At 39.6% G+C, this 576,716-nt stretch overlaps 2 protein-coding genes and 1 long non-coding RNA gene across 5 annotated transcripts; 1 reads left to right on the top strand and 2 right to left on the bottom strand.

Moving 5' to 3' along the window:
* Positions 1 to 172,196: 172,196 nt before the first annotated feature.
* LOC101329910 (small ribosomal subunit protein eS7-like) lies at positions 172,197 to 172,775 on the top strand. Its single transcript, XM_033859264.1, has one exon. The coding sequence runs from the start codon at positions 172,197 to 172,199 to the stop codon at positions 172,773 to 172,775; it is 579 nt and encodes a 192-aa protein (XP_033715155.1).
* Positions 172,776 to 211,581: 38,806 nt separating this feature from the next.
* On the bottom strand, positions 211,582 to 272,151 carry LOC141278966 (uncharacterized). Its single transcript, XR_012332488.1, has 5 exons — positions 268,985 to 272,151; positions 217,906 to 217,947; positions 217,089 to 217,219; positions 214,759 to 215,449; positions 211,582 to 212,336 (listed from the first exon to the last, which is right to left on the bottom strand). It is a non-coding gene; the product is annotated as an uncharacterized lncRNA (long non-coding RNA).
* A 32,462-nt stretch (positions 272,152 to 304,613) lies between these two features.
* On the bottom strand, positions 304,614 to 570,449 carry MLLT3 (MLLT3 super elongation complex subunit). 3 transcript variants are annotated; one of them, XM_073806090.1, is made up of 12 exons: positions 570,194 to 570,449; positions 568,639 to 568,819; positions 428,782 to 428,864; positions 418,792 to 418,935; positions 380,894 to 381,595; positions 327,438 to 327,513; positions 325,533 to 325,662; positions 322,834 to 322,933; positions 321,552 to 321,626; positions 317,229 to 317,300; positions 315,999 to 316,070; positions 304,614 to 309,193 (listed from the first exon to the last, which is right to left on the bottom strand). In XM_073806090.1, exons 1-12 carry the CDS (start codon positions 570,203 to 570,205, stop codon positions 309,062 to 309,064), a joined length of 1,779 nt encoding a protein of 592 aa, XP_073662191.1. In that variant the 5' UTR covers positions 570,206 to 570,449; the 3' UTR covers positions 304,614 to 309,061. The 3 variants fall into 3 exon arrangements, with proteins under 3 accessions (XP_073662191.1, XP_073662192.1, XP_033713942.1); XM_073806091.1 differs by lacking the exon at positions 570,194 to 570,449 and adding an exon at positions 569,748 to 569,891; XM_033858051.2 differs by lacking the exon at positions 321,552 to 321,626 and having other exon boundaries at positions 570,194 to 570,447.
* Between the last annotated feature and the right edge of the window lie 6,267 nt (positions 570,450 to 576,716).

Genomic DNA, 576,716 nt, shown 5'->3' with positions numbered 1-576,716 from the left:
AAACAAACAGACCTGGTTTGTTGCTATTATCTAGCCTTGGATATTCCCTTGAACAGCCATTTATTTGCTAATAAGAACGAACATATTACAGATCTGAAAGGGGTAAAAACATGTACTGAAATACCTACTATGTACCAGACATTAGTCTAGGTATGTTCACCTGAATTAACTTGTTTAAGAAGATGATAAGGGACAGGTATGACCTTGGAGCAGAAGGCTATCTGAAGGCAACACCAGGAATAATACAGAACAGAATATTAAATTTAAATGGGGATAATTGCTTCAGTTACTAACATAAGAGAAAATGAAATGACACTGGGGATCTACTGCCATTCAGATACTGAGCAGTCTGAAAAAGCAGCCTACTCAATTATAAAAGCTACAACAGACTGACTCTTAAATCATACCCACTATATGTTTTCACGATAGATTTCAGCGAGAACATGGAAATAAAATTCTTGGTCCAAAGGTTTGAAATGATCCATCTGACCTGACATCAAAGTAGTGCAACAGAATATAGTTAATAAGATCAATACACAAAGGATGAGTTTCTCAAGCTTGCTTTTAAAGAATATTTAATGTTCAGCAGTCTGCACTTCCATGGAAACACAAAGGGAACTCCATAGTGAGGTAAGCAGGAGGTAATAGAGAAAAGGGACAGAATTACTAGCCTTGGTTACTGTTAATAATTACCTGGGTAGCAATGATTGCTTTTGGAAATTACACAATCTTTGTAGCTCTCACTCATTTGTGACCTCAGATTTCACTTGGATTGGAAACCAATGGGTTTCATTTCACTGGCATTCAGAAACTCCCCCACCTACCACCACCAATCCAAGATATGTTCAAGTACCTTTTCTCTGATCTTGCTTAGAAAGCACTCATCTGTGGGAGAAGAGGCACAATCTGTTTGGCCTTAAGGTACCTACTTTTAGAATTTACCCAGCTCTTGGCTCCTGGTGATTTTGTTCAGGATTAGAGAAGAGTTAGCCAAATGCCCAGAGAAGCAGCTGTTCCTCAAAAACAAACTGGGAAGGAAAACAATAGGCCATCCTGCCCCTCAGTCGGGGAAGGCAAATGGCTGGCCAACATGTCCAAAAAGGAACGTCTTTAAAGAGTGCCCACCGTTCAAATTGAGAATATATTTTCCAATGAGCTAAGGCCCATGGAGGACACCCTAGAGCTAGGAGCTTCTGTTCCGTAAAAGAATATTGTACTTAGGCAGAAGAAAGAGCCAAAGAAGACTGAGCTGGTTACTCTAGCCTTTAATTTGCCGCATCTCCACGGAAATGCTTTCCCATTTCCCCAGTTGTCTCCGTAAATCAATTTAGAGCTGCTTTGCTTAGACTCCAGGCAGACAGAGTGGAATCACAGCCCTTCCAAGAGGTGTGAGTTTCTCCCATTTATCATCCTGGGTGCTTACTTCAAAGCCTGGTTGGAGAACTACTTAAAGGAAAACAAATCCAAACAAAATGGGACTGTGCTGTCTGGATTTGGTTAAAAATCTTGAGAATGTGTGGCAGAAAATTCCAAGCACAGACCTGGAAAGCAACTGGCAAGAGACCTCACAAAGGGCTTAAAAAAAATAAACAATTGACGAACTCCCACCCACAAACACATCCCCACACGCAAGCCTTGGGACTGGAATAGAAATGTGAACTTTGCTGGAACTCACATTTGGCACAGGAATTGGCTTTTCCGGCCTTGGCCTTCAGCAAGTAGGTTACTACTGAATTACTAACACCACTGCCGAGCTTGACAGCCTTTTCACATTTATTGGTTCCCATTCAACCCTGTAAATATTTAAGCGGGCGGTGGCATTGGAATGTGATTATGTGATTGTATGTCATTAAAATTAGTGGATTCTCTGGTAAGAAAAACCTTGGAGTTTACAAACATAAAAAGACTATAAAAATATATGCATGTATGTGATATGTGTGTCTGTTTGTATTGATATATCTAGCTAATTTCAGTCACTATAAAAAGAGAAGAGAGAAGGTTTTAAGGCCAAAAAAGAGGTCTAGTCCCGACGCATGAAGCATCTGAAGAGTTTTGGACTAGTATTTTCAAATGTTTTTCAATCTGTGGACATCTGTTGACTTACTGAAAAACACCTGAGGGGCAAAGTAAAGCCTTGTAGTTCAGCCATCTGGTCATCTTCTTGTTCAAGCATCTGTCCTTCTATATCCTCTTCCCTAGGCCACAAGACGAGTAGCTTTCAATTCTTTTTAATCTCAGTCTATTGTAAGAAATGCTTTTTACAATGCCGTTCAGGATATTCATAACGCAGTCATAGATACTGTGGAAATAAATGTTCATAAAATAATACCCTAAGTTCATTTTGGTATTTTCTATTCTATTCTGTTTTATTTTCTTTTGTGCTTGTCATGACCCACTAACTTAATTTTATGTCTCACTAATGAATTGTGTCCTGCTGTTTGAAAACCCTGCGCGAGAATGTATTAACCTTAAGTGCAGAAATTATAATCGCTCTGTATCCCAACTCCTAACACTTGGTCACTTGGTAAGCATTTGTTAAATAAATGAGTGGTGAATAAATAAATGAATAAGTTGAACCTAATATTCTAATTCAGTATATAAAGCAGGAATGTTGGCCAACCTGGAAATCTATTTAATTTACAAATTAATCACAAAAGATACAAGCATAAAATAAAAGATAAGCATCACCCTCAGGTGGTGGGTGATTTTGGATATTTGGGTGAACATTATTACCTGTTGGCCAGCTCCACCATTGTCATCATTGTCATCTTCATTGTACTAGTAGTAGTGGTATTAGTAATAATATTAAATATGACAGTAGCAATAATACTAGCCCACACTTGTTGACCAGCAGCCATGTACTAGTTTCTGTGCCACCAGATAGAGCTATAAAGATGGATGCCACTAGTTTCCACTCTTAAAAAGCTTCTTCTATGGCATTCTTCTCATGCGTCTCCCAGTCCAGAAACCAGAGGTCCTGAAATCCTAATCACAGGTGACTTTACAGCTGTTGGCTAGTATAGAAAAAGGGCAGTGATGTCTACCAGAGAGGAAAAGGTGGGAGGGTCAACACCCCCGTGCTAACAGCTTTTACAGACAGCTGCTCAGTGAGCAGAGAAGCGAGGAGATAGGAAAGAAGACAGCGGTGCATTACTGCTATTAATGAACTGCTCAGGACGACTTTTTTGTCCTTAAAGAGAAAGAGTAAACTATCCTGTGGAAACCTTGCCACGATAGCAGGGAATTATAATGTATTGGTTAAGAGCTTGTTCTCTGGTCGGAAGAATTTGTTTTCAAATCCTAACCCGCTTACCAACTGTGTGGTGTTGGTTAAGTTGTATGTTTTTCTTTGCCTCAGGAATAAAATGGGGACCATGTATGATCTATTTCATCAGGCTGTTTTAAAGCAGAGGTCACATATACAACTGCCTCCAGGGGCCTGTAGTGAAGGGGGTCAAAATTAGGGAGTGCTGTGAAATATAGAAAACTGAAGAGCACAGGCCCCGTATAAAGACATCCAAATTTACATTCAGAAAACAGAGTTTCAATCTATAGGCCAGGTTGGCTTGCATGCCACCAGTTTGCAATTAAGTAAGACAGTAATCATAAAACACTTCTCACAGAGACTAGCACATAGTAAGCACTCCATAAGTTGAAACTATTATTAGCTATTATTTCATCACATTTAAAAAAATCTCTGGAGCTATTTGCAGATTCTCTTTAAGAAAGAAAATAAATGGCCTCAGAATTACTCCTTTGCATGCCTCAGTAAATGGCATCATTAAAAATAAACGGGCCAAAAAAGAAAGAAAGAAAGAAAAATAAATAAATCAACGGGCCTTAGGCCAATCCAGGGATAAAATAAGTAGAGGAGCCTGTAGTCGATTGTATGCAGATGAGAGAATGTACATAAGCTCACGGTTAGTAAGCTAGAACCACCCCCGAGGGGAAGGGGACTCATAAGGGAGACCCCCGGGCCCACGTTTTGAGGACCCCTATACTATTGTAACAGTGAGCATCAAGACAGTCCCTTAAGGAAGCAGAGAAGAATGAATTCCAGCCAGCTGGTATTAAACTCCAGCCCTCCCTTCCAAGGCAAAGTGATACCAGAAGGTTTTAGAGTCAGGCAGACGTGGGTACAAACCTCATTCCCCCCACTTGCAACGTACAAAGTGGGTTTAACCAGTCAGCCCTACAGGAGCATTCTCTGTTGTGTCAAGGATGATAATGGGTTAGCATTAATGATCCAGTAGCATAAAAGGGGCTCAATACTTTTAACCTTCCTTCCTCCCCATTTCCTGTGAATTGTTTTGAATTGTTGAGGCTTATTTTTTCCTTAAACATCATCTTAATTTCCATCTGTGTGAAAATGGGAGCAGGACGGTGCCCAAAGTCTCATTTGGCCTGCAGGCTCCTTACCCCTCTACTCCCTTCCCTGATTAACTCCCATGGGTCCCAAATGGCTTCCCACCCTTCCCTCCCTCTGCCGTCATTCACAGAAACGTGCCATTCTGCTTGGGCTTCCCCCCTGCCTCACAGAGTCCATCAGGCTTACTAGAAAGCTCCCCAAAGGGCAATAAAAAGTTTATGTCAATCTCACGCCCACCTGCAGCATCTCTAGAGTACACATCCTCCTGTCCGTCCTCCTCCTTTGATTCCGGGCTTTGTAAATCTTTTACCAGATGTTGTCAAAAGCCTGGCAGATCCCCAAATCCTTCCCTGATAACACTCGGTCTCTTTAAACAACCTGGCAGCACTTCTAAGTGAGAAAAAGCCCTAAAATAAAATACACCCTGTTTAGTCTCTAAGGTCATTTCCTGGCTTTGTCCTGCAGTTTCTGTTTCCTCTAACTAATCACCAAGCGACAGTCCTGGATTTATTGTGGAGGCTACTTGAAAGTTTGGGTGAGCCTCTCAGGCAGACTACGTACCTCCTCCATCACTCTTCCACCCACTCCCCAGCAATTTATCACTTGCTGTGATTTAGTGTGGAGGCTTGAGGTGCAGCTGTAGCAGGAGCCAGATCTTTGTCACTGAAGCTTTTCAGGAGGCAGAGGGGCCAAGCCAGCACGGCGGAGCATTGTGGGCACAGTGGAGCCCATGCATCACCGCCTGTTCAGGGCAGCCGCCTTCCACATCCCTGGCAGAAACTGGCAGTGGGAGCTGTGCGTCTACCTTGGCATGCTCGTCATCCATTTCCAACTTTTATAATGATACCTTACCTTTTTAAAGTATTTATATGGGCAAGGTGAATAGCTTTATTTCATTGACTATTCACAACAGGCATGTGAGATAAGAACTCTTATCGTACAATTTTTAGAGACGCCACAGCTCAGCATGGCAACCTGAGCATGTCTGACTGCAGAGTCCACGCTCTTAAACCCAGTCTTTGTTGAGCTGTCCTATACTTGACCCTCAGTGCTGATCCTCCAATGTTGAAGCATTCCTGATTGTGAGGAAGAATAATGATAGTAAAATTTACTGAGCACTTATGAAATGCCAGGCAGTTTAGAGAAACTATATGGATTATTGCATTTAATGCTCACAGTAACCCTAGGAGTGGTTACTCTTTTGAGCTCCATCTTACAAATTCCCGTTCCACTGCAGAACCAGAATGTGAAGCCAGGCAATACGACCTTTAATTCTGATACAAGCTAAAATTACTGGGACGTGTGTGTATATGTGTGTGTGTGTGTCTGTGTGTGTGTATGGTGGGAGGGTGGAATGAAACAAGCAGTGTAACAAATATTATAGTGTGACGAGCCCCATGTTAGAATTACACAAAGGGTGCTCTGGATGCAAAGAAAATGGGCCTATTCTTTTAGTCCATTCATGCTACCTTAACAAAATACCACAGATTGGGTGGCTTACAAACAACAGAAATTTATTTCTCACAGTTCTGGAGGCTGGGAAGTCCAAGATCAAGATGCACAGATTCAGTGTCTTGTGAGAGCCCACTTCCTGATTCATAGATGGTTATTTTCTGCTGTGTCCTCACATGGCAGAAGGGGTGAGGGAGCTCTCTTTTATAAGACACTAATCCAAGTCATGAGGGCTCCATCCTTATTATCTAATCACCTCCCAAAGGCTCCACCTCCAAATACCATCACATTGGGGGTTAGATTTCAACATACAAATTTTGGAAAGACACAAACATTCAACTTATAGCACCCACATTAAACTTAAGGTTTTTGGATTGGCATCACAGAGTAGGTGATGTTGGAGGTGAACTTTGAAGGAGGAGGTGTCACCACATTAGAATGTTTAATAGGGTCTCTCTGGAGCGCACCTTGCAGACATAGGGAACAGCATGTGCAGAGGCATGAAGCACCAGGGGCAGGGTTGGGACAGATGGGGTGTGGCTGGAGGGAAGGGGCGTGGCATGAAGTGGCTTTAAGAGTAAAACAGAGGCCAGACATGAAAGGCCTATTAAGTTATTCTATCACATTTGGAATTCATTCTGAAAGTTATGGGGAGGTTTGAAGGGTTTTGAGAAAAAGAGTAGGGGGGGGTCACATATGTGTTTTTTGATAAATCATAATCTAAGGGAGGACCAAAGAGGAAGTCATATGTAAGGTCTGAGGAGGGGGCAGCAAGGAAGAGGCTGCCACAGTAACTGAGCTTAGCAGTTACTTAGGGAGGAGAACCTGAGCTCCTCTCATACAATCATGTAGAAATGTCATGTGCTGATGCAATTGCTTCCCTGAGAAGACTCCTAATGCCATACAATGAGAAGGGAAGGGACCAAGTAGCTGTACCGATAGGGTGAGCCAGTCATCTGGTCACTCATCATGTTTCCTCTGCTCCTGTGGGCTCTGGGGACTCTGCATAGCATCCTGCACAAACCTCACCCTTTCCAGCTCCCTGTCTTTGCTTATTCGGAATTTGTCGTCTGCCCCTGACAGTATGACTTCTACAGCTCTCAGTATGTGCCAGGCACTGTTGTAAGAGCTTTGTAAATATTAACTTATTTAATTCTCAGAAGGTGTGTAGGAGGTAGATATTACCATAATCACACTTTTACAGACAAGGAAACCATTAGTAACTATTTAGTGAAATGAACCCTTTTAAAGGAATCACCAGGAGAGAAGAGAAAGGACAGCAGCCGTTGTGTTGTCTCTTAGAATGCGATGCAGTGTAGCTAAGTGGTGAATTTCCCCAGTCATGGCTCCCATCCACTCTCACCTCACACCTTCACCAGCACTTCCCGCCAGGGGAATCCCTCTCTGTGAGGAAAATATTTGTTAGACCGCTCTGTTATTTCTTGGCCCCCAACAGAAATGTCATGTATGGTGTGACAATGCCACCTGCCTTTGATAAAACGTAAAAGAACCAAAGACATAAATTTTATTCTGCATGTATATATACACACACTTTATAAGCAGAAAAACATTTATTGAAATGCTAAGAATTTGTTAAATTAAAAAAATTAAAGAGTAAGCCACTAACAAATGGATTATAAATAAGTTTTAAAGTAATGGAGAATAACTGTGAGGAAAGTATGTACTTTTTGTTTTTTTTAATCAAAAGATTGTTGGGAACAATAACAATATCTATGACAGAGTTGTTTGAGGATTCAGTGAGATGGGATTCAATGCAGAGAGCTCCCGTGAGACTGGGCGTGGAGCGCAGACTCAGGAAACGTCAGGTCCAGGGAACAGGTTCCCAGGGACAGAACTCCAGTCTGCAGGCCAGCCCCAAAGCTGACCAGGACTTTAGCCCTTGTGGGCAGACAACCCAGGACTCAGCCACAAGTTGCCTCTGCTGCTCTAGGGACAGTAGTATGCTGGTAAATGTTTAATAATTAGCACTGGGGAAAAAAAAGAAAAGGAAAAGCTCTTCATTTGAGTGTGCTCCAATTTCTGTAGTGTAAATACTCCCATGATGATTGATTTCAGGCTGCTAATGTGATGTCAAAGGATGTAGAGTTGGGAAGATTTGCATAGCTGGCTCTTGTGAGCCACCATCTGTATTTCCAGCACACAACTTTCTTGGGGGACTCTATGTGTCCAGGCTGGTGGGCTCCTGCCTTGCTCCTAAGGCCTGACTTATACCTTGGACACCCAGCTATTAACCAACCACCTTGTCTGGAGCTTTGGTGGGAGTTACCCTGGATCATTTTAATTGATTAATGCTTTGGGTGGGAGTTGAGGTTGGAGCTGCTCTTGTCTCTTTCAAATGGGAGATAACCCGATTTAAATTCCCTAATTCTCTCTGTTACAATGACTTTAAATCTCTTCACTGTTTAATTAACAGAGAAGGTTTGCTCTCATGTATATTTGGCCCAGAGCAATTAAGCCACCAGCAAAGTTTGCAGGGAAAGGAAGGATGATCATTTAATTAGAGGTTAAATAATGAATTATTAATTATTGAATTGAGTTAGCATTCGTTTGTAAAGTGCAATAATTACATCTTTTGTGTTTTAATATGGAACTGTGTTTTATAATTATCTGCTAAGTCAGTTATGTAACCATTAGCATTTTGCCCAAGGGTCAGGTTACCATTGTTTTTTGTCCTCTACAGACTGCAGATGACAGAGAAATACAGTAACTGTGTTCTTTCACATAAATGGTATCCTGTTTACAGTAAAATGTTAGACAACTTGGGTCACTGAGTCAACTAACTCACTGCAGTTAATGTAGACAAAGGGACAGACAATTCTGCGTTATTTGCAGTAGAAGGAATTGTGTCAAAAGGGAGAGTTTCCTGCTGTGAATGAGGTGGTGGTAGGAGCCGGTTCTAGTAGGGACCAGGAAGGACCAAAGCCAAGGAGGAGTGGTGGGGTGAGGTGAGGATGGGCATGTGGGTGAGGAAACACACACAGCGTGAAGACCACTTCTATTTCAAGCTGACTTAACCATTCCTCATTCCCAGCAGCTGATCAAAACTAGAAAGTAACAAGGCACAATTCCAATTTCTTTCTTTTTCATCTGGTGTTCTTTGCCTTTTTGTCAAACACCCCTTTGAGAATCTAAAAGATATTCTCTGAATAATGTACCCACAGCACTTGCACAAAAGGTTGAATGCAATTTCAGAGTTCATAGGCCCCTGAAGTCCCCTCATGAACTCATCTAATGACACTAAAATTTGAGCATGAAGGAGGATTATTTGGGAAGTCATGTTAAATGCAAATTCCCAAGCCCCACACCCACAGATTTGGATTTCCTGGGTTTGGAAATCTGCATCTTAAACAAACACTTAAGGGAATTTTGATGTGTCTGAGAAATGAGACTACACGGTTCCGCAGGTTAAAAATCCCTCTTAGTGTTTTCAAAAAGACCTTTAGCAACATGAACATAGTGAAAAGAATCAGAGCATCCGACTCAGACTTGGACCCAAGATCAAATTTCTCCCCTTCATTGCCGGGCATGTCATTTAATGGTTTTTAGGCTCAGTTCCTTCATCTGTGAAGTGGCTATGATACCTAACTTGCATGACAGCTAAGAGAGAAATAAATGAGAAAACCAATTGGAAAATGCTGGCTGTCAGAAATGTTCGTGATCTCCCTTTTAATCTTTAGTAGATAAGGTAGAATCTTGATAGAAACAGTTTGTAACAATGGAAAGAATTCTCATTTCAGTGCCTACGTAGAACTGAACAGTTGCTGAAGAAGTGCATGATTTTTAGTATGTATTGGCAGCATTCTGTCAAAGTATGTCATTCTAGCTTTGATATGATAAATTATAAATATCAAGACCAGGGAGGAAGGACATTAGAATGGAAATTTTAGGGACCACCTTAGCACTATAAATATTTTTCTAAACTAGACTGGAGTACTGAGGATGAAATTGGCCAAAGAGAGAAAGTTACAGACATGGGAGTAGTTTTATCAAAGATCTGAAAAAGAATTGAACATACCTCCAAAAACCCTTTCCACTCCATACTAGAAGTCTTCCATGCTTGGTTATTGACTTACCCCTTCCTAGAAAATGGTTTCAATCTGCCTAAAATTTTTTATTTACCATAGGAATATTCGTCAGGTTTTGTAACAAAAGTTGATGTAAAAGCATAAAATTTGCTCTACACAAATTCCATTTGTGAACTACAGCTCAAATGAAACAAAAGATGCCTGTATTGATTTTTTGGCAGCTTTCTTTAAGGCACTGCATTACATTTGCCTTCACCCCGTTCTTCAAGATATTTTACAAATCGACTAAGCTGAAGGGGGAGATGTGCTTATTCCTAAGCACTCTGGCTCCTTTAAGATTCAAGAACCAGTAGATACTGTAAAATAGAACTAGTATTGATCCTGCATTTGTCTGAGAATGCTCAGTAGGAAAAAAAAATCTCAATTTTAAGGGCGCTTATATTACAAAATTATATTGGTGAATCTGGGTAATTGAAATTCATACTGTATTTCCTCTATGGGAATATCATAAATCGTGACATTTCCCAGGTTTTCTCAAATAATCCATTTTTCTAGAATGTAGTTAAAATATGCTATGTAACTAAATAGAAAAGATAGTAGAAAAAATAATATGCTAGTTTTAGAAGTTGAGGGGAAAAATAGAAACAATGAATTTAGTGGAATACTCTTGACCAAGTCTTGAGTCCTGCTTCTGACTTTTCCTGACTTTGGGAAAACCATTTAAGCTCTCAGAATGTCTACAGTGCTTAGATATCATGCCCTTAACTTGTCTGGAATGATGTAAATTCTAAATAACTTTGTTAAATTAAATTGGGGTGATTAAATAAGACAATACTTGTAAAGCACTTAGAGTGCCCATCATAAAGTAAGTGCTCAGTAAATACTAACGAGGATTATGAATATTATTCATTTTGAGTTGTTGAAATGTAATGATGATATATAGGTTTGCTAAGAATATGCTAGTTCCTGGAAAAGCAGAGACTTGCAATGAAAAATGAAGCTGCAGAAGAAAACCTCTATCAAGATTTTGAAAGGGGCATCTGTCCACTTTTGAAAGGTTTAAAGGTTGGTGATGCTAGGTTTTCATCTCACCCAAATTTCTTAACAACACATCTGCTTTTCCTGTTCCTAGAAAGGGAATTATCAGTAGCAGAACAATTCATCCTTATCTGAAATGGCTAGGATTATATTTTAGCTCATATAGGAGTAAAGAGGGAGAAGAAAAAGGACAAGGAGAAGTAAAATGATTCACGAAGGTAACTGGAGAAGAATTAGAAAACAAAAAGAGAAAGGATGGGGGGAGAGTATGAGGTTGCTAAAAACTGAGTGATTCTTTCTGAAGAGAAGTTGTGGAAAGCAAGAGAAGTAGATTCAAACAGCTCTGCACACCATCTTCCAAGTGGACATTTTGGTTAAGCTCTGGGGCAAGAATGAATAGAACACCAGTCCCATACAGACTATTTATAAGTGAGGTGCTTAGGATTTGAGCAATGTCTAACACAGTGGTTCTCACCTGAGGGTGATTTTACCCCACAGGTAGTATTTGGCAATGTCTGGAGACGTTTTTGATTGTCATGACTCTGGGAAGAAGGAAATGAAGGGCAAGGGATGAGGTGTGCTTCCAGCCTCTAGTGGGTAGAAGCCAAGGATCCTGCTAGACATCCCACAATGAACAGCCCAGCCTTCACACAAAATTATCCAGCCCAGGGCTTCCCTGGTGGCGCAGTGGTTGAGAGTCCGCCTGCCGATGCAGGGGACACGGGTTCGTGCCCCGGTCCGGGAAGATCCCACATGCTGCAGGGTGGCTGGGCCCATGAGCCATGGCCACTGGGCCTGTGCGTCCGGAGCCTGTGCTCCGCAACGGGAGAGGTCACAACAGTGAGAGGCCCGCGTACCGCAAAAAAAAAAAAAAATTATCCAGCCCAAAATGTCAGTAGTGCCAAGGTTAGAAATCCGGACCGAAGGCGATCTCACAAAATTATTGTTAGGATTACGATGGCAATATTATCACTTTAAAAGGCTAGGTCTGCTAGTATCAGAATTGGCAGAGTTCAGAGAAAATGTGATAAGTTTTCATTGTCTGATAAAGTAAAGGTTGGATCCTCCAGAGCTTCAGCCCTTTGGGCTCATCTTAATTCCAAAGCGTGATAAACTCTTTTAAAATCGAGTCTCCTCAAAATATTCCTGTATAATTAGGGGCACTGGCTCTGGATCTAGGCTTCCTGGACTTGAATTCCAGCTCTGCCATACTAGCTGTTCAAGCCTGGACAAGTTTCTTAACCTCTAAGCTTCAACTTCTTTATCTTTAAATGGAGATCATGAGAAGACCACCCTCAGGAAGTTGGGGGAGATAAATATTAGTCATTACCCTCCTCATTGTTGTAATTGTTTACTCTTAGGCTGCCTGAGTCTCTGTGCCCAATACCCCAGTAAGGACTTGCTGTTCCTTGGTTACTTCTAAGGGTAGAACTATGCAGTGTCACAGGTGAAAAGTTCAGGACAGGAAGCCTGACTCTCAAGGCAGTGCTCTTTGCACTTGACCACATGAATAAAAATTCAGTCCATATTTCAGAAACACTGAGTGTGAGGCAGTTTGACACGTGGAGCTTTTCCTTCTCCTGCCCTCTTCCCTTCCATGATCTTTCTTCAGCAGAAATCAGTAAAAGTACAAGAAAAAAAAGGCTTTTCCCCCAAATATAAAATCAGGAGTTAAACTAAAACCACCAGCCTCCTCATTTGCATTTAAAAAATACTAGTTTCACAAAAAAGAAGCAAAAATGAATTGTTAGATTACAGGCTTGATATCATAGCGGCACGGATAATGGGAAGAGCAAAGCTACATGGAAGCAGAGAATAATTTCTGCTGCTAAAGAGGCAGGGAAGATAAGCCAAGAAAGGTGCTAGAATGAAAGAATCAAACTGAATTTTTAAAACAAGTTATATAAATTTTTAAAAAAGCAGACTCAGAATGTGTTTTTTAAGTAAGAAAAATGGATGGGTCTTAGATGGAAATGGAAATTCAACATAATATAAAATGTCACAGGAATAATAGACTAAGAGGGAACAGATGTTAAAACTTAAATTAAAAAGGTGTGGGTGAGGGAGAAAAAGAAAGCAAGAGGAAAATATAGACAGAGGGGGGAAAAGGATGTGGCATAGTACGGTGGAAAGATGCTGAAACAGAGTCTGGACCCCTGAGTCCTAGCTCTGGTATGTCTCGCTCTGTGACCCTGACAAAAATCCCTAAACTTCCTTGGGCCTCGATCCACATGAAGGGTGGGCTAGATGGGGTCTGCTGCGTCTAGAGCATGCTGGGCTTGCCCTGGTTAATTGCAGGAGTCTGGGGCCGACCAGGAGGAGCTGGAATCTGGAATTGGGCATGCCTGCGGAAGTGGGGCAGCTAGGGGAGGGGTTGGGTCAAGGGGTGGAAAGGAAGTCAAGTCTAGGGCAGAACCCAGGGTCTGGAGGCTACAAAAACAATGATGGGCACTAGGGGGCAGAAGAAGCTATAGCAAAGGTGTCCCTACGGTGACCCAACTATAGCAGGTGAAACAGGCAAGTAGGACATTGGCATTGTGGAAATTGGCAGTAAGGCCCCAGTTCCTGGGCTTTGGTTTGGGGACACGTTTCTACTCCCTAGTGGCTCACTGGCGGGACAGCTTGGAGCTCAGTGCCAGAGACACAGAGGAACTGGGCACGGGAGATGAAAATGGCAATGCAGCTGTTAAGAATTAGAGAATACGGTGGCCACCAACTCACAGAAAGGAGGATAAAAGTCTCTCCTGTATTGGGAGGGGCAGGGCTGGAATATAGGGAAGAAATAGCAAGGAGCAAGGGTGCCAGTTAAGGGGACATTGAGAAAGTTCTCTCAAGCTCTAATATTCATCCATTCCACTCAGCCTGGGGTCAAAATTACATGTGGGGCTCTGAAGATGTGCTGACTTGCAGTCGTGTCTCACGGCTTCACTTCCCAGCTTTGGGACGTTGGGTGAGTGATTCAACATTTCTAATGTTCGATTGTAAAACAAGGTTGAGAATATCTACCTCATAAGGTTGTTGTGAAGTCAAGAATGATGGAACATTTTTTTTGTTGTTAGAGAAATCTTGATGTTAAATACAACAAAAGAAGGTATATGTGAGTAGTTTGAGAGATACTTTTGCTCTGAGGAATGTGAAAAGCAGCAGAGAAACTCGTGCTAATACATACAGTATAGAATGATTCCAGGTTTAGGGTGGGAAAGAGAGTTGGTTAAGACAGAATAATGAATCAAATGCTGGCCCTGCTGTTGCCAGGACTTCTCAACTTATAGCAAGACACAAGAGGGCCTTGCCAGCTCCATCCCAATGTGCATCACCCAGTTCTTTTGAGCTTCCACCAAATGACCAAGACAAACATTGCCTCAAGTACAGGAATCTGAGTTCCATTTGGGTCTGCTTGCCCAAGTTCCACTTTCAGACTTGTCCTTTTCGCCTGCAGGAAAATGTATGAAGTAAGTTCTGAGGTTCTAGGTAGGTCCAGAGCTCTCTGGAATTGCCCAGAATTCCCCATGGCTTCCACTTGACCATGAAGAGGCGAGTAAAGTCAAACATCAGGGCTGTTGATAGCTGGTGTCCCACCTGGGAAGCTAACCCAGGGAAGGAGCATTACTCAGAGCCTACTTGAGGTGCTCTCCACGTGTCCTTTGTGGCTGAATCCTCACGACAAACCTGAGAGTTAAGCCTTTTGTCCACTGGTGTCAGATGAAGTTTAAAGGTTTACTTATTTTCTGTGCGTCACACAGCCTATAGAATTGGGAGACTTGAGCATAGGCTTGTTTAACTCCCAAGGTGGTGCTGTCATTATTCTACAAGAGGCATCTCTGCAATAATAGGCTCTGAATTTTTAGACCATTTAGTTTTTTAACAGGAGCAAAGTCTAAAAGTAAGGCAAGTTAACCTGTATATATGCACGTGAACACGAGGGGTGTATGTGTGTGGGGGAGAGAGAGAGAGAGGCATTGCTTCTTGCATGCATAGAGCAGCAGCCCCTCCCCATTCTTTTTCATTCCAGTGTAATCTATGCACATGCAAAATAATTACTTCTTCCTGTAGGAAGTGTCAGTCCTCCAAGCAAAGAAGAAAAGGCTACAGCATATGTTACCGACACATGTTTTCGCTAGTCTTGTCTCTGTTCTGCCTGCTGTGGCAATCAGCTTTTGCAAATACTGTCACTTACCAAATACAAAAAGCATGTGAATGCCCAGCCAATGGCCTGGGATAAACACAACCAGGCTTTCTGACTTGGAACATCCACCCAGAACAGAGGCTTTGTTTCAAAAGAACAAAACCAGACTTGTATCATCAAAATCATTGGGGAGAGAGAGGGGGCAGTGAGGGTAGAGGAAAGACATGGACCCAACCCAACACACTGCTTTGGGTAACCTCATACATATGAAAGAAAATTGATAGTATTTGATAGTGGAGGTGCTCAACCCAGCCAAGCCAAAGATTGGGTGGGGCTCAAAAGCACTGCTGGAAAAGTTGGTATCAGGCCAAATGTCTAAGTAGCCAGTTGGGGGTCTGAGAAGCACATGCACAGAAGGGCTTTGAGCTCTGCCTCTTGGCAGGATGCCCACCCATCAGGTTCTTCCAGAGGGTGTGTTGGCAATGGGCACTTCTAATCCCAGAAGCCCTTGACAGGTAGGCTGGCTGCCGAGACCCGCCCCCTCCCCTTCCCCCTCAGGTGCCAGACTCTGCACTTTGGCCACGGCAGCTCCAAGAACTGCGATGAGACAAAGGAGGGGAGTCTGGCACTTAGAGCGGGGAGCCGGTCATCTCCTGGAGGGGCATTTGTTGGGTGCTTCCTGGCCTGGGGAGTGTGGCACTGAGGGGTACACTGTCCCTGGTGGGCACTCTTCTAGGCAGTGTGTGCTCAGGGCTGTGAAGGCATCTCCCCTCTCCACCCAGATTCCCTTTGCTGGGCCACAGGAGAGGAAGCCACAGGGTCCAGGAGGAAGATTCTGAGCTTAGATTCTTACTGGGTTCTTGGGAAAGTTGCATATTTTCTCTCACCTAGTAAGTTGGAGATGAAAATTATGCAATGACCCAGAAGATCATAAAAGAAAGCTGATGTGGAGCTACAAAGCTTTAAAGTGCTGGGCTTCCCTGGTGGCGCAGTGGTTGAGAGTCCGCCTGCCGATGCAGGGGACGCGGGTTCGTGCCCCGGTCCGGGAAGATCCCACATGCCGCGGAGCGGCTGGGCCTATGAGCCATGGCCGCTGGGCCTGCGCGTCCAGAGCCTGTGCTCCGCAACGGGAGAGGCCGCAACAGTGAGAGGCCCGCGTACCGCAAAATAAAAAATAAAATAAAGTACCAAAGAAATATAAATGATTATTTTCTACTACCCAATTAGAGCTCTTCTGATTACCCTATTTTATTTACTTGTCTGTTTGTCTCTAGGCCCTGATGGCACCATGCATACAACTATTACCAACTCATTAGGCTTCTGTAATCTCTGGTGAACCAAAAATTACCCACACCAATTCATGAATGGTCATTGTCACACTAGCACACGGCTGGCATAGACTTCATCTTGTTGTGCTGTGATTTATCTGATGCGTGGCTGTTGACCTCTGACAGGGGCTTCTTGAGATCAGGAACCATCTTCTCTATCTCTGCCTGATCGGCTAATAGCACAATGTCTGGTACAGAGTAAGTGCTCAGTGTATTTTTGTTGAATTAGATAAAAACTTACTGATTTAGTTGCTCTAAATGTTTCTGTGTGTGGGTCACTCACTCATGCATTTGGCAAAAATTTATTGAGAATCTACTATGTGCTAGATTCTGTGCCAGGCACTGGCTATACAATGATCAAAGGGAGCTCACAGCCCAGTGGAGAAGACAGACATACACCAAACGAGTACATTTATAAACCTATGATTGTAAAAGAAGAACAGATTTCTCTAGAACATGTAGCAAAGCGAGGTGACACAAGCTGAGATTCGAAGGAAGGAAGAATGGTGATAAATAGGGTTAAGTAAGACATAAAAAGGGAACACTTACATGCTATTACTATGTACCATACACTGTTTTGCTAACTTTACATACATGCTTATTTTATTCCCCCAACAACCCTGGGATGGAGCTACCATCATTATGCCTAATTATACAGGTGAGGACATCAAGGTGTAAGAGGTTAAAAACTTGCCTGAGGTCACAGACAGTGAGTTAATGGGGTTTGAAACTGGTAGCCTGGCCCTGGAGTCATGCTCCCCACATACAGAACAGCTTGTGCAAAGGGCCTGTGGTTTAGCAAGCAACAAACAACAGATCTTCTTAACCCCAGGCTAGACAGGCTCCCAGCTGCTATCGTATAAAGTCTTTCCCAATACTGACAACTCTCCTTCCCTGAGAAGAATTCTAGCAAGGGCAATGTCCTCCCTCTTCTTTTATCTGTAAGGCACCTTTCACGGTATTAATTCACAGCCATTTTTTAGAGCCAAGGCCTGAGGGTGAGTGGACCCAAACGAAGGAGGAAAGACAAGTGCCCACTGTGTGGAGTGGCCAGGAAGTGTCTCATCAAGGAGGCTTGTTGGCATCTGCTAATTGCTTCTGGAGAAAGAGAAGAAAGGAAAGGGCTGACCCAGCAGGTTTCTCTGTTGCATCTGGAGACTGTAAGTCACAGAGCAAGGAAGTACTTAAGCAGACAAAACCATATCTTCTGCCAGAATGGCAGCACCAAGAGCTTTTTCATGGGCACTTAAAATTGGTTGTCAACAGAAATGCAAATTGAGCCCATCTTTGTCTTGAAGCCATATGTCCTCTGGGATAGAAACAACATTTCCCCTGCTGAGAATGCTGTTTAGGGTTTACTTGGTTTACAGCTTAAGCGAGAACTGTATGGTAATCAAGGCGGGGTGGTAAAAGGAAAAAGAGAACCCCCAAGAGTTACAGCCAAGCCTCGACAGTCTTTTGAAAGAAAAAAAGAATTCACGAGCTACTCATCTCCACCCATCCTCAGAGAATCTCATTTGCTATTTGATCTCACTTACTGCCTTTCAATTTTTTCAAGCAGTTTTCTGTCTCCTTAAAAGTGTTTCTTCACAGTAAATTTCCAGGCTATATTCTGTCTATCTACTTCCTCATAAAACCCAGGACTGTTTTTGTTTTTTAATTTCTCATTCCAATCTCCACATGGAACTACCAGGAAGATCACTTAGGGAGCCTTTGTTTCTTACGGGATTGCTGTTCCTCTTCTTTATTATGTAATTTAGTTCATAGCGCTAGAACTTGGGAGGGCGTCATGTTCTGCAAGAGTCTATCAAGGAAGACTGAAGTCCAGAACAACATGTGCCCAGTTTAGGATTGTGGGATTATCCTATTGCGTAGGATTCAATGAGATAATCCTCATGAAGTACTTAGCATAGCACCTAGCAAGAGTGAAAAGTCAGGTTAGATGTTAGCCATTATCATTATTAAGATAAGGGGACCAAAAGCAGTAATTGGAACCAAGGTTAAAGTAGATAGGTTAGTTAGTTAGTTGATAGATAATAGTTAGTACGAGTATATAAATAAGTAGATAGGCTGGTAGTTAGGAGTAAGGTTAAAGTGGATAATATGGGAAGAGAACATAGGCAGGGGAAGGATCAGGTGGCTTATATGCTTATCCCGCTGGATTCCTTAGAGCAGGGAAAACCCAGGATCTGGATATAAATCCCCAGATTATTAACAATAACTACCATTTATTGAACACTTACTACATGCCAGGAACAATGCAAAATGCTTTAAATAAGTTGTTTAAATATAATCCCCATGGAACTGTAAGTTTAGTTGTTATAGCCTTGGAATGCCTATCACAGTGCTTGGCACATAGTAGATGCTCAGTAAATATTCGTTGACTTTGAAACATTTTGCAACATTCTTAGTTTATCCCTTTTGAATGCACATAATTTGCTTGGTAATTCAAATGTGGAAGCAATATTATAGACATTTGGCTTTTAGGCATCTGAAGCATAGGAGAACATGCAGATGTTATCAGATTTGATGTTATCAAATCTGTTACTAAGATCTTTCTTCATTGGTGAGAAGGCTTTTCTACATTGGCCTAGATTGAAAGAAAGCAGCACAAGCCAATGATGTGTCAAAGGGGATGTTATTAAGAGAGATTACTTCAAGTTTTACAGACTAAAACATATTCATTCTTCTTGGCAAATGAATAACAAAGTAATTAAGGGAGTCAACATTCAAAACAAGGAAATGAAAATCTGAAACAGGCACTGAGACAAAACAAGAGTACCGCTTCAGCTGGAAATACCAATTAATAGAACTAGCCCTAAAAGGAAAAAATTGAACTTTCTAACATAATTCCTCTTAGTACTTTTTCTTTAAACAAAGATCTCAATATTTCTGATATGAAAGAATTTTAGAAGTAGCAAAACCAAGGTTTAAAAATTCTCCCAGAATAATTTAGGCCCAGGATGTTTTCCCCCAGTCCTATTTTCAACTATTTGAGGGTATTTTATCAACAATCCTGGGTGTTGGGTGACTGTTGGGATCTTCTCTCCCATTTAGAGGACAGGTATCATTGAAGAGTAACCACATGTGGCAAGGATTTCCCTGTGATTTATCTAGCAATAGAAAAGTTATTGAGATAGGCAGCAAACTCTATTTTCTTTCAGAAAAATGAGGATATATTCTATGCAGGAAAGAGACTATTTTCTATTTTGTAATTTTATAATGGCTGTTGTTCCAGAGCCATCACCTCAATCAGGCAACAACTATATGTTTGAATACCTATGAAAGTGTCCATATAATTCATAGTGTCACACCTCACTGAGTAGTTATATTAAGTCATTCAATGACTCCAGTGAATTTTTTTCCCTTGAAGATCTGGCTAGCTCATAGATTAGCAGTTACAGTTTCTTTTGGCAGTGCATAGGAAGCCACAGTCACTGAAGTGGGTGACTCTACTTTAATTCACCCCTAAATATAATCTCTCTCTCTCTCTCTCTTTCTCTCTCTCTCTGTCTCTCCCTCCCTCCCTCCCTCTTTCCCTTCCTCTCTCCCCCCTCATACACGCACACACACACACACACACAGTCACTCACATGGTTTCAATCATGGTCCAACCAGGGCAACTGAAGCCACACTAAGTATTTATACAAGAAGGCATTTAATCCAGGTGACTGGTTACAAAGATGACGGAGTACTTGAGAAGTTGCATGGCAGGCATGGAAGCAACCCAGAGATTAGCAACATCAGGAAGAACTGCCGTCCTAAACTAGGGGGATTCTAAAAACTCAACCAGAACCCAGAACCAGCAATTACTGAGTGGAAGCTAGAAATGCACTGCATCAGTTCAGAGGAAATTGGAGCAATAGAATAAAAACAGCCACTTGGAAAGATGGTCCCAGATACACAGAGAGAAGGAGAAAACGCCCTGGCTTCTTCCTTCCTTCTGCCTGCAATCTCACTGGTGTGTCCTATTGGCCAAACCTAGCAAGAAACCAGCTGACAGGGGCCACTGGGAAATACAGCTTTCAGGTATCAGTCACCCTGCCAAACTGAGCGGAGCAGGGAAGGGAGAGGGGACATACGTGGTATCAACAGGCCACGAACTGACATAAGCATATACCCACATATGCACACACACAACTTGGTTCCAAAATCAGCACTGTCCCTCTCTGAATCTGATGCTAACTGAATCAATATAAAAGAAATAAGTCCAGCCATTTACAAAATAATTTGACTTTCCAAGTCTACTTGACTCTAGGTTCCAGGGTGTTGCCTTTTAATCTGGTCAAGGCACAGCCTAGAACAAGAAAGGGATAATAGAAACCTAATCTTACCATGTATTAGGATCAGTATTTAATGCTTTTCAACATTATATCACTTTATCTTCAACCCCATAAGTTGATCACAATTTAAGTTTATAATGGTATATCAGCCTCATTGCACAAGTGAAGAAACTCAAGGAAATGAATACATTGTCCAGGATAAGTTTTGGGGCCCATATAAGTGGGTCTGACTTAAAATTTTTACTGACAGTGTACAGCCTGGGTTACAACTGATAAAAGGTGTAACCTATTCATTTGCTTTGTATTCTGCTATTTATTGTAGTGATATAGTTATTGAAAAGAGGAGAATAACAACTTGAACTAAAGAATAATGAAAGGTTATATGACTTTCAAATTAACAGAGGAAAATGGAAAAAAAATAATCAAAATAAGGGAAGAAAAGGAAAAATTGAATTTGCCAAAGAAGAAATATTAGAAAGCACATAGTGAGATAGTAGATTTAAGCCCGAATATATCCCTAATTCTATTAAATATAAATGGAATAAATGTACCAGCTAAAAGGTAAAGATTATCAAACAGGCTAAAAACATAAAACTCAACAATATGCTATTTACAAATGACACATAGAAAACAGAACAGAAATAATTTAAACGTAAAAGGATAGAAAAAAGTTAAACATAAAAAGATGGAAAAAAGTTATTTGGTTAGCAAATACTAACTAAAATAACAACAATAATAATACCAAGCAAAAAGTATTATTAAAAATAAGGAGGAATATTCAATAATGATAGTTTTAATCGGTATTAAAGATCAGTCTAGGGACTTCTCTGGTGGTCCAGTGGCAAAGAATCTGCCTTACAATGCAGGGGATGAGGGTTCGATCCCTGGTCAGGGAAGTAAGATCCCACATGCTGTGGGGCAACTAAGCCCACGGGCCACAACTACTGAGCTCACGCACCTCAACTAGAGAGCCTGCATGCTGCAAACTCCAGAGCCCACACGTCCTGGAGCCTGTGCACCACAACTAGAGAAGGGAAAACCCGTATGCCGCGATGAAAGATCCCTCATGCCTCAACGAAGATCCCTTGTGCCTCAACTAAGACCCAGTGCAGCCAAAAATAAATAAATACATAAATAAATAATAAATCTTTAAGCAAATTGACAGAAGTACAAGAAGAAACAGACAGTTACCACAATACTAGGACGTTTACACATCTGAGTAAGTGGTAGAACAGACAACAAATCAGTATGGGTGGAGAAAATGTGACATTAACAAACTGAACAACATGATTAAAAAGCTTGACATAATGCACACATACAGAACAGAATCATCCTAGTGAAGCACACGTTGAACTTCTAAAAGTTACTATATACTGAGCCATAAATTAAGACAAAGCCACTCTCTGACACTGTGGATTTCTTTCTTTTTCTGTTTTTAATTCCCCACCCCCCCTTTGCTTGCCTTAGTCTTTGTATTTCATTTTGGAGAATTTCTGAAATTTATGGTGATCTTTAGCTATCTGCTAATACTTAGGAGTGAAACACTAGACAGCTGGTTTTAAGCTCTGAGTATGGGAGGCAGGCTTTCATCATTCACTAGGGAACCCCTAGTGTCACTGTATGTGGTCATTTCAATGATTCACTGAGAAGACTCCTTTAATCCCCTGTTTTCTCATATGTAAACTCAGGGTAACAGTTGCCCCTAGTTCACAGGGCTATATTGTAAGGATTAATGAGATAAAGCACTTGATATGCTTAAAATAGTTCCTGGCACATTGAAGTATTCACTATATATTAGTAGTAGTATTTGAAGTTCTCACTACTCTCATGGCTTCAGTATCATTGATTCAACATGTTGGTGGTACCCAAATGTATATAAGCAATAACTTCTGTAACATCTCCATGTGGATCTATCTCAGCCATCTCAAATATAACATGTCTACTCTCTCCTCACTCAGTAAATAATCACTCAGTAAGTCATCACTGTCTTAGTAAGCTCAAGGTGCCATAACAACATACCATGGACTGGGTTGGTGTAAACAACCAAGTTTATCTCCCACAGTTCTGAAGGCTGAAAGTTTAAGATCAGGGTGCCAGCATGGTTGGATTCTGGTGAGGATCATTTTCCTGGCTTGCAGATGGTCGCCTTCTCACTGTGTCCTCATGCAGTGTAGAGAGAATCAGTTCTATTCTCCTCCTCTACTTATTAGGACACTAATCTCATCATGGCCTCCCAAAGTCCTCACCTCTAAATACCACCACATTGGGGTTAGGGCTTCCACGTAAGAATTATGGGGGAAATAAACTTTAAGTCTATAACAACCACATTTGCAATTGCTCAAAGGAGAATCCCAACTCATCCTTAAATCTTCCCTTTTATTAGTTTATGGCCTTTCCCCCCCCCCCCCAGTCAAAATGGAAGCTATTAGATGCAAAGACATTCTCTGTCTTCTTTTTGGGGGGTAATGGAAAGTGTGTCTCTGCATTAGCTGTGTCTGAACCAGTGTATAAAATAGAATAAGGCACGGAAATAAGGAGCAATTGCACTTTACAACACTGCACTTGTGAAACTTCATTCTTTAAAGACTGGATTTGTTTCGAACTCCTTATCTTCCTCTTCTCCATTTTTTGTTTGTTTGTTTCAATCCACTTCCAATTACTTTCAGATAGAGCCACATTCTCTCCTCCATTTAGATTTTGTTTAATCTTCTTTTGTTCTTTCTCCCTTGTAACATTTGCTGGGGAGAACTCTACTTAGTTCCCAATTATCATGTTCTGACTGCCATTTCCAGGGCTCCTGGGCATCATAAAAAAATCCTTGGATTCTTCATGGAAGACTGTTGAATTTGGAAATGTAGACTCCCTTTCAGATATTTCTGGCTTGCCCTTTCAGACTGTGCTGGTAGGCCTTTGGGGCTTCATATTGTTTATTCTTGGAGACTTCCTGGAGCGTCAAAAATGGCTTAAAATGATTACTATGCTGTGCATTGGCATATATGACATTCAATCACCCTACACTGAGCTGAATTTCAATGAGACTTGTGTAAATGAATCAGAAACATATGGATTTCATCCTCCCTAACTACCTCTACTTTTTTAAAAAACAGGAACACAGCATTTGCGTTTTGCTGGATATAAAATGTTTGAAAGAGTTATGGCAAATCAGAGTGAGAGAGGCTTTTCCATTCCTGACAAGGCCATCTTGTCTCTCATATCATCCTAGTTAGTAATTAGGGGTTGTTAATTTCTGCTAAACTTCACTGTCCTCCTCTTGCCTTTAGATTTTCCTTCCTTACTGTAGGTTCCTATTAACCAACCCCTTACCTTTCGTCTTTCTGTCCTAGAAATAGCTACCTGTTGGCCACTGCCTTGCCCTCCCCGTACTCACATCCTAGAGAGATGACAGAAGGATATATAACCAAGGAATTCCAACACGTTGTGAAAGCACCGCAATAGAAGAGCATAAAAAGAATTTTGAGGAGAGAGCAACTTTGGGGGCATCTTGTATTTTCCTACCTTTCGTTTGCTTTACTTTTTACTCTCTTCACAAAGATGCTATTTTACTTTATTTCCTTGTTCTGGTTTCCATTTCTGATCTTTTTTCCTCCCACCTGAGTTTTCTATAGCCACATTGACTCTTTCCAATTCCCTGTTGCAGTTGCAAAAATTCTTTATCTCCATCTGGTGCTGCATATGCATAAGGAGTTTGGTACTTTCCTCTCCTAGACTCTTATTGTCCTGAATGGAATCCTCACAGTTGGAGCCTTTTGCTGCTCTTACGCTGCCTCAGTTTGGTGTAGGTCCAGAGAGCAGAGCCAGCTCCTGTGGGGCATAAGATGAGTGACTGCATTGAGATCTCCAGTTGCACAATACAGAATATGTGCCATGAATATCCAAGACTGATGAAATTCTATCACAGTGAGGAAAGAGAATGAAGTGTTGAGTTACAGGAGTAAATAGATACCCATAATAGATATAGTACATAGGACAGTCAGCTCCTCTGATTAATATTGCCCCTCTCCCCACCAATAATTGCATTAACTTAGTCACAATGCCCCCAATCATAAAAAAAAAATAGAAGTATTCCTCTATGTAGTTTTTTGTTAACTACAACAGTAATTGTGTCATTTCTGTTCTCCTTTACCACATTTGAAGCATTCTGCTAAAAGACAAGTTAATTCTATCAGTTATGAATATGTCAAGCCAGAAGATTCAGATTCTCAATAATGTCCCTCTAAATCACTCATGCTATTTTTAATGCTGTCATTTATAAAAGACTGAATTTGAGAATGTGATAGTCTCCACCATTTATAAAGTATTAAATAATGTTATAAATATTATTGGTCTAATCCCTGCCCTTTTGGTGTAGCTGACAAAGTACTTTGTTTTACGGGCATGGACTTTGCACATGTGACCTATATCAATAAGGTAGCTTGTGTCTTTAGCTCCTGTCTTCTGTAGTAGGGGTAGATTTGTCTATCCAGTCTTTCCTAACCAGATACCAGTGACTTGTGAGATGACTGATCATAGCTGGGGGTGTGGTTAAAAAGTGGAGAGAAATCTCACTTGCTCACATGGAGATACATGGAAGTAAAATGTTTGCATTTGTCCCATAAACCCCATAATCTAGACATCTGAAACCCATCATATCCTTGGATGGAGTACCTATTCCCACAAAATATATTCATTCTTGATGATGACAATTCACATATATGTAATTCCATTATTACGATTCAAGATGAAGTGGTTTTTTTTTTTTTTTTTCATTTGAGAGGAATTATAATCTGTTTCATTTGTTTGGTATATGACAGTATTCAGAGCATGTTTCTCATAACTCTCAAAACTATCTGAGGTGGATATTATTATCCTCATTTTACAGATGAGAAAACTGGGACTTAAAGAGATTATTTGACTTCCCCAAGTTGTATAGGTTGAAAGTATCAGAACCAGGCTACGAAACCACATCATCTGACTGTACTCTAGTAGGTTATCAAAATTATTCCCATGTTATTTTCCATTGCACTTTGTGGTTACCCTTCAAAAGTTCTCATTTTGGTAAACAAAGACTTTAAAATAAAGTCTAACAAGGGGGCTCAACATTTAACATTAAATTTACTGGTCAGAAACTTCCTGGCTCACAACTAGAGTCTTCTAAATGATGGAAGGAGAGCAGTTAACATGTTGTGATGTTCTCTCTTTCAGCCATAACTTTTCTTCTAGGTTTATAGTTATGGTTTGGCTTTAGAGTACAAAGCAGTAAAACTTAATTGAACAGAAGTCAGATCAAGGTCTTTTCAAGCTGGACATAACGTGACACAAATACAGATGAATCAATATTTTTTAAAAATTTCAGTAACAGGGCTTCCCTGGTGGCGCAGTGGTTGAGAGTCCACCTGCCGATGCAGGGGACATGGGTTCGTGCCCCGGTCCGGGAAGATCCCACATGCCGCGGAGCGGCTGGGCCCATGAGCCATGGCCGCTGAGCCTGCGCGTCCGGAGTCTGTGCTCTGCAACGGGAGAGGCCACAACAGTTAGAGGCCCGCGTACCGCAAAAAAAAAAAAAAAAGAAAAAATTCAGTAACAAAAACCCCAGTGGAAAATATAACTCCTGACTTATAAAATCTCCCCACCATGAAGCATATATTGTGTGACATAACACAGGAATAGGCCCATACTGGAAATTAAAACTGTACCATAAAACTCATATATACAGGCCCAAAGTACACTTCTGATACAAACCCGTGTCCTTCAAAAACAAAAAACAAAACCCAGAAATATTTGTAAGTGAAAATGCAGAAGAAAAATGACTCCCCCCTCTTACCAAATCACATTAAATACATTCAATTCAGTAAATACATTACATATATTTTTCCAGCCTAATTTCCATTGTCCTAGGAGTAGAAGTCCCTTTTTATTATGATAGAATAATATCCATCATTCTGATATTTTTAGAACTTTTCAAAATGATAGTTTGATGTTATATTTTGCCTCATGTTATTGTAGTTGCATGCTCTTTTCCCAATTTCTGAGTCAGTGCTGTCCTACCTTGGTGGTAGTGAGAGTGCTGACTGTAGATTAAGTGTTTAAGCTAAGACTGTATAGTTACTATGGTAGGCTGAATAATGGTCTCCCAAATATGTTCAGTTCCTTATCCCTGGAACTGGTAAATATGTTCCCTTAAAAGGAAAAAGGAAGGTTGCAGATGTAATTAAGTTAATGCTGAGATGGCGAGATATCCTGGATTATTTGAGTGGTCCCAATGTATCTACAAGGGTCCTTATAAGTGAAGGCAGGAAAACATCTAGAGAAAAGATCAACAAGGATATAGAGAACTTGAACAATACTATAAACCAACTAGACCTAACAGACATATATAAAACACTTCATCCAATGACAGCAAAGTACACATTCTTCTCATGTGCTCATAGAATGTTTATTCTCCAGGATATACCATAAAGCCACAAAACAAGGCTCCATAAATTTAAAAAGTTGAAATCATACCAAGTATCTTTTGAAACCACAGTGCAATGAAACTAGAAATCAATAATGTGCGAGAAACTAGAAAATTTACAAATATGTGAAAATTAAAAAATACTCTATTAAACAACCAATTGATCAAAAACTCAGAATGGAAATTAGGAAATACTTTGAGATGAATGAAAATGAAAACACAACATGCCACAACTTATGGAATGCAGCAAAAGCAGTGCTCAGAGGGAAATTTATAGTTGTAAATGCCTATAGTAAAAAAGAAATATCTCTCTCACGTCAATGACCTAACTTTATACCTCAAAGAAAGAGAAAAAGAAGAGCAAACTAAGCCTAAAACTAGCAGAAGGAAGAAAATAATAAAGATTAGAGCAGAGATAGATGGAATAGAGAATAGAAACAAATAGAATCAATAAAATAAAAATTTGGTTCTTTGAATAGATCAACAAATTTGACAAATTTTTAGCTACACTGAAAAAAAAAAGAGAGAAGATACAAATAACGAAAATCAGAAATGAAAGTGGGGACATTATTATCAACCTCACAGAAATAAAAAGGATTAAAAGAATACTATCAACAATTAAAAGCCAACAAACTGGGGCTTTCCTGGTGGCTCAGTGGAAGAATCCACCTGCCAATGCAGTGGACACAGGGTTAAGCCCTGGTCCGGGAAGATCCCACATGCCGCAGAGCAGCTAAGCCTATGTGCCACAACTACTGAGTCTGTGCTCTAGAGCCTGCGAGCCACGACTACTGAGCCCGTGTGCCACAACTACTGAAGCCCGCACACCTAGAGCCTGTGCTCCACGACAAGAGAAGCCACTGCAATGAGAAGCCCATGCACCGCAATGAAGAGTAGCCCCTGCTCACCACAACTAGAGGAAGCCCACACGCAGCAATGAAGACCCAATGCAGCCAGAGGGAAAAAAAAAAAAAGCCAACAAACTGGATATCATAGATGAAATGGACTAATTTCTAAAATCATACAAATTACCAAAATTGACTTGTGAAGAACTAGAAAATCTGGACAGGTTTATAATAAGTAGAGAGATTAAATCAGTAATCAAAAACATCCAACAAAGAAGAGTCCATGACAAGGTGGCTTTAATGGTGAATTCTACCAAACATTTAAAAATTTTACATCAATCCTTCTCAAAATCTACCCCCAAAATAGAAGAAGAGCGAACACTTCTTAACTCATTCTATGAAGCCAGCATTACCCTGTTACTAAAGCCAGACAAAGATATCATAAGAAAAGAAAACTATAAACCAATATTTCTCATAACCATAAATTCAGAAATTCCTTAAAATATTAGGAAACCAAATTCAGCAACATATAAAAAGTCAAAAACCAAGTGAGATCCCAAAAATACAAGGTTGGCTTAATATATGAAAATCAATGAATATAATACATTATCGTAGCATAATAAAGGACAAAACCCATGTGGCCATCTAATAGATACAGAAAAATCATTTGACAAAATCCAACACCCATTAATGATTAAAATCTCTCAGCAAACCAGGAATAGAAGGGAACTTCCTCAGTGTGATAAGTACCTATGAAAAATCTTCAGCTAATATCAAACTTAGTGGATAAAGACTAAAACTTGTGTACTGAAGAAATTAAAGGCAACCAGATTGGAAAGGAAGAAGTAAACTCTTCATTTGCAGGTGACATCATCCTATATGTAGAAATTCTTAAGGAATACACAGACACATGCAGGCACACCAGTCAAAACTACTAAAACAACTTTAAGCAAGGTTGCAGGATGCAAGAACAGTATAAACCACTCAGTTGTATTTCTACAATTAGCAACAAGGATCCAAAAGTAAATTTAAGAAAATAATTCCATTCAGAAAGAATGAAACAGAATAAGATACTTAGTTCAACAAAAGAAGTTCAGGATTTGTACAATGAAAAGTTCAAAGCACTGATGAAAGGAATTAAAGAATATATCAATAAATGGAAAGACATTCCATTTTTATTGATTAGAAGATTCAAGAATCTTTTGTAGAAGTGACAAGATATGACTAAAATTTATATAAAAATGAAAGGATCTAGAATAGTCAAAACAATTTTTAAAGAGAACAAAGTTTACTTACTATAAGGTTACAGTATCAAGACAGTGCAGTATTTGCATAAAAGTAGCCCTATGGATCAATGGAACAGAATTGAGTCCAGAAATAAACCCTGACATTTATGGTCAATTGATTTTTAACAAAGGCGCCAAGACAACTCAGTGAGGAAAAGATAGTTGTTTTTCAATAAATGTTTGTACCAGCACTATACACACACACAAACTCAAAATAGATCATAGATATCAATGTAAGAGCTAAAACTATAAAACATCTTGAAGAAAACACAGGAGAAAATCTTCATGACTTTTGGTTAGGCAAAGATATCTTAGATATGATACCAAAAGGCCAAGCTGTAAGAGAAAAAACTGATAAATTGGACTTTATCAAATTAGAGCTTTTATGCTTCAGAAGACACCATTATGAAAATGAAAGGACAAGCCACTGAGTAGGTGAAAATATTTGCAAAGCGTATGTCTGATAAACACCTTGTATCCAGAATATATAAAGAACTCAACACTCAATAAGAAGACAATCCAACTACAAAATGAGCAAAATGGCATATACCTGGCTAACAAGTATATTAAACAGTGTTCAACATTATTAGTTATTAAAGAAATTAAAACCACAATGAGTTACCATTGTATACCCACTAGAAGGGCTCTACTTCAAAAGACAGACATCAAGTGTTGGTAAAGATGTGAAGAAACTGGAAACTGAGTCCTCATAAAGTGCTGGTGGAAATGCACATCCATTGTGCAAAAACAGTTTGGCAGTTTTTTTACAGGTTATATAAACTTAACAAAGGACTCAGCAATTCCATTCTTAAGAATCTACCCGAGGAATGAAAACATGCACAAAGACTTGAACATAAACCTTCATAGAAGCAGTGCCATAGCCCAAAACAGGAAAAAATCTAAGTGTCTATCAACCTGAGAGTAGATAAATAAAATGTGGTATATCCACACAATGGACTATTATTCAACAGTCAAAAAGGAATTAAACAATGATACATGCTAAAAGAGAGATGAGCCTCACAAATGCTATAGTAAATGAAAGAGGCCAGATCCACGATATACACTGTGTGATTCCATTTATATGAAGTGGATGAAAAGGCACATTTATAGAGACAGTAGGTGGTTGCTGAGGCTGGAGGTGTATGAGTGAGGATTGACTGCAAATAGGCTTGTGGAAAATTTTGAAGGTGATGGAAGGGTTCTAAGATCAGCTTGAGCTGATGGTTGCACAACTTTGTAAATTTACTAAACACCATTGAATTGTGTACTTAGAGTCTATAAACTATATTCCAATAAAGTGTTCTTAGTTGTTAGAGGAAAAAAAGTTAGCCAAGAGAGAAAAAAAAAAAGATTAATCTGTTCTTTAATCACATAGCCTTCTGTGGTTTCTTATATTCTAGCACTTAATTATACTATTTTCAAATCAGCTGCCTTATTCTCTGACTTACATTCCCCATTGGAAAGGTAAACAGAGCATGATTGATGAATCTGGTAACTATTCTTTCCTGCTCAGGACATTATTCTGTTAGATCTTTAGATGGATCGTACCTGTCTTGACCAACTGACATTTCAAGCACCTGGCCCTGAAACCAGAAGCAGAAATCAGAAAAAGCTAGGAGACTACAGAGAACAAAGGCACATGATATGCAATTTCCAAGAAGACGTGCTTTGTGGAACTGTTCAGTGCACCCCAAGAGCTCAGCGTGAGAATCCTGCCTTGATGACTATCAGTGTACCTGCCAGTCAGCCCGAGGCAGGGAAGGGATCCCAGCCTAGAGGAGAAAAGGAGGAGAGGGGACAAGAGGAAGTGAGGAGAGAGAACAAAGTGTTGGCAAATCACCCTGTTACCGGCAATTTCTGTTACTGCAAAAACGGTATCTAACTCATAAGCTGCTAGAGACATGTAAGGGCCACTTGTGTTATCAGACAAACTGAAAATATTTAGTTCAGGTCCCTAAAACGTGAATCCTAGAACCTTACGATCACATTTCATAACTGTGGGGAAAATTAGAAAAGGAAACATTGGGCAGAGATTCAAAGAGGAAATGCCTTCTGCCAAACCAGGTCACCTGAGCTTTCTGTCTAAGCGTGGACCAGGGGAGAGTGGGTGAGACAAAGGGTCTGATTTGTGAATCAAAGTTTACTTTAACAGCGAGGCAGGCTGGGACAGGTTCTCATCTCATTCATATTTTCCCCCGTAAAAGGCAGAGAATACTTTAAGACTGCTAGTCCCATGTATGTGCATGTGGATGTTTACTTGGGCGGGGCAGAGGAAGAAGAGACGAATGGGGGGGTGATGCTCAGAGGAAGTTCATGTTTCTTGAGGGTCAGCCTGATGAGTACTGGTAGGCACTTTTCCTTCATTTAGTCCTTCCAGCAACTTTGTGAGATGGGTATTATTATACTTACCTGACATATAAGAAACTGAAGCTCAAAAATCTTTCCTACCTATAAAATAGGTTACATTACCCATGATACACATTATATACAAGTAAGAACTTAAGGCTCCAAATCTTGAGGGGCCAGTGTTACGTACTTAGTAAGTGGCAGAGCTGGTATTTAAATTTAGGTCCATGTGAGCCCTGAGCCCCTGTTCTTTCTTTTATACCACACTGCCCATTCAGGTTTGGATAGTTTAAAAAAATGTTCAGCCTTTCAGCTTCGGCTCTCTGATTTCTTGTTTCTGGATGATAATAAGCCAGCCAGAAGTCCTCCTAGGAATTCTTTTCTCCCCTAGGGCTAGAAGAATAGAAAAACACCACCATGCCCTTGAAGCTTTGCTAACAATCACAACTATAAAGGCTGGAGTCAGTGCCGAGAGGATATTGTTAACAAATGGCTTAAGAAAAACCTTCAGAGCGTTTGTAGCCCCTCCACCATTTGTAAAATCTTAGGGAGGAAACCTGATCCAGAAAATGGTTGGAAAGAAGCAAACCCCAGTATCAGAAAAATAAAAGGAGGAGGATCACTGCCTTCAGACAGCTTGTTTTATCGTGAACAATAAAAGTGTTCCAGTTGATTCAACAAAAAATAACCAAAAACAAGGCTATTTTTAAAAAGGCATTTATAGGACTGTGGGTTTCATTTCCTTTGCTTTTAGATCTTTAGCCTCTCATTCTGAGCAACAGATGCTGTCGTATAAGGAAGACCACCTGCTTTCCAGGGCATCTCTGCAACAAATAGCTTTGAGGGAGAGAGAAGAAAGATCACAGGATGAAAAGGAAAGAATTAGAAAGGGGGAAATGGGAAATTAAGAAGTTGGCTTAATGCACATCTTCTGAATTATTCAACTGCTAAAAAGCCGACAGATTTCTTTTGACACTTGACTGTCTCACTGTGTCTATATCCATATTTCACTTTTTAAGGACCTACTTAAAGAGAATTCTGTCCATCTGCACAGCCCAGTTTTGTGACATATTTATCTTGCTTTGCAAAATGGAAGTATAAAAAAATTTATAGAACATGGATATTAATTAAATGGTATTTTAGTTGAGGAAAGTTGCTCAGCTTTAAAAGGACTCCCAAGGGTGAATCTTTTTGTAAAAGAAAGACTTGGAAATTAAAATAGCAGCGCACACTCACTCACTCCTTCCCCTGCCCCACCCCCGGCAAAAAAATGACTTGGTATTTTTAAGTTCCAAAGTTTCTAAAAATGTGTTAAAAACGCTTACTTGAGGCAACAGGTATGACTTGACTCACTTGAAATTACAACCTCATAGGCTAATCATTTGGAGAGAACTGCATCCCAAATGCCAAGGAAAATACGATATTAAGGAAATTATTCATATAATTCCAATCAAGTTAACATTCTCACCTGAAGCATACCAGTAATAAAAGTAATAACAGGAAAATGTCTACAGTTTGGAGTCTCAGGAAATAATTTGTTCTAGAAAGCTGTATTTTCCATACAGTGAAGGTTTTCCTTTTATTAAACACCCAAATATTATTTTAAGTTTTAACTGGTTTTAAGATCTTTGTCAAATATATCATACATTGCTTTGCCTTCTTAAACAGTGTTTAGTTATAATTTATTCTATTAATACTTTCAGAAAGGATCTCAGAGAACTATTAAACTATAGTCTAAACATAATTAGAACTCTTTTTGATGTCCCAGGATCTTCATGCACCAGCAACAGCATGAGGCTATAATAAGGCAATGCCCTTGGGAAGATAAGCATACTTGGTCCTTTACTCTGTGGTGGCCATATCCCCCTGTATTGTTTTAATTGTTATGTCTGTTTTTTGAAGTTGCTCTGTCTCTTCCCTTGCTGTCAAGCAATCACTTTTTTGTCCATGTTACAGGGCTCCCTCTGACAGTATCCTCCCTCTGTCAGAAAGTGTTATTACTAATACTCCAGAAGCTCTGAAACCAAATGATCCATTAGAACAAAAAGGTGCTAAGTAAGGGCTCAAAAGAGGATCTGCTCTTCTAATGTGTAGCCCAACAACCAGAAAAAAGCAGGTTGGAATAAGTTTTCTCTAACAGTAGTGCTGACAGATGATATTCATGGTGCAATATTTGGGACATACTTATACTCAAAAATCATTTGCTGTTTATCTGAATTCAAATCTAACTGGACATTACCTGTATTCTTATTTGTTAAATCTGTCAACTCTAAACAGGTGCTGCTTACCTGCTTCAGTCTACTCTAGCCATCCAGGCTTTGATTACAATGGTTAAGTAGAATTGACCCCAACTAGATGGCTTAAGTAGAATTGACCCCAATCCTTTAATTCTAGATATTATGACAACAAAAATGTTCATTGAGAAATAACTAAAATTACATTATCTAAAATGAACCATATTTTTTAAATATAACATGTACAAAAATATATCAGTAATCTATAAAGATCACTCACCAGAGTTCAGGTATTTATCCTCAGCTTTTTGGGCAATGTAGCACTTATCCTGCATGGCTAAAGGAAGAGCCTCTGAACTAGGCAGGGTTTTTCTTTTTCTTTTTAGATTTTGCTGATATTCTTGTGCCTGTATTGTCTGTGCTTGGGCATTCTTAGAACTTGAAAGTATTTGAAGACTATTCTTAGTTTCTGCTAATGTAATTGTTTAAAGAGACTACAATAAACACATCTTCAAATGTTGACTTTTCTGGGGTGTTTAACCTCCTGGAACCTACTCTGCAAAATGACCATTAGAACTCACATTTTTACCTGGGACAGCTTGCTTCACCCAAGACACTGCCAAGATACAGAAGTTAATAGTCTAAGCCCTTTGGCAAGGAGATTCTTCTACTGGCACAAACTTGGCTGTCACAGTACTTCCAAATGTAATAACATCAATATTCCTCCTCTGCTCCCTTCAGAGGAGAAGAGAGTCCAATCAGAGTCACTAAAAATCTGAAAAACATGGATGATGCAACATTGATGGCACATATGCCCAATAAGCAAAACTTTCTTTTTGATTATTGAATATATTCCAGGCAAATTAGTTGACTTAATAACTGAGATGTGGATAAGTAAGATGTTTCAGCATTAGAGTAGACAAGATAAATCAGAATAATTCTCTACTTCAACACACAAAAAATAGATGAGGCTATCACTTCTGTGGTATTACTGCCAAAATGTATTCAATACACGCCAAACCTAATCGTAATGAAATAGACAAACCCCAAATAAGGGACATTGTGCAGAATAGTTGGCTTATACTCTTCCAAAGTGTCAAGATCAAGAAAGACAATCTTAGGAACTCTTCCAGGCTGAAGACTTAAGAGACATTATAATAAATGCACTGTGTAATCGTGGATTGTACCCTCGACCTGATTTTCAAAAAAAATTAGATATAAAGGATTTTATTGGGACGATTGATGAAATTCGAATATAGACAGTAGATTAATATCATATCAAGTTAAATTTTCTGATTTTGGTAACTGAACTATGATTATTTAAGAGAATGGCCTTATCTAAGAAATCTACACTTCAGTGTTTAGGGGTAAAGGGCATGATGCATCCTACTCATTCTTGATATACATATGCAAAAGGAGAGAATGATAAAACAAATGCGGAAATATGTAAACAATTGGCAAATCTTGATAAAGGGTGTACAATAGTTCTTTATGCTAGTCTTGAAACTTTTCTGTATATTTAAAATTATAACAAAATAAAAAATTATCCTGAAAGTAAGGTAAATAACAGTTATCTTAATAATAACTTAAGGCCTCTCTTTAAAAAAAGGAAAAAATACTGTAGGTAGTCATGCTATCAAAATGAAACGTCATTTGACATTTCACGATATTATAATAATTGTAATACTATTTGTAACTGTACTATCAAAAAGAAATGTTAAGCATTAAAAAAATAGACATAGAACTAATGTTTCTGACATGTTTATTAAGTAACTTCATCTTAATTTGATGCTCAACAGAAGAGTCATTACTCCAAACAACAAACAAACAAACAAAAAACCTTAAAATTGAAATAAGAAGTTTAGAGCAACTTAGTGGAAGAAATATGGTAGAGAAAAATGGGTGATGACCAATTCCTTCTGAAAATACTGTAGCCCAAATTGCTTAGAATTTGCTTCATTCTGATTCTAAAAACAAAATACTTAGTTCATAGATGTTATGGGAAAACAATATATTACAAAGCTACATTGGATCACTTCTTCAGACACTTTCATAATGATAAGCTCCCAATCCAATTATCAAGATCCAAAAGTTTTCTTGAAAAATTCTCATATCTAAGTATCCTTTAAAAGGAGCTGAGATTGTGGGTCTTCCACTTTCCGATTCTTCATATAAGGAATTTGAAAGTCACCACTCCATTCTAACAACAAGTAAAAAGATAAACAGACTGAAAATTCAACAACTCTTCTTGGATCCATCAGAGAGGGGAGATAAAAACAGACCCCTGTGCCCAAGATTGGAGAGACAGACAGGGGAATACAGGGAGTCACAATTTATTGGAGTAGAGACTCATGCATGGAAACCACCTGATTGGAAACTACTTAAGTGGAAACTGCTCAGGAACAACTCCCAGGGCAGAAAAAACTAAAATGTAATTGACAACTCACTGGAAGCTTAGTGTGCACAATGCTGAGAGTTAAAAACTTCAGAGTGATCTAATAATTGGGGGCGCCCCATGCTTTTGTAAGATTTACCACCAGGAACTCAAACCAGGTTCTCATAATAAATATTGAGAAAAATCTCCGGCTTCTGACAGGGAGAGGGGAAAAGTAACCATTTTGATATGTGTCAGAGCATATTTCTTAAGACCTGCCCTCAGGAGAAGCTAGTTGGCTAGATCCTAACATACTGAGGTATTATCAGAGCCTAACTGACCTGCGGAAGGGAAATGCCCAACTCCAGTCAATATTAGCCTTCTACATGGGAGAAAGAAAATATTCAACTCTGGCACATTCTAGCCATCCTGTGACACCTAAGAGGGGAGAAAAAACTGAGAAACACTTGTGAAGTTCACAGTCCAGAGGCATAGGCTCACTAAAAGACTAAGACCTAATCATAGGATTATAAAATTCTTCCCCTCTCCCACACCATACCACCACTTTACTAAAGACCTATTTACAGGAGTTCCTTTTGCCAGTATGTCATGTCCAACTATCAAGAAAAAAATTACAAGGCATACTAAAAAGCAAAAAACACAATATGAAGAGAAAGAGCAAGAATCAGGAACCAGACATGTCAGGGATATTGGACCTATCAGATCAGAAACTTAAAACAATTATGATTAATATGCTAAGGGCTGTAATGGATAAAGTAGATACCATGCAAGAACAGATGGACAATGCAAGCTGAGAGATGGAAATCCTAAGAAAAAGCAAAAATAATTCCTAGAGATTCAAAATATTGTAACCAAAATAAAGAATTCCTTTGACTGGCTTATTCTAGACTGGACATGGGTGAAGAAAGTATCCCTGAGCTGGAGGATAGATCAATAGAAACCTTTAAAACTACAAAGTGAAGAGAATAAAGACTGAAAAAAACAGGACAGAATATCCAAGGACTGTGGGTCAACTACATACAAAAGATGTACCATCTGTGTAATGGGAATACCAGAAGGAAAAGAGAGAAAGGAACAGAAGAAATATGTGAAACAATATTGACCAGGAATTTCCCCAAATTAATGTAACACAACAATCCACAGATCCAGGAAGCTCAGAGAATACCAAGCAGGATAGATGCCAAAACACGTACACCTAGGCATCTCATTTTCAACCACAGAAAGTCAAAGAAAAAAATCCTGAAATGAGCAAGAAGGGGGAAAAACCCTCACCTTAAAGAAACAAAGAATTACATCTGCCTTCAACTCAGAAACCAGGCAAGCAAGAAGAGATAGAATGAAATATTTAGTGTTGAGAGTGAAATCACAGAATTCTGTACCCTGCACAATTATCTTTCAGAAGTGAAAGAGAAATAAAGACTTGCTCAGACAAACAAAATTGAGGGAATTTGTTACCAATAGACCTACCTTACAAGAAATGTTTTAAAATATTCTTTATAGAGAAGGAAATTCATATACATCGTAAACTCAGATCTTGAAGAAGGAATAATGTAAGTAAAATAAAAATTTTTATTTTTCTTAATTGATCTAGCAAATAATAGTTTCCTGAAAATAATAATAGCAACAACGTATTTGATTACATATATATATATAGTGTGTGTGTATGAAATGAATAACAGCAATGGTGCAAGAGACAGAGGAAGGAATTAATATTATTTTATTTTTATAAGGTACTAACACTTCCTGTGAAGTGATACAGTGTTATTTGAAAGTGGACTTGAATTAGTTGTAATTGTATATTGCAAATTCTAGGGCAACCACTAAAAAAAAAGTAAAAAATATAAATATAATTGATATGCTAAAAAAAGAGGATGAATCAAATAAAATTCTTAATTAAAATCATGAAAGGCAGAAAAAGAATGGAAAACAAAAATAGGAAAAGACAACAAGAGCAACAAATAGAAAACAGTAACAGACATGGTAGACAATAATCCAACTATATAAGCAATCACTTTGAATGTCAATGGTCTAAATACACCAATTAAAAGGTATGGATTGTGAGAGTGGATCAAAAAGCAAGATTCGACTATATGTTGTCTACAAGAAAAATCACTTTAAATATAAAGACAAACAGATTAAAAGTAAATGGATGGAGAAAAATACACCATGCTGCCACTAATCAAAAGAAAACAGGAATAGCTGTATTAATTACAGGCAGAGCCGACTTCAGAGCAAGGAACATTATCAGAGATAAAGAAGGGAATTACATAATGATAACAAAGAGTCAATTCTCCAAGAAGACATAACAATCTTTAATGTGTATGTACCTAACAATGGAACATCAAACTACATGAGGCAACACCTAACAGAATTGTAAGGAGAAATAGATTGATCTACTATCATAGTTAGAGACATCAGCACCCCTCTATCAGAAATGGACAGGTCCACCAGGCAGAAACTCAGTAATGACAGGTTGAACTCAATAACCCCATCAATCAACTGGATATAATTAGCATCTATAGACTACCTCACTCAACAAAGGCAGAATACACATTCTTCTTGAGCTCACATGGAACATTCACCAAAACAGATCACATTCTGGGCCATAAAACATACTTTAACAAATTTAAAGAATAGAAATCATACAATGTCTGCTCTCAGATCACAATGAAATTAAATTCGAAATCAATAACAGAAAGATAACTGGAAAATCCCAAAATACATGGATATTAAACAACACACTTTTAAATAACACATAGGGCAAAGAAGAAATCTCAAGAGAAATTAAAACATTTCATTTTTTAATATCTTTATTGGAGTATAATTGCTTTACAATGGTGTATTAGTAAGTGAATCAGCCATACATATACATATATCCCCATATCTCCTCCCTCTTGCGTCTCCCTCCCACCCTCCCTATCCCACCCGTCTAGGTGGTCACAAAGGACCAAGCTGATCTCCCTGTGCTATATGGCTGCTTCCCACTAGCTATCGATTTTACATTTGGTAGTGTATATATGTCCATGCCACTCTCTCGCTTCATCCCAGCTTACCCTTCCCCCTCCCCGTGTCCTCTAGTCTATTCTCTATGTCTGGGTCTTTATTCCTGTCCTGCCCCTAGGTTCTTCAGAACTTTTTTTTTTTTTTCCTAGATTCCATATATATGTGTTAGCATATGGTATTTGTTTTTCTCTTTCTGACTTACCTAACTCTGTATGACAGTCTCTAGGTCCATCCACCTCACTACAAATAACTCAATTTCGTTTCTTTTTGTGCCTGAATAATATTCCATTGTATATACCTGTCACATCTTCTTTATCCATTCATCTGTTGATGGACACTTAGGTTGCTTCCATGTCCTGGCTATTGTAAATAGAGCTGCAGTGAACATTGTGGTACATGACTCTTTTTGAATAATGGTTTTCTCAGGGTATATGCCCAGTAGTGGTATTGCTGCATCATACGGTAGTTCTATTTTTAGTTTTTTAAGGAACCTCCATACTGTTCTCCATAGTGGCTGTATCAGTTTACATTCCCACCAACAGTGCAAGAAGGTTCCCTTTTCTTCACACCCTCTCCAGCATTTCTTGTTTGTAGATTTTTGGATGATGGCCATTCTAACTGGTGTCAGGTGATACCTCATTGTAGTTTTGATTTGCATTTCTCTAATGATTAGCGATGTTGAGCATCCTTTCATGTGTTTGTTGGTGACCTGTATATCTTCTTTGGAGAAATGTCTATTTTGGTCTTCAGCCCATTTTTGGATTGCGTTGTTTGTTTTTTTGATATTGAGCTGCATGAGCTGCTTGTTAATTTTGGAGATTAATCCTTTGTCAGTTGCTGAAATTTAAACATTTTGAACTAAATGAAAATATAACTTATCAAAATTTGTGGAAAGAAATTGAGGAAGGCACAAATAAATGGAAAGATATTCTGTGCTCATGGATTGGAAGACTTATTGTTGTTAAAATTTCCATATGCCCGAAGTGATCTACAGAAAAGCAATGTACAGGTTCAATGTAATCCTATGAAAATCCCTATGGTGTTTTTCACAGAAATAGAAAACACAATCCTAAAACTTACATGGAATCACAAAAGACCCCAAATAGCCAAAGCAATTTTGAGAAAGAAGAATATAGTTGGAGGCATTACACCTTCTGATTTCAAGCTATATTACAAAGCTATAGGAATTAAAGCAATATTGTTTGGCATAAAACAGACACAGATATCAGTGGAAGAGAATAGAGAGCTCAGAAAATAACCCACACATCTATATCAATTGATGACTAAGGAGCCAAGAATATACAATAGGGGAAGGATAGTCTCTTTAATAAATGGTGTTGGGAAAATTGGACAGCCACATGTAAAAGAATGAAAGTGGACCACTATTTCATATCATATACAAAAATCAACTCAAAATAAAAGACTTGAACATAAGACCTGAAACCATAAAACTCCCAGGAGAAAATATAGTGGGTAAACTTCTTCACGTCAGCCTTTGCAATGATTTTTTGGATTTGACGCCAAAAGCAAAAATAGCAGTGGCACCCCAAAACTACCCGTGCATTCCTTCCAGATCACAATCCTCTCTCTCCCTTCTGAAGTAATAATTATTCTGATTTCTATAGTAATAATTTCTTTTCTTTCCTTTATAGTTTTACCACCTACATATGCATACCTAAAGAATACAATTCAGTTATCTTATTTTTTTACATTTATGAAAATGGAATTATGCTGTATGCATTATTTTGTTCTTTTTTTTTCAGTGAACATTATAATTGTACAATTCATCCATGTTGTAAATAATAGAAGTTTTTCATTTTTGACTCTTTACTTCTCTACCCCCTTTAGTAGACTTTTAGCCCCTTTTGTTCACCATTATATTTCCACTATTTCATAGTATGTGCTTAAAATATATATGTTGTGAAAACCAAAGCCATCTATACCCACACAGCTTACTGTCCACATTAACATAACGTTATTATGCCACTGTCTTACTCAATATTACTTCATTATTCCAGGAAAATCTTGCCTAGGAAGATAAAAGTTACAAATAACCTTATTTTTCATTTCAGAAACTTCCTTTAAAAACCATTTAAATAAACATTAAATTCACCAATTTTCAGTAGGTAGCGTCAAACAACTGAAACAACTGCTTCCTCTCCAAGATTCTTTGAGCACTTGTCTCTCTACCTTTGCCTTGTTGTGTCCTCCAATGCTAAACTTTTGAATCACGATTCTTACCCAATCCTAATCAAGCTACCACATTGAAAAACTTGCCTTAAACCAGACTCTAAAACTCCATAAATATCCTAATTTTGCCCTCTGCCCTCTGAGAGGCATTAGAATTCTGTCAAGACAGTGGGTGGCACTTACACAAGTATTTGTACTATAAATGTTACTTTTAGCATGGTAAGAATAAACTCAGCTTTGTCTGTTGACAGGTTCTTTTGATGATATTTTCAGGGAGCCATCATCGTACATTTGATTGAGTTTGTAAATGAACCAACGCAACCTCAGGCAGCATATTCAGCTTAGAGAGTAAGTGTGTTTTGGCACAGTGCAGCATTCCTGTGAACTGCTAAAGCATCCACTACTTTGCAAAGAATAACAGAGAGGCAAAGCTTCTCATGGAGATCAAATTAGAAAGGCCTGATACTTAAAGTTTCTACTTTATGCAAGAGCATTAGGAAAGTCTGGATAAATCCACAGAACAAGATACTAATCATTTGTGGCAACTAAGGAGTTACAAATAAATCTTCAGAACAAGACTGCTTAGTCCACACTTTATGCTTTTTACGAAAAGATGGAGAGAGTACTCTCAGGATGCCTGGACAAATATGTTTCATGGCCAACAAGCTTACTAATGCCTCAAGCACACTGACCTTGAGAAATTGGAGTTATATTCATTAAAAGAGGTATAGGGTCCAGAGTTTCTAACCATTGCCATCACTACCATCAACAATGCCTCACCGTCATCTCAAAGTCATCTCAGAGTAAAACAACAATGCAACGGGTAAGACTTGGGCTAGGATGGAGTAGATGTGTTTTGCATGTGAGATGGACATGAACCATTGGGGACCAGAAGGTGGATTGTGGTTAGATGAATAATGCCCCCCTCAAATTTGTCTACATCCTAATTCTCAGAACCTGTGACTGTTACTTTATGGGGCAAAAGGGACGTTGAAGATATGATTGTTAGGATTGAGGTGGGAAGATTATCCTAGATTACCTAGTTGGCCTGATGTAATCAACGTAATCCTTATGAGGGACACAGGATGAATCAGAGTCAGAGAAGGTGATGTGATGATGGAAACAGAGATTGGAAGGATGCCCTTTGAAGATAGAAGAAGGGGATCATAGCAAAGGAATGCAAGAAGCTGAAGAAAGCAAGAAAATGAATTCTCCCCTCAGAAAATTCAGAAAAAAGCAGTCCTGTTGACACTTAATCTTAGCCCAGGGAAACTGATTTTGGACTTCTGACCTCCAGAACACTAAGAGATATATTTGTTGTGGTTTAAACCACTAAATCTGTGGCAGTTTGTTATAGCAGCCATAGGAAACTAATACAGACAGAGACATTATACACAGTCCCACTAACTAAATTAAGACACTATATCCATTTTTGACTGTTGCATAACAAATTATCACAAATGTGAAGGCTTAAAACAACATACCTTTATTATCTGATTTCATAGATCAGGAGTTCAGGCAGTCTTAGCTGGGTCCTCTGTTCAAAGATCTCACAAAGCTGTAATCTACATGTTGGCTGGGGCTGGGGGTCTCATCTGTGGCTTGAATCCTCTTCCAGCTCTGGTTGTTGGCAGAATTCATTTTCTTGCAGCTGTAGAACTCATGGTGTCTTGGAAAGAGTCACTGTTTCTTCCATCTGACCTCTAGACCCTCTTTTAAATGGCTCATCTGATTAAGTCGGGCCCACTCAGGATAAGCTTTCTTTTGATTAATTAAAAGTCAACTGACTTAGGATTTTAATTAATCTTTAGAATCTTTTCACCTTTGCCATGTCACATAACCTAATTATGGGATGGATATCTCATTCTGTTCCCAGATCCTGCCCACACTCAAGTGGAAGAGATCATACAGGGTGTGTACATCAGGCAGTGAGAATATTGGGGCTTTCTTAAAATTCTGCCTACCAGAGACACATAAAATGTCATTTTTTAGACATTTTAGACACATAAGATATTAGGTCCTAAACTAAAATTCTCATATTTCTGAGATTTACAGAAAATCTAATCCTAGCAATTGAGGATGTTATTTTTCTAGATATATATATATATATATATATATATATATATATATATATATTCAGTGCATGTATATATACACAGAATCCTTATAAAGGTTTATATCTATCTATATATCCTTTTGCAGGAAATTATTCTGTTTTACTGATTAGGAATCTTTGTCGAAAAAATCAAATTACCTATAATTATGAAACAAGAAAGTCACTGAAGGCCTGGGATCAAAATTCAGGTCTCAACAATTCTTGTTTGAAGTTTTACCCACTATACCATAATATAATCAGTATGTGGTAACCAGAAAACACATTATGAACTCAGTATGAGAATTCAGATTTATATGGTATTGATGTCAATAATTTCCAGCAGGAGACTATAATACAAGCCCTCACAAATGCTGGCGTTTTCCCTTCACACCCCTAGGGAAGCTTTAATCTTCCAACATTATCAATTAAGCACTAATATTGTATTCTTACTACCTTCTTGTATGTTTAAGAAGTTGACATGGCCTCACTGCTCAAGGCACACACACTATTTATGAGGTTCATGTCCTTACCATTTCATCATGGAGTCCAATAATTTATTATTCATTTCATTTAGGACAATTAATGGTTTTGTTGACAAATCATTTTGCAGCTATAATTTGGCAGTCCTGATTAAGTCATGGCCAGTAGCCTCATGAAACTAATCGGGAAGATAAAAGAAAGAAAGGGGGGCGGGAGAGAGAGACAGAGAGGGAGAGAGAGGCAGAGAGAGAGAGAGGACTCGTATCTTTATTGTTTCCCTTTTTTCATACCTTTTTTCTGGTAGACGCCAATGGGTCAGTATAGATCAAGTTTTTATTCAATATGCTAACCCTCTAGTCACAGTAGGGATTTAGTAGGATTAGAATTTTCTCTAACATCCGGTATTGCAAATAATGCTTCTGTTTTCCTCTTCTCATTTGTTTTCTCCTGGAAATCAGAATTTATACTGTACCAGACAAAACTCCAGGAAAGAAGCTAGGGGCTATGGCTTCTAGCTTCACCTCTGCCTCTAACAAGTTATGTGATCTTGGCAAGTTATTCGGGGCCTTGGTTTTGCATCTAAGAAATAACAGAAGATTTTAAAACTCCATCTAGGTTTAAAATTATATGATTCTCTGTTGAACTAAATCCAAGTGAAATTCAGTATCTATTTAGTGAAACATTATTTTGTGTCATGACTTTGGTATTACTACTTTTATTGCTTTTTTAAAAAAAAATGTATTGCTTTTTAATAGCTTGGAAACAACTCACATTAACTATGACAGCCAAGTAGAAATGAAATTGGGAGCAGAAATAATGATAAAACTGCCATCTAATGAGCACTTAGTATGTGCCTGGTGCCATGCTAAGTGCTTTAAACATTTTATTTAATCCTCAGGACAATACTCTGATAGGATTATTACCTCTACTTTATAAATGGGGAACCGGAGGCAGCTTAGGATGGTTAGGTGACCTCCCCAAGGTTGCATTGCTAAGCTAGTCAGTAGCAGAGCTCAAATTTGAATCTACACCACCAGACTCCAAAGACTGTGCTTTTGAGGTTTAAGCTCTTCCATTACCACCTGCCCCTTCACTTGCATGGTGGCCAGTCAAACCCAACGTTGTTAAACTGTGAGGTTACCCAAGCAGGCAACATAAACTGTTGTTCACACTCGCCTTCCCACACCCTTTGGAGCACACTGGTGGGAGACTGAATGGCTAGCAAGTGTGGGCTCACTCCTTCCTGCTTTCAAAAACTCTACCTCACAGGGTCTCTGCTTCCCTTGTCAGCATCCCCATGGCTTTAAGAATCAGGGGAGTTCAAAGGTAGATCTTCCTCTGGAAAAATCTGGAAGACCACTTGCACTACTGCATTCCAGAATACTTGCCTTTACTAATATGCAACTGCTAGCAGAAATTGACCTATTTTTTCCCACTTTAAAAGAAATTATTGTAAAATTAATATGACATAAAAATTTAACACTGATCAAAAGGGTAAAAGTAAAAAGTTAGAGTCCTCTAGAATGTGATAGTTGGATGAACATGAGAAATCCTTTTTATTTCCTAGATGATAAAAAATGAGTCAGTGAGTTTGTACAAGTCACTCAGCTACTCAGTGTGGTAGGAGTAGAATGACACTCAGTGCCCTGACTCTCTTGCTTTGGTGCCTTTTCTGCTACTGGGGAGTTCTGATTAAAGAAATATCACAAGATGCATGAGAGGAGAATGCCATGGAAGGACCAAGGCAGAGATTGAAGGAGGCAGACATTGTAACTGCAAGCCAAGGAATGCCAAAGAGTGCCAGTAAACCACCAGAAGTAGGAAGGAATCTCCTCTACAGGTTTCAAAGGGAGCATGGTCTTCTGACATCTTGATTTTGGACATCTTCAGAACTATAAGAAAATAAGTTTCTGTTGTTTCAAGCCACCCAGTTTGTGGTACTCTGTTCTGGCAACCCTAGTAAACTAATACAGAGAACTAAAGGGAATAGTAGGTGCCCAGAGTGGGGAATGGGGAGCTATCAAGTGGCAGTGAGAGATGAGTACAACGAAAATTGAGTTCCAAAGACAATTGTGTTCTACTTCACAAGTGACTCAGGAATGTATGGTGTCCTCCTCTTTTAAGTCTTAAGGGAAGACCAGCCTTCAGCTGAGTGTCTCTTGCCTCCTAGTTGCCTCCAACTTTCTGGGGGAACTGTTATATAGGGAGAAGCTTAAAGGCATCTCTAGGGTCTCATTCTTAGCCTTTCCAGATGTACTGCTGCTCTGACACCAAGGAGTTAGCCATCTTTTGCAGCTTAAGAACTTTGGGGAGGAAGAGACCTCTATTACCTGGGAAAGCTCCCAAGAGCCTCCAATCGCTGCAAACTTGATTTCTATGATTCCCAAGTCAGCCCTAGTGAATCCTTTCTGAAGTTTTTTTTGTTTGTTTCTTCCCATCTAGCTCACTTTCTGCCCATTCTCTCTGAAACATCCCTTCCCTAGTGCCAGGGAAACAAAATAACATAGATGCAAGAACTGGAGTCTGGGCTCCCTCAAAGAGAATATGTTGGGAGTGCGTAAATGCTGGTGAAGGGGGTGCAGGGGGGCACAGCTCTGGGAGAAGGTGTGGGGTATGTTCTTTGGCACTAGATGGCACAGGGTCTGGGGAAAAAAAGGCTTTCTCAGCCTATAAGCACCCCTGCTCCTTGTGAGAACGCTGGTGGAGGGAATTCCCATTGGCCTCGATCCTGGACTGGCTTGGCCAAGCCTGTGTGCTCCACACTTGCTGTAAGAAGTAGGAGAGAGCCTGTGCAGAGTCTCCCGATGGGAGTTATAATCCTTCTCTCCTCCCTAGAGAATATTTCTGGGGTTATTAAAGGACTCCCCATTACTTCCAGCCCCTCCCCTCTAGAGTGGGTGCAGGAGAAATCAACCAGAACGGCAGCATCCGAGCAGCTCCCAGCTGTGACTGTTCCACCCTCTGCAGAGAGCCTGGTGCTATGGTTGTTGTGGGTTCTGGGGCTTCCAGCCCATCTCCCACAGGTGAAGTGACCTGAAACCAGAAGAACAAGATGGCGATGTTCATCTTCTCTCCCTTCTTCCCTTCCAATCCAAAAATAGGCTTCAGTAACTCTAGCTGCGTGAAAGCCACTAAAATCCCGCCCAGGCAGGCCAGACGGTGAGTTGGCTGCTTCCAGAACCATTCCATTCGCCTCCAGCCCCCTTTCTACTGCTCCTTCTGTGCTAAGCTGCCTTCCCCTGCCCCTCTGCTTTCTAGTTAGGCTCTGACCTTTCAGAGCCACCTACCCAGGCTGCTCTGACCTTAGGACTTTTTTTTTTTTCCTCCAAAAGAATCCCTCCCTGTCCCTAAATCCTCATCAATAATCATTCCCCACCGCAGCCCTCAGTCTGTACTTAGGAAGAAAACAACTGTGAGATAAATTGAAATAAAGAATGGTAGATACTTTCTAGTGAGCTTAACATGGCTATACTTCCTGGAGTATTTATGTCTTAAAATACTAGTAACTTGATGTAGTAAATGAAATGGTGCCCCCCTCCCAAAATATACCCATGCCCTGACCACTGGAGCCTGTGAATATGACCCTATTTAGAAAAAATGATCTTTACAGATGAGTTAATTAAGTTAAGGATCTCAAAATGAGATCATCCTGGATTTATCCAGGTGGTCCCTAAATCCAATGACAAGTGTCCTTATAAGAGTCAGAAGAGAAGACACAAACACAGAGGAGGACAAGCCCATGTGAAGACAGAGGCAGAGACTGGAGTTTTATAGTCACAAGCCAAGGGCCACCTGGAGCCACCAGAAGCAACTACCTTCCTAAACATAAGCATGCTTAGCAGGTGTTTGCATAAGCCTTCCTGTAATTTTCTGTGCAAATATCAACTTACATGTGCTTATTCTTTTGTTTAACACAACTGGGATTATACTATTCTGCTTTGCCTCTTGTCTTTTCCACTTAGTATATCATGGACACATTACACATGGGCCAGAAAAAGATTTGCTCATCTTTTGATGGCTACAGTATTCTTATTGTATGGCTCTACCACAATTTATCTAACCATTCTCTATGGAAAGACATTTAGCTTATTTCCGGTGTTTTGCTCTTTTAAACAATGGTACAATGACAGCAGTGTACATATGTCTTTGTGTATTTGGCAAAAATTTTTAGAAATGGAATGTGTAGGTCAAAGCGCATGTTACCCAATTACCTTCCAGAAGGACTGTACCCAGTTTTACTCTCACAGGGTTTGAGAGGACCCATTTCCCCAGGTCATTGACCACACCAGGTGTGATCAACAAGTTAAATTGCTACTGACCTGTGTTTTTCATATTCCTCAGATGTTACTGGGTGGGGATGGGGAGAAAAATCTTCCATGCCTAGAATTATGACCTAAAACTCAAATAAAAATTCTAATTAATGTTATTTCTCACACCTAAGGGAAAATATCGTCCCCAGATTATATTGTAGCTTTGTTCCCTCAACCCTGACATGTAGTGTTGGGTTAATCCCAGCCATTCCTCATCACCTTTCAGGGGATTCTCACCGTGACCTGAAAAATATTTTGACTTTTCAAATCCTGGTGTGATGACTTGAATGAATTTTATGCTGCTCCATTAATCTTCTGCCAGACACACTTGTCTGTAGCACATTGTACCTGAGGTCTCTGTTCCACTTGACTCGGATTTTATTTGGTGATTGTTTGATGTTGATTGACAACATTCCAGGAAATAAAGATGCAAACTTGATATCCTCAACCAGAGTGCCTGCTGGAGAAACACAGGCTGCTGTATTTCTTTGGGATAACTTGCCTCCTATTAACCCTGATTTTGTTTGTGCACATAAGGCTCCTCAGCTGCATGGCAGATCCAGGTCCTGAAACCTCATTTTTTGGCTAATTCCTCATTTCCAGTCAAGTCACATGGAAAGAGTATGTTGGAGGGACCCACACAACCTCCTTCTTATCCCAGTTTATTCACTACTATTTGCAGAGCTCTGTGACTGACACCCAAAGCAGCAGATCTGCAGTTCTGCAAATCCACCTTTCTTCTCGCATCCTTGCCAGGAGTGCTGCAGCCTGTGATCCCACCAGCTCCCATGCTCTGCAGTGGTTTTCTCTCTGCATGGCTGCTCCAGGGTACCATCACCAGCTGGCTGCCTGTCAGCATTGTGAGATGTAAATGTCCCTGTGCTTCTAGCCCTCCTTTACTATTTCTTGACACGGTTGCTATAATCTGGAGATGGAGATAGAAGATGCTCTGAATTTCCCACCTCTGTTCCCCATGGTGGGGGTGGGAGTGCGCTACTGGCTATTTCTTAGAATGGATTTTAACTGCTCTGTAAAAACCAATTAAGAATTTCTTGTTATGTATATTTTACCAGTAAAAAAAAAAAAAAAAAAGCCAAACAAACAGAAAGACAAATTAAGAGCTGAGAGTGTCCCATTATTTTCCTTCCAAAAAAGCCACCGAAATTAGGTATTTCATCCTAAAGGTGTCTCTCCCCTCTGCATTATTATGTGTCTTAATAGAAAAACATGAGGGCCATCGGGCCTCTCCTTGGCATGACTTTCTTGATTTCCAGGGTGCTGGTTAGCTAGGTTAATGATGTACTAGAGCAGCGGACCCCAACCTTTTTGGCACCAGGGACTGGTTTCGTGGAAGACAATTTTTCCACGGACTGGGGGCGGGGGATGGTTTTTGGACGATTCAAGTGCCTTACATTTATTGTGTGCTTTATTTCTATTATTATTACATTGTAATATATAATGAAATAATTATACAACTTACCATAATGCAGAATCAGTGGGAGCTCTGAGCTTCTTTTCCTGCAACTACATGGTCCCATCTGGGGGTGATGGGAGACAGTGACACCTGAAGTGTGTTGCTTAAATCCAGTCTACTCTGTAATCTCGTTTTGTTTGTTTGTGTGTTTGTTTTCATAATCTCGTTTTGGAGTGTTTGTTGTCACTGCAAAAAACCCTGCTTCACAAAGATAGGATGTTGGAAATGGAAGCAGGCTTTTCAGTGCTTCTGTGGCAATCTCAGGATATTCCGCCTTGACTTTAATCCAGAACCTATGGAGATTTGAAGTTGTCTCACACATACTTTCATGGCCACCGTCATTTGCAATCTCAAGCAGTTGATCCTCTTCTAGCATGGACAAAGTTGATTCACCTGGCTTGTTCACAAATGGGTTGCAGATCCATTCCTTCCCAGCTCAGGGGTTTTTTGTGGTTGGGAAGTAATGCTCAAACTCTTTTGAAAGCTGAGATAGGTAATCATGCACCAGCTGGGAGAAGAAAGGCCCTGGCTCAGTCTCCTTCTAAATCTCTAATGTTTGAAACATGTCAAAAATCCTAATGTTCACTCGTTGCCCCCATAATTCCAGTTTGGCTTTGAATGCAGCCACTTTATCTACCAACCTGAACACAGTTGTCGTTCTCCCCTGAAACGACAGATTGAGTTCACTGAGCAAGTTGAATATGTCACACAAGTAAGCAAGTTTTGTGACCCATTCTGTGTCACTGAAATGTGCTGCCAGTGGTGACTGTTTTTCTAAAAGAAATCTCTGGAGTGGCTCTCATAACTCAAAAACTCTGGCCAGTGATCTACCTTTAGAAAGCCATCTCACTTCTGTGTATAAGAGATGACGTGTGTGCTCTGCGTCCATCTCCTCACAGAGCTGCGTGAACAGACGTGAGTTAAGGGCATGTACTTTAACATGGTTGATAATTTTAATCACATCCTGCAAAACACTGCTAAGTTCAGGTGACATTTTTCGGCTAGCCAGCATTTCTCTGTGGATGACACAGTGTGTAGACTGACATTCAGAAGCGACCTCTTTGACCCGAGGAGTGAAACCAGAAAGCCATCCAGTCATGGCAGCCGCTCCATCCTGCATATACCGACACAAAATGACCAATTCAGTTTTCCTGATATGTAATCATTCAAAGACTTGAATAGGTCTGCAGCTGTGGTGTTGGTTGGCAACAAAAGTGCACATAACATATCGTAATGCACATCCTCTTGAAAAATATATCACACAAAAGCAAGCATTGTTGCCTTGTTGTCAACATTGGTGGACTCGTCAACCTGGATTGCGTGCCACGGTGACTCATTAATCCTCTCTGACAATTGCGCCTCAATATCCTCTGCTATTTCATCAATTCGTCTAGTTATGATGCTAGCCAAAAGAGGAACACGTGCCACCTTTTGAACTGCAGCCTCTCCTAAAAGCTCATGACAGATGTCCTTAGCAGCAGGCAGGATCAACTCTTCACCAAGAGTAAAGGGCTTCTTACTTAGCTTTAGCAATGCAGTTAGCCACTAAGAATGATGCTCAGTGCAGACACATTTGATGAAGCGGTGGCCTTCAATAATTGCTTCTGTTCTTCGTGTTCACGTTTTTTTCTTTTGAAAAACCCCAAAGGCTTGTCTTTTAATGCAGGGTGCTTACTCTCCATGTGGCGAAGCAGGTTTGAAGTTTTCAGGGCTTGGTTGGATAGCCAGTTGCCACATATTATACAAAGCAGGCTTTGAGAATGTGAATCAACTGTTGCAATGAACCTGTAATTTAAGTAGGACTCTTGGTATTTTCTTTTAAATGCAGCTTTCTTTTTGTTGGCGGTCTTAGAGTCTTCTGCCATCTCATCATTGGGTCTTTCCCCCTTTTCAAAGAAGCTCTCCAGCAACATTTGTTTTTTACTCATTTTGGCAAGGGTTAGCTTGTGAGCTTACGAAAACCAAGACAAGTGCGCAGTGTGGGAATGAGGTGCGGACAGAAGTGGTAAATAAAATAATGGGCGGGCCACATGCAGACTAAAATAAGTGTCAGATTCTGACTTAAAGCCTGCCACAAGATGCAGCTGTACAACTGAAGTACATGAACTCACTTCCCACTATAAAGCCTGCCACCAGATGCAGCTTAATTTTCACTTGCCACTCACTGATAGGGTTTTGATATGAGTCTGCAAGCAATTGATTTATTATGGTCTCTGGGCAGTCAAACCTCTCTGCTAATGATAATGTGTATTTGCAGCCGCTCCCCAGTGCTACCATCACCCCTCAGCTCCACCTTTGATCATCAGGCATTAGATTCTCATACGGAGCGTGCAACCTAGATCCCTCGCACGTGCAGTTCACAGTAGGGGTCGCGCTCCTATGAGAATCTAATGCTGTGCTGATCTGACAGGAGGCGGAGCTTAGGCTGTAATGCGAGTGATGGGGAGTGGCTGTAAATACAGATGAAGCTTCGCCCGCTCACCTGCCACTCACCTCCTGCTGTAAGGCCCAGTTCCTATCAGGCCCACGGACCAGTACCCGTCCGTGGCCTGGGGTTTGGGGAACCCCTGTACTACAGTGCTGGTACTGGAGATATTAAGCATATCCTCTTGTAGATTTCACTTGGGCAGCACATGATTAGATCATGCACTTGAACTTCTGAAACTTTTGTCTCCCAATTACAGTAGAGCCATGGATATTTTCACCTCTGGATTCCCTCTAACCTCCCCTTCCATAGTACTACATACTATCAGATCACACAAAGTCAGGTGGGAGGTATGATGAACAAAATGCATTGCCCAGACCTTTCATTCTTCTCAGCCTAGCTGCTTCCTCTTTGGGGTTTCAGGGAAGGCTGCCTTCCATCTCTGATTTCCCCTTCTCAGCAGCTCTGCAGCACCTCACAACTGAGAATAAGTGGCAGACAACATCTTTTTCATACCACAGTGCAGGTCTGGGCAGGGTGTGGGCAGGAATCTGAAAAAAGATGAAATAAGTAAGAAGTGAGTCAGAGTTCCAAAAACTGGATGGGGGTCGAAGATGGAAGGAAAAAGAATCATGGAGGATTTTGACCCCAGCAATGTGACCTGATTGCTGTACCTTCTTTCATACTGTATTAGCGATACTTTCGCAGCTGAATCGCCATTTCCTTGAGCCTACTGGTGTCTGGAAATCATTTTAAATAGCACTTAGTAGCATTTAGATTATTTTATGATAACGCAGTACCCATCGAAAGGATTATTAAGCTCATATTTGCAGTGGCCTGGGGAAAAAAATAATAAAATTGATCTCTTCGAGAGATGGCTCCCACAGTTGCCCCGTCAGCAATTACTCATTTAGAAGCCTCTCTGCCTACATTAGAACCTGAGATAAATTGGCATATGCTAATGCAGGGCTCTGCTGTGGGTTTCTTCTCCTTTAGGAGTTCAGGCTCTCATTACCTACCAACTGACGCACAGAATCCTCTACCCTATTTCCTTCAGTTTGGTGTCACTGTTATATTGTTTGCTCTGAGCCAAAGTAATATCTTTTCCTTTCCATATGCCTATTGCTCCTTTGATAATGGGTTTCCAGAGCAATACTGCAAATAATAAGCCAATGGTCAGAGCTCTCTTGCTTGATTCCAAAAATAATACCTCATTAGGAAGTAGATCTCGGCTTTTTACTATGGAATGGGGAGATTTTATTAAAAAAAAAAAAAGCACCACTCTTCATGGCCCACAGAAGCCCATAAGTCACTGGAGGGAGATAATGTTGCAAAGTGAATCCTCAGCCTCTCAGCAGGCACCTGAAAGTTGAAACAGGTTAGTGGTGTGCTAGAGTTGATTTGGCGTGTCTTGGGAGAGCCCATGTTGAACGTCTCTTCCCAACTCCAGGTTCGGTGACCTGAGGGTAGCCTGTAATTGGCCAGGAAAATGGGGAAATGCTACAAATCAGAATTTCCTTCCTCCATCCCTTCCTTTCTGTCTTTTCTGCTTTTTGCAGAGCGGATTATTAAATATTTGCCACACCCAGCCACCTCAATGGACTCTCCAGAGTGAAACAGTTCTCCAGATACAGCTGGGTAAAAACCAAGACTCGTTCATTGCTGGAGGCTCACTGTGAAAGTGGGCTGGCCTGTTCTGTTCCCTGGGTAGCAGCACCAACTGTTTCCAGCTCATTATTTCTGTGCAACTTATTCAATCCAATACCTACACCTCTAGCTTCTTACATATTCCTCTGGATCATAACCAAGAGATTGCTGCAATGAAAGTACCATGAGCCTAATTATACTTGGTTTTAAAAGGGAAAAAATTCTTCTTTTCACACACACACACACACAAAAAAATTCTTCTTTTCAATAATTTAATTATGAAAGACATTGAGAGGTCGGGTGCACAGTCTAGGGTTTTGACAGCTAGAGGAGGCCAGGAAAGGATCGCTTCTGTTATTACATCTATTGTTTTCCTAAAACACGGAAAGCAGGACAAGTCCCAACATCTGTTTTAAATTCCTTTAGCGTAAGGCTTTAATTACTATTGAATCAAAATTTTATGATTTAAACTCTTACCATTATTCTAATGTGCAGGAGAAAGATTCTGATGGGGGATGAAAAGCATGGAGCAAAAGGTGTTCGTGACAATGGAACTCCAAAATCAAAATTTTCTCACTTTATTTTCTCATCATAATTTCTAGAACTAGCCTAGACTATAATAGTATTATCTAACTACTATTTTAATTGCACAAGCACATTGTTCAAAAATACTTAAGTAGGAGAGTACAAAAGTTGAAGAGTACAAAATGAATAGCAAAATTCTCTCCCCATCCATTGCAGCTCCCGATCCCACTATTCAGTTAGTTAATGGCAAGATTTTATTGTGTACCTTTCCAATTAAAAATAGAATATTTGAATGCTAAATATACTATTGCATTTGATGATTAAATATTCATTATAAGCCCACAATAGTTTCAAAATTTTTTTACCAAGTGTGCTTTTACTCAGGTATACAGACATCAAACAATGCTCATTAATATTAAAAACCTGGCTACTTTGCTGCACTAATTACAAAAACCCATGGTTTTGCTGCTTTCCCTTTGGAATTTTTTTTCAACATAACCTGAATACAGTAATGGAAATGCATGGGAAGTGAAGAGTCCAGAACTGACTTAGCTTCTCTTGGCAGGATTTTTTTGCCCTGAAAAATACGGGATCCCAGAAGAGTGTACCCTGCCCACCTCCCATGTCCTCCTACATCATAGCTCACTGGACTCATAAAACCAAACACCACCACTGCTTCTCCTTCTCAGAGCAAAGGACTCTTTGGTACAGTCAAATCTCCCAGAATTCTCACAAAATGTTCATAATTGCAGCCTTCCGACGTCTCCTCTCCAGCAATATTAATGGCTTGTATTTCCTGGTTAGTGTCCTGAAATACCCATCCCTTCACTTATTGGACTACATGGCCTGTATTGCCAGGGCATCTGCTTCAGGGTCTCCTGCTTCTGTCTCCCGGGGCCCTGAAGCTTGAGATTCATCACACAATTCACGTTGACACCCCACCCTCTCTCCCCCGGCTGGCCTCAAATCCCAGCTACTGCTTTGTGTTTGCCTGTTTCTGACTTTTGGCTGAAGAGGAAAGGGTGGAATTCTGTTTTTCTTTTTTTTTTTTAAATTAATTTTTATTGGAGTATAGTTGCTTTACAATGTTGTGTTAGTTTCTACTGTATGGCAAAATTAATTAGCTATACATATACATATGTCTCCTCTTTTTTGGATTTCCTTCCCATTTAGGTCACCACAGTGCATTGAGTAGAGTTCCCTGTGCTATACAGCATGTTCTCATTAGTTATCTATTTTATACATAGTATCAATAGTGTATATGTGTCAAGCCCAATTTCCCAATTCCTCCCACCACCCCATCCTTTCCTCTTTGGTATCCATACACTTTTTCTCTACATCTGTGTCTCTATTTCTGCCCTGCAAACTGGTTCATCTGTACCATTTTTCTAAATTCCACATATATGCATTAATATACGGTATTTGTTTTTCTCTTTCTGACTTACTTCACTCTGTATGACAGTCTCTAGATCCGTCCACGTCTCTACAAATGACCCAATTTCGTTTCTTTTTATGGCTGAGTAATATTCCATTGTATACATGTGCCACATCTTTATCCATTCCTCTGTTGATGGACATTTAGGTTGTTTCCATGACCTGGCTATTGTAAATAGAGCTGCAATGAACATTGTGGTACATGTCTATTTTTGAATTGTGGTTTTCTCAGGGTATATGCCCAGTAGTGGGATTGCAGCATCATATGGTAGTTCTATTTTTAGTTTTTTAAGGAACCTCCATACTGTTCTCCACAGTGGCTGGATCCATGTACATTCACACCAACAGTACAAGAGGGTTCCCTTTTCTCCACACCCTCTCCCTCATTTATTGTGTGTAGATTTTTTGATGATGGCCATTCTGACTGGTGTGAGGTGATAACCTCATTTTAGTTTTGATTTGCATTTCTCTAATGATTAGTGATGTTGAGCATCTCTTCTGATCTTATTATAGTGGTTCTTGCTGCCTTCATTTGTTTAGGCACAGCCTCTGGGCAGTTGCCCTGTCAGGAGAAGTGGGTGTGCCCAAGTTCCTTGCTAAAGACTCCTCTGTGGCTGGGGGACCTCCCCATACAGGTATTGTTTCCGCTGTCACAGTCTCGTCTGTCTCAGCAGCAAGAATCTATTTCTGGGCCTCTAGCCTTTGCTCCTCTACTGCCCGTTCCTTTTCTGGGTACCTCTCAGCTTCCTTGTGCCACACAGGTCCTAAAGGCTGAATAGCCTTAACCTATTTGAGAAAAGTATTACATTAATCTTTTTGCACATGCCCAGAAGCACATGATTCCAGAGCGTTGTGGAGCAGCTGGGAAGACACACACAGGGGTTGTGGTTATTATGCATGAGTCTGGTCTTAAGCCCCACTTGCAGGAGGTTATTTGAGTATTTGACTTATAGGTACCCTCCCCGCCCCCATACTTCCAGTATAAGCTCTTCCCTAGAATGATGCTGCAAGGGAATGGCTACCTTTGTGAATAAAATACAGCTCAGAGCCTCCAAGGGTGGCCATGAAGATTAAATTCACCACTGGGGAAATGGTAGCTGGACCGTATCTGTCTGGTTCTTGCCTGAATTTTGTGCCGATATTCACTGCCTCTCCTCCTCCCCATCGTGCTAGTCTAAGGATTGGAAGTTAGAGAAAAAGACCCTGGTTCATTCTGGCTTCACACACAGACATTTGTTCATTCAATAAATATTTATTGAGCACTTACTCTACACCAGATATTGTTCTAATTGCTAGAGATATCAGGGAAGATTCTCGATCCTCCTCAGCTTCCCTATAGTACAACTGAAACAAGAATGGAATGTTTATATAAGAATAGATGTTACTAACAGGGACATAAATACAGAGAACCCAAGAAATTGAAGTTATCTGGTTTACAAGATACAGTTGATTTCTGTGTAGATCATATATCAGACCACATGTGAAATCTCAGCCTCAATTTTAGACCCACCACTCAGGAAACCATTTACATAAATCTACCACCTTCAAAGCATAGACCCCACTGCTCAAGTCTCAAAGAAAGATAGTATTTCCTCTCCCTACAGCTTAAAGCCTGTCTTGTTCTGCAGGAGGCAAAGAATGTAAAATCATCGTGTATTATTGGATGCGCTGTAGCCTGCCTTTCTTTCTTTCCTACTTTGATCTAAGAAAGATTAAAAAAAAAAATTGTTGATCTACCATTTCTAGTATGTTTCTTTCAACTTCTACTTGTATTTGTATGCCTGTTTTTATTTTGTTTGCTTTAATACATAATATATTTGGTTCATAAAGGTTTAGGGCAGCAATTCCTCCTCTGTAGAATGAAACCATGGCCAAGAAAAATAGCTGTCTTGGTTCTGTTTAATGATTTCTGATGTGAATTATACTTTGATAATATTTTGATTCTTGCTTCCTTTATATTTTCAGTTTTTTAAATACACTTATGCATGTCATTTTTGAGTCATATTTTTTTAGATGTCTCTTTAAAATAGCAGATAAATGAATTTTGTTTTCTATGAAATATTTTTCTTTTAAGAGGGAGGGTAATACATACACCAAAAACATGTAAGACATCTTGGGTTACAAACTTTGTCTCTCGAAATTTCTCTTGCTCCATTTAAATGCCTTTATAGAAAACCTATTTTTGTCTGTCATGATGCTTACAGAGCAGTGGTTCTAAAAGAGTGGGCAGTACACCCATGGGGGTCCCTGAGACCCTTCAGGAAGTCCATGAGGTCAAAACAATTTTCATAATATTACTAAGATATTTTTTTCTTTTATGGTGTTGACATTTGCACTAAAAGTGCAAAAGCAATGATGCCTTAGCAAGAATCCAGGCAGTGGCACCAAATTGCAATATTAGTCATTGTATATTCTATTTGATAGTAAGGGGAGGAACACGCAAGGCACTTCTACAGCACACCTGAGTATGATGACTGTCTTGAGGAAAACCACTGGGGCAATTGTTCGAGCAACAAACTGAACTAGCCACCTTTTTGCGTGAAAGAACAACTAACAGACAAACTATGGTAAATCAAACTTGAGTATTTGTCAGCCGTAGTCTTTCAAATGGACTAAACAAAACTGTCATTTTGAGGAAAAGAACTGACTGTATTTGTTGTTCAATGATAACATTCAAGCTTCCAAGTGAAAATTAGAAGTTTGGAAAACTTTTCTTTCTTTCTTTCTTTTTTTTTTTTCTTTTTTGCGGTACGCGGGCCTCTCACTGTTGTGGCCTCTCCCGTTGCGGAGCACAGGCTCCGGACGCGCAGGCTCAGCGGCCATGGCTCATGGGCCCAGCCACTCCGCGGCACGTGGGATCTTCCCGGACCGGGGCACGAACCCACGTCCCCTGCATCGGCAGGTGGACTCTCAACCACTACGCCACCAGGGAAGCCCTGGAAAACTTTTCAATGACCACTCTGACCTTGTTAGCAATACTTAGCAAAGTCCAATACTTACTTTTCTGATGATTATCAGTGGGAATATTAACGAATGTGAACTTTAAAAATTGTATTATGAAATGTGTCCACATTTGGAAGATCTGCATAACTCAGGGAAACAATATGTTTTCAAATGATTAATGAACGATGTTATATAGGTGAAGATCCATTCAAAGTGCAAGATAGACTAATGGATTTGGCTATAACTGAGTATGAAAAGTTATTTAAAATGATTTCAATTTCCATATTACAATTAACCTTTAAAAACTACCACATTTCAAGTTTTGGTGCAGTATTTTTTAAATACCTACAATTGTCTGAAATGGCTCTTTACTCTCTTTTGTAACTACATGTCTAAGTGATGCTAGATATTTTTCACACACTCCAACCAAAGTAACATATTAAAACTAATTGAATGCAGAAGTAAATGTGACTTCTCCTGTCTTCTACTAAGTCAGACATTGAAGAGATTTGCAACAATGTATATAAAACAATGTCACTTTTCCCATAATTTTTTTGTTTTGGAAAACAGGGCTTTTTACGCAAAAATATGCTACTTATGTTAACATGTAATGGGGTTTAAAAAAATAAATACATAAAGATTTTCTTTAAACTCTATTTTAATTTCTAGTACGGTAGATAGGTATAACCTGTATAAACAAAGCCCTTCAGGATCCTGAGTAAATTTTAAGAGTATAAAGTCATCGTGAGACCAAGAAGTTTGAAAACATTGTTATGGAGTATGAAACCTTATATTAAAAGTATTGCCGGGGTGTGACCAAAAGTGAGTCTTTTTAGGGACTTTGGCTGGGTGAGCCACCTTAATCTATAAATCACTCTTTCTCTGAGGCATATCTTTTATTTATTTATTTATCTTTGGCTGCATTGGGTCTTCGTTGCTGTGCATGGGCTTTCTATAGTTGCAGCGAGCGGGGACTACTCTTCATTGTGGTGCGCAGGCTTCTCATTGTGGTGGCTTCTCTTGTTGCGGAGCACGGGCTCTAGGTGCACAGGCTTCAGTAGTTGTGGTGCACGGGCTTAGTTGCTCTGCAGCATGTGGGATCTTCCCAGACCAGGGCTCGAACCCGCAGGGGTTCTTAACCACGCAGGCATATCTTCTTGTGTATGTCATTGATTATTTCTTGTTATTTGTTTACTCTCCTTTAGAGACACCAGTTATCCACATGTTGACTCCTCATTCTCCATCCTCCTCATCCTCTCTCTCAACAGTTTTTTCTTTTTAGTTTATTCTGTGGATTTCAAGTCTGTTATGATAATCATTCTGTATTTTATACATCTCTCATTGAAACTTATATTGCCTTTTTATCCTGGCATTTTATATCTTCCTGGCTTTCTATTTCTGTTTCTCTATTGCAAATAGTTTCCTGAGAGTTTTTTCTGAATTTTACAAGAGAATATTATTTTGGAAATTTACCTTTCCTCTAAGTCTTTTTAAAAAATTATTATATAGTGTTATTTCTTGGGTTCAGGCTGGATTTTCTTTTCTTCTTTTTCCTTTTTAATGTTTCTCTTTGCTAATTTTTTAATTAAGAAATTCTTTTCAAATTTGATTTTGTTTTCAAAAAACACAGTTTTTGGCTGAGGTGACATTGGCCCTGCTCACTGCCTTTTCTGTGGCAATCCCTCCTCTTGCCAAATCTACATCTGAAAAGTACAGTGACACGCACTGAGTCTTAATTCAATTTCCAACTTCCTGTGGGCTTTCACCTAGTTCAAAGCTACTTTACCAATGTCCTATATTCTCTTTTCTCACAACCTGATTCTTGGTCACTGTCAACAAGTGAAATGCATGAGAAACTATAATTTGTGGCTTATACTTATAATAAATATATTCCACTTCCACCCTACCTACAACCTTTTACTTAAGAACTACAACTACTATGAGAATTAACTGTGCCGTCACCATTACCCCTCATCTGCCTCTTGTATAGATCCTTAATGTTAACCTGTATCTCTGATGGATACAATCTAATGGTTGAGAGCAAGGATAATGAGCAGAGTATTCAGGTTGCCCCATAATTCGTCACACCTTGAGATGAATTATGAGTAATTTGTTTTCAATATAATTCAACCCACCTATATTTATAGTCAGCAAAGATTCACTTCCAGATATTGGCAATGGGTTATCTAACGAATTTAGTTTTCAGTGTTGATATGAGTTTTCCTCTTTTTTCTGTATCTTTATAAATACTCTAGTAGATATTGGGAGACAACATAGTGGAGACTAATAGACAGAAGCTACTTTGAGATTGTTGGCAATATTAAACCAATCTCTAAGCTACTATAACTCTGTGAACCCTATGAAATAGCCCTACGATTTCTTCTACTGAGAATACAGATCAAACTTCTTGTAGGATGAACAGAGTATCCAATTCCCCCTTAAGGTGGCTGGGGCAGTCCTGATGTGGATGACACCCAAGTAGACTAATGTCAAGATTGGGTCCAGGGTTTAGGATCTTGAACAGTCTACAGCAGATGGCACCAGGGTGTAAATATAAAAGCTGGGGAAAAGATTTAAGGGTCAAAGCAGAGGAGACTACTTAGTTATTAGTTCTTAGAAAGGAGCAAAAGGCCAGATATAGCTAATGAAACTCAAGGTCATTCATTCAACAATATTGTTTCATAAATAGCCATTGTCTATAAACTATATTATTAATGCTTAAGCCAAGGAAATGGAGAAATCAAACAGGAAGAAGGAATAAAATGAGTGGGGCAGGTCCAGAACTCATGTTGGAAATAAGGCTATGATGCCCAAAGTGTTTTCTTCTCAGGTGCTGGGTGTCCTGATTTTAAAGATTGAAGATCAAGATAAATACTGAGAGTCATTTCCATGGCATCATACACACCCTACGTATCTTTATTTTATCTCCTATCAGTGCTAACTGGATTCAGAACCAACCCAGTTTGTTCAAAGAAGAACTGACGCTATGTTCCAAATATAAGAAACTCAGCATTAGGTTCTACCAAAAGGCTTCTGGTCAGCCCCGCAAAGATACTGCTTGGCTATTTTCTCTTTATCCCTAAAGTGGGAAGAAACATTCTGACCCATCCTATCCCTTGAATAAACATGCCAGGTTATAATCTGTCTGCAAGTGATTTCTGAAAAATCCATGTCCCACTTGTGACTGTCTCCTAGTAAAAGGCAGAACGATGGGGAAGATACAGTTAAATCCAAGTCAAGCTCCCTTGGAAAATCTCTATAATTTACACAAGCAGTAGCTCTGGCATGGTATTTTCAGAGGTGCTCCTAGCTTATTCTCTTAGCTCCTCTGCCATTAATTTTGGATGCAGCTCTCCTTTTCAAACATTGATTTAGGATACATACAACTTAATGAAAAGAAAACCAAAGAGAAATAAATGCTTTAAAGCACATCATTATGCAGATGGTAATGCATTTGCTTCTGCTGTCAACAGAACAAAAAGATAAAGGTATATGTAGCAGCTGACAAATTTAGGTTAGACACCAGAGAAATGAGACATTACCAATCAAAAGATGAAAATAACATGGCATACATTTCCCAAGGGAGATTGTATACCTTTCTTAGTAGGTTTTTGAAAGAAATGGTTGACAATGATATTTCTTGTAATATGTGAATAGAGTTCTATCTGGACATAGGGGAAAGTACTTGATAATCATCCTCTTCCCATCCCTTGCCAACAATGATTATAAATCATATCACTGTAATAATTCATTCACATGGAAAAGGACACTTGCCTTTATTTTCTTCTCCCTTAAGCAATGAAATCATTACCCTTTCTAAGTTGAATCTGCTCACAGTTTCCTTTTTTTGTACTGATTTTGCTGTTCATTTACCAGGCTGATGAAAGGGTATATATATCCCATAAAGCCTTATAATTGTAATGAAATCCCAGAACTCTTCCCCTCAAACAAACAAGCAAAAAAATCAAGGAAAAACTAGGTTGCAGCAGGATGAAATAAAGACAGATTGTTCTGTGTTTGCGTTAAAAGTCAAGCCCCAAAAGCTTTCCAAGCTACTTTCCAGGCTCCTTCTAGGGCCAGACCAAACACCAAATCTACATAAAACAATCAAGATTGGACCTGTAGTTTTTTCTGCCTCCAGAGTAGTCTGACAAAACCCAGCTGTACTTTCTAGATACCTCAGTTCTATGATTTGTGCTATTTGTTTCATAGAAAATAGCTTTGATACATAATGCCTTGATAATGATGGAATGTTAATAGGATTTTTTTCCTCCAGTCCTCTCCTACCCAAATAGGCCCCAATTCTACCTTTCCTGACAATTTCATGTCTCCTCCAATAATTACCCACTCCTGAGCATGTTATGAAGACTTTCTGTTTTGTGCTGACAAGTTGCATTTTTATCTCTTATCATGAAGTTCATTTCTTTTTCTTCCTCTCCTGCTCATCTTTCAGTTCTCAGCTTAAATGTCCCTTTCTTAGGAAGATTTCCCTGATGTTCCAGATTAGATTAAGTACCCTTACTGCACACTCCATGCCCAGCTGCATTTCTCTTGCACAGCTCTCATCATAAGTGCAGATATTCATACAAGATCTGCACCTCATTAGATTCAAAGTTCATGAAGGTGGGAATCTTGTCCCCACCCCATTGGGAATCTTATTCCCAATGTCTAACACAGTGCCCGACACTTAGTAAGTATTCAACAAAGGTTTTAAATACTTCATTCAGTAGTAAGTTTTGAATATACCTATGCCACCATTAACACTCAAGAAGGTCAATAATATTTCCTTTTACTACCACATACTGGAGTTTTTAGTCTTAGTATTTCATTTCACAATTAATATTCATTTAAAATTCCTTCCACCCTTATTATTTCCTCTTGTTAGGGATGGTTTCTGGTTTTGTTTTTCTTTTTCATTCTCCCCCACCACTACCCCATCCTCCTGTCTCTTTTAGCTTAGAAAGAAGTAAAATTCTTACGGATACCTTCTTCCTAGAGACATTGTGGTCTTTCTAGAATCTAATTTACCCAACAGGAATAAATCCATAAAGGTAATTCATGTAGGTGGATAAGGCTAGTCTTCCTTAGAACCATGGTCTCATTTCTGGAATTTTGGGGAAATCCTGCTCACACCCAGCTTCTTTGGGGTGCTCATAATTCCATTAGCACGTGGGTTGTTGAATTTCACAATTGGAAATATGGCTTTAAATGTAAGTCATTATAAGAGAAATTATACTTGAATTCAAGTCTCATTGAAGGCCTCAAATGACTTCTCATCATCTTTTCTGAGAATGTTGGAAGGATGGTGGTGGGACCCTGGGACAGGTGGAGCCAAGGGGAGGAGCTGGAGGAGAAGTCTTCCTGCATCACCACTTTACTGAGGGCTGGCCTGACTCCTCACCTGTGACCCTCAAAGGCCTTGTTCAACACATATTTATAGTTTAGTAACATAAGAGAAGCTGCCGTGTACAAGGTGCTGGTGCTTTCTATATAGCCTGTATTCATGGAGACTGCTTACCTTGGAGCAGATCTTTGTTCTCAGAGGACTTTTGAACAGCCCCGTTAGTTAGGAAAATAGACAAGAAGATATTACTCTTGAGGAATGGTGTGGCATCATTTTTGGCTTCATAAAGGCTGGCCCACCCAATATCCATCAGGAGATTGAACTCAGACGTCTCTGGTTGGGCAAATTTATAAGCAGGCCAAGGAATTTCCTACAAGGAAAGGAATGGAGATTTGACCTCTTCCCTTTTGAAGATTAATGATGCTATAACCTCTAATAACTTGAAATGGTATCAGCTCAGTCTGGAAAATAATTTTTTTTAAGGAAAAAGTAAAATGAAAGACACTGAGAACTGCCAAAATGAACTGACCGTGAGGGGAGATGGCGTACAAGTATGGAAAGGAGATAATGGTGGAAACCATGGCCTCACTGTTGAAAGCCTGGTTGAAGATCGGAGAACTCTGGAGTCTAGGCCTCTGGTGATGTGGGATTAATACATCTGAGATTAACTCTCAGGAAAAAGACCTCCTTTTTCTCCCTCAGTAATCCTTAAAGCCTCCTTTATACAAATGAACAGGGACAATATCATACGGTGCCAGCTCTTCCATTTTACAATATGACACCAAGTGATCGCCACAGAAGCTACAGGACAAAATCTGGGTTCTCACCACTGGTCTAGATTCCCTAGTTCTTTCTTTCTCCAAAGGAGTTGAAATTTAGCCTATACCTTCTGGAATGAGTAAGCCCATAGTGTACTTAGATAACTGGGGCAAGAAAGATTCTGAGGAACATATTAGATTTTCTGCTTATCTGGGCAGAGAGAGGATTGAAAAATTAATATGAATAAAAATAATTTAAGAAATACACATAACCTCTAGTCTTCCCCAGACTGGTAAAGCAAGTTGAACAAAGAGCATTAACATAGTAGGCCTGAGACTGTTACCCTTAGAAAGGGCTGTTTGCAAGATTGGCCCTTGGCTGGCATCTGGTGATCTGGATTTCAGGAATGTTCCCATGACCCTAACTGATAAGAGGGTCTCACTGTGCCTAAACTGTTTGTACAAACAATGTGGTTTATACTGAACATCTGCTTTCCTTCTGGGAGTCTTGCATTTCAGTACATGCAAAGCAGAGGGTGTCTGTGTGATCAGTCCCAGTGAAAACCTTGGGTCCTGAGTCTCTAATGAGCTTCGCTGGCAGATGTCACATGTATTGTCACCACTCGTTTCTGGAGGAATTAGGTGTGTGACTCCACTGTGGGAGTGGAAGCTTGTGCCTGGTTTCCTCCAACTTTGCCCCATGCACCTTTGCCCTTTGTTGGTTGGGCTTTGTATCCCTCGGCTATAATAAATCATAGCCATGAGTATGACTATATGCTGAGTCCTCCTAGGGAATTATCAAACATAGGGTGTTATCTTGGGAGACCCCAACACACAAGTAAAACACACAAGGAATATCAACCCCATGGGATGCCACTTTTTCAATGCAACCAGCAAATTTTAGCCAAATATTTCCATTAACATTTTAAAACATTTTCTGATATTTATATATTTATTATGGTATCCTTTTTTATACAGAATTTTGATTCATTTTTCTTGTACATTAACAGGGTTACATTAATTTTTTTTAAAAAGTTTTCTACTTGGGCTTCCCTGGTGGCGCAGTTGTTGGGAGTCTGCCTGCCGGTGCAGGGGACGCGGGTTTGTGCCCCGGTCCAGGAGGATCCCACATGCCGCGGAGTGGCTGGGCCCGTGAGCCATGGCCGCTGAGCCTGCGCATCCGGAGCCTGTGCTCCGCAACGGGAAAGCCACAACAGCGAGAGTCTCGCGTACCGCAAAAAAAAAAAAAAAAAAAGCTTTCTACTTTAATGTCAAGCCATCTGAACTGGATGGGATTTTAGAAGAAATATAGTCCTATCTACTCATTTCAAGAAGAAACTGAAGCCACAGCAGAAGAAATATAAGGTGGGCTTCAACTAGCTTTAGAAGTGATGACTCAGGACATGTGGCTTTTGTAAACCGTTTAAACCCTACATACAAAGTCACATATATAGTACTTAAATTTGTGACATTAAAGGAAGAAAAATAACTGACATACATGTATCAATGTATTTATAGCAGGAAATTTCACTCTTGCTTTAAAATCGACCCAATTATGTTAGGAGTTTAAGGAAATCTGCTGATACATGGTACCATCAGCCTAATGAAAACTATTGAAAAGTTTTATAAATACTTAATCAAATCAACTCCAAAATAAAATCTCATCCAAAGTAGTCCAACTTCTTCCACTACATACATTGCTGTTTTTCCTCTTACGTTAACATAAACAGTTGTGCAAAGGCTGGTTTTGTGTGCTTTTATCCTCTTACAGTCCTACCAATCTTTTCCTCTTCTTGGTCTCCAAACTGCAAGAGAACTACAAGAGAACTGCCTGCAACCCAAACAGTAACATGTGGGGATATTCTTCTTACATGTTCCCTTTGGTGGATTATCATGACTCATTGGTGCATGAATTAAATTTTAAATTATTTTTAGGGAAGAGGGAAAACATTGGCCCTGTGAAAATTCATTTTGTATCCAGTTGCTCAAACGACTATAAAGTTTCACACTGGTCTTTCCTTGGTTTGGGGCAGGATTTAAGAAAAACATAATTCTGTGTTTCACCAATTCTAAGATACACATTTTTTCAAATTTTAATCTCTCAAATCAGGATTCAGTTTACAATCAATGGCATATCGGAGGTTTAACTGGCAGCATTTTGTCTTTACTGGTACATAAAAAAAGAATGTCTCTTATAAACAATGCTATTGGTTTTAAGATGAAATACAGTAGGCATGTTTAAAGTACCTATGAATTCAAGTAAAATATGCTGTTGGATATCTTCCTGCTGTCCTTCCAGTTCTACTTTCCTCTTTTCCATCTTGGGGCCCTAGGAAGCTGAATTGTGCACATGGCATCAACCAGGCTCCCTTACCCTACGGCTTTTGGTTGGATTTGGTTAGTGAGAGGCACTGGCAGGCAAGCTGGAGGGCAGGAGGAGAGTGAAGTGGGATATATATTCCCATTCGTCCCCCTGCAAGGTCACTATGGGTAGGCTGGGTCCCTCCATTGAAGGCCAAGGCTGCCGTCAGTCCATCCATCCCTCTCCAAGTTGTTCTTTGTCCTTGATCCTTGAGCTCTAGGGTTAGTGTCACTATCCAGGTGTTACTAGCCCTGGGCACTGCACCATTTCTTGTTGCTTTTCTAGATGATGCCCACACGTTTATAAATAAGTCCTTTATTAATCTCTCCTCAAACTTCCAATCTCAGTATGCCATCTGTTTCTGCCAGGACCCTAACTGATACACACATTCTTTAGCCCTTGCTTCTCATGGACTAGAAGGATCTTCATCAGCTGAGACCTTTTTTAGAACTGTAGACACTTGGACCCCTCCCAGACCTACTGAAACAGAATCTTCATTTTAACAGGATCCTCAGATGACTTGTATGTACATTAAAGTTTGAAAATCACTCATTTAACATATCAGTAGATACAATCAAATCTAACATCAGAATGTTAATGGCTTATTAAGAGACGATTATCTGGTCCTTACTGTCTGTTATGGGATGCTTCCCCAACTCTTCCTCCATTATTTGAACCAAAAAGAAAATACAAAGTCTAAAATGAAAATGTCCTTATTTGGCAAACCTGCAGGAGCTTATATAAAAAGTTCTTGATTCTCATCTCAAAATAATTTCATTTTAAATTCAGTAGAGCTTTTGGAAGGAAAAGGAGAGGGGAACAGTACTTACAGATATGGTAATGAACAACAACTAGGTCCACCTATGCCAAACACCATTAAAATAAGAAAAGAGTAGAGTTAACTGGACGAAAACGTTTGCCATATTGTATATAAGTATTGGGAATTGGAGCCTCATTTGTCAGCACTAAGCCATTCATATTGATTTTTCTACTGCAAACTGGAAGTTTGGGATGCAGAATGAAGAAATGATTGTCAACAAGATCTCTGGATGAAAAAAAGAACATTTAGTCAAATTAAGAAAGCAATCCTTGGGCTTCCCTGGTGGCGCAGTGGTTGAGAGTCCGCCTGCCGATGCAGGGGACACTGGTTCGTGCCCCGGTCTGGGAAGATCCCACGTACCGCGGAGCGGTTGGGCCCATGAGCCATGGCCGCTGAGCCTGCGCGTCCGGAGCCTGTGCTCCGCAACAGGAGAGACCACAACAGTGAAAGGCCCGCGTACCGCAAAAAAAAAAAAAAAAAAAAAAAAGAAAGCATGTATGCAGATAGCTTTTAAGGCATCCTTCTAGGTTAAAGAAATTTATGGGAATGCAGTTGAAGTTATTCGTCCTCCTTACCATATAAGATTACCTCACTTTGTACCAGGTGTTTTTGAAAATAGTCTGAAACTTCCTTATATCAAGAAGAAATGTTTGATTTATAACTTGGGTTTAAACCTATAATGAGGCGTTCCAGTCTGAGTGATCTCATGTGCCCGAAGCAATAATAACCCCAGGGTGTCAGTAAACGGGAAGCCTTGCCTGGATGGACGTTCCACAGAGTCTGTGTCAGCCCTTTTCCTCCCTGCTCGGAACTGCTGGGAAGTGTGGTCTCTGGGGCTCCAGGAAGGGGCTTGGCTGATTTTTCACGTGTCAATCTGGAACAACCCTTCCCCTGACCCCTCCCCCTGCACCCCCCTCCCTTGCAACAATGCCCACCTCCACCCCCTGTATCTTCTGTCGAGGTGGTAGGATGTAAGAAAACAAGGTTAGGCCTTCAATCCCTAGATGTCAGGCCAACAGTCATGTGGTGAGAGGCACCTGGTTAGAGCTGAAAAAGTACAGGTGAAGCAGGTCGCTCTAGGTTCAGATCATGGCTCTATTACATTTTCTGTTTGACCCAAGCCATGTTCAGTAACAGCCCTGTCATCTGCTTGATTCCCAGAGTTTTTCTAACACAGAGCCTTCTCTTGCAATTGAGTATCTTCCCATCTCACTACTGATGCCTTGATCTTCCAGGAATCACCTGGAAGGGCTCTTTCCCCAGGCTTGGTCAAGAAAGCTACCTTAGTCCTTTCTACCCCATAGTTCTAGGTAGCAAAGCAGCATAGCATGGTGACAAAGAACACACTCTGGGCCCAGCCTGCCTGGAGTCAAATCCTGGCTTTGCCATTTAGTAACTGGGGAAAATGACTTACATGCTCTGTGCCTCAGTTTCCCCCATGAAGACATAATTATTACTATTTTAAGGACGTGTTGTGAGGATTCAATGATTAATATATAAAAAACACTTAGAATAGTGCTTGTTATATAAAAGAAGGCTTTTATAATGTTTATGATTATTAAGTTCATTAAAAATAGATTCCCCAGTAAACGTCTTGACTTATGGTAAAATTTAGCTTTGCTGGTTATTTCTTTACTGAAATCCTCACTTTTGAAAAACTTTATTAATATTTTTACTAGATAAAATTGTAAAAATTTTATATTGTAAAATTGTAAAAATTTTACAATAAAAATTTTTGTACAAATTTGGAAAATAAAGCACTGTTAACATTTTAGTATATTTGATTTCAAATCTTCTCTGAACATGATTTTGATTCAAATTGAAATCATAAAAATAAATTTATATGTACCCTTTAAAAAGAAACATAATATCACAAATATATCCCCATGTCAGCAAATATTCTTTGAAAATGTGGTTTTTAATGGCTATACAGCATCACATTATACTGATACCACAATATACATTATGTGGATATCACAATTATACCATCCCCTGTTTTCTGTTTTTATCCTGCTTTTTGTCTATTTCTAAATAGTAATTCTTTGATGAATGTTCTTCTACATAAATTTTTATGCACTGAGTTCTGCTTTCAGCCAAGGTGGAGTAACAGAGCTCAGATTTATACTCCCGCATCAAAAGACCAAAACAATATGAAAAACTATGAAACAATGTTTCAGACATTGAACAACAAGCAACTTAGGACAGTGATTCCTGGGAGAGGAGAAACACATGAGACAAGTCCTTCAGTTGCCCCAGTTTATTAATCGAACGTCAGCGATTATCCTGGGTAGTAGAGATGGGGTTGGGAGTTCAAGAAATCTAGGTGGCGGAACGTCAGAGAGGAGAGAGCTGCATCTACTACCTGGCCATTAGACTGGCTATTAGAAAAAGTGTTGCAGCGATCCACCCAGCACATGTGTGTGAGAATACGCTGAGGCCAAGGAAAGGACCACCTCAGAGGAGCAGTTGGACTAACCCATGCAGTTCACACAGGGCCAGGAAAATCTACGTTCCCACCAACCCTCTGGAAAAACCTCATAATACCTAGGCTATCAGGAAGAGTACTTAGAAGGGAATCACCTCAGTTGTGTGGCACAATTAGCTATAGACTAAAGCCTGCTCTGCTTCCACCTAATAAAGTCTAAAAGCAAAGACCAGAAAGGACAAACTTTCCAAGGAACTTAACTGCATCACCTGCTAGTTTTTTCTCATAAGTGAAATCAGGAAAAAAGTCCCAGAGGAATGTAGCACGTTATCACAAAAGTGCCACTGTGACACATAGGGAGAAATGTTTGGAGGAAGACAAGCCTGCACTGCCGTGGAGGAGGGAGAATATCCCGGTCCAGCAGTGTTCGTTCGTTCGTTCATTCATTCATTCATTCAAGTATATGATGAGCACCTATCATGTGCCATGAGCCTTCATACATTTTAGCACCAAACAGTAGAGTCACTCCATTTACAGAGCTGGTGCTCAGCCACTGTTTGGGGAACCAGGACATGGCCAATTGCTTTGTACCCTCTGGCCAGCCTCTCTGGTATATGCCTGTATGATGAAGGGAGAGAAAAACATCCAATGGACACATCAAACCTGGTTTCCTAAGATCAGATCAAACTGTGCTTCCTCTGAAAGTTTGATTTGATTTGTGCTAAAACAACGAAAGGATCTGCTGGTTGAGACCACCCTGTTATGAAATTTGCTGACACTCTGTATCCGAGGCAGGAGAGTTCTGCTTTTCTCCTGTTCTTGGATCACACACTCAATGAATGGACTCTCTGTGGTGTGTTGAGTTTCTCTCATCTTCTTCATTCCAAAATTGTCTATTTAGATGGTTTCAATTTGAGACAATTTTCAAGCAATGATTGCATCAAACTGGAGTCTAATTGGGGGAAAGTAATTTCTGGCAAAATCCCAAGCCAGGAGATTTTCTATCTGAGAAAATTATATACTGAAGCTGCCAACTCAGAATGGAAAGTTTAGCAGCATTAAACACAACTCTACCGTTGTCCATTTCTATACCTGTATTTGGTGAAGGCAGAAGTTACGAGGATTTTTTTTTTAATTTATTTATCTATTTATTTTTGGCTGCATTGGGTCTTTGTTGCTGCATGTGGGCTTTCTCTAGTTGCGGCGAGGGGGGGCTGCTCTTCGTTGCGGTGCGCCAGCTTCTCACTGCAGTGGCTTCTCTTGTTGCAGAGCACGGGCTCTAGGCGCGCGGGCTTCAGTAGTTGTGGAACGCGGGCTCAGTAGTTGTGGCTCGTGGGTTCTAGAGCGCAGGCTCAGTAGTTGCGGTGCATGGGCTTAGTGGCTCCGTGGCATGTGGGATCTTCCTAGACCAGGGCTCAAACCCCTGTCCCCTGCATTGGCAGGTAGATTCTTAACCACTGCACCACCAGGGAAGCCCTGAAGTTACTAGGATTTATTCTGCAGTTTTCTCAAGACCAAAGAGTGAGATACTTGTACCTACCATTTGAAGGAAACTTAGTGATAATGTCTAGTCCGTTCTCCCACCTCAGGAACTCAGCACAGGCCAGGCTTTTGTTCAAACTGCTCCCACACTGGAATGCCATTCTCACACCTCTAAATTGATCCAAAACTTGTTGAAGCTTACCTTATCCAAAAGCTTTTTTCTGTCTGCTCCAGCCCTCATGTATCCACCTCTCTAAATGCCTGCAGACCTTAGGACCATTAAGCATTTAGTGAGATGTGGTTACCAAAAGAGCATTCATTGTTTTCGGACTGTCGTGATGGAGAGTGCCACATCGTCCATCACAACATGGAACCAGCTCAGGGGCTACCTCCTCTCTGAGTGGCCGTTCCCCAGGGGGCTCTCACAGCACCCTGGGCTTTCTTCCTTCTCATACCCACTACACTGTGTTATGGTTTTTTCAATGCTTGTCTCTCTCAACCACTGAACAACAATTCCTTGAGGCCTGAGATCATGACTAGGATGTATTAACATTCCCAGAGCATAGTACAAAATAAAAGCTCAATGGATACTTACGGAAAGAGTATAAGTGAGAGAATGAATAAATGGATGCATAAATGAATGAATTCTAGAAGCTCAATTACTCCTGGTTGATCAATTCATTGATTCTAGTGCAAGAGAGCAGAAGAAGGATTGTTTTCCTCTGTGCTTAATGAAAGTTGAGGATAATAGGTAACTCAGATCATCCTTAGCAAGCATGAGTTGTAATAAAGGAAAGAAATGAGAAACAAAAGCAACCACAGTCATGTTAAGCCCTGTTAACATCCAAAACATATAAGATCAGTTATGCAAAACCAGTCTCCATCTTTTGTACAATTAAATACCATCTTTTTTTCTACTCTCATCCCCCAGGAAACTCACCTCCACCACTTTAGAGGGAAATCCAGCCTGCCACTCTCATTTCATCTGGTAGGATTAGGCTAGAAATGTATTTTGGCAGAGGCTGATAGCTCCACCTACACCCATTATCATGCCCAGCCAAAGGTAACACCTCGTTTCCTACCACCTAGGTGTGGTCAAATAACTCGGTTCCGGCCAATGAGGTATGAGTGGAAGTGAGGCATACAGCTTCTGGAAAATTTCCACAAAAGCAGGAAGCATGTTCTCCCCTCCTTTCTATCCATTTCTCAGAGCCTGTAACATAGAGGAGGGCAGAGCAGCAGTATGGAAGGAGACTGCATCCCTGATATTAGGCTACATACCAGCCCCTTCCATGAAAGGAGATAATTTTGTTATTTTATGATTTCAGGGTTTTTGTAACCATGGTCTAGCCTATATCTTAACTACTACTTGTTCTTTAGGCAACAAAAAAGCCAGTTCCTACCTCTCTATGGGATAACAGCTCTAAGAGGGTAATGGAGAAAAGGTGTTGGATTAGTCCTCCTTTCAGAAATGAGGACACTGAAGTTCAGAGAAGTCAACTAATTTCACAAGGTTACATGGCAAGTACATAGTGGTACCCAGGTCTGTTTGACTCCAAAGCCTGTACTCTTTCCACTTTAGGATAACAGGAATAGTGATAGTAACAGTAATAGTAATATCTAACATCTATTAAATGTTTATTATTATTATTATTTATGTCAAAATCTGTGTTGAGCATTATGGGTGAATTATCTCGTTTAATTCTCAAAACACCCTTTGAAATAGGAGCTACACTATACCACTGATTTTACAGTTGAGGAAAGGGGACCTAGAGTATAATTAAATAACTTTCCTCAAGTCACGAAGCTAGTAAGAAGCAGTTTAAAGTGTCGCAGTTTAAACTGTCATCTGACTGACTTGAGCTACAGGTCCCACCCTCTACCTGACTATGAGCACATGTTTAGATTAAATTATTAGTTAGAAAAGGAATGTACAATACCCAGTCTTTGCCTTAGGCTATAGAGTAAATCATCCTTCTGAATTCAAGGGTCTAATCACCATTTGGTGACTCACATGGGGCCAGTTTGACACCAGTGTAGAGCTGGTGAGAATTAAAAGGCAAAAACATTTTTTTCCTGAGTTATTTAATGCACAAGAACTGCAGTAAGACTCATTTGCCTACCTGCCACTGCCAGTGTATACCTTCCTCTTACTTGCTGATAATGTATAGACCCAGATCAACGAGTCATTGTATAGAAGTTGCAAACAATTCATTATACACGTTTGAACTAAGTTTAATTCTGCTAACATCCTATGAAGAAGCTAGGGATATTATGAAGGATGGCTGACAAAATATAGACATGAATAAGCCTCCATAGGCCCTTGACTGAGGCTTGAATGGTGATCAGTACTTTTTAGGTGGCCATTGTGGACTTACCCCTTATATCGACAATAAAACTATTCATGCTGTTCTCAAACATAGAGTTTTGTTTTTGCTTTTATTTTAAATCATATATTCTATGAACAGAAGCTTAGGTGTTCCTATCAACAATTCCACCTGGTATTTGCTTCGAAAATCAGTTGAAAATGAGAAAGAGGGAAAGGAATACATGAAAATAAAAAGCATTTTCAAAACTGATCTGCATAACTCTAATAACAAAACCTGAAAAAGGCATTATAAGACAAGAAAATGGTAGGCCAATATCTCTCATGAACATAGATGTTGTGATAAACAGATCTCGGGGAGCTCTGCCTCCTAGCGTTCATGCCCTTCTATAATCCCCTCCAGTTTGAGTGCAGGTGGGAACTGTGACTTTCTTCTAACCAACAGACTATGGCAGAAGCAATGGGATGTCACTGCCATGATTGCACGGCATTTATATAATATGTCTTGCTAGTTGGGTGGCCCACATGGCAGCGAAGTGAGGGTTCTCTCAAAAAATTGAAAGCAGCCTTCAGATAATAGCCAGTGAGCAGCTGGGGCCCTCAACTGTACAACTGCAAGGAAATGAATTCTGCCAACAACCTGAAAGAGCTTGGCAGCAGATCCTTCCCTAGTTGAGCCTTCAGATGAGAATAGAGCATGGCCAACACCTTGATTGCAGCCTCTGAGACCTTAGGTTGAGGACCCAGTTAAACTGAACCCAGCTGACCCACAGAAACTGTGAGATAATATGTGTTGTTTTAAACTTTTGGTAACTTGTTATGCAGCAATAAATAATACACATGCAAAAATTGTCAAGGAAATATTAGCAAATTAAACTCATCAGTGCGTTTCAAAATTGCAAAGTTGGTTCAACAGTCGAAAATCAATAAAAAAAAATTGGCAAAGGAGGTAGAGTCATATAGTCATCTCAATAGGTACACAAAGAGCACTTGACAAAATTAAACTCCTCCACAACAAACGTTCTTAAGTGAACTAGGGAAAAAAAGAAAACTTCTTCAATTTGATAAAGGGCAAGCCTACAGCTAACATCATATTAAATGGTGTAAAACTGAATGCTTTCCCCAAAGATTTAGAACAAGACAAGGATGTCTACTCTGACCTTTTCTGTTCAGCACTGTACTGGAGTTTCTGTCCAATGCAATAAAGAAAAACAAAAGTATAAAAGTCCTAAAGATTAGAAAGAAGTGAAATTGTCTTTATGCAGAGACAACATGATTGCTTACATAGAAAATTATAAGGAATTAGTTTCCTATTGCTGCTGTAACAATTACCACAAACTTTGTGGCCTTAAACAACACAAATTTATTATCCTTACAGTTCTATAGGTTAGATGTCTGATATGAGTCTCACAGGGCTAAAATCATGAGTGTTGGCAAGGCTGTGTTTCTTTGTGGAGGCTCTAGGGGAGAATCTGCTTCCTTGACCCTCTACCTTCTAGAGACCACCCACATTCCTTGGCTTGTCACCCCCTTCCTCCATCTTCAAAGACAGTAACATTGCATCCTCTGACCATTCTTCACATACAAATATTTTTTCTCAGTGGGTGTTTTACCTTTCAGTTTTCTTAGTGGTGTCTTTTGAAGACTAGAAATTTTAAATTTTGGTTAGGTCAATTTAACATGTTTTTCTTTTATGGTTAGCTCTTTCTTATGCCCTATTAAGAATCTTTGGCTAACCCTAAGTTGCATAGCTTCTAGAAGGTTTATAGTTTTAGCTTTTATGTTTAGGTCTGAGATCATTTTGGGATTCATTTCAAATTAAAAATTTTATATAGTGTATGAAAGGGGTCCAGTTGGTTACCCAGTTGATCCAGATCATTTGTGGAAAAGATTATCCTTTTTCCATGGAATTACCTTGGTATCTGTCTTGTGTATTAATTGATTGTATATGTGTTGGTCAGTTTGCAGACTCTATTCTTTTTTTTTTTTTAACTTGCTTTTTAATTAATTAATTTTTTTTTGGCCGTGTTGGGTCTTCGTTTCTGTGCGAGGGCTTTCTCTAGTTCCGGCAAGCGGGGGCCACTCTTCATTGCGGTGCGCAGGTCTCTCACTATCGCAGCCTCTCTTGTTGCAGAGCACAGGCTCCAGACGCGCAGGCTCAGCAGTTGTGGCTCACGGGCCCAATTGCTCCGTGGCATGTGGGATCCTCCTAGACCAGGGCTCGAACCTGCATCCCCTGCATTAGCAGGCAGACTCTCAACCACTGCGCCACCAGGGAAGCCCTGCAGACTCTATTCTATTCCTCATCTATTTGTCTATCCTTTAACCAATATCACAGTGTCTCAATTACTGAAGTTTTATAGTAAGTCTTAAAATTAGGTAGTGTGGCTCCTCCAACTATGTTGTTCTTTCTAAAAGTTGTTTTGGATGTTCCAGATGCTTTGCATTTCCTTATACATTTTAGCATCACCTTGATAATTTCTACACACACAAAAAAAAGCCTGTTGGGATTTCAATTGTAATTGCATTGAGTTTATAGGTCAATTTGGAGTAATTGACATGTTAGTAATAGGTAGTCTTCTAATCCGTAAACACTGTATAGCTCTAATTTATTTAGGTCTTTTTTTTTCGGAAATAATACATAGTTTTCAGTGTAGACATTTTGTTTGATTTATTTGATGCTATTATAAATGGAAGATTTTAAGTGTAATTTCACAACTGTTTGTCCAGGGGCAAGCAAAAAAAAAAAAAATTTAAGGCCAAAAAGTTTAGATGCAGATTGTGTTTACAATATCCTTTAACAAATGAATTAAAGTCATATTTGATCTCACATCTGTCAATAAAAGTTGGTCGAGTACCTACTATTTGCAAAACTCTAGTTACCCCAAGAATACAAAGTTGATCACATACAAATCCTCTAGGGGATTTTCTGGAGACATTATATCAGTGCTTATCAGAACCGTCCACTTCTTCCAGTGAGTTTTTAACTCAGTGGTTCCCAGTCATGGTTACACATTAGAAGGACCTGGGGTGTTTTAAGGAAACAAAGATACCCAGAACCCACCCAAAGCTACTCGTAAGCAGAAATTCAAAACTTCTCTCTAGAGAAGTCATTCCAAAGTATTATTGTCCTTGATACGTTCATTTTGGCCACAGTGCTGTTATTCTTCCTTCTTAAAAAAACCCACCCAGGCCCCTTTTTACTGTATTACTTTCCTTCTTACACACCTAAAGCTTTATACATAGCATGCATTATACATAACCTCAAAGAATTGGTGGGCGATCGCTTGCTAACAAAAACAAAACGAGAAGGGAAATGTGCTAAAGCAGCTTTCCAAGCCTTCCCCTGGGAATGTGTTCATTGGACTGAGGACATTTCAGTGAGGTGAGCTAGGGGACACCAAACGTTCCAAACAAGCCTGGCTACATAATTTGCCCAGCCAAGTGCAAAATGAAAATGTAGGTGTCGTGTTCTAAAATTATTAAGAATTTCGAGACAGTGATAGGAAAGCGTTTATCCAAGCATGGAGCCCTTCTAAGCGCTGGGCCCTGTGCAGTCGCACAGCTTACTTGTCCATGAAGCCAGCCCTGGTTCCAAGGACCAGAGCACTCGGTTTACACTCAGCAGTTCTGCACACTTGCTGGTAATCAGGAAGGCAAAGTAAAGCAGTTGATTGCATTTCCATCCCAATAGCTGTGTTAAAAAAAAAAAAAAAGGAAAAAAACCTCTTTAGTTCTTAATTTTTGATTTATTCCGTCATTTGGTTTCTGGAAAACTCATTTGAGACAGAACTATCCTATCTTCCTGTTCTTGTTTTGGATAGCATACGTATTTTTAATATTGTAAGTTTTCTTTTCTTTATTGACCAATTTCCATAAAACTTAAAAATCTGAGTTGAGGACTCAGATCTGAGTTCAACTCCATTTTTATCTGAGAGCCGGTCACTAAATGCCATTCCTGCAGCTTTCAGCTCTTGTCTTAAAGAGAAGCACTATCTACTGGGCACCCTCTGATTTATATTGATTTTTTTCCCTCACAGTAAAACTATGAAGGAGGAAATATTTTCTCTACTTTTGAAAGGACAAACCTAAGTCTCAGAGAGGTTAAATAACTTGTCCGAGAGGGTACAGAGAAGTAATTAAGATCATGGACTCAAATCTCATGTTTGCAGTTATATGCATGAGACTTGGGAAAAATTACTAAACTCTTATGAATTAGATTTTCTGTAATTATATGATGGAAAGAGTAATATAAACCTCATAGGATTGTCATGTGGACTGAGATAATATAAGCAAAGTGCTTAGTTCAAGGTAAACACTCAATAAACGGTGGTGCTTATTATTAAAGTCACATCTAGTAAGTAGCAGTGCTCGAATTTTTCCTCCTTCTCTAAAGAGAGCATTGGTGAATTTCCACGCTCTTGTTTTAGATAATCCCTGGATTAAAGAAAAAGCAATAAGCATCAATTACCTTAAAGTTGAGCTTGAGGCTAGGACAAGAAACTATTCCATGTAAATATTGGAGAAGATACTCACAAAATACAGTGCTGACTAGCATTTTGAAAATACCACACCTAAGTGTTCAAGGCCTTGACATTCTTCCCTATTCCTGATTATTAGGCTTAAAACACCAGAAGCATCTTTAACTCATAGAAGAGTATGAAGAGTTGTCCTATAGATGCACTTAAATGAGTTGACAGCCTTTCCAATACTTTCTATCCATCCCAGACACAATGGTGGATACTTGGCCTATGTCACTGCCTAGTATAATATGGTTTTAGATTAGAAAGGGCAACGGAGAGGAGAATTGGACCAGAGTATTTTCCAGGTTCTCAAAAAGATCTGTGGTTTTTTACTGAAAACCTGTAGAGAGAAAGGGCAAATATGTCATTCTAAAAATTTAAGCTTACTGGGTTTTTTAAAATTATATAAAAAAACTTCTTATTGTAAAAAATTTGGATAATACAGAAAAGTAGAGAAATTTCAAAGAAAAAAAAATCAACCAAGTTTCTACCCTCAAAGCCAATCATATTCTGATGCTTTTTCTTCAGGGTCTTTGTTACCAAGTCTCTGCCTGTTTCCTTCTGTCCCTTCCTTCCTCCTTCCTTTGTTACACACCTGGTGCCTTCATGCCATCTTTCACTGTTGCCCCATCTGCACACTCCTAGAGTGCTATGGCCAAGCACTGAAACCTGACCTCCCAGAGGAGCCCCATCCACCAGGCTTCTCATAATCCTCTCACTCTGTAAAAGGTTTGCAAGCCCTGGGCTCCCTTTCCTAGTTCTTCAGCTCTCTGCCCAAGCTAACCTGGTAACGCACCTGCTTTTGGTTGGTAACTGTACTCCACAGGGGCCTCACTATTTTCAGAAGAGAAATCAGGGGATAAGAATTTCAGGTAGCCCAATGAGAGATCCATTTAGTGGAGATAAGACCATCAAATGCATTAAACAAATGTATGCTCAGTACAACTGGAGGCAACATCATGGTATAGTAAAAAGAACGTGGACAAACAGATCTACGTTTAAATCCAGCTGCTCACTAACAGGCAACTAACTTAACCCCTCTGAGCCTCAGTGAAGTGGTATGGCCAACATCATAAGCTTGCCATGGAACTTTTAAAAACGACAGGTGTAAAATGCCTGGTCTACAAGAGTTCCTTTAAAAGATTAAATTAGTAAAAAGTGCTGTGAATTTTCTTTAAATGGATCAGACATGATTCATGTCCTCATGGAGCTTACTATCTAAGAGAATAAATAAGACATACTTAAAAATAACAGTAATACTGAATTTTTAAACTCTTATTAAGACCCAGGTCCAGAAACCCATTTTATAGATGAGGAAACTGAGGCTCAGAGGAAGAGAAATGACTTGACCAAGGTTACACAAGTAGGAAATTACATAGCCAGAATTTGAACCCTAGTCTGCACCAATGCATACTGACTAATACAACACAGGCACTTGCTTTAAAGCTATTTATAAGACTAACCCTGGATGCCAGAAAACATCATCTTACTCAAGCAAAACTGTAGGTCCCATTTTGAAATTTTGTCTAAAAGTTAGACCATGACCCATCATAGAAAGGGGTTGGGAATTGGGGCAGTAGATCTAGGGCCTCAAATTTAGATTTTTGACCCCCTTTTCAGATGAGATTATACATACAGTCACAGAGATACACTGTGACAACTTCAATCACATGATTTAAAACTAGTCCCGCTACTGGTTTGCAAGGTGGCTTACACAGTCTGTGCTGGCATTTTTCATAAATATTGTATCATCATATCAATATCATAATTATATTGCATTGCATTATACAAATTAACATTGGTTCAATTTAAATATTTAAAAATACATTTTTGTAACTGTATTCTGTCACTTTGTTATTTTTATTCTGAGAGCCTCAAAAATGGAAAAGGCTGTGCCTCTCTCAGTCAATACTCTGAGTTTCATCAAGGCCCAAACAGGAAAGGAATCACAGCATCACATAGGCAGAACTTTAGTCCTTCCATACAGCCCACACACTTCCTCAATAACACTGCACCCTAAGAAAGAGGGCCAAAGACTTCTAGGACCAGGGAATTTACACTAGAACAGTGTTTCTACCATTACCATGTGGCCAGGCAGCAGGCTGAGTCATCAGGGCCTCTAGGTCTCTATATAGACCCTCTGGGTCTCACCCAGGTTGGGTTGTCACACACACCAGGTAGCAGCATTATTATTCTCAACAGAAAACTTTTCTGGTAACAGCATGAAAACTCTGACCAGACTCACTTTGATCATGAGGATTTCCATGTTTCATTGGCTTAAAACTTTCTTTTTTAAAAAAGGTTATGGGACTTCCAGTTTCTGGTTTGGCAAGAAAGGAGCTTGAAAATTGCAACTCTATCCTAATAACAAGAAAAAAATGAACAAATTGAAAAATCAGCAATTCTAACACAAGTTGGGTCACAGGGCAAACCGGTGCCCCCCAGATGGGAGAGACAGACAGGCAGATACAGAGAATCACAACTCATCAGAGCAGGAACCTCTTTGGGAACAAGTGCCAGGGTAGAAAAACGTGAACTGTAATTGATGAATTGCTGAAGGCTAAGTGTGGACAAGTCTGAGAGTCAAAAACTATAGGGGTACCCAGCCATCTGCTGTGGGGCTACCTGAGTTTTGCCTCCAGAAGCTCAACCCTCTTGCTTCCTGCAGGAGGAAAGGAAAGTAACCACTTTGAAATATGCAGAGCACTGTGTTTTTCTTTTTTTTTTTCAGGTTTTGTTTGTTTGTTTGTTTTTTAATCAGAGTATAGTTGCTTTACAATGTTGTGTTAGTTTCTGCTGTAAAACGAAGTGAATCAGCTATATGTATACATATATCCCCTCCGTCTTGGACCTCCCTCCCACTCCCCGCCACCATCCTATCCATCTAGGTCATCACAGGGCACTGAGCTGAGCTCCCTGTGCTATATAGCAGGTTCCCACTAGCTATCTGTTTTACACATGGTAGTGTATACCTGTCAATCCTAATCTCCCAATTCGTCCCACCCTCCCCTTCCACTGCTGTGTCCACATGTCCGTTCTCTACAACGTATTCCTGCCCTACAAATAGGTTCATCTGTACCATTTTTCTAGATTCCACATATATGCGTTAATATACAATATTTGTTTTTCTCTTTCTGACTTACTTCACTCTGTATGACAGACTCTAGGTCCATCCACATCTCTACAAATGATCCAATTTCATTCCTTTTTATGGCTGAGTAATACTCCATTGTATATATGTACTACATCTTTTTTTTTTTATTTAAGAAGATGTTGGGGCTAGGAGTTTATTAATTAATTAATTTATTTTTTGGCTGTGTTGGGTCTTCGTTTCTGTGCAAGGGCTTTCTCTAGTTGTGGCAAGCAGGAGCCACTCTTCATCACGGTGCGCAGGCCTCTCACTATCACAGCCTCTCTTGTTGTGGAGCACAGGCTCCAGACACGCAGGCTCAGTAGTTGTGGCTCACGGGCCTAGTTGTTCCAAGGCATGTGGGATCCTCCCAGACCAGGGCTTGAACCCATGTCCCCTGCATTAGCAGGCAGATTCTCAGCCACTGCACCACCAGGGAAGCCCTGTACTACATCTTTATCCATTCATCTGTCGATGGACATTTAGGTTGTTTCCATGTCCTGGCTATTGTAAATAGTGCTGCAATGAACATGGGGGTACATGTGTCTTTTTGACTTATGGTTTTCTCAGGGTATATGCACAGTAGTGGGATTGCTGGGTCATATGGTAGTTCTATTTTTAGTTTTTTAAGGAACCTCACTACTGTTCTCCATAGTGGCTGTATCAATTTACATTCCCACCAACAGTGCAAGAAGGCTCCCTTTTCTCCACACCCTCTCCAGCATTTATTTTTTGTAGATTTTTTGATGATGGCCATTCTGACCGGTGTGAGGTTCTCTTAAAAAGGTTGCTCTCAGGAGAAACTTTACCCAGAGCTTTACCTATAGGGGTTTTATCAGAGCCTAACTGACCTGGGGGAAGGGAAAGACCCAAGGCCAGTTGGCTCTAGACTTTTTTTTTTTTTTTCATCCTCATTCTTATGTATTCTTTTTTTTTTTTAAACACCTTTATTGGAGTATAATTGCTTTACAATGGTGTGTTAGTTTCTGCTTTATAACAAAGTGAATCAGTTATACATATGCATATGTCCCCATATCTCCTCCCTCTTGCATCTCCCTCCTTCCCACCCTCCCTATCCCACCCCTCTAGGTGGTCACAAAGCACCAAGCTGATCTCCCTGTGCTATGCAGCTGCTTCCCACTAGCTATCTATTTTACGTTTGGTAGTGTATATATGTCCATGCCACTCTTCATATGGAAGAAGGGGAATATCCAACTCTAGCCCATTCTAGCCATCCTGTCCCACATTAGAGAGGACTGAGAAGCACTTGTGAATTTCACAGTCCAGAGGCACAGACTCACTAAAAGACTAAGACCTAATCATAGAACTATAGAAAGCTGGCCCTCCCCACACACCTCATCACCACATTACTAAGGGCCTATTTATAGCAGTTCCTTTTACCCAGTACATCATGTCCAGCTATGAAGAAAAAATTACAAGGCATACTAAAAGGGAGAAAACAAAATTTGAAAGGATAGAGCAAGCATCAGAACTAGACTCAGATATGGCAGGGATATTGGGATTATCTGACCAGGAATTTGAAACGATGATGATTACTGTGTTAAGGGCTCTAATGGATAAAGTAGACAGCACTACTAGGAAGGCAGATACCAGACTCCTCCCTAAAGTGATTCAACCTTTTTATACTTCTCTGGATACTGTATGAGGCTCCTGTTGTTCTACATTCTTACCAACTCTTAGCATTACCCGAGTTTTTAATTTTGACAGGCTTGTAGGTATGAAAACATATCTTTCTGTGGTTTCAAATTACAATATGTTGATTAGGTTTAGCATCTCTTATGAAAACGTGTATTTCTGCTTCTGTGAAGCCTCATCATAACTTTAACCTTTTTTAAATTAGGTTGTTCATCTTATAAACTTGTAAAAGTTCTTGTCTAGATATGAAATTCTGTCAGTTAATTGTCTTTAATCTCCCCACTTCCACTAATTTATCCCTGGCAGCCAATTAACAAGGTTAACTTTCTATAGAAACTTTCATGATACGTGTCTACCTAATTGTCTCAGAATTCTTTTCAGAATTCAGCAAGGAAAATTTTAAAAATACACTTGAACACAATTGATACAACTGAATATTCTTTTTCTTTCATCCTAATCCCAAAGTTAGGGAAAGTGCCGGAAATGGGTGAGTCTTTAAAGGGTCAAAAGTTTTCAACAGAATCTTAGTTGAGGAATTTTGCTTATTCACTGCTCATCCTTATCTTTTTGGTTTGAGAGCACAATTAAACATACGTATATTTTATGTCCATGAGTATCCTTAATTCCCCTATTTATACCAGCTCTGAATTGTAGCAGAAACAGAAGGTGTCGGGGAAAGGCAGGGAGAATGTGGAGCCAGAGGCAGGGAATTTTATTGATGTTGCCTCTGTCTATAGGGTGTATCATATTTTTAGGAAAAGGAGGAAAAAAATGCATTCTGAACTGGTTTCAGTTACTTACGTTACAGAGGGGATATCCATGCCTAGAACAGCTTTCATGGATTTATTTGCCAACTGACATAAATTAAAACCAGACCAAACTTCATTCCAAATCTTTTTTTTTTCTTCCATTGATTTTCCTTGCCTTCTCCCCATTCTCTCTACCCCACCCCAGACCCTTCTCCTCGTAATGTCTTTAAAAATAATATTGCTTTGCATACGTTTTCTGCTTTGTCAAGAAAACATTTTCCAATTGCTCTGGTTTCCATTGTGCCTAAGGGAAGATTTTCTTCTCTCCTTCATTCCTTCATTGTAATCCTCTCAATTATCTAAGAGCCTCTGCCTAGAATCTCTAATAAACGTTTGGAAAGAGGGAGAGGGCTCAGGCTTGTTGATTGAGTGGTTTTGATTTTTTTTTCTTTTTTTTGAGACCAGGAAACTTCAGTTTAAGTCTAACATCTTCTTTTAAGAAAACATCCTTTTTATATTAAGGCAATCATTTACATTTTTGGGTCATTTTAACAACAACTGAGAGCTCCTTAAAATCATAAAAACTTCTAAGCACAAAAGCTTATCCAGCTCTGGGGAGACAGCCTACAATGATGGAAAAAATAAAGAACATTATCCTTATTAAGACCTGGGTTCAGAACCCAGTTTGCTCTCTTCCCAGGGGCAGGGCCTCCCTCTGAGCCTCAGTTTCCTTCTGTATAAAATATTTAATGCATAGCTATGTTGTGGAGATTTTCAGTAAGAAAAATTTTAAAAAAATGTTTTCTCATTGTTCTAGTTAGAGTTGTAACTTAGAGTGAAGGAAATTAGAAGGATGATGGGGGCTAAGAGGTGGATGGAAGATTAGGAAATATGCATCACCAGGAGCACTAACCAGGCTGCTCTGGAGGATGAAGCAGCAGCAACTACAGTAACCCCAGGCAGCAGGCATGTGAATGAATCAACTAAAACCATTAGAGTCCCATGGCAGTTCCTTAACTGAAGGAGAAATGGTTCCCCTATCAACACCCAAATCTTTTCCCCAACCGTATAGCTAATTTCCCAAAGAAAATGGGGACTCTTTTTGGAAGAGGATGAGGATGCTTGATGGCCAAAAATCAACCAGTGCCAACTACATACGTTCTTAGAGCTAATTTCATTCTCTGAATCTTGACTTTATACTTAAATTCCCCAAAATATCAATACAATTCCTAGGAAGAGATTCAAGAGACATACCTACTTCGTGTGAAATACAACACAGTCAGCCACCCATAATGACCCAGGTCTTCTGTCCGCTCAAATCTCAACACACTTTAAGGTTCAATAAAAATCACCTCCTCCATGAAACTTGCCTCTACCATCCCAAACTGAAGGGCTTTCCTCTCTCAGAGCACCTCCAGCCCACACTCACACCAATACTGAACACACACGTTGCCATCCTAGCTATTTGCGCGTGTGTGTGTGAGAAACAAAAACCTTACAAAACAATACTTAGCCTTAATATGTGTGATGCATATTGATATTGTAAAGTTCTATTCTATTTTTTTAGTGCTGATTGATACTAAAATGATTTCACAATCCACTGATGAGTTTCACAAAACAGTTTGAAAAACATCAGCCTATTAGTGGAATGTGGACTATAGACTTGGAGGAACCAGATTCAAGACCTGACTCTGTCACTCAGATGTGTGGACTTAAACAAGTCACTTTACCTCTCTGAAACTCAGATTGTGTCAAATAGGAATCATAACAAACCCTTTCTTCTACTTAAAGTGACTGTGAAGCGATACACAAAAAGTATATAACATAGTGCCAGGAACATAGTAATGCTAGCTATTACTAATATTAAAACTTAATAACTAACAGAACTGGAATCAAAGATTAGAATATTGTGAAATGGGAAGAAAAATGTAAACTCAAATATAGTAAGTTTACATCATTTGTCTAATGGACATGATCTTTTTCAAGCCTCAGGTGACTTCACTACTATTGGAAAACCTGGGACAAGGAAATCACATCTATAGATTACACAAAGCCTTCTTTTTGCCAGATTATCTGAATGGTTCCCTTTCTTGATTCTGCTATTAAAAAGGATGAAAAGTGACCTGGGGATTGGATTTTTCAATTAGGTTATAGATGTCTTCATGGATCAATCATCTTCCTTCCCATTCTCCCCATGCATATGGCCCCGTCCTGTTTCACTTCTTATTCTCTATTTCCACTGTTGGTATCGTAATCCACATGGTTGCTCAAACTAGAAACTTGGCCTCACTCCTCAACAACAGCAGCCTCCATCTCTAACAGCCAATTCTACCTTCAAAATATTTGGGGGACGCATCATTTTCTCTGTATTCACACAGACATTGCCCTAATTCAGACTTTCCTCAAATTTCCCTTGGACTGTAATAGTCTTTTAAATGGTCTTCCTGCCTATCTCCCCATCCCCAAATCCACTTTCTACAGTGCTCCCTGAGTATTCTTTCTAAAACACAGATCAATTTTCATGTAACCATTTGTGTCTCCCACTTCTGCCACCAACCTGGACTTATATATGATCCATGGTTCCCCAAAACCTGCAGGATAATCTCCAAATTTGTTAGTGTTACATTTGAGGCTCGCTACAGATTAACCTTTGGCTGCTTTCATTCTCACCTCCTGCTACCCCACCCTCAGACTCTTCCCACCAATTGTCATTCAATGAAAGAATCATACTCATTACTCTGCCCTTGTATTGCTAATGTGCTGTTCCCTCAGCCTAGAATTCTCCTTTTCCGTATGGAAAATTCCTATTCATCATTCAGGTCTTAGCTTGTCCGTTTATTCAACAAACATTTGTATAGCACATAAATGCTCAAAAATTTTTCTCAGCAATAGGGTTCAAAGATGAAGAGAGAGAGTTCTTACCCTCAAGGAGCTTTGTCTAATGGAGGAGCTGTGAAGCCCTGGGCAGGATTAATCATTGTCTTCTCCATGCTATCCAAATACTTTGTACCTAACTTTTATTGAGGCCTTTATCCCATTATACCATAGCTCTGTGCTTATGTATCTATGTCTCTCATCAAATAGTAAATGCCTCAAAAGCGTGAATATCTCTCAGATTCTTGCAATCCCACAATCCACCCCAGGGCCTGAAAACCCATAAATAATGTCTGCTCTAGGAATGAGAGTATAAACCATGTAAAATGGAACAGTGTGATCACAGATTGATTTCAGCAGGACCCATATTATCAGGTCCAGGTCAGCCGTTTAAGTCTTCATGGTGAAAGAAAGAGTAAGAAAGGCAGGTGATTCACGAGACTTAGAAATGAGTACATATTATATTCCACACAATTTTTCTTCTCCCCTCTATCCATTTTTCAGTTCTTAGAATTGTGGAGGGACTGGTGGGGGGAAAAATGTCATCTTCAAATGTGGCCACATAAGAGACTTAGGCTCTGGGAGTAACATTAACCTAATATTTATTATTGGATCATATGTCTTAAAAGACTGCTCAGATTCATGTAAATAGGGACTGTCTAAAATTCCTATTACTGTCACTACTAATAATAGTGTTAATATCATCTCAGCAAGAGGATAATAATCCCAAACTAAAGTAATTATAATTTACTAGACTATTAAGCTACATTCCTATAATGTATTAAAACCAAATTAATCAGAACAACATTCAAAAGAGAGCCTGGAATTTTCAAAGGCTCCTTTCTCCAGGATCTCAGAATGTATTAGTAGTGTCTCTATTTTTTAAAAAGTAAGATTCCTATAGAATTGAGAGTCCAGAAATAAATATATACATTTATAGTCAATTGATTTTCAACAAGGGTGCTAAGACTTCTCAATGGGAAAAGAATAACCTCTTCAACAAATCATATTGAAACAACTGGATATCCACATGCCAAAAAATGAAGCCTTGCGCTTACCTCACACCATATACAGAAATTATGATGTATCAAAGACATAAAACTCTGAAAAAAACATAGGGATAAATGTATATGACCTTGGATTTGCAAAGATTCTTATGATATCAAGAGCATGAGCAACAAAATTAAAAATAGATAAAATGGATTTCATCAAAATTAAAACTTTTTGTGCATAAAAGGATACTATTAAGAAAGTGAAGACATTCCACAAAATGAAGAAAATACTTGCAAATCATTGATCTGATAAGGATCTAATATCTAGAATATAAAGAACTCTTACAATTCAACAGTAAAAAAGACAAAAAAAACAATTTTTAAATGGGAAAAGGACTTTTAATTGGTGTAATTTAGTCTGAATCCAAAGGCCTGAGAACCAAGGGAGGTGATGATGTAGATGCCAATCAAGGTCTGAAGGCCTGAGAACATGGAGCACAGAAAGCAAGAGCAGATCAATGTGCCAGCTCAGCATTTAGGCAGGAAGAGCAAAATTCTTCCTTCCTCCACCTTTTTGTTCTTTTCAGGTCCTCAACAGATTGGATGATGACCACCTACATTGGGGAGTGCAACCACTTTACTGAGTCCACTGATTCGAATGCTAATTTAATCCAGAAATACCCTCCCAGATGCACTCAGAAATAATATTTAGACAAATGTCTGGTTACTCCATGATCCGGTCAAGTTGACACATAAAGTTAACCATCACAATAAGTTAAACATAGAATTACCGTATGACTCAACAATTCCACTCCTGGTATTTATCCTGAAGAATTGAAAACAGGTGCTCAAACAAAAACTTGTACAAGAATATTCATACAGCGCTATTCACAGAGCCGAAAGGTAGAAACAATTCAAATGTCGACCAGCTGATAAGTGGATAAACAAAATGTGGTATATCCATACAATTGTATATTATTCAGTCATAAAAATGAATGGAGTATTGACACATACTACAACATGAATGAACTTTGAAAGCATTATGCTAAGTGAAAGAAGTCAGGCACAAAATACCACATGTTGTATGATTCAATTTACATGAAATATTCAGAATAGGCAAACCCAGAGACAGAAAGTAGATTAGTGATTCCTAGGGTTTTGAGGTAGAGAGGAGAATGGAGTGACTTCTTCATGGGTATGGGGTTTCCTTGGAGGTGCTGAAAGTGTTCTGGATAGAGGCGATGATTGCACAGCATTGTGAATGTACTAAACATTACTAATGGCAAATTTTATGTGTATTTTACCACAATACAAAAAGTTAAGATTTCCTAAAAATGTTTTTTCTGGCCTGCCACTCCCAGTCTCTTCAACCTGAAGCTGCTGTGAAGAGATTCTCTTTGACTCTAAAACAGTCCTCAGCCACACACCTTTGTTACCTTAACCCAATCCTCCCATGAATAATTCTAAAAATAGCTAATAATTGTGTGCCAGGAATATTTTACTTATTTCTTAATTACTTACAAAACTCCTGCTATGTGATACCCTCTACATAAGACATTGAGATAGCACAGTGAACAAGACAAATGAGAAATCTACTCTCAGAGAATTTAAATCATAGGAAAGAGGCAGACAGGAAATAGATAAATGACAATAGATAATTTCACAAGTGCCCAGTGTTATGAGGATAATAAAACAGTGACGTGATGGAGAATGATAGGGAGAGGGGGAATCTAGTTGAGCTGAGATTCTAAATTCAGGAAGGAGCTGGTTAGGAGAAGAGCCTTCCTAGCAAAGGGAACTCATGTGCAAGAGTCCAAGGCAGGAAAGGCTTTGGCTTGTTCAGAAAAGGCTAGAGTGCCTGAAGCATAGTAGGTGGGAAATGTAGGAATCAGATCCTGTAAGGGCTATAAGTTTATTGGGAAGCTGTTGGAAGGTTTTAGGCAAGAGAAACCATGATCTGATTGGTGCTTTAAAAAGCACCAATTGCTGCTGTGTGGAGGTTTTGTAGGATTCAGAGTGGAAGTGGGGAGACCAGGTAGGAGAAAGAGTTGTGTTAGATTCCACATGAGAGACAGTGGTGGCCAGAGCTGTGTGGGAGTTTTAGAGGTGGGAAAATCACCCAAGACTCCTTGCCCTGTCCCCGGCTTCCCATTTTTTGGCCACTCCTGCCTTTTGGACATAATGTATGATATCCTGTTCTCCAAACCCAGCCTCAGGACCCTGTCCCATCCTGATTTTTCTGCCAGTACTTTAGCAGGAACTACCCTGTCCTGGTCTGCTTGTGAGCGCAGAGAGGCAGAGGTCTGAGCACATCCATAACAGCAACAAAAACAAGAAATACAAGAAAGGACAGTCACCAAGACTTCTTCTATTTTCCAGAATGTGGGCTCTGTTACAAATACAGTGGTCCAGACACTTCCTGTTTATGAAAGGAGGTCCTGCAGTTCAGAGCAGGGCTTGCTTTCAAAGGAGGCTTGGGTTCTGTTGTGATTCCATGCAGGCGATCCCCACAGGCCACAACTTCATCCTAACTTGGAAAGCAGTTTATTTATCCCATTATCAATGGTGAGCCCCAGACTGGGTGCCCAGCTTCTGGGTCCCCTCTATTTTTCCTTTCGAACTGCTCATTCTCAAATCGAACCAGAGGCAGATAAAGTGGACAAGTAACCCAAATTAGACAAAGGATTTGAATGGAGGGAAAATGACACCCATCAAGATATGCCTTGGAAAACAAAACCCCTTCACACTTCAACTTCATTAGGGAAGGCCGAGGTCTTAAAGGAAGATGCCTCACATGGATTCCATGTTTAAAGAAAAATATTACTTTGGTGTAACAAGAAGTCAAAGGCCTAGAAAGTAAGATTCAGGAGCTTTTGTGTGATGAGAGAGAGCTGAGAGCTACAGGAGGCTTCCAATTATTCTTATTTCAGTGGGTATAAGAAATTGGAAAGGAAGAGAGGATGAAAGCTCCCCTGGTCTCTTGCAGAAGTTTGAAGATATGGCAGTGATAGCCTGAACAAAGGTCACCCTAAATTTTTTTAATTTATAAGCAGATAACCAGAGAGCATGTGCAGGCTATTGAGTAAAAGAAGCAGTAATCTAAGTGGATTGAACATGCAAGTTTAGTATTGTAATAGAATAGAAGTTACCGGCAGTTTCATCTGACATACATAGCTAATGGAGTGCATAATCATGACTGCACTTTGGGGTAATTAGGCATAAATGGTAAACTGTTTACATAATTAAGTGTAATTGGTTTTACTTTTACATAACTGAACACATTTTAGCTTTTCTTTTCTCACTTTAGGTTTTCCAGTATCCATACTGCTATTAGTATGGCTGATTTTCCCTGATATTAACACAATTATCACCATCCTAAGGAAGACTCAAACCAATTAATGTATGAATGTTCAGTCTCTCTCTTCTGCCTACTCCTAAGACTTTAGATATCCCTTGTCACCCAAAGAGTTCCTTTTTGGTTAGAACAGTTATTGGGGCTTTCTGTGCAGAAGGAGAAAGAGGAAAAGAAAAACCAATACTGAAAAATTAGTGAAAAGTTTGCAGAGGAAATTGCAGAAGTGCTATTTAAGGGGGTTGGGTGATAGACAAAAGAGCGATTCTTTGAGTGATCCACTATTGCATCAAGAAACACAAGTAAAACCTTCAAGTTATCTTGAAATTTCTTTTGACTGCTGGATATTTTTTTTTTACCGTGATACAGCTTTGAAACTGGACCACATGGATCACGACATTATACTGATATGTATACATATATATCTGTTAAAGGTCTCAGATCTTACTCCATAATCATTTGAATTCCATTTTCTGTCATTCCCATACTATATGCCAGGGCTGTGGACCACTGTCCTCTATCCAGTTCTACTCTGCCAGTCTCTCTCAAATGAGGATTTTCTTTTCCGTATGTGGAAAGCTTTGTGCACAGAAAAGACTATTTACAGCTATTTGGTCGATTATAACTGCTAAAATCATAAATCCTAAAATCTAGGTTTTCTCATTTCTTTAGGTTCAATTTATAAATGGTGTAATTTTATTTAGAAAACTAGCAATTCTATCTCAAAAGAAAAATATAACTTGTCTTTTTACTTTGTATTATGTTTAATTATAAATTTAACAGATTAGATGTCACTAAATGGTCCAACCCATTTATGAATTAATTAAAACATCTTAAACATTTTATGATGGAGCTTTGATCTGTCAGCTTGGCTAGGCTACAGTCTTCCAGTTAATTAACCAAACATTAATCTAGGTGCTGCTGTGAAGGGATTTTGCAGATGTAATTAGCACCCTTATTCAGTTCACTTTAAGCAAGGGAGATTATTCTGGGTGAACATGACTTAGTTTAAAGGCCTTAAAGGCAGGGCTGACGCTTTCACAGGAGGAAAACAAAAAAAGGAACTCCTCCTGCGGACAAAGCTTTGGCCCATGTTTATGGAGTTCCAGCCTACACATGATCTTCTCCCCTAATGACCTTCCTTACAGACCCCAGACTTGCTTAGCCATCATCCACAATCACACAGGCCAATTTCTCTGTGATAAACCACACACACACATCATACCTCCTCCTGGATCTGCTTCTCAGAGACTGATAACACATTTCAAATTTGTAAAGCCGATTCTCTCAAAAACTTCAAATACCTGACAGGGCAGACTTACAATCCCTGTAAGCAAAACTTCTATTAATCTAATAGAAGAAATTAAAAAAAAAAACAAAACAGGTTTTCTTAAGCTTGAAAAACTGTTTACAAAACTAATCATCTTCTTTTTTCAAATTAAAAAAAATCACAAATCTAATAATTGAGCATTGCAAATTAAAATCACAAAGAAAAGATGCCAGTTTCTCTAAGTGTTGAATTTTCTTAATATTTCAAATGCCTAAAATAACTGATACAATAGATTATGAAGCTTTCACAACATTGTTAATCAACTATACTCCAAAATAAAATGAAAAGTTAAAAAAATAGATTGATAATTTAAAATTTTTTCCTAAAAACTCAAAATATAATAACTATAGGTTTAATTTACTTCATTATATCTGTATTTATTTGTATAAGCTGCCAAAGTTATAACATCACTTACCCAACTTTTTAAAGGTCATAAAAGTAAATTTGAATTTGAATCAGGGTAAGAGAATTTATAACTCAGGCAAATGGTACAAACAACTGAACAGTAACCTCAGCCAGCCTAAAATACGTTCAAGAGATCTCATTTCACAGATGTGTCAGAGAGTTTTAAAGACAAATACTTATGAGAAGTATCTGAACATGAATTTCAGTTTGACGTAATAAAGTAAATTCTATTTGAATCTTCCCTGTTTTGTCAGAGGAAAAACTGCCAAAAAGCTAGAGGTGTCTGAAGTGGAGAGAAGAGGATGTCAATGAAAGGAAACAGGGACAGAAAAGAGAGGCCAGAGTTTAGGGAACTGAACCAAAGAAGGACAAATATTTGTCATAACCTTCATGAAAACTACGACATAGAGAGCTGATGCTGTGCAAATGGAGGACAAGGGGGACATTTAAGAAAGCTTCCTGTAGAAAAACTGGCAAAGCTTGGTGAGGACACAGGAAAATTCTGGTATAATTTGAGAAGCAATGCTTCAGGTCAATGAACTGATTGTAAATACTACCTATATCTCAACTTTACGAAAACTGTGTAGGATATAGTTAAAGTTTTGTTTTGTTTGTTTTTTAAGCAACATGTCTCCAGAAAAAATTTCCAAGGGAGAAGGGAAGGGAGGGGAGGAAGGGAAGGAGGGAAGAAATGGGAGGGAGGAAAGGAGAGGAAGGGAAAAGGGAAGAAATGAAAAGAAAAACCACCAGAAGAAGAAAAAAACTTCCAAGGCTGAGGAAGAGAAGTCTGGGGTCTCAGAGGCCAGGAGAACTTCCAGGGGAGGTGAGGCCCCTGGGACCACAAGAAAGGAAACAAAAAAAAGCCTTGGGTTAAAGAATCTAAACTGAATTTTGCATAAAGTTTTGAAAATGTGGATTTAGAGACTGGTAGGGATGAGAGTAGCCGAAGATGTAAGAACATTGGAGAAGAGAAAAAAGAATTTTCTAAAGTGTTATTAGATTCCCTTTAATTTCCTTTGAAAATTCAAATAAAGCCCGGAACTGCATTTTAGAAACTTGCGCTGGCTGGACTCTGCATCTAACTACACCAACAGTCTGAGTCTGGGCCACTAGGCAGCCTGGTATTTATTCAGATCACATATTTTAGAAAGTGATTCACTAAATTCTTAGATGCAGAAATGGAGAAGAATACTTTCTGTTGCTTGAAAAAAGTACAGATTTATCAGTTGCTTTTCCAGCAAAGCCAATCTGCTTTACAAGGGGTCATCTCTTTCCTTTTATTCGGGGACGAGAAACCTATCTGCCTTTTGTAGATATACTTCTCAGGCACCGCATTATGTAGGTTTCAAAGAAAATTTATAATACTGGTGGTAGTGTCCATTTATTTAATAATTCATTCAGCAGACATCTGTGAAGAAGCTATCACATGCTCAGCACTGTGCTAGGTTCTGAGATTAGGGAGATAAGACACAGACGCTTTCTTTGAGAAATTTGCAGCCTGGTGGGCAAGACTGTGATCTGATTCTTCCAGTCTTTTTGGAAATTAATTTAGCAACAACTATTAAAAAGCATACAAATTTCTCCCAACCCAATAAATCCATTCTCAGAAATTTGACAAAATGAAATCATTAAAAATCTTTTTTAAATTTAATTTTTAATTAATTTCAATTTAATTGAAAATTTTAATGTTTAATAGCTTTAGTCAGCCAGATGTCATTTCAAATCCTGTTTCTGCCACTTAGTAGACTATGACTTAGCTTCCCTGGAGTTGTGCTATCAGTAATATAAAAATAAGGATTCTAGCGTATGAAGTCATTGTAAGTCATTGTAATTAACTGAGACATGTAGAGTTTATCACTGTGCCTGGAACATGAAGATGCTTAATAAACAATCATGAAGATGGTCTCCCCTGAACCACAGAAGGGTTACAACTACATAGAAGTTTATAAACATGAGAACGAGGCTGAAAAAACATGTGCCCTTTGGATTTTTTTAAATTTTAATTTCCTACACTGTTGTTCTGTAGATGAAACTTTGAGCTCCAGATTCTGAATTATATTAATATGTTTCATTGTGTTGGGGAGTGTGATTGTTTTTCTTTTTCCAAAGGCAAGACACATTTTGAAACATAATAAGGGAAGAGCAACACTTCTCGGTTTCAGTGCATCCTTGCGGTTGGATGTTCAGCCTCACTACATTAGCCATGCAATCATTAGCCACTCAATAAACATTTATTGAAGATCTGTGATGGGCCAGACACTGGGCCAGTGACTGCACATTCGGAATGAAATGATGTGATTCTTGCCCTCGAGGGGTCTATTTCTGGTATTTACAGACAAATAAATCTATTATTACAGAACAAGAAAATCCTACCACAGAATTATGTCTACTATGGGAGCCTGGAGGAGAGGCACCTAAACCAGACTGGCTGGTTAGAGAGGGCTTCCTGAGGTCGTGCTTAAACCTAGTTCTGAAGGATGAAGAGGAGTAGCTAGATAAAAAAGCAGAGCAGTCATGCCAAGAAGAAAGAAAAGTATATGCAAAGGCAAAGAAACAGCATGAAGGATCATGGACAGCCAAAAACAATCATTCTGCACTTCATATTTATATTATGTTCTCTGGAATTGTTCTTCAGATGAATTTAAACCAATTTTCTCAATTATCAATTTTTCTCACCAGAGGAGAAAGGAAGATTTAACTCTGACATTACCCCCAAATATTCACCACTTTGCTCCTTGATGGTGGCCTCTCTCCAAGAAATACAGAACAATAACAGTGACCCGGAAGAGCAGGGAGGAGAGCATCAACTAGTACCTTGGTTTTCTTGGCCATGTTAGTCTGGCAGAAGATGGACTCCACTGGAGGAACCAAGAGCCCTGAACCTTTACCCAAAACGCATCTGCACAGTTTTCATTTAGTGCCTTTCACCTCCAATCATGAACTTTTCAATTGCATAAAGGTGAGAAGTGGGGAGGGGCACATTGAGAACGCCTGGCTGAAAGGGCGTATTTTATGATAATATACTGAATGGAGTCACATCTCACACAGGGTCTAGTTTTAACGTTTAGACATAAGACACACAATGAGTGTGGTCAAAAGTCCTTTCTTAAACATCTCGTAAGCCACCCACAAAAAATAACGTGCATGTTTCATGTTGACAGCACTGTTCTTCAGTATTGTGTGTGTATAAATGTATAATGCATACAGTAATAAAAGTCTATAATAAATGACCTATATGCAAAATAAAATTTAAGGCATTTTCATGTAAATTATTTAGAAGAGCACTTGGAGATTTGAATTTAAAAACTTATGATGGGTCTCTGTAAATCCCTATTCAATGCTTAATGTCAATCCAGGAACCTAGGATTTTTACAGGCCTAAGGAATTTATTCCAGCAGAGAGAGCACTGGACTCGGAATCAGAAGACCTGGGATCAAGTCCTGCCTCAGTCACTTATTGACCAAAAGGGCCTAAGGGTTTATAAATACTTTGGTGTCAAAGCCTTTGCAGTGTTTGTTCAAGAAAGAAAAAGTTCATGTCTCTATTTGACATTTGATGTGTTGACACCATGCACCAGACGTGGGTATACAAAAGCCCTGGGCTGCTCAGCCAGGAACCCATGACTTCTATCCCTTTCTGTGCTTAGTAATAAAAACTAATCAAGGATTTTTTTAATTCCCTTGGGTACCTTCACTCATTCTCTCATTTACTGCTCAATAAATTTTTAGACTATTTTTAGAGCTGACTATTTTTAAACTATAACGCAATTTTTAAACAGAGTTAAAGAGGTTTCCCCACAGCTTCATATATGGAATGAAAGACAGCCACAGGACTCATAACGTATATGATAAGCTGACCACAAGTTATTTTTCAGAAAGCGAGTCTCATTCAGCTTTGACAATGACTGAGTTCCAAAATTAGGGAACAGAGCAAACAACCAAGTTTTGGCCTATCTGCCAAACTGGTACTAAGAGGGAGGAAAAAAAGAGGGAGATGGAGACAGATGGAGGAAATGAGAATCAACATTGCCCCACTGGCTGCACCCTGAGAGTTCTAGGAAGTTATGTGTATGATCATCACTGTCTCAGGTCCACTCATACGTGGACCCCTCAGAACTTAGGAAAACCAGCTAACTTTAATCTTAACCTCTACACACTGTAACAGAGACGGTCTTTTTCTTTATATGAATGGCTATATTTCATTTTTCAAAGATGGTTGGTAAACTGGGTTCCATTTGGGATTTCTAAGATATCCTGGGACTGTTTTCCAAATAATTCAGGCTCAAGAAAACTGCCAAGTGTGCTTTGTCGTTTGATTTTGTTTTTCAAATATGGGTAACTTAATCCATATGTTGCTCATTCATAAAAATCTCTACAATGCAGTTTAAGATTTTTTGAGCCACTTGTTTTCCCAGGAGATCCTGGGGCTTACTTAACACTTTTCTAGAAACTATTTTTAAATCAGATTTCAAAACAGGAGGCTCTCTTTTCCTTATGAAATCTGGATCCTGAAATTTTAGGTTGGGTTTGAAAAGTGATTCCAAATGTTGTGCCTTTTATTTTGTTTGTAGACCACTTGTTCTGAGACCCATTTTAGTGGGTAAGTCATCTCAGCTTTGTATGGAGCTTAAAATCTGTTTTAGGGGAAGAAGGACAAATAAAGAATGCAAGCAATGTTAGTCAGGTCTCGTTTCACAACTTTTTTTAGGAGCAAGAATCCCAGGAGCTAATGGAAAGATCCTACATTTCCTTCTGTATGTACAGGCTGTATTTTCCCAGGGAACTAAAGTTTCATTTAGAAAATTACTTTTTCAGGGTTCTCATTATGCTACTGCCCTGGAAGGTTAACTCACATCATGCAGACATGAAGTGACATGTCTGTTTCAGCAAGAATAATCCTCCCCCAATGGATGTGGCTCAAGTTCTAACCTCAGAGAAGTTGTTTTGCTCCCAGGCGAAGGCCTCCTTCACGATGCCAATTCAGAAGCTCTGCCTTATTTCCTCCTTTTTCCAACTTTTATCTTCTAAAAGATAAAATCTGTTTCAAGAACAGCACAGAAATCTGTTCTCACCCCCATTTCTCCCTGCCTCGTGGTCACCCTCCACTTTCTTTGGTCTGAAACCAACTGTGTAAATGAATTCACTTCTATATTGCTAATTGCTGTGGAAACTGAGAACTCAGAGGCTGCAAATGTGGCTTTGTTTTTCTTGACATTTTAAAGTAGAGCTAGTCTTTTAACTGCCTTGGGGGGAAAAATACTCTACTACCCAAATGGAAGAGGCCTGAGAGAATTCCCTCTCACATCATGATTAAATGTAGGGCTTCCGAGGCTGACTGCCTGTGTTAAAATCCCAGCTCCATCACTTAACTAGTTGTGAGACCTCAAGCAGGTCACTTTAATCCCTCTGTGCCTCAGTTTCCTCATATGTCAAATGGGGATGGATACAGTACCGACCCAAAAAGATTATTATGAGCAAAGAATGAAATTAAACAGGCATAAAGTCAGGCATTCAGAAAGCACTAGCGTTACCAGGATCTCTCTCCCTTATGACTAGCTTGCCCCTCAGCTAGCAATACCCTTCAGAGAATTCTCAAAGATTTGTTTCAAGAGACGTACACTCCATGTGTGCTTCTACCTGCCATTTATTCCACAAATATCTGTGGAGCTCTAGGTATGTGGCAGACTCTGTGATAAGTGTTGATGTATTATTTTGTTCCTGAAAATACAGACTCAAGACTCACTTTCATCAAATGGTAACAAAGAAAACCAAATGCTCTCCTCTGTCCTTCCCCAGCTTCTGTCTGAATCAGAGTGCTGAGGCTGGGAGGACCCAGTTTCTCCCAAAGGCTTCTCCTACACCAGAGACTCATTAAATGAAAAAGCATGGATGCTTCTGAGAGAAAAGGGCTGGAACATATCAGCACTTTGCATTAACAGCGTCCACCTGGTAGACCCAGACTCCTGACCCAGCTAAGAAGCCCCTTTTGCATGGAAAGAGGCCACACCGCTGAATGGGACTAAGTGATGCGTTCCCTCCCAGGTGCCCAGGGACCCATGCACACTACTCATTAGCTGTAAATGGTAGCTACGTGTGGAAATCCCAGCACATTGAGGAGAGAATACAACCCTAAGGAACCATAAATCACCTGCATTGATTCTAAAACTGACTGAGATGTGGCTGGAGAGTTGGTTGTTCAGAATTTAATTTGAATCACCAGCCATTAGACGGGCCTTTATTTGGTGTTGGACTGCTGCATTTCTAGCTACTGAAGCTGACTCAGGTGTTCCCGAGGTTTTGTCTTCCTCCCACCCCTGCCCCTCACCCCCATCCCCCAGACTTGTAGGCAAAGAGAGTGGAATACATTTCTTTCAAACCTTGCTTCTGCCCGTGTTGAAAAGCACTCATGTCAAGGGGGAAACATGCCAATCAAGTGACACGGTAGATTTTGGTGCCTGCAGCAACTGCTGAATTCACAGCTGGGCACAGCTGGATGTGGGTTAGGTTTGGCCTCTTCCAGTGGTGACCTTTCTATGCCCTTATAAAGGCCAAGGCCCAGTGAAAAATACAGCCCAGTGTATTTATAGCTGTTGGATGCATTTCCAACAGCAGGCGAAAAACAAGAGAAAATATGAGCCCCTTATTTCCAGCCCTCGGTTAACTAGCCACCTGAAACCCTGACCTCAGAACGTCTCACCTTCCTGCTCTGTGCCTCCTGCAACCATATTAGCTGCTCACTGTACCAGGCTTAGTCTGAGCCGTCCCATGATCATACTCCATGGCCAAGTGCGTGGTGTTCCTCCTCTTCATCCACACCTTCCCTCTCTCCCATGTCCCCGTCTGGCTCAGGTGATTCCTCTCCTGCTCCTTCACTCACTCCCTGCCTCAGTTGTCCATTAGCCTGCTTCTGGCTGCACTTGTCCTCCTGATCTAGCTTGGGCTCTGAGGTCAGACACATTCAGATGACCTTTACTCATTCATCCCTTTCAAATGCTTTCATACCCAAATGGTAACACCCATGCCCCACCACTGTAACCATCTGTAGAATATGTTCCATTTCTGAGTTTGTTCCACAGGACTTGGAGAGAAGTCTTGAATTAACTATTGCAATTATAGCATGCCCATATAGGTCATCCTTCCAGGCTCTCCTCCAATGCCATTTCCTTCTAGATGTCCTTCTTGATAGTCTCAGCCAGATTTGACTTCTCCTACCTGTGAATTCCCACAGCTCTTTCTCATCAGCCTTTTACATCCCTACACCTTTCAGTGTGTCCATTGTCTAAATAGTCTTATCTTTCCTTCAAGATTATGACTCTCTGAATGCAGGAATTATGTTTTATTCATCTCAAGCCTACTCTTTTGCTTTTGCCATTGTACATGTGTTTCATTTAATTAATTTGGGCTGAGCAACCAAATTATCACTTGACAATACTGGTAATTTTCAGCCTTCACGCATTAGACATTCATAAACCAATGATACATGGTTTTTTATACATGATATTTGCAACAAATATTTCTGCATATTTCTTTGCCATTATGGCTAAGTCGTGAAGCTTGAATAAGTAAGAGAGAAGCTAAAATTGAGGAAAACCCCACCCAACAAGAAAGAGGAATAGCAGTCCTTGAGCAAGGAAAGGGGACTTCAAAGAGAAGAAGAGGAAGGAGATCAGAAATGCGAAGATACCGACTCGCCGAGGATTCAACTCGTTTGGGTGGGGTTCAGTGAAAAATTTGAAACCTTGGATAAATTAGAGAGGAAGGTAGAGGAGCAGAAATTCTAGTTTACTATGGTTATGCCAGATACTGCAGTCTTCATAAGAAGACATGAATCCAACATAGAGTCACCTAGTAGTGGTGTAGAAGTGGTGGCCTCAGAAAATTGGGTAGAGAGAGAGCCTGAATGAGTATATCCATTAGTATATACAGTTGACACTTGAACAACGTGGGTTAGAGGTGCCAACCCTTGACTGTTTGAAAATCCACTGATAACTTCACAATCAGCCCCGTGGATGGTGTAGTTCTATAGTACATATTTATTGAAAAGGAAATCCTAATATGAGTGGACTGACGCAGTTCAAACCCATATTGTTCAAGAGTCAACTGTATATATACAGTTGTGGGGAAAAAAATAAATCAATTTCCTCAATCCTACTTGAGGGACCCAGCAAGCTCTAGCATGACAATATAAAGCTGTGGGCTGAAGTGATCACCCATGGTGGCCCTATGCTGGGCTGGGAATGATCTTTGGACCTAGCTTTCCTATCTGCATGGTCAGCTGGTGGCTGCCTTCTGTCCCATCTCTGGCCCCTGTCAAAGCCTTTATTATCTCCTGGATTGTCCACATTCAGGAAGTCAGTGTCTGAACAAGATTATTATTAGTGATTTTTATGCTTTTCGAATGCCTGATCTGCTATCTAGTAGCTATGTGACCTTGAGCAAGCTTCCATGTCTACAAATTGAGAATCATTATTTCTATGACACTTAATTATTGTTATAATGAAGAATTAATACACCACATGATGAATCTGGCTTGGTACACCCAGTAGACCGCATTATGAAATCAGAGTTATACTCCTGCCTTTCCTCTATCTGCTACATGTCTTTGCTGCTTCCCATACCTGTGCTCTCTACTTTATTCCCTTCCACCCTTTCTAGGGACTTGACACCACAGTTATCCTTCTGCCCTCCAGGACCATTCATGGTCCTCTCTTTGTTGTGGTTTACCCCTTAATCATCTAACCTGCCCTTGTCTTCCCTATCCTGAACAAAACCTTCTCAAGCTACAGCTGTCTTGGCTTGGTCTCATACTTTCACTTCCAGAATGATTGTTAAGAGTGTTCTTGACACTCTTGCTGACTTTATGTCACAGCCTACAATCTCCTTAATTAACTGTAATCTAGGCTATATCCTGACCATTCTACTTGAAAATGCCCTTTCTCTTGATTCTCATCGATGACCTAGTATCAATATATCCCCAGTGACCCACCCTTCCAAAAACATTACTTACATCCTTGAATCATGACACTTCCCTTTCTAGAAATGTCAGTGCTTTCGGGTAAAATTCGAAGTCTTCACTTTAGCATTTGCTTTCCATGACCCCAATTTATCTTTCTACACCTGATATTGCCATAAAGACAAAATTAAAATAAAGAGTTCCATGATCAAATAGAGTACAGAAAACTTTGCTTACTATTCCCTGCTCAGAGATTCTTAGTATATATTGTGATATTAAAGGCTCTATGAGGAGCTCTGCAGGAAAGAAAACTTAATAAGTAATTTCCTATTGCTCAGTAATACCCACAACATATTTTTATGACTATGACTTTTTTACTGTACAAATCTTGTTTCAAGTTGCTTTTAAGCTACTAAAATAAAGGTTTTGTGCTCTATATTTGTTTGCATCCCTCCCCGAGCCTGTTCTAGGACTTAGACACAGTGTGTGACCAATATCAACTGGATTTCCAAGTTGCTTTCTGTCACTAGTATAAGCATGACTTTTTCTTGCTTTAAAAAATTTACTTTACACCACATTTGTCTGAAATGAATAGGAAGGCAATGAACTATAAAGTCTCTATGACACAAATATTTTCTTTGACTCTCCCAAATGCCTCATTTCTCCATATCCTATATGACTTGAAGGAAGGAAGAACAGACTTTTAAAATCACCTATGGAACAGACACGATTTATACACATATTTACCGATGATAAACTGAGGATCAGAGTCACCCGCCAATTAAGTGACATTGTCTGTATTCAAATTCAGGAAGGCTGATTCTAAAAATCTCTGCTCTTTGCACAAAACTGAAGCCTTTACAAATAGTGAGGCACACAGAAGTAACACGCAAATGCTGTTTGATGAAAAGGGAGGTCACCCAAGAAAAGAACACCATTCATCCAGTGGCCTGGATGATCATATTTGCCAAGAGTCATGTGAGGAACAGGAACTGTAGGTACCAGCTGCCAAGTCCCAGTCTTAAGCCATGAAGAACCAGAATGAAGGAAGACTGAACAAAGAAAAAAAAAATCAATAACGTGATCAAATTGCCTCAGCTCCTGCAAAGGTGTTTGCTCTAGGGAAAAAAATAAACTGTAAACTGTTTTTCTCTCCTTGACTTCATGCTGATTACCTGGTATCACGAAAATTTGACTCAACTATGGCAACAGGTTGTCTGTTGCAGAAGATGGTGAAAGAAGAAACTATAAGATTCCATTAGAGCCATTGACTGTGTTTTATTCTTTTCCACCATGTGTTTCCCACTTTCTAACAATTAAATGCATGAGTATTCATTGAATGCTACTTGAATGAATGAAAATAGGTTTATATAAGAGAACTACTTAAATTCCCTACCAACCCCTTAATTAGTTACACCAGCCTCAATATCTATGAGGAACAAGGCATTTACAAGTAAAATTCTTTCAAAATTTGTATTCTGAAAAGAAGAACTATATCACGTTGCTTGTGGGTGGCTGAGTACATCAGTCATCAACATGTCAATATTTCTACACATATGACTAATATTTCTATGGTGCATTATCACAACACCTAGTGTTCACTCAACACTTCCGTGCATTCCTGATCTCAGAAACAAATCAAACTTTACCTTGTGGGTCTACATTGAGTGCAAGCCCTACTGATGGAAAAACCTGTCTGCCTACAGGACACTGATAATGTCCCTTATATGTGACCTGGTAAGTCAGAACAGTACAGTGAAAAAAAAGTGGCTTGGTGGCAGCATTTCACTAGACGTTAGAATGACGTGGTCAGAAATAAAATAAGAAAGCTTTTGTTCTTGGTGCTTTTCACAGAGGATTCTTGGACCTTCTATGAAAACCCAGTTCTACGAGGCTTTTTCTGCGAAATTACTGGCAGATAGGAACTTTTCAGCTAACACATGTCAAAGCCTCTGCCAGGAATGTAAACTGTACAATAATTTTTTTATGTCTTTAGACACCTAGAACAGAAACCTTAAACACCCAAGTGTCAAAATAAGACAGATAACCCAATAAATTTGCTAGAGCAGGGACAGGGAAAACAAACACAGCCTTCTGTTATACGGATGTCTGTTAACTCACTCCAACCACTAGCCTGAAACCTTAGCCTGCCACACGTCTTTCCTGTCGGGCTGTTTATTTAGACTCCTGTAAAGCCTCTCGGCACCCATTTTTAATTTTCAGCTTGCTTCTTGTCAGTTTTCTGAAAAGCATAGCAAGATCCACTGTTTAACAAAAACACACAAATCAGGGAAGGAGGAGATGGATGGTGGGACATGGTGGGTGCAAGCACCTCCTGGCAAGTGTGAGAGGACTGCATTCCTGGTCCCATTTGTTTGTAACGGGGTGCAGGGGTTGCCAACTGGGGTCATTCCATCATGCATGCTTGGGCTTAACTCTGTGACCATCCTCAGGAAGGGTTTTGCTTCATTCCGTGTTATATTCTGCATTCACTCATGAAATATTCTGTCCATGCTCTTTGGTAATGTGGGTAAGAAAAAGAATCTTCAGTGGCAATTCATTGCATTCTGGTAGCTTCCTATTCTTGATTAGAGGGCTCCAGCAGGCTGCAAGCAATCATCTTGTCCCTCTAAAGAGGAAAGATAACAGACTTTTGAATTCAAAGATCACCATCAGGGCGTGTTATTTTTCTTCAATATGACTGATAATCCGTGAAGCAGCACTACTTAGCAAGGAACTGTCACCCTCAAAAGTGCTGGACTTGATCTATGGGTAAAGTGAACATATTTTGTGAACCAAAACTTGGAATTCAGAGTCTCACACGAAATAATTGTGGCAGGTTCCAACTCAAGAGGCAGTTGGGGAGATGAAGTGTGGGTGCCTCAGGTACTGGAATTTACTGGCAATTTGATGACTTCGGGGAGCAAGGTTAAAGACTATTTAAAACCGGGCTGCTTGCTCTGCAAAAGTGTGCCTTATGGTCTCTGCAGTTATGGGAAATATAAAATTTCTTCATCTCTGCACTGTCTCTTGGCTCCCACCCTTGTGTAGTTGGAAGCAATCTCTCAGTTTCCTAGGAGTCCAAAGACTCAATTTATACTTCTTTTATAGTGTTCATCAGTTTCTACAGTGAATAGTAATTTATCCCAGAACATAGTGACTTCTTTAAAATTGTAAGGTTGTCAGGGGCTGGGGGGCAAGAGAAGGAAAGAAAGAGGTTCTTAAAAAAAAAAAGTAAGTTGCACCCATAATCCCATTGCATATGTGTGTGTGCACATGTATGTGTGCACGCCTGCATGTATGTGCATATAAAGGAAGAGGCGACAGTCTCAGATCATCTCTAACATCCCACCCCTCCCTCAGGACTAACCACTATTGGCATTTAAAGGCATTATTTTCCTAGATTTTTTTCTGGTGCTTGTAGCTGATCTATAGGTGGACATTTACACATATATTACACAAACAGCCACATATATACTTTTTTTCACAAAGATGGAATCTACTATACCTATTGATATACAACTTGTTTTTATAATACCATTTTATTATATGTATATCTGGTAAAGTCAGTACATATTGTTCTATGCATTGTTTCTAATGATTGCATAGTATACCTTTAACTAATCCCCCAACTGATGAACATGAAGCTCATTGCCAACTTTTGGTATGACAAACAAGGCTGCAATTAACATCCTTGTATACTGCTTGCTAGTATTCTGTTGAGGATTTTTGCGTCTATGTTAATCAGTGTATTGGTGTGTAATTTTCTTTTTTTGTGATATCTTTGCCTGGCTTTGGTATCAGGGTTCTGGTGGCCTCATAGAACGAGTTTGGGAGTGTTCCTCCCTTGGCAATTTTTCGGAAGAGTTTGAGGATAGGTGTTAACTCTTCTCTAAATGTTTGATAGAACTCACCTGTGAAGCCATCTGGTCCTGGACTTTTGTTTGTTGGACATTTTTAATTACAGTTTCAATTTCATTACCTGTGATTGGTCTGTTCATATTTTCTAATCCTTCCTTGTTCAGTCCTGGAAAGTTGTACCTTTCCAAGAATTTGTCCATTTCTTCCAGGTTCTCCATTTTATTGGCATATAGTTGCTTGTAGTAGTCTCCTATGATCCTTTGTATTTCTGTGGTGTCAGTTGTAATCTCTCATTTTTCATTTCTAATTTTATTGATTTGAGTCCTCTACCTGTTTTTCTTTATGAGTCTGTCAAAAGGTTTATTAATTTTGTTTATCTTCTCAAAGAACCAACCTTTAGTTTTATTGATCTTTGCTATTGTTTTCTTCGTTTCTATTTCATTTATTTCTGCTTCAGACTAGACTACAAAGCTATAGTAATCAAGACAGTATGGTACTGGCATAAAAACAGAAATATAGATCAATGGTACAGGACAGAAAGCCCAGAGATAAACCCATGCCTATATGTGTCATAGGTCACCTAACCTATGACAAAGGAGGCAAGAATATACAATGGAGACAAGACAGTCTCTTCAGTAAATGGTGCTGGGAAAACTGGACAACTACATGTAAAAGAACGAAATTTTAGAACACTACCTAACACCATACACAAAAATAAACTCAAAATGCATTAAAGACCTAAATATAAGACCGGACACTATAAAACTCTTAGACGAAAACATAGGAAAAACACTCTTTGACATAAATCACAGCAAGATCTTTTATGACCCACCTCCTAGCATAATGAAAATAAAAACAAAAATAAACAAATGGGACCTAATTAAGCTTAAAACCTTTTGCACAGCAAAGGAAACCATAAACAAGATGAAAAGACACCCACAGAATGGGAGAAAATATTTGCAAATGAAGCAACAGACAAAGGATTAATCTTCAAAATATACAAACAGCTCATGCAGCTCAATATCAAAAAACAAACAACCCAATCAAAAAATGGGCAGAAGACCTAAGAAAACATTCCAGTAAAGAAGACATACAGATGGCCAAGAAGCACATGAAGAGATGCTCAACAGCGCTAATTATTAGAGAAATGTAAATCGAAACTACAGTGACGTATCACCTCACACCAGTCAGAGTGGCCATCATCAGAAAATCTACAAACAATAAATGCTGGAGAGGGTATGGAGAAAAGGGAACCCTCTTGCACTGTTGGTGGGAATGTAAATTGATAAAGGCACTATGGAGAACAGTATGGAGGGTCCTTAAAAAACTAAAAATAGAACCTCCATATGACCCAGCAATCTCACTACTGGTCATATACCCTGAAAAAACCATAATTCAAAAAGACACATGTACACCAATGTTCATTGCAGCACTATTTACAATAGCCAGGACATGGAAGCAACCTAAATGCCCATCAACAGATGAATGGATAAAGAAGATGTGGTACATATATTCAATGGCATATTACTCAGGCATAAAAAGGAATGAAATTGGGTCATTTGTAGAGATGTGGATGGACCTAGAGTCTGTCATACAGAGTGAAGTGAGTCAGAAAGAGAAAAACAAATATCGTATATTAATGCATATATGTGGAATCTAGAAAAATGGTACAGATGAACCTATTTGCAGGGCAGGAATAGAGACGCAGACCTAGAGAACAGACGTGTGGACACAGTGAGGAAAGGGGGTTGGGGGCGGGATGAATTGGGAGATTAGGTTTGACGTGAATACACTACCATATGTAAAATAGATAGCTAGTGGGAACCTGCTGTATAGCATAGGGAGCTCAGCTGGGTGCTCTGTGATGGCCAAGTTGGGTGGGATGGGGGGGAGGGAGGCCCAAGAGGGAGGGGATATGTGTATGCATATGGCTGATTCACTTCGCTGTGCAGCAGAAACTAGCACAACACTGTAAAGCAATTATAGTCCAATAAAAAAAAATCCTTGTATATATATTTTCACTGATTTTAGTTATTTTTTCCTGAAAGATAGATTCCTAGAAATAGTGATGCTGACAACTGGGACTTGCCTTTAGTTATTCATGTCTCAACAGAAAGAATTTGAGATTGAGGGGGAGGGATCATCAGCAACAGAAGCACAGAGGGTCTGGAAGACAAATGTTAGCAGGGCCCATCCAAATGCTATTGAGAGAAAAGGAGTCTCTGACTTCAGGTATCTGGTCTCATTGGGAAGGGATCTCTCTGAGGGGAGTAGTGCCTCTAGTTCTCTTAGGTGATAATTTTAATTCTAGTGATAATTAGATAAATTTAATAGCATCTTATTCCTATAACTTATTCAGATTCTATGCTCACTAAGCAACATTCTGAATACAATATGATTTCTCCAAAGATACTACCTGAGAGAAAGTTGAGTATAGAAAAAAGGTAAAAAATAAACTCTCCGCCAAGCCTGTGTTTTGGGTTTGGGTAAATCCACCCCGGAGACACAGATCCTCCCAGCATGCCCATACAATTCTTGAAGGTACAGAATTACCATCCTGTGGGGTCATTTGAAAGACAGCCTGTCATTAATATGGCAACAACTTGCCCCCATCATGTATCTTCAATTACATACTTGGATAGATGCCAAGCGTCTAGAAGGCAAGAGACACCTTGGTTTGAGTTTGTCAGCCCTATAGGTAGGGAACAATGGCAGAGGGAGCACTGGTTGCCAAGTCAATTTCTCAACATCCTCCACATTGAGATCCTCCTTGTTCAGGAGCTCATCCATGACAACAGTACTGCCTGCAGCTGACTCCACTGTCTTCAGTCTCTTTCTCCTCAAAAGCATGCTAAAATAGCATCCTCTTATTTATAAACTAAAGTATAATCCCCTAAAAGCTAGCATTTAAGGTCTGAGTCCATAAACTTAGTGGTCCAATTTCTCACTATACCTTTTTATTCCCATTTCCAGGTCTCTGCTTGTATTATTCTCTCCACTTGAAAGACCCTTCTATTCTCATTCCCCTGTCCTTGAGAAATATAAAATATATTTGTAAGATAGAAGGTAGAAATGTCTCTCTGAAGGGCAGGAAGTTCTGTAGTAAAGCAAAGGCTGACAAGACTGGAGACTTGGGCAGGGATGGGGAAGAGTTTGCGACTAACCAGTCACAGAGATCTATCTCCCCTCCCTCATGTTCCTGGCTTTTCTTTCGAGCTATGGTGCTTAACCATAAGGTTAAGGTCTTTCAAAAGAATAAGGTCTTTATGGGCTTCCCTGGTGGTGCAGTGGTTGGGAGTCCGCCTGCCGATGCAGGGGACGCGGGTTCATGCTCCGGTTCAGGAGGATCCCGCATGCCGCGGAACGGCTGGGCCCGTGAGCTATGGCCGCTGAGCCTGCGCATCCGGAGCCCGTGCTCCGCGTACCGCAAAAAAAAAAAAAAAAAAGTAAGGTCTTTAAAAAATATTTTCATAAATAGTCACTGTTGTATACCTATATTACTTTTTATAAAGATAAAATTGGCATTTTATCTCAACTTTTCTTGTGACCAAGATAGAAGAGCTATGAAACTCAAAACTTACATCTGCATTTGTTGCATTAACATGATACTGTCCCTTAGAACTGAATAATAAGTGAATTATTCATTGAGGAGGAAAAATAACTCTCTAAAATCGACCAATATGACATTTATTTTCGTTTTGAATTTGGTTAACTGACAAGGCCACCAAGCAATCATTTATGAAATTGTTGTAGAAAAAAACTTGGTCAAATTGGTCAAATTCTCCATGTTAATACTCATTATAAATTTAACTTTTTTTTTCCTTGAGAAAAACATAGAGATTTTTAACAGTTGTTAAATATTCTTCTAGTATAAGGCAATTCAAGATCCTGAGTACCTTTCTCAGAAGGATTCTTATTTTACTTTTTTATATTATGTGGAACATGTAATGCTTTCCAAGTTCCAAGGATAAATCTTTGTCTAAAAGTTGCCCTGACTTGCTGTTTACCTTGCTGTAAAGAACAGAGAGAGACACAACCATGAACCCATCTCAAATGAAGTACAGACTTATGCTTGGATATCTTTGCTGCCAATCAGTTCTGCCCCCAAGAAAGTTAGAAAAAGATCCAGGACACCTCTCTCCTTTGAATCAGATGTCCAGTTCTCTGAGAACACCCACCTCCAAAACTGGGATATGCAGATCTGCTAGACATAAGAAAAAGGTAAAAATTTCACAGAGCATTGAAAACTATGTGACAAGGTATTTTGTGTAATAAAGTTCTGAGACAAAAATAAATGGGCAACATAGTAACAACTTGACTGGTTTCTACATCTCAATGTCTAGAGATTTCTGCCTTATATCTTATTTTGGAAGAAATAAAAATTGGGCCAAAGCAAGAGAAAGGAGCTAGTTCTGAGTTTGGCAAGTGTCCAATATCGATATGCAGTAAATGATCAAAGAGAACCCAACTCAAAGATTCAAGCCCTTAATCAGAGCTAAGGATTTCTTTCTTATAGAAAAACCCACCTACCAGTTTCATAGGACAGCCTGTGTTCAGTTACCTATTTTACCAGTCTTGAGCAGATAGCATCACAAAAGAGCAAAGTTAACCGGGAACGAAGAGAACCAGATCTTATCTCTACCCAGTGGTGACTTCCTTAGGCACATCACTTAGTGTTTTTGAGTTTCATTTTTCTTACTATAAAATGTAGGTAATAACATTTGCCTTCCCTATCTCGAAGGAGGATTGAGAGGATTAAATGAGGTAATATATGTGAAAATGCTTTACAACTACAATACATTATTGTTGTGATCACAATATCATTTTCTATTTCAGCCCCAAATCATCTCCTATGTTCTATGTAGACATATATATAGTATATATAGTCACTGTACAGTACTATATGGGCAGAATAATTGTTATGTCCTACATCTTCCTGGATGACCCAGATCTCAACATTTCTACCCTGCTTTCCTCATGAGTATACCCCTCAAATCATTGTCCTTACTTAGATTGGAAATCACAGGCACTTAATTTTTAATGAGATGTGTAAATATACACCACATAATTAGAAGTCTGCACACAAACAATATTTTAATAATAATCTCTTTCTAAAAGACAGAATGCTCAATAGTTGGAAAGGTTTTATAAGAAAACTGGCCAAGTGCAAAAAGAAAGAGAAGGCAATATAGAACTATCTCAGGAGAGGAAAGGGACAAAGAGCTATCAGAGGTGACTGTTTCCAAATCAGGTACAAGTTACCCTTTGAAGTTAGATAAAACTATCTGCCTGGACCTTTGGCGATGGCACAAAGCCACGAGAGACATTTCTCCAATGAGAGCCAAATGTGAATTATGACTAGTTTAGAAGAAAATGCCTTTCAGAGGAAGTCTTTGGCAGCTGTGGAAGCTGGATTTAGAAAGGAGTTAATTTAAGTGCACAAATAAATGGAATCTATATACATGGGTATTAGGAGTGTCATTTTTGACATTTTAAAAGAATAGATCTTGACCTCAGTTGGAATATGTATGTGATGTGTCTCCCATCTCATTCCTAACATCACTAACTGGTGCATTATTACTTGGACACTAAATGAAGAGAAATGGCATTCCGTCACTGGATCAGCATGTTATTTTAGAAATCCCAGTTTTAACACAAGGAATATGTTGACAATGGATGGAGCATGCACTCTCCGCAAACCTCACACAGAGCAGCTGGTAAATCACCCAGAAAGCCAATTCTATATAAATGCTTATGAAACCTCTGAGGGAAAATCCAAAAAATTTTTTTAAAATCACAGTTGAAAGTGAAATACAGTCTTCCAGCAGCAACAAGCTGGGAAAGTGAATGGCAAAACTTGGGTTTTTTCCTCCACTGAAGGAGCCAATCTTCTCATCCTTTATTTTTTATTTATTTATTTTAATAGGAGGCAATGAGGGCTTATGTTTGTATCCAGGTTGATTCTAAAACATTGAGTGGATTAATGTAACAAAGCCTCTAGGATGTGAAAGGTCCTGATGAGAAACTCATCTGGTCTAGCTTATAACCACAATATCTAATTCAGATGACCTCCTGGTAATTCCAATAGCTTTCCTCTCTAATTCCAGTCCAGCTTGGCTGTTGGGTCTCAGTTTTCATCATGCTTCTACTCATGGCTCAGCCACAACCACAGTAACTATGCACATCAACCATGAGGAGATTTAATATTTTTGTTTGTTTATTTTTAATCTAATGAGCTGAATTTGCAACATTTAGCAACTAATCACTTCCAAAGAGGTGATTTTTCAGGCAGCCATCTTGAAATGACCATGGTTTTCCTTAGTGCCATGTCAAAGATCAGAGATTGGCAAACTTTTTCTATAAAAGGCCAGATAGTAAAATTTTCTGTTGCAACTCCTCAATTTTGCCACTGTAACACAAAAGCAGTCATAGACAGTACATAAACAAGTAAGGCTGTGTTTCAGTAAAACTTTATTTAGACATACATTTGAATTTCATATAATTTTCATGTGTTATGCAGTATTATTTTTCTTTGGATTTTTTCCAACCATGTAAAAATGTAACAACCATTTTTAACTAGCAGACCATACAAAAACAGACAGCAGGACACATTTGGCCCATGGGCCAAAGTTTGCTGACCCCTGTCTGAGAACCTCAGAAGGGAAGAGAGTGCCAAAGGACACTTCCGGGAGTCATTACAGGATACAACCCCTTCCTCAAAGGTTAAGGTCAACTAAGTATGATAGTCATTAGTGTTGTCCACTGACTGTTTCCTGGTTTGTACCTGGGCACAGGATAGCAATTGTCCTTTCCCACACCCTTGCAGTCAGTGTGGTCACACGTCTTACTCCAGCCAAGGAGATATGAGAGGAAGTGACATGTGTCTCTTACAGGTGAAAAATGAAAGAGCAAATACATGATTTACCATATTCCCTTCTCAAGGTTAGAGCAAGTACGAATGGGCAAAGTACCAACTATTGACCTTCCGTACAAGAAATAAAGTTCTGTTGTATTAAGCCACTGAGATTTTGAGGTGATTTGTTATCACAGTTTAGCCCAGCCTGTACTAAATGCAATCAGCCTATTATATAGTGCGGTCAGAGGACACCTATGGTTTCTTAAAATGAAACATTTAAGCCCATTTCAGCAGGAGACAGTCACTTTGCCAACTGAAAAATTAGTTACTCAAATATATCATCAATTTATTATCCTTGACTCTTTCGACTGTAGAGAAAACCATAAAAAGTAGTAGATCATTTTTAAATGATACTACTCAGTGCAGATGAAAGTGTTATAAGATAGGTAATTTCATATTCTGCTGGTAGGAAAATAAACTCCTGGAACCTTTCTAGAAAGCTGTTTTCCTATATATCAAGATCTTTGACAATTTTTCAAAGTTTTTGATTATGAATTCTACTACTAGGACTCTATCCTAAAAAAATAATCAAGAATCCAGGCAAATATTTATAAATAATGATAATAACAACATTCTTGTTAAAATAACAACAACAGAAACCTTGGAAATAATTATGTCCAATTTTACAGGAAAGGCCAAAAATTATGGTATATTCATATAATTAAAAAATTACACAACTATTTAAAATTTCGTTTGTAAAGAATTTTAATGACGGAAACAGATTATATTTGGTACAATTAGAATAATTCAGTGGCTTCTATGTAGATTACATATGATATATGTAGAGAGAGAAAGAAACAGAAAGTGAAAAAGAGGACTGGCATGAAAAACACCAAAACGTGGTAGGATTACAAATGGTTATTATTTTATTCCATTGACATTTTTATATTTTCCAATTTTTCTACAAGGAATGTGTATTACTCTTATAATCAAAAAAGCAATAAAATGTATTTTTAAAGTAGTCCCAAGCCAGCCAGCTTTAGGCTCCCCCTCAGAGCACGCCAAGTCCTTTCCCTCTTTCCATAAGCTCTCTTTATTGATGAAACTCCCCTTCCTAAAATTTTCACTTAGGACCCCAAATTAAGTTGTCAGCATCAAACCAGCCAAAAAAAGTCATGACTTGTAGAGGTCCACGTTGGAAAGAATGAGCTATGATGCTGATCTTTCTTCCTGATGCTGGCATATTAATTCAAAACTTATTACTATTTAAATTAATTTATTTTCTTAATTCTTAGAAATGACTTGATTCAGGAGGATTTCATAGGCCTTCTAAACCTCCCTTTTCAACCTTACCATCCCCACTCTAATGCTAGCTGCTGTAACAGCAACAAAGCTCAGTGGCTTGACATAGTATTTCTTGCTCACTTTACAGTCTGATCAAGTATTTGGTGGGCAGCCTCTGTCTGATAATGCCAGCATCCAGGTTCTGCCATTTCATGGGACCACCATCTGCCAGGGCTTCCTCAGGGGTTCTTGCTGGATCCTCTGCATTCAGCTGGTCGAACAAGCAAAAAGAGAAAGTTAGGAGGAAATGGCACACAGTCACTCTACCTTCATTCCATTTGTCAGAAGACAGTCATGTAACCCCGTGTAACCACAGGGGAGGCTGTGAATGTAGTCTTTCTGTATGTTCAGGAAGAGGGGATGGGGTTGGGAAACATCGAGGCTGTCTCTGCTGTATTCACTACAGGCAGCTGCGAGGAGCTGTCTGCTCTCAGTTCTCGACACTATATACTCTGGTTTACCTCTGTCTCTTCACTAAATGAACTCCTCCATTCAGCCAAGCTTTTCCTGCCAGATTCCAGATTGGTTTTGAATCTGACCTCCAAGTAGCTTTTCTAAATTGCCCCAATGAGAGTGAACTTGTTCCTTTCCCTAGGGTCCTGTTGCATGAATCTCTGCTATCACCCTTCTCAGAGTCTGCCTTGTATATTTTTCCTTCATCAGAGAGAAGGTGTCATCCTTCACAATGTGCCATGGGGCCTGCATGGTGCTTTCACACAGTAGGCACTCAGCAAATGTTAACTCCCTTCCTTTGCCTTTCAATCAACATTTGTGAAAGCTAACCGAACAAAAATGCATTGGCCTAGTGTCTCACATAAATGCTGCGGGTTTAAGCTCTCCTTCTTAGCAGATATTATATGAAGAACATTTATGCGGAGGTCCAGAAGAACCATCCAAAAAGTGTATGGGGCTTTAAAATCTCTGTGGGATTGATTTAAGAACCAAAGGATCTAGCATAAAATTTCTTATTCCTCTGATGATCCTGTTGTACTTTGCAGATTTTAAAACTCTCTGTAGATTTTTCCTTTTCCTGGAAAATCCAAGTTCTTCAGTAAATCAGTTTTTCAGCCCAGTGGGTATAAAAACGGCCTGTGTAGTGAATGGGCTTCAGCTTTGCTGAGTTTGCAGGCAAATGGAAAGAAAAGCAAAGAAATAAAATGAAAGTGAGAGGTGTGAACTTTCCCCATCCATCTTAATGGAGTGCTAACCTCCCTGCCTCAAGGTGACCATTTGAATTCTAGAACTATTAAACAATGTGCTGAAATCCAAACAGTCTGAGAGTGAAATCTCCTTGAGAAAGGACAGCTGTGTCCAGTTTTGACTATGGTTCAGGCTTAAGAAAACAAACACACACCAAACGAAACTGATCTTGGCTGTCCTCTGTCAGCTTTAGGCTCTAGAATCTCCCCTCTTTGCCCTGCCCTGAAAGGTTCACCCTCTTTAAAAGGTGGATGGGGCACAGAGCATGGCCTTGCTTCTCCAGATGGCACCTGAGGTAGGGAAGCTTAAATCAGAGACTATCTTTCACCAAGGAGTGCCTCAAAAACTCTTAGAATTTAGAACCTCAACAATTGTTGGTGTTCACCATTTGGAGTGATTGGTATGGCGCCAGGTACTTGGCCCCGCTCAAAATAAGGGCTCAATATACACACACACATGATATGGAGGAAAGGGGCCCAAAGAGAACTAGGACCGGCCAAAAGAGCTTAACAAGAACCCAGAAAGAGCAAGCAAGGGTACTTGTTTCCAAAGCATTCTGCTTAGTAGTCTCCTCCTTTATAAAATAAAAGAATTGGAACCGAATGACCAACAACTAACTGCCTGCTATTTCTGATGTTTGGTAGTGGGGTAAAAAAGAACACCTGCTTGGAAGTCAAGTCAGACTTGGGCTTCATTTCCAGCTGTACAACTTAGCAGCTGTTTTACCTCGGGCAAATGCCTTAATTTCCCTGATCTAGGCACCTTATCTTTAAAATATGGATTATAACACTGCTTCATTATTTTGAGAACTAAAGGACATCATGGATATAGTAAGCAATCAAAATTGTAATTATTCTTCCGTGATGAATAGGGGCTTAGGAGGAGCTTCCAGGGAGTCTTTCCTAATAACATACATTCCTTCAGTTTCTCCTACCTTCTCTATTTTGCCTGGTCAATGGCTGCAAGCAAACAACAAGCAAAATCCCACTGAAATCTACACAAAGAAAAAAATTATTGGAAAGCAAAACACCAAAAGGTTAACAGTGCTGTGGAGTGTAGGGACTCCATTTGGACGATTTGGATGGTTTTTGTTTGTTTCTCTTTGTCTGCAGTTTCTATATTTTCTATATAAGCACATATCACTTTTAAACAATTTACTAACTATTTTTGGCTAGAAAGAAAAGAATGAATGATCAACAAATACAGAGTCATCAGTAGACTAGTTATTAAGCAGCCCTTTGCAGGTTGTTAGACATAAATCATGCAGACATACACTCCAGGTTTCATGGGAGAGTTCTAAGTGAGGATATTCCATTCCATGTGTTTGATTTGCTCTGGTGTATATGGTTACTCTATATACCAAAGGCTACATCACATTAGGGAAAACATACGCAATCCCACCTATCTGGGAAGTTAGAGCCTAAAAAAGTCCTGTGTGTATATTAAAATAATAATAAAATCAAACGATGTGATGCCTAAGCAGAAAGCAAACACATTGGAAGGTGGTAAGTGAGGAAGTTATACTAAATACAGAGAGCACAGTGTGTTTTTAGGCAGAGAACTCTGGTTCCAGTGGAGTACTTCATGTTGGTGGAAGAGATGGCAAAGGAGGAGAGAATCTGGGGAAGGTTAAAAAGCAAATTAAAAATTATTAAAAGCTTTACACTAGGGATGAAAGAAATGCGGTAGAGAGGGGTATTGGGAATGAGATTCTGTAATTACAATGATTGTAGAGAAATTCACAGGCCTTGGGTGCAAAAGAAGAGTTGTGCCTCTACAGTTCTGTTACATAACAAAATTACCTGTGATGCAGCTATAATCATGTTAGCTTTTTCACCAGGTCAGTGTTGTTTAATGTGAAAAATTGGATACCCTACTTAATCAAAATGTGTTTGGCTCTACGTGTCACTAAAAGTGACTTGAATAATAGAATTCCAGAGGTAAGGTGGTCTCAAGGTTGATTCAGTGACTCAATAGCATCAAGGATCCAGACTCTTCCAAGTAGGTTTCTTTCTGCCATCCTCTGTGCGTCATGGCTCCCTGCATAGCTGCAAGATGGCTATAACCATTCCAAGCATCATATCCCTATACAACCTTCTAGATAGTAGGAAAGAGTTGTGGTGGAGATGGGCAAGGAAAGCCAGAGTGGAAAAGGATTTCTCCCCATATGTCTCTCTCTCTTTATCAGAGAGAGAGGTATTTCACGGAAGCTCCCCCAATAAACTCCCCTTTATGTTCAATGGTCACCACTGGGTAAAATGGCCACCTCCAACAAGGAAGGTAGGAAAGCAAGAGTCTGCATTTTCAGTGTCTAATGTGGGCTGTGGTCTCTACCTGCATGGAAAAAACAGGGTAGCAATTAGCTGTTGTGTAGAGAATCAACAGTAGGCTTTACAACTACTATTTTTAAATATATTAAAATACCTTCCTTCTGTTAATTTACTCCCAAGTTCTCTATTCCTACAGAAAATTTGCTATTTCACCAAATGATTCAATTGGGCTACTTTAGCAGATATTGCTTAAAATAAAAGTACTTGGACTCCTCATACCACGCTCCCCCCACCACATACACACACAGAGCAAGCACTCCTAATACTCACCTCTGATTTTATTTTTTCTCTTTGCTCTTCCCAAAATATTTTTTCCTTGGCTAAAATTGCAGAACAGGATAATCTTACAATTACAAAAGATAGTATTTATTTTTTGGATTTTTGTGGACTTTCCTTTTTGGTTTCACATGTAACTAAAGGAATTGTGATAACAACAACAACAACAAAAACCCAGAAGGGCTTCCCTGGTGGTGCAGTGGTTAAGAATCCACCTGCCAATGCAGGGGACACGGATTTGAGCCCTGGTCTGGGAAGATCCCACATGCCGCAGAGCAACTAAGCCCGTGCGCCACAACTACTGAGCCTGCGCTCTAGAGCCGGCAAGCCACAACTACTGAGCCCACGTGCCTAGAGGCCATGCTCCACAACAAAGAGAAGTCACTGCAGTGAGAAACCCACACACCACAACGAACAGTAGCCCCAGCTCGCCGCAACTAGAGAAAGCCTGCACACAGCAACGAAGACCCAACACAGCCAAAAATTAATTAATTAATTAATTTAAAAAACGAGAAGCCAAGAATATGTGGTTTCTGTGAATGTTTACCTTTTTTTTGTAAAGTTTGAAAGAAACATTTCATAAACACTTTTGAAATCATACAGTAAATGATGAACATTGTTTTTGCCTAAGCACTGAGAGAAAATTAAGCAAAAATAGAAGTTAGACAAAAACATAGTGCATAATGAAAGTAGCTTCTGTTAACTCATTCAGATGCCATCAATGAAACTTCAAAAACCAAAGGTGAATATACATTCACAATAGTTTAATTTTTAAACAAATAAAACTTATTTCTGAATAGTATTTGAAATTAAAAGCTGCCTGTCCTGAATGAGTTAAGAATAATTAAACAGTGAAACTAAAAATAGGTGACAATTTTTTTATCTCTTTTGTTTTGCTTTCCAATAAAAACTAAATGCAACACAAAATAGGAAGAGCAATTTAAAATTGTCATGCATTATAATAATTGCTTTGTAATTAGAACACTTCATCTTTTGTAAGAGCTTTTTACCTGTATAGTGCATTCATCTGCACAAATATTCCTAAATTCCCTCAGGTAATTAGCTTCATGAAATATTGCTGGATAGCACATCCCCCCTCTTCATTACTCCTGAGATTTCATAAAATACAAGCACTGTTACCACAATGTTATGTTGTGAAATGTAATTAACAGAAAATATTGTATGATATTCACATCAAACATTACTTGGGCAAAATGCATAGAGACCCGAAGTATTCCTAGATCACCAAATTAGGCAAACCAAATTTACCTCACAAACCTTGACACCATAATCCTTCTTCAGAGAAGACATTCAAGGCCTTGGTAAGCATTTGATTCTGTGTTTAACCACACAGATTCCCAAGACTCCATATCACACAGTGAATCTATGAAATGACCCAGGAGAATTCTCTTCAGCTCCTTTTCAGTGAAGCCCTCATCTCTCTAATCCACTAGAGCCAATTCCACTTCCCTGCTGGCTTCTGTTTATGATGTCTTTATTACTTGTCTTCTTGGAAGCCATAGACCATATGAGATCTTTCATTCATCAGTTCTCCACCCAAGGCACATATGTTGCTGAATTCTCTCCAGTAATTCAGAAGAAGGGAAACTTCCTTTTGCAAGACAGTGACGTCATACGGCTTTCTTCTCCTTTCCTGTTCATATTAAATCCTGTATATGCCCTTCCACCTACTGAATGCTCCACCAATGCTTAGAGTCTACCTGTGTATTAAAGTCTTGCACCCTTGTACTGTTCTCTTACTACTAAGTGTAAGAAAGCTATTTCTTTTTAAATGTAACTATTGCCGCAGCATTGCAACATATCAATTAACCTTTTCCCAAGTCAATAACACAAAGATCCAAGACCAAGGGAAAGAAATGTTTCTGTTCACCAGAATCAAAATTGCAATTGCTAAAACTGGACAGGTACATGTAAAAGTATGAAATTAGAACACTCCCTAACACCATACACAAAAATAAACTCAAAATGGATTAAAGACCTAAATGTAAGGCCAGACACTATCAAACTCTTAGAGGAAAACATAGGCAGAACACTCTATGACATAAATCACAGCAAGATCCTTTTTGACCCACCTCCTAGAGAAATGGAAATAAAAACAAAAATAAACACATGGCACCTAATGAAACTTCAAAGCTTTTGCACAGCAAAGGAAACCATAAACAAGACCAAAAGACAACCCTCAGAATGGAAGAAAATATTTGCAAATGAAGCAACTGACAAAGGATTAATCTCCAAAATTTACAGGCAGCTCATGCAGCTCAATAACCAAAAAACAAACAACCCAATCCAAAAATGGGCAGAAGACCTAAACAGACATTTCTCCAAAGAAGATATACAGACTGCCAACAAACACATGAAAGAATGCTCAACATCATTAATCATTAGAGAAATGCAGATCAAAACTACAATGAGATATCATCTCACACCAGTCAGAATGGCCATCATCAAAAAATCTAGAAACAATAAATGCTGGAGAGGGTGTGGAGAAAAGGGAACAGTCTTGCACTGTTGGTGGGAATGTAAATTGATACAGTCACTATGGAGAACAGTATGGAAGTTCCTTAAAAAACTACAAATAGAACTACCATACGACCCAGCAATCCCACTACTGGGCATATACCCTGAGAAAACCATAATTCAAAAAGAGTCATATACCACAATGTTCATTGCAGCTCTATTTACAGTAGCCAGGGCATGGAAGCAACCTAAGTGTCCATCAACAGATGAATGGATAAAGAAGATGTGGCACATATATACAATGGAATATTACTCAGCCATAAAAAGAAACGAAATTGAGTTATTTGTAGTGAGGTGGATGGACCTAGAGTCTGTCATACAGAGTGAAGTAAGTCAGAAAGAAAAAATAAATACCATATGCTAACACAAATGTATGGAATCTAAGAAAAAAAAAAAGGTCATGAAGAACCTAGGGGTAAGACGGGAATAAAGACACAGACTTACTAGAGCATGGACTTGAGGATTTGGGGAGGGGAAAGGGTAAGCTGGGATGAAGTGAGAGAGTGGCATGGACATATATACACTACCAAACGTAAAATAGCTAGCTAGTGGGAAGTAGCCACATAGCACAGGGAGATCAGCTAGGTGGTTTGTGACCACCTAGAGGGGTGGGATAGGGAGGGTGGGAGGGAGGGAGACGCAAGAGGGAAGAGATATGGGAACATATGTATATGTATAACTGATTCACTTTGTTATAAAGCAGAAACTAACACACCATTGTAAAGCAATTATATTCCAATAAAGGTGTAAAAAAATAAATAAATAAATAAACATAGGAAACTGTGGAAAGGTTGAGCTAAGAAATTTCATTTAAGAACTTAATGTTAGTATTTAAAATATAGTTTTCCAGATAAAATAGTGATCAATTAAATTTGAATTTCTGATGATGGATTTTTTTAGTAAAACAATGTTCAAACTTATACAAAAGAGATATATACTTTGTTTATCTGAAATTCAGATGTAACTGGGCATGCTGTCTTTTTATGTGCTAAATCTGGCAACCCTAATTTATAAGATACTATAATATCATTTAAGTATATTTTATATTATTACCAACAATTTAAAAAGTAAATGTTGTTGCAGGAATTTTTTTGGAGGGAAGAAGGATGCTGTATCATTGAACACTAGCTTTGAAATGAAATTTGGAACAATGATCTCAAGGAGTGACATCAAAATTACAAACTGCTCCAGACTTAGGAAACTTCCTTACCCAGGAAGGCCAAGGAATGTTTGTTTTGCAAAGTGGAATAAATCCTTAATTGAAAAAACAAAAAATTTGGAAAAGTACTGACAAAGCATATAATACACATCATTGTAGAGTTAGAACTAAAGCAATGGTGGGGACATGGGATGAAAAGTGTGTAAATATCTTATGTTATGATAAAGTATAAAGAATATTAACCCCCCACCCAAAAAAAGAGAAAGTGAAAAAGGAAAGAGAAAGGGTAAAGTCAAATAAAATCATTTACCACCGTATAGATAAGAGGTGGATGTCAATAGATAACATCTATTTAATATAGGCAAACCAGATAATAAAAGAGTAAGCGATATATATATAAAAATAATCACATATGAGATTCCAGACTGGAGGAGAAAAAAACACTATGAAGGATAGTATTAGGACAGTTAACAAAATTGGCATGTGTTCTATAGATTAAAGCACTGTATCAGTGTTAGCCCTCCTGATTTTGAGAACTCTCTTTTGGTTATATAAGAGAATATCCTTGTTCTTAGGAAATACACACTAAAATATTAAGGTATAAAGTGGCATTATGCATACAACCTACTCTCAAATTGTACAGAAAAGATGTATTCATATATATGTATATGTGTGTGTGTATATATATATACACACACACACACACACACGTGAGAGCAAAATGCAAATATGGCAAAATGCTAAAAAATGGTCAGTCTGATAAAGAGTATATGGGAGTTCTCCATATTATTCTTTCTGCTTTTCTAGAAGCTTAAAATTATTTCAAAATAAAAGGTTTAACAGGGAATATATGGGATATGACAACAAAAGCACAGACAACAAAAGAAAAACTAGATAAATTGGAGTTCATCAAAATTAAGAACTTTTGTGCATCAAAGGACACACTCAAGAAAGTTAAAAGACAACCTACAGAATGGGAGAAAATACTTGCAAATCCTATATGTAATAAAGGATTAATATCCAGATCATTTAAAGACATCCTATAACTCAACAACAACAAGAAAACAATCTAATTCAAAAATGGGCAAAGGACTTAAACAGACATTTTCCAAAGATATACAAATGCCCAATAAGCATATGAAGAGATGTTCAACTTTATTAGTCACTAGGGAAATTAAAACCCACATGGCTATAATTTTTTTTAATGAAAAATAACATGTTGGCAAATGAAACCCTCATGAATTACTGGTGGGAATGTAAAATGATGCAGCTGCTGTGGAAGACAGTTTGATGGTCCCACAAAAAGCTATTGAACTACTGTATGACAATTCCACTCCCAGGTATATATCCAAAAGAACTGAAAGCAGGGACTTCGATATTTGTACACCAGTGTTCATAGAAGCATTATTCAGAATAGCCAAAAGTGGAAACAACACAAGTGTCCATTAATAGATGAATGAATAAAAAAATATGGTACAGGCATACCACAGAGATGTTAAGGGTTTTGTTCCAGACCACCACAGTAAAGCAAGTATTGCAATAAAGCAACTTACATGAATTGTTTAATTTCCTACTGCATATACAAGTTATGTTTATACTCTACTGTAGTCTACTAAGTGTGCAATAGCATTATGTGTAAAAAAAATAGCTTAATTTAAAAAGTCTTCATTGATAAAAAAATTCTAACCACCATCTGAGCCTTTATCAAGTCGTAATCTTTTGGCAATAGTAACTTCAAAGATCACTGATCACAGATTGCCATAACATATATAATAATAATGAAAAAGTTTAAAAATATTGTGAGAATTACCAAAATGTGGCACAGAGACATGAAGTAAACAAATGCTGTTGGAAAAATGGTGCCAATGGATTTGCTCAACACAAGATTGCCACAAACCTTCATTTTGAAAAAATGCAATATCTGCAAAGTGCAGTTATGTGAAGTGCAATAAAATGAGGAATGCTTATATATTCATATGATGGAATATTATTCAGCTGTAAAATGGAATGAAGTACTGGTACATGCTACAACATGGATGACCCTTGAAAACATTAAGCTAAGTGAAATAAGCCAGACACAGGACAACTATTGTATGATTGCACTGATATGAGATACCTAGAGTAGACAATTTCATAGAGACAGAAAGTAGAATAAAGATTACAGAGTCTCTAGGGGGCAGGGGATTAGGGAGTTAGTGTTTAATGGCTACAGTGCTTATGTTGAGATGATGAAAAGCTTTGGGTATAGATAGTAGTGATGGCTACACAACATTATAAATGTATTTAATGCCATGGAATTGTACACTTACAAATGGTTAAAATGCCAAAATTATGTATATTTTACCACAATATTAAAAATCATAAACAGGAATATATGTAGGAAAATGATCATGTAACTTCAAATACAATGCCAGATACACTAGAAACCCTCAAAGTGCTCTCTGTATTTTGAATACTGTACAAAGAAACTGGCACACATTTTCTTTAAAAGAAACAAACAAAACTCCCAAAATTTTAACATCTATTTTGGGAGAAAGAAGACTCTGAGTTGTGAAATGATTATAGCACCTATCATAGGCTATTACTATATTACTTTTTTATGGTAATTTAATGAAGCTTTAAGTTCCTTTAGGTTGAAAATCATTACTTACCTTTGTATTCTAAGACCAGTTATTGGATAAATAACTGAATGACAGAGGGATGAATTCATTGGACTAGGGGTTTAAGGAGCTATTATGAGCAGAGAGAAACAAAAGTATGAGAGAGTTAGAAAAGAGATCATGAAGGGGAGTCGATCTGAGCTAGGAGGCCATGGAGGATTTGGAAGGGTAGAAAGATAAATTGAGGACCCACTGAGCACAAGAAGCAGAGAGGCCTTGACCAGTTTCATGCTTCCATGAAGCAACGTGGCACCAGGACATTTTTGTTCTTACCTTAGAGACACTTCAGTAAAATCTTTTGCTTCTAGAGTAAAGCCTCAGTGAAGCTCAGATTTGTCACATGATCAAATAAGAAGCTTAAAAATGGAATAATGAGCCTTTTCTTCCATTCTTCCCCAAATTAGCCATATTTCTGAGTAAAATGATACCTTCTGATTTAGTTAATTTTAAGTTAAGGTAAGTGATTTATGATTTATAAAGTTGTAGCTGCGATTTTAGTTAGATGAATCAGATGGTAAATCAAAACGCAGAAAGAATGAACAGCCTGAGGATCAATCAGAGACCATTCTAACTCAAATTTCAACTATAAAAAGAGAGGTCAGCAAAGGTTTGGGAGAGTAGTAAGAAACCTCTTTCAGGAACGTAGTCATTAAAATAACTTCCTGTAATCTCCCCCACTAGAAATAAACTCTGGAAGGGTCTGGAAACAGCAACATCTTGGGAACACAGTGTACTGTCTTGCAAATGAGAAATGCCAGCCATAGACGCTGTTGGACATGCATAAATTTTATTTCCAGGAATTCAGCCAGGGATATAAATGAGGGAGTTAGTTGACATTGATGACTATGGCTCTTAGGTCTACTTTGAATATAAATATCCACCTACACGTCCATTCTTCTCTCACTAGTTTGAGAAAATAGCTATCTTGATCTATAATATATTGAAACTGAAAGACGCTAAATGAAAAAAAGCAGGTTGCAAAATCTGTAAATACACACTTTTCTAATATAAGCCTTAAAATTCTGGAGAAATATATGCTAAACTTTTTTTTTTTTTTGCGGTACGCGGGCCTCTCACTGTTGTGGCCTCTCCCGTTGCGGAGCACAGGCTCTGATGCGCAGGCTCAGCGGCCATGGCTCACGGTCCCAGCCGCTCCGCGGCATGTGGGATCTTCCCGGACCGGGGCACGAATCCGTGTCCGCTGCATCGGCAGGCGGACTCTCAAGCACTGCGCCACCAGGGAAGCCCTATGCTAAACTTTTAATAGTTACCTAAAGTGGGAGGTGGGTGGGGAGGATGGAGAAGCAGGGAGAATTAGAACTTCCTTACTATTTATTGTTCCTCATGTGTTTTAATAGTAGCAATTATTTATTAACACCTGGTATGCACTAGGCACTCTTCTAAGTGTACATTAGATGCATTAACTCATATAATATTCACCTAAGCCTCATGAAGTAGGAACTATCATTATCACCATTTCGTAAACAGGGAAACTGAGGACCAAAGGTTAGCAACTTGCCCAAGGTCACACCACTAGTAAGTCAAGGAGCCAAGATTCAAACCCAGGTAGAATGGCTTCCCTGAACTGTACCTTCAAACACCCAACAATCTGATACTCAGAGAAGAAGCAAAATCACAACTCATGAAAGGAGCAAGACAATTACTTGAAAGAACTATTACTGTCTGAACCATACATTTTTTAGTCCTCCTGCCCAGAACCGTTATCATAGGAGCTGCTGCTGAATTTCTTGACCTCATCACAATTGGCTTAGCCTAGGGGCAGAGTGGGTAGGGCTGAGTGGGTATGGGGAGAGTGGTGGCACCTGACCCAAGCTGTCCAATCAGAATTGTCCTCCTGGATTTCTTCAACTAGACCTGGAGGGGCATAGAGACCTCCTTCAGATGGTGGGAGCCACAGGCTGTGAGGCTCCGAAGGTCAGAGCAGCCACGTTTCCCGCCCCGTGGAGGACACGTAGTGAGAAACAAGGCAGCGGGTAAAGAGAGAAGCATCGGAGAGGGAGACCTTGGATAGAGATCGCCTGCGTCCTGAGCTACAGTAATCCCCAAGGCCCAGGGGCAGGCCTGCTCTCCCACAGCTTGCCTGTTCCACACCTCTGTCACTCCTGAGACCCTCCATCATTCTTACAATCCCTTTTTTGCTTATGCAATTTTGACCTGGGTTTTTTTGTTTTGTTTAATTTATTTATTTATTTTTGGCTGTGTTGGGTCTTCGTTGCTGTGCGAGGGCTTTCTCCAGTTGCGACAAGCGGGGGCCACCCTTCATCGCGGTGCGCGGGCCTCTCACTGTCGCGGCCTCTCCAGTTGCGGAGCACAGGCTCCAGACACGCAGGCTCAGTAGTTGTGACTCACGGGCTTAGTTGCTCCGCGGCATGTGGGATAGTCCCAGACCAGGGCACGAACCCGTGTCCCCTGCACTGGCAGGCAGATTCTTAACCACTGTACCACCAGGGAAGCCCTGACCTGGGTTTTAAATGTTTTTACCTTTACTAGTTTGATCTGGTTATTGCATGTGGCAACAATATTAATGTTATTAATATTAATCAAGGCAAACAGAGAACCATTTTGATATTTTTGCTTTGAGGGCCCAGAATTTCAACTTTTGATGCTGAAAGAATTTCATGCAGTAACCTCAGAGAACAAAGAAAAATGTATATTCACTTTAAAGAAATCTACTACTAAAAAAAAGTCATTGATTCACAAAAATTTATATTTTGAACCATTAGCATGGTTATTTTGACTATATGTCTCCACAGCAAATATTAGATTAAGATGGTATTTAGTTTTACTCATTTCTGTGAAGTGCTTCACTCTTTTCGTTTATTCTTGTTCTTCATAATATGGACCATTTGTTAAACATATATATGTGAATTTAAGTTTTATATTTTCATAAGACTTTTTATATAAACTTTAACAATAAAAAAATACCTTATCAAACTATATATCCTGGCTTCTGAAACAGTCACCAAAAGCTATGCCAGTACTGCATTTACTTCACCAATTTCTCTGCTCACCATCTTTTTTTTCTTGAAAATTTGTTTAATTTTTTTTTTAATTAATTTTTGGTTGCGTTGGGTCTTACTTGCTGCACTTGGGCTTTCTCTAGTTGTGCCGAGCAGGGGCTACTCTTCGCTGAGGTGCACGGGCTTCTCATTGCAGTGGCTTCTCTTGTCGTGGAGCACGGGCTCTAGGTGCACAGGCTTCAGTAGTTGTGGCACATGGGCTCAGTAGTTGTGGCTCACAGGCTCTAGAGCGCAGGCTCAGTAGTTGTGGTGCACGGGCTGAGTTGCTCTGCTGCATGTGGGATCTTCCTGGGCCAGGGGTCGAACCTGTGTCCCCTGCAATGGCAGGTGGATTCTTAACCACCGCACCACCAGGGAAGTCCCTGCTCACCATCTTTAGAAGGAAATATTTATTTCCTTTCTATAAATTATTTCCCCCCAAGGAGCTACTTTGTCTTCTCTGCAGCAATAGAACAATACCTACTCTAAAGACTCAGATCAGAGCAGCTAAAGAGGTACAAATGACCCTTTTTCCTGAGGAGCAGGAGTTCAGGAAGAGGTGTCAACACTGGTTATGTGATCTGATCAAGTCTTGAGAGGAAGTGTGTGGTGTGTTTGGAACGTACAGAGTAAGGCGTAAAGCTGGGGAATCAAATTCTAACCTGCAGTAGCTCCAAGTCCTAAGTTGATCCTTTAAGGTTCAGGTGAATAATAAATTAATTAAAACATATTCTAAAATATAAATAAAATATGCAAGACAAGAAAACTAGTATTTATCGAGTGCATATTATGCCGTATGCAATATACTATATATTATTTCAATAAATATTCACAATAACTATGAAAGCAAGAAATAAGCATCCCTTTTTGAAGTTGAGGGAAGCTGAGTTGCAAGGAAATTACATAAGTCGCCCAAGGAAACAGTAAGTGGAGAGCCAGGATGTGAGCCCCTATCTGTCTGCCTCCAGGGTCCCTGCTTTTCCCACTCCATCACATTACTTTTATGCAAGCCATTATTCTACTTCATCCATTCTAAGTAATTACCATTTATAGCATCCAGTATTCAAGAATTCAAGAATTTGGATCGATAAGTTTCTATTTATTCCTTTAATGTAAGCTTAAATATTTTCAGTCTTACAGATACAGGAAAAAAGGTGATGATCTGAACTGTTCATGATGAGTCCCTATCCACAAACAAAATCACACTGCTTTTCCTAAGCCAATTCTGGCAAGGCGAAATGTTTCTTAAAAGGCATAAGTCATTGCAAGGATCCTGTAGCCCATCAGCTGTGACTGTTCTCGGAGGTGCAGACTGCTGCCTGCCCCCCCAGCGAAGCCTGCAAAGGGCTTTATTGTTGCCGGCTGAGAGCCACGGCAGCTGAAGGGTACATTGTCACTACAGTTTTCTCCTCCACATGTCAACATATTCTGAAAGCTAGTGACAACTGATTTTAGCTCTCTACTGCCTTCTGTTCTTCTGACGTTGACAGATTTTAATGAGACAAGTGCTGGCTGTGGGTTTCCTTTCTCTATCTTCCCCTACCTCACCCCTCAGGAACTCACTTTCTGCGGCTGTCTTTGGCAAAATGGCAAACTCACCGTGACAAACTACTGATAAGGAGGAATAGACTTATGTCCAGAGGGAAAACTTAGCAGAGCTTTTCCACCCTGTCTGACATTGACCCCTGCCTTTACCTTTTCAGTACCGGCAACCAGGCCTGCTTCTGACACTCCACATCCAATGACTCATGAGGGAGAAACAGCTGACGCTTTCAGGACTCTTTTATGTAGTAGAAATGCTAGGAGATGTGTTGGGTATTGGGTGTGGCTCAGGTTCTTCAGCAAGTTGATAGATTCATGGCTTCTTAAGGAAACCTGAGTGAGTCAACCCAAATACCTAGGAGGATGCTCAGAATAATGACCATTTATTGAGGATCAGTTATATGTCAGGTACTTTGTGTATATTTTCTTAGTTATCCTCAAGGTTGAACTATTAACACACTCCTACGACACTGAAACACCAGCTTTGAGGTTGGACAGACTTGTGTCCAAAATCATATTTCTGTCACTTGGGGAGTTTCCTTCAGTTTGAAAAGTTCTTTTCCATGTGGCTGACCTTCATCTAGGTGAAGAGAATTATCGTGACCACCTCCATTTCCTCATGTGCTACCAGGTTTTCTAATATCACAATTTAGAAGCTCAAAGTTTGAGGGCAGCTGGAAGAAAGAGGAGGCTATAGACATCCTGAGTAGGTGGGGCAAGACTTTTGGGGCACACGAGGTTTATGCCTTGCTTGCCTGGAAGCAGTCACTCACAGATTGCCCTGGGGTACAGAGAAACTAGAATGTTGTCAGGACAGTGGTTCTGAGGTAGTGCACCCCATTCCCTATAGCTTGGTCAGAGCGCACGAGAGACTGAGAAGTCCCCACGGGCCCTAGTGAGAGGACAAAGGGAATGAAGTGGCCTGGGGTACCTACAGGAGACCCAGACTACGATGTCATCACAGCTGAGAGCCAAGGTAGGATTTTCAAACATCAGCAGATGCTGGTCCAGGTCCAGAGGCCAGGTGGGACCCATTTCATCACCAGCAGAGACAGGACAAGGACACAGAGACCAGAAAGGCCTCCTCCTGTGGCCATTTTGTTATTTCTGAAAGCTTCCCTCTGTGCACAGATGTCTTCTGGAAGAAAGAAGAAAGGAGAGGGAAGGGGAAAGAAGTCCTGAAAATCTGTGCTTTATGCCAAAGTGAATGGATTAAGACTGAGATAATAACATGTAAATTGACTAGAAAAAATGAGCATCACAAATGGAATAGAATAGATTGTGTACTCTAGGACTTACGAGCAAAGTTGAATTCAAATATACAAAAAAGAAGGAAGTTACATTTTGGTACACCTGAGTTGCAGAGTACGCTAGTATTACCTGAGACAAACGCTGTTCATGTTTTGTCTATTGCTTAAAATTATTGAACAAAACTGGAAAAAGGAGAGAGCTTGGCACATGCATGACTGAAGAATTCCTTCTAAGATGACGTCAATCTATAAATCAATATCCATTGATTACATTGGTTCAACCGATCACAAGGCAATATACTTGCAGCCTTCCATTATCCTTCACAATTTGCATGAGGATATCAATAAAGATCTGGCCCTTGCCTGGCTGAAATCAAGATACACAATATTTACAGAAAGTGTAACAAAAGAAGTAAGTGTTGGCCTTGGAGTCAGAAAATCTCCTTAATTCCGTAATTTACTAGCCGAGGAAGATTCTATAAATTACTTAATTTCTCTAAGATTCCATTTTTTTAAGTTTTATTATCTGTAAAATGAGTGTCAAATTCAGTAATAGTACCTGACTCATAAAGATTTGTTATGAAGATATGAGAATCAATTGAAGTCACATATATAGTAAATATTAATCACCACATAGAGGTTGGTTATTATCTCTTGTTATATGGGTGAGTTTTATTTAAATCTCATTATTGTAAAAACAAATGGTTGATTTAGAAACGTCTTTGTAATAAATCATGTGGGCTCCCAGTGATCTCTAACTTTCCAAGTGCTTATAAGCCATCCATTTTTTTTTAACATCTTTATTCGAGTATAATTGCTCTACAATGGTGTGTTAGTTTCTGCTTTACAACAAAATGAATCAGTTATACATATACAAATGTTCCCATATCTCTTCCCTCTTGCGTCTCCCTCCCTCCCACCCTCCCCATCCCACCCCTCCAGGCGGTCACAAAGCACCGAGCTGATCTCCCTGTGCTAGGCGTAAGCCATCCATTTTTAAAATTCCAAAAATTCAAACATTTTGCCAAGGATAGTTTCAGAAATCCTTTGTCCTCTCATACTTAGGAGACTGAGTATGTCTACTTTTTGGAAACAAGGACTCTTGGCATCTCTCTGGCTCTCCTTGATTCCATGGAGATTATTGGCATAGTTCAATGATCACATTCGCGGTTCTTTTAAGTTTCCTGAGACATTAGTAATCAGAGCCTTAAAGACTTGGGCATAATTATCCCCATCCTTTTTGCTCCTCAACTAACCTGTTTTTCTTTCCCTACATGAACCTCTCAGCCATGTTGGTTTGCTCCTCTCCAGTTTGAAGATAATCTTCCTTAATAGAGAGGAGACAAATGAGAAGTTAGGAGCTCTGCTTTCTCTTCATTCTCTTGTAATATGGCATAATGTGTTGCCAACAGGAGCTCTTTCCTTTGCATTTCTCTTCCTTGCCCCAAAGTAACCTCAGCTCACCCTGGGCGCTAGTCTTCCTCACACTGACAGTCTTCTTGGGAATTATGCTCTTTGGTCATGAGCCCTTCCTGCCACCTTCAGCACGTGTTCATGTCAAATAGAAATTGTCTTCAGAGAGAGAGCCTGTGCAGGAAAGTTCTTGGCATTTGAGACAACTCCAGTTACCCAACCAGAGCCTGGAATCATGAGGGATACTGACTGTCTGGAAGGCCGGGCGTAACACCCCACTGGTGCCCATTGGCAAGGCCAGTACAGCCCAACATGCTTCCAGCATCACCTAGTCACCTTGCCCCAGGGGACGCATAAAGAAACTCAGGAGAAAAGGAACAAATTCATGTCAGTACATAAGTATCAAGGTGGGGAAACAATTTAAAGTATGTAACAAAAATCTTAACAATTGATATATTTGAGACACAATCTTCTGTCCTTCTTTCTATTTGTCTGAAAGTTCTAAGATTTCTTTAAGAGGCAAGAATTACTTTTAAGATTGTTTTATACAAACAGTTTAATAGTTCAGTGCTCCCTAGGATGGTGATAAGACAGGAGTTTGTTTTTTGTCTTTTTTAAACTGCCCTGTTTTTAAAAGTTACTTTGAAGAAACACCCTCTGGGAAGAAGACAATGTTGGATTGAATCTAAAATCGAGATCCAGTGTAGTGACTCATAACTGGTTTTGGGAAAAGAACTGTTATTTTCATTTGAGCATGTATTGAGTTATTACATGCTCAGCCCTCAGATAGCTGGGGGGCGGAGAGGCTGAGTATAATACCTGATTCCTGATTTCAAGGAGCATTTGGCACAGCTGAAAAAAGATTAACTGTAATATAAATAAGTGTCCTATTTCATATTATGAATCATAAATATAAAAAAGAAGTTCAGAGACTAGGAAGATGAGCATGAATGGAAGCAAAATGTCTCCAAGTGTCCTCTACAGACACACAAAGGATCCTCCTCTAAGACAGTCATATTGTTAGCATATTTAAGGTTCTGAGAACTCTGCAGTAAAGGGAGCTGTTTAACTTTGAATAACTATTAATCACTATCATTTCTCAAATGTATTTGACAATAGAAGCTCTTTTCTCAGGGAATAGCTTTAGCATCTTGCAGAGTTGCCTCACCTCAGAGCTAATGTTATCAGAAACAGATTTATGCAGGATATGTACTCATTCTGGGCATTGAAGAATGGATAACTTTTTTGATGAGCAGCTGATGAGGATGGAAAGAATCCTCTGGGAGTGAAAGCACAGACTCAAGACATCATAAGTAGGATCCAGATTGATCCTGAGAGCTGGAGGCGGGCCTGGAGGGAGGGGGGAGTCACGTGGTCCTGGTGTAAGGGTCAGGATGCAGACAGTGGTCTTCAAAATGTGAGCCACATAGCACAGGGAGATCAGCTCAGGGCTCTGTGACCACCTAGAGGGGTGGGATAGGCAGGGTGGGAGGGAGACACAAGAGGGAGGGGATATGGGGATATATGTATATGTATAGCTGATTCACTTTGTTATGCAGCAGAAACTAACACACCATTGTAAAGCAATTATACTCCAATAGAGATGCTAAAAAAAATACTGGAGTCAAAGCAGGAAAAAAAAAAACAACTGAGCAATGTTGTGTCCACGTAGAGGGGTGGGATAGGGAGGGTAGGAGGGAGACACAAGAGGGAGGAGATATGGGGATATTTGTCTATGTGTAGCTGATTCACTTTGTTATCCAGCAGAAACTAACACACCATTGTAAAGCAATTATACTCCAATAAAGATGTTAAAAAAAAAAACAAAGTGCACCTAGGACCACCAACACCTGAATTTTCTGGGGTGCTTGTTGTAAAGTCTTCAGCCCCAACCTCAGTTCTACGAAAGGTGGGTCCTGGACATTTGCATTTTAAAATAGTGGCCCAGGTGATTCTCAAGTACTCTAAAGTTTATAGAGACTGGAAGCCAGGCTAGGGAAGGAAAAAAAAAGATTTGACAGGAAAATAAAGTTTAATTGAAAAATAAAGCTGACACCCGCACACTCATGCTTTCATTCATCTGACTTGTATTGAGTGAGCACTTGCTGTATGCCGAGACCTATCCAGGGTGCTGGCTATACCTTGTGCTTGTGATTGGAAAACAACAGTCATGGGGATTACATCCAATGGTCAATTATTGACACACTTTATCTGCCTCTGACCAATTGACCAGTTTTGAAAATTTGGCTTCTGCCTTATTCCCAAGACGCATCTCCACCTACTTCCCTATTCAGGTAACTAAATTTCTGCCTCAGTCCATCTCTTTGTGCCTCTCTTCTGTTTACCCACTCATTCCTGGCCACCTGCATCATCTCTTCACTGCCACTGCATTCTTACCACTCTAACTGGAGCATTCTAACTGAGGTCCTGCTAGCTGACCAGCTGACCTCTGTGGTACAGACTACCTCCTCGACATCTCCCTGCCTGGAGCCATGTGTGTGTCCACTTGCAGATTCCCAGTCACTATGCCTGGACCACCTCACTACTCCTTCAAGTTGAACCCTTCCTTTGCCAACTACCTACCTGAACTACAATCAACTTTTGCTGTTGATCCAGGTGGTTTTGTAGAGTTGGCTTTGGGGTCAGGCAGTCCTCAGTTCAAATCTTAATTCCTGCATTGTCAGCCACGTAACCTTAGGAAATAGAATTATTTCTCTGAACCTTAGTTTTCTCATCTAAAATGGTAATAATGATGCCATTCCAGATCACAAAGAATTAAATGTGATGGTGTATTTTAAGCTCCTAGTGCAAAGCCTGGCACATAACGTGTGCTTAATCAATGAGAGGCATTTTTGGGACTTCCCTGGTGGCGCAGTGGTTAAGAATCCACCTGCCAGTGCAGGGGACACGGGTTCAAGCCCTGGTCCGGGAAGATCCCACATGCCGCGGAGCAACTAAGCCTGTGCACCACAAGTACTGAGCCTGCGCTCTACAGCCTGCGAGCCACAACTGCTGAGCCTGCATGCCACAACTACTGAAGCCCACGCGCCTAGAGCCTGAGCTCCGCAACAAGAGAAGCCACCGCAATGAGAAGCCCACGGACAGCAATGGAAGAGTAGACCCCACTTGCTGCAGCTAGAGAAAGCCCGTGCACAACAACAAAGAACCAACACAGCCAAAAATAAATAAATAAGTAAATAAATAAATACATTTATAAAAAAACAAAACAATGAGAGGCATTTTTATTCATCTTGGGCATCTTTGCCTTCCAGACTGTAATTTTCTTTTAGCACCTATATCCATACCTGTTTCCACAACTTCCATTTTGATATTTGAGCAGGGATGGGGACCAAGTTCTGAGTCCTGGCCCCATGTACAGTCTGCGAACGTGGCACCTGCACAACTTTTAAAAGGTGATATGCAACTATATCACTGTCAAGGCTAAGATGAAAAGACATGAGGGGAAGCAGTATGCAAGCAAAACTTCGAGACAATGTCCCTCATGTACTAGCAGAGCAGGTCTTATTCTCCCCCATCTACACCCCATCCATTCACCCAGGCTTGTTTCCAATGGTTTCAGAACCAGTTCGACCCCTGCCACCACTCTGCTGTGAAACAGAGCTTGGCTGACTGAAAATATGGTATTATCCTGAAAGGCCCATGGGTTCTAAATAAGGTCTGTTTTTTGAAGGCAAAGTTTCCTGTCATTCATTTAATTGCCCTATAATTTGCCAGTCAAAATAAGGCTGACATTTCCAAGAATGGATAGTAACAGAGATAATTCTCTGCCTACATTTTCTCCTTTCTCTTAGTCTAAGTATCTCTTCTCCATTGCTTACTCGATGAAGTCCATACTTCTTAGCCTGGGGCACAGGTCATATGTGATCAGATGCATCTTGCTCACCTCAATGGCCTCATCTCATGCCACCCCTCCATCCTTAAGCTCTTTGCTGCCATCATTGTGCAATTCTTTCAGTTCTAGAACTCTCTTGTTTCCCTCTATTTGTATATGCTGTTCCCTTTGACTCCATCCTTTCCCTCAATTCTTTGCCTGGAAAACTTCCATTCAAACTTGTCATTTCCTCTAGGAATCATCCCCTCCCCTTCCCCCAGCCTTGACTAGGTGCACCTTTGTGCTCAAAACATTTGTGGATTTGGTGGCAAAGCACTTATCAGGCTGTATCGTAATGAAACATCGGCTGATGTTCAGTCTCCCCTAGACCTTTGCTACTCAAAGAGTTAGAAATGCAGAATTTCTAGGTCCATCTCAGAACCACTGAATCAGAATTTTCACTTTAACAAGATAGCCAGGTGATTCCTAGGCTCATTGTGAGAAGGCCTCCCTAATTTAATGTAGACTTGTGAAGAGCCTCAGGAGGAGAAATTGTCTTTCATTTCTGAATCCCCAGTATCTACCATGTTATCTGCACATCATAGAGGCTGTTTGGCACCATGTCTGTACCTGAACCCCACCTGGCCTCCTGATTTGGTTTTGCATCCCTATTGAGAGAGGATTTGAGCAAAAATCTGTTTACAAGAGGGGCCTTCGTAGGACTCCTGCCACAAAGAATGATTTATGGGTCCCACGTGACTACGTAGAGCCCCAAATCAGAGAGAAGAACATTCTCCACCTCTTTCCCATGGGATCCAGCATTGTTGGAGAGAGGAGCCCCTGGGAGCCTTGGAGGTCACATTCCAGGTCCAGGCCTTAGAGTTCTCATCTTGGGTGCCACGGTGAAGTTTCCTCAGGTGAAGCTTTCTGAGGAGCGGCCGAGTTTAACAGGGGGAATCTGTTGTAAGCACCTGAAGCGGGTGAAGGCACTCCTTAGGAACTCCATATAACCCTTTAGGAATAACTGCAGGAGTTGAAGGTCCTGAATAAGCAAATGGGAGCAAGATAGTGTGGTCGGCAGGAAAATGGCCCCCCAGGTACGTCCACATCCTAATCTCCAGAATCTGTGAATATTATCTTATATGGCAAAAGGGACTGGTGAGTGTTATTTAAGTTAAAGATCTTGAGATGGGGAGATTATCCTGCATTATCCAGGTGGGCTTGACGGGATCCCAATGGTCCTTATAAGAGGGATGCAAGAAGAATCAAAGTTGGAGTGAGAGAAATGACTGCAGAAGCAGAGGTTGGAATGAGGTAAGAAAAGCCACAAGCCAAGGGATGAGGACAGCCTCTAGAAACTGGGGAACGCAAGGAAACAGGTTCTTCCGTAGAGCTTCCTGTAGAAACCAGCCCTGCCGGCACCTTGATTTTAGCCCAGTGAGACCTGTTTCAGAGTTCTGTCCTATGGAACTGTAAGGATAATGTATATTGTTTTAAGCCTCCAGATTTGTGGTAATTTGTTACAGTAGCACTGGGAAACTGGTACAAGTAGGAAGGCTGAGTTATTCATATTAATGTCAATTTCTCTGTTTACACAAGCTGTGGTGTGGTAATATCTGGGATATTCAAGTTAACTCCTACAGTCCTGGACTTGCAGAAACTGGTTATATTTCCAGCTGATTGGCTCTTGGAAAGCTCTAGAAAGAAATCTACTCCCTTGGGTGGGTGAGGGTGGAGGAGAAGCAAGGGGTTGGTTCTATCTCAATTTCAAAAGATCCAGCATTTTTCAAGCAGATTTACCACTCCATACAAGAATGCTCTCCCAAAGGCATCTTCCTAGCCTAAAACCCCAAGTAGTTCTTGAGAGCCAAAACTTCCAGAGAACAACAATGAACTTGTCATCCTGCATTGATAATTCGACCGCTGGGAACTCTGGAGGCTTGTTGGGGAAAGCCAGTCATCATAACCATGGAATGAAAATCCCTGGGACCATCAATGCAGAAAAACAGTAGTTTCTATTAATAAATCAATCCCTTCCCAGAAGAACTTTAAAATTTTTTATTACCGTTGGTTTATGGGGAAACCTTAAAGAAAAAAGAAGAGGGGGGCGGCAATTTCAAATCTGTCTAGACCATGAAATCCACCTGACATTATGATTCTTATGGACCATTTGAGCTCTCCTATTTGAAAGATCTCATTAAGAGTGGAGCTCTCAGCAGCTTTGAATTTCACAGGGCATGAGCCTCCCTTTGGAGAGCTAACAATGCTGTAGATGCCGGAGAATCCCAAACGCTGAACAGTTTCCTTGGTGCCCACAGCGAAAGCTTCTTTCTCAAGATCTCTGCAAATCGCATTACTTTAGCTACGGGTAACTGATTCTGAGCCCCCTTAGAGGCAGTGTCTCCAGCGTTTCCAACCCTGCATACAAGTGGCAGTGACTGCACGATTTTGCTTCCGAAGGGGAATGCCCATCTCACCTGCTCAGAGCGGCGTTCAAGGGCAGCAGGACGGGGAGGGGAGGTGGGCTGTCTTTCGGGGTCTCAGACAGCCACAGAGAGGGGCCCGAGGCACGAATGACAGCTTAATTCCCAGTCCCCCACCGGGAAGCTGAGGCGGGGGTTAATTAATTTCCTCTCCAGCGGTTCCCTGGGAGAGTTTGCATTAGTTCCTAGCTGTATGAACCCACAACACTCCCTGCAGGAGACCTAGTGAAAGAGGCAAAATGAGCTTGTTGCTCACTGGTATCTTTGTTTCTCCATCTCTCGAGGTGAGTCAGGTAACTCATTGGCTCTCCGTAGAAGGCACAGGAGGCAGCGCAGTCTTCACGGAAAATAGACTAGGTTTGTCTCTGGCTTCTTAAAGTAACCCTTTTAGGGCCCCTTCCTCTTATATACATCTTCCTACCCCTCTCAGATCTATGCCCTACCAAATTAATCCAGATGAGACAGGTAATATATGAAAATTTTTAATTGCCTGTTATATTTATGTAATAAACATATAAATATCTACTCTGTGCCAGAAATTGGAAAGAACAGATTAATAAGGGAAATAATATTTGATGAGCATCTACTGTGTGCCACACAGTGTGCTCATGTATACTCACAACTCCATGAAGTGGACTCCTGGCCCCATTTTTAGATGAGAAAAGTGAGGCTCAGAAAAGTTAAATAATTTACCCAGCATCATATAACTAGTAAGTCATGGACAAAGCAAGAATTCGAACCTATTCTGCCTGACTCCAAGCCTGGGCTTTTTCTGTACTAATTATGAGCTAGAAATCTGGAATGAAAAACAAAACAAAACAAATCTAGGTTCAAATCTTGGCTTTGCTATTGAATAATTATATGACTTAGGCCCAATTAAATTCTTTAAACCTTAGTGTTTTCATCTTTAAAAGGGGATGATAAAAATAAAGTCTATTTCATAAGATTAATGAGAATTAAATAAGATAATGTTTATGTGTTTTTTAGTACAGTACTTGGTAATAATAATTTCTCAAAAAGTATTAACGACACATGATTATTTTTTTCATGCTATTCTCAAGAGACTTATCTTCTCACGGTAATTCCTTCACCAATATACTTTCCCTCTTCTAAAATTAATGTTTGTGAACTGACTTTTGAAGATTGTCTCTCCAATAAGAAAAATCTCAGACTGAGTGATCGTGAGTCACTCAAGGTCATAAAATTGGCCTAATCAAGCTGTAGTCACCATGTTTTCTGGATCACTTTTTCATTTCTTTTTTTTTTATAGCGAGAAGATTTTTTATTTTTTAATTCTTTTTTTCCTTGTCTATAAATAATGTTTTATTGAAACACAGTTATACTCCTTTATTTACATTTTACTGTGGCTGCTTTTTGGCTACAATGACTGAGCTGAGTAGATACAACAGAGATCACAAGGCAAATCTAAAATATTTACTCCCTGGCCCCTTATACAAGTTTGCCAACCCCTGCTCTAGAAAAGCGGATTTTTTTGTTTTTTTTTGAAACACATATGCTGGGAGTTATACTTCTTTTTTTTTTTTAACATCTTTATTGGAGTATAATTGCTTTACATGGTGTGTTAGTTTCTGCTGTATAACAAAGTGAATCAGCTATATGTATACATACATCCCCATATCCCCTCCCTCTTGCGTCTCCCTGCCACCCTCCCTATCCCACCCCTCTAGGTGGTCACAAAGCACCGAGCTGATCTCCCTGTGCTATGCGGCTGCTTCCCACTAGCTATCTACCTTACGTTTGGTAGTGTATATATGTCCATGCCTCTCTCCCACTTTGTCACAGCTTACCCTTCCCCCTTCCCCATGTCCTCAAGTCTATTCTCTATTCCTGTCCTGCCCCTAGGTTCTTCAGAACAATTTTTTTTTTTTTTTAGATTCCATATATATGTGTTAGCATACAGTACTTGTTTTTCTCTTTCTGACTTACTTCATTCTGTATGACAGACTCTAGGCCCATCCACTTCACTACAAACAACTCAATTCATTTCTTTTTATGACTGAGTAATATTCCATTTTACATATGTGCCACATCCTTTTTATCCATTCATCTGTCAATGGACCTTAGGTTGCTTCCATGTCCTGGCTATTATAAATAGAGCTGCAATGAACATTGTGGTACATGACTGTTTTTGAATTATCGTTTTCTCAGGATATATGCCCAGTAGTGGGATTGCTGGGTCGTATGGTAGTTCTATTTGTAGTTTTTTAAGGAACCTCCATAGTGGCTGTATCAGTTTACATTCCCACCAACAGTGCAAGAGGGTTCCCTTTTCTCCACACCCTCTCCAGCATTTATTGTTTGTAGACTTTTTGATGATGGCCATTCTGACCGGTGTGAGGTGATACCTCATTGTAGTTTTGATTTGCATTTCTCTAATGATTGGTGATGTTCAGCATCCATTCATGTGTTTGTTGCAATCTCTATATCTTCTTTGGAGAAATGTCTATTTAGGTCTTCTGCCCATTTTTGGATTGCGTTGTTTGTTTTTTTGATATTGAGCTGCATGTATATTTTGGAGATTAATCCTTTGTCAGTTGCTTCATTTGCAAATATTTTCTCCCCTTCTGAGGGTTGTCTTTTCATCTTGTTTATGGTTTCCTTTGCTGTGCAAAAGCTTTTAAGTTTCATTGATCACTTTTTCTTGGGACAGACTTTTAGATCTCTCACTTCCACTCATGAAAATATCCATTATTGCTTTTAGTTTGTAAAGTATCATTGATGATCTCCTTAGCAGTTGTCAAGTTTTTTAACTGTTTTAACTGACATAAAAATATCTCAGAGGATTTTTGTAGGATCACAACTTTAAGATCCTGGCTCACTTTTTCCTAAAAGATCTTGAGTTCATAAGTGGTGACTTCCTTTGCCAGGGTGGTTGACAGGGACTAAATCCTCAGCAAGAATAAATGCACTTATGAGGAGGTGAGTGCCTGAGACCAGAAGAGAAGAAACTGCACAGCCTGCCAGGGGTGCGTTCTGGAAGTATCTGGTGAAACCAAGAGAGCACATGTAACTAGGTAATCCCATTCTTCAGTCGGTATTTCAGAGAAATTCTCACACAGATTCATCCAAGGCCACCTACAAGAATGTTCACTGTGGCCTCCTTGAGAAAATAAGAGTTATGTTGACAGCTAAAATGTTGTGGTGAATGTCCCCTAAGGATTACTATGTGGCTGGTAGAGGTAATGAATTCGACTTAATTTCAGGAATGTGGATAGATCATAAAAAAATCTGGGGTGGAAAAAGAGAGTGAGGTCTCTAGCACAAAACCATTTAGGTAAATTAAAAGCATCTATGCACAAGACAACATGACTTATTTTTGGAGGGTATGCACATACTTATGGATACTGTCCGAACAGTAGGGGCCTTGCACTGACCGATGAAGATAATGTGCTCTGCCAGAGGGACAGGATGAACTCAGCTTTCCACATCTCGAGTCCAACCAAAGCAAACAAAATACAAGAGAGCTGCAGGTCAATTGCACTAGGCACGTAGAGAAAAGCATTGATTATCCTAATTTGAAAAGGTGAAATAAAGATTCACGGAAGCCATGGCATTCTAGCTGTTCGAGAGCAGGATTTACATGGGCCAAGGGGGAAAAGGCTGTTGAAGGCAGAGGCATAAGCAAAGGCTCTGAAAGAAGAAGTCAATTCAGAAAAGCATCCAATGTGCACATCAGAGAGGAGTTGGAGTGGAGACACTGAGAAGGTCACGGAGATGGATGAAAACTGCAGGGGAAGGCCTTCAAAGCCACACTAAAGACTGCATTTTGAACACATTGGGCAAGCAGGGAATGTTTTAAATTTGGGAAAACATATGTATTTAAGAAAGATATTCTGAAAGCCAAGTTAAAGGTAGATGAGGAAAGTACAGACTACAGTGGGTAGGGCGGGAATCATTTATATCATAGTCACGTGGACATTTGTTTTAAATGCAGATTCCTAGACTCTGTTTCAGGTCACTGTACCAGGAGGTGTCTAGGTAGAGCCCTGGAAGCTATATATTTTTAAACTAGCTCCCAGGTGACTCTTAGCTTATTGGGGATTAAGAACTATGTCATTTTCAACCATGGCAGCATACGAGAATCAGTTGGGGAGATTTTTAAATTCTTCATACCCAGGCAGCTCATCAGGCCAATTAAATTGAAACCTCTCGGGTGGAGTGTGGGCATCAGTATATTTTAAAGCCCCATAAGCAATTCTAATGTGCAGCCCAGGCTGAGAACCACTGCACCCCAACAAGCCTTCTTTAGAAAACTCAGGAGCCAGCAAGACTTCCCCTTATTCCATCTTCATTTAATCTCCAGCTAATTTGATTCTCTTCTTAATTGGATCAAAGCCTCAGGCTCTAAATCACTTATATTAAAAATATAAATTACCCAACCTTTTATTTCAAGAACCCCCAGGCACACAGTATAGTGCTTTTCCATCCCTGGCTCTGGGCAACTGACATTTGATTATCATAAAAAGGCTAAACTTGGAATTAAATAAAAGTAGCAAGATCCCTGCTCTGGTTTGGTCTCATGAAAAGCAACAATGCCAGGTGGTAGAAGACGCCACATACTTTGTATATTAAGTAGACCTTGAAATCATATACATTTAAAGCTCAGACATATACAGATATGATACACATATATCAATTAAGGTGACAGGAATGGGTTTGAAATAAAGAAAGCAACAGACTAGATTTGCACCCTTGAGCAGCACTAAGACACATAAATTATGCCTTGGGATTCTATTATTTATTAGTCAGTGAACATACTTCTGGTTTAAAATTGTGCCTGGCTGGTGTTTCCTGCTGTATCCTCCCCAGTTTCCCATTAAAATATCTATGGAGACAGAAAAACAAGGAAACTTGAAAACTCAAACTACCCAAAACAAAGACTGTCAACTCAGTGCCAGAATCTAGGAAGATATCCCATTAAATAGAAGGAAATATAATGTATTTTTAAAAACCCTACTGATATCCCTAATGAAATAGAGCTATTCCTTTAATGTAAAAATAAATATCTATCAAACAAGGTTCTAAAATTAATACTGGATGCTGAAACTGATAAACAAGAGAGTTTGTTTAGAGATGAGAAATATTTAGGATGTTAATAAAGAAAAATAGAAAACACAATGGAGAAACATACAAAAATAATTGAATAATTGGAAACAGAAGGTTCTTGAATAAGAATATGCTGTATTGCTACTGAAAGTAATCTGTGAATTCAATGACTTCTCTATCAAAGTCCCAATGGGGTTTGGTTTTGTTTTTGTTTTATTTTGCTTTAGAACCTGGCAAAATGATTTTAAGATGTATTTGACAGAATCATCAAAGAGGAAGTGCCAAGAAAATACTGGCAAGAAAACTTTCCCTATCAGATTTTAAAATTTATCCTAAAACTACAGTAATCAAAAAACAGGAATAACACAGGAAGAGAACCAACAGAATGGAGAGTATGTAAATATGAAATTTAATATGTGATTAAATGAGGCATTTTAAATTATCAGAGAAAAAGATTGAGCTCGCTCTCTGGGAAAACAAACTTGAGCTCTCCCTCGATTTTTACCCTAAGTATTGATAGAATTCTAGGCAAATCAAGGAGTTTAAATGTTTAAAAATGAGGAAATATCTTTCAAGCATGTTAGGAAATCTAAAAGTCAAAAAGTAAAGACTAATAGGGACTTCTGGTGGCGCAGTGGTTAAGAATCTGCCTGCCAATGCAGGGCACAGAGGTTCAAGCCCTGGTCCGGGGAGATCCCACATGCCGTGGAGCAATTAAGCCCATGTGCCACAGCTACTGAGCCTGCGAGCCACAACTACTGAGCCCTCATGCCACAACTACTGAAGTCCGCACACCTAGAGCCCACACCCCACAGCAAGAGAGGCCACCGCAATGGGAAGCCCATGTACTGCAGCAGAGAGTGGCTCCCGCTCTCTGCGACTACAGAAGGCCTGTGCGCAGCAACGAAGACCCAATGCAGCCAAAAATAGATAAATAAATTAATTTTTAAAAAAAGTAAAGACTAATAAACTTGATTATCTGTAAGTCTTTAGTTTCTGTGTGGAATAAAGAAGGAGGAAGAAGAGAAAATCCTGTTACAAACCAATATCTATGGGCTTCAGATAAGGCAGCACTCTCTGGAGACTTAAATCTCTTTGGCTTAAACCCCGGCACCTGATTCTATGAGACCCTCCACTTCCTCCCCAAGACTTCTATACATGCCCTAGGCTCACATTCTCATGGCCACTACTCACCTTTCTTGAAGAATCCTTGATCTAAATCTACATACGTCTCCCTCTCTTTTTCATGCCAACTTGGTTACTTTTCTTTGATTTCCTCGAAATTCCAGACTACATATTTAACAAAATGTAATAAATGTCTAGAGTGAGGAAAGATATACTAACAATAGCAAATTGAATATTGGATAGTTTTGTCCTAAAATCTCCTTCGTACACTCCACTGCTTGGAATATATAATTAACAATATTTTTCTGTATGCTTCAGTCTCCCTGCTATGTCATCTAACCCCTTCTCTCCCAGTATTTCTTTTTGTCTCCTGTATCCTCACTTCTCTGCTTTTTCTAACTTCTGAAATTTCCATTTTATTGTTAAGTGTAAAATGTATTAGAAAAATGCTTAATAGTTAAATAGCAAACACCTAGGTCATGCAGCTCAATATTAAAAAAACAAACAACCCAATCCAAAAATGGGCAGAAGACCTAAACAGACATTTCTCCAAAGAAGACATACAGATGGCCAAGAAGCACATGAAAAGCTGCTCAACATCACTAATTATTAGAGAAATACAAATCAAAACTACAATGAGGTATCACCTCACACCAGTTAGAATGGGCATCATCAGAAAATCTACAAACAACAAATGCTGGAGAGGGTGTGGAGAAAAGGGAACCCTCTTGCACTGTTGGTGGGAATGTAAATTGATACAGCCACTATGGAGAACAGTATGGAGGTTCCTTAAAAAACTAAAAATAGAACTAGCGTATGACCCAGCAATCCCACTACTGGGCATATACCCAGAGAAAACCATAATTCAAAAAGACACATGCACCCCAATGTTCATTGCAGCACTATTTACAATAGCCAGGTCATGGAAGCAACCTAAATGCCCATCGACAGACAAATGGATAAAGAAGATGTGGTACATATATGCAATGGAATATTACTCAGCCATAAAAAGGAACGAAATTGGGTCATTTGTTGAGACGTGGATGGATCTAGAGACTGTCATACATAGTGAAGTAAGTCAGAAAGAGAAAAACAAATATCGTATATTAATGCATATATGTGGAACGTAGAAAAATGGTACAGATGAACTGGTTTGCAGGACAGAAGTTGAGACACAGATGTAGAGAACAAACGTATGGACACCAAGGGGGGAAAGCCGCGGAGGGGTGGTGGTGGTGGTGTGATGAATTGGGCGATTGGGATTGACATGTATACACTGATGTGTATAAAATGGATGACTAATAAGAACCTGCTGTATAAAAAAATAAATAAAATTCAAAAATTAAAAAAAAAAAGAAAGACATCATCATTGACACCCTAGGACCCTTGTCAAAAGAAAACCACACACACACGGCACAACCACCACTCCATCTCCTAGAAACAACCAGTATTCTAATTATTAATCATGTCCTTAATTTTTTAAATAGTAATCATGTGCTTGTTTTTCTTTATAGATTTACTACCTGAGCATACATCCCTAAACCATATAATTTAATCTCTTTTTGATCTTTGTGTACAAGGAATAACCCTGGCTATGTTCTTTGTGGCTCGCTTTTCTTACCCAACACATGTTGGTAAGATTTATCCATGCTGTAGCATGTAGCTTTAATGCATCTGGGTTCACAGCTGTATAGTTTTCCATACCACAATTTATTTATCTATTCTATGTTAATGCTATTTGAGTTCTTTCCAGTTTGAGGAAATTATAAACAAGGCTTCAGTGAGCATTATTGTGTGTGTGTATAGATATAGATACAGATATAGATATAGATATAAAAAAAGCATGCAATTTTCTAGGAATATATATATATTGGGTTGCAAAACCTCCCACTTTTCTCTCTTTTTTATCATCTGTTTTTAAACATTTGCCTGCACTTCACTATGTTTGGCTGTCTCTGTGTTTCATTGTTTTCATATACCTGCACAATTACATTTATAATCTAAATGATTTCTTAAGGTATTCTCTTAAGCAAAATTAATTCCTTAAAATACTGTCATGACAGGTGTTAAAATGATAAAAATTTTATCCTATTATACAAGGTTAAGAGGCAAATGACCAGTTTTTTAAAATGTAATTCATATGAGAGATGGTTAATATCCCTAGTATACAAAAAAGTCATAAGACCATAAGAAAAAGTTAAGACAACTTTTCAATGGGCAAAAAATATGAACAGGCTATTTATAAAATAAACAACACCAAAGGTCAATAAACATATGATGTCTGTTTAATACCATTAATTAAACAAATGCAAGTAAATATAATTTGATATAAACATTCATCTCTAAGATCAATGATATGAAAAAGCTTGACCAAACTGTGTGCTGGTGAGAATGTGAGAAAAGGAGACTCCTATGAACAGTTAATGGGAATATAATTTGTTTGAACTTGCTGGAAAACTATTTGACATCATGCATCAAAAGATAAAACGATGTCCATACCCTTTGAATCTAAAACCCACCTTCTTAAAGTTCACCTTAAGGAGATAATTGCCTAGATATGAAAAGACAGACACAGAAGACTCTTCATTGCAGCATTATTAATAGTAATGAAGAGAAGTGACATGCCTGGAAGCCCCCCAGGCTGGTGGATGGCTCCACAGGACTACACTTGCATTGTCTATGAGGAAGTTTCAAAATGATGTCCAGTAGCTGGGTTTTTGTTTGCCTAACACATGTAGTTAATTTTTCTAATGTGAGTTTATTGCCTTCATTTAAAAATTAATAGATTTCCGTTTAAGTATTGCTTTAGAACTTCTTTAGGAAAATCAGATTCAGCAACTCTGAGCTACCTGTATCTCCACATGATAATAATTAGCTGAAACCGAAGACAGTCTCCTCCATAGTTTGCCATTTTCTTGTACTAGTCCTGGTCCACTCATGTATTTTACCTACCTAATACCTGTGCCGTTTTAGCTTACAACACTTAGGCTAATAATTCATTACATCTTGCCAAGGGCATTGAGCTGCCAAAGGTTCGATTCTTCCCCTCTTTTAAATAAGTTCTTTTTCCTAATTATAAAAGTAAGGCATACTCGCTGTAGAAAAGTTAAAAGCACAGAAATGCCTAAAACATAAATGTCAGTAATATGATCCTTCCTAAAAATAACTCTGGTGGAATTTATGTATAGATTCTTTTAAGTCTTTCATCCATACATATATTTCTTTTATAAAGTTGAAATCATGTTTTGTATTCTGCTCTTTTCCAGCCTTGCATGTCAAAGACATTGCAACATGAACAGTATTGCATCATTTTTGATAACTGCATATTATTCCGTGGTATGGATGTACCATAGCCATTCTTCTAAAATTGGACATTTAATTAGATTCTTTGTGTTGGGGGGGGTCTTTTGTTTTTGTTTTTACTGTAATATATAATGCTGGAGTGAAGATCTTTTACTATGGTTCAGTGCTTTTTTGTATTATCTGTATGAGAGATTCCCAGAAATGGAACTTCTGGATCAAAGCGTATGAGCATTTTTTAAGGTCCTTGATATAGAGAGGAGTGCCAGATTGCTTTCCTAAGGGTTAGTGGATCAATTTATACTCTCACAGTAGGGGAAGGGCCCCTTCTTAAGTTTATATGTTTTCCCCAAGATACAGATACTTCGGGGCCATATATACTATGAACTCTTCTAAAGTCAGTTTAATTCCATTGATTGGGATCATTACCCATGTCAGTTAACACCTAAATAAACTTTGTCAATCAGGGTCTTGCCAGACTCTAGAACGAACACAGGCAGAATTGATTCAGATGATTCAATATCATTTCTAAGGTCAGGTCTGCACTTGCCCATGAACGTAAAAGGTGAAAAATGAAAAGGTACCAGAAACAGTAACCGTGACCTCCCTGTCCTTCCCTATAAATTCTCACTATATGAAGACCAGAGAGGCATCTCCCAAGGCACAAGTTTGCTGAGGACTTTCCTGCCACTTGGCTGCATCAGCAAGAGTGAAAGGGGTTCCAAAATGCTCCACTTTCAAAGACAGTTCCCTCCAGATGTGTCAGTCCCAGGTACCAAGGCTCTGCACCAGATGTGATCCCTGGGAGCTGAGGTGGGGGAAGAGCTGGGAGCACACAGCTGCAGATGATGAGGTCATCAGCACAATTCGGGGAATGGATGAGTTCACTGGGGAAAGGGAAAAAAAAATGTCACTTTTCTTTTTTCTTGTTTGAAGTCACTAAGCTTCAGGGTTCAGGAGGGAATTGTTGCTCTGACTTTATTCTCTAGGAGACGTGTGGCTGCCTGCCAGAGGCAGCTGCATGCGGGGTCATTTGCATTGCATGCAGTCTCTGGTTTTAAAGGGAAGCTCTTCCTTTCCTTAGATCATCTGCTTCTTTAGAGTCAGGGCCACTGCCTCACACAGATTGTATTCGCCCTTTAATCTTTTCCCCACCCCTCCCTCTCGCTGACTTACTCTGTGCAGTTTAACAAGCTTCCCAGACAGGTCCTGCAGACTCATCCTGATAGCTTTGCAAGCCAGCTGGAGGACAAAGGAGGAATTATTTCATACACTCATGGCTGGGTGCGGGAGAGATGCACTTTGGGGAACACGTTGGGGTCCCCTTGCATCTCCCTCTCTCTCGCACTCCACCCCGAGGTGCTAACACCTAGTAGCTGGGACCTTAGCTGGATTTGACCTCCTGAAGCACAGTTAAGATTGCTGAACTTTCAGCTGGCTCTGACAAACCTGATGGGGCCCTGAGGGAGCCTTTTCCCAGAAGGAGGAGCAAATTCTCTTTTGTGTCTGGGCACATTCTTGAAGTTTCACCAAGGTGATGCCGGGGCTAAAAGGAATGGGGAGCCAGTCCTCCAATGTGGGGAAACTTGCTTGCAGTTCAATGAGGCACCTCTTTTCTTTTGGATGGTGCAGGGAAAAGAAAGCAGAAAGGAATGAGACAGAAGGTAGCCTAGGCAAGGGACAGGGACACATGGCCTTTTCTTCTGCAGAGAAAAGCTCATTTCTAGCCAGCCAATTGCTTATTAACTGACAAGAATGTTTCAGGTGTCATTTTATTTTCTCTCTCTCCAGTTAGGGATGATTTCAGCCGTTACTTTAGAAATGATACCAAATGGAGAGTAAGTGGTCCATTACAACTTCATCTTTAAAACTCAGGCTGGATAGAGGCCATGTACCATGGACCAATAGAAAGAACAGAGAGATGTAATAGTCACATAGGGGCACCTATGTCATGGAACAGCCACCATGTTATTAAGCTCCAAAATGTTCCTCCTTTCCTCAGAGAATCTAGCAGTCAATAAAGCGGAGAGCTGCTTGGTAATATCAGATGGACTTTGCTTCTTCCCAGTGGCATTTGAGAGGTCTTGATTCTTATTATTAATGTCACTATGAAGCATCTTGAGGGTGTTTTAAATTTTCAATCATTTAGTGTGAGAGCACTTCTAATTATCTGGAATCTAAATAACCAGTATCCTCAATATTTTCTCCAACAATTCACTTTGAGAATAGATGGGCAAAAAAAGGGGCAAAAAGTAACGTCAGACATTTAAAAAAAATAGTATGTTTCAAGGGCTATCACAATCGCCCAAGCATTCTGATATCTAGTTTTCATAGGGAAGATACTGAGATGCTTCAAGTAAGAAAGAAAAGTACCTTTATTTACCTGCCATTCATACTAGACTCTGGTTAATACTTCCACACACCTAATTTTGTTTAATCTTCATAATAAGCTGACAGTATATTTTAGCCCCATTTTACAGACTAGCCTCTAATTCCACACATTTCAAACCTAGTTTCTCCTCCTCCATTAACCACGTATTTTCAGTGCCAAGCACCATGGGACATTTTCATATGGAGAGTTACCTCTGGCCCTGCGTCTTGGTGTCACATTACCAGGCAGGCTGAAGGCATGTTCCTGGAAGCCATTCCTATACCAAGATGGACAGCAATAAAGTAACCATACATGGAAGTGACTTTGATCCTCATAAATCTATCTCACTAAGCCCAAACTAAATGAATCTCCAACTCAACTGCTTAGGATCACTCCAACTCCATGAAACAGGGGAAATATAAAAGTTGAAACGAAGACAGCAGTCAACTCATTGAGCTTAAAATACCTTATTTTTGCAACAAACATGTGAACACATTGCTAGGCTCCCTCTCAGGGCCTCAGAAGGGGCACAGAAGCTTACGCTTTATTAGCTTCACGGTAAATTGGCCTCTGCCCAGGGATCCTGCCATTGTCCACAGCTTTTGGCATTGACTTCAGAGCTTACTTCATGACTGTCTGAATTGTTTCGCTGGTAGCTTTATGGGTTGATTGGACTTTGGGAAACAACCAAAGTTTTTTGGACTCTGAGTGTCATGGGGTTCAGGTAATTGGTCAGGCTGTGGAGTCCCGTTTTAAAGGCAGAAGGTTTTCATGTGTAGCTCATTAACTATACGGGAACAGTTCTCTGAAACAGGGTGTTGGCCCTGCAAACCACAAAATAGGGCCCGGGATCATTCCAAGATCATTCAACAAAGAACTCGCATCTCCCAAGACCCTAAGTCCAGCCTGTAACTCAGCCAGTTGTCTTGTTCCTTCCAGTGTACAGAGAATGGAACCCAGGGCTGGGGTGCCCTTGGCCACACACACCAGACACAGAGGATTTGCTTATCCTTACAGCTAACAGCTCTCAGGAGCTGTCTTTGGGGAAGGGTTTTGTTTTGCCCAAACTTCATCCCATGGCTTTAATCCCACTGCATTTGTCATCTTCAGCCTCACTGAATACAGAGAAAGAGAGGCTTCAACCAGCTTGCCAGAGAGGTAAATAGGTTTAAACTTCACCACAGATGGCCTCATCTCTCTGTGCCAGATTTTCAACAACAACTGGTATAGCTAGTGACATGGCAAAGAACCATGGCTAAGCCTGGCTCTTGTCCACCTCGCTGATAACAGAGACCACAAGGGAGGGTGGAGGGGACAGAAACGGCCTGACAGTTTAGGGTGGAGGAGGGAAAAGGAAAGTGAGGGATTGAGGGGTGCAAAGAGAGCGATAATGTTAGAAGCTGGGAGAAGTATCATAACAGAAAAAGAATGGAAACTTGAGAATATTTTGTCTGATTTATTTACTTATTTATTGCCTGCCACGTTCCACAAAGGACTGATTCCCCCCTTTTCTTTCGAGTTAGGGCCTGACCAAGCTGAAACTGTCCTTTTCATTCTCTTTGGGTTTACAGGGAGGGGGAAATATAGCAGTTAAAAATTGTTTGTTATTTTAAAACTTCATTTTTTCTCTCCCCCTATGTCATCAGCCTCTACTTTCCCACTATTCTCAATTTCTTTTCCTCAGAAACTGGGCAATTACAGCAAATATGCGTTTGCCAGTGTTGTAGGGCCACACTTCAGTGGTTAACTAGAATGGGGAGAAAAAGAGAGAATCACCGAAAAAAAGAAAAGAAAAGGAAAGGAAAAACATGACTTGACCTGTAATCTTTGGGAAGTTGCCAGAATCCTTTGCTAGCAAACCAATTCCATTCCATGGTGTGTATGTGCACGGGTGTGTGTGTGTGTGTGTGTGTGCATTGCAACATCTCTAAGCCTGGGTGAGCACCGAACACTCAGCTCTTCATGAATTGCTGGGATATATGAGGCAGAAGAAGTGCTACTAGCAGCAGTCATGGTCTACCCGATTATCAAAGAACTGCCCTCCTGATCAGGTTTTGTGCTAAACATGCCAGAAGAAGAAAGGGAGGACTGATGGCTGCTTGCTTGGCATTTCTTTGTAGTCCGGGTCTTTTCTTCCCCTGAGGTGGTTGTTATTGTTAACCGGGGTTGTGTGAAACCCCTTCTGTGCAGAAACTGGAGTTTCCGCTTTGAAGCCGGAGCGTCTTTGTTCTTCACCTAAGTTGGTGCCATTTTCGACAGGAGCATTTGTATTGAAGTCTGGTCAATGCCTACCACCCAGAATTCAGTGAGGCTGTTTGCCAGGTGGGAAAACATAGTGATAATGGGGCCAGAGGGGACAGTTGTGAGTTGGGGGCAGAGGGGAGCTGGGGAGGAGTTGTCTATGTATAAAAACACAGAATAAGACACTGTAAAAGTTGGCTTGGATTTGGGGGGAGTTCAGAGTTCACAGTTCTCCTCTGGGACTTGAATGTTCCAAAAAAGAGTGTTCTGGGGCAGAGAAAAAGAGGGGGGAAAGGCAAGAGGGATGTATTGCTGGATTACAGGAAAAGAAGGGGGAGGGAAGGGTAGAAATGTATGTAATATAATAGAATCCCTTGGTAACTGGCATTGAGACCAGGTACTAACATAGAAAGCAGTCGTTTTCAGGGTTTCCCCAAAACACTTCTTCCAATTTCACTTTTTGAAATTTATCCTCAAAATTCTAACTTGGAAAACAGCTCCAATGTGTTGAATACTGAATCTCTAATGCGCTAGAGTGAAGTGGATTTCCATTTACCCAGAGTTAGGTTTCAAGATTGGCAGATATTGCTTATTAGCAAAATTGGCTTGAATATCCTCAAATCTCACATTAATTACACATATCCATGAATAATAATTCTTATCCACACTAAGGCTGGAGAACCACTGACCTAAAGGGAGAAACAAAGAAACAAAAAGACTGGGTTAGCCTGTCAGTTTTCCTTTCACAGCACCATCCAGTCCAGCTGTGATGGGGGCAAGAGTGGAGATCTCTCTAGGGCTTGGCGATAGGATTTATTCCTACCCCTTTCAGTGTGGAGCCCCCATTACCTTAATGCATGTTGTGATTCTTTTGTTGTTGTGACAATTAAGCTAGATAATGTAGTTCCTTCTCATGGCAGGGAGTTGTCCCTAAAGTTGCATGTAAATTTGCTTCTAACTCAGCTATCGAAGCATTAGCTTGTTGGCTCAGCCCTACCGTTGATTAGCAGGTGAACTCAGGCAAGTCACTTATGATCTCTACAATTCCATGTATCTGTGGTCTAGATGGCTTCTGAATCCCCTCCAGTGAGAACCATCCCTCCTGCTACAATTAAAACCTCATCTTTAGGCTGACAGAATCATACTGGGCGTTAAGTGTATGCCGTATTGTAGGTCACTGACAGGGTCACTCAAGTAGGGAGAGATCATCAGCATATGGGCAGCCAACTTCACTCTGTTCTGGAGCCAGAAGCGGCCCCTGACACTCTGAATGGACACTGGCAGTCCTGGACCTTGGGGCCCAGTGAGTAGCAGGGTAAAATGGGCAAACACATTATCACTAACTAGAAAAAAATACATCTCAACCCAAACTCCGGGGCAGTGACACTTCATCATTCATGTTTTTTGGGATGACCTGTAGTATGTACACATTAGCAAACCCCTAATGTGGAGCCCTTTCAAATCAGCATTATTTGAATATTTTTTCAACACGTATTTATGGACAGAAACTCTTTTCCTAGTAACAAAAAAGTGTGCTCATAAATAGATTCACATTACTAATTTACCTTCCTTGGCTGAATTAAACTCAATATACAAAAAAAAAATCAACAAGAATATATTAGGAAGCAGATTCAGAGTTTGAAGACAAAGGACTTAAATATATTTTAAGTATAGATGTAGTGAGGTCTTAAAAGCCAAAAATTATTGCTTACATTCTTTGAACCAGAAATGAAGATGCCCCAGAGGCATCTTACAGGGTAAATCATTAAACTGCATTGGCTGGAGAAGCATATACAGTAGCTGAGACAATAAAGCCTTCTACAGTTGAATTGCAGAATACCTGCTGTATGAAAAGTCAGTAAAAAGAATTCAAGCACTGTCATGTTCCAACAATACAGTAACTTGTTGATTTAAAGATTTCGCTGGAAACGTGCAGACTGAGTTTCCCTATCTTCTGCAGAATTGTACTTTTACCTCATAAATGGAAGAATCTACAAACATAGCGATTTTGCTTGTATTTGTCTAATTATTAAAGAAGATTGTCTTTTGTTTGAATGTCTGATAACAAGCACAAGTGGTGTTGAAAGTGTTCCACACCTTTTTAAAAATCTATTGATTAATTCTGGAACAACCACGTTGACCTCATGTTGATGTTGAAAAAATAATGGTGGATAAACCTACTGGCATCTTGGCACAAATCATGGCAGTGGCACCAAACTGTACCAGTAATTGCTGTATTCTTTACCACCACACACTTAAAGTGAAAACAAATGCTTGTTTCACTTAAGACTATGCCTGATGAAGCAATAAAAAGTATTACTCCTATTAAACTTGACCCTTCAGTACACATTTTAAAATTCTGTGACAAAACGGGAAGCACACACAAAGTACTGCTGCATATTGAGATAAGATGATTTACTTCTACAAATGTATTGAAGAAAAGCGCTTATGTGCTTGAGTTGCAAGCTGAATTACTTTTTTCATGGAAAGCCATTTTTACTTGAAAGAATGATGTAAAAACTATGGCTGTTTCTCGTTGGGTATTTGGCCGATGTTTTCTAGAAAATGAATTAAGTAAACCTATTACTTTAAAGAAAACAGCTGATATTATTCGTTGCCAGTGATGAAAGCTGAACTTTCAAACAAAACTTCGAATTTTGGTAAACTTGTCACCATGAGCTTTATAGCTTCCTGGTGCTTATATATTCTTCTGATGAAGTCAACAGTGATATGTATGAATTTTGTAATTTCTTATGTTTGTGATGTTTTATTATGTTATTATATATTTTTTGTTTATATTATGATTTGATGTTTTACAAGGAAACACATCTGTGGTTCACTCAGTAAACCAACATTTTCCAAATAACTAACACCCGATGTTAACAAAATCATGCCTGGCTGAAAGATCCGTCCAAAGTACAAAGTGGGCCAATAAACTTTTATGTGACAGAATAAAAAAATGTTATGGATTAGTTTCAGAGTCCACATTTCATCTAACTTTTAGGAAACTACCACTTGTCAAGTTTTGGTGTAGTGTCGAAGAATTTTCACAATTATCTGAAAAAGCTATTGAAATACTCCCCCCTTTTCTACCTACAGAACTGTGTGAGGCTGAGTTTTCTTCATGTACTTCAACCAAACAACATTATTGCAACGGACTGAATGCAAAAAACAGGTAAGAGAATCTAAAATCTGTTAAGCCAGCACAGAGACTTGCAAAGGTATAAAACGATGGCACTCTTTTCACTACATTTTTTTCTGAAAGAAAAATAGCGATAAGATAAAGCTACTTTCATGAAAATATTTATGTTAACATATACTTTCTTTAAGAGATTCATTTAATTCATCTTTTACAAATTTGTTTTAATTTCTAATAATAATATATATAGCCTTCATAAACAAAAGTTTTGGGGGATATTCAATAATATTCAGGAGAATGAAGGAGTCCTAAAGCCAAAATATTTGAAAACTGTGGACTTATTTCATTGTATTTTACTCTGTCTCCCTCACTATACTGAACTCCTGAAGGCTGAACACTATATCCTGTTTGAGTCTGTAACTATCCTTAGTGCCTGGTACTTAGTAGATACTAAGTAAATATTCACTACAGGAATGAATGAGTAAATTATTCAACTTCAGTGTCTGAAATTTTCCTGCATTCTGTAATGCTGTCCTTGGTCTCACTGGCCAAGTAAAACTCCAGCAGTCACAATGACCAGGTTGTGGAGCAAAACATAAAGGAAAGATCACACATTCTTTCATATGCCCTCTAAGATCCTCCGTGGCTTCCCCTCTAACCTCATTTCCACCACTCCCTGCCTAATGCTTCATGTTTCAGCAATCAAGCTGCTACTAATCATACTCTTTTTTGCTGTTGTCGTTCAGCTCTCTCTCTCTCTCTCTCTCTCTCTTTTTTTAAATATATATATTGAGGTATAGCCGATTAACAGTGTTGTGATAGTTTCAGGTGCACAGAAAAGCGACTCAGCCATACATATACATGTATCCATTCTCCCCCAAACACCCCTCCCATCCAGGCTGCCACATAACATTGAGCAGAGTTCCCTGTGCTATATACAGTAGGTCCTTGTTGGTTATCCATCTTAAATATAGCAGTGTGTACATGTCAATCCCAAACTCCCTAACTATCCCTTCCCCCCTGGTAACCATAAGTTCGTTCTCTAAGTCTGTGGTCTGTTTCTGTTTTGTAAATGAGTTCATTTGTATTTCTTTTTAGATTCCACATATAAGGGATATCATACGATATTCCTCTTTCTCTGACTTAATTCACTCAGTTTGACAATCTCTAGGTCCATCCATGTTGCTGCAAATGGCATTATTTCATTCTTTTTTCTGGCCGAGTAATATTCCATTGTGTATATGTACCACATCTTCTTTATCCATTCATCTGTCAATAGACACTTAGGTTGCTTCCAAGTCTTGCCTATTGTAAACAGTGTTGCAATGAACATTGGGGTGCATGTGTCTTTTCAGACCATGTTTTTCTCCAGATATATGCCCAGGAGTGGGATTGCAGGGTCACATGGTAGCTCTATTTGTAGTTTTTTAAGGAACCTCCATACTGTTCTCCATAGTGGCTGTACCAATTTTCATTCCCACCAACAGTGTAGGAGAGTTCCCTTCTCTCCACACCCTCTCCAGCATTTATTATTTGTGGATTTTTTTGATGACAGCCATTTTGACTGGTGTGAGGTGATATCTCATTGTAGTTTTGATTTGCATTTCTCTAATAATTAGTGATGTTGAACATCTTTTCATGTGCCCCTTGGCCATCTTCTTTGGAGGAATGTCTATTTAGGTCTTCTGCCCATTTTTTGATTGGTTGTTTGTTTCTTTGATATTGAGCTGCATGAGGTGTTTGTATATTTTGGAGATTAATCCTTTGTCAGTTGCTTCATTTGCAAATATTTTCTCCCATTCTGAGGGTTGTCTTTTCATCGTCTTTGTGGTTTCCTTTGCTGTGCAAAAGCTTTTACACACATTCTTATATCCTCAATGCCATACATAGAGTCTGATACTTAATGGGTGCTTAATAAGAATTACACTGAACTGAAATACTTCCTCTCCATGATGTTAAAGCTTAGGTATAAGTCATGCAAGCCCCAGTCAACTTCACTTACTTTTATTGAGCACTTACATGTGTCAGCCACTATGGTAGGCATTGGGGATTGCAAATATTTATATCAGAGAGCTTACAGTCCAATGGAAGAGAGTCTTTAAATGGCAGAATATAATAAGCAAGCTACATACATGTGTTTCTGTAGAGCCCAGGAGAATCATATTTCTCCAACAGATATTTAGAACGCCTTCCATGTGGCAAGACACTTGTGCAAGACACTCATGGAAGCATGTGCCCTCAGTGAACTTAAAGTCTTCCCTCAGTAAAGGAGACAGGCATTAAACAAATGTCATACAAATGAGGTATGTAATTACAAACGGTGAGCAGGACCGGGAAGGAAAAATCATAAGAAGATACTATTATCAAGGGTCTAATTTAGATTGGGGAGGGAAAAGGGATCAGAATGGGTGTTTCTGAGAATGTGCCATGAATATGCAGGAGTGTAGGTGTTAACCACCGGAGAAGCGGAATACTGAGGAAAGCATCAGTATTCCGCTGATCAGTATTCCCCCCGAATGGGGGGGGCCATTCGGCAGGGGTGGAAGGCTTGCCATGAAAGTTGCCAGGCTTGCCAGGCTGGAAAGGTAGAGTGAGGGCTGGAGGAAGGGGAGAAAGACTAACACAGCACAGCACAGACGCTTGAAGAGGCCCAGAGCTAAGTCTGGATACTTCACTTTCCTCTTGTGATACGCAGAGCTGTGATTCTGGGTGGTCTGTATTCATCTCACATAAGCCCTCACAAGATAAATGGAGCCTGTTTCCTCAAGTGACTACTGCTAAGAGAAAAGTTTTCTTCAGATGTATGTTTCCATCAGCACTTTCCCCATAGGGCATCTAAAAACTTGATTTATCATAAATGTTTCACCCAGAATACATATACAGTAACACAAATGTGGCATATTTAAATGCACTCCTCAGAGAAATTTGCTGGCAGTGATCACATACCATAAATAAAGGAAAAAATAGCCCAGCTATGGTTGTTTCCAGAAGGAGTAGATAGACCCCTACTCAGGCTACTGCCCAGAAGCTGAAACATAAGAGATTCATGGCAATGTTATGGGAACACCCATCCTGGGCCTGGGACCAACTCTTACTTAAGGGTTGGCCCCTCAAATGGGAGGAATACTAGCAAAGCTGCACGGATTACTTCAGTTGGTTTGCTAGAAATGGGGAGGGAGAAAATGGGGCTGGCCATTTCAACAACCTAGGTCCTGTTGAGTAATTAAGGTATACTGACTGAGGGCAAACCCCAGCTTAACCATGAACTAGCTCTGTGACCTTGGTCGTTTAATCTATCCGTCACTCATATCCTCCTCTGTAAAATGAACTAATACGTGTTATGGGCATTAAATGAGATAATGTAAGTCAGTGCTTAGCAAAGCATTTACTACATGTCAAGTCTCAGCATGCTGGGCCTCAAGACCAGCTTAACTGCCTGTTTTACCCCCATGAGTAACCACTCATTTGGCATCTGAAGGACACAGTTATTGTAATGAATCAGTCTGTTTTTAGTCTTCGTGCAGATAACACTCATTTCATGGAATCCTAGCCAAGCAGCCATACAAGATTTTCCCCCTTCCTTACTGCTGTAACCTCTATACCCTGTAAAAATATTCTAAGAAAGCCTTCTCTATTAAAATCTGAAACATGGTTCTAAAAGAGCCCTCTCTTCACAGAATTTGCCAACTGCTTCCTTTACGGCTCTGAACAGACACTGCAGCTTTGAGAAGAGCAGCCCCTCTCCTGTCACTCACCCACACCCCCGGGGGCGGGGGGCACCCGAATCCCCACTCTGAGCAGAGCACTTTCACAAGCCCTCATTTTACACCCACCAACACCCTGAGCCTGCCACACTCCCCCAAGACTGGGCAAAGCATGAAGTAATCACAGACTTTGGTATTTTTCCAACCACAAGCCCCCTCAAGGTCCAATGCATCCGAGAGAGAAAAGTGACTCTCTCTTACCTAACCCACAGTGGAACAAGGATCAATAGAAACCACATCAAGATTGTGCTTGGTAAGTAGTTAGCAAGACTTCCAAAAGTGTACATTTGGCTTAAGCATGCCTGAAATATGAAATAACTAGAATAACACCCCTCCTTTGACCTTTGCATAGGGCCTTTCACAGGAATATCTCAGGACCTCAAATGAAAGAAAGTACTTAGAACCTTGAAACACTTTTCAAAACCTGCAGACAGCTTAATGTGAGGGGTCTTGTGAACAGTTCGTTGTCAGGAGTTTCTAGCAAGTGTTATTTCTTCCTGAATTCCAAGAACCAAGTGCTCTGAAGTTTACATTCACGCAGGATGAACAAGCCCACCACAGCATTAAAAAGGATAAAATACCTGATGTGGTTTTCTTTGAGGGACAGGTTTAACACCCGTACACACACGCCCAGACCCAGTGCCTGGCAAGATGGCAGAGAGGCAGATGGCCTCCCATAGTTAGGGCCACACTAACATCACATACACAGTTTAAAGCAAGTGCTGGCAACTGGAAAAGTAATTTATGACAGTAAACAAATGGCTCTTAAAAAAAAACTCTGTAGGGTGATAGAAAGCAGTGACAAAAGACAAACATTTGGCTAAACAGCGTTCAAAGAAGAAAAAATGGACAGGATCATCATGTAGAATGTTCTCGTGCATGTGAAGAGTGCCAAGTGATAGGGCTTATAAGTAATGAGAGGGGGAGAGAAATCTGAAATAAGATTGTCATTGCAGCCACACTGCCATCGCCAGACTTTTCTGTTCTACCTCAGTCCAAACAGTCAATGTAAATCCTTCAGTTCTAGAATGTGTCCTGGAATAGGCAGAACTTTAGGTTTTATGAGGAGAAACTTGACTTTGGCTTTAAGAAGAAGAAAAAAATCATTGTATTATGGCCACTAGACATACATCTGATTCTAGGACCTCCCTCAAAAACAGCTGCTGGTGCTCAAGGTAAGAAAACAATGTACAAAGTTTTAACAAGCATTTGCTATCCTGATTGGTATGGACACTTAACTTTTCAATCTTTAAAAAAAAGCCCTCTAGGGGCTTCCCTGGTGGTGCAGTGGTTGGGACATGGGTTCGTGCCCCGGTCTGGGAGGATCCCACATGCCGCCGAGCGGCTGGGCCCATGAGCCATGGCCGCTGAGCCTGCACGTCCAGAGCCTGTGCTCCGCAACAGGAGAGGCCACAACAGTGAGAGGCTCGCGTACTGCAAAAAAAAAAAAAAAAAAAAAAAAAACCCTCTTATTTTTATGATTGTAAAATAATGCATGCTAATTGCACAGCTAAGAAACTCGTAGTGAACATTAAAGCCAGTTACACATGGATGTCAATCTAAAGAATTGTACTAAGTATGGTTGCAAAAGCAAATGTGTCCATAGATTGTTCTTAAAATATTAGATATAAAATGTAAAAAATAATAATTATAGCAATAATTGAATAAAAATAATTTAGTGCTAACCCCCAAATTATATTTTCAAAAATTGGGAAATAAGGGGCTTCCCTGGTGGCGCAGTGGTTGAGAGTCCGCCTGCCGATGCAGGGGACACGGGTTCGTGCCCTGATCTGGGAGGATCCCACATGCCGCGGAGCGGCTGGGCCCGTGAGCCATGGCCGCTGAGCCTGCGCGTCCGGAGCCTGTGCTCCGCAATGGGAGAGGCCACAACAGTGAGAGGCCCACATACTGCAAAAAAAAAAAAAAAAAAAAAAAAAATTGGGAAATAAGAAGCTGGAAGAAAGCATGAAAAAATATAAGAATATTAAATTCTTTGTCTAAAATACAGGGTTTTAAAGATTCATGTTTATTTTTGACTTTAATAATTAAAGAGATGTTGGTCAATGGACAATTTTTTAACTTAAAAAGAAATAGAATTAAACTGGAAAATGAACCTTCCAAGCACTGTAGAAAATAAAAGGAAATTATAGTCTACATGGGGGAAAACAATAAAGAGGCCTAGAGAGAATAATTAAAATAGATATTAGAAGTAAAATCACAATAGTTACATCGATAAATGGGTTGAACTCCCTATTAAAATACAAAGAATTTCAAAGTAAATGTTTAAAACTCAATGATAGTTTATTAAAAGTGAAAATTTATTAAAGTTTACTAAAACATAAAGTCAAAAAGATAAAAAGATATTAAATGTATTCCCTTTCCCCTTTTCCCACCAAAAATAGGTGTCACAATACTAGTACAACAAAAAGGAAAATTTACCACAATAATCATGAGACACAAATATAACTTGTGATATATATCAACTTATCATGTTGATAAGTGGTTCAATTCATAATGAAGATATGAGTCAACAGATTTTATGTGCCAAAACTCATTGCATCCAAATGTACAAAAGGAAAATGTTTGCAGTAGGAGAAAGTGACAGAAATAAAATAGAACTGATCCATGAAAAGAACGCTCTCAGTTTTAGATAGCTCTATAATGCCAAATATACACGGGACATGGAGGGGCTGAAAAATAACAATTGATGTGAGTGACTTACTAAATATGTATGTACAGATATCCATCTCAAACATTGCAGCCTACAGACAACACGTTTTTTGGCTCCCATGAAATATTAACAAAAACCAGAGTGTGTTGTGTACGTGTATAAAATGTACATAAATACATATATTATAAATATTTACAATTAAATGTTTATATAAAAGATAAACGTTTATAGAGAAGATATAAATGCTTTTAAGAAAAACAGAAATTTTATCAATCTCTTATTAAATTGACCTGTTTAAAAAAAAAAAAAAAAACCTTCATTTTAAAAGTCAAAATAAATGCCAGCCATTTGGAAGTTTTAAGATGCTCCTTTAAGTAACTCTTTATTAAAAGAAAAAATAAAAACTGGAGTTACAAATGATTTATAAAGTAATTAAATAACCATCATAACCTTTAGGATGAAGCCAAGTTTATATCAGATAAAAATTCATTCTTAAATGTTTTAAGTATTAAGAAGGACGAAATGTAATAAGCTAAGCATTAAATTTAAGATAGAAAACAAAAAATTTGTAAGAAAAATTGGTAGAAGGTATTGAGGAGGCTAACATAAATAATTGACTTAAAAGTCAAAAAATCAATAAATACATTCAAGCATAAAAAAGACTTTTAAAAGTTAACATAATTTACCAACCACCTCTCCTTAAATCTAAAGAAGAGAAAAAATAGGAAGAAAAAGGTGTGGGTAACCATAGACATGAAGATTTTTTAATTATTAGATCATACTCAACATAATTTTATGCTAATATAATGATGAAGTGGACAATATTTGCAAGAAATAGATATTACCAAAATTGGCTCAGGAACTTAAAAACTTGTATAAACTAGTAATCCAACTAAAAAATTAGAAAAAGTTGTGAAACATTATTAATAATATTTTTGAGTGCCTACTATGTGCTCTGCCTTGGATCAGGTACTTTATTCATTACCCCGATATAACAACCCTATAAAGTAGGTATTATTATGTACATTGCTCTGTTTCCATATCACCCTGTATTTCTCTTATCAAAAAACTCATTACATTCTGTTGTTGTCATCTGTCTTCCCTACTAAACTCTAAACTCCACCAGGCTAAGTGTCCTCCATGAGCACCTCCTGTATTCCCAGCACCTACATTCACATAAAGCCTGTCACATAAGGGTAACTCAACAAACTATTGAGAGAATGAGAACACTGGGAACTCCCATAATACAGTATAGTTAGTATAGTATAGTATAGTATAGTATGGAAAAATTACAGTACAGTCTCACTTATGTATATGGATATGAAAGTCCTACCCAACATATATGTGTGTATGTGTTTAACTATAACGTAATAGTTGCATTCCTAAGAAACCTCATATTATTGAGAACTATGTTATTAAAAAATTCTTTCAATGAGATGAAGGAGAAGACACAATAACAAAGTTACTTTCCTGCAGGAAGTGGAATAATTTTTAATAGAAAAAAATGTGTAGCTGTAGCAAACCTACACTGAGCATATCTACCCTTTGATTATGGTATGTGCAGAAATCAAGCCTTTTCGTGTATCTTCCGGTACTGTCATCAGCCCAGGTCTTCTTATATTGCTTACCCATGTTATCACCTTTATCAAACCACTTTTCCTTTTTTCTTGTACTATTTCCATCAGTAGGCTGATGACTTCAGCTGTCACCCTTGCAGTGCTAGGCTACTGCTTTTGTCTGTGACCGTCTTCTGTCCCTGAGGTAAAGGGTCCGTGACCCATGCTGGTCCCCTGAGGCTGCCTCAGCCACAGTGAAACAACCCAAGAAATGAACACTAATCTGAAATAGGTGGGCCTTTAACCCTAGAGAGAAAGCATGCCATTTCCTCACATTTATTCCTGGCCCTAAAGTCTTACTGTTCAGCCATTACTTCAAGTCTGTGATGTTCCCAATATCCTCCCAATAAATCCTTTTGTTGTGTTGGTTGTAGTTCAAGTTAGCCCGAGTCCATTTCTTTTACTTACAAGGGAGAAAAAAACCTTAATTGATAGATCCATTTTTTAATGATAAATCCTAAAAACATTCAAACAAAACAAGAGTTTTTGGTTTTGTTTTTTTCTATTTACCATTGCAGTGTTAGTACCTGATATCAATGGTGCCTTGGGCAGTTAGTCTAATGCAAAATGTCTTTCCTAAATGATGCATCATATTGTATCCGGTTTGCCTCAGGAAAACATGTGCTGTGACAGAAACACGGGCACTAGAAGAACAGGATGACCTGTCAGAGATTAACCTTGATTTTGTTTTCATTCTGTCTCCTCTCCCAACGAAGAAATAGAACAGCCTTAGTCTTCCTTGGAAAACGAATTTCTTCTAAGGCAAGAGGTAGGGAGGGGCCTGGTGTCTGGGAATAAGCATATTTAAGAGATTTGAGTTATACAAATCTTGGCCTCTACAGGTAATAAAGCTCTACGGTGTTTATCAGAGAAGGGAGAATTACCAAGTGTTTCTGTTAAAGTGTTAAAAAAGAAACATTTGTTTTTGATATTATGGCATACACAGACCATGATGATATGTGAATTGCATATTGGGGTAAACAAAGAGGTTGGTCACCCTCTTTGAGGTCGGTTGTGGGGTTCCCAAAAGACAATCCAGGTAACAACCCTTGGTTCTGACCCTCTTTCATTGTCTCCCCTGGGGCACTGATTCCATCTATGCCTCATCTGTAGTAGGTTCAATGAACAGGTACCATTTCTTCTGCAGCAACACCATGAAACGGAAAGCTGGCTCAATTCTTGAACAAAGGCTTCTCACTGGTCACTTGTAAATATTACATATTCCATTTGTAATAATGCTTCTGAGCAAGTATATAAAGATCTTGGCCTCAACTGAGAATAATTGTTAATAGTGATCATTGGCTGTTTTCATCTGTTTTTAAGGAAGAGAGGGAGGCGAAATAATTAAATGTGTTTTGAGCCCCTGAGGCCTCAGGCACATGATGGAATTCAGACCAGGTTATCTTGAAAGACTCTTAAAAGCTGGCTAAGACTAAAAGAAGTCTGTACGTATGCTTACCGGAAGAACAAAAATTTTCATGATAGACCCAAACTGAAACAACCCAATGTTCATCACCAACAGAATGAATAAATATATTCATACAGTGGAATACTATACAACGATGAGAAGATGAAAATGTATTACCATGCAACAACATACCTGCAACTCACAAACATAATGTTGAGCAAAAGAAGCCAGATGTAAAAATTACCAACTATATATAAAGTTCAAGATCAGGCAGAACTGATCTATGCTCTTAGTGGGTGAGTAGTGATCAGAAGAAGGTTATCATAGCAGGTGGGGGGAAGGCACTTCTAGAGTTCTGGTGGTGTTCAACAGCTTAATCTGGGTACTGGTTAAACAGGTGTGTTCAGTTTATATAATTCATCAAGCTGTAAATCTATTATTTGTGCTCCTCTCTGTATGTGTGTACTATTTGATATAAAAATTTTAATTGATACTATTTAGAAAGAAGAACAAGCAGAGAGTGGGAGTTTCTTCTAGGCCTGTGGGTCCTTTTTTAATTTATGGCACACAGAGACCATGATAATATTTGATGCAGATTGGAGTAAAAAGAGAGATTGGTTAAAAACTGAAGAATTGGCCCAGGGGCTCCAGCTGCCCTGGGGGCTGAGAGGATCAATTTTTCAGAACCTTTCCTTGTCTTCATTAGCAGGGAATCTATGACTTTCCCTTCTAGCCAGAGGGATCTGAGTGCACAGCCAGGAAGGACTGGAAGAGCATGGTGTCAGACACGTAGACCCTAAGAATTGCATCCTCCCTTTGTATCCATTGACCTCTCTAGCCGTGGCTTCCAAATTCAATTAGCCAGGTTTGACCATTGCACGAGCATTAGAGACCCCATTTGTCTTAACAGTGCTACCCAGGTCTCTCACCCTGCTACTGCTTTCCAGATTTCTTTCTCCAAGAGAGTATCTGTTTCAAATTATTGTTCCCCAGATGTTTTGGGTTCTCTTTCTCCAATCTGAATCATATCTGGCTATTTCCTGCCTATATTCCTGATCTCAGTCTGCTTTTGTATTTCTTTTCTATCTTCACTGGAACTTTCAACACCTCCCATTTTGCATCCTTTATGCATTTTGTTAAATCAATTATATCCATTTTTCAACAATCTCAAAGAAAACAGTTAGCTTGCAATCAGAGGCCCCAGATTTATTTCCTACGATGATGCTATGTGGCTTTAAGCAAGCAATTTGCCTTCTCTGGGTATGATCTGTGGATCGAGGAAACCATTTTCTTGGCTCTCTATCAGAGAAGTATCTGTGGCAAGAAGATTCCCATAATGGTGAGCCTTGAGCTTTCAAAAGATATTCAGGGGAAAATCAATTTTAAACAAGGAAGCCACCGCAGGCTACCATCATTAGAACCTAAATCTCCAAATCCATCCACTCAGATACTCCTGTTCGTTGTCACATCAAAAGCTCCATGAATTCTGCCTCTCACGTTTGTCCACTCAGTCATTGGTATCTCCCATTTGACTCCTGGTGATGGAACACTTTCCATGTCACTGATCTAACATTAGACTTCGATATTCTGCTCTACACCCGCCTGGATTTCAAATTCCCCATCCAGCTGTTCTGACCCCATTAAAAAGTTGCTTTACCACCACAACACACACACACACACACACACGCATGCACACACACACACACACACACACACACACACACACACACACTCAAGCTTGTGCTGGGAGCATTGAAAACCACTCCAGAAGAATGTCCTCAAACCAGGGGTATTTAGACTTAGATTTTATGGATCAGTAGAAAAGCAATGTTAACAGGGGTAGTTGTCACAAGATTATTCCCTGGAGTTCTAACGTCCTATAAAGCTCTAGTTCTTATGTTGGATACGGTAAAATAACTGAGTCAAGTTCATACAGGACTGGCTCAAGGAACGGGGGCCATGTCTTTTAATGTTCAGTTGTATTCGTTTTCTATGCTTTATAACAAATTACCACAAATTTAGCAGTTTAAATCAACACACACGTGTATTATTTCACAGTTTCTGTAGGTGAGAAATCCAGGCACAGCTTAACTGTGTTCTCCACCTCAGGGTCTCATCAGGCTGTAATCCAGGTGTCAGCCAGAGCTAAGGTCTAATCAGAGGCTCAACTGGCGAAAGAGCTGCTTCTAAGCTCTCAGGCTGTTGGCAGAATTTATCTCTTTGCAGTTGTAGGGCCGAGGTCCCTATCTTGCTGGCTGTTGGGTAAGGGTTGTTCTCAACTCTGAGAAGCTTCTCAGAGTTCCTTGTCATGTGGCTCTTTTATGGGCCCTATTATAATATGGTAACTTACTTCTTAAAAGCCAACAATGGAGATACTTTTTCTTTTTTCCCCCAGTTGTATTTTATTTTATTAATATATTGGCATATCAACATGTTGTACACCTTAAGTTTATACAGTATTATATTGGCATATAATATTGTATAAATTTAAGGTGTACAACATGTTGATTCAATATACTTCTGTATTGCAAGATGATTACCACCATCTCATTAGCTAACACCTCTATCTCATCACATAATTATCATTCCTTTATTGTGGTGAGAACACTTAAGATATACTCTCTTAACAACTTTCAACTATATAACATAGTATTATTAGCTGTAATCATCATACTGTACAATAGGTCCCAGAACTTGTTAATCTTACAACTGGAAAGAGATATTTTCTTTGCCAAAATAAAAATGTATCATCCTAAGGACCTATTAGGCTTCCTGCATTCTGCTTTCAAAAGCTAGATTACTGACCATATGGCCCCTTTTGACTGAAAACTAGGAAACTCTGAGCCAGATCTGTAGCTCAGTCACAGCAGCAGTGTTGGTTTGACCTACACATCTCCTTTCACATTCCAGGGAACCTCTTTACAAAGAAACTGGCATTATCAAAAAATAGACCTCTGGCATCCTCCAGGCCATGGTCTGCTGTTGGCTTTTTCAACATCTGATATTTGAGTTATTGGTTAATGTTCAGTTAACAGTCCCTCCTTGATGCCCTAGAAACCTCAGCCATGCTTCTATTACTTTGACTCCCTGCCTCTATGGATATGTTATTTCTTCTGACTGGTTTACCCTGGTTTGAAAAGCAGTGCTAGGATCTTTTTTTTTTTTTTGGCTGCTTTGGGTCTTCGTTGCTGTATGCGGGCTTTCTCTAGTTGCAGGGGCTACTCTTCATTGCAGTGTGTGGGCTTCTCACTGTGGTGGCTTCACTTGTGGATTATGGGCTCTAGGTGCGCGAGCTTCAGTAGCTGTGGCACGCGTGCTCAGTAGTTGTGGCTCACGGGCTCTAGAGTGCAGGCTCAGTAGTTGTGGCACACAGGGCCAGTTGCTCCGCGGCATGTGGGATCTTCCCGGACCAGGGATCGAACCCGTGTCCCCTGCATTGGCAGACGAATTCTTAACCACTGTGCCACTGGGGAAGCCCTGGGATCTGTTTTTTATATTTACTTCATTAAGCAGTTGATACATCTTTTGTTACAGGCAACTTTACATTCCTTTTGCAAAACATAAAAATTCAAAAAATAAAACCCAATATTTTAATTCTAGAACTTCACTATGATGCAAGGTTAAAACCTAGAAAAATATTTTGTGAATTTCTAAATATATCTCTCCTATCAATCATTGCCTTCTCAATTAAAAGATATTTCAATATTAATTAGACATTGAAATAAAGCAAGGGACTCAACTTGTCAATCTAGAATTCTCACTTTTTTGAGAATTAGCCCCCAAGTCAGTCCCTTCTTTACTCCTAATGGGGAGATAGAGTCATCACCAAGCCCTTTAGCTGCTCGTAGCCCCTAAATGGCACATGGTGAGAAATGGGTCCCTCCAGAACAGGATAGCAAAAGGAAAGGGTGGGGAGATACAGAGGACCCTAGATCTTGTTAGGCAAATGTGGGATGAATGAGTGACAATAACCCTTACCATTTACAGTTTTAGTGGAGCCAAGGTGACCCAGAATCATTTGGAACTCAAAGATAATGATTTTGTGTATGAGGGGATCCCAGTGATGAAGTGTTGATGGCTTGATTCACATTAACAAGATGAGAAAGTTAGGGAATTGAGAAAGGAAAAGTGTTAGTGAAAGATATTACCTCTGTTATTGTATATGTGAGGGTGAGGGAGATAGAGGTCTCTATTTTTGAGTTATTCAGTGGGGTTGAGTAGGCCCCAGGACATTCCCATTGGTGGATAATTTTGCAGAGACATCGTTCACTTGTATGGGAAGAGAAAACTGCGTATACTTGCTGGTGAAGTGAACCGAGGGACAGCCTCCTATGAGCAGGTGGATGCCCGCAGTGTGGAGTGGGTTTCCATGTAGATATGGGAAGCACACTGGGAGCCTGAAGCAAGGAGGTCTATTACCTCTGCCAGTGTTGGAGCAGGACACTGAAGTTAAGAGAAAAAAAAGTGAGGCTTTTTGAATAAGTCACCTAGGGCTGGAAGAAACATTGTTTTGTTTTCCTAGAGCCTCTTTGGCATGCTTCCTTGAAGCTAGGCCAGTCTTGGAGATTTTAATAAATTTTCCTGCTTTGGATGGACTTGGGCATTCTAGCCAACACATTGTCTGTGCCAAGCTTCCCCTAACTGGCAAGTAGTATTTATGTTAAGCAATTCTTAATGGTGCCTTCATTGGTAGATTACTAAACATTAGGTAAATCAACAGTAGCTCTTCATCAAGAAGATCAGTGACCCTTGGCACAGGATAATTGCCAAGAACACTTGTATTTCTTGTTCCTGCATCTGTGTGGTCTTTGGATGTTGGCACGCTTGGCAGGGCACATGATGGAATATTGAGTGCACAAGATTTAAAAGGTAGTAGACTTGCTCCTGGATCCAGCTATGCCACGACTAGCTGTGTGATGTTTGGCAACTAAAAACTTCATAATTTCCTCAATCCCAACTGTAAAATGGGAATTAATATAACAGTGATTAAAAGCGATTTATACATCCAGCACTATACTAGACCCTGGTGGGGCCGGGAGGGTAGGAGAGCATGCTTAAAGAATTATGGCTTACTTCCTGGCTTCAAGTGGTCTGTACTCCTTACCTTACAGGGTTGAAAATACTAAATGGGGTGGTGTATATGCTTTGAAAAAGTGTAACGTGCTATATAAACACAATTTATTACTACATTTACTGAAGGTTCCTATAGTTTAAAATAATTTATTTTCCTGACAACATGATGCTTCCATGTATTTCTCAGTAATTCCCCATCCCAAGAAGATGCCTGGCTGTTTAGGTCAGTGACAGCATCCTATAACATCATCACTGGGAGAAATGAAGGTCATTGCTTCCTTCTTTGTCATTCCTTCTTCTTATTCCAACACTGACCACCCTCTGCCCTCCCTTACAAGGGCTTGGTGGAAAAGTAATCCCTTTGTTTCACCACCACCTTTGATGCACCCCCATGCTGACTCCAAACAGCTCATGTTCACTAAAATTGAGCTTTCCTTTTATTCTCACATATTCAATCAGAGCTCCAGATGGGTAAGCAGGAGATCCCAGATGGCCTGACCACTTCCTGGATCATAAAGCTTCTCAGTATATAAAATAGAAATCTCTTTGATGATCCATGTATTTGTCAGGATTTGTTACACAACACATGTCCCAGGCAAGTCTCCTGTGATTTCCAGCACCTCTATCATAAGCCCAGAAAGACAGTTGGTTAATTTGTTTGTTTATTTAGCTTTCGCTTGGGCAGTTGGTTACAAAGTTTCCTATTTCTTTTTCTTCTGCCTGCGGCATCATCTCCTAACTTAGCATGCAGTCATGATGCCTTTCCTTTAAAAAGTACATGAATGCTAAGATCCAGGATGGACTGCTGATTCTCTGAAATAATGTCATGTTCTTAATTATTTGAGATATATTTCTCATCATTTATTTGAATTTCTTGGCTCTCATTTACCTAAGTGGAAAACATCTATGTATTTATTGGGGACTTCCCTTGTGGCACAGTGGTTAAGAATCCGCCTGCCAATGCAGGGGACATGGGTTCAAGCCCTGGTCCGGGAAGATCCCACATGTTGTGGAGCAGCTAAGCCCGTGCGCCACAACTACTGAACCTATGTGCTGCAACTACTGAGCCTGCATACTGCAACAACTGAAGCCCTTGTTCCTAGAGCCCATGCTCTGCAACAGGAGAAGCCACTGCAATGAGAAGCCCGTGCACCACAATGAAGAGTAGCCCCCACTCGCCACAACTAGAGAAAGCCTGTGCGCAGCAACAAAGACCCAACACAGCCAAAAATAAATAATAAAAAATTTTTTTAATATATATGTATTTATTAAACAAATATGTAATGAAATCTTACTATGTGTGACACTGTTCTAGGTGCTGAGTATACAGGGTTAACAAAACAAATCAAAATCCTTATGCTTCTAAGCATCCTTATTCTTATCTCACCAGAACTTATTATATATTAGTGAGAAAGAGAAACAGTGAAAAGAATAAGAATAAGAATGAGAAGGGAGAAGGAGGAGAGGAAGAAGAAAAAGAAGAAGGGACTATGTATGTGTGTGTGTGTGTATATATATATATATTTTTTTTAATTGTGTAAATTCCATGGAGAAAAATGAAAAATGGAGAATACGAGGACAGTAGGGGAGGAGATGCAATTTAAAATTTTAAGTGCTAAGAATAGACTGTGGGGAAAAAGGGTGAAGCAGAAAGACAATGGTGGCTTAGCATAGGGTGGTGATAGTGAGAGAGGTGAGAAGTGGTCACTTACTGGGTTTATTTTTAAATTAGAGCCAATAGGATTGTTAATAGATTGAATTTAAGAGAAAGAAAAGAAAGTTAACACGAGAGAAGCTAACTTGGGGAAGAAGGTGAAGGTTTCGTTTTGGATGATGAGGGTACCGGAGGTGTTAAAGGTTTGAAGAAAGAGGAGAAGTTATGAAATAGTAATTTAGGAAGAAACAGAATGAAGGAGAAAGAAAGATCTGAAACCATAATAAATAGTAGTTTTCTAAAATTGAAAAAGACATAAGTCCTCAGACTGGAAGTGCAAAGTCTTGAACTGAGTATATAAAAATAAATCCACATGTCAACATTAAAATGAAGCTGCAGAACATGAAAATAAGACTTTTAAAGCTCTCAGATAGCAGACTTTTCCTCAGCTGCCATCAATGCCAAAAAATAACAATAATATCTTCAGGGCTGACAAGAAATAACTGTCAATCTACACTCTTATGCCCGAACAACCTTTCAGTTGTAGAGACAAAAAAGTCATTTCACCACACAAAAACTTGGAGTATTTACCAACTACTGATCCTCACAAAGGGAACTATTAAATGATTTATCTCAAGAAGAAAAAATGAACCCAGAAGGAAGAAATGAAACAGCACACACACACACACAGACACACACAAAAATAAAAATAACTATTTTGAATTTTTTTAAGTACAATAAAAGCTCTAAACACAATAAAAAGATGGAGTGGGGTGCCGCGTCATCAAGGTCCCGGCCATGTTCAGTTCCAGCGTGAAGATCGTGAAGCCCAATGGCGAGGAGCCGGACGAGTTCGAGTCTGGCGTCTCCCAGGCTCTCCCGGAGCTGGAGATGAACTCGGACCTCAAGGCCCAGCTGCGGGAGCTGAACATCACAGCCGCCAAAGAAATTGAAGATGTTGGTTGTCCAAAAGCTATCATAATCCTTGTTTCCGTTCCTCATCTGAAATCCTTCCAGAAAATCCAGGTCTGGCTAGTGTGTGAGTTGGAGAAGTTCAGCGAGAAGCACGTTGTCTTTATCGTTCAGAGAATTCTGCCTAAGCCAACTCGAAAAAGCCGTACAAAAAATAAGCAAAAATGTCCCAGGAGCCGCACTCTGACAGCCGTGCATGACGCCATCCTGGAGGACTTGGTTTTCCGAAGTGAGATCGTGGGCAAGAGAATCCGCGTGAAGCTGGATGGCAGCCGACTCATAAAGGTTCGTTTGAATAAAGCACAGCAGAACAATGTGGAACACAAGGTTGAAACGTTTTCTGGTGTCTATAACAAACTCATGGGCAAGGATGTTAATTTTGAGTTCCCAGAGTTTCAGCTGTAAACAAAGATGACTAAAATATTATTCACAGACACACACAAAAAAGATGGAGTGGGGGCATTGTTCCTTGGTAGTAAAAGCGGAAAGTAATGTTCGCCAGAAAGATAGAAATATTACATAGCTAAATGTTGTTAGAAAAATGTATGGTTAAATATTTTGGTAAACATTTAAGAGTAATAACTAAAATGGTAGGAAAACAATCTAGTTTATAAAACAGCATAAGGGAGGAAAAATTGTAGTTATCTTGTTAGTCCACTAGATGAAAGGAAGTAAAAGAAAATAAGCAAGAATAAAAAAAGGCAATCAGGAAACCTAAAATAAAAGGGTAGAAGTAAACCCAAATATGTCAGAAAACTCAGTCAATGTAAGTATTTGACCTTGCCTAATAAAAAATTAAGCTTGGTTTTGTGAGTCTTTTGCAGGCAATTTAAAAGTAGATTGTGTTTTTATAGCACATCTGGTAATCTCTGCTTCAGAGAATAAAAGAAGTAATATTTCCAACTCATTTTGTAAGGTTAGTCTAACACTAATATTAAAGCCAGACAAGGATTGTAAAAGAAAAGCATATATTTGCAGAGAGATACAAAGTCCTAAATAAAACATCAGCAAATCATTTGTCAGTGTATAAAAACCAAAGAGTTTATAAGAAAATCTATGTCATACACTTTAAATACAGATTAAAGGAGATAAGTATATACTTAATAGATGCAGAAAAGTCATTTTATAAAATGTAATATTCATCAAGATTTTAAAAAATCTCTGCAAACCAGGATTATAAGGGAACTTCCTTAACACCATATACCTATAGCAAGCACTATCTTAATAAAACATTTCACCTACATGACTGCTTCACTTCAATATTGTGATAAAAGTCCTAACTGATGAAATAAGAAAAGAAAGGAAAGCATAAAACTTGGGAAGGAAACCTGAAACCTCTTCTTATTTGTAGATGATGTGATTGCCTAAAGAAAATAAGAGTCTATACAAAGTTAGAATCAATAAGAGAGCTCAGGAAGAGTTTATACAAACATCAGTTATGTCCCTATGGACTAGCAATAACCACAAAGAAAATGTAATAGAAAAAAATATACCCCTCAAAATATCAATAAAGTGTGTTTTTTTTAAATCTAGGGATAAATCTAAGAAAAGATATGCTATAATTTTATGGGGAAGACTTAAAAATAGCATTGAAGGATCTGAATAAATGTTGTGATATACCATGTTCATTGATGGAAAGATTCAATAACATAAAGTCTTCTCAAATTAATATATCAATTTGATTCCAATAAAAATGCAACAGAAATTTCTATGAAACTTAAAAAGCTGATCCTAAAATTTATATGGAAGAAAAAAAGGACAAAAAACACCCAGAAAATTTTGAAGAACAAAATGGGTAGTTTGGCCCTATCAAATATCATGAGTTATCATAAAGCTATAAAAAGTAAGAGATCATGATCTTGGTGCAGGTGAATAGACAAATAGATATATGGGATCGGATAGCAAGACTTATAAACAGACTTATGTATATGGGGAAAATGGACACATTACAAATTAGTGGGGATAAGATGGATTATTCAATAAATGGTGTTGTAATAATTGGCTATGTAGAAAATAAAACAAAATTACATCCCTAATCTACATCCTAAAAAAAAATTCATGGATGAATAAAGATCTAAGTGTGAAAAATAAAAGTTTAAATTATTTAGAAGAAAATAAAGTAGAATATCTTTATATCTCCAAGCTAGAGAAAAATTTCATAATTGTACCCCCAAAAAAGCACAAAACCTGAAGGAAAATATAAATTTGACTTTATAAAAACTTAAAACTTCTGCACATCAAGAGATACATAAAGTAAAAAGTCAAACACGGGGAGAAGGTATTTTCAACACATTAACCAAAAACAAACAAAAACCAAAACACAAAAAACTTATATATTTTTTTTTCCCCAAAATACATAAAGAACTCCTATTACTGAACCAAACTACAATCCGCTCGCCTGCGCAGTAAGGCCAATCTACTGACACCAGGTTTTGGTGAAGGAAAGTGCAGGTTTATTGCAAGGCCAAGCAAGGAATATGGCTAATGCTCAAAAGGCCTGAACTCCTGGATGGCTTTCAGGGAAAGGTTTTTAGAGACAGGGTGAGGGAGAGGGTTGCGGGCTACGGGATCACCTTGTGCACATTATTCTGCTTGCTGGATGGTAAGGTAATCGGGAGTCAACATCATCAACCTGGTTCCACCTGGTCTGGGGTCTACGTGCTTGTGGGCAGCATGCAGTTAACTTCTTCCACCTGGTGAGGGTTTCAGTATCTGCAAAATAGCTCAAGGATATGGCTCAGAATATTATCTCTAACCCTTGAGGAGGAACTAAATGTCCTTGGCTTTAATGCTAAACTACTATTATTTTGTCTTGCTTAACCGTTTTCCTTTGTTTTGCGTATTTTCTCACTGCTCTGATTAAATCTGTTCTTTGGAACTCAGGGAGGACCTAGGAAGCTAATGTTTTTCTGCAAACAAGAGGCAGGGGGAGGACGTGGGGACGGGGGTGGGGGGTGGGGTATGTTTGTCCTGGGAAGCCCTCACAGGGCCCTGCTCAGTTATACTTCTAGAAATCACCAACAAGAACAAAAGGCAATGAATATGAATGGTCAAGTTACAAAAGGGAAAACTTATTGATTCACAAACACAAGGAGTTGCTCAATTTGAGTAATCAGAGAAATTCAGTTTACAACAATAATGATATATCCATTTCACAGCCATAAATTTTGTAAAAAATCAAAGTCTGAAAGCAATGACAAGTACCACCATACACAGATGTGATAAAACCAGAACTCTCAGACTACTGGCAGAAAAATAAATCAATTAAACTGCTTTGTAGAGCCAGGTGGTAGTATCTTCTAATGTAGATGTTCATACACCCACAATTCCCCTTCTAGGCATATCCCAGGACAGTGTTTTTAAAACTTGAGGTTGTGATCCATTAACAGGTAATGAAATCAATTTTAGTGAACAGTGAACTGAAGGAAGGGGGAGGGGGAAGAGATGAGAGGGAAGGTTAGATTTAGATCTTTACTAACTTTAGATCTTTACTCATCCATGAATCTGTGTGCGTGGGTGTGTGTGTGTGTAGATGAGGGATATAATTTTGCTTTATTTTCTACATAAATAGCCAATTATTCCAGCACCATTTATTGAATAATCTATCCTATCCCCGCTAACTCGCTAAATTAATGAAATCAATTTAGTGGGCAATGAACAGAAGGAAGGGGAGGGGGGAGGGGAGGGAGAAAAACATCAGGACGTATCACACGTTGGAAGGTGCAGTCAGTGCTAGCGGTGCCCTGCCCAGATCTCCTTTACTGGGCGAGCGCACTCACCCCCACCTGGTCTATTAGCTGCTAACTGCTCACAGCTGCACTCTTTCCCAAAGCGGAGCCTCTTTAACTGGAAATGCCTGGGCGGTTGCACCGTCCCCACCCCACCCCCATCCCCTTGACACCGTGCAACCCCTCCACCGTGGCCCGCAGCCAATGGCTGATAAATGAGGGGTATAAAGGCCAGACCCAACCCCTGCCTCAGTGAGGTAACTTCCTGCGGAGCTCGGAACTTCCTGCGGGGTCGCGCTGAAGTTAATCTTCAGCAGAAGGCAAGTCTTTGCTAAGCTTCTTCCTTTCCTCACTTCTCTCACTTTCTCCCACTAGCAATTCTGTCTCAAGCTCTGCTGTTAGGGAAACTGCCCTAAGATGGAGGGGTAAATACTTTCAAGGGTGTGTGTAGGGGAGGTAGATTATAATGTAAAATAGGGTTTTAAAAGTTTGAGGGCTGGGCTTCCCTGGTGGTGCAGTGGTTAAGTATCCGCCTGCTAGTGCAGGGAACACGGGTTCGAGCCCTGGTCCGGGAAGATCCCACATGCCGCGAAGCCACTAAGCCCGTTAGCCACAACTACTGAGCCTGAGCTCTACACGGATAAAACGTGCATAAGAATAACCCTCGCTTGTACTCACCGTGAGCAAGGAAGGAGGGAATGAAAGTTAAGAGTGGTAGGCAGGAATTTTCACTTATATCTGAAATATTTTCTTTACAAAGCCTGTGGAAACTTGGGAAATTTTAGCCTTTATACGAAATGGGGGGGTACACTGGGTGTTTCTCATCTTTTCTGTACTTATCCGTTTATTTGAAATATTTCATAAAAAAAAGAGGGGCCCTAAAGCCTCACTCAAACCCACCCCGCTCACCTGCCCTGATACACCCCTATGGATACCTATGTATGAGGAAGCAATGCGTTTCCCCCCTTTGATAACAAATCATGTAAGTTAGGTTTCTCTTGTTCTTTATTCTAAGGACACTCACAGGAGAAGTAGGTTATCTGGAGGCTCAGTAATAATAAACTCCTGGTCTTTATGGTCAGCTTGTGCTCTCAGTTGCCATGGTGCTGAGGTTATTGTTTAATTGTAGTTCTTGCTTACTCTCCCAAGTCCCTCATAAAGTGAGAAAAATAATATGTACATACATACGAAGGAGGGAAGGAGAAATGGAAGGAAGAAAGAACAAAAGGAAAGTGAGAGAGAAGAAAAAGAGAAACTGGGAATCCCACAGTTTGATCTGTGAAAATGCCATAGTTTAACATGGGGATGGCTCTTCCCTTGCAAATACTAAGGATGAATCAGAACCACTTGGGAGAAACCCCCGGCAGTCTATTATATTTTCACTGCAGGTGGTTTCCTTTTCTTCGATTTGCTTTTTGAATGCATAAGGAAATTCAGGAAAAGCTGACTTTCCCTTCATTGCCAATTGTAGCTTCACATGCCGTAGTTCCCCAAGTAGAGGCTTCCCATTTTTCTGTTAAAAGCTCCCAATATTGCATATTTTCTTCCAACTCATTCTGGAGTCAGGTGAAGCATATGGGAAATTTGCAGGACATGGAGTCCATCATCCAGGCATCAATCTGGAATGATTTGTGGCCATGTACATATAAAGAGACCATAGTTGTCCGCTAACTGCATACATATGGCATCCGGGAACGTAAACTCACAGCCTTTGCCTTCAAAACCACATGCTACCCAGGGAGGTAAAACTGTAGTTCACAACATATGGGTTGTGACCCAGAGTAGTCTGCCAACATTTAGCAGGTGGGCAGCTAGAGATGAATTGTGTGCCTACTGCAATTTCCTTTCTTTGAGGCTCCCTTGGGTGTATGCATGCATATACTCTCTAGGCCATAACGTATACCTGGTGTGGAGCTGGAGCAATACTGATGGAAGACTTGGACCAATACACATACATAGTCTTGTTTCGTCATCTTGTGGGCACATTCTTCCATCTGTCTTTATTTTAAATACGTTACAGATACATGTTTATATATTTCATGGACCTATGCAATTTTTGTAATCTCTATCAACCATGTGTGTGTCTTACAGCCCCTATGGGGAAACCTGACCATTCGCAAATAGGTATTTCTAGCCAGGGAGGTGGGCTCTAACATCAGGGAAATGATTTAAGACTAGAGTATTTATTCTCATGTAACAGAAGGGGTCGGGGGGACCTAATAGTAAGGACCTACTTGAATAGCTGTCTTCCTTGTCCTTGTATCAAAGCAAAATTCCCAAATCTTTTCTAATAGATGGCTTATATTATTCATTCTGTAAATCCAACATCTGCAGTAACTTCATCTTAGAATTCTGATAAAGCAAGTCCCTTTAGACTACTTAACTCTAGTTGGTCCTGAATGGGCTTGAAGTGTTGCCTCTCTGCAAATGGTCAAATTTTGATATATGCTATGACACACTCAATTGCTTTAAAATATAAATATGCTATGTTGACTCTGCTGCTGGGTTCAATTAAATATTTTAACTAGCCTTTGCCAATGAAAATCTTTGGTTTGTTTATGGTTTCTTTGGTATGTGATGGTGTGTAACCTCACTTTTCTTCAGGCTTGTGATGCTGTACTAACCTGGCAAAGTGGTCCATACCTATTGGCATCATCTTTCTGGTGTTTTAATAACCATTCAGCCACAAGAATATTTAATGACAGCTGAACCACTTGAGTTGAAGGTCTCATGGAGAACTAAAGTATAATCTTAAGCAAACTTACACATTCCAGAGGAAAACCCTGAACACAATGAATTGAAGATGACTGCTGCAGAAGCAGCTATGTTTCTGTAATGCACTATAACAAAAATAGTGTCTCCTCTGCCCTTCCATACACACCTATCAGCGTGGCCTTGGGACATTGCAGAATCAATCTAGGCAGCCAATTATGCTCAATAACCACCGGAGCTCAGGCCTGAAGAATTAATCTCTTCATGTGACTAACTGAATTTTTCCCACATCTCTATTGGGACAATTGCTTCAAACAGCTCTCACACTCATGGCCTAACAGCTAACAATACTGCTCAGGGACTGGGCGGTATGAAGTACATATCTTTCCCCAAAAGAAATAGAGTCACAAAAATTGCACCCCATCCACCATGAAAATAACTTTTTTTTTTAACATCTTTATTGGGGTATAAATGCTTTACGATGGTGTGTTAGTTTCTGCTTTATAACAAAGAGAATCAGGCATACATAAACATATGTTCCCATATGTCTTCCCTCTTGCGTCTCCCTCCCTCCCACCCTCCCTATCCCACCCCTCCAGGCTGTCACAAAGCACTGAGCTGATCTCCCTGTGCTATGCAGCTTCTTCCCATTAACTATCTACCTTACGTTTGGTACTGTATATATGTCCATGCCTCTCTCTCGCTTTGTCACAATTCACACTTCCCCATCCCCCTATCCTCAAGTCCGTTCTCTAGTAGGTCTGTGTCCTTATTCCTGTCTTACCACTAGGTTCTCCATGACATTTTTTTTCTCTTAAATTCCATGTATATGTGCATTAGCATACGGTATTTGTCTTTCTCTTTCTGACTTACTTCACTCTGTATGACACACTCTAGGTCTATCCACCTCATTACAAATACCTCAATTTTGTTTCTTTTTATGGCTGAGTAATATTCCATTGTATATATGTGCCACATCTTCTTTATCCATTCATCCGATGATGGGCACTTCGGTTGTTTCCATCTCGGGCTATTGTAAATAGAGCTGCAATGAACATTTTGGTACATGAGTCTTTTTGAATTATGCTTTTCTCAGGGGATATACCCAGTAGTGGGATTGCTGGGTCATATGGTACTTCAATTTGCAGTTTTTAAAGGAACCTCCATACTGTTCTCCATAGTGGCTGAACCAATTCACATTCCCACCAGCAGTGCAGGAGTGTTCCCTTTTCTCCACACCCTCTCCAGCATTTATTGTTTGTAGATTTATTGATGATGGCCATTCTGACTGGTGTGAGATGGTATCTCATTGTAGTTTTGATTTGCATTTCTCTAATGATTAATGATGTTGAGCATTCTCTCATGTGTTTGTCGGCAGTCTGTATATCTTCTTTGGAGAAATGTCTATTTAGGTCTTCTGCCCATTTTTGGATTGGGTTGTTTGTTTTTCTGTTATTGAGCTGCATGAGCTGCTTGTAAATTTTGGAGATTAATCCTTTGTCAGTTGCTTCATTTGCAAATATTTTCTCCCATTCTGAGGGTTGTCTTTTGGTCTTGTTTATGGTTTCCTTTGCTGTGCAAAAGCTTTGAAGTTTCATTAGGTGCCATTTGTTTATTTTTGTTTTTATTTCCATTTCTCTAGGAGGTGGGTCAGAAAGGATCTTGCTGTGATTTATGTCATAGAGTGTTCTGCCTGTGTTTTCCTCTAAGAGTTTGATAGTTTCTGGCCTTACATTTAGGTCTTTAATCCATTTTGAGCTTATTTTTGTGTATGGTGTTAGGGAGTGATCTAATCTCATACTTTTACATGTACCTGTCCAGTTTTCCCAGCACCACTTATTGAAGAGGCTGTCCTTTCTCCACTGTACATTCCTGCCTCCTTTATCAAAGATAAGGTGACCATATGTGCATGGGTTTATCTCGGGCTTTCTATCCTGTTCCATTGATCTATGTTTCTGTTTTTGTGCCAGTACCATACTGTCTTGATCACTGTAGCTTTGTAGTATAGTCTGAAGTCAGGGAGCCTGATTCCTTCAGCTCCGTTTTTCGTTCTCAAGATTGCTTTGGCTATTCGGGGTCTTTTGTGTTTCCATACAAATTGTGAAATTTTTTGTTCTAGTTCTGTGAAAAATGCCAGTGGTAGTTTGATAGGGATTGCATTGAATCTATAGATTGCTTTGGGTAGTAGAGTCATTTTCACAATGTTGATTCTTCCAATCCACGAACGTGGTATATCTCTCCATCTATTTGTATCATCTTTAATTTCTTTCGTAAGTGTCTTATAATTTTCTGCATAAAGGTCTTTTGTCTCCTTAAGTAGGTTTATTCCTAGATATTTTATTCTTTTTGTTGCAATGGTAAATGGGAGTGTTTTCTTGATTTCACTTTCAGATTTTTCATCATTAGTGTATAGGAATGCCAGAGATTTCTGTGCATTAATTTTGTATCCTGCTGCTTTACCAAATTCATTGATTAGCTCTAGTAGTTTTCTGGTAGCATCTTTAGGATTCTCTATGTATAGTATCATGTCATCTGCAAACAGTGACAGCTTCACTTCTTCTTTTCCGATTTGGATTCCTTTTATTTCCTTTTCTTCTCTGATTGCTGTGGCTAAAACTTCCAAAACGATGTTGAATAAGAGTGGTGAGAGTGGGCAACCTTGTCTTGTTCCTGATCTTAGTGGAAATGCTTTCAGTTTTTCACCATTGAGGATGATGTTGGCTGTGGGCTTGTCATATATGCCCTTTATTATCTTGAGGAAAGTTCTCTCTATGCCTACTTTCTACAGGGTTTTTGTCATAAATGGGTGTTGAATTTTGTCAAAAGCTTTCTCTGCTTCTATTGAGATGATCATATGGTTTTTCTCGTTCCATTGGTTTATCACATTGATAGATTTGCGTATATTGAAGAATCCTTGCATTCCTGGAATAAACCCCACTTGATCATGGTGTATGATCCTTTTAATGTGCTGTTGGATTCTGTTTGCTAGTATTTTGTTGAGGATTTTTGCATCTATGTTCATCAGGGATATTGGCCTGTACTTTTCTTTCTTTGTGACATCCTTGTCTGGTTTTGGTATCAGGGTGATGGTGGCCTCATAGAATGAGTTTGGGACTGTTCCTCCCTCTGCTATATTTTGGGAGAGTTTGAGAAGGATAGGTGTTAGCTCTTCTCTAAATGTTTGATAGAATTCGCCTGTGAAGCCATCTGGTCCTGGGCTTTTGTTTGCTGGAAGATTTTTTTTTTTTAAATCATTATAGGCCTTTATTTCAAAAATGATTTAGAATTTTTAAACAGATCCTTGTATTAACAATAGAATCATTATAGCCCTTTATTTCAAAAATGATTTAGAATTTTTTTTAATCGTCTTTTTATTTTTTTTAACATCTTTTTTTTAACATCTTTATTGAGGTATAATTGCTTTACAATGGTGTGTTAGCTTCTGCTTTATAACAAAGTGAATCAGTTATACATATACATATGTTCCCATATGTCTTCCCTCTTGCGTCTCCCTCCCTCCCACCCTCCCTATCCCACCCCTCCAGGCTGTCACAAAGCACCGAGCTAATATCCATGCCATGCGGCTGCCATGCGGCTGCTTCCCACTAGCTGTCTACCTTACTACGTTTGTTAGTGTGTATATGTCCATGACTCTGTCTCGCCCTGTCACAGCTCACCCTTCCCCCTCCCCATAACCTCAAGTCCATTCTCCAGTAGGTCTGCGTCTTTATTCCTGTCTTACCCCTAGGTTCTTCATGACTTTTTTTCCCCTTAAATTCCATATATATGTGTGTTAGCATACGGTATTTGTCTTTTTCTTTCTGACTTACTTCACTCTGTATGACACACTCTAGGTCTATCCATCTCATTACAAATAGCTCAATTTCGTTTCTTTTTATGGCTGAGTAATATTCCATTGTATATATGTGCCACATCTTCTTTATCCATTCATCCGGTGATGGGCATATAGGTTGTTTCCATCTCGGGCTATTGTAAATAGAGCTGCAATGAACATTTTGGTACATGACTCTCTTTGAATTTTGGTTTTCTCAGGGTATATGCCCAGTAGTGGGATTGCTGGGTCATGTGGTAGTTCTCTTTGTAGTTTTTTAAGGAACCTTCATACTGTTCTCCATAGTGGCTGAACCAATTCACATTCCCACCAGCAGTGCAAGAGTGTTCTCTTTTCTCCACACCCTCTCCAGCATTTATTGTTTGTAGATTTTTTTTTTAACATCTTTATTGGGGTATAATTGCTTTACAATGGTGTGTTAGTTTCTGCTTTATAACAAAGAGAATCAGGCATACATAAACATATGTTCCCATATGTCTTCCCTCTTGCGTCTCCCTCCCTCCCACCCTCCCTATCCCACCCCTCCAGGCTGTCACAAAGCACCGAGCCAATATACCTGTGCCATGCGGCTGCTTCCCACTAGCTATCTACCTTACTATGTTTGTTAGTGTGTATATGCCCATGACTCTCTCTCGCCCTGTCCCAGCTCACCCTTCCCCCTCCGCATAACCTCAAGACCGTTCTCTAGGAGGTCTGCGTCTTTATTCCTGCCTTACCCCTAGGTTCTTCATGACTTTTTTTTTTTCTTAAATTCCATGTATATGTGTTAGCGTACGGTATTTGTCTTTTTCTTTCTGACTTACTTCACTCTGTATGACAGACTCTAGGTCTATCCACCTCATTACAAATAGCTCAGTTTCGTTTCTTTTTATGGCTGAGTAATATTCCATTGTATATATGTGCCACATCTTCTTTATCCATTCATCCGATGATGGGCACTTCGGTTGTTTCCATCTCGGGCTATTGTAAATAGACCTGCAATGAACATTTTGGTACATGAGTCTTTTTGAATTATGGTTTTCTCAGGGGATATACCCAGTAGTGGGATTGCTGGGTCATATGGTACTTCAATTTGTAGTTTTTTAAGGAACCTCCATACTGTTCTCCATAGTGGCTGAACCAATTCACATTCCCACCAGCAGTGCAGGAGTGTTCCCTTTTCTCCACACCCTCTCCAGCATTTATTGTTTGTAGATTTTTTGATGATGGCCATTCTGACTGGTGTGAGATGATATCTCATTGTAGTTTTGATTTGCATTTCTCTAATGATTAATGATGTTGAGCATTCTTTCATGTGTTTGTCGGCAGTCTGTATATCTTCTTTGGAGAAATGTATATTTAGGTCTTCTGCCCATTTTTGGATTGGGTTGTTTGTTTTTCTGTTATTGAGCTGCATGAGCTGCTTGTAAATTTTGGAGATTAATCCTTTGTCAGTTGCTTCATTTGCAAATATTTTCTCCCATTCTGAGGGTTGTCTTTTGGTCTTGTTTATGGTTTCTTTTGCTGTGCAAAAGCTTTGAAGTTTCATTAGGTGCCAATTGTTTATTTTTGTTTTTATTTCCATTTCTCTAGGAGGTGGGTCAGAAAAGATCTTGCTGTGATTTATGTCAGAGTGTTCTGCCTATGTTTTCCTCTAAGAGTTTGATAGTTTCTGGCCTTACATTTAGGTCTTTAATCCATTTTGAGCTTATTTTTGTGTATGGTGTTAGGGAGTGATCTAATCTCATACTTTTACATGTACCTGTCCAGTTTTCCCAGCACCACTTATTGCAGAGGCTGTCCTTTCTCCACTGTACGTTGCTGCCTCCTTTATCAAAGATAAGGTGACCATATGTGCATGGGTTTATCTCTGGGTTTTCTATCCTGTTCCATTGATCTATCTTTCTGTTTTTGTGCCAGTACCATACTGTCTTAATTACTGTAGCTTTGTAGTATAGTCTGAAGTCAGGGAGCCTGATTCCTTCAGCTCCGTTTTTCGTTCTCAAGATTGCTTTGGCTATTCGGGGTCTTTTGTGTTTCCATACAAATTGTGAAATTTTTTTTCTAGTTCTGTGAAAAATGCCAGTGGTAGTGTGATAGGGATTGCATTGAATCTATAGATTGTTTTGGGTAGTAGAGTCATTTTCACAGTGTTGATTCTTCCAATCCACGAACATGGTATATCTCTCCATCTATTTGTATCATCTTTAATTTCTTTCATCAGTGTCTTATTTTCTGCATAAATGTCTTTTGTCTCCTTAGGTAGGTTTATTCCTAGGTATTTTATTCTTTTTGTTGGTGTGGTAAATGGGAGTGTTTTCTTGATTTCACTTTCAGATTTTTCATCATTAGTGTATAGGAATGCCAGAGATTTCTGTGCATTAATTTTGTATCCTGCTGCTTTACCAAATTCATTGATTAGCTCTACTAGTTTTCTGGTAGCATCTTTAGGATTCTCTATGTATAGTATCATGTCATCTGCAAACAGTGACAGCTTCACTTCTTCTTTTCCGATTTGGATTCCTTTTATTTCCTTTTCTTCTCTGATTGCTGTGGCTAAAACTTCCGAAACGATGTTGAATAAGAGTGGTGAGAGTGGGCAACCTTGTCTTGTTCCTGATCTTAGTGGAAATGCTTTCAGTTTTTCACCATTGAGGATGATGTTGGCTGTGGGCTTGTCATATATGCCCTTTATTATCTTGAGGAAAGTTCTCTCTATGCCTACTTTCTACAGGGTTTTTGTCATAAATGGGTGTTGAATTTTGTCAAAAGCTTTCTCTGCTTCTATTGAGATGATCATATGGTTTTTCTCGTTCCATTGGTTTATCACATTGATAGATTTGCGTATATTGAAGAATCCTTGCATTCCTGGAATAAACCCCACTTGATCATGGTGTATGATCCTTTTAATGTGCTGTTGGATTCTGTTTGCTAGTATTTTGTTGAGGATTTTTGCATCTATGTTCATCAGGGATATTGGCCTGTACTTTTCTTTCTTTGTGACATCCTTGTCTGGTTTTGGTATCAGGGTGATGGTGGCCTCATAGAATGAGTTTGGGACTGTTCCTCCCTCTGCTATATTTTGGGAGAGTTTGAGAAGGATAGGTGTTAGCTCTTCTCTAAATGTTTGATAGAATTCGCCTGTGAAGCCATCTGGTCCTGGGCTTTTGTTTGCTGGAAGATTTTTTTTTTTTAAATCATTATAGGCCTTTATTTCAAAAATGATTTAGAATTTTTAAACAGATCCTTGTATTAACAATAGAATCATTATAGCCCTTTATTTCAAAAATGATTTAGAATTTTTTTTAATCGTCTTTTTATTTTTTTTAACATCTTTTTTTTTAACATCTTTATTGAGGTATAATTGCTTTACAATGGTGTGTTAGCTTCTGCTTTATAACAAAGTGAATCAGTTATACATATACATATGTTCCCATATGTCTTCCCTCTTGCGTCTCCCTCCCTCCCACCCTCCCTATCCCACCCCTCCAGGCTGTCACAAAGCACCGAGCTAATATCCATGCCATGCGGCTGCCATGCGGCTGCTTCCCACTAGCTGTCTACCTTACTACGTTTGTTAGTGTGTATATGTCCATGACTCTGTCTCGCCCTGTCACAGCTCACCCTTCCCCCTCCCCATAACCTCAAGTCCATTCTCCAGTAGGTCTGCGTCTTTATTCCTGTCTTACCCCTAGGTTCTTCATGACTTTTTTTCCCCTTAAATTCCATATATATGTGTGTTAGCATACGGTATTTGTCTTTTTCTTTCTGACTTACTTCACTCTGTATGACACACTCTAGGTCTATCCATCTCATTACAAATAGCTCAATTTCGTTTCTTTTTATGGCTGAGTAATATTCCATTGTATATATGTGCCACATCTTCTTTATCCATTCATCCGGTGATGGGCATATAGGTTGTTTCCATCTCGGGCTATTGTAAATAGAGCTGCAATGAACATTTTGGTACATGACTCTCTTTGAATTTTGGTTTTCTCAGGGTATATGCCCAGTAGTGGGATTGCTGGGTCATGTGGTAGTTCTCTTTGTAGTTTTTTAAGGAACCTTCATACTGTTCTCCATAGTGGCTGAACCAATTCACATTCCCACCAGCAGTGCAAGAGTGTTCTCTTTTCTCCACACCCTCTCCAGCATTTATTGTTTGTAGATTTTTTTTTAACATCTTTATTGGGGTATAATTGCTTTACAATGGTGTGTTAGTTTCTGCTTTATAACAAAGAGAATCAGGCATACATAAACATATGTTCCCATATGTCTTCCCTCTTGCGTCTCCCTCCCTCCCACCCTCCCTATCCCACCCCTCCAGGCTGTCACAAAGCACCGAGCCAATATACCTGTGCCATGCGGCTGCTTCCCACTAGCTATCTACCTTACTATGTTTGTTAGTGTGTATATGCCCATGACTCTCTCTCGCCCTGTCCCAGCTCACCCTTCCCCCTCCGCATAACCTCAAGACCGTTCTCTAGGAGGTCTGCGTCTTTATTCCTGCCTTACCCCTAGGTTCTTCATGACTTTTTTTTTTCTTAAATTCCATGTATATGTGTTAGCGTACGGTATTTGTCTTTTTCTTTCTGACTTACTTCACTCTGTATGACAGACTCTAGGTCTATCCACCTCATTACAAATAGCTCAGTTTCGTTTCTTTTTATGGCTGAGTAATATTCCATTGTATATATGTGCCACATCTTCTTTATCCATTCATCCGATGATGGGCACTTCGGTTGTTTCCATCTCGGGCTATTGTAAATAGACCTGCAATGAACATTTTGGTACATGAGTCTTTTTGAATTATGGTTTTCTCAGGGGATATACCCAGTAGTGGGATTGCTGGGTCATATGGTACTTCAATTTGTAGTTTTTTAAGGAACCTCCATACTGTTCTCCATAGTGGCTGAACCAATTCACATTCCCACCAGCAGTGCAGGAGTGTTCCCTTTTCTCCACACCCTCTCCAGCATTTATTGTTTGTAGATTTTTTGATGATGGCCATTCTGACTGGTGTGAGATGATATCTCATTGTAGTTTTGATTTGCATTTCTCTAATGATTAATGATGTTGAGCATTCTTTCATGTGTTTGTCGGCAGTCTGTATATCTTCTTTGGAGAAATGTATATTTAGGTCTTCTGCCCATTTTTGGATTGGGTTGTTTGTTTTTCTGTTATTGAGCTGCATGAGCTGCTTGTAAATTTTGGAGATTAATCCTTTGTCAGTTGCTTCATTTGCAAATATTTTCTCCCATTCTGAGGGTTGTCTTTTGGTCTTGTTTATGGTTTCTTTTGCTGTGCAAAAGCTTTGAAGTTTCATTAGGTGCCAATTGTTTATTTTTGTTTTTATTTCCATTTCTCTAGGAGGTGGGTCAGAAAAGATCTTGCTGTGATTTATGTCAGAGTGTTCTGCCTATGTTTTCCTCTAAGAGTTTGATAGTTTCTGGCCTTACATTTAGGTCTTTAATCCATTTTGAGCTTATTTTTGTGTATGGTGTTAGGGAGTGATCTAATCTCATACTTTTACATGTACCTGTCCAGTTTTCCCAGCACCACTTATTGCAGAGGCTGTCCTTTCTCCACTGTACGTTGCTGCCTCCTTTATCAAAGATAAGGTGACCATATGTGCATGGGTTTATCTCTGGGTTTTCTATCCTGTTCCATTGATCTATCTTTCTGTTTTTGTGCCAGTACCATACTGTCTTAATTACTGTAGCTTTGTAGTATAGTCTGAAGTCAGGGAGCCTGATTCCTTCAGCTCCGTTTTTCGTTCTCAAGATTGCTTTGGCTATTCGGGGTCTTTTGTGTTTCCATACAAATTGTGAAATTTTTTTTCTAGTTCTGTGAAAAATGCCAGTGGTAGTGTGATAGGGATTGCATTGAATCTATAGATTGTTTTGGGTAGTAGAGTCATTTTCACAGTGTTGATTCTTCCAATCCACGAACATGGTATATCTCTCCATCTATTTGTATCATCTTTAATTTCTTTCATCAGTGTCTTATTTTCTGCATAAATGTCTTTTGTCTCCTTAGGTAGGTTTATTCCTAGGTATTTTATTCTTTTTGTTGGTGTGGTAAATGGGAGTGTTTTCTTGATTTCACTTTCAGATTTTTCATCATTAGTGTATAGGAATGCCAGAGATTTCTGTGCATTAATTTTGTATCCTGCTGCTTTACCAAATTCATTGATTAGCTCTACTAGTTTTCTGGTAGCATCTTTAGGATTCTCTATGTATAGTATCATGTCATCTGCAAACAGTGACAGCTTCACTTCTTCTTTTCCGATTTGGATTCCTTTTATTTCCTTTTCTTCTCTGATTGCTGTGGCTAAAACTTCCAAAACGATGTTGAATAAGAGTGGTGAGAGTGGGCAACCTTGTCTTGTTCCTGATCTTAGTGGAAATGCTTTCAGTTTTTCACCATTGAGGATGATGTTGGCTGTGGGCTTGTCATATATGCCCTTTATTATCTTGAGGAAAGTTCTCTCTATGCCTACTTTCTACAGGGTTTTTGTCATAAATGGGTGTTGAATTTTGTCAAAAGCTTTCTCTGCTTCTATTGAGATGATCATATGGTTTTTCTCGTTCCATTGGTTTATCACATTGATAGATTTGCGTATATTGAAGAATCCTTGCATTCCTGGAATAAACCCCACTTGATCATGGTGTATGATCCTTTTAATGTGCTGTTGGATTCTGTTTGCTAGTATTTTGTTGAGGATTTTTGCATCTATGTTCATCAGGGATATTGGCCTGTACTTTTCTTTCTTTGTGACATCCTTGTCTGGTTTTGGTATCAGGGTGATGGTGGCCTCATAGAATGAGTTTGGGACTGTTCCTCCCTCTGCTATATTTTGGGAGAGTTTGAGAAGGATAGGTGTTAGCTCTTCTCTAAATGTTTGATAGAATTCGCCTGTGAAGCCATCTGGTCCTGGGCTTTTGTTTGCTGGAAGATTTTTTTTTTTTAAATCATTATAGGCCTTTATTTCAAAAATGATTTAGAATTTTTAAACAGATCCTTGTATTAACAATAGAATCATTATAGCCCTTTATTTCAAAAATGATTTAGAATTTTTTTTAATCGTCTTTTTATTTTTTTTAACATCTTTTTTTTTAACATCTTTATTGAGGTATAATTGCTTTACAATGGTGTGTTAGCTTCTGCTTTATAACAAAGTGAATCAGTTATACATATACATATGTTCCCATATGTCTTCCCTCTTGCGTCTCCCTCCCTCCCACCCTCCCTATCCCACCCCTCCAGGCTGTCACAAAGCACCGAGCTAATATCCATGCCATGCGGCTGCCATGCGGCTGCTTCCCACTAGCTGTCTACCTTACTACGTTTGTTAGTGTGTATATGTCCATGACTCTGTCTCGCCCTGTCACAGCTCACCCTTCCCCCTCCCCATAACCTCAAGTCCATTCTCCAGTAGGTCTGCGTCTTTATTCCTGTCTTACCCCTAGGTTCTTCATGACTTTTTTTCCCCTTAAATTCCATATATATGTGTGTTAGCATACGGTATTTGTCTTTTTCTTTCTGACTTACTTCACTCTGTATGACACACTCTAGGTCTATCCATCTCATTACAAATAGCTCAATTTCGTTTCTTTTTATGGCTGAGTAATATTCCATTGTATATATGTGCCACATCTTCTTTATCCATTCATCCGGTGATGGGCATATAGGTTGTTTCCATCTCGGGCTATTGTAAATAGAGCTGCAATGAACATTTTGGTACATGACTCTCTTTGAATTTTGGTTTTCTCAGGGTATATGCCCAGTAGTGGGATTGCTGGGTCATGTGGTAGTTCTCTTTGTAGTTTTTTAAGGAACCTTCATACTGTTCTCCATAGTGGCTGAACCAATTCACATTCCCACCAGCAGTGCAAGAGTGTTCTCTTTTCTCCACACCCTCTCCAGCATTTATTGTTTGTAGATTTTTTTTTTAACATCTTTATTGGGGTATAATTGCTTTACAATGGTGTGTTAGTTTCTGCTTTATAACAAAGAGAATCAGGCATACATAAACATATGTTCCCATATGTCTTCCCTCTTGCGTCTCCCTCCCTCCCACCCTCCCTATCCCACCCCTCCAGGCTGTCACAAAGCACCGAGCCAATATACCTGTGCCATGCGGCTGCTTCCCACTAGCTATCTACCTTACTATGTTTGTTAGTGTGTATATGCCCATGACTCTCTCTCGCCCTGTCCCAGCTCACCCTTCCCCCTCCGCATAACCTCAAGACCGTTCTCTAGGAGGTCTGCGTCTTTATTCCTGCCTTACCCCTAGGTTCTTCATGACTTTTTTTTTTTCTTAAATTCCATGTATATGTGTTAGCGTACGGTATTTGTCTTTTTCTTTCTGACTTACTTCACTCTGTATGACAGACTCTAGGTCTATCCACCTCATTACAAATAGCTCAGTTTCGTTTCTTTTTATGGCTGAGTAATATTCCATTGTATATATGTGCCACATCTTCTTTATCCATTCATCCGATGATGGGCACTTCGGTTGTTTCCATCTCGGGCTATTGTAAATAGACCTGCAATGAACATTTTGGTACATGAGTCTTTTTGAATTATGGTTTTCTCAGGGGATATACCCAGTAGTGGGATTGCTGGGTCATATGGTACTTCAATTTGTAGTTTTTTAAGGAACCTCCATACTGTTCTCCATAGTGGCTGAACCAATTCACATTCCCACCAGCAGTGCAGGAGTGTTCCCTTTTCTCCACACCCTCTCCAGCATTTATTGTTTGTAGATTTTTTGATGATGGCCATTCTGACTGGTGTGAGATGATATCTCATTGTAGTTTTGATTTGCATTTCTCTAATGATTAATGATGTTGAGCATTCTTTCATGTGTTTGTCGGCAGTCTGTATATCTTCTTTGGAGAAATGTATATTTAGGTCTTCTGCCCATTTTTGGATTGGGTTGTTTGTTTTTCTGTTATTGAGCTGCATGAGCTGCTTGTAAATTTTGGAGATTAATCCTTTGTCAGTTGCTTCATTTGCAAATATTTTCTCCCATTCTGAGGGTTGTCTTTTGGTCTTGTTTATGGTTTCTTTTGCTGTGCAAAAGCTTTGAAGTTTCATTAGGTGCCAATTGTTTATTTTTGTTTTTATTTCCATTTCTCTAGGAGGTGGGTCAGAAAAGATCTTGCTGTGATTTATGTCAGAGTGTTCTGCCTATGTTTTCCTCTAAGAGTTTGATAGTTTCTGGCCTTACATTTAGGTCTTTAATCCATTTTGAGCTTATTTTTGTGTATGGTGTTAGGGAGTGATCTAATCTCATACTTTTACATGTACCTGTCCAGTTTTCCCAGCACCACTTATTGCAGAGGCTGTCCTTTCTCCACTGTACGTTGCTGCCTCCTTTATCAAAGATAAGGTGACCATATGTGCATGGGTTTATCTCTGGGTTTTCTATCCTGTTCCATTGATCTATCTTTCTGTTTTTGTGCCAGTACCATACTGTCTTAATTACTGTAGCTTTGTAGTATAGTCTGAAGTCAGGGAGCCTGATTCCTTCAGCTCCGTTTTTCGTTCTCAAGATTGCTTTGGCTATTCGGGGTCTTTTGTGTTTCCATACAAATTGTGAAATTTTTTTTCTAGTTCTGTGAAAAATGCCAGTGGTAGTGTGATAGGGATTGCATTGAATCTATAGATTGTTTTGGGTAGTAGAGTCATTTTCACAGTGTTGATTCTTCCAATCCACGAACATGGTATATCTCTCCATCTATTTGTATCATCTTTAATTTCTTTCATCAGTGTCTTATTTTCTGCATAAATGTCTTTTGTCTCCTTAGGTAGGTTTATTCCTAGGTATTTTATTCTTTTTGTTGGTGTGGTAAATGGGAGTGTTTTCTTGATTTCACTTTCAGATTTTTCATCATTAGTGTATAGGAATGCCAGAGATTTCTGTGCATTAATTTTGTATCCTGCTGCTTTACCAAATTCATTGATTAGCTCTACTAGTTTTCTGGTAGCATCTTTAGGATTCTCTATGTATAGTATCATGTCATCTGCAAACAGTGACAGCTTCACTTCTTCTTTTCCGATTTGGATTCCTTTTATTTCCTTTTCTTCTCTGATTGCTGTGGCTAAAACTTCCAAAACGATGTTGAATAAGAGTGGTGAGAGTGGGCAACCTTGTCTTGTTCCTGATCTTAGTGGAAATGCTTTCAGTTTTTCACCATTGAGGATGATGTTGGCTGTGGGCTTGTCATATATGCCCTTTATTATCTTGAGGAAAGTTCTCTCTATGCCTACTTTCTACAGGGTTTTTGTCATAAATGGGTGTTGAATTTTGTCAAAAGCTTTCTCTGCTTCTATTGAGATGATCATATGGTTTTTCTCGTTCCATTGGTTTATCACATTGATAGATTTGCGTATATTGAAGAATCCTTGCATTCCTGGAATAAACCCCACTTGATCATGGTGTATGATCCTTTTAATGTGCTGTTGGATTCTGTTTGCTAGTATTTTGTTGAGGATTTTTGCATCTATGTTCATCAGGGATATTGGCCTGTACTTTTCTTTCTTTGTGACATCCTTGTCTGGTTTTGGTATCAGGGTGATGGTGGCCTCATAGAATGAGTTTGGGACTGTTCCTCCCTCTGCTATATTTTGGGAGAGTTTGAGAAGGATAGGTGTTAGCTCTTCTCTAAATGTTTGATAGAATTCGCCTGTGAAGCCATCTGGTCCTGGGCTTTTGTTTGCTGGAAGATTTTTTTTTTTTAAATCATTATAGGCCTTTATTTCAAAAATGATTTAGAATTTTTAAACAGATCCTTGTATTAACAATAGAATCATTATAGCCCTTTATTTCAAAAATGATTTAGAATTTTTTTTAATCGTCTTTTTATTTTTTTAACATCTTTTTTTTAACATCTTTATTGAGGTATAATTGCTTTACAATGGTGTGTTAGCTTCTGCTTTATAACAAAGTGAATCAGTTATACATATACATATGTTCCCATATGTCTTCCCTCTTGCGTCTCCCTCCCTCCCACCCTCCCTATCCCACCCCTCCAGGCTGTCACAAAGCACCGAGCTAATATCCATGCCATGCGGCTGCCATGCGGCTGCTTCCCACTAGCTGTCTACCTTACTACGTTTGTTAGTGTGTATATGTCCATGACTCTGTCTCGCCCTGTCACAGCTCACCCTTCCCCCTCCCCATAACCTCAAGTCCATTCTCCAGTAGGTCTGCGTCTTTATTCCTGTCTTACCCCTAGGTTCTTCATGACTTTTTTTCCCCTTAAATTCCATATATATGTGTGTTAGCATACGGTATTTGTCTTTTTCTTTCTGACTTACTTCACTCTGTATGACACACTCTAGGTCTATCCATCTCATTACAAATAGCTCAATTTCGTTTCTTTTTATGGCTGAGTAATATTCCATTGTATATATGTGCCACATCTTCTTTATCCATTCATCCGGTGATGGGCATATAGGTTGTTTCCATCTCGGGCTATTGTAAATAGAGCTGCAATGAACATTTTGGTACATGACTCTCTTTGAATTTTGGTTTTCTCAGGGTATATGCCCAGTAGTGGGATTGCTGGGTCATGTGGTAGTTCTCTTTGTAGTTTTTTAAGGAACCTTCATACTGTTCTCCATAGTGGCTGAACCAATTCACATTCCCACCAGCAGTGCAAGAGTGTTCTCTTTTCTCCACACCCTCTCCAGCATTTATTGTTTGTAGATTTTTTTTTAACATCTTTATTGGGGTATAATTGCTTTACAATGGTGTGTTAGTTTCTGCTTTATAACAAAGAGAATCAGGCATACATAAACATATGTTCCCATATGTCTTCCCTCTTGCGTCTCCCTCCCTCCCACCCTCCCTATCCCACCCCTCCAGGCTGTCACAAAGCACCGAGCCAATATACCTGTGCCATGCGGCTGCTTCCCACTAGCTATCTACCTTAATAAGTTTGTTAGTGTGTATATGCCCATGACTCTCTCTCGCCCTGTCCCAGCTCACCCTTCCCCCTCCGCATAACCTCAAGACCGTTCTCTAGGAGGTCTGCGTCTTTATTCCTGCCTTACCCCTAGGTTCTTCATGACTTTTTTTTTTTCTTAAATTCCATGTATATGTGTTAGCGTACGGTATTTGTCTTTTTCTTTCTGACTTACTTCACTCTGTATGACAGACTCTAGGTCTATCCACCTCATTACAAATAGCTCAGTTTCGTTTCTTTTTATGGCTGAGTAATATTCCATTGTATATATGTGCCACATCTTCTTTATCCATTCATCCGATGATGGGCACTTCGGTTGTTTCCATCTCGGGCTATTGTAAATAGACCTGCAATGAACATTTTGGTACATGAGTCTTTTTGAATTATGGTTTTCTCAGGGGATATACCCAGTAGTGGGATTGCTGGGTCATATGGTACTTCAATTTGTAGTTTTTTAAGGAACCTCCATACTGTTCTCCATAGTGGCTGAACCAATTCACATTCCCACCAGCAGTGCAGGAGTGTTCCCTTTTCTCCACACCCTCTCCAGCATTTATTGTTTGTAGATTTTTGATGATGGCCATTCTGACTGGTGTGAGATGATATCTCATTGTAGTTTTGATTTGCATTTCTCTAATGATTAATGATGTTGAGCATTCTTTCATGTGTTTGTCGGCAGTCTGTATATCTTCTTTGGAGAAATGTATATTTAGGTCTTCTGCCCATTTTTGGATTGGGTTGTTTGTTTTTCTGTTATTGAGCTGCATGAGCTGCTTGTAAATTTTGGAGATTAATCCTTTGTCAGTTGCTTCATTTGCAAATATTTTCTCCCATTCTGAGGGTTGTCTTTTGGTCTTGTTTATGGTTTCTTTTGCTGTGCAAAAGCTTTGAAGTTTCATTAGGTGCCAATTGTTTATTTTTGTTTTTATTTCCATTTCTCTAGGAGGTGGGTCAGAAAAGATCTTGCTGTGATTTATGTCAGAGTGTTCTGCCTATGTTTTCCTCTAAGAGTTTGATAGTTTCTGGCCTTACATTTAGGTCTTTAATCCATTTTGAGCTTATTTTTGTGTATGGTGTTAGGGAGTGATCTAATCTCATACTTTTACATGTACCTGTCCAGTTTTCCCAGCACCACTTATTGCAGAGGCTGTCCTTTCTCCACTGTACGTTGCTGCCTCCTTTATCAAAGATAAGGTGACCATATGTGCATGGGTTTATCTCTGGGTTTTCTATCCTGTTCCATTGATCTATCTTTCTGTTTTTGTGCCAGTACCATACTGTCTTAATTACTGTAGCTTTGTAGTATAGTCTGAAGTCAGGGAGCCTGATTCCTTCAGCTCCGTTTTTCGTTCTCAAGATTGCTTTGGCTATTCGGGGTCTTTTGTGTTTCCATACAAATTGTGAAATTTTTTTTCTAGTTCTGTGAAAAATGCCAGTGGTAGTGTGATAGGGATTGCATTGAATCTATAGATTGTTTTGGGTAGTAGAGTCATTTTCACAGTGTTGATTCTTCCAATCCACGAACATGGTATATCTCTCCATCTATTTGTATCATCTTTAATTTCTTTCATCAGTGTCTTATTTTCTGCATAAATGTCTTTTGTCTCCTTAGGTAGGTTTATTCCTAGGTATTTTATTCTTTTTGTTGGTGTGGTAAATGGGAGTGTTTTCTTGATTTCACTTTCAGATTTTTCATCATTAGTGTATAGGAATGCCAGAGATTTCTGTGCATTAATTTTGTATCCTGCTGCTTTACCAAATTCATTGATTAGCTCTACTAGTTTTCTGGTAGCATCTTTAGGATTCTCTATGTATAGTATCATGTCATCTGCAAACAGTGACAGCTTCACTTCTTCTTTTCCGATTTGGATTCCTTTTATTTCCTTTTCTTCTCTGATTGCTGTGGCTAAAACTTCCAAAACGATGTTGAATAAGAGTGGTGAGAGTGGGCAACCTTGTCTTGTTCCTGATCTTAGTGGAAATGCTTTCAGTTTTTCACCATTGAGGATGATGTTGGCTGTGGGCTTGTCATATATGCCCTTTATTATCTTGAGGAAAGTTCTCTCTATGCCTACTTTCTACAGGGTTTTTGTCATAAATGGGTGTTGAATTTTGTCAAAAGCTTTCTCTGCTTCTATTGAGATGATCATATGGTTTTTCTCGTTCCATTGGTTTATCACATTGATAGATTTGCGTATATTGAAGAATCCTTGCATTCCTGGAATAAACCCCACTTGATCATGGTGTATGATCCTTTTAATGTGCTGTTGGATTCTGTTTGCTAGTATTTTGTTGAGGATTTTTGCATCTATGTTCATCAGGGATATTGGCCTGTACTTTTCTTTCTTTGTGACATCCTTGTCTGGTTTTGGTATCAGGGTGATGGTGGCCTCATTGAATGAGTTTGGGACTGTTCCTCCCTCTGCTATATTTTGGGAGAGTTTGAGAAGGATAGGTGTTAGCTCTTCTCTAAATGTTTGATAGAATTCGCCTGTGAAGCCATCTGGTCCTGGGCTTTTGTTTGCTGGAAGATTTTTTTTTTTTAAATCATTATAGGCCTTTATTTCAAAAATGATTTAGAATTTTTAAACAGATCCTTGTATTAACAATAGAATCATTATAGCCCTTTATTTCAAAAATGATTTAGAATTTTTTTTAATCGTCTTTTTATTTTTTTTAACATCTTTTTTTTTAACATCTTTATTGAGGTATAATTGCTTTACAATGGTGTGTTAGCTTCTGCTTTATAACAAAGTGAATCAGTTATACATATACATATGTTCCCATATGTCTTCCCTCTTGCGTCTCCCTCCCTCCCACCCTCCCTATCCCACCCCTCCAGGCTGTCACAAAGCACCGAGCTAATATCCATGCCATGCGGCTGCCATGCGGCTGCTTCCCACTAGCTGTCTACCTTACTACGTTTGTTAGTGTGTATATGTCCATGACTCTGTCTCGCCCTGTCACAGCTCACCCTTCCCCCTCCCCATAACCTCAAGTCCATTCTCCAGTAGGTCTGCGTCTTTATTCCTGTCTTACCCCTAGGTTCTTCATGACTTTTTTTCCCCTTAAATTCCATATATATGTGTGTTAGCATACGGTATTTGTCTTTTTCTTTCTGACTTACTTCACTCTGTATGACACACTCTAGGTCTATCCATCTCATTACAAATAGCTCAATTTCGTTTCTTTTTATGGCTGAGTAATATTCCATTGTATATATGTGCCACATCTTCTTTATCCATTCATCCGGTGATGGGCATATAGGTTGTTTCCATCTCGGGCTATTGTAAATAGAGCTGCAATGAACATTTTGGTACATGACTCTCTTTGAATTTTGGTTTTCTCAGGGTATATGCCCAGTAGTGGGATTGCTGGGTCATGTGGTAGTTCTCTTTGTAGTTTTTTAAGGAACCTTCATACTGTTCTCCATAGTGGCTGAACCAATTCACATTCCCACCAGCAGTGCAAGAGTGTTCTCTTTTCTCCACACCCTCTCCAGCATTTATTGTTTGTAGATTTTTTTTTAACATCTTTATTGGGGTATAATTGCTTTACAATGGTGTGTTAGTTTCTGCTTTATAACAAAGAGAATCAGGCATACATAAACATATGTTCCCATATGTCTTCCCTCTTGCGTCTCCCTCCCTCCCACCCTCCCTATCCCACCCCTCCAGGCTGTCACAAAGCACCGAGCCAATATACCTGTGCCATGCGGCTGCTTCCCACTAGCTATCTACCTTACTATGTTTGTTAGTGTGTATATGCCCATGACTCTCTCTCGCCCTGTCCCAGCTCACCCTTCCCCCTCCGCATAACCTCAAGACCGTTCTCTAGGAGGTCTGCGTCTTTATTCCTGCCTTACCCCTAGGTTCTTCATGACTTTTTTTTTTCTTAAATTCCATGTATATGTGTTAGCGTACGGTATTTGTCTTTTTCTTTCTGACTTACTTCACTCTGTATGACAGACTCTAGGTCTATCCACCTCATTACAAATAGCTCAGTTTCGTTTCTTTTTATGGCTGAGTAATATTCCATTGTATATATGTGCCACATCTTCTTTATCCATTCATCCGATGATGGGCACTTCGGTTGTTTCCATCTCGGGCTATTGTAAATAGACCTGCAATGAACATTTTGGTACATGAGTCTTTTTGAATTATGGTTTTCTCAGGGGATATACCCAGTAGTGGGATTGCTGGGTCATATGGTACTTCAATTTGTAGTTTTTTAAGGAACCTCCATACTGTTCTCCATAGTGGCTGAACCAATTCACATTCCCACCAGCAGTGCAGGAGTGTTCCCTTTTCTCCACACCCTCTCCAGCATTTATTGTTTGTAGATTTTTTGATGATGGCCATTCTGACTGGTGTGAGATGATATCTCATTGTAGTTTTGATTTGCATTTCTCTAATGATTAATGATGTTGAGCATTCTTTCATGTGTTTGTCGGCAGTCTGTATATCTTCTTTGGAGAAATGTATATTTAGGTCTTCTGCCCATTTTTGGATTGGGTTGTTTGTTTTTCTGTTATTGAGCTGCATGAGCTGCTTGTAAATTTTGGAGATTAATCCTTTGTCAGTTGCTTCATTTGCAAATATTTTCTCCCATTCTGAGGGTTGTCTTTTGGTCTTGTTTATGGTTTCTTTTGCTGTGCAAAAGCTTTGAAGTTTCATTAGGTGCCAATTGTTTATTTTTGTTTTTATTTCCATTTCTCTAGGAGGTGGGTCAGAAAAGATCTTGCTGTGATTTATGTCAGAGTGTTCTGCCTATGTTTTCCTCTAAGAGTTTGATAGTTTCTGGCCTTACATTTAGGTCTTTAATCCATTTTGAGCTTATTTTTGTGTATGGTGTTAGGGAGTGATCTAATCTCATACTTTTACATGTACCTGTCCAGTTTTCCCAGCACCACTTATTGCAGAGGCTGTCCTTTCTCCACTGTACGTTGCTGCCTCCTTTATCAAAGATAAGGTGACCATATGTGCATGGGTTTATCTCTGGGTTTTCTATCCTGTTCCATTGATCTATCTTTCTGTTTTTGTGCCAGTACCATACTGTCTTAATTACTGTAGCTTTGTAGTATAGTCTGAAGTCAGGGAGCCTGATTCCTTCAGCTCCGTTTTTCGTTCTCAAGATTGCTTTGGCTATTCGGGGTCTTTTGTGTTTCCATACAAATTGTGAAATTTTTTTTCTAGTTCTGTGAAAAATGCCAGTGGTAGTGTGATAGGGATTGCATTGAATCTATAGATTGTTTTGGGTAGTAGAGTCATTTTCACAGTGTTGATTCTTCCAATCCACGAACATGGTATATCTCTCCATCTATTTGTATCATCTTTAATTTCTTTCATCAGTGTCTTATTTTCTGCATAAATGTCTTTTGTCTCCTTAGGTAGGTTTATTCCTAGGTATTTTATTCTTTTTGTTGGTGTGGTAAATGGGAGTGTTTTCTTGATTTCACTTTCAGATTTTTCATCATTAGTGTATAGGAATGCCAGAGATTTCTGTGCATTAATTTTGTATCCTGCTGCTTTACCAAATTCATTGATTAGCTCTACTAGTTTTCTGGTAGCATCTTTAGGATTCTCTATGTATAGTATCATGTCATCTGCAAACAGTGACAGCTTCACTTCTTCTTTTCCGATTTGGATTCCTTTTATTTCCTTTTCTTCTCTGATTGCTGTGGCTAAAACTTCCAAAACGATGTTGAATAAGAGTGGTGAGAGTGGGCAACCTTGTCTTGTTCCTGATCTTAGTGGAAATGCTTTCAGTTTTTCACCATTGAGGATGATGTTGGCTGTGGGCTTGTCATATATGCCCTTTATTATGTTGAGGAAAGTTCCCTCTGTGCCTACTTCCTGCGGGGTTTTTGTCATAAATGGGTGTTGAATTTTGTCAAAAGCTTTCTCTGCTTCTATTGAGATGATCATATGGTTTTTCTCCTTCCATTTGTTAATATGGTTTATCACATTGATAGATTTGCGTATATTGAAGAATCCTTGCATTCCTGGAATAAACCCCACTTGATCATGGTGTATGATCCTTTTAATGTGCTGTTGGATTCTGTTTGCTAGTATTTTGTTGAGGATTTTTGCATCTATGTTCATCAGGAATATTGGCCTGTAGTTTTCGTTCTTTGTGACATCCTTGTCTGGTTTTGGTATCAGGGTGATGGTGACCTTGTAGAATGAATTTGGGAGTGTTCCTCCCTCTGCTATATTTTGGAAGAGTTTGAGAAGGATAGGTGTTAGCTCTTCTCTAAATGTTTGATAGAATTCGCCTGTGAAGCCATCTGGTCCTGGGCTTTTGTTTGTTGGAAAAATTTTTTTTTTTAAATCATTATAGCCCTTTATTTCAAAAATGATTTAGAATTTTTAAACAGATCCTTGTATTAACAATAGAATCACTACAGCCCTTTATTTCAAAAATGATTTAGAATTTTTAAACAGATCCTTGTATTAACAATAGAATCACTACAGCCCTTTATTTCAAAAATGATTTAGAATTTTTTTTTAATCGTCTTTCTTTTTATTTTTTTTAATCTTTTTTTTTAACATCTTTATTGAGGTATAATTGCTTTACAATGGTGTGTTAGTTTCTGCTTTATAACATAGTGAATCAGTTATACATATACATATGTTCCCATATGTCTTCCCTCTTGCGTCTCCCTCCCTCCCACCCTCCCTATCCCACTCCTCCAGGCTGTCACAAAGCACCGAGCCAATATCCCTGTGCCATGCGGCTGCTTCTCACTAGCTATCTACCTTACTATGTTTCTTAGTGTGTATATGTCCATGACTCTCTCTCGTCCTGTCACAGCTCACCCTTCCCCCTCCCCATAACCTCAAGTCCGTTCTCCAGTAGGTCTGCGTCTTTATTCCTGTCTTACCCCTAGATTCTTCATGAGTTTTTTTTTTCTTAAATTCCATGTATATGTGTTAGCGTACGGTATTTGTCTTTTTCTTTCTGACTTACTTCACTCTGTATGACACACTCTAGGTCTATCCATCTCATTACAAATAGCTCAATTTCGTTTCTTTTTATGGCTGAGTAATATTCCATTGTATATATGTGCCACATCTTCTTTATCCATTCATCCGGTGATGGGCACTTAGGTTGTTTCCATCTCGGGCTATTGTAAATAGAGCTGCAGTGAACATTTTGGTACATGACTCTTTTTGAATTTTGGTTTTCTCAGGGTATATGCCCAGTAGTGGGATTGCTGGGTAATGTGGTAGTTCTATTTGTAGTTTTTTAAGGAACCTTCGTACTGTTCTCCATAGTGGCTGAACCAATTCACATTCCCACCAGCAGTGCAAGAGTGTTCTCTTTTCTCCACACCCTCTCCAGCATTTATTGTTTGTAGATTTTTTGATGATGGCCATTCTGATTGATGTGAGATGATATCTCATTGTAGTTTTGATTTGCATTTCTCTAATGATTAATGATGTTGAGCATTCTTTCATGTGTTTGTCGGCAGTCTGTATATCTTCTTTGGAGAAATGTCTGTTTAGGTCTTCTGCCCATTTTTGGATTGGGTTGTTTGTTTTTTTGTTATTGAGCTGCATGAGCTGCTTGTAAATTTTGGAGATTAATCCTTTGTCAGTTGCTTCATTTGCAAATATTTTCTCCCATTCTGAGGGTTGTCTTTTGGTCTTGTTTATGGTTTCCTTTGCTGTGCAAAAGCTTTGAAGTTTCATTAGGTGCCATTTGTTTATTTTTATTTCCATTTCTCTAGGAGGTGGGTCAGAAAGGATCTTGCTGTGATTTATGTCATAGAGTGTTCTGCCTATGTTTTCCTCTAAGAGTTTGATAGTTTCTGGCCTTACATTTAGGTCTTTAATCCATTTTGAGCTTTTTTTTGTGTATGGTGTTAGGGAGTGATCTAATCTCATACTTTTACATGTACCTGTTCAGTTTTCCCAGCACCACTTATTGCAGAGGCTGTCCTTTCTCCACTGTACGTTGCTGCCTCCTTTATGAAAGATAAGGTGACCATATGTGCATGGGTTTATCTCTGGGTTTTCTATCCTGTTCCATTGATCTATCTTTCTGTTTTTGTGCCAGTACCATACTGTCTTGATTACTCTAGCTTTGTAGTATAGTCTGAAGTCAGGGACCCTGATTCCTTCAGCTCCGTTTTTCGTTCTCAAGGTTGCTTTGGCTATTCGGGGTCTTTTGTGTTTCCATACAAATTGTGAAATTTTTTGTTCTAGTTCTGTGAAAAATGCCAGTGGTAGTGTGATAGGGATTGCATTGAATCTATAGATTGTTTTGGGTAGTAGAGTCATTTTCACAATGTTGATTCTTCCAATCCACGAACATGGTATATCTCTCCATCTATTTGTATCATCTTTAATTTCTTTCATCAGTGTCTTATTTTCTGCATAAATGTCTTTTGTCTCCTTAGGTAGGTTTATTTCTAGATATTTTATTCTTTTTGTTGCAATGGTAAATGGGAGTGTTTTCTTGATTTCACTTTCAGATTTTTCATCATTAGTGTATAGGAATGCCAGAGATTTCTGTGCATTAATTTTGTATCCTGCTGCTTTACCAAATTCATTGATTAGCTCTACTAGTTTTCTGGTAGCATCTTTAGGATTCTCTATGTATAGTATCATGTCATCTGCAAACAGTGACAGCTTCACTTCTTCTTTTCCGATTTGGATTCCTTTTATTTCCTTTTCTTCTCTGATTGCTGTGGCTAAAACTTCCAAAACGATGTTGAATAAGAGTGGTGAGAGTGGGCAACCTTGTCTTGTTCCTGATCTTAGTGGAAATGCTTTCAGTTTTTCACCATTGAGGATGATGTTGGCTGTGGGCTTGTCATATATGCCCTTTATTATGTTGAGGAAAGTTCCCTCTGTGCCTACTTTCTGCAGGGTTTTTGTCATAAATGGGTGTTGAATTTTGTCAAAAGCTTTCTCTGCTTCTATTGAGATGATCATATGGTTTTTCTCGTTCCATTTGTTAATATGGTTTATCACATTGATAGATTTGCGTATATTGAAGAATCCTTGCATTCCTGGAATAAACCCCACTTGATCATGGTGTATGATCCTTTTAATGTGCTGTTGGATTCTGTTTGCTAGTATTTTGTTGAGGATTTTTGCATCTATGTTCATCAGGAATATTGGCCTGTAGTTTTCGTTCTTTGTGACATCCTTGTCTGGTTTTGGTATCAGGGTGATGGTGGCCTTGTAGAATGAATTTGGGAGTGTTCCTCCCTCTGCTATATTTTGGAAGAGTTTGAGAAGGATAGGTGTTAGCTCTTCTCTAAATGTTTGATAGAATTCACCTGTGAAGCCATCTGGTCCTGGGCTTTTGTTTGTTGGAAAAAAAATTTTTTTTAAATCATTATAGCCCTTTATTTCAAAAATGATTTAGAATTTTTAAACAGATCCGTGTATTAACAATAGAATCACTACAGCCCTTTATTTCAAAAATGATTTAGAATTTTTAAACAGATCCTTGTATTAACAATAGAATCACTACAGCCCTGTATTTCAAAAATGATTTAGAATTTTTTTTAATCGTCTTTCTTTTTATTTTTTTTAATCTTTTTTTTAACATCTTTATTGAGGTATAATTGCTTTACAATGGTGTGTTAGTTTCTGCTTTATAACATAGAGAATCAGTTATACATAAACATATGTTCCCATATGTCTTCCCTCTTGCGTCTCCCTCCCTCCCACCCTCCCTATCCCACCCCTCCAGGCTGTCACAAAGCACCGAGCTAATATCCATGCCATGCGGCTGCCATGCAGCTGCTTCCCACTAGCTGTCTACCTTACTACGTTTGTTAGTGTGTATATGTCCATGACTCTGTCTCGCCCTGTCACAGCTCACCCTTCCCCCTCCCCATAACCTCAAGTCCATTCTCCAGTAGGTCTGCGTCTTTATTCCTGTCTTACCCCTAGGTTCTTCATGACTTTTTTTCCCCTTAAATTCCATATATATATGTGTTAGCATACGGTCTTTGTCTTTTTCTTTCTGACTTACTTCACTCTGTATGACACACTCTAGGTCTATCCATCTCATTACAAATAGCTCAGTTTCGTTTCTTTTTATGGCTGAGTAATATTCCATTGTATATATGTGCCACATCTTCTTTATCCATTCATCCGGTGATGGGCACTTAGGTTGTTTCCATCTCGGGCTATTGTAAATAGAGCTGCAGTGAACATTTTGGTACATGACTCTTTTTGAATTTTGGTTTTCTCAGGGTATATGCCCAGTAGTGGGATTGCTGGGTAATGTGGTAGTTCTATTTGTAGTTTTTTAAGGAACCTTCGTACTGTTCTCCATAGTGGCTGAACCAATTCACATTCCCACCAGCAGTGCAAGAGTGTTCTCTTTTCTCCACACCCTCTCCAGCATTTATTGTTTGTAGATTTTTTGATGATGGCCATTCTGATTGGTGTGAGATGATATCTCATTGTAGTTTTGATTTGCATTTCTCTAATGATTAATGATGTTGAGCATTCTTTCATGTGTTTGTCGGCAGTCTGTATATCTTCTTTGGAGAAATGTCTATTTAGGTCTTCTGCCCATTTTTGGATTGGGTTGTTTGTTTTTTTGTTATTGAGCTGCATGAGCTGCTTGTAAATTTTGGAGATTAATCCTTTGTCAGTTGCTTCATTTGCAAATATTTTCTCCCATTCTGAGGGTTGTCTTTTGGTCTTGTTTATGGTTTCCTTTGCTGTGCAAAAGCTTTGAAGTTTCATTAGGTGCCATTTGTTTATTTTTATTTCCATTTCTCTAGGAGGTGGGTCAGAAAGGATCTTGCTGTGATTTATGTCATAGAGTGTTCTGCCTATGTTTTCCTCTAAGAGTTTGATAGTTTCTGGCCTTACATTTAGGTCTTTAATCCATTTTGAGCTTTTTTTTGTGTATGGTGTTAGGGAGTGATCTAATCTCATACTTTTACATGTACCTGTTCAGTTTTCCCAGCACCACTTATTGCAGAGGCTGTCCTTTCTCCACTGTACGTTGCTGCCTCCTTTATCAAAGATAAGGTGACCATATGTGCATGGGTTTATCTCGGGCTTTCTATCCTGTTCCATTGATCTATCTTTCTGTTTTTGTGCCAGTACCATACTGTCTTGATTACTGTAGCTTTGTAGTATAGTCTGAAGTCGGAGCCTGATTCCTTCAGCTCCGTTTTTCGTTCTCAAGGTTGCTTTGGCTATTCGGGGTCTTTTGTGTTTCCATACAAATTGTGAAATTTTTTGTTCTAGTTCTGTGAAAAATACCAGTGGTAGTTTGTTAGGGATTGCATTGAATCTGTAGATTGCTTTGGGTAGTAGAGTCATTTACACAATATTGATTCTTCCAATCCACGAACATGGTATATCTCTACATCTATTTGTATCATCTTTAATTTCTTTCATCAGTGTCTTATTTTCTGCATAAATGTCTTTTGTCTCCTTAGGTAGGTTTATTCCTAGATATTTTATTCTTTTTGTTGCAATGGTAAATGGGAGTGTTTTCTTGATTCACTTTCAGATTTTTCATCATTAGTGTATAGGAATGCCAGAGATTTCTGTGCATTAATTTTGTATCCTGCTGCTTTACCAAATTCATTGATTAGCTCTAGTAGTTTTCTGGTAGCATCTTTAGGATTCTCTATGTATAGTATCATGTCATCTGCAAAGAGTGACAGCTTCACTTCTTCTTTTCCGATTTGGATTCCTTTTATTTCCTTTTCTTCTCTGATTGCTGTGGCTAAAACTTCCAAAACGATGTTGAATAAGAGTGGTGAGAGTGGGCAACCTTGTCTTGTTCCTGATCTTAGTGGAAATGCTTTCAGTTTTTCACCATTGAGGATGATGTTGGCTGTGGGCTTGTCATATATGCCCTTTATTATGTTGAGGAAAGTTGCCTCTGTGCCTACTTTCTGCAGGGTTTTTATCATAAATGGGTGTTGAATTTTGTCAAAAGCTTTCTCTGCTTCTATTGAGATGATCATATGGTTTTTCTCGTTCCATTTGTTAATATGGTTTATCACATTGATAGATTTGCGTATATTGAAGAATCCTTGCATTCCTGGAATAAACCCCACTTGATCATGGTGTATGATCCTTTTAATGTGCTGTTGGATTCTGTTTGCTAGTATTTTGTTGAGGATTTTTGCATCTATGTTCATCAGGGATATTGGCCTGTAGTTTTCGTTCTTTGTGACATCCTTGTCTGGTTTTGGTATCAGGGTGATGGTGGCCTTGTAGAATGAATTTGGGAGCGTTCCTCCCTCTGCTATATTTGGAAGAGTTTGAGAAGGATAGGTTTTAGCTCTTCTCTAAATGTTTGATAGAATTCACCTCTGAAGCCATCTGGTCCTGGGCTTTTGTTTGTTGGAAGATTTTTAATCACAGTTTCAATTTCAGTGCTTGTGATTGATCTGTTCATATTTTCTATTTCTTCCTGACTCAGTTTTGGCAGGTTGTGCATTTCTAAGAATTTGTCCATTTCTTCCAGGTTGTCCATTTTATTGTCATAGAGTTGCTTGTAGTAATCTCTCATGATCTTTTTTATTTCTGCAGTGTCATTTGTTACTTCTCCTTTTTCATTTTTAATTCTATTGATTTGAGTCTTCTTCCTTTTTTTCTTGATGAGTCTGGCTAATGGTTTATCTATTTTGTTTATCTTCTCAAAGAACCAGCTTTTAGTTTTATTGATCTTTGCTATTCTTTATTTCTTTTTCATTTATTTCTGATCTGATTTTTATGATTTCTTTCCTTCTGCTAGCTTTGGGTTTTTTTTGTTCTTTTTTCTCTAATTGTTTGAGGTGCAAAGTTACGTTGTTTATTCGATATGTTTTCTGCGTCTTAAGGTATGCTTGTATTGCTATAAACTTCCCCCTTAGAACTGTTTTTGCTGCATCCCATAGGTTTTGGGTCGTTGTGTCTCCATTGTTATTTGTTTCTAGGTATTTTTTTATTTCTTCTTTGATTTCTTCAGTGATCACTTCGTTATTAAGTAGTGTATTGTTTAGCTTCCATGTGTTTGTATTTTTTACAGATCGTTTCCTGTAATTGATATCTAGTCTCATGGCGTTGTGGTCAGAAAAGATACTTGATACAATTTCAATTTTCTTAAATTTACCAAGGCTTGATATGTGACCCAAGATATGATCTATCCTGGAGAATGTTCCATGAGCACTTGAGAAAAATGTGTATTCTGTTGTTTTTGGATGGAGTGTCCTATAAATATCAATTACGTTCATCTTGTTTAATGTATCATTTAAAGCTTGTGTTTCCTTGTTTATTTTCATTTTGGATGATCTGTCCATTGGTGAGAGTGGGGTGTTAAAGTCCCCTACTATGAATGTGTTACTGTCGATTTCCCCTTTTATGGCTCTTAGTATTTGCCTTATGTATTGAGGTGCTCCTATGTTGGGTGCATAAATATTTACAATTGTTATATCTTCTTCTTGTATTGATCCCTTGATCATTATGTAGTGTTCTTCTTTGTCTCCTGTTATAGTCTTTATTTTAAAGTCTATTTTGTCTGATATGAGAATTGCTACTCCAGCTTTCTTTTGGTTTCCATTTGCATGGAATATCTTTTTCCATCCCCTTACTTTCAGTCTGTATGTGTCTCTAGGTCTGAAGTGGGTCTCTTGTAGACAGGAAATATATGGGTCTTGTTTTTGTATCCATTCAGCCAATCTGTGTCTTTTGGTGGGAGCATTTAGTCCATTTACATTTAAGGTAATTATCGATATGTATGTTCCTATTCCCATTTTCTAAATTGTTTTGGGTTTGTTATTGTAGGTCTTCTCCTTCTCTTGTGTTTCTTGCCTAGAGAAGTTCCTTTAGCAGTTGTTGTAAATATGGTTTTGTGGTGCTGAACTCTCAACTTTTGCTTGTCTGTAAAGGTTTTAATTTCTCCATCAAATCTAAATGAGATCCTTGCTGGGTAGAGTAATCTTGGTTGCAGGTTTTTCTCCTTCATCACTTTAAATATGTCCTGCCACTCCCTTCTGGCTTGCAGAGTTTCTGCTGAAAGATCAGCTGTTAACCTTATAGAGATTCCCTTGTGTGTTATTTGTTGTTTTTCCCTTGCTGCTTTTAATATGCTTTCTTTGTATTTAATTTTTGACTGTTTGATTAATATGTGTCTTGGTGTATTTCTCCTTGGATTTATCCTGCATGGGACTCTCTGTGCTTCCTGGACTTAATTAACTATTTCCTTTCCCATATTAGGGAAGTTTTCAACCATAATCTCTTCAAATATTTTCTCAGTCCCTTTCTTTTTCTCTTCTTCTTCTGGAACCCCTATAATTCTAATGTTGGTGCATTTAATGTCCCAGAGGTCTCTGAGACTGTTCTCAGTTCTTTTCATTCTTTTTTCTTAATTCTGCTCTGCAGTAGTTATTTCCACTATTTTATCGTCCAGGTCACTTATCCGTTCTTCTGCCTCAGTTATTCTGCTTTTGATCCCATCTAGAGTATTTTTCATTTCACTTATTGTGTTGTTCCCCATTGCTTGTTTCATCTTTAGTTCTTCTAGATCCTTGTAAAATGTTTCTTGCATTTTGTCTATTCTATTTCCAAGATTTTGGATCATCGTTACTATCATTATTCTGAATTCTTTTTCAGGTAGACTGCCTATTTCCTTTTCATTTGTTAGGTCTGGTGGGTTTTTATCTTGCTCCTTCATCTGCTGTGTGTTTTTCTGTCTTCTCATTTTGCTTATCTTACTGTGTTTGGGGTCTCCTTTTTGCAGGCTGCAGGTTCGTAGTTCCTGTTGTTTTGGGGGTCTGTCCCCAGTGGCTAACATTGGTTCAGTGGGTTGTGTAGGCTTCCTGGTGGAGGGGACTAGTGCCTGTGTTCTGGTGGATGAGGCTGGATCTTGTCTGTCTGGTGGGCAGGTCTGGTGGTGTGTTTTGGGGTGTCTGTGGACTTATTATGATTTTAGGCAGCCTCTCTGCTATTGGGTGGGGTTGTGTTCCTTTCTTGCTAGTTGTTTGGCATAGGGTGTCCAGCACTGTAGCTTGCTGGTTGTTGAGTGAAGCTAGGTGCTGGTGTTGAGATGGAGATCTCTGGGAGATTTTCACCATTTGATATTACATGGAGCTGGGAGGTCTCTTGTGGACCAGTGTCCTTAAGTTGGCTCTCCCACCTCAGAGGCACAGCACTGACTCCTGGCTGCAGCACCAAGAGCCTTTCATCCACACGGCTCAGTATAAAAGGGAGAAAAAGTGGAGAGAAAGAATTATTAGAAGTAGGAAGAAAGAAAGGAAGGAAGGAAGAAAGAAGAAAAGAAGGAAAGAAAGAGGACGGAGGGAGGGAGGGAGGGATGGTGGGAGGAAGGAAGGAAGGAGGGAAGGAAAGAAAAAAGAAAGAAAGAAAGATAAAGTAAAATAAAAGAGTAAAATATAATAAAGTTATTAAATTAAAAAATTATTATTAAGAAAAAATTTTTTTAAAAAACGGACGGATAGAACCTTAGGACAAATGGTGGAAGCAAAGCTATACAGACAAAATCTCACACAGAAGCATACACATACACACTCACAAAAAGAGGAAAAGGGGAAAAAATCATAAATCTTGCTCTGAAAGTCCACCTCCTCAATTTGGGATGACTTGTTGTCTATTCATGTATTCCACAGATGCAGGGTACATCAAGTTGATTGTGGAGCTTTAATCTGCTGCTTCTGAGTCGGCTGGGAGGGATTTCCCTTTCTCTTCTTTGTTTGCACAGCTCCCGGGTTTTAGCTTTGGATTTGGCCCCGCCTCTGCGTGTAGGTCGCTGGAGGGCGTCTGTTTTTCGCTCAGACAGGACGGGGTTAAAGGAGCCGCTGATGCGGGGGCTCTGGCTCACTCAGGCCGGGGGGAGGGAGGGGCACGGAGTGCGGGCGGGCCTGCGGCGGCAGAGGCCGGCATAACGTTGCACCAGCCTGAGGCGCGCTCTGCTTTCTCCCGGGGAAGTTGTCCCTGCATCCCGGGACCCTGGCAGTGGCGGGCTGCACAGGCTCCCTGGACGGGAGGTGTGGAGAGTGACCGGTGCTCGCACACAGGCTTCTTGGTGGAGGCAGCAGCGGCCTTAGCGTCTCATGCCCGTGTCTGGGGTCTGCGCTTTTAGCCGCGGCTCGCGCCCGTCTCTGGAGCTCCTTTAAGCAGCGCTCTTAATCCCCTCTCCTCGCGCACATTTTGGGAGGTCTGAGGTCTTCTGCCAGCGTTCAGTAGGTGTTCTGTAGGAGTTGTTCCACGTGTAGATGTATTTCTGGTGTATCTGTGGGGAGGAAGGTGATCTCCGCGTCTTACTCTTCCGCCATCTTCCCCTCCTGTGAAAGGTCAGGCCCCCATACCCCTCCTGGAAAACACCACAGGTGTACACGGGGCTCCCAGCTCCCAGCTCTTCGGAGGCAATCGTGCAGATTACCTGCTGGGTTAGGTGCCTCCAAGAAAGGGACACTCGTGGGGGAAGGCGGAGTGGGGTAGAGGGATCGGGGGACCCACTAGGAAGGAATGGGGACGAGGAGTGGAAACCGAGGGAAAGAGGAGTGATTGGAAGGGAGCAGACGGCGCGTGGATGCTGCTGGCAGGAGCCGGGGGCCCAGGGCAGCGGTGGTCCGAAAGGGGGTGGGGGTCCACACCGGGCACGGGACTGGCCGAAGCGGCCGAGGGAAGGAGGGGAGCGAGGAGCACTCCGAGGCAGCGGGGACAAAGAGGACCGGAGAGGGAAGTGGGGCGCGGTGGGAAGAAGAGGGGCCCCGGAGAGGTGGAGGCCGCGGCGCGGGCAACGGGGTGGTCGAGGGCTGCGCGAGGCACGGAGTGAGCCGCGAGGGGCCGCGCTGGGCAGGGGCCAGTCCATGAAAATAACTTGTGCCATTTTAGCTGTTTGGAGTTCACGTCTAAAGCCTTTCTTCCAGGATAGGACCTTCACTTCCCTTAGCAAAATCAAAAGGCCCAAGGAGGTCAGTCTTCCATAAAAACAGGTTATATTTTCCCCCATATCTCCACCTCTTGTAGCACAAAGAAATGCTAGAAGCTTTGACATGACAAAATTCTTCACTTGCATATTCTAAGTTTACTAATTTTCAGATATTATAAACAAAGCCTTTTTATCACAGGACTTGAACAAATGGAATTTGCAACTGCTTTGACTTAATACCTCCACAACTCAAAGAGATGGTGAACTGTGTTTTCCAAGGATCAGTCCTTAGGGCTCGAAATCAAAGTCCTCAGATTTCCTTTTCGCCTCTGCAAGACATTAGCTTTTCTCCAGCTCTTGCCCTAAGGTACAGCACACTGGCTGTGGTAGGAGGGTCACAGACTAGTCAGCTACACCTAAAGTAAATCCAGTTCACGTACATATATACACCCAGAGCAGGAAAGTTGATGATGGAGTATGAATTCCCAAGTAAGGGGATAGGCACACAAATTAAAAAAAAAAAAAAAAAAAAAAGGGAAACGAATGAGTCTGGAGAATGGGGAGGTTACAGTAACTCATAGTGGGAGGGGTAGGCTGTTTTCCTGGAAGATGGGTACTCGCAGTGACGATTTCCTCAGATGCTCCCTGCTATTGGCCTGAGAGCGAAGGAGGGGGAATCCCATTCTCCCTGATCCAGGAAGGGGTTGAAGGTCTAGACAAGCAGATTGTGTTGACTCCAAGTGAGTTCAATCCAGTCTGGCACCCAGGGCCCAAACTGTTGTGTCCCCCGCAACTTCATGTGTAGCTAGAAGCACGTAGAAGAGAGAAGAGCCACCTGCAGAGGAAGGAGAGGTGATGGTGATGCTGAGGCTGCTCACTCTGGCGAAGGGGCATCTGCTAGCCATCCACGCAAGGTGAGGCACTGTAGTGGCTGCAGTGTGTGGATTCTTCCAGGAACCCCCAAAGCCACCAACCAGAGCTAGTTGGCCCTGAGAATGCGGACTTCTATGGAGTCATGGAAGGAGATGCCTGCTTTGGGCCAAAGAAAGGGATTTAGCAAAGGAAGAACCTGGGGGCAGGTGATAGGGAGTGAGTTGTTATAAGCTGTGCTATTTCTCTCTTGCTCTCTTGTAACCCTCAGTGCTAGTAACTGGGGGAAGACATGCTATTTACATTTGTTTCTTTTACTTCACTGCAGCTCGTCACGTTCCTGGAGTCATTGCAGAGCTCAGTAATTTTACAAGAAGTAGTGCTGCACACTGGTTAGAGGTTGAGATTCTGAGGTCTGCTGATCAAGGTTCAAATCCATACTCTAGCAAGCAGTAACTTGTATTAAGTGTGTGACCTCGATGAAATGCCTTAGCCCCTTTGTGTATTGATTTTCTTATCTATGTAATGAAGGCATAGCTAGTACCCACCTCAGAACCTTGAGGGAGGGGTGAATAGGCTAATAGACATAAAGAACTAGAACAGTGCCTGGTCCATGTTAGGAACTCAAACAATATGTATAAGTTTTTACTTGTTAAAACTGGAGACTCTGGAGTAAAAAGGGCCTCATAAAAGAGTCTTCATTCACACAATAGACTGACAATGTGCTAGGCCATGGGCAAGGGTCTAGAAATACCAAAAATAATAACTACTCAATTCATGACTTTGTCAACATCTTCTTGGAACAGTTTACCATCTTAAGTTCCTTATCGTATGCTTTTTTCTTTACTGTTATTCTGGCAACAAAGCATTTATCGCAGTGAGTAAATTTAGATATTTTGTGTGATTTTTTTTTCTTTTTTAATATCTGTCTCTTGCACTGACTGTAGGCCTTCCAAGGGCAGGGACTGGGATCTGTATATTGCTGTATCCCCACTGTCCAACCCCAAATCACCTATGAGATGCTCAATGAATGTTTGAGTGGATAAATGAGCCAAGAGAAGTAACGAGGTATCACTTTCCAGAAGCTCTCATTAAAACGCAGCACAGGGGACGGAGACCGGTGGTGAGTGTTAAATAACTTACCACCAGCAGTCAAGACGTGCTTTCTGAGAGGAAACCACATGCTTCTCTGTTCTCCAAAAGATAACATGGAATCCCTGTTACCTCATCCTCAGGTTACTTTCTCATCTGAAACCAGGAAACGTGGTACCGTGGTAGACAAGCACGTTACCCTCAATTTAAATATTCAAGAGAGGACATGGGGGTACTATTTTAGTAGGAGATAAAGAGAGGAATTTATCTGAAATAAATGTACTCATTATACAGGGATGGCTGTTTACTGATTTCCAAAAATCTTTCTGCCAGTGTTGGTTTGAAAGGGAAAGGATCATGATGAAAGTAAGCACTCTATTTGTATTAGCTAGAGGTTGTGAATCAAAAGTTTTCAAAGATAAATTTCTCTGTACTTGATTCTCTGCCAAAAGGATGTGTTTCTCTTGTCCAGATTCACTGTCATGTTTGAGAAACACACTGAACAAGTTGAATCTCAACCAGTCAGGTCTAAGCTTTAGGACCAGCCAATGCTGAATTTACAATCGTGTACTCAGAAACCCCTGAATAATTGAACTAAAAAAAGACAGCAGCGTCCTGAATAACTGAATGGATTTTGCTGCATAAAATCAGTCTTCTCCAGCCCTGAAAAGTAGAATTGTTTTCACCTCTGGCGGGTGGAACTGTTGGCATAGTGGGCCACAGCGGGGAAGCCTGTTGGGGCACTGGTACCAGCCGGTGGGGTGATTATCCTATCTGAAAGGTATGCGCCTGTGATTTCTTAATGATGGCTGCCTACTTGTTTAGTCCTGCAGGTAATCAAGGATGGTTACGGGTAAACGTGAGCCAGATCAATGATGGATGGAGGAGGTGGGGACAGACAAGCACAGTGAGCCAGCAGAGCAAGGTGTGTCTCACACTGTCAGACCACGCTGGAGACTGAGTCACAAAAGCCAGAGGCTCAAAGGAGCCCTCCGACCTGGGGACTCAGGGCTGGAAGAAACCCCCAAGTTACTCCTTTGGCTGACCTCTGCTTTTGTGACACTGGAAAATTTGAAAAGGTAACTTTTCAGGAAGTGTTTCATTCATTCATTCATGTGTTTATGCTTTATTGAGCATAAAGTATGATCTTATATATATTAAGCATCATCTTCAATAACAATGGGCACCAGTTAACAAGCACCTTCTAGGTGCCAGGCACTGTGCTAAGTGAAAGTAGGTAGTATTATCCACTGTTACAAGAGAAAACTGAGACTCAGAAAGGTTCAGTAGCTTACCTGTGATGACACAGCCAGGAGATGGCAGAGCTGGGACCCAAGTCTTTCTGATACCAGAGTCCTTGTTTCCTGCTTCACAATACACCGCCTTCCTCTTGAAGATTTTCCTGAGGATTGCTAACTGATGATTACAAGTTCATTTGTTGGGAGGAGAAGAAGCAGGAGGAAGGAGATGGAGGGAAAAGGGAGAGAGGAATTAGGAAGATGTGAGAACATGGACTAGAGAAGACCAGGGAAACTCCGTGCCCCGTGTTGGGAATGATTTGCTTTTCTCTTTTCATTTTTTGCTACTTGTGCTCAAGAAAGAGCATTCAACTGGCACTGGAAAGAAGTCAGGTTTTTGTTTATTTAATCATTCTTAGTAAGACTTGATCTTAGCAGTCTTCATAAAGTTCAGGGGAATAATTCAGACGTGTGTTCTGATGAGTGACTTAGCCCTATCTTGGTGGGACGGGTCCGCCTTGTCCTCTAGACAGAAGTCATCTCATAGGTCCTGTGGTGTAGTGTAATTTTGAGTTGCAAACCTAGAGTCAGACTGTTCTGGAAGGCGCTGCCCCAGGTTCATTTAACAAAATGCTCCAGGAGGCTTGGATGGAGGTGACATCACTTATGACTCAGGAGCCATCTCGGTCTCACGGAAGATCCAAGGGCCCCCAGGCTGGAAACAGATGTGTGGGTGGTCCAGCTGAGCCTTAAAAACAAAAATGAGAGGGGTCTGTTCCTGACTGTTCAGACCCAACTGCGTTTATGAGGCTTGACACCTCAAATGCTTAGATGCTTTCACGTGTTAATTCATTTTACCCTCGTGCCCACTCCAGGAGGCTGGGGTATTTCTCACATGTTACGAATGAAAGAAAACGACCTCAGAGAGGTGAAGCACCTCATTCATGGTCAGGAACCTTTTACTCAGGAACGCTGAAAACGTTAACCCTCACATCCAGCAGCTTCTCCATTTCACAGACTGAGAGCCCCGTGAAGCCAACTGCGTCAACATGGAAACAGCCCTTAGACTGGGATTCTGAGTAGCTTGTTCTACCCCCTCGCCCCTGATCCAGCTGGAGGTGAGGAAAACAAAAGGGGTCATGTTCTGGGAACTCAAATGACTATGGAAATTGCAAATGGCGTTTAAGAGAGACGATACAGCAATCTATGCTTTACGTGGGGTCTGGGGAGCAGGCACACCCTTAACAAGGGTGCAAGTGGAGGGTCCCAGTCGGCCCCCTTTACCCCCTTCTTGGGCTCCTTCCAGCCCTGAGAGGAGGGGCCTTGCCTGCCTGCCTTTGGACACCCAAGTGTGCACATCCAAGCTCTGTGCACGTGCCGCCCACACAGCCACATCCTGGAAGTGGGCTGGGGCTAGGGCTGCCAGAAAGCATGCGAGATGCAGTTAAATTGGAATTTCAGATAAATAATGAAGAGCTTTTTAGCATTAAGCATGTCCTAAGTATTTCATGGGACATGTTTATACTAAAAAATTTGCTGTATCTAAAATTCAAATTTAACTGGTCAGCCTGTATTTATTTGCTACATCTGGCAACTCCAGCTGGGACTCTCTGGTGAGGAAGCTCGAGGCCTAGGTATCCAGAGGTATCCTTACATCTAAAATGTAAGGGGGCCTGGGAGGGGGGAAAGGTGGGCCCTGGGTAGGCAGAGCTTCCCGGTTCCCCAGACTCCTTACCTCCTGGGAGGGGCCCGCTAAAGCCTGGGGCCCAGGGCAGGGATCCCTCTTGCTCAGATCTAAGAGCAGTACTGGTAGCAGGAGGCTTGGAAAGGAGGCACATGAAACAGAGACCTGGGCCCCACGCTGAGCCTTGGGCAAAGTCACTATTTTTCTGAGCCACAATTATCTGAACTGTGTAAAAAGGAGGCTTACGTGGATTCCTATTTGTCAGAAACCTAGCCTGTGCTCAACACACAGTAGGTCTCAACACTGGCAGCTTTCATTATCACCTTAAAGAGAGAGCACTACTAGGAAAATACTTTGAGCTCTTCTGCCTCCTGCTTTTTGTTGAGTTGATTCACCTCAGCTGAGCTGGGAAAAGGTATCAATGTTTTCTTTGCTTATACCTGGGTTAGGAGAAATCACTCTGCTCAATGTAGCAGCCCGTGAAAAAGACAGAGACTGGGGCTAAGTATTCCAGGAGAGGTGAGGGCTTGATCCGTTCCTCTCCCCCTGCTCTTCTCTCCCTCTCTATTCTTCATACCTGTCCCTGGGCTGTTGAGTAGGTGAGGCACTGTCCTTCCCAAGGCGGGTGGGAAAGGAGGGGGCACGGGGAGCAGAGCAGACACCTCCCCTGGCCCGAGGCGCTATGAAGTATTCACTCACTTACTTCACTGACTTGTCTTCCATCTTGGGAGGAGCCAGCCAGCCTTCGATGAGAATTTAAGCCCATGGTCGTAACTCAGGGCTGCAGGGGTGCACACAAAGGGGGCCCAAGCAAGCTCACCCTAAGGCCAAGTGCTGAGTGTTTGAAGAGAGATATAATTGAACTTGGAATGTCATGAAAGCTAAGACTCCTTTCTTAATTTCACAGTCTCATTCCTAACTACTACCCCATGGAATCTGACTCAGGATGTCTTTCTGCTTAAAAGTCCAGAGTAAGAAGTTGGGGGGCGCGGGTGTGAAGGCAAACTGGCTCAGAGCCAAACTCAGCAGCTTCCTTTTTAACTCAGGTTCCTTTCTTTTGCAGGTTACAAAAGGGTTTAAAATGACTAGGGACTGAAACGACCTGGGGGTTGTTTAGGGGTTTTGGACTGTCCCTCGAACGAGGGTGGTTCTGCATTTCGGTGTAAGCAGATGAGACGGGGGTCCCGGGAAGAAGAGTTCTTTGGGTGGGAGTGGGGGTCACACCAGAGTGAAGATGGAGATCTGTCGGTTGAGGTAATAACACTTTCACCAGCCTCTTCTGCACCTCTGAGGGTCTCTCATAACCAAGTTTACAGCCTTTGCCCCTGAAAGACCATTGTGCTGATGGCCCCTCTGCCACAGACAGATAGATTCATGAGTCTTAACTTCATAAAAAGAAGCTTCTCTTCCCTTCCACTTCTCCTCCTTTCAGATCCACCCTCCTCCCAGAAGAAGGGATTCTTCCTTCAACATTTTTTCAGTAATAAAGAGAAGATAATGAAATAATAAAGTGTAGTTACCTCAGCCAGTAAAAACCACATGTCTTCAGAATCCACCACCACCTGCAGAGACATGTAACCATTTTGCTTACCTGGTGGTAACACTGTGGGTTTTTTTTTTTTTTTTTTTTTGCCCCTATTCATATTAGGATCTATGAGAAATGGCTCCCTTAGATGATTACATGGCTTTTCAGCTTGAATGGGTTTTGAAATCAAGTAATTAAGCACCCACTACATGCAATAAAATAAGCACCATACAAATTACCAGTTCAATTCAGCAAATGTTTCTTGAGGGTCCACTAGGGAAGTGAGTAGCATCATGATCAAGAGCGCATCCTGACTCCACTACCTACTAGTTGTGTGACCTTGAGCAAATTATTTTAATCCCTTCGAGCCCAGTTCCCTTATAATGTGAATTAGGGTACTACTTCACTGGGTTGTGGTGAGGATTCATTGAAGCAATATGACAAGCAGCCGTCACAGTGCCTGGCGCTATTGTTCAATAAATTGGTCAAGGAAACAAAGATGATCATATGGTCTCTGTCCTTTTAAGGAGCTCACTACCTCAAGTAAGAATAAAAGCAGAAAATTGCCATCTCTCCTGGGAAAGAAATACACCACTGTGCTCAGTGGGTGTACTAGTAAGGGTTCTTCAAAGAAACAGAGCAACACACAAAAACAGAAATATAGATCAATGGAACAGGATGGAAAGCCCAGAGATAAACCCAGGCACATGTGGTCACCTTATCTTTGATAAAGGTGGCAAGAATATACAGTGGAGAAAGGACAGCCTCTTCAATAAGTGGTGCTGGGAAAACTGGACAGCTACATGTAAAAGAATGAAATTAGAACACTCCGTAACACCATACACAAAGATAAACTCAAAATGGATTAAAGACCTAAATGTAAGGCCAGACACTATAAAACTCTTAGAGGAAAACATAGGCAGAACACTCTATGACATAAATCACAGCAAGATGCTTTTTGACCCACCTCCTACAGAAATGGAAATAAAAACAAAAATAAACAAATGGCACCTAATGACATTTAAAAGCTTTTGCACAGCAAAGGAAACCGTAAACAAGACAAAAAGACAACCCTCAGAATGGGAGAAAATATTTGCAAACGAAGCAACTGACAAAGGATTAATCTCCAAAATATACACGCAGCTCATGCAGCTCAATATCATAAAAACAAACAACGCAATCCAAAAATGGGCAGAAGATCTAAATAGACATTTCTCCAAAGAAGATATACAGATTGCCAACAAACACAAGAAAGGATGCTGAACATCACTAATCATTAGAGGAATGCAAATCAAAACTACAATGAGGTATCACCTCACACCAGTCAGAATGGCCATCATCAAAAAATCCACAAACAATAAATTCTGGAGAGGGTGTGGAGAAAAGGGAACCCTCTTGCACTGTTGGTGGGAATATAAATTGATACAGCCACTATGGAGAGCAGTATGGAGGTTCCTTAAAATACTAAAAATAGAACTACCATATGACCCAGCAATCCCACTACTGGGCATATACCCTGAGAAAACCATAATTCAAAAAGTCATGTACCACAATGTTCATTGCAGCCCTATTTACAATAGCCAGGACATGGAAGCAACCTAAATGTCCATCAACAGATGAATGGATAAAGAAGATGTGGCACATATATACAATGGAATATTACTCAGCCATAAAAAGAAAGGAAATTGAGTTATTTGTAGTGAGGTGGATGGACCTAGAGACTGTCATACGGAGTGAAGTAAGTCAGAAAGAGAAAAACAAATACTGTATGCTAACACATATATATGGAATATCAAAAAAAAAAAAAAGGTTGTGAAGAACCCAGGGGCAGGACAGGAATAAAGACGCAGACGTAGAGAATGGACTTGAGGACACGGGGAGGAGGAAGGGTAAGCTGGGATGAAGTGAGAGAGTGGCATGGACATATATACACTACCAAACGTAAAATAGATAGCTAGTGGGAAGCAGCCACATAGCACAGGGAGATCAGCTCGAGTGCTTTGTGTCTACCTAGTGGGGTGGGATAGGGAAGGTGGGAGGGAGATGATAGAGGGAGGGGATATGGGGATATATGTATATGTATAGCTGATTCACTTTGTTATACAGCAGAAACTAACACTACTGTAAAGCAATTATACTCCAATAAAGATGTTTTAAAAAAGAAAGGAAAAAGAATCAGAGCCACAGGAGATATATAGACATATAGGAGATATTTTATGAGGACTGGCTCATGCTATCAGAGAGGCTGAGAAGTCCCACGATCTGCTGTCTACAAACTGGAGGCCCAGGAAAGCAGGTGGTGTAGTCCCAGTCCAAACCTGAAGGCCTGAGAACCAGGGCAGCCAGTGGCGTAAGTCCTGGTCAGTCTGAGGGCGCAAGAACTGGGGGGAGCCCATGGTGTAAGATCCAGTCCAAGTCCGAAGTTTCAAGAACCAGGAGCACCAATGTCCAAAGGTGGGAGAGAATGGATGTCCCCGCTCAAGTAGACAGCAAATTCACCCTTCCTCTGCCTTTTTATTCTATCAGGTGGATTGGACAACGCCACCCACACTGGTGAAAGCAATCCTCTTTACTCCATCTACCTATTCAAATAAAACACCATCACACACATACCCAGAAACTGTGTTTTACCAGCTATCTGGGCATTCCTTAGGCCAGTCAAGCTGACACATAAAATTCATCATCACAGGGGCCCGTGAGCCACTGAACTCAGCATAGGGGTGGGTGGAGGGAAGTTGGAGGAGTCAGGAGGGCCAAGCCAGGCCTTGAAAGTTTATTAGCCTGCACTGACTGAACAGGTTGAAAGAACAGGAAGAGCAGAGAGAAGTCATAACATCAAGACTTCTAAAAGACGTGGTCACTGTATTTGTTGTTGTCTCACTTCTACAAATACCCAGTCCCCTCTAAGTGAAATCTAGTTGCCACTACTCCTATAGCTTACTCCTTCATTCTCCTCACGGTCTTCTCTAAATTCTAATGACCTACCAGTCTCGTTCACCAGACACATCTTCTGCCGTGAGCATCGTATCCACCATCCCCCATTCTGTGGACTAAATTAACATCCCAACCCAGTAGTTCTGGCCCAGTTCTCAGCCAAGCCCCAGGAGATTTGACAATCTTTGTCCTTCTCCACAATCCCCACATGAGCTTGGCTAAAATACTAACTTTGCCTCAGTCTTCCTGTTTATAAATAGACACATGCTTTCTGGCCATTTAGACAAAAGCTACAAAGGCCTACAAAGTTCCAAGAAATGGGGCAGGAAAAAAGAGAAGTATGGAGCAAAAGAAGAACGGCATCTGACTCAATTCGCTTGTGGGTTGCTGGGCTGATCTGATCACATCCAAGGTTGAATGCTTCCTATGGATCAGCTGGAAGTAAGGAAATCCAGAGCTTGGGCTCCAGCAAGATGAATCTGCATGTGTTCAGAATTATCCTCCAAGTCAACAACTAACTGTAGCTGGTCCAGCAGGAGAAGCCAGCTCTCCCACAGGAAGGCCTCGGCCTCTAAGGCTGTGAGTGCAGGGAGGGGAAGGGACAGCGCGAGAGATGCCTGGTAACTCCTGCTTTGTGGTGGATGTGCTGAGGTTTTCCTCTCCTCACCACATCTGACTCTGGGATGCAACACCTGACAAGGGAAAGAAACTCCTTCTAAAAGGCTGCAAGAAAAACATCCTGAGGCTAATTAAAAACAGAATTTAGCTAAAGGAGAAGTAAAGTGGCTCAATGAATGGCTTTATCATTTGCCAAAACCTTACTTCTTTGCTGCCTTCATTTAGTTAATTAGCCTTTCACTGTTGATCTGCTGCTGTCAACTAGGCAATGTATGCAAACCACATCTCTTAACTACAGCCGGATCCTCAGCCTTTGAAACATGCCAGGGAGGGGTTGTAACCAATCTACAAGCCAACTGCAAAACGAAAAGTTTCATTTCCCGTGCATAAGGTGCCAAGACCTTTCTTCAATAACCCAGCAGAGTTTTGTTTCTCTGCTGGTGGAATTTCAAATTAGCAGAAGCTTCCGTGGTTTCTTACAGACCTCCTTGGTTACAGACGAAAGGACTCCATTCCCACCCCTCCACCCCCCATTTTGCGTCTTTTCACTTCTCCTTCTATTGCTAAGCTTGCACTTACATTCTTTCAAGTTTCTGTGCACAATTTTTTAAAAACTATAAATTAGCACCTTCATTCCCTCATAGTTGGCATCTGCTGCATTTCAAGTGAGAATGCATTAAAATACCCTTTTCACGAAACTATCATTATCAAAAAAGCACATAAGCAGAATACTGACATCCTGGCTCCTTCATTTTCTGTGACTGTATGTATCATATTTCATAAATATGAGATACTGCTTATAAAACTATAGCATACTAAACAGTACACAATACTGTTTGTGGATACACATGTATATGAGTAGTAAAAATATTCAAACATGGGCTTCCCTGGTGGCGCAGTGGTTGAGAGTCCGCCTGCCGATGCAGGGGACGCGGGTTCGTGCCCCGGTCCGGGAGGATCCCACATGCCGCGGAGCGGCTGGGCCCGTGAGCCATGGCCGCTGAGCCTGCGCGTCTGGAGCCTGTGCTCCACAACGGGAGAGGCCATAACAGTGAGAGGCCCGCGTACCGCAAAAACAAAAAAAATTCAAGCGTGCCTTGAAAATGATAAACATCACCTTCAGCAATTGAGAAGACCTTTGACCCAGGATAATTTTTCTAGCCAGGTTGTAAACATGCTCTCACACACACACACACACACACACACACACACACACACACACACACATTTACATGTGCACGCACATTCTCTCTCAATTTTGTTAGATATATGAACAAGGCATTCTGGAGTTTAATGTCTTAGACTTTTCGTTTTTCCTGTAAAAGAAAAGGAAGGCAGAGCAAGTAAGTTTGTTGCTGGTAAGGGTTGTCCACGACCTCACTTTTCGGGGGTTTTGACTGCCTTCCAGTAGCTCCCCATCCTCGGTTCATTTTGAGGTAGGCTCAGGCTTGGCTCGAGGCCAGTGTGACAATCAAGGTCCGAGAAGTCTCTTCTTTCAGAGATTATTTCTCAGGTTTCTTTGTTTTATTGGTGGACTGGAGGAAGGACAGCAAGGAACCGGGAATAGGAAGGAGGGGGACCAAGCGGGAGTTTCTCAAGTCAAGCGGGGTGTCCTGCTGCTGCCCCAGCCTGCGAAGCTGTGCTCACATGGCCAAGCGGCCCGTGCAGGAGGGCTTAAATTAATCCGGTGAGTCTGGGCAGCTGAACTGATTCCTTTGAGAGGCTCCAAACCTCTGACGAGCACCCCTGACTAACAGTCCAGCCAAGGTGGTTTCGAAGAACATACGAACTCAGGGGGGAAAAAGGAAAGGAAAAAAAAGCTAAACTATCAGGTTAAAATATGTGCCTTTATATAGCTATGGGCCAGACACCAAAATGAGTCTTTATAAGCTTTCAAGGAGACAATTAAACGAAGTGGGAACAAGTGAAGAACCAGATGATGATTTCAGCATTAGGGACAGCAGAAGGAGGGAGTGGTATCAGAAAGGGAGCCCTTAAGCCACCAGTGGGGGAGGAAGGAGACCAGATGGACCTCACCCCCAGGCCAGCCAGAGAAGCGCCCAGCCCCACACACCGCCCTCCTGTGAAGCACATGCATGCCGCCCTCGGATCCTGCCAGCCTTACACCTGCCTTCAGCAGTGACGCAGAGACAGGGTACCAGCGTTGAACATCTTTGAAATTCTGCTTGGGTTCCAAATGAAAAATCGTTCTGCCTTCAAAGCCTAATGGAAATTTGGTAGAAACATGTGCTTTCCCCTTAGGTTCAAAAGAGAAATTAGTATCCTTCCCATTTCTTTGTGCATCTGTGTTTCCCTTTCTCAAGTGAAGAGGAGAAATTATGAGAGGCATCCTATAAAAATAGAAGGTAGGACAGAATAACAGTATTGCTTTTTTTTTTTTTTTTTTTTTTTTTTTTTTGCGGTACGCGGGCCTCTCACTGTTGTGACCTCTCCCGTTGCGAAGCGCAGGCTCAGCAGCCATGGTTCACGGGCCCAGCCGCTCCACGGCATGTGGTATCCTCCCGGACTGGGACACGAACCTGTGTCCCCTGCATCGGCAGGAGGACTCTCAACCACTGCGCCACCAGGGAAGCCCAGTATTGCTCCTTTATAAAAGCAACTATTTCTATATTTTCTTTGCAACAGAAAGTCTACCATAGTACTAGTTATACAAAAAAAAAAAAATCTGTGTTCTTGATAGGGAATCATCATAATTATTTACTCCCATTCCACTTTAAAATATTGTGTTGTTTGCAAGGCAAATGTCAGAAATGATGCCCATGAACCTTGGCAGGAGTTAACAGTAGGTGCAGATTACAGGGAATTTTCACATCCTAAATCATTTATTCCTATAGAGTTTTTCTTTTCTGATGAGAACATTTTAATTTTACCATAGGAAAAACAGAAAAAGATAGTTTATTGAACAGCAATCCTGTGTTAGGCCCTAGTAACACAGAAATGGTTAAAGACCTCACGGTCTGTGGTTCCTACCTAAAGGAGCTTGTATCCAGTAGTGGAAGAAAGGTAGGTGGAGAGGGGCAAAATGATTAAGTGTTATAACCAAGTTAGGTGATGAAGTTCTGTGGGGTATACCCGAAGGAGCAATTCTTTCTGTAGGATGAGACTGTGTGAAAGAAAACTACACCTAGATGATATTGGTGAAACCAGAAAGGTAAGGAAATCTCAGAGAAAAGTAACAAAGGCCAAGAGAAGTGGAAATCTGGTATCTTCCGGAAGCAGAAAGGAGTCCAATGTGGCTAGACTGTAGAGATGGAGAGAGGTGTGGAATGGCTGAAGACGGGCTGGGAATGTGGATTTGCAGCCAGAAGGCAGTTCATCAAAGGTCTGGATTGCTGTGCAAAGGAAGGTGACTCCTAAGCGGTGGGGAGGGGAATAATCCGTTTAGAAAGAACACCCTGGTCTTCAGAAGTTGTGTTGGAAGGGAAAGGGATTTTGCAATAAGAAGCACTTGTACTGTGGCAGAGTTAGGGTGGACCAAAAACAGTGAGAGGTGAAGTCAGACTGGATCTAGCGAGAAGAAAGGAAAGGTGAGCTTAACAACAAAGTTCCTAACACAGTTAGTTCCTAAGTGGTTGGCTAAAATAGGAAATGCTAACATTCAGCATTTACTATGTGTTGCTACGTGCCAGATCCATGCTAATTTAATTCTCACCACAACCTTATAGCGCAGGCACTATTATCATACCCATTTTACAGGTGAGGGAAATGAGGCAAAGAGAGCTTTAATAAAGAGCCTAAGGTTGCAGATTACTAAATGAGGCAGCCAGAATTTAAATGAAGGCCATCCAGTCCCCTAGACACTTTCTACATGTACACTCACGGAGAAGGAGACACGGTATTTAAGGGAAAGAAGTGAGATCATGTATGTATGTAAATTTTGAGGTTGATGCAAGATATCAAGACAAATGCCCAATAAATAGTTGGAAAAATAGGCCTGGCACTTGGAGAAAGATTCATTCAGCAAGTATTTGAGTGCTTATTATGTACCCAGCTCTGTGTCAGAGCTGGAGTTATGACATCAAAATACTTAGCGCCCATAATGCGAAGTACCTGTACATCAAATTTTATTGTTTTATTTTTTGGCTGCACTGCGGGGCTTGCAAGATCTTGGTTCCCCGACCACAGATTGAACCTGCACCCTTGGCAGTGAAAGCGCAGAGTCCTATCCACTAGACCGCCAGGGAATTCCGCCCCCTGCCTGTTTGGTTTTTTTTTTGGCCGAGTATATCAAATTTTATTCAAGCTAATAATTTTCATCACAGACCTGAACACATACTCTTTAAAATAACTCAAAGATAACTCCTTCTATGAAATAAATAATTCACCCCTTCAGAACCTGTTTTTGTAATTTTGGTATGATGCCTATTGGCTTTCAATGAAAGCAGAACACCCTATAAATGTGTAAAAATTCAGTCAGGAAGAAAGGGTTCATTTTAATTTTATGAACCACTTAGCACACGTGTTGGGCTCAGGAAATAACAAAATAAATGTCTCCATCAGTTATGTTGATAGAACTTCATAGGAAGCCCACAGTAGTGAAGGGTTCCTCACAGGTAAGCAGAATGCAGATCTCCCTCCAGAAAAGAGGGAAGAAATTCAGTCAGGAAGTTGAAGGTCACTGGCAGGAAGGGAGCAGCTGCTGACTTTTGGTCTGCCCCAGTCTCTTGGCCTCAGCTGTACCATCTGCACAACCACCAGCCACTCCATTCACAAACACTTCTTAGAGTTTGTGGCCTGGCAGAATTGCCCATGAGGGTTCCTTGCATTCCCACCAACCCCAACCAGAGCTCCCCAAGCACAGCTGCTGCGTGAAACCCGCTCTGGCTCAGCTTTTTAAAGGGGCTAGTGGCACCAGGATCCCTATCTGTTTCCAGGGAACACGGCTTTCCTGTAGTGTTTCTTGGTGCCCGATGGCCGTTACCAGCGTACTGCATTGTTATAAAATGAGATTCCTTTCACAGATAAACATTTGAGACAATTTATATCTCGAACTTACTTAGCCCCCTCTGCCAAGTACCTCAACTGACTTTCAAATATTATCTCATTAAGTCTTCACAGATTTCTATATTGGAAACATTTTTCCTCAGTGGCATAAAAGGCAAAGGCATTTCCATGAATACAATACCCTAGTTGAAGAGGGGTGGGATAGGGAGGGTGGGAGGGAGGGAGACGCAAGAGGGAGGAGATACGGGGACATATGTATACGTATAGCTGATTCACTTTGTTATAAAGCAGAAACTGACACACCATTGTAAAGCAATTATACTCTAATAAAGATGTTAAAAAAAATAAAAAGAAAGACATACCCTAGTTGAGAACTTTTACTGATCTATTCTTCTACTGGAGAATCAACAGATCATTTTCTTTTCAAGCAAATCCCATGGTGGTACCATTCTTGCTTCGGCAGCAGTGGACCCTCATCAGGAACTCTAATATAGTATGTCTTGCCTCTCCCACTGACCTCCATACATCTTACCTCCAACAGTTTTCCAGATTCAGAGGCTTTTCAGGTGACTCACAAAAAAACCAAGGGGCAACAGAGCGTAACGGTTAAGAGCGTGGGCTTGAAGTCAAACTCATTTACTGTGTAAACTTGGTCAAGCTTTCTAACATCTGTGAAACTTAGTGTCTTCATCTGTAAAATGGGAATAATAATAGTCCCTCCCAATATGCTCATGAGAGTTATTACATACCAAGTGCTTGGAGAATGCTTGTGCATGACGAGCCCTCCATAAATAGTGCTTGATTAGATCCACCTGTCTGTCCATGTATGTATGAAGCAAAGAGCCCAGAAGTGGATGTCAGAGGATCTGGATTCCAGACTCAGCTCTCTCACCAACTCGGTGTGTGTTCTTGACAAAGTCAAGCTCTCTGAGACTCAGTTTCTGATTCCTGATATGGACCGGATTGTTCTCAGCGGCTGGCTGCTTTGGGGGAGGTGGCTGCAGCTGGGGCCAGTGGTGGATGCAATGGACCCTGGTGGGAGCTCCCACCCGTCCATGATGTGGATCTTACACCTCAGGAATGTTTGTCTTGCCTCAGGGACTTAATAGTTGTTGAAGCAAAATCCCCAGAAAGAAAGAGCATTTCTCTGGCTCTGCCTCACAAGTAGAATTCTGAGACTTCATATCCCCTCTTCTCAGGAACAAAATAACTACCTAACTGCAGCAGTACGTACAACTATATCGCTGGCATTTCTTTTTCTGAGGCACCTACATGGCAGAGCTCCTATAGGGCCTTTATGGACAATAAAGGATCCACTAAACAGTTGTTTCCTCTGGAGATTTGCTCATGGTTCTATTCTTCCTGCCCCTGGTCTATCTCCCCCTCTCCTTCTGGAAGCTGCTCAATGGAGCCACAGCCTGCAGAGGCCAGGGAGCACAGCAGACACAGCACAGGCTCAGATCTGGCAATCCTGTGCTCAAGACAAAAACAATGAAGTATAGTGGACACTGGAGTTAGCCTGCCTGCCTATGAGTTACAAGAGCTGTGTGACCTTGGGCAAGGTGACTAACTTCTCTGATCCTGGGTTTTCTTCATGGGACAAAAACATGGATAATAAAGTATCTACCTAAGCTGGTTGACTCAAAGATCAAATGAAATAGCGCATGTCGACACTTAGGATAGTGACTGGCACACAGTGAGTGCTCAATACACTTTAGCTGTGATTATACTTATCACAGCTCTGCCATTTTATAACCATGAACTATGGACAGGTTACTTAAATGTCTTGAGTCTCAGTTTGCTCCTCTGTAATCTAGGGGACAGTAAATACTTTATAGGTTTATCATAAGGATTAAATGAGATAATCCATCTCAAGTGTCTTCACTACTACTAAGTACAGAGAAAATATCTGCTATTATCATTATTACTATGATGACTATTATATCTAATAGGAAATGAGGAAGTGGTGGTCACAGCACTTGAGCTGCCTCTCAACACTGACCTCTTGGAATCAGGAAATAGGCCTTACACAGACATAGCCTGATCTCTAGATTCCCCTTCCAGTTCCACATTCGAATAAAAGAAAAAATGTGTGTTACAAAATTCCCTTAGCAACTCAGAAACTAAAAGTTACATCTACCAGTTGTCTTAGGTAGAGGTCCATTTCCAAATTTTGCTAAATAATGAGCACACTTCAGAAAGGATTTTAAACCAAATCAACACAAGAGAACAAAAGGAATTCTTGTTATGGTTATCCCAGCCCTTCTATGCATAGCATCATACTTAGTTCCCCATAGTAACCCTATGATGTAGATACAGAAAGGATCACTAACCCCATTTCCCAGGTGAGGAAACTGTGAACTGGAATAATCAACCAGGCTACATAGTGGCAGAATCAGAATTAGAACTCGGCTAGCCTGGCCCACTGCTTCTTCCAAGCTATTCTGGAAGCTACTCTCTACCTGACTTAAGAAGTCCTACAGGTCTTCTCCTCAAAATGCTTAGTGGTTGATCTTTAGACTGTAGGTGACAATGAGCCCCCCATCTCATGCCCATGGCAGACATCACCAATCAATAGTGGCTCTTTTCTAATGAACCCCAGAAACTTTTTTTTAACTCAGCCCACAGGAATCAATACCACACAATCAAATCTGGCAAGTGGAGTGAAACTTCTCTGTCACCTAGGCACTAAACCTTAAAGAATGAAAACTCAAATCCCTCCAACAGAGGCCAGGCTGGTCATGGAAATAACTAAAATGGGTGGGATGTTAGTACCTATGAATACCTCATGTGAGTGTGCCGAACACAAGGGCATTGTCCTGGATGAAGGGGCAGCCAAGTCGCCTCCAGCTAATGTCTTCCCATGTTGAAGTGCATGTTCAACATTGCCTTATCTTCATATTTTTTTCAAAAAGAGAGAAAAGAGAAATCTGAAATCTGAGCATGTATCTCAAATCTCCCAATTTTTCAACACTATGCAGCCTAAACAAAATACATGTATGGGTCCCACACAGCTCACAGGCCATCAGTTTGTAGTCTCTGCCATAAACCGAGTCTTGAGATCCTTGCCTTTCTCTGAATTCTGAGCATCTGTGTAAGTTTCATGGCCTGATTTCCTGGAAGCACAGCTCTCACCTCGATTAATGAGATCCCTGAGATGTATCTGGATGAGCTACTCATACATGCAAGGCACCAGATGGCTCCAGCGTTCACCTCCTCCAGACAGAAAGGTCAGGGCTAGTCTCTGTCCAGCGCAGCTGACGGTGAACAAGAAGATAGTGGAAAAGGAAAGGCCCATCTTCCTTAACATTGGCAAGGGAAGCCAGAGAGAGGGGCATGACCAAACTTTGGGGAAATCTCCAAGGTTACATTTTGTCTCAGAATTTCCTTTCCAATTCTCTCTCTTCCCAAACATCTTGCAGTCTTTGGTACTTCCTCCCAACAAGGTTTCCCAGATTTGCCCTCACTCTTATCTCTTTTTTGGCATCCCTTGTTGAAGGAGGACATAAGTCCAGTAAAATCTATTGTGAGTTTCCTCCTCTTCTCCCCAAACTTTTCGAACAGGTAAGATCAGGTTAAAGCCAACACCAAGGACAAATGGATCAAAAAGTTATCCATGGCTTTCTCCAAGTTGGGAGGCTATTATGATTTATATCCATTAAATATGTCCATATTTACCAAGTCTACTATCATTAACAACCCTCCCTTTTACAATAGGGAGGATACTTTTCACAAAGAGAAAATATTAACTAGGAAAAGTAAGTATCAAGAATTATGTAACATTAATTGTCAGATTACAAGGTCTATCAGTTAAGATACTTTTGTCTGCAGCATTTTTTTAAATCTCAAGTTGACTCAAATAAAAAAATATATTTTTGGAAAAAAGAGATCTAGAGGTAGGATGGCTCCAGGAATGACTGATTTAGTAGATGATTCTCAGTGGTCTCAGGTTCCTCCTAAGTCTTCCTTCTGCCACCCACAATGTTCCCTTTGTACTATAAGGCAGCTTCCCTCAGAGACTCAAGATGCTGCTGCTGTTCCAGGCATCGTAGCCATGCCCCACAATGTCCAGAGATAGAAATTGATTATCCTTCTTCTGTCTCCTGAGAGCAAGGGCATCTTTCCCAGAAGCCCCGAGAAGACCTGACCACATGCTTCACTGGTCATGACTTGGATCACCTGCCCATCTTTAGACCAGTCACTGGCAAAGAGAATGAAATTGCCATGAATAGCTTAGGCAAATTATTTGGGAGAGAACTGATATTGGGAAACCAGTCACAAGGCTACAAGATAATATGTTCACATTGTAAATAAAAGTAGACTGCTGTGAACAATAAGATCATTGTAAAGGTCATTTTGAAGAGCTCAAAATTCACAAATAAGGCAATATTCAATTAAAAGGGTGTGTCTGGAAAGGCATATGGGTTGTAATCCTAATATTACTTTACATTTATAGAGAAAGTAATAGTCTGAATTGTGCTTTCCCACAAGCTTCTCCATTGGTATTTCACATCTCTAGGGGTAGCGTGGCAACTATTATTGCATTTTATAGAAAAAGAAGCAGTTGATCATTGTGTCTGGTGTCAAAACTGGAAAGAGATGGGACAGGATGTCAGGACTTTGACATCTAGTTCACTGGGCTTTCTAATACACCGCACTACTCCCTTCATAAAAATGCCTAATTGGGCAGAGCCCCTTGATTTTTCCCAAGTAACCACACACATAATCTCACTTGATTCCCAGAACAATATCATGAGGCATGCAGAGAAAATGGAATTACCTTCATTTTATAGACAGGAATACGGGGCTCAAGCAGGCTGATGACAAACAAGCAAAAAAACCAGCTCAGGTTCGGGTGAATTGAACTGGTTTGGTTTTGTTTTTTACTACCAAGTAGTAGCTATTTCCTTCTTTTTTTTTTTTTTTTTTTGCGGTACGCGGGCCTCTCACTGCTGTGGCCTCTCCCGTTGCGGAGCACAGGCTCCGGACACGCAGGCTCAGAGGCCATGGCTCACGGGCCTAGCCGCTCCGCGGCACGTGGGATCTTCCCGGACTGGGGCACGAACCCGTGTCCCCTGCATCGGCAGGTGGACTCTCAACCACTGCGCCACCAGGGAAGCCCTATTTCCTTCTTATATACTCCTAGCTGCCTTTCAACATCTAGTCCTAAATCATCAAGAATGTCTCCAAAAAATATAAAGACACCCATTCCAAATTTTCACATGCTGGAGCCCCTTCTGGCTCCAGGCTCCATCAACCTTCGGTATGCCTGACTAAGCAGCTGGTGCTTCCCTCTGAGCTCCTGCCATCTCCCCTTTCATTGTTGCCTCAAGGCTCTCTGACCTTCCAATGGGATCTTTAGTTAATCTTATCAACTAATTTGCTGAGGAAAGACTCCAGGCTCTTGGCCTTCTAGGGAAGAATAACAATGGAATTCTAGAAATAGGGCACCCACCTTTGTAGTTTATCCCGGGGCAATTATCTCTATAGTGAGAATTTTAGGGTAGGCTAGAGGGAAGTCTTGACCCTTAGACCTTAGGTGGGTAGACACCACTCCCATAAGTATCCTAGAGGAGGGGAGGGGGGAACAGTATGATACAGCCCAGGAAGAGGCCTGACCTTAGAGAAGACATGTCTCCTATATGATCTTAGTATCTCGGTTCCCATTTATAAAATAAAGATACTAACTACAGTCCAGCCCACTTCCCAGAGCTTTTGTAAGACTTTATCAAATCATTTGTGAATGAGTTTTTAGCTAAACAGATGGATAGCTATTTTATTAAAGAGTTGCGTCTAGGGGACTAGATGCCTTGTAATTTGGCCTGACTTTGGTAATTTTTGCTTGCACTGTCTCACTTCTGAGTGTAACAGGTGGACAAAAGGAGAAAGACTAGACTCCACGGCTATTTATCCAAGGCTAAGTTTCTAGGGCAGGGTTCTCAACCCAGGCTCTGTATTAGAATCATCTGGGGGAAGCTTATAGCCTGTATTCTCTGGACTGTATCCTGAACCAACTAATTCAGAACCTAATCTCTAAGGAGGTAGGGCCCAGACATCACTACTCTTTTCATAGCTCCTCAGGTGATTCTCTGTGCACAGGGTTGAGAACCACTGCACCAGGGTGAGTCAGTAGCAGAGAGATTAATTGGAGTCTTATTCCTTCAATCGTGCAACCACACTTGAGGGACAGAGTGACATGGTCAACTCACAAGGGGTCAGAGCACCCTTGGTTTTCTTACGAGCCAAGTGGGTCAGCATGGGCAATCTATGTCATGACCCACTCTGGTCATGGCAATTACTTCTCAGAACTACTGAAGGTTTCATATCAAAGGTTTTAAAAATGTGATGGGGGCTTAAAGAGGGAGGGCAAGGAGGAAGAATCATGTGGGAGAAAGGGAATATGAGGTTGAAAGAAAGAGATAAAAGTGGGAAAAAAAGAGACAAAGACAGGCAGGGGGTGGGGTGCTGAGAAGCAGCAGCAGAAAATAAAACTGCTGATAATGGCTTTCAGAATTCAGACCTGCTTTCAAACCATATGGCAGAGATATTAGCTTGCCTGTAATTACTACAACATTCTCAACTGCAGAATGACTTTCATTAAAACCCATGGATTGAGGCACTTGGAATTTGTGAATAATTTTGCTTTGAGCTCCAGCTCTATTATGCTTCTGTTTGGAGTTGATATTTTTTAGGGAGGGAGAGACTCCACTTGTTCATCAAGCAACTATTTTGGAAATAATGCTGTCAAAATCCATTTAATGAGCATCTGTTGAGCACCCATCGTGTGCCAGGCTGTGTGCTAAGAGCTGGGTATTAGTAGATGAAAAGGGCTGACCCCATCCCTTGGCCACATCCATTTAACAAATACGTTCAGGAGCAACAGCATGCCAGGTACCCTGTGAGGTGGTAGGGGGTTGAGATATCCCTAGAAGATATCCCTAGAAGAATACAGGCAATTACTTGTAGTAGGGTCACTTGGGTGTAACCCATCAGATATCCATTAGGCTGCTTCGGGTGGTAAAGGGAAGAAAATGGAAAATGCATTCATCCTTGACTCCAGAGGTACCAGGGAGTGTCAAGAGTTACCACCACCTAGTGAGTCATGAAAGAGGCAGAGGTGACAACTTTCCATTTCATAATGCAATCAGGTTCCAAGCAGGTTCCTGCATGGAGAATGTCATTCTCTCTCTCTAGAATGGAATGTGACCAAAGGAACTCCCAAGTTCAGGGTCAGCGCATTTAATATCTATACCTCAGCCACTTACCATTTAGCCCAGAGAGGACACATTGTTTGATGTCATCCCTCATCAGTTGGTAATGACTGCCCAGAGTACTGCTGATAAGGTTTCTGAACTCAGGGAGGCAAAAAGTTTGGTGACTGATAGGTAATGTCTGCCGTGGTGTGGCATTAAACAGTAGTTTTCATCCCTCGCTTAGCCCAATCTCCTTTGTTCTAGTTATCTATTGCTGCACAACAAACCACTCTCAAGTTAGTGGCTTATTTTCCATATGAATCTGCAATTGGGCAAAGCTCACAGGAGACGGCTCATATCTGATTGGCATGGCATCAGCTGGGACAGGCCATTTGAGGCCAGAAGCTCTACTTCTATTTGCCTTTGGTTAGAGAAAAGATTCTTCTATTTGCCTTTGGTTAGAGAAAGCTTAATCACTTCACATAATCAGAGGATTCAGCACTTTAAGGCCAAGAGGCAGGATTGGCCTTACATGGATCACTTACATGGCTAGTAAATTGGTCCTGCCTATTGGCTGGGAGCTCAGTTGGGGCTATCTGTCAGGGGCCTCAGTTCCTTTACATGTGAGCCTCTTTAAGAGGTGTCTTGGAAAAAAAAAAAAAAAAAAGGGACTTCCCTGGTGGCGTAGTGGTTAAGAATCCGCCTGCCAATGCAGGGGACATGGGTTCAATCCCTGGTCCAGGAAGATCCCACATGCCGCGGAGTAACTAAGCCCGTGTGCCACAACTACTGAGCCTGTGCTCTAGAGCCCGTGCTCCACAACAAGAGAAGCCACCGCAATGAGAAGCCCGCGCACTGCAACGAAGAGTAGCCCCTGCTCGCCGCAATTAGAGGAAGCCCACGTGCAGCAACGAAGACCCAACACAGCCAATAAATAAATAAGTAAATAAATAAATAAATGTTCCTTTAAAAAAAGAGAGAGAAAGAGGCGGCTTGGTTTCCTCACAGCATGATGGCTGGGTTCCAAGAGACAGTAAGTGGAAGCTGCTGGTATCTCATGACCTGGTCCTTGATACTGACCCAGCACCACTTCTGCCATATCTTGTTGGTCAAAACAGTCACAGAGCCTGCTCATGTTAAAAGCAGTAGAAAAAGTAGCAACGAAGCTGTGGCCAGCTTTAATCCACCAAATCTTATATTTTTGTGAAGCAAGATGAGTCTAAGTTTCAATTGTTTTCTGAATTTATAATAAAAGTGGGGAGGTGGGGGCTCAAGACTAACGGCTTGGGAAAAATGGTTTAGCACGTGAGACATCCTTGCAGTCAACTGTGTTCTGCTCTACTCTGATGTGTCCTTCCTGCTAAGCCTCTGCTCTCCTGTACATACTCAAGAACTTCAAAGGCAGAGTTCTTTGTGAAGGCAGAGCACTGCCAAGCCTTTGCCAGTCCTTCCAGGAAGTGGGGTGTCTGGGCCTGTACTTCATAATTATTTTGTTTTCTCTCTCTTACCAACCGAGGCCTCCACTTTTCACATTGTCTTCTGCCCAACACCCACTTCTTGGCGTGATTGTCCCAAAGCTTCTCTTCTTTACTTTCCCCACTCTTACAGGCTCTGTCATCAAGCATTATAAATGCTGTGATTTTCCAAATCTAGCTGTATACTTCTTCGGTGCAGCAGAGAGGCTGGGCTCATACTTTCTAGAGCTGTGCATTCAGGGAGGGTTTCCTGATGACCCTGGGGAGGATTCTCCTACCTTACCCAAGTAGTAGAAGCACCCTTTGGAGTTAATGAATTCTGAACAAGTTTGTGGCTCTTTTTGTTTTTATTTGCTCCTGCCATGCCCATTGAGCATAAAATGGGAAGAAAGAAAGGAAAGTGAAAAGAAAAAAATAATAATAAAACCCTAACGTACCCACACACATCCTTCCCTAAGTTGAATGAATGTGCACAGCCAGTGTTATTGTTCTTTGCACGGTAAAAAGATTCTTCTATTTGCCTTTGGTTAGAGAAAGCTTAATCATTTCACATAATCAGAGGATTCAGCACTTTGAGGTACTGTAAATTAGAGGCACTATCAACCTGGTTTTAAAATCGGTTGTGGGTTTTCTGGGGTATATTATTTCAGCTTATCCCCAAGGCCTAGAAATTCTCCCAAGTCTCTTGGTCTGTCATATAGACCACCAGACTGGTTTGATCCTAATTGCAATTAGCGATAAATACATTGTAAAATTTTTAAAAATTAAGGCTTAGAGATTTACAAACAGACTCCAAAAATAGAAGAAACTCTCACCTAACTTCTAGAAATTTAAACCTCCTAAGATTAAAATCTACTTCTTCATAGTTGTTAGCCAAACTGAAGAATCCAGTGCACTTTCTTTTTCGGTAGCTGACTTAGTCTACACCAGTGGTCCAAACCCTTCTGATCATACCAGATGCATAAATACAGCAGAGACAAAAAGGCACTAGTGTTGGAATTAAGCTCCGGCCTTAAACTAGTGGTGTGACCTTGGCCCCTGAGAAACAGCATGTTCATAAATGTGAAAAGAAAGCCGATTTTAAACCAGACTGAATGGAGTTTGAATCCCAGTTCTGCCACTTACTGGCTTTTTTAATTTGGCCAGTTTACTTAACATCTCTTTTTCCCTCATCTATAAAATGAGGGCAACAGCACCCAATCCATCAGTTTGTTTTGACAATAAAATTATACATGGAAATAACCTGGTGTATAGCAAACCCTCAGTGAACGATGGTTCCCTTCCCCTGGGCCTCTGCATTTTCAAAAATGAGTGAGCCCATTGGATATACATCACCAGAGAGAAACGACCAGTGTTCACTATGGCCCTGGCATGGGCCCTCAGCTCATGGAGTCTGGGTGTGAGTAATTGAGGAGGAGGCCATCAGAAAGATCCTCAAGACCTAACTTAGAAGAGCAAGCTGAGTGCTGGGAATAAGTCAATGGTTTCCTTGCCTTAAAAACCTTTTGCATGATGATTATTTCCTTCTCCCCAGTATCCTCCCTCACCACACACACTCACACAAAGTGGTAGGCACAATAATGACCCCCCAAAGATGCCTATGCCCTAATCCCAAGAACCTGTGAATATGTTAACTTACATGGCAAAAGGGACTTTGCAGGCGTGATTAAGTTAAGGACATTGAGATCGGAAGATTATCCTGGATTATCTGGGTGGTCCCAAAATTATCATAAAGGCCCTTAAAAGTGGAAGAGGGAGACAGAAGAGAATCAGAGAGAGATGTGACCTTGGAAGAATGGTCAGAGAGATACAATATTGTTGGCTTTGAAGATGGAGGAAGGGGGCCCTGAGCCAAGAAATGTAGTGCCCTCTAAGAACTAGAAAAAGCAAGGATTTTCTCCTAGAGCCTCAAGAAAGAATCACAGCCATGCCAACACCTTGCTTTTAGCCCAGTGAGACACATTTTTGATTTTTGACCTCCAGAACTGTAAAATAATAAATTTGTGTTTTTAAGACACTAAATTTGTTACAGCAGCCATAGAAAATTAATACTTGGGGATACTTACTACAACTACTTTGACAAAATAACCACCCCAGCCCCAGAGAACATTCTTATTAATACCACTATCATGGGAGGATTAAAATTTTATTAATCAAAACTTAAAAGCGTGGTTTTAATATGTTCACAATGCCCTCTCCCAAGACAGAAGGTAGGTGAGTATTGAAGAAAGGTCCCTGGAAGTTCCTCAAAAGGTGAATGAATCATATACCTACTGTTTGGGATGCTGTCAAAGACATTTACTAGAATTTAATCATCTCAAGTAATTATATAACAAAAGAGTCCCCAGTCAGCCAAAAAAACCTCTCATGAGAGAGGTAAAGGGGAATTAATAACTTTTGAAGTAGGGGGAGACAACTTTTTTTCCACTAGAGATCTTGGCCTCTGTGGAGCTAAATACAATTAGATACCAATTCCCAATTTTATTTTTAGAAACCTACAGGACATAGGTCAGGATTAAAATACTACCATAACTGTATTTTCTTTTTCATGTAAAGTTTGCTATTTTCCATTGGTAAAGTAAAGCCTGGCCTTTGGAAAATATGGAAAACACCAAATCATTTTTTAAAAATCACCCCATAAACCAAAGACAACATTGTTCACGTTATATTTCCCCTGAACTGAGAGAAAAAGGAGAAATAACCCTGTAGTACCATTATTCTTGGACCAAGCTCGCTCCCAGATTACTCAGAATTTTACTTTTGAGGAAATAAAACTGACCCTCCCAAAGGAGTAGGGTTCCACTGGGGTCAGATATACACAATTTGAATCTTGGTTTTTGGCTTTCCCTATCTGTGCAACCCTGGCAAATCAGTTACTTCCAGCAGCCTCAGTTTCCTCCTCTGTAAATGAGAATCATCAGGCCTGCCTCCTGGGCTTTTGTGAGGGTTGGAGATAACATACATAAAGCTCCTAGCACAGTGCTTAGCAAAGGAAAGTGGTCAATGTTGGCCCAAAAGTAATTTTTAATGAATTTGTGAACTGGATTCTTTCGGGATTCCTAACAGCCCTGCAGCCACAGGAGCCTGAGCTACCTGTAACTAGGCTGCCTGCCAGAAAGGGACCTTTACCTCAGCACGGCCCAGAACTAATCATCTAATACCTAAAAGTGGAAAAGTGGCTCTTTTTGATTTATCAGTACAACACCCTATCACAGGTACTTTCTCATTTCCTATTTGGGCAGCAGCCTGAATAAAACAGAACCCATCAAGCTAGAGAATCTGCCATCTGGATGCTTCACTCTGGTTCCTCTTAATGAACTTCCTCTGCCGGAATGCTCTCCCTCATTCCCCTCCCACTCCCTGCCCCTCGTCCGCACCTTCCTTGCCATCCACTTTGGAGTTGGTACATTTTTCTACTAATGTCTCTTTCTAATCTGCAAAGCTGGTTTTAATTTGTTTTTCTTTATCTGGAGAACAGGAATCATAGTCACCTTATCTTCATCCCTAGTGTCTAGCAGAGCAGCACTTAATAAATGTCAATAAATGTTTGCTGAGTGAGTAAATGAATCAGTTAAATAAAAGGGTGGATAAATGGAATGTGTAGATTCAGGAGGTGCCCTCAGTCAACTGGAGTCTGCACCTATGGTAATGCTGGATGCTCTCTGTAACCGGAGACCCAATCCATTCTCCAGCTCATAGGCAATTCATATGTACTTTTTCCTCTCCTCACTACTGAGTTGTTCTGAGGTTAAGCCAGGGAGGTATTGACCAGTAAGATTAACCAAGACCTGGGTGTGGGAGTCTTTGGGGGAGGATTCATTACAGTTCAGGTCACCATGTGCTTTCTTGTAAGAAACTAGGAAGCTTGCAGAATTCCAAGGGCACCCTTTCCACTGGACTCCAAGTGAATGGCAGCTCCTGCATCACCACGCCCTCTTTTTATACGAATAATGCCCTCTGGAGCAGTCATAGCGCAGCACTAGTTTCACTCTCTAATGTATGTTCCTTTAGGGAGAATTTTGCAATTCTCCTTGGTGCCACTGGGACAAAGTCAACCTGAAACACTTCCATTGTTACAGGGAGAAAACCTGCTTCTCCTCTCCCCTTAACCCCTCCTGGTGTCCTTCAAACCCCACACAGTGAAGTTCTGGGTGAATCTCAAACCTAGCTGAGAGATGCAGGTCACCTCCTCTGTTGCCCCAGGCTCTTACTGGTCTCATTCTTGCTCTGCACCTCTGGGCTGGCCAGGTGTCTGGAATGACTAAATTTTGACAAGAGAGACCCAGATACCAGTTCCTCCTGCCAATGTGACTTCCATCACTGTCAGCCCTGAGGGCCCCCATCTCCAGCAACACCAGGCAAACTGTCAGTGCTCAATAAATGATGCAAGAGACCAGGAGAAGCTGAGGTAAAACAAAGGCCACCAAGAGCAGGGGCACTGAAGTGACAACGCCCCCAAATAGCTCTGACGCAAGCTGAGCCACTGACTGGGGCAAATTCCATTCACCACTCTGAGCCTCAGTTTTCACACCTATAAACTTAGGATGATGATACCTACTCCACGAGGTCGTGGGGAGAATTAGAGTTCCTATTCATTTAAAGTGTTTTGAACAAAGTTGGGCTCCTAGTAAGCCCTTGATGATCAATAACTGTGGGCTGTTCATTCTCACATAACTCAGTTTATCTCATCTACTGTGGGCAAGACCAGCAAAAAGCTAAAAGTCAGAACAGTTGACCCTGGTTCACATACTATAGCTGAACCCTGTCCTTCCTCAAAGATTTTTCTTAAAACACCAAGTCAAGAATTTCTAAAACAAATCTTTTCTCTGTGGAATGATGGGGTGACAAGAGCTTGAGCTAAAGCATTGAAAACGCTGGTTCCATCACTCACTAACTGGAATTTGGACCAAGGGGCAATCTCAGTTTTGGGTTCCTCCTCTGGAAGATGGAGCAATCAATGATATATACATCAGATTGCCATTGCAAAGATTAAATGAGATAACATGGAAGATATTCTGTGACAAAATGTGAGTGTTCATAATTAGTTCTTCATCCCTAAAGTTTCCATTTTCCAGAAAACTGAGGTTTAGAGAGGTTAGGCACATCACTTAATCTCTATGAACAGTCATGCCTAGAAAATAGAGAGGTCGATATAAAAGGCCTCTGAGGGCCTATCCATTCTAACACATGTAAATCTCTGAGCTACAGATGACGCATGAAGTCACCATTGTTAGAGTATCCTCCTGATGAAGACATGTGCACTCTCTCTACTCCAACAGTGGGCGCAGAGTCTAGGGCTCACACCAAGCCCCCAGCCTTGGGTCCATCAGCATGGGGCTTTTATCTTTTGAAGGATACTTCCAGGAAAGTCAGAGAAGTAGCATGCTGCAAACATCCTGGGGCATGTCCCTGCTCTTAGAGCAGGCCACAGCAGGGGATCCACGTAAATGACTGTCTGTGCCACTGAGGCCTCCCCAGTCATGTGAGGATTACAGGACAGGCATGGCTGCTGGCAGAACACTGGACAGGCACTGCCATCCACTGTGTGGATTCTGGGCAAAGGCAGAGAATTAAGTGTCCCCGATTGTTGATAAAAGGGAGCTGAAGAAAAGCCACCCCATCTCTGCCTTCAGATAACTGCTTTTCGAGGTTCCGCAAAGGCCCAGATCTTCCTGTCTTGCACGGCTGTTAAGCACCTAATACATGTTTCTTTCTAGGGCAATTCAGGGAACACACACCATCATAAGCCACAGTATTCCAAAACTTCCCAAAACATCAGAGCTACGTTTCATAACCTATATTCTCCTGAACACCAAGAGACTCCCCCAATTCAATAGGTCCTACACAAGGAAGTTTGAAAACCTCTGCATTGGAGATTCACACTGTGCTTCATGACAGCCAAGGCACTGAGCAGTTCTGCAATTAAAAGAAAGCTACTTGGATTTTATTTAACTGACAGATGAAAAATTAACATAAAACATAAGACATTTTAAAAAATATTTCTATAGAGAAACCAGTATTCTTCAGACCCAGTTTGGAAAATGCCATCCTATGACATTTGTAAATGGAGATTAAATGTCCTCTTTTACCACAAATAAAGATATTTTCACTATGTTGCAAATAGTTCTCGCCATCACCATCATCTACCCGCCCCCCCATCTCAAACTTGTCTAGGTCTCATGTTAACTTTGGAATAAGAATATGGCCACTGCTTGTCTGTATCCCACGGGGAACTCATCCTTAAGGGCAGTGTGGCCTCTTAGCCCACTGCAGGGCCAGGCCCCCTCCACATGCCACCACCCCGTGGGGGCACGGGGTCGCTCATTGGTGGTAGGGGCAGAACAGCATTCTGACTACAGGGTTCCCACCTTTAACTGGGTGTCGGGGAGGCAGGCAGGGGAGACTCCGAGGTGATGAGTTGGATGCCCCACCCTTCCGGGAGCTCCCCGAACACCCTCTGAAGGCACAAGCCCGGAGCCTAGAGCAACATCCACCACATGGTGGATGATCAGTGAATGAATGAGGCGATCGCACATTGCAGGACATCATTCCGTTCCTTGTATGGGAGATCTTTGCCTCTGGACTGTGAACCCCAAAAGGGGAAACACAATTGCTCTTAGTTTTGTGTGTCCAGTATCCACAATGGGCCCCGCTTGGGAACTTAACCAACAAGGGGGTGACTGAGTGAATAAGGTGATGAGTGAACGACCTTAAGCTTCTTGGGCCTTCCTTCTGGGTGCCAAGAAATGGGTGGAGAGCACCCAGCGCTCTCTCCATTTTCTCATCTTCCTCCTCCACTTTCTCTTCCTCAGCCAGGTTCTTTGCTACCCAGTTCCTGTGCTGGAGGAAGGGAGGGACAGGACTGCCTTGAGACAGAAGGCAGCCCCTTTAGCCACATTTGCCTGAGAAGGCACCAGGCTTGGGGACGAGCTCCCTTTCGGGCACCGGAGAGATTGTTTACAGTGCATTGCCAGAGGCCGCTCTGGAAAACTGGACATCCAGGGGCAGCAGAAGAGAGGGGAAGGGGGGAGGGGGAAAGGAGAGAGGGAAGTTGGAGGGAGGGGGAAGGGGGAGGGGGGAGATGGGGAGTTGGGGAGCGGCAGGGGAGGGAGCCCTCTCCCAGTCACTGGCAGCCGCCACAAGCACTTCTCCCTTCGCGTCAGGTTTCTGGTCCCACCTCTCCACGTGTACAGATGGGCCCTGGAAGGATGCCTGCATCCTGAAGACATTTAGTTAGGATCTCTTCCCATCTGCCTATTGCTCACAGTAGGCAGCCTCTTACCGGAAACAGGTATTGAGTGTGGGGAGGAGCAGGAAAGTGGGCTCTCAGCGGGTGCTGTTGTGGGACACTCAGGTCCTGCCGTTCTGGGACACCATCTCCAAAAAGGAGCCGACAAGAGTGGCACTCACTCTGAACCCTTTACAGCTGGGGATTTTTTTTTTTTAAACACACAATTTTGCAGCTAAGGATTTAAAATTTGCTGCTTTGACAATTTGCAAGTGACCCCAATAGACCACTGGGGAGCAGAGCCATTGGTTATTTTGCCTGAGGTGTGAATTTCAATGCCCACACATCCAGGCTGGTGTGGAGGAAGGCGTCCTAACTGGGATGGGTCTAGATGTCACCTAAACCTCAACAGTTTTGTGGCTGTCTTAATACAAATGTGCATGAACCTTTCACCCTCCCTGGAGGGTAGCTGTTGTTACCCCAGTTGTATAGATAAGGAAATGACAGACATACATGATTCGGGGAATTGGGGATATAACCATCTCAGGAATATCCCCACTATACCATGGTCCTGGATCTAAACCCCAGTGCCCCATTCCTCAGCTCATCTTTCCCTCCCCACCCCCAGCCCCCAACTCTCCCAAACTTCCTTCTCATTGATCTGTTCTCAGCTCTTAAAAGTTCCACAGGACTTGGGGTACAATGAGAAGGGGGACAGGGGGAAGGAGCAGAGTTCTGGGTGTCTCTTTTCGTCTGCTCGTCTGCTTCCTCTGCTTTGTTTGTCTCCCTGACATCAGCCATCCTTTAATATCTAGACAAAATCAGCTCCACCCCCTATTCTACAACCAGGGAGAAATAAAAGCTCCCCTCAAGATTTCTTCAACTTCTTAGAGGTGTACCTTTTCCTAGTCACCTGTATCTCATACTTTGTTTTTACTGACTTTGTCAATCAGGGTCATTTAGGTTTTTATTGTTTTGCTTTGTTTTTTATCTTCTTCGTATTGACCCAGACAAAGAACTCAGCCCCTTACCTCTTGATATCCTTCCCAATCTCACACATAAGGAAGATGTCTGAACTATATTTTTGCTGGAGGATTGGGAATGATAAGGAGTTTCTACACAGTACCACACAGCCTGTAATGGAAGAGTATTAGTCACAGCTGTTCATAACCAGCCCTGTCACTCATCCTCTCCGTCCCTCTTCCTCCTCTCTCTCTTTGCTACCCACCCCTGCCACCAACAAATTCAGTTTTATTATTTACACAAAGCCTTTAGTTGTGTCTTGGTTGCCTTCTTCCCCCAGGTGATTTATCAAGGAATTTCCCTAAAATAAGGTTCTTTCCCTAAGGAACTCTGGTATCTGCTAGAAAAGCAGTGATTTTTTTCAGCCCAACTACCATCCTACTTATTCATTAGTCTATTTAACAAATATTTATTGAGTGCCTACTGGGTGACAGAGTCTGGGGATAAAAGAGTAAGCAACAAGGCAAAAATCCCTGTCCTCACAGAGCTTACACGCTAAGGGAACTCTGCAAAACTTCATTTGGGAAATAAAAAGGTTTCAACACAGTAAAAGCTTGAAAGTTGTTGTCTTAAGATATCTAAGAAAACATTCAGAGTCGACCATAATGGGTTGCTACTCTTCCTATTTATTCCTTTTAAATGGAAGGTGGGGATGGAAGGAGGAACTGGCTTCTGTTTTTTGGAATCCAGTTTCCTTTTTTACTTTCCTCCTCTTTGAAAGGACCGTTTCCTCCTCTGTTCTCCTAAACTGTGCTAGTCACCTCCTATTTCCTGCTTAACCCTAGCTGAAATACACAAAACTGCGCTACTCGTCTCCCACACTCCTGCTTTCAAGGTTATTATTTCCGAGGGGTCCTTCCCATTGAGCCCTGTTGCCCACTCATCCACCTTACCAGTCTCTCTTCTCCCACCTAAATTAATTCTCTTGCCCTATTCTGAAGATGTTATCTGTGCTGCTGGGATGTGCTGCTCTGTAGGTCATTAAACTGTCCCCCAGATAATTTACAGATCCCTCCAATGATGCATGTCTGACTGTAGATGTCACCAACAGATGTCTGGGGAGCTACATTCTAGCCAGAATATGCGCTCCTGCAGTTTTAAGAGTTAGACTGTGCATCTTTATTCTTCCTCGCCTCCTGAGCTAGTGGGTGTCACCAGATACATACTGCTGTTTCTTTTAGGGGATTTCCTTTTTTATTTCGCCAGCCCATACCCAACAGATCATCTTTGAAAAGTCACTTTACAACTGACTGAGATTATCTGGACACAGAAGGCCTCTCTCACAGCACTACTAGGTGCAACAGACACATGACATTAGATGTGTTTCTACGAGGGCTTATATTCCTGAAGCATCCCACGAAAGACAAGCGCCTGCAAGAGACTGGTGCAGATGTCACAAATGAAAGGAAAGCATCTAACAACATGAACTACCCAAATGATTTTACACTATTTTATTATTTACTTGGACTCCATCTTGTTAAAAAAAATTGATGAGGCTTATAGAATGCATATAAATATGTAAAAACCAACGAAAAACAATAAGGAAATTCAGTTGAAAAATATGGAAAGAAAAATTAAAATATCCTTTTGCAAGAATAGTATAAATTTGCCTCTTATGAGAGCCTTTCTAGTTCTTGAAGGCACTCACTAGATTTGGCTCTGAGCTTCCTAATGGCCAAAGCAAAGAGCAAAAACATAGCTTCAGATGCCACCCATCTGGAGTGGGGAAGGAGGTCCTATTAGTACACATTTATTTCTTCAGAATGACTTGGGGCTGCTTTGTACTTTTAGTGTGTGGGGTCAGGAAGGCTAAATATCCTACAGTGCATAACACAGTCCTAAATAGCAGAACTGTCCCATCCAAAATGCCAACTGCACACCTTTGAGAATGGCTGACTTGTGTGATTCATCATGTCCAAAAGTCAAAAACTCAAACTAGTAGTTCAAGAGAAGCACTGGCATTGAGACCATAAAACAATGTCCTTCTGAGACCTTCTAAAAGGGACTCAGCGGTGTAGCAGACAACATCAAGACCCTCTAACAGATATAAGGAGATTCCTATAACCACTCCTAACATCATCCAGAGAGAATTGCTGTTGAGGAGTTTCATGGTTTCACCTATCCCTTAGAGGGGAAGTTCAGCCTGACAAGTTTATCTTGCTCAGCCTCCCCAATTTCGATTCCATCCCATGAAGGTGACATGAGTACCACGTACTGTTCGAGACACTGCCCTGGTACCCTGAGGGTTATAAAACTGAATAAGACCCCATCCCTCTTGATGCAGCAAAAGCAGTTTTAAGAGGGAAGTTTATAGCAATACAATCCTACCTCAAGAAACAAGAAAAATCTCAAACAATCTAACCTCACACCTAAAGGAACTAGAGAAAGAAGAACAAACAAAACCCAAAGTTAGTAGAAGAAAAGAAATCATAAAGATCAGAGCAGAAATAAATGAAATAGAAACAAAGAAAACAATATCAAAGATCAATAAAACTAAAAGCTGGTTCTTTGAAAAGATAAGCAAAATTGATAAACCTTTATCCAGACTCATCAAGAAAAAGAGGGAGAGGACTCAAATCAATAAAATTAGAAATGAAAAAGAAGTTACAACAGACACTGCAGAAATACAAAGCATTATAAGAGACTACTACAAGCAACTCTAGGCCAATAAAATGGACAACCTGAAAGAAATGGATAAATTCTTAGAAAGGTATAACCTTCCAAGACTGAACCAGGAAGAAATAGAAAATATGAACAGACCAATCACAAGTAATGAAATTGAAACTGTGATTAAAACTCTTCCAACAAACAAAAGTCCAGGACCAGATGGCTTCACAGGTGAATTTTATCAAGCATTTAGAGAAGAGTTAAAACCTATCCTTCTCAAACTCTTCCAAAAAATTGCAGAGAAAGGAACACTCCCAAACCCATTCTGGTAACTCAGGCCACCATCACCCTGATACCAAAACCAGAGAAAGATACTACAAAAAGATAAAATTACAGACCAATATCAGTGATGAATATAGATGCAAAAATCCTCAAACTACTAGCAAACAGAATCCAACAATACATTAAAAGGATCATACACCATGATCAAGTGGGATTTATCCCAGGTATGCAAGGATTCTTCAATATACACAAATCAATCAACGTGATACACCATATTAACAAAGTGAAGAATAAAAACCATATGATCATCTCAATAGATGCACAAAAAGCTTTTGACAAAATTCAACACCCATTTACGATAAAAACTCTCTAGAAAGTGGGCATAGAGGGAACCTACGTCAACATAATAAAGGCAATCTATGACAAACCCACAGCAAACATCATTCTCAATGGTGAAAAACTGAAAGCATTTCCTCTAACATCAGGAACAAGACAAAGATGTCCACTCTCACCACTATTATTCAACATATTTGGGAAGTCCTAGCCACAGCAATCAGAAGAAAAAGAGATTAAAGGAATACAAATTGGGAAAAGAAGAAGTAAAACTGTCACTGTTTGCAGATGACATGATACTATACATAGATGCCACCAGAAAACTACTAGAGCTAATCAATGAATTTGGTAAAGTTGCAGTATACAAAATTAATGCACAGAAATCTCTTTCATTCCTCTACACTATCAATGAAAGATCAGAAAGAGAAATTAAGGAAACAATCCCATTCACCACTGCAACAAAAAGAATAAGATACCTAGGAATAAACCTACCTAAGTAGGTAAAAGACCTGTATTCAGAAAACTATAAGACACTGATGAAAGAAATCAAAGATGACACAAACAGATGGAGAGCTATACCATGTTCTTGGATCGGAAGAATCAATATTGTGAAAATGACTATACTACCCAAAGCAATCTACAGATTCAATGCAATCCCTATCAAATTACCAATGGCATTTTTTACAAAACTAGAACAAAAATCTTAAAATTTGTATGGAGACACAAAAGACCCTGAATAGCAATCTTGAGGGAAAAAAACAGAGCTGGAGGAATCAGACTCCCTGACTTCAAACTATACAAAGCTATAGTAATCAAGACAGTATGGTACGGGCACAAAAACAGAAATATAGATCAATGGAACAGGATAGAAAGCCCAGAAATAAACCCACACACCTATGGTCAACTAATCTATGACAAAGGAGGCAAGGATATACAATGGAGAAAAGACAGTCTCTTCAATAAGTGGTGCTGGGAAAACTGGACAGCTACATGTAAAAGAATGAAATTAGAACACTCCCTAACACCATACACAAAAATAAACTCAAAATGGATTCGAGACCTAAATGCAAGACCGGATACTATAAAACTCTTAGAGGAAAACATAGGAAGAACACTCGTTGACATAAATCACAGCAAGATCTTTTTTGATCCACCTCCTAGAGTAATGGAAATGAAAACAAAAATAAACAAATGGAACCTAATGAGACTTAAAAGCTTTTGCAAAGCAAAGGAAACTACAAACAAGATGAAAAGACAACCCTCAGAATGGGAGAAAATATTTGCAAACAAATCAACAGACAAAGGATTAATCTCCAAAATATATAAACAGCTCATGCAGCTCAATATTAGAAAAAAAAAAAAACCCAATCCAAAAATGGGCAGAAGACCTAAATAGACATTTCTCCAAAGAAGACATACAGATGGCCAAGAAGCACATGAAAAGCTGCTCAACATCACTAATTATTAGAGAAATGCAAATCAAAACTACAGTGAGGTATCACCTCACACCAGTTAGAATGGGCATCATCAGAGAATCTACAAACAACAAATGCTGGAGAGGGTGTGGAGAAAAGGAGCCCTCTTGCACTGTTGGTGGGAAGGTAAATTGATACAGCCACTATGGAGAACAGTATGGAGGTTCCTTAAAAAAACTAAAAATAGAATTACCATAGGACCCAGCAATCCCACTACTGGGCATATACCCAGAGAAAATCATAATTCAAAAAGACACATGCACCCCAATGTTCATCGCAGCACTATTTATAATAGCCAGGTCATGGAAGCAACCTAAATGCCCATCAACAGATGAATGGATAAAGATGTTGTGGTACATATATACAATGGAATATTACTCGGCCATAAAAAGGTACCAAATTGGGTCATTTGTAGAGATGCGGGTGCATCTAGAGACTGTCATACAAAGTGAAGTAAGTCAGAAAGAGAAAAACAAATATTGTATATTAACGTATATATGTGGAATCTAGAAAAATGATATGGATGAACCAGTTTTCAAGGCAGAAAGAGAGACAAAGATGTAGAGAACAAACGTATGGACACCAAAGGGGTGGGTGGTGATGGTGGTAGGATGAATTGGGAGGTTCAGATTGACATATATACACTAATATGTGTAAAATAGATAACTAATAAGAACCTGCTGTATAAAAAATAAAGGAAAAAAAAAAAACACCCCGTCCCTCTCTCCAGGAGCTAATCTGCTAACAATCCCTTTGAAAGCAAGTCAGGAAATTGATCAAATAAAACCCCAAACTGTCTCATTTATCTCTCCTATAAACATATAAACCAGTCTTTGAAATAAATCAATAGATTGATTACGCAACTCAAAACAATGAAAAGAAGAATAACTATGGCAGCAACCTCTGAGAAGCCCCAAATTAATGACATCTATTGTTTTGGTCAGGGTGCTTGGTTGCAAGCTCTAGAAATTTTCTGGCTCCCTTCAGCAGAAAGGAAATTTGTTGGAAGATTATCAGAGGCTCATGGAATGCATGGGAAGCCAGAGCCAACAGAAACAGCAGTAGGAAACTTGCCATGGAGTCCAGCAGTGATGCCCTGGGCACGGCACAGCTACTGTAGATGAAGATGAAGAGCCCTCAGTGTTTGTCACTCGATCCTGATCCAAAGTCCCAGGCTGGGATCTGACTGGGCAAGCCTAGGTCACATGCCCACACCCTGCCAGGGGGCAGGAGGAAGAGGATCCACCCACCTACAGAGGGAGGCAAGCTGTGTGTTCAGACACTATCACACACAATAGAGGATGTGGACAGCTGAAACATGACACTTGTCCCCAACATCTACTGATTTATGTCTCCACTCATTCAATCAACAGACGTGTACCAGACACTGTTCTGAACACCGAGGAGCACAGTGAGAGTGGGGAAACCAAAGTTTCTGCTTTCCTGAAGCTTATATTCTAATGTATTGGTAGGTGGTGGGGTACATAATGAACAAATTAATAAAGATACCAGTTGTTAAGGACTCTGGATATAACAAAAACAGGGGAACAGGGATTGGGAGTGCTGGGGACTGCTAGTCCATATAGACTGGATGGAGGGGGTTCACACGAGTATCTGGGGGAAGAGCATTTCCAGTCAAAGGGATAGCAAGTGTACAAAGGATAGCAAGTGTGTTTGAGGACCAGCAAGGGGGCCTGTGTCTGGAATGGAGTAGGATGAGCCAAGTGGATGGTGAGACTAGAGAAGAGGTGAGGGGGTGAGATGACGCAGGGTGCTCTAGGCCACATTGGGGACGTGGGCTTTAATCCTAAGTGAGCTAAGAAGCCCTTCAAGAGTTTGATCAGAAGAGTGGCTTGATGCAACTATGTTTTAACAGTATACCTCAGTCTGCTGGGTTAAGAATCAACTTTTGAGGTGCAAGGGGGGAGGCCAGTGTTACTCTCAGGTCCCTCTCCTGAACGCTACACTATGGCTGTGGAGTGGAGAGTTTATGAGCAAAGGGGACCCTGAAAAGGGTCTAATCTAAACTGTGATGAAGCCTAGGATGTGAAGGGCCCACTGCATTTTACTGTCAGGGCTGAGGCGGAACCAGGCCTCTTGACTTGGCCCTGGGCTATTTTCACTAAGCCACATGACAATAGAGGAGACTTGGTCCCTCCTGGTTGCCTAAGGATGATGGAGCATGGCTTACATGTTGGGGTTGAAGAGACTCTGCCTTTCTCGGGCCTCTCCCGCACATTGTGAAAAGAATGGAAGCTTGAATGGCAGCACTAGATATATCAGTACCTTTTCCTGCCCCAGATACTATCCACGTGAAAGAGACAGCCTTTATACAGCCATGTATTGCGACACATGAGTTTCTTCCTCAACCTTCACCCCAACCAGACCCTGGATGATAGGTTCGGGGTAGACTCTTGATCCAAGATGTGGAATGTGAAGGCTGGCCAGGCAGCTGAGATGATGCAGCCTGGCACAAAAAAGATAGGAACGGCCAATCAGATTCCCTTTCTAGAATATGAACTAAGAAATACTGATAAAAAGAGATTCTTGGCAGTGGGATCTGAAGTTAAAAGTAAATACAGACATATAGTTGGGTTAAGGCTTATGGCAAACAAGTGATGAAGGAGCAGACCTGCAGAGAAAAGCACAGAGGCCATGAGTATCATGGTAGCCATAGGAGTCACAGGGAGTGGCTGGATCACACTAATGCCGGAGCACTCACCAGGAGAGTCTCAAACTGTCTCTGCTCAAATTCCCAGTCACCTTGCCCTGAGACCAGCGGTTCTGCTTTGTGTGAAAATGGGTGTATGTGCAGTGGCATCTGCTTCTAAATGTTCAGGCCTTAGAAGTATCCACCGCTGCTCAGCCAGTTTCCACACAAGAAGAACACACGTAAGATAACACCACACATTCCCCTTCTTAAACCACCCCTCCACGTAAGTGAGATCATACAGTATTCTTCTTTCTCTGACTGACTTATTTCACTTAGTATAATACTCTCTAGATTCATCCATGTTGTTCCAAATGGCAAGGTTTTGTTCTTTTTTATGGCTGAGCAATATTCCATTGTAGGGCTTCCCTTGTGGCACAGTGGTTAAGAATCTGCCTGCCAATGCAGGGGACACGGGTTCGAGCCCTGGTCTGGGAAGATCCCACATGCCGCGGAGCAGCTGGGCCCGTGAGCCATGGCTGCTGAGGCTGCGCGTCCGGAGCCTGTGCTCCGCAACGCGAGAGGCCACAGCGGTGAGAGGCCTGCGTACCGCAAAAAAAAAAAAAAAAAATATATATATATATATATATTCCATTGTATACAGTATATGCTATGTCTGTTTTATTCATTTATCTGTTGACACACACTTACGTTGCTTCCACATCTTGGATATTGTAAATAATGCTACAATGAACATAGGGGTGCATATATCTTTTCAAACTAGTATTTTCATTTTCTTCAGTAAAATACCCAGAAGTGGTATTGCCATATCGTATGGTAGTTCTACTTTTGATTTTTTGAAGGACCTCCGTACTGTTTTCCATAGTGGCTGCACCAATTTACATTCCCACTACAGTGCACCAGGGTTCCCTTTTCTCCACATCCTTGCCAACACTCGTCATTTCTTGTCTTTTTGATAATAGCCTTTTGGATAGGTGTGAGGAGATACCTCATTGTGGTTTTGATTTGCAGTTCCCTGATGATTAGTAATGTTGAGCATCTTATCACATGTCTGTTGGCCATCTGGATGTCTTCTTTGGAAAATGTCTATTCAGATCCTCTGTCCATTTTTTAATTGGGTTTTTTTCTTTTTTTGATGTTGAGTTATATCAGTTTTTGTATATTTTTAATATTAACCCCTTATCAGATATATCATTTGCAGATATCTTCACCCATTCAGTAGGCGGCCTTTTTGTTGATAACTTCCTTCACTGTACAGAAGTTTTTTCATTTGATGTAGTCCCATTTGTTTGTTTTTGCATTTGTTTCACTTGCCTGAGGAGACATAACCAAAAAATATATTGCTAAAATGTATTTCAAAGAGTGTTCTGCCTATGTTTTCTTCTAGTAGTTAAATGTAAGACCTGAAACCATAAGTCTTTAATCCATTTTATTTTTGTATATGGTGTGGGAAAGTCTGGTTTCTTTTGCATGTAGCTGTCCAGTTTTCCCAACACCACTTACTGGAGGCTGGACAGTAGTTGTAATTTTGGTGTGTCTGTGGGAAGAGGTGAGCTCAGGGTCTTCCTACTTCACTGCCTTGATGCCCCTCCAAGGCTGCCTTTAAAAAAAACTAATGTTGATTGTGTAGGTCCATCAGGAACTCATTGATCCATTTCTTTTCTTTTTTTTTTTTTTTGCAGTACGCGGGCCTCTCACTATTGTGGCCTCTCCCATTGCGGAGCACGGGCTCCAGACGCGCAGGCTCAGCGACCATGGTTCACGGGCCCAGCCGCTCCGCAGCATGTGGGATCTTCCCGGACCGGGGCACGAACCTGTGTCCCCAGCATCGGCAGGCGGACTCTCAACCGCTGCGCCACCAGGGAAGACCACTGATCCATTTCTAACCAAGATGTCTGGACAACCCTCCTGCCAGACTAGAATTAAATGCTGAGGAGTTCTATAGTTTTACTGTCTTGTTTAAAGTATAATTAGAAAGATAAGATCACATTTTAGGAGACAGAAAAATCTTTCCTTGGATTAATGAACTGATCATTTCATCCCCACCATAAAAATAAATCTTCCTTCCAGTGGCTTGTGGGGCTGGTCACAAGTCCTGGCCCCAGGGACCTGCTCTCATGGCATTAATGATTTTGATCTTTCAAGCTGAGTATTTATAAAAATTTTCCAGTAGAACCATTCAGGGTCAAAATTCTGAGATTCAGCTTACTGAACTGTCCCATCCTTAAGATCTTCACCTGTGCGCACCTGCCAAATAAACGAAGCAGCAGGGTCTGGCAGGAAAGGTAGGTTGCCGCCACTGGCAGAGGTATTGTCTTAGTTTGGATTTCCAAGAAGCAGAGTCTGAGATGGGGATTCTTGAAAAGGTGATTTATTGCGGGAGTGCGCTCAGGAGAAAAAGAGCAAGAGAATCAGAATAAGGCCGAGAGAAAATTAACCAAGGATGTGGCTTAGATAGCTTTGGCGTGGTCCCATAGTGAGTTCTGGGACATAAACTGTACCACAAAGTTGATCTTATCTTCACACAAGGGGCACCTTGTACCCCTTGTCAGTCATCAGCCTCTGGTGGGAGGCGGGAAGTGCATAACCTCCAGATGGAGACAGCCCACATGTGACCAAGGGCCACTCTCTGAAGAAGGCAGCAGCTGTCAGCTGCTAGTAGCCACTAGAGTGCTGGAGAACAGGGTGCGTCGGCCTGCTGGGGAAGGTCTGGGTCCCACAGCATCCTCTAGAAGCAGCAAGAAAGATGGGTAGCAAATTTCCAAGGCATTCTGTTTCTTCTCAGGACAGAAGACACTTTTGGGCACCTGAGAAGTTGTCCTGAATGATTATAGAAGAATCAGCTGTGACCACTATGACCAAAGAGAAGAAATCTCCAGTTCTAGAGCTACCACAGATTTTAGATTTATGGTTTTGATTTTGTCTTTGTTTTCATTTTAAACCTGGGACCCTATAGCTGAATTGCGGTCTTCCTCAAAAAAAGACATATCCATGTCCTAAACCCCAGAGGCCATAAATGTAAACTTATTTGGGAAAAAAAAAAAAGGTTGGATGGGGGGAGTCTTTGCAAATATAATTAAGGATCCCAAGATGAGTCGGGCTCTAACGGGCTCTAAATCCAACGACAAGTGTCCTTAAAGAGACAGAAGAGAAAACAAAGACACAAAAGAGACAGCCATGTGAAGATGAAGACAGATTAGAGTTATGCAATCAACAGACAAGGAATGCCTAGATAGAGCCACCAGAAGCTAGAAGAGGCAGGGAATGGAACCTTGTTCCCTAGAGCCTTTGGAGGGAGTGCAGCCCTACCAATACCTTGATTTTGGACTTCTGGCCTCCAGAACTAGGAAGGAATGAATTGCGGTTGTCTTAAGCCACCCAGTTTATGGTAGTTTATTACGACAGCCTCAGGAAACGAACACAGTCCTCTCCTGGTCTGCCTGGCATTTTCCCAGTGTATTAACTACTCAGAGCCTCAGCTTTCTAATACTTAAAAAAGGGTAAATAATCTTATAGTTTTGTTATGTGAGTTAAGATATCGGGGGGCAGGGGAGAAAAGCACATGGACAGTCAAGATTTGACACATAACAGATGTTCAATAAATCTTACTTGCCTATCTCTCTTCTCCTACCTAGAGTGGCCCTAAACGAAGCTTTATGAAGTAGGCTCTCACTCTGCCTTTCCTTTGTGGCAATCCTGACACCATAAGCACAGCACCTCTCCTCTCTCAGATGGATGGTGGGGCTTTGCCACCAAAGATCACAATAATACCAAACAGAAAGTTTTTAATAAAACATAACTTCAACGACAGCCTTTGACTTATTTATACTTCTTGTCTTAAGGAAACGATACATTTTTTACACTTTTTTTTTTTTTTTTTCCGGTACGCGGGCCTCTCACTGTTGAGGCCTCTCCCGTTGCGGAGCACAGGCTCCGGACGCGCAGGCCCAGCGGCCACGGCCCACGGGTCCAGCCGCTTCGCCGCACGCAGGACCCTCCCAGACCGGGGCACGAACCCGTGTCCCCTGCATCGGCAGGCGGACTCTCAACCACTGCGCCACCAGGGAAGCCCCATTTTTTATACTTTTTATCGAAGTATCAAATATATTCAAATATATACATATTATTAGAAAGCTTGATGAATTTCCACAAATTGAACACAATCATGTAACCAGAATCCAGATCAAGAAGCCGAACATTACCAGCCCCCCAGAAACTCCTCCTGTGCTCCTTCCCCATCACTAGTCCCCCACAAGGTAAACCATGATGCTGATTAACTTCGCCTGTTTTTGAGCTTTATGTAAATGGATTCAGACAACATGTATTCTTTTGTGCATGTCTTCTTTTGTGCCACATCATGTTGATGAGTCGCCCGTTTTACCACCTGCAATCGTAGATTGTCCATTATCATTGCTGTATAACATTCCGTTTGGGGAATATACCATAGTTGTTGAATATTTGGGTTGCTGCCAATTTTTGGCCATTACAAATAGTGCTGCTGTAAACATTCTAGGTTATATCTTTTGGCAAACATACATATAGATTAATCTGGGAAAACTGATCTCCTTACAGTATTTCCAGAACATAAACATGGTACATCCCTCCTTTTATTTAGGTGTTTTTAAAATATCTCGCAACCATGTTTTCTATCAATAGTTTTCTTTGAAGTCTGGCACATCTTTCCTTAGGTTTATTCCTAGGTGTTCTGCAGTTTTGATGCTATTGTAAATGGTATTGGCACTCTGTGGGATTTTTAAGGAGATGGAAAATTTTAATAATCTGAGCTTTACTGCCTCTCTAGACAAGGAATATAAGATTTCCTTTTATTAAAATTGTAGAAGGAGGAAAATTATTTAAATATTCCAAATTGTTAAAGCTGACAAAAGGGAAAACAAATAGAGCCAGAGGCTGCAAAGAGCCCATTACAGTGTCAATGACAAATTCCAGTTTTCACCTCCAGCAGTATCTAATAAGCCCTAAGAAACCCTTTCTCAGAAAAGTACCCAAAAGAAACAACTTGAAATTTCATGGTTTGTGTAAAATAAATGAATTCTTTTGACCTTTGGCCAGAGTTTACTGCTTTTTCTGATTTCAGAAATTTGAAAAGGGAGACAAAAATCCAACATTTATACACTCTATTATGTGTCAAGTGCATTTACATAATTATCTCTTTTAATTCTCATGATAAACCCATATGCTGTTAGCATTTACTCAGTTTTACAGTTGAGGAATCTGAAATGCAGAGATTAATGCCCCAAATCACACTCCATCAGTGATAGAAATGCAAATCCAGGCCTGACAGATGCCAAAGGTAATTTCCCCCTCCTTTAAAAGTAACATTAATTAGTATCTTTCCAACTATTAAAATTAAAGGCATGTTCATTACAGAAATTTTGAAAAATATACAAAAGTATGGACAAATGGTTTCTATAAATATATGTTTCTTTTTCAGTTAATATCACTTCATGGTAACTACCTCAATACTTTACATATCCTTCTACCACATCATTCTAATGTCTGCATAGTTTTTTATCAGTTAAATCCAACATATTTTTTAACCAGATATCTTTCATGTTGGATACTTAGATTATTTCTGTTTTCCATAGAATTGATAACTGCAACGAACTACTTAGGCATCCGTATCATTACAACTTTGCACACACTTATGATTTCTCCTTTATGATAAATTCCTCAATGTCCTCTCCTGGGTTAAAGGGATAGAGGAGACCTGTGAAGGCTCTTTAATACACATGGCCAAGTCCTCCCCCGCCCCCAGTGCCCCACGCCCCTGAGACGGGTCCATGTTCCCACTCCCCTCTGCCTGGGAGAGTGCCACTGCTGTGTCTTTGCCTGTGCTGGATATTATCACTTAGAAAAATACTTACCAATTGGATAGGTTAAAAATCATGTTATATAAATTTATATTTCTTTAAATAATAGTGATGTTGAGCATTTACTTATAGGTCACGTGTATTTCCCCTTTTGGAAGCCACTGTTTCTCAAAGGATGGTCTCTGGATTACCTGCACTAGAATGCCTGGGTACACGCTGTACAGGCTGATTCCTGAGTTCCAACCCAGACTTAACCAGACGCCAGGGCGGTGGCCCGAGAGGGGAATCTGATTTTGTTAGCGCTCTGCTGGCAATTCATATGCTTCTAGACTTTGGTAGGCATCACCCTCCTCCATCCTGCCTCTGCATCCCTGGAAGCCGCAAACCAAGAGTCAGCACTGGATTCCATGACGTGTCAAAACCAGCAGGAATCCTCACAGGAAACTCTTGCTCATTTATATCATGCCAAATGCACTTTCAGGTACATTAATAGCTGCAGAGAGAACAGTTGAATGTAACTGTTCAAACCTGGCCATGTGAAGAAGCTTACAACACATTTTCTGGTGGCACAGCGAAGGCGGCCCCTGCGAATTCAGCCTCTGTGCCCGGCAGGATACTAACTACATGGCAAAAGAAAAGATCTTAAAAGCAGAAGATACAATTTTTCTTTTGAAGTGTCCAAAAAACAATCTGTAAAAGCTGTGAAACGAAGGCTACATCTAGAGAACCAAGCAAAATAACATGCTATCCAGTGCTGGCCTTCAAGGGCTGGAGGGGAAGTACAGTGGGGTGGGTTCCTCAGCCTCTCTGAACTCATGGCCCTACACCGACTCTGGTTTCATCAAATAGAGACAAAAGGACTGTTTTTCCTGAGGATGGCATGTGAGTGTTTCCAGGCATTTGGTTTCCATTTTACATGCCTTACAGAGAGTTTTAGGGACATTACAACTACAGTGGTATTATTTGGGAGCCAGCTTTTTAAAATTATGCCTTTGCAATTCAAACAAGCAAAATATAATTTCATTAGCAGTTTAAGAATGTTATAGTACAAGGAGTATGTAAGGTTTTTATTTTTATTACCAGCAGGTCAAAAGACCCAGACCATAGGCCAGGGCTAGTAGGATGGGCAGAAGATGACATACCACTTTCCAAGATGGTACGCCGTGTAGAAACCTCTTCTCAAAGGAAAGAACTAAAAATTTTCTCTTCCTGGGTAGGGAGAGAAAACAGTTTTATTACTGCCAGCCATCATGTATTGAGCCCCTTACCCCTGCAGGTGCTATGTGCTTCTCATGCACTCCCTCCTTTATCCTCATGACACTGACCCAAGGTGGCTGTTCACGTCTCCGTGTGGGTTAGGCACAGGTGTGGTTGGTACCCAAGCCACGATGACTTCACCAAATGAAGGGCTGTTTCCCTCATAGGCAACAAGTGCAGAGAAAGTGCCTTTGACAGAGTTGGCGCTCCATGGACGATTAGGGGTGAATGAATGAACAAAGGAGAAGACCACAGCAGGCACTGACCTGTGGTCTACTGACGCCCAAGGCCTCCCCCTGTTACATCATGCTGCCACTCTTAAGGCTTGGAGCCAGCACAGTTGCCTTTCCTGGCCAGAAACTGTGTGCTGGCTTGGCCCCAGAATGGAAATATTAGGACGGTAGATTCATAGAAGCACTCAAAAATTCAGAATTTAATCACAGCAGCGCCCCCCCCCCCACACACACACACACTCACTGGTGCCGTCACACCGTGATCATATATCAGGGCTGAGACACCCGCTTCTTAAGCACTCAGTTGAGCTCTGCCAGGAAGGAGGGCAAACAGTGCCCCCTTCACCCTGCACCCAACCCCAACATGAACCCCACCACTTTCCCAGCCCAGCAGAACTGCACTCGCTGCTCTCTGCTGAAACCCAGGGAGAGAAATCATTTTCTTGCTAGCCATGCTGAGCGCAGCATGCACGGTAAGCCTGAACTCTGTCAAACCAACAATGTATAAAACCTGAATTAATACTGAGATGGACCCAATTCTCTGACAGGCGTGTTAAATGTGATTAAAGCTGCATAGCATTCCCCGCATACCCATCTGCTGCGTCGAGGAGCCCACAGCTGTTCTGATTGCCGACAACGCACCGTTTCTTGTCAGTTGTTGCAAATGCATCTCATCTTGCACGGGCTCTGGGCCCTCCCTCCCTTGTCGGCCAGCCCTGGCCAGCTTCTCTAAGTAGTCACTGATACCCACATGCCTCTGGCCGCAGGTCTGTGGAGGCATGTGTGAGCTCTGGCTGGTGCAAAAATGTGTGATCACAGGGAAAGCTTAGCGCTTTAGCGGCTGGAATGAATCTCTTGGATCCTAAGCTGTGGTGACGCCACCACCTGCGGCTCCTGCTGGCTTATGCTGTGGGGTGAGCGGAAAGAACAGGGACGAATCATTTTGGATGCTACAGGGAGCTGCCCCTGAGATGCCCACCAGCCACCACCGAAAGAGCTACCAGAGAAACACATGCTGAAAGCTCTTGAAGGCCAGTGAGCGTACTGCGGGGGATCCTGGGGAAAGGCAGAGACAGAGATGGGGCTATGCTGGGCAAGGGGTGGAATCCACAGAGGCCACTGGAGACCTTGAGGCCCAAGGGCACAGAAAAGGCAGAGGACAGCTAATTTCAAGAGAAGAACTGGGTTGGCCAGCATCTTCATGAAAAATTTTAAATGCAGTCCCCTATAGGACTGCGACCTTCCACCAGCGTACACAGTCTAGCAAGCACAGCGTAGGCTGGATTTCAGCCCTACTTGCCCCCCTGACCAGGGGTCCTTGTGCAGTGAACCGCCTGTGCAACCATACACACTAGCTCTGGACAGAGGAAGAGTTCAAAGGCAGCCTAAGGAGGTCACCATCAGAAGCAGGGAGAGCAATACCTGCTCTCAAGCAACCAGTAGGAGCAAAGCTAGCATATGAATGTGGAAAATACAGGGGAGCAGAAGAGAAGAGCCAGGAGAAATTAGAAAACAGTGTCAAGTGGATTCAAAGAATTCCAAGCGTCTTCCTAGCTGCTGGTGGTTTGCTGGCCAGCTCTGGCATTCCTTGTCTTATAGATGCGTAATGTCAATCTCTGCTTTGGACGTCACATGGCATTTTCCCCATGTGTCTCTGTCTTCACGTGGCTGTCTTCTTAAAAGGGCACCAGTCATATCCCAGGGGATTATTTCTAAAGGTCTGATTGTTGCTTTACATCACCCTATGAAGCGAAGCACTGTAACTTGCTCCACCCAGTTGACCAGCCTGGGCAGAGCTATTATTCATTATTCTGGGAAAAACCTGGGCTGGGGCTCTTATTTGTCTCTAAAACAATTCAAACTTTTCCCTCAAAACCCCGTTTTTTAGGTCTGATGAACCAATACTATCATAAGCTAAATGCTGAAAACAACAATTCTGGATTAAGAGAAAAACCCGAGTGAGCATAACCCTTTTTGAGTTCTATTAAAGACATCAGAAATCACTTATTGATTTTCTTAAAGAAAAAATATGAATTGAAAAAAAAAAAACCCTGGTCATTACTTCAGAGCTACAGTTTAATTCAATAAACATTTGCTGGACAAATGCATCCTTCCTGCCTGAAACCTAGTAAGAAAAATAAGGCATCCTGGGCTTCCCTGGTGGCGCAGTGGTTGAGGGTCCACCTGTCGATGCAGGGGACACGGGTTCGTGCCCCGGTCCGGGAAGATCCCACATGCCGCGGGGCAGCTGGGCCCGTGGGCCATGGCCGCTGAGCCTGCGCGTCCGGAGCCTGCGCTCCGCAACGGGAGAGGCCACAACAGTGAGAGGCCCGCGTACCGCAAAAAAAATAAAAAATACTAAGGCATCCTGATGTCAAGGAGTGCGTGGTGGTGACAGAAGCACAACACACAAGGCCACAGGACGCTGGGGGACAATGTCAGGAAGTCACGTTCCTTCAAACCCAAGCTCTTCCTTCCCCCAAACCTCAGATCACATTTGTACCACTCTGTTGAGATAACTGCAAAATTCTGGTTGTCAGCTATTAAGCACACCAATTTTAGAACCGGTGAAAATAATCCAACAAATACACATACATCTGTGCCAGTGTGTGTATAATACACATAGAGCTATACAACTATAGTGTGTGTGTGTGTGTGTATTAAAAAAAAAGAAAAAGCCAAGTGGGCATTGAAAATAATACCAACCTTATCACAGCCACACTCATTCAAGTGTGGTGTGCCCAACCTAAGTCAAGGTCACCCGAGAATGTCAATAGCACAGAAAAGTCACATTAAGGAAAGAAAGACATTTTATCTTTAATGAGGATGAGAAAAAAAATTAGTCACCGTTTGAGTGCTCACCGCATACCAAGCATTTCATATATGTTTCACATCATTCTTTTATTTAATCCATGTATTTGGATTATCTCATTTAATCCTTACCTCAGGTCTGAGAAAAAGGTCCATAATTTTCTCTCTTTTACCCGTGAGGAAGCTGAAGCTTAACAAGCAATTGGCTCAATAAATGGCAGAGCAAGGATTCAAACCGAGGTCGGTCGCATTCCAAAGACAACCTTGGGGGAAGGTTCTAGAATGAGCCTCAAGGTCCAGACTGCACTCCCAGAGACCATGTCAGCATCACCACAGTTTTACACATTAATCCTGGTCAGGGAGAGAAACCACACGTGGAGACCAAAGTAGCTGTATCCAGGGGCCAGGGTGAAGCTGTAAACAGGAAACCAGGCTGCAGCTTGAAGGCCAAGGGGTCTGAAACCTTGCGGGGAGGGGGATAGAAGCTGGGCCTGGGGAGGGTTTGGCATGTGGACTGGGAATGAGGCAGGGGTATCAGGGCTTCTTCTAGTTAGTCACTGGGTGGGCCCGCCGGCCTAGGTGACAGTGCGGGTCTGGAAGAGACCCGGGGGATCCAGCAAATTCCCTCCGTGGGCCTTACAGGTAGCTGGCACGTTTCCCTCTGCAGCAAATAGAAGCACGTTCCCAGGGAAGAGCAGTGGCAGGCCTCACACAGGCAGCTGCCAGGAGTCCCATGCAGAGTCCAGCACAGCTGGCTCTGGCCTGTGACAGCTCTCAGACACAACGCAGGTAGCTGCCTGGGCGCTTCCTTGGGGAGGCCGAGCACAGTCCAAACAACGGACGGCAGGCTTCAGTGGTGCTCCCGACCGAGCCTTTTTAGGTCACAGAGATGCTGTGTTTATACTCCCGGGGATGGAACATCCTATGCTCACAGCCCCACGCTCCACACCCCACTACCCCACCCACCAGCTCCCTCCCTTTGGCGAATGGCTGGACTCTTGGCAATCTGTGCAGATGTGTTGTGAATCACTGTCAGTTCAAGTACACAGTATTCCCTGACTTGTACCTTCATCTGCTTGCCCCGTATACCTCCCTCTCCAAGTGCTGATAGAGGCAACTCCCCAAAGAAACAGCAGCTCCCAACTCTCTGCCACATTCAGCAACAGCAGGTAAGGCAGCCACAAAGTCGGGTGATTGAGACCCAGGATGCAGAGTCTGTGCCAGCGTAGCCCTAGAGGCTTTGCATTCCCCCAGGTCTGTTGAGCAAGAGAGTATCACGTTCATGACAAGGATGAGGAAAAGGGCTCAGGGAGGCTGATTTCGTACAAACACACACTAACGTGAGTGAGAGAGCAGAGCTTCAAAACTAGACGTGTTCTTTCTCATAGACAACGTTCCATCTCAAATCATTATATTTCCAAATACTTTTTATAGGCAGTCATAATAATAGCAGCAGCTTGTGGGCTACAGACTGTGCTAAGTGCTTTGTATGCATCAAGTCGTTTAATCCTTCCAAAGAGCCTCGAGGAAGGTAAGGATCATGATCTTAGAGATAAGGATCTCAGGCACAGAGAGGTTAGCAGGCAGGAGGGCATGAGGAAGAAGCAGGTGAGCCATCCCTCGCGTCCCTCATTTCCTCGGCCCTTCTCCTTGCCAGAGACCACTCAGCTAATCTGGGCAGACTCAGACCCATATAACTTCAAGTCCTTAATAGGTCCTCCACAGACCCTGCTGGGGGTGTGTGGGGGGGAGGATCTGAGGGGATGTGCGGCCATGGAGTGGCTCGGAGGCTGTGATATGTATTTGAATATATATATCGGCTGCATAAAATTGCTCCCTGAGAAAAACAGAGAAAGAAAGGTGGGGTGAGGAGGTCTTGAGCTAAAGAGGCAAGAATGTCTACATTGGAAAGCTTGGAAATTTCTGAAGACCCATGGCAGTAGGCAGGAGACGGCAGGGCAGGCCCGTCAAAGGCACAGTAAAAATTAGCCCTTCCATGTGGGCAGCCCTTCATGCTGGGTCACAAAGGACCTTCACAGATTCAAACACATATTTGATTTAGGGAAGACTCGAAGCTTTCGTGTTTAAGGCCGCACGACACATGGGAAAGGAGCATGGGAACCTGGGGAGGGATGCTGAGCAGGTGGGTACACACTGAGGCTGGTCCCAAGAGGGGCCTCCCATGCCAGGATATGGATCGATGGGCTCCGAAATGAATCAAACGAATGATGGCAGAAGCTACCCCATCGTCAGCTATGTCCAGCCACCCTCCTCACACTCATTGGAACACGATCACTCCTTGAGAGGCATCCAATATCTCATGTGAGCATTTCTCCACTTTACTGGTCACATTGGCTATCGTGGGCCAGGGAGGAGAGCCTCCTTATGAAGTTACTGAACTGCTGATTCCTGAAGACCTAGAATGGTCCACAGGGATTGGAAGACAACCCTCTCTCTCTTCCTCACCCCAGTACCAGCACCAAATTTAAATTTAACTCACCTTCACTAGGTATCTGTTAGGCCCGATGCTAAATGCAGTTCTAATGTTAAAGACAAGGGAACTTACTCAGGGAGGGACATGCCCAAAGTCACAGAAATCACTAAGTGGCAGAGCCAGAATCCAAACCACAGACCTCTTATCCAAGCTCTCATCACACCATGCTGCCTTCCAGAAAAATCAGCCAACTCAGTGCTTTTATGGTAAACTTTATGTTCAATAACTGATTACTCTGAATTCAGAAAAATGCCTATCAACTGGACCAAGATCCACAGTATAAGCTCATCTTTTTCTTTTCTTTTTTTGCGGTATGCGGGCCTCTCACTGTTGTGGCCTCTCCCATTGCAGAGCACAGGCTCCGGACGCGCAGGCTCAGCGGCCATGGTTCACGGGTCCAGCTGCTCCACGGCACGTGGGATCTTCCCGGACCGGGGCACGAACCCGTGTCCCCTGCATCGGCAGGCGGACTCTCAACCACTGTGCCACCAGGGAAGCCCTAAGCTCATCTTTGTTTCTAGTAATTTCTGAGAAAGAGTAGAGTATTTTGAAATATAGGTAGATGATTGATAGATGATAAGATGATTGATAGATGATAGATAATAGGTAGATAGGTAGATGATGGATGGATAGACAGACTTTAAATTGAATTTTGGTCTTAGCTCCTCCATCAAACTTAGTGACCTTGGAAAACAATTAATTAGTTTCTTTTTCGGTAAAAATGACCTCGTCAAACCCTCTCTCGCGGGACTTGTGAGAAAACGGTCTCTAACAGAGCCTGGGGCACTCACAGACTCTCACTATTCTTCTCTGTCTTAAAACTGCTCTAGAATTGTGTCCAAATTCCACAGCAAGGACCCAACTCAAACATTGTTTAAAACGTTCAGAGCGTCTGTTTTTGACATTAAGTTGTCCTGGAGGTTTAACAGCCTGGTACCCGTAGCGTCCCACCCAAGAACATTTCCTTCAAAACAGGTTCCTGTTACAGAAACAGCCCCGGTTTTAAATATACTCCCTCTCCTCATAAAAATGCCCCAGCCAGCTAAAGCCATTCTGCTTAAAATATTTAATTAATACCTTCACAGCGGTCTGGTCCTTATTAAAGACTCTTAGGGACCATGTCTTAGGGGCAACGCTTTGTTCTAAGCAGCTCTATGTGTTACAGATAAAATAAAGTGCTGGAGCGTGCTTTCTATTAAGAGCAGGGAAGCTTGTCTGCCCATTGCTGCAACCCCTTTTGTCATCAGAGTGACACATTAAGGCATAATCCAAGTACAACATACAAACACAAACAGTGTAAATCCACCCACTTAGTAAAAGGAGTCCCAGTAAAACCACAAGAAAGGTCTGGTGATTAGCCGAGGGGATTAAAAACTTGGATGAGCACTTCATTTACCTCACCTCCCCACTGAAGAGGCCACAAACGCACTCTGCTCCCCAAGCAAACAAGAGCCAAACCTAGAGGCACTCGCTCTGCTCTCTCTCCCTCCAGCATCTTCCGGGCTTCTCAGCCTTGGGCAAGTCAGAGGAACCTTGGTGAACCATCCTGCCTTTGTAGGAAGCAGGCACACCCCCTGCCCACCCTGATCGCCCCAACCGAAGACTGGCAAATGCTTGTTTGTATATTTTGGTGTTAGAGAAGGACTTTTGTTGTTGTTGTTGTTATAAGAATAGAGTTGGCTCGATTTCACAAACTTTGGAACAAATAGGAAACAGAAAATAAAGATGAATCATAATCCTACCACCTAGAGGTGACTCGGACGCATTTCACTGTGTGGGGATCGTTGCAGTTTCACACAACGATCCCCACACATTTCCACTTGGTTTCCTGCCTCTTTTCTCTTACTACTCCATGCTGAGCACTCTCCTGTATGTCATTTCTTTTTCATCACAGAGGAGGATACCACTGTAGGCTGGACCACCATGACTATAACCAGTTATTTCCCATGTGATAAACATGGAGGTTCTTGGAGTTTTTCACTGTTGTAATCAATGCAATGATAGCATCTTGATACATCAGTCTCGGTCCACTTTTTGGATTATCTCCTTCAGACAGACTCTCCGAAAGGGCACAGCTGAATCAAAGCCTATGAATATTTTTTAAGTATTGATAACTTTTGCTAAATTTATCTCCCAAAAGGCTGTACACACTGTATTCTCTTACCTACATGGGAGAATATATATCTCACCACACTTAAAAAAAAAAAAGTTTTTTTTACTAAGATATACAGATAGCTACATTTTTTAAAGCAGAAAACCATCAGGAGGCTGCTGCCCCTTTTCATGCATCACAGGAGCACAGTTACCCCCCTCTCTGCTGGTCCTTCCATTTACATGAGAAAAGAGTTCTGGGTCCCCCTAAAAGAAGGGTGCACCCCTCCTCGCACCTGAGTGAATTGGGAGGGACCACTGAGGGTCTTTTGCAAAATCTAACATGGTTGAAAGCAGGGATTTAAACTTTGGCCCCTGTACTGCAGCCAAGATCTTCTAAGAGTTTGTTTATTTTTCTCTACTTCTCCCTTTGAAACTCAACAAATTTAACGCATTCATTTAAAATCCCACAAGTCTGTTCCCTTTCCCAGGAGCAGAATGAAGTAATGTGGTTCCCACGTTCTGACAGCATGGTTTGGGGGCCACAAAAGATGATAGCCCCCAGCCTCTATAGAGCCAAGGGTGGTTCAAATAACCGGAGGTTTGTTAAAACAATCAAGCAAAAGGACGTTTGCACCAGAGCCTTGGAGATCTTCCAGCACTTAGCTGCCCAATTATTCCTTCCTACCAGAGTTTCCTCCACCTGACTTTAGCCATATCTTGACATTTAACTGAGCTTTGCTATCAGAAGATTCTATTTTCTTCTTAGAGACGCAAGTGATGCTTTTCTCGGGTAGGGGGAGCCTCCTGGCATAACCTCACAGTGTTCCAGGTCTTTGCATCCTACCTGAAGCTAACTCGGAGACACGGAGGTGGGCGCTTGTTAGTTTCAGGTTTTATGCTGAGTGACTGAAGTATCTGATTAGAGAGGCTAGCATCAGTTTGCACTCTGAAGGCCTGGCTTGGATTTGTTGCTGCCTTACACAGATTGCCTCAAGCTGGGTCTCTCCACTTAAGTGACAGGCAGGTTAACTACTTCACTGCTGGATACCAGCTCCATTCCCCATCCCCCTGACCCCCAGCTCACAGCCCTAGGAGTCCATTCTGCAAAGGCTTATAAAACACAGAGGAAAACTGACCGTCTGGCCTGAGTTCTCCTTTTTAAAAGGAAAAGAAGATACTGAGAACGAGTCCATTGTACTGAACACATTTAAAACTTAAGTTTTTAAGAAATAGAAGAATTAAAAAAACCCAAAAAACTCTCATCAGCCAAATAATCCTCATGGTTATTTTATGTAAGTTTAGAAAGTTTAGATCATTCAGAAAGGTACAAAGTTAAAAGTGTGAAAATAATGCAAAGCCCACTTTACCCATCAGAATAAATATAAAGCTCACTATAGATTTATTCTTATTTAATTATATACCTTTTGAATAATACTAGGCTTTCAGGAGTACAAGCCTAGGACCCTATCTCCAAATATAGTCACATTCTCAGGTACTAGACGTTAGGACTTCAACACATGAATCTGGCGGGTGCGGGGGACACAATTCAGCTAATAACAGGTAGCTGAGCCAAGATCCTCACCCAAATGTGCCATGTTGGAAGCAGGTATCGTTTCTGCTGCCCTATGTTGCCTTGGAATTCTGCAAGATTTTTTAACTCCTTTGGCCTGTTTCAAACTGATTTAGGGAAGCACAAAAATGACAGTATCTAATTATAATCACTATAGCTCTTTTAACCATATCAAAAAAAAAAAAAAAAAAAAACTCAAGGCCCAAAGCACAGCAATTCATTTGTCTCTACTTCAGGCAAATGCTAGACGATGAGCCTTTATATAGCCAGATTGCTCATTTTCCCCCCAAAGGCTTCACAGATAGAGAAAGACCTGAAGACATCTGCTAATCTATGGTTGGGATTTAGCTGCGCATTCTTGATTGGGATCAAGACTTATCTCCACATTCGGCCTAAGGACCCTCAGGCAGAATTACCAGCCCAGAGCCAGCCATGTGGAGCGCCCACAGATAGAGCAGGGCACAGCCAGATGGCCGGGTCAGGTGCCTTTGTCTCCCTCCGTGAATAAATACAGCCACGCCCCTTGACATTCCTTTATGTTACCATCCGAGATGGACTCACTTGACTATTACCTGTATAATTTTTACCGTATCTACATTCAACCTATAATATTATTTACTTTTTTTTGAAATCATCTTACATGCTTTATTTAAATTTCTCTTCAAAGGGAAGGTTTATGTAATTGTCTTAAGTGGAAAACCTATTATGTTTTGCCGCAGATAGAAGGTAACCACAAAAAAAAGTAAGAAAACAGCATAATGTTATTAATTTGTAACTAGAAAGAGTTGCTCACTGCCTCTATTTTTAAGAAAAAGGGTGAGAGGGAGGAGATATGGGGATATATGTATACATATAGCTGATTCACTTTGTTATACAGCAGCAACTAACACACCATTGTAATGGAATTATGCTCCAATAAAGATGAAAAAAGGGTGGGTGCAGGGGGAAAGGAGATGAGGAAATGTAAAAAGAAGTGTTTGAGACATACTAATACTGAAGTGAGATTTTCTTACAAATTAATTGCAAGGCTGAAACAAACTTAAAACGGGAATAGCTCTCTCACCCGATGATCAATGTTCTCTGGGTCTCTGTCCTATCTAAAATCAATTCCACTCACATCTGGGAAATGCTACTTTCTACTTTTCAAAGCACTCTCACGACAACCCTCTCATATAAGCAGAGCAGATATTTTACACTTGTTTTCTAAGTGGAGAAAATTCCAGCAAATTATAGGCACTCTTAGAAACTCCTAAACCCCAGGCAAGCCTCTTAATTGGAGTTGAGAGTTGGACAACTGCACTCGGGGTCCAGGAATGCAATCCAAACCGGGGGAGGAGGGGACGGCAGGAAACACTTATTACTGAAGAGATGACTTCCTATAGTTGGCTCAGCCCCTTCATTGGTCTCGAGCCAAGTGCTACACAACTGGAAAACAAACCTAGGGTCAGACATACATGCTAGACCCAAGTTTCCGGCACCGCGTCTGACCAGGCTGTGGAGGGTAGAGGGACAGTATCTGCTTCTCCCAGGGAAGCAGGGACCCGTCTCTGCTTTCTTTGCTCAGCTGCGGCAATTAATTTGACCGCAAGATTTACCGGGTCCTTCCTTTCCTGCCTTTGTTTTGCCTTTGTTTTGCAAATAGCCAGCCCAGTTCTCAAATCAGCGGCCCTAAACCCTGGCTCTTAAAGGGTGGCCACTGGCATCACCTGGGAGCTTGTTAGAAACGCAGAATCTCAGTCATCATTCCACCCTCCCCACACCCCTCCCCACGGCACAGCTCAATGGACTCAGAGTCTCCAGCTTCACCAAGTCGCTGGGTGATTCGAAAGCACATTACATTTTGAAAAGCACTACTTAAAAGACGGTGCTCAAGAGGTCACCCTGGATTCAGGCCACGGATCCTTCAGCTATGTGGCCCTCAAGCCCAGAGCTAGGAGCCACCGCTCTGAATGCTGCAACCTTTATAAGCACAGTACTTACCCAGGGTCCCCTTCTCACTGGCGAGGGGATCTTGAACAAGTCAGTCAGCCTTTCTGGGCCTCTGTTGGCTCACCTGTAAAACAAGGAAAAGAAAATCTACATCCCAGAGAAGTGGTCCCGCACATGGCGAGGCAAGATGCTCATTCAGCAAATAGGCACAGAGCACTCAGAATGTCCAGCCTCTGCTCCAGCCTCTGGAGCTACAGCACTGAACAGGACAGAGAGGATCCTGCTCTCCTGGGGCTTCCATTCAAGGGGCTAGACAGAAGAAACAAAGACTTAAGATTTTCCGTAGTGATAAGGACCCAGAACAAAACAAATCCCATGAGAGAGTAACAGGAGTGGTACAAGGCACCATTAGCAGGATGGTCAGGCAGGGTGTGTCTGAGGAAATGACATTCCAGCCAAGATGCAAATGGAGGAAAAGGGCAGCCACAGTGGTGATGTGGAGACCGAGCCTTCTGAACAGAGGGTACCCCGGGCAGAGGGGCAAAAGCCCTGAGCTGGGACAAGCTTGGTACAGAAAAGAAGAGAAAGGTCGGGCTGGCCGGAGTGTAGGTGTTAGGAGATGAGGCTGCAGAGATAAGTGGCCTCATTTCTACCACCATAACCATTCTGAGACCTCATCCTTCAGCTCTGCGATCATCCACATCTGTGCAGCAGCTCTATTCAGAAAGCCATTCATATCTACCCACAAGTGGCTTGGAGACCAAGAGGGCTCCTCGTGCCAGTGTCCAGCTTCACAGGGTTGTACCTCCTTGAGTTCCTAACTCAGGAAACAGGCACTGCAGACTCAACCCCGAGTGCTTTGGAGGGAAAATGAGGCTCTCCCAGGTAGAGAGCTCCATGAGCTCTGGCTAGAGGGAGTCGACATCCCCAGGGTGGGATGATTTTCTGGTGATTTCACAGATAAGCCACAGATGTCAAATAGCATGAAAAGCCTTCTGAAAGCAGCCAGCAAGATCAGATTTGGAGTTTTCACCAAATCTAGGGTGTTAGCTCTGAGCCAGACCTGGTAGCCCAAGGTCAACTGTGTCAGCCAGAATTCAAGGAAGTTTTGGGCAAAAGGGAATACAAGTAGCTTGCTTCGGAGGCTTAAGTCTCACTTACGACACCGTGTTATGGATCCAGAATTAAAGTTCACCGATAACTGGTGCTGCCCCTCACTTGATCCTAACAACCCTGGGAGGCAGGGGAAGTCTCACATCCCAAACAATAGTTCTAATGCTCAGAAACAGTCTGGAGTAGGACTTGAAAGCAGATCATCTGGCCCCTGACCAGCGGCCTGTTCAGTGGATGAGGCATTGCCATGGGCGGCATGCCAATTTCCTTCACAAACTTTCCTTCAAGAACATCTTTTTTTCCATCATTCCAGCCTCCTGCTTGCCCCTCCCACCGCTGCCATTGCTAACTTTGGTTTATCGTCTCCTTGCTATCTTCATTTTGTCCAAAGCATAATCCAGGGTAATCTCTCTAGTTTAAAATCAGCACCTTAACTTCCCTTTGCCATGTGACCTAATACACTCTCAGTCTCCGGGAACAGGGGCATTTTGGGGGTGGGGGACGGATTATTCAGCCGACCACATGCAGTATCCCCCCCGAGCTGCCATTTCTTGGCAATGACTTTACACTATGGAAGATTTACTGCCACGCTTGATAAGTCACCACTGTCATCATCACCTTCACGTCTTCAAACACTCAGCCAGGTGTTTCTAGTTTGGGGTGACTTAATCCTTAAGAATCTTTAATTTTGTAAACTCAATTGGTTCAATTCTTTTCTAAAAAACCTTCCTACGGAGGGCTTCCGGAAAGATGGAGGAAGAGTAAGACGCGGAGATCACCTTCCTCCCCGCAGATACACCAGAAATACATCTACACGTGGAACAACTCCTACAGAACACCTACTGAACGCTGGCAGAAGACCTCAGACCTCCCAAAAGGCAAGAAACCCCCCACGTACCCGGGTAGGGCAAAACAAAAAAGAATAAACAGAGACAAAACGATAGGGACGGGACCGGCACCAGCGGGAGGGAGCTGTGAAGGAGGAAATGTTTCCACACACTAGGAAGCCCCTTCGCGGGCGGAGACTGTGGGTGGCGGAGGGGGAAAGCTACGGAGCCGCGGAGGAGAGCACAGCAACAGGGGTGCGGAGGGCAAAGCGGAGAGATTCCCGCACAGAGGATCAGGGCCGACGGGCACTCACCAGCCTGAGAGGCTTGTCTGCTCCCCCGCCGGGGCGGGCAGGGCTGGGAGCTGAGGCTCGGGCTTTGGTCGGAGCGCTGGGAGAGGACTGGGGTTGGGTGCGTGAACACAGCCTGCAGGGGATTAGTGCGCCACGGCTAGCCGGGAGGGAGTCCGGGAAAAGTCTGAACCTAACGAAGAGGCAAGAGACTTTTTCTTCCCTTTTTGTTTCCTGGTGCGCGAGGAGAGGGGATTAACATTGCTGCTTAAAGGAGCTCCAGAGACGGGCGCGAGCTGCGGCTAAAAGCGCGGACCTCAGAGACGGGCATGAGACGCTAAGGCTGCTGCTGCCGCCACCAAGAAGGCTGTGTGCGAGCACAGGTCACTATCCACACACCCCTTCCGGGGAGCCTGTGCAGCCCGCCACTGGCAGGGTCCCGGATGCAGGGACAACTTACCCGGGAGAGGCTGGTGCAACGTCACGCCGGCCTCTGCCGCCGCAAGCCCGCCGCGCACTCCGTGCCCCTCCCTCCCCCCGGCCTGATTGAGCCAGAGCTCCCGAATCAGCGGCTCCTTTAACCCCGTCCTGTCTGAGCGAAGAACAGACGCCCTCCGGCGACCTACACGCAGAGGCGGGGCCAAATCCAAAGCTGAGCCACTGGGAGCTGTGAGAACAAAGAAGAGAAAGGGAAATCCCTCCCAGCCAACTCAGGAGCAGCGGATTAAAGCTCCACAATCAACTTGATATACTCTGCATCTGTGGAATACATGAATCAACAACGAATCATCCCAAATTGAGGAGGTGGACTTTGAGAGCAAGATTTATGATTTTTTCCCCTTTTCCTCTTTTTGTGAGTGTGTATGTGTATGCGTCTGTGTGAGATTTTGTCTGTATAGCTTTGCTTCCACCATTTGTCCTAGGGTTCTATCCGTCCGTTTATTAAAAATTTTTTTCTTAATAATTATTTTTTTATTGTAATAACTTTATTATATATTATTTTATTTTACTTTATCTTCTTTCATTCTTTTATTCCTTCCTTCCCTCCTTCCCTCCTTCCTTCCTTCCTCCCTTCCTCCCTCCCTCCTTTCTTTCTTTCTTTCTTTCTTTCTACTTCTACTTCTACTAATTCTTGCTTTCTACTTTTTCTCCCTTTTATTCTGAGCCGTGTGGATGAAAGGCTTTCGGTGCTGCACCCAGGAGTCAGTGCTGTGCCTCTGAGGTGGGAGAGCCAACTTAAGGACACTGGTCCACAAGAGACCTCCCAGCTCCACATAATATCAAACAGCGAAAATCTCCCAGAGATCTCCATCTCAACACCAGCAACCAGCTTCACTCAACGACCAGCAAGCTACAGTGCTGGACATCCTACGCCAAACAACTAGCAAGAAAGGAACACAACCCCACCCATTAGCAGAGAGGCTGCCTAAAATCATAATAAGTCCACAGACACCCCAAAACACACCACCAAACGTGGACCTGCCCACCAGAAAGACAAGACCCAGCTTCATCCACCAGAACACAGGCACTAGTCCCCTCCACCAGGAAGCCTACACAACCTACTGAACCAACTTTAGCCACTGGGGACAGACCCCAAAAACAATGGGAACTATGAACCTGCAGCCTGCAAAAAGGAGACCCCAAACACAGTAAGATAAGCAAAATGAGAAGACAGAAAAACACACAGCAGATGAAGGAGCAAGATAAAAACCCACCAGACCTAACAAATGAAGAGGAAATAGGCAGTCTACCTGAAAAAGAATTCAGAATAATGATAGTAACGATGATCCAAAATCTTGGGAATAGAATAGACAAAATGCAAGAACCATTTAACAAGGACCTAGAAGAACTAAAGATGAAACAAACAATGATGAACAACACAATAAATGAAATTAAAAATACTCTAGATGGGATCAATAGCAGAATAACTGAGGCAGAAGAACGGATAAGTGACCTGGAAGATAAAATAGTGGAAATAACTACTGCAGAGCAGAATTAAGAAAAAAGAATGAAAAGAACTGAGGAGAGTCTCAGAGACCTCTGGGACAACATTAAACGCACCAACATTCGAATTATAGGCGTTCCAAAAGAAGAAGAGAAAAAAAAAGGGACTGAGAAAATATTTGAAGAGATTATAGTTGAATACTTCCCTAATATGGGAAATAGTTAATCAATTCCAGGAAGCACAGAGAGTCCCATACTGGATAAATCCAAGGAGAAATATGCCAAGACACATATTAATCAAACTGTCAAAAATTAAATACAAAGAAAATATATTAAAAGCAGCAAGGGAAAAACAACAAATAACACACAAGGGAATCTCTATAAGGTTAACAGCTGATCTTTCAGCAGAAACTCTGCAAGCCAGAGGAACTGGCAGGACATATTTAAAGTGATGAAGGAGAAAAACCTGCAACCAAGATTACTCTACCCAGCAAGGATCTCATTCAGATTTGATGGAGAAATTAAAACCTTTACAGACAAGCAAAAGCTGAGAGAGTTCAGCACCACCAAACCATCCTTACAACAACTGCTAAAGGAACTTCTCAAGGCAAACAACACAAGAGAAGGAAAAGACCTACAATAACGAACCCAAAACAATTAAGAAAATGGGAATAGGAACATACATATCGATAATTACCTTAAATGTAAATGGACTAAATGCTCCCACCAAAAGACACAGATTGGCTGAATGGATACAAACACAAGACCCATATATATGCTGTCTACAAGAGACCCACTTCAGACCTAGAGACACATACAGACTGAAAGTAAGGGGATGGAAAAAGGTATTTCATTCAAATGGAAACCAAAAGAAAGCTGGAGTAGCAATTCTCATATCAGACAAAATAGACTTTAAAATAAAGAATATTAGAAGAGACAAAGAAGGACACTACATAATGATCAAGGGATCGATCCAAGAAGAAGATATAACAATTGTAAATATTTATGCACCCAACATAGGAGCACCTCAATACATAAGGCAAATACTAACAGCCATAAAAGGGGAAATCAACAGTAACACATTCATAGTAGGGGACTTTAACACCCCACTCTCACCATGGACAGATCATCCAAAATGAAAATAAATAAGGAAACACAAGCTTTAAATGATACATTAAACAAGATGGACTTCATGGATATTTATAGGACATTCCATCCAAAAACAACAGAATACACATTTTTCTCAAGTGCTCATGGAACATTCTCCAAGATAGATCATATCTTGGGTCACAAATCAAGCCTTGGTAAATTGAAGAAAATTGAAATTGTATCAAGTATCTTTTCCGACCACAACGCTATGAGACTAGATATCAATTACAGGAAAAGATCTGTAAAAAATACAAACACATGGAAGCTAAACAATACACTACTTAATAACGAAGTGATCACTGAAGAAATTAAAGAGGAAATTTTAAAAAACCTAGAAACAAATGACAATGGATGCACGACAACCAAAATTCTATGCGATGCAGCAAAAGCAGTTCTAAGAGGGAAGTTTATAGCAATACAATCCTACCTTAAGAAACAGGAAACATCTTGAATAAACAACCTAACCTTGCAACTAAAGCAATTAGAGAAAGAAGAACAAAAAAAAAAACCCCAAAGTAAGCAGAAGGAAACAAATCATAAAAATCAGATCAGAAATAAATGAAAAAGAAATGAAGGAAAGGATAGCAAAGATCAATAAAACTAAAAGCTGGTTCTTTGAGAAGATAAACAAAATAGATACACCATTAGCCAGACTCATTAAGAAAAAAAGGGAGAAGACTCAAATCAATAGAATTAGAAATGAAAAAGAAGTAACAACTGACACTGCAGAAATACAAAAGATCATGAGAGATTACTACAAGGAACACTATGACAATAAAATGGACAACCTGGAAGAAATGGACAAATTCTTAGAAATGCACAACTTGCAAAGACTGAACCAGGAAGAAAAAGAAAATATGAACAGACCAATCACAAGCACTGAAATTGAACCTGTGATTAAAAATCTTCCAACAAACAAAAGCCCAGGACCAGATGGCTTCACAGGTGAATTCTATCAAACATTTAGAGAAGAGTTAAAACCTATCCTTCTCAAACTCTTCCAAAATATAGCAGAGGGAGGAACACTCCCAAAGTCATTCTACGAGGCCACCATCATCTTGATACCAAAACCAGACAAGGATGTCACAAAGAAAGAAAACTACAGGCCAATATCACTGATGAACATAGATGCAAAAATCCTCAACAAAATACTAGCAAACAGAATCCAACAGCACATTAAAAGGATCATACACCATGATCAAGTGGGGATTATTCCAGGAATGCAAGGATTCTTTAATATACGCAAATCAATCAATGTGATAAACCATATTAACAGATTGAAGGAGAAAAACCATATGATCATGTCAATAGATGCAGAGAAAGCTTTTGACAAAATTCAACACCGATTTATGATAAAAACCCTGCAGAAAGTAGGCACAGAGGGAACTTTCCTCAACATAATAAAGGCCATGTATGACAAACCCACAGCCAACATCGTCCACAATGGTGAAAAATTGAAAGCATTTCCACTAAGATCAGGAACAAGACAAGGTTGCCCACTCTCACCACTTTTATTCAACATAGTTTTGGAAGTTTTAGCCACAGCAATCAGAGAAGAAAAGGAAATAAAAGGAATCCAAATTGGAAAAGAAGAAGTAAAGCTGTCACTGTTTGCAGATGACATGACACTATACATAGAGAATCCTAAAGATGCTACCAGAGAACTACTAGAGCTAATCAATGAATTTGGTAAAGCAGCAGGATACAAAATTAATGCACAGAAATCTCTGGCATTCCTATACACTAATGATGAAAAATCTGAAAGTGAAATCAAGAAAACACTCCCATTTACCATTGCAACAAAAAGAATAAAATATCTAGGAATAAACCTACTTAAGGAGACAAAAGACCTGTATGCAGAAAATTATAAGACACTGATGAAAGAAATTAAAGATGGTACAAATAGATGAAGAGATATACCATGTTCTTGGATTGGAAGAATCAACATTGTGAAAATGACTCTACTACCCAAAGCAATCTACAGATTCAGTGCAATCCCTATCAAACTACCACTGGTATTTTTCACAGAACTAGAACAAAAAATTTCACAATTTGTATGGAAACACAAAAAACCTCGAATAGCCAAAGCAACCTTGAGAACGAAAAACGGAGCTGGATGAATCAGGCTCCCTGACTTCAGACTATACTACAAAGCTACAGTAATCAAGACAGTGTGGTACTGGCACAGAAACAGAAAGATAGATCAATGGAACAGGATAGAAAGCCCAGAGATAAACCCACGCACATATGGTCACCTTATCTTTGATAAAGGAGGCAGGAATGTACAGTGGAGAAAGGACAGCCTCTTCAATAAGTGGTGCTGGGAAAATTGGACAGGTACATGTAAAAGTATGAGATTAGATCACTCCCTAAACCATACACAAAAATAAGCTCAAAATGGATTAAAGACCTAAATGTAAGGCCAGAAACTATCAAACTCTTAGAGGAAAACATAGGCAGAACACTGTATGACATAAGTCACAGCAAGATCCTTTTTGACCCACCTCCTAGAGAAATGGAAATAAAAATAAACAAATGGCACCTAATGAAACTTCAAAGCTTTTGCACAGCAAAGGAAACCATAAACAAGACCAAAAGACAACCCTCAGAATGGGAGAAAATATTTGCAAATGGAGCAACTGACAAAGGATTAATCTCCAAAATTTACAAGCAGCTCATGCAGCTCAATAACAAAAAAACAAACAACCCAATCCAAAAATGGGCAGAAGACCTAAATAGACATTTCTCCAAAGAAGGTATACAGACTGCCGACAAACACATGAAAGAATGCTCAACATCATTAATCATTAGAGAAATGCAAATCAAAACTACAATGAGATATCATCTCACACCAATCAGAATGGCCATCATCAAAAAATCTAGAAATAATAAATGCTGGAGAGGGTGTGGAGAAAAGGGAACCCTCTTGCACTGTTGGTGGGAATGTAAATTGATACAGCCACTGTGGAGAAAAGTATGGAGTTTCGTTAAAAAACTAGAAGTAGAACTACCATATGACCCAGCAAATCCACTACCGGGCATATCCCCTGAGAAAACCATAATTCAAAAAGAGTCATGTACCAAAATGTTCATTGCAGCTCTATTTACAATCGCCCGGAGATGGAAACAACCTAAGTGTCCATCATCGGATGTATGGATAAAGAAGATGTGACACATATATACAATGGAATATTACTCAGCCCTAAAAAGAAACGAAATTGAGCTATTCATAATGAGGTGGATAGACCTAGAGTCTGTCGTACAGAGTGAAGTAAGTCAGAAAGAGAAAGACAAATACTGTATGCTAACACATATATATGGAATTTAAGAAAAAAAATGTCATGAAGAACCTAGGGATAAGACAGGAATAAAGACACAGACCTCCTAGAGAATGGACTTGAGGATACGGGGAGGGGGAAGGGTAAGCTGTGACAAAGCGAGAGAGAGGCATGGACATATATACACTACCAAACGTAAGGTAGATAGCTAGTGGGAAGCAGCTGCATAGCACAGGGAGATCAGCTCGGTGCTTTGTGACGGCCTGGAGGGGTGGGATAGGAAGGGTGGGAGGGAGGGAGACGCAAGATTGAAGAGAGATGGGAACATATGGGAACATACATATATACATATATGTATAAATGATTCACTTTGTTATAAAGCAGAAACTAACAAAAATAAATAAAAATAAAAAAAACCTTCCTACATTGGAAGGAAGAAGAGTCCCACCCCCATCCCTCCAAAATGTTGAAACTTAGAGAAAGTTAAATTCCACTTTGAGTGAAGCCCAAACCTGAAAGATTCAGTTTCAGGGGGAAAATGCACTGAGAACATCTCTGCTGGAGAAAGGGGAGCCATTTCACAGTCTTAATTAGAACACGCTTTCCTTTTACAATCAACCTAGACAATGTTTATAGCTGTACAGTCTCTGTACAGTGTGCAGCATCTTGCCTCCTCCCAAATGGGGCCATTTGCTTTGAAGAATGCCTTCGAAGCTGCACAAATGCATTCACCTAGTTGCTTTGCTAATTACATCACACATACCAGAGTTACCAGGGCTGGCTGAATCTAATTACAGTAAATGCATCTACACGAAGATTTCCAATACACCCAGAGAGTGGTTTTGAAGATTTCAAGCTTTGGAAAAAAGGCTGTAATGGAGTCTGGCCACATTGTTCTGTTGGTCTGGGGAAATATAAACACAAGGCAGGTCTCTGTGTATCTGATTCTTCCTGCTGTAAACTCTTGAAGGGGCCATAAGGAACAGAGTGTGCCTTCTTCATTGGATGGCTCCCTTTAGAGAATTCTGTGCCGAGAGCACAAATATCTCAGTTCTTTGGATGCCAAGGAAAAATTCAAGACTCTCACCTGTCTCTTTCATTTCACAAACCTTTACTGAACATCAGCCTTTATCAAGAGCTCTGGGTGATGATATGGGAAAAACAAAGATGGATAGATAACTCAGGGCAGGCCAGTATATGGGGGATCCCAAGCAGCCCAATTATTTGGTGCCACTTTAAATGAATATTCTTTAAGTATTTGTTAGACATTTATTTAGTGGGGATGGGGAGAAAGTGCTTTAATAATCGCTGTATGAGAAGTAAATTCACTTACTTTACCTCTACTGGCTAAAAAAAAAATGTTTTGTTAAAAATTTGCCATTTTCTAGAGTTTGGGGTTTTTTTTCTCCAGTTTTAAATTGCAATTTGTTTTCAAACCGACTACTTCTTAGGCAGAGGGACATATTGAAGAGTTTTGAATTCAGGCAAGAAAATAACTCATATACTGCCAAGCTTCAGTGGACCGTGGAAAGAGACACTGTGTTTCCATTCCAGGATGCTATCTACTACAGCAGGAGAGGAATTAACTTCCATTTGTCATTTATGTGAGGAATCATATCATATACCTGAATTAATTGGCACTACACACATATCTTTTATTTCATTTATTCAACAGATATTTATTATGTGCCAGGACTGTCCCAAGTACTGAGTCTACTCCAAAGAACAGCTCAGATGATGACGCTGTTCATATGGAGTTTGTATTTTAGTAATGGCATAGTGCAAAATAATAAATAATTAAACAAATAAATCTACAGATTAATTTCAGGTAGCGATAGGTTCAATGAGGGACATAAAATAGGGAGATGTGATAAAGAGTAAAAGTGCCAGGTATTTAAGACCTCAACAGATACTCTATCTTGTGACTGTGGAATGGGGAGGCAGATTTAGATTTTTATTTGTAATTGAGCTGAGATCTGATTGGTGAGAAGGAGCTGCCCAAGCAAAGCCCTGAAGGAAAGCAGTCCAGGCAGAGACAACAGCAAATGGAAAGGCCCACGTGAGCTTCTGGCATGGAGGAGCAGACAAAAGGCCAGTAGGACAGCAGCCTAGTAAGCCAGGAGTAAGTGCTAGGGAAATAAAAGGGGGGAAGGGACCCAAATTTTATAGGCTATGACAAGGAGATTAGATTTTATTCTAAGTATGATAGAAACCATTAAAGGGTTTAATAAAGGGAGTGACATGATCTGTTTCACTCTTTTAAGAGATCATGCCGGTTACAGAATGGAGAATGGATTACGGTGGGAAAAGGAATAGAAATGGGATGAACACTTAGGCACATTGCAAGAGTCTAAGCCAAAAATAAGGGCAGCTTGGACTACAATTATGGTTGTCCAGTGGATGTGGCGAGAAGCAGTTGAAATCAGGAGATGTTTTGGAGGTAGAGCCTTCTGGATTTACTGATGCTACCATGTTTAAGATGTGGGAAAGAAAGGAGTCAAGGACAACTCCAGTATCACTGGCTGAGATGGGGACAACTGGGGGGGTAGGGTTGCACAAAAAATCAAGAGTTCCATTTTAGACATGATACATACAGTGGTATGGCCTGAATTTGTATACATCAAGTTGGCAGCTGTACTTGCTTAGTGGACAGGTCAAGGCAAGGGATATCAATTTGGGATCATTTGCTGTAGAGAGTATTTAAAGCCATGGGGCCAAGAAGAAAGTGTAGATAGAGGTTAAGTCCAGTGATGCATTAGTGTCCTTTCTCACATAGGGCTCCTGGAAGCTATTTGGCTTGTCCACTAATTAGCAAGCTCCGAACAGGGTTCCTGCTCTCTAAGGGAGCTCAGCGTGTGAGGAAAGACAGGCAGGTGGTTACAAAACAGTGTATTATGTGTTATATGATGTGAAAAGATGAGCTGGGTATTGTGGGAAAGCAGAGAAGAAGATGACTAATAGCCTACGTCACAAGGAAGACTCCATGCTGAAGAAGGTATTTGAAAAAAGCTAATCTGAGTATGAATTTCCCAAGTAAAGGAGAGGAAACAACATGTGGAAAGGCACGAGGCAGGCCATATTGGTGAAGTTCCATGAAACAAACAAAATATATATCTATATTTCCTATTCCAAAAGCTGGAGCCACGCTTAATGGAAAGACATGAAAAACATTCCCATTAAAATCTGCAACAAGGCAAAGTTTTCCATATTCACTACTACCTTGTAACACTGATCTGCCAACACAATTAGAGACGACAAGGAACTAATGAGTTCAAAACTTGCCAGGAGGTTAGATTCTCAGTATGTGTAGATGATATGATCGTATACCTAAGGGGAAAAAATAAGAACTAATAGGAAAATTAAAATGAATATGAACATTCAAAAAGGCGGCTATGATCAAAATTAGTACTAACAAATCAGTAGCCTTACATATGGGAACAATGATCAGCTTTTAAATATAGTAGAAGAAAAGATCCTATTTACAGCAACTAGAATAACTAGAAATAGACCCAAAATTTGATTTCAAAGAAAATACCAACAGAACTTTTTCTCACTAAACAAACTAATGTTAAACTGTATATGAAAAATACATAGTAACAAGAATACCTAGAAAATTCTGAAAAAAGAAAAGTAAAAAAGGCAGACTGGTCCTACCAGCTGGTGTTACATAAAGCTAGAGTAATTAAAACATCATGGGACTGATTAAGAAAATAAAATCCAGAAATAAACTCCAAAACATATGAGAATGTATAATATGACAAAGGTGGCATTTCATATCAGTGGTTGAAAAACACACAATTCAGCAAATGACTTTGAGACAACTAGGAAGCCATTTAGAAAAAAATTAAGCTGGATTACTAAATTTACTCATCAGATCAAAGTAAATTCTAGTTAGGTGGAAATCACTATAAAAAAAAATAGTGGAAGAATTATTTTATAATCTTAGAAAAGGAAAAACCTGAGTATGGGGGAAAAATCCCAGAAACAAAAAAGAATAAAATTGATAAACTCAAATGCATAAAATCTTAAAATTGTGTCACAAACACAGGCACACACAAGAAAAATCAAAAGACAATGGCAACAGACCGAGGAAAGCATTTGTATCACATGTAACAAAGGACCAATTCTCTAAATATCAATATATACAAACACTGTAAATCAATTTTAGAAAAAGGCCAAACACAATCGAGAAATGGACAAATGACCTGATCAGACAGCTTGCACAACACACACACATGCATACATACACCTGTAACAAATAGATCTAGAACACTTAAAAAGATATTTAAGAGAAAGCAAATAAACCAGAAAGCAAATACACCCGATTTCTCACATTTCAGATTGGCAACTATCAAACCCCCGAATGCAACCCTCTTGGAGAGAGTGTGAGGAAACAGCCATCACTTGTGTTATTGTTGGGACTGTATATTGATGCAACCTCAGGACAGGGTAGGTTGAACACTTACATAAAAAAGTATAACATGTATATCCTTCAACCCTGCTATTCCACTTCTGAGAATTTATCCTACAGATATACTGGCACATATGCACAAAGATACAGCCTCAGAGATGTTCTTGCAGCATTGTCTATATTAGCAAAGGAAATAACTTAGGTGATAATCAATAAAGGATTGGTTTAATAGATTATGGCATTTCCTTACAATGTTTCAACAGAAGCCATTCAGAGATGATATGCTCTATCTGTATAAATATGGAATTACTACCAAGATATAGTGTTTAAAAGTTTTAGAATGTGAAAATTTTAGAATTTAGAAATTTAGAATAATACTCTACTATTTCTGCAAAAACAAAACAAAAAAAGGATACATGCATTTATGTGTGTGTATATGAGACCAGTAAGAGTGGTTGCCTTTAGGGAAAGGAATAGGATGGTTGGGATATGGAGATGGGAAGGAGGCTTACTTTTCACACTTGGAGCTCTAAGTCTTGAATCATGTACATGCATTACCTCTTAAAAACCAATTAAGTAGCAGAAAGATGAAGACAGTAGTTGTTTTACCTTGCGATTTGAGATTACAGTGTGCGTTGGGAGGAACAGAGATGAAACTGAATAATGAAATCGATCTTGTGGAATTAGGAACATTAGAGAGAATGTTGTTAACACTTAGCAGAGTGCCTGGCCCGTTTTAGGTGTCCAATAAATGTTAGCAATTATTACCCACAGATTACATAACAGAATCGCACATCATTTAGTGAGGTGGGAGGTTTGACTTTGCAGGTTTAACTCGGGTAGAGCAAATTCTCCAGTTACTCTTTTTGTGTTGCACATCCAGATGGTGGAGTCTGGTAAGAGCCAGCTGTGAGTCCGGAGAGCCCTGACTGTGAGGTGAGAGCTGGGGCATGGCCTGGAGCCACATTTCATACCCCAGCATCGACCCAGAACACATCTTTCTTCTTAGGCAAATAGACCTTGCAGTAAACACCTGTCCATCCCTTCAGCACTTGAAACTCCCCCTGACCTAAAGGGGAGTGTGCCCACCCCTTGAACACAGCAATTGGATAAGGCATGGACACCTGACTCAAGCTGAGCCAATCAGATTTTCTTCCTTGGGAATACAGGAACTTGAACCAAAGGAGAAGCAAGTCAGTTTCCCTGTGAGGCTAGAAGTATGATCTGTACACATGAGAGCTGTGGATTAGACAAGCAGAAAAATTCTGTCCTCCCTAAGAAAAAAGGAGGCCTTTTCCTTTTCACAACAGAGGGCTTCCGGTTTCTGGTTCCAATTCCTTCCAGAGGCACATTACATTAGTGACTTTGTTTCTTCTCAGGTATCTCTGAGTTCTTAGAGTTTGTGCCTTTTTTTTCCCCCTTAGGCTAGGTTAACTTGATTTCTGGTTTTTTTTTTTTTTCAGCTAAAACATCCAAACCAATACAGGCAGTGAAAATAGAGTAAATCTCAACCTCTCGTTGATAGTAACAAAGAGTCTGCTGAGGCTGTTGTATTTGCTTCCTAGGGCTGCCGTAACAAACTGGGTGATTTAAAGCAATAGAAGTGTATGTATGACAATTATGGAGGCTAGAAATCTGAAATCGGTGTCAGCAGAGCCATGCTCTTTGAAACCTGTAAGGAAGAATTCTTCCTTGCCTCTTCCTGGCTTCTAGTGGTGGCCGTCAGTTCTCAGCACCCAGGGCTTGCAGCGAGCGGCGGCATGACTTCAAGCTTTGCCTCTGCCATCACATGGTGACCTCCCTGTGTGTCTCTGTCTTCACGTGGCATTCTCCTATGGGTGTCTGTGTCCAAATTTCCTTCTTCTTACAAGGGACCAGTCTTTGGATTAGGGCCCACCTTCACGATCTTACCTGAACTTGATTATACCTGCAAAGATCCTATTTCCAAATAAGGTCACATTCGCAGGTACGAGGGGTTAGGGCTTCAACATATCTTTTGGGAACACAACTGAATTCATAACAGCTGTTGGGGAGGAGAACTACTGCCACTCACTGCATTGGTTAGTATCCATCCAGGAACACAAAACCCACTCTGAGTGTTTAAAACAGAGGGGAGTCCGTGGTAACGCAGGTGGTAAAAGAGGCTGAAACGCTAAATAGGAGACAGTGGAGAACCCCCAAATTAGCAAAAGCAGAAAGCTATCATCACCTCTAAAGTGAAGAGACAAAGCGAGGGTCTGTGTTAGGGGAGTCTGGGTGCCCTGATCGCCCAGCAAGTGCAAGGGAGAATCACTACAGTTCTGTCCCGAGGACACCGGAGCCTGCAGGGATGGCCCCTGGCCACTCAGAGAGAGCAGGGAAGGGAAAGGAGTGGAGCTGAGGGCAAGCTGACCCAGGACCGGCCCACTTACTGTGCACCAGCCGGCTCACCTAAGCCTCACAGCAGCCTGTGAGGTAGGGCTTACCGTCCTAACTTCGTTGGTGGGGAGGCTGAGACTCCAAGAACCTAAGTAGCTCGCTCCAGGTCACCGGCTCCACGACCCTTTCTCTCTTGGGTTTGCACGTGGGGTTGTTACAGGGGCTGTAGTTACTTCCCTCAACTTCGGCAGGTTCCGAACTGATTGCTTCTCAATCTGTACTGCCCCCGAGTAGACAACCGCCTTTGCAAACCAACCACTTGAGGAGAAGCCCGCCAGTCAGGAAAAGGGCAAACTCACCCACCACTGGGTCACCACATCTATTCGCTTTCTCTCCTCCTGCCCTTTGGACTTTTCCTCGGGTCTCTGGCCGGGCCTGCTCACTCGCCGTCACTCACTCCGCACCAGAGCTTTAGACAGCTGAATCCTGTTTCCCCCAGCTGACTCCTTTTTCATGCTTGAGGTCTCAGCACTATCATGACTTCTTAAAGAGGCCTCCTCCCACCCCTCAGACCAGCCTGTCCTACACCGCCTGGGCTGGGATAATTCCTCTTTCATAATCCTCATGGAGTTTCTAATTCGGGGCCTGGTGTGGTGGCCTACTGAACTGTTCATTTTGGGCTGGTGTTCCTCTATGTTTCCATTTCTACCAGCTTCCAGGCTTTGTATTCCTTTGCTGTGGGGATTTTTCCAGGGGGAAAGTAGAAGCTGAGTGAAGATGCTGCTCTTCATGTAAAAAACTGAGCTCTGTGCGGGGTGGGGCAGAGGAGGGCACTGGGCCTCCCAGGACAGGCAGCGGAAAGGAGCCGTCCTCTTGGAGGTTGAGAAGGTGGAGGAGTGTTGGCAGATCCTGAGCTCAGTGGAAAGCAGACTGAAGTGTAGCCAAGTGTAGTAGTATGGTTCGCCTCCAAGAACATTTTCTAAAGGATTCGGCCTTTTTAATGCTTTTAAATCATATATTGATATGGCTGCTGTTAAGAATAGGACAAAAAGGTATGAGGGGAGAGCGTGAAACACCTCAGAAATTGCACAGTGATGTCCACTCCCCCCCCAACCCAAGGGTGGCCCAGGCTCTATCCTGCAGACCGCTCCCTCCCCGTGCAGGGGAGAATCTGTCTGTGTCTCAACTGAAGCCTGTCATGTGGCAGTGCCCACACGATGAATAGATGTCAGAGGGATGGCCGAGTGGTACGCCCAGGGAAGCCAGCGCCTGGTCATGGCCTTCCCAGCTCCAGCAGAGACTCACGTGCCCACAGGTGGCTGGAGGCAGAGGAATTCCTCTGAGCAGCCTGCCATCTCAGGCCTCCTCACCCACCTAGCGCCTTGGGCAAAATAAGGATGCCACCAGCATCCACCCTGGAGCAGGGTCCAGAGGCCCTATCTGTGTTTTCAGAATCCTCACGAAAGCCCTGGGTTTCTGGCACAAACCTAGGAGCTGGAATTTCCTGCTCCTCTGGCAGGATGAGAGCTTAGAGTCAGCTTTGATTTCAAGAAAATAAACAAAAGTGTGTATTCTCACACATGAATCGTGGACTGAGGTTCACGGCCACTCAATTTGTTTCATGTCTGACTTGCCCAAGTCCCCTGATAGCCAAGACAGTCTGCCTTAACTCACGGCCCAGCGCAGAGTAAGTGCTCCGTCAATATTTGCTGAATGGAGCAAATGGGCAGTCTTGGAAGGCAGATCTTGCGAGAGCGTTTCTCTATTTCCTGCAGCCATGCCCCGCGTGCATCGGCTCCAGGAGGCCTTGGGGCTGACTGTCCTCTAAACCCTGCTGCTGCAGGAGCAGACGCTGCAAGACTGCTCGGAGGGGTTTCTGTTCAGGCAGGCATCCCTTCCTGGAGAGCAATACCTCCGAAGCTGCCTCGCATCTCGGGGCTCCGTGCCCATCTTTTGAATTTTCAAGTGCCCCAAGCTATTGTGGGTGCATTCTCTGTTTATATTCCAAGATGCTTGAATCTGTGCCTTGTAAAAATGCAAGTTGGAAAGTTAATTCATTCCTTTATGTCAAGGTAATTGCAATTTCACCCTAATCCTCTCTTGTCAGAGACATTTCTACAATGCAGGGAGTTATCTTTTACAAGAGACACTTCAAGGTGATTTAATAACAGCACTTGCTATGAGTCACATTTTTCCTGTAGTCATCCACTCTTTGGCTTGGGAGAATAGGGTTTCAAGTACAGAAGAGAGAAGGCATTTGGCTAGGCTCAGAGCCCACTTACACAGTCTCAGCCAGATGCACACCTTCAAGAAAAAAGAACACCTTAATGAGCACTTGAGGTAACTAAGGTGCTAAACAGATCTTTCAAAGCAATGCCATTTTTGTTCGTTTGCTTTAGGGCTACTGATATTCATGCAGGGCTCTGTAACACCTGAAGACATCTATGACATTGACAACCGTGCACAAAGGGGACATTTCATATTGAGATCAATGATTAATTCAACAAATAGTTTTGAGCCCCTACTACTGACGACAAGCAAAGCACCCCTGGCACTACCAGGGGTTTGGATTCAAGTGCACACAAGGCTTGCCTGCTAGCTGCCCTCACCCAGCTTAGAGTCTACAGAATAGCTCGCTCGCTCTCTCCTTCTCTCAATGGGAAGATTCGAAATTTGTCATAAAAATATTCCTTTTATTTTTTTTTACCCCAACTGTGTAGTAAAAGGAATAGGAGCGGATTCTTTTGATCTGACAAAATTCCTATGTCCCTGCACAGTGGGGAAAAGTTTGCACGTGCTTTGCACTTCCTATTTCTCATCTCACACTAGCTCAGACCAAAAGGCAAAGAGCACTGGCTGGATTGTGGCTAAACTTCAGGAGATGTGAGTCTGCAAGGCCAGCAGGTGGCCTCATCTTGAAGACTTTTCAGCTCTGGAGAGGTAAAGTCTTCTCCCAGCAGCCCCACCTCTAGATGTACCATCTAATGCTAGCCTCAAGCCCTGAGAAAATCCAGCTGGAGAAGAGACCTCTCAGTGGAAACTATCTTTGAAAGGCTTACCATAATGTCTCCCAGAATAATAGACATACACACAATATACTTTTAAATCAAGACTAGGCAATGGGGACAAGAGGACACCTTTGCCAAGTGCCACTTACTCCTAACTCCAGTTGGAATTTTCTGGGCATGTGGCACTCGTGTTACCTGCTGCAGGCAGATTCCCTATACCCATACGTAAAACAACCCAACTCCTAATGGAGTTCTTAAGCGTGTCTCTTTCAACTGAATTTCTAAAACAAGGAATGATGTAATTGGCAGGTAAGGACAGGTTAACATGATTGTCTTAACAGAAACTGGTGCATTTTCAGCTCAGACTTTCACCAGCCAAGATGTTCTATACGGAAGAAAATCAAACTGTCTGAGCCATGCGAAGAGTTGCCAAAACACCAGAGAGCTGTAACCCAGACTAAAAGAATCAGGCTTGCATCTCAATTAGGAAAAAAAACAAAAAAAAGAGACTACTCTTTTTTTTTTTTAATACTGTGTGATGTCATACTTTGAATATGGTCATTTAGGTATAAAATTATATACTTGGGAGTTTAGCCACTGTGAACCCTTTGTGAAATGAAATGGGCTAGAAGCGAATTAAATGGTGGGAGGCTTTAACTGTCTATGCGACATTTCAGCAGTTAGAAACACAAAGAGCAACGGCAGCTTCCTCCATGTTGACAATCACTTCTTCCCCCAGCAATTGGCTCTCCTTGGTTGGACCGATTCCTTTGCCTTAACAGAGAATCTAAACTACCAGCAGAGCAACCTTGCGTCCAGGATGCGTTCCTGTGAAAACAGAGCAGAACGTTTGAACCCGGGCTCCCTACCCCAGTCCCCTGTGGATCTGAGTGTCTGAGGCTCCCTACGAGGGGTCCACCGAGTCACCAGCCACAGCCCCGTGGGGAGCAACTCCCCGCCCTTGCCTTCCAGGAGTTGGGTGACTCCCTCCCTCATGACCTTTGTATGAGCTAATGATCCCACCTGAAATGTGCAAACACTCCTTATGTGATTTCAAGGCAGAGACAAAAGCTTAAGCTGAGGTAACCACAAAGGGTTTTGTTAAAGCCCAACTAAATCTCTAGGTGTAGGGCCCAGGCACGGGTTCTCTCCAGGGCTGAGAACCACTGATTTCGATGAAAACAGCTGCCTTTCTTGGCCAAAATATACGGGCCAATAATGCGCCCTGTCTCCCAGACAAATAATGCGAATAACTGCTCTGAGAAGCTGCTTTTTGTCACATCCAGGGATGGTGGCAAGACAGCTGGAGAAGGATGGCTGTGGGGTAGGGAGGTAGTGCTGCCAGGAGCTAGATGTGTGAATCCCAAAGCAGATGTCAGTGCCCCAGATTGATCAGAAGGGGAGAGCTAAAGCTAGATCTTTACCGTGAGATACAGGTGAGGAGCCCGAAAAGGAAGCCCAGGTAGTGGAAAAGGGGGACACGAGCAGGGCTGTCAGAAGGGAAGGGCAGCAATGGTTTGTAGCCAGAAGGAAGCCAGTTTCCACACTGCACACCCAGTAGGCTGGCCCCAGGGACAGACCTTCATCCCTGAGGAGTTCCTGCCCTCAGCTCATTGGGTGCTTAAGGTCTTCCGTGGCTATAGTTTGGTTCTGTGTATGACAGGTAACTTGGAAGGGGAGGTGGGCTTCGGTTCAGGTCAACAAAATGAGCGTATACTTGCTGGGAATCAGGTCTTGGGATTTCAAAACACGGGACTTTGATGTAATACAGTGACAACAGAGCCAAAATCTAAGCTGCTCTGGAAAACCTGCATGAATTAGTCACTGAATGAGGGTTCTCCAAAGAAACAGAACCAATAGGATACATACAGACCTAAGAGGAGATTTATCACGGGCACTGGCTAACGTGACATTGCAGGCTGAGCTATGCCACCATATACTGTCTGCAAGCCGGAGAAGCAGGAAAGCCAGTGGTCTAATTCGGACTGGGTCTAAAGGCCTGAGACCCCGGAGCTCTAGTGTTTCAGAGCAGAAGAGGAATGTCTCAGTTCAAGGAGAGAGAGAGAGGGAGGGAGGGAGGGAGGGAGGGAGCGGGAGAGAGAGAGAGAGAGGGAGAGAGCGAGAGAGAGAACTTGGCCTTCTGACAACTTTCTGTTCTATTTGGGCCCTCAGTGGATTAGGTGATGCCCATCCACATGGGTAAGGAATTCTATCTTTACTCAGTCTCCTGATTCAAATGTTAATCTCTCTGGAAGCCCCTGACAAACATGCTCAGACATAATGCTTTAGCAGCTACCTGGGTGTCCCTTAGCCCAGTCTAGCTGACACATAAAATTCATCATGACAGTCGCTATACTTAAAATGCTGCAGAGAGGTAGCTCGCATAACCGAAGCTCTGGGCTTGAAGCTCTGGGCGTGCTTATGCTACTCACAACCTTCCGCCAGAGCTGGTTCCGCCATGTGTCGAAGGTTGACTTGTATTATGTTCTCACATGCGTGGGACTGGGTATTCGTCTCACTCGGGCTTCCCACGCAAGTCTCCTGACCCCTCCCTTCACAGGCCTTTCTGGGAGAAGAACAACTTTGGATTTTCAAAGCAGAAACTAAGAGAGGCCTAGTGTCCCAGTGATCCCGTCCTGTGATCACTGACACTCCCTTGGGACTCTCGCCACGACAACCTGTTTGCTTCAACCCAACCACACTCCTGGCCCAAGGATGATCAACTGCTCTCACAATTTCAGAGTAACCAATCCCATGTTTTCTACACTGAGCAACACTTAAAACTATCCCTTAATAAATCATGTTGCATCTCTGTTACTGGGTCCCCTATTCTCTCTCCAAGTTCAGCAGCTCCCAAGAGCTGCCGTGCTGAGTCCTAGCTGCATATTAGAATCACCCGAGAAGCTTGAAAGAGGGCTGGTGCCTGGTCTTCCACCACTCAAGATTCTGATTTAACTGTGCTGAGCTGGGGCAGTGGTGATGGTGGGGTTTGTTGTTGTTTTTTTAAACCTTTACTAGGCTTCTTAATATTTCAATCAATTACTGCTCATCGTTTTTAGTGAGTGAGCTTATAACTAACCTCCCTGCCTGATTAAACGCAGCCCCTACATTTCCTCCTCGACACCGTTCAGCAATTAGCCATCTCCAGCTCTCTAAGTGGAAATCTGAAGATTAGCAGGACCTTCTTTGCCCAAGGGAAGCCTGACATTTTTAATGAAACTAAAATATACCAACTGTTCTTGGTGAAATTATTCTGAGAGGTTTCTAAGAATCTCCCACAACATTGAAGGTTGGTAGCTTAGAGTTTATTGACCCCAAACGGGAGGGCGTGTTTGCGGGATAGAGTTCTCATTGCCATCGTCCTACTCTCTTTGTATTTAATGGCCTTAAAAGTACTGACATCGAAGCAACATGAATTGTCCAATCCAACTTTAATCCAAAATTCTTCGTCATCAACGATGCCTTTTGCAGCTGCAGAAAAATCCACTCCCAAATTTTGCTACATTCTCACCCTCTCCATCTAACAAAGAAGAAACAAACTGTCAATTGTCTGACCTGCTTGAATCTTTTTATCTCAGGGAGTTTTTAAAAAAATGTTTATGTTGTGGGTCAGGGGAAGAAATGGTGAGGGCTGGATTCACTTCAGGCTCCCTTCTAGTTTCTCAGTGAACTTCGAATATATGCCATCTCTTGATACTTATATTTAATCTTGATTACAAAAGGTGGAAAATGTGTTCTCCACCATGCAGGAATATCTCAAGACTCTTTCAACCCAGAGTCAAAACACCAGGTCCTAGTTCTGAGATACTTCCCAGACCGAGCTGGGCCTCCTGGATTTTCACTACATATTTTCTGCATCTCTACAGATTTCATGATCATGGCTGGGTTTGTTTCCTGTCTCCCTCCCACGAGGTCCTTCAGAGCTGAGGCTGCATCTTTTCTTCTAAATGTATCCAGCTGGACACAGGAAGTACTCAAATGTGTGGCTATGAAGAATGACCCAATGAATGAAGAATCAATTCCCCACAAAGCTGGCTCAAAGTAGTCTAGTTGGAGGACAAGAGGGAAAGGTCAGGGCCGCCAGTGCCCTAGCAGAGGCTGGACTGCCAAGATTTATTGCTAAGCCTTCTGCTTTTGCCTCCACTTGTCCACTGTTATTTTTCCAGTCAATATCAGTAGTTGTTGAATAACATTCATTTATACATTATTTAGTAGGTGCAATCAGTCAAAGTCCCCATGATCGTGGCCCGGCTTTTTAAATTGGCCTCTTATCTGTAAACACATTTCCTGAGCTGCTCTATCTTTTCATCTGGTCTAGGTGATCTATAGCAATATCCCAGAACCTGCCCATTTTCTTTTTAATCCCCTGATGGATTATAAATAGCCTGCTCTGAACCTTCCCAAAGCTTTGAAGGCAAATTTCTGCTTCCTAAATTACTATCAACCTCTTGCTCCACACTCAGACCCCTTCAGGAGGCTGCCCTACTTCCCCAGGACAGAAACACAAACACCTCCTGCACTTCTCTGCCCTCGGGCTGAAGTAACACTATGGCAACGACCAACGTGCAGAACGATGGCTGGGAATACACGCATCCCTCACTGCTTCCAACGCTTAAGAGAGGTGATTAAAGAAGAGAAATCTAGCATAAAAGAATGGCAGGGGAAGAAAGCACATGAAAGAGAACAGTGAGTGAGAGGGAAAAGGGAGCAGCAAGGAGAGACGTGAGAGAAACCAGAGGAGTACAGAAATGAGGACAGGAAGGCAGAAGTGAACAGAGGGCAACAGGCAGTGCCCGGACTTGCTTTATTTGACCTTAAGGCACCGCACTTGTGCTGAAACACTCAAGTCTACCCAAACACCTCTGATGTCAATGCCGTTACAAAAGGCAAAATGGCCTGGAAAGAATTCGGCTCTCTGATGCCTCGTGGATCCTTTTTACTTTACGCACAGAGAAAAAGAGTCCCGTTGCCTGCCTTTCTAGATTTCAGAGAAACTCCTCCATCAACACCACAGTTTTCAAGATCCACTTTAACGAGCACCTCAAGATATTCACTTACGGCAGGACTGAGCTTTCAAGACTCAACTTCAGCCCCTGCTTATAAAATTCACTCACCTGGCAAACTGGAACCCTCTCTTCCCCAGCTCCCCGGGGATGCCACTCAGACCAGAGGTGAGCAGGCAGCTTGCCCTTCTCTGGGCTCCGTTCTTTCTGTGTATTCATTTTGTATTTCCAGTTACAGCCTAATCCATTAAGAAGCACTTATTCTCAGCAAGCCTCGTGAGCAAGCTCTAATTTGCCACTTCTCAGTACAAACTCATTTTTACATTCTGGCTCAGTTACTGACATGAGATTAGGCAGAGCAGCTCCCAACCTTCAGCACTGCCCTTTCTGCCTCTCCCTGCATCAGGCTCAGCTTGGCTTTCTCCCGCTTCTATGCCATCGGAACCAGCCTTAGCTTTGCCGAGCATCTGTGGGGCTTAGCAGATGGGGTGGCAGTTAATAAATCCAGTCCATACAAAGCCACTAGCAAAAATGCACACAGGTCAACCTGCCCCTTCTCTGAGCGTGCTCCAAAGGCATCCTTAAACATAGCTATCATTATGAGCCATTAAACTCTGAACAGCCAAGCCTCCTTTACCATTTATGTTCCCTCTTACCCCCGTAAGAGGGTAAACCCTACTGATACGGAGTGAACTTAGTTTTTTAGGATCCATGGCTATACATCTGGAAGACACAGAACTCTGCAAATATGCTTCCAATGGCTTAATCTTTGGGATCAGGACCCCTCTTCCCCGAAACTAGCATTTATTCTGTTTTTGCTATGTTCTAGGCATTGTGTTGATCTTCTTGCATTCTCTCTTTTAATCCACCCCCAAACTTCCGAGTCATCCTTAAAACAGCAGTCAGATGATGATGCTCCTCTGCACAGAACCCTCCAAAGGCCTCCTGTCTCACTCAGAAGAAAAGCCAAGTCCTTGCTACAAGCCATGGGGAGACCCCTGTGATCTCTCTGACCAGTCGTGTTTCCTGCGTAGCTGCCTTTCAGCTTCTCCCCTCCAGCTGTGCTGTTCTCTCTGCTGCTCCTCCCATGTGGGATGCTCCCTCCCTTTCCTGGGAGTCACATCACTTGTCCTTTTTGCTCTCCCTTGTCCCTACACAAACGTCACCTTCTCTGTGGGAGCTTCCCTTGTCCTCCCGGTATACATAGAGCCTCACCCCCACCCTACCTTCTACACTCTGCTGACCTTCTCTCCATTCCAACCCTACCCCAACCTGTTACACATTTGTTTACTGTCTCGTCCAACTAGAATGAAGCTGCAGGAGGGGAGGACTTTGTTTTGTTCCCTTCTGAACCCCACAGTCTAGAACGGCGTTCTTAATGAAACATCCCTGAATAAATAAATGAAGGAAGGTATTCTTCTTACCTCCATTTTACAGTTGAGAAAGAGGTGTAGGGTGACGGGTTAACCTGTCTAAGGTCATAAAGCCGATATATGACAGAGCTGCACAAATAGTACTAAGGGCTTATCAAACTCCCTCCCCAAGCACAAAATGCCTTTGCGAGAAATATTTTTGCCAGGCTCTTTCAGCTGGGGGTGATTTTGACCAAAAGAGGAAGCAGATGTGGAAGATGACGACCAATAAATCAGTGGGAAGCCAGGTCTAGCACCTGCCACGCAGCCTCACATTTCCTCCAAACTCACTTAACTCATGGGTTCTCCTCTCCTCACTCTTGACATGAACCAAATTAAATCCTTCCTTAAATATATACCATAGAGCACTAAAGTGGAGATCACACAAATTTTTCAACAGTTTGAGGAACAATTTGTTGTTCTTGTTCCTTGTAGATATTTTGAAGCTATTTACCAGATGACACTTCTGTAGAGAGGGAAAGCTTATATAAAATGAGGCAACTTCACAATATGCTAGAGTCTATAAGCTCCTATAGGGCTGATACCATGCTTTCTTCTCCCTGATTATCTCACTGAGATTGACCCATCGCAGGCGTTCAATAGTTTAGTAAACAAATGAATGTCACTGGAAAAGAAATTTCAGTTTTTCCTAGGAACAGATTGGATACTGGTCATCTTGTCCGGGCCAGCCAATTCCATCCACCTCTATGAAAAGGGTGGTAACCATCTGAGAAATTTGATTAGGGGTCGAGGAGTTAATCACATTTGAGGAAAGTCATAATCCCAATAGAAAGTTTGAAAAACAAAATACATATAACTAGTAGAATGGAATCTCCTCAATGACAAGAGAGAAACCCTTGTCAGAATCTGTCAAACCCGGAGCAGAATCTGTCACGTTAGTCCTGCACAGGGATACACAGAGATGGGATGGGAGCTCCAAAAGCCAAGCTGGGAGGTGGACTGCTTTCCAACCACTAAAAACATCCCAGAAGGAAAGACAAATGGCCGTGATTTACCAACCAGAAAGTTGAGTTGGTGAAGCATAAACAGGCTGTCTATGGAAATCCAAGCTGATACTTTCTAATATATATATATATTATATATTATATATATATATATTTTCCTTCCTCTGCTCTCTTCATGCAGGCTTCAGAGCTCTGCCACATTTCCCTTCAGGGGAGGAGGATGCAGCCTAGCTAAGGAGTAAAAATTCCTTCCCTGCTTCCTTGAGTCTCTCCAAGGGTCTGGGATATCAGGAATTGCCTCCAAGTCCACAGCACTTTCAGGTCAAGAAACAACATTGCTCCTTATCCACCACCAAGCTCCAGCTGAGAGGGAAGATCATCCCCCAAATGAGGGATTACCCAGCTGGCAGGTCCAGATTCCTTTTACTGACATGGCAACAGAAGTAACCTCTCCTTAAGTGTCAGCTGGACCTAGTGACTTGCTTCTCATGAATAGAATATAGAAAAAGGTGACGGATCACTTCCATGATTAGGTTATAAAAACTATGACTTCCATCTTGCCAGCAGACTCTCTGCTTGCTGGCCTTAATAAAGCAAGCCGTCAGCTGGAGCAGCTCACACGGCAAGAAAGTGAGGGTGTCCTCCAGCCAACAGCCAGCAAGGAACTGAGGCCCTCAGTCCAACAGCCTGTGAGGAGTTGAGTCCTGCCAACAACCACTAAATGAACTTGGAAGCACATCATACCAAACTTGAGCCTTGAGATGACTGTGGCCTAGCCAGCAGCTTGTCTGCAACTCTGTGAGAGGCCCTGAGCCAGAGGACCCAGCTAGGTTAGGCCTAGATTCCACAGAAACTATGAGATAAAAAAAATATGTGGTGTTCTAAGCTGCTGAATGTTGGGGTAATTTGTTACACAGCAACAGATAACTAATACAAGGGTAATGAAAATGTTGTGAGATGCGTGTAGCAGAGGTTCATGCTGAAAGTGCCATGAGAGCACAGAAGTTTGGGGTCGCAGGACACTTACAGCGTACACCCTGTGGAGAGGAGGAGTATGGGACCCCACCTAACAAAGCAAAGCCGTCCATGCTTCTCCCACCCACCACAGCTGCCCATGTCTCCAGTGAATGAAGCCCAAGTTTGTTAGTCTGGCAACAAGGACTGCCATCATCTGGCCTCTACCTACTTTTCCAGTTTTATCTCCTGCTTTCCCCCTACCTGTAGCCTATCTTTGAGTCAAATCAAACTAGATGTAGCTGCCCCCAGTACTTTCCCCTTTGTCCATACTGTTCCCTCTTCCTAGAATGCCTTCCTGTACAGGCTGTTACATGCCTCCTGGGTGCTCTGTGGAACTCCACGCAAACCCCTATACCTGGCCCTGCAGTGACTCCCTCATGCCATACATTGCCCTGCCTGCAAGCTTTGATTTTCTTGCCTAGCACCCCCTCTAGCTCTAAGACCTGTAACTGAGCTGCTTCTTCAACTTAGTATCCTCAGAGCTAGCTCATAGCCTGGAATATCACTTCAGTCAGCAGCTGATGAAAGAATAACCATCGGGTGGACCTGCTAGGAAGATGAACAGTTATTTATTGGTTTAATTATAATTTCTATCACACTATTGAAATAACAGGCAGCTCATAAGAAGACCTCATTCAGGAAAGTCAGGAGCACACAAAATCAAAGCCACATAGGAGGATAAAAAAGAAAAGCCTCCAAAGCTGATGGTATATTTGTCACAATGGAGGATGACATGTCACTCTAAGTTTGCCCTGAGACAAGCAAGCTTTTCCAAGAATTATTAATTTGCCTACCCCTTGAGCTTTGGTGCCTGTTGAGAGAACTCCATTAAGAGAAGAGAATGGCTTTTGCAAGACTTACCACAATTATTCAAGTTTCCATCCTATGTACCAGTTCTATTCACCAATAACCAAATCAACAAAGAGAAAGGGGAGGGGATAAAAAATCAATATCTAATTTTAATGCCCTTCAAGAAATCCGCCTTCCTTCTCATTTGCTACCAACTGCAATGGACAGGCTGACCCAGAGTTAGGAATCAACACAGGAACCACTCAAGGAATGAAACCAACACCTTCCTCATAAGGGGATGTTCAGGGAAGAAGGTAGCGATTACACTTTCTTAGAGCAAATATATTTCCTATGAGGTGTAGCCATCAGGTAAAGATATTTGATGAACGTTTTAAATACCTTAAAATCAGTGGCATCTTAGCTTTCCATTTTGAAGAAAGAGAAAAATTGATGACTTAGTTTGTCAAAAATTTGCTTCCATACAAATAAGCTTATTGTCCTGGAGGATTTCAATGCAAGATCAATCATGACCAATAATGACCCTTGCAGAAAAGGCTTTGTTTGAATCCTATGAAAGTAGGATGACTTGAAAAAATAAATACTATCCCTGCTCAGTCAACTTACTGGGAATCACCATCGTCACTGGTCCACAGAAAACATCCAAAACCTAAGCTGAAATCTCTGTTCCTTTAGGTCATAAATCAGTGCTACAGTCAAGTCTGTGGAGACTCTGCAGGGCAAATGGCTTTGAGTTTGTATAAGTTGGTGAGGTGTGAGGACACCATCGGTGGGTTGGGGACTCGACTGTGTACATGTGCTGGAAAACCACCTGTGAGGAAGACTTGGATGATTCTGTACAAAAATTCTTGGGCCTGAACATCCAAACTGGAGATCATCTTGAGGCTAACAAAGATACAAAGGAGAAGGCTACATACGTAATCTCAGGGAAACAATTTTTCGACCTTGGTTACTGAGTAAAGACATGAGGAAATAGCTCATTTACTGAAAGGCAAAACTAAAACAGTAAGAATAAACAGTACTCTTCTTATACTAGAATTGGTAACAAATTGGATCATGTCAAAGAAACTAAAAATTTATACTTGGTGCGGGTTAGTGGAATCAGGACAGACTCAAGGTTTCAGTGCCAACATGTCTCCATCAGAGAAAATTCAGTTGGTGCATTCTTAAGTACTTCTGGTTTATTCTTATCCAGATGGATTTGCATCTGATTTGCCTCTTTCCCACGCACTGTGCTTTAGAACAGGGGTCCCCAACCTCTGGGATCTAATGCCTGATGATCTGAGGTGGAGCTGATGTAATAATAATAGAAATAAAGTGCACAATAAATATAACGTGCTTGAATTATCCCGAAACCATCACCCCACCCCCGGTCTGTGGAAGAATTGCCTTCCACGAAACCGGTCGCTGGTGCCAAAAACGTTGGGGACCACTGCCTTAGAACATCCCTCCCTCTTTCTTACTGTGAACCTATCAGATGACCTAACAGGGAACTACACATCACTTTCCAGGCAGCCATCAACACACAGAAACTCTGAGGATCACTTGAGCACAGTAGGCCGTGCTACTTGTGCAATGCCCCATCCTTGGTACGCCACCAACCCCAGCCCAGGAGTATTGGCCACACGGGCAAATCAGCCAAATGCAGGGACTGAGAGTGGATTTGTGGGCTAAAGTCTAAGTCACTGGAAGTAAAGGCACAACTTTAAGTCCTTTGTCTCAGGATCCTAATTAGCTCTACACTGTTTCCTACAATTCCCTGGTAAGAATCGCCTAGAGAACTTGTTACACCTAACTCTAACCCCCAGAGTCTGGATCAGGAAGGCGAGGATAGAGATGGATTCCAGAAATCTGTATCCCTAATAAGTCCCTGACTAGCATCAGGGACCCCTGGGAAACAGAATCCTGATAGCTGAAGGTACCAGAAGATTGTTGCTAGGTCCCCAAACCTGGCTGCACCTTAGGAACTTTAACGATCGGGATTTGTGGCCCCTGTTCTAGGCTGCCTGAATCAAAATCTCTAGCAGTGGGAACCAGGACTTCAATTTTTACACTCCTACCCTGGCTGCACATTAGAATCATCTAGGGACCACTTGAAATTACCGATACCCAAGGCTTTGTGCAAAAACATTGAATCAGAGCCTCTGAAAAGGGAATAGCTTGTAAAACTCCCTGGGTGATGCTGGTAAAACCAGACCACAGCTCAGCCTGTGGGAACCACAGAGGTAGATGGTGTAGGATGATGCTGACGTCATCGGGTTTTCATCTTTATTCGACAAACCAGAGCAACAAGGAGCAACTACACACTGACCTGGTGGCAGACGCTGCGAGGCTGGTTCCTTTGTCCTGTCAGTGCCCCAGACTGCTCTCTGTGCATTGCTTTAAGTTGAACTACTTATTCAGGGCTTGTGAAAACTCAGAGCACATTAAGGAGTTTGCCATCAGCAATGGGAATAAGAAGGCTGGGAGCCCAGAAAGGCTGTTCAGTCTGTCTGCCAGTTAGGGATTTCCATATTGCTTCCAACAAGTCCTAACCACCTGATGGTTCGCTCAGGAGTAAAGAGTCTCTATCCCAGCAAAGTGGAAAGGAAACTCTGTGGCCACCGCAGCTACATTTTCACAAGCTCCTCAGAAGAGTGCTTGGCACACGGTAGGAACTCAATAAATACCTGTTGAATGACTGAATTTACATCACCACAGCTAAAACATTAAATAACCTTTCAATATGGTTCACTGTAGATTTTTCTCCCATTTCTGAAAAAAAAATCACTACTACAGTCATCATCACAAAGTATGATATCATGAACAACTGGAACTAGCAGCAAAATTTCTTTAATTTTTAATGTGGGGTGGACAAATTCTACTTAGATATCTAAGTAGAAGTTTATCCGCTTAAACTTCCAGAAGGATGGGGATTTCAACACTGGCATCTCCCCACTGTGGTGGGCGCAGTAACAGCCCCCCAAAGATCCTAATTCCTAAAACTGTGAATATATTACTTTAAATGGTAAAGGAGGCAGGTACGATTATGATTAGTAAAGAAACTTGCGATGGAGAATTTATCCTGGATTCTCTGGGTGGTCCAAAGGTAATTACAAGAGTTCATAAAAGATGGAAGACGGAGGCAGAAGGTGGAAGTCAGGGAAATATTTTAAAAAGCTATACTGTTGACGCTGAAGATGGAAAAAGGGACCCGGAGCCAAGGAATGCAGGCAGCCTCTAGAAGCTGGAAAAGGTAAGGACATTGATTCTCCCCTGGAGCCTCTGGAAGGAATGCAGCCCTGCGGACACTCTGATTTTAGCCTAGTGAAACACATTTCAGACTTCTGACCTTCAGAACTGTAAGATAAGAAGTTTGTGTTGTTTTAAGCCGCTAAATCTGTGGTAATATCTTACAGCAGCAATGGAACATTACCACATCACATAATGTTTAAGGGAAAAAAGAATACAGGGGAAAATAGTGACTAAGGTGGCGTTTCTTTGCATTTCAACATAGCAAAGGGCTATATTGGGGTCCTCTACAAAGTGATGTGGCTGACCACATCCCATCAAAACTGTGGTATGGCTTTTAAGAGTACAATGCTGAAATAAGAGTAACGGAGATGTTCACTATAAATCAAATCACAGGACTATACAATAACAGTGGCCATTTCCACCTGGTATACATGTCTGCTTTTAAAAACAAAAGGACTGATATCATTCTAAGGTGTATATGGTAACAGAGCAGAATGTCTCTCTAACCAAGGTCACAACCTGGGCTTATTCCAGGTGAAATGGCCAATATTATTGAGAGGATGGTCTCCCACCCAAACACCCTTCACCAAAATGGTAAGCCACAGTTGCCTAAAGATGGCAACGATGATAAAACCATACAATAGCCCCCCTTCAGAAGATGTTATAAAGTCATGTTTGAAAGGGCACGCTGTCTCCCTGTCCTTCTAAGACCCGAGACTCATTCATGGCATGGCTGTATAAGACTGGGAAGTTTGTAGCCATACAAGGGGACAAAGCAAATGGGCTCCTAAAGGGGTTGAACCTCTGACCTCAGCTTCACAACATTATCTCTATAGCAACCAAGCTCATCAAGGGGAAATGTGTTCAATCCAGTTTTATGTGACCTAGCTCTGAGGCCAGAAAGAAACCTGAAAATTGTGACGTATTACCTCTGCCTCCTTTTCCTTTCCATAGGCTGAAAACAGCTACAAAGGCAGCAGACAGTTATGTAGCTGATAATTATCCTGCAAGAACCTGTATGTGAGGATGGTCAATAGCCATGGCTATTTGAGTAGTGGGCACATCACAACACGTGGACAACTAGGATAAAGATACTTGAGGATGAATTTGTTATTCCCATCTCACAGATGAGAAAACCAAGGGGCAGGAAAGGTTAGGGCTTTAGGGCTAGGAGTGGCAGCTCTGGGATTCAAAACCAAGCCTTTCTGATTCCAATGTCTGTGATTTTTGTCATCATAATACACTACCTTTAAAACAGTAGCAGAATAAGAGAAGTTTGGAGAAAGAGGCATCAGAGAATGACTATGTAGCAACCCCCTTGCAAGCCAAGAGGTTTATTTACAGCCATTCATTCATTCAACACTTTTGGAGTATTTGTTCTATCTATACTAGCAATTATACCCGTGCAACTTGGAACCACTAAAACATCAAAGGATACCAGGTAGCAGGACCTAGAGGCAGAGTAGAGAGCACCAAAATTCCAGAACATGGTCCAACAGTGAGAGAACCTGCCAACTGAGCAGCTCCAGCAATGAGTGGGGAGAGGTTGTCGACTCCCAGGAAGCAGCAGCAGCAGGCAGAGTGACTCAGCAGGTGGCAATGAAGAGGTAGTATCTTGAGCAAAGGCGTCAGATATCCTGTTTGGAAAAACACCACAACCTCAGCATGCAATAGGCTCTGAGAACAGGGCCAGGGACCCAATATGTTGTATGTTGCATATATTGTAGAAAGGACTGATCGTCTACTGGCCTATTCATCTATTCAAATGATAGGCTAACACAGGGGAAGCGGTGGGGGAGTGAGGGATGGCTTCAACCACCATGGCTCTTCAGCAACATTGGAAATGGCTTTTACACCCTGGATCCTAAGGATCTGCCCCTACCACCATGGGGATGCTCTTCTGTTACCATAAAGAGCCCAACCACCCTTTATCATGTACATGCCTAAGTGATAGAAACAGAAATCTGAGGGTAAATCTTCAGTTCTGCCACGTCCCAAAGTGCGTTCCTTGGAAATAGGATGACCTACCACATACCCTGGTTTGTCAAAGACAGCCCCAGTTACTCACGTTGTCCTGGGATAATTACTAATAGTGTCCAATTTCCTTCTCAAAAATGTTCCAGTTTGAACCATGGTCACCTAACCCAGAAAATCATTTCTGGGGATATTAACAGCTGTGCTGTCCTTCTGTGAACCTGTAGCATGCCAACTTATGTTGTAAACCTTGAAGAATGAAATATCGTATAAAAATTATGTTGATGAAGGAACTTCAAAGCAAAACATCTATTATTGTCTTGTGTTAACTACTGTTGTGTTACATACAATTTGAGAAATACTGTGTTCAAGTAAACAAGTTTGGTGGTTGTTGGCAGAATATATGGCTTCCCAGAAATTTAACAGAGTAGCGCGTCATGAATTTCCAAGAGGGTCAAATCGTGGGCAGTTTTTCTAAACTTACTTAAACACAAAACCTTTTTTCATAAAATGTCAAAAGAGGTCCATGTTTTACAGAATACTCCCACATTTTCACTCAACAAATATGGGTGCCTAGTCTGTCCTGGAATTGTTCTAGGTCCTGGAGTCAGCAGTATAACAAGACAAAGCCCTTGTGCTCATCAGGCTTACATTCTAGTGGGGGAGAAAGGCAATAAACCTGTAAACAAATAAATATTATAATGTGGAAAGCAATGATCTATCCCCCCAAGTGATGGATATTCAAAATAAAGACCACAACAGTCACCAATTCTGAGGAATATTCATGAAGCAATCTGTCTTCAGATATGAGTTGGCAATGATCCATGTCTGTCAAAAGCCATGAATCGATGGGCACCTTGTTTTCTGAGTAGAAGTTTCCCTTAACAAGTCTCCCCTTTGAACTGAGTGTACTTCATTTGTCATTAATATATATGTGCCTCCGGGGGAGTCCATCTGCCTTTGGCTTTTGTTTGTGGACTGGATTCATCATATGTGCCTTTAATACTCTTTCCTGTCCTATCTAGACTGAGGTGCTATTTAAAATAGCATCACTTTCTTTCCAAAGACACGTGTATAGTTGCCTAGCACCCAGAGAATAAATTAGAACAAACGGAGAGTTATCACATTCTATGCCATACTTCCCACCCCCTAGGGGTGGGACGAGGAACACGGAGGTGCTTAAAAAAAAAAAAAACATGCACACACACACACACACACACACACACACACACACACACACACACACACACACAAACCTCCTACCCTTTGATTCTGTGCAGAACAGAGACTCATATTGAAATGAATAAGCCAAGTTAAAACTTTCCCTCCTGGAACAAAGCAAAAGGAAAGCCTCTTTATGTTGCAGGGGCTATAGATGCCACGGGCTGAGCCTGTCCCAAAGCTTCCCTCCACTGCTCAAAAACTAAGCCATCTTGCTGCATTTAGCACTTCTCACCAGACCACCCACCCAGACGCGGATACACAAACCACATGTGTGAGGAATGCTGTTCGGCTAGGAAATCAGTATCAGTATTTCAACCTTATTACTTGCACAGACGGCCCTTTTAGTGCGACTCATTTGTTTTATCTTTTCAATAGCTTTGATTATTTTCTTTTAATGGCCTGGATTTATCCTTTTCTACCCTTTTGAAACTTCAGAGCCCTGCAGTGGAGGCCCGCATGTGCTGGAAGACATGATTACGAGGGAAAAGGAGCAAATTGCTTTGCCTTTACTCACCACTATCTCCCCAGTCCCTGTGGCCACCTATTCCGTGCTGACGGCCCAGCGCCCTGCGTTATCATCAACGTGGACTCAAGGAGCCTTCCCATTCAGGTGGTAGATTATTTTTGTTGTTATTTGGGCCCAGTTATAATTACTGGAGTGTTTTTCCGTTTGTGCCACGTACGTCTCTCCCTACCGCGTGGGAACCACATTGGTCACCCTTCTCTAATTAAGGGGAAATTAAGACCAAGAGGCCGAGCCGACAGCCCAGGGCAAGTTAACAACCTCTGGAAAAGACTGGAAATGGCCCTAAAGGGAAGGGGCCACATAAACAGGAAGGTGTGGATACTATTAGCAGGCAGAGAAGGCAGAAGCCTTGAAATGTGCTCAGGCTTCTCTATTTGGGTGGTATTCCAGGCAAGGAGACCCATAAAATACCCGTAGCTACTCCACTAGTCAGCTCATTAGTTTTGGACACTATATCCCCAAATTCCCAAGCAGAGAGGTCTTGGCGTCAGGCCTCAGTTGAGCTGCCATCTCTCTCCAGGACTCCTTGCGTATCCAAGTGGGACCATAATTCTGAGAGATGGTGAAACAAATGTACTGGGGGGAACTGGGGCTCAGTGCTCTTCCCGTGTGAGAGCACTTGGAGACGACAACCTGAGTTGTCTTCAGCAGGCCCAGGATGCCCACCCTGACTTTCTCCATGCTGCAGAAAATTCCAGGCCATTATTTTAAAATAAACAAATGAATATCTATGCTGAAACAAGGGAAGAGATTAGTCCAATTCAAGTCTGGTCATTCAAAAGCTTAACTGTCAGCCAAGCCCATCTGGGACTGGTGTTTCCACACCTAAAATCAGTTGCTAGTTGATAAGATACCAGGCAGTCCACTATCATCCCCTCATGGCTTGTTGCCTGAAGATAAGGTGAGTTTCTCAAATCTAATGTCTCCTTACTCTTAAAGAGCATTACATAGAGCATTACATCCAATTCCTTGGTTCCTTGCCAAACTGAAAGTATTCTATTCTCTTTGTTGAAGTAGTTTTTCTCCTTCCTGTCCAAGCAAGGTAGCATTTCTTGTCACTAGAGTAAACGCAAGGCCTTTGTTTAGTTTATGAACAAAACCTCTGGGAGAAATAGGGGGAAAAAGAAAAAAAACACCATGCACAAGTAACCTGGTTTATTCCAAGAATGTACCCTACCATTTCTTGTCCAGTCTCTGCAGAGCTTAAAGAATGTACTGGTTTTAGGACACAGAAAGTGGTGCTAGACCCTAGGGACTCACAGATGAATGGGGCACGAACTGTGCTCTCAGCTGGTTCTGATCTCGCCATTCTTTCTTCCTTAAGACCAGCGTCACTTCTTGAGAAAGGCTGGGGGCTCATCTTTCCTGTATGCAAAGGGAAACCAAACTTCGGTCGAATGACTCTTTACAACGTACAGTCTTACTGAATTCTTAAGAAAACGGAGCCACAACACATTCGATATGAATTTAAGTGAAACACCTATTTCTGTCCATCTGTACTTACATTTCAACATGGGTTTTAGAGATGGGAAATACATCTGATGAATGCCTTGTAGTTCACATAATAGCATCTACACACACATACACAGTGTATCTTTCAACATAACTACACATACACACTCCATTAAAAAAAAGATACTGACAGATTTATAAAACGTACTGGCCTTGCACTGTTAATCTCAAGAATACAATTTACTTAATTTATTTTTGCACTGCATGGTAGCTCTGGCCACCGTTAAGGATCTGTCAGCATTTCCATCATAACTCTATTTTCAGAATACTGGAGTACAAGCGCCAAAATACATATTTACAGTTTACAGACAGAGGTGGCTTTGTCTTCCTTTGACTTCTTCAATGCATCTTTACAAGGGATATTTGGGGACGGCAGTGCCTACGTGATAAAAAGGCATCATATAAAACAAAAGAGGTCAGAAGATGTAGACTTCCAGCCCGACTAGACTAAATCATGGGCATCGACTCCTCAGCATTCGTGTCAGCTGTAGTAGTCATTATACTCATAGCTTTAGAGCAACAGTCCAAAGCAAGATGATAAGATGTGTGTACATATGGAGCACAAAGCATTAGTACACAAAAATGCTAAGGGTGGAAAGTAACGAGCATGCAGCAAACTAGTCCAGAGCTGGTCACCTCCACAGTGAGAAAAAGGAACACACATCACCCAACACCAGCACTGACCACTTCCAACACTGAACATCCAACTCTGTCACCTGGGGAGAGTTAAAACATTTATGAATAAAGTCTCTCTTAAACAATATGTCAACTTGTTAACATATGCGGGGCTTGAAACAGTATGTGGGATGTTATGCCCGCCTAAACTGTCTATTTTAAAGAGTAGCTAGGTCTGTAAAAGTTATCAGGAGCAACATTTTTGGTGGAAGAAAGTTTTTAGTGCAAGAGAACCAACTTTATTGGCTCTTTCTACAAAATGTGGGTAATTATTCAGAGTAGAGAGATTTGCTTCGCAATTTTAAAATGTTTAGGACACTCTCCTAGGACTTTTTTCCTCTACAGTTTTTGTTTCCTGATCTTAAGTTTTTATGTTCTCCCCAACTTTGACACAATATGCAAGCATATATAGACATCTCTATTTGTCTGCATAGAGAGAGAGAGGTGGATTATGGTGAAGAAACAAAACAGCTGCAAGCATTTCTGCTGCTAACACGTCTGCTATATGCTAAGATAGAAGCACCCCCTCTCATACATACCCTGCTGCGAAACCAGGGGCAAAAGGTAATTGATAAGGGGGAAAAAGTTCTGTACATGTTTCCTTCCCCTCAAATTACTGGGGGAAAATTTAAAGAACGTTTATCATACTCTGGCTGGCTTAAACCATAGTCACACTCACCCAATTAATTTTATTTAGACCAAAAAATTAAACCCTGCCATTTTCCCTTTGTGCTTAAAAAAACCAAAGCCACCGTTAGAATACACGCATGCCAAAAATCTTTTAACAGGTTTCAAAGGTGAGTGTATATAAATGTGGCAGAACTGAGTGGGTTAAGTATAACTATTTGAATTTAATGGAAAGGGGATTTATTATTTCTGCATTTAAAAATTAGATGAGAGCAAGAGTTCAACTTCTAAAAACTCAACAGCATGACTCTTATTCTATTGGAATTTCATGGAAAATTCATGTTGCTTTCTCTATGAATAACAGAAGGGCAAGTTTTCCTGAATTTCATTAATTTACAGATGATATTCTGAAGACATTTACTTTATTACCTAAATTTTAGGTCTAAAGTTTATCACCGTAATAGCTTCCCTTCTTGCTATCCTTTTTGTCTGGTTACTTATGTTAACCAGTTTCTTGGTTAGTAACCTGGGGAACAAAAAAATCTTTACATTGCCAAATCATGGTTTTGGCCACACAATTTAGATACAAAAATAAAAATGGCCCAAACTACATATATACATTTCTAGTTAAGCTATATAGATATTTTAGTTAAACCACATACATTTCTGGCTTAATTAGAATATGTGGATTAGCATTTAGAAATTTTTAAATGTTGCAAAAAATTCCATATAAGCATTGCCCACCCCTTTCACCTGTAAAGTTAAAAAAGGAAACAAAACACAACTAAAACCACTCAATTCATCAGTCACCTGATGTCCAAAATGACTCAGAAAGTTTCTCTGTAATTAAACATTGAGAAGTCGACTACAAAACAAATGCTTCAAGGTCGGTCATGCCAATCATCAAGAGTCATAACGTTATTGAAAAAGTACACTTGTCCTCAATGGGATGCTTCTGAAAAGTAATTTACAAGGAGCATGGCTGTATTATAATTTTTTTAAAGGAAAAGATAGTGTCTCTGGATAGAAAGAAACAATGTAAAAAAAAAAAATCCCCTTGTTGAAATGCAGAAATAACTCCATTATCAATCTGCATTTACATTCCTGCCCAAAAGAATGGGTCTGGAAAGACCATTTTCTGTACAGACACTAGTTAATCTCTGTATGAAAAGACAGCATCTGGCATGGGAATAAACAAGGGAGATACTGGTCCATGAGCACACATAGAGACTTTCTTAAGGCTGATCCAGTGAACGAACCTTTGGATCCAGAAGTATTTCTTCGTTTCTTTTCTTTTCGGTTGAATTCCTAGCAAAAACTTGGAAGATGAACTGTTCTCATTTTGCATTCTCCACTTATGGAGAGAATAGAATAATGACACCAAAAGTACTTTGGTTTGGTTTTTTTTTTTTTCTTTTAAAAATAATTTGCTTTCTTTTGCATGCCACAGGACAGATTTCTAGTTTCAAAACAGGGTACATCAAGAACAAAAATATCCCCCCCTCCCCAACCATCTTTATATTCACCAATACAAGAAATCCTTCTGGAAACATAAGCAAGTGACTAAACAGGTATCGAACCACTGAATCTACAAGTTAATACATAATCTGTTATGGCAGAATAACCAAGAATTTTCCCCCAAAGAAAGATTTTAATTTTTCAAATATAAAAGAGTCTAAGAGGATCATATGTGAACAAACAAAAATCTCTTCTTCCAGGTTTTATGGTAAAGATGGGTAACACACTGGCAGCCGAAGAAAGCTGAAACTCTTACTAATAAATAGAACCAAATTAAGAATTTCTACAACATTTCTTTAGAAAACAGAACCAGAATTCCTCTTTTAAAAATTATGATCCTGTGGAATGCATTCACTTCCATATTTACCTAATACCGTAACAGTAAAACAGACACAAGGATGTTGATGACATCTCAACAATGCTGGATGCAGGACGTTTACAGGTACACGTTCGTTTAAAAGTCCTACAGGTTTATTGACTAAGGCTAGACAGCAATTCGTATGATCCTATTTGGTGCGTTTTCTAACCATGGTCCAAGATCATTATATGGATACAGCCAAGGACTGGGCCCCAACTTTCAGGAAAAAGACCACAAAGAAGAAAATCAGGGTGGCTATTTGGTCCCCCCAGTTGATCATTTGTGTCCTGGGACTGGAAAAACAAGGTGGAAAATACAGACTGCAACGAGTTAAGGGACTTGGAAAAAGTTGGTGGAGAGTGGCACGGTATACGAGTAAGGTCACTGGGCTTGGGATGGCAAGGGCGCTGCATTGAAAGAGCATCCACGGGACCGAGTACTTAGAATGTCTTGTGGTGTCATTCCCTCAACGACTCTAGAATATCTGTATGCGATAATAAATAGATCAGTTATGTAATAAGGCAGTGTGTTGAATATGCATTCGTCCTGTGGAATGAACCACCACAGAGAGATACATGATACCATACACATTCTTTAAGTTTTCTCGTGTTGTATTTGATCTGTTTGTTTTCAAGGCTATCCAGGCTATCTCTTCCCGGGGATTTCCTTGGAGAGAAGAGTGGTCCGCTGAGGCTGGTTTGCTTAACCTCTCCTTTATCAAGAGATGATGACTGGCTTTAAAGAAAAATAAAGCTGAAGGTTGTTTGCTTTTTATTTTTTCCCTTTTGGTTGCATCATTCTGAGTGTTTCCATATAAACAAACAAGAAAAAAAATCACAACCAAAAAAAAAACAAAAAAAAAACCCCAGAGTTTTTGATGCATCCAGTTGTTATAGCCTCAGGATGTTCCAGATGTTTCCAGGTAACTCTGTAGTTTACGGACTGTGGTTTTGTCCAGCGAGCAAAGGTCAAAATCAAATGTTGTGTTTGTGATATGAAAGTGTCCAGTTTCTTCTATAAGGTTCACAATCTAGAGGAGTAAATAAGAGAAAGTTTAGGCAATAAGCAATAGACATCAAAAGGCAAAGAGAGAGAGATGGAGGGAGTCAAATATGGAACCAAGTGATTAATAGTCTCATTTACAGCAGGAAGGTCCTATACTGGTAATAGCACCAAACTACTTCTTAGCCAATTTGGTAGGTCAAAGGAATATTAACCCTTTGAATTTCTCAATGAGAGCAAACTACCTGTTCTCATTCATAGTCTTTAAACTGATTCCTACTTCCAAGTCATCAACAGACCCTTTTACTATAGGGGTGGGAGTGAGAATGGGTAGCTAGTGGGAGATAGAATTTCAAGACCCCTTTTCAAAATTAGTTACTGACTCAATGGACAGTGGCTGTACTTAATAGATGAAAGGAAACTCCAGCCTAGAAATAACAGAACTCCTTATAGAAAAAGTACATACACGCAGACACATATATATATAATGATCATTTTTCTTTCTGATTACATTACTGTTGAAAGTTTAGAAAACTCAAGAACCCACAAAGAAAAAGAATAAAACCGTCTACACTTCCACCTCCTGAAGATCATGGGTAGTGACTAGAAAGGGGCTCAAGGAAGCCTTCTGGGGTGCTGGAACTGTTTTGTTGCTTGACTTGGGTGCTCGTTACAAAAGATGCATTCACCTTGTTAAAATTCATCTAGCTGTACATCTTGTTATGCTTTGACAAAAAATAAATAAAAATCTATATTTGTTCCATTAGTCACGTTCAGTTGATGCACTTGAGTATCTGGGGTGATAAGTATCATCTGCAGAAAGAAAGGATGCCTTTGTCTCCCCATTTGGGAATAGTTATACCTCATTTTTGAATTGGCTCCAACTTCCAGAAATATGATAAACGAAAGTGGTGACAGAGGCACTATTGGTCTTGCCTGGCTTTCGGGAGGATGCCTCTAAGGTTTCAACATTAACAGTGATGTTGGTTATGGGTTTGAAAGAATCTTTTATCATGTTACGTGTCTTTCTATTCCTATTTTACTAATAATTTTGACAGAAATAGATGCTATGCCTGGATAGTATGGGTTCTAGGTATGTTTGTTGTGAGTAAATTGGGATGGAGGGGGGTTGATTTTAGTAAGCTTTGTCGGGGAGAGAGGAAAATCCACATCAAGGTGAAAGAAAAAGTATTTGCACAGAGAAACCAACTGGCAAACCATTTCGCTTATTTTTAGTTGTCTGTTACTCCTTTTCTATCATATGCTTCTGTTCTCTTTAGTACAATCATCTTAAAAGGAATCATTTTAATTATTCAGCCTATTATTTATTCAATGAAGTTTTAGATTACCTAATTTCCGGTTGAAAAAGCAGAATGGAAACTTTTGACCTTTTCTTCTTACAATTAGTTTTCTTTAAAAAAACAGTAAATTTGTGAACTATTCCCTATGGGTCAGTGGCTCTCAATAGAAAATGTGCTCCCTATTCCTGACATATTTGCCGCAGAAACATAAGACATAGTGAACCTCAATCCAATTAATTGCGCAACTCCAGACTGAGCTGTTACTGCCTTATTCAACCTCTGGAACTATTTTTTTTACAGATATAACTATGGGTTTAATAACAAAATCAGTTACTCCCATTGCAAAATCATGACAGACACAGCAAACTGCCTACCTAATATCCATTTATCCCTTCTTCTTTACTAGCAGAAGCTTGATTTTCTGGGAGTGGCAATATGCCCAGCTATATACTTGCCTCCGAGACCCACTTGCAGCACTGGGCAGACACTGCTATTTACAGCTTATTTGTCAGAAGTCACTGGCCTTTTAGGAAAATTTTCGAAAGGGTATGGACAATGGGCATGAGGCTTTTGCCCTCTGCTCCACCTTCCTGTATGGAATGAAGATGCCATCCTGGAAGTGCAGCAGTTGTCGTCCCCTCAAGTGGACGAATGCAAGATGTGAAAGATGGCAGAGCACGAGGGCGAGGAGTCTATGTCCTCAGTAGCATCTTTTCCACCACACTGACCATGAATCACTTACTTCCAGGCTTATTATTATATGGGGTGGTGGGGAAGGGGGGGGATGCAGGGCGGAGAGGGAGCCTTACTTGCTTAAACCACTGGACTCAGCGTTCTATCACACGCATCAAGAGAATATCAGAAGGGGTGTTCCCAGTAATGGTTAAAGTGTGATATTCACATAAGAATTTATCAAGCTAGATCTTATTATTAACACTAAAAGATCTAAAATGAACCCTCATTTGCTTTATTAGTAAATAGTTAAAACAGCGCTTTAGGTAAGTCAGCCACACACGTCTATATACATAGAGAAACACACATACACAGCTCTGTCCACAAACAGAAGACTTTCAAGGCAATCAAATACTTACTATAATACATATTTAACATCGATTGAATTAAAAGTACTTTCCAGAGTAAATTATCTTTTTTGCTACATTGTGTAGAAACACTATAGACGGAGTGAAAATGTGTAAACTTCAGTATAGAAACAAACAGCCTCTTCAGAGAGCTCTTTCGCGATGAAAACAAATAGCCTTTCAATTTATACAATGGAAGCAAATGACAATTATTCCAGAGTGTGAATCCTCTCCTCAACTAGCTGGTCAGTAGGTAAATGACCAAGCACTCAGAACAGAGAATCCTGAATTTGGCATATCAAATTCTGACTCTGCTCACTATTTGAATGGCATTGGACAGAACACAATAACCCCTGGGCCTCAGTCTCCTCATCTGTACAATGGGGACAATGCCACCTGTTCTACCTATCATACAATGTTGTTCAGAGGATCAAATAATATACGGAACATGAAGCTTCTTTATAAACTGCAAATTGCTACACAGATGAGGGCAACATGATTATGATTACCATGTAAACATAAACTTATCCTTAATTATCTGGGAGGTAACTATATAGCACATGAATTTTCAGACCCAGTGCTTTTTTCCCTCTGCCCCTCATTGACTGTTAGCCATTTCATTAGCACTAAAACAAATGAAGCAGGGAAAATGCCAGAAGCTAAAGCTCAGAAAAGACCTCCTTGAAATTAAAAAAAAATTATAATAAAAGTCTGCAGGAGGGAGGGAAGAAAGCAGGGAGAGCAGTAGCTGAAGTAAAGTGGTTGAAATGACAAACTAAAACCACAATGTGGGGATAAAGAAGTACAGCCCTCCATTTTCCCTTGAAAATGGCAGGTAACTCACCCCTTTAAAAAAATAAATTTCTGTGACTCAATATAGTTGCTCACTAATTACTTAGCAATAGGCAGAAGACAGAGTAATAAAAAATACCTTCTAGAAAAGGCCACTTGGTTTTAAAGCAAATAAACACATTTGCCCACTAGGATATTCGGCCCCGTCATCTCACGTGCACTGTACTACCTTGTAGGTTCTGGGGATTCAATCACAGCCCTCGCGTCTCCTCCACAACCAACACCCCCCAGCCCGCCTGCAGCCACAACACGCAAAGAAATGAAGGGGATCTTATCAATCTCACTAAATGAGCCCTGCATTTTTATGGGAGCTTATAAGAATGCATCAAGGCGGAGGCAGAGACAGCCTTAAAGTAGTAGCGGTGGCAACAGATGGGGCGTTCAGGACTATTTCCAATGGGAACAGCATTAATGATTTGAATTATTAGAGCATGAACCTACACCCTCAATTAAGTAAAGACTTCATAAAGAAAAATAAATGTGGGTGCCTTTCCATGAATCCTGAAAGAGTCAGAACATCAGAAACACCACGTTAACGTGCTTCACTGCAATGACACAGCCACAAAGCCTAAAAGCACCACCCTGCTGGTCCCTGAAGGACGCCACGCTGCCTGTCTATAGGAATCCCCGCTCTGCTGATGCACCGTGGCTCTACCTTGGTGTCGTTACCCTGCATCGTACTGCAATGATGAATCCAGCTCCAAAATAATAGCAATAATAAAAGACAGACTGAGCGCAGATAAGGAAAGCAGGCAAGGGCACATGGTATATTATAGGTAGTGGAAAAGGAGGCGTATGTATACTGCTTAACTCATTCTTCAGATGATGGTTGTTGTGAAAACATCTGTGATGGATTATTTCCTGCCACGTCAGCTTTGGAGGGGGTACCACGCAGGCCTTTTTTTTTTTTTTTTTTTTAAACAGGGTAAGCTCCACTTGTTAAGTTTGTAGCTCCTTCCCCCAATCCTGGTTATAAAAGTCATAAAAATTATTAAAAGGCAGATGCATTGTAGTCTGATTATGCTTTTTTATGTTAAAAAAACAAAACAAAACAGTATTCTTTCCACCCGAAGGAGCTTCTTTGCTGAGTGGGAAGTAATGAACAAGCTTTGCTTTAACTGCTTCTGTCTGGTGGGGAGTCAGGTCTGGGGTAAGTTAGGACTTCCTGGAGAATGGCCCCAGCTATGGATGGGGAAGCCCTGTCTACCGTGTGACAGCGTGTGCCCTACCCTGGGTTAAGAGGCATCCTGGAGAAAACACTTCTCAGGGAGAGTTTTCCATGTTGTTAGAACACTCTGATATACCATTTATTCCCCAACTCCCTGAAGAAAATTCTAAATGTATAATAGCCGTTACCTAAATTGCCGAACCATCCTCTAAGGAAGCCCTGGTTTTCCTCAGAGGTTTTTTGTTTTTCTCCTAAGGAGGATGCAAATCCAGACTCAGAGCTGGAACTCCAAGGGAGTTTAGAAGTGTTCAATCTCCCTTTCCAAATGAATGTGGAACATGTGGTTTAAAGAAGAATCAAATTATTAGTCAGTCCGAGGTACGAACATCTCTGGTTTTGACTGTGTCTACTGTACTATACTTTTACCTTATGGAAAAGGGCCTTAAGAACACAGCCTCTCTTGATCCAGCGCTTTCTGTTCATTAATCTAGATGCTGGGTGCCAGCACTGCATGTCCCCAGAATAAAACAAAGATATTAACCACCTTTTGTGAGCCAAAGAAAAGTGTCAGGTCAGATTTTTTGACAGGATGTATTTAATAGGAAAAGACCTGGGATGGGATCCTGAGCTCACCAGAAATCCTGTCTCAGGTGCTGGGGTCTGTGTGGCTAATACACAGACTCTGTGGAATGCAGTCCACAAGATGAGCAGTGCTCAAGGTGGAGAATAACATTAGTCCTCAATAGTTCTATGTTTTACAATAGGAATTAATTAAGCAGTAAACCGTGACGGGACATGCATCATGGTATCATAATCACAAGTCTCAGCTGCATTACAAGGCAAAAGGCCAAAGACGGAGAGCTTTCAGCTGGCCTGGGAATGCAATTAGGGTGCAACGCTGTGGGCCCTGGAGTGCCTTTATGCCAGGTTAAAAATTCATAGATATCACTCTCTCCCTCTAGAACACTAAAATAATCCACTTCGATGGAATTCTCCAGTAAGCCACCTTCCCTCCCAAGTCTTTCAAAGGTCAAAATAAAGGACAGTGTGAAATTAGGAATGCCAATGACACCCCAAGGTAAGACCCTGCTCAAAAGCCTAGTATCCTCAACTCACTGGTTGGCTTTCCTGGTGAAGGGGTCCCAACCCTGACCAAACACCTGTCTCGCTCTCCTACGAGACGCACTATTTGGGCCCAACTTGTGCTGTCATAGCTTTATTAGACAACTGCTCCACAGTGGTTCAGAGCTGGTGTTCGGGAAAGGATGGGAAAGTCAGCTAATAGATTTACCATCACCATTCAGGCAATGAGCCCCAAATAATTGGTAAGTGGCAGGCTGAACAATTTTCAGTTACACAGAAGAAAGCTGAAGAAAAATGCTATCAAAATACTAGGATATGTCTTAAGGTAAGCCACTCAAACCCTGCTCCCCGACCCATTACGCACTGAGATAGAAATGCAAGAAATGCAACTTATCCCCAATTAAGAATTATATAGGTCTATAGTCTTTTGTTCAAATCTGAAACTCTAGAAGGGTTAAAAAGCTTATCAGACCAATCAGGGAACTTGGAAAGTTTGAGAGCATGTGTTTATAGATTTAAGCAAAAATGTACACAAAATAGAAATGTGACCATCAGCCATTAAACATTAAAAAAAAAGTAACCCATACACAGCTGGGGTAGATTAAGTACTAATTGCAAGTCATTTGAAAGTAGTTAAAAAAAAAAAATTCAAGCAGCAAAAAAATCTACAAACCTACCCTGGAATTTAGAACCCAACCTTCTCTTTGGGTGTGAAAGAAAAATTATTTTATCAATAGCCACTGTTAATGCAATGGACGCATGTGCTGTAACTATGAGAACTAAAAACCATCCTTCTTATCTTCTCAAAACATCAAATCGTACTAATAGAAGTTTCCCCACTCTACAAGTCTTCTACAGTTGAGTTCATAATAATAGAATGTATGTTATACAAGATAAGACAAATGAGGAAAATATTTATTTTCCTTAGAATAGCATTGGCAAAGGTTACTAAATTGAATCACAAATGTTTACAGCACTTGACTGCAATTCTTATCACTGTTTTCCCACGAAACCAGAAGCCTGGCCCCAAAGGTTTCTGCATTCCTACCTTCCCCTCCCTCAGCCCACATGACAGCATCAGACGGCTAAGGGATCAGTATATTCCAGCATCATCACCTCCTCATGTGCCCAGTTTTCATCGTACCGTGGAAGCCCCAAAGCAGACTTCTGGGCAGCCTCGGAAATGAACCCACCACCACCACCTACTTTGCAGGTGGCACTGGGCCAGTTCTGAGAGTGTGGGGCTTTCAGAAGGCCACCTGGCGTGGCCTCCAGGTGCTATTACACTAGCCCAGGACAAACTAGGCCTTGATGTTTCTGGAAAGGGTTGTGTTAAAAAGCATTTCTCACCTGCTGAAGAATGTGTCTTTCCCTCAGCGTCATCAACCTTCTGTGAAGCTCTACCAGTTCATCTAGGTATGCCTGAAAGAGAACAGCATCCCCCTCAAAGAACAAGCACTTTAAGGAAGCAGTTCAAAAATAAAAGAATAAACAAATAAGAACACACAAGCAGTGGTTAGAGGTTCCACATACTACCCTCTACCCCAGGCTGTGTGGACGCACTGCCCAAGGCCCTTGCAGACCAAATCTCTTGGCCAACTGTTAACTTTTCAAGCCAGCTTTTTATTGATAAAAAGGGCAATTCTTGCACTTATTTGCTCTCAACAAGGTTCAAGTGAGCAGGTTCCCCCTCTCCCAACAATGCCTCTACAGAGAGAAGGGGAACTCAATGAAAAATTGTGAGTTTAAATGTATTATCACAGTCTACACTCCTTCTTTTTTTTAACTATTCTTCCATCTTAGAAGCATTTTAACAGAAAAAAGCCCAAGTTTGAATATGGAAGTACTGATGCACATTATCAATTATGTCAGGGCAAACTGAAAAGAAAAAAGCCCTCTTGGGTCCCTCCTGGTCATATCTAACATTGCTAGTGAAGAACAGCAAGTAACAGGACAGAAGAATGTCTTATGAAAAATAGAGGTCACTATCCACATTAGCATCTGCTTTGTCAAGAGCTCCCCTGAAAAGGCAGGGGCGCACCTCCGTATACTCAGACTCATGGTCTTTGTTAGCATAAATGCCTGGATGTTCCGAGTGCCATTTGCAATGAAGGCAAAAGAAAGGTCTGTGAAGCATTAGCCAGGCCCGCCCCTGCAAAGCACGTGAGGACCCTGCCCACAACGAGACACAAACCCCCAACAGCCCTTGAAGTCAGATTTTGGATGCGTGACTGCACACTTGGGGAAAACACACTGCACTGGGATCAGATGTCCTGCTCACATAAGTCTGAGATTCCTTAACCCTCCACCTGCACTACAATTCTCTCACCTCCCAATTCAATGTGCCTGAAATCCCTTGGCAATCACGGATAGCGTAAGGCCAGGCTTAACACTGGAGATATAAACAAGACTTGGAAAATAAACTACAAAGCATTGGGAAGAAGTGATTGTCATTTGGAGGTTTCAGGCGTTTCTGATGAAGAAAACGAAAGGAGAACCAGCAAGGATGATCAAGGGAAACACAAAGAAACGGAAGACGGTCAGTGCTGGAGCACTCACAGTAATGGACTGGACACCTACCTTGTCACATTCACCATTCTTTATTTGCTTATCTGATTTGCTTTGCTTTATTGGACTTTTCACTTCAAGAATCTAGGGATCAAAGAGAACACAGTTAAATTTGATTTCTAGCACTTCTTAGCTAACCAGCCACCTAAACGAAGGGACTTAAGAATGAAATGTCACAGTGCTTTGTGACCACCTAGAGGGGTGGGATAGGGAGGGTGGGAGCGAGATGTAAGAGGGAGGAGATATGGGGATATATGTATAGCTGATTCACTTTGTTATAAAGCAGAAACTAACACACCATTGTAAAGCAATTATACTCCAATAAAGATGTTAAAATAAAATGAAATGTCATATAATAACATCCCTTTCCAAAGAGCATCTCTCCTCCATACATTTTCTTTCTTCTCCTCTAATCTTACTTTCTCTGGGAAAATAAATTACGTATATGTGAAATGCTGAGTCAGGGCAATAGAACTTAAAAAAAAAAAAAAAAGAAGGTGAAGATAAGGAAATTGATCTAAGCTTCCAAGGCTGCTTCTCTTTTGTGACAACACTCTCACACATATGTACAGCAGCTGAGTTGTAGTGGAGTACAGTCCCCTCTGGCAAGAATTTTTTCTTATTCATTCTGTTGTTTCAGCATGACTACCAGTGCTCGGTACACTAAGGATGATAAGACAAACACTCAAATACCCTTTTTTGTACCTGACTTTCAGATTCTAAAAAGTACTCACTCGTATCCACTAAACTGAGGCAGCTATGGAAATGAAGGTTGCCATCAGTGACACTGGTTGCTCCCAACTTGGGATCCTCCCACTCAAGAAATAAAGAGCTAGGACTATCTTCTGTATTTCAAGAAATGATGTGTTTACCCATGATAAATATCAAGTGCCTTTCCTTTTATCTGACCCAATTGTAGCTTAGGTTACGAAGAGCAGTTTTGCGTACTGTTCAGACTGTTGGGAGCTACGTTTCTAATTAATAAAGAGGAGAAACAAATTATTACTTAATAAACGCAATTGATTTATTAGAATTTTCAAAATTGAGAATTATGAGGGAACTATTTTTAAATGGCCCTTGCTTAAAATGGTTGAGACCCACTGAAATTATTGATGAGTGTTTACAAATGTATAGAAACATAAAAAGCAAAGTAATTTGTCTTTTTCATTATATCCTCATTACCAAGTGAGTTATTATAACCTGAAGCTAATATTAAGGAAGAAAATGCAAAATAAAGGAGATATTTAAGAAGTCTCATATTCCTACTGCTCTTCTTTTTATCCATTTCTGCTTTAACACACACACACACACACACACACACACACACCACTCTCCAGTTCTGTTCAAAGGTCTACCATCTTCCAAAACACAAAAAAGATTTTTAAAATGAGTTCACATTTATTTTGTAATTTAATTTGTAGAAAGAGCATTGATTGGGCTCAGAAACCCAAGTTCAGGTACCAGTCCCATCATTCATCATTTCTGAACCTCAAAAAATGAGATAAAATGAGAGAGATGAACAAGATAACATCCAGGTTTCCATTCAGCTGTAAAATTTTCTACTACAAATAAACATTTTATCTATTGAGGATGACATTCTAGAAAAGACCAAATACTTCTCTAAGGGTACATATTCCTTTGAATTTAGGAAAATGTATAAGTAAGAAGTGAGCTCCTAACAGAATCTTGCCTGAGAATAGCCTTTATTTCTTCATTTTTAACATTAAGATAACCAGAAGACCAATGTGACCAAGCTAACTTCAAATACAATACTTCTGGCAACACAAGGAAATTACTTAATCACAGAGGCAAAGCAATAGTTTTTTAACATGCTTCACTGTAAAGGAAACCAAACACCCCACTACATTCAGAATTTCCTTCTCTATTGTTGAAAATGAGACCTCAAGGGAACACTGGCGCTGAGACCTAGGAGTAAGTAGGTCAGTAGATGGCACTGCTCACCAACTCAGATCTGGGGCTGGGCCCAAGCAGAGCAGATCTGCTGCGATTTCAGGCAAGAGGAAAAAACAGTGCCTGCCTGCCTTGTGCATTAGAAAATGGAATTTAGTTCCCATCATATCCCACCCCCGAATGCCCCCCTCCATTCCAGGCCCCCAAGTCATTGCCCTCTGGGGGCCAAGTGACTGAGAACTCTCTATTTGCCATATAGAGCTGTTAACTAGGTTGAGAGAGTTCCACCACCTTCTCTTCAAAGCAGAAAATAGACAGAACATTCAGGGCGCTGAAGTCCCACCCTACACATTCCGTGAGTGCTACAGCACAGAAGGCCCAAATACATTGAAATCCTAGTTTCTTTCTTCTGAAGCTGCAGTGGCAGGAACAAAAGCCCCGGGTGTCAGTGATCCGCCTCGAGTTACTGAGTGGCTGCCCAGAGAGGGCTCAGTTAATCTTCCTGCTTTGATCTCTCCCTGCTCCAAAATAAACAGCTTTGTCAAAACCTCATTCTGAGAGCTGAGCCATGCTGAAGACAATTGTTTTATTTATGATCATTTCTTATCTTTAAGGAAACGACTCCAGAATAGAAAAGTACGGCACCTTGTCTTCCACGGGCTGATTTCAAACCAGTTTAACTGGATAGACTCTTTTATTTCATTCAACATGCCTTGCAGGCTGATAAGTGATTTATCATATTCTGAATATTAACTCAGGTCCCATGGATCGCTTCCTTCCTTTAAGGCCCCCTCACCTCCCTCCCTTCTACACTTTCAGCCAAAAAGGATCTGGAATTTTGATTTTGTTTGAAATTCACATAACAAGGTTTGAAGTTAAAAAAACAAAAAACAAAAAACTTTGGTTAAAACGGCACAGCACTATTATTTCCTATTAAGCTGTATGGGAAGAAAAAGCCACCCAGACTGCTGAGATGCACCATTTATGCACGTGGTAGTCTCTGAAAATAGAACTGTGATGAGTTGCACTTCTCTCCTTAATCTGAGGATACGGCTTGAGAGTCAAAATTTCAAGATTATTATTTTTCTGTATTCCTTTGTGAGGACTGACAACTCAATTATTCAGCAGATGGATTCTCTACTGATGGGTCTTTCATGTTAACGATCACTAGTAGCTCCTAACAATACTCAGGTTAATTACTTGCTTTGTTGACATGTGGCTCTCTCTCTGCTCACTTTTTTCCAAGAGTTAGAAAATGTTTGACTCAATTAGCACTTTCTCTCTTCCCTAGTCCCTAGAAGACTGAGGAAAGGTAAGGAAAACACAGCTTTGTCTGATAATTTACAGAAACTTGAGAGACCATTATCAACCTACAGACAGAGAACAGCCAAGGGATATGGAAGAAGAAAACTCAAGAGTCTTCCCATGTCACAGTTTGGCCTTCCCAGTATGTTCTCATCTTTTTTTATGTGAAATTTCAGATCATCATCATCATCACTATCTCACACACACACACGACTAAAAAACACACTCCAGTTCTAAGACATAGGTCCAAGGAGGAAAGCACCCTGTGGTACATTTATTTCCTACCCTAAACTAGTTAAAAGTGAAAGCATATGGACCTCCTTATTATGCTCATAGGTGTATGGAGAAAATGACATATAACTGAGTATTCCTGACAGATTGATGATTCACATGTGTGAAGCTACATTTGTCAAATAAACATATGCCAAGGAACTAGTGGTATGCTATTTAATCGGATAAAGTAATTTTTACCCTTTCTAGATAGATGATACCATTTATTTTTGTTTTCATTCTGCTAGACAGGTTAATAAAAAAAAAAGTCTGACGAAGACTCTAAACCTTTCCCTGAAACCAGGGCCAGCTCAAGACTGCCCGTCAGAAAGGGATTAGGGGCAGTTCTGTCTGCAGGGCAAGATGGGGGCTTGTTGGAGCTGCATTTATTTAGCAAGCAGAGTCTTAACTCTGACTGGAAAATATGCTGAAGGAGACTACTGTGGGGTACAAAAGCACACCCTAATGCCCTTCACTCCTGGCACTGCCACTGCCCAGGAAGTACACTAATTTTAATATACCACCCACTGGAAGCAGAAATTAGGCCTATATAGGTTTGAACTGGATATAAAAATATATTCGAGGTCTGAATGCTATTCTTCTGCCAGCTCATACTGAAGCACACACTTATAAATATAAGAAACCCAAGTAACCTAGTTTAGCCAGCCCCGGGCTCTTCTCAACTGAGTGGCAGCGATGGTTATACCCATTGCCCTCACTTTCCCCTGAAACGCCTGACTTGGAGCCACACTGGAGGTGAAAGCTGGCTGGGCCAAGGGCATGGCTGGCACTGGAGGTGGGGAAGCACATGGACTTCGGGGAGTTAGGATAAGGAAGAAGAATGCACACCTCCTTGAATGGCCAGTCTGTAATGGATGATGAGGTTGGGCCTGCAGTCACAAAGAAATTGCAGTTGAACTGTAACTGGTGAGGTAAAGAACACTGATATTATTTCTACTGAATAATGCAGGCTTTAAGTTGTAGATAAACTTTATAAATGAGGAATTTTAAATTTTGAGAGATTTTTGCTTATGCTTTACACAAAATTTAAAATGAAAAAGGCTTCGGCTATAAAATCACAGTTTCCCCATAAAACAAAGATCACAAATTCAAGGGCAAGTGTATTTAAAATCACAGGTAGGACACCTGTGAAGCAGAATAATTTTACAAAACCACATTTCCTTTATTTTCAAGTTAACATTCATACAGTAACTTGAATTAAGCAATTATTGTAGAGGTCATGTGGAATCTGTCTAAACAAAGAAATAAGAATAACATGGTAATAGAGTATCAACGCAATGCATAATGACGGTTTTACAATACTTGAAAATAGTTTATCTTAGCAAGTATTTAAAATAATCATTTGTTTAACAAAAGCTCTTCATCACAGCTTTTGAAGTTCTGCCTAGACCTTATCCAAATAACTATATTCTGAGTTGATCATCAAATTCGCAAGCTTTCCTTTACCTTGATTTATAACAGCAATGATAATGACCACTGTTTACTGTGTATTTTATAAACTATTCCTTACAATCCCAAGTGATAATCCTTTTTCCTGGATGAGCACACAGAGGCAGAACACCTATAATAATAACCATCTATCATCAACTGTTTGCCAAGAAGGTATGAACAATGCCTCATGCCCTTTACATATATTTTTTGTCATCCTCCCAGTAACCAGCAAGGTAGATATTAATATCCCCATTTACAAATGAGGAAACTGAGGATAAGTTAGAAGTTATTTTCCCACTAATAAATTACTGTAAATTAGTAAAACAAAGAACCAGGCTTTATAATAGCTCCAAAAGTCATATTCTTTCTTATTCACTTAACAGCCTCCTTACAACTGAGGGGGAAAATATACAGAAATCAGGAATAAATGGGCAACACTTTTTGTCACCATCCCGTCCTGCATCTAATTAATTAACCCATCCAATGGAACATACTTTTCATGACAACAGAAGTTCTTTTACCCTAACTATGTTTACTCCTAAGGCTGTAGATTCCCACTTATTTGCTATCAAGAGGGACTTTGTTTAAAACTCAAGGGGTGGAAAGTTTTGCGTGCTTAGTAAAAATGATCAACCTCTAGTTCTGCAGAATCTTGAGAAGTGCAAACCCAGCAACTTACCTGGTTGTTGTTGGTTTTTAATAAGGGTGGTGGCGGTTCGTGATGTAGGGGTGAGGAAGCAGAACTGCTTTCACTATCACTGCCATCACTTAAGCTAACTCTGAAAAGAAACAGAGAAGTCATATGCATCACTACAGACAGTTCCTGAAATATCCAAAGAATTAAGCACAGAGAGTAAGGAATCCAAACACTAGTCACTGTGAACTTGTCTTAACTCATATAACCGCTACCATGTATTGGCGTTTTACTTTGTATCTGGAATAGGGTCAAGTGTTTTATCCACTACTTCTCATTTACTAATCCCCATTTCACAGATGAGGAAACTGAGACCTAGAAAGACTAGGCCACTCACCTAGCGTCACAGAGGTAAGAGTGGAGGTTATAGGATTCAAACCCAAGCAATGGGACCTGAAGCTGGTGCCCAGTCAGTATATCTTACTGGCTTCATTTATTCATTCATCTCCCTGTTCCAGCTCCATCCACCTACTATCATAAGCATGTCACCCAAGCTTGCAGGTTAGCAAAATTAGACAGTTCACAGGTTACTGCCTTTTCCTCCTTTCCCCCAGCCTATTTGCTACAGGTGAAATTTTTACAAATATGGCTAAAATACAGGCTGCAGGAATGGAAATAACTGCTAAGAAGAATGCGGACTAGAGCCCTGCAGGACTGACAGCTCAGGGTGACATCTGAGGATGGGATGTGTGAAGCCCAATACGATAGTCCCATCACCAATCATTTCCATAGTGTAATGATGCAAAGCTGACCCTAGTTCTGATACAACAATTCATTGTAAATACACCACAGCAACATGAAGAGACAGCACGTTTGGGATAACTGCTTTAGAAAAATACAATATCTTTCAACAATGAAAGACAATAAAAATATCACCTCCTCCCCAATTTTTTCCTTTTCAGAACAAAATGGAATTTTCTTTTAGCCAGAATAGGAGATATTTCTTCATTCTACTCTTGAATGTATGCCCTCTTTTAGAAACACCCTTCAGTGTTTGCTCCCTCTCCTTGGTTATATAGTAACCTAATATAATATTCTTCTCAGAAACAGAAGATGCTTTAGAAATCAGGATAGTTTTTCTTTTACTCTAAATAGGCAATCACATTCCAGCTCTATAATATATTCAGAGAGACAAGATACAAGACAGGAAATGAAAAGGATACACTGAGACATCCTTTTAGCAAAAACTGATGGAACTTGTTTTTCTTAACTAAATTGCATTAATGAAGTGTTCAGTTGAAGCACTGCTTTAAAATGCTTCTTGACTGAAGTGGAGGCTGAGTATTTAAACTGATTAAACAGTTGAGACTTCACAAGTGCAACGAAGATCAAATGTTATGCTGGTGAGGACTGTGCTAACAGCACATTTCAGTAGGGGAGAAAAGCCTTTCCAACAACTGTGCGTCACATCGGCCAACTCACAAACGTGTATCATCTGACTCGCATTGATTCAGGGGATGGGGCAGGAAGGGGGCAGGCCCCAGCTCATCACAGAATATGGAGATCTTCTATGTAACAATAACTTGGGAAAGTGTCTAAGTAAATGTCTAAGCGTCATGCATTTTTCACCAGCTACACGTAAGAGCAGCCAGTGGTCAGGATGTTGGTTGTTATAAAGACGCTCCTCGCCTACAAGTTTCAGTCCATTTTTAGGGTTTTTTTGCCCTATCAGTTTCCTTCTTGTCAGATTAAAGACTTCTAAAGGGAAATATTATAAGGTCAAGGCCATAAGGTTCCTTATTTTCTCCTATTTAAAAGGAATACAGATGGGTGAGTTTGGGAGACAAGGCGGAGAAAGAGATATTGAGTACGGCCATAAGGAAGAATCGCTGAGAGATTTGATAGGGCATATACTCTGCGGAGCCTCTTCTCAAAGGACACAAAGGAATCACCAATTAGCAACATATGGTCTGTCCAGTATGGGTTAAGATCGCATTCTTTATAGGAATTTTAGGGTAACAGATAATGGGAAAAGATTTAACGCAATAATTATAAATGTAATTTTTAAGTTCAAATAGATCCATACTTTTTCTACTCAAAACGCATTAAAGTAAGCATGCCTATTTGTTTTCCTCATGATAAAGAAATAAAATCCTCAAGGCAATTTCAAGTTGACTATTAATTACAAGTGACATGAATTACCATCTTATAATGTAGAATTATGCCTCACCGCATTAAAGCTACTTAAGGAACCTAACTGTCAGCACACTTAAAAGGAATTTATTTTCTGGAAAACACACAGGTGATCCTAGTTTTACTTAGGTCACACACATAATGCAATGAAGCCAATTATGCATTTCTAACTACAAACAGCAAACACATTTCCTCAGATTCTGAGCTACCTGCAGCAATGGATCTACACAAATTCTTCAAATGAAAGCAGAGTTAATTTCAGCAGCCAGTCCTGCCACCTTGGCATTTACTTTGAAGAGCAAAGACTTCTAATAGGACTTCTTCCCTATACAATGTATGGAGGAAAAGCCTCTCCTTTCTGAGAAAAAAGAATAAATAGTTCCCTGGAGAAGTTGCGTAAGCATGCCAAGGTACTGCAACTTAAAAAATGAATGTGACCATTTACTGCCATTGTTTTTGGTGTTGCACACTTTTGCTGTGGTTATACAATTAGGCGGAGCGAAAAGGTATGTTTCCATTACAGGGAACCTCATTCCTTCCAAGACACTCACCTGCGACTTCGGCTGCCTCCTCTATTTACAGGTCTCTCCATTTCGGAGTCATTGTCATTATCCTCTGCCTCATCTGATTCTTCCTCATTGTCATCGGAATGCAGATCTTTCATTATAGACCTTAAAGGACCTGAGTAATGACAACGAACCACAGGCAATCAAACACACTTAGCCACATCAGACACAGAGGAATGCTCACCAGCACAGAGCACTGGTTAAAAATTACCACTATCATATAGATTTATACAATTTACATGACAAATTTGGTAGTTTCTGGAATGCAACCTCTGCCAAAACACTATTGCTTTCATAACAGATGCCCGAAAATGTTCTTTAGAAAATCTCTATTTCCTAGGGATTTTTTCTATGCATTTTTCTTCCTTAAGAAAAATCACACCTAAAAAGAAAGCTCTGTTAGTAAATTGAATGTTTTGTTAGGTTAATCCGTGTATTGAAAAGTTGAGACTAATAAATCACCATGGTTGTAACTTGTTCTTAGCAGCGCAGCCTTTGTGTGGTAGTTTTTGATCTGTTAAGGTTTAGCTGTTCCTTTTATTTCAAGGTCAATTTCAGGTCAAGCAAGCATTTCAGTCAAGTTCAGATTATAAAGTATTTCAATTCCATGGTGTAATGTCCTATCTCTGATTTTGTATTGATCTTGGACACAAGGTCTTGTTGCAACAATTCTGTGTAGCCAATTTTATTTTACTTTTTAAGAAATTCCTGGCAAAATACTGGCATGTATTTACATAAATAAGACCATGTAATAAATCAGGTGCCCAGAATATTCAAAAGAGTATCCAGTATTAGATGGGAGAGAAAAATCAATTCAGATTATTCTAGAATTGAAAAAACAAACAAACAAACAAATGCATAGTGTGGCTTATTTTCGTCATGCTACTCTAAATGTGATGAAAACAAAATAGATATTTCTAATCTTAACAGAAGAGATTGTAAAGGCAATCAAGAAAGTGAGAGAGGCATTTTCATTCTGGATTAACCAGTTCCTAAAGTCTAATCTGTGACAGGACTGTCTGAGCTATCATTAACTCACTTCTAAAATAAGTATTGACTCTCTGTAATCTCACATTCTGCAAAACCCAAATTTCTCTGCTTTTGTAATGGGCCTTTATCTTTGGAAGTCAGTGGAACAAAAACTCTGAACACCCAAAATGAACAGTGTCTTATTTTTTCCTGGAAGCTTAGCCTTAGCCTGAACACACACAACAGTTTAATCCTTTTCAAAACATACAAGGCCATCAGGAATTCAGCATGGTCAATGAAAAAGGCAATGTGTGACATGATGCTCAGAAACAAATTATTTCTTGACACTATCTCACTTTTCATGTTAAAAAAAACAAACAGAAAAAAGGAGCGCACATTTGAAGAGTTTCCACACATGAAAAAGTGGAACATATATTTAGTTAATGTTCCAGTTAAAATTTTTTTATTAAATTTCTTTATTTTGAGTTGAGTAGAAGAAAATATATTTTAAAGACAGCAAATTAACACTCACCAAAGAAAAAGGTCTACTAATCTGTAGAAAAATAATAAAATGAAAGATGTCCAGGAGGGAGACTAAAAACCTATTTCTCTCTGTCAAAGTCTCTCAAGTCCAGCTTTTGCTATTGTATTTCCTTTGGGAACTCCCTGGAATGGGCTGTGTCTATAATCCCTTTGTAAAATGGGACTCTGATGGCAGGGACTGGAAAAAGGGGAATTTCTAAAGGTCGGCCTCATACAACAGAACAATACTCAAGTGCATTCCTAGGGGAAATAAAAACAACTGCATAAAAGCCAAGTTATCATTCAAATAATAAAACAGTAGAAAATAGGCCATAAATCAACTCATTAAGATGTTATATGAGAAAAATGTCTCCTAGTTGGCCCAGGAGATGTGGATACCTTGTTGCCTGGTCTGGGACGGTGTGAAGCTGGAGCTGGAGCTGGAGCTGGAACTGGCAGGACTGGGTTGTTCAGACTTGAAAGAAGAAAAAGTTATCATCAATAAATGTACAGGACACTACATGTCTAAAATTAAAACCACTATTTTTGCTCAAACATATTTTACCCCACAGAAACAGTCTGACACTGTGTAAGAAAAATGACTATAAATTGCCTTATGTCGAAAACCCTAACACAGAGAGTCAGTGTCCTTTTCATTTTGCCCATCATATTTTTATTAGATGCAGAAACAAGTATAAAAACTCAGGGATAAAGAGGGAAACACCTGGGTGTGATACGAGGCAAGAACCTGGCTTTGATTCCACTCCTATGTTTACTGCTATCCAGATCTCTTTCTGAAAGATACCTTGATTACCCTTTCTGCAATGTTTGATTGACTCAACTGGTTAAAACATAGTGGTAATGAGGCCAAGGTCATTAGTTCAATCACATTATGAGCCAGTTAATTTCACTCTGGTCCAAGGCCATGACCCAACCCTAACCCCATTCATCCAGTTCACAAATAGGAGACCTGGCCAAGTCCCACAAATGAGTCAGCGGAGAATGTTCCCACTACTTAAAAAAACAAAAAACAAAAAACAAAAAAACACCCTTTTAATTCCACAGCACACTGATGCAGGGGAAGAGCATCACATACACACCCCACTCTCTCTCAATGCATTCCCTTCATCCTTCAGTACCCAGAATAAATTTCCACATCCTCCTTGACCCATCAACTCAGAGTTCTGGTCCTTCCCCAAACCCACTGAAAATATGGATCATCTGCGTAGAAGATATGCAGTAGTATCGTTCTACCTCCGACGTGTATGTCTTTTCTTTCTAGTAGCCTGCAAGCACTTGAAAAAGCAAGGATTGGGGCATTTGTCTTGTGCTGCTTGTTATTCCCTCGTACTCAGCAACATACATTGCATACAGCAGGCGCTCTATCTGTGACTGGCGGCACATTAGGCCCTCTGGTCCACCATCTGCCAGTTTTTGTTTTTTTGTTTTTTTGCGGTACGCGGGCCTCTCACTGTTGTGGCCTCTCCCATTGCGGAGCACAGGCTCCGGACGCGCAGGCTCAGAGGCCATGGATCACGGGCCCAGCCGCCCCGCGGCATTTGGGATCTTCCTGGACCGGGGCACGAACCCGTGTCCCCTGCATCGGCAGGCGGACTCTCAACCACTGCGCCACCAGGGAAGCCCTGTCTGCCAGTTTTTATGAGACTTTATAGTAGGTAAAGATGGGAAGAGAAAACACATGGACAGAACTGTGCAGAGAAATTGATCATGCCATCCACACATTTGAATTTTACATATTTAAGGCCCAATTTAGTCTAAAATAACAATGTTGATAAAATTGGTTGAAAGAGTGGACCATTTCTATTCCATTTTTAATGTGCTCATAGTTTCAACTACATACTCATGTTTTGGTTTTCTTAATTAATTTATTTCTGGCTGCGTTGGCTCTTCGCTGCTGCACAGGGCTTTCTCTAGTTGCAGCCAGTGGGGGCTACTCTTTGTTGCGGTGCGCGGGCTTCTCATTGCGGTGGCTTCTCTTGTTGTGGAGCACGGGCTCTAGATGCATGGGCTTCAGTAGCTGTGGCACATGGGCTCTACAGTTGTGGCCTGCAGGCTAAAGCGCAGGTTCAGTAGTTGTGGCACATGGGCTCAGTAGTTGTGGCTCACGGGCCCTAGAGCACAGGCTCAGTAGTTGTGGCGCACGGGCTTAGTTGCTCCGCGGCATGTGGGATCTTCCTGGACCAGGGCTCGAACCCATGTCCCCTGCATTGGCAGGCGGATTCTTAACCACTGCGCCACCAGGAAAGTCCCCATACTCATGTTATCTGAGAAACATTTGAGGTCTTCTCATGGACAAGAAACATCTTTCTACTTTGCTCAGTGGGTGACTACGTTTATCACAGCCACGTGGAGGACAAACAGCACAATCAGAAGCCACTCCATGAAGGTGAGAATCTCAGTTCAGCTCGTATTACAGTTTCTCACCCCTGATTTTTTCATCTCCCCTCTCAGCACTGAACCCACTACACCCCCCTCTCCAAGCAACACCAAGCTCCACAGACTCAGACACAAGGAAGCACTTTCAGGCATTCCTAATGCACACTTCACATCCCCAGGCTGGATGGGAAAACAGGTGTCAGTAATCTACCACTCACCCTGCAGGAAAAGAGCCAGACGGGATCTCTAATGAGCAGCAGGCGGCCCACCAACCCATCACCACTGCAAGATTTCCTTGAGATTTGCAGTACAATGTCCTACACATTGCTGTTTGCGGCCCACAAAGGAGAGCTGGTGGACAAGGACAGAGGCCTGTGGGAGGTACTCTTCATTTCTGTCAAGTGGCTTTTCCACTGTCCAGTCACTATGGTGAGTCACACAACTGAAAGGGCATGCAGTCAGCAGCAACGTGCAATGCCCAGCTGCAAAACATTTCTCCCGTGGTCCACAGAGCACTCCCTTTCCTCTCGAAGTTGCTCTTTTCAGCCATGAAAAGTGTCTGCAAATGGTATTATTTTGATAGCTCTGGAAACCATTTGGGAGCCAAAAAAGAGGTTTCCTTATAGTGAGCAGAGAGAGCTCTAATCCCCATCCTGCCTGGCCAGTACGCGTCGTCGCACTGGACTTTAAAGGAGCTCTTCTGCCAGAGCTATTTGCTGAGAGTGACATTGATTAGGATCAAGAGGACGGTGGCCATCTCTCCAACTACCCCATGCTAAATGTGACCCATCTGTCTCAAGCATCATGCCAATACCCGAACCAAATCTGGAGGCAGCCTTCTTTTAGTTTCTTAATCATAAACAAGGTTAATAATGCCACAGTTGCTAACCATCATAATAATGCCATAGTTTGCTAACTGGAAAACAGTAAAAATACACAACACAACAGGAGAAAAAGGCTTTCTATGCAATGTTTATCATTAACACCCTGACTCTTCCACCAAACATTCGAGCAGGCTTACAGTAGAAGACATATTCATTCAATGAGAATATTAAAATGGAAAGTTGAAAGCAACAGAAGTGGATGGAGGAGGATAAAATGTTGAATGATGGGCAGAAAATTCCAATGTCCAGGAAGCTTTTTGCAATCAGGACAATGACTTGTAGAATTTGAGAGCTGAGGAGACCTTTGAGATGATTGAAAGGAGTGCTTCTCATACTTTCTTGAGCATTAGAGAATCAACTGGAAGACTTGTTAAAATGCAGACCCACCCGGGGTTTCTGATTCTCTAAGTCTGGGATAGTGATGAGAAACTGGATCTCTTACAAGTTCCTAGGTGATGCCGATGCTGCTGTTCTGAGGGTCAACCAGACTTTTGAGAACCACTGACCAAAGACTCAGAAATTCATAGCTGTGAATCTTCATCAGAATCAGCTGGGTGGATTCTACACATGAGGAGATTCTGATTCAATGTTTGGTGGGGCGGGGTGTGGATGCCAGCCATGTTTATATTTTAAAAGTTCAACAAATGATATTAATGAACACCACTGATATTAAGTTGATCACTTCTCTTTTTATACAGGCAAAAAACATGTTTTTGAAAGAATCTTAATTTTAAGAAAGCGTAAGAGTTTGCATCATGAGAAAAAATAGAAACTTACTGCTCTATCCAGAGATAGTATCCCTGCCTACTCTTCCAAGTATTTGGCAAGAAAGCACCCTGACAGAACATGGTTACCAGTAAATAAAAACATTTATGAAGCATGTACAATTGTGTTTTGGTGGATGGACCTTAAACTAACCTAAGCTGACCAGGACAAAATTCAACTAGATGTTAACTGCTCAAAAAGCCACTCTGCTACTAGATGAGGCTGACACAGCCCTAGATTTTAACAAGTCCAACAAAACAGAGCTGCAGCTCACTTTAAGTTTGTATTTTTCAAAAAAAAAAAAAAAATCAGATTTACCCCCCAAAAATACAAGTGAAGGATGACTATATAAACTAGGTAAGGTTGTGTGCTTTACAAAAATATTCACCTTAAACAGGGCTAGATTAAGATTTTTTTTTTTTTTGTACGCGGGTCTCTCACTGTTGTGGCCTCTCCCGTTGCAGAGCACAGGCTCTGGACGCGAAGGCCCAGCGGCCATGGCTCACGGGCCCAGCCGCTCCGCGGCACGCGGGATCCTCCCAGACCAGGGCATGAACCCGCATCCTCTGCGTCGGCAGGAGGACTCGCAACCGCTTCGCCACCAGGGAAGCCCTAGATTAAGATTTGTATAGGCCCTAAGGATTGAAGAGATTATGGTATCTTCCTTTTCCCTCCCTAGGTATGCCAAAAACTAAGTGCAGGGAATTCCAATGAGGTTCTGAATTTTCCCTTAATTTAAGACTTGTTTTTGAATATCAAAATTCTCCTCACTAAAAAAAATTTTTTGCTTCTTTTTGCTGATGGCCTAAGCACGTGTTTAGCTGATTTACTGAGTAATCACACACTATACATGAAGTTTCTTTAAATGGTGTGCTCCACAGTGACAAAACTATAGGCTTAAGAATCTCAAATCTATTGCTCACTAACATATGTTTTTGGAAAGAACGCTTAAGCATTAGTTTCCTCATAGAGTGAGGGCACTGAACCTCACGTGGAAGCGATAATGTTAAGTTGATATAATAAAGTAAAAACTCCTAGCCCACTGCTGTTACAATGGCAGCTAATCAATACTTAGTTCCTCCTATTATTTACAATAGATCGCAAATTCCTCTACTGCCTAAAATAAGATATATCTTTACTACCAAAACAATGGGCCTACCAAGATTTGCAATGCAATCTTCAACATTAAATGGCTATGCAAAATCATTTTGTAATGGATTTTCTACAGAGGATTATTTTTGTCCAAGACAAATAAGAAAAACTGCATGTTTATAACTCCTAGAAGTTAAGTGCTGCAAACAAGAACACCTGTCAAGGCAGGTCACATGACAGGACTTATAAAATCTGCCATTGTTCCTTAAACTGGGAGCAGACTTCCTCCTTAGGTAATCAGAAGGCAGAATTTCCATCTTTTCTAATGGGCAACTATATTTATGAACAAAACTTCAACTTGATCTTTAAAAAAATAAAAATAAAGAAAAGGGGGGAGAATTATATATACCTTTCTTCAGGAGAAAGGAAGAGAATACCGTGTAACTAGTTAAATTATTTTAGACACATTGCTACCTTTTTTTTCACAAATTTCTATTTTGTCTAGAAAATGAAAACACATACCCTGTGATAAAGATCATCTTTTCTTTGCACAAATATTCAGAAAGACTGTGTCAAGGATGAGTACTAATCAAAGAAGAAAATACAAATGTCATACACTTTTAAAAGACTAATTCATAATGGATATTAACTAAATTTATGTAGCAATCATTTCACAATACATTCATGTATCCAATCATTATGTTATATACCTTAAACTAATAAATGTTATATGTCAATTATATCTCAACAAAACTGAAAGAAAGAGACTACCTTGGACTTCCCTAGTGCCACAGTGGATGGGAGTCCCCCTGCCAATGCAGGGGACACGGGTTCAATCCCTGGTTTGGGAGGATCCCACATGCTGCTCAAGCAACTAAGCCCACAAGCCACAACTGCTGAGCTGGTGTGCCACAACTGCCCGCACGCCTGGAGCCCACATGCCTGGAGCCTGTGCTCTGCAGCGGGAGAGAACACTGCAGTGGGAGGTCTGTGTGCCGCAGCGAGGAGTGGTCCCCGCTCGCCGTGGCTGGGGAGGGCCCATGTGCAGCAGCGAAGACCCATCGCAGCCAGGAATGGATAAATAAATAAATGAATTTATAAGAAAAAAAAAAGAGAGAGACTACATCATTTAGTTTCTTTACTATAAAGAAACTGAAGATAATCCAACTCAACTTTCAAATATACATTTGATTTTAAAGAAAAATGACCTATAACATCCGTTCTATACAATTGTGTAAATGTTCTTCATCCTACGAACACACTCTTACCAATTTCTGTTAATAGGTAATATATTGTGATAGCTATGTCAATTCAAGGTAAAAAATTAAGCAAGGAAATAAGTATTAGAAGTTATAAAATAACACTTAAATTTAACAAGGTCAATGCAAGAGTGAATTGTCAAAAGGCTAGAAACAAGAGAACTTTTATTTTCATTTGGTTTTACATTAATAACTCAAAATAAACATGCTAAAAGAACAAAACCTTATATAGAAAGGTATATGAGAATAAGATTGGAAAAATCAGTCAATAACTCTAACCTCTTAATGTATCTTTGTGTAGCTCTATCATAGTCTTTATTTCGTATGATCTGCCATGAGAAAGGCAAGTAAGTTCTATGGACTACATGTGCCCCCGCCCCAAGAAATCGTATATTGAAGTCCTAACCCCCATGTGATGGTACTTAGAGATGCAGTCTTTGCGAGTAATCAGGTTTAGATGAAGTCATAAGGGTGGGGCTCTCATGATGGGATTAGTGCCCTTATTTAGACAAGACACCAGAGAACTTGCTTCCTCCATCACCCCTCCCATGTGAAGACACAGTGAGAAGGTGGCCAGCTGCAAGCCAAAAAAAAGAACCCTCACAGGGAAACCAAATCAGCCAGCACCTTGATTTTGGATTTCCCAGCATCCATAAATAAATATATAAATAAATTTCTGTAACTTAAACTACCCAGTCTATGGTACCTTGTCATGGCAGCCAGAGCTGACTAAAATAGAACACATTTTTTAATCTCCATTTTACTGATGATGAAACGGAAGCAAAATAAAATTAAGTGGCCAGTGGGTAATATTTATTAAGTGACAAATGAGATGGTACAGAAAAACCCAAACGAACGTTTTGGCCAGCCCAATAGGTGGATTACAACCAAGTTTTGTGACTTCTAATCCAGTGCTCACTCTACTACACCTACTGACCTTGAAAAAGTGCTATCAATTTAAAGCAGGGTCCTGAACACACTAACACCCTTTTATAACACTAGTGTCAGGGAACAAAGTTTTCTATGTCACTGTGAAACTGAATATTCTTCTGTCTAAGGGACATCTTGTGATCAGCACCCAAAGCAAACCAGTGGTAAGACAAAACACTTCATCCCTGGGTCTGAATGTGTCTGTATCAACTGCTTCTAACATTCGTCCAATCAATACTACAATGTATTTTGGCTACTCGCCTCTCTAGTACAGTAAGTTTTGTTTTTTAATAAAAAAGCAAGTTAGTTTCTCCTCTGAATTTTCCCGATCCTCTGGACATTGGCAGTGATCGAGAGGACCAGCAAGCACATCAGGTAACACACTACAATCATTTATTTTATTTGCCTTCAAGGGTGATCTACTCTCTTTTCCCAACCCTTCTATACAATTCCCATAAACTCCAGGGGTAAAAAAAAAAAAAAAAAAACAGAAATACAAAACAGAATTCATGCTTTAAGTAACCTGTCAACAACTCTTTCTTTGAAAACAAGGTTTAATGGAGAAAGGACACTGGAATAGGAAGCTGGAACCATTATTGCTAATTACTCAGGTCTGTGACCACACGGAAGAAACCACATCTCTCTCTGGCAAATCCTCTCCATTTGTAAGTATTATGACAACTTGAGTGAACCTGATGTTACATTATAATTGTATTTAGTCTCTTGGGCCCTTGTATTATCAAAAGCTATTGTTATAACCATCATTTGCCTGTAAAAGAGCAAGATCCTAAGACTTACCCTCCCCCCTGGTTAGCAAAAGAGCAAAGATCTTTATTTCTGTTATATTTTCAATTTACAGACAAAATTATCCTGGGTGCCAAGATAATTGGCTTTATATTGAGGTGCCTCTGTTTTTACAATTGCGTTTGCTTTCTTTGTTATTACCGTCATCTTCACTATTATTATTAAATGCTGTCATCATTTTGTACTCCCTGTCTGAGAACACAAAATCCCATTAGGAAACGAAATGGCCTTGGGGAACAAGGGTCTGTAAATCTTTCCATAAGACCCTTTTCCACACTTAGGGATGGCTATAATTTTCTTTTAGCTTCCTCTCTTTTAAACAGAGGAGCCTCAAGTCTTTTATCTCTCATCACCAGTTGTACTTTGAAGGCTGCTACTGACTATTGTGGCCAGAACATGTGATCTTTCAAAAAAAATCCAGTTGCTGCAAGATGGTGCATGTGCCAGATGTGTTCTGAAAAGCTCACTTGTTAAGAGCTTTAGGAATGAGAAATCATCTGGAAACAGACCATTTACAGTTGTACCACCTATAAGCATGTTACTATTCCTTGAGCAAAGACTGTGCACACAGAAGTTGAGTTTCACAACTGGCCATTAAATATACCACTTGGTTGTAATGTTAGAGACTTATCTTTTAACTGGTCTCTTTTTCTCTTTCGTGTGTTTTGAGGGCAGAGGAAGAAAAAAGTTACAAGTGAGAGGGTTTAGAGCTGTAATGCCTCACAAAAAAGAAATAGGAAGAAAAAGAGTTTCCTGATAGAACTGCCCCATAATTAACTGCTACTGAAGCTGACCAATGAACATCAAAACACCACGGCTCATCAGTTAACAATAAGATCCCTTAACTGTTGTCAGAACTACTATTCAGTTACTTGTGAAATAACCCACCTGTGTAGCTCACAAGCACTTGAAATAATGAAAAAGTATTAGTGGATTCTCGCTCTATATAAGGGCAGTGTTGAATTGAACAAAGTCCTAAAAGTACGTTATATGTGGTTATAACTCTCAGTTTGGGATTATAAAATTTTAAATATTAAAGTAAATTAAACAGAATAAATTCAGAGTATCAAAAACATGGCAATTAATTGAAATGAAGTAAAACACAGATACATGTAAAGAGATCTTGACAAGATATTTAACTGCATTTCCTTATTAATTTTAGACCTTTTTAAAAATGGCTTACTTGAAAATGGTCATAGAGTATTTGACTGACACCAATAGAATCTTTATAGACTTACACAAATGTCAAGAAGTTTTATTAATTTTAATCTTTCGACTATCTTAGAGAATTTTCCCCATTAAATGTGAAGCTTAGATTTACTACCACAGCAGCAGCATCAAGAGTTCATTTTATTCGCCAAATCCTTATTTCCATGGTACTTGGACTTCCAAAATAACCAAAACCCACTGGGAAAAAAAGTTTTGATTGAAAACTAACCAATCATCATCAGGTTAAAAATGCAACACTTCTCATGATCAGTCTAGACAACAAAGACTGTTAATAGTTGCAAGGACTGTTTCTTTACAAGCCTTGTATCTTCCTAATTAGAATAACAGTGCATTTTTCAGGTAACATACTGGAGCCCTTTCTTCTGGATGAGAGGGCTTCAAACTTCCTTGGGTGTGGATATGCACATATATGTTCACAAAGATGTGTGTAAGGTAATCCACAGGGGTAAAAGAAAATAGAACCTTTACTCATGTTTATTTTCTGTCTTTTCCTTTTAAATTTTCAAATTTTTGTATATGCTTTCTTGTATATAACATGTTAATATGGCTATTACCATATGTATAATTTGGAAATATACATATATAGGGGATACATGTTTGCTAAAACAAATGAGTTAAAAGTCTATAGATAATTATCAGTTTTAATTCTGTAATTTACCTGCTCAAATCTTAATTATATGACATAGATTTCAAATTCCGGAGTGACGTGTGCTAAACATATAAGGCAGCATCATTAAAATTTACTCAGGGACCGTCCAGATTTTTGTACTTTATGCTCAAAATTGACTTTAGAGCTTAAAATTTTAAGTTTTAAGTTAAACGAAAATACTTTAACAGAGCTCCTTAACAAGTAAGAGGTAACACAAACTTATTTAAAAGATAAAGTGCACATACATTTTCTTAAAATAATAGCCCAACAAAAAATACTTCACATAACCTCCTTCTCCCCTGAAATTTGAAATTCATTGCGGCTCTACTTGAAACTCTCATTTTACAGTGTGTGCTGAAATTTAAGTTACACGATTTATTAAGTGAAACTGAAAAGTTTATAAACAGTCTAACATCTAAATATGTTATACTTGCATTCACTTCTATTAAAATGTTAAATACAACAAAACGTTTATAAAAATAAAACTATTTTTAAAAATTCCCTTCTATCTTAATGAAAATAAACGAAAATAGTAAAAACACAGCACATTTAAGAGACTGTTCTCATGTGAAAACATTAGGAGGTGAATTTTTTGTTCTCAATGTACCCCCTTAAAAAACGTGGTATTTAGAATCAACACATTCCCTATTAGTAATATTAGATTCTTATCAAGAATAGGAGGAATGTTACTGCTTATAAGGCTCTAAAGGAACCTACATTTCCATGCACACATCTTATATAAGCCTAACAGTTGCTTTTCTTCATAAATCAATCTATTGTTGCACTTCATAATGAGAAGGCAGATTTACTGCCTTTTACCGCCTTTTCTCACCATCAGAAAGATGCCTATTTGGGTAATAGAACATTTCTCTTCTTCAAGGGTGTTTGCCATTAGGGAGGCAGGGGCAAGAACCTTTAACATCTGCTCCCTTCAAGTGAATGACACCTCTAGTTCTCACAGCCGGAATGCTGAAAAGCAAACGCCGGTACATTGATAAAAATTCTCTAACTTGAAAAAGCACAACACTTGAAATACACTGAAGACATACACATCTCTAAAATACGCATTTGGGATTTGAGGGTTATACTGTAAAAACGGTAAAACATATCATTTTGATTGCTAACATTATAATGCAAATGCCATGAAATCATCATCGTAGTTAGAACAATAGGAGTTTCGAATAAAGACCTTTGATTCCATCATCTTGAATTTTCTCTAACTCTGAAAACAAACCTAAAGTAGGGGCAAGTAAGACTTTAACCATTTGTCATCTCAGTATTGTGTGGTAATAACAAAAGAGTTTATAATATAGCCTTACATTCTTCTGTTTTTATTTACTTAATTTATTCTTCCCTCAGGGAGAAATATTGAAGAATTGTAAACTTTAGACTTCAATTTAAAAACAAGAGAAAGGCACTTGTCAGCATCTAATTCCTAACCATCTGCCTTTTAAAAATACACAAACATGTACTCACCCACTCACTCTAGTTAGGCTAAACATTCTTAGCAAGTAAGTAGATCTTGATGGATCTAAACAGAAGTTTCAGCAATCATAGTTCTACTTTTGGAAACACAGCTATCTTTAAACAGGCATCGTGATTCCTACTAGCAAATGCAATCGACCATAAATTAAAAGCAAACAGACACCATCCAAAACAAGTAGATAAAGTGAGGCAGGTATTGGAGTCAAGGGAGAACCTCCATTTTTGAGGAAAACTAAATTATGTCTTCTGTCCATGAATATGGAGTATTGCCTAGTGAGCTAACACTTGTTGTTACTTTGGGCTATCTTCTGTCACTTAAGCAATGCTTTCTGACAGTTTTACAGGCTGTTATCCCAAGGACTTCAGTATTTATGGCCTTTATTCACTTGGGCTTTCTGCTCTCATCCACTGATTACTAATCACTAAATAGATTTTTTTTTTTTTTATGGGACTGAAATTAGCTCAAAAGATGTCCTTCGACAATGGCAGCTCAGGACAGTATCAGCTAAAGGTCTTCCACGGCCTCTTCCTTGCTCTCCTCAATTTTCTCTTCCTTGCAGACAAGTTAATGAGGGTCCAGATCCACGCTGTTCAATTAGATCAACAGCACAAGTGATTTACAACATTCTTAGAGCATGGTTTAGAACCGTTTGTGAATTGATCCTCAGAAGCTCATTCAATTTCAATACCTCAAGGATGATTTAAAGACCTAAACTTGTTTTTAATCTTCATGAAACAAGAGCATTTCCTACTCATAGAATCATTATTCAGGAAAAGCTACAAACCTTACATACATACAGTATTTACACAGCTACAAATTCCACAAACCTTAGTGTACACAAGCACGCATGAATGTTTCAAAGATATATATCATATCTTAAAATTTCGGCACATTTAGTTCACAATATGGCATTCAAATTTCTTCCTATCTTGTAAAGGCTACTTACTACCTTTTTGTCTGCTCTACTTAAAAGAACCAAGTGCTGAAAAGCAAGTAGAAAACACAGACTCTTCTTTCCACTTAATTGCATTTGACTTAAAACATCTTCTAAGAGATTGGTTTTTATCTTATGAACAATGTGAAATGTGTAATAGATCACGTCCTCTTTACCAGCTGGCTGCTGGAAGCTTGGAAGTCAAATTACTCTAGAAAATGGTGTTTTCTTATAAACTAAAACTCTGAAAGAAAACTAGAAATATTGATATTATTACTCTCATAAACTTCTGGATGAACTGAGCAAATTGCACAATTCCTTGAGTGTGTGCTAAGCAATGAGGTGGGGTGGGGAGCAGAGAAGGGAGAGGGGAGAAACTAGCTTTGAAGGAGCACTAAAGCTCCACTTACTGCTCTACAATAGAATTTACTAAATACGACTCTTCCTGAAATGAAAGGGATTATTATGATCAGCTTCTGTTTTCTCTGAAATTATGCTGGAATGAAAACATTTAAAAAAGGAAATGTTGTTTTAAAAAAAAGTTTCTTAAGCCTTTAGATATCTCCATGTCTGGATAAAAACAATGTGTTCTACTACATCAGAAAAACAATGTTAACTTATTGAGTTTAGTATTTACATGAAATTACTTTGCCCATTTATATATAACATTAACTATTTGGGCATCAAGTAACTGCATTTAATTTATAGACACCCATATGGTAAATTATCCTTGAATATGGTTCCAGGAAAATTTATTTCTGCCAATAAATGTGCATGCTTTCTGACATTCCAAATATAAAAGTATGTAACTCTCATATTTCTCTAGGAAAATTTGCCTAACTCTGAACAAATGCTATGTTCTTTAAATTTTGTTACTACTTCTCTTAGTTTATATTTGTCACATATATTAATCTGTAAGCCTAATTCCATTCAAACTGTCATACAATATGACTGTTAAAGAAATTAAAAATTAAATACATGTACTTGTGTAAGAATTTATATACTCATAAATTTTAAGAAAATAAGTCAGTTTCTCTAGGATTATCAAAACATATTAAGGAAACAACATTTTAACGTGCAATTAAATGATAGCTAATTTGTATCAAATACTCTAGCAGTTAGATGACAAGGGGTGTCCTGTTATTTTTTCGTAAGTCAAAAACAGTACACTGTTTGCTTTTACATCTAAAAATACGTGAATGGGGAAAGAAAAACATTTTGGGTGTATGGCTTTGTAGAATACGATAAGCTATGTAATTATGAAAAAAATGGAAGAATAGTATTCTTTTCTAAATGAAAAGATTCATTTCAGATTAGTAAGATATTTATGTCTAATCCTTAGCTTCTCTAAAAAAATAAAAGTCTACAATAATCATGAATAGAAAAAACTTCAATTTCTTTAATACGTGTTTTAGTAATTCCTGAGTAGATAAAATATGTGTAAATGCTTCAAAGTCAGAGGAGAAGGGTTCTTTTTTTTCTTCCTACCTTAAATCACAGCAGGGCTCCATTATAAAGTGAGGTATTATAAAATCATACCTCCTATTTTATAAACATTGTCTCTAATTTTTCTTAATTATATTATAGCATGCTACCTGCAAATTAGTGATCTAAAACTGAATTCTTCTATAAATCGAAACCCTGTAGTTCTTTTACTCATCTCACCACCCTCATCCCCCCACCCTCCCTTTCATTACCTTGTAGAACATCCTAGAAGCTATCTTTCCTATGAAGTTACTGCTCACAATAAATAAACTTTACATACAGCTGGCCTTTAAAAATCAGAAATACAGCAAGCAAAGAAATCATCCTCACCTCTTTTAAAAGGAAACAGAGTAGCCCTCAGGAAAACAGAAGTGCCCCAAAGTTCACGTGTGTCAGCAAGGAGTTGAGAGCTGTTAAGAATGATCCTCTTGAAAAGAAAGAAGTCTCCTTAGGCACCCACATGTATATTTAGATTAGATTGGCAGTTTAAATGACAGCAAACACATGGTCATGACTTCCCGATTGCTCACTCGTCCAACACATACACACAGGCTAATCAGAAGCAAACATCCACTCCGAACTGTTTTAGAAACTAGCTTCTTCCATCTGATATGACCGTATGTGTGGTAAGCATACATTCTGCTAGAGAGATCAGATGTCAAACACTTAACTGTCTCTCCTAGTATACCCGGATCTTGAATCACATTGCTTTAGTTTTCCAGGACATTTCTCTAAAGTTAAGTCTGACTTATCAACTTAGGTCAGTTGAGTAAACTCCCTGCTCTATGTAACCTGCAGAGTTTTATGAAGTATATATTTCTTTTATAAAGAAATGGCCATGTGAAGGTTCCAGGATCTATTTGTCTTAGGAGTATTTTAACTGTAAGACCTGACTATCCTATCAGTAAGAGCACACACTCCTAGTCCGTAAACAGGGCAAAGTCACTACAGAGGATCACATTTGCTTGTGCAAATAAAGAGTGGTAGAGTTACCGGGCTTCCCTGGTGGCACAGTGGTTGGGAGTCCGCCTGCCGATGTACGGGACGTGGGTTTGTGCCCTGGTCTGGGAGGATCCCACATGCCGCGGAGCGGCTAGGCCTGTGAGCCATGGCCGCTAAGGCTGCGCGTCCGGAGCCTGTGCTCCGCAAGGGGAGGGGCCCCAGCGGTAAGAGGCCCGCGTACCGCAAAAAAAAAAAAAAAAGAAAGAAAAGGTAGAGATACTGAACATGAACTTTAAGCTCCTATTCATTACTGGGCCACTAGTAACATTTTCCAGTAAATAACACACACACACACACACACACACACACACAAAGCACTATTTGGAGACAGCTATGAACTACACCTATAACACTGTAGTGTTGTGTATATATATATATATATATATATATATATATATATATATATATATATATGTTTATATCATACGTGTTGTATATATGCACATATATTGAGATTCATACATATTAAGATGTGTTAGCAAATGAGATGCAAATAGCCAAATGCTCTATGATAGAAGGACAGGTTACAAAAAATGGTAAACAATTTTGCACTTAGCTCTAACGTCAAATACTTTGAAAACTCAAGATTAATACAAGGGGTTAGTAAAGCGGCTGGAATGGTGAACCCGAGCACCAGGACAGGAAAAATGAGTATCGAGGGGAAGATGGCGGAAGAGTAAGACGCGGAGATCACCTTCCTCCCCACAGATACATCAGAACTACATCTACATGTGGAACAACTCCTACAGAACACCTACTGAACGCTGGCAGAGACCTCAGACCTCCCAAAAGGCAAGAAACTCCCCACGTACCTGGGTAGGGCAAAAGAAAAAAGAATAAACAGAGACAAAACGGTAGGGACGGGACCTGCACTAGTGGGAGGGAGCTGTGAAGGAGGAAAGGTTTCCACATACTAGGAAGCCCCTTCGCAGGCGGAGACTGCAGGTGGCGGAGGGGGGAGCTTCAAAGCCGCGGAGGAGAGCACAGCAACAGTGGTCCGGAGGGCAAAGCGGGGAGATTCCCGCACAGAGGATTGGTGCCGACCAGCACTCACCAGCCCGAGAGACTTCTCTGCTCACCCGCTGGGGAGGGCGGGGCTGGGAGCTGAGGCTCGGGCTTCAGTCAGAGCTCAGGGAGAGGACTGGTGGCGTGAACACAGCCTGAAGGGGTTAGTGCACCACGGCTACCCCGGAGGGAGTCCGGGAAAAAGTCTGGACCTGCCAAAGAGGCAAGAGACTTTTTCTTCCCTCTTTGTTTCCTGGTGCGCGAGGAGAGGGGATTAAGAACGCTGCTCTAAAGGAGCTCCAGAGACGGGCGCGAGCCGCGGCTAAAAGCGCGGACCCCAGAGATGGGCGGGAGACGCTAAGGCTGCTGCTGCCGCCACCAAGAAGCCTGTGTGCGAGCACAGGTCACTATCCACACCCCCCTTCAGGGGAGCCTGTGCAGCCCGCCACTGCCAGGGTCCCGGGATCCAGGGACAACTTACCCAGGAGAACGCACGGCGTGCCTCAGGCTGGTGCAACGTCACGCCAGCCTCTGCCGCTGCAGGCACCCGCCCCGCACTCCGTACCCCTCCCTCCCCCCCGCCTGAGTGAGCCAGAGCCCCTGAATCAGTGGCTCCTTTAACCCCATCCTGTCTGAGCGAAGAACAGATGCCCTCCGGCGACCTACAAGCAGAGGAAGGGCCAAATCCAAAGCTGAGCCCCTGGGAGCTGTGCGAACAAAGAAGAGAAAGGGAAATCTCTCCCAGCATCCTCAGGAGCAGCGGATTAAATCTCCAAAATCAACTTGATGTACCCTGCATCTGAGGAATACATGAATAGACAATGAATCATCCCAAATTGAGAAGGTGGATATTGAGAGCAAGATTTATTATTTTTTCTCCTTTTCCTCTTTTTGTCTGTGTGTATGTGTATGCTTCTGTGTGAGATTTTGTCTGTATAGCTTTGCTTTCACCATTTGTCCTAGGGTTCTATCCGTCCGTTGTTTTTTTTTTTTTACATTAAAATTTTTTTCTTAATAACTATTTTTTATTTTAATAACTTTATTTTATTTTACCTTACTTTATTTTCTTTTCTTTTATCCTCTCTCTTTCTACTTTTTCTCCTTTTTATTCTGAGCCGTGTGGATGAAAGGCTCTTGGTGCTGCAGCCAGGAGTCAGTGCTGTGCCTCTGAGGTGGGAGAGCCCACTTAAGGACACTGGTCCACAAGAGACCTCCCAGCTCCATGTAATATCAAATGGCGAAAATCTCCCAAAGATCTCCATCTCAACACCAACAGCCAGCTTCACTCAACGACCAGCAAGCTACAGTGCTGGACACCCTATGCCAAACAACTAGCAAGACAGGAACACAACCCCACCCATTAGCAGAGAGGCTGCCTAAAATCATAATAAGTCCACAGACACCCCAAAACACACCACCAGACGTGGACCTGTCCACCAGAAAGACAAGATCCAGCCCCATCCACAAGAACGCAGGCACTAGTCCCCTCCACCAGGAAGCCTACACAACCTACTGAACCAACTTTAGCCACTGGGGACAGACCCCAAAAACAACGGGAACTACGAACCTGCAGCCTGCAAAAAGGAGACCCAAACACAGTAAGATAAGCAAAATGAGAAGACAGAAAAACACACAGCAGATGAAGGAGCAAGATAAAAACCCACCAGACCTAACAAATGAAGAGGAAATAGGCAGTCTACCTGAAAAAGAATTCAGAATAATGATAGTAAAGATGATCCAAAATCTTGGAAATAGAATAGACAAAATTCAAGAAACATTTAACAAGGACCTAGAAGGACTAAAGATGAAACAAGCAATGATGAACAACACAACAAATGAAATTAAAAATAGTCTAAATGGGATCAATAGCAGAATAACTGAGGCAGAAGAACGGATAAGTGACCTGGAAGATAAAATAGTGGAAATAACTACTGCAGAGCAGAATAAAGAAAAAAGAATGAAAAGAACTGAGGAGAGTCTCAGAGACCTCTGGGACAACATTAAACACACCAACATTCAAATTATAGGGGTTCCAGAAGAAGAAGAGAAAAAGAAAGGGACTGAGAAAATATTTGAAGAGATTATAGTTGAAAACTTCCCTAATATGGTAAAGGAAATAGTTAAGTCCAGGAAGCACATAGAGTCCCATACAGGATAAATCCAAGGAGAAAAACGCCAAGACACATATTAATCAAACTGTCAAAAATTAAATACAAAGAAAACATATTAAAAGCAGCAAGGGAAAAACAACAAATAACACACAAGGGAATTCCCATAAGGTTAACAGCTGATCTTTAAGCAGAAACTCTGCAAGCCAGAAGGGACTGGCAGGACATATTAAAGTGATGAAGGAGAAAAACTTACAACCAAGATTACTCTACCCAGCAAGGATCTCATTCAGATTTGATGGAGAAATTAAAACCTTTACAGACAAGCAAAACCTGAGAGAGTTCAGCACCACCAAACCAGCTTTACAACAACTGCTAAAGGATCTTCTCTAGGCAAGAAACACAAGAGAAGGAACAGACCTACAATAACAAACTCGAAACAATTAAGAAAATGGGAATAGGAACATACATATCGATAATTACCTTAAATGTAAATGGATTAAATGCTCCCACCAAAAGACATAGATTGGCTGCATGGATACAAAAACAAGACCCATATATATGCTGTCTACAAGAGACCCACTTCAGACCTAGAGACACATACAGACTGAAAGTAAGGGGATGGAAAAAGATATTCCATGCAAATGGAAACCAAAAGAAAGCCGGAGTAGCAATTCTCATATCAGACAAAATAGACTTTAAAATAAAGACTATAACAAGAGACAAAAGTACACTACATAATGTTCAAGGGATCGATCCAAGAAGAAGATATAACAATTGTAAATATTTATGCACCCAACACAGGAGCACCTCAATACATAAGGCAAATACTAACAGCCATAAAAGGGGAAATCGACAGTAACACATTCATAGTAGGGGACTTTAACACCCCACTTTCACCAATGGACAGATCATCCAAAATGAAAATAAATAAGGAAACACAAGCTTTAAATGATACATTAAACAAGATGGACTTCATGGATATTTATAGGACATTCCATCTAAAAACAACAGAATACACATTTTTCTCATGTGCTCATGGAACATTCTCCATGATAGATCATATCATGGGTCACAAATCAAGCCTTGGTAAATTTAAGAAAATTGAAATTGTATCAAGTATCTTTTCTGATCAATTACAGGAAAAGATCTGTAAAAAAATACAAACACATAGAGGCTAAACAATACACTACTTAATAACGAAGTGATCACTGAAGAAATCAAAGAGGAAATCAAAAAATACCTAGAAACAAATGACAATGGAGACACGACGACCCAAAATCTATGGGATGCAGCAAAAGCAGTTCTAAGAGGGAAGTTTATAGCAATACAATCCTACTGAAGAAACAGGAAACATCTCGAATAAACAACCTAACCTTGCACCTAAAGCAATTAGAGAAAGAAGAACAAAAAAACCCCAGAGTTAGCAGAAGGAAAGAAATCATAAAGATCAGATCAGAAATAAATGAAAAAGAAATGAAGGAAACGATAGCAAAGATCAATAAAACTAAAAGCTGTTTTTTTGAGAAGATAAACAAAATTGATAAACCGTTACCCAGACTCATCAAGAAAAAAAGAGAGAAGACTGAAATCAATAGAATTAGAAATGAAAAAGGAGAAGTAACAACTGACACTGCAGAAATACAAAAGATCATGAGAGATTACTACAAGCAACTCTATGCCAATAAAATGGACAACCTGGAAGAAATGGACAAATTCTTAGAAATGCACAACTTGCAAAGACTGAACCAGGAAGAAAAAGAAAATATGAACAGACCAATCACAAGCACTGAAATTGAACCTGTGATTAAAAATCTTCCAACAAACAAAAGCCCAGGACCAGATGGCTTCACAGGCGAATTCTATCAAACATTTAGAGAAGAGCTAACACCTATCCTTCTCAAACTCTTCCAGAATACAGCAGACGAAGGAACACTCTCAAACTCACTCTACGAGGCCACCATCACCCTGATACCAAAACCTGACAAGGATGTCACAAAGAAAGAAAACTACAGGCCAATATCACTGATGAACGTAGATGCAAAAATCCTCAACAAAATACTAGCAAACAGAATCCAACAGCACATTAAAAGGATCATACACCATGATCAAGTGGGGTTTATTCCGAGAATGCAAAGATTCTTCAATATATGCAAATCAATCAATGTGATAAACCATATTAACAAATTGAAGGAGCAAAACCATATGGTCATCTCAATAGATGCAGAGAAAGCTTTTGACAAAATTCAACACCCATTTATGATAAAAACCCTGCAGAAAGTAGGCATAGAGGGAACTTTCCTCAACATAATAAAGGCCATATATGACAAACCCACAGCCAACATTGTCCTCAATGGTGAAAAACTGAAACCATTTCCACTAAGATCAGGAACAAGACAAGGTTGCCCATTCTCACCACTCTTATTCAACATCATTTTGGAAGTTTTAGCCACAGCAATCAGAGAAGAAAAGGAAATAAAAGGAATCCAAATTGGAAAAGAAGAAGTAAAGCTGTGACTCTTTGCAGATGACATGATACTATACGTAGAGAATCCTAAAGATGCTACCAGAAAACTACTAGAGCTAATCAATGAATTTGGTAAAGTAGCAGGATACAAAATTAATGCACAGAAATCTCTGGCATTCCTATACACTAATGATGAAAAATCTGAAAGTGAACTCAAGAAAACACTCTCATTTACCATTGCAACAAAAAGAATAAAATATCTAGGAATAAACCTACCTAAGGAGACAAAAGACCTGTATGCAGAAAATTATAAGACACTGACGAAAGAAATTAAAGATGATACAAATAGATGGAGAGATATACCATGTTCTTGGATTGGAAGAATCAACACTGTGAAAATCACTCTACTACCCAAAGCAATCTACAGATTCAATGCAATCCCTATCAAACTACCACTGGCATTTTTCACAGAACTAGAACAAAAAATTTCACGATTTGTATGGAAACACAAAAGACCCCGAATAGCCAAAACAATCTTGAGAACGAAAAATGGAGCTGGAGGAATCAGGCTTCCTGACTTCAAACTATACTATAAAGCTACAGTAATCAAGACAGTATGTTACTGGCACAAAAACAGAAAGATAGATCAATGGAACAGGATAGAAAACCCAGAGATAAACCCACGCACATATGGTCACCTTATCTTTGATAAAGGAGGCAGCAACGTACAGTGGAGAAAGGACAGCCTCTGCAATAAGTGGTGCTGGGAAAACTGGACAGGTACATTTAAAAGTATGAGATTAGATCACTCCCTAACACCATACACAAAAATAAGCTCAAAATGGATTAAAGACCTAAATGTAAGGCCAGAAACTATCAAACGCTTAGAGGAAAACAGGCAGAACACTCTATGACACAAATCACAGCAAGATTCTTTTTGACCCACTTCCTAGAGAAATGGAAATAAAAACAAAAATAAACTAATGGGACCTAAAGAAAGTTAAAAGCTTTTGCACAGCAAAGAAAATCATAAACAAGACCAAAAGACAACCCTCAGAATGGGAGAAAATATTTGCAAATGAAGCAAGTGACAAAGGATTAATCTCCAAAATTTATAAGTAGCTCATGCAGCTCAATAACAAAAAAACAAACAACCCAATCCAAAAATGGGCAGAAGACCTAAATAGACATTTCTCCAAAGAAGATATATAGACTGCTGACAAACACATGAAAGAATGCTCCACATCATTAATCATTACAGAAATGCAAATCAAAACTACAATGAGATATCATCTCACACCAGTCAGAATGGCCATCATCAAGAAATCTAGAAACAATAAATGCTGGAGAAGGTGTGGAGAAAAGGGAAACACTCGTGCACTGCTTGTGGGAATGTGAAGTGGTACAGCCACTATGGAGAACAGTATGGAGGTTCCTTAAAAAACTACAAATAGAACTACTATATGACCCAGCAATCCCAGTACTGGGCATATACCCTGATTAAAAACATAATTCAGAAAGAGTCATGTACCAAAATGTTCATTGCAGCTCTATTTACAATAGCCTGGAGATGGAAACAACCTAAGTGCCCATGATCGGATGAATGGATAAAGAAGATGTGGCACATATATACAATGGAATATTACTCAGCCATAAAAAGAAATGAAATTGAGCTATTTGTAATGAGGTGGATAGACCTAAAGTCTGTCATACAGAGTGAAGTAAGTCAGAAAGAGAAAGACAAATACCGTATGCTAACACATATATATGGAATTTAAGAAAAAAAAAAGTCATGAAGAACCTAGTGGTAAGACAGGAATAAAGACACAGACCTACTAGAGAATGACTTGAGGATATGGGGAGAGGGAAGGGTAAGCTGTGACAAAGCGAGAGAGAGGCATGGACGTATATACCCTACCAAATGTAGGGTAAATATCTAGTGGGAAGCAGCCGCATAGCACAGGGAGATCAGCTCAGTGCTTTGTGACTGTCTGGAGGGGTGGGATAGGGAGGTTGGGAGGGAGGGAGACGCAAGAGGGAAGAGATATGGGAACATATGTATATGTATAACTGATTCACTTTGTTATAAAACAGAAACTAACATACCATTGTAAAGCAATTATAGACATTAAAGCTGTAAAAAAAAAAAGATTAATACGAGGATGTAGGTGAAAGAGTGGAATAATAAAATGACTTGGGGCTCTGGTTCTGGAAACGTCAGACCTGGTTTGAATTCTGATTCTACCACTTTTTTTGTTGTGTGACCTAAGCCAAGTCATATTCTCTCTCCAGGTCTCAGTTTCATCTCTGAAGTAGGAAAATGGAATTAATAACAGTACTAGTTCATATAGTTAGTATGAGAATGTACATAATGCAAGCAAAGTGTTTAGGACAGAGCATGGAATAAATGATGACTATTATTTAGCTACTACTATCATCAAGAAGAACCATGAAAGTCTGATATGAGAAAAGTCATGTCTGAGTCCATTTTGCTTGTCCACCTTCTCCCCCTATGATAGTCTTCCCTGAAATATATTTGACACTTCAAGAAATAAGGCAACCTCCTTCAACTGATCCAAAATCTATTTTCCCTCAAACTTCTCTTGGAGCAGGGAGCTGATAAAATGCCTCATTCAATGCCTGGTGTATAAGACATCCTAGAAAGGACGTCTATGCAAACAGCCTAAGAAAGATGAGAATTAAAACATGATAGTTAATCTAAACATAAATCATCTACAGGAAAGTAATAACTACTGTTCAAGTAACTCACTGGTCAAGTAATAATTAAGAATTCACAGAAAAAATAAAGTGAAACTCATTTAGGGCATCCCACTGATTGAGACCCAGAAGCTTTTCCTCCTATACAAAAATGTGGGGCTCCAAGAGTCTCAATAAAAAGATCAATTTAAAGAAAATACAAATACCATGATATGTTCTTGATATTTCATCTCAATTTCATAGACATATACACTTCTGTCATATGTTAACTTGTCTTAGTAGTAAAAAGACAAAAACAGATGGATTCTGATGGTTTAATGGCAGAAATATTTGTCCTGTGGTTTTTGCTACTTTATAAAAGTATTAGAAAGGAATTCAGAAGTGGGGTAAAACCTCAAAGTTAATTGAATCTCCTTTATGTTGTCTGACAAATTAAGATTGCGAGTAGCCTTTATTACAGAACATCTGCTCATGTGGTATCATCAATGTCAAGTTATTTCCCTTTTTTCTTTAAAACCACAATCACTACATGAAGTTCTTGCACTCCTCATAAGAGGTTTTGTTATATACTCAAGTAAGCAAATTTCAGGTATTTGAGAAATAAGATTATTTCCAATGTTAATGCTCTCCAAAGACTTTTTTTTGTTTTTTTTTCAAAGACTTACTTTTAATGTTCGTCTGTACCTATCATTAAAATGTAACCTAACACAATTATCATCAATAGGATGCAGGTGTTGGATAATTATATTAGTATCGACACTACAGGCAAATTAAGATTTCTTCCCATGTGATGGAGTTCTGATAAATATCAATTCCTTGGTTTACTGAATCCTGAAGATCAAAAGGCCCTGCATATGGCACTAATAAATCAAACAGAGTCATCAAATCTACAGTCTGTTTTCTTTGGCTAAAACTGCAAAGTTTTACTCACAGAGCCTTATCTACTGCTAAAAATTCTCTGCCAAACCAAATTTAGCTTACCAAGAGTACAGAAAATATACCACTCCCCAGCTGCACCCTCCTGGGTGGGGCTTTTGAAGTTCAGGGATACTATTGTGTGGTGATCTAGAATATCTGGTCTTTTCCTCTCCCTTGTTTTTTTACATCTCACAATCAACTAAAAACTCATCCGGCAAGTAAAAAGTTACCTCTAGATTCAGACTGGAAAGTTACAAAATACTTTTTGACTTATTAACAAAACCAAACATAAATAAAGGTACTAAATAAAATTTCTAAGTTATGATTAACATATACACCCTAAAAATACTAAAATATCTCACAAAACTTTTTTCTCACTCAAATACCAGTAACCATTCCTGATGTTGGGAATTCTACAAAGGTATTTATAGTCTAAGTAATCACTTTGTCATAAACTGACGCTAAACTTTGTGTGATGGTGGTGTTACTTGAAAGAGAAGGGGTCAGGAAAAGATATTATAAGCAGGATGAAAGCCCAGGAAAAATGCTACTCTCTTTTGGTTGGTTTCTCTAAAGAGGATATTCTGATAGATAAACCATTCTGTTCCATAATATTTCCAATCTTGAAGGAAATACACAAATGAGTGATAGGATCAGGTTGCGTTTTGTTTTTTCTTTATAAAACTAGTTTGTACCTTTCAAAATTTTTTACATAATTATGTTTAAAATAGGTAAAGAGAAATACCAAAATGTGTTTCTTTGGCTCAACTGAAACCACCCTAAAGCAGTAAGAAATACTCCCTTTTCATGTCCAAAAGGATTTCGGAAAGGTGTAATAATTTGCCCTAATAAGCTGAAATCTCAGCTAAGAATTTTTGCCCACTCTCCAGAGTTTCTCAGCATTGGCGTTATTATTTTGAACTGGAAAATCTTTGTTGCGAGGGCTCCCCTGTGCCTTATAGAAGGTTCAGAACATCTCGGGCTTCTACCCCCACAAGCCCTGTCCAGGTCATGATACTTAAAAATGTCTCCAAACAACAAGGACCTGTTGTACAGCACAGGGAACTATATTCAATACTCCGTAATAAACTGTAATGGAAAAGAATCTGAAAAAGAATAGCTATGTATATGTATAACTGAATCACTTACCTGTACACCTGAAACACTATAAATCAACTACACTTCAATAAAAAATTTTTTTTTAATTTATAATGAATATATATTTTTAAAAATCTCCAAATATCACGGGGTGGGGAAAGTCACCCCACGTCGAGAACCACTACTCCAGACTAATATTTTCCTTACAAGTCAACTACAGGAGTTTCATATAATCATGCACCATTAATTGGCACAGCATTCCATTTTAATAATGTTCTAATTCTGAGATCTCCCTGAAATTACACTTTTGATCTGACAAGATCCTTTTCCATGGTCTCTCTCTGGTATTTATGTAAAGATGCATTTTGGAAAAAACTAAAACCTCTTCCTTCTGAAATATTTGCATTCAGTCTCTCCCTTTAGGATTCTGGCCTATCACTCCATTTTAGTTCTGGGTTGGATCCACTGCAGTCCCTTAGATTGAAACAAAATTCCCATTTCCAGCTGGCACTGCCACTGCGGGACAAGTACAGATGCGTGCCATTTGGTAAACAGGGACCAGAAAGCACCTTGTGAGACTTTACATAATGTTATATGAAGTGAGAAAGAGCTTACAGTTAGAATTGGTGAATACAAGAGTGGTATTATGAGTCAGTTTACATTTAGAGAAAGCCTGTTCCATGCCTGAAGTGACACAAAACAATGTTTAGAGAAGAGTTTCCAAGGCACAGTATGTCACAGACTGGGAAGAAGGATCATTCAAATACCACTGTGGTCAGGAGTCCCAAGCCTACTCCCTTTAGAAGCCAATAAACCCAAAGTCTGACGAGTTAGCCTCTGAAATCTGGGGATTTCTTCTTCTTGGCTATAGCTTTGCTAAAGAAACACCAAGAAAGAATTGGCCTGGTTCCTGTCATCAAGATTTGTTTGGAGGCCCCATCGCTGTAGTAACGAACCTTGCAAGACTGGACAAAGCCTATTAATAGAAGCTTTCAGCTGACACAGACATCACTGGAAGTGACAGACCCCATTCCGTGGATGCCCCAAACTTCTATTCTAAAGATGTGCTGGAATGATACAACCCAGGGACTACACGACTGCACTGAATATTCCAGACCCCAGAGAATCCCCAGTAAGAAATGCCAACTGCCTTTTAGGGCTATTAGTATTAGCCAATCTGCTCCTATAGTGACAGCCACACTACTTTCTGGAGATATATATAGATATATATATATATATACACAACCTAGATAATGAATTACAGGCCAACCAGATTCTGCTTCCTGGGGAAAATGCCTTTTACATCCTTTTCATCACTGATAATCTACTATTCTGTATTTTGCTTTGTGTATGAGTTATCTGAATACTTACATTAACCACTTCCTCCCACAATCTGCTACATAAGGATGATGGTGAGGATATAAAGTACATCTTACTTACTTTCTACCCTTTATAGAAGGGGTTGACAACCTTTTTCTGTAAAGAGCCCAATAGTAAATGTTTTAGACTTCACTTCTGTACGTTCTTTGTCAGGACTACTCAACTCTGACCTTGTAGTGTGAGAACAGCCACAGACTATATATAAATAAATGAACATGGCTGTGTTCCAATAAAACTTTATTTACAAAAACAAGGAGCACACCAGATTTGGTCCAAGAAATGTAGTTTGCTGATCCCTAACTTATAAGTACTTAGCATAACTTCATACTTATAGTAGGTTAAACCAATTTCTCGATTTAATTTACCATATTATTTCTCCTGCTCCATTTCTGTTTATATATACAACATACGTTGTTTTTGTTTTGCAGAAAAAAGCAGCTTAATGATCTCAATCACTAGCTATGTGGCTTTTAGCTCCTTTAAGACACTCTGTCCTTTGGCAACTAAATTTTAACCCATAAAAGAGCAATGTTCTGACTGTGTTGTCCAAGTTTCTCAGAGTTATTGTAGGAGACATAACTGTTTTACATTATGTTGGAAAGTGACTTTTCAAACCAATTATACTGTTGAATGTGTACAAATGGAACTCTCATCAATAAAATAAATTACTCTTCGCCAGATAAACAGCAGCTCCTCTGACACAGTAACATCTTGGAAAAAGCAGCTGGAAAAAAGTACAAACTTACAATTCAAAAGCCACTACAGGGCTTCCCTGGTGGTGCAGTGGTTGAGAATCTGCCTGCTAATGCAGGGGACACGGGTTCGAGCCCTGGTCTGGGAAGATCCCACATGCCGCGGAGCAACTGGGCCCGTGAGCCACAACTACTGAGCCTGTGCGTCTGGAGCCTGTGCTCCACAACAAGAGAGGCCGCACCAGTGAGAGGACTGCGCACTGCGATGAAGAGTGGCCCCCGTTTGCCGCAACTAGAGAAAGCCCTCGCACAGAAACGAAGACCCAACACAGCAAAAATAAATTAATAAAAAACTCCTACCCCCAACATCTTCTTAAAAAAAAAAAGCCACTACAAACCCCTACAGGAAAGCTGTCCAAAGATCACTCATTTACCAAGTGCAATTCATTAACTGTTTTGAAAGTTCAAGTATTTAAAGTGGGTAAGTTTTAGATATCTGGAAGTTCAAGTTCTGTAAACAGAAATATAGGAGAGGCTCATGGTGGAGGTGAGGGGAGTCTGTAATGTCACAATCACCCAAAATAATATCTAACCAAGTAAAATAAACATTTGTGCTTTAAGTTCAAATTAGCATTTATGAAGATCAATGTTTTGATTCTCACCTGGAAGAAACTTCCCACACTAGAATCTTTAACCAAACTGATTCTTGTGTAAACCTCAAAACAAAAAAATGCAGATCAAGTACTAGATGAGTTAGAAAACTTGTACTTGATTGCTTCTTTTGAATACTTATGTTATTCTCAAAAGCAATAAAACTGATCAACTAAAAAGAAAACCCAAAGGTTGATGAAGATGGTAGAATTTGTCTTTAAAAAAAAAAAAAAAATTTCCCCCCAAAAGGATTTCCCATTAAAGAGCAATGATAATAAGGTAACTTTCAAAAACAAGCTGCCTATTTCTAAAATGTTCATGTATTTCCAAATAGTTGCATAACTACCTAAGTTATCCCTACCAGTAATAAAGCTGTGGATGGGGGCATATAGTTTACCTTGTTTTTCATACTGAGGATTCCTAAATGACTGACCCAGAGGGATATTCCATGGGGAGAAAAACAACCCATCTCCCTCAACAGTTATCAAAATTCTCCAAACTTTCTCAAGATGCTCAGAGTTAAGAAGAAATAGAAAAGTTACACCAATAAGAATGTCAGGGATTCTGAATGCTGCTGTCAGATCAGAAGGTAATATTTCATCAGTTACTCATTATGTAAAACTAGTAGCATTATTCACGATAGCTAAAAGGTGAAAACAACTGATAAACAGATAAACAAAATGTGGAATAGTCTTATAATGGAATATTATTCAGCCATAAAAAGGAATGAAGTTATGCTACATGCTACAAAACAGATGAGCCCTGAAAATATGCTAAGTGAAAGAAGCCAATCACAAAAGACCATGTATTACATGATCCCATTGGCATGAACTGTCCAGAATAGGCAAATCTATAAAGATAGGAAGTAGATGAGTGGATGGCTAGGGCTGGGGGAGATGAGGGAATTGGGAAGTGATAACTAAACGGCACAGGGTTTATTTGGGAGGCAATGAAAATGTTTTAAAATTAATTGTGGTAATGTTTGCACAACTCTGAATATACTAAAAACCACTGAATCGTACACTTTAAATGGGTGAATTGTAGGTATGTGAATTGTATCTCAATAAAGTTGCTTTGAGAAAACTGTATTGAAAACATACTGACAATTGCTCCTTCAATTGTGTCCAGTAAGGCAATTTAATTCAATCCCTATGTTTTTAAAGACTAAAACATAATTAAGTTATGTATACTTTGGGGATATTTAACCCATCAGATTATTATGGCAGTTTTTAAAAAGGAAATGTTATGAGAATCAACCAAGAGAATTTAATGGTGAATTTGGCAGTAACGTTTCCAACGAACTACAGATAAAATGTAAAATATTAGCCAAAGAAAATAGTAGTAGATTTGATAGTGTTACATTAAGAAGGATATAAATTAGAAAAACATTTTGAGATATTTAAAGGTAAAAGGTGGTAAGTTTAAATAGAAAACTAAAAAGTAGGATATTAATTTTTCTCCAAGGTTGTAAATACAGACAGGGCTTTGAAAATAAAACTTAAACCTTGTAACACAGACTGAGATCTACTTACTGACAAAGAAAAAGTAGCATTAAGGTAAAATGAAAACAGTGATTTAAGTATACAAAAATCAGATAAAAGTATTGATCACAAAATAATCATACATTAATTCCTTTGTGTAAAGTGTATCCGCAAATTCTGTACATCAAAAGCTGTCTTTTATTGACTTGTTCTTACATGCCTACTATGTGTCTGGAAATGTGTCAGCACCTTGGGGAAACAGTGCTGGACAATCCAGATACATCCTTGACCCAGAGGCTTTCCAGTCTAGCTTATGATTTAACATTTACCTGCCTTTTGCTTCAATATTTCACATTTACAAAGAACTCTAACAAGTTGGCTGCTTTTATTCAAACATTTAAAATCAAAGCTAGAAGTATGAATGAGCAGTCAGATAAATCATTTCCTTCCTATCATGGTAGGACAAATTATATATTTCATAGGTTAAACTGAGGTGTAACTTATACGCAGTAAAATGTACAAATCTAGGTGTACAGCTCAATTAATTCTTACATATGTATACACCAATGTAAATATCACCAGTTCAAGACACAGAATAGTTCCCCGGATAATGACTCTGGACGATGGTTTGCTAAGTGTTGATACTGGATTGCTTGCTTGTTCCTAGCAACTCTCCTAGGGCATTGGGTAGAAGATTTTGTAAAAGGCAAACCAATTGATATTAGTCAATCATTTTGTGGATATAAAATCATATCTGGGGGCTTCCCTGGTGGCGCAGTGGTTGAGAGTCCGCCTGCCGAGGCGGGGGACACGGGTTCGTGCCCCGGTCCGGGAAGATCCCACATGCCGCGGAGCGGCTGGGCCCGTGAGCCATGGCCGCTGAGCTTGCACGTCCAGAGCCTGTGCTCCGCAACGGGAGAGGCCACAACAGTGAGAGGCCCGCGTACCGCAAAAAAAAAAAAAAAAAATCTGGATAACTGGTTGTCTCTGCATAGAAAATACTAGCTCATTTCTAGGAAAGGGAAAATAGTGGGAAAAAGAAGAAAAGGAAGCAGAACAGGCTCCTGTAGAATTGACAAATGTAAGTGGTAAATAAGAGGGACTTCACGTGGGAGGAATTCTGTTGATTCTCCTCACATTTATTTCGCAGGGAAGGTATGTAGTAGTAGGGAATTGTTGCTATAAGACATGAAACCAAAGACATCAAAGCTAGACTTGAGGGGCAGCATCAAGTGAGCCTAGGAGAATCAAACAGCAGCCTGAAACACACGGAATAATTGTTCCATCCCATCTACCTATCCATCTATGTATTTATTTAACATTTTCAGGAGAAAATATTCCAGCCTGTGAAAAAGACCCTGAATTTATCTGTCTCCCGACCCACTTTCCACATCTACCTCTTTTAAATCTAATCACATGTTGTTGCATCTAAGGATTATATCTATGAGCTACACTATTTTTTCTACAACAAGGTAGGGCAAAAAAATATAAAATTCTTTGTCGCTATCAAACGTCATTCTCTAATGTTGAAGTTAATTGAAGGAAGACAGGGAGGTGACAGATGTCCAATGAACAGCTAGAAATTATGCAACTTTGGGAAAGTTAAGATTTTAGTATATATCTACTCTTATATTTCTCCCATTTTATTGTACTACTTTGACACACTACAGCCCAGGTGCTACAAAAGCTTTAAGATAGAAAACAACTAAAGGAAAAGACAAAACTTCATGGAATTCAATGGGGGAGGGGGCTAAGGAGGGGCCTATCAATGGTGGCTTGCCACAAACATCAGCACACCTGGTAGGTAAGAGGGACCCTCCCAGGATAAATACTGTGCAACCTGCTCACCTTAGGCCTCTCCCAAGTTGCTTTATCCTGCCTCAACTCCCTGAGTTGTCAAGAAGCCAAATCCTGTTGATCAGAGCACTGAAATACTTCCAAGAACACTATCTCAAAAAATAAAGATAATTATTATGTCTTTTCTCAATCTTTTTTTCTTAAACCATGCCTGGTGGTTCCCAGACCCATCAGGGTCCACTTGCTCTAAGAGCTCTATTTCTACTTTGCCAGCATCTTTAAAATGTGGCAACCAAACATGAGACCCAGACGTAGTCTGACGGGGGCAGAAGGTAATGGAGCTGTAATTTTCCATGACTGACATACAATGTTTCTATTAATACAGGCTCAGATTAAACTAGCTCACAGAGCACTGGTGAGCCACTGTAACCAAGATCATCATTCCCCACCACCCCTGCCCCCAGTAAAAACTGTCTCGAAGGCCAATCTCCCTATACTTAACTAATCAAAACAACTACTTGATTTTAAATGAAGGAACTTACAATTATCTCAGTTAAATTTCCCTTTCTTGGGTTTAGCCTAGCATTTCTATTTGATAAGACTTTTTAATCATAATTCTGGGATAATATGAAATATATGATCCCTCCCATTTTAGGTCACTGGTGAGCATGCCTTCCATATCTTTATGAAACTCACCATAAAAATAACAAACAGGACAGCAAAAATGCAAAGCTCTGTAAGAGATCTCCACAGGGGTCTCCTGACAGGCTGACATAGACTCTAAATGTGTTTGCTCAGGCAGTACAAATCCACCTATCTCAAGAATCACCCAGCTTTCATATCTCCTCCACCTTATCCTAATGTATCATTAAAAGACTGATGGATGAGTCACTGTATTCTCTAGTCAACCTTATAATAAGAATATTAGATTCCCTAGGTATAACAAGCCATTAGAACCTAGTGACAGCCACAATCTTTCTTAAATGCTCCTTGACTACACAGTTCAAATTCAATTCTAGAATTTTATTAGGAAACAATGTAGGACTAAGGAATTGTGAGGTCTACTCATAGGAGATCATGCTTACTTTATCATTGTATGTTTACTGTCGCACTTCCAAGGCCAAATACTCATATTACTCATTGTAACACTATCTCTAACAGTAGTACATTATATTATCTTCAAATAATCTTGAAGCAAGTCCACAAGATTACCCATCAATTTTAAAATTATTCAGTGATGTAATTAAATAGAGGTCTGAATGTTTTAGGTTATTTGATAAGAAAAGGCCAATGACTGAAGGCTATAAATACGTGCAATGGCTCCATTCTTTGTCCCAACAGCTATGCCTGACATAACTACGTTTAATTGCCTGACAAAAGTAGTACTAATTGAGAGAGAGAAAAAAGTCATTATTGGCCCTATGTAATAATTACTCATGCTTTTTTTTTTCAAGTACCAATCACTTAAAAGGAACAGCTAACTTTAAGACCACAGAAAATTGGAGTAACAAGAAAAAGTGATAATTCTAACTTGAGATATACTTGTAACTGACATTATCAATTTTTAAACGTATATAATACATTGGTTCTGATTATTTGATGCTTTACTTGAAAGCATTTCATCACTGATTAATAGGAGTTATCATTCCTGCAAAGCTTCACATCTAAAAAAGATTTATAACCATTTTAATGATCCTTTACAACATCCAACCAAATCTTTCAGTGCCATCATTCCCTGCTCCTAGCCAGGTGAGGAAAATGACTCTTGCATAGTTTGTAGAATTTTCACCAACTCTTCCTCAAGGGGCTGACTGGACTCCCACATAGGCTACTGGCTGCAGACTGAGAGACCAAATAAAGGGGATTTGCCTCCCCAGAAAAGAGAGGGGAGGGTTGGGTGGGGGGAACCTCTTCCAGAATCAGAACCAAGTTTCCAGGTAGAAGCAGGGGGACAGAGAAGTTCTTCTCAAACTGAACACAGAAAAGACGCTCTCTGTGCCAAACAATGGGATGGTGAGAAGTTTTAAGAAAACTGGCTGTGGTTCCTTCTACTTAGACAAGGAGCCAATTGGTAGCCTGGCCCTGATTAGAGAATTAACAGTTCAAGTCTACCAGAAAGCCTTAATCGGGGGTGGGGTGCTGGGGGCGGGCGGCGGGGAAGAGTTGTGTAAGGAGGAGAATTAAATGGTGATAATTTAACTCAATACCCCTAATAGGAAAATTTGGCGTCCACAAAGAAGACGCCAGCTCCATGTCTTGGTGTATAACTCTACCACCTGGAGGAGAGAACTGCCCTACTCAGATGACAGAACTAGTCGCAACCTTCCTCCACCACTAAGAGAGATCACCTTGGCCAGGGGTTATCTTTATTTACAAAGTATTTGACCTTGGTTGTAAGATATACTTGTAAAAACTACAGAAAGTATTCTTAATTTTTTCCCCAGATAAGAGGAAAATAAGGAATAGAGTAATAGAAAACAAGAGTTTGGAGAAAGAAAACTTCCAGAGAAAAAGAGAAAGTCCTGGGCTATTTTATCTTTTTTTTTTAATGGATCTATTAAAGAAGCTGTGTCCTAATATTTTGTTGGGGGGTGGGGAGGAATTTCAGTCTAAGGTGACCCATGTGAGAGAAGGGCAGGTAAAAGAAAGGCCCCACAGGAATAATGAAAGGCCATAATCTCTCCAAGTTCATCGGTCACCACCTATGAAGCTAATACTGTAGTTGGAGGGACCAATCCATAGTGTCCCCCAAGGCAACAGGTGGCTCAAATGAATTAGTCCAAGCCATTCCCAGGGTGCCGGGCGTACAATACTTTGGAGGGAAGGTGGTTCAGCAGTGCATCCTGCCAACACAAGCCTGACATCTGCTTAATCTTCTCTCTCGGACTCCAACTCCATACTGGGTATTTCAAACGGGTAACAACTTGAAAGCTTCATGTGGACTTCCCATTCATTATTATTATTTCAAATGCTAAATGTTATCTACTTAAGGATCTTACCTTGGCTCCATGCCCTGGCAGAAGGCAAGATTCTTCTGCTAATAAGGGCCTGGAGGCTTTGTAAGATCATGGGAGTTTTCAAAATATCCTACATATTCATAATAGTCAAATTAATAGATCTGATGCCAGATGTAAAGTGGCGTCTAGCTTTAAAAGGTACTGATGCGGGGCTTCCCTGGTGGCGCAGCGGTTGAGAGCCCACCTGCCGATGCAGGGGACACGGGTTTGTGCCCTGGTCCAGGAAGATCCCACGTGCCGCGGAGCGGCTGGGCCCGTGAGCCATGGCTGCTGAGCCTGCGCGTCTGGAGCCTGTGCTCCACAAAGGGAGAGGCCACAGCAGTGAGGGGCCCGTGTACCGCAAGAAAAAGAAAAAAGGTACCGATGGGATAACTTTTAAAAGCTACTTTAGAACATGCAGCTATGAATCTAATGCATAACCCGATTGCCTTTGATCTTGGCTACGTGTTCACTATTCTTTAATGAACTAATCAGAAAAGACTTGGCATCCTTCTGCCCTGGAAAGTTATTTGGCATTCAGGAAAGAAATTTAGATTAAACACCTTTTAACAATCCTTTTTGTAACAATTAAAAGCTCTTCCTTTGACTTACTGACACGGTTCACAACCACACACAATGAAAGCAAAATAAATCTTTCCTATGCGGTACATTACACGCCCTTAGATGGATTAAGACATGCTATCCAAGTCTGCATTTTTATAGGCTTTAGGCTGCTAAAAAGCCAACAGAATTAGTGACAGGTGAGCAGCAGGTAAACAAGGTGAGGAAAACCACTGGTAAGTCTACTTCGGGATCTTCTGACCCTGTAGTCAGGACAGACCCGGGCTTGTGTTCTGAGAAAACAGAGTCCCCACCTTAATAATTCACAAGCTTAATCAGGAGACAAGAGGAAGCACACTGGGCAAAAGTTAGCTAACACATATGAACAAAGCATCCGTAATAGCAATTTTACATCAAAGCAGAACAAAATCTGTCAACTAGAAGAATAAAATGCTTAGTGCAGATTGTGTTTGCAGTTATGTATTTACATAAAGTCATCTCTTTAAAATCTTTTGAGCAGCATTTTAAAATTGGGGAAGTCCTTTACACAAATAATCCTAACAATCCGTGAGGTGGGTGTTACCAGAATCCCCATTTTATTAAAAATAAGGAGGAAGGGGGAAACTAGTTTAGAAATACTCAGTTTCTACTACATTTACAAACTAGCAACTATGTGTCATTTGGTTCACACAACAATTTTGGGAACTATTATTCACATTTCAGAGATTATGAAATTAAGACTCAAAGAGGTTATTTTGCCCCAGATCACAAAGCTAGCACAAGTGTCAGACCTGGAGCCTTTTCCCAGCTCTCAAGACTCTTTCTGGGATACCTTTTTCACTTGCTGTATAAAAACACATGGTCTGTGTTCCTCACCAAAATATGGACAACCTGCTTTCCAGGGCCTAACACACTATGGTTACAAGCTGATTCCTCGGTCCAGAGTGCATTACATAAGCACTCTAATGCTGAAGGAAACGTCGGGGGCAGGGATGCTGCCCAACTGACTGATCCTATAAACTCATCTCAACAGTAACACCTATGCCGAGAGATATCAGATGTAGGGGATGCATTTAGTTTCCCTAAAGAATTAGCATCTTAGTCAGTTTTCAAATATATATTTAATTATACTCATCTGGAGACTGATCCTACAAACTGATCCTATAAACTCCATGTGAGAGGTCAGATACGAATAAGATCACCATTCATAAAATGGAATAATGCAGAAAAGGAGAGGCAAGAGATTGCTGTTGATGGACTCTCACCCTAACTCAAGGATCAAGAAAGAAGGTACCAGAATAACAGGTGAAGAGCAGTCAAGATTTCTGGCTAGTGAACATCTGTCAGGTGGAAGATTCTGGAACTAGTTTAAAAAAATAACCCACATCCCTTAAATATTTTATTTTAACTAAAAGTTTATAAAGACACATTAATCAACCAATCTTTTCTTTTTTTTTTGTAAAATTTATTTATTTATATTTGGCTGCATTGGGTCTTCATTGCTGCACTCGGGCTTTCTCCAGTTGCGGCGAGCAGGGGCTACTCTTTGTTGCAGTGCGCGGGCTTCTCATTGCAGTGGCTTCTCTTGTTGCGGAGCACGGGCTCTAGGTGTGCAGACTTCAGTAGTTGCGCCCCAACAGGCTCAGCAGTTGGGGCACACGGGCTTAGTAGCTCTGCAGCATGTGGGATCTTCCCGGACCAGGGCTCAAACCCACGTCCCGTGCATTGGCAGGCAGATTCTTAACCACTGTGCCACCAGGGAAGTCCCCAACCAATCTTTTGATGTAAGATCAAGGAGTTTTCTTTGAGTGGAGTCTGAAAAGCCTTACATAACCACACTCAATACATTATCAGTTATCACCCTCTATAAGCAATAATTCAGAGACTTGCATAGCTATTGGAAATGCAGAGTCCTTCTAGATTCTTAAGATTTTTTTTCCCTTGGTGTAAAAAACTTCATGTTTCAACTTAGTTTTAGAAACTGAGAAACAATTACCTTTTGTGTATATTATTTAACTAACTAATGTAATTACAAGTGGAACACTCATACATGTTTGGGAACAACTACTTGGTTTCTCGGTGAGTATACCACTCAACCTGCGGAGTGCAGAGTATAAGAAAGCACCCACCATTGATGGGCAACAGTGAGGATGTTTCATAGAGGAATGGTGAGCACTGTTACCAGTGCAGGCCCATTAGTGGAGCTTTTGGTTGCAGACCCTGTAGGGTCGCTTAACAGCTTGGTAGAAGGGCTGCTGTTCAGGATGCATTAGCATGCAAGTTCCAACTTAGGAGATCCCCAGGACTGAAGACAGGAGAGAACACATCTTGGAGATATTGCAGGTTCTGTTCCAGACCACTGTAACAAAGTGAATATTGCAATAAAGCGAGTGCCACAAACTTTTTGGTTTCCCAACGCATATCTATTAAGTGTGCAATAGCAATATGCCTAAAAAAACAATGTATATATCTTAATTTTTAAAAAATTTATTGCTAAATATTGTTAACCATCATCTGACCCATAATCTTTTGGTTGGTGAAGGGCTTGAAATATCCCAAGAATTACTAAATGTGACACAGAGACACGAAGTGAGCAAATGCTGGTAGAAAAGCGGCGCTGACAGACTTGCTCAAAGGAGGCCTTCCACAAACCTTCAATTTGTAAAACAAACACAGTATCTGTGAAGTACAATAAAACAAAGCACAATAAAAAGAGATATGCCTGTGTAGGTTTTAGGATACCTTAATAAGGTTTCAAAGTACATGTGCTGGGGAGATGTCTTTCCTTAAGAGAAGACGGATGTGGTAACATTTTCCTTTTCAAAATGATGGCTGCTGTCTTCAGTCCATTTTTTCTTCTAATACATTCAACCTCCCACAGTGATAAATTATACTTGGTTATAATTTTAGTTTTATAGTGTAATCATGACTCTCTTAAAACCACCCTTAGAAATGCTAAGTCTCCGATGAGTACAATTAAATATATATTTGAAAACTGACTAAGATGCTAATTCTTTGGGGAAACTAACTGCATCCCCTACATCTGATTTCTCTCGGCATTAAGTGTTAGTGTTCAGTAGAACTTTTTTTTTTTTTTTTTTACAATTCTTGCCCCTTGTGGTTAGGAACTTAAATCTTTTGTATTTTTTCATTCATTCTTCCACATATACAATAAGCATTTAATTGCACAGTTGCTGATACTCAAATGTGATGGTTTAATAATTATTTAACAACCAAATTAACATTATTAATTTAAAGCTAATCTGTCATGGTAATTATGCAACCTAAGGAAACAGAAGGGGGGAAAAATAGTTCCTTTTATACACTGTGCAAGTGTTATTTTACCAGTTCCAATAATTTCAAGAGTACATATAAACATTAGAGAGAATGTAATCATATTTCATGATCACAAAGACAGCAAAAACAAGGTGGTCGTATAGCTCTCACGTTATCATGCTTCCACACAGTCGCTATAGGAAGTAGGGAGGCAGAAATTTCTTTCACTTCGACATCCTGTTATTGAAATTTCTCTGAAAACTATTTGCTTTTTTAAAATACAGAAGCAAACGTTTTGGGACTTTAGACTATGACATCCCTCTGCTGTCTCAATAAAAGATTAATCTGTGGTCCTTGCCTCCCCTTTGTTATTTTTGTGGTTTAATACTCTTCATGGTAGAATCAGTTAACAAAAAAATCTCGGGTCGTTTCGTGGGAGTTTTCAAGAGCTCCATGCTCCTTGGCTAGTTTATGTCCTCCAACACAAAAGCAAGGGCTACAAAGACTGGTAAAGTGCAATTCTATTTATACAACTTGCTTACCCTGGCCGCTAGGTTATCCCAGGATTCTACTGTATGAACTTATTCATATAACGGTGGGTTATCCCCTGAACTGTGTGCTCTAAGAGGGCCAAGATTTGTCTTTTTTATACAGGGAGCTCTCCCATTCATTGTGGCCTATCTACTCTACCCTCTTGAAGGGGAGGGGCCAACTATCACATTTCCAGATCATTTGGATGTATTTATAGTTAAGACACCTATAAATACATAAGTCAGTTAAGAGAACTCAATTATAAATACATAACACATAAGTATAAATAAATCTTTACACTATTTAACTCAATATTTGTTGAGCACCAATTAAGTACCAGGCACAGTGCAAAGAGCTGAGAAATCAGATGGTTAAGAGTCTGCCCTCAAAATACCCTACTGATCAGGAGAAAAACACTTTAATATGAGAGAATAACAACTATAATCAAAATATAAACTGTTAATGGAGGGAGCACAAAGGAGGGAGGGATTCATTTAAGTGGGGCAGATTCTTTAGAAAAGCTTCAAAGAAAAGGTGAATGTTAACCAGGTCATAAAGGACCAAGGGTATTTCACTAGGACAGAAAATAGCATGGAATGATCAGGGAACCGAAGATTGCTAATATTTTAGGATCACTAAAGTATAAGGGAGAGCAAAGAAAGATGAGGGCGGAAAGGACAAATTGAAGAAGTCTTAAAAGTAATGCTTAAAAAAAACTAGCTATTGGGCTTCCTTGGTGGCGCAGTGCTTGAGAGTCTGCCTGCCGATGCAGGGGACACGGGTTCATGCTCCGATCTGGGAAGATTCCACATGCCGCGGAGCAGCTGAGCCCGTGAGCCATGGCCGCTGAGCCTGCGCGTCCGGAGCCTGTGCTCCGCAACGGGAGAGGCCACAACAGTGAGAGGCCCGCGTACCGCAAAAAAAAAAAACCCAAAAAACAAAAAACTAGCTATTGTTAAAGGATGCTAGGGAACCAAACCCATTCTTTTGAAAACTGTTTTTTTTAAAAAAGGGAAAGAATGTTTTACTTTTCCTAGACAAACTAACTGTTGGTTAAACAAAGGGTAGAAGAGGGAGAGTTTCTCTAGACAGGTGAGTTCTGGCTGATAAATGAAGAAAGAATGGTAGAATAAAAATACCACCAATTGACAACCCCTAATGAATTAATGCATCTAGGCCCTGAGCATCAATGGGCACTAATGTCACAAAACAAGAGATAACCTCACCTTACAGGCCTCCCAATGAAAGCTAACAACTGCATCCATGAAATAGTCTTGCCCCCAAAACAAAACCTAACCTAAACCTGGCTACACCCCTAATTTACAGAAAATAAACCACAAAGATACTATCAGCAAAGTCCAAACTGAGAAATTCTATAAGGCAAACAACCTAGGTTTTTTTTTTTCTTGAACTTTTACATGAAAAAAGAGATGAGAGGACCTGCAGATTGAAAAGGACTTAAAAGACATTTTTACAAATGGCAAGACGTGGACCTTTTTTGGATCCTCATTCAAACAAACCGTAAGAAAAGAAAATTTATGACGTTTTGATTCTACTGGAAATTTGCTCAGTGACTAGATATTTTATGATATTAAGAATTATTAATTTGGACTTCCCTGGTGGTGCAGTGGTTAAGAATCCGCCTGCCAATGCAGGGGACATGGGTTCGAGCCCTGGTCCGGGAAGATCCCACATGCTGCAGAGCAACTAAGCCCATGCGCCACAACTACTGAGCCTGCGCTCTACAGCCCGCGAGCCGCAACTACTAAGCCCACACGCCACAACTACTGAACCCCGTGCACCTAGAGCCCGTGCTCCACAACAAGAGAAGCCACCGCATGAGAAGCCCACGCACCACGACAAAGAGTAGCCCTTGCTCGCCGCAACTAGAGAAAAACCCGCACACAGCAACGAAGACCCAGCGCAGCCAAAAATAAATAAATTGATTAATTTTTAAAAAAAGAATTATTAATTTGTTCAGATGTGATAGTGATGTCTTAGTTCTGTTTTTTAAAAGTTCTTATTTTTTAGAGATTCATATTGAAATATCTATGAATGAATTAATATGACATCTAGGATTTTATTAAAAATTATACTGGGGGAAGGGTAGATGGCACAGTTGAGACAAGAATGGTCATCAGTTAATAATTGTTGAAGCTGAGTGATGAATGAATGGGAGGCTTGTGATACTATTCTGCATATTTTGTGTATATTTGAAATTCTCCATAATAAAAGATTACAAAAAGAAAAGAAAGAATTTAGTGTTTAGCCCACACAGGATCTAAGATTTTGAAACAAGGAGATGTTGTTTAAAAACAGCAGTATTAAATATATTTTGAAAATGACCCATAATACCATTTTAGCCAGTTGTTTTACATCCTGTTGCATATTTCCTTCCAGAATTTGTCTGTGTTATAGATAGCTATATAGAGAAGGGTCTGAGAAAGGAAAGAAACAGAAGACAGGTAAGCAGTGATTATCCAGGGAAAGATTATATAATAGAAAAGAAAGAAACTGGAAATGGCAGCTTAAAGTTGGTAGAGGAAGATCAGCTGACAAAGGAGACTCGCAGAGAATGGTTAGAGGGATCAGGGTAGGTATAACAGGGCCAAGGAATAGAATGGAAAAGCAAGTCAAAGATGACGGAAAGGTAAAATCCAATGCTTAGAAGATGTTTTCTACATAAGAATCTGGAAAGCACTGGTGACCTTTTCCCAGTGGTAGTTTTATTTTTTTTTTTCGGTACGTGGGCCTCCCACTGTTGCGGAGCACAGGCTCCGGACGCACAGGCCCAGCGGCCATGGCTCACGGGCCCAGCCGCTCTGCGGCATGTGGGATCTTCCCAGACCGGGGCAAGAACCCGTGTCCCCTGCATCGGCAGGTGGACTCTCAACCACTGCGCCACCAGGGAAGCCCTCCCAGTGGTAGTTTTAAGGATAGTTTCCAAGAGGAAAAGCCAGACCACAACGGGTTGAGAAGTAAGCTTTTAAGATGTCTGTCAGTGAAGGAAAGGAAGTGAAGGGATTATAGCCTGAAGAGCATCAGGGTTAATAGGAGAGTTGAAGGCAGCATGAGAGGCTGGCTGATTGGTATGAGGGATGTCTCAGTTTGCCTCAGAGGGATTCCTCTCTTGTAGAGAGACTAAGGGGAACACAGCACACAGAGGCAGATACTGAAGACACTGGAGCGTAGGAGAGAGCGGGAATCAAGTTATATCTGTTAAGAATACCAGCTTGTCCAGGTAAAGACTTCATTTATACTGGAGGTTTTTAAAGCTCTTTCCATGTTTTTATTATTAAACAATATTAAGATCTCTGATTTGCCAGATAGGTATATGTGTCATTTTCTGGTTTGTCTACTGATTTATTTTTCGCCTGAAATATACTAAGCCATGATTATTCTGGTTGGTATTTTCCCAAAGACAATCAAGGATGACCAGGGAACAAGTCTATCAAATTTTTCACCAATTAATCTCTGTAACATCCCCTGAGATTAACACCCTACCCTCACTGAGACATGGCATGAGGCTTTTCAGGGGGATTCTGCTGAAGATGTGAAGTGTAAGGTCCATTCAGTCAACAAGGGGACACAGAGTGAGATGCAGGGCCAAGAGGTCTTATGCCTAATGGGCATAAACCGCTCATTAGGAAGCAGTTTACCATGTTCAAGTGGAGGAGAGTTTGGGGAAGGGAGGACAGGACGTAAGAAGGATTATAAACTGTTCCAACTGGAAATGACAATGGCACATCAACTAGGGACCTGCCTCCTAGGGCCTTTTTGGGGAGCAATTAGAGCAGGGGCAGGGTTTTTGGGGGCAATGATCTTGGGCAGGTTATGAAACTTGGCCTCAGGTTCTGCTCTGCAAAATACAAGTTGTTAAAGGGAATTTCCGAAGTATTCCTGCTTTTAAAAATCCTATAATTTTCTAAATTGTGAAGTAAATGCTGCATTAAAAATAGATGTTCATGGTTTCCAAATTGGGTCTTAAATCTTTAAAAGAGTACACAGTAAGCTGTGGAAGGTTTTCCAAAGAGAAAAGAGAGACAACAGACCTATTAATATGATGAGGATAAAAAGATGGGCAACATGGGACACACCACCTCTTTTCTTCAAACCTTAGTGTTGGGGGAGGGATTTACGAGACTCACTGGTTTTATTACACAACCCAAGGAGGACTGTGCATGGCTTATCTTTAAAAGCAGGGAGGGGACTTGTTGCATGTCTCTGAAAGTGGCTGGACCATGAAGGCAGGCTTGGTAAGCAAGAATAAGGCATGACTGGGCGTCCCTGGTGGCGCAGTGGTTGAGAGTCCGCCTGCCGATGCAGGGGATGCGGGTTCATGCCCCGGTCTGGGAGGATCCCACATGCCACGGAGCGGCTGGGCCCGTGTGAGCCATGGCTACTGAGCCTGCGCGTCCGGATCCTGTGCTCCGCAACGGGAGAGGCCACAACAGTGAGAGGCCCGCGTACCGCAAAAAAAAAAAAAAAAAAAAAAGAATAAGGCATGACTCTCACCTAAGATTATTGGATAACCTAGCACTTTCCCATCACAAGATCAACAACAAGTCTGATGTTCGCCTTTAATTAAAACAATCCTGGAAAATAACGAGAAAGAGGAGGAAACTTGAAAGTAGAGTGAACACTTTATAATCCTGAAAATGTGTCAGGTCACCTCGAGCAGAATTTGTCACATACTAAACATTTTAAACCAGGGTGTACTTCCAGCAAGACTTTGCTTTGATTCCTAATACAATCTAAGGTTAGGCCGAGTGGAAAATGACATTTAAAAAACACGTGCTGGAGTAAAAATTACATTGTGGCCATGGATTATAAATCACTAAATTCCTAGACTGTAGCTTTGCCTCTTAATCTTTACAAGAACACCTACCAACATCGGATCTTCATAGAATACAATTCATAAATTACCAAGTAAAAAGGTTAAGTCTTTGTCTATGACATAATTAATATTTTTGTGTGAATTAATACCTGAGTGGCAGTTTGCATCAATGATCTCATCATTATTGTTAAAATCCACATTTTACAGTTAACCACTAGTAAGCTGATGCTGTCTCATCTTTTGATTCCAAGTGTATGCACTAGGGCCGTGCCTCCTGGACCACCTCTCCTGGGCCCAGGAAGAGAAAATAATTTATTAGCCAGGGATGGCTATGTTCCAGGACAAGGGAGCCCTATGTTCCTTCTTTATATCCTCCATGAGTACAACCTTAAGATAATGCAATATAGTAGATGGGAGCTCTCACAGTCACACTGGCCGTGTCCTAGCCTCTGGTATAAGGCGTATGAAAAAATGTAGTAAGTCAATAAACTGGTAAATAAGTGCCCCTGGATAGGCTCTAAGGTACCACCACCTCTCAAAACTTTCTGCAATTCTGCTGCTTAGAAAATTATATAAAGCATGAGTTGATCAGGACTGTGGAAATCAAAGCCAGGTCTCCCTGCACCCATTTATTCATAGCCAAGAACCCAAGTACTGTGGCTACTACATCTTATTTCTTATTCTCCCCCTTTTACTGAACTATGGTAACGTTATCAGAGGACCAGAGGTAGGCAGAAGGTCGGAGAGTTAATGCTGCTAATTCGATTCTTTTCTTGAAGAGGTTTAATCAGTCCCACAGTGGTTATAATTTGATGCGATTTCTCTCTCAACAAGGTCTAATCCATGGTACTGTACGAAAAAGCATGGGCTTTGGCATGGGTCGGACCCGGATTCAAATTCTAGCTCTGCTGCTTTCACATCTGTAAGATGAGGAAAAAAGCTATCTCACACAATGTATGGATGAAATAAGAGGTTACAGAGTGAAAGTGTCCAGGACACACCTCACATGAAGTACAGTTCAATAAGGTTTCCTTCATTCCTGACAAGGAATTCCAAACTGGAATTTATCCAGTTTGATAAATTAACTTGCAGGGATTCGTGTATAGGAGTTCTCTTCATTTTCAGTAAGGACAACACAGACTTGTCTACATTTGTCATCAGTTGTGGTTTTTTTTCTCAAGTTGTTTCCCCCTAACAGGAATGCCTTCTCCTACACACCTACCTCTCATCTCCACTAATTCATTCTTCCCTTCCTTCAAAGCTGAGCCTAAATTCTAATTTTGTACCATCTGTACTACCTAATACAGGGTTTATATATAGGAGTACATAAACATTTTCAAATGTTATTAAACAAGACTAAAGTAATTAAAGAATATTAAAAACAATTAAACATGTTTAGAAGGAAATGTTTGTACTTACTCAAAGTGACATGACAGTTTTATCGTATTTAAAGCAAAAATAGAAGGGTCAGAAAATAAAGCAAGGGTCAACAAGTTAGTTGTCCAAAAAACAGTACTGTGATTCTAAACACCGAGGTCCCAAACCAGGGCACTCTGGTAATTACCTTATTTATTTACTTAAGTAACATCTGAGGACCCCATAAATACATTTTCTTCCCATGACCAAGTAAGGCAAGGAAATTTTCTTCTCTCTGTGTCACCGACTCTGAAAATTTCTCCCTATCCCAGTCCCCACACATCCCCATCCCCTATGTCTTCAGAATTCAAAGGCAAAAGTCTGCTTATCTCCACACACTTTAGTAAATGCTTTTCCATTTTTTTTCGCCTAGTGGAGGGATCTTTGACTTTATCTGGGGACATCTCACTGTGCAGTCACCTCTAGTGACCTAAAGAAGCCTCTTAGGGGTAATTTTTCTTTGTGGACCTTGACACTGCCTTGAAAGTTTACAGTCATCAATTGTTACCCACTGAGAACAATTTCTCAAACTTGGTTAAATAATTACATAGACACCAAAAGAAAACCACCCTCTACTGATCCATTGCATTATCTTATCTCCTAATTCAAAGAAAGCACACCCGTTATTTTGAATACCTTAGAGACATTATAAAATGAAATTACAAAATGGAACTGGAAGAGTCAATAAGAAGGAATCTTCAAACTGGAGGACAGCATTTGTTATTTGGTGGCACCTTCTGGGAAAGCTTGATATTACAGCTCAGCTCTGTTAAACATAAATTCTCACACAAAAGCAAGTGGGGAAAATTCTGAGAGCAGGGAGATAGTGCTGATGATACACTCTAATAATGCTAAAATTCAGAACTATGAGGGTCTGTTTTATTTTAAGCAAATATATATAAGAAGAAGATATATAAGAAGTGAGAGGTTCCTGGATGTTTCATAGCATGTCCCTCAGTTCTGAACACGTATGCCAAATCCACCTGAGGACAACCTGTCACCTCCTGAAGGCTGCTGTTAGAGCCCAAACCAATAGACATGTCAAAGAAACAGAATTCAAAAATGGAACAAGAAATACGATATCAAAGGCTTTCATCAAAACAAAACAAAACAAAAAAGGGACTTCCCTGGCAGTCCAGTGGTTAATAAGACTCCACGCTTCCACTGCAGGGGACACGGGTTCGACCCCTGGTCATGGAACTAAGATCCCACATGCTGCTCAGTGTGGCCAAAAAACAAACAAATAAGGCTTTCATAGCAGTGATGCCAATTTCATGAAGCACATCTCTGCAATTATAATATTGGCAATTCCTGGGAAAATAAGATTTGCTTCACCTCCAAGTTTCTTAACCTTTGAGCCTCAGTTTCCTCATCTATAAAATGGGGCTAATAAGAGTCTCTTTCACAGATTGTTTTAAGAGTTAAATGAGTTAAAACAAATGAAGTACGTAGAAGGGTGACTAGCACATAGAAAGCACCGAAGGAAAGTTTAGCTACAAATATCAGGCATCCCAATGACATGGTAAAGCGAGTCGTGCAAAGACCATGTTGAGTCACATCTTTGACTCTGTGTCTAAAGATGACAGATAGGACACTTACATAAAGAGCATGGGCCTCAGAGTAAGAAACAAGAATGCACTGAATAGGCAATGCAGCTTCCTTGAAGGAGGCTGGTGGAATTTACTGGGAGAGAGATAAAATTCAATACAAGCAAGTGAAAACGCCGAGTGTTGGCAATTACTGATGACAACCCACTCTTCAATGATAGGGCCCCCTGTCTGTTCACGACCCTCAGCTACCTAAGGGCTTCTAAGGAATTATTTAACTTAAAAACTGAAAAACCATTTGGGCTTAGTGTGGCACCCAAACAAGGAAGAGAAAGAGCCTCTAACGTAGTTTTTTAAAAAAAAATCTCCCTTTTAATTGCTTCATATCTTTTTTGGAACAAGTGAGGAATGTGGCTGAATAAATGATCAGTTGATTGACTAGGCTGCACCCTCCTCCATCTGATCACATCTAGCACAGACAACACACAACCAAGCATTAGGAACAGGTCAGGTGACATATCTCCATGTAGCCAACAAAGGTAACTTTCTGCCAATTATATTAATGAATGTTGTCCCACACTGGGCTGCATCTACCAGAGGAGAATTGCACCCCTTCAGGTATGTTTACTTCCAGTTATAAAATGCAGAGAACAGGAGTCCAGAACGAGAGCCCCCAACCCCCTGCCCCCAGCCAGAGGGTCAGGGCAGCCCTTTAATGAAGGGCCTCTCTAGCTGCTCACTCACCATCCTTACAGACTTTAGAGCTCTTGCATGTGCTGGAATTACAAGTCATTAAAAAACCACTTTGAAAGCACAATAAGGACCTTCTTCTCTGACTGGGACAGCCTTCCATCACATAAAAACATAAGGACAGTGCTTCAACAGCAGGACATTTACTGCCAGCTCCAGACAGTGTAAGCACAGCAAGGCACAGGGTGGGGCTGGAGGAAATGAGGCACCACCAAAGGAGGAAAGTTTCTTTTTCCTTTTCCTTACTTTTTTTTCTTTTCCAAAGAAACTTCTGCTAAGGTGGTTTGCAGTCTTTACCCTGTATCTGAACCACCACCCACCCTTGGGAAAACCCACTCCATTAGATAAGAGTTCATCTTTCTCTCTCAAGATTTTACCCAGGAAAACAGTTTGGTAAGCCAAACTGTCAAGACACGATTACAATTTCATTTCTCACACTTCAGGTTGAAGTGGGTAACATTTTACCAAATGTAGTCTGACCATTTACAAGGAAAGATAATTAAAACTTTTAACTTCTGCACTTTTAAATTACAATTAAATCTCTATAAAGCAAGGTGAAAAAAAAGTGAAGGCAACGATAAGGAAATTACTACCATAACCAAATCTGATCATACATGGTTATTTCAATTTTCTTTTACTGTTTTTCCCCCTTCTCTGCTATGAATACTAAACTTCCTCGTATCACAAAACAAGATCAACTCAATAAACTTCTTAGAAGCAGAGTTACATGAAAAACAAAAACTAGGGAATTACAGGAAGGGTAAAGGATGTTTGCTTTTTTATTCTCGATTAAAGTTTAAACAGGTTAATGCAAAACACAATTACAAACTTTTAGTTGACCCAGATACACTCAAGAGCCTCACCCTTTCTAGCTGCTAGTTAGCGCCAGTGACTAGTAAGAACAGTCACATGCCATAAGTGACCATTATGGCCACAAAAAGATGAATTCCTCAACCAAGAACAGCTTTACCTAAGTTCTTGAATGCAAAATATTCTTAATGCTAACATTTACATACATAACAAAAACAGGTCCTTATACTGTTTTCAGTCTTTGCTAAACACTCAACCACTATAAAAGTCCTTCCGCCTCCCTCCCCACCCTCCCTGCTGCCTCCTCCCGAATTCTTCTGTAAAGGAAAATTACTGATGGACTTTCATGTGACAATATTAGAGTTCTTTATAAAATGAGAAACATCTCAGGAATTTCAAATCCTATTTAAAAATTACTCTTTCAGTCATATTAATATTAATACAAAGATAAAAGAAGACATCCTAAGAAATGATTTAATAGTAACAGCAATAAAAAAAAAAATCTACCAAGTGCCTACTAATGCAGTACTAGGTAAGTCCTTGCCCTTTTTCTCATTTAATTAAAAAGCTAAAAAATCCTGGGAAACTTTGGCTTAACTACTGATTTAAACTGAGATGCTGGGACTTCCCTGGTGGCACAATAGTTAAGAATCCACCTGCCAATGCAGGGGACACGGGTTTGATCCCTGGTCTGGGAAGATCCCACATGCCGTGGAGCAACTAAGCCCGTGCGCCACAACTACTGAGCCTATGCTCTAGAACCCACAAGCCACAACTACTGGAGCCCATGCTCCACAACAAGAGAAGCCACCGCAATGAGAAGCCTGTGCACCGCAACAAAGAGTAGCCCCCGCTTGCCGCAACTAGAGAAAAGCTTACACATAGCAACGAAGACCCAACACAGCCAAAACTGAATAAATAAGTACTTTTTTTAAAAGTTAAAAATCGATAGATAAATGAATAAAACTGAGATGCTCTGTCCTGTATTTTTCCATGTTACATATGCACATCAATATCAAGGCCATATACCTCCTCAAGACAAATTTCAGAGGAATGTGACATATATTCCAAGTACTTTTTCTCTTTTAAAACATTTAACCCACTCTTGAAAAAGGACACTAGAATTCTGCTGTATTGTTTTTTTTTTGCGGTACGCAGGCCTCTCACCGCTGTGGCCTCCCCCGTTGCAGAGCACAGGCTCCAGACGCGCAGGCTCAGCGGCCATGGCTCACGGGCCCAGCCGCTCTGCGGCATGTGGGATCTTCCTGGACCGGGGCATGAACCTGTGTCCCCTGCTTCGGCAGGCGGACTCTCAACCACTGCGCCACCAGGGAAGCCCTCTGCTGTATTTTTGAATATCAAAAAATTTCTTTCAGGGACTTCCCTGGTGGTCCAGTGGTAAAGAATCCACCTTACAATGCAGGGGACACAGGTTCGATCCCTGGTCAGGGAACTAAGATCCCACATGCCACTGAGCAACTAAGCCCAAGCATCACACCTATTGAGCTCACACGCCTCAACTAGAGCCTGTGTGTGCTGCAAACTACAGAGCCCATGTGCTCTGGACTCCGTGTGCCACAACTACAGAGCCCATGTGCCCTGGAGCCTGTGTGCCACAACTAGAGAGAGAAAACCTCCACACCACAACTAGAGAGAAGCCCAAGTGCTGCAACGAAGAGACTGAGCGCCATAAGGAAAGATCCTGCACGCCTCAATGAAGATCCTGTGTGCTGCAACTAAGAGCTGATGCAGCCAAAAATAAATATAAATAAATAAGTAAATAATAAGTAAATCTTTAAAAAAAAATACTCTTTCAAAGCTATATGTTATAAAGACTGCCAGAAGCCAAATCATGTAACAAATGGCTCATAACATTTTTTGTTTTAATTTATTTTTGTCTGCGTTGGGTCTTTGTTGCTGCCCGCGCGCTTTCTCTGGTGTGGTGAGCAGGGGCTACTCTTCCTTGAGGTGAGTGGGCTTCTCATCACGGTGGCTTCTCTTGTTGTGAAGTATGGGCCCTAGACCCCACGGGCTTCAGTAGTTGTGGCGCACGGGCTCAGCAGTTGTGGCTCGCAGGCTCTAGAGCACAGGCTCAGTAGTTGTGGTGCACAGGCTTAGTTGCTCTGCGTAATGTGGGATCTTCCCGGACCAGGGCTCGAACCCGTGTCCCCCGCATTGGAAGGCGGGTTCTTAACCACTGCGCCACCAGGGAAGTCCCTCATAACATTTTTGATTAGTATGTTAAGTGATTTACCCGGATTGACTATTTTCACAATAATCCTGCACAGTAAAGGCTATTATGATCTCTATTTCACAAAAAAAGAAACTAAGAAATACAGAAGGTCAAATCGTTTAACTAAGATCAATGGTGGAGGGGGGATTCAAAACACAGTCTGTCTGACACCAGAGTGCATACTCCTAATTATTTGATTACTTTACTACCTACCTACCTACATACTCATCAACAAATAAGTGATTCCTCAAAAATCATGCAGGCGTATAAACCACGGATGCACCACTTTTTTTTTCTCTACTCACATACAACGTATGTAAAAATCATAACTGAGAAGAACGATACGAATCAACGATCTAAGCCTCCCAATCCATCTTAGTAGCACTGATTTTTATTTTTATACAAAACCTGAATCTAACTTAATTATGGAAAAGCTTCTTTAAAAAGTTCTTCCTTTTAATTGTAACTAACCTGTACCAAGGCAAGATATTTTCTTTACAGACATATCAGGTGAATAACCTTTTTTCCCTGGTCCTTCCCAATTCTTCACACTCGTTCAATTTCTTTTTGTGTCCTTTTTCTGTTTCCAAAGTCCATGATCTCTGCCTGCTACGTCTAAAATTACCCTCTACCCCGCCCTCCACAAAAGAACATAAATCTGGCTCATATTCAAATAATGAAGCTGTAAAGGTCCTTCGACAGATCAGGTCATCTGATCCTATTTACTCAGATGCAGACACACTCACCACCAGGACAATGTGAATGGTGCCCCCTGAAGGTGGGCCTGTCCCAAGCTATCCAATCAGTTCCTCGCCAAGGGAGACTACGGGGTGCTTAGTTCTCTCCATTACAATTGCTTCCTGCTCCTTCGGTCTTAACCACAGGAGGGACACCAAGTAGGAGAAAGGCCAAACACAGGCTACCTTTACCACTGGAGAAAGGGAATTTCAGCCCTCCTCTATCCTCCTTCGTTCACAGAAAGTCTTTTGGGCGCTAGATTACTTGGAAACACTTCTGTCAATTCTCTTCTGTTCTACCACCTATATTTAGAAGATTAAACCAAAGCAGCAACAATAAAAGCATTACTACCAGAAAACTAATAAGGAAAGTACAGTTGTTGGGTTTTATACCCAAATAATACCCAAAAGTCTTTAGAGGCTTTCACATTACAAAAACTCCTGTTATGGTCACTGGATAGGTGGCTCTGACACGTCATGAACCATCTTGAAAATTTGCTACCTACTGTATGGAATTACAATTCTCACTCTTCATTCCAGAAGATCTTGCAAGGTATTGCTTTGGATAAACCTATCAAGTTGAACATGATGTTTAGGAAAAGTCATACCTTATAAATCATATATAAAAGGGAGGGAGCAAGAGGCAAACAAAAATAAGAATACACAGAATTAGCTAAAGAGGAAGATCACCTGTGATAATTTCCTGTAGAAAGCGCATTCAATAGTGCTTTATGAATGCTATTTGATCTTCTCACAAATCAGCAAACATTCAAGAAAGGTGTCTTTCAAAATTTTGATGATGACCTACCATAAGAAATACACACAGCTTCTGAAATAAAATTTTCACAAACCATTACTTACCCATACTAGTTACAATGTATTCTGATTTTCTTTTTTAATCCTGGTGATGACATGCTAAATTGATTTCATGGCTCACTAGTAAATCACAAACCACAATTTGAAAACCTCTGTTCTAGAAAAACTGCAACACGACAGAATATGGAGAGACAAAATTGCTAAACTTGACAATCTTGATAGACTAGTCACACCCCAATAGCATCAATGAACATTTCAGAGTGATGTGAAATAAAAAGTCAAACATACAAACAACGTTCCAAGGAACATCTACATTAAGAGCAAGTTGTGAATTAAGAGGAGGGGTACAAAGCAAAGAAGGAAAAATAAATGCTTGAGATATTAGGACAAACCCATTAGGCTTTTGTCTCCATTTCACAAACTATCACTCTAAGGCCTTTACCAAACACTGGAACGAATTACTCCATCTCCAGTATTTTATATGCTACTCTGCCTCTAATCTGATTTAAAATTTTGAGATTAGCTATAGAGAGTAGAGGGGGGGAAGGAGGTGGTCTCTGGATGACTAGGGATCGGTACTGATGCCATGTCCTAATCCTGGCTGCCTTTCTACCCAGAATGCAAATGGAGAAGAGAGAATCTGCTAAGCCCACCTAGCCCTTGCCAGCATTTGAATTAGGAACTTTTGTGGAGCCTCGCTATGGGAAAGAAAGAGAAGTATTCTAAAATGGCCAGCAATTTTTAGCCAGACATCTTCCTTGACCGTTGTCTAGAAATACTGACAACTGAAATTAAAGAGATTACCGGGACCGATCATGACTGATAATTAACAGTAGAAGGCCAAAGCTAGAGAAAAAAGGGAAGTGAGGAGGAGATAACTTCATGGTAAATAATGTTCATTCTCCAGAAATAGAATGGAATACTTGAATTACTAACAGTTCTGTCACTAGAAGTGTAGGGTTTCTTACATTGGTAGGAGGTTAGAATAGGTAACCTGAAATTCCCTTCCAACTCTGAGAAATAGTAATTATAAGTTTAAATCTCAGGATTTCCCTGGTGGCACAGTGGTTAAGAATCCGCCTGTCAATGCAGGGGACACGGGTTTGAGCCCAGATCCAGGAAGATCCCACATGCCGCAGAGCAACTAAGCCCGTGCGCCACAACTACTGAGCCTGAGCTCTAGAGCCCGCGTGCCACAACTACTGAAGCCCATGCGCCTAGAGCCCGTGCTCCACAACAAGAGAAGCCACCACAATGAGAAGCCCGCGCACCGCAACGAAGAGTATCCCCCCCTTGCCGCAACTATAGAAAGCCCGTGCACGGCAACGAAGACCCAATGCAGGCCAAAAAAAAAAGTTTAAATCTCAACATCAAATAATATTTTGGGGGATTATCAGATGGCTAAATGTTCTTTTAGGAACCCACAAAAGATAATCCTACCCATTAGCAAACCTTGTACTGAAGATATATACCCTGCCCCTTCCAAATCAGTGGCTATACAATGGGGGAAAAAATTAAATATTTCATTTCCAAAATACCACTACCTGGTTTCATGACACATATAAACACCAAAATGTATCAAATCACACATTTTAAATATACAGTATATTGTTATATCAATTTTGCCTTGATAAAAGTATTGAAAAATACTATCACCAGTTTTCAATCTATGTAAACAAATTACTTCATTACACTGATCAAAAAGATCAACATTGTAGCTACACCCTAATACTTCCTGTTTCTTTTAAAAGTTGATTTTCTGGTGTATTCTACTTTCATTGCATTCTTCTCACTTTCCTGGAAAGCACAGTAACTAAGCTCTGATAAGCATCTAGATTTTTCTGCTGCTATTCAAATGACCCATTATTATACTCTGGAACATATCTTTCCTTTAACAACTTAAATCATAGCCTACAAGTCTGCAGATTCCTTAATGATTTCATTTCCTTCTTTCCATTAGTTAAGGAAATTCATTTCTAGGCCATTTCTGCTTCCATGCTACCATCTTCTGGTGCAACTCTCATTCTCCTTCCTCTGTCTTTATGCTGAAGCTATCGGAAATAAAATTGGAAAACTAATAAGGGAAAGGAGGAAAACCAGCCAGGCTACTCACATCAGATTTAGAGGACATATTCTCCTCCACGTCGGAATCATTGGGATCCACAATATCATCAAATGGCGGTAAAGTTGATTTCTTCTTCTCTGACGTCTCACTTTCAATTTTGACCTTTCCCATCTTGCCATGAGATTTATCTTTTATCTGTTTTTTATCAGCAGAACAAGTGAGTATCAGCGGTGGCGCGTTAGAAAAACTTTTAAATAAAGCCTCTGAGCTACTCTTTTTCCTTTTTTTGGCTGAGAGTTCTTCGGAATCTGCAATGGGGGGTCTTTTACTAGGAGCCTTCTTATCTTGCTGTCCACTGGTGATCGTGAGTAAGTTACTATCTGGTTTTGGCTCTTTCGACATGGGTTTCGGTTCCTTGAAGGCCATCTTAGGAACGATTTTTTCTTCTTTCAGTGGTTTATTTTCTTTGGGTTTCTTAGAGGATTCTTTGGAAGATTTGTTGTGATCCCTGGAAGGTTCTTTGAAGGCACTTTTATGTTCTCTGGAGTCTTTAGAAGGTTTTTCCTTGTGCTCCTTCGTTAATTTGTGAGGCTTGGAAAAACTGCTGCTGCTGCTACTGCTGCTACTGCTGCTGCTGCTGCTGCTGCTGCTACTGCTGCTGCTGCTGCTGCTGCTGCTACTGCTGCTGCTGCTGCTGCTACAACTGCTGCTGCTGCTGCTGCCGCTGGGATGGATACTCCTGTTGGGGTCCTGCGGAAAGGCAGGGAGAAAAGCAAACTCTCAAAACGGAACATCCATGAAGACTAAGAGCCAGTCTCCTTGTACTACAGCTCCTCAAAAGGATCCTCCGTTGACTGCTCCTAAATGCATCGGAATAGAACCCGACAACCTCAATAGAACGGGTGGGAGCAGGGTGTGCGAGCAACAGTGCGTGTGGGCTACCGTGATGGAGGAATTGAATGAGGCAAGCTGTTCTCTTAATCATGACAAGCATGGAGTTCTAACCATTTCAAGTCAACAAATGTTCACTACACACTTGTCCCAGGAGAGACAAAGCTGGATAACACATGGCTCCTACTCTCAGTAACTATGACACATCTATGATTCATGGTTATTGTAGGAGCCACCTATCACAACGAAAGGAACAGAGGAAATTAATTCTGTTGGGAGAGGCAGAGAAGAATAATTCAGAGATTTATGGAGAATTAACACCTCAACGAGGTCCTCAAGAGAAGCAGGTGATTACTAGAAAGGCAAGAATGAAAAGGTACTAGCTCATTCTAGTCCCATGGAGACCAGGGACTAGAATGAACTAAAACAATGAGGGATCAAAGCACAGCTTATATTTAGGGAGCAGCATCCAACGACAGCAAGGATTGAGAAGGAGGTAGAAAAACAGGCCAGAGTCACGTAGTGAGGCCAGATAATATTAAATTTTAAATGACTTTTTAATATAAAGAATCACAGACTGAAAAAAGAAATAAAATAATTCTCAATTTTAGATAAAAAGCAGTTTTTTTTTCTGACCAAACTTCAGTTAAGGAACACATCTCCCATCCACTAGCAACAACAACAATGACAACAACAAAAGGGAAGAAAAAAGAAAAGAGAAGTCTAAAAGAACAAAGATTTCACCTAATGGTCATCAAATGGACTGAAAAGTCTTTGGCAATCATGTTGTGTAATCATGATGAAAGAGTTAATCACTGCCTATTTCATTTTAAATGTGTTCAGTTTTTTCACTCATATAAACACCTCAGAATATATAACCTATAAATAAGCTTTCTATCTAGGAACACAATCTAAGTCCATACTTACCATGTTTCTGAACCTCAGTCATTCACATAGTAAGAATAAGAAATGGAAGTAGATCCTGGACATGCAAAAATCCACACCAATACTAAAAGAAGAGCTCTTTCTTGTTTACTTCCACCTCCTAATGGAACCAAAGACAATTAAATGTCCAGATTTTCAACTAGAATTTACATCTTCAGGCCTGTTATGTTGCACCTCTAACTTACCCACTTAAGTCCAATGATATGTAAACCAATACTGTATTCCTTAAATATCTAGCAGGACACAGGAAAGACAGTAGGCAAGGGCCATGCTTTTCATGAAAATGAACAATCTACTAACTGGGGCTATGCAAAAAAACAAAAACAAATATATATAGATTAACATCATAAAGCCATACCCAAAATGAAAAATTATTGTTCTATGTTAGTGGGAATACGTATTTTTTTATTACAAAAATTTTTGTCTTATTTGCTCCAAAATGACATATACCAATTATTCCATTTATTTTTCCCAAGTGAGCATTTGGTTTCAAAATTCTAAAATGGATAAAGTTACTAAGACATGTTTTTGTCCATTAAACTAGATAATTCCTTACAAAACACCTTAATCTGAGATTTAAAAGCAGAATGCTAAAGAGAGTACATATTCATATTACTGAAAGGACATTATTTTATAAATTCTATTATAAGACATTTCCTGGCATGTTAAGCAATACTATGAATAATTTAAAAAAGTATTATGGACAAACTAAATTAAGAGAGAACAGTTTGAAATCTAATATACTTGAGTTTTTTTTTTAAATTGGTTTGTTGACCCACTGAATTTTGTCAATTTGCAAACGGTATTCTAATTATGGCTCTAGAACACCCAAGCACTGCTGTTTAATATTCAACCTTCATGGAGTATTATACACATTTTTATAAATACACAAATTTAAGCTACCAACATATTTTCTAGCATTAAGCGTTTAAAAATATAACATTTCAGCACACACACAAAAAATGACTTCTATACAGGTCCTTCCATGATTTATTTTTAAAATCCTTTTGTAGGACAAACTGAATTCTTAAGGCAAAGTACATAGTGGTATACGACACAGATTCTTGTGTCATAGAAAGTTCAAGTTCTCATCTTAATTACATACATATGATGTTAAGTACAAAACTCAAGAAATTTTATAACTTTACTCCCCATGTTGGTCTAGGTATTAAATGCCTACTGTCACCTTTTCACCCACCCAACAAATCTTGGTATAAGCAAGTGACCCAATTATTCTTGTTCCTTCCACTTTACCAAAAAGCACTCTTTAAGCTAAAGCAACTCAAGAGTTAACAAGGGAAACATATTCCATAAAAACACCCAAGACAAAAATTTAGAAAATAGGGGCTTCCCTGGTGGCGCCGTGGTTGAGAGTCCACCTGCTGATGCAGGGGACACGGGTTCGTGCCCCGGTCTGGGAAGATCCCACATGCCGCGGAGCAGCTGGGCCCATGAGCCACGGCCACTGAGCCTGCGCGTCCAGAGCCTGTGCTCCGCAACGGGAGAGGCCGCAACAGTGAGATGCCCGCGTACCGCGCAAAAAAAAAAAAAAAAAAAAAAAAAAAAAATTAGAAAATAACAAAAACTGAGAGAACAGCTTCTATTCTTGAGGGCTACATTTTCTTTGGTCTGGGCCTGTGATAAATGGCAACGTTCAAATGTACATCACCTGCCTCCATAGACTTACATGTAATAAATGTAAAACAGAAGCTTAGATACAACGTCAGGAATTAAATTGTTACTGACACAGAATAAAAGCTTTCACTGATTCTCAGCCTATCTATCCCATACAAATTGAGGATCAAGTCACTGGCTTTTAAATTTTTTTACTGAACTATTAACCTCAATATTAAGTGCCACTAAGCAGCACAGACTAATTACCATTCAGCCAGTCAGCTCCAGGGGCCAACAGGTAGTGAGTGGGGCCTGAAGAATGTGACCTTGGGATTATAAGCATCTTGAGAGAGAACTGGTGCAGGGCTTGGTCTGCTCTGGATATCAAGCAAGACCCAGAAGAGTTCTACACATACATAACTGCACAAGTGTGGCCAGTCTTCCTGGCCCCAAAAGTGCTCAGGGGGCACTCAAGAGGAGAGAGAGTCCCCTCTACGCCTGAAACTAGGAATGCAAGAAGACCAGAAGGAAGGGACAAGGTCCTCCAAGTACACATGAAATATACAACGTGCCTGCTGCTATAGCGCAGGCTGAGATGCCTGGACCTTCCATCCCCTATAGGATCCCCTATAGGATTAAAACAAACTAAGGTCCCCTAACAGCTCAACCTGAACCCCAATGCACATATAAACAACATACCTAATGACAGGAGACAGCGGGAGAGAGCAGACCTAACAGATCTCCTGAAGGATAGAGACAAAATACTGAGGCCAAAAATAGTATGACTACTTAAGGAGAGTCAAGTAGAGAGCAAAAAATAATTTCTACAGAATTTTAGAAAATTAATTAGATGAAAATTTAAAGAAGTAAAATCTTTAAGCTGAATAATTCAGTAGATAAATTAAAAGAGAAGATGGGGTCTAACTGATGAATTAGAGTGAATGAAGGACCAACTGGAAGAAATCTCAAAGCATAAACTGAAAATCAAAGAGATGAAAATCATAAAGGAAACGAGAAAGGACTTGAAGAACAGTTTAAGGCAACCTAACTAACACACCAACTATAGGAAAAGTTCCCAAGGAGTCTCCAGATGGGGGAAAAGGAAAATATATTAAAGTAATATGAAAGAAAATTCCCATGAACTAAAGAAGAGACTGAATTACAAATTTACAGGGCTCTCCAAGATCCAGCCAGGACTAATGCAGGGAAAGGCACATGTTCAAGAACATCACACTAAAATTCCTAAGCTTTAAGGATAAAAAGAAAACCTTACAAGCTACCAGAAAGAATAATTACTTAATACTAAAAAAGAATCAAATTAACAATGGACTTCTCATTTGTAACACTGGAATTAAAAAGAAAGAACAGTAACATCTAGATTGCTAGGAAAAAAGCAGTACAAGCCAAATATCCTTCAGTGGGAAAGTAGTGTTTTCCAAAATTTAAGGATTCAAAGATCACATTAGCTACCACTCCATCTAAGGAAAGGACTTAAGAAGGGATTCTAATGGAACAATAACTGAATCAGAAATGAAACCTTTCATGTAAGAAGAAACAGGAGTGCAATTACTTTGCCTTCTATACAGAACTAAATCTAAATGGATAATAAACTACATGGAATATGTAACGTAAGTGCTCAATATGAATTTTTGACAAACGTCTAACAAAAATCTGGACCTAAAAATTAAATTATCTCCAAAGAAATTTAGGAACATTAAAGGAGAGGATTAGTGTGTGAAGGTGAAGGAAAATGTTGGTATCATTATTCATGTTAAAGTAGGGGGGAAAAATTGGATCTATGAGCAACTGAAAAGGAAGGTGGCCAATAATGAAATGGAAAAGTACAGAACAACTGACACATAAAGAAGGGGAAACTGGGAAATGAATATCAACTTGAAAATATAAGCCAAATTTTTTAAAAAATGTAAAAAGTCACAAATATAAATAAGGAACAAGATAAAAAAGTAACAAAATCAGGCATCACTCATTAGAATTTAAAAGAAATCTGAATTCTCCCACTAAAAGATAGGCTGTCAGATGAGTTAAAAAGACAAAGGTCAGGGCTTCCCTGGTGGCGCAGTGGTTGAGAATCTGCCTGCCAATGCAGGGGACACGGGTTCGAGCCCTGGTCTGGGAAGATCCCACATGCCGCGGAGCAACTAGGCCCGTGAGCCACAACTACTGAGCCTGCACATCTGGAGCTTGTGCTCTGCAACAACAGAGGCTGCGACAGCGAGAGGCCCACACACCGCGATGAAGAGTGGCCCCCGCTAGCCACTACTAGAGAAAGCCCTCGCACAGAAACGAAGATGTAACACAGCCAAAAAAAAAAGACAAAGGTCATATACAGACTGCTTATAAAAAATGCTTAAAATTGAATGATGAGAAAAGTTTAAAATAAAGGGAAGAGCCAAGAAATATCAGCTAAATGCCCCCAAAGGAAAGCATGAGTGTTACACTAATATCACACAATGTGAAATTCAAGGTTAAGATGACCAAACAGCATAAACAATGTAAAAGCTAAGTTACATAAAGCAAAGGGTATTGAATATGCAAGAAAAACTTGAAAAATATTTCAATGAAATAAGAAATTAGTACAGCTTTGTCAGAAATACAGATCTAATAAAGTTAAATGAATATATAGTGAAACTGATTAATACAATCCACACACTTGATTTAATAATTATATAGAAAACTTTCAATCTCTTGAATAAAGCTTACAATTTTACATGTGTCCATGGAACACTGACAAAAATCAATCATAAAGGTACCATAAAATGAACTTAAAATAATCTTTTAAAAATATCTGAATAGATTGTATTGGCTGATCATACTCTAATAAAATTAGAAAAATAAAGACAAAAGAAATCAGTCAAAAGAAAATAATGATAAGACCATTTCATACAAAAAATCTACGGGCACAAGAAAACATATGCTCAAAATAAAATATATTGTCTTTATCGCATTTATTATTTTTAAAAGGAGAAGAGGAAAGGAGAGGAGAGAAACCAGGCATAAAAATACACATTGCACCCACTCTGAGAAACTAGAAGAGGATCCACAAATATAATACCAAATATAATGAAAAAGTAAATGAAGCAAATTTCACCAACATTTCTGCTCTAAAATAATGGCCTTAAATATATACTTAGGAATCAAATTCTAAAGAGAAATTTAACAAGTTAATTCTGATTTAAAGGAGATCTATAATCTACTTTTTAAAACCAACTAAGAGAGGTCAAGTTTCTTGAATTTAAGATTTCTTACATGTAAAATCATGATCTACCATAAAAGGAATAAAATTAGGGAGGGGATAGCAATTTATAAATATTTCAAAATAGATAGGCATATACCAGAAGATATCACCAAACAGTTCAAAATGGTTGAGAGAGTTCAGGGAAGGGGCGGAGCAAAGTGGACTGCTGATGATTTTTATCGGCTTTTAGCACAATTTGACTCATACAATAAATGTTCTATTAAAAATGAATTTATAAAAAAGCTGGAGTAGCAATTCTCATATCAGACAAAATAGACTTTAAAATAAAGACTATTAGAAGAGACAAAGAAAGACACTACATAATGATCAAGGGATCGATGCAAGAAGAAGATATAACAATTGTAAATATTTAGGCACCCAACATAGGAGCACCTCAATACATAAGGCAAATACTAAGAGCCATAAAAGGGGAAATCAACAGTAACACATTCATAGTAGGGGACTTTAACACCCCACTCTCACCATGGACAGATCATCCAAAATGAAAATAAATAAGGAAACACAAGCTTTAAATGATACATTAAACAAGATGGACTTCATGGATATTTATAGGACATTCCATCCAAAAACAACAGAATACACATTTTTCTCAAGTGCTCATGGAACATTCTCCAGGATAGATCATATCTTGGGTCACAAATCAAGCCCTGGTAAATTTAAGAAAATTGAAACTGTATCAAGTATCTTTTCCGACCACAATGCTATGAGACTAGATATCAATTACAGGAAAAGATCTGTAAAAAATACAAACACATGGAGGCTAAACAATACACTACTTAATAACGAAGTGATCACTGAAGAAATCAAAGAGGAAATCAAAAAATACCTAGAAACAAATGACAATGGAGACATGACGACTCAAAATCTATGGGATGCAGCAAAAGCAGTTCTAAGAGGGAAGTTTATAGCAATACAATCCTACTTTAAGAAACAGGAAACATCTCGAATAAACAACCTAACCTTGCACCTAAAGCAATTAGAGAAAGAAGAACAAAAAACCCCAAAGTTAGCAGAAGGAAACAAATCATAAAAATCAGATCAGAAATAAATGAAAAAGAAATGAAGGAAACGATAGCAAAGATCAATAAAACTAAAAGCTGGTTCTTTGAAAGGATAAACAAAATTGATAAACCATTAGCCAGACTCATCAAGAAAAAAAGGGAGAAGACTCAAATCAATAGAATTAGAAATGAAAAAGGAGAAGTAACAACTGACACTGCAGAAATACAAAAGATCATGAGAGATTACTACAAGCAACTCTATGCCAATAAAATGGACAACCTGGAAGAAATGGACAAATTCTTAGAAAGGCACAACCTGCCAAGACTGAATCAGGAAGAAAAAGAAAATATGAACAGACCAATCACAAGCACTGAAATTGAAACTGTGATTAAATATCTTCCAACAAGCAAAAGTCCAGGACCAGATGGCTTCACAGGCAAATTCTATCAAACATTTAGAGAAGAGCTAAAACCTATTTTTCTCAAACTCTTCCAAAATATAGCAGAGGGAGGAACACTGCCAAACTCATTCTACGAGGCCACCATCACCCTGATACCAAAACCAGACAAGGATGTCACAAAGAAAGAAAACTACAGGCCAATATCACTGATGAACATAGATGCAAAAATCCTTAACAAAATACTAGCAAACAGAATCCAACAGCACATTAAACGGATCACACACCATGATCAAGTGGGGTTTATTCCAGGAATGCAAGGATTCTTCAATATACGCAAATCAATCAACGTGATACACCATATTAACAAATTGAAGGAGCAAAACCATATGATCATCTCAATAGATGCAGAGAAAGCTTTTGACAAAATTCAACACCCATTTATGTTAAAAACCCTGCAGAAAGTAGGCATAGAGGGAACCTTCCTCAACATAATAAAGGCCATATATCACAAACCCACAGCCAACATCATCCTCAATGGTGAAAAACTGAAAGCATTTCCACTAAGATCAGGAACAAGACAAGGTTGCCCACTCTCACCACTCTTATTCAACATAGTTTTGGAAGTTTTAGCCACAGCAATCAGAGAAGAAAAGGAAATAAAAGGAATCCAAATCGGAAAAGAAGAAGTGAAGCTGTCACTCTTTGCAGATGACATGATACTATACATAGAGAATCCTAAAGATGCTACCAGAAAACTACTAGAGCTAATCAATGAATTTGGTAAAGTAGCAGGATACAAAATTAATGCACAGAAATCTCTGGCATTCCTATACACTAATGATGAAAAATCTGAAAGTGAAATCAAGAAAACACTCCCATTTACCATTGCAACAAAAAGAATGAAATATCTAGGAATAAACCTACCTAAGGAGACAAAAGACCTGTATGCAGAAAATTATAAGACACTGATGAAAGAAATTAAAGATGATACAAATAGATGGAGAGATATACCATGTTCTTGGATTGGAAGAATCAACATTGTGAAAATAACTCTACTACCCAAAGCAATGTATAGATTCAATGCAATCCCTATCAAACTACCACTGGCATTTTTCACAGAACTAGAACAAAAAATTTCACAATTTGTATGGAAACACAAGAGACCCCGAATAGCCAAAGCAATCTTGAGAACGAAAAACGGAGCTGGATGAATCAGGCTTCCTGACTTCAGATTATACTACAAAGCTACAGTAATCAAGACAGTATGGTACTGGCACAAAAACAGAAATATAGATCAATGGAACGGGATAGAAAGCCCAGAGAGAAACCCACGCACATATGGTCACCTTATCTTTGATAAAGGAGGCAGGAATGTACAGTGGAGAAAGGACAGCCTCTTCAATAAGTGGTGCTGGGAAAACTGGACAGCTACATGTAAAAGTATGAGATTAGATCACTCCCTAACACCATACACAAAAATAAGCTCAAAATGGATTAAAGACCTAAATGTAAGGCCAGAAACTATCAAACTCTTAGAGGAAAACATAGGCAGGACACTCTATGACATAAATCACAGCAAGGTCCTTTTTGACCCACCTCCTAGAGAAATGGAAATAAAAACAAAAATAAACAAATGGGACCTAATGAAACTTCAAAGCTTTTGCGCAGCAAAGGAAACCATAAACAAGACCAAAAGACAACCCTCAGAATGGGAGAAAATATTTGCAAATGAAGCAACTGACAAAGGATTAATCTCCAAAATTTATAAGCAGCTCATGCAGCTTAAAAAAAAAAAAACAAACAACCCAATCCAAAAATGGGCAGAAGACCTAAATAGACATTTCTCCAAAGAAGATATACAGACTGCCAACAAACACATGAACGAATGCTCAACATCACTAATCATTAGAGAAATGCAAATCAAAACTACAATGAGATACCATCTCACACCAGTCAGAATGGCCATCATCAAAAAATCTAGAAACAATAAATGCTGGAGAGGGTGTGGAGAAAAGGGAACCCTCTTACACTGTTGGTGGGAATGTAAATTCATACAGCCACTGGAGAACAGTATGGAGGTTCCTTAAAAAACTACAAATAGAACTACCATATGACCCAGCAATCCCACTACTGGGCATATACCCTGAGAAAACCATAATTCAAAAAGAGTCATGTACCAAAATGTTCATTGCAGCTCTATTTACAATAGCCCAGAGATGGAAACAACCTAAGTGTCCATCATCGGATGAATGGATAAAGAAGATGTGGCACATATATACAATGGAATATTACTCAGCCATAAAAAGAGACGAAATTGAGCTATTTGTAATGAGGTGGATAGACCTAGAGTCTGTCATACAGAGTGAAGTAAGTCAGAAAGAGAGACAAATACCATATGCTAACACATATATATGGAATTTAAGGAAAAAAATGTCATGAAAAACCTAGGGGTGAAACAGGAATAAAGACACAGACTTACTAGAGAATGGACTTGAGGCTATGGGGAGGGGGAAGGGTAAACTGTGACAAAGCGAGAGAGAGGCATGGACATATATACACTACCAAACGCAAGGTAGATAGCTAGTGGGAAGCAGCCGCATAGAACAGGGAGATCAGCTGGGTGCTTTGTGACCGCCTGGAGGGGTGGGATAGGGAAGGTGGGAGGGAGGGAGACACAAGCGGGAAGAGATATGGGAACATATGTATATATATAACTGATTCATTTTGTTGTGAAGCTGAAGCTAACACACCATTGTAAAGCAATTATACTCCAATAAAGATGTTAAAATGAAAAAACAAACAAAAAAAGAATTTATAACACAATAAGATGGTGAAGCAGAAAACATTTCAATAACAAATAATGGGACTAATTTTAAAAAAGAATCAAAACTTAAACATCAAGGCTAAATAGAGGCAACAAGGCCCCAAATTTAACGTTTATCAGTCAATGGATAGGGGACTGAAAGAACACTGCACAAATGGAAATGAAATGGCATTTGAGAATAGTAACAAGGGTCTTTCATTCAATAACAATCTAAATAGTCTGTACATAAAAAGAACATGAAATATTTACACACACAAGAAGGAAAAAGAAAAGCCTGCCATTATAGGACTCAATGCTCTGGAATGTTTTACTTGTTTGTTTAATAATGTTGTACTATTCTTGAATGTGATACTCCACCAGGAAATTGAGAGAACTCTACAATATACCCCCGCTGAGATTCAAGTTCCAGTAGTCCGGCTTCAATGCCCATACTCTCAACCACTATGCTTCTACTGACTCTCAGAAGGGCAGTTGGTTTCAAAACCAACTGTTAATCTTGCCAATACAGCCTGAACTGTAAATGAAAGAAGGATGGGAAGAAAGGGAGAGGAACTCAGTGGCTTTAAAAGAACAACATTGAACCTGCCTGCCGTCTAAGCATAACTATAGAAGGAAGTTCTATTTAGTTCCAGCAGAGGGGGTACAACATATTACTTTTGGGCAGGTAGCAAATAACTAATTTTGAAATCAGAGGCTTTTCCTGTATACGTTTCGAGTGGCTTAAACTTCAAGTCTTTTGTTACCAAATAAATATTTCGAACTTGACAGACATTAAAACAGTGTATCCAGAGGCTTATTTGATATTAGAAAATCAACCTTTCCTATAATATTCCTGCAGAACACATTATCTTTAATTATCTTAAAGAGTATCACAAAACTATAAGACACATTTCTCTCATAATTCAATGTTTTCAAAATCAATGTAAAAACCTGGCCCATTATATAATTTGAAATGACAAAAATTTGTAGTGTTCGCATAAAATAAATGCTAACCTCCAAAAAGGGTGGGTTGGGGGAGGTCACTGAGTAAGAAAACTGGAGGGATCCTATAAGGGCCTCAATAGGAGTTATTTGTAAAGAGAGGAAATTTGGGAATTTTAGCACAAAAACAAGGAAGCGATAAAGAAAAACAATAATTTTTAAAACCACAAAATAAATGGCTATATAAGAAAGAAGATATGAGAACAGTATACATCTTAACTGTGGTAACTTTTACAGTCATAGCTATAAACAACATTACTGATTTTCAATTTCTACATTTTAACCTACTCAGCTCTACCACTTACTAAGTGACTTAAATTTCCTTGTCAGTAAACTGGAGACCATAATATTACCTATACCATCAAGGTCGACTTGATGATTAAGTAAGTTTAATATATGTAAAGTACCTGTGTGTATATATATGTATGTATTATAAAATAATATAAATAAAACATGCAATGTGCTTGGCACAAAGCCTGAACTATGTAAGTACTTTCAATTACTACCACTATTATTACTACTACTACAGACAAGCACAGAAAACTTAAGACTTGTATTACATAACACAATGTTATCAACTGTGATAATGCAAAAGTAAATGTATGGATGACAAACATGGAAGGTAGAAACATGAACAGAGAAGTGAAAGCAACTCTAGTATAACCTGAGCCTACAAAGTTTAGAATCAAGAAACACTGTCCATGGTCAGTGAAACAAGAGATAAAGTTCTAAGCTCAACATCTAGAAAGTTATATCCAAGGTAAGAATTAACAATGGTATTATATTGGGAGGAAAAGGAGATGGAGCAAATAGGTTAAATTCTCATGAAGAAATAGAAGCATAAGCATATAGTTTGGAAACTTTGGGCAGTAACCCTAGAACTTAAAAAGAAAAAGGAAAGAGAGAGAGCTAAAGTGCTTCCTTCTAGGAATTGGAAAGAGGATTGGCAAAGAATACAATATAGGATTTTGGGTTTTTTCTAATACCATCCTTTGCTAGTTAATTCTTTAAACCATGTAAATGCACTATTTTGACAGAAGATAAATTTCTTCAACCTCCCAAAAGTACTTTTATATCTCTCCTCTTTCATGTACCCATTTGCACTTCAGAGATTTTGTGAAATAAATTTTGTGTTAGAAAAGTAAAAAGAGAAGCTATTCAACTATGTGACTGCTATCTTCCTGTGCTTTTTAAAAAAAATTCCATTTTCCTTCTGATGTGGTTTCAATGTTATCTTTTCCTTCTTTCTTTTTTTTTTTAAAGCAAACTACAATCAAGCTCTAAGCTACAAATTTAGCTGAGGATACTTAGGTTGCATTTTGAATTTTATTCATCGTACTAAGATCATTAAAAGATGAAGAAGATAAAATTTATAAATCATATTCACAATTGAGAAATGGAAACAACTGAGAAAATTTCTTTCAGTTCTAAAGTGAACAGAATTAAAAGCAGTTAAATTTTCATTTCCCTACCCTTCTGTTCAAAAGCATTAAGAGTTAATTTAATAAAAGTCTTCCTCAATATTAAAAATATCTTTAAGTACTGTATCTGCATGTAAATACGAAATTTAACTGTAAAGTATCATTTGGCAAGAATATTCAATATTTTACAAAATAATATTCCAAGTAGATAAATTTTAAAAGTCTCCCTTTCTCAAATGACTAGTTTCAGCTATGCTCTATGTACTAAAAAATACTTTTACTTCAGAATCCAACCTCATTTAAAATGGTCCTATTTAGGACTTCCCTGGTGGCGCAGTGGTTAAGAATCCGCCTGCCAATGCAGGGGATAAGGGTTTGATTCCTGGTCCGGGAAGATCCCACGTGCCACGGAGCAACTAAGCCCATGTGCCACAACTACTGAGCCTGTGCTCTAGAGCCCATGCTCCACAACAAGAGAAGCCACCAAAATGAGAAGCCCACGCTCCACAACAAGAGTAGCCCCTGCTCACTGCAACGAGAGAAAGCCCACGCACAGCAACGAAGACCCAACACAGCCAGAAATAAATAAATAAATAAATAAATTAGGAAAAATAAATTAAAAAAAAAACTGGGACTCCTTTCAAAATAAATAAATAAATAATAAAATGGTCCTAGGTATATACTATTTCCTGACTTGCTATGGCTTTAAGTCTAAATTATAATTAAGTACTGTTAACAGTAAGTTATATTTAGAAGACTTTTCAGTTTCAAGCAAACTTGTTACTTTTGTGGCTTGAAACTAGAAACTCAAAGTAATAATTATATCACTTCCCTTTCTAGGTTTATGTATACTTAGCTTTGTATAATTTCCGTTTTCTTAAACAAGCTTTAAAACATATTGGCCAAATCATTTTGGTCTTCTTTCAGTACTAGCTGGAATTCTGACAATGAGCCTTGATAAGTAATCGTTACAAAGAACAGTCGACCTTCAATGTTTAATGTATAATACTAATCACAATAGAGTAACTGGAAGTATAAGATGAAAAACGGTGCCTGACACATAAAAATTCGATCTATTGCATAAATAAAAAACCCAAAAAGAGACAATTATACAAGGGGAAAATAAAATCAGGGTTATGCTGTCTTTTCACCTTCTCTCAATAGTTATTCAATTCATATTCATTGAGTCTCCAACAATGCAAACAACAATGCTGAAACTGCTAGACATACCATGGTTTCAGTGGGGGAAAATCCTTTTAATTTGGGAATATAGTGGACTCTTTGCAAATACAATTATATATTGGATAATACAAAACTCTTCATTGTGGAGCTTATTAGAAAAATAAAAGAAAATTCCAAGAGTGGTGAGTATATAAAAGAGATACAGACAGAAAGAGAAAAGAGAAGGGAGGAGTTGAAACGTGAACTGTAAGCTTCAGTTAGGCATGAGAGGTGCAGTTGCTTAAAGGGCACTGATAGGTCCACATTCTCCTGGGTCTCTTTTAAGACCAAATCTGGGGCCTATAGCATATGTGGAGACCTGAACTTCAGAGTCTCTCAGAAATTCGGGAGAAGTCTTTATAAATCTGTTGGGGAAAAGTACTCTGAATTAAGACCTCAGGATTCCCAAAGTTCAACTAAATCAAATATGAACTCACAATTTTAAAATATCCCTAAACACAAAGAAATAAGACACCATGATCTGAGAGTATGTAAAAGGGTCTTTAGGATCTCAGATATTGGAATCATCATGATGCAGAATATAAAATAATGACATACAAGGTGTGGAAACGAAGACAGTTGGAATCCAAAGGTGACCAAGCAATAAGAGATGAGTAAGAATGACCATGTGACTGAAAAGAAACAGACTTTAAGAAATGGAGGGGGGAAAAAAGCACTCTTGGAATTAATATCTTAATGGACTGAAAAGCAGATTAAGCATGGCTGAAAAGAATGAACAAACCGGAAGACAGATCTAAACAAACTGCCAGAACACACACAAAGACACAAGAAAATGAAAAATATAAAAACTATTAAGAGACATGGAGAACAGAAGAAAAATAACAACTATCTAACTAGAGACTCAGAAAAAATAAAGAATACAGGTGATACAATGGCTGATAATTTTCCAAAATAATAAAATTCATGAACCCATAAAAAAAGAAAGTACAATATAAAAATAATGATATACCATAAATTAAAAGGAATTTGCTCCTAGACACACTGTACTAAAAGTTAAAAACACTAAAGACAAAAAGACTGTAAAAGCAGTCACCCAAGGCTCACAGAGAGCACCCATTAGAAAAAAGAATAAGTACAAGGGTGGTATGCTACAGCTGGCTAATGTAGGCTCATATGAACATATTGTTAAATTTTCAGGAATTCTGTGAGCAATTTTTAAACAAGGCTACTACTGTGTTAAATTATATAAATATATAAGATGAAAAATATTAAAAGCAGAGATAGATAATCAAAATTCATCACTAATTATTTTACTACATATTATTATCTGTGCTCTTGAGGTTATTATTGATGTCTATTGTATCAGCAGGGTGGAAATACTTCACAATTGTGTGCTACTGCATATCTCTTCTCAACTCTGTAATAACTGACATACATGGTAAGAGAGTATTTACACCACGGAAATAAGCAAACACTAAAAATAAGGAATTTTTCCTCCAGAGAGGTAGCTGCTATACCTCTAGCAGCATAACCCTGAATTAAACTGACATCAGACCTCAAAAACACAAAAGAAGTATTTTCAAAGCATTGAAAGTAAACGTCAACGTAGAATTGAATAACCAGCAAAACCACTTTTCATAATAGGGGCAATAGTCAAAACTTCATAGATTAACAAAAATTGAGAGTTCACTAAAAAAAAAAAAACTTCACTGAAACAACTTCAACAGGATCTACTTCAGGAAGAAGGAAAGTGAATTCAAGAAGAAACTATGCTAATGCAATTAAGCTAAAAATCAAACTTTTTTTTTTAATTTAAAAAAAGTCCACATATTTGGAATTGTAAAAACATATTTCTAAATAATTCACAGGTAAAAGAAGAAATTAAAATGGAAAATTTCAAATTCATCATACGGAACAAAGAAGATACTACACATTAATACCTGTGGAATATAGTTAAAGCAGTACTTAGAGGAAAAATTTTAGCCTTAATGCTTATATTTGAAAAAACGACTGACAGAGACTTTTGCATAATTAACTCAAGCAAAAGCAAGACTACAAAGATTAAAAAAAAAAACCCTAAAAAGAAATTCAACAAGATATGAAAAGAACTTTGAGAAGAACTAATAAAAATCCAGTCCTCTTACTAAAACTGACCCAAAAAGAAATAAAAATCAAGAATAAGCCTTCATTAAAGTCAAATAAGTAGTTTAAAATCTTCCTACAAAGAAGATATCAGGCCCACAAGGTTTTACAAGCAAGTTCTAGGAAGAGATCATTTCAAACTTACAGAAACTCTTCCAAAAGCTGAAAAAGAGAAAACATTTCTCACTTTATGTAGTGAATGTTATTGAGTATAAAACTTGCCAAGAAGAGTAAGGGAAAGAAACATACAATTTTAACCTCAAGAATATGAACGTAAAAATTTAAAAAAAACTATTAGCATAATTAATCCAATGCCGTGGAGGGGTGGGGGTGACGACCCTAACAGAGCAAGACCAAACTGGTTTTATCTCAAGAATTCAAGAGGAGTTTAGCATGATAAAAATGCTTGTCAAGTACCACATTAACAGATTAAAGGAGAACAAAACCATCTGTTCATCTAAGAGATACTAAAAAGTCTGATAAAAATCAACATCCATGTACGATTTATTTTTTAACAAGGAAACGAGACTCTTAACCAACTAGTACTAGGAAACAAATTCCTTAACTTGACAAATGGTAGCTACTGAATTCCCATGCAAACAACATTCTAAATGGACACTTGTTAGAATTATTCCCTTTAAAATCAGGAACACTTATACCTAATATTTTACTGGTAATCCTACTGACACAGGACCACAAAAGTCAGGGGAATAAAGAAAATTGAAAATAAGAGAGAGGGGGACTTCCCTGGTGGCGCAGTGGTTAAGAATCCACCTGCCAATGCAGGGGACACGAGTTCGAGCCCTGGTCTGGGAAGATCCCACATGCCGCGGAGTAACTAAGCCCGTGCGCCACAACTACTGAGCCTGCGCTCTAGAGCCCGTGAGTCACAACTGCTGAGCCTGCGGCGCCTAGAGCCCGTGCTCCGCAACAAGAGAAGCCACCGCAATGAGAAGCCTGCGCACCATAATGAAAAGTAGCCCCCGCTTGCCACAACTAGAGAAAGCCTGCACGCAGCAACGAAGACCCAACGCAGCCAAAAATAAATAAATAAATAAATAAAATTTATTAAAAAAGAAAATAAGAGAGGGGACTTCCCTGGTGGTGCAGTGGTTAAGACTCCGAGCTCCCAATGCAGGGGGCCCAGGTTCAATCCCTGACCGGGGAACTAGATCCCACATGCATGCCGCAATTAAGAGCGAGCATGCCACAACTAAGGAGCCTGCCAGCCGCAACTAAGAAGCCCACCAGCCGCAACTAAGGAGCCAGCCTGCCTCAACTAAGACCCAGAGCAAGCTAATTAATTAATTAGTTTTTTAAAAATTCAATGAAGAACTTCTTTTTTAAAAAACATTCTTTTAAAAAAAGAAAAAGAAAATAAGAGAGACATATGTCATTATTCGCATGATATGACTGTCCACATAGAAAAACAAAAGGAGCTATACAGAAAAATTACTGGAATTAATGAGTTTAGAAGTATGCAAAGGTAAACTGCATATTTACACATCAGCAACACACAGGGAACATTTAATATGCTATTTATAATAGCAATTAAAAAAAATAAAGTACCTAGGAATAAACAAACCATAGAACTATCTACACTTTTATCAGAAACATCTTAACACTTCAACAACACTAAAGAATGCCTAAATAAACTCATAGAGAGATTAGTTTCATGGATAAAAATACTCATTACCTACAGATTCAATGTAATTTCAATACAAATCCTAACAGAGTTTTTCAAAGAACTTAAACTGATCCTAAAAGAGAAAGATGTAATAGAACTTGTCATGCCATATAGCAATTACAAAACTACAGCAACAACATTGTGGTATTGCTGCAGAGATCAATGAACTGACCTAGGGAACAGAATTGAACCACATCCCTCCAACAGATTAACAAATATATGAAAATCTGAAGTTTGACAGGGTAGGCACTGTAGATCATTGAGTAAGGCATAGACAACTCAATAAAATGTGCTGGGACTGATTTTCTGTATAGGAAAAAATTTAAATTAGACTCTTACCTCATACCATACATAAAATCAACTCCAGATGTTTGAAAATATTTAAATGTTAGGCAAAACTTTTCAAACGTGTTGGGGAAAAAACATACAGGAGATCATCTATATGAGCATGGGGTAGAGAACATATTAACAGGACACAAAAAGAACTAGCCATAAAAAATCTGACCACATTAAAATTAAGAATTTCTATCAAAGGATACCACAATGAAAGTTAAAAAGCCACTAAATGGGCCAACTAGGAAAAGATATCTACAGTGAGTATAACCAACAATGCATTCATACTTCCAGAATATACAAAGACCTTCAACAAATAAATAGAAAAATAAGCAGGTGGCATGAACAAACATTTCAGAGAGAAAGAAACATGAATGGCCACTGAAATGTATGCTGAGCCTCATTACTAATCACTGAAATACAAAATAACAAAACAGTAAGATATCATTTTAACGCCTACTAAATGAGCATTAATGAACAAGTTTAACTAGAAAAGAGAGCAATGGTACCCCTTTATACATTGCAGACATAGGACCCTAAATAATAAAAAGCTATATAAAATAACAAACTATGTAAAATAATAAAAAGCTAAATATGTGAATGCCCTATTGAGACAGGAAGGGGGCAGGGCACAACCTTTAAAAGAATGACATAGTCGTTGAGGGCACAACATAAACTGGTTAGAACCAACTAGGTCCAAGATGGTGGACGGGTCAACTTCCAGTGGACCTTGAGCCTCATTATACACTCACTGTTAATACGTTAGCTAAACGACACACCCACAGGTGCCATGACAGTCCCAAGGCCAACCATAAAAGGCTAAAAAGTGGGTGGTGGCCCAATTCTTGGAAATCCCTGCCCCTTCCCCAAAATAGTTGGAATAATTCTCCCACTCACTAGCCTATAAAATTACCCACCCCTATAAACACTGACAACCCTGTACCCTGGAGCCTCTCGCCTTCTGAAATGGCCCACACTTGGAGTGTGTTTCTTCTGTGGCCTCTTGCCTCCTGAGATGGCCCACACTCTGTGGAGTCTGTATCCCCTTGAATAAACCTTCTTTCACGTTACTACGGCTCGCTCTTGAATTCTTTCCTGCACGAAGCCAACAACCCACACTTGGCGGCCCATCCCAGGGACTCACCTGAGACCCAGGACGTGACCATCCTCCTGCCTCCCACTTTTTTTCCTGCAACACTATGACTCAGCAATTTCTTTCATGAGTATATACTCTATAGCAGTATTTCTCAAATTCAGTCAGCAGGCCAGCAACATTAGTATTACCTGGATGCATATTAGAAATTCAGATTTTTAAGCTCCATCCCAGACCTATGGAATATGAATCTATGCAGCAAGGCCCAGGAATCCTCACATATACCAACTTTCCAGGTGATTCTCAGGGGCCCTAGAGTTTCAACCATGCACTTAGAGCCATGTTATTCAAACAGAACCTGTTAGTGAGACTGCAAAGCAAGAGTGGATCGCATTGCTATAAGTCAACCAGTATAAAACAGAGTAGATTGAACCCCATGTAGTAAACTTAAGCATTGATTTGCAAAACTTTTCTCTCATTTGTGTACGTATACTTATGTAAGTGGGTAGTTGCTTATTATGGAAAACATATTTCTTACTATGGGTCATAGTCATAAAAGTTTGAAATCCACCACCCTAGAGAAACTCTTAATATATGTGTACTGCAGACATGCCCAAAAAGGTGTATAACTGCATTATTCACAGCAGCAAAAATAAAACAAAATCAAAAGCAGTAATCTAGATATCTAGATAATAAGAGAATGGATATACCAATCATACCATATGGACTAATACCACAGTGAAATCAATAATATGCAATAACAAGGACAAATCTTACACAGTACTGAGTAAATAAAGCAAGTCACAGAAAATTACATATAGTATTATACCATTTTCATAAAGACCAAAAACAAGGAAAGTTGGACAAATATAAGAATACACACATTTGTGGTAAAACTATAATTAAAAGCTCAGGAAAATTCAGGAGCATAGTTATATCTGGGGAACACAAAGCGATGGACTAGGAAGCTGTATACAGGTAATTTGAATGGCACTAATGTTGTATTTCTCATTATTAAGTTGAAGGGTGGATTCATGGTGTTTGTTTTATAATTTACATATAAAATACATATAATCCTCATATGTATCAATTATAGCATAACATTTTTAAGAAAGACTTATAATACCTGATGTCAGAATCCTCTAGATTTTAGTAAGGGAAATTCACATTCAGATTCAGTGGACACTTATCTATTAGCTGCTTTGACCAAAGCATACACATTGTCTCACTGAATCCTTTAGGAGTCCTGTGAGGTTGGTACTTGGCAAAGAATAGGCAATCAAATATCTTTTGAGTGAATAAATGCTTGAATAATTTTATAATTCAAAAAGAGAAAGAGTTTGATTATATGCTATGTATTATGGTCCTACCCATAGGAGTTAAACAAAATAACACAGATGATTAACTCTATTAATAGAAAGGAACTCATGATCTATTCTTATTGTTTCTACATTCTATTACTTATTACCAAAAACATAATGAGAAAAATCACTTTCCTCACTGGAAGTATCTCTGCCTAAAGGTTAAAAAAAAACTAACAACCTACAGGGTAGAGCTAACTAATATAACATTTCTATCAATACATTACTAGGATCTCTATTTTGCATTTAAAAGCTGAGTTAGCTATATGCAAGGGACCAGCTCTCTTCAGGGTGGGGAAAAGCAGAGCTACGGTAATACAAGAAAAGAAATTACCAAGGCTAAAAAAAATCTGTGACACATTTAGTCTATGCATTTTAATAAGAACTACAGTTTAAAAAGTGCAAAGTCAAATCCTTTTTTTCCATTGAATACATATTAATATAGATGAACACAATCGGGGAAACGGCTGCCTCACAAAATTATTTCCATCCTTCACAAAGAACTATTTCCCTTCACAGGGCTCCCACACATGTATGCGTTTTGTTTTTCAAATTTAGTTCATGTGTGTTCCTCCACCCCCAGCACCTGGAATAATGACCAACTCCTAATAGATGCAGAGTTAAGTATTTGTCTTTGAATGAACTTATACACTTATTGAGCATTTACTATGTAACAGGCATTTGGGGGATGAGAGATCAAATATGTTATAGTCCCTATCCACACAGATTAAATCTAAACAAAATGTGCCCTTCCTCTTTCAGAATAATTCAGTCCAAGAGCTATTGGTGACCAAGCAAAGTAGGCAACAGCAGGGGAGGAGAGGGCAGTGACGTGAGGAGGGGCATCAATGCGGTGGCTCGGAGCCACTAAAAAAGAGCTTGCTCCTTCAAGAAATGGCTAAATCCAGGGCTGGGCCAAGGAAAGTACAAAATGAGCCTGGAACATCTGGTAGCAAAAAGTCAGGAAGTATGTAAAGACTGATCACAGCACGTCAAAAAGACACAGAAACCAGATTAAAGGGGCTTCCACTGACCAAATCAGGACAATTTAAGCATGGAAACAAATGTAACAGATTATAACTCACTAAAAAACACATATATATGCATGTGTCCATGATGATATATAAAGAATAAACTTAAATTTGAGGAAGAATGGGATATTTACATTTTCTCTATCTCCCAATAAAATACTTATTAATTACAAAGAGAAAAAAAAAAGTAATTTGCAGTGGAGAAGCCTGGCAGACACCATCTGAATCAAGTGATCAGAGTAATATCGCAGTAGTAATGGAAGGGTACAATGGAAATCATGATTGTGTGACTGGCTGCAATGAGAAGAGCCCAGTATCATTTCTGGAATATTCCTGCCAGAGATGCATAACCTGAATCTGGTCGTGAGGAAACGTCGTACAAACCCAAATTGAGGGCCATCTACTAAATAATTGGCCTGAAAATTTTCAAGTTCATGAAAGTCAAGACAAGACCAAGGAACTATTCTCAGTTGAAAGAGACCTAAGAGACATGACAACCAAATGCTACAGATGAGTTTAGACAGGACCCTTTTGGTACAAAAATAAAGGACACTAGTGGAACAATCTGCAGAACTTGAATGGGATCTGAGGAGTAGAGGCTGGTAATGCATCAATGCTAATTCCTGATAGTATTATCACGCTTAAATAAGAGAATGTCTTTGTTTGCAGAAAAGAAACACTAAAGTATTCAGGGATGATGGAACATATCATGTTAGCAACTTACTCTCAAATGGTTCAGGAAAGAAAATCTCTGTGTACTAGTAACTTTTCTATAAGTTTGAGATTATATCAAAATAACAAAAAAATTGTAAAGTACATACAAGTATTCAGAAGAGCCCCAGGTCTCAATCTGTGCCCAGTAGACTAAGGGACCCTGGGAAGGACATCAAAATCCGAGGGTGTCCAAGAAGCAACCTCAGTCTGTTCAATTTGCTCCACTTGGTTCTCTCTCCAAGGACCCATATCACGCTAAGAAGAGCTAAATTGCACCATATTCTTCTAAGTGGAATCTAAATACCATTCCAAAAAGAACTAAGGCTTTCTAATAAATTAGATTTCTCAACTAAATCAAGGCTTTCCTAATATCAGAAGAGGCAGCAGTTTGCTTTCAAAAATGCCAAATGAAGTTGCATTTTTATACCACACACAAAAACAAAGAAAACAGACAAAAAACACACGTGATCTGAAGTCCTAGTTCATCTCCTCTCAATTAAAACCAATTGTTTCTGTTGAAGAAAAAGACTATATAAATTTGCAATATAAATTCAAAGATGTATTTGGAAACAACTTATCTATGGCTTATTTGGGAAAATCTGCTCACCTGGTAGAATCTGTTGTAGAAACAAAACAATTTTATATACATTTACTTTAACCATCTAATAGGTGTACACAAAAGGCCAAATGAGAAAATGTTGTTTTTGCCATTCTCGGTCTTCAGAAGCCCACAGAGCTTGCTTGGAGTAAGATGGGGATGGGGTCCAGTAAAAAAAGTTTCTGGCACCCCAGTAAAAGAAGTGAATGTCTCAAAGTACTGCAGCTTTTTCTCCTAAAAGCACAGCAGGGCAGCCTGGACTAACAGCTAGAAATTTCTCTTTGTTTTTTTTTTTTCTTTCTTTCTTTTTTTTTAAGAAACTGAGCTGGGTTATTTTAGTCCTCTGAGAAGATGAGACTGTATTATCCCCTGAAAACTGACCAAGAGTGGAGTTTGGTAGAAAGAAAGAAAGAAAAAAAATCCAGTGTTCATTCACTGTATACCCAGCATCTTGCATTAAGTGTGGCCCATTAATATTTTTAAAAGTACTTGTACTTTCTCAGGATAAGGCAAGTGCTAAGCTTAAAAAAAAAATACACACACACACATATACAGGTTGGTACCTGAAGACAAAGCACAGGACAAGACTTAGCAAGACTTAAGAAGGTTCTCTCAAACTCGATTTTCAGAAGAAAGGGAAATCAGTTTTGTTCAGGGAATTTCAATCTATAAAGCAAGAAACAAAAGGATAAAAATCTTCTGCCAGAAGTCTTCTAGGACTTAAAAGGCATCTTGGATTTCCTAAGCCTGTCCTACCTGTCCTAGATTCAAATACTCTGAACCATCTCAGGTCATGTATCCTATGCTTCCTGATGTGTGTGTGTGTGAGAGTGTGTGTGTGTGTGTGTGTGAGAGAGAGAGAGAGAGAGAGAGAGAGAGAGAGAGGGAGGGAGGGAGGGAGAGAATCTCAAGAAGTCAAGAGCAGCTTCCCCAAAGAAGTGGCAAGCCAGCCTCAGTAAGCTGATTCTAATAAAGTGTATTACCAGCCAACTTTCCAACCCTGAGGAGAAAATCTTTTAATATCTAAGCACTCAAAGAATCACTCCTACCCCATGACTTATTTGCATCTCTACTTTCAAAAACCTGGGAGATTACAAAGTTATTTGTTGACTTTATTATAGCCGTTTTCACATGCTGGTTAATGCCAAGAAAAACCACTTCTAAAGTCATGCATACCCTTGCTATTCAGCTGAAAAAAAAAAAAAAAAGACTCCAAAAATCATGCTTGTCTCTAATTTATGGAAAATGAAAATGTAACCAATCCCCACAGATACACTGATGCTGGCTTAAGAAAGTTTGGGTGGTAAAAGGAGCAAATTCCTAATTATCATTTTCTTCACACAAACTGGATTTTCAGAAACAGGAAAAATACAGGACTTCAGTCTACGAAGCAAGAAACAAAAGGATAAAGTTGGCTACAAGCAGCAAGCACACAGCTCTACTCTGGCAACTTATCTAGCTCGTCTTCAGGAAGGGGACTCATGCAAGATTGTCCTAGTGGCCCGAAGGCAACTAAGAGAAGCCACCCTGGAGGTTTGATTATTTTTAATTCCTTGTCTCTTTTAGTTCCATTTTCAAAAGAAAACTAGCATTACTCTATGTTGTATAGAAAGACTATAGAAGAACAGTGCACGACAAAAAACCCTGACTCTGCTATCCCTTGGTTGGCCAATCATTTCAGTACTTGATTCCTTAGTTTACTCATCTGTAAAACAGGGAGCTTGACCTATTATAGCAAAGAATCTCTTCAACTATAAAACTGTATGTATATGCATGTTTTCCTCATTTACAAATAAGGAAATCAGGAGGATAGAGATTAGTGATTTGCCCAAAGTTACACAGTTACGAAGTGCCAGTGCCAGCATCTGGGAAAAAAAAAAAGTCTTTCCTAACAAAGTCTGCCCTCTCAACTGCTGTGCTATGTTTTCTCTTCACCAAAATAAATCAGAATAAGGTGTTCAGAAAAGCAAGCAGTTCCAAAAATGGGTGGAAGACCTAAACAGACATTTCTCCAAAAAAGACATACAGATGGCCAACAAATACATGAAAAGATGCTCAACATCACTAATCATTAGAGAAATGCAAATCAAAACCACAATGAGGAATCACCTCACACCAGTCAGAATGGCCATCATCAAAAAATCTACAAACAATAAATGCTGGAGAGGGTGTGGAGAAAAGGGAACCCTCCTGCACTGCTGGTGGGAATGTAAATTGATACAGCCACTATGGAGAACAGTATGGAGGTTCCTTAAAAAACTACAAATAGAACTACCGTATGATGCAGCAATCCCACTACTGGGCATATACCCTGAGAAAACCATAATTCAAAAAGATACATGTACCACAATGTTCACTGCAGCACCATTTACAATAGCCAGGACATGGAAGCAACCTAAATGTCCATCAACAGATGAATGGATAAAGAAGATGTGGCACATATATTCAATGGAATATTACTCAGCCATAAAAAGGAATGAAACTGAGTTATTTGTAGTGAGGTGGATGGACCTACAGTCTGTCATACAGAGTGAAGTAAGTCAGAAAGAGAAAAACAAATACCGTATGCTAACGCATATATACGGAATTTTAAAAAGTGGTACTGATGAACCTAGTGGAAGGGCAGGAATAAAGACGCAGACGTAGAGAACGGACTTGAGGGCACCGGGGGGAAGGGGAAGCTGGGATGAAGTGAGAGAGTATCACTGACATATATACACTACCAAATGTAAAATCGATGGCTAGTGGGAAGCAGCTGCATAGCACAAGGAGATCAACTCGACGCTTTCTGACCACCTAGAGGGGTGGGATAGGGAGGGTGGGAGGGAGGCTCAAGACGGAGGGGATATGGGGATATATGTATACATATAGCTGATTCACTTTGTTGTACAGCAGAAACTAACACAACATTGTAAAGCATTTATACTCCAATAAAGATGTGGAAAAAAAGAAAATCAGTGAGAAAGCTACCACCTATCACAACAATCCATATAGTTTTATTATTGCCTTCAGGGCTGATTAATCAAGGGCGGCATTTATCTTTGTGCCTGTGAGACATTCACCTCCTGTGTTGCTCTGTAATTCAGAGGCACTTTTTTTTTTTTTTTGACCGCGCCACGCTGCTTGCTGGATCTTAGTTCCCCAACCAGGGATCATGGCCCCTGCAGTGCAAGCATGGAGTCCTAACCACTGGACCGCCAGGGAATTCCCAGAGACACACACATCTTTAACCTCAATGCATTTTCATTTAAGAAAGGTAAATCAGAATAAAGATTTAACTGTAACATGTTTTTTCAATTAAAAAAGAGAAAATAACTGAAGCCAAAATTGGGAGTATGTACATAAACCACAAAAATCCCTTCAGGAGAAGAATAGAAAAGATGCAAGAACAGGATTCAGATAAGATCATCCCAGGGGACAGTATACATAGAGAAGGGAAGCCCAGGAAATGACCCTGGCAGAGGTTATGATGGACATAAGAAACGAAGCCCTTCTTTATCAAGAGGAGGAACAGAAATCTAGGAAGAAAAAAATACAGAAGGGACATAAGGGAAAGAAGACTCAAGAACTAGCTCTAGCCCTAGCCCAGGGCCCTATGTCAAGAGTCAAATCAGGTAAAAAGTGCATCTTAAAACTGGAACAAAGTGGAAGGCGTTCTTATTAACAGTCACTGTTAAGATCTAGAGGAACCCTAATCTGGAACACACTGATGCTCTCTTTACCAAAGCACTCAGAGCTCAAAATTATCAAAAAGGAAAAGTCTACTTTACTTCATCATTACTCTAAAAAAATAATAAATCACCACCCACTGTGTGAAATTCACAATAGCAAGGGCCACATTATTCAGCTGGTCTTCCAGTTTTTGTAGCCATGTCTTTTCAAAGGGTTAGCCTGGTCTCTTAGTCACTGACATTTGAAACCCCTGGTTTAGCACAGTGGTCTGATCCCAAAGTCCTCTTGTTCTCTGGGTTTAAAACAGAACAAGAGGCCAGGCTAAACCTTGAAAGGACATGGCTACTCAAAACTGGAGATCAAATTTTCAAGAAAGTTTTATTTATTATTTCCCTAGAAATAATAAATCATTCCTGTCCAGAATATCTTAGGCAAGATAGTTTTAACATCAAAATCACTTTTTTGTCTGGACCGATAAATAGTGCCACAACTGTAAATGATTGTCCAGATGGTGCACTGCACAAGGATGCTTGGCCAAGGGGATAAGAACTAGATGAGATCCAGCTATGCTCACACTAGCCATGCCATGTTCCCCAGGCTAGGGTTTCAAGGGGCACACAGAGGTGGAGGCACTTATTTCTAGTTTGCCCAAAGACCGTGGACACCGTATGGGCAGACTTCTGTCTCTATAACCCACTCAAATCCATCTCTTGAGTCACCAAGAGTTCATGTTAACACTCAAATTTGCAAGGTTAACCAGATTTTTATTATATTCTGTTTTTACTCAAACTGTAGTTGAATGAACCAGTTTGTTTTATGGATGAGGCATCCCTGTTTTACTCAATGTTTCCATTAATGAAGACGTTTTATATTTAACCATTTCATATTACTCACAGGTCCCCAATCTACCCTACAAGGGTAAAGAAAGGCAAAAATGACATTTAGAAAGACAAGTTACCAAATCTACACCTATGATAATCTATATTAAAATATAAATTTTTCCAGATAACAGATCTAATATGGCCCGTCTCATTGTAAAAAAAAAAGCAAAAAAAAAACTAGACCATCATACTTCTGTATTGTCAGAACCGTTAAGAAACAACCTCAGGGACTTCCCTGGTGGTCCAGTGGTTAAGGGGACACGGGTTCAATCCCTGGTTGGGGAACTAAGATCCCACACACGCTGTGGGGCAGCTAAGCCCACGTGCTGCAACTATTGAGCCCGCGCGCCACAACTAGAGAGAAGCCCGCACACTGCAACTAAGACCCAACACAGCCCAAAATAAAATAAATAAATAAATATTAAAAAAAAAAAAAGAAACAACCTCAAATTTGTGAAAAACATTTCTTTTGTTCCTAATCTCATTTATAGCATTTACGCCTTAAGCCAGTAACTTTGTGAGAAGCTGAGAGCCTAAGGAGAAAAGAATAACAAACAAACAAAAAACATAGAACACATCACTGGTAACTTCTCAACAAACCACCACAATTTTTACATCAATCCTTTGAAGTGTGAGGACATGTTTTTAAAGAACAAAAATAAAGTAAGTCATGTAGTTTAAAACTTATGCAATTCATGTTTAACATATTAAGTGTAAAATACAAACATTTTGTGGGATCTTATCTACATGAAAAATACAATATAAAATATAGTAGTTACAATCACTAGAGGGATTATAAACAGTTTCTTCTTTTTGCTTTTCTAGAAAGTCTACATTGTTCTAAAGTTAGCACATATTTATTTTAAAATCTGTTAAAAAAAAACATTCCTTCTTGAGGCAAAAACATGTTGTTTCTAGCAGAACACCATTATTATGTCAAAGTCTTGAAATGGAAATCTTTCACTTTCACCTTTCTAGGTAACAAACAAAGCATAATAAAAACCTATAGAAAAAAAGAGGTCGTGTCAGTGAATAAAGCAACTATTTGCTGACTGCTTAACTATGTACCACATATTATTTAATATCTAAGGTGGAAGGAAGGGGATAATTCAGATTTATACCAACCTAAAGCCCTAGGTAAATTAGCAGCAGATCCAAGAACTGAATTTGTGCCTTCAGATTTCAAATCAAACATTCCTTATATCACACCATGGCCGTCTCCCTTGTAGAATAAAGGGTATTATATTAAACCACCTACCATTTGTCCTCAAAATGAAACAAGTATCTATTTTAAGAGTTTCAGACACTTATTTTCTAAACTGCTACCTACAGATCCTGATCACTGTCAAGTTTTCTTATAACTTACAGAACAAAAAAAATTTAGAAAATAAAGTGTTAATCGTAGTTTCCCTTCCCCTTTTCTACTCCCTAGCCCCAAATTGTTTTTCTTTAATATTATAGAATATGAACCCAAAAAATATCCAGTGGGGACAAACAACACAGCAACTCCTTTACCATTTTAGAAGTCTGGGAACAGACTAGGATACATTAGATAAACTTTCAATGCAGCTTTGAAACAAGGGCATAAAGAACTACCTGAGCCAAGAAGGGAGAGAGAAAGTGAACCAACAGTTTTCAGTTACAGTATTTTTGTATTTAAAAAGAGAAAGAATTGTTCATTTTTTAACTTGAAATTCTCCAATTTTTTTCCCCCTTTCTGTTCATTTCTTATTTTCTTGGCTTTTTTGTGCATTAGAAACAGGAGCTAGGGGCGGGGTTATGTGATGGTTTTCTTTCAGATGTTACAGCATTTCCTTTCAAGACTAAACTAAGGTTCCTACGCATGGGCAGCTAAACTGCTACTCCTGAGAGGTCGACAGAAAGCAGCATGGCACACCATCCAACACTGACAGCTTAAACACTTGACAGAGCTTTTCCTATTCCACACTCTAGGAATAATCTACCTGTTTCATTTCTTTTTCATTTAGCCTTTGCTCAACTTATGCAGTAAAAAATATCTGAGCTTTGGACTGAGTGAAAAGTGTGCTCCTATTTTTCCCCTCCTTACTGAAAAGGTAAACAGGTAATCGGGAAGAAAGGAACAAATGAAGGCAGGAAGATTTATACCAGAGATGCTTTTTGGTGCATATTTTCAAAGGTCTTTAACTGTCCTTCAAACAAATTATGCGACTTTCAGAAGACGTTAAACCATAAATTAACCACTAAGTATGCTGAGTGACATAACTTATACTATCATGATCATACTTTATAATTGATCTCATAACTTGGACATCCTAGTTTTCATTTATATGTATGTTCTACTTTCATGATTTAATTTTACAGACTTTTGGTGGGGGGCAGGGGGGCAGAAGCCAAAGAAACAGAAAGAAGAAAATACCAAATATGACATAAAATTGACCTCAACTCTGAGAAACAACCGAACAGATGAGGCTGCCTGCTTGATCTTACATTTATTTAAATAAATCACCTTTTATCAGTGCTGGTGAAAACAGCAGCATCCTTTTATCTTTTGAGGCAGACATTTACAGGATGATATATATCGAAAAATAACAGAAAGGCACACTTGTCCCCAAACAAATATCCAAAAATCCAGTGAAGCTGTCCAGTAACAGCCACTAAAATAATTTTCTATGTATTATTTTCTTTGAGTTATTTTTAAAATAAGCAGCCAGCTATCCATCTCTGGGCACTGTAAAGATGAGTTTGCCACAAAAGCCACATATTTTTAGAAGCCAAAGTCTTGATAAATCAGTTCCTAAGAACATAATTTGTTACACGCTGAAGAATGCCTAAAAATACAGACCTTGGTTAAAGAGGCTTCCGTATCTTTTTGTAACCTTTCCAAATGTAAGTATGTGGGATGAGTATTCAAAAATTTAAGTTGAACCGAAACATTCAGAATATTTCCAATTTAAAATACATTAAAATGCGGTATTTGAAAGGAAATGAAAATGGCTTTAAACATTATGAAAAGATGCTCATCATCACTCATAAGAGAAATGTGAATTAAAAATGAGATATTTTTTCACTCATCAGATTGGCGGAAAGATGTTTAATGAATCACTGTGGTGGAGAAATAGGCACTCTTACACATTGTTGATGCAAGCATAGAGTAGCATAACATCCTTGGCAGGCAATCTGTAAATGTCTATCAAAATTTAAATTCCACTTTGCCTTGGAGCCACGATTTTACTCCCAGGAATTTATCCTACAGATACACTCATCCATGTGCACAAATAACTGTATAAAAGGTTATTCACTATAGCATCATTGGTGGCCTGAAGAAAGGTTCACTATATGTCATCTTGTATTGGATGTGTATTTACCTATTCAAAAAAATTAAAATTTGAGAGGAAGAGAATGCGATCTATACTGTTTAGAAATTCAAAGTGTTCTGAACTCCCCTACAAAAGGAAATACTAAACCATCCTACACAAGATTCATTCCAGAACCCTGCGATAAAATGCTACGTTCAGATGGCTTGACATGGCTGCATTAGTGAAAGCTCCTTATCATAAGATCCCTTTGGCCCTTTAGTAACCAAAACCCTTTGTTGGGGGGTCCACGGTGGATCTGATTTCTACTTCACAATAAGCAGTGCTTCAGAAAGATTCCAATTTATTCCTTGCAAAAACATATCAGATATAAATGCAACTGTCACTTTGAGAAACAGGACTGCATTATGCTGCAGACTTAACACAGACTGAAAGCATGTTCCCCATGTCTTCTCCAGCAAATCTTGCCAAATGGGCGTCTGAAATGTCCTATTGAAACAGGTGGTGTCTGAACAGAATTGGATTTCTGCCTATAGAAACCCTAGTTCTAACAACTGCTGTGGTTAGTTTTAATTTTCAGTCCTCAAAATTAACTGCTGGCCAGTGATTCAGAAATAGACTGAACAACACGTTTAGACTTTGCCCTGTCTAATTGAGGAAAGAAAAAAGAAAAAGAAAGAAAAAAAAAAGCCCACCAACACCCTACCACCATCCTATAAAGAACAACAGAACCAAAGCAGACCACTTGATTTCCAGGCCAAAAAAAGGGAGCAGCTGTAAAACAAACTCAATTCTCCAAAGATGATTGCCCCTTTTGTGCTTTCTTCATAGAAGCACAAGGATGCACATACATACTTGCTGAACATACTACTTAGGAAATCTTCTTAGGGCTTCGAGAAGCTTTTAATCTGCTAGAAATTTAGAAGTAAGAACAATGGTAAGAACACCTAATTTTTCTGATGAAAACGGACATCTTAAAAAAATGATATTCCAAACAGACCTGTGTTTCAGTTTATACAAGCAAAATACTAACAGCCCGAATGTAAATTCCTTGAAGAAAGATACAATGGGCTATATACACGAATATGTATAAAACAGATAACTAATAAAACGTGCTGTATAAAAAAATAAATTAAATTAAATTTAAAAGAAAAGATACAATGGGACAATTCCCTTTAAATCCAACATGTGTCCATCAATGTGCTGGTCACACTAACCGATGCTAAACACATACTCCTGTGAATAAACTAGAGTAGCTTACACTACATAACAAACCTTTTCCACTGTACTTTTAAGTGCTTGATATAAAAATGGATAGAACTCTGATTTTCTAAACCAGCAATCAAAGGAAAAGGAATCAAGGGACAGGGTATCTACTATGAGCCACACACCATGGCTACACATTCCCAATGAAGAAAACAATGTCTTGTCCATTTCACAGATGATAAACTGAGATTCAAAAGAATGTAAACATTTTCCCAGGGTAATTCACCTAGAAGATGACAGAGATGAGGTTTTAATTTAAATCTGCCTGATTTCAAAATATTTCTAATTGTATCATACTCCCTCCCAAAAGAAAATCCGGAGAGACGAGTTAGTAAAATGACAAGTTTCAGTTATATGACAAACACTGTATCGTTGCTTTGCCAACACCCAAAAGAAAAACTCATCCTCTTTCAATCAAAAGTAATGGATGTCAAATCCATCTGCATTTTGTCAGTATGACTGAATTCCAGCTATTAAGAAGGTGATCAAGTAAACAGAAAATCATCTATTGTGATCATAACCCTTTAAAAAAATCCTGACATCATAAAGAGCATATTTGAAAATCCTTCTACAGGGATTCAACAGTTCATTTTAAAAAAAATAGAAATATCGCAGTGAAAGTGAGAGGTGCTTCTCAATGGGATACATTTGGTCCTTTTGCTTAAAACTCAAGTATAAATAGATGACATCGTTTTGCCCTCAGAAGTTTACTGCTCACTGTCCTCTACCTCTCCTACCAACCAAAGAAGAAAATAAGACCTCAAAACGAAGGCATCGGGCTTCCCTGGTGACGCAGTGGTCGAGAGTCTGCCTGCCGATGCAGGGGACACGGGTTCGTGCCCCGGTCCGGGAAGATCCCACGTGCCGCAGGGCGGCTGGGCCCGTGAGCCATGGCCGCTGAGCCTGCGCGTCCGGAGCCTGTGCTCCGCGACGGGAGAGGCCACAACAGTGAGAGGCCCGTGTACCGCAAAAAAAAAAACCAAAAACGAAGGCATCTCCTCCCAGTACTCAGGTTATTATTTCCCATTTTCTGACCCCTATCTTCTTTTTCTTACATAGGCCTGAGAGGAGCTAGCTTGTAAACCAAATCTACAGTTTCCCTAGCAAGTTCCAATGACATCCCTCATTTAGAGAGAACTAACTTCAGGGTCTTGTAAACGAACTCATTCCATATTTCAATATTCTCAGAAAATAATGCTTAAATCCAAAAATGCCCTCCCCACGAAAGTTTTACTCTTTTCTTTGAAAGCAAAGATAACCTTAATTTCAGGGGGCTATTCAAGAGAAGAACACAGGGTACATTTCTTCCAAGGCGGAAGCACACCAAGATTTCTCTGATAGTATTTAGAATAGAGTTACAACGTTAAAAAAAAAAAAAAAAAAGAGTGAAAAGAGGAGAATGTTATTGACCAAAAAAATGCTGTCATATAGCTATAGACTTATAGGTTATGAAATAGGAAAAAAAATCTGCAATTTTTCAAGATTCTTCTGGCAAAACATTCTTTGGAATCATTTTTTTCTGAGAGCTGAAAAGCATTTTTCTAAGATGCTGCCAGCTCTAAAAACAACCTTTCTGATCTCTTGAAAAGCCAAGTTCTACTTTTAATAGTGCTATGTACTTTTGGTTTCAAAGAAAAAAGTGAAAGAGAAGGAACCACAGCCAAAATGTTAAGTTTACCCTACTCATGCCTCAAGCTATACATAATGATTTCACACAGTACTTATGAAGAAGGGATCAAATTTTTCCTTTAAAAATAGAACATATACCTCTATGTCACCTATGTAATGTTTAAGTATAAGGAGCAAAAGCACCCCCCTTTCACTCCAAAACCCAGTCAAAACAAAAGTTTATATGGAGAGACATAGTCATGAACAGAAGATCTCTAATAGACATCAGAAGCAAAAGTGACAAAAGCAAAAATAAACAAGTGAAACTGCAGCAAACTGAAAAGCTTCTACACAGCAAAGGAAACCATCAACAAAATGAAAAGGCAAACTACAGAATAGGAGAATATATTTGCAAATCATATATGTGGTAAGAGATTAATATCCAAAATATATAAAGAACTCATACCAAAAAACCCCAAACAATATGATTTTAAAATGGGCAGAGAATCTGAATAGATAGTTTTCCAAAGAAGATATACAGAGGGCCAACAGGTATATGAAAAGGTACTTGACATCACTAATCATCAAAAAATGCAAATCAAAATAAGCTATTACCTCATACCTGTTACAATGGCTATCCTCAAGAAGACAACAGATGGTAAATATTGGCAAGAATATGGAGAAAAGGGAACGCTTGTGCACTGCTGGAGGGATTGTAAACTCCACAGTGCAGCCACTATGGAAAACAATATGGATATTCCTCAAAAAATTAAAAATGGAGCTACATATGATCCAGCAATCACACTTCTGGGTATATATCCAAAGGACATTAAAACAGGATACTGAAGATATATCTGCACTCTCATGGTCACTGCAGCTTTATTCACAATAGCCAAGCCATGGAAACAACATAAGTGTCCATCAACAGATGAATGGATAAAGAAGATGTGGAGATGTGTGTGTGTGTGTGTGTGTGTGTGTGTGTGTGTATGATGGAATATTATTCAGCCATGAGAAGGAAGGACATCCTGCCATTTACAACAACATGGATGAACCTTAAGGACATTAGGCTAAGTGAAATGAGTCAGACAAACTGTATGATGTCACTTATATGTGCAATCTGAAAAAGTTAAACTCATAAAAACAGAGGCTAGACTGGTAGTTACCAAGGGCTGGGGGGTGGGAGAGAAGGGGAGGTGTGGGTCAAAGAGCACAAACTTCCAGTTATAAGATGAATAGGTTCTGGGGGTCTGATGTACAGCATGGTGATTACAGTTAATAATAGTGAATTATATACTTGAAGTTTGGCTAAAAGAGTAAGTCTGAAATGTTCTCATCACAAAAGAGAAATGGTAATTACGTGATGTGATGCAGGTGTTAGCTAACGCTATGGTGATAATGATTTTGCAACATACAAGTGTATCAAATCAACATGTCGTAACCTTAAGTTATATGTCAATGGTATCTCCATAAAAGCTGAAAAAAAAAGATTTCTAATAAAATCAAAATGGCTAAGTTAGTAACATCATGATAGATTGCATTAACAATGATAAATGTTAAACATAAGGTACCATATCCAAAAATCTTGGTAAGACAAAAAATGTTTACTGGTTCAGATTCTCCCATTTCCATAAAAGACTATTTTAATCCTCCCATGCGAAATGGACAGAATCTATGGATTACTAGTATTTCGAATGAATTTTTAAATTTTACTACAAAATTTACTAGAATCAGTCACTTAAGGAACTTATGTCAAATAACTGGTGTGCTCGAATATTTCACATTTCAACTTATTATTTTAGAGTTGTCAAGACATAATCTAAATCTAACAGGGAAAAAACATGCAGGCTTCAAATAGCACTTAAAGAAACACAAAGAAGGAAAGTTAGAAGTCAAGGATGATAATTCTGAGATAAAGGCTGAGTGGAGAAAAAGACAGAAATCTACTAGAGACCTTATCAGGATGCAGTGCTGAACTCTGCCACATTATCACTGACCTGTAACCTCTTCTCTGGCTCACAAACAACTTTTGAGTACTCTGGGACTAAGTGGATGTTTTAAAAAGTTCTTGTGTCATATTTACTTTTTCCGACGACCCTTATTAGAAGCCTGATGTACTCAAGCTCCATAATTCACATGCTCCAATTACCTACCTAACTTCATACCCAAGAGGAATAATCAGAGGCGTAAAATGCCACCCTCATAAAAAGAAACGTAATGGGTATGATTAGGATTTAAAATGGACAGGCTCATTTTTAAGGGCATAGCCATAGATAAGTAGCACCCACACTGTGCTCTACATAACTATAAAAGAATCAAATAGGGTTTGTTTAAAAAAACTCCTTAATAAACATATAATAAATCCCTACCTTTAAAATGAGTTGTACTACAAAAGCCCAGTTCTTCACGACGATGCATTTCCCCATAAAATACTACAAATGGTCATTCATTTCCAAAGCTGGCCCATCAATACCTATTTAACCCATAATCTACCGACATACAGCATAATGTGGAATGAAATGTGGTAAAAGTACCTGTAACACTTCAAATGCATATTAGTATCAATAGTTCAGCTGAGAGGATGGGAGCTTGGCAAAACAGATCCCAAAAAAATGGACTCCAGGGGTTACATATAACCCAAAATGTTTACACAATTATATATATATGGGTGGTTTTCTTATGAGAGGGTCCACAGCTTTCCTGAGGTTCTCAGAGTGGTTATTCATACCCCCATAAAGGGAAAGGGCTTCTGTGCTATATAAAATTCAATTCTTCCCTACAAAGCCCTCAGGTAGAGTTCATCAGTGAAATGAGGCATCTTGAGAAGTTATGGTCTACACATGCTTACATATAATGATAAGCTCATGGATGAAAAACTATCAAAAACCTTCCAGTAAAACTAAGTGAAGGAAATCCTGGTGTAAAGAATGCACTGCAAAAAAAAAAAAGGAAAAAAATGTATAACTAAAAAAAAAAGAACGCACTACAACATTTTATGGGGTCTGAACTGCCCATATAAGATGACACAGGAAGTTCATCTGTATTCAATAGAAGCTGATGATCCTGGTAGTATCCAGTGTAAAGTAGATTCTGACCCATCAACAGTGTTTGTCTGCACAAACTGCAAGCAAACATTCCATATGCTTGTGAGAAATTCCACTTAAAAATCTTTCCCCATCCTAGCCAATTCACCTGGGCACTATATTATCATTATCTTAAAAAGAAAAATCTATCTATTACCTACACAGAATTCAAACAAACAAAAATGTGTTTTTAAATGACCCAAACAAGTAATCTGAATGGGTACACACCTTTTCTATTCATTTTGACCAAGCAAATCTGGATAGTAACTCGTTTTCATATAATTTTTTTTCTTTTTTTTTCATATAATTTTTGATGTAACTTTCAACTTTAAAATTTTTCCGTACACTGATATAACACAGTTAAGGCATTGTTCTTTTCTTAACTGAGGATAGTTTGGTTTTAGATTGTTGTTGAAATAAAGTTGAACTGCATAGACTATAAGGCTGTTCTAACCAACAATGTAATTTCAGACTCATACCTACTTAAAATATTGTTTAATTACCTCTTCTCAAACCATGAGTCCACAGCGTGGTCATTAAGGTGCTTCACTGCTTTTACCTCCCTCAAAACATTACTGTACTTCTTGACACACTAGCAACTAGCTTTCTATGGGAAGACTTTTCACAAGCCAAGCGTCACGTACCCCTCCTGCCTTCAGCAACTTTCTTCTGAACTCCTCTGTGGGGTTGTTGAAGGTAAGCTTTTCACAGCGGAGGTGATTCACTGGTGGATGGCCTTCAAGATGCAGGAATAAGTCATAATCAAAACGAACCTTCTTAGGTTCTTCCTAGAGGTTAAAAAAAATAAGAAGGAAAACAGAGACTTAGGCATAAATAGAAATTTGGAAAGCAAAGGTTTACTCCTGATAAGGATCAGAAAAGACTCAGACTACAGCACCGGGGAACTCTACTCGACGCTCTGTGGTGACCTAAATGGGAAGGAAATCCAAAAAAAAAGAGGGGAGATATGTATACGTATAGCTGATTCCCTTTCTAGTTAGTAGAAACTAACACAATAGTGTAAAGCAACTATACGCCAAGAAAAATTCATTCAAAAAAAAGAAAAAGAAAGAAAAGAGACCCAGACATCTAACAGCTACAGTGTCAAAGAAGGGGAAGTACTGGGGAAAAAGTCACCATGGAACTATCTACAAAGCAAAATGGAAACATCTGAAAAATTAGTTTCTTGTCTTAGAGGAAAACCAAAAAGAATAAACTCATCATCTTTCTTGCAGTCTCTCAAGTGGTAGGACACCACCACCACCGCCACCCAACTGGAAATCTAAGACACCCCTGAAGCCACTCCTTCCCCTTCCCACTCTACGGGCCTACACCCATCATCAACAGCTGACATTTTCTCTTTTCAATACTTCTTGAACAAGCCGTCTAACCCATACTGCCATGCTCTTACTGATTCCTCAAACTACTATAAACTCCTTCCTCTAGTAGTTCTTCCTACCTCAGGATAGATGATCACTTTTCTTCTTCATTCAGGCCTCAAAACTGTCCATATGAAACAAAAATCTAGCCATTTTCACTCCTTGATTAAAAATTCACAAGTTCCCAATGCCCTTAGAATAAAAATCTGAGCTCACCTAAATGCCACATAGGATTTTCACAATCTAGCTCTTGGTTCCATGTCTCACCACACCCCTTCCACCCATCTGGTGACCCAGCCACACATTGTGGTTGGTTGCTCCCAGAATTTACTCATTCTAGATTAACTCTGGGTTTCACCCTTGCTTTACATTACTACCTCCACTGCCGACCTCCACTCCTCCACCTTCTGCTTTACCTGGATAACTTCTACTCATCCCTCTCCACTCAGGTTTTATTTGGGGGAAGCACTCCCAACTGCCTCTCCTCTGTTCTGTGTGCCTCTCCTCTTATCCTTGAAAACATCTTAGAATAACTGTCTTATTATCTCCCTTTACCCTGCTAAATCATAAGATCTTTGAAAGCAGGAATAATGGTTGAGTCCTCACTGTACCCTCAACAACTAGTTTAGTGCCCCATGCATAGTAGCAATGCAATAAAGTCTGTGAAATGAATGAAAATACGGCATTTTCCTGGAGGACAAAACAGCACCATATCCAAGAGAACACAGTGATTATAATTCCATGATACTCGAGTTCTACTCTCCAGCCATTACTTTAGCTGGCTAAACATCTAAACCTCTCTACAGACAGATTCTCAGGCATCCAAGGGGAAATGAATACTGAGGATAATAATAACAATATTATGTATTTAACATTTATCTCATTTTCTTCTCATAGCTCTCCTTTGGGTCAGTTGTCAGCTCTGTTTGGCAGATGAGGAAATTAAAGCACTTAGAATTTATTACTTTATAAAAAAACTCCCTGTGTATTATAGATATTAACCATCTCTGTGAAATGTTACTTTTTTCATTTGTCATTAGCTTTGCCATTTTATGTGTTTTTGATAACAGCTATTTATGTTTTTTTAATAATAGCTTTACTGAGAAGTAATTCACATACCATAAAATTCACCCATTTAGAGTATAATATTTTGTGGTTTTTAGTACATTCATAGAGTTATAAAACCATCGCCACATTCTGATTTCAGGACATTTTCATTACTCCAGAAAGATATCTCAAACTCATTAGTGGTCCAACAGATCCCACACCCCCTGGCATCACTAATCTACTTCTGCTTCTATGGAGTTGCCTATTCTCGACATTTCATATAAATACATGAACATACATAAAATACATACACAATATGTGCTCTTTTGTGACTGGCTTCTTATACTCTGCATGATGGTTTTGAGGTTCATCTATGTTGTAGTATGTGTCAGTTCCTTTTTATGGCCAAATAATAATCTATTATATGGGTATACCAGGTTTTGGTTATATATTTGTCAATGAATAGAAATGTGGGTTATTTCCATTTTGGGCTATTGTGAATAATGCTGCTATGAACATTTGTGTACAAGTTTTTGTATGGACATACATTTCCATTTCTCTTGGCTATACACCTAGGAGTGGAATTTCTGGGTCATAAGGTAACTCTGTGTTGAACATTTTTAGGAAATGCCTTACTGTTTTCCAGAGTGGCTGCACCATTTTAAAATCCCACCTGCAATGTATGAGGTGTTTATGGTTTTTTAAAACACAATATTTTCTAAAATTACATAGTCAAATAAAACAATGTTTTTCCTTTTTTATAAAAGAATTTGTTATATTACTAACACCTGATGAAACAAAGTGATCTGAACCCAGTTCTTTTGACTAAAACGTCTTAGCACCGACCGTGTGGAGAAAAGGGAACCCTCTTGTACTGCTGGTGGAAATGTAAATTGATACAGCCACTATGGAGAACAGTATGGAGGTTCCTTAAAAAACTAAAAATAGAACTACCATATGACCCAGCAATCCCACTACTGGGCATATACCCTGAGAAAACCATAATTCAAAAAGAGTCATGTACCACAATGTTCACTGCAGCTCTATTTACAACAGCCAGGTCATGGAAGCAACATAAGTGTCCATCAACATGATGGACAAAGATGAATGGATAAAGAAGATGTGGCACATATATACAACGGAATATTACTCAGCCATAAAAAGAAATGAAATTGAGTTATTTTTAGTGAGGTGGATGGACCTAGAGTCTGTCATACAGAGTGAAGTAAGTCAGAAGGAGAAAAACAAATACCATATGCTAACACATATATATGGAATCTAAAAAAAAAAGAAAAGGTCATGAAGAACCTAGGGGCAGGATGGAAATAAAGACGCAGACGTACTAGAGAATGGACTTGAGGACACGGGGAGGGGGAAGGGTAAGCTGGGAGGAAGTAAGAGAGTGGCATGGACTTATATCTACTACCAAATGTAAAACAGATAGCTAGTGGGAAGCAGCCACATAGCACAGGGAGATCAGCTCGGTGCTTTGTGACCACCTAGAGGGGTGGCATAGGGAGGGTGGGAGAGACGCAAGAGGGAAGAGATATGGGGACATACGTATACATACAGCTGATTCACTTTGTCATAAAGCAGAAACTAACACACCACTGTAAAGCAATTATACTCGAATAAAGATGTTAAAAAAAGAAAAGTCTTAGCACCTCCAACTGTCAGAATGCAGACATTACCTACTACAAATTCATGGTTTTCACCTCTTCATCCAAACTTCCCCAGATCACAGTCTACACTCATGTACTCACTACCTCTCACTTCTATTACTAATCTGGCACGAAACTTGCTCCTTCTCTCCTTAATCAGGGTGCCATTCTCTCCCGGTTTTCCTCGCACTTACTGGCATTCCTCCTTAGTTTTCTTCACAAGCTTCCCTTCTTTCTTCATTGACTGGTTTTTTTTTTTCGGTACGCGGGCCTCTCACTGTTGTGGACTCTCCCGTTGCGGAGCAAAGGCTCCGGACGCGCAGGCTCAGCGGCCATGGCTCATGGGCCCAGCCGCTCTGCGGCATGTGGGATCTTCCCTGACCGGCATGAACCTGTGTTCCCTGCATCGGCAGGCAGACTCTCAACCACTGCGCCACCAGGGAAGCCCCTCTTCATTGACTCTTAAATGCATTTACCTTTTTGCAAAATTCCCCAGGGAGGCATCGCCCATTCACAGGGAGTTAGTTCCTCCTTCATGACAATGACTCCCCTCTCTACCTCCAGCCCAGTTCCCACTTGACTGCCATATGCTTGTGTTCCAGTCTAACCACACCTCCACTGGGGTGACCGGCAGCAACAGCAAATTCATGCATTATCTTAAACTGAAGATATCTTCATGTGTCCTTTCTCCTATACTCTATATCATGACAAACAGAAATCTTAATTGCTTCCCAAGGATAAAATACACAAAAGTCATCACTAACGCTTCCTTCTCCCTGACTCATCACAGTCAAATGGTCTCTGAGTTCTGTTTAGTATTCCTCCTTAGGAACTCTCAAATCTATGCCCTTTGCTCTAGTCACGATAACTACTGCCTTAGCTTAGACCTTCATCACTCTTCATCTGGTCGTCTCCCTGTTTTTGAACTTACCCCTTTCTACCTATCACAATGACAAGAGAGTGATCTTTCTAACACAAAAATCAGATTACATCTTCCCATTGATATAAAAGCCTTTAACGGCTCATCATTTTCTACAGGATGAAATCCCACCTCCTGGTAATAACCATTATAGTCTTTTAATACCTTTCCTGCATTGCTTTTGTTCTCTTACTCTACCTTGTCCTTCCACAATGTTGAAGCACTTGCTGTTCCCCAGTGCTTCATATTATCTCATTCATTTTGCTTTTCACATGTCGTATTCCCCGTTGTCTAAAATGCCTTCCCTCCCAGCATACTTCCATCCTTTACCTGTTTAGTGCAAACTCATCATTCAAGACCTAGCTGAAGCATGAACTCCTCTGAAAAGTCTTCCTAACCCTCCCAACCCCATCTGAATTAGACATCCCTGTTACAGCATTCCTTTATTAATGTAATGATCACAACCATTTTTACTAATTACCTGCCTTTCCTCCAAATTGTAAAATAGTCAATACAACTTTAGAATTAATTTAAAAAATAAGAAGGGCCATTTTCTACCTTACAATTGGGAGTGTAAATTGGTAAAGCCTTTGGGAAAACACACTGGCAATATCTATCAACATACTAAATGCATGCAATGTTTAACCCAGTAATTCTACTACTAAGAATCTCTTCCACAGAAATATTCAAATATATGTGCAAAGATATAGAGACAGATATAGATGTAAAATAAAATGTTCACGGTAGCATTGTTTATAATAGCAAAAAACAGGGATGATCTGCATGTAAGTATATCATTACCATGGAATACTATGCAGATATTTTTAAAAACTGTCTTGGAAAGGCATATCGCTAAGTGAATTAAAGGCAAGTCACAGAAAAAATATTAAAATATGATATATTATGCCCTCGCCAATCTCTATATAGACATACTTTTTATCCATGCAAATGCATGGGGGAAAATCTGGAAAGGCTATACCAAATCGTTAACAATGATTAAATGAAGTGAAAGGAATAACTCCTAAGTTTTATTCCATTCACTTTTACTAGGAGTATACTCCAGTATACTTTTTTAAAGAGAAAAATACATTGATGAATATAATAATTACCAGCAGAAAAGGAGTGAGGTAGTAATAACACTTTACAGTTCACACCAGTTTAAAACCAAAAAAAAAAAAAGTTACTTTTCAGTAAAACTAAGGCTAAGTACCACAGACAGTGACAATCTTTGTATGAATCCTGAGTGTGATTTTCTTTTGAAGTTTTTTTTTAATAGAAAGTAAAAAGTAACCATAAATTTGTGGTCTGACCAACTGAATATCTTTCTTAGAGGGCTGACATCAATATAAGGTCAATTTATGCTCCATAGAAAAGATTCTTCTTCAAAGTTCAAACAAGGAAGCATGTATTTATTCTCCATATAAAGCTGATACGTTTCCTAGAGGGTGGAAACCTGGTTTGGGCAATATCAAATTATCCCTCTCAGTCTGCTTCAGTCCTTGACATTCACTCGTGTACTTTTCTGAGGACAGAATGAAAGAGAGAAGCACGGGATCCTTTCAAACCTGAAGTGCTACAGTCAATTATGTTTCAGTGGGCCTGTTGGTTTAGTTTCTGAAACACACAGATTCTCATGGATAGGCTTGTTTTGTTGAATACAAACACAAAATAAGAGAATAAACAAACATGAACTCATAAGAAGCACTGACACTCCACCACCCCTCTTGACTCTGACCTCTCAAATAAGTGAGCAAAACTGAAGACAAGCTTATTGTAAGCGAGAAAAATACAAGGATGGAGATGGGACCAAGGGCAGGGTGATATTATACACTGAATATGCAGTGACAGGCCCCTTCCAACATCAGGTGGAGGTCTTTTTGCTGCTTTCTCTCATCTCCTATGCAAACTTGAAATAATACTTTTTCATAAACCATTATTATAATGGATGTTCTTTCTACAAGACAGAGTTGAGTAAACTCCAGGGATAAATAAAATGATATACACTCAGAAGAAATGAAATGAACATTCTGGAGCAACAGCCTAGACCTATTAAATTTTCACACATGGATCATTTCAGTAGGATGGAGATCCAGAATGGAAGATAGCAAAAATTTGGTTTCTAAGACACTCTAAGAAGATAAATTAAAAAGAGATGACAGAGCAATAATTTTAATTAAAAAATTAAGAACATAAAGAAAAGTATTTAAAATACTACACCCATACATTTTCCACTGAGTTTAAAGAGATGTTAACACTTTCACCATGCTAGTTTACATTTTTCTTTAAAGAAATAAAATTTTGTAAGTATGAGCTTCTCCATCCCTCCTTCCCCAGTAAGCCATGCCCTTTAGTTCCTGTGCTGTCCTTTCAACTCATGTTCTTGTACTACATATGTGTCTCCATCACCTCATTTATTCTTGGCTTCAGTGGTTTATAAAACCATACATAAGTGATATCATAACCATATAATATATAATCATCATTTTTGTTTCTGAGACTTATCCATCTTGCTACATTAATTGCTAAATAGCATTTTGTGTATTATTAACCCACCAGTAATTGATCCACATCTCTACAATTAGGTGTATACTACTTTTTCATATTACAAACACTGAAATATGTTTCATTGTGCACCTGTGAAAAAAGCAATCATTATTATGTATCAAATCTTAAAGAAAATCTAAAAATAAAAATCAGCTAATCTGGACACTAAACAGAGTATCTACTACACAGTGGTCAGCTGAATGTCTATTTTACAATGGCCCCAAAGAAATAACTGTTTTCCATCTCAGGTGCATCTTTCTTCTTTCATATTTTAAGAAACTAAAAATTCCTCACAGAGTGAATAAATAATATGTCTTTCAGTCATAAGAATTGCTACCCAAAGTACCAAGACGACTGCATTTGTTTGTGCGCACATGTGCACACATTACTTGCAGCCTCTTCATCCTTCATTTACTTTCTTTTTAAATCTGGCGGATGAGGAGATTCCAGTTATTTCTGTAAAGGAGGGAATTGGGCAGTTCAGAAAATATATTTCTCTGAAGAAATAAGAGCCTGTAAAAGTGACCAGAAAAGTTAAAAACAAAGTAGGAGAGAAGATACGTTATTGCAGCATTATTTCCAAACTGAAGCCTTCAGTGTACCTTCATACATTGCTGGTAGGAAAGTAAAATAGTACAGTCATTTTGGAAAACAATTTGGCAGTTCTTTAAAAAGTTAAATTAAACACAGAGTTACCACACGACCCAACCACTCCATCTAGGTGTATAACCAGGAGACTTGAAAACATATGTCCACACAAAAACTTGTATATGAATGTTCGTAGCAGCATTATTCATAGGGCAAAGATGGAAACAAGTCAAATGTCCATCAAATTATGAATACAAATATAAGCAAAAATGTGGCATTATTTATACAATGGAATAGCATTCAGTTATAAAAAGGAATAAGTATTGGTACATCCTATAACATGGATAAACCTTGAAAACCTACTAAATGAAACAAGCCAGACACAAAAGGCCACATATTGTATGATTTCATTGATAAGAATTGGCCAGAATAGGATATTACACAGAGAAAGGGAACAGATTAACCCCAGGGGCTGGGAGAGTAAGGAATGAGGAGTGATTGCTGATAGGTACAAGGTTTCTTTATGGGGTGATGAAAATGTCCTAGAACAAAATAGTGGTGATGGTTGCACAATACACTAAAACCCACAGAGCTGTACATTTTTAAAGGATGAATTTTATGGTGTGTAAGTTATATCTCAATTTTTTTAATAAAAAAAGAAAGCTAAAAACTAATTTCTTAAGGGAAATCTTGACATGAGAAAAAACAAATCCATACATCAAATGTGAAAGCATATCATATGAACAGACATAAATGCATCTCAACAAATTCTGATTTGATGAAAAACACGTGAACATTTCAGTAGTTTTACTACTGAGGAAGGTAATCATTATTCTGGCAAAGAGTTACTGCTTCAAAGACCCAGAAGTCAAGAGAATTGCCAGTGGAGAGAAAGATCTAGATCAAGAATCTGGTTTTAACACTTTCCAACTGTGTGTGGCCTTGGACAAGCCATGTAATCTTTCCATGACTCAGTTTCCCTTCCTGTAGAATAGGAATAATAACCTCTCAAAAGGTCTTATAAACCTACTAAACAAAGCAACATATGTAAAGGGCTCAGCAAACTGCCACGGACAAAGTAAGCACTCAGCTATTTAACTACACAGAAATAGGTTACCACCAAATACGTACCCAAAATATAAATATAAAGAAAAACTAATTAACAGGGATATCATGTGTGTAGGAAGGCCGTGGGGCAGGAATGTGGCACATGAGGAGACCAGCTTGAAAAAAACAAGAAATATGAAAAGTAAAATGTATCCCTATTTTCTACACATTCCAACTTTTGAAGATAGTTTCATTATAGCTTATTTAAAAGTTAATTATCTCTTAATCACAAAGAGATTTTTACTGAATTGAAGGCTGGGCCTTCTATACATTGAAAAAGCCAGTGGAACACAATACTGTAAATCAACTATACTTCAATTAAAAAGAAAAAAAGAAAAAGTCAGTGGGACACTGTTCCAGTGGAAGATACTGATCACTAAAGAGTGGCTTATCAGGGGTTCTCATACTTTGTGGTGTTTCTTCACCTGGAAGGCCAGTAAATATGCAGATTCCTAAGCCCCATCCCAGAGATTCTGATTCAGTAGATCTGGGATAGAGCCTGAGAATCTCATTTCCAACCAGCTCTTGGGTGATGCTGATGCTTCTGGTCCAAGGACCAGACTTTATGGAGCACTGGCTTGGATAACACAACATTCTAATTGCTCAGTTCCTTTAACAAGAAAAATGTGAATTCTCTCACTTTGGGGCAGGTTTCAGGAACTATGATTACCTTGGAATAAAAGGAAGAAACAGGGTGATTAAAAATTATAGCTAGCATTTACTAAGTGCTTACTTACATATGAAGCATTATTCTAAAAATCCTGCATAGCTTTATTTAATCTAATCCTCCTAGCCATCTTATGAGGTAGATACACTTATCCTATCCCCATTTTATAAATGATAGTGAGCCCCACAGAGATTGAGCAATGTGTCCAATATTATACAGTCTGTGTGTTTTGCCATATATGCACTGCTGAAATTTTTAAAATCCAATAGAATCCATAATATCTACTTGCTGATATAATTGTATATATATATGTGTCACATGTGTGTATCAGATAAAGGTAAAGGAGAGATTATTCTTTGTAAGTCTCAAATTCTAGAATTATGAAAATGAGAAAAGGATCATTTCACCGAAAAGCTGTAATTTCTCTTTTCTATTGTACAAACATATATTAATCTTCTTTTTCAAAAGGTAATCACTCTTCTCTCAAAAGAAACATTTAATGAATTTCATATAATCTGACTTCACAGAACTGAAATTATCTTTCTCTAGCCACTTCCTCTTTAATGAAGGACAACAATAGCCAAAATTCCTAGAAGACAAATATTAACTTTTATTTTAAAATCATCTAGTGATAGAAGTGCTTATGAATCAAAACTATTTTAAACATCATTTGGTTAATGAAAGATCTTCTATTGAAAGATTAATGAGTAAAGATTACATACCTTGTTTTTAAAATAAACCTCAATTGGCAAAATGAAACCAGCATACCCAGATTCTTCTACTTTGTAAGGTGGATCTTTGCACACTGCAACATTAAAAAAGAGAAAAAGAGTGAGATGAGATTAACAGGCAAAAACACATTCTTCTTTCCTTTAAAAACACGAAAAAAAAAATCCTATCCTACCACCTACATCATTCTCAATTTTCACAGCCCTTTGCCAAGCCCCAGCTAACTCTCTGATTTGTTCTTTACTTCTTGTTCAGAATCTACAATAATAATATTCCTATGTAAATCAAATATGTAAGTTATCTATTCAAATCTTGATGGGGGATAGTGCATCACAGTCAACCATGGTCATGAATGACTGGACTTTAGTGATTATCACCCTGCCCTAACACTTTAGGGAAACTGAGGACAGCACCTTGTGACTGAAAGATTGAAAACAACTATAAGTTACCTAACAAACATATTATCTATGTCTAGTCTTTGATGGACATCACACTACCCCAAACCCCTCAGTTCTCTGAGATATCCTAATTTCCGTACCAAAAGGTGGCAGGACCACCCTCCTTCCTTAGAGAAATCCCAAACCCAGTGTCTCCCAATGTTATTGGTGTTCATTAAGACTCATTATCCCCTATTACCCCCCAAAGGAACACTTACTGAAATACTGCAATACATACAAACACTTCAAATCTATTCACATCATAAGAATACATAAGAAACAATAAGGCTTTTGTATTCTTATGAAGAAAGACTTATTTAGACAAGACTATTTAGGCAAGCTCTTGGGAAATGAGAGATGCCCTAAGAAGCTAAATATGATTTCACCTCACTAAAATTTCCATTAAATCAAAATCAGTTGCAAGGGCTTCCCTGGTGGCGCAGTGGTTGAGAGTCCGCCTGCCGATGCAGGGGATACGGGTTCGTGCCCCGGTCCGGGAAGATCCCGCATGCCGCGGAGCGGCTGGGCCCGTGAGCCATGGCCGCTGAGCCTGCGCGTCCGGAGCCTGTGCTCCGCAACGGGAGAGGTCACAACAGTGAGAGGCCCGCGTACAGCAAAAAGGAAAAAAAAAAATCAGTTGCAAGCCAACTGAGCTATTCTAGTTAAGACTGCATTCTGCTGGTAAGTGTCACAAAGAATTTAAAATGTACATGTTGACCATCAAGGCCATATACCACATAGCACATAACCTGGTAGCCCAAGTCCACTTCAGCAGGGCTCCAGTCTGCCTTTTAAACCCTTCCTCCTTTTGTCACCCACCAATCCTCCTATGCTTCATTCAATTGCATCAATTCCCCCAAAACATGCCCAGTATTTCCCACCTATGCTCTGTCCTCTTTCCTTCCATCACACTTTGATGCTACTCTTAGTATCCTCTGCTAGTTCAAATCTCAATTTCTTCACAAAGCCTTTCCAGACCACAGAGTACTATCCTCTCTTCTCCTTTTACCCTTCCAAAGAACTGTCTGAATCACTGATTTGACACTTAACAGACTTCCTTATTATCATATATTCAGGAACCTCATCGCTAATTCCCTTTCACTCCCCAAGGACAGAAACTTTTTTTAATTAATATTTATTGGAGTATAATTGCTTTACAATGTTGTGTTAGTCTCTGCTGTACAGCAAAGTGAATCAGCTGTACGTATACATATATCCCCTCTTTTTTGGATTTCCTTCCCATTTAGGTCACCACAGAGCATTGAGCAGAGTTCCCTGGGCTATAGAGTAGGTTCTCATTAGTTATCTATTTTATACATAGTATCAATAGTGTATATATGTCAATCCCAATCTCCCAATTCATAAGGACAGAAACATTTACTCAGGAACATAAGGAGTGTCAAGGGCTCAGGCATGCCTGGGTGTCAATCCGGAATCCACTTCGAACTAGCCAGGCTACCTCTGGAAAGTTACTCCAATTTTCTGAACCTCAGGTGCCTTGCCTGGACAATGTGAGAACTAAACAGGTGATGTATGTAAAAGACACAGGATAGGTCCTGGAACACATAAAGAAGTGGCAGAAGTAAGGCAGGAAATCTAACCCGTAAATACCCAATTGTCATGTAAATCTTTTGGATGAAAATAGAAAGGAGAAAAGTACAGAGCCCTGGATTTGGATTAGAAGACTCAGTTCCACGGCCCTGGACTAAGGATTCTCTAGACAGCTCTAGTTCTATTCCCTTTATATATATATATATTTTTATTTTTGGCTGCGTCGGGTCTTCATTGCTGCATGCGGGCTTTCTCCAGTTGCTGCGAGCGGGGGCTACTCATCGTTGCAGTGCACGGGCATCTCATTGAGGTGGCTTTTCTTGTTGCAGAGCACGGGCTCTAGGTGTGTGGGCCTCAGTAGTCGTGGCACACGGGCTCAACAGTTGTGACTCACAGGCTCCAGAGCACAGGCTCAGTAGTTGTGGAGCACGGGCTTAGTTGCTCCGTGGCATGTGGGATCTTCCCGGACCAGGGCACCCTGCACTGGCAGGTGGATTCTTAACCACTGTGCCACCAGGGAAGCCCCCATTCCCTTTAAAAGAGAGAACACCATCTACACGTTGTCAGCATGGCTATCAAGACTCAAGAAGATTATATATGTGGGGAAATACAAGTCTGAGGCATTTTTAATGCAGAGGAGGAGGATGATGTACTTAAAAATTGGTTAGACACTCCATGAATACAAATATGATTACAAAGAGGTATCCTGAAGACAGGATTTTAACACTTGGCAGTCTCCCGTAGCCCACCTTAGGAAAATTTCCCCAAACTGACATCAGAAGAAGTAAATGATGATGAATGAGGCATCTCACCTGACCTTACAAGTTTCTCTAATAAAAAATGAAAAAGCAAAAGGACTCAGAGTGGCTTCAGCCCTGCATCCACTGACCACCTGCCAACCTATCATGAATATTCAAATACCCTGAACACTGAGCAGGGTGCCACTAAATGAATGAGCACCCCACCCCAGCTAGAAAGATAGCATTACATCCGTGACATTTCCAGGCTGCAGAGCCCCTTTTCAGAACAGCAGTTTCAGTGTCCAGGTTGCTTGGGATTAATCGTGCCAATGCCGTTCGAAGGAAGTTTATTCTGTGGGCTGCTGTAGATGCCAGAGAAGTTATAACTGTTCCTCTCTACACCCTTTTGTACAGTTCACTTTCTCTATTCTGCATGCAAAATGCTCCTATTATAGAAAACAGCTGTTAGTGAGCACATCTTATAGTTGAAGGTCTTAAATTTTTTTCCCACCCTTTAAAGGAAATGATCTGTTATGTATTACTATTCCAAAGAAGTCTAGTTTTATAAGAAACTGTTTGCCAACTCATACCTCAATTATTTTTAAATGCAGTATTTTCATAAATAACAATGAACAATGTCTGTTGAGCACCCTGAGTTCTCAATTAGAAGCAAACAATAGAAACTTTTTATTCACAATAAACACGACAGAAAAGCAGTAGCAATGCAAATACAAATTTACAGTTCTAATCTGAAAAAAGGTCAAATTAGCGGAAGTAGTTTATTTATTCGACTGTTTTATAATCAGAATCATTAACATGAGTTTCTAACCTTAAGGATCTATTAAGATCTATGTAATAAAAGGCCAAATGTCGTAAGTTACTGAAGGGATACCCATCTATAGAAAGCCATCACATTTTTTTAGGTGACAATAAAATGGGAGGATTCATATTCATTCTTTAAACTATGCACATTAATTCAGTAGAAATCACTGGGAACTCTTATTCCTGTCAAAATCCAGCCAAAATTCTGAGATGTTGGCTCTCTCAGAACGTCTCTCTGTTCCTCTTCCAAGCTTCTCTTGTTGCACTTATCAGGCAGCCTGATAACGTTCATTCACCTCTCAGACTCCTCACTAGACTGAGCGACTTGAGGTCAGCAACCCCATCATTATTATTTGAGCACCAAATAATAGGTGCTCAATAAATATTTGTTGAATTGAATTTCTTAAAGATTCATGCCACTCTTGAGTTTGTGGTTAGCAGATACAAACTAGTATATATAGGATGGATAAACAACAAGGTCCTACTGTATAGCACAGGGAACTATATTCAGTATCCTGTGATAAACCATAATGGAAAAGAATATAAAAAACAATGTATGTATATGTATAACTGAATCACTTTGCTGTACAACAGAAATTAACACAACACTGTGAATCAACTATACTTCAATTAAAAAAAAAAAAAGGATTCATGCCACTCTTCACTGATCTACCATTGCTAAAGAAGTTGCTTTCTACAAGCAGCAATGATTTGATATTAGCCAGTCAAATTCTTCTCCAAATTCACTACAAGCAAAATAATCTTTTAAAATTTGGTAGAGGTGATAGAAAGTGTTGCCACAGAGAAGGAGTCTCTTGAAAGCTGAGTATCTAATGTGGGACTGATTCTAATTCTATAGTACCAAATTTTAAGAAATTGAGTTAACAAATTGGGCCAGAAGATCTCCAACATCATTTTGAAACTAACACTCTAGAGCCATAACTAACATTTCCCTTTTCCTCTCCTTCTGTACATTACTACTCATGTACCCCAAAGCTCTAACTAGAAGACATTTTCAAAAATCCATGTAGATCTACCCACACACAACACCCAAAATTTAGGCCTGAGAGGAACAGACCAAAGTTTTCATAAATAATGAGTAACTGGGCTTTTTTCCCCCCCCAAAATAGCTTTTCAAAATAACAGGCACAATATAAACCCATATACATAGTATTTAGAATGATGTTAACTATATACATTGACCATTAATCTATTTAATTTTTAAGTTGAGTGGAAAATGTACAAAAAGAAGAAAAACACATGAAAAGGAAAAAAAGTCATGATTTGGTTAGCCTGGAGTAAGTCAAATCCTTACTTATTACCTGAGATTTTTAATATTAATCCTTTAGGAGAAAAAGGCTTGAAAAATAGCTATACTTGATACAAAGAAATAAGTGCTCCTTAGATGAATAAATGAATTTGTGCTTATATAATGTTACATATACAATAAGTAAACTTAATTTATTAAAATATCTCATTTTTAGCACCAAAAACAAAAAACAAGAAAAAGAAAGAAAAGAACAAACTCCTCCAGATCCACAAGACCATCAAGTAATAAGCTTTAGAAAATATCATTAGGCAACAGTTTTTTCCCAAATCCTTAGGAAAATAGCTGGCAGATTCCTCTCCAGAGCCTCTTTCCAGTCTATTTGCTTAGACACTAGACTTTACTCACATCTGAATACTTTTGATAAGGACATGGCCCAGTTGCCCATTGGTAATTATTGCTTTTACTTTATTTACAGTGCAGAGCCCTCCCACACCAAACTCTCTATATATACAGACTGGTTATTACCATGGCTTTGTGCCCAATGTCCCTTCCAGCTTCAGCATTTTGGACTCCTTCTCTTCCTGCTTCAGTTCCACCACATCAGAGCCCCTAAGAAAAGTGAAGCAGGGTACTACATGGCCATCTTGCTGCCCCTGTTCTGTGCGTCTGGAAATCCAAAGACTAACATCTAGCAGTCTGGGCATCACCCTGCCACCGAACATGGCCCAGTCTTTACACTCCTGACATTTTGAAAAGAACAAAAATCAACGGTTGGATTTTATTTTTGTTTTTATAAGCTCACGCATGCACGCACATACACCACACACACACCACCCACACACACAGATTCTGCCATTGCTTCTATTCAGCCCATTTCAAAACAGGTATTTCCAAATAACAAAAAAATGCTTTCCCCCTTTGTGCCACTTCCTCATTTCCCTGAAAAAGGATTAAAGATAACATCGCGCAATTTTTGAAATGTATTGTTGAGTTGTTTTCACCTTGTTGAAAAATTCAAATGCAATTGTTGACTTTTTAAAAAATTCAAATGCAATTCTGAAAATCTAATTGTTTCCTATACAATAAAGAACTGTGGCCACACAAGATAACTTTCTAAATAACTTTCATAAAATTACAAAGAAACAAACTAGATATAGTTAGCTAACTAGGCAGATGTAAAACACATGTCTACCTCCTCAGGATTCACCATTTAAGGACCAACTCAAACAGACCTCCTCTGGAGAGCCTTCTGTCAATACTCCAAAACAAAAATGGTACTGTCCCTCTTCTGGGTTCAACCTTTTTTCTCACTGATCTTATTAGCAAATCCTAATATATATGCTACTATCAAGCCCCATCCTCACCCTAGATTAACTGTGTGCTTTCCAAGGGCTAAGGTTGTATCTCAGGACTCTTTTCATCTCTGAACCCAGCCCACCCTTTATGAAATTGAGTAGAATCAATGAAACGTAACTTTAGTATGACCTCAAAGGAAGAGATGGAGCAAGCCTGGCAGCTGACAAGAAATGCCTGGGTGGCAAACAGAAAGTATGAGCAAGGGCATTAGGAAAGTAACAGCATAGTGGAACAGTCAGTATAAGAAGAAACACTGAAAATGATGAATAAAAAAACAGATAATATGGATAAAGTTTATACTTCTATAGAGAACTCGTACCATACACACTCAGAAATTCACATCCAAACTCAGGGAGGGTAAAAATGCATAACATATAAAAGAGGAATCATTAATTTTGAATGTTACACAAAACTCCTAGATTTGGAATAAGAGTTCAAGACTCCAAATTGGCTATGTTGAAAAATCTTAATGATGATACATAAAAATGACTTCATTGGTTAGTAATTTGCAATCTTTATGTATAGACTCAGAATATCCATGGCTCTCTCTCCAGGTAGTGGGGAAAAAGAGAGGATTTTTTTTTTTTTTTTTTATACGTATGCACGTTTTCAGCTTTCGGAGGAGTTGCGTCACTGGCCCGTCTAGCTGAGGTTAAGTCAATACATTTCATCTGGAGAAAATATAACCATGATATTAAAATAAGACCACCTTCATAATCATTTCTTCAAGGAACACATAACAAATAAGTCAACAAAATACAGGGAGTGCCCAAAACTACATAACATTACAAATTGTTAGGAAATATTAAATATAAGTCTTCAAGCTTACATCTTTCACTAAAATTCATAGCACAACAACCAACCTGTCCCAAGTTCCCTCAATATAACTCAGTATACAGCATTGCTTCAAATGATTGGCCTAGTGGAAATACCTATCCGGGCTAATCTGATAAGAAAGAGTAAAACTATATCTTCAGAGAAAGTTCAACCTAGAGACAGACCTAATTCTTTTATTGAAAACTATTAAATTGAAAAATCTTAATATTTCTATCTTAAGGAGACCACCACTTTTTTTTGCGGTACGTGGGCCTCTCACTGATGTGGTCTCTCCCGTTGCGGAGCATAGGCTCCAGACGTGCAGGCTCAGCGGCCGTGGCTCACGGGCCCAGCCGCTCCGCGGCATGTGGGATCTTCCTGGACCGGGGCACAAACCTGTGTCCCCTGCATTGGCAGGTGGACTCCCAACCACTGCGCCACCAGGGAAGCCCGAGACCACCACTTTTAAAGTTAAACCTTGGGCAAAATATTTTTCAGAATACCATACTTCATAAGGTCCATCTGGAAAAGCAACATTAGCTACATGGAAAATGGTCTTCTAGGGAAATAACTAAGATCCTCCCAATATTTGGCAGGAGCATCTTCATTTCAGTGTGTACTACTACATCCAAAAAATTGGTCATCAGAACTGTTGGTGGGAATGTAAACTGGTGCAGCCACTGTGGAAAACAGTATGCAGGTTCCTCAAGAAACTAAAAATAGAACTACCATATGATCCAGCAATTCCAACCCTAGGTATATATCCAAAGAAAATATAAAGAAGATGTGGATAAAGAAGATGTGGCATATATAGATACACTGGAATACTACTCAGCCATAAAAAAGAATAAAACTTTGCCATTTGCAGCAACATGGATGGACCTGGAGGGTATTATGTTTGTTGAAATAAGTCAGACAGAGAAAGACAAATATTTATCACCTATATGTGGAATCTAAAAAAGAAAACGAATGAATATAACAAAACAGAAACAGACTCACAGATACAGAGAACAAACTTGTGGTTACCAGTGGGGAGAGAAAAGGGGGAAGGGGCTTGATAAGGGTATGGGATTAAGAGGTACAAACTGCTATGTATAAAATAAATGTATGCATAGAAGCTATAAGGAGATATTGTATAGCACAGGGAATATAGCCAACGTTTTATAATAACTTTAAATGGAGTATAATCTATAAAAGTTCTGAATCACTATATTGTACACCTGAAACTAATATTGCTTTTCATTATTTAATCAAATATATAAAGAGCCATTGAAGAATCTCACTTGCTAAAATAATCCCCTCATGATTTCTGGAATAGCAGAAGTCAACAACCCTTGGGACAGTCCTCTGGCATCAAAGTTTTACCCAGTTTTATCCCAGGTTTTACACTTGGCCCTGCTATCACTAAGACTGATACTGCTTTTTATTTAGACGGAAAAAGGGAAGATAATGTCTTCATTTATAAAATTATCCTATCTTCTCAATAATATTACCCTAATTAATTCAATTTAACAGGCACTATATAATCATAGGGCTACAAAGATAAGGTGGAATCTTGCTCTCAAGCAGATGACAGTCTAGCCAAAGACACTGTCCTCTAAGTGCAGGTTCTATTCTAGGGACATGAGATAGAGCGATAAACACAGCTGACATGGCCCCTGCACTTATTAACCTTATGTCCACTGTTAGGAGGCAGGGAGGGTGAGGAGGAGAGAAGAAAGAATACACGTACAAGAAAATATCGAGAAAGTATTAAGTGCTACAATGAAAATACAGCAGGCTGACATGAGGGAGATGGGAGAGTTCCTCTTTACTTTAGATGAATACACCCTCCCTGAGAAGGTGACATTTAAGCTGAGACCTCAAAATAAAAAAAGAGCAGGGTATGTGTTGGCCAGGCAGGAAAAAAGCACTATTTATGTTGCTTACAGAGACAGATGTGTAAACAACCTAAAGAAAGCCTGCCTTTATACCTGCCTCCAGGGCTGTTTAGCCCCTTACCTGGATTTTCCTCTCTAGCTGAAGTGAAGGCTACTTCCTCCTTCCTGAACATTTTCTCCCATCCTGAATTCACCATTTAACACTCACATAGGTTTGGCTCTTATGACCTCACATCTCATTTCTCAAATCTTAAATTCTCCCAATGCTACGAACTCCCAAGAAAACACTTTGCATCTACTTACAAAACCTTCGTTATGATTCTTCATCATGAAGGTTTTTTAGGTAGATATAATTATTGGGAATTGTATAACCTAATCTTAAGTAAGAGATTTTTTTTTTAAGTATGTCCCTTGAAATAGAGTTCCTAAACACAGTACGGAAGGAAGCATCTGGACTAAGGAAGGTCAACCCCAAAAAAAGGAGTGGATTTTAAGTGCAATTTGAGAAAAGGAAAGATCACAACTGTAAAGCTACCTACTCAAGGGGAGGGAAGCAGTGTTGCAAGGGAAAAAGCTACCTGGATCAAGAAGGAAAGGAAGGATACAAAAGTGATGACACTCAAAATATTAGAATACAGAGGTTACGATTTCCTCAAACACATTCATATTAAAGGGATATTTTTCAGCTTAAGTTTTTTCTTTTAATAAGTGCACAATGTGTAAGAGCCACTTTTAAATGTGGTACACCCATCTCTTCTTGTATAGCATGCAATTTTTAATACTCACCCTTTAAGTATTCAATGCAGAGGATTACGAATTGGTGTTACACACAAGACAGCTATCAACTGCATTAGGATGACAGAAGTGGCAATGTGTTATAAAATAAGTAAATATAATCAATTAAAGTTAAGACTCATTTTCTACTGAATTTGAAAAAAAAAAATACAATAGCCTAAAAGATCACCTCAAACTAACTTCACAGAAACACCAAAAGATAATCATGCAAAAAAGATCAATGATCCAATTTTTCTCTTCTCAATTTTTGCTTTATTCCCTTTTCAGTAGGGGGAGAAAAAAAAAATGCTTCCAGGGAAGGGATCAAAACTGTTCTAACTTTAGAGAAAGAGCTAAAAACAAGATTCCTTTTCAACATCTTGTGGACTCTACTTCGTTTTTTCTGTTTGGCATTTTGGCACAGAGATAGCCTATCCTAAGTATCCTAATTGATTTAAGCTCCATTAGATATTCCAAATGAAGACAGAATGAGGGTGATACTGATATGATGGCAACTGTTTAGACACAGTGCATACAAGAATGTGGTTCCTGTTCAGTCTGACAATCTTTCAATCTTCCCAAATAAAGCAAGGAAAATTCTGTCTCTCCACTCTCCTAAAGCAAGGGTTTTCAGACTGTGTTCCAGAAAACCCTACATCCCAGCAGTGTGTATTGCTTTTACAAAAGCAATAGGGTGCTTGCCCCAAACAATGAAACTGTAAATAGCCTAAGGACCAATCCTGAGTTTTAGATACAGGATTAGGGTCCCTTCAGATTATGTGAAAAAAAAAGTAAGCCACTGCTAAAATAAAGTCTGACACCACTGCTCAAAAGTACTATAAAAATTTAACTATATCATTAAAGTAAATCTACTTTCACAGAGTATGATTTTTTGCTTGCTCCTGTTGAACACAGAAGTGATCTACTGTTTTCTGTCTGCCCTGACTATAAAAGTGAGCTACACTGATTTCTCACTGAGATTTGCAGTTCTGGTATGTCTTTTTGTTTGTTTGTTTGTTTTTTGCAGTATGGGCCTCTCACTGTTGTGTCCTCTCCCGTTGCGGAGCACAGGCTCCAGACGCACAGGCTCAGCGGCCATAGCTCACGGGCCCAGCCGCTCCCCGGCATGTGGGATCCTCCCGGATCGGGTCATGAACCCGTGTCCCCTGCATCAGCAGGCAGACTCTCAACCACTGCGCCACCAGGGAAGCCCTCTGGTATGTCTTTGAGCTAAACAGAGACAGGGAGCAAGAGAAAACCAGCTGCTACTCTTCTTATGGGGTCAAATGTTACAAAATACCTTCCGATTACCAAATGCAGTGCTAATTGCATGGTACCTCTCATGGCCTCTGAATTCCAGGAGTTATTTAATAGGGAGAAATAGTACAAATATAAAAGAAAGAGAAATCAGGACAAACACAAAAACCATTAATAGTCAATATTATAGGTGGGAACTCACAAACTGAAAAGCTTAGGGAACAAACCAGGGAGAAGCAAAGAGAGAGTCAGTCATTGGGTTTCATTCTTGTGTGGTTAAAGAAAGCAGGTCTGGGGAGTTCCCTGGTGGTCCAGTGGTTAGGACTCCGCTCTTCCACTGCCGTGGCCCAGGTTCAATCCCTGGTCGGGTAACTAAGATCCTGTGAGCTGCGAGGTGCAGCCAAAAGAAAAAAAAGAAAGCAGGTATGATATTGTCAAAAGGAGGAAGACATTTTTAATGAGTAGTAATGATTCTAGGAAAAGATTATAGTCCAAGCAGGAGTATGGGAGAAACATTCCACTGGATGGGTAACTGAGGTAAGTATTTCTTCGTGGTTCTTTTCAACCTTGAGATACAATACCAAGGAAACAAGTTTTCTAAGAGGAAGGTAAAGAAACAGGACATTGGTAAAGAATTTAGGAGCCAAGGGCTAGCTAGCAGCTTTAATCTTATTTGGGAATAACAGAGAATCACTTACTCTTTTAAGAATAGAAATGAAGGTATCCAAATAATGCCCAAGGCACACTGACTATTGCTCCAAATAAGGCAAGGAAAACGGGAAGTGTAGAAATTAAGACTGAATATGAAGAAAGAGGAGGAAAAAGAGGCTGCAAGTTAAGATGATCCCAGAAATTACTACTCTATCCCAAATATAAGTGTGAGAATTCTCACGTACATGGAATTCTCAGGTTTACCGTAGGAAGTGTAGAAATGTTTGCTAACTTAAAGCAAAGCCCCTTGAAAACTTCAGTTTAGTGGGAGGCGTCATTTTCTGACAGGAAATTGTGTGTGATGTGGAAGCAGAAGAGCTTAGAGGTCGAGAGCCAGGGATTTTGAGAACCCCTTGGTTCAAATCCCACCTTGGACACTAGCATAATACATCCTATTCTCTCAGTTATAAAATGGAGCTAATGCTATTACCTATATCATACCATTCATTAAGCTTTAAGAGATCATCCACCATGCTAAAGGCATAAATGAGATAATCCCTATAAAGCTTGAGAACACTTTCTGGAAACTAGAAATCATCTACTAATCTAACAGTAGTCAAACACAAACCATAAACATTAGAGAACTTCTTGTGAACTTTCCCCCAAATCTGTCCAAAGAACAGATTTAAATTTACACACTTACCCTCAGTTTAATTAAGCATTCTTCTATCTGGTTTTATTTTTGGCCCTAGGGATTCTTGACAGGGATATGTGAAAAAGGAAAATATTCTTCACTTTGGAATTCTTTTGGCTCAACCCACCACTAAAAGTACTAGCCGGCGGTTCACAAAGTCAGCCCACCTTCAAACTCATGAAGCCCAAACTAGCACATGTTATGAAAAAGCTGTAAATAAAGTTTCCAAGGTTATGTATTATAAAGCAGTAACGGAAATACTGCAATAAAACAAACCAACAGAAAATAGAAATGCAATCTGAATTTGAGTCCTGTGGGGTAGTAACAGATAAATTAGCAAGGAATCAAGAGACGTGGTCCTGGCTCTGTTTCTACCACAAATTTGCCATCTGACCTTTGGAGAGTCCCTTTCACCACTCACCCCAGAGGCAGCTTCTAGATCTACAATTCTGTTATTCCAAAGACAAGTCATACGTGCCACTTCTAACTTGAAGGCAAATGCATTTTGTTTTTTAGGATCTTCATTTAAGCATAAAACAACTCTCAGCTAAAATACCACATCTGCTATAACACAGTCAGGAAATTGGGACAAAACAAAAGAACAGAAACAAAACAAAGATTCAGAATCACACTTGAATTTTTAAAAATGTTTCATGGTAAGTGCTTTTTAGAAGAGAATTTAATTTTTATTAGACCAGTAAATAAATAAATACTGAATTTCTTTAATAGAGGCTGCCCACACACACACACACAATTCTATAAATTAGATTTTCATTTTCTTGTTTCCATTCTGATTATGAAGTCAGATTAAATCTACTGAGTGAGACCCTGTTTTACCTGTATAAATCAAACTAGAAATTTGATTCCTCGGGAACTTGATATAATTTAGTGATAGTACCATATCAGCTCAAGTATTAAGGAATGAAACATCAGAACATACTGGCAGCATTTATGAGAAACACCATGCTTTGAAAAAGCTAAAGTAAAAAATTAAACCAACCGTTTGCACATTAGGCATAGCACATTATGTAAAAAACCCTTGAGTGTTATGATTTTACTATATACTGCACTTGTAAAACCCTTGTTCTTAATCACACTGAAACATATTACATTGCTTTTTAAATAGAATGCACCCTGCCACAATGCACTCAATCTTAATAGTATTCCAGAACAGCATGCCCATATGAAAGATAGGTTGATGAATAGGTTTATGTCCTATTCAAGGAGATGAAACAGCTCAATAGAAAGATTAAATAAGGCTCCTGCCAGTGGCTGAATCTTAAAGTCAAAGAGAAGAACACAACTCAAACCAAATGTTATAGGCAAAGGTCAAACAAGAGAATAATTAAGACCCTAACTTGAAGAGCTAGCTAATGTTCACTCATTCAGTGTAAATCAGAAGAAAAATTACTCCTCTTAAAGTGTGACCGTAATAATTTTCACGGAGTCGATTCCAGAAGATACATTATAAAACTGAATGAAGGTGAACTAAGTCCCCAAATAACCTTTAGAGGGAACCACTTCTATTATGAAACTATTGGACCTTAAGTGAAAAATTCACTTTAAGATCCTACTGTCATATCATACTTTAAAAATTTATTCTAGATTTATTATGTATCAGATATTAATAGAAATATGAATTTTGCTAAGAGCCTTTCAATTAATTTTTTGTAGAACTCTATTATAACCCAATTCATTTATATAAAAAGAAAAAATTTATAAAGAATAAGGCAGGAATTTATGTTTCCAGGGTATTTTTTTGTTTGTTGACTTTATTGTCCCACCACTAGTCCCAACCAGTTTCAACAGGAGATTTAACTAAATGGATGAACATATTTCTCTCTATGTACACACACCACCTATAGAATGGAAATACAAGCTCAGCTATAAGAAAATTTGGGAAGTATAAAACAGTGCTAAAACAATAGGAAAAAGAAAATCTGCTTATCATGCTAGTGAATATTTTGGAGCCATTATAATCCCACCTGGAGGAAAGCCTAGTTTACTGAAATTTATCATGGGACAACAGGTACATTTGTGTTTTTAAAAAATCATTCTCTTCATGTACTGTCATATCCTATTTTGAAAACCCACTATCTAACTTCATTTCTCTTCCAAATAGCCACATTTTTTGACTATGTCACTGATATCACCTAATAAACTAAGTAAATCATATGACTTAATATACACATACCCCTATGATACCCATGGACTAAATACAATCAACCAGAAAGAATAGCAAGAAATCAAATAAGCTTTCCCTACTCTCAATTTCTTTTCCTTGTTATTCTATTTTCATGAAGAAATGCTGGTAGATAAACTCTAAATCCATCTGACTGCAGTGTGGGCTCAGGGAGGGTCGAAACTAAACAACAGAACTTGAAATATCACAGGAAGAAGTTTTTAATATTTTATAATGATGCTTTATTTATAAATAAATGCATTTGTTCTCCTACATACTCCCACCCAAATCAGCATATCATACACTGCAAATAAGTCATTTTCTTTCCTACTTATGACAAAGAGCAGTAAGATATTTAAAAACAGCAAATTTCAAATAATTTCCTCCTCAGAGATAATAATAAAGGTATGATTTATTTAACACCTTTCACCAAGTCCCCGAAAGATCACTGATGTCAAATAAATCCATAACGTAAGGAAATAAGTAGTGCAAGAGCCCTGCCAGCCACCCCTTTTTACAGATGGAATATGACAGCTTAAGCAATTTACCCAGAGGTCAGGGAGCTAATTCCTGGCATTCAATCAATAGCTATTTATTAATGGCTTCTATGCCCAGCACTCTGTGCTGGACGCTTGGATGAAAAGTATTTTCTCCTTTTTGCTTATTTGTAGCTTCTCATTTTTCTACAAAGAAACAAAAATTCTTACTTGTATTATAAAAGAAAAATATTTAAAACAATGTGATGCTCAATGAATTTGGAGAAGAACAAGGTTTCTGGAATTCAAAACATTAGGAAAGTAAGAAAAAGTGAGATTAAGGTTTCCCACCTGTGTGTACTTCCACCATACACCTTTTCCTATGAAAAAAACACGATACATTAGTAGTTGAATTTTATAAAGAAACCTAATTTAGACTAGCAAATCTGTGTCCTCTGCCTGGCTCTGACATTTCCTAGCTGGAGTAACTAACTTTAGGCAAGTTACTTAACTTCTTTCTACCTCAGATTCTTCTGTCCATAAAATTTTAAAAGGCACCCCTGTGTAGACCCAATGTAATATATAAGCAGTTATGAGAAAGTCATTTTATAAATGCTAAATTCCTACGGAACGCTAGTCTTAACACATGACTATTTTGCCAACAGTTAAGCATATTTTCACTAAGTAGGGACAAAGGAAAGGTGTCATTTAGACAAAATTTCTGACAAACCAAGAGTTCGGTGTTAGAGATATTAAAACACAGCCTCTGCCCTTACGAATATCTCCCACCATTTCATGGATGGGTCTAGGACTCTAGTAGGATGTGGATATTATGCCCCTGCCAACAATGTAGCAGGGAAGATAAAGACCTTAACACAAAATTTTTTTAAACAGATTAGGATAACATGATTCTGCTAGACTATTAAAATGAATGATATAAATTTGGAAGTTTCTTAATTAATTTTATGTTTAATTTGGAAGTTTAGTTAATGATTAATGATATGAAGGGTATAAATTTGGAAGTTTTTTTTTGCGGTATGCGGGCCTCTCACTGTTGTGGCCTCTCCCGTTGCGGGACACGCAGGCTCAGCGGCCATGGCTCACGGGCCTAGCCGCTCCGCAGCATGGGGGATCTTCCCGGACCAGGGCACAAACCCGCGTCCCCTGCATCGGCAGGCGGACTCTCAACCACTGCGCCACCAGGGAAGCCCCAATTTGGAAGTGTTTGAATTCTTTTACCAATATAGCTTACTTGGACTTCATATCTTTTGAAATGCTTTTGTTATCTCTCCATGGCTTTAACCCTACTTTCATTTAGATAGTGTGGCTGTCAAAATAAATGTTTCTTGAGATTTGTTTTGATATTAAAACCTCAGATATCATTTAACTCTATTAGGATTTTCAGTTTGCCTTAAATTTGTTGAGATAAGATAAACTATATTAATCAGCTAATATGCAAATTTTTCAAATCATCAATAGATTTCCTGGGTGAGTTAATCTGGGATGGTTCCCATTACCACCATGGTCTAATTATTTCCAACAAGTGTGCTGCTGGCCATTCATTCATTCCTTTCATAAACACTGCACACATTACATACCATGACTAAAAATGCAAGCATGAAAAAATGAGAATTTATCCTTAAAGAAATCATAAGCTAGGCATTTTCTATCCAGACACTTTTGATCCAAATTAAGAATTTCAATTAACTCCCCCCTCCCCATCCCCAGGTTGCAGTATTAAATGAATGGAAGTGCCAAGTGTCTAGTAGCAATAGTTGAACATTCCGGGTAGAACAAACTTCAGGATGGTTTGAAACTAACCATATATTGTAAGCATATGCATGTTTTAATGCAACAGCTCTTAACCAAAAAAAAACACAAAAAACAAAAAAACAGCTTTTCATAAGTACATAAGTTATAAGCTAAAGTACAATGCCAAGTAAACCAAATTTAGAAATATATTAAAGTTCTAAACCATATGATTTCCTTAATCATATTAGTTCAGCCACTTAATTACAATTCAATCCTCTCCTAGTCAACCAAGTCAGTTAGCCACCCTCCAGAACAAACTTCAACTGCCATTCTTTCGATTTTCTGTGGGGTTACCAGCACTAGACTTTAAAAAATTTCTTAGCTGAGACTCCATTAGTTTAATTACACTACAGCAGTGGTCTCTGGATCAGCAGTATCAGCATCCCCTGAGGAAATCATGCAACATATGCCAATTCGCAGTCCCTACCCCGGACCTCTTGCACCTGAAACTCTGGGGATGTCTCCGGCAATCTGCTGCCCAAGCCTTTCAGGTGATTCTGATGCCTGTGCAAGTGTGAGAAACACTCCCCTCGACATTCTCTCACACACTCAACCGTGTCAGAGCAGAAAGTCTCTTTCTGTGAATCACTTTTTCTCATTGCTTTAGTTACGTGGCTGTTTTTTCCTCCGCCAACTGGGTGAAGTTACTTCCTTCCTCATAAACTACATCACTTTCTAACACAGGACTATTTTTGAAAGGACCAAAGGATTGTGTACAATCATCCCCTAAATGTCCTTTCCTAATGCTATTTAATAATAGAAAAACTGTTAAAACAGTCAATTTCTTCCACTGTAATTTGTTTAAAAAAAAGAGAAAGAAAGAAAATGAATGAACAACAAAACGAAATGCTCAAGAGTATGCTTATGATTCTTTTTTTTTTTTAATGATTCTTAATGTGATAAAAACACAAAAGGTATGTCTGTTTACTGGCTCAAGCAGTTCCTGCCAGGAAGACACGGACATGGTCATAGAAGGAACTTTCTAAACATCAGAGGCTAAACAACAGTTGCTTTTCATTTGTTGGGTAGGAATAGGACTAGGTCCAATATTCAAGCTTAATCCACCAGATAATAAGCAAACTTTTCCCATAAGAAATGTCAAGAACAAAGTAATCCCATAATGTCACTGCTATGAAAACCATAATCCTATTAAAAAAAAAAAAAAGCAAAAGACAAGAAAAAAACCCAACTGTGCTAATAAACTCAAAGAGCAAAGTAGCTGCAGGCTGTTTAACAGTAATGGACTCAAAGCCTGGCCCATGTACAACAATGAAGCACAATACATAAATAATTATTGTGCAACTTGCAAATTATTACTGTACTTTCTAGTCATTGCACCAGTAGAATTTATTGTACCACACTCTTGCTTGACGTCTGTTCCTAGAAGGCTAGAGATGATGCCCAATACAAGTGTTAAATGCCTAGAGACATGGAATAAAGTCGACTCCCTTAACTGATAAAATAACCAGCCCCTTAACACACAGGGACCCTGACCTTGCTGCAGCTGCTTCTGATTTGTGAGTGTCGGCTGGGAGTATCTTTTTCTGTCTCTTGGCTCCTAAACTTGCAATATATCATTCTGAGGATCCTGACATCATTTCCATAACTCTAATTATTGGACTGATTTGAAACCAAAGATTCTTCGGTAACTTCAGCTTAAGACCACACAGAAACTTTTATAATAACCTACTTAAGTAAATGAGTTGTGTAAACTGGAAGAGAAGCTTTGGAGTAGTGGTAAAAGAGTTTGCATCTGTTATAATCCAAACGCAAGCTAAATTTAGAAAACTAGAACACCTTGAAAATTAGGTTTGGGCGGATATGTAAATGTTCAAATGCAGCTGAGAGTACTTTCATATTCAATGACTAGCTGGCCCACAATTAATATTCCCTACACTCAGTCAATTGCTTTCAAGTTATTGCTGATAAATGAACTAACCCTACGTTGTCAGTCTGCTCCTGTACGTGAATCCACTCACTCATATACTGCAAGCCTCAATCTGCACACAAAAGCCTCTGTCTCAATCAGCAGAGACCTTGAGCATCTTACACATCTTAGCTTCTATCCCACCCTGATTTGATTTCATCCTATATACAGCTCCCTCTCTGATCTAGCTGTTAGTTCAAGAAGACAGTGCCCTAAGGGCAGTTTGACGAAAGAGGATAAAAAAGCAGACCAAAGAAGTATCCTATGACTGTAATTTAATGAGAGCAGTTTTCTCGACTTTAAATAAACATATTCATTTGCAGGAATATGCTCTAAATATTGTGATTCCAAATCCCATCAGTACTTGTCAAATATCTTTAAACGGTTGATAGGTGTAAGAAATAGTGTTCTAACCAACGGAGGACTTTATTGTCATAAGTCAATATCCAAAGCTCATGGATGAGCTAGAATAGCTTGATTCTATGAACTGGCTATGAGCCACTCATCAAGGCGAAGTTTTGAGGCCACTTGACATTGGGAAACAATGGCAAGAGAAAAAAAGAAAGAATGAAAAATCCTTTGCCTTAAGATTTGATTCCTGCATTTTAAAGGTCGGTATGATTTATACAACCTTAAGGCTCAAGGTGAAGTTACTTCTGCTGATGAGAAGGCAGTCTAGAAAGGAGAAATTCAAACACAGCAGAAATGCCGACCACTTGATTGTTAATGGCTATGCTTTCTACAGTAAATTTTTATAATGTGAAAGAGGGCAGCTATACAGATATCCCTCAATAACTAACTTATCTAAGAAAGGCACATTACATACCCCTAAGTCTTAACAAATCTTCTCAAAGATAACCATCAAATCTCCCCCTCCTACAAGCCATCCTGCACTTTATTCACTTGATGATATAATTTTCAAATTCTGATCTGTTGCATTAAAAATAAGGCACAAATCACCTTCAGGTAAGAAATATGTAAAAGTGTGTTAACATATATTAAACAGTTTCATACAATTTGCTATTATTGATACAGTGTTGAAATAAATCACGCATATATTAAAGACAATCCAACAGCATCAGAAATATCTCATTTACAGCTGACTGGAAATGGTGCTTGGCTCATTGGGACTGGCCCAAAGTCCCTGGGTCAGGAATGGAAGCCCCCAATTTCTCACTGGTTTCAAGGAAAAATCACATTTGACTTCCACTGCTTTTATTTACATTAGCTACCTTTTCCAGGAAATTGGCATACTCTAAATATGAGGGCTATTAACCCACCAAAGTTGAGTCCTCCTCCAAAATATAGATATTTTGAGTGTTGAAGGTAGCATATCAGTCAGGGTGTTATTTCACTTAGCAACAAAATTGTCACACTGGAGCAAACTACACATTTCACTAAGGCATATTTTCTAAATATCAAATATGAGAACACTACCTAAAAATTTTCCCAATTGTTCCAAATTTATTTGATCCCAAAACAGTTAGGAAATGACTGTCCAAACATTAATGCTTCCATTTGGTGAAGACATTTTTGGATAAAATGTCTTATGATAAATAAAGCTAACAAAACGCAGGGGAAAACTACTGTTTAAGCAATGTACAAGCTCTTTTGATTTTGTGCCGTCTTCTCTACAAGTACTGAAGATGCAAGTCTGTGGGCCGGTTTTATGAACAAGCTAGAGAAGACCCAAATCAGAGAAACACTTTGAAACAGAGTCCCTGAGACAGCAACTTTACTTTGATGAATATATCCCAGAGTCATATATGTCATCTAGCAAAGGTTCCACATACACTTCAGCATGCCTGACCACACGTTCCTTCTTTATTATATTATGCAAATATAGGTTACAGCAGTCACTTGTGAAATACTACCAATAAAAAAAGTCAAAGAATTTATATACTTAAGACAAAAAAGGAATGGCACCTTAATTCAAGAGTCATGGAGGAATAATGTTAGGGTAAATGGTAACATATAAACCATAAATTAAACAAAAGTTTACAGAATTATACTGGAAGCTCCATTAATCATATCATACCTGGTTGAAATTCCTTGGAAACGCCAATGAAACCCAATCTTCTAAGCATTTGAAACGAAGAACATTTTACATTCTAAGGCAGTATCTTGAAGCCCCTCTACGCCCATCTAAAAATAAGTGGCATCTTCATCCTAAAGACTGATATTTTATTGATTTTTCAACATCAAACACTAATTGTTAATAATGAATATGGTAAAAATCATCAATTGGCCAAAATGCCATGGTTTAAATTCATGTCAACTACTATAGAGTATGTTAAGGAGTCTCTCCTTTAAAGCAAAACAAAACAGTCTTTATCATCTGTGAATAAAAGCCAGGCTTTAAAACCTATGGTCTTTTGTTTTTTCCATCATGCTATAAACATGCTAAAAATAGTTTGACAGACAGTTTCACCTTCAATTGAACCAACTCTGCCTAGAAGAGGGATATGGACTTCTGTCTCCTCCCTTCCCCGGGGCCCAGTGGGATAAATGCCAGAGGGATTCCACACAAGCTTTAGATGTCTTGGACTTAACACCCTATTTGTTTTGGAACCATTGGTTCCTTTCTTATTAAATTCTTCTACTTGCCAGGAGAAAACTGGAACAAAAATGAAAAAGTCTAATGCGTTGACTTCAGTTGTGATAGGAAATTTCAAGGCTTTTAATTTTTTTTTTCCTTTTCTTTTTAAGGCAATAAACTTGTCAAGTTGCTTATGACCTTTGCTTTTTTTTTGAAGTAGTATTTTAGAAGAGTGAAACAGCGGCTCCGGTTTTTAACAGCATTTGGCTAGCAAACCCTGTTGCAGTCACACTCGTATCTCCAATTTAAAATCTTTGAAAGTAGACTTCCAAAAATGAAAACAAACTCTGCCACCCAAAACTGAAGCTGACCGTCAATCTATCACCTTTGTGAGAGCATATGACCAGAAGGATGATAAAACTGCACAGAAAAAAAGCTCAGTAATTCCCTCCTCTCTTATCTGCTCTGGGGTCCAGGAGGCCCTAGATCTAGGCCCAGAAAGAGTCACACAACTTCTCCCTGAGACTCAGTTTCTTCAACAAAACGACGGTGGAGATAGTGTTCTTTCAGGCTCTATAGTCCTTCTATTCCAAGGAGACACTGAAAAGAACTAATCCTAATGGTATGAGTTGTGTTTGCAAGCTCACTTCTACCTGAAAATGGGATGACCAATCACTGGGACATAAAAGCAACAGAGAAAATCCAAAAGAGAAAAAAACAGTTCCTATGACTGTACGTTTCAGATTACTAACCAGTAAAACATTTAAGTATTTAGGGCTTTTTTAAAAATTGGGTTGCAGAGGAAGTGCTATTCCAGCCTTTGCCAACTCCATCCCCTATTTACAAGTGCAAAAGTAGGAAGCACAATCATCATCTGGGCTGGGTCAAGAAAAACACAGCCTCCTTCAGATACAAGATCCCCTAAACCCTGCCCTAGAGCTGAGTGTAGGGGTTCCAGCCTGATGAGGGAGGAGGAGGTCCTTTGCAACCCATCTGTGATCTCAGATTCCTATTACACTGGCAGGAGCTGCACTAGGGAGCAGCATCCTGTCCCTCTATCTCTGTACTCGCCTCTCTGATATGTGCACTCAGGTTAACATGACATACTTCCTGACATTTATAGGGATCTATAAACATTGCTGGCTCTCCATGAAGAGGTGACCAGAGGAGAAGGGGTGTGAGATCTGTGAAAACAGAGTTGTTCGCCTTGTTCTGTCCCCCAGTGACTAGCACAATACCTCGCACGGAACAGGTGCTCAATAACCCTACAGCAGTTGACTTGCAGGCCTCTTGAAAGTTCGCCAGAAATGTAACCCAGAATTACAGCTGGTGAACAGCAGAAGGGGATACTGTACCCTGGCCAGGACAACTCAAAATTACTGATCACGGTCTTATAAAGCTTCCAAGATGCCCTCAAACATCTCTTCCTCTGCAAACGATCACTGCACTTAAGATGGAAGAGACAGCTATGGCAAGGTGAGAAGAGCACAGGACTGGGAATAAGATGACCTGGTTTCAAATTCTAAATCCTCCACTTAATAGCTATGACCTGGGGCAAGTCATTTTAACCTCTCAGCTCTCCTCCCATGTAACAAGGGAATCGTACTTACTTCACAGTGCAGTTGTATTTGTAAAGGACGCCACGTCTGTGAAAGCACCCGGAGGGAGGGGTAGAAAGTAAAGAGAAGAGAGGGAGGGGGGCTGGCTTCAGCAGAGGGGAAGTTCCATCTCTAGGAACTCAGAACAGAATTTTCCACAGAGCACCCAGAGTAGAATAGCAGCTGTGGGAATGCACTTGAGAGACTATGAAGAAAGAGAGTGACAGGACCTGATGACAGTTTGAATGTGAAGGCTCTCAATTAAAGAGATCCTGGCCTGCCCTCCGCTGGCAGGGCCTGAACTCGTTCCCTCGTGTTATTCCTAACATGACGGATCTCTTTCGTTACTGAGGGGAGGGATAATTTGGAAGGAACTGCTTAAAATGCTTTCCTTTATAAGTTTAATGTCCTAGTATGAAATAATCCTGCCGGCTGGTTTGGTTTTTTATTTATGTTTTTTTTGCGGGGGTGGGGGGTGGGAAGGGGGGCAGATATTTCTGGCTCTTTTTATGCTCTTAGTTTCTCATCAAAGTCATTTGCTTATTATGTTGTTACTGCTGTTGGCCTCTCTTTATATCTCGAGCAAACTATCTGTCTTCTTTCTTATAGCTTTTTTTTTTTTTTACAAGACAGAACACAGGTGATTCCCTGTCTCCACCCCAAAAAAAATTCTAAAAAAAGAAACATGGATTTTTTCAAATTAGTGCCCAGTTCTAAGTTAAGACCTTCCCCTGGGAAGAGCTAACTTATTTGACTCACAGCAAGCAATTCAGACAGGAGAAAAGGATGAGGCCTAGAGAAATCAGGTACTATGGTTTAAAGATCTGGGTGGCCACTAACTAGGCAACTATGATAGTTTTGGTAAGTCAAAATTTCCCCATGACTCAATTTCCTTAATCAGACACAGGTGGTAGTATCTATCATTGCTTTCTTTCTTGGTATGCTGTGAAAAACATTCATTAAAAAATAAAAGTATTCTAGAAATAAAGGGTATGAAAATCAACATTTGAAATGTCACAGAGATAACAATATTTATTTGTGGATAGAGCCAAATTTGAATAAAGACTGTGAAATATTTTTCAGGGAAATCATGCATCACAATGTTTTAATTTCCATAACTTATAACAATGCTGCAGTATATATAACACAACAGGCTGACTTATGTGCAAGTATGAGTAGAAATTACCTAAAGCCCATGCTCTGAACCACTGCAACAATGTAAAATGTGAAAATATTACAGCCCATAACAAGGTACAGTCCTTTCTACAAATACAGGAGGTATGTTATCCGCTCCCTTCCTTTGCCAAACCCCATATCCTTTCTCCCACTGACTTGGTCTTTGGAAAGCAGGTTTAAGGCAACAAAGGAAGCAAAATGTAGAGGTAAAACACAGGAACTTAAAAGACATAGAAAATTAGCAGAAAGAACTGATGCTGTCTCCTTGAGAGCCAAACCATAGGCCACTAACTTGTTGGGGCAGACCTGGGGCCTTTCCATTTCAATCCTTCCTATGGCCTCCCCAAAGCAAGGGGGCCTAGAAATCAGTAAGCATGTGAAATAGTTCCTCCCCTGGCTCCTGCGACAAGGCTTCCACTGCTTTCACACCCGACTCCTTGCCTTTCATATGGAGGCTTCTAGTTCTGGAAGTTTCCCTTCATGCAAAAAGATATCCTTGAATAATCCCTAGTCCGAACTGAGCAATGACAAATTTCCACATGGAAACTCCACAACGGCGGATTGACAGCTTCAGATGGAGCCAGCCCACTGCTGGCCTATTTCAAAGCCACCTCTCTCTGCAAAGAGGGTCAGGATTCCTTTTCTTCCATATGTTGGGGAGACAGTCTTGCTCTTCTGGCTGGGCACTTCAGAGCAACTTTGCTCTTTAAGACACAAGTGTGCTTCTGAACAGCCCAGTGGAATCAAACCATAACCCAGTTAATTCACAAAACACTCATGCACTAACTTCCTGAACAAGCCTTCCTACCCTTTTGGAAACAAGAAAAGGCCATCCACTAAGAACCCATTTATTTTAACATTTCAGAGTGCCTCATGTAAAGATGGGTACACAGTAGGTACTCAATTAGTTCTCAATTGACCACATGTTAAGTACTAGGTGCTACAAATACAAAGATCGCTGGAGCAGAAGGACCCTCTTTGAAGGAGAACAAAAGGCAAACCTATAAAAATAAATTATTATAATGTCAGAACTGCAATATTAGAAGTAATGGTTAAGGTAAGGATGAGGATGGGTTTCATAGGAGGTATTTAAGAGATATTCCTAAAGCTAAGCCTTGAAAAATAAGTATTATCAATAAAAACTTACTTATGATTCAAGAACCCAAAGTAAGTAGAGAAAATGAGAATAAGCAAACTGTTGCCAGTCATCCTACCAAAGTCAAGCTTTCCTTGATGAATTCTCTAAGTATAGGGGAGCTGGAATAGTAATATACTTTTCCTAATGATGAACCTACACATTTCAGCCAGACAGCTAAGAGTTATTAAATCTCTCATTAAGATTCTTCGCCAATGCTTATTAAATCAAAACTACAGTGAGGCACCACCTCATGCCGGTCAGAATGGCCATCATTCAAAAACCTACAAATAACAAATGCTAGAAAGGGTATGGAGAAAAGGGAACACTCCTACACCGTTGGTGGGAATGTAAGATGGTGCAGCCACTGTGGAAAATAGTATGGAGCTTCCTCAGAAAACTAAAAATAGAATAGGATCCAGCAATCCCACTCCCGGGCATATATCCAGACAAAACTATAATTCAAAAAGATACAAGTACCCCTATGTTCACAGCAGCACTATTCACAATAGTCAAGACATGGAAACAACCTAAATGTCCATCGACAGATGAATGGATAAAGATGTGGTACATATATACAATGGAATACTACTCAGCCATAAAAAGGAACAAAACAATGCCATTTGCAGCAACGTGGATGCAACCAGAGATTATCATACTAAGTGAAGTAAGTCAGAAAGACAAAGACAAATACCATATGATATCACTTCTATGTGGAATCTAAAATACAACACAAATGAACCTACCTATGAAACAGAAACAAAATCGGGGACATAGAGAATAGACTGGTGGTTGTCAAGGGGGTGGGGGGGTGGGAGAGGGTAGGAGTGGGAGTTTGGGATTAACAGACACAAACTGCTATATATAGAATGGATAAACAACAAGACCCTACTGTATAGCACAGGGAACTATATTTAATACCCTGTGATAAACCATAATGGAAAAGAATATGAGAAAGAATGTATATATGTATAACTGAGTCACTTTGCTGTACAGCAGTAATTAACACAACATTGTAATTCAAATATACGTCAATAAAAACTAGATTAAAAAAAGATTCTTGGCCAATTCTCTTCTTTTTTCATAAATTTATTTATTTATTTTTGGCTGTGTTGGGTCTTTGTTGCTACACACGGGCTTTCTCTAGTTGCGGCGAGTGGGCTTCTCATTGCAGTGGCTTCTCCTGTTGCAGAGCACAGGCTCTAGGCGCACAGGCTTCAGTAGCTGTGGCACGCAGGCTCAACAGTTGTGGCTTACAGACCCTAGAGCACAGGCTCAGTAGTTGTGGCGCACGGGCTTAGTTGCTCCGCGGCATGTGGGATCTTCCCAGACCAGGGCTCGAACCTGTGTCCCCTGCATTGGCAGGCGGATTCTTAACCACTGCACCACCAGGGAAGTCCCATTTGGCCAGTTCTTGATTTAATTCCCCAGTTGGTGTCACAGGTCCTATTTTCCTCAGGAATCTGAAGGACCTCAGACCCAGAACAATTTAAGAGACACCTAAATGGATAGCCTCAAATTCTACAATTATCTGATTTTGTCATCCCTGATGTCACGGTGAGGTACCTACTGAGAGAGTTAGGAATCAAACTGCTCCATACCCACCCCACCCCCGCCATGTAGAGCCTTCTTTCAATAATATATCACCAGTTAAAAATCCCTTCTACTTCTTAGGCATGGAGCACTGGAAAAAACTGCAATTACTTCACATATACTTGAAAGTGGTTACAAGCTACTTATCAAAGTCAAGACTGTGTCTGAAAAGTTAAAACAGTATTTTTCTAAAAGTCAAACAAAAGTTCCTTCCTTAGCACTAAAAAATAAGCATTGCCATTGATTTGGGCCAAAATCACACTAATGGTTACCTGAGCAATGACAACTTCAGAGAAACAAGTCTTAACTTCTTCCTGTCACTATAAGGGTGGTGGGTGGTTTCCTATTCAGTCAGAGCATATAAACACAAAAGTCAATGATTTAAAGGGTCTATTACCCACAGGAGGACACGATTTAAAAAAAGAGATTATGGATACTACAGAGCAAATGGAATGGGGAAAGAGTTGGCTGTCCGTTAAAATAACTGTGCTGGGCCAAATCCTCAGTACATGTTTTCTCAACCACAGCCTCATCTGGTTAACGTTCCTGTGATTTCACCACTAGAACCAAACTGGCAAACTGTCTTTCAAAAGAATATTAAATTCTAGGGCCAGAAGGAACAGAGAGGTCATTCAAAACACCTGCAACTCAAGATGACTAAACCTTAAAGCCACCTCCAAATAAAGAAAACTTAATAGCTGCTTAAAATTATGCAGAGAAGGCATTTTAAATGCCTAACTTGGTTGGCATCCATTTATTGTGTTCAGTATTTCAGGAAACATTTACTGACTTCTCACCTAAGTCCCTCCTGCTGTAGCATATTCTTATTTCATCATTTCTTACTTCATCATTTCGAACTATATTTTCTACAATTTTAAAGTACTTTATATATTTCAAGCTCTTTTTATCTCCAAATCAAGGCATTATATTTCATTTTTTTCCTGTAGTTTTTGGCAATATATCACTTGTTACTGTCTCAGATATTTTTTTCTTAGAAATTGAAGTACTGACTTTGAATTAGATAAGTTCCCACTACTAGCTCTCCACTTTATTATGCAAATGAGAAACCAACTTTTTAAATACATACAGAGAGGGCATAGTTCAGTGAGAAAGATTTTTGTAAACAATGCCTTTTTAAAGTTCATCTTCTAATTCTACCTTATTAGCATGCCAAGCCCATGAGCCTCTCCCAACTCTTTGCCGTCTAGAGGAGATAACTCCCCATTTCTCCTGAAGCTAAATCCTCTGATAACCAGAGGGCTTTGTGCCTACCTTCTTGTTCATACACAAGTCTCAATACACAGTCTCAATACACACTGCACCTGACAAGTGAAACCTTTAACCTACACATGTTGAAGAAATGTGCTCCAAACTCAGTCTTGTTTAGACATTATCTCTCAATCCAAGAAAGCCTGTTAACAACCAGACTCTTCATCATCACATCCTCTATTTTTCTATCTCAGTCACTCCTGAATTTAAATATTTAAATGGTGTTATTTCATAAATATATGATAACATACACTATTAGGAATCCCTACCTATTACCAGTCAGGAGGTTGAACAATAGATTATCATAAAAATATAAGTTCTAATAAGTGCCAGAGAATGCACAGTGACTAAGACAATTAGTGTAAGAGGCATTAAAGGACTGGTTTCATTTTATTAGTTTTTTTCATATAAAAAGAGTTCAAATGAGTACATTTATTTTTCAGGTAATGAACCTCTTTCATGACAGGGGACACCCACACATCTGTCCTTGCCATTTACTTACTCCCTGTTGTTTTTCTTATACAAATCACGAGTATAACGCATTATCCCATAGCCTGTCAGGTGACTGTTTATATCCTAAAAACAGATCTTCCACCTCTTGACTCACCCCATCTCCAATTGTCTTTGCTGATCTTAGAAGTGTAACTGACTATTTAGATGCTAAGAACTGGAACTGACAGATGACAAGTGACCCTGGCATCTTCAGGTGCAAAAAAGTTGTGAAAAAGAAAAGGACAACTAGAGGGCAACAACTGTGAATCATTGCAAAATCCTTAAGCGAAATGGCAACCCCATATCCAATAACCCTTATCAAGGCAACTGATCAGAAATGCTCCATGACATAGCGTCATGGATACTCAACACATCACTGAAGATAATTACAATTTTTAAAAGTAGAAAATATATATGGATATTTTTTTAAATGGCAAACGAGCAAAACATTAACACCATATTTCAAGTGTAAGATGCCACCGACTGTAAACTGATTCAACATTACTTTATGCTACGGTAAGAAGAAAATATAGCCAGAAAATCTCTTAGTACTAATTAGTAGACATACCTGACTTTCAGTGATGTTAAAATGTAGATCTTAAAGCCTATGAAATACACTAGTGATATAGTTACACTTGACTATTTGTGGGTACATGAACACATTATAAGAGATTTGGCTAAAGAAAATGTGCTCAAAGGGGTAATCCAGCAAAGTTGATCAGGGGGTGAAATATCATCAAATAAACTTCATTTTCCTTCTGGTATCACTGTATTTTCCACTTAGGCCTATTCGAAATTTTGATGAAAATGGTATTATAGGAGAACTCCAATAAATGCTCTCCAGGTCATTCCTTTAACTCTTTGCTCTTCTTTTCTAACACAGAATAGTCACATTCCACTATCATTACTCTACGCTGCTGGGTTGGAGAAATTTCTCCATTGCTTAATATTTCCTCAATCAACACACTCAACTGCCTGCAGTTTCTAGAACCACAATGGTTCCTAAACTTTTGGCTTTTGTGCCCTCAGAAATGACTCTCCCTACTACCCACCCACCTGGAAAAAGCCTATTCATCTTTCAAAACTCAACCCCAAAATTATCCTCATTTTACTGAACTTGAAATCTGCTTCTCTGTGCCTGCTACTACTCTGTAACCTATAAAATCTGTAAAAAGAACCATTCTTTTTCTTTCCTTTTATTTTGCTTGGCATTACTAGGCCCTAGTGTGGTACTTAACACAAAGTATTCAAAACATTTGATAAAATACTAAAAGCAAATTGTGAACATAAGAACACTATGACCCAGAGAACAATAATTATATAATCGCACCCACATCTTGAACACAGTTAAATATTTTCAGAAGTTAAGGAGTGTGGCAAACGTCTTTGAAAATATGAATCAAACTTATACAAATTCCCTGCTGCAAAATCTACAGTTATTTTTTTTTGTATAATTGACACATAACGTGTTAGTTTTGCTTGTTTGTTGTTTGATTTTTGGCTGCGTTGGGTCTTCATTGCTGCACGCAGCTTTCTCTAGTTGCAGCGAGCGAGGGCTACTCTTCCTTGCAGTGCGCCGGCTTTTCACTGCGGTGGCTTCTCTTGTTGCGGAGCACGGGCTCTAGGTGCATGGGCTTCAGTAGCTCTGGCACGTGGGCTCAGTAGTTGTGGCGCACAGGCTTAGTTGCTCCGCAGCATGTAGGATCTTCCCAGACCAGGGCTCGAACCCATGTCCCCTGCATTGGCAGGCGGATTGTTAACCACTGTGCCACCAGGGAAGTCCTACAGTTATTTTTCTTAATCAGATTTTTAAAGCAACAGCATATTCAAGCCTCAGTTAATTGTTTGTTTTTACATATAAAATACCTGTTGAATTTAAATTTATTTTAATTGGTTTAATTCTCTTAGGGAAGTATAAATCCCACACATGATTTTAAGGCAGTTTTCAGCTAACTGGCTCCTAGAATAATTGATTTCTATATGTATGAAAACCTAAACAATTTATCTTATTTTCAAATAAGACATTTACTGTGATATACCTTAACTTGTTTATTTCTCATATGCTCTAAACACAAAAAAACTATGAAATGTCACCACCATAATAATAAAGTACAGAACACTGAGCCAAGGGATTTAAAATGACACTAATCCCATAAAAAGAGACATAGGATATATTTAATTGCTAAGTTTTTTAAAAACTACTGTACTTTCTGCTTTAAAAAATTCCATATTTGTGAAAGAATATATTAACACAAACACACACATATATGTATGTATGTACATATATTTATTTGTGTGTGTAGAGTGATTTAATACATACAGGAAACACTGGAAGTCTACAAAACAAACTTAACAGTGATATGCCCCTGGGAGTGGAACTGGGGAATAAGGAGAGCTTTCCACAGTCTTAAAATGATAAATAAATCAGTGCCATTAATTGCAATAAAGCTGAGCAAACAGATTTCACGTGGCCTAAAATTCTTACTATAATTGATCAGTTGTCAAAATGATGATAAAATTATAAGAACGGATGTCTGCTCACAGACGCACATATATTATTTTCGGCCATAAAGTAACACTTCCCTCACATGCCAAGTTATGGTCAAGTCATACATTTCCTGAAATGTATTTTTGTCTGTCTTCAGTTATATCCAAGTGCTGAGCTCTGCTTTTTTGTGTTTGCCAAAATGTTAGCACTGAACTCTTATATGTCTTCAACAAGAATGACCACTAATACCACCATAATTCAAAATTATTTTGAAAATCCTAGTGAATATAATAAAGATTAAAAAAACAAATGACCAAGAGCCATACATATTTACTTGTAGAAGATTATTGTCTGTTCAGAAAAACAAAGAAAGTCCACTGAAAAAGTATTAACATCAAAAGGATTTCCAGAAATAGTAATATACCATAATATATCGCTTTCCTCCACAGCAGCAATAATTACTTTCTGGGATAACTACTTCCGAAATATAATGGAACAAAGGACTCCATTTATAAAAGCAACAAAAACTTAGCGAACTCAAGAAATACAGATTACCTATAAATAAAGCTATATAACTTTAGTGAGACATATATAAAATAAGACCTGAATAAATGCAAAGACATAGCATACTCTTAGATGGGCAAGATGGAATAACACAGAAAGATTAATTTCCCATAAATCAATCCATACCTTTAACACAATTCCAACAAACATCCTGTCCCCTATAGGCCAACATTAACACAAAGTGGTCTTGATGATTAATGAGAGAAATGGGGAAAGCACACTCCCTGGCAACACTCCAAAGAAAAGAGCAGCTAGTAAATATATGAAAGGATATTCCACTGCGCCGGGATCAAAAAATGCAAAAGACAATTTTTCTAAAAGATTGGCAAAGAGTTTAAAATAAGATAAGGTCACACTTACACAATGCAAATCGTCATCAGACACATAGCAATAAATCTTTCTACTTATTCTTCAAGGGCCAGCTCATGGTTCGCCTTTATGAAAGTTTAAACTGTTGGGCGAAGGTGTTCCCAATAGCGCTCCCGCGGCCCTGTACACTCACTCTTTTCAGTGAATGTCTATAAGCTCCCATCAGCTGGTTTATTCCCCAAAGGCAAGGCACATACGTTTCACTATCTGTGTATCAGCACTTGTTGATTAATGGAAAATTGCAATAGAGAGGAATCTGGGAGGAAATAAAAACCCACTTATCTACACATGACATTTTGTAACAACAAAAACAAAACCACTTTAGAATGTTATAGAAACGCACTCATGATTATCAATTGTTATGTGTCAAGATTCTAAAACAGAGTTACTTAGGCTGAAAAACAAATTATTTATGTAGTAATCATCTATGTTTATCACCTAAAATTATAACACAAAGAACATCAGCTAAAAAGGTTCTGAAGCTGGTACAGAAATTTTGCAAGACAGAACTAGTTAATACTAAAAGGTTTCTCATCTCATCTTCATGTGTTCTCCTGGTCTATTAGGTGTAAGAAGGAGAAAAGGGTAAAAGGGCTCTTTGTGAAACCATGGTCTCTGTTTACCTGTAATTCTGACTATTCAGGGCCAAAATCTTGCTGCTCTCTGGCAAAATCATAGGACCTTAACTACTAGAATGCAATTATATTTATGTTCAACATATCACTAAGTTATTTACAAAATGAATGAATGCAGCCATAATCCTGCACTTGGAGAAGCTTACAGCCACTCCCCAGAAGACAGCCTAACCCATTTTCAATTCAAGCCTTGCTTTCCCATGCCAAAAAACAGAAAATTGGTTTATATTCCCTAATCAGTAATATTCAGGAAAACTCCTACTTCCCTACAATGAGAAAGACAACAATCTGTCCCCATTCTAGGAGAACAATGAGTCTCTACCAATAATTTAGCTATCAGGCAAAGTATCCACAATCCAAATGCTATAATTTATCAACATTTCAATCTTATCAAGCTAATTTCAAAACAACCTGTGGCACACGAGACACGTCTATGTCCAAACTCAAGGCATTAGCTGTCTTAGAAAACAAGGAATTATTACCATTAAATGCTAGTAGCCATAGACTAAACATTCAAGATGGAAAGTCAAATAACCTGAAGAAAAGCCAAATTGAAAAACTATATATATTTGAAAGATATGAATATCAGTAAAACCCATAAATCAAAGTTCAAAGCTTTACTTTTCTCCTTCAAAGACTCTCTATTTTAAAGACAAGTTACAGGCATATATTCTTAGTGTTCAAATCCTGCAGATGAAAAGTAATCAAAATATATAAGACAGGTGAAAGTTACTTATTAATTCCTTAGGCAGTAAATTAAATCAGATACCTGTAAATCAAGTCTTCCTCTCTGTCCTCAGGCCCAACCCCCCACTCAGGCCTTGAAGGATAAATGCTTCTTAAGGTGAACATTACAAAAACAAACCAATTAAGTCAAATTCATAGAGACAGAAAGTAGAATGGTGGTTGCCAAGAGAAGGGGGAAAGCGAGGGATGAGGAATTATTGTTTAATGGGTACAGACGTTCAGTTTGGGATGATGAAAAAGTTCTGGAGATGGAGAGGGGTAACAGCTGAACAATGTGAATGTGCTTAATGCCACTGAACTGTACACTTGAAAATGGTAAATTTTATGTTATGTATATTTTGCCACACTTTTAAAAAAGTAATAATCAGACAAGTTCATCCATAGGACAAGTTGAACGAGGTACACCAATAGAAAAAGACTGAAAAATTGTCAATGCTTCAGAAAACTTTAAACAGAGCGCTAATCAATTCCCTGATTATAAACTACTGACCTCAGAAAGAATGACAACTTCCTCAACAAATTAAACAAATATACTTTTAACTTATTCTGATAACATGATAGCTTTTCAAAAATCGTCAAGAGTAAGCAATACAGAGAATACAGAGAACGTGATTCCTTGAAAGAGCTTCTAAAAGATTTATTCTCCTGAAAGGAAATTCGGTTTAAAAAAAAAAAGGCTCAAATTCAGTTTAAAGTAGTTGAAGTAAAAAAGCAAATGCCCAGTTTTCCATGACAGAAATTCGACTGCCAGATGAATCTGCAAAACACATAGAAAGATCAAAGGAAGAGTGAATGGACACTGTTGATCCTAGATCCTAGAGAGAAAGGCATTCTTGAAAGGACTAACCAAATGAATGCCCACCCAGCCCTTGTCATGAAATTCAAAGGCAGCAAGGTAAACAAGGTACTTTGGCAAAAGATGCTTAAATTTTCTGGCACAAAAGAGTTATTTCATATTACGCATCTTTTTAGATGGGGAGGATAGACAACAGCTAAGTGTCAGAAAAAGCAAGAAAGATTAGAAGATGTCATTTATGAGTGAAAGTAACAAAGTAAATACTATTCCACAAAAGTATATTTAAAAAAAAAAGTATATTAAACAAACTCCTCATTTCTCCTGGCCTAACACAGGATTATGGGGGTAGAGGTTGTAAGAAGTGGAGGGCTGAGCAAGCCAATTTAATGAAAAGAGTATAAGAAAATAATTTTTAAAAATTTTAATGAGTAGTGTCCCAGAGACAAATAGGTTTTTCATATCTACAGAGAAAGGCCTATGTAAATATCCTATAAACAATGACATTAGAAGGCTTAACCCCTTTTCAAAGATCTTGGCATCTTAATGGTAAGGATTTATACCGTTCTTTCTTGGCAGGTCTCCAGTACGTCTAATAAAATCATTAAAGGGAGACTTAAATTTGTTGATCAGGAAAACATCCAAAAATGGTAAGAGGAATGGTGGCTGATTATCACCTTGCCGATGTGTGTAGCCACAGGTTCGGTAGTTAAGGATGCCACCTTGAAGAGGGCAATAGGGTGCTCCCTTCTGCTGGGGCAGGTGGTCAACTTCACACTCAGCTATCAACAATGTGCTGTACTCACAACCTATCTGCAAATACAAGTTACAGAAGACATAGCTAAGAGTACATAAAAGCCAACAAATGCTAAAAAAGCACAAGGCAAAGAAATTCAAAATGTGTGCTCCAATGACAAAAGGTCAGTCGTAGCAGCTTCCTGTACAAGGACTAGCTATTTTATCTCTGTGATTTGATGAAAATCAAAAGTAGGAAAAAAGGTAAGGGGAAACTAAATGTTATGATTAATCTTTCCAAGGAGGCACCAGAGATAGTAAACAAAACTTTCACACTACTTTTACAGATTCAGAGAAAGAAAATGAAGAGAATCAAAAGAAAAATACATTCAAGCTATCAGCCACGGTAGGTATTTAAATAACTATATGACAAACTCTAAGGTCCTATGGATATAAGAAGGTAAGATACAGTGCCTACCTACAAGGAATTTATAATTTACTCTGTGCTGCTCCTCTGGTGAAGATATGATTTCTTTCATCACTGTCAGTCACCTCCAAGACGACTACTCACCACCATTTTTTTTTTTTTTTTTTTTTTTTTTTTTTTTGCAGTACGCGGGCCTCTCACCGCTGTGGCCTCTCCCGTTGCAGAGCACAGGCTCCGGACGCGCAGGCCCAGCGGCCATGGCTCACGGGCCCAGCCGCTCTGCGGCACGCGGATCCTCCCGGATCGGGGCACGAACCCGCGTCCCCTGCATTGGCAGGCGGACTCCCAACCACTGCGCCACCAGGGAAGCCCCTCACCACCATTTCTGAGCACCGTGATAGGCAGAATCCCAAAGCTGTCCCTCAAGATTCCTGTCCTCCAGTTATTCAATCAAACACTAATCTAGGTACTGCTGTGAAGAGATTTTGTAGATGTAATTAACGTTATTAATCAACTGACCACAGGCTATGGAGATTATCCTGTATTATTCGGATAGTACCTAACTAATCACATGAGACCGTAAAGCAGGGAAGTTTCTCCAGCTGTAATCAGAGGGATGTGGTTCAAGAGGAAGAAGAGAGATGCAGCAGAAGAAGTCAAGAGAGATTTCCCAGCGTGAGAAGGCTGTGCCGTGTGCCCTTGCTGGCTCTGAAATGTAGGGGCCCACGAGCAAGAACTGGAGAGAAGCCTCTAGGAGCTAAGGGCTGACCCAGCTGGCAATTCACAAAGAAACAGAGACCTCAGCCCTACAACCACAAGGAATGGGATTCTGCCCACAACCTGAATAACGTTGGGAGCAGATTCTTCCCTGAACCTTCTAGTAACAGGCCAGCTGACGAACACCTGGATTTCAGGCTCATGAAACCCGGAACAGAGAAACCAGGTGAGTCAATCCCAGCTTCTGACCTATAGAACCCTGAAAGAATTAATTTGTGTTGTTTTAAGCAGCTAAATTTGTGTAATTTGTTCTGGCAGCAATAGAAAATTAATGCAAGCACTTACATGAAAGTGCTTGGACACAGTAACTCATTTAATTCTCACAACAATTCTTAAAAGTTATCACCTTCCATTTTACAGATGATGAAACTGAGAATGGAAAAGTTAAATAACCAATTTACAAACAGGAATTACTAATGACCAACATGACTTACATATACAGTATTTAAGAAAGCTAATTGGCTTGCAACACTTAAACATGAAGTTAAAAATTCAGCTTAAAGATTATTAAATTTTGGGCTTCCCTGGTGGCACAGTGGTTGAGAGTCCGCCTGCCGATGCAGGGGACACAGGTTCGTGCCCCGGTCCGGGAGGATCCCACGTGCCGCGGAGTGGCTGGGCCTGTGAGCCATGGCCACTGAGCCTGCGCGTCCAGAGCCTGTGCTCCGCAACAGGAGAGGCCACAGCAGTGAGAGGCCCGCGTACCGCAAAAATAAAAAAATAAAAAGATTACTAAATTTCACTCAACAAGGAAGTGACTTTTTTAAAAGGTCAAAAAGTAAGAAGAAACTTTAAATAAAATAGTTCAAAATAAAAAAGTTCTCTAAATTGAAGGGGTACTTTTTTAATGTCCTTAAGCCAGAATGTATACAGTCAACGTGACAGAAAGAACTCGCTGCTAAAAAGAAATGCAAACCTACATAACTACATACTACCTCTTATACATTCAAAAATCAAGATAGATATTTAGTCAGTAAAAGGTTAAATTTTAATATAAATTCAATTTTCTTTTTATTCTTACTCCATAAATCTATTTTATTTATTATTTTTGGCTGTGTTGGGTCTTCGTTGCTGCGCATGGGCTTTCTCTAGTTGTGGCGAGCGGGGGCTACTCTTCATTGCGGTGCGTGGGCTTCTCATTGCAGTGGCTTCTCTTGTTGTGGAGCACAGGCTCTGGGGCGCTGGCTTCAGTAGTTGTGGCACATGGGCTCAATAGTTGTGGGACACGGGCTTAGTTGCTCTGCAGCATGTGGAATCTTCCCAGACCAGGGCTCGAACCTGTGTCCCCTGCATTGGCAGGCGGATTCCTAACCACTGCGCCACCAGGGAAGTCTCCATAAATCTATTTTAAATATGGTAATATAAGGAGAAAAAGGTTAAAGTATTAGAAGAGCCATATGAGAGATTTTTTTTAACAGAAAAGGAAAAAGGAGGAGCACCTCATTTGTACCATATTAGTCAGATGCTCACACTCCTTCTCCAAAACGTAGAAAATTCCAGATAATGACAATGACAATACAGAAAGAAAACCAGAGGGAAAATACAAGCCAAAAATGAAATCTATTACGTAGTTTGTGAGAAAGATGGAAAGACACAGATAATCAGTCACTGCGATGTCTATATGAGAGAAATAAAATTTGTTTCCTAATTCTCAAAGTGTTAACTGCTAAAGACAACAAAGAATTTTAAAGAATTTGGGTTTCTGTTCTTTGAGGTTCAGTCAAAAATCAATTCAGGGGCTTCCCTGGTGGTACAGTGGTTGAGAGTCCGCCTGCCGATGCAGGGGACACGGGTTCGTGCCCCGGTCCGGGAGGATCCCACATGCCGCAGAGCGGCTGGGCTGGTGCGCCATAGTCGCTGGGCCGAGCGTCTGGAGCCTGTGCTCCGCAACGGGAGAGGCCACAACAGTGAGTGGCCCGCATACCGCAAAAAAAAAAAAATTCAGGTATCAACAACTCTTATATTCCAAAGGAATAATTAACAAAAGTACAAATATTTTGAGGGGAAACATGGAGAAAGCCTTTAAATAACCACATATAGACCTTGAATTTTATTGATCAATAGCACTTTCCTCTAGTGATGATGTTGTCTTGTTGGACTTTTAACCTTGAACTCTTGATTCCCAGATTGTTGGGGCAAAGCTCTGGGAACACAGAAGGTCCTTGGCTGATAAAATACAAAATTTCCTCTCAAATAAACCAACCTTGGATTTCCAACATGTAATGTTAATTTAAGTTGTTAAATGAACACCTATTTGGTCTTTTATGTATGAATAATGTACTCATGTTGTTTTTAGGTTCAGTAATAGAAGATTTTTTAAATAGCCTATTTAGAAAAAAGAGAAAAATTTCCAGTTTAAGAAATATATAAGAAAAATTTTATATCTAGCCATAGTTAACATTTTCAATGCTAATGTCCTATTTTTAAATGTCTTTGTTACTATGAATTATGTATATGCATTGACATCCATCATTAATTTGCAGGTGTTCCTAACATAAATTGCACTTACCTGTTTAGGTTTTTATTTAAGGCTAGTAGCATACTAATTATAATTTAGAAAAGTAGGCGGCAAGATCTTTTTAACCTGTACACTCTTCAAAGCTGAACAGGCTAGGAAAGGAACTTGGAAATAACTTGGTCATGTTCTAGTTCTTAAGTTGGATGGTAACTTCATGGATGTTCATTGTATAATCTTGCTTTGTAGCTGACACATTACATATATTCTCCTATATGTACTAAGTGTTACATAGTTTAAAATTAACTGAACAGGTAATATAATTTCTTCAAAATATAGTCACAAACATAAAAATAAAATTATGAACATGGTACTTCATTACTTCCTATATGCATATAGACACTAATGCCTTGGAATTAACAGAAGAAACATTCTTTTACAAAATTTTAACTATACAGGAGAGCACAAAATAGTTGCAATCCAGAAAAATGTAAATCCACTTGAAAACTAAAATTTCTAGACTAAATTGAGAAGTTTGGTAAAATATACATAGAAAATATAGCTTATAGATCTGGTCTTGAAAACCTTTTGTTCTGGCTATAAATCCATTATAGAAGACTGTAGGGCAACTAAAATACTGCTAACTGATCAGAAGTTTGGGGTTGTTTTTAACTTCATGGAGTAACTAGGACAGATTCATGACCTACCTAACCAACTGATTATCTTACCTCTAAAAAACTGGCTAAGAATGAGTATTACAAATCAGTCTACAGTCTGAATTGTGAGCTGGTTTCTGTTTTTTTCTACTCCAGGTATTATTCTTGTCTCTTTTCTTTTCTTTTTTTTTTAAATTTGCTTAGTGAATCACAACTATTTCAATACTTTTGCCCTAAATTAAAGTTCACAGGGTCAGGAGTTAAACATTACAAACTTGCTCTTATTATCAGAAACTTTATCTTCAAGTGCTCTCTTATTCTTATTTATTAGCAGAATATTGTTTAAGGCATCTGCCACAGAAACAACTCATTTCTTTCGAAAACATCCTACCTATCAAAACTTATCAAAGGACAAGTTTGTAGCCTTATTTTTTTCCCCATTTCAACAGTGTTAAAAATAGGCATTAAAGATAGAACCAGGTTAATCTGAACTGTCCAAATCCAGCTTAGCTTTTAACACCCTGTCATAACATCCTTATCTTTTAACACCCAGGAAGGCTTAGTATTTCTTTGTAAACAGTCCCTCAACTTCACACACCAGCTTTTAAGGAAAGGTTTTCTATAAGAATTAAGAATATGAATTTCAGTTCTGGCAATCTGACCTAAGCAGACAATTCTGATCAAAGAATAGCATCATACACATACACAGATGTTCATTATAGTATTATTCATCTTAGAAAAACAGAAAAATCCACTTAAATGTCTGACAAGAAGAACGGCTACCGAAGTGTTATTCCTTTTATAAATGGAATATTATGCAGCCATAAAAACTCATGTTCATCCCAAAACATGTGCAACTACATGGGAAACAGCTTATGTTACAGGAAGTGTGAAGAAAAGGACAATCACAATTGTTGAAAACTACACAGAGAAAGTATTAGAACGTACACTGGGTATTTCTTAATTTTTTTTTCCCAAATGGTATACAATGTACATATATAATTTTTTTATTTGTGACACCACAGTTATATTCCTTCTGCTCATATTTTAAAGCATGCAGCTATCATGTAACACTTAGCCCCCATGGAGAAATACCTCCTTGCTTACTTTTCCAGAATGAATACTTCCAACACATTCAGCAATCTGAAACACAGATGAAAAATTTTCAGATAGGAACTAATAGCCTCTATCTTTTGGAAGACATACTTAGGAAAGTGTTTATTTATTATCTGATGACTATTAAAGTATCATAGTTAAAAATAATTGGGCTGTCAATGATCATTACAGCAGATAAACACAATTTGACTTCCAGGATCCCTGGGAATTCTTTTTCCCACATGTGTTGGGATCCTAAGGAACTTTCACTGTTGCTGAATGATTTCTATGATCCATCACATCATCTATAGAGACACATCTTTTCCCATTCTTCAGGGATGATCAGATTTATGCACTAATCCAGAAAGTTTTAAAGATGTTCATTTGCTCTCCTTTGTTTTTAATCTTCAATTACACTATAAGCGTTTGACCTAAATTTAAGAAAAACTAGGTTATTTTAAGAAATAAGCAAATAATTACTTGAAGTAGTTGATCTTATCTCTCTCTGAACATTTTTTTCTTAACCCCAAATTCACATTTCAATGATATTTCCCAGATGAATCCAGCTGCCTGAAGTTCTCTTTGAAAATATTCAAAACCAATATATTTGAATAGCTCTTGGGGCAATTTTACCAACATTTTCTGGCTGCCCATCTTAAAGGGTAAAAAACAAAAGACAATTAAAAAGTATTTTCAAATTAGTTTCCCATTTTCATCGTTCAGACAGACAAGTTCCCCCACCATGAACATTTCCTCAATATTGAACTGTTCTTCATAAACAGTCAAGTTGGCCCTGAGTTTAATACCCACCAAAAACTCATTTAATTTTACATACATTGACCTTCAAAGATCTAATTATTTTATTAGTTTTATAGATACCAAAGGGATATTTCCAGGGGAAAGAAGTAAGCCCACAGTTGTACGCCACATATATACAAAATTATTTTTTTCCCTCCCAGGGAAATTTGCATCTCGATGAGAGGTTGCCTTTTAAACTGGCCCACTTTCATAAATTTAAAAAGGTAATAAATGTATAGCTAGTTGAATGGGAAATGCTTGTATTTCATTCCTGCCAAACCATAATCCAGCTACTTAATTAAAGGGAGTTCACCACTATCTTTTTGTCCTCAAGGAAAAACTGGGTATATGTGAAAACAGTTCTCTCTGTTTCCACCACACTTCCTGTAAAATGTTGAATACTATGCTCAACCACACCAAGAATTACACTCAGAAACGCCTACTCCCTTGCTTCTCAGAGTGTGGTCCACAAATCAGTGACATCAACATCACCTGGGAACTTGTCAGAACTAAAAATCTCAAACTCCACCCCAGACCTATTGAATCATAATGTGCATTTGCCAAAATGCCCAGGTCATTTGTCTGCACTTTAAAGTTTGAGAAGCACTAGTCTAGAGGTTAAGGTAGAAGGCAGTGTGATAAACTATCCCCGGCTTGTGCATTCTAAGTTGTTGTGAAAAGCTGCAGAAAATCTACAGTCAGCAATGAATAAATCATTCCTAGAGCCTGTTGATAAATCTTCTAATTAAATCAAGTCTTTCCACAAAGATAAAAAACATGCCAGTGGCTGATGCCTTGTGCCTATTAACAGGATTTTCACTGCACTACCAGAACTAGAGACTTTTTAATAACATGATCAAAATAGGTACATCTGTTCTCCATTCTCTATTGAGAAAGCATTCTTGCTAAAATAATTTTCCTCTCCTTTTCAAACCTAAAATGGATCTTGTGGACAAAATCTATTTTTAATCGTTGCAAGTTAAAAATGTTTTAAGGAGGCTTAATATAAAAATCCTAATTGATCAATTTTAGGAACCAGTTTAATTCACCTTACAAATGTATTAATTATGCCTGTTTAAGACAAATATGTAGCCCCTATCACAGTCCCAGGTCTAACGGTAAGTCTCACAGTAGGTACCTGTAACAAAGGGTCCTCACACTTTCAAGAATAACTTTCATAAGAAAATATCAGGCTTCTGGGAATTCATAATACAATGTGACTCACAAAAGTGTAATTTATACAACTTTCCAGAGGCGGATCCAATATGTAACATGGTACACCTGTACTGACCCGTGCTCTGCTAGTCTACGTATTTTTAAACAAGATGCTTCTATAAGAACTTCAACTATAGCCTACCACAAAAGGGCTCTGGGAATAACTTTATCCCTCTACAATCAGTCTTGTTCTAAACAGAGCTCTTAAGTAAATTAAATCTTTAGAAAAGCACACTTTTTTGTTTGTAAAGAAAGAAACATTTCCTGAATGCCAGAGAATGTTTCCTTGAGAAACTGTTTATGTTACTGTGTTGAAAAGGTGTTTATGTTGCTATAAACACCTTCCTTGTAAGAGGGGGATGCAGAGTCTCCCCATTGTTTACACTGCAATCAGCCCTGATTCTGAAAAGACCTACCCTTATTCCTCACGCCTGGACTAACTCTCCCACCATTCTGTCCCAATTAGATCACTCTCAAAGATATTCTGTTATTCGTTTAGCATAATCGACTCATCACATGTGAACAAGGGAGCTTAGGTTCATAATCAGTACTACAATTACCAACCTCATTAATGAGCAAGCTGTGGTGGTTTGTACTATGTCAACTTCATTAAGCAGAAATTGCATTTCCTTGTATCTTCTTCGCTGTATAGTTCTAGGATAAAGTTGACCAAAAGTAGAATTTGCATAGACTTGGAAGGATCTACATGGATTTGGAAGCCATTACTCTCTGAAGGCTGTCATGGTTAGTACAGTGACCAGACATGGCTATGTGGGTGGGTTCAAGCTTATCTTTGCTCCTCTCAGATCCCTGTCCAATTTCCCAAGCTGGCCCTGCAGGTCAACAGTGACTCCAGGCCCACCAACAGACCCACAGCAGTGGTAACGTACATGGAGGCACAGCCTTCCACAGACCCTCTCCCATGAGCCTTGTCTCATGCTTGGCTTCTCAGGCTGACTAACTGGGGACTCCACTGACCCTGCAACTTGCCTCCTGGACTTTCACTTTCCAACCTTATTAAACCATAAGGTTTAATTTCTATAATAAATCTTATTCCATAATCAATTGTAGTCTTCTTCCATGATTAAACCCCAACTGATTCTAAAGGCTTGGTTTACTTGTTTGCTCTGGATTTAATGGTCTCTTGCCATTAAAGACATGGCATATTCAACAGTAAATGGCAAAACAAAACTTCACCTGCTAATGCTCAGCTGATAAGTGTTAACCTAGGGCCTGAGATTTAAGCCCATCACTAAACCCTACCTTTTTCCCATATAACTTTTTTTTGTTCTGGCTTCATTGAGACATAACTGACATATAAGAAATCTCATATTTAAAGTGCATAATTTGATATGTTTTGACATGAATATACACTTAGGAAACTGTCACCACAGTCAAGATAATGAACATATCCATCAACCCTAAAAGCCTTCTCATCTCTCTTTAAAATCCTTTCCCCTCCCTGCCCTGCCCCAAGTCCCATCTCTAGGCACCACTGATGTATATTCTGTCACTATAATTACTTTGCATTTTCCAGAAATATATATACATGGAATCATACAATATGTACTCTTTTTTTGGGGGGGGGGGAGTCTGGCTTCTTTCAGATTCATTCATGCTGTTGTCTACATAAATAGCTCCTTTTTATTCTTGAGTAGTGTTTCATTATGTGGATCTACCACAATTTATTTATCCATACTCTTATCAGTGGACATTTGAGTTGTTTCCACTTGGGGGCTATTTCAAATAAAGTTCTCATGCACATTTGTGTAAAAGTCTTTGCATGGACATATGCTTTCAAGTCTCTTGGGTAAGTACCTATGATCAGAACCAGGAAGGTGTATGATTAATGTTTTAAGACACTGAAAAACTATTTTCCAAAGTGATTAAACCATTTTAAGTATCCATCAGAAATGTATGGGAGTTCCGGTTGCTCCACATCCTCATCAACAGTTGGTATTTTCAGTCTTTTTAATTTTAGCCATTCTAGTGGTGGTGTAATGATATCTCATGGTAGCTTAAGTTGCATTTTCCTAGTGATACTGAGCATCATTTTATGTGCTTACTTGACATCCGTATATCTCCTCTGCTGAAGTGTCTGTTCAAATATTTTGCCAATTTTTTAGTTGGGTTGCCTTCTTATTACTGAATCGTAAATCCTTTAAATATTCTAGATTCGAGTCCTTTGTCAGACGTATGTTTAGCAAATATTTTCTCCCAGCCTGTGGCTTATCTTTTCATTTTCATAACTTTTGAAAAGCAAAATTTTTTTCATTTTCCCTATTTTAGGCACGAGGGCTGTCATAAAAGTACCACAAAATCTTCTATGCTAGAGGTCTGAAATCAAGGTGACCAAGGTGTCAGCAGGGTGATGCTCCCTCTGAAAGCTCTAGGGAAGAATCCTTCCTGACTCTTCTAGCTTCTGGTGGTTGCTGGCAATCTTTGGAATTCCTTAGCTATGGCAGCATAACTCCATCTTTGTGCCTGTCTTCTCATAGCATTCTTTGCCGTGTGTCTCTGGGCGTCAGTATCTTCATATTGCCTCCTTATAAAGACACCAGTCATTGGATTTAGGGTTCACACCGATGCATTATGATTTCATCTTAACTTGATTACATCTGCAAAAGACCCTATTTCCAAATAAGGTCACATTCACAGGTACGGGGGTTTAGACTTTCATCATATGTTTTGAGGGGGGTACATAATTCAATGCACAGCAGGCACGCAGATTTTAATATTAAAAAAAGCACACTGAATGATAAATTATTCAACATAAGTGCTAGCCTCCTTGACAACGGTCTGTTTTTGCCTCACTCACTGTTCCCATAGAGATATCCCCAAGCTCATTTGCAGAATTTCTTGCCCATGGTCTTATTTCCCCAAAACAGATGGGTTCGTTGCAATAGAGTCAGTTTAGTTTAAGCATCTGCCCTTGGCTAGTCTCTTTTTACCAACTATTAAGTAAAGGTATATGAAGAGGGAAAAAAAAGTTGCATGACTGTCTCTTTTATGATCTCTCCCCCTTGATCTTCCCCCAACTAAGGTACGAAATTTGGAGGGAACAGGGTTAGTACAGTGACAACTCTAAATCTGCACTAATCCAATTCCAGCCCTGTCTTCCTTCAATACCACCTAGAAGAAAATAGAAAATGCTTCTCCAAAGACACATGTTCTAATTATCAATTGTTGCATAACAAATCACCCTAAACTTAGTTTTAAACAACAATGGCCATTTTACTATCTTTCAGTCAGGACTTCAGGAAGATTTGGCTGGGCAGTTCTGGTTCAGAGTTTCTCACTTGGCTGCAGTCAGATGGTGGCTGGAGCTGGAGCTGGAGCAGCAGGGGTCAGGGAGGCTGAGGGCCCTTCCCTGTGGTCTGGCCTCACAACATGATGGCCTCAGGACAGCTGGACTGCTCACATAGTGGCTGCAAGTTTCACAATCAAGCCTTGCTTTCCAACAAAAAAAGATGAAGCTGCACTGCCTTTTATGATCTAACTTCAGAAATCACATAGTGTCATTTCTGTAATACTCTGTCAGCTGAAACAGTCAGAAAAGCCCACTTAGCTTCAAAGGGGAAAACATCAACCACACCTCTTGATAAAAGTGTCAAAAATCAAACTGTAAGAAGAACAAGTCAGATGGGAGATAATGTTGTGGAAATCTTTGGAAAATAAAATTTGCCCCAGAGGATATCCTACATCTCCCTGGGGCTACCAGAACAGTGAAATGCTCCATTCAAATTAAAGGCCAAGGTCAAGGTATATACTCAAATCCCTAAGGCTCAATATTTTCCCCATTCTTGTTTCTGCCGGTACTGTTTTCCATCTTGACTCCTACAGTCTAGCATACACTAGTGACTTAGGTCCCTCAGGTATCCTGTGTTATAAAATGTGGATCCAGAAGAATTCCTTACTCAAAGTCATACGGAGAAACTAATGGCAACCACTTAACTCTCTGTGATTAGCAACTCCGTCCACTCCCACCTTCTCCTCATGATGAAGGCCCAGAAACGTAGGTTCCACTCTAGCCCTACCAAAAATTATTAAGAACCAATTATAATTCAGTTTCAAATCATTCTTTCATTGGTTTGAAGTTAATCTCTCACCTTGAGACACACACACACACACACACACACACACACACACACACCCAACACTTTCCTTAACCAAATGTGAATGTGTTTTGGATAATTCATCAATTATGGTTCATGATATCTATTCACTAGTCTGAGTGCCAAGGAATTGTCCTATAATCCTTTCTACTTCCATAAATCATGATAAATCACAAATCTTCATTCAAATACACCATTTTTAGGTACCTCATTTACTTTAATATTCCCTTCTTCTCTATAAAATGTAATGGAAAATAAGCTAAATTCCATATAATAAATATTTATGGAACACTGACTGCATGCCAGACCTTCTGCCATGTTCTGGGTCACAGAGAAAAGTAAGACACAGTCTCTTTCCCCTTACATAGGTAAGCATCCAACAAGGGAGACAAATTTACCAGCAACCACCATACAACTTCACCACAGGCAAGCCTTCACTAAGGCTTAAGAGACTCAGTTAAAACCATACACAAAAAGAGATTCCCTTAAAGAAAAGTAGTTAAGTATCTGATAAGAAGAAAATGAAGGGTGCTCATGGTAGGCAAAGAGAAAACATAAGCAAGAAGCCCAGAGTACAGAGAATGCATGGCTTGATAAGGAAGTACAAGTGAACTTGAAGTTCCTTATATAGATATACTCCAGGTACCTGGCTGTTTGTGACCAACCATGAGGCTAGAAAGGCAGACAAGTGCCAGTCTGTAATGTTCCTTACACAGTATCGTAAGGAGTTGAATTCTACAAGGCAACAGACAGCCACCAAATGCTTTTAAGAGGTAGAAAAACTTAAGGAGACCCATGTTTTCAGAATGTTAATTGGTCACAATGTGGAAAACGGTTTGTGGGAAGAGAGTCTGGAAGTAGGAAAAACTACTAAGTTGGGGTGAAAGGAAAAAAGGGCCCAGAAATGGAATGAACAAAACAAATACAAGAACATCCAATCTGGTGACAGATAACTTGAACCAGGGCTGGAGGGGATGGGGGAGGGGGGAATAAAAGCATCCTGTCAAAATAAGAATCTACAGAAGTTGGTGAGAAGCATGTGTCAAAGTCAAATAGATCAAAGGCTAAGAGAGAAAATAAACCAAGACGACAGTGATTTTAAACTTACTTTCTGCAGGAAGCTTGGTTAATTATAGAACAACATCACTAACCAGCACCCTAAGTGACAGACTACGAGCTAAGTACATAATCACAAACTCAAGGAGAGTAACTTTTCATCCTGGTGATGATCTTACTCGCCTTATAAACCATGTTTCTCTCCTATGACAGAATTGGAAGGTACTGTAGAAACCAGAGGGCCTGAGATGTCAGGGAACAAGAAACTTTAAAAACAAAGTCATAAAGAGGAATAACAGAATCAGAATGGAAGCCGTACAAAGTACACATATATAACAGTAAAAATAACAACTGGCAGAGGATAAGAGTTGGAAGAGGTTAGCCTGTAAGCTCTCAAATAAAAAAGCTCCTCTCGCAGTAATTCCTCATTTGTTCTTACCTCGGCTGTAGCACTGCTTCCCATGCCTCACTTGACGATGTCTGAAAGGACCATGGTAAGCGAGCACTTCTCTTATTACAGACAAGAAATGGGCTTGTTGTTGCACCATCAGCCGGTGGGTTTTTTCTCTTTGCTTCTCTATCCTCACCGTGGGAGGCTTATATTACAGGTTAGCAGTAGGCCTGGCACGTAACATTAGAATATCTCCAAGCACTAACTGTTCATATTAGCTACTAGCATTAGATACCACCTCTGCCTGACCCAGCTCAGCCATTTCTCAACTGTTTTTATGTGAGCCGAAATGTCCTTCATGGTCCATCTTCACATTCCCAACAACAGCAAGGAAAATATGCATTTCTGTTTTGTCATCTCTGAAAAATAAGGGACAGTGGCCACTGACAGGGGTCAGTGTTCCAAAGTCACCTACCCTGCTTATCCAGGAGGAGAGGCTGGTGAGCATTCTGGGGCCACTGGTCAGACTGCTGGCTCTTCCTTGCTACGGCAGCCTCTCCATCCTGAACACAGTTTCCAGATCCATAACCATCGACTAAATACGATTTCTTTTTTTTTTTTTACCTTTTAAATATTAAACACCCATACAAAGCCAGTCTTCAGTGAAACATGTTGTTGGTATAAGGATACAGATTTCTGGCTTTGAATCACATCCAGTTTTTATGCATTCCAAATCACATGCCAAAATTTTAATGAACTTTCAAATTTACATTTATGAAAACAGACCCTGGCACACATAAATGGGTTATTTTTCCATATCACTTTTCAAAAGGTGCCTCGTAGCTAAAATGATTCTGAGCTGTCTTCTGTCATTCAAGATGAACTCTACAAAAGAACTAAGTGTTCTTACTTTTACACTAATTTATTCTACATTGGTTTTACTCAGCATATGGTAAGCATATGGGAAAGAGAAGTGTATCTGGAAGCTGTTAGAACTGCATGTAATCAAAATCTACCAGTAGAAATCTAATTTGATTAATTGAAAATTAAAGTAGTAGTTAATCACTTGCTATTTGAGAAGGGGGAGGATATCACTTAAAAATGAATCCTTCTCAAACACACAAAATTAATTCTCTTTGTTCCAAATCAATACTTACTATTCAACTGGCAATAGCAAGAGCGTAAGGCACCACTAAAATCTTCAATTAGGTCGGCCCTGGCTTAATGCTAAAGTGAGCAGTAAATTTTAAAGACAATATCTACTTTTGGCAAAGAACCCTTAAAAACATCACTTTAACAGCTAATTGATCTTTTAAGAGAGAAGAGGACAAGCTGAACCGAGATCAAGTTTTCCACCCATATCTAACTCCAAATTTTCATGCTTATATACAATCTACAAATTCACATAATCTGTTAGCTGAGCATCTACAGCAATCCGCTTCCTACCGAAAGAGTATCAGCATCTGATGAAAAGCTGAGAGAATATTTCTTAAGTCTAAAATTGCCTGCTCCAAGTGACTGGGGCCTATGCTCAAAACTTCTATCCTTTTTTAAAGATGACAATTGTATCACCGCAAAAGATATTTACAGTAAGATCAAATTTTACACAACCTTTCTAAAGCTTGCCTTAAAAACCAGACCCTTATTAGTTTCCCCCTTCCCTCCCAAACCTCTGGGATAACACAGTAATCAAAACCAAAATTAATCCCATGTTCAAAGCTAGCATATGATTTCTCAGGATTACCCAATTTCCTCCTGCCCATGCATGCAAGATTTTGCTTACTAACTATAGCAAGGTTCACTGTCTTCTTCAAAGGCAGAGCTGCAGTATTAGAAGTTACCAATCACATCATACCATGCAGCCTATTCCCAAAATAGCAAAAACAACAGCAACTCAAGTCAGGACAATAGATAAATCAGCAGGTTCAACATTTTAAATGTTAAAATCATAATAAAATAAAATGTAAAGAAAAAGTGATCTTACAATACGAATATATCATCAATCCAAATGAAGTGTTCCCTCTAGGCTAAGTGTTAGAATGTAACACATACAAAAATAATAAAAGAAAGCGGCTTACATGGGGGTTAAAGTAGGCATACTAAACCTGAAAATTAATTAGAAATATTAAGATATTCAAAGGTACATTGCCTGCTGCTTAATACAAAAAGGGAGGTTCTATTTCAATGTCATCACAATAAAATATTTTAGGGTCCACTATTGACCAGAATCACACACAGTACCATTGCTTCTGAGACTGCTCTAAACTTAAAGTATTGCAACTTTCCTGTCATAAAATCCATTTGTATTGGTCCCAGAAAATCCAAGGTAAATGAAAAACCCACAGAATGCTTGAAATGCATAATAAGGACAACAGATCTATTCCCTTACCTTTCCCCCACATTCCACCCTTGCTCTTTTATAAAGGAAAATGTCTTCAGTCTTATCAGTTTCCTTTCACAAACACTCTGCTTCATGTATCCTCGGGAGGCCCATCCACTAAAGGCAGAATGAAAGTGTTTACAGATGGTAGAAAGAGATAGGGGAGGACACCGCCCCTGAGCCAACACTATCTTCCCAGGATCTAGAGACCTAAAGAGAAGAAATTCTAGTCCACAAAACCCCAGTCATAGCTTCAGTGAGGAACTGAAAGTAAATCTTGGAGGTAAAGAATGAAGACAAAACAAAACACGGTTAAAGATTCAGGCTATAAGAAAGGATTAGACAGATAAGCACAAACTGCTTTACAAAGTCAGACTCCAAACAATTCAAGTTTATAGAGACTAGCCTCTTGAATTAAAAAGAACTAAACAAAAAGTAGTACATTTCTTTAAAAAAATGTTTTAAACCCAGATGGCAAACTGTATTTTGGCATGTTCACTAAAATAAGTATACAGACTCCATCAACCCAGCTGATAAAAAAAGTATGGCTAAGAATCCCAATTTTACCATACTCAAACCATTTCTATTTTATGGTATCACTAATTCATACACCTGTCATCTCTATAGCCTCAAGGAACTAGGAACCAAAAGAACATGGTGCATGATTTCATTTTAAATCGTTCCATTTTAAAAATCAGGTGGGGCTTCCCTGGTGGCGCAGTGGTTGAGAGTCCGCCTGCCGATGCAGGCGACACGGGTTCGTGCCCCGGTCCGGGAAGATCCCACATGCTGCGGAGCGGCTGCGCCCGTGAGCCATGGCCGCTGAGCCTGCGCGTCCGGAGCCTGTGCTCCGCAACGGGAGAGGCCGCAACAGCGAGAGGCCCGCATACCGCAAAAAAAAAAAAAAAAAAATCAGGTGATTTTGTGTCTGGAGAAGGGTGGTGAAGGCATGACAAGGAATTACAAGCCAAAATAAGCCAGTGGGAATTAGAAGAACTAGGGCTCTGCTCTTTTCATGCAATAGAGAGATCTATTGTATTAGGCGCCATGTTTTTCCAAGTATGCACGGTGCCCACAGTTAACATTTTGTGAAGATCTAAATGAACACCAAATCTGCTTGGGCTCTTCAAACTCTCTCCATTCAGAGGCCAGACTGGGCCCCCTTCACATCCTGGTAGCACAGTAACTGAAGCCTACCTAAGCTGATGATCTACTTTTTGAGTGTGTTCACTATGGGCAGTATGCTCATTAAAATGTGTGCTGAAAGGTATATTTATTCAGTTCAAATTTCAGATGAATATAGTGGGAAGAAAAGTTTACTACATTCTTTGTAATTCTTCTTTATCTCCAGATAAAAGTGGTTATGACTCTCTAGTAGTGCCTGGTCTGAGTCATTAAAACATCCTTGCTGGAGGGTTGTATCTTTTCTACCTTGCTTTTTCTCCTAAATATTCATTAACTATCTGACTTGAGGTTTGGGGTTGTTTTTAAGCACAAATAATTGAAATACTGAGTGATACCAAGTTTAAAACAGTTCACCACTGCAAAACTGTAATTATACTGCAGCTCAAATCATTTCTGTTATGTACATATCAATGCATCTTTCACTAACAAAATAACTTGTACCTTCTATCACATATATCTTTGAAAACAGATTACAATTATTTCACTAATATCACAGATTTTTGTTTTATATTCTGTTAAGTGACTTAAGTAACTTTTATTGTAAGAAGAACTATAAATCAGAGCACAGTGCAATGGCCAGGGTACAGTATTTTGTTTATTTATTTATTTATTATAAATTTATTTTTGGCTGCGTTGGGTCGTCATTGCTGCGCACGGGCTTTCTCTAGTTGCGTCGAGTGGGGGCTACTCTTCATTGTGGTGCACGGGCTTCTCACTGCGGTGGTTTCTCTTGTTCTGGAGCACGGGATCTAGGCGCGCGGGCTTCAGTAGTTGTGGCACTCGGACTCAGTAGCTGTGGTTTGCAGGCTCTAGAGCACAGGCTCAGTAGTTGTGGTGCACGGGCTTAGCTGCTCCACGGAATGTGGGATCTTCCCGGACCAGGCCTCAAACCCGTGTCCCCTGCACTGGCAGGTGGATTCTTAACCACTGCGCCACCAGGGAAACCCCAAGAGTACAGTATTTTAAAAACAAATTAATTTGAATCTGGTATGCACCACTTACACACCTGGGCAAGTCACTTGGCTTCTCTGAAAATCAGAGTCCTCATCTAAAGATGAGAACATCAACATTACATCCCATTTATCTCAGATAAATTATGAGGATCAAATGTGAAAATGTTTTATATACCCTAAAACCCTATACAAAACCATAAGGAAAGAACTGATAGACTGAATGACATAAACATTTAATATTTCTGTATGGCAAAAGACAAATGATAAACTAGCAGAAAATACCTGCAACACATCTGACAAAGGATTAACACCTCTAAAGAATTCCAAAAATTTGATAAGCAAAAGAACCCAAGAGGAAAAAAAAGATCAAGAAATAGAAGAGGGCTTCCCTGGTGGCGCAGTGGTTGAGAGTCCGCCTGCCAATGCAGGGGACGCTGGTTTGTGCCCCGGACCGGGAAGATCCCACATGCCGCGGAGCGGCTGGGCCCGTGAGCCATGGCCACTGAGCATGCGCGTCCGGAGCCTATGCTCCGCAACGGGAGAGGCCACAACAGTGAGAGGCCCACGTACCACAAAAAAAAAAAAAAAAAAAGAAATAGAAGAAATGCAAATAAATGAAAAATATGTGGAAAGATGCTCAACCTCGCTGGTAGGCAGAGAAATGCAAACAAAAGATCAATTTTGCCAAAAATGGGCATTCTCATACACTGCTGTTTTTTAGAAAGGAGAATGGGTAGTATGAAAGTCTACAGTCTTTTGGAAAGATACATGGTAAAATGTTATTTAAATTTTAAAAGCCATATATCCCTCAATCAGGGAAGCCTACTTTTCATATTTATTTAATTGAACTAAAAGCACCGGTATTTAGATATATATTCAGGGATATTTTCATTAGTGTTTAGAAGAACAAAAACTGGAAATGCAGCTCCCATCAATAGCAGAGAAGCTGAATAAATCACAGTTGATTCTGTCTATAGAATATTTATCCATTAAAAATAATGAATTCTATGTCTCTGCATCTATTGATCTTGAAATATGTACAAGGTATGTGTATGTTTGAAAAATTCAAGTTGGAGAATCATATAAATGGTATTATCTAGTTTTGATATATATATACATATATATAAGTTTTTCATGTCTATTTTATTAGCCATATGAGAAACATGTGGGAGAAACATATAATGTTAAACTGGTCATCACGAAAGGATGATACTAGCAGGACTGTGTGTGTTTACTTGCACATGTGTATGCGGGGATGTTTATTAATTTCTGGGGTTACTGACCTGTGAAAATTAAATGCATTACTTTTTATAATTTAAATTTTTTCAAGAAAAAAGTAATTAAGACCAAAAGAAACTGATCATACCCAATATTAGAAAGGATATATGCAAATACATAATTAAAAACAAATAAAGCAGTCCTGCCATATCTTTTTTCAAATAGGAAAAAATAAATCTACCAAGAAAGTTAAAGTATAATATAATGAGTTCTATGCTGGATGCTTTACAATATTCTATCTCACAATTCCTTGTCCCAAACTGCTACCAGAAGTAAATAACAGAAGTAAAAGTAGAAAAAGTTAAGCTATGAAACATAATTAAACATATCACTTACAGATGCATGATATCACAAGTGCTCACACACACACACACACACACACACAGCCTACTCTATCACTGAAGTGGAAAGAAAAGCAAAGGTTAGAAGAGAGGCACCTGCTGCTGACCTTGAGGGCATGGGATGGCAAGAGTAGCCACAGCAGACATTAATAACCAATCATGTGCTTGTCTCTTTGGAGCTGGGAGCAGCCTCAGAATTCCACTACCAACTCAGAGTCATAAAGCAGGAGAAACCTATCTGCCTTCTCTGGCTCAGGAAGGCAGCTAGCCTAGCTGACCTTGCTGGAGGAAAAAGGTTTCCAAGTCTGAACCACTGATGAGATGCACTCCTCTGCCTACTCTCTCTTGCCTAAGCAGTTCAAGGGCAGGTTTTCAAAAGTATTCCTTCAATAAATGCTACTAAAATGCTCATTCTTGATCCGCCTCCAAGAAAGGCTGCAATAGTGTAGTTTTAGGGATTGTGGAACAATAGATGCCTCCCTACCTGGCGGCTGATGTGAAATTCCATTAACATACATGTTTTCATTCCATAATAGATTTTTCTTAATTTTATATGGTTACAGCATACCAGCATGAACTGGTAATATCAGATACTTGCCCATTTTCATAGGTTTTGTGTCCTCCTTACCTTAAACCAGCAGTTGTCAAATTGTGACCTCAAGACTAGCAGCATAGACACCACCTTGGAACTTACTGGAAATGCAAATTATCAGCCCTCACCCCAAAATGAATGAATCAGAAACTTTGGGGTAGGAAACCAGCTCATTTTTCAACAAGCCTTCCAACTTGTTCTGATTCTGAGAACCACTAAAGTTTCAGAACCACTGCCTCAAACTACCCATGTGAAAACAGCATCTATGTGTGCAGGTGTTTTTATCCTGCATGCCTGCAAAGTTTAACAGTAATAACGCTATTTCAACAGCATAACATGTAACGACATCATTAAGTAAAGTACATTTGTTGTTGTTGTTTTTTAACGTAGCTAATTTTCTTTTTTTCAAGAAACTCTGTTCCTAGAAGTCAGTAACTGAAGTTACTGAAATAGCTATGGCCATCACCAGAATTGCTTCTAACCTCACTGCCACAGACAAAGCAAAATACACAACCAAGACCTACCCACACTAATGATGTAGTTTGAAGAGCCTGCCTTTTGGCTAGAACTCCTGCTATTTATGGTACTTGCCTTTTTTTGCATCACCAGCTGTAAAATAACTTTACTTAAATAAATATATAAATCCATACTCCACTGTATAGGACAATTCAACAAACACAGATGATCTAACATCTACTATACATAAGATACCATATGAAGAACAGCATGTAAGCCCCCAACTTCAACAAATTTACAAACTATTTGGAGAATGCCATGCAGCATGTGGCACAGACTCCCAGATTTCCACCAAAATCTGTTCTTCCCCCTTCCCTGCTACACAATATTTCCCAGATTCCTTTGCAGTACACTGCTTGTATGAATAACTCTTACTAATAGAATGTGAGAAGTGATATATGACTTTAGACATCTTAGACTTTAAACAATCAAATATGCTTCTCCTTCTGTCCTGCCCCCAGAAACCTGGACGTGGTGGCCACAGGGCTTCAATCATGCAAATGACAACAATGTGTCAGGGGATGGGGGCAAACAGACTTGAGTCTGGATCTCTGAATAAACACAGGTCCCCCAACCTGGATCATAACTACAAGGACTTACATAAATGAGAAAAACATCTTTGTTATTTAAGCCACTGTATTCTTAGGTCTCCTCGTCATGGCAGCCTAGCATAGTCTGACTCATAGACTATATAAATCCTTATATACTAAGTGGTACAATACATAAGGAGCTACAGAGAGGTGCTCCCCTCTATAGGGGGCACCAGAGAGAGAGCAGAAGTTGTAGGAGCACAGTAGTGAGAAAGACTGTCATCCCCCCAACCCCAAACCCCAAGCAAAGTACAAGGAAGACTTGAGAGAGGGTGTGGCATTCATTTACTGGGGAACAAGTTGCTGCATCTGGTGCTGTGAGTCATAATGCCATTCACAGGGATTTCAGTTTGATGGCCTTACGTACAGTTGTGTCTCAGTGAGCACTGAGACCGCAGTGGTTCTGAACCACTTCTGAAACCCTGACGAAACTTCAGACCATCCACCCAAAAATATATGTGCAAAAAAATGTTCTCACCCATAAAAATTTCTGTACCATTTCAAGAGGCTTGTGCCCCTAACGCCAAGTTCATGTACAGACCCGCTGATATAAAGGTTTTGTGGTAGAGCTTACATCTGAAGAAAAATGATGTACATTCTGCAGCAGAACAATATGGATTTTGTGAAGGTTTTCACACACAAAAATGATGGACAAGCAAATGTCACTGGCTATGTTATATTATGTACTACGGGAACATAATACAAAATGACAAAGAAATACAAAATGGAAGCAAAGTCACTAAGAAAGATATCCAGAAAATGTCAGCCATAAACCCCAGACCCAGCTCCAGGTCTTCACAGCTATGAACATTAGCTCTGCTTCAGATCACAAAGAGTGCCCAGATCTTCGTTTCTAAATACTAGCCCCAGTGAAAAGAACCAAGGCTCTTTGGAAAACTGGTTGAACCCAGGGCTGGGGCAGTGAAAATATAAGATGCACTTGGATAGTCTCATGGGGTCAGAAAATTAAAAAATGAGGCAGTGCAGGGTGGTGGGGAGGTGGAGATAGAAACTTGTCTAAAGGCACAGGAGGCAACCTGAATTCCCACTGGCCCAAGTTGGGGCAACTTCAATAACAAAATACACAACAATAGTAAAACCAAAATAAATATCCATGTGGCATGCTGGTATAAACAAACAAACAAACAGGGAGAAGGGACAACTTTTGCTTCTGGAAAAGTTCCTTCTCTCCCCAAATACTTAACAATCAGGAAGAGAAAAATAATAACTTTACTAGTGGAGAATCGTAGCAGACACCACCTTAACCAAGTGAAAAAGGTAACAAATGAGGACAGCGCACTGAGAAGGGCTCATCAAGGCTGTGCTATCCTTCCTAATGACACATAACCACGGTCTAATCATGAGAAAACATCAGACGAACTCGAAATTCAGCGACATTCAACACAATACGTGGTCAGGACTCTTTAAAAATATCAAGGTCATGAGAGACAAGGAAAGACTGCAGAACTATCACAGACCGGAGACTAAAGAAACATGACGACTAAGTGCAATGTGGGATGCTAGATTGGATCCTGGAACAGAAAAAAAGGATGCTAGAAGAACCTATGAAATTCAAATAATTTCTATATTGTACCATAACTGTTTTATGTTTATTTTAAATGTTAACATAAAAAGAAGCTGGGTGAAGCATGGACACGAACTATTTCCTATTTTTGCAAATCTTCATTAAGTCTAAAATTATCTCAAAATAAAAGTTGTGAAAACACAACAGAAAAAAATGATCCCAACTGCACCAGCAGCAAAATATTACTAGATATAAACCTGACAAAAACCACAAAATAATTATAGAGAACATTATAAAATTTTATAGGACATAAAAAAGAAGGCAGGATTGGGAAAATACACTAAATTCACAGGATAAAAAAAGCTAACAATTCTCAATAAAGGTTAAGATGGATTACTATTTTGAATTTAAAAGTGGGGAGGGACTATTCTGATTTTGTTGACCCTGTAATACTTTTTAACTAATGGTCCAGTTAATTAACAGTGAATTCAATCTTCCTTCATGACAAAGATAGAGAAAAGGAAAAACAATGCTTTTTAAAAAATTAAATAGGGGAATTGAAATACATAAGTGCAACAAAAGAATCAAAATTAAAGATGAAAAAAGTGAAATAAAAGTTAAACAGCAACCCCCCCCAATAAAAACAAAAAAATTAAATAGGGGAAAACATAGAAATACTTATTAAACAGAAGAAATTTATGTTAGCATTTAAATTACAGACTTCTAAAAGTTCTCTAAACATAATGTGATATCTAGACTGCATCTGAAACACAAAAAGGATATTAGTGGAAAAACTAAAGAAACCTGAATAAAGTCTGGAGTTTATCTAATAGTAATGTGCCAACATTAGTTTCTTAGTTTTTACAAAAATATCATGGTAATGCAAGACTTTAACAACAGGGGAAACTGGGTGATAGGTACAGGAACTGTCTGTAGTATCTTTGCAACTTTTCTGGAAATCTTCATTTATTCCAAAAGAAAAAGTTTATTAAATTTATGTCTTATCACTTTCAGTTATATAAACAATTCCTGCATAGCAGCACGTCGTTATATTAAGCCACACTGTTTTATGTGATTACATGGCATATATTTTTTTTACACATGTACATATATACATATCTCATGTTAAACTCACAGAATATCATTAAGTCTCAAATGGAATAAGCTGACCTATAGTCACATATTTGGCTCACAAATCTTATCAATTATCAATTAAAAAGTACTTATTTTGAGTTTACTTTGTACCAACCAAGTCCCATCCCAAGTGCTGTGAATTCCAATTTCTTTCATGTAACGTAAGTCTAGTAAAATAGAAAGGCATGTAAATAATTAGAGAACCATGTAAAGACTAACACAAGAAAATAGAGATCAAGGTGAAGAATACCACAGTAAAAACACACAAGAGTTAGGCACACAAAAAGAAGGGATGATTGATTACTTGGTAGACAGAACAGACTGTTTCCTAGAGAAGGTGGTAGTTGAACTGAGTCTGGAATGAAGACTGGGAATTCACCAACCATAATGATGACAGGATATTTGGGGAAGGGGAGATGATGTCTCAAAGGCACAGGGACAGGAGAATCCAAGGCACATTTGAAAGTGGCAAAATGTTAGGAGAGAATGCTGGCCCATGGCCACAGCACAACAGCTACACAAAAAGCTACAGAAGCAGTGGTGTGTGTGTGTATGTGTGTGTGCGTGTATGTGTGTAAATGGGAGACAATGGATGAAATTAAGTTCAAAACTCCCAAGCTGACAGAAGAGGAATATTTAATTGTAACTCAAATCCAAGTCTCTAAAGAGACTCTCGGTTCAACACCATATTACAGTAACCCTACCATAAAAGGAAGATTTAAACTGCAAAGAATTTTAAATGCACATGGTCTAGACAGGAAGAAAATGGTAGGATAATGTGTCCTCAAGTAATGTATGAAAAAGACAACTCAGTGCTTTCTGTTCTTTAAATCAGAATTGAATCCTGGATTTAATGAAGAGAAATCCCTTACTGTCCATGATGCCATAAGCAATTAAGACCAGCTAGAACTCATTAATTGCTGAAAAAATAGCCATAATATTCTCATTCTGTTTACCCAATGCAGCTCGGTATCCAAGATCAACAGCAATCTAAAAAAGGGGGAATGTAGAAAAAGAATGAATAAATGCATAGGAACAAAGATGCCATTTGATATTAAAAGGGAAAATTATCATTTAATTCTGTCCCAAGTTTTTTAATACTCTTGAACTCATGCTGCGAGGAGTTTCCTCATTAAACCAAATGTAAAAATGTAAAGGACATTTGTTCCCAGAACGCAGAATCAAATTTTGATAACAAAAAAATTTTTTTTTGTTAGAAATAAAGACCCCCTTATTATCACCACCAAACTATTCATGTTTTTTAAATTATCACTGAAGTAGATGAACAAGTTTTATATAGAAATCTCTTTGATAATTCACACTTTAAATAAGACCACCAAAGTCATCTCTTTCAGCTTTGAAAGCCACCAAAGAAAGCATTAATTTAAAAAATTAAAATAACCCTGTATTGTACTTGGGAAGAGATAATTGGATATTAAAGCTTAAACATTATTTGGAAGAAAGCAATGGCACATTTTAAAAATTAGCTTTTCTTCTCCGAAATACTGATAGAACCATTCTGGACAATAGTACTACGTCTTTACTCCTTAGAAGATACAATTACTGGCTACTAATGGTTTGTTGGGTTTTTTTTTTTAATACTTAAAGGTGGCTCTGTTTGTCTGATAGCAAATTTTGAGGTCACATGTGACATTTATTCCCTCTTGTTTCAAATATTCAGGGAAGCTCCTGTCCAGCATGTATAGCATAAGAATAAGGAAGAAAACAAAAACAAATAAAAACAAGTGTTCTGTCTCTTAAAATACTATTTGTATCACGACACAGAATTAATGTTATCCTTATCCTGGTTCTTATATAACAATCTCCATGAAAATGTCTATAAAACTGTTCCACAGTACGATGGAATAATGAAGTATTTCTGCCATATGAAATTTACTACGTAAGATAAAAATTCTCTTCCTAACTTTCTAAAGCAGAGGAACAGAATTACTGTGACTAACTAGAAATAACATTTCTAAATAAAAATATTAAGGAAAATGACTGGGGCGCAGGGTAGGTAGCTATCATGAATGGCCCACCACAAGTTTTATCAATGGTCTCAGGTGTGATTACCACTCATATTCACGCTTCCCCTTCCATTCAGAGGAATCCAGCCAATCTCTGAACAAGGCTTCTGCTGGGCACTGATGGTTCCCCAACTCCATAGCCCCTTTACTCCTGCTTAATTGTTTAGATGTATCCCAAAGGGAGACAAGAAGTTAAAACTCTTCCTTCCAGAAGGAACAAAACAAATGATAGACCCTTGCGAGCTGCTTTAGTCAGAAGGGAAAAAGACCCCCTCAGGCTGCAGAGGGAGCCAAGGCATCCTCAGCAGTCTGGAAAGCAACCTACCCACTAGGAAGGGGAAGGGGGAGAGCCAAGCAGAGGAAGAGGAAAGAGAGGACAGGGGAGCCGGCATGAACAAGAAACTAAAGGACTAAAGAAGCAGGACTAGACAAAAAGGAGCAGTGAAAAAATAATTTCTACTAATAGAAAGACAAATTCAGTTCTTGGTGGTTGTTTTTTTTGCAGGACCAAGGTTTTAAATGAAATTTAAAGCCCTTGTTTTCATTCCTCCTATCAAATGTAACAGTATCCCCACTACACATGCTTCTTATTCCATTCATCTGTAAACCATTCCTGTCAACTCTCAAATGCAGGTCTAGTCAATCTCAAGGTCACTGGGCACACATGCTTCTCCATTTAATAGGTTTGGGATACAACCTCGTTGCTGTAAGATTTTTTTAGCTCTTTTAATGTGTCAGTCCAGGCTTTTAATACCTTTCATCAAACTATTACTCATAACTGGTCTCACAAGACCCATAGTAGTTTAGCTTGAAGCCTGACCCTCTAAATTTACGTGTTGTGACATTCTTTGAAGGCATTTATTAAAAATCATGACAAGGATATTTGTACTGAGACCTAATAAGCAATATCTTTTGTAATTTTGGCCATGGCTAAGAAAGGTTTGGAGGTCCATAAGGTTGGCAGGGCGGAGGGGGGAGGGTTGCTGTGGAGAAGACATGTATGTTTAAGATTAGAAAGCACTATAATAGTTCATGTGAAAATTTTCCTAAGGCACTAGGAATGTAAAAATCAAGTAAAACCAACAAATATTTATTAGGCAATCAGGCGCCCATGAGCTGCCAAGCACACTGCTGACAATGATGAACTTTTTTATAAAGTAAACTTACCCAAGTTTAGTGTACACGCATAGAGAAAAGTGAAACAAAGCATAAGTATACAGCTTGATAAACTTCCCACTAAATCAACAAACCAGAGGCACCAACACCCAGTTCAAGACATACATTATAAGCTTCTCAGAAGCCTGCTCCTCCAAACTCAACATATCCAAAGGTAGCATGATTCTTTTCCTGAGCTTTAGAATAAAAGAACCATAGAATACACATTCTTTTGTGTTAGGACTCTTAAACTGTTATGTTTGTGAGATTCATTCATACTCATATTGTTGAGTATAGCAGTAGTTGGTTCATCCTCACTAATGCACAGAATTATATTTTTCCACTGTAGGAATATTCTACAATGTATTTATCCATTCTAGAGTTGATGGACAGTTTTAAGTTATTATGAGTAGTTCTGCTATGAATATTCTTGCACATGTCTTATATACATGTACCCACACATACACACACACATTCCTAGGAGTAGAATGTCTGGATCATTGAATATGTCTATGTTTAACTTTACTGGCAGTTTTCCAAAGTGCTTGCACCAATTTACATTCCTACCAGCAGTTCTACATTCCTGTCAACACTTTATTGTCTTTCTTAATTTTAGCCATTCTGGTGGGCGTGTAGAGGAATTACATTGTGGTTTAATTTGCATTTCCCTAAAGACTAATGAGGTTAGGCAACTTTCATATGTTTGCTGTACATATTGGACACTCTCATGAAGTGTCTGTTAATGTCTTCTATCCACTTTTTCTCTTGGTTGGCTGCCTTTTCTGTATTGATTTGGCCAAGTCCTTTATATATTCTGGATACGAGTGCTTGGGCAGAAGCTTTTAATCTATTTGGTACAAACATGATATCACATATGAAAAAGGTCTACCTATTACTTCTAAAGCCTATGACTTTTTCACTAAAGATCCTACATCTTAACAAGCAAAGTTACTGTAAGATATAGTTTCTACTATGGTAGCTCTTGGGAATTGAAGCCTAAAACAGTAACTAAATTAGAACATTAGAAGCTTCATTCAGAACGTCATATAGGTACTGCTTGCCTTCTAACATAATGCATTGTAGAAAATATGCTCAAACTGAATATCGAAGAGTCAAATCTGAAAAGTCAAACAGACTTAATGAAGTGCCACAATCCTAAAACACCTTTATTTCAGAACAACATCATTAACTTTGCAACATCTCTGGATGAGGGGAAAAGACATTAAATGAACACATTTATTTTAAGATATCTGAAGATCATAAATGAGAAAAGTGGTACACCTTAGAATCAAAGAAGCAGAGTAAATGTTTTAAGAGATGATCTATTCCCAGTGCAACAGAAGTTTATTAAAATCCCTAATTATCTCTCATGTTTTTAGAAACAATCTTCAACAAAACAGTTCCAGCATTCAGTACATGTTCATTAATTGTGTTCTTTTGCTTCATCATTAAGCACAGCTTAAATCTAATGAGCATCTAATTGAGGTTAAAGACCCATCCTAATGATTTCCATCTTTATCTCAATCACATTAAGATTATAGGCTACACTACTGTGTGTGTATATATATAAATACATACACGTGTGTGTTCTCATACATACACAAAACCTTTCTGTGATTTCAACTTATTTTTATAAAATGGGGTAATGCAATTAAATATTTAATGGATTACACAAATACATATTTCTGTGTAGACAGGGATGGCAGGCCACCAAAACCCAACTGGTAGCTGAAAGGCAGCTATGTTAGTTTCCTCTGACTGGTGTAACAACTAACCACAAACTTGGTGGCTTAAAACAACACAAATTTATTCTCTCACCGTTCTAGAGGCCAGAATTCCGAAATCAGTTTCTCTGAGAAGAAATTAAGATGTCAGCAGGGCTGCGCTCCCTCCAAAGACTCTACAGGAGAATCTGTTCTTCGCCTCTTCCAGCTTCTGATGGCTGCAGGCATTCCTTGACTTGTGGCCTCATCACTCTCATCCTTGCCTCCATCTTCACATTGTCTCCTCTGTGTGTCTAAAATCTCCCTCTTCTTTCCTCATCTTAAGATCTTTCCTGAATCAAATTTGCAAAATACTTATTTTCCAAATAAGGTAAGATTTACAGATTCTAGGGACTAGCACATGGACAAATCTCTGGACCACCTTTCAATCCACTACAGCAGCCTACTGTAGGGTTGTTCAAAGTACTCATCAGTTCGTATATCAAAGCCCCAAGTGTAGGAAAGGTAATAATGTAGGGAACTTCAACCTGTACTGTATGAAAGTTCAGGGTGCACCAAAGTGTAATGTCCAGAAAAATCAGACTGCCAGTGTCATACTATCAATGTCCATTAGAAATAAGTGTCTAGCACAGGGTTATCAACTCTGGCTAAACATTACATCACCTGGGAACATTTTACAACTACTGATGCTAGGGCCCCACCTGAGACCATTAAAATTAGAATCTGGGTGTACAGCCCAGGTTTGGGGATTTTTGTTTGCTAGTTTTTTTGAACTCAGGTGATTCAAATGTGCCACCAATGTTGAAAAACCGCCATCTCTAGCAGAAAAAAAAACACAAAATAAGATGGAATACTTAACTATACAGGGAAAGATTTGTTTTGTTTTTATAACCAATTTAATGGAACCACTTTTTCTCCTTAGGGAGAAAGAGTATCTTTAATAATCATGTTCTTAATTTAATTTGAAAATATGTTGACATCAGAAGTTCTAAAAACTTACATCTATAACTCTTTTAGCCAAATCAGGATATGTGAACAGGATGGCCAACGAAGAAACAGTACAAACTTTTATTGCAAGGAAATTTTATTATAATCTAATTATAATCAAATTTGTTTATTTAGTTGACACTGCTTTAACTATATCAAGCAGTGCTAGCCTAGAACAAGCAACTCATGAAAATATTCATGTTAATTGAGATCATTTTAGAAGTATGCCTACTGTTTCACGATTTTATTTTTATATGGAAAACCATTATTAAGGCATTATTAGTAGACCATTATTAAGGCATGGGAAATGACAGTCAAGACTTAAAGATGATAAATCCAGTTTTCTATCACCCAGGCTAATTATCCAAACTGAGATTTTGTGTTCACATCTCTGATTCCTCTTCCTCCTTTCTGGAGCTACTCTTTTATCCAGCTACCTAAGGGTTTTTCACCATCTCCACTACAGAGAAACAAGGGAAACTCAAAAGTCAGTCCATTCTATTTCTAAATGTATTTTTTTTTGAAATGCTTCTTATTAGAAAAAGGGAAACCTATATATGTCAAAGGTTGGACATATAACGTTACTGTTTGTTAACTCTGCTTAGAAATATTTTTATTTTGATCAGTATGATAAGTACTGATCAACAAAAGCCAGCAAAAAACAGTACCTCAATATACTGATTTCACAAATAAAGGAGGATCACATCAGGAAGTAATAAAAAGGTTGGCTCTTCATTATTACCCCTACTTGCCATTACGTGAATAAAAAATTACCAACACTAGAACATACATGTTTTAATATGAAAACTGTAAGAAAGAGTCACTAAACTTTTGCTTTGAGATATGCATTTCATTTTTATACAATGAAAGGCAAAATGTATGCCCAGGGGAAAAAGCACTTCAAAGCCCCTTAGGAAATATTCCACCCAACTCACCTATCAAATTTTTCAGAGCTTCAATCAGCCAAGAAATAGAGGTTAAGCTGTCAGTTCCTAGATGACATAAAGGGGAATTTATCCAACAACTTTCTTTCAAAATCTGAAAAATATTCTTCAGAAATTCACACCTATTTTACATGTCCTGTTCTCTGGTAAATAACTTCACAGAAACAATTACTGAATATAAACTGGTATTCAGTCAGCCACAATCTGAAAGTCTTTTGTAAACTGCTTACACATTTTAGATGAATTATGGATTATATCTTTTATTTACAACATACTTTTTACCCAAATTTATTTTAATACATCTCCTTATATTCTTTAATACGTCTTGTTTTCTCCCTCAAACAGCAAAATCCAAGAATAGCCTAGTTTTACTTTTAGCTTTTATCATGACAGAGTACCCCTTGTTTTCCACCCTCTATCCACTGCACAGTTGCTTTTTCAAATACATTTTCTTTTCAACTCTGTATTCATTTGTTTTCTTTTCATCTTTTTTAAAGCATCGCTTGTCTTTATCAAGTACTTAATTAGGATTTCACCTTGGTGGTGGCCACTCTAATTTCTATAGACTCCTCATTGAGAAGCAAGTTTCGCTTCTCATTTATCTTCCCCTAAACTCTTCTCTTTTTTCTCACTTTCACTAGCAATATTAATTTCAATCAATTTCTAAGACAGGAAGTATGACACTAAATGTGTAATTGCATTTTACATTAGACTAAAAAACTGTTGGTTCCCTGTCATTTTCAAAATATAAAATATACAAAACAGTCGTTAAAAACAAATTTTAAAAATCTTTGAGGCGAAGGATGGCTTGATGTCTCCTCTCATAGTCCCAGTAAGACCTCTCAATCATATCTGCTTAACAATCTGTGTAAACTACTTATTTACAGGAAGGCTAAAAAACGTAATCTTAGCTTATACTAAATAACTAAAATATTTACAAAACATCACTATTTGTTAATATAGTCATAGGCAGCACTATTCCAAATCCCACAAAAATGACCAAATTAAATTAATCTCAAAGTTGCTTTCATAGCTGCATTCAATTACAGATTTGGTACTAGCCCCTAAATGTCATGGTTTTAAGCAAAAGATTAAACCTTATAGCCTTCGTTTAATCTGTAAAATTAAGATATTCAAGTATATGATAAAGTCTTTGCAATAATCTAGAAAATATTGCTTGACTAAAAAGATTCACCAGCAACACTTTAAAGAGTTTTCTGTTGTTGTTATTGTTGTTAGATATACAGTATGGAAAAACTAGAAAATGTAGAAATATATATAAAAGTTAAAATCACTCATAAACCTACCAACCAGGACAAACCACTGTTAACATTTATAGACTAGAAGAAGACATCAAAATGTTATGTGTTCATAAATGTGAAAAATTAACACAGTTGTAGTCATATGCTATATAATTTGGGTCTACTTTTCCAACTTATAAACTTTGTCTTCTGTCATTAGAGTATCTAAGAAAATGTCATCTTAGTGGCTGACATCTACCACCAGAAAATTTAACAGTTACTACACAAAATGCAGATTTTCAAAGGAGGAATATTTAGCAAATGTATTTGTGAGATTTTTGTAAGACATGTTTTTGGGAAGCTGCTTTTGTAAAGGAATTGTTCCAACTTCTAAAAAGCAAATAAGGCAAACAGCAATGGCAATGATGGGGACAAAAATCTTCATTACAGATCCATGTTTAGAGTTTTCCATGTCTGAAAAAGTTGGGGAAAGGTCCAATTGAAATAGTGATCCTATGTTTCTGCTTCAGTCTTATATATAGGCAACCAAACAATTTCAAATAATTCAAAGTTTAAAATTAGTTATGAATTGACAGAATCATGTGAAAAGTTCTGAGCTTCGGTAGCACTGCCCTTCATTTTTACCCAACCTTGTCCTACCTGGATGAATGGAAAATGAGTTTGAATTAAAAATATGCTGTTTTCTGCAGAGCCCCTCTCAATAAGCAAATGAAACCCACCAGCACTCACAAAACTAGAAAAAAATTGTTTAAAGCTGACACTAACCATGGTCTACACAAACAAGGACGAGCATTCCGAAATAACAAATTCTAAGTCTTCCACAGGCACGTAAACAGCACAATCAGGTCTACCCTAGCAAGCTCTGGTGCCAAAGAGGCCAGAGATTGCAATGCTTTTTTAGACACAACGGACTTTTAATAGAAACCAAGAGGAAGGAAGGAAATGCACATCCAAAAAAAATCAATCAGAAAATATCTGAGTAATGAGAGACAAAATAGTTACTGAAAGAAAACTGCATCGCTCAGCAGAAACAGACACTGCAAGGAACACATTTAGGATTACAACAGGTACAATGTGACGGGTGCTGAAGCAGCAGGGTCTTGGAGGAGATGTTCCCACAATTCAGTACACTCCAAGAGACCTGATTAGCTGATCATCTCAACTCCCACCTACTCCACATCCCAGACACCACCACGTGCTCAAAACAGTTCGATGCTGGCAAATGTTAAAAACAGACAAGTGGGAGGACGCCCATCCACATCTCAGCCTAGAAATATCTGAGCAAGGCATAAATTAGGCCCAATGAGGGTGGCCTTTTAATCCGTCAAGAGGCAGACAGGGCTATGTGATTCTATTACTAAACAGGGGGCTGTGGTAGTGAGGGGAGAATGCCTCAAACTTATAAGGACCTCCTGCACTTATTAAATATGAAACAGCTTTTAAAAGTCCATCACAGGTATATTTCTGACTGTAATTTTTAAAAGGGGATTTTTTTTCCCTAATGTAGTCAAGCAGGCAAAAAGCCAATCAATCCATTAAAAAATCAAAGAGACAGAAGTCTATGCTTTCTCATTAATTCAGCCATGCAAAAAGCAATACTACTGGCATCTTGTTTTTTTTCTTTTCTTTTCACTGGACAGTGGATAAATGGATAGCAGAACAGGAAGTGGAAAATGCCTTTGTAATATTTATCTTACAACTGCGACAGAGCTCATACTTCTGGTTCATGCCATACCCTCGGGCAAGAGCAAGTGTCCCAAGTTATAGCAGTACGTGCAATGACAAAAGAAGCATGTCATCACGAAAAAGTCATTTCTGACTCCAGATTCTGACGGCTATCATTTAGGCACTGTGTTTATCCAACTGGTCCCCTCAACCCCCTTAACGGTGAGAATTTCATAAAAACCACTGTGCTAGGTGGTAAATTTAATATGCTATATCCCTATGGTTCTTTCGCTACTAGTCTAATAAGCCATAATTAGCTTAGAAGAAAAAGTTGAGTAAAGGAGAAGGTAATACCATAGGCGAGACAAAGAGACCCTATTTCCTGGTTGCACAACACTTTAATCACAGTCCCTGCAATTTAAATTCGCTCTTGAATGCTGATGAGTATTCCTGAAGGGTAACCTTTTGTAGACAGAATGGTTTTTTCTTTAATAAAATCTACTGTGTGCATTTTTTTTATTACAAAGTTATTGCAAACTATCCAGCCAAGGCTATTTCTTCTCAGCTCAGTGTGTGACTCTTCCTGCAGGTAGTACGGCTGTTTAACTAGAAAAACAAAAACACTGCCAACAGGCACATGCTGTGCAGAAAATATAAGTGCTGCATTTATAGACAGGAGCAGCTTTGTAGAATATCTAAGATCGGCAGCCCAAATGAAGAACAACCATCTGGTTCTTCACTTATAACTAGGGTTTCAGCCACACAGACATCTAGGACCATGAAACGTAGGTGCCTGCACTGCCCATGTCAAGCTATCGATGGGAAGCCACTCAGTAGCCAATTATTTAAGGTCACATACAAGGTGTTCAACACACGCATTCATGGACAGTTACTTTTCAGTTAATTACAGATATTAAAAATATTACACATTCCAAAATGGCTTGGAAAAAACAGACAAGCACTCAATGTTATTACAGCTGGGCAAGAAACTGCTAAGACTCAACAAAGGTATACTCCCATAGAGGATTGGTGCTATACACAGGTGTGTCTCCCTTGATGCCAGAGATGTATGCTACAAAAGTGAAAATATTCCACTTGTCTGGGGGAGGGGGTGGGGTAATTTTTAATACGCAGAGAAATGTAAAATGTAGAGGAAAATATGGATAACATTCCTTTTGTACAAGACATTTTAGATACACTTTCTTATCCAAAGAACTTTTACTTCCCTAGAGATGATCATCTCACCATTCACAAACATCTTGAATCATAAGCTCTCGTCCATGATTTTCCTAATAAAAGAACACTTGAGGGCTTCCCTGGTGGCGCAGTGGTTGAGAGTCCGCCTGCCGATGCAGGTGACACGGGTTCATGCCCTGGACCGGGAAGATCCCACATGCCACGAAGCAGCTGGGCCCGTGAGCCATGGCCGCTGAGCCTGCGAGTCTGGAGCCTGTGCTCCACAACGGGAGAGGCTACAACAGTGAGAGGCCCGCGTACCGCAAAAACAAAACAAAACAAAACAAACAAACAAACAAAAAACACCTGAGGCTGTTTATTCATTTACAGCTTCAAAAAGAAAAAGGAGTCCTGCCCCTTGATATATATACATCTCAAACAAATCCTTGGTTCCAATCTGGACTTTCATGTGTTTATTTTTCAAATATTGGAATAATTCAAATATAAAGCAACACAAGCTATAAAAGTTAAACGTAGTTAAAACACCAAGAAAATGAAATTTAAAAGCACTACCATTAAATTTAAAACTTCAGATCCTTCAGATGATTTATTGCCATGTGAAAATAAAGTCTAAACTGCAAAATTTATTTGACAGACATGGCATATTATAAGCACTCCAATATCAAAGCGTCATCATGGTTTATGCTGTTCAAATACATTAATCTTCATCATACCCTAGGTTTTACACATACATTAAAAAAACTAATTACAAGCCAGAAGACAAATGATAAACTACATGGCAACATTTGTAATATCCCTTAATATAAATGTAACATTCATATAATCATTAAAAGATTTTGAAACCTCCACTGACCTAAGAATGTATAATCACCTATTACACCATCTGGGTGTTAAGAGTTCTCAAGGACAGAAATAATGTGTGCCCCATTTGTTCATTATTTCTGGTGAAACTAGAAAGGTTGGCCAGCTCAGAACCCAAGAATTTAGCAAGTGTTTTAGCTTTTATTTTTAATATTCAAAGTAATAAAATACATACTTATGCAGCATTTAATATGTGCCAGGCACTGTATTTAATTCACTTTGCCCTCTGAATGTTCCTGTGAGGTAGCTTCTACCACTAACTTCATTTTATAGATGAGGAAACTAAAACAAGAGGCAAAAAATAATTATTTGCCCCAAATTTACAGCTAAGATTCAAACCTGGGCAATCTCGCTGCAGAGTCTTAACCTTTTTCCCCACATTTCTAGAGTACAGCATATTAAACAATCCCAACCTTCCTCCCTGCCTTCCCACCTCCATCTGAAGACCAGGAATACCTGACGAGGCAAACATTCCTAACTAAATTCACACCATCTGCCATCCCTTTTGAATAAGTAGATTTACATACTCAAGTTGTTCCAAACATGCTTGAGGTGAAAGGGAAAAAGAGAAAAAACAAACTGCCTTAGACTTCTGGGAAAGAGATACTGGATACAAAAATGCAAAAAGTTACAAATTATAAAGAATTAGAGAAGGCATTATCAATAGAGATTTCTAAACAATCCTAATCAGACCCTTAAAAACATGGGGAAAAATGATTTTTTTAAATTACTATAATAGGGTAATCAAAACAGTAAGGTACTAGCATAATGACATATAGACCAATGGAACAGCATAAAGAGCCCAAAAATAAACCCCGTGGGTAAACGGTCAAATAAGCTTTGACAAGGTGCAAAGACTACTCAATGAGAAAAGGATAGTCTCTTCAACAAATGGTGCTGGGAAAACTAGATATCCACATGCAAAAGAAAGAAGCTGGACCCTTATCTCACATCCTACACAAAAATTAACTCAAAATGAATTGAAGACCTAAACGTTAAGACCTGAAACTATAAAACTCCTAGAAGAAAACATAGGGAGAAAGCTTCATAATGGTGAATTTGGCAAGGATATTTTAGATATGATACCAAAAGCACAGACAACAAAAGAGAAAAAGCGACAAATGGAACTACATCAAATTTTAAAATTCTGCACAACAAAGGAAACAATAAAGAGAGTGAAAAGGCAACCTACAGAATGGGAAAAAAATATTTGCAAACCATGCATCTGATAAGGAGTTAGTATCCAGAATATATAAAGAACTCCAACTCAATAACAAACAAAAATCCCAATTTAAAAATGGGCAAAGGGGGCTTCCCTAGTGGCGCAGTGGTTGAGAGTCTGCCTGCCGATGCAGGGGACACGGGTTCATGCCCTGGACCGGGAAGATCCCACATGCCGCGGAGCGGCTGGGCCCGTGAGCCATGGCCGCTGAGCCTGCGCGTCTGGAGCCTGTGCTCCGCAACGGGTGAGGCCACAGCAGTGAGAGGCCCGCGTACCACCAAAAAAAAAAAAAAAAACGGGCAAAGGATTTGAATAGACGTTTTTCAAAGAAGATATATAAATAGCCAAGAAGCATATGAAAAGATGCTCAACATCACTAATCATCAGAGAAATACAAATCAAAACCACAATGAGACATCATTTTATACCCGTCAGAATGGCCACTATCAGGAAAAAAGAAAATAATAAATGTTGACAAAGATGAGAAGAAACTGGAACCCCCGTATACACTATTGATGGGAATATAAATTGGTTCAGCCACTATGGAAAACAGTATAGAGGTTCCTCAAAAAATTAAAATAGAACTACCATATGGTAGTAATCCTACTTTGGGTATATATCTAAAAGAACTGAAAAGAAGATCTTGAAGAGCTATTTATTTACACACCTGTGTACACTCCAGCATTACTCACAAAAACCAAGTGGTGGAGCAACCTGAATGTACATGGATGGATGAATGGATAAATAAAATACGGTATATTCATACATTAGAATATTATTCATCCTTAAAAAAGAAAGAAACCCGGTCATATGCTACAACATGGATGAAGCTCCCTCACACTATGCTAAGTGAAATAAGCTAGTCATGGGAAGACAAATACTCCATGATTACACTTATATGAGGTATTTATACGAGTAGTCAAACTCATGGAAACAGAAAGTAGAATGGTGGTTGCCAAGGGCTGGAGCGAGGGGGAATGGAGGGAGTTGTTAGGTTGAGTGTAGAGCTTCAATCATGCAGGACTGGGGGGTTCTGGAAATCTGTTGCACAGTGTACATGCGGTTGACAATATTTCATTGTGCACTTGGAAATTGTTGACAGGGTGTATTTTGTTATATGTATTTTTATGGACCAAACCAGGAATATACTACCTATACCTAAAGTCTTATTTAACGACCTCATACTTTAGTCATGCCTCTTTAACCCTATTAGATTTAAATCAGCAGAAAATCTACTTGTAAAACAGCAGCAGAAAATCTACTTGTAAAACACTCATTTGAAATCATAAAAGGGACAGGGTTGAGACTGGTTTTCATACTCAATAAACATTAATCTCATCATTTTATTTCCAGATGATTTTTATTTCTCATGAACTCTTCCAAAATATGATCTCCCAAAACACAGGGACATAACAGTATATTAAAAAGCTTCCAAATACACAGATTAGGGGGAAGCAGCCTAACACAGGGCTGCTTAATAGAAAAAGAACATGAACAACACATGTAATTTAAAGTTTTCTAGTAGCCACATTTTTTTAAAAAGTAAAGGCACCGGTGAAATTAATATTTTATTTAGTCTAATATATCTAAAATATTGTTTCCAATGTAATTAATATAAAAAATTATTGAGCTATTTTACATCCTTTCATTCACAGTAAGTCTTTAGAATCTAGTGTATATTTTACACTTACAGTACATCTCAATTTAGATGCTAAATTTTCACTGGCACTACTTGACAAGTATCTAGATTTCAAAAAACTTATAGCTGAAAAAGTAGATTCACATACCCAAGTTGTTCTAAACATACTTATAATTTTCCAATAACTGAATCAAATCTGATTTAAATTTTAATTAAATAAAATTTAAAATTCATTTCCTCAGTCTGAGCTACATTTCAAGTGCTCAATTAGTGACTACCATACTACACAACAAGCGTTTCTAATAGGAATATGAAAAGGCATCAATTTCATCAGTCTTCACTCTCCTTTAGTCCTACAACATTAATTTATGATTGCTCCCATGGCATCTAATTGGTACAGTCTCAGATTAGCCAAGCAGATTCCTCCTCCCCAAGGAAGCTGTTTTCTGGAAAGCACTCAGCATTTGAAGTTTGAAAAATACAAAATGAAATGGAAAAAGTGTAAGTCATCCAGGAGGGGTGCTAAATGCAGATTAGATTTGATATCCCATTGGTGTGCTTACAGTAAATGGATTTTCATTGTAATAATTAATGGCTGGAAACACCAGAGGTAAAATATGCTTGCCCTAGTTATGTGATATTGCCCTAACATCCATTTGGAATGGTCCTATCAAGAGTAAGATTCAAAAGAAGTCATCCCCTGAAAAGGGAACCCTCCTACACTGTTGGTGGGAATGTAAATTGGTGCCACCATGGGAAACAGTATGGAGGTTCCTTAGAAAACTAAAAATAGAGTTACCATATGATCCTGCAATCCCACTCCTGGACATACATCTGGAAAAGACAGAAATTCTAATTTGAAAAGATACATGCACCTCAATGTTCACAGCAGCACTATTTACAGTAGCCAAGACATGGAAACAACCTAAATGTCCATCAACAGATGAATGGATAAAGAAGATGTATACACACATACACACACACAATGGAATATTAGCCATAAAAAAAGAATGAAACGAAGCCATTTGCAGCAAACTGGATGAACCTAGATTATCATACTAAGTGAAATAAGTCAGAGAAAGACAAATATATCACTTACGTGTGGAATCTTAAAAAAATAATACAAATAAATTTATTCACAAAACAGAAATAGAGACACAGACATAGAAAACAAACTTATGGCTACCAAAGGGGAAAGGTGGGGGAGCGATAAATTAGAAGTTTAGGATTAACAGATACACACTACTATGTATATAAAATAAACAACAAGGACCTACTGTATATAGCACAGGGAACTATATTCAATATCTTGTAATAACCTATAATGGAAAAGAATATGAAAAAGAATATATATATTTATACATATATGTATATAAGTATAACTGAATCACTGTGCCATACACCTGAAACTAACACACCATTGTAAATCAACTATACTTCAGTTAAAAAGAGAAGTCATCGCCTGGTCTCAGGTGTAGTCTTTCCTGAGAGCTCTGGTCAGCAGGCTGATCAAAGGGCAGCAAAGAGCTGCAAAGGGAGAAAACTATCCACCTGAATGTCTTTGAAAGTTACTCATGGACAGTATTCATTGTTGGGAACTTCAATCTGCTCAAACTGACCAACACACTCATTTTACTCAAAGACATTAACAAAAAATAGTAAAATTAAACAAGGTGTTACAAATGTAGCCTTCATTTGGCAAGGCATAAACCACTCAAATCGCCAGTAAATTATGGGAGTTGCCTTGGAAACTTCTCAAAAGAGAAAAGGCAACTACTATAATATGTGTGGACCCAACAACAGGCTTTGCTTTCTCTACAAAGAAACACCATCTCTGTTACTAACTCAACATGGTTTATGACAGCAACAACTACCTCTTAAATAGTCCCTAGTAATAATAATAATAATAGCTAACACGTGTGTCACTTACTCTGTGCCTGGAATTGTTTAAGCATATATTACGTATTTTACATATATTGTTTAATCTGCACTCTAACTCTATAAATACTTTATGATCCCCACTTTGAAGATGAGGAAAGTAAGGAAAGGGCAGTTAAATGAACAAAGGTCACACAGGTGATTAGCAGAATACCACCTTTGATTTGAACCCAAACAGTCTGACTCTATAGGACATGCTTTTAACCACTACAATGTACAACCAAGTCTATAGAATTCACCTTGGCTGGTCTGAGAAGAACTGTAAGACCACTAACTACCCAGACCCTCAAATCCCAGCCTGACAGAATTATAGATAGATGATACTTCTTCCCAACCTTCCCCACCTAAGACGCCCAATGATCTTTCCACTGGGACCTCTGTCTCTTTTCCTAGCATACACATGTAGGAAATCTGGTTCCAGAACACTGTCAATACAACCAAATTAGGGAATGCCTATCCCACTGTCCTCTCCACCCCCAGTGCTTTCATAAAACTGAATGTTGATCCCAACAGAAATCCTGTGGCTTAACCAGTGATCTACAGGACCTGTTAACCAGGTTTGCTCCCAATATCACAAACCCCAAACCACTTTGAGTAATGGGAGCATGAAGCATGCATTGAAATCTCACCTACAATTCAAAAACTCAGAATTCCACTTTAGACAATAGTTCCAATCCCATACTGTAATATACATAGGGCTGATAATGAACGGCCAACTATTTCAAGTTTCATTCTTCTTATTTATCCCAAAAGCTCAAAGCACTTTATGAGGGAAGTGGCTATAAATAATGAGACACCCAAGTGGAAGAAAGAGAAAAAAAGAACCTAGATATGCAGCCCTTCGTAAATCAGAGATACATATTTAACCACGGCTTTCTACCCTGCTTCTTCTTATTACATAACTCCCTCTTTTTCTCCATTTAGATTTCTTCCTTGGTGCCACTGGTTTAAGTGTGTGTGTCTCTCTCTCTGTGTGTGTGTGTGTGTGTGTGTGTGTGTGTGTGTGTGTGTGTGTGTGTGTGTGTGTGTGTGTGTTTATATATAATTTCTTTAATATGTTAAAGCTTGTTTAATATATTTTAGTCTTCTCTAAATGACTCATTCTGTTGAGGAAAAAAATCCTCATTATGAAAATTTAATAAGTAAAGAAACATAAACCAACATCTTAGCTAAAATTTCCAAATGGCCTTAGCAGCCAGCAGACATGAGGATAAAGAGGAACACCTCTGGGCTTCCCTGGTGGCGCAGTGGTTGGGAGTCCGCCTGCTGATGCAGGGGACATGGGTTTGTGCCCCGGTCCCGGAAGACCCCACATGCCACGGAGTGGCTGGGCCCGTGAGCTATGGCCGCTGGGCCTGCACATCCGGAGCCTGTGCTCCGCAACGGGAGAGGGCACAACAGTGAGAGGCCCGCGTACCGCAAAAAAGGAAAACAAAAAAGAGGAACACCTCCAATTCTTGAATTTATTTTCAGGCCCCCCCAAGAATAATAACATACCTGGTCTAATTCTAAGATACTCCCATATTGAAAACTGAATGAGCTTCTTTTTGTGACCCATGCAACTGTTCAAACCAAAGTATTCTACAAAGCAAAGACTGCTTTTAAAGCACTCTAATCAACCACCCCCCTCAGCCTCCTGCCCCAAAGGTGATATTTCCTTATTTCAATTCCCTTTCGGTAAATTATTACATGGAACTGCATTCCTTGGGAAAAGTCCAGAGGAAATATCATCTAATTAAAGGAATTTACCAAACATTCTGAGCCCTATAAATTCTCCTGATTGGTCATGAATTTAACAACCATCCTTTCCCGTGACATTTTTCAATTCAAAAACAAACCCGAAGCAACCTTCAAAGCTAAAAGTGCTGAAATTCCAGAATCAGAAAATAACTTGCTTAGTGACCAAGATGACAGTTTCTGATTTCAGTATTCAACACAGAGTTAATTATACTAAAATCAACTTTCATAAACTCCCAGTGATAATACAAATTATTTACCTGGAGGCTCCAAAACACAAATTCTAGGAAAGGGAGCTTCCCTGGTGGCGCAGTGGTTGAGAGTCCACCTGCCGATGTAGGCGACATGGGTTCGTGCCCCGGTCCGGGAAGATCCCACATGCCGCGGAGCGGCTGGGCCCGTGAGCCATGGGCGCTGAGCCTGCGCGTCTGGAGCCTGTGCTCCGCAACGGGAAAGGCCACAACAGTGAGAGGCCCGCAAACCAAAAAAAAAAAAAAATTCTAGGAAAGGAAGCAAACCACATATTTATTACAAGCTCTATTTTGACAGAATTTGACATCGTTTTTTTATTGAGCATTAATACCACACCCTATAGACAGTACTATTGCCTAGGATTTATGTAGAGTAGACTTTTGTCTACTCCTGAAATTAATGTTAATCGTTAAGTCTATATTCGATCCCCATCCCCCTGTGTGCATATACAAACACACAAAGCTGCTCTGATAAAATCAATGATTACACTTGCTTCTCTTTCTCAACTGCCAAGTCATCAGATCCACCCACCCGAACCCCCTTATGACTGTAAAGTTTATGGATTACTTATTTCTCATGTCTTTTTCCTGACACACTGTAACCACTTTCCTTTTACAGAACTCTGATCAATTCTCAGAAGTTTATCAGGGGGAGGATAGTAAGCAACAGAAGCAAAGACGTTTTAAGATTTTTCTTTATTACTTGGAGTCTTGCTTGCGAAGAACTTTATAGTCGTATCAGAGCCTTCTTACAACTCTCTAGAAGAGGAAGCATTCTTAACCTATTTAACGCAGAAAAAAATAAGGTTAAGCAAGTTGTAGAAGACCACCCAGTAGATCCAAGGTAGTGTTCAGATGCCAGGCAGCAAGTGCTGCCTTTTAAAAAATTATCCTTTTAATTTCCTAAGCTACCAAAATTAAAAAAAAAAAATTTAATTACGTCTGACATCACTCACATGAAGCAGAGTAACCTTTATCATTACAACCACCTCATTAAATCTGGCACCACTAGCAGCTAGACTCTAGCTGCTAAGACATCTCCCACTCCAGTTTTAATGGGGGTTAAAAGGGGAAAAATAAAGGTTTTGAGATGAAGGGGATGAGAACAGAACCTACAAGACCGATAACTGGTACAACATTAAGGATAAGCTTTGAGTTTCTGATAAACTGTTGTTTTTAAGACCCCGAAACAGTCTACCTTGGCACTCTTCACAAGTAATATATCCATGTATATATTGGGTGACAATGAAATTTGTTTTCCAAATAAACCTTAGATTTACTTGAAAAATAATTTTAATAGAAAGTTTAAGAAGTCAAATTCAAAATTGCATTACATAGGGGCTTCCCTGGTGGCGCAGTGGTTGGGAGTCTGCCTCCCGATGCAGGGGACGCGGGTTCGTGCCCTGGTCCGGGAGGATCCCACATGCCGCGGAGCGGCTGGGCCTGTGAGCCGTGGCCGCTGACCCTGCGCGTTCGGAGCCTGTGCTCTGCAACGGGAGAGGCCGCAGCAGTGAGAGGCCCGCGTACCGCCAAAAAAAAATAAATAAATAAAATTGCATTACATAGTAAAAAAATCACATAGAATCCTGTTTTCTCACCTGGCAAGTTCCCAAAGACAAAACCAGTTTTAGTAACGAGCCTTATAAAAGTATATCCTGAATGTTATTCTAGGTTTATTAAAAAGCCTGTGCTGGAAAATAAAGATTTTTTTTTTTAAAAATTGAAAACACACACTAAAACATTTTTTCTAATAAAGACTTTCTTTGTATTGGACATCCAGAAAGTACCAGAGAAAATCTGAGAATCTGACCTTTATTATGAGTAATGGGTGTTTATTCTTCACCACCAGAGGTCAGAATCCAGAAGTAAGTCCCTGTTTTATGGTCACACTTTTGTACTTTAACTCCATGAATCTCAGAGAAGTTTTAAATGTCACTTAAAACAAAAAAAGTCCTCAATTATCAACACTAAGTATAACTCTGAAGAAAACAGATTCATCAAGGAAAAGGAAAGAGGAGGCTATCATTTTGGTTATTTCTTCTTCCAAAATACTTAGAGGAGCTAACACTCATCCAGAAGGAGGTGGCCATCCATGTCCCCGAATATACCTCATTCACAACAAAGGACCGCTGATCCCCATATGCCCCATATGCATGGTGTTAGGTGCCCTGAACACACTGAGTCAGAGAGAATTCCTGTACTCCTGAAGCCCACAAATCCCAGCTGCTCTCAACTCATCCATAACACTCAACAACATATACTGAGCACCTATTAGGGCAGCCACTGTGTTTCACATGAACGTTTGGCCTATACGTATAGAATCCTGCTCATTTTCTTGCCTTCCTATTAGAGTAGGATTTATCCCTCACCTATGATTGAATATCCAACTCTAAATATTAACGCCAGCGTTCACTGAGGCTTTCTCAATGAAGCTGGTCAAATTACTTGAACTTTTAAATACTCTTATCTTACAGATCTGGAACACAGGAAACAAACAGGAGTTTGAACCTGTCACCAAGTTTTTAGAACTACATTAGATGCTTTCCTAACTTCTAAAAGACAGGAAACAGTGTATATTTTTTTAATTTACAATATGCAAATATAGACATTCACAACACTGCTAACAAAGGAAAATGTCCCAAGAATATTAAATACTAATTTGTGAGAATTTTTAAAAACTGGTATCACAAATCTCTGAATCAAGTATTTCATTGTAGACAAAAGCAAATCAATTGTGGAACTTGCCTCGTGGCACAGTGGTTTAGAATCCGCCTGCCGATGCAGGGGACATGGGTTCGAGCCCTGGTCCAGGAAGATCCCATATGCTGTGGAGCAACTAAGCCTGTGCGCCACAACTACTGAACCTGCGCTCTAGAGCCTGTGCTCTGCAACGAGAAGCCACCGCAGTGAGAAGCCCACGCACTGCAACAAAGAGTAGCCCCCACTAGAGAAAGCCCGTGAGCAGCAATGAAGACCCAATGCGGCCAAAAAAAAACCATTAATTATTTAAAAAAAAGCAAATCAATTGTAATGGTCCAGCAGCTTTCCATACCCTTGAGAATGACAACTAATTCCTTCCATATAAAAATTTTCCTTTTCTTCTCCGTTCAATTCCAAACACTGTTTGTTCAAACTAAATAAATTTTTAACTGGCATCACACTCTCTGCCTAACATTTTTCATACAACTCCTCATTAAGGAGACATTAATGATTTCAATCAGACCAATTTCACTTCCTTACCCCAAAATTTAATTTCCTGTACAGTACTGCTTTCATTTCACCTTTGGAAAAAAATCTCAGTTCACAATTTTTTAAAGACCTCTGTTCTCTATTATTTAAGGAAATTCATAGCCTGGCTGAATATAAACCAATACAAGTTGTTACAAGTTCTGTTACTACTTTCTGACAGAGGAAAGCTTCTAGTATAATCATAAAAACAGTTCCAGTTCCACATTCAAGCAACTGTCTGTCCTTAAAACTCATTTTATAAATTACTGAACACCAAAAATGGGTGATAGGAATAAAATATGTTCATGGAACATTATAATAGGCAACATTACATGCAATAGGAAAAAACAAAGGTAATTATTTGTATTTTAAACTTTTAACTGACTTTGGTTTCCTCCCTCTAATAAGGGTACCTATTTTCCCTTTATAAAATACACAGATGATGCTCTCCAAACAGTAGATGCTCAGAGCTACTAAATACCTCTTGCATAATAATGTACTTAGCACAGGCATTTTGTTTATTCCCAAATCTGGTTGGGTTTTGTTGGGTTTTGTTTTTTTTTAGCGGCGGGGGGGGGGGGGGTGGGGGGGGGGGTGGGGGGGGGGAGAGTTTTGACTATTTACATTTTTAATGAATTGAGGATGAAAAAGTACTACTTTTAAAAAATGAAATGAGGGTGAAAAAGTATTGCTTTTAAGAAACTAAAGCAAATGCTTAATGAAGGGAGCATCTAAATTAATATCTGCCCCAACAACTTAGGAAAGAGAATTTAAGACTGGAAGAAAAAAATAATTTTAATCTGGAAAGATTCTAACCTCAGATTACAGAGCTTCAAATTCTTGCTCCATTTTTAGAATAGATAATATATCAGCGTGTGGTTAATGCAAGAAAAACCATTCAGAACCCCAATCAGTGGACATATATATATATATATTTAGTGACCTTTCCTCAGGAGAATGGAGAATGGAGTGTATTTATGTATTCAGTTAAAATACCTAAGGTAAATGTATATATCTTAATTATTCCTTTCTAACTAATTAACAAACTAATTAGAACTCAGCCACATCAAACTCAGGGCTTCACAGAACTAAGCATGATAAAGCATATGGTGGTGGCCAGCCCCATTAACTCCCCCCTGCCCCGCAGCTAGCCCAGTCTTCTGCCAGCGCTCCTCCTGGAGGTCACCTAAGTGACCCCACAAATCATCCTCTGAATCTAAACTTGAACCAGATTCTCGGGTTGACTTTCATACTGGAAATAGCATTTTGGTTTAAAAGTCAGTCTCCTGTGTAAATCTAGATGTATATAAGCACCCAAGCGACACTTTTAGAAGCTAAAACTGAATTCTTGAACACACAGAGCTGAGGAAATGAAAAAACTTTAAACCTCTCTGGTGTACTACATCCTACAACAATGGTCTTCAAACTGGGCTACGTATACCCTTTAGGGTACATGAAAACTGTTCTAAAGGCAAGAAATCAATTTCTCCATCTTCAACTTCCTTGTGTCCTCTGTCGCAAAAGTTATATGCCTGGAAACGTCAACAGTTCTTTCCTAACTGCCCTTTCCTCACTTGCTCAAGTGAGGACACTTCTCAGACATCTCACCAGGGACATAAAACTTCCAGGACACCAAAGAGGAGAGCCACTAGATATAAGCTGGTCTGAGTGCAAAGAAACGTGTAAGAAATAGATGCATCTACAGGCAGGGAAGCAAATACTTTTGCAAGTCAGACTGCTTCAAACAAAACTAGAGGATCCAATCTTTGAGTCATCAGCCAATCATTAAAGATAATTTTTGATGACAGATCACTGTGTGAGTTTTGCCATGTAACTTCAGGAATTGTATAAGGAATTGGCTGTCTTTGTCATAATACTCCCTTTTTCATTTTCGGGAACAAGATTTTTTAGTGCCTGCATATGTTAAAAAAAAAAGAAAGAAAGAAAAGAAAAGAAGTGACGTCTGATCTTTTATCAGCTACTAAAAAATGAACATGGAGGAAAAAAAGCACCCACAGACTTGTGAGAGATAATTTTTAAACGAAACACATTTTTAGTTTTATCATTTATCATAATTTGTAATATAATCATGTCATTTTGATCACCTCTGTTCTACTAACAATTGAAATGTTTAAACAGCTACTTCTGGATTGAGTAATCCTTGCAGGCACAAGGCATTTTAAAGTTTTTATACATTTTTTTATAAGTGTGACATGAAAATCAACAAAAGACTCTGAAACCTGAACATGTATTATATTAGAATAAAAACTGGGGGAGAAGTAGGATAAAAGAGAATTCAAGGTTAACGGGGACAGATAAGTTTCCAATTAAAGAGCTTGTTTTGTTTTTTTTTTTTTAATGAATGGTGGCTGGTACAAAAATCTTTAGATTTTCATCGACTATATTTAAGGATATCATGTAAAAGGTTTACTTTTAAATGTGAATTTTTACAATATGCCTGAAATTATATCTTTTGATACAAGCTAAACTTACGGTGAAAGTTTAGATGTCAGCACAAATCTGAAGACCACAGAGCTACACAGGTAGCAGCTTGTTGGCATCCAAGGACTCTCATTCAGAGGAATGCTCCAGCTACCTTTCTGGCCTTTAACTAACAATAGCTAACAGTTAGCTTGTACCTGCACTTTGAGTCTAAGAGACATCATTTCCTCCACTGGCTTCTGCACTTTCCCACCTCCTAGCCCCTGTCCAGACTGCCAGGAAGACAGACCCAGGCCTCCTCCAAATTCTCCCATTCTCCCTTGAAAGACCAGCTTCTCCTCAGGTGCTATGAACTGCTAATTTGGTAAGAGGGTAGAATAACCTAGTGGGATTGACAGCATGGATCAGGTGACAGGTGACCTCATCTCAAATGCTGGCTCTGCCACTTACTAACTTAAGCCAGTTACTTATCCTCTCTATGGTCCAGTATCCTCAACTATCAAATGAGGACTATAATCAACATTACCTGTTCAGGGTTTTGTAAAAACTGAATGAGCTAATGCATTTAAAACCCTTAAAACACTGCTTGACGCATAGTTTTTGCTACATCATCATCAGTATTAACACCACAATTATTACTACAACTACTATAATCACACCCTGGCCCAGATTTTTATTGTACAGGCTCAAGCCCAACATCTTTATAAATAGCTGCTTCCCATTCATTACCTATGTCAGGCTACCCTTTAGCTGGAAGGAACAGACGAGAACAATCTATCTACCACATCTGATCTTTCCTGAAGAAAGATGGATGGTGAAAACACAATCGGGTCCATAAAAACTCTGCACAAATCAACTTGTGTTAAGAGAGAGGAACATTAGCAAGGGTATCACAGTTAACAAAAAAGTCTACCCTGGCCTTTCCTCAGGGCCTCAAGCCTTTGCATTTCAAAGACAGAAAAATCTAGTAGCAAGAAATAGAAAGAGCCCTGAGAACAAACACCTGGGAAAAGTCACGCTTTCTATGATCAGCGCTTCTTTCCATTCCTTATCTTGCATCAAGAGACAATAAGTGGAAAATAATTGAGGTAGAGGGATAATCTCTATCAGTGACCAAGGAAAACCAAAATAGATCTGGATGGACTCACTCTTCAAACTGATACGGATACCACTGCCTGCTCCCCTCCAATCATTCTGGCCTAGAGTGGGCTGTAAAAAGAAAAGGAAACTGCAGGAAGGAAGCCAAAAAGAGGACCACAAGAGCAGCTCTGGAGAACATGGGCTGGCAGGTGTATGGCTACAGACAGCTGATTTCACTGACTGCAACACCCCGCCCCCAAAATCACATATTTAGGAAAGCAAGGCGTTTTTAAACAAATAATTTGCCATAATAAATGTGACCCTGTATTTGGCCTTGAGGAAGCACCTTTCTGAACCGAACTGCCATAAACCTACCTTATTAATTGCAATAAACTTAAACGTAACTTACACCTAATGCAAACCAACATCCTCGGCTGCCAGGTGGAAGAACAGGCTCTCATCAATTCAACAGCACCCAGGAGTATTAGAATCATCTAGGCTGTTAGTCTGAAATACAGATTCCGGGAGCCCCCAGCCAGTACGGCTCAGTCTGTGGTGAAGCTCAAGAATCTGCATTTTTAAACAAACTTCCAGAGAATTCCTGAGTACATACACTACAGTTTTACAACCACTGCCTGAAGGACAGCCCTGGAATACCACTCAGCAAATGCATTTCATATTCACTTTGCCCACTTTGAGAAACTCAGACGTGCTGGTGTCATTTTCATCAGTGAGCTCTGGCTCCCCAAGGCTAGAACCAGGACTGCAAACTGCTTTGGGGTGGAAACATTCCGAGCTTGCAAACAGAGAGGAAGGGGAGAGCATCTTCCTCAGAGCTTCACAATCCTGGCGAAGAGTCCCAATGGGCCTGGCTTGGATGATGGGACCACACTGCTTGTCTTCCTGCTAAAAGGCTGAAGGGTGAGAGTGGGTGGAGGCCCTGAGTTTGGTTTATCCTGTCCTGAGTCCACTGCATGGCCAAGATCCCTGTAGCAGAAAAAGGGGGCTCCATGCAGATGTGGCCCCTAGGGAATCATTCCTGATTAGGCAGTTTCCCTAATTTGTGTCTATTATAAATAAGTTTATATAAAAATATGAAGTTATTATACTTTATTTATGACTCCATTTTAAAATACTGACATAAATACAAGTATTCTGGAATATCTGTGTTCCTGAAGCCAGCAGTAAAGGATGCTGGTTCCTACTCCTTAAAGACGGATGTTCGAGTACTTTTAAAAGATGAGACCCTTTTAACTTCTGTTATGAAAAAGCAACATAAAATAAACCAAGCTCTGGTTAACTGGTTGAAGTGTGCGGTGTTCAAGTTAACCTTCCAGTTTCCAGGCTGCTTTTATCGAAAAATGCCTCGGGGGGTTTCTACATCAGAGCAGGGGGAAGGAAGACGTACTCTGATAGGGTGAAAACCCTCTTCATTTTGGCAATCCATCTGAACTTATCTGACTCTCCCCTCCAAATAAATTGCTGGGTTTATTTGATGGGGGATATTCATTTCAAAGTCTCTTAGAGGGGCGGCACAGAGGCATGGTGAGGCCTGGCCAGAAGAAACCTGACTATTACGGAACCTTTTGCCAAATCACTTTGCACCTTTGAAATGAGTCACATTTCGTCCTTCAATTTCAGTGTCTCCTCCACCTGATTTATGTAGGATAAAGTACTATCAAATTTTGGATATCTGTTATGACCACTGCCTGAAGGAGTATAAAACATATTTATGGGGCAGTCATTCATGAACGTTTGATACTACACTAACTTCCTCAAGAAGTTGTGGAAAAGAGAAAAACTGACTTTCTGCCAAATACAAAGGTTTTGTAGCAGCAAGAGTACCAATTTGGACTCAGGTAGGTGACTGGGTTCTTAACCCTACTCATATGCTAACCAAGCTAACTAGTCATTTTACTTTGGGTGAAACCAGGTAAACTCCCTGTGCCCTTGGTTTCATCAAATATAAAATGAGTCAGAAGACATGATTTCTGAGAGCTCTCACTTTATGACCCTGTACTTTTCAAAAAGTCTCAGGTCTTGCTCTCTATACCAACAAAGATGAAGCATATTGTAAGATTTTGGTACAAATTCATTACTGTCTGCCTGCTCCCGCTGTGGGTTCTGGAATTATAAGGCTGGGAAAGAGCAAAAGAATAGCTGCCATACACAAGTTGGGGGAAAAAAAAAACAAAAACAAAGAGAATAACATCTGGATACCCAGGCACCAGATCTTTTTGAATATGTGCAAGAAGAAGGTATGCAGCCATTTAAAAAAATAAAAAGCCACAAATGCTTTTTGGAAGATGCTCTATATGAAAATTTGCAAAAGAGAAAAAGTGATACATTTAAACATACTAAGCATGATTTACACCAACTATACTATCACTTATTCAACAAATATTTACTGAACACACTTTATGAGCCAAGAGCTGGGAACAGAGTGGAAAACAAGACAGAAACAGTTCCTGTTTTTTGGAGCCAGATAATAGCAGGAGAGCCAGGTTAACAAAAATTGAAGAATTAATTATTACAAATGTGTTGGCTACTGCACCAGAGAAGAATGTAAAGGGTGTGCCCAGAAAATCTAATAGTGTAAGAAGCTGAGTCTAGAGTCCTGAAGACTTTCCCCAGGGAATAATAATTTATCTAAGATGTAAGGGATTGTGGAGATACTACATGCTAACAGGAAAGAACATTCCAAACACAGAGAATAACCTTAGAATCAATCAAATTTTACTTCTACAGGGCCAAGTTCCAATCCCGGCTCTGCCCTCCAGATTTAACCCTACCGATGAGAGCTACTTTACTAAAAAAAAAAAAAAAAAAAAATTAGTTCTATAAATGAAGGCTGTTCAGACAACTTGGATACACTGTTGAACTTAAAAACTGGAAAACAAAGGGAGCAGGGAATTTGCATCTACTTTAGATAAACCAAACACTACCTTAAAAATTATACTCACTGTGGGACTTCCCTGGTGGCACAGTGGTTAAGAATCCGCCTGCCAATGCAAGGGACACAGGTTCGAGCCCTGGTCCAGGAAGATCTCACGTGCTGCAGAGCAACTAAGCCCGTGCGCCACAACTACTGAGCCTGCGCTCTAGAGCCCACAAGCCACAACTACTAAGCCCTCGTGCCACAACTACTGATGCCTGCATGCCTAGAGCCCGTGCTCCACAATAAGAGAAGCCACCACGATGAGAAGCCTACACACCGCAAAGAAGACAGTAGCACCCTGCTGGCCGCAACTAGAGAAAGCCCACGCACAGCAACTAAGACCCAACGCAGCCAAAAATAAATAAATAAATTTTTAATAAATAAATAAAAGCCACCCAGTCTGTGTTTAAAAAAAAAAAATTATACTCATTGTGACCAGGACAGAGCACATATAAAGAGTCACTAAAAGAAAGGGGGAAACCATTGGCACACATATATTCTTTTTGCTCTGTGAAAAATAACCATCAGGACACTCAAACTCTTAATTCTGAAGACTATCCCCAAAACAATTAATCTCAAAATAAATTAGTATAATTAAAAGTTTTCTGATTAAGAGAAAACTCCAGTCCTTTCCAGAGACCACCTGGGCAGCCTCAGAACTAGTATTCTTCTGTGTTAATGATTCCTGGTTTTAATCATCGTCTTTATGAAAAACAAATAATCACTGCATTCCAGTTGACAATTCGTGTTCCAAGTTTCCTTTCCAAAGCCATCTTTAAAGTCCAAGGCAAATAAAAACCACGATACATAGTTGCTTACAGAACTGACAAGGACTCCTTTACTCCAACAGACCTGGTTGGCATCAATGATTCAAGCACATTATGAAAATCTCCACACCACTCAAAAAATTTTTAAGTACAGAACTGAAGTTTACATCCACAAATCTGTTTGATCTCTGCAGTTGCAAAACCATATGGCACACAGAGAAAAACAAATTATCTCTGCTTATGAAATAAGAACCTTCTGTAGGCTTTGGGACAGACCAACAGCTACAATCGTCCTACTTGCTGCATATCACTATAATTAACTCTCTCTGATCCTTTTGAAGAATTGAGAGTTTTGTTTCATGTTTGTCTGTTGTGGGAGGAGGGTGATTAGAGTCAAGAAGGACAGTGGATCGCCACTGGGAGATGGGGAGAATACTAAGAGTAACCTCAGACACAAGAATTTCAATATTCTCTTTCTATGAATATTTTATAGGTAATATTTTTGTGCTTTATTTAATCACATTTATTATTGAGGAAATATACAAAGCCACGCATGTCAACATTTACGATGTAGTACTGAGAGCTGTGCTGGTAAAAAGGCCTATGTCCTTATACTAAATGATTCTATCATTTCCAGAATAAAACCAGTTTCATAATCAGTGTAATTCCCCACTCAGCGACTACATAGAAACAACAGCAAAAATATGACCTGACAAATGAAATTAAGCAATTTAAAATGTGGTTAAAATTTGCTGTCTCTGCTTCCATTCCTGCCACTAGCTCCCACTACCGCAACTACCATTTACAAAATAAAAGCTTAAAAATAATTTACACTTCCAAAAGCAAAAGGCATCTCTAAAGTAGTGAGCAAGGGGATTTAAAATCTGATCTGACACTAACAGGATTTAAGAAGCTACTTCATAAACATAAACAGCCAACCAACGGGACTCTTAGAACCAGCAAAGACAGTTTCAGAGACAATTTGGTTAAACAGATCCAGAAATGAAGTAAAAGAAAATGCAAGTGAAGAGTGACAACAAAAAAAAGGACAAAATATTTTTAAAGACAGCAGAATCACCTCTCTTGGATACACATGCGATTTTATATAGAAAGTGTATTTAGGGAATGATTGGGTATAATTTGGATTCCCTAAGAGAAGACACTATTCTTAAGAATAACAGCCTGGCAGCCCTGCCTATCTTTCCACTTGGAGGGACTGGAATTGTGAAAGCACTTCCCTAACGCTTGATGTGGCAGAACAGGTGACGCAGTAGGTTCTCCTCAGAAGGGCTGGCTTTGGGTCATAACTAATGAGAGTTGTGGGATCTCCAAAACCCTGGGTCACCGAAGCACTCCTGGCATTTTGTCTTTATTTTACTCATACTGCACCCAACCCAACACCTTTCAGCAACACCCCATCCCACTGCCACCAAATCACAGCAGAGCCCGGCTGGCATGAGAGCTGGGATCCCAAGGACCTGGGGTGGAGGGGCACAACAGCCTGTCAGAGCTATCAGGCAGGCTGGGGAATGGTCCCAAGAACCAGACTAGGCAGGGTTCAAGGGAGAAACTTTATCTCTTATGCTCTGATCACCTCCAAATTTGAATACCTTTAAAGCATACAGACTGCAAGTACAGTCCTGGGAAAATCAGTAACATGTCACCAGGTAACAACATTAATGGGTTTACCTGGAATTCAATCTGCTTATTTCTAAACACCCTTACACATTTTTTTTTTTTTTTTTAAGAATCACTTTCTATATGGAGGTGAACTACAATGGAGAATACCTTTTATTCATTCACTATCTAACCTTGCTGTGCCCAAGCCGGATCCCTACTGAGGTGGGGATGGCATCCCATATTTGACAGCCAATAGTTGAAGACAGTCTTTTCCTTTCCTTTTGGTTGATAGTTTATTCAGATAAGCCATTCTAAATACATTTCTGGATTCCTTCTGTGTCAGGGAGAGAAACAGCCCAATAAAAGTCCACAGGGACGTCCAGAATACGCAACATCGCTACCTACTCAAGAATAACCACAGCTTTTCTGCCTTCCTGATAGCACTTCTAATTCATCCCACAACCTAAAGCTTCTCAGCTGGATTGGAAAGTCCATTGTTTTATTCCCTTTCCCCTTTAGTGAAGGCCTTGTCTACACCTCTTGGCTACAGACAGAGAGAACAAAGGGCAGTCAGACCTATAGATTTCTGTACTTGACCTTCTTTATGTGGTAAAGATGCTGGTGTCCAAAACTGAATAAGAAAAAGGAATGTGAGTTGCAGGAATGACAAATAGAACCTACAAAAGAAGAAAAAGAACCAGCCAGAAGTTCTTTGTTACCTAACTTAGGATGTAACAAAAAAAAGATGACTTTTCAAAATAAATAAATAAATAAGTGAAAGAATCTAGGCAGGACAGAAATTCACTGGGCATGGAAACTCCATCCACAGCATTACATTTTTTTTTTTTTTTTTTACAGTCTCATGTTGGCGTTTTCTTGTTTTGAAAAATGAGACACCGACTGATACACTTAGCCAAATATTCTGATCTGTCATCATTCTAAATATAGGGGCCCATCTTTCGGCAAACAAATTAGCAGGTAATTATCGTCACTGAATGCTCATCCTTCCCTGGAAGCTCTACAAATATAAAATCAGGACTGGCAGCTAGTGAGCTTAAAACTCAAAATACCACTAACTTCACTGGAGCCACAATGCAAAAGTCCAGAGTATCAATCAGAAGGAGGGTGTTAGGAAAAGTTTTATGCGCTGAAATTTTCCAGGGGAGGGAAAATAAGAAAACACCCCCTTTATTTTGATCATGGAGAAAAGAAAAATGGATCTTAGACAATGAATGACTCCAATATTTTTTTAAGCAGGTCTAGGGATGAGCAGCCCCAAATTTGAGAAAACTGCAAACTGCAAGGAAAAACAGCCCTCCTCTCCAGTCTCCCCTACTAAGAGCAATGCAGAGCACACAAGCTTCCCAATACAGTAAGAGCTACAAAGCTAGCTACAGCCTCCAGGACTCAGAAATGACTCAGGCCGTCTCCAAGACTCTGATTTAAACAACAACCATTTTCTGAGGGCAAAAGGGGAGTAAAGTTCTTAAATCATTTAATTCTGCCAATTAGTTCCGCAACTATGGCGTTAAAGAACTATGGATATTTATCCACTGGAAGTGGATCAAAAAGTGGGCTCTCTTAATGCCTATTAAATAGTGCTGATTTTCAAGCATCACTGACCAAGGTCAAATCTGAACCAATGTGAAAGCCTCCACACTTCCCCATCACTAATCCCTTGAGCCATCCATTCTTCCAAAAGGCAAATGTTTTGTAGGAAGGGGAAGAAACACCACACAGTATGTGCAGGCACTTAATATGACTGCTTTCTACACTAAACTCAGCTCACAAGCCTACCATTTATCTATGGTTAAAGAATGAAAACACCCTGCAAACCTCCAGAAATGATATCACTACAGTATTGACAAGAACAGAGAATCAAAGAATTAAGTGCTTTATTCCACATAAATTAGGTAAAAGTCTTGGGGGTATTGACTGACCATGTATTTTTTTCTGGGTATGTAGTTTTTCTCCCATCAACTGGAAAAATAAAAGGATACCCCCTTGAGCATGTGTTTCCAATTAACAAGATTATCTTCTGCAAGTGTGCTGCTGATCAAACTGCACAATGATCAAGTTTAGGTTCCACTGGGTTATCAGCTACACTTAGAAAAAGTGGGGTTCAGGAGCTGCAAGAGATGAGTTTTAAAAAAACACCACCACTGTGAGTTGTAACTGTGCCCTCCTGGGGCAGAAGACCTGAGAATTAACTTACCAATTCATTGCCCAAAAGGGAAAGCTTCCAGAGTGCCCCAATTGACCTGAGAACCTAATTGTTCACTTCCTTTATAGGGCAACTGCCATAAAGACCACACCTGCCATGCTCCCAATCTAATATACACTGCAGGGTAAGCTTCAACTTAATGTTATATTCCTATTGAAACAAAGTTAACCACAGACCAGTTTAATTGTTCGCCTCTAATCATGAGTTTTAATAAACCTAATCACCAATTATGGCACCTTTTCAAAAGTACTGAATATATTTAAAATATATTCAAGCACATACATTCCAAGTCCCCAAAGAAAATACAATTGCATGCTACCTCCCCACTCCCCAGGAAGGAAAAGCTGTAGTGCGCAGAGACCTGGTGTGAGCTAGTCACTGCTGAAACTCTACATGAAGAGCCTTCTCCCTAACCCTGCACTTTTCCTCCTCCTACTCAAGGGGGAAAAAAATGTTTCAAAAAATATTCCTTGGCCCCTGTACTCCATGGAACTAATCACTTTCCCCACTGTTGTTTTTGTATGTTTCTTGTACCTAACACAGCAGCATCTTCTCTTTAATTGCCTGAATAGTATATGCTTCTAACAGGTTCAAATATTACCTAGACATCTAACATTAAAAACAGGTCCACTCTCTCCTCCCTCCAACCCCTGCTAACCATTTGATATGTATCCTTCCAGCCCAGTTCTATGCTTAAACATGTACATGCTTATCAGTTTATAGATCTGTCACATCTAACAAACTATGCACTCCATGAGAGCAAGAACTGCCTTACTTATCCAGTGCCTGGCACACTGCTGGTACAAATAGGTGCTCACTAAATATTTAATCAATCAATGATTAAAGTTAAAGCAATAGAGGAGCAGGAATCTACAAGAGTCCTGATGGGGGCTCCAGAGGCAAGAGGAAATAGATGTCAGTATCCTTACATGTGCCTATGTCCATGCCCACGTGCAATTTGGAAAGGGGGAAAGGAACAGATAGCATCTGGACCTGTGCCTCCAGGTGGTACACCAAACGACCAATGGTTAGCCAATACAGGGACATTGAGGCACAGCAGCACATCCAGATGTCTTTTGTGAAACGTATCCAGAGCAATTTGGGATTCTGGAAGGCTGCTCTGTCCCTGATCTGAAGGGCTCTCCTACTGCCTTAAAGGCACCACCCAGCCCCTATAGGGTTCCCAAGGCATCAACCTTTCCTAGGAATAGGACATTCGTGGGTTACAAACTGTGTCTGAACTGTGTTTGAAAATGTGTAAACTTCTTAGGGAAAAAAAGGAGTTCCAGAAGCACCCACAAGAACAAAAGAAAATATTACCATTCAAAGGCCAAGAAAAAGCTATTTACGATGTTAAAACATAGGGTTAAAGCATTAAAATTAGGATGGGTCTCTTTTCTCCAAGCATCTAAACTTATGGGCTTCCATAACCGAAAGAGCTAGAAGTAGTATTCTACTCAGTAAAATTGTTTAACATAAGTTATTTAACCAATTCATATACAATTCAATTTAATAGTAGGAACTGTTTAACTTTGCTAAACTTTTTTAAAAAGGTTAATAGCCTTGCTAATTGCAATCTCAAATTATCAAAGTTGCCAACTGACAGCCACCCCAAATAATAATGAGCTTAAACATAAAACGGCATAGTTAACTACTCTATGTCAAACTCTGTTTTAGCAAATCTTCATATTTGAGCACTGAAATTAGAATTAATTAATTCATCTTTACCAGTTCACCTTTTCCTTGCCAGGTTTCCAGAGAGCATAACTTTAAGAATTCACTGGACAGAAGAAACGTTACACAACTTGGTCAATAAAATAACCCTGACCACATTATCATCATTACCCAGATTTATAAAATGGGCCAGTGACCAAGACATTGGGTACATGTCCAATAGTAACATATATTTTGAAATGAGCAAATTGGCTCATACACGAACCAAGCAGGCCTTCAGTTCAGTCGAGAATGGCTATATAGACTAACACTTGGCTTCTAACTCTGAAGACGTAGAGGATGGACTTGAGGACACGGGGAGGGGGAAGGGGAAGCTGGGATGAAGTGAGAGAGTGGCATGGACATATATACACTACCAAATGTAAAACAGATAGCTAGTGGGAAGCAGCCGCATAGCACAAGGAGATCAGCTCGGGGCTTTGTGACCACCTAGAGGGCTGGAATAGGGAGGGTGGGAGGGAGGCGCAAGAGGGAGGGGATATGGGGATATATGTATGCATATGGCTGATACACTTTATTATAAAGCAGAAACTAACACACCATTGTAAAGCAATTACACTCCAATAAAGATGTTAAAAAAAAAAAGCATCTGCCACTGAGATGTTTATAGGTTAAATGAGGAGATAGATGGCTAGGAATGAATTCAAAATAAATCCATTCAGAGAAAGGGGGAAAAGGAAGCTGGGTGATGGTACTGATGACACAAGAAGGTGAGGTTAAGTAGTGAATACTATTATTATACAATTCTCTCTGCTTTTCTGAATATCTTTAAATTTCCATAATAAAAAGCGAGGGAGGGGCACAAAAGTATGTACATACAGTAAAATGCTAATACTAACGACCCCTCGGAGGGATTCTGGATTGTTTTATTTTCTTCTGTGAGCTTTTCAACAAAAATAATACCACTTTGTGTTCAGAAGTAAATATTTACTATTAGCCTGATGATATTGCTAAAACATTTCTGGTGAAGAATGATGCTCTCATCTGGATGCCTGTAGAAGCCACTCCTGTCACAGTAAACCAAGCTGTAGCAAGGTCCAAATTTAAGAGAAAACCATTGTGCTCTGAGGCACACACACGCAGAAATCCACATAAACAAAGTTTCAAGCAAGAATGTAATAAGTACAGAATGAAAAGAATCTGACAAAAATAGCCCAATAGAAAGTAAAACAAATTAATTCCTTTTCCTGAAGGGCAAATATCATCTGTTTAAAAAGGTTTATTTTTCCCTTTCAGCTAAAGTTGATTGAGCCCTGGCTATGTACAAATAATTTGACTGTACTCTCACCTAATCCTCATTAATAACCCTGAGAGGAAGTACAAGTAGTATGCCCATTTCAGAAATGAAGAAACTGAGATTTAGAGAGTTTAAACAGAGTGGAGTTGGAGTAGTGATTTCAACCAAGAATGTGATCACATCTTTGTCTTCAGGATGTCTGAGAGAAAAACAGGAGAGGAAACTCCCAGGTAGAAAGAGAGAAATTAATCTACTTCAAAAAATTCCCAAAGTAAAACGATCCAGAGCCTGGACCCTATGTAAGAGTAGCGTTTACATTCCTTCTGTCCATCCTCAAGACCAAGGGAGGGAAAATGACTGTAAAAGGAATACATCAAGAAGAATTAAAAGTTCCATAAACTGATACACAAGCTGATGATTACAACCTGTAATAAAACTTCAGTAAACCAGCGGTATGGGAAACTCAGTGGCGCCCTCAGTGTTCAGAACACTCAGTTTCAGAAATAGATTTTGAAGTAAAGAAACAATTTCAAATCCCAGCTTCTCAGTTTACAAGTTCCATGACCCTAGGCATGTCATCATTTAGCCACTTCCAATCTCACTTTGGTCCCTATTAGTGGGGCTAACAATACCTATTTATATGGTATTTATATGTAAAGATCAACCATAGCAGAGTGCTTATGTGCCTAGCACTGTGTTATTCACAACCCCCCTAAAGAAACCACTGTCATTCTCATTTTACTAAAAGTGAACCTTAGAGAAGCCAGGTAACTTGCTCAAAGTAACTGCTAATAAGCAAAAACTGTCTTTTAGATCCCAAAAGCCCCCATGGGCTGGCTGTTGCAAGCATCAGGACAGTGTAGATCCTTGTAAAACAGGCTCACTCCCTCAATACAAGTAGTGAGTCCACCCTGAATAGCAAGCATCTATGCTCCCAAATTAACACCCAAACAGAACAGTTACCAAGAAATCTTAAGACTTTTCAAAGTCTAGAGATGTCAGGAAGATTATAGAGCGGATTTCCTACAACATATTTAAAACTGTACTTGGATGTTACGAAAAATGCACAAGCTGACGAAAACAACCTATGATGAAACTTCGGCAAACCAGCGCTATGGGAAACTCAGCAGCGTCCTCAGTATTCAGAACACCCAGTTTCAGAAAGAGATTTGGAGTAAAGAGACAATTTCAAGTCCCAGCTTCTCGGTTTACAAGCTCCATGACCCTAGGCATGTCATCATTTAGCCACTTCCAATCTCACTTTTGGTCCCTATTAGTGGCGCTAACAATACCTATTTATATGTAAAGCGCCTAACTCAGTGCTTGGCTCTCAACACGAAGCAGAAGCTCAGTAAAGGCTTCATCCCCACATAATGCGCTGTGGTCGGTACCAGCCAGCATTCTTCCTCCTCAGTAACCCCAAGGGAAAAATGAACCCTCAGCTCCCCATTTGTGGATCAAAGTAATGCCCCCAGCTGGCCCAAACTACCGCCCCTCCCCTCTCATAACACAATAACATCTTTATAGCAAAGATCCTCAAATTGTGGGGATTTAGTTCAGTAACTCTCTTATTTTGCAATACTATAATTTTACTTTATTGGACTTTCAGATGGGCTTTGTTTGGCATTTCATTATTTCAGAGCCAACTTCCCACTTAAAATTCTAGACCTTGGCTTTGATAATAGAATATGAAAAATGCCAGGACATTATATCTGTCCAAGGGACAAAAACTCTGTGAGCAGCCAGAGATTGCTTTATTTGTTTATACAGTGACAACAGTCAGAATTCCAAAGAATCAAGTCATAGAATCTTAATTTTCTCCCTTACTAGCTTTTTCTGCCTTACTAGCTTGGTAGTAATAAAAAGGAACTGAGTACTCAAAATATTTTGCTTTTTCAATTTTGTATTTTGTTATTCTAATGCTTACTATAAATGCTTATAAATGCTTATAAGAGTAAAATAAGGCTAAACACTACATTTTCAAATGAACATATAAAAATTATTTCTCCTACATCCATCACTGTTTTAACAATATTTCAAGCTAATTACTTCAAACTGTTTTTGTTTAAATAAGATTTTTGGAATGTCTATGACAACAAAACAGATTTAGATGTATGCATATTTATGACATGAGGGCAAAAAGGAATTCTGAATCCTTAAGAATTTCTTAGTTTGTTGTTTTTGTCAGTGTGATACAGAAATTAAACATTTAAGCAAAAATTTAAATCCCAAGGCCTGCTTTAATGAACAACACTTAAAAAAAAAGTTTACATCTCAAATTAATTGGCAATTCTAGGAATTCCAAGCAATACTGATTGTTCTCCTTTAAAAGGCAGCCCCTTCCCCAAAAAACATACTGGTCTCAATCCAGAGCCAACAAATTCCATACTTTTTACTCCTTTTGACTCTCACTTCCCACTTAGAAAAGGCTGGGTTAAAGACTAAATAGACTCTGACCTTTAAGTGTAACTTGCAAAAGCCATAGCCTGAAGATGAGTCATACAGAGACTTTGTAAACTAACTACACAATTGCTAGACTGTATAACATACAAAGAAGCTACGAGTAAAACTACTCACTGAAAATAGAACGACATGCCTTTGTAGTACAGAAACATGCTCATTCACACAAACAAAACCAGGACCACCACTCATACACACATACACATCACCCCTTAGCAAACAAAGATGTATTTTCATATAGTGCTATTTAACTTTGTAAAGGAGTACTTTATTTAAGTCTTATGAACTCAGGTGAGCTTACAACTCTGAGATTTCTCATTCCACTGATTAGCTTCAGGAACAAAGAAAATATCTGACCTACCTTTGTATTATCTGAAAGAAAATTAAAATAAGAAAACCTCTTCTAGCTCAAAGTGTTTTCTCCATGAATAGATACAATCTCTCCTTTAAAAAGCATACTCCTGCATACAAAAAGAAGTACCTCCAGGCTACTACCTAAAGAAACCATCTGGTTTGTTCTCCTGTTGATCTTTTCATGTTGCCCACCAAGTTTGAAAACTAGGTCAGAGTAAAAAAGGATTTTTTTAAAACTACTTAAACATGATACAAATAACAGCACTAAAATGGAGATAAATAGAAGAAGACCTAGAAAAGAAGTTAGAAGAAATTCAACTAAATTTCATTTTTTAAACTGGCTAAAAACAAAGCTATAATTAGCTAAATGTGACCTGAAATATAAATTATAGAATGTGACATAATTTAAGAGGACTAAACCAAACAGGTTAGGTGTTTGTCCATCTTAAGTCTCGCCTTGGTAAACTGGAATGAAGTTGTTACATCCAAAAGTATTTTTGAAAAACGGGGCTATAATAACAATAATGTTAATAGTAATTAATTATTGAACTATTTTATGCATATGACACCAATCATCTATCTCATTTAATCCTCGTCAAAACCCCAAACTATAAATTTTCCCATTTCACAGAAGAGAAACTGAGATACAGAGAAGTTAAGTTACTTGCCCAAGGACAAAATATTTTTGCCTTTTTTTTTTTTTTTGACAGAACTGAGTGGGATAGGAAGAATATTGATTCATTTAATGTCAGTGCTCTTAAACTGAAAATCAAAACCACCTGGAGGGGTTTGTTAAAATGCAGATGGCGGGTTGCTTAGCCCCACCCCCAGGGTCTCTGATTCAAAAGGTTTGAGATGAAGCCCAGGAATTTGCATTTCTAACAAGTTCCCAGGTGATGCTGCTGCTGGGGACCCCATTTAGAGACCCACTGCTTATACTAATCACAATGAGATACACAAAACATTTAGAGATGCAATAAAAGAATGATAAATTAGGTACAACTGAACCTAAGTCCAGTGTCTGAATTTTCAAATTATTTGATTTATACACATTTTGAAGAACAAGAGTTCTGTGAGAAGTCGCTATGGTAAAGTATTGTATTTTATACCAGGATTAATTCTGTAACACTGCCCAATGTCTATTATTTTGACCCACAACAATCCAAAGAAACGTTAACTCTTTCTACTTGCCTCTTCCAAAATTACATTCTGCTCCTTATAGTGACTTATCCCCATGTTTGATGTATTTAATAACCCAGTTAGAACAATAGTAGGGCAAAAATTTCAAACTTTCTCCCCTCTTCCACATTTTAAAGACCTTGAATGTTCAGACACGCAAAAACATCACAAAGTAGGACAGAACAGTAACATAAATATTTAAACAACACTGATATATTCATGTAGAATTGAACTCTAAGGTTTTCAAAGTATGGAATAATCAAGTTTGGTCCAGGAGTATTACAATTTGTCCATATCTTTCCAGAAGTTACTGACCTGGAGGAATGACCTCAAGAGAAAATAAAATAAAATAAAACAACATATGCTCAATATCTTGTAATAACCTATAATGGAAAAGAATCTGAAAAAGAATATATATGTGTGCGTATGACTGAATCACTTTGCTGTACACTTGAAACAAACACAACGTTGTAAATTGACTACACTTCGATTTCACGCAGTGAAATTATCTCAGCAAGACAAATAGCCCCAGGTTCAGTGAAGATTCCCACTGGCCCAATCTTTGACTTCTATACCAATAAGTTAGTAACCACTTGGGCAACTATTGCACGCTTGTTCATTCACATCTATTCTGGCCCCTTTATTGCACAAGAAAGGACAGCAAGAGAAGAAAGACCACATTACCAGAACTCCTGCCAGACGCAACCATGACAGATCGGAATAGAAGAGGTAGCGCTATCAGGCAGGGCTGTGCTTCTGAGGCTGAAGTCCTGGTATTCGGTCCCCAGCTTCAAACCCAACAGCCAACACCCACATCATTTTGCCAGCTAGGCTATGAGGTCCTGACCCCTGCTACTATAAGATGGGAGGCTGCTTGACTGCTCAGCTTTTTGATTACAGCACAGGTAGCAGTTTCCCTGGCTAGCCAGTTCTACAGTGTTATTCTGGGAGTCATTCTTAGAAATTCAACCCAGAGCCTGCTCTTCCAGCTCCTCCAAGATACATGAAGGACCTAATTTCCTATACCAAATCCCTCCCTGCTAAAACTGGCTGGAGTGGTATGGTTTCAACAGGTTTCAACAGGTCAATGCCACTAAACAGAAAAGGATTCCTTTTAAATTCTTATCACTCGTGAAAGGAAATACTCCATAGCAAGGGGAATTAGTAGAATCGAGCACAAAAGAAGAGACAGACAACAATCTGAAAGACCTGGATTCTACTCTAGACTCTTCCACTGACCTTCACTAAATAGGAATTTAAGAACTGCTAGATGAAGTAAAAATAAATCTAGGTAAATCATCCCTTCCCTGGTCATATCTGGCACAAAATGTGTGCTCAAAATTTCTGAATCACTCTGAGTTAAGGTATGTTCTAAATATTACAAGAGCATAATGAAAAAAAATGATTGATTAATAATCTGGGCCTCAGATTCACTATCTGAAAATGGGAAACCTATCAAAGAAAAAAATGACAGATAAAGAACACTATGCCGTCCAGTACAGCAGCTACCAGCCACATGTGGCCATGGTGCACTTGCAACGTGACTAGTGCAACTGAGGAACTGCATTTTTTATTTTGCTTTAATTAATTTAAATTTTTAAAATATAACTGATCAATTACCAAGAAACCTGAATATATTTGGAACAATTCGAGTATACTAATCTACTTTTTTAACTGCATATTTTGTGAAAGCTAAACACACGCCAGATTTCGAAGACTCAGTATGAAAAAATGTAAAATACCTTAGTGATTGTTTACATTGACTGCAAATTGAATGATAATATTTTGGATATACTAGGTTAAACAAATTATATTTTAACAAATTAACTTTACCTGTTTCTACTTTTTTTAAAAATGTAGCTACTAGAGAACTTAAAATTACAACCATGGCTTGCCTTCTATTTCTGTTGGGCAGTGCTACCTCAAGGGATGTAAAACGTTGAACAGTTTTTGAAAACAGGGTTAAGAATAAGGATAAATCAAATTAGCATCATGGAGAAACAAGAGGAAACAGGCTTCTATAAAGAGCCATGAGGATACTTAAAAAAGCATCTCTCCAAATCAGACTTTTAAGTACCCTAGTAATTTATGCGCAAGAATCCTGACTTTTGAAAGAATACATATAAATAAATCTTTTTAAAAGAAACGTTTAGCAGGGAGCTGACGAGAGCCATTATGGGGGTACACAAAGTTAATATTCTATGAAATAGCAAAATATGAAAGGTATGAGGAAATATAGTCTTGTGGTTAGAGCGAAAGAGCTTTCTTCTAACCCTACTCTTTTTCCCCACAACTAAGTCCAAAGTCAAGTTAGGGACACAGAGGGGAAACTAGACAGGACAGCGTAGGTGTGAAGCAGGCCTCCAGCCTGCTGACCCTCAGAGGTCAGAGTGGAACACCTAGGGAGGGAAAAGGAAGTTTTGTTTTCTTCAGGGGAGGGGCAGGTATGGGGTAAATACAACTTACATGCAGGCCCCAGGTAGCTTCTTCTATGTACAACTAATTAAATCTCACCAGACTTGTGTGAGGCAAATAGGGAGCAATGCGGTCCTATTCCAGTTATACAAATAAGGCCCCCAAAAAGCAAGCCCTTGCTCGTTGTCACCTTAGCGAGACCCAAGTGCTCTGGGTTAGCTACCACAGTCTCACAACATAAAGAGACTGCCCAGCTCAGTCATTAACGTGCACACAACTCCAGCCTTGCTAATGGTCCTAAAGACAGTGCCACCCACTTCCTTCTTTGCTCTCTTTCTTCCCTGTGAGCATTTAACAAGTCCTTAAAACAAACAAAAAGGTCAAATCTCCTCTCTCCATTTATGGAAGTTATTAACCAAAGCAAATCCATCGCGGTTAACTAGACAGTGACAAGAGTTACATCTAACACCTTGCCTTTAGTTAACACGACTTTTTTTTTTTCCAGCTCAGTTTAGAACTCAAAACCAATCTCTTGACAAATACCCTTGCACAGACATACCACCACTCTTTTCAGTCCTGAATAAATTCAAATTGGGACCCACCACTGTAAAGCTACGAACCTTCATAAGACAAGTTCTTGGGTTCTCTTAGGACAGCTTTTTAATCCATTTGCTTTGAGCAGTTTTATCCAGAACACTCAGTATATAATGACTAGTCCTACAGATGACCAAGGTTGCCACCAAAAAGCAGTCAGGGATGGAATGACTTGACATACAATGTACCAGTTGACCCCTGAACGATGCAGTTTGAACTGTGAGGGTCCATTTACACCAGATATTTTTCAGTATCCCAATCTGTGGTTGATTGAATCTGAGCATGCAGAGGAACGGACTATAAAATATACGTGGATTGACCCCCGTGTTGTTCATGGGTCGACGGTAGTTTTCCTTCCAGACAGGCAAGACTTACCAATGTTTCCCTTTTGCCTCCCCTCCCCAAACATGCCCAGGTAGCACCTTGAAATAAAGCGGTCACTGTTCATTTTTATTTAAAATAGTTGCCATATCAGACCCAGCCTTCTAATCATATCAGATTAGAGTGCCAAAGGAGACAGTGCCCCATCCTCCAGTGTGAGGGATTACACTGAATCTACAGCAATTAACAAGGGCCAACCTGCCTAACCACCTAAACAGAAAAGCTTCTGTCAACAGATTTTATTTTTAAATATACAGTATATTCCGAACAAGCCATGCAAGCTAAGTTGCATTTGTTTATTCACACGGAAGGACAGTGCCAAATTCCAATTCAAGATTTACCACGGATACATCCAATACTTTTTGGTGCTTTTTTTTTTTTTTTAAATAAATTTATTTATTTTTGGCTGCTTTGGGTCTTCGTGGCTGTGCGCGGGCTTTCTCTAGTTGTGTCGAGCGGGGGCTACTCTTCACTGAGGTGCGCGGGCTTCTCATTGTGGTGGCTTCTCTTGTTGCGGAGCAGGGCTCTAGGCGCACGGGCTTCAGTAGTGGCACGTGGGCTTTAGCAGTTGTGGCACATGGGCTCAGCAGTTGTGGCTCACAGGCTCTAGAGCGAAGGCTCAGCAGTTGTGGCTCACAGGCTCTAGAGCGAAGGTTCAGTAGTTGTGGCGCACAGGCTTAGTTGCTCCGTGGCATGTGGGATCTTCCCGGACCAGGAATCGAACCGTTGTCCCCTGCATTGGCAGGCGGATTCTTAACCACTGCGCCACCAGGGAAGTCCTTGGTGCTTCTTTAAATTCAAGTTATCAATAGACTCATTTATGACTTAGGGCTGATGGATGAACCTTTCAAGATCATGTTTCATTTTAGAGGATGGTTGAACTCACATATAGTAAATTCTGACTTAAATATAGTAAACTTCGACAATTCAGACACTGTTGTTTCTTAAGTTCTTTGATACTAAAGTGAGAGGGGGGAAGTTAATGTTTACCTTAGCATTATCAATGTGAAGTGGTAGTGGGGGAGATGTTTAAGCAAAAGAATTACATAAACAAAATTAAAGAGGTGTTAAACAAATTCTTTTCACTCCCTTTAGAAGTTCCATTTACATACTGACAATGTAAACAGCAGCCACAGTAGTGCTTTGATCTGCTAATTACAAAATATTTTTATCGTTTCATTAAATCAGGAGTTCTAAGAGGCCACTTTAATGATTAAAAGGGCAGCCTGAAGAAGTCTTCTCTAACTCACACTAAAAATTTGCTTGGAGAAAAAAAAATTGGGGGGGGCAACAGAAAGAGGCTAAGCAATTCGGTAACTCTTGGGGTGGCTGGCTCCTATTCTAACAGGCAGGTCTCAAACCAGAGTTCAGGAACAAGGACAGTTAATTAATAGGCTCAAGCTGTTAGGCCCCTGGTAGTCAACAGGAGATACTGAAGAGGACTCCATCCATCCTCAGTCGCTGAAGCTCCTTAACTTCATCTGCTACCCACTCAATGACCAGGAAACGCTACACAATTTTATCGGGTACCAGGAAAATATTTCACATCTAACATTTCTTCACAGAACTAACCCTTTAATTTGGTAAGAGAAATACCATTACCTTTGGTTCTTTCTCTAAATGATAAACAACCACAGAAAGGCATTTGAAGGTGCTATCACTGCTTAAGGACAGTAAACCCCTTGCAGTTTGAAGATGTCTCCGTTTTTCTCTTTTTTCTCTCATTTTTAAAACAGAACAAAGTCTGTATCTGATGCTCAATCCATGAAAAAAAAATTTGAATTTTTGAAGCATCTTGATTTCAGTCCTCTCCCTTATGAAACAAGACTGAACCCAAAATGCCCTTAAAAATTAATAAACTGTACATTTTAGAGCAGTTTTAGGTTTACAGAAAAAAGTGAGCAGAGAATACAGAGTTCCCATATTTTCCCTTACTCCATCTCACCTCACCCCACTACATTCCTATTATTAACATCTTGCACTGGTGTGAGACGTTTGTTACTACCGATGCACCAATACTAATGTCCATAGTTTACATTAGTGATCACTCTTTGTGCTGTAATTCAACCAGTTTTGACAAACGCATAATGCCTTATATCCACCATTACGGTATAATACAGAACAATGTCACTGCCCTAACAGTTCCCTGTGCGCCCCCTATTCATCCTTCCTTCCTTCCCCCACAAAACCCCTCGCAACCACTGACCTTTTCACTTCCTCCAAAGTTCTGCCTCTTCCAGAATGTCACAGAGTTGGAATGATACAAAATGTATGCTTTTCAGACTGGCTTCCTTCACTTACTAATATGCATTCAAGGTTCTTCCATATCTTTCTGTGGTTTGATAGTTCATTTCTTTTGTTGCTGAAAAATATTCCATTGTATGTATGTACCACAGTTTGTTTACCCATCACCTATTGAAGAACATCTTGGTTACTTCTAATTTCGGGAATTATGAATAAAGGCTGTTTTAAACATTCATATATTGTTTTTGTGTGTGGACATAAGTTTTCAACTCATGTGAGTAAATACTTAGGAGCACGATTGCTGAATGCTATTGTGTATTAATCTGCTTGGGCTGCCATAACAAAATACTATGGACTGGGTGGCTTAAACAACAGAGATTTATTTCTCATAGTTCTGGAGGCTAAAAAGTCCAAGATCAAGGTGCCAGCTCATTAAATTTCTAGTGAGAGCTCTCTTCCTGGCTGGTAGATGGCTACTAGGTCCTCACATGGCTGAGCGGGGGAAAGGAGGGGGAGAGAGCAGTCTCTCTACTGCTCCAAGTCTCTCCTTATAACGCCATTAATACTATCAGATCAGGGCCTCACCCTTTTCACCTCATTTAACCTTACTTACCTCCATAAAGCCTCCATCTCCAAATACAGTCACATTGAGGTTTGGGACTTCAATATACGAATTTGAGGGGGATACAAACTTTCAGAGCATAACACACGTTAAGAGTACATTTAGCTGTGTAAGAAATTTCCAAGTGTCTTCCCAAGTGTCCGTAACATTTTGCACCAGCAATGAATGAGAATTCCTATTTCTCCACATCCTTGCTAGCATTTGGTGGTGTCAGTGTTCTAGGTCTCAGCCATTCTAATAGGTGGGTAGTAGTATTTCATGTTGTTTTAATTTGCAATTCTATAATGACATATGATGTTGAACATCTTTTCATACGCTTATATGACATCTGTATATTTTCTTTGGTGAGGTGTCTGCAACATGCTATTTTCACTATTCTAAAAGTATGTTTTCCAAAGTGTGGTCCTATGGCCACCTTAGAGTGGGATCACCTGTGCTGCCTGCTAGAGATGTAGACGCTTGGGCCCCATCCAATACTAACGTGTTAGACTTTTCTAATGCACTCAGGACCAAGAAACATTAAATTGACAGATACACAGGGGGAGAAGGGAGGGAACACTGACTATCACCAATGGTCAGTCTCACTCTTACTGTATTGACTGGTTAGAGACCTGCATCCATTATCTTTTCCTCACTGGCAGCTGACTTTTAAATCACAAAGTCTTTCAAAAAGAATAAATATAATATGGATGGGTACTCTGCCATGATCAGGAAGTCAAGGCTACTCAGTGATGGAAAAAAAAGGGGGGGTGGGGTGGGAATGGGAATTGAGTTGTTTGACCCCAATCCCCCTGGAAAATCACTGGAAGCAGGGTGAGGGGTGGGTGGGGTAAGGTTGCGGGTGGGGGGGGGAGGAAGGGGGACAACTGGTTCTACTCCTTAAAAATAAGCTAAACTAACCTGCCAAGAAGAGAAGAGGCAGAAGTTGGGCATGCAGCTGGGAAGCTGAGATAAGCAAAATACCATGGAAGCAAATTATTCAAACTATGACAGGTCACAAATCAAACTCATTTTTAAAGCCCCTAATAAGCCTCAAAGAAATTTTTTTTACTTCTTTCCTTCCAAGAAGGAGAGGAAGGAAGGGAGAAAAAGTAGTGAAGCAGTGGGCCTTGCTGGTGAGGACAGGAAAAGAAATAGCTGCCCCTTCTCTAACAGGTGGGGGTGGGAGCAGAAAAAAAAAGAAAAGAAAGAAAAAATATAAGAGACTAGGAAAGAACTATTCCTAGTATAATACTCTTTTTTCTTACCTATATTCTACATCCTTTATTTAGACCTCTTCAAAGTTTGCAATGAAACCTCCAATCTGTTTTTAAACCAAAAGCATGATTCTTTCCTGAGTAGTAAATCTGATTGATTAATTTTCTTCAAACTCTCTAGGTAGTAGCCAGCCAATTCTTTTTTAAGGCGTCAAGTACAAAATAAAAGGCATTAAAAAACAAAGGCATGATTCTGCAGTTTAAAATAATGTTAACATGCTAATTTCTCTTAAGTATTTTAAACAAAAGTTGATATTTTAATTACTGCATATTTCCAAGAGATAAGCAAGTGGAGAAAATTATTTCCCAATAGGTTCACATCTACAAAGAAAACTTTTTTGAAAACCAGTAAGACACAAAATAGATAAAAATGATTTTCTTTCATGGCTAAAACTTTAAGCTATAATCAACTGTAAATCAGACTATTTACTCAAAACATTCTTTCGGTAATGGCAGATAGTAATAAATTTCTTAACATCACTGATTTATTAGCATTTTATCATTTACAACACATTCTCATACATAATCTCTTTTTTACTCAATCCCATTATCACTATTCTGAGTGAAGTGGAAGAAGCTAATCTGTCTATCCTCATTTTACGTAAAAGAAAGCAGAGTCTCTTGGAGATTAGGGAAACTTTCTCACTACATGGCCTTTAGCACACAGCAAAGCCAGAATTCAAATCCAGGACTCCATCTCCAAGACAAAGGAGTCCCCTAATCTTTCCACTTGGTAATAATACAATAACACATAAATTATAAGACACAAAAAAATCCATAATGTAGTTTTAGAGTACACTGGGAAATCTAAAAAAAAATTTAAAAAAAAAGAGAATTTGAGATTCTGTTCAGAGCTTTGTATCTCCTGAGTTCCCCCTATAACAGCACTAGTATTCCAGACCATGGTGTTAACCGGAGATTTCTAGGCAGCCCTCTACATGGCAAGTTATCTGCCGGGACAAGACATTCTGCAGGTAATGAGCAGCCTGTTTGCAAAGCCATCTATGCCAGTTGTTAGAAGCTGGAAAACCTTTGTCTACCTTTCTCTGCACCAAGCACTCTAACCTCCTCAGCTGTTACATCCATTTCAATGGGCAACAAACAACTCCCTTCAAGCTTCTAAACATCCAAGAAGCCAGGATAGATGAAAATGGCAGTTGTGCCCTCCTAGGAATTCCAAATCCCCTTTACGTTAGTGCTAAGTAGAGAGTCTCTACACTTTTTTGCTATCCTGACATTAAAAAAAAAAAAAACACAAGGGACATTTACTCACATTACCCACCCCCCAATGTATCTATTCCAAAGTAATACAAAATAATATCAACATTTTGAAGACTTGAGTTTCAGAGGGTTTTTAAATCCATATTACTTTCAAATAATGTTGGCACTTTATTAAATTTAGTGGCATTTTTCAACCTGTTGGACTGCTTTTTCAAATCTAGTTTATTGTTCTTCCTAATTTATCCGGGATGTTTTTTCTAACTTACTAAGGGCAGGGACTCTAGGGATGAGTGAAGTTGTTCCCCCTACTTCAGGGCAGAGGCACTCCAATTCAGAATCACCAGGGAGCTTGCTTAAAATGCAGCTTCCCAGATTGCACTCTAAAAGGTTCTAAGTCCATATAACTGGAAGAGGGTCCAGGAAGCAGCATATTTTTAAGACAGTTCCACTGTAGGTAGTGATCTGACAGGTGTGTCCAGCAAATGTTGCCACAAAAGGACTCACCCTGGCCCACAGGACAAACTTATAAACAGACATTTTAAAACAACCTGCGAGTGCTGAAGGCCATAAAAAGGGAACTGACTCCAGGTGTGGCACCAAGGGCATTCCAGACTCAGGGGGACAACTTACACAAAGGAAGGAAATAATGAAATGTTTGGAGAACGAAGGATCATCTGAAAATTAAACTATGTCCAAACAGTGGACTCAGCCTTTGAGGAGTATCTTGCTTGTAAAATTTTTCACAGAAAAAGGCTTTTAAGACAAAGGTGTTTAAGCAGGGAAGTGAATGACTGGATGTGTATTAAATGTGAAGGACAGTTTCTAAGGAAGATTAAACTAAAAGCAGGAAAATGAGTTCTCCAATGGAAAACAAAAGAAGAGTGTTTTTTAAGAGATGCTGAAGAAACAGAATGAATAGGAACTGGTGAGCTACCAATCCTATTAACATATTTTCACTCCCAAGTGAAACCGATAAAGACCTGTATCAGAGAGAAAACAGGGCAAGTTCACGGGTGGACAGTTTACCTATTCCAATCACATATCTCTATAACATAAAATGGAAGATGAGAAATTGGATTTTTAAGCTCATAATCCATCCTTACTTAACCCTAGCATTTGGTTATTTCTAAGCCATATTGCCCCTTTCCTGCCTTATATGTAGCTTAAGATACAAGCCAGAATAATTATATATTAAATTTATTAAAATGTAATTTAAGTTATATATTAAATTTATTAAAATGTAATATATATATGGATAAATATGTAGCACTATGGCTGGATTATATGGTGTATTAGTCTGCTCAGGCTACCATACCAAAATACCATAGACTAGGGGGCTTAAACAACAGAGACCTATTTTCCCACATTTCGGGAGGCCAAAAGTCCAAGATCAAGGTATCAGCCACAATGATTTCTCCTGAGGCCTCCTTCTCCTTGGCTTGTGGATGGTCATCTTTTCCCTGTGCCTTCACAGGGTCTTTTCTCTTTACGCCTGTTTCTGAATCTCCTCTTCTATAAGGACATCAGTCATACTGGATTAGAGCCCATCCTAATAACCTCATTTAATTGTAACTGCCCCCTTACGGACTCCATCTTCAAGTACAGTTACATTCTTAGCTGGGGGGTTGTACCTTCAACATAAAAATATGACAGCTGGGGGGACACAATTCAGCAGATAACACTACAGCTGGCTACACATTTTTAAAATTTGAAGTAAACATTACCTCCAAGAGTTTGAGAATTTCCTTAATAAAGTACATCAGCAAAAGAAAATGAAAACAAACAAACAAAAAGAAAACCCCACCATTACACTCAGGACTCGTCAGACCCCTCCTAGAATCCACGTTCACTTCAGGGAGAAGATTACCAGGAGGTCTGTTCCATCATTCCAAGATCAAGAATCAGCTCTAAAACTATCCTGGGAATTTTAAGTCACTCCCTAAGGGCAACAAAATTTCAGACAAGTTGCTTTCACACCCATCCCTGGTGATAAAACCAAAGAAGCAATGAAAGAGAAGGCAAAAAGCAAAAAAAAAAAAAAAAAAAAGTTTATATAGTTACATTCCAACACTTGCTTCCAAAGCTGTTAAGTGTATGATGGCATTCTTGATGTCCATGCCCAGAACTTAATAAAAGGTCACAAAATTTTCCTGAACTGTAGCTAAATCTACAGAGGCAGAAATTTCTTCTCAAACAGCATGGCTCTTCAGAAGCCACAGCATATCCAAAAGCAAGAAACAAGGGCTTCAATGCTGTAAATTAAAATGACTATAAACATTTGACTAGAATCAGTTCCCTCCCCCTAGACCCACCTCCAACAGACCTCAACATTTAAAAATTATTGGAGAAATTAGATTACATAGAGAATTTTATATTATCACAGATTTCACTAAATTAACCATAAAATCAAACACAGAAAGCATTTGCCATGATATAAACTGATTCAAAAACCATATAGTAATCGATAAAAATGGGGAATGGAATAAATCCTATACCTATCCTTTTAAACACAGTACTACAAAACTAGGAAAATAACCAGTGTGCAATTCCAGTGTAATAGCTAATTCTGGTTCATCCACAATGGATCATCTGTAGATGCTAAAATCATTATAAGAAAGACCATTGTGGAACATGACATGTGAATGATACAAAGTATCGTCACACAGTCACTTTGTAATTGCAAGGGGAAAAGTGTATCTTTTCAATAGCTTTTGCCACTTCCACCAAGTGATAAGCTCCATATCACTAATATTGGGATAATCAACACTAAGTGCCTCCCGATGTGAAGTGCAACAAGAAATACCTATGGAAGTGTCATGCTAAATATACTTAACCTAAATGCAACAAAGCTTACAGATCTAACTCCAGAGAATTCAAGTTAAATGACTATGAGGAAATGATCAGACAAATCCAGATTGTAAGAAGTTCTATAACACAACTGGCTTAGCTTCCTAAAAGATATCAATGTCAAGATCAGAAGGGGGAAAAAGGTGGAGGCATGGGAAATGTCCTAGATTAAAGGATACCAAGGAGACGTGACATCTTAAGGCTAACACTAAATCTTAGATGCGATCAATGGTTTTATGGTTTACAGGAGAAAATTACTGTTCTTAGGAGATACACTGTTAAGTACTTAGGGCTTTGGTAAGAGGCCATGATATCTGCGACTTACTTTCAAACGATTGAGAGGTATAACTATAAACAAAGAGATAAAGTACATGGAGAAAAGTATTAACAATTGATGAATGTGGGCATTCCTTGTCCTACTTTTTCAACTTTATTGTAGGTTTCAAATTCTTCAAAATAAAGTTGAGGAGGCTGACATTTCATGGAAATAAAAAATAAAAGGTATGGGGATGCTCAAAACTAAAGACTTGCATAAAACTTGATGGGATCCTGATTTGGGAAAAGAGATATTTAGGAGACAGCTGGATGTTTAAATAGGCCTGGCATTATTACAAACAAATTGATTCTTTCTTTCTTGAGTGATAATTATAACACTGTTACACAGGACAACATCCTGAGTCTTAGGGGACACATGCCCTAAGTATTAAAGGCTCAAATATGGTGACTGCAACTCACTTTTAAATCATACACACAAGCCAAATACGGTTACATGTTAATGAATGGTGGCATATGAATGTCTGCTGCATTATTCTCGTAACATATATTTTTTGTCATAATTAAATGTTAAGAAAGTGTATATTACCAAAGCCTTCACATTCCCCTTTACATTTAATGAATTTATTAGCTTACTAAATTCTTATGAGCATATCGGGGGGACTTTCTAATAACACAGAATTCCATTTAACAAGCAACATAATTAATACTTTAAAGTATTCTTTACCAACACTTGTTACCCATTATTTTTTTAGTTTGGAAGGGACACTGTGAAGATTCTCCAAGGTTTTTTAAAAAATGTAACACATATTGCTTCTGGGTTGGTGAACACATGGAGATTTGGGGAGAGTGGAGAAGGAATCTCCATGCCTTTCCCCCATACCTTGTCCTATGCATCTCTTCCATCTGACTGTTCCTGAGTTATATCCTTTTACAATAAACTGGTAATCTACGTGGCAGACTAGGTACACTGACTGACAACCCCGTGAAAACAGACAATAAAAAAGGGGGAAAAATTATAAAAAATTGAACTGGCAAAAAGGTAACTAATAAGAGGCTAAAAACTTAGAAAGGTCATAAAAGTGCCCTCCCCATACCCAGAGGAAAGGAGCATCCTTATCTCTGAAGACAAAGGGACAGCCAAGAAGAATCCTAACAAACAGGCCTCGCTAAATTTCTCCCAGTTTACTAGTTACCTCAGATGCCCCAATCTATCCTATTTCTTCATGACCGCCTACTCTTTATCAAGAGTAGCAAAAAATACACAGCTCTGTATCTTTGGTTCTTCATTTCTTATGAAGGCTCCCATGTCACATAAAACTTACGTATGCTTTCATCCTCTTGAAAAAAAAAATGTAACATATAAGTTTAAATAAAAAGTCCCATCAGATCCTTTTCCTCCACTTATCATTCCCCACAAAAACACATATACCATCTTAATTCCTGTAAAAAGAAGTCCTGTGGATGTTACTATTTCTCTAGTCCAGTTCTGTCCAATATGGCAGCCACTAGTTACAGGCAACTATTAAACACTTGAAATGTGGCTACTGACTAAGGAACAGATTTTTTAAATTTCATTTAATTCTAATTAATTTACATTTAAATGTAAATAGCCACACGTGGCTACTGTTTTAGACAGTGCACCTGTAGATTATATACAAAAACCTTAAATTAAGGACAGGTTTCAGGGAAAACTATTTTATAAGCTTTTATCACCAGCTAATTCTAGATCAGGAGTTGCCTCCTTTGGACTTTCTGATAGCACTTTTTCCTTAAATTTATTTATTTATATTTATTTTTGGCTGTGTTGGGTCTTCATTTCTGTGCGAGGGCTTTCTCTAATTGTGGCAAGCAGGGGCCACTCTTCATCGCAGTGCGCGGGCCTCTCACTGTCGCGGCCTCTCTTGTTGCGGAGCACAGGCTCCAAACACGCAGGCTCAGTAGTTGTGGCTCACAGGCCCAGTCGCTCCGCGGCATGTGGGATCTTCCCAGACCAGGGCTCGAACCCGTGTCCCCTGCATTAGCAGGCAGATTCTCGACCACTGCACTACCAGGGAAGCCCAGCACTTTTTCTTTACTACAAAAAAATAGGACCTCACTAAAAGTTTGCAGAATGAAACTAATAAAGCTTTAAACCTAGCCTAAATCAACAGAATTACCAGAGAAATTACTACATTCAGTCAAACGTATAGGAGTGCCCTGATTTAAGATGTCACAATTGTCAAGGCTGATAAAAAGGAACTGATTTATTTGCAGGTTTCATTTAAAATAATAGGCTCCTTTAACACACTAAAAATATGGTTTCACTTACAAAAAGTTATTTTAAACACACACAGCTAGAAACATCTATTGTATGAGGTAAGATACACTTGGCCCAGAATAATACAAAACATTGCTGCTACCTAGTACCACGTTCTGTCACTTACCTACTATTTGACTTTGAGTAAGTTACCTAAACCCTGTGCCTCAGTTTCCCCATCATTAAACTCAGGATTATACTATATTTACTTTATAGAGTTATTGTGAGATGTACTGAATAACACATTAAAATCATAGAAAAGTATCTACACATGGTAAGCATTCAATGAACAGTTGTTAACTATTTCCTACCAACTAAGAGGTTATATTTTTGATGGATGGAAACAAAGCAAACACACACACAAAATAACATAGAGTAAAATTACCAAAGCAGCTAGATATACATTTTTAATTAGGTCTAGTTCAATCCAGGAAACAATGCTCTTTTTTTAAATTTTTATTTATTTATTTTTGGCTGCGTTGGATCCTCGCTGCTCCACGCAGGCTTTCCCTAGTTGCATGGAGCGGGGGCTACTCTTCGTTGCGGTGCGTAGGCTTCTCACTGCGGTGGCTTCTCTTGTGAAGCACGGGCTCTAGGCGCACGGGCTTCAGTAGTTGTGGCACACAGGCTCAGTAGTTGTGGCTCGCGGGCTCTAGAGCGCAGGCTCAGTAGTTGTGGCGCATGGGCTTAGTTGCTCCGAGGCATGTGGGATCTTCCTGGACCAGGGCTCGAACCCATGTCCCCTGCATTGGCAGGCAGATTCTTAACCACTGTGCCACCAGGGAAGCCCCAATAATGCTTTTTTAATTTTTTTTTTTTTTTTTTTTTACGGTACATGGGCCTCTCACTGTTGTGGCTTCTCCCGTTGCAGAGCACAGGCTCCTGATGCACAGGCTCAGCGGCCATGGCTCACAGGCCCAGCCACTCCGCGGCATGTGGGATCTTCCCGGACCGGGGCACGAACCCGTGTCCCCTGCCTCAGCAGGCGGACTCTCAACCACTGCGCCACCAGGGAAGCCCCCCAATAATGCTTTTAATAAACTGTATTGCAGCAACCAATAACCCTGGAATGTTGGTTGACATGCGCCTTATATAAGAGAGAAGACATACCATCAAGGTTTAATTTATTTCCCTAATGTATAAACATGAAGACAGTGTCAACATTGTTATTAATGAAAGTTAGGGATACTTTTTTAAAATAACAGTTTTATTGGGTTATAATTCACATACTATATATTCACATATTAAAACACGTAATTCAATGGTTTTAGTATATTCAGATATGCTCAACCATCACAATTTCACATTTTCCTCATCTCAAAAAAAAAGAAACCTGTACCCTTTAGCTATCACCTTCTCTTTTACCCCAAACTCCCCAGCCCTAAGCAACCACTAACCAATTTTCTATCTTCATAGGTTTCCCAATTCTGAGACTTTTAATATAAATAGAATCATATAATATGTGATCTGTGACTGGTTTTTCTCACTTAGCACAATGTTTTCATGGTTTGTCCATGTTGTAGCATGTATCAATATTTCATTCTTTTATATGGCCAAATAATATTCCATCGTATGAATTCACCACATTTTGTTTATCCATTCATGATCTGATGGACATGTGGGTTGTTTCTAGCTTTTGGCTACGAGTAATGCTGCTATAAAAATTCATGTGCAAGTTTTTGTGTGAACATATGTTTTCATTTCTCTTAAGTAGATACCAAGGAGTAGAACTACTGGGCCATACAGTAACTCTATGTTTAACTGTTTGAAGAATTGCCAGACTGTTTTCTAAAGTGGATGCACCATTTCACTCTCCCTCCAGCAGTGTGTGAAGGGTTCTGATCTCTTCACACCCTCACGAATGGTTGTTACTGATTTATTATGCCCATCCCAGTAAATATAATATGGTATCTCACCGTGCTTTTGCTTTGTATATCCCTGTTAACTAATCATACTGAGCATCTTTTCACATGCTTATTGCCGTTTGTTTCTCTTCTTTGAAGAAATATTTATTCAGATTCTTTGCCCATTTTTAATTGGGTTGTCATATTGTGTGTGTATGCTACATACAAGCCACTTTCAGATATACGATTTGAAAATATGTTCTCGCATTCTGTGAGCTGTCTTTTCCCTTTCTTGAGAGTGTCATTTGAAGTACAGAAGTTTTTAATTTTTGTAAAATCCAATTTATCTATTTTTCGTTTGTTGCTTATACTTTTGGTGTCATATTTAAGAATCCATTCCCTGCCAAACTCAAGGCCATGAAGATTAATTCCTATGCTTTCTTCCAGGAGTTTTACAGTTATAGCTTACATTTTTTAATCCATTTTGAGCTAAGTTTTGTGTATGGTGTGATGTAAGGGTCCAACTTCATTATTTTGCATATGGATATCCCGTTTGCCCAGCACCATTTACAGAAAAGACTATTCTTTCCCTACTGAATGATCTTGGCGCCCTTGTTAACCTGAGGCACACGGGTTTAGTTCTGGACTCCCAATTCTATTCCATTCATCTATATGTCTACCCACACCGTCTTGATTAATGTTTCTTCGTGGTAAGTTGCAAAATCACGAAGTGTGAGTCCTGCAACTTTTTTGTTCTTTTTCAAGACTGTTTTGGCTATTCTAGGTCCCTGGAAATTCCACATAAATTTTAAATCAACTTGTCAGTTTCTACAAAGACACCAGTTAGGATTCCGATAGGGATTGCGCTGAACCTGTAGATCAATTTGGGAAGTATTGCCATCTTAACAATATCAAGTTTCTCAACTGATGAACATGGGGTATTTTTCATTTATATATTCTTTAATTTCTTTCAACAATATTTTGTAGTTTCAGAGCATAAGTTTTATACTTCTTTTGTTAAATGTATTCCTAAGTATTTTATTCTTTTGATGCTGTTATAAATGGAATTGTTTTCTTCATTTCATTCTTGGAATGTTCATTGCAAGTATACAGAAATACTATTGATTTTTGTATACTGATCTTGTATCCTATAACCTTAATGAACTCATTTATTATGGGGGTAGTACTGGTAGTACTCTAATTCATAGGGTGACCATTAGACTAACTAGGTAATTCTTGCAGAGTACTCAAGTACTCAGGCTGGCTCACAGTAGGAGTTAAATACCAGCTATTACTACTAAAGTAATTTTATATATCAAGTGCTTTACAAAAGTATCTTACTATAAAATGTTTATTCAACACTTCCGATGGGCAAAAGTGTGAGTGATACAGTGAGGGAAAAAAAGAAAAAAATCCTATCCATTAACAAAGTAGCAGCCTTAGAACAGAAATAGATCCTACACATCCCTCAAGTGATTTGTATAGATATCAAATTAAAAGTTCAAATGAGCTATCTTTTGCAACAAACTGGCCTTCACTGCACTCTTTAATTAAGAACCTCAGGAAGTCATTTACTTTAGAACCATGCAAATAAGGTCTAGCCCTTCTTACCCTTTCAATGCTTATGACTGGACTCCTCCATACTTCTGAACACAGTACTGTTGCAGAGCAATGCTCCTGCACTGCCCTTGACCAGTGTGATGGGAGAGTTTTATTGTCTTGTAATTACTATCATTGTTTTTTTCTTTCTCTGAAGTCTACTTCATGCCTTTGAATTTCCAAAGAAGGGAAACAGAAATTCGGAGGCAGGAAAGGGGGCAGGGGTGGGACGGTGGGGATTATAACAGGTAAGATTCCTGCAGGACTTCAGTCTCCGATCCTACTATCCCACAGAAATTTATTAGTATTTTTTAACTAAAACAATTTCATTCCAAATGGTCCTTTAAACTGAGACATCTGCTTATTGTTTTAAAGCACCATTTAAAAATCAGCCAGGTCCCCTTTTGTCTCAGCAACATTTGCTTTACTTCTAAATAACTTTTTAAGATACAGTTATTTGTTGGAACAATAACAGCCATAACCTGCAAACCACAATTTGCGCCACAAAGTCCAATCTCAGCCCAGATCTATTTTTGGCTTCACAACAGCTAGAGGTAAAGAAGAATTTCATTGTATTGTTCAAGTTGGGTCATAAACAGTCACTGGGGAAAAAAAGGCAAAACAACATAAAATGCTTTATAAACCAAAAATGGGACAAAAGATGAAAAGAGAGTCAGGTTTAAACATGTGCTACATAAATGGAAACACAACTGTGTTCATCTTCAGTCTCAATTTGCCCTTTTATGCTCCCACGAAACTCCATTCTTACATCAACTATAATTCGTAATTAACTGATACTGAAATGTATCTGCTTACAAGTCCATCTCCCCTTCCCCCTACCATATAAGTCTCTGAGCTATTCAAGGGCAGAGAAGTCATATAACTGAACAGAATTGTAAATTTGGGGCAGAGTAGGATGTGCGCAACATGGCGCATTTCCATCCCACCCCAACACAACCTATCCCAGAAGTTCTTGAAAATGGCTTTATTTTGCTTCTATCCCTCTGTGTAATTCAAAGGCTAACATAGAGCTGACATTAGTCCTTCTTTAAGTGAAGAAGACTACAGCCTCAGTGAAGCACTGCTCAGATCACTCCATCTTCTGATGAGAAGTGACACAGCATGTAAGAGAAATGACACAAAACATAATAAAATTCTTTAATTACCAGAACCGATTATTAGTAAATTAAATCTATTTTATTTAAGTTTTAGCTAACCTACCTGATAGACAGTATACCTCTAAAACTTCACCCTTGTGAAGTGTTGAGCCTTTTTAAACGGGACCAAATAAAAGTGAGGTTCTCAGTATTTGCCCAGCAAACCTGGTGGAAAAGCTAACCCGTATGAGCAAATCAGAACATAAGTTTCCAATTTTCTTTTCCAAATTAGAGTTACTTTCCTCTAACCTTGTTCTGCTGCTCTAGGCTTCTGATTAGGTGGGGAAAGGGAACAAAAATAAAGGGAAAAGTAACTTGTTCAGTGATCAAGAGTTGCACCAACCCAATCCAAAAATGGGCAGAAGACCTAAATAGACATTTCTCCAAAGAAGATATACAGAGTGCCAACAAACACATGAAAGAATGCTCAACATCACTAATCATTAGAGAAATGCAAATCAAAACTACAATGAGATATCATCTCACACCAGTCAGAATGGCCATCATCAAAAAATCTAGAAACAATAAATGCTGGAGAGGGTGTAGAGAAAAGGGAACACTCTTACACTGCTGGTGGGAATGTGAATTGGTTCAGCCACTATGGAGAACAGTACGGAGGTTCCTTAAAAAACTACAAACTACCATATGACCCAGCAATCCCACTACTGGGCATATCCCCTGAGAAAAGCATAATTCAAAAAGAGTCATGTACCAAAATGTTCATTGCAGCTCTATTTACAATAGCCCAGAGATGGAAACAACCTAAGTGTCCATCATCGGATGAATGGATAAAGAAGATGTGGCACATATATACAATGGAATATTACTCAGCCATAAAAAGAGACGAAATTGAGCTATTTGTAATGAGGTGGATAGACCTAGAGTCTGTCATACAGAGTGAAGTAAGTCAGAAAGAGAGAGACAAATACCGTATGCTAACACATATATATGGAATTTAAGGAAAAAAAAAATGTCATGAAAAACCTAGGGGTGAAACAGGAATAAAGACACAGACTTACTAGAGAATGGACTTGAGGCTATGGGGATGGGGAAGGGTAAACTGTGACAAAGCGAGAGAGAGGCATGGACATATATACACTACCAAACGTAAGGTAGATAGCTAGTGGGAAGCAGCCGCATAGCACAGGGAGATCAGCTCGGTGCTTTGTGACCGCCTGGAGGGGTGGGATAGGGAGGGTGGCAGGGAGGGAGACGCAAGCGGGAAGAGATATGGGAACATGTGTATATATAACTGATTCATTTTGTTGTGAAGCTGAAACTAACATACCATTGTAAAGCAATTATACTCCAATAAAGATGTTTAAAAAAAATAAAAAATAAAAAAAAAAATTAAAAAAAAAAGAGTTGCACCAAATTTCCATTTATCCAGAAGGACTCAAATCACCACAATTTCCTTGATTAGTACCATGCAATGATGACTGATATTTACAAATATGTTCCTAAGACATAAAGTTCCTCAAATGCCTTTGAAATTTCTGAAGGAAAATTACATTCTAAAACATTTTAGTGACAGGATGTTAAAAAAAAAAAAAAAGCAGCATGAAAGTTCCATGTTTCTCTCCATCACCCATGAGAAGCATCACCAACCAAGAACTGAGTACTGTACTGAGCCAGGCCTATGTCTCACAATCCTTCTTACGAGACCAAACTGGAACTAGAGATATGACCTAGAACCATAGAATAAACAGGATAAAACAGTGGTGAACTTAAGACCTGGAGTCAAACAGGCCTGAGTTTAAATCTTAGTTATGCCACTCAAAGACAAAGTGATCACACAGCCTATCACCCAAAAAGCACCAGTTTTGAGAGTGACACAGAACAACAGACAAAAATTGGGGCTATCCCCAGCTAACAGGACATACGGTCACTATACTCAAGCGACATGGACCTTGGACAGGTTACTTAATATTGAGTCTTGGATCTACAGCTGTAAAATGTGAAGAACAGGGTACAGAATTAAACCTTCAGTAACTATAAATTGCTTTCCTACCTCCTTTCAGCTATATAACCCTGTATTCTATGATGCTAACCCCGAGAGTTCCGAAAGTCTCAAAACATCACACAGCCGTATGAAGGGAAACATCAAAGAGATGAAATGCCAACCATGTGAGAGATGCACGATAATTTTTTAATCCACATAATTCTTTTTTTTAATTAGACTTTTCACTTGTAACTTTTTTTTAACTTAATTCAAATTCTGATACCTGAACAGAACTAATCTCTCAGCACTTTGTTTCCGCAGCTTTGCTTTTCATCGCTTCATAAAAGCACTCATCTCACTGTATTGCGATTTTTTTTTTTTTCTGGTCATGCCTGATGCCAGACTAAGTGGCCCAAGAAGACAAGAACTGCTTTAGTTCCCGTTGTTATCGTCAATGTTGGGAGCAGTTCCTGTCACATAGTATGTACTCTGTTGGCAGAATAAACGATCAGTACTTTAGATTCATTAGCCTGCCCTAAACCCACAGTACATCCTCAACCCACAAAGGTGGTCTATAACTACCTATGTCCTTACCTTTTCCTATCTGAGTTTTCATACTCCTGAGGAGTACCAGCAGTCCACAGTGTTTCTTCTCTATAGAGAAGAAACACCTACTTCCCTAGAGGGAATCCATCTTGAAATCCAATTAAGGTTTTAGGCTTTTAGAAAATTCCCATTTTAAATCTTCATTCAGATGCTCTGATCCTTCACACAGATTACTAAACTCTAACTCTTCATTCAAGTAAAGACAAAACTGACTGTCCCAATACCAGATTTATCTCCACCCGTTTCCTCTTCTTTTTCCCTACCCTCAGTGAACTCTTTTCATCCAATCAAAACTACAGGGCCTCCCCTGAGAAATTAAGGTACACTTGACAAAGACCACTCTCCTTATTATTGGAGGATCAGAATCCAATGAAAAAAAAATTAAAACCAAAGCAAATAAATACAGTCCCAATTCGACAGCACTGAAATGCCTTCAGTGGTAAAATGGTTTTAAAATGTGACAAAGCCCCAGGAGTCCCTAAGGCATTTCTAGGGTTTCTTTAAAAAAAAAAAAAAAGTGTAGTCAATCACAGAAGTGCTTGCTTTTTCTCTGCACCGTTGCCCCCAGACTCAGACTGCTCTCAGGACTGGGGGGTTTCAAGGCAAAACAATGAAGCATTTGACAACCTCAGAAGGTCTGAATGACATTCTGGAAACAAACTTCACTTTGGGCTGCTCACTGAAGTACAGACAAATCATGATACACCGCCCACCTTGAGCTTGAAATATACTCTAGGTGAGAGTCGCAATTTAGGCACTTTGCATTCAAAAAGACTTCTCTAAGCTGACAGATCAAGAACAGTCATTAAAAAGTTCTCCTGCATGTTTCCTAAAAGCCAGGAAAATGTACCTGGCAAATCCCCACCCACTACACCGGTAAACAACCTGTGACTGCTTGACAAAAACATAACTTTTATCTGGAAAGAAAAAAATTCACTCTAGCAACAACAAATGGTTCTTATCCCAAACTAAATAACAACAGTAAGATGAAATATTAAAGGTCTGTTAAGAGAGAGCTGAAAACTTTGAGATTTTCACTGTCCCTCCTCCAGAGAGTTTCTCTTGCTCCACAAAAATAATTTTAATCAGATGGAAATAGGAAAAAAAACTGCCAACAGAAAGAAGTGTAGTTTCAGTGTGAGTACAATATTAAATATCCTAAAAGCAGACAGTTCCTCAATAACGCAGCTTCAATAAAAACTTCCTAAACCCTTTCCTTTTTTGTTCCTTTGAGAAAATGGTGAAGCAATTTGCATTTACAGCTTAGTTCCTGTTTCCAAAATACCCCTTTAACTTTTTCTTTTCTCTTTTTATGGTAGGTATAAATAGCACCAAATTGTCAAATCACAGCTATTTTGTGTGCTACCTATACAAATAGGTCTGATTTCTGGCCAGCCATAAAACAATTACTGCCGAATTCCTCTGGCTCTTTGATATCCAGCCTGTCCACAGGGCTTCAAAGCCAGCTTCCAGGACTTTTCTTGGGGCACTGCAGAAAAACAACCTCAACAGAAACACAGCAGATAAAATGTTCCCACTCCTATAAACACACAAAGACATAACTACAGGAGTAAAACAATTCGGCAGCAACTAGAATTTCTTCCCCCTCGTGCATAGGGCATTTCCCCACTTTCAAGCCTCCAAAAATTAAGAATTACTTTGCTTTCAGAGAAATTTTCTGATTTGCTAGAATAACATATCCCATGGGAACACACTGGGATGGAACGAAAGTTCAACTTTTGAGCACATAAATAACTATACAGCGCAGTATTTATTCAATGTTGCAAAAAGCATTCAAGCTGGAAGCTCTTTGTATAAGGTTAAATCTGGTCAGAATATCAAGTAGAGGAACTTTACGGGAGATTGTATGTTTTGACTATAAATTAAAAGGACTTTATTATCACATGGCTTATGAAAAACCACTACAATTATAAGTGGGATGGCAGATACAAATATCCAATATACATAGCACACACATGTGCTCGGAGTACCAGTCAGCCTACTTCCTATTAAGCCACAGCAAAAACATTACACACGTCTATTACAAGGGAATAAATGCTAAGTTCCATTAGAGAAACTTACAATTGGGCATCTTAGAGGAGTGGCAAATGTGACATGATTATAAAATCTCCCGCTACTCAGGTTCATATAATAAAATTTTATTAAGGTTGATACAAACACACATACATACACACACACTCATACCTATACCTATATATCTGCACCAAAAAGAGAAGACATTACTTTTTTTTTAAATTCTTCCTACCAATGGCAGCATGCCAAATCAGTTTTTCCTTAACCCAATATTTTTAGCAGCTCTATCATAATATGCCAGTTAAGTGGGAAAAGTATTTCACAGAATAAGCAGTTGGCAAACATGTGATTCTGAATTAAAAGTATAGATGATAGTCTCCCTGTGTATATGAAAGGGGATCATTTCATATGTTGCATAAATAGTAGAGACTACCTCTGCACCCAAAACCTGCCTCTTATTTCTCTTTCCCTTCACCACTTGTAAGAATCAAGCACTTTTAAAATATTAATCCAGATCTGATTTCAGCACCCTTCCACGTTCTTATCCAGGGAACCACTTGTACATATTTCTCCAAAGACAGAGAGCCATGTTGTTTTTTTACATCTACATAATAAATCAACTCTTAGTAGTACACAGATGAGCCTTCTCACTATAACCGGAAAACTTACCACTCAAAATTAGAGCCACCTGTTTACATCTCTGATCTCAAGTACACAGCTTTTATCTCGTAGGTCAAATCTGGCACCTAACATTGGTACTAAATTTCCTCATAACAACGTGATTGTGTAATCTCTCACATTTAATTATATTTTTCCCTCTGATTTTTTTTAACCCAGGCCAAATGCATCAACATACAACAAAATTCTCAATGTGAGTGATAAAAATGCATTAAAAGTAACCTTTAATCCATGCTATTAACTGATTTTATTCTATTTTGGCACGTTTGAAGTAACTCATCTAAGGATTAGTTAGGCTTTTCTACACTTCTTTTTATCAGGACTCTACCATTCTTGATTTAGTTTTGAGAGAAAAGGGTTTGCAAAAACTATAATAATCTCACAGCTGGAGATGGCTGGAAAGTCCGTTAGTACTCATTGTGCCCTTAATTTGCAGGAAGCCTTTGTGCTCTTCTGCTCCTCGTTTTACATGCTGAGCAGTTTTCACTGATAAAGTACTTATAGACCAGTTATTTTAGATTAATGAAAAGCCCAGTAAAATTTTATGTAAAATGGCTGTGAACTTTCTCTTTAAAATTCTGAAGTGTACCTGCAGTCTTGATTGCATGAAAATCTTAACCCTGATAATTTGCCTCAATAGTTTTCATGTGAGTGGGAAAAGGCAGTCCTAAAATTTTCAAGAAGTATTATTTTTCAAACAGAGAAGGAATCCAAAATTTTAGACTATGAATTCAGATTGAATGGCTGAAGCCTCAGGGCAAACACACTGATTTAATCACATAGCAGTAGGTTTCAAAATCTTGCCCTCTTCAGCTTGAACAATAAAGTATTTCCCTGCCCTTTAAACCTATAGTAATAATGCAAACGCATTATACAAAAGGAACCCAACATCGTTGGGATTTTTAACATTATGACATCAATTTCGGGAGTACATGGCCTTGTTCTAATTTTACACTTACCCAAAATGAGATTTTAAAGTCAATGACTTAGTATTTCCTCTGAACTTCAAGCCCCAAAAAGGACATCTAAATATCCAATTATAATGGAGTATAAGTCAAAGTCAACTTTCACAATTTGCAGAATTCCCTAGAGGTCTTCAGATACAAATGCAAAGTCTAACTTTGAAAAGTAGAAGTTGAAGTTTTTAAATCTGTCTGAATATAAGCAAAAATGTTGAGATATGTCACATTCCAAGACATGAGACTGTTTTTGTAGTAGAGTGCTAAAATTACTCATTTTCTGCTACACCGCCTTCCTATAATTCAGAAGTTCAAATCATAATCAGAGAGATCCATATCTAACACAGCAAGTATATCACTTATATCTAACATAGTAAGTGTATCTGCAAAGTAGAAATGATAGTGTCTGAAACTAACAGGGTTAAACAATTTCTTTTGTGAGGCCACAGGCAAAATCTACAGCAGCTGTCTAACTCTGCCTTTAACGATCATAGCAAAAGCTCAAGGAAGTGATCCAATACAGCGCTGGTCTTTAGTAACCAGATCGTTTCTATTTCATTTTCAGCCAGAGGAATGGATAATGAAAACAAAATTATTCCTCAGTCAAGTTTACTTGACAAGCTAATTTTACCAACCTTTAACTTTTATTCACATGTATAGCCATAAGAGCTGTTCCTTTTTTGTGTGTAGACAACCTTAATAACTTTTAAATACTGGCTACACAAGATAAACTTCAGATGGCTATCACTTCTTTAAAGCTACTTGTAAAAACTACTGGAAAACTTTTTAGCTATTCAAGGACCAGTACTGAACTAAAAAAGAAAAGGCAAACCATTTAGTCATTGCTATAAACTGTTGAGCCACAGAGCTTTAATTCTATCAGTGAAGACTGCAGAATTCATACCATTTTTATATGACCTAAAACAAGTTTAAATTAATTTTTATAAAAGAAACAAACTCAATTCCTTAAGGATTACAAGTTTCCACCTAAAACCACTGACACTGTTTAAAACAAACAAAAATGCTCTCTCATCATATATCATCATTCATTTATTTATCAATATATCCGAGATGCCTACTCCTAAATTCTTCTCTATTTAGCCTACGGAAAACAGGTATTTCAGACTTCTAACTAATCAGGACTTACAGATATTTATTTTAAATAGAAATTCAACATTCTCCATAAACTAATTTTGTGAAGAATGTGAATAAGGGAAACAAAGTAATCAAATCAGTGACCCAACAAAGTTATGTTATCACTCTGGTTAATAACCACAGGGTCTCACGAGAAACTCCAAAATAATTTTAAACTAAATTATGTAGGAACAGGCATGACTGCAGCATTCCCCATTTCAATATTTACAGTGTATAAGTAAATGTATTGTTTTATTTAAGTTTGCATAAAAAACAATTTTTTTCTAAAAAGCAATCTTAATCCAGTATTTAATATATAATTCCAATCCTGTGTGCTTCTACAAAGGTTTGACCCAAAATAATTTTAGTTAAATTTTAGGTTAATATACATTTATGCCACATGCCACAGCTAAGAGATAATGATTATAAAAATACCTGATATACTTTCTGATTATAACAGATCCTATCATTTTACACTATCTCAATTAGGAGAAATATGGCTTCAATTACTTAACATTTGGAAATGACTACTAGGTGTAGGTTCCCTAAAGGAGGAGAATTAAAACAAACAAAAAACACCCATTAACTAAAATATACACACAGGGCTTCCTGGGCGGCACACTGGTTAAGAATCCACCTGCCAATGCAGGGGACACGGGTTCGAGCCCTGGTCCGGGAAGATCCCACATGCCGCAGAGCAACTAAGCCCGTGCGCCACAACTACTGAACCTGCGCTCCACAGCCCGCGAGCCACAACTACTGAGCCCGCGTGCCACAACTACTGAAGCCCGTGCACCTAGAGCCTGTGCTCCATGACAAGAGAAGCCACCGCAATGAGAAGCCCGTACACCGCAGCAAAGAGTAGCCCTCACTCTCCGCAACTAGAGAAAGCCCGCACGCAGCAACGAAGACCCAATGCAGCCAAAAATAAATTAAATAAGTTTTTTTAAATTGATACCACCTTTTAAAAAAATAAAATAAAAATAAAATATACACACAAATGAGTACTCCTGAATTGACATATATATGAATGTCTTACTTGTTTTAAAAAGTAAACCTCAAATACTGGGTTAATATGAATCACTTTCAGGGATTTAAGCCATAAATTCTTCAAATAAAATCAAATAAATTGGTTTGCAAGTAATTAACGATGGGACTTCAATAATGTAAAACTATCTCTGTATATTCTCGATGGCTCGGGAACTTAACGGGTTACGTTCAATATAACACACTTAGTGGGTCTTGGAGCCCACTGCCTGTAAAAATCTCCCATGGAGATTCCAGACCACCCATTGAAAACAGTACAACATTACTGCCTCCAGCAAGAAGCTGCTACATAGGACTGGTGATTCAAGTCTTTTAAATACTATTTTATTGAGGGATTGTGGGAGGTGGGGGGAGGGGGAGAAGGGGGATTCATGAGTGGATGGGGAGGAAAACTCAGACACAGAAAAAACAGTAATTTCTGAAGCAGAGGTTCCTACGTTACCCCCCCTTCCTTATGCCAGGCACCCCCTTTTTAAACAGCTACATAAACAAAGTAATAAGTGCTCAGTTTCAGAGAGAATTACATTATCCTCCATTTGAACAGGCTAGAAAGTACTTTTATTTGAAAAGCTGCTTCTCCTCTGCTGTAAACAGTTTTACTCGGCACCAATTTCAGACAAGAGAAGATGGCTAGGGAGATGGGAGGTGGAGTCGGGAAAAATTCACTCAGTGTCTTTCAATGCCTTCAATAGTTGATCCAATAAAGATCCCTCAGAGAAAACTTTAAGTCTATTTTTTTCCTCCATGTAAGCAAATCATACAGGAGGGCTTTCTTTTCTAGGGTACTGCACCCTGTCTCTTTAAATTCCAGGCCTGCCCCATTTCCCACGCATTCAATGAAAGCAACACGTTTGCTGGCCTCCAGCCCACAATGTCAAGTAGTTTTCTTGCTATTGAATTTCAAGATTATTCTTTTGGATCATTTGCCCTTTAGTTTTAAGCACGCCAAAGCAAAAATAATGTCTTTCTACAATAACATAAAGAAAACTCTGAGGTCTTTACAAGTAGAGAACACCTTGTCCTTTAGTTCCCCTTTCACTGCAAAATATGCTCCCACTCTATATGCTCCAAATAAGAGCCAGTTACACATTATCTTAGTCGACCACAGCTTTGTCTGTCCTATAATAAAATTCTATGAGCATATTTATTTAATTTAGTGCCAAATTGGGAAGCTCTAACAATCTGCAATATTCTAACCAAGTCTTCGTATTTTTCAAACTCTCACGTCTTCAGCTTGGTCCCCTGAGTATTCGTTTAAAACAGGTTTTAAAACAATTACTTTATTTTCTATATCTGCAGTTAAGACATCTACATAAGTTAATTTAATAAGAACAATAGCAAGCAAATATGGTGAGTTGTAATCAAGGTGCCAAAGAGTATATTTTCCTCATTCTCATACACACCTTAATCCTGAAGAAAGGAATCCAGACGACTATGAATTCCATTTAGCATTCTCAAAAGGAATAGAAATAGTTAAGTAAAAATTTATCAGCAGAACTAAATTAAAGCCCATGAAATATGTTATTCCAAATGCTACCCAACAGAACTAAAGTGGCAACCTTATTCAAGTAGCAAATAAAGAAATGCTCAGATTACAAACATCAATTTTTATATTTTATATTCTGAGGCAGAATTAATCTGGCTAACTATAACTTATGAATTTTTAAAAGCATCTAATGCTAAAGGGAAAACAGATTTGTTTTTATTTGACATATAGTTTTGCTATGCATCTGAGCATAGTACACTTGTAATGCTTATTTCTTAATGTTAAAATAAAGACAGATGTTTTCCCATTAATCATAATATAATGTACTTAATCAGATAAACTTTAGATTGCAAAGAGACCTTTTAAGACAACTAAAATTAACTCCCTCGTTTTGCAGAAATTATTTCTGTTAATTGTGTGTAAGAAATATTCATATCAATCTATCTGCATTGTATATAAAAAATGAAAATTAAAATGTAATTTCATGTTTTAACTTCCAGTTATTTTTGTAGCCTATATATAAAACAGTACTGAAACCACTTTAATGCTAAATATTATTTGTGTTTATGCAATTATGCATCAATTCTCCATCCAAAAAGGACTACTTGCCCCAAACATTATTTTTGCCTTGGTTTTGGTAGTTATTTTTTAACTTTTTATTTCTCAAAATTTAATGTTTAACTTCCAAATTATATACAAAGACTCACAAGCTAGAAGTGGATCTTTATTTCCAACTATAGACCCCATTTATTCCTAACACTATCACCATATATCTAAACATAATGAGAGTCCTTTCATTTGTAGACAATTTTTAAAGTCAGATGTAGGCTCTGGAAATTTTTATACCACTACACATCAAGATAAACATATTAATCAACAAAGGTATACTTATCAAAACTCCACAGGTAAGAAAGGTCAAAACTTCTCAAAACATTCCTAAGTACTCCAAAAATGTATGCTGTACTGAAATATTAAACACAGTTGTCCTTCTGTTACAAAGAAAAATTTTTGTGTGTCATGTACGTACAAGTCAGGTTAATCTGATTAATTTTACACCTTAACACAACATTAATTGTCAAGAAAGGTAACATGATTTACATCCTTCTCTTTAAAGTTTACAATAAACCTATGAAATATTTATGCATATATTCATAGTAATATTAAAAGAAAACACTAAGAATGACATGGTGGTTAAATTTCAAATAACAAAATGTGAAAATGTTCCTTGAGGAAGACATTCCTGTTTATGTTCCAAATGAGATTATGTTTTTAAAAAACTAAAAAGTTTATTATAAACACATCCTTATGTACATTTAAGTATCTAGTTTAACTTTCACATAAGTAATATGTAGCATTCAAGGAAGCTTGAAAAATCCAACAAATTTTACTGATGACAAGAATTTCCTGACATCCCACCTCCCAGAGATAACTTCTGTAACACTGTGTGAAGTATTTTCTTCCCATCTTTTCACTGATGTATTTTTATCTGTCATACAATTCTCCAAATGTGGGTAAAGATGAACAACTCTGAACATTCTGGTATAAAGAAAATGGACTAAATCCTACTAAAATCAATGATCATGATAAATCACAAAAAAGAGACTCCACAGAAAGATATTAAGTAGCATTAACTACGAACTACTGTGCAGCCTTTACAACATAAGTATATTCTCATTTATTTGCTGCTCTCTTTAAAATGTTTGCATTTGAGTATTTTTGTATAAGTTAAATCCTTGGCTCTAGTCAGTCACTTGACAATTCCCTTTAACAAGTTGTAATGATAACAAGAATTATTTTTCTTTAACCTAAAAGTTATGCAGCATGCTGCAAGTAAAGACTGAAAGTGTACTTGCTTTTCAAGGCAACTTCAATTAAGCATCTGAATTATTAAACAGAAAACCCTGCAAGTATGTTGAGTGATCAAAGATTTGACATACTTTCTTCTAACCTGTTCACATGATAATTTAAGCCCAAGTCCCCAGTTATTATTCTATTGATAACAGAAACACTAATAGTTATGTGAAACATGATACTTCAAAAAAGCAAAACAGGTGACAAAATTTCAAGGTCTGGCCTATGTTATATGAAATTAAAAAAAAAAAAAAGTCAGTCAACTTTCAAGAAAAAAACACAGTGATCTAATGACCTGGTCAAGAGCCACATTTGAAGAAGTTTCAAATAAACACAGAGTCTCATGAGTTCTTGGACTGCTCCAACCTACAAAAAGTAGTTGATAGTTGATATAAATGGCACCAATATAGTCAGAAAGTAACTTTTCATAACCAAAACTTAACCTACTTGGTGAATTACCCATGTTATCTTCTATTTCTCTGATATTCAACAAGTCTTTTACCCATTCCACTGTTCACACACCATTTAAATGGTAAAATTCCACTATACTGAAGTTCATATCAACATTTTGTTTTTTTTTCAAAAAATCCTTGTCCAAATTACTACATTTATGAAAAGTGAGCAAACACATGAGCACATGCCTATTGCCTAACATGATAACCAATATACAGTTGATATGTAATAAGTGGTAGTTATTTCATCATTATAAAAACACTAGATCAATGACACACTCAGAATTTATCCTTTTTTAAAAACTAAGGAAAAATAATATTTCAGAGCTGGAAAAGCCCAAACACAGAGCTTACTCAGTCCAAACACATCCCTTTTGCCTCCCAGGCCAGAGCCTTTCCTGCTGCACTGCTAAATACTGCTCGTACCAGTTACTGGAATAAATCTGACTCCTATTTTTAAAGGTAAAAGGCTAGTTGTATTTCATGGATTAAGTAGTAAAAAAATGATCGACCTGTCCAAGTTGCTCAAATTTGTGTCCAGCTTTTAAACAAGCACTTGGAGTAGGTAAGAAAGAATAAGGGAGGAAAGATAGAAGAGGAGAAAAATTCATTTTTGCCTATAACTAATAAGCTAAAACCCATTCTAGAAAATGTGATTCTCAGCAGACACAATGTTTCCTGCTGAATTCAAGTGGTGGTTCTGTTTATACAAAGCCAGTTATTAGAGGTACAGAAGAAATAAGTTTCAGAAGACAGAGTAATAATTTATCACTTAGAAAAGGGGATGCTTAAATCAGGATTCTCAAACTCTTTCTGACTTGTGATATCCTCTTTGATGTTATACTTTTGCCCAAAAGGTCTACTGTCTATAGACTACATTGATGAAAGGTATGAGTACTATCCACAGTGATGCTATACGTCCCATCTCCTTGGATGTGTAACTCTAATGCAACACAGCAGGAACAATAGATATGTACACAAGGAGAGGTGAGCGCTGGACTGGCTGAAACATATAATGCGTGCCTGGTGCTCCATATGATGAGGAAAGTAGCTGCCCACTGCTCTGTGCTACTTGTGGGCACAGGTAGGAAAAGTCATAAAACAACCATGATAAGACAATCTGGAGCTATGTCAACATTTTGCATAACCTATCCCACTAAAAGCAACCAAATCCCAATAGCCTGACTCTCTGTTTTTCATAACAGTCAGTACAAAACAGCTGCTTATATTATAGGAACAAGGAGAGAACTCAAACGAAAAAAAACATTTTGTAAAATAGAAGAATATTTCTTCAACACAAAGAAAGCTTTCATTATGCAGCAACTCGTATGAATGGAGTATTTCGGGTAAAAGGTATGGATGACATGAAGTCTACAATGAACCTTGTTTTTAAACACTCAAATTGTTATAAATGCTTACCAAAATAAATAGACACCTGGAATAATCTGACGTTAATCTTCCCCAACACCACCCTGAGAGGAAAGGGGAAGGAGAGCATAAAACCTATCTGTAAAAATTAAAGGCATCATGCTGACTAAATTTACATCCAGAAACATTAAGAAGAAAGTAAATCTCTCTACTGTCTAGGCCACTGTTATTATATTAATATTTTAGGAAATTGTTAATGTATATTTTGCTTTTAAAAATCAATACATGCACATAACATTTGGCCTGGTATTGATGGGAAAATAACCAACTAATGATTTCTGCTGGAAAGGAACAACGAAAAAAATTCATGTTTGGCAAAATTAAATATATTAAAATTTATTTGGCTCTGAGAATATCAATCTTCTAACTTGGGTAGTAACTAATTAAATTCAACTGATCATCTTTATAATCACTTATGAACATTATTTTAAATAAATGGCCCTCAGAATTAAGTTCAAGACAAGTCATAATTTTCTTTCATAAAAAAATGATGGTGCCTTGATTTTATCCAAAAAGTTAATCGTTAACTACTACATACCAACTAAATCACACCCAGATGCTAGCCTTATCTTTTTAGAAATTCCATGATAAACGGAATTGAGGCCTTCTTCAGGCCTCAGTCATTACAAACGTAACACACTTAAGTTAAAAGGATTAGGTCATGCAACATTATTTCTTAACACAATGTTCTGCATCCTTCAAGGAACTGCAATCTTATGATGGAGGGGGTACAACATATCAGGGAATACCTACCATTCCATCACAATTTTTCCTAATGATTTAATCTCAAAGGAAAACCTTCAATTAATCCATAAAATGAATTTGATTTTGCCTGAAAGCAGCTAGAGAACCTCTTCCTTTTAAACAGTACCTACCATGGTTACCACCACTTAATTAAGTCCTAGATCATGTCTACAAAAGCGGTTATGGCTGAACATGTGTCTGCTAATATAAGTGAATAATTACTCAGTGTTTCAAAAGTAAACATTTACCACCATTTATTACTAGTTATCTTTGCACCAGCATACTTGTGACCATTGTGTCTACATGCAAGATCACTTCACATTTCTAGGCTTCCGATTAAAAGTAAAATGAGAGGGTAAACAAAGATGAAGAATCTCAAGTGTCCTTTCCAGCTGTGAAAGACACAAGCACACTGAAGGCAGGGACCTCCTCTTTCTGTTATTTACATCTCCCCCAGTCCTTTCACTGTATCCTACACATATGAAGCCTATTGGTTAAGCACATTACCATGCCCACAAATTATATTCTTCAACAAAACCCCAAAACCAGACAGGAAAACAAAATAAAACAGATCAATTTGACAAAATTAAAAACTTATGTATGACAAAAAGATACCATACATTAGGCTACAAGAAACAGAAACAAAAATGGGACAAGATGTTTTCCACACAAATAACAAAGGATTAACATCCCACAGATAAGAAAAAGACAAACATCCCAATCTTCTTTTTTTTTTAAGACAAAGGATATAAAAAGAAGTCAATACAGAGGAAATCTAAATGGTCAGTAAACATATAGAACATGTTTAACCCCCTTAGGAAGCACAGAAATGCCAATAAAAACAAAAAGACGCCGTATTTCAACTAATATCAAAAATAACAAATCTTAAAATATCCTACATTGGCAAAGATGTAGAGAAAATGATACTCATTCCCTGACAGAGTATGAACTGTCACAACTACTTTGTGGAGCAATCTGACAATGTCTAATGCAAATGGAAACACACACACAACTGGTATTCTAGGCCTATATCCAAAATCTTTTTCATTCGTACAAGGTACCAAGTACAAAGATATTCACTGCACAGAACAGAAAATGACCTATATAGTCCTTAACAGAAGAACAGAAAAGTAAGCATAGAACATACTCCTACAACAAAATACTAAGCAGAAAAAATTAAAGGGAATGAGTTGGCTCTCTAAAGATGAAATGGCAAAACGTTCAAAAACATATTGAAAAAAAAAAAAAAACATATTGAGTACGGGGGAAAAGCAAGATGCAAAATTATTTACTCAAGGAAATGTTCTGGAATTAAATAGTAATTGTTGCACAATCTTATGAATATATTGAAAAAACACTGAATTTTACACTTTAAAGGGGTGAATTTTATGGTATATGAGTTATATCTCAGTTGAAAAAAAATATTCACCCGGTGTGATACTTTTCATGAAGATTTTAAGACACAATATACTACTACCTGTAGCAATATAAATGTGCAAATGTACATAAATAGATGGGGAAAAGGCTGAAGAGTTGGAAGAAAAGGTTGGGAAATATTTAAACACTCGAGCCACATCTATAATACTTGATTCCCTAAAAATCAACAAGGAATCAAACATGATAAAATGCAAACATCTGTTCATTCTTGGCAGTGGGGATCTGAATGTTTGCTCTATCATTCTTCCCTTTGTATTTTCCTATACGCCCCCCCCCTTTTTTCCAGAAATACGAAAAGGGCACAAAACAAGCATATTACAAACAGCAATAGTAAATATATAAACACATAAAGATATGTGGCATTACTAATCAAATAAATGCAAATAAAAATGAGGTATCATTTCATGCAGCAGATTGGCAAAGATAAAAAAAAAATCTTTTAATCCCCAGTATTGGCAACCACGTGGGGAAATGGGCAGTCTCCCAACTCCTAGGGAAGTATAAACTGGTACAATCTTTTTGAAGGGAAGTTTGGTAATGAATATCAAAATGTAAAATCTATATACATAAGGAAATTATTGGAAAAACCATTAAAATGAATATCTAGGATGTTCATCATAGCATTATTCATAACAAATTAAAACTAAGAACAATATAAATGTTCAAATAAATAAATCTATATTTAATGTGATACCATCAAATTCAGCTTTAAAAAGATATCCTACCACATAACATGAGGGTAGGAATGCTCATCTGTGTTTCATCCCCAACTCCTAGAAGTATTCTAGACACATAATAGGAGCTCCGAAAAACACTTGTTGAATGAATTAATGTTAATTTAAAGTTAATTTATATTTGTGTGTATACATAAATATAAAAAGATGCCTACCAAAATATTAATTATGGTTATCTATGAAGAATTTTCAGGTAACTCCTTCTTTATATTTCTATGGTTTGGTTTTTCTACAGTGAACACGTATGTATAAATTAGAAAATACAATTTTCATTTGCATGTAAAAAAATTAATGTTTGCATTCTTCATAAAAGCTGAATTGTACAACTGTGCAATGTAAGTTCTCAATTTCTATGATCTATAACATAACAAAAACTTGTCAAGTACCTGTAATACCATCAGTGGGAAATTATTTATGCAAAAACTCTTTTCAGACAAATCATATTCCCAAAAGTGAATGCAGCACTACAAACAAAATAAGGAGAACCACAAAATACAAGAGAATAGAAGATTAAAGCATTAAAATATACATTATGAGGAAAAGAAAGAAGTAAAGACACTCTGGCCACACACACACAAAATAAAATGTTTTAAAAGAATATTAATTTGTATCACTGAGACAAGAGAACCTCTCCTTCTACATGTTAGCTGCTTCACTGAGTAGTAAAAACATAAAAACAAAAAGAAAGTATAAAAACCAAGGGGAAAAAACCCACAGAATTCTATAGTATTTCCATTAGGACAGTGTGAAACATTGTTTTAGAGATCAAAAATATCCTAAAGTCTGGACAATAAAGATTAAAGTCCAGTAAATTCAGTAATATATCGAGTCCTTGCTTAATTACATAATTGCTATAATTGTGTTTAAAAATTCCCCCCCATTGCCAAATATCTAAACTTTCCAAGTTCTCTTTTGAAGACTTAAGTCACTAAGAGATAAAAAACAAAAAAGCTCCACATCTTAGAACTGTAAAATCTGTGTTAAGTAGTGGGGATCATCTGTAATAGATGACCGGGAAAAGAGCTAAAGGGCTAAGGTTGATCCATAGAAGACCATTAGAAGGAAATGTCAAAGAATAAAGGAACAAAAAATCTTTAAAGAAAAATTATGAAACCAATGGATCCCCCTGCCCTATCTACCTCCCAGAGGTACTTCTACAGAGGGTTACCTAAAATAATAGATGTAAAAGGCTTCTGCACCATAAAACGGACAGTAATGTTAACTGTAAAATATAGCCAGTAAAACCAAGTTTGGATTTTCCTTTTAGGAAAAAAAAAAATCACTAGATAATTGTTACACTGGAATTTAACCATGCAAATACCTTGGAAGATTTATCTTTTCTCTTTCAGGAAATGGGTTTTTTTTTTTTTTGCGGTACATGGGCCTCTCACTGTGTGGCCTCTCCCGTTGCGGAGCACAGGCTCCGGACACGCAGGCTCAGCGGCCATGGCTCACGGGCCCAGCCGCTCCACAGCATGTGGGATCTCCCCGGACCGGGGCACGAACCCGTGTCCCCTGCATCGGCAGGCGGACTCTCAACCACTGCGCCACCAAGGAAGCCCAAGTATTTTTATTAGCAACAATAATAATGGTTACAAAGAAAATTAGCTTCCACATAACAGGGCAGTTTATCTGTGCCAAGTTGTAAGTTGAATATTTTATATTAGAGGTTCTCCGTGAACAAGTCTGGGGACCCCAGGATGCCCAAAATCTTTTCCAGGAACTGGCAAAATTAAAGCTATTTTCATAACAACTCTAAGACACTATTTGCCATTTTTACTCTCATTCTCTCCTGAGTGTACAGTGGAGTTTTCCACAGGCTACATGATGTGTGATAACACAACAGACTGAATATAAAAGACATAAGCAGACCCAGTTGTCTTCTATTAAGCAAAATGTTAGAGATTTGCACACACACACAAAAATAAATGATGCCACTCTTCTCACTCTTCTTTATGTTTTAGAAAATAATTTTTCATTAAAATAGTATTTATGTGCTAACCTAATAGGTTGATGGTTGTTATCTTTAAACAAATTAATAAGTAATTTGTTCAAACTATTTCTGGTTAAGTTTGAATACAGTCAATATTAATAGATACAATTTGCATAGAAATTCCTAACCCTAATTATCACTGGGCAATGATATCTACCCAAGACAGTTCAAGGTCACTTTTAGAGAGCTACGTGGTAATCCCTCTCTGAAAGGCGTAGTGTATATTGGGACTTTACTCTTGTTTTTTCATCTTAAAAAGTAATAAGTGCTCATTGGAATGCTTTAAATGTAAAGAATTAACATTTATTTTAAAAAATCAAACACTACAAAAAAAAAAAACTCCTCATCACCACCAATACCATAGCATCCACTAAAGAAAACTATTAGTAAAAGTTTGGTGCCCATTCATGCAGAATTTATTTATTTACACACATACACACACATACTTTTTATCTGTATAAACACATTTTATAAATGAGATCACAGTGATTTAGCTACTTGCCTTATTTCACCTACCATCTCTTGAAGATCTTTCTTTATCTACAAATAGATTTACCCTCTTTTTTAGTAGATTACCATAATCTAACTGTACCCAGTTGAGGTCCCTTCTATGGCTTGCTTCCAAATGTTTGCTATCAAAATAGAGTCACAAAAAATATGCTGTAACTTTGTGGATTTGTGACCCCATATCTGTTGGAAAATACCTATAAGTAAAATTGCTGGGCTGATGTGTATAAACATTTAAAATCTTAATAGATTTTGCCAAATGCCCTCCAAAATGTCCGTGCCCAGTTTACATTCTCACTAACCGCACATGAGATTTTCTCCAGCAATTCAGCTTTTTAATTGGTGAATTATACTTTATGTTGCTTCAAAATGTCAAGTTGTAAAACTGTTCTCACTGGTCATCTTAATTCCATACAGAACTCTACATAAATCTCAGAAGACTCACTGAATGTGTCAGTAGTCACCCATCTTTGTTTTTTCCATAAACCTTTTAAATACCTCAGGAGAGAAAATACTTCAGGTGCACATCGTATTTTCAACTAGTAACCCCTCAAATTTTAGATACCCTGATAAAAAGTTATTCAAATTATTTCGGAAATCTATTTAACACAAATCAGAACTACACAGTAAAGCTGGGCTCAAACACTTAAATCAAAGGAAAGTTATAAGTGTAAATTTATCATGCTTTATCTGCCCACTCAAAGGACTAAGGCTACAAATAAAAAGCTATCAAATCATACCAGTAGCCAAATTAGCTTACAGAAAATAATAAGCAACAGATTTCATATAATAAATGTCAATGGAACAGACTGCAATAGTAAGGATGGCAATAATTGGAAAGAAAGTTCACTCAAATTCACATCATGCTGAAAATGAAAACATTAATATTTTAAATGAAATGTTTTGAATATGACTGCATTTCAGTCATATCAGACTATTATAAATCTTTGATACTAATAAATAAAATATAGTCTTTTTTTGCAAGTAGATAGTTTTAAAATGCATTATAGTTTGACCTGCCGATTCTGTAATGGCTAACGGCTATTCCAGTCTTCACTATTTCATCAAAATCTTCTTTTAGAACTTTGTGCTAGTAGTTTTAAATTGAAACTGTCTTTAGGACAGAATAAAACCTTATTAATTCAAGTCCAATTAGCTCAATTCTGAAATTGTATACATAATTCTCACTGGGCAACAAGTTGAACTTACTGTAATTTCCTCCTCTACAAGTTCTCATAATATTACTGTGAAATAAAGGAAATCAACCTGAAAATCAATTCGCTTTTCCAAACCAAAGATTTATGAAACTAAGAACTCATCCATTTTTGTGGCTTGAGCAGTTCATCCTCAGATCTAAGCCCACTTCTGTTTATCAACTACCGTATATATTGAAAGTGATTTAAATTGTCATTATTAATAGCCATTTACAGTTTATAGTATGTGCATTTTTGTAACTCAGATTTTTCACAAAACCATTTTTGCAGTTTCTCCCATTTGCAATCCTCCTGTTTATAGTCCATAATATCAAAAATATAACACCTTAAAAAAGTATGGAAGTAGACTTAGAAATGCCTGGCATTCTTATTCTGTATTTATTCTTATCATTTCGAAAGACCTTATAAGCCAAAAAATAAGTCCCAGGATTAGGTGGAATGTTTGGTGTTACCTTAATTTACAACTAACTATTCCCAATGAACAGAGAAACCTTCTCTCGCAATCTGAATCATGTGTAATTACAGTATGACAAGGTCTCTCCTGGGCTATGTAAGCTGGCATTTTTCCCAGGACTTGTCACATCATGGGAAGCACACATACAAATAAAAATCCAAAAATAAACATTTTGAAACAATGGCTTATAGGCTACATAAAGAAACTCCACAGTTGAGAATAAAAATTGAAGAGCCCAACCAACAAGCAGACATCTCTCACTAGAGGCGTCTGAGAAGACATCAGTGTTATCAAGCCACTTACCACACCTAGCAACAAAACTCCCAGGTGTGGACTGTACAGACAGCACTCTCAGGTACCCTCAGGCTGGACAGAAAATCATTAAGTATGGGAAATAAAAGGAAACGTCACCACACACACCCACTGAAGCAGAGAAACAGTGGTGAAATATGGAGAGGTTGATCATCTTTAATTTCATAATGCCAATTTGTTGATTGTTAAGGTGCCTAAACAAAGTTATCTTAAAAGCTACATCTTCGGCCAGCTGGCTTAGTTTTTCCTAACATAATAAATATTGCTTTTGTTGTTGTTGTTGTTAAGGGTATTTCACCTTGAAATGTACAACAGCAAGTAGTTGTAACAGTGTGTACAAAGGATCTTAGAAGGTGGTTTCTTTTGTTTAAACTCCTCTGCTGTGGCTCTATGGACACATGGAAAAGGGAAAGCGAGATTCCAAAAAGCATCAGACCCAACCTCACATAATGACAGAAACTTGACAATACTCATCTTCATTACAGTTCGGAGGAAAATTTAAGTATAATATCTCTGGCTATATTCTGATATAAAATGCTAACAAAATCTAAATGTTATTTCCGATAGACCATGCATATACCCCTACCCCTCTATTAGATGGTGGATTCATTTATTAACCATCCAGCAAAGCACATCAAATTCAACTGTTTGAGTTTTCAAGAGCAGCTATAAAACAAACCACTATAGGCAAAACATACAATCCTAAGTCCCATTACAAGAGCTCTGGAAACAAAAATAAGCATTAACATAAACCTCTGCCACCTCTAAGGCACAGAGCATTTCTCCTTTCTTTATTCAAGCCCCTGAATGTTCAATAATTTCCACGTAGCTCTAAGCAGATGGATTTATTATGATGTTAAGCTAAGAAACTGCAGGAGTTCTAGATGCCAATAAAGATTACGGATCAAATGGAAGATAACTACTAACCATTGTGTCGACTTAGATAAATAAACCTGCTCACAAACAAAGCACCTTATTGTATTTGTACTGTTACCTCCACTAATCCAACTAAAACAACCAGACAGTAGCTTTCCAGAGGCTGAAGGGAACAGAAATGGAGATTTCTCAAACCCTCTTTAAATTTCTTGTAAAATAACACTCTGTTCCTCTTTTTTCAAAACTGTCCTTTATGGAAAATGTTTGGGACCGCAGAGGCTGAGCAGAATTATGCAAACCAGACACCAAGGCTAAAAACCAAGGTGAGGAAGGAATGAAGCAGAAGGCAAGACAACACCGTTGCTCTGAAACTTAGCTTCGACCTTTGCAGGGACTCTTCCCTGCAGATCACATGGGGCAGACACTTCTGAACGCTGCTCAAAATCGAATGAGCAACCAAGTGCCATCGGGGAGCCAGGGACCAGTAAGTGCCCCCCCCAAACCGAACATAAAATCCTGACAGTGGGAGGTCGGGGTGGCTAACCCACAAAAAGAAAAGTCTATGACAACTGGTACCTAAAGCCTCATACACAGGGAAGAAGGCAGAGAAGACCCTAAAGACAGGCGACTTCTCAAGAGGGAACAATAAGTACATCCCATGCATCCTCTGCTAACAACACAGGTAAATCTCAATTTCTCCAGGTTTAAAAAAAAAAGGCGCAAGCTGTTTATTCCCTCCAGCCCCGCTCCCCACGCCTCCAAACCCAACAACTAATTGCACCTTCCCCGCAGAACCCGCGGCTAACCCCAGAGGACCGGTGAGGGCTGGCTTGGGATGAATAAACACTCGACACCTGACAGTCCTTTCTCTGCGGTGACTTTCACGGAGCCGAAGTGGCGCGCGCGCGGGCGGGAGCGGGGACCTGGCCAGCGCGGCGCCGCGCACCCCGGTCCCGAGCTACGCCAGCGAGCGCGACGCGGGGGGCGGGGAGAGGGGCAGGGGGACCGCCCGGGCCAAGCGATTGTTTCCTCCTCCAGCAAAGACATTTTTTATCAAGCTCCTTTTGTATTCGAGCCCTACCTCTTTTTGGCCTAGGAAAGCTTTCGTGCAAGTGGAAGACGACTTTCTCCACAAAGTGCTGTATGTTACTGTGCTCCGGCCCGCGCACGAACACCATCCAGTCGTGGGTGAAGCCTTCCACGGTTGGTTTTTTCCTCACCTGGGCGCGGTGCCCCAGCTCCAGCTTCACCTGCACGGCACACTGCGGGCAGGGGGGAGGAGAGACAGCCGTGAACAACAGGAAGGCGACCGTTCGACACTGAACATTGCGCCTGACATTTTTTTTCCTCCTTCTTGAAACGCACATAAAAGGAAACGGCGGTGCCCTCTGCATCCACGTTTCACGCGCGTGGGCGCGCACACCCCACACCCCCAAATACACGCCCCCGGGCCCGCATCCACACCCGCCGGGATTGTAACGGAATGTTACCCCCGATCGGGAAGAGGGGTCTGGTTGTTGGGGGGTAAAGAGGGGCGAGCACGCTCATCCACTACAAGCACGACAACGAATGCATCGGAAACAAATTAGAGACAATTAGGAGGCGATGCCCGGGCGGTTGCCCGGCGTGGGAGGGGAGGTAACTGGGACTCCCGAGGGGGGTTCTGGCGAGCCCCCACCCCGAAAGTGCCGCGGCGACAGGCACACGCCGAGGAAGTCTTTGTGTACGTGTGTGTGTGCGTGCGTGTGGAGCGCTGTGCCAGGCGGAATGGAAACTACAGGCAGCCTCCGCCGATGGGCACAAACTCCCGTGCTCTTACCACGGGGTTCGTGCACAACAAAAGTGAGACGTCGTCACACACACACACGCACGCACACACACACGCCCGCAGGAAAACACGCCGAGGCGTCCATAACTTAAGGCACCCCGCACCCCCCCCCCAGCGAAAAGCCCCACGCGATCGGCGAGGCCAGCCTAAGAGAGCCCCCGCAACACACTTCCAAGAGCCAAAGTGGCCCCAAAGTTCCTCCCACCTCCCCCAAAAAATGAAATTCGGAAAGGCAGGGCGGCGGACGGACAGCCGCCGAGCCCCGACTGCGCACAGCCCGGCGCGGGGGCAAAGTTGCGTGCGGCCCCGCCGCTGTCAGCCCGCACACTCCAGCTCACACTCGCGCGCCGCGGAGAACGCACCATCGTAGCGGCCGGCGAGGCTGCTCGCCGCGTCCCCGGACTGTGCCCGCGGCTCCCGGCGGCGGCGGCAGCTGAAATATGGCTGAGTTATTATTCGCCTCCTTCCACCGTGTGTGAGTGTGTGTGTGAGTGCGCGCGTGTGAGCGAGAGTGCGCTTCTTGCGATTGCAAAGAGAGGCGAGGAGGGAGGCGCGGGGGGTGGAGGGGCGAGTGTGTGTTAGTGTGTGAGTGTGTATGTGTGTGTGTGTGCGCGCGCCGGGGGGGGGGAGGGAGGGAGGGGAGCGGAGGCTGAGGGAGAGGCAGCAGCTCCCTGCAAGCCGTACCAACCTTTCTCTAATTGGAACCGCGGAGCGCTGGCGCTGTCTGGGCTGCGGCGGCGGCGGCGCAGGGCGAGGGAGGAAAGGCGGGGGGTGGGGGTCTTTTATTATTATTTTTGTATGTACTTACCGAGCTAGCCATGCCTGGGGGCCCGGAGGTTTGCTGGGGTGTTGTGTGGTACCCCCCCTCCCCCGCCCCCCTCAGCTGTAATTCATGAAGAGGCTGCTATGAATGAGAGCGCGCCCAGGAGCGGAGGGTAGATGGCGGACATTCTCTGCCTTTTTCCCCCCGCGTTCGCTTGCTCGCTCGCTCGCTCGCTCGCTTATTAAACTCAGCCCCAAAAGCAAAAGCAGCAGCAGCAGCAGCAGCTCCAGGGCCAGAGGATGAGATTCCGGAGCATGCGCCGTGGCGCCTGACACCGGGGCTCCGAGCCTCACGGGGCGGAGGGAGGGCGCGCGGGCGGGGCGGAGCGGGCGGGGAGGCAGAGCGAGCTAGCCAGGGGGAGCTCGAAAGAGCCAATCACCGGCCACCCACCCGAAACCCCGGCAGCCCGCACCGCCACACTGGAACGCCTCGCTTAAAGTAACAGGTTCCTGCTGGGGGGTGGGGGGAAGTAGGGAGAAGGGCGGGGAAGGGGCGCTGGAGTAGAGAGAGCGGCCAGCTGGGGAGCCATCCCAGACCCTGTGTAAACTCCTCTCGCCCTACAATAAAAAACGGATTAAAACTGCTGGAATGTAGCCACTGCCTAGAGCCCCCAGCCGCCGGAGAAGGGGTGTTAAATCAAGTCTTTGGCGTTAGTTAGCACGCTCGGGGGAGGGAGGGGGCTTTCTTTCACTTTCCACCACGTCTTTTTATGGTTTTGTGCTGAAAAGGCAAGAACTCACACCCAAACAAACTTATTTAAAGACAGAGCGAGAGAAATGCCACCCTTACAAACAAGCATCTAAAAGCAGTCGCTGAGACGGTTATAACCGGCAACAATTCCCTGGCCCCCTTCCCCATCCACTCACCCCCGCCCTTCTGCCACTGCCACCGCCACCGAAAATTTTAAAATGAAATGAACAAGAGAGAGAAACTAGAAGGCTAGTTCCTTCCCAGGGAACGCCTCCCGCGTTGGTAATCCCCGGCTGGGATGCACCACAAATTGATGCCCAGGTGAAAGCGAGACACCTGGGAGTGCTGGGTGCAGACCCTCGGGGACCAGGTTGGGAGTTTTCTTGGGGAGGCTCCCACTCCTGACAGCCTGCTGGGTTGCATAAGAACGTGGCAAATTGTCCTCTAAGGACGCGCGGGGCAACTGGGAGTCTTAAAATAGCAGATAAAGTTAACACTGGCTGTAATGTGCATAAATTGGATTATAATCTTTAGGCGTATTGGTGACAGCCAACGTAATCCATCTCTGGGTATTAATCCTGTTAGGCTCCCGGGTGATAACCAGTCGCAGGAGTGTTCCCAGAGTCGCGCTCCTGCAAAGGTTTCCACTCGGGTTGTACTTGGTCTCGGTGACCGGGGACAGAACAGCGCAGCCACGCGTGGGGCGGGGTAGGAGTACTGACTAGCTTCCTTTAGCAACACAGACAACCTTTAGAAAGGAAACGGATAAGATCTAGACAACTGATTTGAAAGTGAAATATGTGTGTAACTTCGGTTCGTTAAAGAAGGATCCTTGCATCTTCTTTGCCCTCATTCCTTTTTTGCTCTCTTTATCTTCTTCCTTTTCTCCCCTTTTTCCTACCTCCCAACTTCTTTCTGACTCTTTCTCTTGGCTCCATTCTCTTCTCCCTGCCTTCCCTCTTTACTTGCCTCTCTTTTACTTTTTGGCTCAACTTTGTTGCTTTCTTCTTTTCGTTTTGTCTTTCTTCAAACCACGAAAGCAAGTTGTATGGGCCCTTGGATTAAAGAGAGCGATATAGCGGGAAGGAGGTTAGCTAGGGTATCCGGGATCCTCGACGTTAATTTGTCAGTTCTCCCAGCTGCTCACGCGAAGATAACCCACATCACATCGGACCGCTTCGGGCCAATTTTAATTTCCAGTGCAAGCCTCCGATTGAAGCGGTTTGAAGCCCTAAAACTGATACTCTGCTCTCTCCCTCCCACCTACAACCAAGAAAGCTTCTTTTACCTGTGGACTCCAATTCCTCCCACCCTTTTACTGAATTTAGTATATAATGGAGAGAACAGTTGAAGATAGAAACATTTTAACCCAAGTCCAAGAGCTTAGATTTTGCAGCTGACCCACATGTACATTGATGCGTGTCATCTTGTAGGTGTATGTGTAGTTGTGTCTGTGTGTATAAGGACTAAGTTTACATACACATTGACGAGCTATGTGTTAGGATCTATGTGAAGGATGGACCTACTCGCTATGCATTATTTAATTTTTAAATAAAATAATCAAACTGGAGAGAAGTCCTTTGGAATAATAAGATAGGAAACTGATGGTCATCTGGATGTGCCATTAATAAAGCCATTTCTTTGGTGCCCTGGTCACATTCACAGGGCTCTGTGTTGCCCTCACCTACTTCCTGTTTCTGCCCAAGCTGGTGAAGTGTATCATGATGGGGTGGGGCTGGAAAGGTCCCTGCTCTGGGGCCACTTGTGCTTTGTTCCTTCTGAATTAAACCTGGAAAATTCCCCCTTTTCCACTGCATTCTTACCATCTTACATGGCCTTGTGCGGGGAAGAATAAAGTAGGAACTTCCTGTATGCCATGATTTAGGGGTGCCAGATAAAGCCCCCTCCCTGAAAAGACCTGCCACATGGCTTACCATTCCTACGGGACACCCTCCTTTCAGGCAAGACACTGAAAGTGACTGCTGAAAAGCAAATGAGGTTCCACATATAAGCGATACCATATGATATTTGTCTTTCTCTGACTTACTACCAGGGGGGAAAGCAGGGGGGAGGGATAAATTGGGAGATTGGGATTGACATATACACACTACTATATATAAAGTAGATAACTAATAAGGACCTACTGTATAGCACAGGGAACTCTACTCAGTACTCTGTAATGACCTATATGGGAAAAGAATATAAAAAAGAGCAGATATATGTATATGTATAACTGATTCACTTTGCTGTACAGGAAACTAACACATTGTAAATCAACTCTACTCCAATAAAAATTTAAAAAAATAAAGCCATTTCTTATAAAGTGGCAACCATTAGGTAGCGAGTCTAGCTTAGCACACAGATGAAAAAATACCAATCTATTCTTCGTTTGAGTTGACTTCAGGGTTTGGCTAACTTCTTCCAATGCCAACCGGGATGTCTTGGGATTCTCTCTATAACTCGTACTCGCGCTGAGGGACTGATGTCTCCTTTCTGAATTATGTATTTGCTGAATTCGGATTTATTATGGGAGTCACCAATAAGCCAGAGAGTCAGAGAAGGTCTTTTCCCATTATTCCTCCTTTCTCAGAGACTGCTTTAAAAACCGGAGGTGTTAATTCTTTTCTTTCTCCAGACACTGGAAATATAGATTTCGTCAGTAGATGGCGCACAGAGCCCTTCCACGGACGTCCTTACGTGACCTCTTTGCAACAAAAGGACAAGGAGGGGGAAAAAAGGAAAGATAACACAACCATGAATAATGTAGATTCAACTTTTGGGCAAAGGAATTTATGCCAGTCTTTCGATATATTATTTATAGCCTATTCTAACAAGCTATTAATTAAAAGGATTCAAAACAGAAATAACAGCAGATTAATTTTGTACCCAGCACATCTGAAGATCCTTGCACTTTAAGTGAGGTACAAATGTGAAACAACTTTTTGGGTACTTGACAATGTAATTATAGAAAGTATTTTTTTTAATTATAAAAAGGAGTTTGCAAATAAATTTTGAGACAAATTTTTTCAGTTCTAAATACAAAAAAAAAATTAAATGGAAGTGATGAGGATAAAACCATTTATTTATACAAAAAGCAATTATCTTACCAAAATTCATACTGTAGTACTTAGCACAGTGTGAAGCAACATAGGGTTAGTTTTGAGGAGCAGAAAAGAAAAGCAATTGACACCATCATATCGAATAAAATGCTTGATGAAGAATAAAAGAAGACGGTGTCTGGGATGGATATTAACTCCTAAGCATTGCCACCACCATTGCCACTGCCCTACACCATCATTTTGGCTCCAGTCCTTTTATTTGCAATTGGTTTGTTTAGTTAGAAGTTGAGGCCAGTTTGGATGTTTCTAGCACAATATAACTCCTTTAAAGAGTAATTAGGGTGTCAAGGAGCAGTGGTTGCTTCTCAATAGAATTTTACTTACTTGTGATAGATTACTGATGTACAAACTCAAATAATCAAATCAATTAAAATTAACCATTGCTCATTCTTTGCTCTCTGGATTTTGGGGGAAAAGGAAGAATATGCATGGATAAAAAACAGATAATGGGACAGACATAACCAAACATCTTGCAAATATTAGACTCAGAATAATTAAGGATCTTTTTCCATAATAGTGCACTTTTTCTGTGTATTTCACCCATACATGCACTCACCAAAATGATATTTCTCCTATTCCATGTGCCATGCACAGAGTTAATCTCTAAGAATATAAGAATGACAGGGTTCCTGCTGTCACAGAGTTTATGACCCAAGGGAAATGTTTTACCAAAACCATATCTTTTTAAAATTTTTATAATGCCTACATTTGGGATAGAGATGTGTGTCACACATAAGCAAGCAGCATACAAATTTGACACGAACAGCCCAAGGACAAGAAAAAGAGTGGCACAAGATTAGAAGCCCAGGGGCATTGCCCTCAATTCTACCTTTTAATACTTAAAATAAGGTGGGAGGGAAGTAATATCTTTTTTGCAACAGCAGCCAAGGTCTAATTTCTTTTTCCTTGATCTGAAGTGTTTTCCATGTTCACTTTATTGCAGCTCTTTTAAGAAAAAAAAAAAAAATCTCACAATGAAAGAAAGCTTACTAAGCCTTTTCAAGATCATGAGCATATTTTCTCATTTGAGACAGAATCTCTGTTTCTTATGGAAATTTTTGGTTAAAAATGTTATTTTTTAACATTATATTTAATTCACAGTTCTAGGATAGTGTGTTGGGCACCACTGAATAGTACAAATCATTACCACTTTGAAAAAACAATTGCTTTGATACCCAATTAAGCACCTAGTCCAAGACTATTTCCAGAGATAAGAAATACACAAAGCTTTTTTAACCACCAGAGCCTCTTCATGTGTAAATTATTCCCTGAGAGTAATTTAAGCAGTGCACTTATACATTCAGAAGACAAGAATGCCTCCACAATAATAATTTATTAATTTAGTGGGCTGCATCCCTAATTTAATAAATAGCACCTCAAGGCCTGAAAATTAATCAGGGATATTATATAAGACCAACAATATGAAACAAGATAAATATTGGAGGTCAGTTGATATAGTATGATTGAAAATGTCTTCCTAATATATATGAGAATCCCAGTGAAATATTTATAGGTAAAATACATGGTAAATTGAAACTGCTTGCTATAAAACAATCTATCTAAAAAGTAGACCATTTTGCTCTATCTTTATGTATCTCTGGCATCTCTTCAAAGGCTACTGTACAATTTCCTATCTCTCTTTAGATAATGATTGGACCTCCTTGATTTTCAGTGTAAATTCTGTTTTTATACATGATTTCACCTCTCTCATTCATATGTTAAGAATGGAGAGTTAAAATAATCACTTTATCCTAAAATCATAAATTATATTTTGCCTTATTTGGTAAAAATGAAAAAATAACATATTAGGCCTATGAACTAAGGTTGAGAGGTCAAACTTCAATTAAAACTGCCAGAGAAATTTAGGAAGAAGAAATTACTCCCTTCCATGTATTAAATGGTTTGAGAGTGGTTTGAAAATAATACTAAGCCTCTAAGAAGTGAGTGATTTAGTATTTTCTGGTGGGATCAGGTATCCTGGTTGAGTTAAACTATTTACAGTCAGCTCTGAATGATCCATGAGCATATTATCCACTTTGTAGATAATCTACAATGACACAATTTATGTGTGGCGTTTTTTTTAATGTAAATTTATGTTACAGTTAGGTTTTTTTTTAACTATACAAAATGTGCATGACTGCATCTAATTTGTCAATTTCCATTCATAGCTTTTCTCACAGAAAAGCTTGTATATTAGTCCACATGCCTCTTTTGGACCCCACTTTCTAATTTTTATAAGCAATTTGTTATCCCAGAGATGGAGTGATCTGGCAAAAAACTATTGATCTAGGAAGCAACACAAATTGATAAGAAAGAAGGAATATTCATTTACCAGTGTGCTGAATTAAAAGAACTCCTAGAGGCTATTACTAATTACATAGTTTTATTATGTATTCTTCACAAAATCAAATAAGGGAAAGTTAGGGAAGGATGATTTTTTTTAATTAAAGTATATTTAATTTACAATATTATATTGGTTTCAGGTGTACAACATAGTGATTCAATGTTTTCATAGGTTATACTACAATTAAAGTTATTATAAAATATTGGCTATATTTCCTGTACTATGCAATATATTCTTGTTTTTATATAGTAGTCTGTACTTTTTAATCCCCTACCCCTATCTTGGCCCTCTCCATTCCTTCCCCTACTGGTAACCCCTAGTTTGTTTTCTGTATGTGAGTCTGTTTCTGTTTTGT

The sequence above is a fragment of the Tursiops truncatus genome, chromosome 6 (genome assembly GCF_011762595.2).
Source record: "Tursiops truncatus isolate mTurTru1 chromosome 6, mTurTru1.mat.Y, whole genome shotgun sequence".
NCBI classification, from domain to species: domain Eukaryota; kingdom Metazoa; phylum Chordata; class Mammalia; order Artiodactyla; family Delphinidae; genus Tursiops; species Tursiops truncatus.
This window is presented reverse-complemented; position numbering and strand designations above follow the sequence as displayed.

Excerpts from the sequence above, each read along its gene's own strand:
- LOC101329910 (XM_033859264.1), top strand. The coding sequence starts at position 172,197 with ATGTTCAGTTCCAGCGTGAAGATCGTGAAGCCCAATGGCGAGGAGCCG.
- MLLT3 (XM_073806090.1), bottom strand. Across the intron at positions 418,936-428,781 it reads AGGTTTATTTTAAAAACAAG|GAAGAACCTAAGAAGGTTCG; the intron begins GTATGTAATCTT and ends TTTAACCTCTAG. Across the intron at positions 381,596-418,791 it reads AGTTGCTGAAGGCAGGAGGG|GACCCCAACAGGAGTATCCA; the intron begins GTACGTGACGCT and ends GCCTTTCCGCAG.